This window comes from Carettochelys insculpta, chromosome 1, assembly GCF_033958435.1.
Source record: "Carettochelys insculpta isolate YL-2023 chromosome 1, ASM3395843v1, whole genome shotgun sequence".
Classification (NCBI taxonomy): Eukaryota; Metazoa; Chordata; order Testudines; family Carettochelyidae; genus Carettochelys; species Carettochelys insculpta.
The window spans coordinates 376820994-377365258 of NC_134137.1; the positions used below are offsets into that span (position 1 = coordinate 376820994).

At 47.5% G+C, this 544265-nt stretch overlaps 13 protein-coding genes and 2 long non-coding RNA genes across 30 annotated transcripts; 8 read left to right on the top strand and 7 right to left on the bottom strand.

The window, feature by feature from the left end:
- Positions 1–772: 772 nt before the first annotated feature.
- LOC142007528 (uncharacterized) lies at positions 773–34437 on the bottom strand. Of its 3 annotated transcripts, XM_074984199.1 has the most exons (22): positions 34333–34370; positions 31600–31656; positions 31212–31367; positions 29945–30072; positions 25546–25654; positions 24964–24996; positions 20522–20638; positions 18308–18369; positions 17645–17803; positions 16414–16599; positions 15757–15859; positions 15123–15264; positions 13844–14027; positions 13486–13585; positions 12250–12368; positions 7655–7692; positions 6458–6570; positions 5713–5861; positions 4235–4329; positions 2923–3001; positions 2079–2187; positions 773–1461 (listed from the first exon to the last, which is right to left on the bottom strand). In XM_074984199.1, exons 3-22 carry the CDS (start codon positions 31231–31233, stop codon positions 1388–1390), a joined length of 2121 nt encoding a protein of 706 aa, XP_074840300.1. In that variant the 5' UTR covers positions 31234–31367; positions 31600–31656; positions 34333–34370; the 3' UTR covers positions 773–1387. The 3 variants fall into 3 exon arrangements, with proteins under 3 accessions (XP_074840300.1, XP_074840298.1, XP_074840299.1); XM_074984197.1 differs by lacking the exon at positions 31600–31656 and having other exon boundaries at positions 34333–34437; XM_074984198.1 differs by lacking the exons at positions 24964–24996; positions 31600–31656 and having other exon boundaries at positions 34333–34437.
- A 20140-nt stretch (positions 34438–54577) lies between these two features.
- Positions 54578–81577, bottom strand: TMEM209 (transmembrane protein 209). 3 transcript variants are annotated; one of them, XM_074984201.1, is made up of 16 exons: positions 81548–81577; positions 79688–79875; positions 75255–75394; positions 75080–75138; positions 72569–72700; positions 70677–70912; positions 69682–69886; positions 68829–69004; positions 65042–65113; positions 63086–63182; positions 62032–62157; positions 61405–61502; positions 59213–59327; positions 59019–59116; positions 58091–58164; positions 54578–56595 (listed from the first exon to the last, which is right to left on the bottom strand). In XM_074984201.1, the coding sequence occupies exons 3-16, from the start codon at positions 75392–75394 to the stop codon at positions 56541–56543; spliced, it is 1683 nt and encodes a 560-aa protein (XP_074840302.1). In that variant the 5' UTR covers positions 79688–79875; positions 81548–81577; the 3' UTR covers positions 54578–56540. The 3 variants fall into 3 exon arrangements, 2 of the variants coding, with proteins under 2 accessions (XP_074840302.1, XP_074840301.1); XM_074984200.1 differs by having other exon boundaries at positions 70677–70915; XR_012643969.1 differs by having other exon boundaries at positions 56532–56595; positions 59019–59081; positions 70677–70915.
- Positions 81578–87842: 6265 nt separating this feature from the next.
- On the top strand, positions 87843–96924 carry SSMEM1 (serine rich single-pass membrane protein 1). The gene is made up of 3 exons (XM_074984202.1): positions 87843–88037; positions 89253–89313; positions 96297–96924. The coding sequence occupies exons 1-3, from the start codon at positions 87843–87845 to the stop codon at positions 96782–96784; spliced, it is 744 nt and encodes a 247-aa protein (XP_074840303.1). The 3' UTR covers positions 96785–96924.
- Positions 96925–98179: 1255 nt separating this feature from the next.
- Positions 98180–118633, top strand: CPA2 (carboxypeptidase A2). The gene is made up of 11 exons (XM_074984204.1): positions 98180–98244; positions 104161–104242; positions 107057–107191; positions 107878–107976; positions 108946–109047; positions 110227–110328; positions 111990–112100; positions 112742–112832; positions 114361–114560; positions 117170–117254; positions 118374–118633. The coding sequence occupies exons 1-11, from the start codon at positions 98180–98182 to the stop codon at positions 118556–118558; spliced, it is 1257 nt and encodes a 418-aa protein (XP_074840305.1). The 3' UTR covers positions 118559–118633.
- Positions 118634–132114: 13481 nt separating this feature from the next.
- LOC142007533 (carboxypeptidase A1-like) lies at positions 132115–147242 on the top strand. The gene is made up of 11 exons (XM_074984205.1): positions 132115–132179; positions 136074–136155; positions 137831–137965; positions 138661–138759; positions 140057–140158; positions 141060–141161; positions 142186–142296; positions 142778–142868; positions 143780–143979; positions 146610–146694; positions 147055–147242. The coding sequence occupies exons 1-11, from the start codon at positions 132115–132117 to the stop codon at positions 147240–147242; spliced, it is 1260 nt and encodes a 419-aa protein (XP_074840306.1).
- Positions 147243–155597: 8355 nt separating this feature from the next.
- On the top strand, positions 155598–180551 carry LOC142007534 (carboxypeptidase A1-like). The gene is made up of 11 exons (XM_074984206.1): positions 155598–155651; positions 165345–165426; positions 170126–170260; positions 170910–171008; positions 171952–172053; positions 174094–174195; positions 174576–174686; positions 176184–176274; positions 177210–177409; positions 178770–178854; positions 180364–180551. The coding sequence occupies exons 2-11, from the start codon at positions 165385–165387 to the stop codon at positions 180549–180551; spliced, it is 1155 nt and encodes a 384-aa protein (XP_074840307.1). The 5' UTR covers positions 155598–155651; positions 165345–165384.
- Positions 180552–188241: 7690 nt separating this feature from the next.
- On the bottom strand, positions 188242–222994 carry CEP41 (centrosomal protein 41). Its single transcript, XM_074984207.1, has 11 exons — positions 222962–222994; positions 220001–220064; positions 209806–209853; positions 202419–202480; positions 201206–201275; positions 200173–200317; positions 197909–198075; positions 197206–197273; positions 195853–195967; positions 192961–193176; positions 188242–191105 (listed from the first exon to the last, which is right to left on the bottom strand). Exons 1-11 carry the CDS (start codon positions 222992–222994, stop codon positions 190960–190962), a joined length of 1134 nt encoding a protein of 377 aa, XP_074840308.1. The 3' UTR covers positions 188242–190959.
- Positions 222995–228572: 5578 nt separating this feature from the next.
- MEST (mesoderm specific transcript) lies at positions 228573–270724 on the top strand. Of its 2 annotated transcripts, XM_074976036.1 has the most exons (13): positions 228612–228671; positions 241400–241601; positions 247857–248011; positions 250841–250920; positions 252202–252279; positions 253281–253417; positions 255507–255565; positions 256658–256698; positions 258237–258307; positions 260606–260707; positions 267278–267354; positions 268899–268962; positions 270054–270724. In XM_074976036.1, the coding sequence occupies exons 2-13, from the start codon at positions 241507–241509 to the stop codon at positions 270169–270171; spliced, it is 1077 nt and encodes a 358-aa protein (XP_074832137.1). In that variant the 5' UTR covers positions 228612–228671; positions 241400–241506; the 3' UTR covers positions 270172–270724. The 2 variants fall into 2 exon arrangements, with proteins under 2 accessions (XP_074832147.1, XP_074832137.1); XM_074976046.1 differs by lacking the exon at positions 241400–241601 and having other exon boundaries at positions 228573–228671.
- On the bottom strand, positions 270610–305570 carry COPG2 (COPI coat complex subunit gamma 2). Of its 2 annotated transcripts, XM_074976020.1 has the most exons (24): positions 305468–305570; positions 302234–302286; positions 301348–301428; positions 300274–300345; positions 297178–297257; positions 296257–296332; positions 295622–295714; positions 293091–293177; positions 291770–291927; positions 290813–290946; positions 289362–289429; positions 288042–288230; positions 287040–287135; positions 284716–284959; positions 282520–282595; positions 282094–282197; positions 280143–280268; positions 279165–279227; positions 278578–278717; positions 278067–278238; positions 274674–274771; positions 272827–272965; positions 272334–272432; positions 270610–271113 (listed from the first exon to the last, which is right to left on the bottom strand). In XM_074976020.1, exons 1-24 carry the CDS (start codon positions 305502–305504, stop codon positions 270983–270985), a joined length of 2616 nt encoding a protein of 871 aa, XP_074832121.1. In that variant the 5' UTR covers positions 305505–305570; the 3' UTR covers positions 270610–270982. The 2 variants fall into 2 exon arrangements, with proteins under 2 accessions (XP_074832121.1, XP_074832129.1); XM_074976028.1 differs by lacking the exon at positions 305468–305570 and having other exon boundaries at positions 302212–302244.
- Positions 305571–312710: 7140 nt separating this feature from the next.
- Positions 312711–328284, bottom strand: TSGA13 (testis specific 13). Of its 3 annotated transcripts, none has more exons than XM_074984208.1 (6): positions 328105–328284; positions 323922–323987; positions 321861–322067; positions 319490–319605; positions 317206–317318; positions 312711–314363 (listed from the first exon to the last, which is right to left on the bottom strand). In XM_074984208.1, the coding sequence occupies exons 2-6, from the start codon at positions 323973–323975 to the stop codon at positions 314167–314169; spliced, it is 687 nt and encodes a 228-aa protein (XP_074840309.1). In that variant the 5' UTR covers positions 323976–323987; positions 328105–328284; the 3' UTR covers positions 312711–314166. The 3 variants fall into 3 exon arrangements, with proteins under 3 accessions (XP_074840309.1, XP_074840310.1, XP_074840311.1); XM_074984209.1 differs by lacking the exon at positions 328105–328284 and adding an exon at positions 327902–328010; XM_074984210.1 differs by lacking the exon at positions 328105–328284 and adding an exon at positions 327066–327114.
- A 6258-nt stretch (positions 328285–334542) lies between these two features.
- On the top strand, positions 334543–338829 carry LOC142001114 (uncharacterized). Of its 2 annotated transcripts, XR_012642398.1 has the most exons (4): positions 334543–334577; positions 335210–335340; positions 336270–336404; positions 338741–338808. It is a non-coding gene; the product is annotated as an uncharacterized LOC142001114 (long non-coding RNA). The 2 variants fall into 2 exon arrangements; XR_012642397.1 differs by lacking the exon at positions 336270–336404 and having other exon boundaries at positions 338741–338829.
- Positions 338830–341363: 2534 nt separating this feature from the next.
- LOC142001141 (uncharacterized) lies at positions 341364–350166 on the bottom strand. Of its 2 annotated transcripts, XR_012642402.1 has the most exons (4): positions 349710–350166; positions 349154–349328; positions 342613–342850; positions 341364–342343 (listed from the first exon to the last, which is right to left on the bottom strand). It is a non-coding gene; the product is annotated as an uncharacterized LOC142001141 (long non-coding RNA). The 2 variants fall into 2 exon arrangements; XR_012642401.1 differs by having other exon boundaries at positions 341364–342850.
- IL15RA (interleukin 15 receptor subunit alpha) lies at positions 349825–425276 on the top strand. Of its 3 annotated transcripts, none has more exons than XM_074976063.1 (8): positions 349825–349950; positions 394600–394794; positions 395761–395847; positions 396979–397380; positions 415831–415860; positions 416328–416388; positions 419773–420473; positions 424810–425276. In XM_074976063.1, exons 1-7 carry the CDS (start codon positions 349863–349865, stop codon positions 419939–419941), a joined length of 1032 nt encoding a protein of 343 aa, XP_074832164.1. In that variant the 5' UTR covers positions 349825–349862; the 3' UTR covers positions 419942–420473; positions 424810–425276. The 3 variants fall into 3 exon arrangements, with proteins under 3 accessions (XP_074832164.1, XP_074832178.1, XP_074832170.1); XM_074976069.1 differs by lacking the exon at positions 349825–349950 and adding an exon at positions 370006–370530; XM_074976077.1 differs by lacking the exon at positions 396979–397380.
- Positions 425277–438454: 13178 nt separating this feature from the next.
- On the bottom strand, positions 438455–480758 carry FBH1 (F-box DNA helicase 1). 2 transcript variants are annotated; one of them, XM_074976105.1, is made up of 21 exons: positions 480661–480758; positions 477023–477187; positions 475707–476245; positions 472578–472708; positions 467955–468090; positions 467220–467410; positions 465541–465651; positions 463078–463172; positions 458785–458953; positions 456697–456925; positions 453483–453570; positions 452780–452866; positions 452003–452139; positions 451649–451748; positions 451367–451488; positions 447983–448058; positions 443245–443442; positions 441923–442048; positions 441294–441400; positions 440327–440458; positions 438455–439479 (listed from the first exon to the last, which is right to left on the bottom strand). In XM_074976105.1, coding segments are annotated over exons 1-21 (3072 nt in total). In that variant the 5' UTR covers positions 480662–480758; the 3' UTR covers positions 438455–439347. The 2 variants fall into 2 exon arrangements, with proteins under 2 accessions (XP_074832206.1, XP_074832215.1); XM_074976114.1 differs by lacking the exon at positions 480661–480758 and having other exon boundaries at positions 476186–476245; positions 477023–477047.
- A 673-nt stretch (positions 480759–481431) lies between these two features.
- ANKRD16 (ankyrin repeat domain 16) lies at positions 481432–506807 on the top strand. 3 transcript variants are annotated; one of them, XM_074984214.1, is made up of 8 exons: positions 481438–481536; positions 483237–483591; positions 485281–485501; positions 489020–489062; positions 490608–490716; positions 496512–496673; positions 504842–504920; positions 506489–506801. In XM_074984214.1, exons 1-8 carry the CDS (start codon positions 481497–481499, stop codon positions 506647–506649), a joined length of 1170 nt encoding a protein of 389 aa, XP_074840315.1. In that variant the 5' UTR covers positions 481438–481496; the 3' UTR covers positions 506650–506801. The 3 variants fall into 3 exon arrangements, with proteins under 3 accessions (XP_074840314.1, XP_074840315.1, XP_074840313.1); XM_074984212.1 differs by lacking the exon at positions 481438–481536 and adding an exon at positions 482471–482603 and having other exon boundaries at positions 506489–506800; XM_074984213.1 differs by lacking the exon at positions 504842–504920 and having other exon boundaries at positions 481432–481536; positions 506489–506807.
- The last annotated feature ends 37458 nt before the right edge of the window (positions 506808–544265 follow it).

Genomic DNA, 544265 nt, shown 5'->3' on the forward strand with positions numbered 1-544265 from the left:
TTATCTTCATGTTAGCCCAAGGGGTTGGTACAGCTGGATGACCACTTATAGGTGCAGCCAAGTTTCCTGCATCCCCCTAAAGTTTAACAGCCACCCATCCTGGCTTTCAGAATTCTGTACCATTATTTAACTGTAATTTACCCATAAATGTTTTCTGAGCACCCAGTAAGCAGTGGAAGTGGTGGTAATTCTGCTAAACAATATTGACCTCCTGTGGTCCAGCAAATTCCCTCATTTGGCAATGGCCAACTGCCCACAAAGAACATGGACAGGTGACCCACCCCCTGCCAGTCTCCTTTTTACACATACAACTGCATAGCAAGGAAGAGTGGAATTCCTGCCACTCAAGCAAGGGTATAAAGAGCCCTGACATTCCTGTCTTCATGCCTGCTCACCACTTCAAGAACTTTGCTATGGACTGGCCAGGTGACCTGAGGAGTAAAAGTTCAAACTAGAATTCACCCCCTAGACTAACTGGTAGGAGGGCCTAGAAGAGCTAACAGCAAATACAAGAATGCTAATGGGCAATACATCAGTCTTTTTGGCTATTGAGTGAGGGAGACACCTGTACCCTGAGGAAGGAGTGACTGCATCTGCAACCCCACATGGGCCATTTTGAGTGTCCTATCTAAGCACCTTTGTCAATTAATGGCATGAAAAACCTTGTTGGTAGGTCAGTCAACTAGTGTGTATGACTGTACTTCTTGACAAGGCTCTGCAGCCAGACATTCTCCCATACGCTTTAGAGAGGGTCACATCAAGGTTGTACAAAACTGCTTTAATTAATCAGAACCATTGAAAACCAGGTGGTTCATTTCAAGTAACAGCAAAAGTTGCCTGCATTCTTGCTGCAGGCATGTGGTACAAGCTATCATGTCCATGACAAGCAGGAGTAGTCTGGGGAGGACAGGAGTAGCCTCATTCCAGGTCTCCTTCAAGACTGCACCTTTGTGAGTGAGAGGTTTTCCCAGTAGGAAGAGGACAGTGCATCCTTCAGCATCTAAAGCCAGTCATAGGAGGATTCTTCTGCTCCTAGAAAGCCACTGCCAACAGCCTTCCCTCTGGTTACACAATCCCAGCCTGAGCTGCACCTTGGCACAGCAGGAAACTCCAGCTTAAGAGCAAGTGGCCAGACTGACAGACACCCCCATTTTCCAGTGCTCAGCCACTCCCGATTCAATCCCCACTTCTAAAAAAAGAGTTCAAGGAAAAACAAGCAGCTCCAGTGGCAGGTTCTTCAGCTTTCTGCAACAGGTGGTTTGAGATTTACCATCAAACCAGCTCAAGTCCCTGAGAAACACTTGGCATTTCTTGACAGAAGCTGCCCTGTGGGGGAGGGAGGGGAAGTCTCCCAGAGTCAGAACACAAGGTCCCATTGCATCAGGCCTCAGCAGCCAGCAGGGGAAGGAGCAAAGAAATACACAGCTATGAGAATGAAGTAGACCATCACCAGCACTGTACCTGGGGAAGGGAGAACCACCATGGTGAAGAGCAGAGAATGCAATCCGAGCCCTTTAACAGGGAAGGGGATTTGGGAAGTGTGGATTCAGGAGGAAACTGAACTGCCAGTTGGCTCAGGCAAGAATCTGGAAGGTCACCCTGGGACAAGTGCCCATAGGACACTCTCCCAGAAGAGAAGGGACAGGTGCAAGTCCCCCTCTGAGAACCACACAAGAGCTGGTCATGACAATATCTTCTCCAGAGCACTTCCTGGGAGGACTGAGTCCTCTACTGGTTAGAACTGAGGTACTTTACTCCTAGGGCAGCAGATTTAAGTTTTGGTTATGGGGCCCGTTAATACAGGAAACCCAATGACATTATGCATGATCAGAGGGTCTGGACCTTCTACTAGTAAAAAGAATAAGAAGCAGGCCCTCCCCTCACTTTGCTGTAAGATTAGAAAGTCTTCATGGCAAACCCACCCTGGGAGCAATCTAATTTGGAGTCAGACATGGGACACAGGGACACCCCTTTACTCCCTTTCCCGGAGATTGCTCAAGAGGCATGGGAGTGTTTGTAAGAGGCTGGGGAGGAGTACGAGAGGACTAGTGAGGGGACTGGCCCTGGGGAGCTATTACCTTGGAAGTAGTCACACTTGCCATCCATGAAGGTGTAGTTCATAAGAACCACGCTGAACATGCTGGAATAGACATGGAGGTCACTGAAGACAAGTATGAAACCTGTAGGCTGGGGAAAGGTAGAGAGCAGCTTTTAAAGCCCTTGGCAGGTCAGCCACAGTTCTGTCCTACAGGCACAGTCAATTCAGAAAGCTAGTTCCACCCATTTAGATAGTACCAATTCCTTACCTGAAGGCTCCTGAATGCGTTTCCCACCCACCGCAATACTCCACCTGTGGCTGTGCGCAACAAGCTGTGCGCAAACTAGTGCAAGAAGAGCCACAAGCATCTTAGCATTCGAGTCACCAGCAGGCTACAAATGCATTAATCTGCCACATTCCCACTCCCTATGAGGCAGCAGGAGGCAGTTTGTCATGCAGGTTCACACACATTAGCAAAAACCTCACCTGGACCATCTGCTCTCCTTTAAAGAGCTCATGAGCAGGTTAAAAAAGGGAGCTTTAATTTGATTGTGCAGCCAGCCCGCAGCTTGGGAGACTGGGGAATAGAAACTAGCTCTCCTAAATCAGAGGTGCAGATGGAGGTGGGAGACCCTGTCTTGCAACTGATTGCACTAGTTCTGCTCTAGGGATAGTATAGCCCAGTTGCATCATTGCTCCAGTGCCTTTCACCAGCACCAGGTTCCAATCTGAAGGACCTTTGCAGCCTATCGTGAACCCCTGCAGCCATGGATGCCTGCTCCTTCCCCGAAGCCCGATTCCCCCACCCCATGTCCACACGTGGCATGGGGAAGCCAGGTTGTAACTGTGGAACATCCTGTGATGGTGTCAGCCATGTGACTTACGTAGAAGATTGTGAAGAGCACCAGGATGGGTATCTGAAGCATGCAGACCTGGACAGCGATACAACTCCCAATCTCAATGCTAGGGAAGAAGAGCAGAGACACCAGATGTTAATCCAAGCTCTAGGCTTCTAATGCAGCATCTGAGCTGCAGCCCTCCGAGAGGCAGAGGTCCAGCCCCTTGCAGATCCCCCCCAAAGCATGGCCCGGTGCTGGCCCCTTACTCCAGGGGAAACAGCCCAGGACATTTCATAGCCTCTTTTTTGAAGCGCAGCCAAGATTTTTGCTGAAGCAACTTATTGCAGAAGTGTTGTAGAGCTCCAGCATCCCACACAAGGTCCCCCATCTCATCATGCTGCACTCTCCCCTGCACACTGTGGGACCCCTCACAAGTTGGAGAGGATGAGCTTTCAGGAAGGGGCAGGACTGGGCGCTCTTGAGCAGCAGGGGAGGGGCAAATAAGATTAGAGAAGAGAAGGTTTTTGGGATCAGTTTCTCCACACAGGCTCCAGGTCATGCCTGTGTTAGGGACCCTGATATGCTCAAATGCCACCTTCCCACCAAGGGACCCCCATGAGAGGCAGAGAAGCAAGGAACCTCCCTGGTGTCTGGAATGTACCCTGAAGCACCTTGCAAGCTTGTGCAGCTATTGGAGATGCACCAAGAAGGGAGATGGAGATTTGGGATACTTTACCCTGGAGTTCAGTGGGCTGTTTTAGACATTTAAAGCTCCAGGAAGGTTGGATCTTCTGGGCTTCAATAACCCAAGACAAGGAGCAGATGGGTCTTGCCCTTAACCATGCTTGGAAGCAAAGACCTTTATTACCACCAGCAGTGAAGAACCCCATTTACTCCTCTGGAGAGCCAGCCATGGACTTCCAATACTGCAGACATGGTTAGTGCATCTCTAGACACCAGCAGCTCCTCTTGGAGCAGGGGTAGGTAATGAAGAGCCTGAAGACTGGATGCAGTTCACCAGGGCTGGGCCACTGCTTCCCATCACTCCCACTGGCCAGGAAGAGCAAGTTGTTTACCAGCTCCCCTTGTCTGCAAAGTGCCTGGTAGCCCCACCAGGGGCTAATCCAGGCCCACCACATCTGCCCTGAGCAACACGTATTGCCCACCCGCTTGGAGGGTACCCCAGGCACATCTAGGGGTTCTAGTTCCCGTACTAGCCTCTCAGAGCATTAAAGGGAGTTTCCTGCTAGAGCACATGCTGACAAGTTTGGCATCTTTCCTCTATTTGAGCCACAGGCAACAACAACTAGCCTTTGGACTCTCCCGCAAGCTGCTGCAAAGGCCTGAGGGAACTCACCTCAAGCTTAGGTTGTTCTGCAGGGCAAACTGGATTCCATTGACTAGCTCAGGAAGCTCAGGCACCATGGCCAGCACAGTCACACCAATGAAATACTGCCAGAGAGAGCAAGAAAGCAAGTCAGCACAGGGCTAGTGAACTGCTCTGCCTTCTCAAGTCAGCCCAGGGCTGCTCTTCACACAGCAGCAGGCACCAGGCTGGGAGCATGCTGTGTTACCTGCATCTTTCCCTCACCCCTTTCAGAACATTTGCTCCTTGGGCAGATGGGTCTCAACCCGAGAGCTGCCACAGGTTCTGAGCAGGGGCGCCCAGGGCCAGAGGGGATGAAGCAGATCTCCATGGGATTCTGTGGAGGGTCCTCACACAGCCAGTGCACCCAACAGGAATGAACTCCCCTGCCCCGCCAGAGGGGATGTTGCATGGACCAGTGGCAGGTTGGAGAGCACAGACCACCCTCTCCAGAGGCTACTCCCCTCCCCACATAAGCAGGGCAGGCCCTCAGGTACTGAACACTGGATGAATTCACAGAAGATGGGTCCATCAATGGCTACCAGCCAAAAGGGTCAGGGATGCAATCCAGGCTCAGGGCATCCTAAAGCTAGTGGTTCTCAACCTTTCCAAGCTACTGTACCCCTGCCACCCAGGTTGGACGCTTGTAACTTGCTTCACTGATTGCCCCTATGGCAGGGCCACAGGTAACTGGCTTGCCGCCCCTCAGGCCCCATGTATGATTCCCCCACTTCCACCACACTTGTCCTGTGACCCACATGGGTGTTACAGCCCCCCAGAAGACTTCTTTATGCCCAGGTGTACACATTCCTCTGGTTAAGAGCCCACATCCAGCAGCCAGAGGCTTAGGAAGTTAGGAGTGGGATGCCAAGCAACAAATCTCTCAGTAATGGCCTGTTCCTCTCTGAAGTGTCTGGTGTGACCAGCATCAGTCATGGGATGGTGGGATAGATGGACCAACGGTTCAACCCAGCCCAGCCACTCTTGGGGGTGGGTGGGGGGAGCAAGCCTTCCCTAGTCCACCTCAGCTGCACTCTGCTCGACCAGCCCAGCTATGTAACTACACGGTGCCAACTCTCCTGTGCTTGAGCCAGAGGTTCCCCTTTTGGAGATCGAGTGCCAGTAACCCAGCATCTCCTACCTGCCAGGCTAGGGGCCAACACAGGTGATCAGAGAGCCTCAGGGGTCTCATGAAAGAGCTCAAAAACCAACCGTCCAGCTCTGAGGGGAGAGATCTTGCCAGCCAAGGTCTAAGTAAGGCAGGCTCTTCTGGCTAGTCACCGAGCGTCCCCAGAAACCTACCACGCTGTCAGCGGAGCCTCTGGCAAGTCCCATAACAGAGGCCATCCGTTTGATCTGAAAGTCACACCCCAGGCCTTAGTGCTGCCTTGCATGGGGATGAGCTTAAAACTGAGCCACTCAGATGCACGCCACCCCAGGCTCTCCAGGGTGGCCTCTCCACTCCTTACCTGAGAGACGGTGGAGTTGGTGAGGATAGGGCTGATGTGCTCCGTGGCCAGGTCTGCACAGGCCGACATGCACAAGGTGGAGAGCAGGAGGATGATCAGGGACCGGCAGCGGGACCAGTGGACCATGGCGCTGTGGTGGTGACCAGGCACTATGGAAAGCAAGGAGGCAGAGAGAGACCCAGGCTCAGCCACAGGGGCAGGCCCATGGTGGAGTCCCATATCTACCCACCCAGGGATAAGGGGACTGGGGAAGGGGAGACATTACCCTAGCTTTGGGTGGACACAGCTTTGTTCCCCAGGGGTCTCCTGTCTGCCACTGAAGTCTGGCGGGGCTTAGAGCCTGTGCACAGGCAGGTTCTGTTCCTCTTTCCCCCTCCAGTCTTGGGGGTCTGAACTTCAGTTCACATCTGGGACTCAATCCCTCTGACAGGGCGATTGCCCCATCTTCCTCCCCACAGCCCAACCCTGGCAGCCACCCCCTTGCTGTAGAAGGGGCTACTTTGATCATAGGCTACTCCGATACTTTCGCAGCATTTCAGGGCAGGTTCCAGCCACCAGGTCTCCACCTCATTTTGTGCACAGAGACAATGGCACAGCCAAGAATAGGACCCTAGAGTCCTGGCTCCCCATCCCCTGCTCTGGACAGTGGAGACCCAATCATCTGTCCACTACTCTCCAACCTTTCTGACCCAGACCTGAGGAGAGGTCAGCCCAGCTCCCTGGGCCGGCTATGCCAGGAACTCACTGGGGCAGTCGCTGATGTGAATGTCATAGATGTGTGAGTGAGTCTTCAGGGTGAAGACGAGGCCGATGACATAGGCAGCAGGGAGCAGGAGGGACACTGTGTACACCAGGGGCCTGCAAGACACCAGAGACCAGCACAACAGCACTACCCAACAGCTCCTGGGAAGTCACCTCTGGCCCTTCTACCAGGGCAGGGTGGAGGGGATTGCTCGGTCTGAAGCTACATACCTGGCCAGTCACTCTATACTGATTGGGGATGGGGCAATACAGATGTTTGCCAGCCATCCATCAAAGCCCCTGTGCGTCAGGCCCCTTCTATGTAACCTCATCCCAAGCAGGTGACCCTCAAGGGGACCACCTGCCCAGCAGGAGCCCTGCAATCTGAAGCAGCTTGCTGAAGGAAGCCAGGGTCAGTGTGGCAGGTGCTCCACACAATGGAATTATAGCAGGGCAATGAGAGGGAGCCCACAGGATTAAACCATCCCTTCCCACAAGGCATGGCAAAGATGATGGGGGTCTCTGGGGTGTGCCAGAGTACCACCTGACGGGGCGGGGGGGAAATCAGGCCTCCAAGGGAGGCAGCTTTGCTGTTACAGTAGTATCTCCATGCTGCAGCATGTTATTCTGCAGCTCCATTGAGGCACGAGCAGGGATGACAGGCCCTGCCGTGTCCACAGCCAATGGAACATGGGGTGGGGGTTAAGCTAAGACAGACCAGCATTTGTCTCCTGGGGAGCAGAGTTGGAATTACTGTCTCAAGCTGTCTAGTGACCATGACGCCCATTTCACAGGTGACGGAACCAAGATCCCTCAGCCAAGCCAGTGCCCGAGCCCAGATCAGCACCTGTTCCCTTAGAACAAGCTGACCTGGACCCTGAGGCGAGGCAAGGCAGGCACAGAGCAAAGCAGCATGGAGGGTACTGGGGCATCCCAGCAGGGATCAGTACACTGCAGGCTGGCGCGTTAGATGCACTGGAGCCTGGACAGCAGCTAGCAAGTGGGAAGCTGCCACAGAACTAAACTGGGGGCAGGGGTCATGTCTGGAGCCTGGCAAGCTCCTGCAGCGTGCCCGGCCTTGCAATCAAGCTCTTGTGGCACAGGCCTAAGTCATGGCGAGCAGGACTTCCTCACGCTTCTTCAGAGGGGCCAGGGCTGAGCCACTACGTGCAAGCACCAGGACAGCCTAGGAGGCACTTACTGGACATGCTTGTAGTAGAGCGTGCCGTTGTTCTCCATCTGCAAAACAAGAACCACAGGGAGGGTTTGGCTGAGTCCAGAGATACCCCAGTGTAACCACTTGCTCCATGTAGGATAGTTTGAAGGATGAGGGGATGCACTGAGGCACTGATCACCACACATCCTCCCCCTGCCCCCACAGACACTGAGGTGCAGCAGTTTGCTCGTCACCTGGGAGCAGAGCCCTGCTCAGTGACCATGAGAAATGAGGCTTCCATACTTGTAAACTGGAGTTCCAGTGTCTGTGTATTCCCCATGCATGGGAAAGACTGAGGTGCTGCTGAATCTAAACCTGCAGGGTGAACACAGTCTTAGCTGATAGGACCCGGAGCACCACCCTGCCAAGCCCACATCCAACAGCAGCCAAAGCCAGAGTGCAGTGCTGGTGGAAGGGTAGAAGGCAGCCTTCCCTGAACTCCAGAGTGCTGATCCCAGCACTGCAGGCCTGTTTCAGCTGAGACAAGGGAATAGCCCCAGAGCTGTGGCATCTGGCCCAACTGAAGCAGGTACAGGAACTTCTGCTAGAGTATGAAACTCAGCAGACCCCTGGGAAGCAAGTGTGTGCCCCATGCCGTTCTTAGAATAGGGACCAGTCCAGCAGGTTTATGAAGCCTTAGTTCAGGTTAAGTAACAGGAAAAGGCCTTTCAGCCTCCCATGTGTGGGGAGGATGGATTCTTCTTGGAACGCAGCTTGGCATGGGAGGTGAAAGTTTGACTGATTTAAGTGGGGAAGTCAGAGGTCGCCTTCAGTAAGAACCAGGACTAGGTCTAAGAATTACCTTGTTCTTATGACAAGGGAAAGGTGGATCAGCCAGGAGTGCATTCCGTTCACCCATTCTCCTGGTGACAAAGCAAAAGGCCTTGAGAACAAAACTCTGTCAAAGGTTCAAACCAAGCTTTATCAGCAGTGTGGTCAAAACCAAGAGTAGTCTGAAGGGTGAGCGTGGGTGGAGAACAGGCTCTGAGGAGAGGCATTGATAAGTCTCTTAACTGATATGGTGAACAGCCAGCCCTGTGCAAAGGAGGCCTTGGCTGATGGTACTATGTTTATGTGAGGCTGCACATTGTTGCTATTGTTCGTGTGACTGGATGACCAGCAGGACACTGACAGTCAGGGTAATGCTGCTCCTTGAATCAGCAAGAAACTTGAAGGTCCTCCTATGAGGAGACTGCACTGAGACCAAAGATGAAGAAGCAATTCCCAGATCCTTTAGGTTTTCCAATGGTCTCTTCACGGAAGAGACCTGCCCTCCAGAAGGGAGCTCTCTCCCAGCTTACCTGAGTATCCATAGCTAGAGAAGAGGGCTGAAGTTACACAGGTTCCTGATGGCCACAGTGGAGGTCAACTCTCAGGCAGCAGAGTTGAAGGCATTAAAAAGGAAGCCCTGAGAGTGTATCTGGCTACATCCTGATTCTCTAAGAAGGTGATACCTACTGGCTGTGTCCTATCAGGCAAGGCCCAGGATGAAAAGCAAACACTTCATCCCCACAGGCTGAATTGAGGCCAGGACTGATGCAGAGTTTTCCCTCACATCCCCAATGGGATGGAACTTAGCTGTTGAAGCCTCTTCTTGGCAGCCACTAATGATTTGGTACAAGGCATGTATGGAATTAAGATCCCCTCCAAAAGAATTCACATCTGCATGCCCGTGACAGCTCATCCAGGTTGGGAAGGGATCCCCTATTCTGGGCAGTAGCACCATGGATATACAATACTGGGAAGTCCTTGTTCTCCAGTACTACAGATTGATTTGAGAAGGACACCATGTGATGCTTTAAGTCATAGAAATGCACAGCATCCTCAGAAAGATGCAAGGCTGATGCCACCCCCACACCAGTCCGGTGATAGCAGCAGCAGCTTCAAGAACAGCTCCCATTCATTGAGAGCAGCTCTCTCATCCTCAGAGGACCAAGTCTCACTTTAGTGTCACAGAACTGGGGTGGGGTGGGATCTGAGGATCCAGAGGTTTTTGGATTCTTTGCACCTCTGCATCCACACAGGATAGTTGGAGAATCTCAGTTGGGCCCCCAGTAAGACCCCTCACTGCCAGCCTCCCCTAAAACTGGGTGTTAGGAACATGCCACCCCCAGTGGAGGGGGAATCCAAAAAAGGTGGTTGGAACTCTGCTGCAGGTCAGCTCTTCCTCCATCCTCCTCAGGAGGAGGGTCCAAGTCTGGATCCAAGAAAGCATACTGGATAGTAACAGATGCAGGGAGGAAAGAGGATCCTGTTTTCTTCAGTGACTCTGTAGGGAGCCAGAATCAGAAAGGTTCAGGGATCTGGTTCTTTGCCTTCTTCAGAGCAGGCAGAGAATCAATCTAGAACCAAGGATGTGCCTCCTTTTAGGAGCTGCACACTGCACACTTGGATCCCAGCCAGGCACTGGTGCTGAAAGGAGAACTCGGAGAAGAGAACAGCCCAGCGCAGAGACTGGATCAGGGAACAGCCCCGGAAAGGTTTGGCCATTGTCTGAGCAGATGATGAGAGTTCATCTCATTACTGAAGCTGGAGGTGGAACAAGCTGAACCAAATCAGGCTGATCAGCCAGCAGTGGTGGTTTCCATGTGTCAGAGCTCATGCTGCATTTTGCTTGGCCTCTGAGGCTGCTGCACTGAAGGGGCTGATGGTCTTGATTCAAAGACCCTGCTTCTCTCCATCTTCCAGGGTCCACCAGAGGCAGCTGGAACAGATAGTGGTCCTACAGCTGCCAAGGCTACATCAGGGTCAGATGGTGAGGCACAAAGGCACAGCACCATTGGGGGCAGCTGAACTGGTCCTTGATCTTTCTTCCAGAACCTGAAGAGTGGGAGCCAACAACACAGCCCTCTGCTAAGCCACACAGTGCCCTGGGCCTTGAAATCAGGGCCACCGGACCTGGGTTCCAAGAACCCTCAGCCCCAGACCCATCGGGGCATCAACTGGGAGAAAGCAGAAGCAGCCACCAAGACAAAGGCAGAACAGGTGCCAAGGGCATCCTGAATGAAGCAGGAGCTGCAAATGAATCTCCATCCTTGCAGAATTTTGGGTTGGGGGTGCTGACAGCTGAACACCCAGAGGGTGAGTGTCCTTCTCCCAGGCACTAAACATGGTGGTCAGATAGCAAGAGAGCCAGGCAGGAAGTGCCTCTTTTGAACTCTGGCTTCTTTTGCCTTTTCCATTCTGCCATGCCCTGAAATGAGTGACAACCCCTAGTGACTCCCTAACCCCCTAAGAACAAAGACTCTGGCTTTGAAGAGACCCGGGGCAGCGAGAGGGTTTCACATCAGCCCAAGCACAGGGCTGGAAGGAACTAAGGTGGGGAGGTGCTTGTCCAGAGTACATCAGGGACAGGCAGATGCGAGAGCTTTTGCTGCCACAGCTGAACAAGGGCTCTCACACCAAGTGTGATGTACCTGTAAGTGGGGACATGCAGAGCCACTTGAACAGCATCTTCTACTCTGAGCTGTGCCCAGCAGGTATCCAGTCACAGCTGCTCATACCTCCAATACCTGCCAGGCCTGCAGAATGAGCCCAGTGAAGGGGCAGCAAACAGTCTACAGGAAGGCTGTTCAGACTGCCCTGACTGGAAGATGAGGGGGCTGCCCAGGAATCTCAGAACTGTGGCTCTTTGACCCCTTTCTGGAGATCAGGTGCAAGGTGGCAATAGCATGGGATTCAGAGTCGAGCAGGGTGGAGTTTGCCATTATGGAAAGGACTGTTCTCCCCTAAGTGAGAAGGGCAGGCTGGGTACACAGCTCTGGAAGCTCAGCCTTGCAAGCAGAACACTGCTTCTCTCTCACTGAATACACCCAGCTATCAGATTTAAATAGGACACCCCCCCGACTCTATGGGATCTTGGTGTATTCTCCACAGCAGCCTCATTCCATGCCAGGGGCAAGATGCAAGTGAGGAATTAGAAAGGTCAGCTACCAGATGTGAAAAAATTGGATCAGCGGGCTTTGTAACTGGCTGGTGGACCAGACTGGTTGAGCCCTGAAGGGGGACAAAGCCCTCCACACCAGCTCAGTCCTCAGTGGTTAGCACCCACCACCAGGTATAGAAAGCCTGTTGCAGGTGACCTCCAATGCATGCTGGGGAGCTAGTTGCTTAGAGGCAGGTCTGGTAGAGACCTCTGGGATGCCTCCACCCTAGAAGTGGCTGCATTTTCAGTAGTTTTGTACAGCCTCTGTGCTGTTCAGAGAAGCAAGGCCCTCCTCTTCCTGACCCATGAGCACAGGTATTGCTGGTTACTTGAATTCTGAATATGATGTACACTGGACATCCCAGAATAGGCAGCTCTAGTACAGGACACCTCCTGCCCCACCGGGACCTCTGTTTTCCCAACAGAACCTATATAGTCCCTGTGCTGCAGGACTAATACCTTGAGGAGTCACCAATTAGCTAAAAAAAAAATCAGGCCCCGCTCCCTCCAAGGAGAAGGGCACCAACAGGCATTCCTGGGCACTGCATGCTTGTTAGAGCCATGCAGCTGGGTGCTGGTATTTGTATATCACCAGGCCACCGAGATGCCATCTGTGCAAGAGCTAATATACTGAGGTGCCCAGCATTCCACCTACCAGGTCAAAGTGGCAGTTCTGGCAGAGGTAGTGTCCAGCCAGACTCTGGGTGATGTTCTGGCACTCGCCGCAAATCAGCCTCCCGTAGACTTTGGAGAATAGCGTTGGAGCAAACACGCCTGTCCGGAGAGAGAAGGGGCATTTGGAACAGATGCAGGGGTTGCACATGGACTTGGGTGAACAGTGGGAACGAGCTCCAGGCCAAGCCCACCACAGTTCCCCTGGGCAGCTGATCAAGATTCTGGCCAGATCAGACTGAACAAGCAGCAGAGCGTGGAGTCCCACTTAACTGCTGCAGGTCAAATATGGGTTGAGTCTCCTCTCCAGCACCTGGAGGAGAGCAATTCCTCCTCTATCTGAGAGTCACCATATTTGATCTTCGAAAAAAAGTCCACTACAACATTAATACAAGGTGAGTTGATAGATACCAATACAGATCCACTCCCTTTCAGGGATGTCTCTTCTATATGGTAATCCTAATCCATCTCCCCTCCAGCCAACCACTATATCTGGGAGGCTGTCCATTGGCAACAGCAGCTTCCCTTTTATAGGCTGTTCCCAACCCTCCAGGGAGCCCAAGAGCACAAGTCCTGTCCTAGGAAAAGCACGAGCTCACCCTGTGCTGCCCTGCCAGGGTGCTCTGACAATACCCGAGGGCCCTACTCCTACACAAGTTTAGTTTGTCCCTAGTGTTTTCATAGCAACACACTGATGTGGGTCCTGGGGGCAGGTGGGTGTCCACATGGAGCCAAACCTATTTTACACCAGCATGTCTGATGGAAGTCAGGCCTCCAGAGTCAGTGTAGCTGGTACCCCAGGAAAGAAAGGGGGAGCAATATGCCCTGCATTAGGTGCAGGTGGATGCCCCAGGCAGCTCGTGAGCTGCAGGAACCTCTCTGTGACGAGGAAGCAGCACTTGGGTAGCACATGGAGCAATGCACAGCTCGCATGCTTGTGGCAGGCTCTTCCGATCGAGGGAGTGGAGCAGAGGAGGAAATTCCAGGGTGGCTTTGTGGACAAAGCCACAACCCCGAGGAGATGTTCACAGGATGCAGTTAGCCCCTGGAGCAGAGCCAGGCACCACTGGTGAGGCTGCGAAATCTGGAGCGGGAAGGGACAGGCCCTGCAAGACAGGGTGCTCAGTGGGTGCTGCCCAGACAGTCAGGTTAAAAAGCAGCCTACTGTTTCCTCCTTCCTGTACCTGCAGCTTCAGCGCTGGATGGGTTTCTCACTCACCTCCCACTGAGAGGAAGAGCAGGGCACAGCTCACGCCGGCTGATCTGCTGTTGAACCTCTGTTCCTGGTGGCGGATGCCCCCAATCACCATGCACAAGCCCTTGGAAGGAACAGAGGATGCACACTTGTCACAACCGTACCATTGGGCCGCATCAGGTGATGTGCATTGTGGCAGCCTGCCTAGTGAGGGAACACTGTCCCCTGCCCACAGGAAGGCAAGCCACTTGGTTGTGTGGCCCAGGTGCGCTGGCAGGAGAGAAGGCACTTTACAATGAAAAGACAAAACTGCCTGAAGCTGCCCACTCCTCGGGACGGGGTGGATAGCTGAGCACAGCCCCAGGCCTCCAGCTCGACTCACCGGCACAAGGAGGACGCAGCCCAGCAGGGTCCCCGTCAAGGCTGACTTCACGATCTCCTCGTAACACTTATTCCCCTCCCGGGAGCCTTTGATCAGCGCTGTGATGTAGAAGGTCAGCTCTATGATGGAGCCGAAGGAGGCGTTCACCAGAGCCCCCACTGCAAAGTTACTCTGAGCTGAAATACTAAGTCACAGGCAGGCAGGGAGTTAGCTTGCACCGGGAGGGTTGAGACTGGCCCCACGCAGAGCCAGCCCTGTGGGAACAGCAGAATGCCTGCTGCTGGTTCAGCCTTTAGATTGGAGCCATCTGGTCCCCAGCCCTCACACAAGGTCTTTCCTGGAGTAAGGGCAATTGCTTAAGGGAGAGCGTCATCCTCTGAGGTCTGGCCACCCACCAGCTGCAGCTGCGCCACTTTGTGGTGTATGCTCCAGCCACACTGCGCAGCACCTCCATGGAAGCCCACGAACCAGCCAAGAGCGGCAGGAAGCAGGATCATTTGTGTCACCACCACTGCGAGCCCTGCGCTACTGGAGGGGGTCGCCTCACACACTGAGCCGAGGGCCTGACAGCTCTGTGGCATCTCAGCAAGCTTTCCTGTCAGACGCTGCCCCCAGCTCCCCTTCCAGACCAGTCCGCAGGGCTAGCATAGGAGCAGGGGCCTTTGAGGGTCTTAAGGGACCCTGGGCCAAATCAAGGGAGGGCCCCTCCCCATGCCTTCTGACCACCCCCTCCCCAGCACTCGAGCTGGGGCATGCCCTCACTGCACCCTGGCTGGACCATTGGGCAGGGGAGAGGGCAAAGCGAGACCAACCTCTGCATCCTGAGCCTGCTTCCCAGGACAGGTCTGCATGCAGGGTGCCTGGTTTTTCAAAGCCCCCAGATTGGCCAGGCCCTTGGGCATGGGCCTCATTGGCCAGTGACCAACTCCACATTGCATAGGAGGGCTGCATATTCCACCCCAGAGACCAAAGGGCAGCACCTACACACAGTGCTACAAGCAGTGATGCAAGGAGTTCAGGCTTTCAGCTGGATTGGACAGCTTGCTTCATGATCAAGGGCTGACTGCCCATCAAGAGCAGCCTGCAGCCAGTTTGCCTCCCAGGAAAGAGGCTGTGAGATGGGGGCAGGGAGTCATGTTATGCAGTTACGCCATTCGCTGGTGACACATTATAATGTGGCTTCAGTTCAGGGGCAGGAATTAATTCAAGGGCTTGTTTTTAGACTCCAGCTGCTGCCCACAACCTCCCACTGGACGTGGCTGGGGAGGCGCCACCTCACCTGGCGATGGCCATGCCGATGTAGTACGAGAGCGGCATTATGGAGAGCAGCGAGAGGGTGAACTTGACAGCAGAGCTGGTGAAATGGTTGTGGCTGTCAATGTAGCCCAGGACCAGAGTCACAATCACGAGCGGAAGCAGATCTGCGTTGCGGCTGGTCAAGGGGAACTTCCAGGCCAATTTGGACACCCGGTACAGAGTACTGGAGCACCTCGGGTGGCACAGGAGACAGGTTTCGCAGAGGTTAAATAACCTGATCAGGAGAGTCCCTGATCTCCTGGCTCTCAGGCTTGTTCCTTCAGCCACAAAGCCAGCCCTTGAGTTTTACCTGCTCATGCCACTGTCAAAGCACAAAGGGATGATGCTCACCCCTCAGCCAGGTTTTGTCTGAGGCAGAACGCTTCTCCCCCTACGCACCACTAGCCATGCCAACTGCCGAGAGCCTGCTGAAAGACTGCCCTGACCTCACCTGGCATGTGCAGAAGACAGCAGCAGGTGCAGCACAGAGGCTATGCTCACACCTCTGTGGAAGGTTCCTGTATGTTCCCGAGGCTTCCATACCCCTTCTCTGCCCCAGGAGAACCCTGGGTTGCCTGACATTACCCAGCAACCCCAAGCATCTGCCTGAAGGATACTGACAGCAAAGACATTGATCCCATCCACGGCGTACTTGTAGTAATAGGCATTGATGGCATGGTAGCAGCACATGACCACCTCGGCCTCCAGTGGCACCTCTGTCTGAGGGGTTAGAGGCCAGGCATTAGGATTGCTGCCGATTGGAAACCACCCTACTCAGGCAGCGCTGGGACCTGGATCTCCAAGCAGAGGTTCCCTGAAGTGACCCATTTCATCAGGTTTCTAGTGGCCTTACAGATCTCCCCTAAGGAGGGAAGGGTTGTTTGGGAAAGGGGAATGCCAAAGGGCCAGGATGCACTCCCTGCCCTGCTTTGGGGGATGGAGTCACTTTCATCAGGGTGGCAGGGAGGGTATCAGAGCCACTCCATTGGGCCAGCCAGAGCTACAGAGCAGGGTGTCTGGAGACCTGTGCTAGTCACTTCCGCCAGGTCAGCCCAGCCTGCATGGGAGTCAGGAAGGAGCTGTGTGCATTGCTTACACCACTCAGACAAGGTGGAGGACAGACTGCTCTCCTGAGTCCAACTGCCCCCTGGCCCCATTACAGGGTGGGAAAGGTTAGCAAGTGATGGGCCACTCCCGCTAGGCACCCAGGACCTCCCCACCCTCCTCTCCTCCCAAGGGGCCAGCTGGAAGCACGTTACAGTCCCGGTCCCAACCTTCCTCATCTGCTGGATGTGCACGTGCTCTGGGGGCAGGAGTAGCACTCTGGTGATGGTCCGAGCATTCATCTTGGCAATGGGGATGATGAAGACGAAGAGCCAGGCTATGAAGCAGACCAGCCCATGGGCAAGAGCAAGGATGGGGTAACCCAGCAAGAGCCAGATGTAAGTGTTCACACGCTGCTGGAAAGGAGAGAACCAGGGGAGACAGTTGCAGTCAGGAGCCATTCCCAGGGCAGCTGGGATATCAGCTCAGGCTGTCACCCCCAGGCTTTGGTTACAGCAACCATACATCTGAAGGCAGAGGGGAAGTAGCACCCAACATGTTACTGAGTAAAAGTGCAGCTGCTTTCACTTCTGGATACTTGAGTACAATCAAGACGCGACATGCATGCATGTGCACTTTTACTCAAGTAACAGCAACGAAGGGTCCTGTGGCACCTTATAGACTAACAGAAAAGTTTTGAGCATGAGCTTTCGTGAGCAGAGACTCACTTCATCAGATGCTGGTCATGGAAATCAGCTGGTTGATTTTTTTATTTCCATGACCAGCATCTGATGAAGTGAGTCTGTGCTCACGAAAGCTCATGCTCAAAACTTTTCTGTTAGTCTATAAAGTGCCACAGGACCCTTCGTTGCTGTTACAGATCCAGACCAACACAGCTACCCCTCTGATACTTTACTCAAGTAGTTTTCCAGAGGGACACTGGGGACTTCTCTCACACACACACCCCTGCTGTACTTTTACTCAAGTAACTTTTTGGGTACTTCTTCCACTTCTGCCTGGAGCAGACCTACCAGGATCCAGTTCATCCCTCTCCTGGCCCAGATAGCACTGGGACCAGGGATTCAGAAGCTAGAGAGTTTTCCCTGCCAGGTCTTCCCCATTCCAAGAGAGTGTTTAGCATTCTCCAGTGACAGGACTGACAGACCCAGCAGCGAGAGCCAAGCTACAGCTGACCTGGAATAGGCAGTGCTGGGCCTGACCCCCATTTGGGGGTGAGGGGCATTTAGAGGAAGGGGAAATGCAGCTCCCACTGGCCCTCTGCTGAGGGAGTCAGACAGACACAATGGGCTGATGAAGTGATAGCACCTCTCCCTGGCTTGCTCACCACTGCACTGCTTTGAGCCAGGCAGTAGCATAGCAGGGGATGGGTTGCTACGGATTCAGCATCTCTGCCAGCTCCCCTACCCAGTCAGCGCAGGGCCCACAGGGAAGGGACATTACCCAGTGCATGGCATCAGCGTGGTTGTCAGGCCCCTGCGGTGCACCAGACCCTGTCTTGTGGTGGGTGAGCAGGGGAGTATTCTCCTTCGCCTCATTCACCTCCGAGATGACTTCACATTTGTTGAACTTGATGCTGCACTTCCGAGAGTAGGTTCTTGTCTAGGACATGGGAGAGCAGGTCCTCAAAAGGGAGCTGGAGATTTGAGGACCTCCAAGAACCTCTCCCCTCCCCAGGAAGGCAGAGTGGACTCAGCCTTGAGTAGAGCGACTGCCACTTCCACAGAGGCTGGGCCTGGTGAGCCAAATTCACTGCAGGGTCAAGGCTCACAAGCCCCCTCCAACCCCTCTTGGGATTTTATGTTCTCTGCAAGTCACTTCATTGACTGGTGCTGGGTCAGGGCCCTGCATCAGAGGCAGAGACCTGCACCTTTTGCCACTAAAAGGAAATCATGTGAACAGCTGCCCTGAGCTGCATGGGGGGGTGGAAAATTGTTCCCAGTTGTAAAGAGCAGAGAAGCTGGCTTGCCTGCACTGGGGAGGAAGGGAATTGTGTGAACCAATTGGCTGGGGATTCCCCGGTTGGATGATAAATCCTGCCACAGCTATAGCAGAGACAAAGCAGGTCACCACTTCTCCCCAGTTCTGTGCCACTATCCCTCTTACCTTCTGAATCACTTTTCCAAATGGCCAGAGAAAATATCCAGCGAGGTTCCAGCACAGCTTCCCTGCAGGGAGAAAGGAGATGAGTGTCACTTGCAGAACTGGGACACTTTCCCTTGGCTGGCCAGGCACTCTCCCTGAGCCCGAGGCAGCAGAGAAGGATTACACAGGGGCAGGCCCAGCTGTGCTGGGGGACTGGATTTGCCCAGGTGTAAGGTAAGGAGACAAGCACTCCTCTGCAGGCTGAAGGGAGCTCGCCACTAGCTAGGAAGAGCTCCTGTAGGTTAACCTAGCTGGTTCTGGGGGAGGTGAGGCAAGACAAACAGGGTGCAGGAGACAGGACTCACACCGGAAGTGGACTGCCTACAATAGGTAGAGCACCCATCTGTTCTCTGGTCATCTGTCAGGAGTCACTGACTCCTTCTTCCAACAGTTCATCCTGGGGCTTCTGACTCAGGGTCCCCGACAATAGGACCCCTGATATAAAGGCTGTAAGTTGAACCTCTAATCTGGCACCCTCTGGACCTGACCAGTGCCAGACCATGGGAAGTCACTATTGTCTAGCAGCATTACCAACGCTTCCACTGTTTACTGGGTTCTTAGAAGACGTTTAGGGTAAATTACAGCTGAACAGCACAGAACACTCCCAGGACTGGTGGCTGGAAACAAATGTTATGGGACCATGGGAAAACTCTGCCACACCCATAATACATGGTTACTCAGCTAAATAGAAGTTATACCAGATTGCAGATGCTGCTGGATGAGAAAGTGCCAGACTAGAGAGGCTCAATCTGTACCCACCAGGAAGTGAAGAGGAGACTGCACCACCAATGGAAGTGAAGAATTATCTAATCAGACCATCTGGTCTAGAACCTCCCTTGTTGCACTTGACTGCCTGATCCTTGGGGTAGGGCCCTGCCTGCATCTCACAATTCTGAAGCCTACAAGAAAAGTTAGCAAAGTCCCCACGGATGGCAGCCCCTGGCCCCTCATCCTCACTGAGGTATTTAATCTAGGCAGCTAGGAAGGGAGGAAATGACATTTTACAGAGGGGAAGATGTGTGAAGGCAAGTAACTGGCCCCCTGCTCAGAGGAAGTGTGATCACAGGTCTGAGAGCAGAACCCAGGGGTCCCAGCACTCAAATGATGATATACATCTCACTTCCATGAACCATTTAGAGGGGTCTGAAGACAGATTTGGGAAACAGGCTTTTTGGGAGTGGATTCACTGCAGCAGGGTACTGAGATCTGTCCCCTGTCTGTGTTAGGCAGCAAAGGAACTTGCTGTGAAACTATTTACCCATCAGAGAGGGGTGACCATTGGAAGGGGAACACACTACTTGGAGAGTTAAGGGCAGCCAGCAGGCCACTAGGACCAAAGTTTACTGCCTGCACAGCACAGGTCAGATGTCCTATAATTCCTGCATCAAACCTAGAACTTGGGCTTGAATTCAAGTGTCTTTCAGCCAAACACTCAGAATGGAGTTAAAGACTTAGCAATGGAGAATTGACCACACCCCTCAATAATCTGTTTCCAGATTAACAACAGAGAGGTAGCCATGTTAGTCTATCTTAAAAGGGAAAGGGGGGGGGCGGGAAAGGCAGTCATACAGCACTTTAAAGACTAAAAATAATTTATTAGGTGATGAGCTTTTGTGCGGCAGACCCACTTCTACTATCCCCAGATCTGAAGTGGGTCTGCCCCACAAAAGCTCATCACCCAGTAAGTTCTTTTTTAGTCTTTAAAGCGCTACATGAATATAAGATAACGGGTGTCTTAGGTTGCTTCCCTATACCTGTGTGTTGCTCCTGGATCTCTTCAGATGTGATTTAAGGCTCTAAAAAGGTGGGAAGAATTAAGTTTTTGTGGGGTGTGTACAGCAGCTAGCACAACAGGGTCCCTGAGTAGGCTCCGAAGCACTACAGTGATACATTAGGTAGACTGACTATAAGCCTTATGTTAACATGGCCATCCCACTGAATCTGTAAAAACCAATGAGGAGTCCTACGGCACCTAATCAATTTCTAACATGCTGCAGGACTCCTTGTTTTTCTAAAATTTATTGTAATCCGGAGAACTCAGTTGGTCATCTAAGATTTAAAAAGCTAACCCAGATCACCAGCAGGTATTGAGTTGTGTTCCCAGGGCACAATAGGACCTGACTTCTAGGGCTACAATAATACATGCTGTAGTTCAGAAGTCCCTGCAGAACATACCGTATGGAGCTCCCAGTATTGTGAGGAACATCAGGGCAGAAACCAGGAGATAGAGGAGAGACAGCCACCATCCAAACAGGAGTAGGTAGACTATGTTCCCACAAGTGACTGTGGAACCTGGGAAAGAGAAGAAATAAGGACTGAAGGCATTACCTGTGGAAAAACTAGGAGGTAAGGTTAGAGGAGCCACCTGAGGGATGGTCCAGTTAGTCAGAGTTCAAAGACAAAGTCCTGTGTAAGGAGCTCTATTAGTAGCCTCAGAGACTAGAGGGTAAGCAGAACTCCCAAGATGCACAGCAGGGGCCTGTGAATTTAACAGCTCAGCTCCCCCAGGCAAGTGAGCAGCACTGCCAGGTGTAAGAGGTAGGTAAGCTGCCACTCTGCAGAATTTGAGCCCTCACATTTAGATGTTTCTAGCCTCTGTATCTGCAAAGCTAAAAGCTACCAACTGCAATACTACCAACAAAAATGATTAAGGGTCTGGAGCACAAGACCTATGAGGATAGGCTGAGGGATTTGGGCTTGTTTAGTTTACAGAAGAGAAGACTGAGGGGTGATTCAATAGCAGCCTTCAACTTCCTGCAGGGGAGCTCTAAAAAGGAGGGTGAGAAACTGTTCAGTGGTGTCAGATGGCAGATCAAGGAGTAATGGTCTGAAGTTGAAGAGGGAGAGGTGTCAGTTAGATATTAGGAAAAACTACTTCACCAGGTGGGCGATGAAGCATTGGAATTTGTTGCCTAGAGAGGTGGTGGATTCTCCATCCCTTGAGGTTTTTAAGTCCCAGCTGGACAAGGTCCTGGCTGGGATGACTTAGTGGGGGTTGATCCTGCTTGAAGCAGGGGGCTGGACTAGATGACCTCCTGAGGTCCCTTCCAGCCCTGTGATTCTGAGAGTCTGCAGACAGACTGCTCTGGCACCTGTGATGCCGCTCTGCTTTGCCCAAACAGCAGCGGGGCAGAACTTGGAATCTGGTCAGTTTGCTACTATTCTGGAGCCCTTAAGGCAGCAGTGACGTGGATTTCAGTCTGCTATTGACAAGAGATGGGGGCAGACAGTGACTGGGGTTGTCAGATGAGAAAGGAGGATTTACCTGCCCCAAGGCAAGAAGGAATTAGAGCAGCTGAGATGAGAAGAGCTCTTTCAGTTTGGCTGTTCCGTTTCATTGCTGGATCAGGGCAATGGTTCATTTAATCCAGACGTGAGCAAAGTTTTTACAGTGGGGCCCCACTTTTCAGCTCTGCAATCAGCAGGGCCTCCCACCCTGTCTAATGTAACCCAAACCAAAGGAAATTTCAGTTATGTTCATATCAAAAACCCTTTCAGCATGCACAAGTTAAGTTAAGTAGAATGTAAAACCTATTAAGTGTGAATACAGAGGGGAAAAAAAGCAACAATTTAATCAGATGGGTGAGCCCGAGATCCAGCAGCCAAACTTGTTGTGCCCCCCTTATTCAATTTCATCTCCCTCTGAGGGGGCCAACCCCCCATTTAGCACACCCTTGATCTAACTCAATATTTGGTCTTCTGACAGCAGCCAGTGCCACAGGCTTTGGAGGGAATGAACAGAACATGCAGCAGTGATCCATCACCTGTTGACTGCTCTCAGCTGATGGCCAACAGAGACTAGGGATATAGAGTGCATGGAATTCCATCCCCAAGCATGCCGGCTAACAGCCAGTGCTGGACCTAGCCTCCAGGAACTTACCTAGTTTTAAGAAGGTTCAAAAAAAATTAAGGGGATGCAGCAACAGTGCCCCCCTTTCCTTGTTGCTAGGGACTTTTGTGGGGAAGAGTGACTCAGGCAGTGACCTTCATTTCTGCAGATCTCTGGCCCCCTCTTACCATTTTTGTATTTGTCTTTTGCTAAGAAGCTTAGGCCCTGGCTAGTAAGCACCTTCTGAGTTGTGAGTTCCCAGGTACAATGCAGGCAGTACCACCAACGGCCTCATAATCCCTGCCACTGTACTTAACCGTGGCCCAGAAGGCTCTTCTCTAGGAGAGGGGAGGTGGCTGTCTGCCCATTCCACTTGGAGCTGCTCTGCTGGGACTGCCAAGTAGAACCACTTTCAGCGACTCTTGTTCACTAGAAGGACCCGAGAGCAGGCTCATAGCCAGCTCCCTGCTTGACTTCAGAAGCGGGAACCATATGGAGTTACAAAGCTAATTATGAGGAAATTAAAAAGAACAGTCACAAGAGGCAAATGCCTCCTAGCTGCACGGACACTTGTTAACAAGGCCATGAAAGAGAGGCTCAGATTATGTGGTTTACCCAAAATTAAAAGAAAAGTAAGAACGAATAAAAGCCACTATGGCTAAACAGAGTTAAGAAGTTGGGGGGTTGGGGAGATGACAATCCTTTAAAAACTAGAAGTCAGATCCTACTGGGGTAAATAAGAGTATAAATGGTCAAAATTAACAGCAAAAAAAGCAGTCAGAGAACCCACGAGACCAGGGGCTGGCAAGATAGGCTCATGGGGCTGGATCCAGCCCACGGCAAGCCTCTAGGACTGCAGAGGGGGTGGAGTTTCAAGTGCTGCCCCACCCCTCAGGAAATTCTCAGTTCCTATTGTCTGGGAAGCAACCAATGGGAACTAAAATTGGGCTGCTCTGCACAAACCCCAGCAAAATCTCTGCTCCTATTGGCCAGGTGCACAAAACGGCCTAATAGCAACAAAGGGTCCTGTGGCACCTCTGTTAGTCTATAAGGTGCCACAGGACCCTTCGCTGCTGTTACAGATCCAGACTAACACGGCTACCCCTCCGATACTTGAAAACGGACTAATGGGAACTGAGTGATTTTGCTGAAGGTAAAGTCAGCGCAGCACAGTTTCTGGCCAATCCCAGCTGAGAGATTTTGCTGGTGTTGGAGGCAGGAAGCCCTCCCCTGCCAGCACAGACAGCAATGTGGAATAGCCTTTGGGCTGGGGCTGCTGGCAGGCAGGGATGCCTGAGTGTGGTGCTGGACAGAAGCTGTTTAGATAAGCACCTTCTAGCATGAGTCTGCTTCTAGCACCAGAACTCAATTTCAACCTCCCACCGGCCCCAACCCTGCATCCCCATCCTACACCCCTCCCCAGGCCAGAATCCTCTCCTGGACCCTGCAACCCCAGTACCCTGCTCCAGGGCACAACCCCCTCCTTCACCCAAATGCCCTCTCAGACCTCCCACTGTCTCCTGCATCTTAGTCCCCTACCCAGAGCTCCCTTCTGCACAAACCTCTGTCTCAGACCCTGCAGCTGCCCTCTGAAGGAGTGCAACCCTTGACTGCCTATTAAGATCCTGGAGTGCCCCACCCCCAACCATCAGAAGTTTTTGCCCACCCCTGCACTAGGCCATCAAGATGCTAAAAGGAGCACTTAAGATGAAGCCATTGCAGAGAAACTAAATCAATTCTTTGTATTCTTCACGGCAGAGCAGGTGTGGGAACCTCCCTCACATCAGTTATTTTTAGGTGACAAATTAACATCTCATCCGCTCAGCCTCTTGGAACAAACAGCTAAGTTACACAGTAACAGGTCACTGGGACCAGATGGTATTAGCCCAAGATTTGTGAAGAAATCCAGTATGAAACTGCAGCTATCCAGGTGGCTGGATGGTAACTAATGTAACCCTGGTTTTTAAAGGGACTCCCCAGGCGGTCCAACAGTTACAGGCCAGTAAGCCTAAACTTGAGCAGCGGGTAAATTGGCTGAAACTATTGTAAAACGCAGAATTAAAAGAAAACAGGCATGCAGATGAATGTGATTTGCTGAGGAACAGTCAGCATGGCTTTTGCAGCAATGTTTTAGAAGTCCTTAAGAGGTAAATCACATGGACAAGGGTGATCCAATAAATCTAGTGCACCTGGACATCCAGAAAGCCTTTGATCATGCGCCTCATGAGAGGCTCTTAAAGTGAAACTGCCACGAGATATGTGACAAGTCCTCTCCTGGATCACTAACTAGTTAAGACAGGAAACAATGGATAGGAATACAGGGTCTGCTTCTAAAATAGAGCTAGGTAAACATCAGTGTCTCCCAGGGCTCTGTACTGGAATCAGTGCTGTTCAACATATTTATGAATAACACGGAAAAGGGGCAAATGGTAAGTTGGACAAGTTTTCAGATACAAAGCTACTCAAGACAGTTAAGTCCAAAGCAGACACTGAAGTATTACAAAAGGGATCTCAAGGCCAGTGACTGGGCAACAAAGCGGCAAATGAAATTCAATGTTGATAAATGCAAAGTAATGCATATTGGAGAACAATCCCAACATACATACAAAATTGATCTAAAATAGCTCTTGTCAAATAAGAAACATCTTATAGTAATGGTGGAGAGTTCTCAAAAAAGGTATCTGTTCAATGTGCAGAGGCGGTCAAAAAAAGCTAAGTGCTAGGGACTATAAGGATAGGGATAATTAAAATATAAATGCTGCTATATAAATCCCTGGTTTGCCCATACCTCGAATGTGCCATGTAGTTCTGATCACCCCATCTACAAAAAAAAAAGCTATATTAGAAGAGGCAAGAGGTACGGGGAAGGAGATGGAACAGCTTCCAGAGGAGAGATTTGAAAGAGTGACTGTTAAGCTTGGTAGAGGGGATTTAGAGGACATATGATCCAGGTCTATAAAAATCATGTACGTTACAGAGAAAGTGAGTAAGTGCTGTTTGCCTCTTTGTGTAACAAGAGCCAGAGGTCACCCAATCCAATTAATAGGCAGCAGTTTTAAAAACCTAAGGAAGTATTTCTCTAGTTAAAGCTCCGTTAACCCGTGGAACTCGCTGACAAGGGATGCTGGGAAGGCCAAAAGTGTAAATGGGTTCAAAAAAGAATTAGCTAAGTTCACAGGGGACAGGTCCATCAAGAACTTAAGCTGAGGCAATGGTACAACCCTATGCTATGGGTGTCCTGAAACCTGACTGCCAGGTACCTGGTTGGACCACTTCATCACTAGCCTGTTTTATTCATTCCTTTTGATACACTTGGTATTGGCTACTGTTAGCACGAGGTTAGCCAGCAGGAGTGCGCTTAAACTGCTACCTGTGGGGCTTCTCACGACGTTCAGATCAGAGTACAGCTCCTTCACGATTTCTGACCGGTCTTCCCAGGGCCTGGCTGTCACATGGCTCTTCCATTTCTTAAAGCCAAACTGAAGGAGACACAATGAGTCAGATCCCGGTGACGGCACCTGTCCATGACAGTCTTTCCAGAGAACACGTTCCCCTCCTCCCAAAGGGTTCGAAGCACTGTAGGGTGTGTCATGAGGAGTCTGCCAATAGGGACTTTTTCCAGAAGACACTCTTCAGTTGGGAGGTTACTCTGTGCCTCCCACCCCGCACTGGCAACCATGTTCTTGCATCTCATCAGCCCTCCCTCCACCCACATTCACTACAGATCACATTGGATATGCAGTCACATGACAGTGAAACTAATTGCACTGCAGCCATAACTGATGGCCTATGGGCAGATCCACTGAGAGGGGGAAGGAGGGCAGGAAACCGCAGCTGCCCCACAATACTGGTGGTTGCTAATCCATGAGAGGTTTACAGAAACCTGAGGTAGTAGGTAGAATGCTGTACCCCCGGGAGGTAACTGCATAGGCATACGCAGAAGGCAGACCTCGTGCTACTCAGACCATGGAGGCAGAAGGCCAGGCTGAGCCCAGAGAACAGGAGATGGTGTTTGTCTCAGATTAGCCAACAGACCAGCCACTGACATAGCAGTGACAGCTCCTCTACACCCACACCCCTGAAACCTCAGTCAGCTTCTTTACGGCACAGCCCGGATGAAAAGGCAGTGAAAGATCCTGTGTGGTTAACACAAATAGCAAAGACCCAGTTCACCCTCACTAGCAAGGACAGACTGGGTGTCTGCGCTGGGGGACAAACCTGAGGCACAGTCTCAGGGCCTGGGTCGACTGACAAACAGAAGACATTCCAGTCAAGGGGAGAGAACAGCAGAGCCCAAGTCCATTGAGCCAGCTCAGACTCTGTGCCCTCAGTTTCCGCCCCCCCTCCCACTCACTTTGGCAGTTCCAATTTGGACTTTATGGCCAGAGCTACCTGTACTGTGTTTTGGCAAGCGATGTCCGTGAGAGATTTGGAATTGGAAGGAATTTCCAAGCTCCCCATAGCACAGAAGGATGACCTAGTGGTAAAAGCACAAGCCTAGGACTTGAGACCTGGGTTAATTCCCTGCATTGCCAGACTTTCAGGGAGAACAGAGAGTAAAGGTCATGCAGAAACAAAGACTGAGGTGAGCCCAGCCCCACCTCATGAGGCTAAGCGACACAATGAGGTGCTCAGGTAATGGGGCCACAGAAAAACCTCAGACAGGTAACACTGGTGCTGCGTCCCAGCTGCTGGTATTAGACAGGTTAAAACAATGAGTGGGCCACACGAGTGGCCCTGCATTTCAGTGGGCTGCAAGATAGTCATAACCAAGCCACTCCCCAGGAGAGGGGAGTTTTGCTAACTGTGCTGGTGTACCTAGAATTTGCTGGGTGTGCCGACTGACTAGCAGCGCTTTGGATGCAGATGGAGTACACGGCTCTCCTAACATTGCTTGCAGTCAGCACACCCCTCACTTCGCATGCTCTTGCGCGTGTCATTTTAAAAAAAGAACACTAAGATAACAAAAACCAGCAGAATCTGGCAACCCTGCACATGGGCAACAATAAACAAAGTGTTGCCCACCAGTGGGGTACATACACTGCCCACCCCCCATTGCCTCAAAACTAGTCTTCCAGAGATCATTACTGCCACATCTACTCATCAGGATCCGAGCCCTTGCTCCCTCAAATAAAAAGGGTAACAAAGGCAAGAAAGAACACTTGTATCATGAGCCGTTTCTGCTCCACAGTAACCAACTGACTGCAAGCAACATTCAGGTCTGTGGCTTTGGGTCAGACTTTACAAAACTGAACAGAAATGGAACACTGTTGCTTATCACCATCTAGGGCACCCAAGAACGTGCTTGTAGCAGTCATGCTGCTAAGGGGTCATGGAAGGTATAAGGCCAGCTCAACATTACCAATTTACATCACCAGATCTGAGGAAGTGGGTCTCCCCCACGAAAGCTCATCACCTAATTATTTTGTTAAAGTGCTACATGACTGCTGCTTTGTTTTGCTAGAACACAGACTAACACGGCGACCTCGCTTTTACAATTGACATCAGTATAACTGCCACTCAAAAGATAGGACAGATCCACACCCTTGAACACTGCAGCTACACCAGCATCACTCCCGCTGACAGCACTGTCTATATCCAGAGACCTCCTTGCACTGCAGTAGCTCCTGGCTCTCTGGGAGGCATGGGGGAATGAAGAGAGGGGACCTAATACAATGAGATAAGCTCTATCTATGCAGCAGTGTCTTCACTGATGCACTACTGCTGGAACATTAAGGGTAGACCTGGCCCAAACATGTCCCACTCATTCAGGCTTTGTAAGTCAAGCTTTTTGGTACAAAACAAGAGAACTGCCAGGTTACTGTGTCTCAGAAGCCAGTTCATTTCTTTAATGCTTTGGCACCAGTGTTAGAGGATGAAAGACAGAGCACTGTTGCCGTCTGAGGCACAGACTGCCCAGGAAAAGCCTTCAGCGTGCCTGGATGCCTGTTCTCCCCACTTTGGGCCTGGTGACAGGTTGATGTCAAGCATGCAGCAGAGCAATTGTGGCTTTTTTCCAGGAAAAGCCTTTTCATCCTGCCCGGCTAACAATGACCTCCGATTAACCCTACTCATTGAGTGGCAAGGCAGCAGCAGCTCCTCCAGCATCATGCAGGCATCCACAGTCAGGGTCTACTTTTCTGAGGTCCTCCACATGACATGCGACGGAAGCTACTCCAGAGTAATGAGTGAAGGGAGGGGTGAGAAAGTTACAGTTTTACAGAACAAACAAGGGTTGGTTTTCAGGCACACGATTTGCCAGTTCTGCAAGTTAACATAAGGCAGAAGGAGCTATCACGGGATCACCTCATCCCAACAGAAGGGCAATCAATTGGCACAGAAGTTAAGGCTCAGACTGGTGATCTATCATTCATTCATCGGGATGGGAGGGGAAAGGAAGGTTCTGCCCCAGCAGTCCTTGCCTTTGCCACACCTAGGACACATACTCTTTTGTTTCAGTCTACATAAGTTTACACAGCCTCATGCTCCACCACAGAATCCATGCTGTTTCCAGCAATGCACTGAACACGGCCAGCGTCACATGGTCTGTTCTCCCTCACACCAGGGTGAGAATTCTGTGAGCAGCAGAGAGTCGTGGGAAGCAGACCCATTCCCACATGGGGACACAAGGCATTTTTGTATTTTATTGGGAAAAAAGGCAGCTTCTCTCTGCACTGGGGAAGGCAATCCACCAGATGTTTTCAAGCCTGGGAAGAAGAGACTAGCCACCGCTGGTAGGGAGACCACCTTTGCATTCCATCTCAAGCCCCTGAAAGTCACTGACAGACTAAGAACTCCCAGGATGCTTAGGGGGTGACTGGTTACACAGGAGTCCCTGCACAGAAGGTTCGTGCTTTTGCTCATCTTGATTCTTGCTCACCTGCTATCTCTTTGCCCTTAGTCTTTAAGCAAAGATGCTTAAGATGTGGAGGTCAGAGTCTGAGAGTAAACTCTTTGGCTTCTGCCTCACCCCTTGGCTTCCCCCAGGGTAGGAGGGCTTTCCCTTCACTGCCAGGCACCAGCCTGGTTAGAGGAGGGCACACCCTTGGAAACAAGCACCTCACGCCACAAAGTTCTTCTCTCTGCACCTGGGGCAGCTAAAAACACTGAACTGGAAAAAAGCGAGGGTTTGCTGCATCAATCGGGGGTCAGCCGCATTATAGCAGGATTGCGTACTCTGAGACCTTACTGTAAATATCCTGGTGAAGTGCTTACAAAAAAGTTGTGTTACTAACTGGATGTAGTGAGTTGCCTGACCAGGCTTTTTAGAGCCTAACCTACCATTTCGTCTTTGAATTTAAATCAGTGATGTTACACCATTGTTTGGAGATTTCCCACACGTTAATTCTAGAAGACAGGAAACCCAGGTACACAGTTTAAGTGACTTGCCCAATGTCACAAGAAGCCTGTAGCAGAACAGGGAACTGATGCTGACTCAAGTCTTCAGCTAGTGCTCTTACCATGGGGCTACACTTCCCACTCAGGCAGGGAAAGATCACTGATACCATCAACCCAGTAGTATGCCCTAGTTGGAGGGATTATTTATGTAGACAAGGGTCCTCTCAGAAGCAGCTGACAGTCAGTGCTATGATTCCGCTGGGAATTCAAGCACCTGCACTGGGGGACGGGGAACAGTCCAGTAGCCCCCGTGAAGAGCAGAGAAGCACTTTCTGAAGACACCTTAACTTGAGACCATATGGGCCCCCAGAGAGGTTGCAGCACTGGCTTTAAGCCACCCATGCACGACTCCACAGGCAGAAAGAACCAACCTTGTAGTTGTTGGAGAGTTTGGCAGCTTCCACCTCATTTTCGGCTGTGATGGTGGTTTTCATGAGACAGCCGTCACACATTTGCACCTCATCAGAAAGGTGAGGGCAGCAGGCAGGTGTTGAGATCACTGCACAAAGAGAAACACAAGATTTAGACATCCAGCACCTACAGCTGCCTGCTCAGGATCCCACAGTGAACAGGCCTGTCTGTCCTGTGGGGAACTCAGTGATACCATTTTATTTATATTCCCAGAGCACTTTGGAACCAGGATAAGGACACTAGCCTGCATGATGCTGTACAAACACCGCGCAGCAAGAGCCAATAAACTTGCAATCTCATTAAGATGAACGGGCCAGCATCAGTTTACAGCTATTTGCAGGGTCAAATGATTAGTTATTCACCATGGACAAATGGGTATTTGAGTGGGTGATTCCAACCCATAGGTCTCAGCACACCAGGAGAGTCCAAAAAAAGTGTCATCCTACCATGTACGGTATAGACGTGTCACCCTAGTCTGGGAATAGAAGTAGGGCCATGTGACCAGCCAGACCTTAAGGAGAGCAGATACTCAAGCCACCCGCTACTGTTCTTCCAAACCAGCAGTCACATAATGCTTGCTGGAGATATGTGGAGAACCAACTGCTCACCAGGTGCTGGCTGGCTCCAGTGGCTAGATCAAGTAAGAGATGCACAGAGATCTTGTGCTCAGATTTTAAGGCTGGGATGTTACCATGAGAACCATGAGGTTCAACCCCAGGTGTATCATTAGCACTCCCCAACAAGGCCAATATTCCCACCGTACAGACTTTTTGTGGCGTGACCCCAGAGCTGGAAAGGAAGGGCAGCTGGCCCTCCTGCACACCAAGTCCCCTTTGCATTCCCTGGGGCATCTGCAGTTTGTTGGCGTACGTCTGCCAGTGACTGAGCATCCGCCAACAAATCCTCACCCCTCAAGAGGGACTGAATGAGAAAGGAGGCATCCGTAACCCTCTCCCATTGCCCTAGAGCAGTGGTCCTCCAACTGTGGGACATATGCCCCTACAGGGGCAGAAAGGAACATTTGGGGGGTGTGGCAGAACCAGGCCAGGGAGGAAGGGAGCACTGCTTAGTCCCAGCCTGACTACAGCCCCAGTCCTGTCCCCAGCCCAGACTGGAGGGGAGTGTGACAAAGTCTGGGGCCCACTGCCTTGGAGGCCAAGTCTGCATCATAATCTCAGCACCACTCTAGGCTGTTTATGTTCAGGTGACCTGACCAGCTCTGCTTACCTGGCAGGATCCTGGGGGTCATGATGCTGTGCTGATGGGACCCCAAGTGCACACTCCCCAAGTCTCCATGGATGTTGTTAATGGCAGCACAGTGCCGGTCACACAGCGACCCACGCCGATGAGGGTCAGCCCTGTGCTCAAATTCTCTGGGGAAATCTGAAAGATACATTAAAGGGAGAGTGAGCCAAGGATAATCCCCTGTCCCGGGATAATTTCTACTTGGGAGTAGTTATGGACACAAGACTGGCAAAGTGCAATTACTGGAATCAGGCAGGGAGAGAAATGTTGAAGGTGAGGGAGGGCAGAGAGAGGGGGAGAAAAAACAAATCAAAAAGACAAACTCCCGCACAGCATCCAAAACCCAAAAACTTTTTCCATTGATGTTTACCTGCTGCATTCTCCCTGGCCTAGGTCATCTTTGGGAAGGAACCCCACTTTCACAGCCCTGTGGACGTACACAGCAGCCAACAGATCCATCCAGTTACAAAAGGAACAGTGAAGAAAGGAGGACAACTCAAGTCAAGGACAAGCCTTTCATTACATGGAAGGTTTGCTCCCTGGGTTGATGTCAATGGGGGCTGGCAGTCTCCAGACAGGGTAATCAGGTTCATACTTGGGCTTTTTACTTTCTGTTCCAGACTCAAACTCTCTCTTCACCCTCTGACATTGAGGTCCTCGGTTTCTTTGAGGACAGCAAGTTTGGCCTAGATAGATCTATTTCAAGGAGGGCCAGGAAAATTATCTTCTTATTGCCACTGGACCAGGGGACAAGATAAACCAAGCAACCCAAAAGAATTCCAGCCAAGTTTCATGCTGTTGGGTGAGTGTATCACATGCCAGCCAGGGTAACAAAACATAGCACACAAGGCTGGTTTGGAAGAAGGTTCACATGATCTTCACCAAACTAATTATACCATCAGAGTTACACCAATTAGACTGATAAGCTCAGTGGGGCTTCAGAGACTGAGCCTGGAGATGGTTTAACCCCTTGGTCACCTTTAAGCCACTAAACATTCTGCAATGGTGCACGGCCCCCAAATCATTTCCAGTTCCCCCCTTCATCTTTTGTTGATCAGCCCTCCTCTCCCAAACCTGTTTGCTGGTGAAAGGTGCTGGTAAAATTAGTTTCTGCAGGCATCAAAGGCACGTCACGCGAGCTTTTAGCATGCATCTAATCTACCTACCATTTAGGTACAAAAAAGGGATCTCAAAGCCACCATCGTCTAAACACAAGGGGCCCCCTGAGCACCTCTGTACACAGCAATACTGTTTTAGCGAGTGCCTGCTGCTGTGCCTGGCACAGTCTTGCACAATGCCGAACCTTCTCCTAAACTGTACTGGCGCCTCTGGCTTCAGCCTAATAAAATCTGATCACACATTTAGTCTTCTGAGTCAGAGCCATTCATGCTTTATAACAGATTCTTTCAGGCACTAACACAAAAGGCAGATTAGACAATGAAGGGGCACTTCCAAGATAACACCATATGTTTAAAGGATACTTGTGACTGGGTTAGATAATGGAACTGAAATAATTTTAGCTTGCTTTTCACACTTCTAGTGTGCCCACTCTAGCAATATTATTGGCAGTCTCAATTGTTAGATGTTTTTTCCCCTTAAAGCCCCAGATGCTGGACTCATACTACTGCATGAGGATACCAGCTTTCAATTTAAGTTTCTAGTCCCATGGTGTCCCATACACTAGCAGCTATTTAGCCAGTTGAGAGTGGCAAGGTGGCTTGAATAAACAGAACTTCAGAATAATGTGTTTAGTTCACTATAACAGAAGCACTACAGTTGCTGCTTCAGAACTGGTTGGATACCATAGAATCTAGCATTCCTTACAGTCGCAGAGAAAACCTTCCCAATTTGGAATTTGTGCAGCCTAGATTGTGAAGGTACCCAAATAACCAAAGATTATTAAAAACCCACAAGCAATTCTTAAACCAGTGCCACAAATTATGATAGTTTGGTGTTGGCAATACATCTGCTCTCAGCCTTATGTCTCCTACCTGGAGGAAGCTTCAGTTTCTTCGCTACTCAGTTCTGCTAGACTACATTTACAGAAAGCACACCTAAACAGTTTCAAAACAAAAAGCAGTCAAGTAGCACTTTAAAGACAAGCAAAATAGTTTATTAGGTGAGCTTTCGTGGGACAGACCCACTTCTGTCCCACGAAAGCTCACCTAATAAACTATTTTGCTAGTCTTTAAAGTGCTACTTGACTGCTTTTTGTTTTGATAGTGTATAGACTAGCATGGCTTCCTCTCTGTTACTACCTAAACAGTTTGATATTCCCCATCTCTTTACAGTTATACTTACCTGACTGGCCATAGACTGAGCTTCCCAGGACTAAGCCCAGGGAGGACAGCTTTACAACAGGCAGAGCCAATACCCAGCAAGAATCAACAGCTGCATGAGCTCAAGTTTTATATTGGCCAAAGGCCTATGGGCCCCATAAGATGCAGAACAAACACTGCCTCTGCTCATGTCTCCCGGGTACTAATTCCCAGTACGGGGCAGGGAAACTGTCACATTAAATAACATTTTTTTGGGGGGGGGGGGGAGGGGGGTGTTCAGTGCTCAGGTTTGTAAAGTGGCAGGTACTCACTAAATCAGGACAGAGCAAAGCCAGCTTCTGCAACTCTTCCTGGGGCACTGGTTTGTTTATACACCACAGAGGGAAACAAACCAGAGAAGACTTGGAGCTAGAGACAGCAGGTTCCAGCCTGCCCTGCCCAGGAGAAGATCTGGGCAGCATCCCTGGGCCAGAGTGTGGCTTAGACCCAGGGGCTGGTTTCAGGCACACGTCTGTCGCCATGTACCCAGGCCGGAGTGGGGCAGGCAGGCGACTGCTCCTCGGGCACCAGGCCGAGGCCAGGGAAACACGGACAGCTCGGGGCTGACTAAGGGGAGCTGGACTCCAGGGCAACCTCGCTCGCTGCACCTGCCAGCAGCTCATCACAGACCTTGGGGCTCGCTCCGCGCCCCCCCACTCCCCGTGGCTGCACCCACGGGCCACTTGGGGAGCCCCCGGGCCCAGCAAAGCCCCGACCCAGTGCAGGCACCTGCCGAGCAGCCCCGGCCCACAGCAAGGCCCCGCCCGGCAGCCCCAGAGGCTCACCGAAGGTGTCGTGCGTGTACCGCCGGCGGCGGCCGGGCTCCCCCTCGCTGGCCATGGCAGCGCTGCCGCCGCAGCTCCCCGGGGGCGCAGCACGTGCGGCAGCCGCGACCGCAGCCGGGCATTTAAAGGGCTGCGCGGAGCATGCGCTGGCCACCGCCCCTCTTCCTCCGCCCCCGGGGCCGGGATGAGCGCGGGAGAGTGGGGGTGATGCACTCACCACGGGGCGCTAGGGGCGGAGTCTATGGGGTGCATGCAGCCTGCCCCCACTCCTCCCGCGGGGTGCACGGCGCTGCACGGGATGTATTTACTCCGCCCCCCCCCCGACTGCAGGGCGCTGCATACGATGTTTTTATTCGGGGGCCCCCACCCCCTGCCGGGTGCATGGCGCTGCATGGGATGTATTTACTCGAGGCTCCCCACCCCCTGCCGGGTGCACGGCGCTGCATGGGATGTATTTACTCGAGGCTCCCCACCCCCTGCTGGGTGCACAGTGCTGCATGGGATGTATTTACTCGAGGCTCCCCACCCCCTGCCGGGTGCACGGTGCTGCATGGGATGTATTTACTCGAGGCTCCCCACCCCCTGCTGGGTGCACAGTGCTGCATGGGATGTATTTACTCGAGGCTCCCCACCCCCTGCCGGGTGCACGGCGCTGCATGGGATGTATTTACTCGAGGCTCCCCACCCCCTGCTGGGTGCACAGTGCTGCATGGGATGTATTTACTCGAGGCTCCCCACCCCCTGCCGGGTGCACGGCGCTGCATGGGATGTATTTACTCGAGGCTCCCCACCCCCTGCCGGGTGCACGGCGCTGCATGGGATGTATTTACTCGAGGCTCCCCACCCCCTGCCGGGTGCACGGCGCTGCATGGGATGTATTTACTCGCCTACCCCCCTCCATCCCGCGGAGCGCACAGGGCTGCAAGCCGGGGGTAAGAGGAGGAGCAGGGAGTGGGGTGTAATGAAAAGGGGAGCTAACACCCTCCTCACCTCTCCACACCAGGGGTAGGCTAGCGCTGCCTCAGGCAGGCAGGGAGCAGCATTACAGGGAATCTGGGGTAAATGCTGCACCAGGGTCATTCAGCCCAGTCCCTGGACTTGAAATGTGAGTATCAGGATTGCCCCCACCGAATTAAGGAACGCTGGTGGTCATCCTCTCTTGAAATTGCATCCCTGACAATTAATTTGAGGAAGTTGGCATGTCTGCTCTTGGTCACTGGCTCCACCAGTTCAGCGAGTGGTGGGTTGGCTGCCCTGGTGCTGTGGGGTCAAGGTCTCTGGGAGCTTTGGGTATGCAGGAAGCACACAATTATCTGCAGGGACCCAAGTCACTCTCCCATTTACTGTTGCTTGTTTCTCCACTTCCCCAACCTGTTCTTCTTCTTCACAGTTACAGATTATCCTAGGCTGCCCCTCCCATGTGGAAGAAGCTTCTGTTCTCTCCCTGCGGCCCCTCACAGTCTTGTCTCCTGTGGGCTGTACTGCTATAGTTTACTGTTGATTGCTTGGCTAGTGGGTGGGTCATGCTGGTGACCTGTTATATGCAGGATGTCTGCCTAGATGATATGGTCCCTTCTGGACTTAGGCTTGGTGACTCCCCAGAAACAGCTGCAAAAAACTCATCCTCCTTCAAAATCCCCCCTTCCCATGAAGTCTACAAAGAAAATGGAGGACAGGCAGGTTAATGGCGTGCAGAGACCACTGCCTGTCACAGGTGTGGGGAACAGGGACCCACCATTCAGCCCACTGTTTCATTTCACCCAGCCTGAGGCAAGTCTCCCTGCCCTAGGCCTCAGTGCCCCCTTGTGGGGCTGGAGTCATGAGCACCGGTTCACTGGCATTTCGCTAAGGACTTAGGAAAACTGCTTGATTGTCCCTCACCTACTCCACAGCTCCCAATGTCCAGGAACCATGACCAGAGGGAGTTGTGAGGGCAAAGCCTGTGGACATGGCAGTGCAAACCTCACAAAGCTGCCTGGCCCTGGCCTAGGGGCCAGACATGGCAGCTGCTACCAGAAACAGTGCAAAGCCATGAGGGGTAGGCAGAGAACCTGCCTTAGCCATGTTGTGCTGCCAAGTGGGAGCTCCCTGAGATAAGAGTCACACAACCAGAGCTCCTACCCCTCACTCCCCCCTGAACCCTTACCTCGTTCCCCAGATTGGAATCCCCTAATACACCCCAGCTACCTCCCAAAACCCACACTCCCACCACAACCCTGAGCTCCTTCCCACACCCGCCCTCCCTCACGGAACCTGCACCCTGAACCTCATTGCATAACACAACCCCCTGTCCAATCCATGGTCCCCCAGCTGGAGCCTGCACCCCCTTCCACACCCCAAACCTCCTACCCCAGCCCTGCGCCACTTCCTGCACTCCCAGCCGCTTGGCTCCAGCTTAGAACCCTTCCTGCACCCCAAGCCCCTCATTCTGAACTCAGCTGGAGGCTTCACCTCCTCCCACACCTTAATCCACTCCCACACCCTGAACCCTAATTTTGGCCCCATCTCAAAGCCTCAGGGAAGGCCTCAGCCTCCATGCCCCACCATGGGGCTATGTGTGGCCCCCACTTGATTTTCTTTGTGTAGGTAAATGGCCGTTGATAGGCCAGGGGTGGGGAATCTTTTTTCTATTGCATTGTCTCATTGTCTGTAATCCATCTGTCCTCTTGCATCACAGTCTTAGGTTGTAAACAGTTCTTGGTTTGCACAGGTCATAGCACAACAGGTGTTCTGGTCTACAGCTGGGGCTTGTGGGTTCTACAATACACAAACAATAAACAACAAGCCTACAACTGTTGCAGTTAATGGCAAAACCCCAGGGAGCTTTTTGTCTAGTAAGGGCCCAGTCTTCCAATGATCCTAGCTAGTTTGGGATGTTCAGGTTGTGCATGGTGTGAGAGGTTGTTTTAAACGTGTTTAAAATATATATTCTATAGTTATAATCATTAGTTTGTCATATTCAAAATGGAGTTGTACCACTTGACTGAGATTCCATTTTGGTTTCAGCCTTCTAGACTTGTCAGTCACTGACAGTTAGAACCAGAACTAACTGGTTTTTCCCGCCCTTTTCCCTGAGCATTCCATTTACCTCAGAAATGTTTGCCCACCAAGGCATCATGAAGGACAGGGTTTCCCACCAAAGGGTCTATGGAAGACTGTGACTTAGGTCACAGGGTGGGCTGTCCATTCCTATCCACCACGGCAGCAGCACGCTGCCTGTCCATCTGCTGCCTGCCAAGGAAGGAGAAGAAGCTCCTCATCCCATGCATCCATCACATTGCATACCATCTGCACACCTGCCAGCTCTCACCATCAACTTCACTAGGGTTGCCAGACATCCTGCAACCTGCAGGATGGTCCCAAATTTCCATGACAAGTCCTGCGTCATGCATTTACGCAAAAATGTCCCATAGGGATATTTTTGCATAAATGCAGGACATGGTACTTGTCAAGGAAATTCCCAGGCCCCAGCTGGGGTTCCTGCATCTGTGGTTGCCAGTGGGGCTCCGTGCCCCACCAGCTCCCAGCTGCGGGACCCTCAGCTGGGAGGCACAGGGGAACCCCAGCAGCCCCACGGCTGGGAGCCGACTGGGGCATGGAGCCCCACCAGCAGCCCTAGCCACAGGATCCCTGGGTATGGGGAGCACAGCAGCCCCACAGCTGGGAGCCGGCTGGGGCATGAAGCCCTGCTGGCAGCCCTAGCTGCAAGAACGCCAGCTGGAGTCGCAGGGGGACCGCATCAGCCCCGCAACTGGGAGCCGGCTGGGGCACAGGGTCACCACCCTGTAGCTTGGGGCAGCCTCCGAACCACAGCAGCTTCCCAGCTGTGTGGCTGCCGGGGTCCTCCATCCCCTCAGCCAGGGATCCCACACCTGGGGCTGCTTGTCCTGCAAACTCTCCCCAAAAATCTGGCAACCCTATCCTTCAGTGAATCCACTGCCAAGGGACTCTCGGTGATCCTCCCTGAGGACTCCATGGAGTCTAAAGGTCTTAGGTCCTGAGCACCAGCCTTACTAACAGAAGCCACATATTGATCGACAAGATCAGATGTCTATATTCAGGCTTCATATTAATTCATATTGGTTGTCCAGGGTAACTGTGCTGGGTCTGGGCTTCATGTCTATTGGGAAGGTCACTGTGCCACCATTGCTCTTTCTCAGGGACTCTCTTTTTGCCCCACCACCCGCACAAACATAATACAGTTCTGTGGTGATCTGGAAGCCTACTTTAGCCGTCTCAGACTCAAAGAATACCTTCAACACAATACTGACCAGCACACCGTTACACAGACACCCTCCCAGCAGCACAAGAAGAATAACTCCACGTGGACTCCTCCTGAGGGTAGAAATAACAGTCTGGACCTACATATAGAATGCTTCCGCCGACGCGCACAGGCAGAAATTGTGGAGAGACAGCATCATTTGCCTCACAAGCTCAGTCGTGCGGAATGCAATGACATCCACAGCCTCAGAAACAACCCTGACATTATAATCAAAGAGGCAGATAAAGGAGGAGCTACTGTCATCGTGAACAGGTCTGACTACCAGAAGGAGGCTTCCAGACAACTCTCCAATACGAGATTTTACAGGCTACTTTCCTCAGATCCCACCGAGGAAGACACTAAGAAACTACACCATCTGCTCAGGACACTCCCTGCACAAGCACAAGAACAGATTTATACGAATACACCTCTAGAGCCCCGTCCGGGGCTATTCTACCTACTACCCAAGATCCACAAACCTGGAAATCCTGGACGCCCCATCATCTTGGACATTGGCACTCTCACTGAAGGACTGTCTGGTTATGTGGACTCTCTCCTCAGACCCTATGCCACCAGCACTCCCAGCTATCTCCGAGACACCACTGACTTCCTGAGAAAACTGCAATACATTGATGACCTACCAGAAAACACTATCCTAGCCACCATGGATGTAGAGGCTCTCTATACCAACATCCCACACAAAGATGGAATAAATGCTGTTCGGAACAGTATCCCTGATGATGCTACAGCACATCTGATGGCTGAGCTCTTTAACTTTATCCTCACACACAGCTATTTCAGATTTGGCAATGATACATACCTTCAAATCAGCGGGACAGCTATGGGTACCCGCATGGCCCCTCAATATGCCAATATTTTCATGGCTGACCTGGAACAGCACTTCCTTAGCTCTCGTCCACTAACACCCCGTCTCTACTTATGCTCCATTGATGACATCTTCATCATCTGGACCCATGGGAAGGAGACTCTGGAGGAATTCCACTGGGACTTCAACAACTTTCACCCCAACATCAACCTCAGCCTGGAACAGTCTACACAGGAGATCCACTTCCTGGACACCACGGTGCTAATACACGATGGCCACATCAATACCACCCTGCACTGTAAACCCACTGACCGCTACACCTACCTTCATGCCTCCAGCTTCCACCCCAGACACACCACACGATCCATTGTCTACAGCCAAGCACTAAGATATAACCGCATTTACTCCAACCTCTCTGACAGAGACAAACACCTACAGGATCTCTACCAAGCATTCTTGAAACTGCAATACCCACCTGAGGAAGTGAAAAAACAGATCAACAGAGCCAGACGTGTGCCACGAAGCCTCTTACTACAGGACAAGCCCAAGAGAGAAACCAACAGAACACCACTAGCCATCACCTACAGTCCTCAGTTAAAACCTCTACAACGTATCATCAGGGATTTACAACCCATCCTGGACAATGATCCCCCACTTTCACAGGCCTTGGGAGGCAGACCAGTCCTTGCCCACAGACAACCTGCCAACCTGAAGCAAATCCTAACCAGCAACTATACACCGCACCACAATCACTCTAACTCAGGGACCCATCCATGCAACAAACCTCGTTGCCAGCTCTGCCCACATATCTACACCAGCAACACCATTACAGGACCTAACCAGATCAGCCACACCATCGTGGGTTCATTCAGCTGCACATCTTCCAATATAATTTATGCCATCATGTGCCAGCAATGCCCCTCTGCTATATACATCGGACAAACTGGACAGTCTCTACGTAAAAGAATAAACGCACACAAATCAGATATCAGACATGGCAATATACAAAAACCCATAGGAGAGCACTTCAATCTCCCAGGCCACACAGTAGCAAACTTAAAAGTAGCTATCCTACAGCAAAAACATTTCAGGACCAGACTCCAAAGAGAAATTTCTGAGCTACAATTCATCTGCAAATTTGATGCCCTCAGCTCAGGCTTAAACAAAGACTGTGAATGGCTGGCTAAATACAAAAGCAGCTTCCCCTCCCTTGGTGTTCACACCTCCAGATCAACTGCTGGTAGTAAGCCTCACCCTTGCTGACTGAGCTAACCTTGTTATCCCCAGCCTTGCTCTGGCTTATTTATACCTGCGCCCTGCAGATTTCCAAGACCAGCATCTGATGAAGTGAGTCTGTGCTGACGAAAGCTCATGCTCAAAACTTTTCTGTTAGTCTATAATGTGCCACAGGACCCTTCGTTGCTGTGCCACCATTGTAAGTTTTATTTAATTGGTTATTGTTTACTAATTCTTTCCCCCTCTCCAATGATTGTAAATTAATCCTTAATGCACTTAACTCTGTTTTAAAATCATACTTTTGACTCCTTTCTGCACCACCATTGAGAGGGAGGCAGCTGAGCTGTCTTTTATATTCAAATTCGGCACATTAACACGTGGTTTGAACCGGGATGGGAATTTTCTGAGTCACTATAGGGGCTCGTTTGCATACTTGGCTTCATCTAATTCTTGATCCTCCCCCCATTTCTACCCCTCTACTCTCTGATTTGCTCACCTTGATCATTTTTTTCTGATTTGTCCTCCTTGATTACTGTTTTTGGTTCTCTGTGCCTTAAATATTGAGTCTGTTCTGGTATGGCTATGGTCTGAAGAAGTGGGTCTGTCCCACAAAAGCTCACCTGATAAATTATTTTGTTAGTCTTTAAAGTGCTACTTGACTGCTTTTTTGTTTTGACTCCTTGTTATTGGGTTAAGGGCGAGGAAGGTAAACATCTAGGGTAACCCACAGGTGAGAGACCCTAAGCCAGAGGAACAGATTTGCTTTTTCTAAGTGGGGGGGGGCGGTTAACACACTCACGTACATACTCATCAATTTCCCTAGCCTCCTCGCTAACAGTGTAAACCCAGAATAACTCCACTGGGTGGAGCCACTGGAATTACTCCAGATTTACTCATGTGAGTGAGAGCAGAATTTGGCCCCTTATATGTTCCACAAAACCATCAGTAAATAGATTTTTAAAATATTTCTTTTTCCCACCAGGCCTACACTGTGCCTGGAATGTGGGTGTTTCATACGTTTTCTCTTGTTGTCTTATCTTGAGGGCTAAACAGGCATCACCATCAAACATGCATCATCTACTAAGGATAGTTGCACCAGCAGGAGCGATCACACTTGATGGAGTTATACCAGACATCGTGTAGTGGAATTCACAGATTGGCCCTATCCTGCAAATCCCAGACAGAGGACAACATGCTTTATCTTGCACTAACTTTTGCATCTCCCAAACTACCGGTGACTGTCAGTACAAGGAACTTTAAAATCTTATTGGGTCAGGCAGGGGTAATGCCTCGCATTGGAAGGTGTCATTTCTATATCACTGGTGTTTCTGAAAAGAGGCTGGATGAGAAGGCATCACCATTCTTGGTTCTAAACTATTTAGGAGAGTGTTTAATTGGGGCAAATGGGAGGTGTGGCATTCTATACACAGAGAGAGCGCTCTGTAGCCTTCATATTCTTTTTGCATATATCCCACTCTGTAGCTTGGGATCTGAAAAATTCACCAGTATGGCTGTTGATTGCCAGTGAAAATGAGGTTGGATCAGATGCTAAAATAGGAAAAGAACAAGTTAAAAATTAGACACATTCAATGTCTTTCAAGTCTCCAGGGCCTGATGAAATACATCGTAGAATATTCAAGGAGCTGACGGAGGAGATTATCATCTTTGAAAAGTCATGGAAAACGGGAGATTCCAGAAGACTAAAAAATGGCACCATATTTATCCATCTATAAAAAAAGGAAAAAAGGACAACCTGGGAATTACAGACCAGTCAGCTTAACATCTCTACCCTGAAAGATAATGGAGCAAACAATTAAGCAATCAGTTTGCAAACATTTTGAAGATACTAAGGTGATAACTAACAGTCAGCATGGATTTGTCAAGAACAAATCCCATCAAACAACTAGTTGATAGCTTTCTTTGATAAGGTAACAAGCTTTATGGATAAGGGGGAAGTGGTGGTTGATGTGGGATATCTTGAGTTTAGTAAAGTTTCTGATACTGTCTTGCAGAACAAACTAGAGAAATATAACCTAGATTAATACATGGTTTAAATCGTGATGGGAACTTTCTGAGTCACTATAAGGGCTCATCTGCATACGTGGCTCAATCAAATTCTTGACCTTCCCCCCACCCCTCCACTCTCTGATTTGCTCACCTTGATTATCTTTTTCTGATTTGTCCTCCTTGCTTACTGTTTTTGGCTCTCTGTGTCTTAAATATTGAGTCTGTTCTGGTCTGGCTATGGTCTGAAGAAGTGGGTCTGTCCCACGAAAGCTCACCTAATAAACTATTTTGCTAGTATTTAAAGTGGTATTTGACTGCTTTTTGTTTTGATAACCTAGATCAGTGTTTCTTAACCAGGGGTACCCCTGGGGATACTCCGAGGTCTTCCGGGGTACCTCAGTTCATCTAGATATTTGCCTAGTTTTACAACAGGCTATATTAATAACACCAGTAAAGTCAGTACAATCTAAAAGTTCATTCAGACAATGACGTGTTTCTACTTTTTCATATACTGAAATGTAAGTACAATATTTCTATTCCAATTAATTTATTTGATATTAAGATGGTAGAGAGTCAGCAAGTTTTGGGTAGTAGTCTTCTGTGATATATTTGTAGTTTTTAAGCAACAGAGAGGTAGCCATGTTAGTCTGTATTCTAAAAAAACAAAACAGCAGCAATGTACCACTTTAAAGACTAACAAAATGATTGATTTGGTGATGAGCTTTCATGGGACAGACCCACTTCTTCAGACCATAGTCATACCAGAACAGACTCAATATTTAAGGCACAGAAAACCAAAAATAGTAATCAAGGTTGACAAATCAGAAAAATATTATTAAGGTGAGCAAATCAGAGAGTAGAGGGGCAGAAGCCGGGGGAGGAGTCAAGAATTAGATGAAGAAAAGTATGCAAAAGAGCCCCTATAATGAGCTAGAAAATTCCCATCCCAGTTCAAACCACATTAATGTGTCGAATTTGAATATAAGAGAGAGTTCAGCAGCCTCTCCTTCCAAACTGCTGTGAAAATTCCTTTTCAGTAAAATGCAGACTTTCAGGTTATTAACAGAATGGACCACTCCATTAAAGTGCTGGCTGACAGCTTTGTGAATTAGGAGCATGTTTATGTCTGTTTTATGCCCATTAATTTTTTGTCTAAGAGAGTTTGAAGTCTGTCCCATATACAAAGCATCTGGGCATTGATGGCATATATGATGTTAGCTGAGGAACATGAGAATGCCCATGATTCTGTGAATAACCTGGTTAGGTCCAGTGATGGTATCTCCAGAATAGAAATGGGGACAAAGCAGGCAACGGGCCTTGTTGCAAGGAAAAGTTCCAGGACTGGTGTTCCTGCAGTATAGACTGTGGTTGTTGGTGAGAATCCTCATAAGGCTGGATGCAGGATGGAAGCTGCACACACAACTAGATCCATTGTTTACAATCAAGCACTTAGGTACAATCACATTTGCTCTGATCCTAATGACAGAAACTGAAAACTACAAGATCTTTACCAAATATTCATAAACCTGAATTATGCACCAAGAGAAATAAAAAAACAAATTGACAGGGCCAGATGAATACCCAAAGACCAGCATCTCCAAGATAGGCCCCAAAAAGCCAAGAACAGAACACCACTGGTCACTACCAACAGCCCCCAACTCAAAGCACTGCAACGCATTGTTAAAGACCTACAACCTATCCCTAATCAGGATGCCACACTCCAGAAGGCCCTAGGTGACAGGTCTGTTCTCTCCTACAGACAACCTCCCAATCTTACGAGGATTCTCACCAACATCCACAGTCTATACCGCAGGAATACCAGTCCTGGAACTTTTCCTCTCTGCTCTCTGATTTGCTCACCTTGATTACTATTTTTGGTTCTCTGTGCCTTGAATATTGAGTCTGTTCTGGTATGACTATGATCTGAAGAAGTGGGTCTGTCCCATGAAAGCTCATCACCTAATAAATTATTTTGTTAGTCTTTAAAGTTCTACTTGACTGCTTTTTTGTTTTGATAGTCCTTGTAATGTGCAAGGTAATTGTTGTCTTTGTTCATATCAAGCGTTAATGTGTCAAATTTGAATATGAACTCCAGTTCACAAATCTCTCTATGCAATCTGTTTTTAAAGTTTCTTTGTTGTAAGACACATATTCTCAGGTCTTTAACAGAATGACCTACTCCACTGAAGTAGCAGAAATGTAGCACTTTAAAGACCAACAAAATGATTTATTCAGTGATGAGCTTTCATGGGACAGACCCACTTCTTCAGACCAGTTTCATTTCCAGTACAGACTGACATTTATAAATACAGAGGACCAAAAAAAAAAAATTGTAATAAAAACTGACAGATCAAATGGGACTGAAAGAAGGGGGTGAGGGGAGGGGTGATGTTAATTTTCCTGTCTGGGATAATTACGAGCATCAAAGGAATGCAAGCAGTCCTTGTAATGCGTGAGGTAATTAATGTTTCTGTTCATATCATGTATGAATGTGTCAAATTTGAATATGAACTTTAACTCACAAATCTCTTGTTCTAATTTGTTGTTAAATTCCTTTTGTTCCGGACTCCATTGAAATGCTCACTGACTGGCTTATGTGTATTGAGATTCCTGATATCTGCTCTGTGTGCATTCATTCATCAGGAAATATGTAGATAAATCAGATAAAGTCCAGAGAAGAGCAACAAAAATGATTAAAGGTCTAGAGAACATGACCTATGAAGGAAGATTGAAAGGATTGGGTTTGTTTATTATGGAAAAGAGAAGACTGAGGGGGGACGTGATAACAGTTTTCAAGCACCTAAAAGGTTGTTACAAGGAGGAAAGAGAAAAATGGTTCCCCTTAACCTCTGATGATAGAACAAGGAGCAATAGTCTTAACGTGCACAAATGAAGGTTTTCGGTTGGACATTAGGAAAAAAAATCATAACTGTAAGTGTGGTTAAGCACTGGAATAAATTGCCAAAGCAGGCCGTAGAATCTCCATCATTCGAGACTTTTAAGAGCAGGTTAGACAAACACTTGTCAGGGGTGATTGATACTTGATTCTGCAATGAGTGCAGGGGATGGGACTGAATGACCCAATGAGGTCCCTTCCTGTCCTATGATTCTTCTGACAATATTCAGAATGCATGCTACTACTCACACAGCGACTTTAAGTGAGGTTATTCTACCCCAAATTAGATGATAAGTGCTCACCTTAGCTGCCTCTGCTATAGGGAATGTTCAGCGTGTGTTTTTTTAATGAAGTAATTCCAAGTGTACCCATGAAACATATTTGCGGTGTCCATGTGCAAGGTAGTTGCACATCAAGTCAAAAAAATCAAAAGTCAGGCATGTAAAATCCCACACTTCCACTGGCTTGGGAGTTATTTGATGATTAGGGAACTTGAAAGACATGGCCTAAAACGCCAGGTCTACACTGTCACTCATGCTGGTCAAACTTACATCACTCGGAGGTGTGAAAATCCCACCTCCCTGAGCAACATAAATTTCCCCAGCATAAGAAGTAGCGGGCACAGTGCTATGTGAGTGCTTCTGCTTACAGTTACCACTGCTCATTGAGGTGGTTTTATGAAGTCAACAAGAGAGCTCTTTGCCATTGGCACAGAGGGACAACACTAAGGGTCAGCCATAAGCAACTCATGGGCCAGATGTGAACAGTGGGAGCTACAAGTGGCTGTACCTGCAGACGTTCAGGTAAATAAAGCATCTAACAGCCCACTAAGGGCCAACCCTGGTGAACAGCATCCAGCCCATATGCTGCTAATTGCCCACCCCAGGCTACACGAATAATTTTACAACACCACTCCTGCATCATTCCAGGTATGCTTGCTAGTGTACATGTGGCCTAAACGTCCATGAGATGACTGCAAGAGTAAGGTAAGGGAATCAGTTACTTCACTTTGGGGAAAAAGACTAATCTTCAGCATATTACATTAAAGACAAAAGATTCAAATCCTGCACTCAAGGACCTTAAAGCTTCATAAAGATTGTCCTCCATTTGTACTCCAGAAATGAGGCTGTCTGAAGACCACTGCTGAAGAGGTAAAGTGTCAGGTTAGTGGTAGAACACGCTTTGAAAAAAACAGTTAGTGGTTGAAATACAATAGGAACACAGTTGTTTGAGTACTCTTGGGTAGTTCTAATTGTAGTACAAGAAACTGGCTGAGGAACAGTAAAGCCCGCCCAACCCCCTTAAAAAGAAACATATGTTTAGACCATAAACAGATGGATGACTGCACAGCTCTCTTCTTGCAAAGGACTAAGTCACATCTTTGTACAAAACACTGGTTATCTGCCTTTGTTTATGAAGGACTTGTTTGCAACTGCACATGGCTGAGCTTTGTTAAGACCCTCACCTCTTACTTTGTAATGCAAAGGGAGGTTTAAAAACACTGTAGGATGGGGCGGGCAATAATTTTCACTGAGGCACCACTCCATGAATTTTGATACTGGTCGTGTGCTGACTCAGCACCCCCACTCAAAAGGGGTGAGACCTTGGGCAGAAAGGTTGAGGTGGGGGGCTACAGAGAGCCAAAGAGAGCGTGTAAGTGTGCAAGAGAAACACCTGGTGTGTGAGAGACAGACTTTGTGATATGGATCGAGTGTATGCTGCAGTGTATGTGTGACAGTGACTGTGTGAGGCACAGACTGGGTGTGTGTGACACTGACAGTGTGTTTATGCTAGCTGCTGCTGGTTAAGTTTCTGAGAGACGCCACCCTCTGTCTCTGTACGGAAAATCGGTCCTGCTTTGCTGTCTTCCCCTCCCCTGCTCTGCACTCTTGAGTGAATCACTGACCATTCATGCTTCAGACTGAAGCAGCTCCACAGTGCATCCCAACTCTGCAGAGATGGGGTAGAGAAGTAGAGGAACACCGGACTTCAACACAACCCCCTCCTCTTCACCCTCTCTCCCTGTGCACAGCTAGCAGGAGAATCCTAGGAGCAGCTCAGCTGCAGAGGGACAAGGTGGGTGGGAGGGGCAGCTGAACACATGCAGCTGGCCGTAAGTATGCACACTCTACTCATTACCTGGATGGGCCAAAAAGAAATGCCTGGCAGGCTGGATGCAGCCTCAGGGCATGATTTTGCCCACCCACGCTGCTAATAATAGATGCTCAGATGTGTGTCCCAACAAAAAAACTGGAGGACAAAAATGCTGTTGAAGCTAAACCAGAGAGCAGAAGAGGTGGGTAAAGGCAAAAAGGCATTTTTCAAAAATTGGAAGTCAAATCCTACTAAGGAAATAGAGAGAAGCATACGCTCTGGCAAGTCAAATATGAAAGTATAATTAGGCAGACAGAAAAGATCTGAGAAGCAGGAAGGGCAGTGGTCCTCATAAGTATCGGAGGGGTAGCCGTGCTAGTCTGGATCTGTAACAGCAACGAAGGGTCCTGTGGCACCTTATAGACTAACAGAAAAGTTTTGAGCGTGAGCTTTCGTGAGCACAGACTCACTTCATCAGATGCATCTGATGAAGTGAGTCTGTGCTCACGAAAGCTCACGCTCAAAACTTTTCTGTTAGTCTATAAGGTGCCACAGGACCCTTCGTTGCTGTTACAAATGAAAGGTTGTATCCCACTTCCCCAAGGAAGATGCAGAAGAATGTCTGGGGAAGCAGCCTGCTTGGGGGCAGGGAGGGAGCTCCACCCTGCCCTGCTTCCCCCCCAGTTCTGCTTCAGCCTGGGCACTACAAGTCTGCTAATAGCCCACACACAGTAAAAGGCCACCCCCGGTGGGGGAGCACTCTCAGGGATGGCCTCAATGAATTACCAGCAATTCCCCAGTCCTCCCTTGAGCACAGGTCCTCCCTCCCGCCCTGTAGTGCAGCTCCCCTCCTTTCCTAAGCTGCTCCACTCACCTCCCCACCCCCAGAGCATGACTTCTTCTCCATTGTCAGGCTCCACTACCCCCCAGCTCCCAAGAGAGGTGGGTGGACCATGTAAGGGGGGCACTAAATTAGGGCCTTGTCTGGAATATAGTCTGTTACGCTGATGGTACAAAAGTGGTATAATTACATTGCTTATGCTCACACAATGCTCCTCCTCCTGGTGGAGCATGCTCAAGGTGCGCTACCATCAACAGTGAGAGCAATGCACTGTGGGTAAGTATCCCATGATGCAACTCTGCATCTTCTGTAGCTAGGGTTTGTGGGAAGGTGGAGTGGATTGAAGTGCACCATGGATGTGGGTTCAATGAACCCCGAGGCAGTTTTTTCTGTCCCATCATTCCATGGTTTCCAATTGCATTTCCTAGCATTTTCTAGTGGCCCGTTTACTGGGAGCCTGCTATCTCTATCCGAAAGGGTCAGTCCTGCACTGCTCTCATTGCAGCTTGCTTTCGGCCACACTGAATTTGTTAACACGTGGCCATCTGTCCAGAGATGTTAGAAGGCTTGGACTAAAATTTAGTTTGTTTGGAGAAAGACAGATACAGAGCAGAGAAATAAAGAATTCTGAGAGATTCTACATTAGCAGATCTTAATGCAGGATCTCACTTCACTTGCATTGGTGTTTTTCTATTATAAAGTACTTATGCTCCTTTTGTAGATCCTGGCTTTAAGGACTTCTTTGTGGCTCCCACTGCTATAATTGTAAGGTAAAGAAAAAAAACCCTCCTGATTATTTTTTACGAACGGTGAATGTCTAAAAGCCCAAAAATGAACAATTCCTACCTAAATAGCAAACAATATATGATCTCTAATTATTGGAGAACTCCCCTAGTGTCCTCTATACAGAGACAAGGTTCAGGAGAGAAAGTCAAGAAGACAGTGGAACACACAAAAGTGTGAGAAAATAGGAGAGTAAAAAGTTTGTGAACGTCCTGCAATAAACATGTATCGCATTACAAATGATTGTGTGTGTGCTGTTCTTAAAATAGGGGTTACAAAAAGCAAGGTTTGACATTATTTATTAAGGTCCATTTTGTATTCAGATACATTGTGGCTCTTGAATTATTGAGATTTTTACCAAATTGGAGAATACGACTCTTCTTGCTATTCTGGTTGCCGACCCTGGTTTAAGGTTGTAGATATCCAAAACCTCTAATATTTTTTTTTTCAAAAAGCCTGTTACTAATTAATAGTACGCACGACATGACACAGTAAATTGTACCAGGATTGTGTCTATTTGTTTGGCCTTTCAATGAGAGTTGAATTCCAGACAAGTGATTTCCATGAAGTTTTAGAACTTGTTTGGGAGAGATGTTGCAGACCATTAAGGCTGGAATTTTGCTATCCAGTACAGTTGTGGGTCTTACAAGTCAATGGGTATTCTCAGAAGCAGCTAGCATTAGGTGTGATGCCACTGATGGTAGGTATTTTGTAGGAAGATCTTATTTGCAAGCTCTTTGAAACATGGATTGGGCTACAAACTGTGCCGCTATGGGTTAATGTTTTCTAGGTCTTCTACTCGGAGCTGGTCACTCTCTCTCTCTCTCTCTCTCTCTCTCTCACACACACACACACACACAGAGATTCCAGAACTGTTTATCATGGCATGGAACCTAAGCATTCATTTAAAATACTCGGGGCTGTCCTCCCTCTGCCCCTCTCTTTCCATGTTGTGGAAAACATCCCTATTCCTGGCACTTCCCATCTTCCAGACACACCCAAACCCTGACCTTGGTATAAAAATTAGAGTAAGAAGAAACCACATAACAAATTTGGTGGTCCTCGTTCTTACAGTTTAGGAGTTGTTGAACAAATGGACTCTCAGAGGCAGACATGCTTCAACATGCGCATAGATAGTGAAAATGAGAAAGCCCTTTTCCAGTAAATGTGCTGTGACACTTCAATCATTGCAAAATCAGACAAAAATAAGTTTTTAAGTGAGATGAAACTTGGGGTACACAAGACAAATAAGAGTCCTGAAAGGGGCACAGTAATCAGGAAAGATAGTTATTGGGCTACTAGACTTAGTTGTACTGCCTGTAATAATAGGTCAGTGGTTTGAGCATTAGCCTGCTAAACTCTGGGTTGTGAGCTCAGTCCCTGAGGAGGCGATTCAGGGGTCTGGGGCAAATAGATTTCAAAAGACAAAACTTGTCAGGGATGGTCCTTGGCCCTGCCAAGAGGTCAGGGAGCTGGACTCAAGGAGGTCCCTTCCAGCTCTATGAGGTGTATGTATATAATATTTACACTCAGGACAGTAGGCACTTTTGATGGAGCAGTAGTAGACCCCAAACAGTTAAATTTGATTGAGGTTTCTATTATGGTTTGAGCACTAATATTGTGTTTGCTATTGTTTTAATACTATATATTATATTGGTTTCAAGAAAAAAAGTTGCTGTTGGATATTACCCCTGAAAAACTTATACAAACAACATATTAGCTAGCTTTGTTCAGATATCACACAAAAACCCAAATGAATTTTGAACGCTGCAGCCTTAAAAAAAAGTTTAACAACTGTGTCTATTTCTGTCTTCCATCCCCAGACAATCTCAAAGTTCACAAAGAGAAAAGGAAGTTTCTGTTGGAACTTTGGAGAGATATTTTAGCACTAGAGGTGTTAGAAATAGAATAGCTGAATTTTCTGCTGCTGGCTTTCTCACCCACCCACAAGGTGTATGCAGTCTTTGGGACAGAAGACATTAGAGCTACTTTCTGCCCTTAGGTACCCTTGAGCTTCAATGAGAATTTCATGCACTAACACAACTGTCACTAAACTAAACCAATTTCCTTGCTGCCTTAAATAAAAGCCACTCAAACAGTAATTCCATCAGTTTTTGCCACCTATTCTAAGCAAAATATGCCTCATTAAAGTGAAGTTTAGTAAATCTACTCAGATGAACTATCCTGCAAACATGACGATAAACAGTATAATGAGGTAATAAGTATCAAACGAGGTGATATTGAACGTGTAAACCAGGCATGTCAAACTCAAAGCCTACTGAGGGCTGCACAAATGAAAACTGAAAGCTTTCAGGATCACCAAAGAAAATGTACTTCTATCGGAAAGTAGTAATCATTTATTATCATAGATTATGTTTTGGTATATTTCACATTTTTCAGATCTTGTTTGAATATAAAAATTTTAATTGCGAATGTAACAGTTAATATGAATTTTATCATTTTAAACTTGAGAAAAAACATCTGCAGCGAGGGAAGACAGAAAGAGAAGAAAAGAAAAGTGGCAGAACTCAAGCCCCAAACCACACACTGCTCCCTCCCACCCTGAGGCCCAACCCCCAGCTAAATCTGCCCCCTTTGCAGGGCCCAAATCACCTCCCCAGGCAGCTTAGCTGCCTCTTGTGGTTCCCCATCTGCCCCCCAGCAGCTTAACTGCCCCCCGTGGGGCCCAAACTACCCCACCCATGAGGCCCAAACCCCCCCCCACCCAAGGCTTAGCTGACCAATTCAAACCATCCTCCATGCAGGGACCAAGCAGCCTCTGGGAAGCTTAACTGTCCCCTGGCAGGGTGCAAGCCACTCCCTAGTGCAGCTTAACTGCCCCCTGGCAGGGCCCAAGCCACACCCCCCCCGTATGACTTAACCCCCCTTGTGGCGCCTGAGCCCTTTCCCCATGCAGCTTAACTACCCCCTGGCAGGGCCCAAACCACCTCCGGGTGGCTTAACTGCCCCTTGGCAGGGCCCAATCTGCCCCCAGCTGCTTAGCTACCCCAGGAAGGGCCTGATCCACCCCTGGGCAGCTTTACTGCCCCCCCGCCTTCCCTGTGTGGGGGACTGAGTTGCGCCCCCCCTCCCGCTTCTCACCTCCCCCCAGCTCTGAGCCTACACCAGCACCCTATCCTCATGAGCTCCATGCTGACCTTCCACCTGAGCGATGCTGGGGCTGGTGGCAGCATCCCAGCAGGGCAGCACCTGGAAGCAGGCGGCAGGCAGGGAGCCGCAAATGGCTCCTTAAAGAGCCATGTGTGGCTTGGAGCTGTCCTGCCGTCTTTTGAAAATAGCAGTAGTCGGGGAAAAGGGGTAGCGGAACACCATTCTGCTGCACTTTGCAAGGAAAAAAAGCACTGGAAAACACTGAAGATAAAAGCAGACCACGGAGAAAAGCCAAATCAGAAAAGCCAAAACATCTCGAAGAAAGAAGGGACAAAATGGTTTTGCAGTGAATATGCAAAACCAGGTGTCAGGACACCTGCACCCTATGGCTAGCTCTGCACTCTGCTGCAAACTTCATCATCACTTAAAATGAAGATAACCTCATGAGGTACCAACATGAATGAATGAATGAGCTTGAGATTTGTGGCTGGAAGGAACAGCAGCAAGAGTTAAGTTAAAGAAGTGGCGCCTGAGGGGAACGGAGCTGCACAGACTCAGAGAATGAAGATCAGGGCAGAGAGAAACTGATCACCACCAGCTTGCTGGTGGAACGCCCCTGGTATTATGTCTCTAAGGATGTGCTTAAGTCAGAACATTTCTATTGTACAGGTTTTCTTTGTCAATCATTATCACCAGGTTTGAGTGATGCTTTGGCTGATTTTATGTATTTCCCTTTCACCTGTATACAGGGTGTCTACAACACAAGCAGCTTCCCCTCCCTTGGTGTTCACACCTCCAGATCAACTGCTGGTAGTAAGCCTCACCCTTGCTGACTGAGCTGACCTTGTTATCCCCACCCTTGCTCTGGCTTATTTATACCTGGCTCTGCAGATTTCCAAGACCAGCATCTGATGAAGTGAGTCTGTGCTCACGAAAGCTCATGCTCAAAACTTTTCTGTTAGTCTATAAGGTGCCACAGGACCCTTCGTTGCTGTTACAGATCCAGACTAACACGGCTACCCCTCCGATACTATACAACACAGTGAAAACCCTCCCCTGCCCCAAGAGCAGCCTCTCTCCCACTATGGAAGTTAGAGGTTGCCCTTTGCACTACCACCTTTCAGTGGGCCACAGAAGACATCACAATCCAACATTATTTCCCTGCATGGAGGAAGCAGAGAGAGAGGAAAGGGGCACTTGGTAGCCCTCGGTAGGGGAAGGGACGATGGGTAACCAGACAAGGTCAGGATCTCTCGGCTTCTGTGACTATCGTCCAAAGTCCAGAAAGATTTCCTTTCAGTCCCACCCAAGGAGAAACACTGCACTCCCCTGCCCCTCTTAGACCCCCCTCTTCTCCAGTTTATAGTGCACCTCCAACCTCCTTGCCCCTGCCAATTTCTCTGCACTCCCTTCTCAGACATTCGGGGGTTTACACGGCAATCCCCTGTTGTTCTGTGTTCTCCCCCTTTCAGACTCTTTGGGGCTTGTGTTCCCCCCACTGCCCCACACCCTCAGGCCCCTTGAGGCTTGTACTGCCCCCCCGTTCCCTACCCCCAGGCCATTTGAGGCTTGCACTCCCCAAAGCACCACCCCAAGGCCCCATGAGGGTTGCACTGCACCCCCCCCTTCCCCATATAACTCTGCCTCATGATCCTCTGCCCCTTGCTCTAGCTCCCCACTGCTCCCTACCTGCTGTTTCCCCAGGCAGGCACCCCTCTCTGCCTTGACCAATGTGGGCTTCACTGGCCCTCTCCTTAGAGCAGTCACACAACCTTCTCTGGCTTGCATGAGTGGCAGGAGGTGGCACAAACACCAGTCCTGGCTTCTTGAGCTGTTCATGTCCAGTGTGTATGTATTAAAACCCCTTTGACTCCCCAGGGCTTTAATATGCATGCGCCACACAGAGACAGCCTGAGGAGCTGGAATGGTGTTTGTCCTACCCCCTGCTGCTCATGCACGCCAGAGAAGGGTGTCTGACCGGGCGGGCCACACTTAAGATATTTTATTAACATCTAGTTGCTGGCCAAAAAAAAAAGTGTTGGGCCACATATGTCTCCCTGGCTGCAAGTTTGACATGGCTGGTGTAAGCCGATATTTAGGAGACAAAATATACCATTTGTTGTTGCACAGAACCACACAAGTGTTTAACAAAATGAACCCATTTAATATAGGTACCAAATCTATTAACAGTCCGATCTCCAGGAAAAATTCACAGCTCTTTGGAAAAGTTGTATTTTGAATAACATGCAGTTTTGACAATGGCAATATGTTAGACTCATGCATTTAAAAAAAACAGTCCAACTGACATAAAATATGGTAATTGTGCTGAGCATAGTAAAAATGGTATTTTCAAATCCCCTGCCCCCACTACTCTTGTCCAGGTAGGCAATTCACAGTTCTGTAAAAACTGACCGCAGTACAGAAGATTGTAGTCGTAAAACTAACACAAATATTGTGTATTCTCCACAAGTCTAACCAATCAGTTCTTTTCTCAAATCCTGGATAAATGCTTTTATAGCAGGATCCTACAGAGAATCACTGTTGGGAGTTTAACGCAGTGATGTTAAGGTTTCAATTTCTGGTCTTTGTGGATTGAAAGGGTAAAATAAGCAGGAAACCCTGCCCTAACCACACATCTTATGAAAAAAGACTGAAAGAAACAGGAGGATCCTTAACAATGTCATTAACAGATAATTTCTGAAGCTATCCCCACAATAAGGGAAGCTATCATATATATTTTAAAATATGTCCTCGGTTATCAGAATTTGCAATGGATCATGCATTGCTATAGGAAAAACCTTAACATACATATAGGAATCCATTTTTTAAAAAAAAACAAGTTTAACTGATTTTTTCCCCGAAGCAGCAACCAACCTATGCTGCAGAGCAATTGCTTACATAATTGAAAAAGAACAAAACCATACTGGGTTATCCAGGAACAGCCAAACACTATGTATACGTGTAGTAGAGAGCAGAGCAGACGTAGGCTGCCAAAGGGTCTATACAGACATGTCAAGTCACAAACCTGAGTCTTATCTCTGCATCACTATCTGCCCCCAGAAGGATAAAATACCACAGTCTCAAGTCCCTCTAAATGACTAACTGTGGTCAAGTTGCATCTGTTTCTCCTCAATTATGAAGAAACTCTCAGCAATGTGAGACTATGTGGGAAGTGGAGGAGAGTGTGTTCGTTTGGACTCCTTGGATATCCTCACTTGCATGTAAAATTTTTGTTCTTATTCAGAGACAGTGAAACTATGTTCCTTTCTTAAGTTTTTGCAGCTCAAACACCTCAGAAAATAAGGGGTTAATCCAAAAATACCATTGTGAAAACTTTAAAAAAAATAAATGTTAAAAATGAGGTTAGGGCAACACTTCAATTGCAGTCAAGACATCAGCAATGTATTCTCACCCCAAAAATCTATAAGAATTTAGCCTAGTGTGCATAGATTCTGAAGTCTTCTTTCCCCTCACTCCTACACTACAGTCACTTTAAGAGAAGGGCAGTGCCACACAATCCTACTGCATTGGTTCTCCAATGACAACATGTCTTTTTGATCAAAGATGTTAATTACCCTTAATGCAGAATTTTTGAGCATAAGTGGAATAGAACCCTGGCATGTGGCATTTCCTGGTGCGGGGGAGCCTTGTACTCAGCCACACTTGCAGTGACTGTTTTTTTCAAGAGACAACACTGTAACAGTAAGTACAAGTAGCAGTGTAGGGCATTCCAAAGTTGCACTGTAGTATTCTACCCTGTCATGCAGATGAAAGAGGCACTTGATTCATTGTGCAAGATGGCAGGGGCACAGCTGAGTTGCTTCCAATTCAAATGTCGGAAGTGATGGCCGGTGAAGGACAACTCAGCCAGAAGAATGGTGAAGACTTGCAAAGTAGGGCTTGTGAAGGTGGGAAGTTGTAAAGAGACGTCCTTTGTGGAATAAGATTTGCTAAAAGTATTTCAATGCTGGTAGCATTTTCTCACAAGAATGAAGTATTGAATGCAAGCATGTTCTAGGCCCACAAGGCACACCAGTGTATCACAGTAGGTTTATGTTCAAGGCACCATGTGTAATAATCTGCTCATCTCTCTCAAGATGTGTAACTGCTTCTCACTACGTTAAGGTGGAGGCGCTCCACAGGGAACAATGTACTAGTCTCCAAAGATCCACAGAACATTCACTCCGGATAAGCCAAGATTTACTCGCCTGCAAAAACAAAGACATAATAAAAATAACCCCACGCCTACATTTACAACAAAGTTCTAGTATATTAAAAAGTTGCCAGGACAAGTCACAAGTTCTTGACTCCAGCAGTTCTTTCAATCCCTTTCCATTTAGGAGCTGGGCTTCACTATGGATAGAGTGCAGGTTGAACCTCTCTCATCCAATACCCTCAGGACATGATTGGTGTCAAACAAGAGAATTTGCCAGATCACGGGAGGTCAACGTTGCCTAGCACATTAGCAACACTTGCACTGTTTGCTGGGTTCTTAGACAACATTTGGGGTAAATTACATCTAACTAACAGCACAGAACACAGAGCTAGGACTGGTGGTTGCAAATCAACTTTATGGGACCACAGGAAACTTGGCCACACCCATGATAAATGGACACCCAGCTAACTAAAATCACGCCGTACCATGGATGATGCTGGGCTAGAGAGGTTCAACCCACACAACACCACAGGAATAAAATGGGAAAGTCTGGACTTCATTTTTATTTCCATGTAGGCACAGTTTTCCAGTACACCTATTCAAAATTTCTTATGCTGCTCCAACAGTAAAGATCAGTAGCTAATGATGGCATCTAATTATATTCATATTTCTTGATGGCAGTGGATTTCAGGCCAGAATCTAACCAGGCAGTTACTAAAAAGTTTTGTGCTCCACAGGATTGTCAGCCAGCAATCGTTGGCTTAAATAAGTGTAAGAAGCAATTAAAAACAAATCTCTTCTTTCATGTAAGTGTATTAGTTGTCCTTCGTTAATCAATTTGATACTCTTTAGAGCTCCCACAATTTAAGTGTTCCTACTTCAGATTTCTCTAGGACATTAGTTGCACGGTTCCCCGTCATACTTTTAATTCTCAGACCTGAACTAATTCTTTAGAAACCAAGGATCTTAAACTTCCCCATGGCAATTCAGAGTAAAGCTTGTGTTGTTAGAAGAGCCCATCCTGAAATGCTAAATTCTAGCTGTCACTGGCATGAGAAAATTGAGTTGGGTTAAAGTAGATGCATATAGTTCAAAAGAACTCCTTACTCCCCTGTCTTGTGCTTGAAGAGAGAGAATATTATTCTGTATTTCTGAGAGAAATGCAAGTTGCAAGTTTAAAATAAACTAATATATGACTGTGGGAGGCAGCTAAAAGAGCTTTGGGGGGGTAAGTGAAAGAAATAAAATGTTCGCAGACCAGCAAGAAATTGCCGTACAGTGAAGAATACAGATAATGTCTACACAATGCCTTTTCTGTGGGAAAAAAACAAGAGGAGTTGGTACTCTGCCGGCTCCTCCCTTCCCTCCACAGCCAGTCCCAGGGCTGGGGCTCCAGAAGTGCCAGTACTCAACAAAAAAAAAAAAAAGCACTGTGTCTATATGAACTTAAGATGAGTCTTCATGCAACTAAACTCTGTATTTAGAACAGGGAACGTTACTATTCTCAATCTGTATTAAGTCAGGGATTCATGGCACTTTATACCTACCCAAGCATCCCAGATTCTTTTGTCTTTATGATGCACAGGAACATAAGCAAGGTGTGGAACATGTTATTTCTGCCCTGCAGTCACAGGAAGAGAAGAGGGTGAAAAATTAAGAAATACATTAAATATTCAGTCTAAAAGTGCTACACAATATTGTATTTAAAAAAAATAGCTTTCACTTCCTGTCCTATGCTTTTCCATAATGGTACTTTGCACTATTAAGCAGCAGTAATGTTCCACACCAAAGGCGGCTGCACTTCACTGGCAAGATATCATTATGGAGTTTGCATGCTACCCTGCAAACCATTTTGAGATGAGACTCTCTTATATAAAGGGAAACCATTATCAATGGAATAATATTATGCATTTCTCTGCCATAATGAGATTCCAGCACTTAAGTTAGCTCTGCGATGCTCCTTACATCTTCCAGCTGGGCAAAAGCCAAAAAAGTTTGCCAATCCTTTCTGAAACTTGGGTTCAAGTTTTGATCAGGGATCAACTGTACTTATTCCTTTGCAGTACAGCATTAATTTAATCTTTTGCATCTGAGAATGGAAAGTATTCCAGTACAGACTTTTGCTGCAAAGAGTCAGGAGATCTGCTAGCACAGAAGAATTAACAGACCTCTGGGGCCTATTTGAACCACTAGCATCTTATAAAAAACAAACCATACAATATGGGGTAGGTACTGCCTCAGGCACTCTACAGAAGCACTTTATAGTAATGGAGTTATTTAGTAGCAACTTATATTCCAAAATCTGTCAATAGATCAAAGTAACACGTTGCCATTGAGCTCTGCTATATTCGAAGACAATTCCCCTGTCAAAAAAGCTGATCACTCCAAAAAGATGACAATGAACAGCAGGTACAATTTTCAGAGTGTATGTCGCTTTCCTGAGAGGCATCGGAAGAAAAAGCACCATGTGCATACCTTGGGTAGATTGTAGACTTGACACTGGTAGATAAGCTCATAGTGGGGAGGGTTGATAGTGCTCTGGTGGATGCAAAACACATTCTCATTTGAAACATCTACAAATTAAAATTTTAAGAGATAATATGGACACAAAGGTGGTTAACATGACCCAAGCAATCAAACCCAGCAAACAAAACCAAGGACATCTATACCTGGCTTATCTGGTGTTTGAATGAAGTGTTGTGAGGTAAATGTTTTGCCATCAGGATATTTTGGGTGAGGAGGCAGCCTGGAGTCAAGATAAGTGCAGAACACATGCATAATGATCTGAAGGAAAAAAAAATTGTAATTTAGTGCCCAGAGAGATTGCTAAACTAACTTCTATAGCAGTTAAACAATCACAGATACTGGTTATAGAATTCAAGAGCCAGCAATCCTATTGCAGCAACGACTGACTCATCATGGCACATATAGTGGGGTGCTTTAAACCTTCTCAGTGGCCCAACACTGACCAGAATATTTATGTAAGATGTTGACAAGTCAAAGTTCATCTGTCAGCTGAACAACAAAACGTCAGCCAGAATGTGGCACGTTCAATCTCTTCCAGAGATAGCTGTATGTCAGTCAGTGGCTGCACAGAGGCTTAAATATACAGCATTTTTCCCCTGAACCCAGCTGCAGTATTTAGTAGTGAACATGTGTCAAAAACCAGAATATTTATTTTAACCCCTTCTTCTACTACTTCTGCCCCCTCAAAGTCAACTTTGAGGGTTTGGCTTAGATAGCTTCTAGCCAAGCATGGTTTAAGCAAACTGTATGCTCACACGGTGAGGTTTTCGTAAAACTTAACCTCACCTCTCTGTTTGAACAAGTGTGCCCCATATATGAAGAAGTGTGCTAAAACTAGCACGGAGTGGTAAGCAGATAAAACTAAACCTGTACCTATTACCTGTTAATGTTAAATGTATACTCAAGATTAAGGTTCTTACAGTAACAGTATTCATATTGCATATACTCCAATTTTGAACTTGTTGACTTTTATCTTGAAGTTTGCAATTTGAGCAGTTCCTTAATGTTCATATAATATATTTTAGACTAGTAACTCATTCAGGGGGTTTCAGAAGTTTAGGATGATTTATCAGAACTAGTCTGAATATTTAGACATTCAAAATAGTCCTTAGTGGCATTTCTTCTGATTGGTTTTGGGGATGGTGGTGGGGAGGCTGAATTCCAGGAAGCAATGTTCCCTTAAAAACTGGTAGATTGCCCCTTCATTCCAGGCAGGACTCCAGCCATCTTTTCTTTCAGAAACATCAGGAAAAATAAATCCACAAAATTGTGTCACTCGGCTATATGTTGTTATTCTTTGTATACATGTTGTGTCTGTTTGGCAACAGAAGTAATATTTTAATTAACCGTTTTCAAATACACATCACGGTTTCAGCTGAAAACCACATATTCTCTGGCTTTTGAGGCTGAGCCATGCTGGGAGTCTCTAATTAGGCTATTTGCTCCTTCGAGTTAGTCATTTAGGATTTCAAAGCAAACTATTCAATGAAATGGGCTCAAGGCCACTAAATCCATGTTTATTATTCTTTCATGTCTGTTTACTTTGCTATCTGCCTTGGAGAACTGAAATTAGATATTTAATCAAGATGACGTCATTTAATAACTTGTTTCTGTATTAAGAATTATTTGATGGACAGTTCATTTCACTGCAGAGGATTTTACTTAATTGGGTCTGAGTGTAGAAACACAATTGCAGCATCGAGGTCAAAGCAAGTCAGATTACACCCACCCTAGCTATTCAACAGGCATTTCAATTATGCCTAAATAAGTGTAATGTAAGATTACGATTCACAAATATAATGTTGTGCTCTATATGGGATTAGAGTTGGCTTGTATAAATTTATCACGTAATCTCAGTGAGTGCAATGGGATTACTTGCTCAAACGAGGTGTGCAGGATTAGGATCACCTTCTCAACATTCTCAAACTCCATCTCTATACTGTATTCGTACTACAGGTTGAACCTCTCAAGTCTGGCACCCTTGGGAAATGACCCGTTCCAAATGAGAGAATTTGCTAGACCACGGGAGGTCAATATTGTCTAGCAGCACTACCAACCCTTCCACTGCTTACTTGGCTCTTAGAAGACATTTACATGTAAATTACAGCTAGAAAACAGCACAGAACACTGAAAGCCAAGACCGGTGGCTGTAAAAAATAAAAATTATTGGACCACAGGAAACTTAGCCTCACCCATGATAAGTGGTCATCTGTTTAACTAAAATCATGCCAGATTATGGATGTTGCCGGATGAAAGTGTGCGGGACTAGAGAGGTTTAACCTGTACTAGCACTGAAAAATAATGCATTTAAAATTAAACAACTGTGCCAACTTACAGCAGAATCAGTGGGCAAATCGGTATCCCATTTACGGCCCTTGAAGTCCCCTCCTCTGTTCCATCGGAATGAACTCATACATCCTCCCTGAGAAAGCTCTGAAGGCAAGAGAGTTCATATGAAGTTATTTTGGGGGCAAGACTGGAGATGGAAGAAGGCAATTTATTATGTTTATTTCAGACATGTGTATTTATAGTGCTGTATATATGAGAAATGGCTGTAAGTAGAGATATACTCATGAAACAAATTTTAGAAATAACCATCAGGATTTTTAAAGAGCTTTAAATTCTAAAACTCAGGTTTTGTTTGAAATTAAATTTGAGAAAGATAAAGTAGTAAGCGATTGTTTTGGAAACTTAGTGTTGGATTAAGTCACACATTAAAAAGGTGAATGGAGCGACAAAACATTTAAATTACATTAAAGATCCCAAATTATTAAATCACTTTAAAACAAGAACAGAGAATTAAAAATGCTTGTGTATTTCCACTACTTGAAAAGCAGCCCCTCCTTCAGACCTGCTGAAAGTCAAGTTCAAAGGTCTTGTTGACAATGTTCGACAACAGTAATACTTGACATAGGAGAAATGTAATGAAGCAGATTTTCAAGTGTGCATGATGACCATTTACCTTTGATCCTTTCAACCAAATACTCCTGGTTTGGTGTCAGGTCTAGGTACTGCACTATAGTGTTTAGTGTTGGGATGAGTGGAGCTTTAACAAGAGCAGCTTGTTTCAGACTGCTAATACTGGCTTCTGCAACACAAAACAACAACAGTACGTATGATCGATCTATGGCCATAGCAGAAGATTGTATATCATCCCTTAGTCAGAAGCTCATTAATTGACAAAGAGTTGACACAACACATTGTTTGGCTTGCTTGCCTTGTTGCACTCTGAGAAGCTGGATTCTAGGAATAGTTTGCACACTACATCCAATTGTGATCCTAGATAAGTAGTTTACTCTGACATTTACTTCAACAGGTGCAAGACAGAATCTGTGTTATTTACATCATCATAGCATACAAAACATACTAGACACTATACACACACAAGACAGGCCCTGTCCTGAAGATCTTGCATCTTATGAGACAAGAAGAACATATAATGGTAGAAAAAGGGGATACAACAAACTTTCTAGCGTCCACTGGACTGTTTTTTATATATATAAGATTCCCTACCACTTCTCCACCCAACCATTTTTTGGTTTATTTCTCTCGTGTCACAGCAGAGTTTTAAGGAGAGATTAGAGCTTAAGCAGTCTACAGAACAGAAGGCCAGTTCTGCTCTCAGCTAAACTGGTGCACGTTTGATGTAACAACATTAGTAAGTGGAGTTACTGCAGACTAAACACCAGCTTAAATGGATACAGAGTCCAGGCTAGCAGCTACAAGAGCACTGAGCAACTATAGAACAAACACTATGTTATCATCTTAAGAGACTTGCCTCAGGAGGCTCAATTGGAATGAACACAGTCTCCTCACTGATGCAGCTGCAACAAGGATCCTGTGTTTTCTGCAATTCTACACCTTTGGAAGCTGTTGTATAACCTTAGAGTTCTCTTATAAAACCCCTGGTTTTGGTTCTTAAAATTGCAGAGAACATCCTTTTCTGTCTGGGAGTTTTCATCCTGAGCACAGGTATTAATGAGAACTGAACCATATCTATTACAGTGTCTCCATACCTCCAATTTGTAACTCTGGACACCCCATTCTTCTCATCTGAGTGTTCACTGAATCGATCTCTTGCACAAGTGGCACTAAAATAGTCTCATTAATCCACTAGCAGAGAAGAGAGAAGCAGACAATTAAAAGGCAGAGAAGCAACAGGAAGTTTGTATGAAATGTTGTTATATCCTAATTGGTATCCAAATTACTGTTATGATTGCAAAACATAAAGGTGAACATACATTTAAGGGAGCAGAAGAGGCACACAAAGTCATTAAGTAGGTGAGTAGCCTTTGAATGACTATTTAAAAATTCACTGAGTAAATTCTAGACAACACTTATACAACATGTACTGACTTTTTGACCAGTGAGAGGACTAATGGTATGAAGAGCAGCAAATCATCCACAAACATAATATATGTTTGCATGTGTCCATAATTTCCACAGTCTTTTACAAGGAGGAAGGGTGCCGACGGAAATTCAAGCGTTCACAAATAATGTGTTTTTCATGGACATTACTGGTTTATAAAACAAACAGACCTGGTGGATGCCATGTGCTGAAGGAGTAATTTTATTAGTTAACCAATTAACATTTTTACCTTCAAGTGCAATTAGTTCTGCACTGGCTATAGCAAAAGTAAGTTCTTGAAGTCAGATTATGCCAGTATTTTCTTCCTAACTTTTCAACTGCTCAGACCTTTTGGAAAATTTTAACCTTTGGGATGGGATTTTCCATACTTCAGTTCAGCTCAGGTGAGTTATTTTGAAATATTTGAGGAGCACAGAGTCAGCAGTTTGAGTTGTGGAAAAGGGAAAAACAAGTCTACCCATTCTCCTTGCTATGAGATTTACACATTGAAGATTTCAGGGTGTCATAGCACAGAAGTCAGCAAGAGCTGGACTTAAGGTTCAACGTGTAACCTTAATATCATGCCCTTGTGAGCATGCTTCGTGTTAATTTCTAGTTACACAGGCATATGCTAATCCTCAAATAACTAGTTCTTTCTACAACCTTAGCTACACCAGTGTTCCTTGGAAACTGTGTGCTTGTGTTGCAGCTCAGGAGAGATTCAAGTGCCACCCAGCTGATTATCAGACTGCCCAGAGTTATGTTTTATTTCTACTAGCAGTGCGCATTTGGACATGTATTGGTGTATATGAAAAAAATTATTCTGCACATACTTGGAAAAAATCCGTACATGGATGGAAAAGGTGAGGGGGAACAGTGATGTACACATGTGGCAACTCAGGGCAGGAAGCAGTGGAATAGGAAGACTTACTAAGAAAGCTCATCCCTTGACTCCAGATCCCACAGAAGATGGTACATCCTCAGAAAATAAGCAAACATAATTCTATCATGCCACTATTTCTTACTGACTGTGCATTTCCTGTACCTGAGTTGGGCATTCTGTATATCTCTTTACATTAATGATGGCATTTTTAGTTATTGTACAGAACTTTAACTAAACTAACAGGCTCTGTAGTCAGTCATCCTCAGAATTACTTCAAAAGTTTGTCTATTTCAAGAAAATTTCTGGGTTAAAATTAATATATATTTCTCGGGGCTAAGCATTTCTTACATATCACTGTGTAAGTTTTTTTTTTTTTAAATCAACTTTGTTGGCTTCCCAATGATTCATTCCACTCTAGTGTGCTGCTTATGCTGCTGAAGACTGGTGCCATATTTGTACCTCACTGTTTGAAATCAGTCAGTCTGACGTTTTTCTATTAAATGGAAGTATTACAAAGAAAAAAAAAACTCAATTCCTTCTATTCTAATATCATACAGTTAGATCAAAAAGCAAGAGTTCTGTTATACATAAAAGATCATTAAGGAATTATTAACCATAACTTAGTCCCATTAAGGTTGAGGCAAATGGCAATGTATCCATGCATTTTCTAGCTCTGAGTTTTGTAGAAATAAGGGCAGGGTACTGAAATATCAGACTTTAAAGAGCGAAGACAGGACTTACGTTTCTGAACTTAGCTGTCCATGTGTCCACATGATCGATTAGTTGTCGATTGACTATCACTCTGACCCAAACCTAGGCAAAAAGGTAAGTAGTTTATGAGAACTTTGCAAGTATGTCGGAACCCAGCTGAACACCATCTAGCTTACTGATATTAACTGTAGCGTGTCCAGCTTAAGTCCTACCTAGGTTTTAGAATGTTTATATAACAGAGGATGTTTCAGGAAGACTATATTAACAAACTCCAAATGCACTTTGGACTATTTTAGCTATTAGGTACTCTTAGCTATTTGTATTAGAATAAATCTGGTCTAAGCTAGTAGAGTTTATAGAAAAGGTTTAAGGTAATGAAAAGTTACACTAAGTTAATCAATATGCATGTAGAGAAAAGAGATAACATTTAACTAAAGGACAGCCACATTAAGAGCTACTCCTTTTGACCACACTAATATCAGATGTGCAGTACACGTCTCCACGTCTCACAAAACCCACTGAGCATTTACAAGTGCAAGGAAGGATTCTCAATATACATTCAGCAGCTTGAAATGTACTGGATGCAGTTAATTTTTACAGTTACAAACACTTTCGGCATAATGGATGGTTCGAATAGGAGAGGCAGACCCCACAGAGAATGGACAGATGACGAAGCAGACTGGTGTGGAGCTAGTCTACAGAAACTAAGCCACTCTGCACTGGATAGGCAAAGATGGAAAGAAATAGTGAGAGAGGCATCAGACACCAATGGGCGCTAAGCCCACAGTTATTGCTGACGATCAGGAAACACTTTTATCCATAATATAAAATGGCAGATAAGGTTTCTTAACCTCAAAGTCCAAAAATGCAGTTCAACTACCAGTTTTAGCACTCCACACCGAACTACAATATCTAGAGTTGTTATATCTTACAGGTTAAACCTCTCTTATCCAGGACTCTCTGGTTGCTGGACCATGGAGTCCCTGGATCAGAGAACCCTGGGTGCTGGCTGAGGTGCCGATGCATGAGGATGCAGAGACTGGGGACCAGGGGCTGGGCACAGGATCCCAGGGGGTATAGGGACCAGTACTGCAGCCTGGCCAAAAGGGCAGGAGCTGAGGCCAAGGAGCCTGGAAGCAAGAGGCTGGGACCAGATCCGGCACTGCAGCCTGGCTGGAGCTGTAGAGCTTAGCTGCTAGGTGCAGGGACTTCAGCTGCTAAGGCTGCTGGCTTGGGCTGGCAGCCAGGAGGGGAGCCAGACCAGCAGCTAAATTCCACAGTGGAGTTAGGCCAGGGCATGGATCCTGGAGGAAGGCCCAGCTCTGTCTGCTGATGGATCTGGGAAAGCCTGAGTCCATCAGCAGAGGTGTGAAAATTGACCTCCAATGGTCTGGCAAGCTCCCTCATCTGGGAGCAATCACGTCCAGAGGGTGCTGGATCAAGGAGGTCCAATCTGTACACATGCATGCCAAACTCAAAGCCTACTGAGGGCCACACAAACAAAAAGTGATAGCTTTCAGGGCCACCAAAGAAAATGTACTTCTATCAGAAAGTCACAATCATTTATTATTATAGATAATGTTTTAAGTATATTTTAGAATATTGTTTCAGGTCTTGTCTGAATATAATAAATAATTTTTATTGAGAATTCAATAATGAATGAATTTGAGATTTATGGCTGGAAGGAATAATAGCAAGAGTTAATTTAAAGAAGTGGTATCCGAGGGGAATGGAGCTGTACAGAACCAGAGAACAAAGGCTAGGGCTCAGAGAAACTGATCACCACCAGCTTGCTGGTGGAATGCCCCAGTGTTGTGTCGCTACAGGTGTACTTAAGTCGGAACATTTCCATTCCACAGGGTTTGCTTTGTCAATCATTGTCACCAGGTTTGAATGATGCTTAAACTGATTTTAGGTATTTCCCTCTCACCTCTGTGCAGGGTGGCTACAGCACAGTGAAACCCCTCCCCTGCCCAAAGAGCTGTCTCTCCCCATATGGAGGTTAGAGATTCCCCTTTCCCCCATTCCCTTTCACTGGGTCATGTAAGACATCACAATCCAACATGTTTTTTCCTCCATAGCAGGAGCAGGAAGAGGAAAGAGGCACTGGGTGGCCCTCAGTAGGGGAAAGGGCGATGGGTAAGACCACCAGGTCTTAGATTCTGTGGCTATTGTCCGAAGTCTGGAAAGGCAAGTTCCTTTCAGTTCCACTGAAGGAGAAACGCTGCACTCTCCTCCCACTGCTTAGACCCCTTCCCCTCCAGTTTACACTACGCTCCCCACCACTCTGCAAATTCTCTGTATCACGTGACCATCCGTCCCGTATTAGGTGGGACAGTCCCATATTCAGGATGCCAAAACAGCACCCCAAGGTATTTTTTTTTAAAGGGACTAATTGTCCTGTATTTGGGCCACCCCACCCCCACTTCCCTGAGCCTTGGGGAAGCAGGGGAAGCACAGGTGGTTGCTGCTTCACCAGGGATCCCGGGGAGCACCGACAGCTGCCACTTTCCCAAGATTCTGGGGGACTGCTGGCGGCTGCCACCTCCTTCCTGGTTCCCTGGGGCTTGGAGGAGCTGCCCCTCTCCTCTATATCTCCCTAGCTCGTATCTGGGACAAGGAGATATGGTCACCCTATCTCTGTACTGCCTTCTCAGACATTCTGGAGTTTACGCTGCAATCTCCATTATAGTGCAACCCTCATTGCACTGCCACCCATCGCAGTTTAGCCCCCGTTGCACTGCTTCCTCAGGCCCCTTGAGGCTTACACTGCTCCCCAAAGTGCTACCCCCAGGCCCATGAGGCCTGCACTGCACCCCCCCCATACTCTTCTCCCCTGTATTACTCTGCCTCATGTTCCTTAGCTGCCCTTTGCTCCACCCCCTCATCATTCCCTACCTGCTGCTGCCCCAGGCAGGGGCCCCTCTTTGCCTTGGCACACATGGGTTTCACTGCACTCGCCCCCCAATGCAACTCTGCCTCGCGCTCCTTTGCTACTTGCTCCACCCCCTGTGGCTCCCTACCTGCAGCTGCCCCAAGCACGTGCTGGTCTCCGCCATGGCCAATGTGGGTTTTGCTGTCCCTCTCCTTAGAGCAGTCACACACCCTTCTCTGGCATGCACAAGTGGCAGGGGGCGGGACACACACCAATCCCGGCTCCTCAGGCTGTCCATGTCTAGCACATGCATATTAAAACTCCAGGGAGCCAAGGGGGTTTTAATACGCATGTGCTGGACACGGACAGTCCGGAGAGCTGGGATTGGTGTTTGTCCCTCTCCCCGCTGCTTGTGCATGCCAGAGAAGGGTATGTGCTGGGTGGGCCACACTTAGATGTTTTATTAACATCTAGTCATGATCCACAGAAAAAAAAACAAACAAACCACCACAGTTGGGCCGCATGCAGCCCCCAGCCATGAGTTTGAGTTGGCTGCAGTACTATATAATTAAGGTGTTTGTGAGATATTGATTAAAACAGAAAAGGTTAAATCTGTTTACTGTTTCTCACCACTGCCTGCAAAATGAATACTAATAAAACTACAAAATTCTATATAGCAGATATACGCTGAGGAGTTTGGTCAGGAGGCACTTTTTTTTAACCCAAACAAATTTATAGAATTTAACTTCTTTAAATTTAACTTCTCAAAACGGAGAAGGTAATATTGTTTCGAACAAACTAGTGAGTAATTCAATACTATTGGATTTATCCCCTTTTCTTTACAGTAACATGAACGGGAGTGCCATCCAAATCTTTGCAAAGGATTGCAAAATTAACAACTGTGTCTTTTTCACGCCTGATTCTCTTGCATTTGCTATTTACCTCTTCCGCGGCCTGCTTAGAGCTCAGATCAGCTTCATCCTTGTGTGCAGATGGGGCTTGGGACCGGCAGGCCAGCTGGTACTGAAACTTTCTCAGCATCTGTGCATAGTCTCCCATGGAACGGCTGTAGTTCCAAAGAGTCGGACTGCTGGAAGGAGAGCTGGAATCTGAACTCCCTAAAATTTTCCATTCAGTAAACAAATAATTACTGCATGTTTGTTGCCAAACAATTTTTTTTTAATCAGTGAGAGGCTTCTGTCCAGATGACAGGTCAGGGCATTGACTGAAGGGACACACCTACAAGTTGCCACAAGCAGAAATGTAAAATATTATTAGTCGTCTTCATCTCAATAACGAAAGTGTCTTCTTAGGAGGCAGATCACCTGCAGATTACTTGCCGCCTTGATCTGAGATGCCTTTTCCACAGGCCACACATCGTATTAAGATGAAGGCCCAGGACCTAACCGTAGGCCAAACACAACCAATGAGTCCTATCCCGATACACAGGTAGTTTGTTATTTATAGACATCCATGCAGAGTGTCAACAGCTATACATTTTTAATCTACAAAACAAAGCTTTATTTTCTGGCAAGTTTCCCAAAGCTTCTGTGTTGCAAAGGGCTGTAGAAATCATGGGTCTCTGCTTCACAACATACACAGTCTACTCAGTAAAAGACAACATCAGCCTTCAGACAGTGCCTTCCACAGGGATTTGTTAGAAGTGGATACTTAAGTCCACTTCATTAAGATTGGCACCCCTGTTTTTTGCTTACATCAGAAGAACTACAATACCTTCCCACAAATGCACTTTAAAAACTACAACTTTTAAACCAAAACAGAACTACTTATTTACCCAGCTGAACTCGGTGTTGCTTCTCTTCTTCACTTCGAAGGAAGCTGTCCAGTGACTTTAGGTCTGTCATATAGTCTTCTTTGCCAATAGGGGAATTATACACAGTTGGTGAAGAACGGTACCGAGATCTCAGCCCACTGCTTTCCACTGGTCCAATGCTAGTAGCGTAAGGTGAACTACCAGGGGAGGGACTGAAGCTGGACACCTATGGGGAAAGACAGTCGGATAACTGTTATTTTGTAAAGCTGGAATTCTATTTATTAGCTTCAGAGAGGCAGACGTGTTAGTCTATATCTTCAAGAAACAACAAGAAGTCCTGTGGCACCTTGTAGACTAACAGATATTTTGGCGCATAAGCTTTTGCCCACGAAAGCTTATGCTCCAAAAAATCAGTTTGTCTATATGGTGCCACAGGACTTCTTGTTATTTATTAGTTTGGTTCTAAAAAAAATTAATGTATTTGATCCCCGTTTATTCAACTTGCTATTACATTGCTAGTTACTGTTGAGACTAAGTGTCACTTTGGCTTTAGCATTTTATGTTTCAGTTGCTGGTTGGTTTATTTTAAATAATATTGAGATATACCTATCTTGTAGAACTGGAAGGGACCTTCAGAGGTCATCCAGTCTGGTCCCCTGCCCTTTCAGCAGGACCTATCACCATCCCTGGCAGATTTTTTTTTGTTCTTTTGAAGTTGTTTGCCCTAGATCGCTAAATAGCCCCCGAACTCACAATCCTGGATTTAGCAGGCCAGTGCTCAAACCACTGAGCTATCCCTCCTGCTTTGGCTGCTTCAAGATGAACAACATGCCACCACCAGTGAGAGACTGGAAAAATCCTGTTGAATGAAATTTTACATCTGCTTTGCAAAAAGTGTAAATAAGCACATGAAGTGGAAGCTAGTGGAGAATCAGTTTCTGCAGCGTAGGGCACAATGCAAGCAATCTAATAAGCAAATTCCAACTTGTTACATTGACAGTTGTCAAAGCCATTACCTTACTGTAGTTGCTGTTTGGTGAGTAGGTCATGGCAGTGCTATAAGAACCACTGCTGCCTGACAAAGCCTGTAGCTGAGGGCTGTACCCAGTCATGCAACCAGTGGCAAACTTTGGGCTGGCACTAGGTGAGCGAGATGGGCTGTAATTCAGCACACTCTGACCCTGAATCGGAGGAGAAGGCGTTGAAGGAGGGACTTTTTTTGTCATTAGCTCACGTGGTGGAGTTGTTTGTACTGCTGTAATAAGAAAAGCAGAATTAGGGCTGAAGAAGCAGCTGCCTGGATCATTTTTCTTGATTGTTATTTTATTTCTTTACTGTCTTAGGAAAAACCTATGTGGAAACCAGAAAAGGAGATTTGAAAGAAACCTTATACCTGTAGAATTCAGCAACCAAGCTACAAGCACAGAAACTAAAGATGCCACAGAGTAAAGTATCAGAGATGTAGCCGTGTTAGTCTGTATCTTCAAAAACAAGGTGGCACCTTATAGATTAACAGACATTTTGGAGCATAAGCTTTTGTTGGCAAAGACCTGCTTCATCAGATGCATGAGTTGGGGGGATTCAGAGGATTTAAAGAGGGGGCTCTCAGTAAAGGAGAGGGCCAGAGCTGACAAGGTCTATTCACTCAGGGTGGAAATGGCCCATTATCGGCAGTTAATGTGGAGTTCACACTATGGCAGTCTGTACTGATGCTTGTCTATGCACCGATCTCTACTGATGATTTCTAGAAAGTCCCTCCAGTCCTACGGCATCTTTGCACAATCAGAGTTCAGACTGGTCAAGTGTATTCCACATATACATATGTTTATTTTGTCACATTCTTTTGTTTCTTAGAAATTTGTTTAGAAACTCAAAATATTTTACGAAGGGACTGATGTTTAGTTTATCATTTTTATACTTTACATTAAGGTTTCTCTCCAACATGGTTACCCAGTGGTAGATTACTATGATGTTTTATTTAAAACAAATTCTCCATGTATGCCTCCTCCCCACTCCCACACATAGGAGACTACTGCAGCTCCCTACAGAGCTTGAACTTCTCATTGCCTTGATCTCCTGTAGTCCATCACCATCCTTTCCACTGTCTTTTTCAAAAAAAAAATCATTTTTGCTTCTTCTCCTGTGGGCCGATAATTGGAGAACAAGTAATTTTTTTGCTAATTCCTCTGAATCTCTCTTGCTTTAAAACACAGGCCAAAGATGGAAGAGACATTATGAACTATTTAGATATACGTTCATTTAAAGATGTTGGAAGCAGGGATACAGATTCATATATTAAGGACAGACCTTAGTCTGACCTCCTAACACAGGCCATATAATTTAACCCAGTTAGCCTATACTGACCCTAATATATTGTTTTTGACTGAATAATATCTTCCACAAAGACATTCAGTCTTGACCTGAAGATATTGAGCAAGGGACAACTCACCATTTCCTTCAGTAGTTTGTCCCAGAAGTCAGTTACTGTCATTGTTAAAGATGTGTGCCCCATTTCTATATTGAGTTTGTCTGGCTTCAGTTTCCAGCCATAAGTTGTTGTTACGCCTTTCTCTGCTAAAGAGAACTTTAACACTCAGTACTTTCTTCCTATGTAGTTACGAGTACTAAGTAACCAAGTTACTTATAGATCTGCTGAATTTTTCATTTCACTTCAAATAGTTGCCCCCTCTCTCGCGAGCAGTAGGATGAAGTCAATCAAAAAGCACTGAATCAACACTCCTACCCTTTGGAAGGTATTGATTGCATCTCTTTTCTCTTTCTAGATGTGTGTGTTTATTTGGAGGCCCATGCCATGTTCAAGCCTATGTAAGAGTCTGTTCAGAGGGATAAACGTTTATAAAAACTCACTTGAGGACATCGTAGTGCCATAGGCAATTGTCATACTTACATGCATTCTGAAGCCCAAGAAGGGTCTGCTGGCCAGGACTCACAACTAAGCTAGTCGGTGCCACGGTATATTTGAAATACCTCCAGAAATCAAATAAGGCATTCAGGCTGAACAAAGATGCAAGCGCAAGTTCTAGAATAAAAAAATATAATCATTATTTCAACAAGTTAATTCTTTACATTTTACAGTTTTCAATTAAATTGCTGACCATTTACAAAATCAATAATGGTTAATATCTTATGCTGTATGCAGTTTAGTTGCAGCCATATTTGTTCCAAGACATTAGAGACAAGGTGAGTGACTTAATATCTTTAATAGACCAACTTCTGTTGCTTGAGAGAGGGAGAGCGATTTCTGAGGTCACACAGAGCTCTTCCTCAGGTCTGCTATGATTTTGCCACCTTATCTGTCTGACAATTCATGTTGTTTTCCTACTCTACTGATATGCCCATTTTCATGGCAAGAGCTATTGTACATTCTTTGTACAACTTTGGAACGATGTACTATTCACAAGTACTACAGAATAAACATCAGAAGCAGTAGGGCTTCTGGATGATAAAGAGGCTAAAGGTGAACTCAAAGAAGAAAAGACCACTGCAGAGAAGCTAAATAAATTCTTTGCATCAGTCCTCTCTGCAGAAGATATGGGGGAAGATCTCCACATCCAAGACATACCAGTGAGATGACAAAACTGAACTGTCTCAGATTGCGGTGTCAGTAGAGGATGCTTTGGTGCAAATTAACTAAGTTACTAGGACCAAATGATCTTCACTCTGTCTACCAAATAAATGGAGGAAAGTTAATGTAACACTAATTTTTTAAAAAAGGCTCCAGAAGCAATCCTGGCAATTAATTACAGGCTGGTAAACCTAACTTCTATGCCAGACAAACTGGCTGAAACAACAGTAAAACACAAAACGATCAGACAACATAGATGAACACTGTATGCTGGGGAAGAGCCAACATGGCTTTTATACAGGGAAATCATACCTCAACAAGCTACCAGAATTCTTTGATATGGACAAAAGTGAGACAATGGACCTAGCGTACAAAGTAATGCACCTTGGAAAACACAGTTGGGATTATATATTCAAAAAATTAGATCTAAATTAACTGTTACCACTCAAGAAAGATCTTGGAGTTATCACAAACAGTTCTCTTAAAATATCCACCTTATGAGTAACGGCAAACATAAGTAATGGAACGTTAAGAACAATTAGCAAAGGGACAGATAATAAAAATAGAAAACATCATGATGCCATTATATAAATATATGATAGACCCACATCTTGAATACTACATGTGGTTCTGGTTGCCTGATGTTAAAAAAGGTAACTGAAAATTGGAAAAAGTACAGAGAATGATATCAAAATGATAAGGAGTAGGGAACAGCTACTTAGAAAAGAGACTACTATGGGGGATATGACAGAGGTCAGTAAAATCATGGTTGTATGGAGAAAATGAACAGGAAAGTCTTATCTACTCACTTACATAATAGGCAGCAAGTTTAAAAACAAGTGTAAGGAATTGCTTCATACAGTGCACAACCTGTGGAATTTGTGACGGTCAAGGCCAAAATGTAACAGGGTTCCAAAAAGAATTAGATAGCTGTCAATGCAACTGTCATCCAGGATCTATTAGCCAAGATGATCAAGGACATGTTTTATGCAACAACTCTGGAAATAGGTTTTATATGTTTGACACCAATATTTTAACCACAACGGTCAATTTTAAAAAGAAAATCAAATACCTAAACAAACAACTCCTGTATAAATGTCACATTCTTTAGAGAAAGTAAAATTTGGACTCAAGACCAGAGGATAACGATAACGTTAGGATTGTAACTTCACCATTTGAATAACAAGCAATGCTCACAGGGCTGGAAGTCAATATTCAAAATTAGCATAGTTTACATTTCGTTGACATAAGTTATATTTACATATCAACATGGATGACACAATAACATGACACTGAGTTTAAGGAATCTGAAGCAATTTTCCCCAAAAGCTACAGCATGTTTTCAGTTTCACGATATCCCTAGGTTTGGAATAGCCTATGACTCCCTCTCCTCCAATCCCACTTTTCTGAAAGTTTTCTATCACTGATAATCTCTTACACATCTATTCCCACTCTTCACTTTCATTCTTTGTTGCGTCCCATATGTCTCATTTAGATCTTGGGGGAAAAAAGAGTTTTTTCTACATGAAATGCAAAACACACCTAGAGCACCAGGTAAGTAGTAAAGTTCTGTCTTCTACTTTCTGAAAGCCTCACAAGACATGAAACTTGAGCTAAGGTAAAAGATAAGCCTTTCTGGCTACAAGTATATCACAAGAAATACAACCCAGATAGATCCAAACTGGACATGGAAAGTGAAGTATGATTTCTGTAAGAGCAAAAAGCAGGTTTAAAAAAAACCTCAAATATCAACATGAATGCTGAAAACTAAAGGACTGAATTTAGATGCCGTGTCCTCACATAAGTAAACTAGCACCAAGCACAATCACTTACCAATATACCACAGTGGCCAGTATGTAATGTTATAATATGAACTTATCAGTTTTCCAGTCCTGGAAGAAAAAAAAAAATTGAGATGCCATCTCTCTGACCCACAATACATGGAAATATTTAGGAACATAATGACATCCTTTTATTGATTAAGTTTTAAAACAGTTAGGGAACTTACATTTCAGTGTAAATCATGCCTGCAACTGACACATTAAGCAGTCCCCAAGCCAAAACCACTTTCCTGGCTTCTGTCTCTTTCCTCATCTTGATGGTTCTGTCAATGAGCGAAGTAGCTGGATTCTGATCCCCCTGCATCATCTATCAGGAGAGAAGCATACAGAAAGACAAGAATTGAGACATTTATATTGTGTCGCTCACCTTCAGGGCCAGACTAAAGAAATGTTAATCAAGCCCTAGAAAATTGAATTTAAGGGGCTCATTTCCAGTCACAGATAAATATTTAATTGGGAACAGTTCAATGCTTTTTTTGACTAAAAAAAAATACTTTCTCATCATTCCTACTGTGAACATTTGCTACTCATTAGAATCATAAATAACAATGAACTACTTTTACCATTGGAGGGTGATGAAGGAAAAATCTACCCAGACAGGACAGAGGGCCATATTCTGATCTCACCTCAGTTTTATAATAAAGTTAGTCCTAATTTATACTAGATAAAGCAAACTCAAGACCAGACTATCAAATTCTTGGAAGTTTATAATTTTCACTTTACAGACTTGCTTTAAAAAGAACCAAACCAAAAATAAAATTTACCCCCAATTTTGGGAGGGATAAAATATGGAGGAAAAAGTTACACTGATTAAGCAGTGTTTTGATACTCATTAAAAGACAGTAGCTTTCAGAAAGGTAAGTTTTTTATATTTTTTCCTCTTTTAGGCTGCGTCTACACGTGCACGCTACTTCGAAGTAGCGGCAGTAACTTCGAAATAGTGCCCGTCACGTCTACACGTGTTGGGCGCTATTTCGAAGTTGAAATCGACGTTAGGCGGCGAGACGTCGAAGTCGCTAACCCCATGAGCGGATGGGAATAGCGCCCTACTTCGACGTTCAACGTCGAAGTAGGGACAGTGTAGACGATCCGCGTCCCGCAACATCGAAATAGCGGGGTCCTCCATGGCGGCCATCAGCTGGGGGGTTGAGAGATACTCTCTCTCCAGCCCTTGCGGGGCTCTGTGGTCACCGTGGGCAGCAGCCCTTAGCCCAGGGCTTCTGGCTGCTGCTGCTGCAGCTGGGGGTCCGTGCTGCATATACAGGGTCTGCAACTAGTTGTTGGCTCTGTGTATCTTGCACTGTTTAATGAAAGTGTGTCTGGGAGGGGCCCTTTAAGGGAGCGACTTGCTGTTGAGTCCGCCCCGTGACCCTGTCTGCAGCTGTGCCTGGCTCCCTTATTTCGATGTGTGCTACTTTGGCGTGTAGACGTTCCCTCGCTGTGCCTATTTCGATGTTGGGCTGAGCAACGTCGAAGTTGAACATCGACGTTGCCAGCCCTGGAGGACGTGTAGACGTTATTCATCGAAATAGACTATTTCGATGTCGCAACATCGAAATAAGCTATTTCGAAGTTGGGTGCACGTGTAGACGTAGCCTTAGTCCGGGAGTCATAGGGTTGAGAAGCATTGTAAGATCTTGCAGTCCTTTTGTACAGAAGTTTCCCTATGAGCACTACATACACTGCTGAATTGAGAATGAGCCCTTATTAAGGTTACCTTAGTGCACAATAATGCTGCCTCCATAGCTCATTATGTTTGTACTTGGTAATAATGCTATACTTTACAAATCTGAACAAGTTTTATTAACACCCATAGCCCTCCATTAGAGTTAACCTTCCCTCCCACAATCACTTGCTTAAATATTTGTTATGCTCCCATTCAGTGATGGAATATATAAAAATGCACAAATTGGGACAAGTATGTCCAATTAACTATTACTACATTCAATAAATCACATTAGTCACAGCTTAATGGTAAAATACCTGAACACTAAATTAGTATGCCACCAAAAGGAATGAAGCAAGACCACATTGTTTGATTTTTGTGGTCAAGCTTTGATGAAGCTGAAACCTAGCACAGCCACACCTAGTGCGGTCAGCAGCATCCAGAAAAGAACACTTCCAGCCCTATTCCCACACCCTCTTACCTCCAAACTGCACCTATTTGCAACCCAGATAATGGGGAAAAGAGCCCATTACAGTAAAGAATAAGGTACACCCAGATTCAAAGCAAGTCTCTGGCTCTCCCATTTCATCCCTTTCTCTGGTCACTGAATTAATCAGAGTTCGTACCCATCTTGCTACTCTATAGTCTGGACTTCCATTTTCCAGCAACATCTGTGGTCCAGCATCTCTTTGGGTGCTTCCAGGCTAGAGCATCCACAGCAAAAAGCAAGGCCCCAGGCTCAGCAACTCCTCCCCCCAACACCTACCCTCCTAGAGCTTCTGGAGGACTTGCGGGATCAAGCTCAGGGAAGGAGAGGGAGGAGGAGCAGGGAATGGATGCTTGGGTGAAGAGCAGGATGACTGCAGAACCCCGTAACCAGAGTCTGGAAGCAAAACTGCAGGGTTCAGAGTACTCTTGCAGGACTGCACTCCTGGCCTCTGGCTGCAGGGCTTCTTAGCCACCCAGCCTCTTTCCCTGAGCACCCCTACCACTCCCTGCTGTCAGTGCCTGCCCAGTCAATACTGGCCCCTTTGCTACTGCCAGAGCGGAGCCCCCCAGCCAGCAGCAGAGAGGCTAGCATTTCCTCTGGTCGACAAATTCCGGGTCCTGAGGGTGCTGGACCAGGGAGGTACAACCTCTATATGGTGGTAAAATTCTAGTTCATTCTGGCTTGTCTAAAGTGTTCAAAAAAAAAAAAGAAATCAGATTAAGTGACATTTAGCTAGCACTTATACGCTGCTTCACCAAGCACCTTCATTCTTTCTCTCATGCTGCCCCCAATGCTTGTGAGATACTCCACATAAACATCCTCAAAGCTATTTCATTGCTCTCATTCAAACTCTGCTTTCTCATGATGCTCACAAAACATTTGACAAGTCAGGCTGCTGCATATCACATTCAGCAACTGTACCAAGGACAGTCTATGCCTGAAACACTATAAGCAGCATAACTGCAGCACTTCAGTATAGCCACTTAGTACAGTAACAGGTTTTTTCCCCTATGGCTCTTGTTAATCCACCTTTCCAAAAGAAAGCAGCAAGGTCAACCTAGCACTGTCTATACTGAGAGTTAGGTCTGTTAACCTACGTTTCTCCCTATAGCAAGTACAGGCCCAATATGAGGCTTTAGGCCTGAACCAAAGTAATGATCAAGACTTTGCTAACAGAAAGCAAAGTGCAGCTGTAAGCTAAAGGAATGTATTGCTCACAGAAGTTGGCAAGAAGAGGGTTGATGTTGCATAAACATATCTACCTAGCATATTGAAGTAGGAACATGGTACCAGAACACCTGACCCTGGAACATTCCACAGATAAGAAAGAACACGCCGACCCATCCCAATGACAGGGGCAAAAGGGTAATATGATGGATCGAGTTGTTTTGTTCGAACCAACATGTACAAGGTGAGAGGCGCCACCTGACTATGTAGAAGGGTTGTACCTCAATATGTCAGGAGCGATGTGCAAATTGTTTGTACCTCTGTATAAGAATGTATTTCTGGGATGTGGTCCTGGTTCGGCCAAGGGGGCAGTGGAAAGTCCTGCCACTGACTGAGCCGAGTCCATTGACCATGGGTGCATGTTTGTAGTATGCCCTGACTTAGACTGAGGAGTCTACAGGGAACTACTATTGTGTCCAATACGGCAATAAACCTGGCCGACGCGCCTTCGCACCTTACTAGACTCTGTGGTCATTGGGGGTTCTCCTCGGGTCTGCAGTGTCAGCTATCTGCAGAACTGGGGCAGCACACAGAGGCAACACACGCACGCAGCCGAGCGATACATTGGAGAGAGCAGAGCACCACGCTGGTAGCATCTGACAACACTCCCAGACGTGGATTTTTCACCTCCAAGCAACAGTGTTCAGTTGACTTAACTCTTGAGGGTTGCCTTAGCCCCACTGTGTCCTGGTACTCCCTGGTTTGTATCTATGTACTGTCTCATCTCCAACACCCGCTACAGCCACAGAAGGGGTTTTTCCTTCACTTTAGTAAACACATCTATCTGAGGGTGTCTCCATTATGGGGCGGATCAATGCCATGGCAATCAATTCACTGGGGTTAATTTAGCAGGTCTAGTGAAGACCAGCTAAAGCAACAGCCTATCATTCTCCCCTCACTTCTGGCACTGCACCAGAATGAGATAAGTAATGGACTGAACGGGAGAGTTTCTTCTCTTGACCCAGTGCAATGCAGACACTGTGGTAAGTAGATCTAAGCTACGTTGATTTGAGTTATGCTACTAGTGTAACTCAAAATTGAATAGCCCACATTGATTTTTTTCTCTGTAGTGTAGCCTGGTCCTGAGACAGTAACTAGGTTGACAGAATAACTTTTCTGTCAACCTAGCTGTATCTGTTACAGGATCCAGGTCAGCTTACCTCTCTCTCTTATAGGAGATTTTCACACCCTTCAGCAATATAGCTAGGTCAACTTACATTTTAGGTGTAGTCCAGGCCTTAGTTTCTTCCTCAAAGAATTTTGTCCATCTTTTTGTCCAGTTAATACAGTAGCTGACCACTGATTTCAGTAACACAAATAATTGTAATGCAGGGCTTTCATTTCCCAGAGTTGACCAGTCTGTAGGACACTCCTAGGATCTGCAGAACAGCTAGGTCTCCCTGTACTGAAAGGGAAGCACAGAGGCTGTTTCTACATATTAGAGACATTGATCACTGCTGCCACGGGGTGACAGATCAGCTCCATTTTACAGCAAGGAAGAACAGGCCAGATGATGCTTCTACACCAGGGATTTTAAACCCCACTACAAAGAAGTGCCAGTGACAGGTCAGCCCCATTTTACGGAGGAGTACCAAGGCCGGCTGTGTCATCACTAGGGAGATTAACAAGAAGTCCTGTGGCACCTTGTAGACTAACAGATATTTTGGAGCATAAACTTTGTCAGATGCATGAGATTAATCACTGCTGTTGTTGCCAAGGGGCACCAGCAATGGATCAGCCCATTTGCTGAGGAGTGCCTTGCACAAACATTATGTCCACACCACAGACTTAACTACTGCTGCCAAAAGGCACCAGCAATGACTGTACCCAACTTTGCTGCGGATGCCCTGCACAAAGACCTTGTCTATACTAGGGTCATGAATTCCTACTGCCAATGGGTGCCAGTGTTGGATCAGCCCCACTTTTACTGAAGGATGCCCAGCACAAAGGCTGTGTCTACAAGAGACATTAAGCACTGTTACCAAGGTCTGTCCGCAATGGATCAGTCCCACTTTATTGGGTATTGCTGCACCCGGGGCATTAAGCACTGCCGTCAAGGGGCGCCAGCGGTGGCTCAGTCCCATTTTACTGAGCGGTGCCCAGCACAGATGCTGCGTCTGCACTCGGGGCATTCAGCACTGCTGCCAAGGGGCACAAGTGGCACCGCTTTACGGAGCAGTACCCGGCACAGAGGCTGCGTCTACACTAGGAGCATTCAGCACTGCTGCCAAGGGGCACAAGTGGCACCGCTTTACGGAGCAGTACCCGGCACAGAGGCTGCGTCTGCACTCGGGGCACTCAGCACTGCTGCCAAGAGGCACAAGTGGCACCGCTTTACGGAGCAGTACCCAGCACAGAGGCTGCGTCTGCACTGGCGGCATTAAGCACTGCTGCCAAGGGGCACCGCTTTACGGAGCAGTACCCAGCACAGAGGCTGCGTCTGCACTCGGGGCATTCAGCACTGCTGCCAAGGGGCGCCAATGGCACCACTATACGTACCAGCGCCTGGCGCAGAGGCTGCGTCTGCACTCGGGGCATTCAGCACTGCTGCCAAGGGGCGCCAATGGCACCACTATACGTACCAGTGCCTGGCGCAGAGGCTGTGTCTGCAGTGGGGCACTCGGCACTGCTGCCAAGGGCCGCCAATGGCACCACTATACGTACCAGTGCCTGGCGCAGAGGCTGTGTCTGCAGTGGGGCACTCGGCACTGCTGCCAAGGGCCGCCAATGGCACTGCTTGACTGAGGGGAGCCGGCACAGAGGCTGCGTCTGCACTAGGGATGTTAAGGGCACGGAACCGCACGACGAGCCGGGGCCTAAACCTCGCCCGCCCCCTTCAGCCTTGGCCCGCCCTTACTGTCGGGGGAGGGGCGGCGCCGGCCCGACCGCCGAGAACAGTGGGGCTCTCCCGGCGCTCGGCCTGTGTGGGGGCGGGGGAGGGAGGGAGGGAGGGGGGGAGGGAGAACGGCCCGATCGGGGGCTCAGACGAGGGCTGGGATGCTCAGCCGCGGCCCCGCCCGCAGCGGAACGGGGAAATCGACTCGCCAGACCACTCCGGGCCGCGGAACACCACTCACCTGGCCGCCCGCACGAAAACCCGGCAGCAGCACCACTGCGCCTGCGCCGACTGACGCGAGGGGCCGGAAGTGACGTCTTCTCACAGGAGAGGGGGAGCTTGTTGCCGGGGGGACGGGGAGCCGTTGGTCCCACGCGCTCCCGGCTTCGCCACATCCCAGATTTGGCGGGAACTCGTGTGAGGCGCAATGGAGGGGGCGGAGGAGCTAACGCTCGGCAGCAGCCAGTGTTTCCTCTGCCCAGCATCCCGGCCGCCCGCCCCGCTCCACTCCACAGGCAGTGCCCTCCGTCGGTTAGTGCCGCCGCATCTCGCAGCCAGGGACGCGGGCAGCCCCTGGGACTTACCGGTGCAGCGCCACACGTCAGCGTATCACTGGCACAACCATCACCGTACAGCGCCGCACGTCAGCATGTCACTGGCACAGCCATCACAGCGCAGCACCGCACGTCAGCGTGTCACTGGCACAGCCATCACAGCGCAGGGCCACACGTCAGCGTGTCACTGGCACAGCCATCACCGTACAGCGCCGCACGTCAGCGTATCACTGGCACAACCATCACCGTACAGCGCCGCACGTCAGCATGTCACTGGCACAGCCATCACAGCGCAGGGCCACACGTCAGCGTGTCACTGGCACACCCATCACTGTACAGCGCCGCACGTCAGCATGTCACCGGCACAGCCATCACCATACAGCGCCGCACGTCAGCATATCACTGGCACAGCCATCACCGTACAGCGCCGCACGTCAGCATGTCACTGGCACAGCCATCACAGCGCAGGGCCACACGTCAGCGTGTCACTGGCACACCCATCACTGTACAGCGCCGCACGTCAGCATGTCACCGGCACAGCCATCACAGCGCAGGGCCACACGTCAGCATGTCACTGGCACAGCCATCACTGTACAGCGCCGCACGTCAGCATGTCACTGGCACAGCCATCACAGCGCAGGGCCACACGTCAGCATGTCACTGGCACAGCCATCACAGCGCAGCGCGCACGTCAGCATGTCACTGGCACAGCCATCACCGTGCAGCACCGCACATCAGCATGTCACTGGCACAGCCATCACAGTGCAGCGCCACACGTCAGCATATCACTGACACAGCCATCACAGCGCAGCGCCACACGTCAGTGTGTCACTGGCACACCCATCACAGTGCAGCGCCGCACGTCAGCATGTCACTGGCACAGCCATCACCGTGCAGCACCGCACATCAGCATGTCACTGGCACAGCCATCACAGCGCAGCACCGCACATCAGCATATCACTGGCACAGCCATCACAGCGCAGCGCCATATGTCAGCATATCACTGGCACACCCATCACAGTGCAGCGCCACACGTCAGCATGTCACTGGCACAGCCATCTCAGCGCAGCACCGCACATCAGCGTATCACTGGCACAGCCATCACAGTGCAGCACCGCACATCAGCATATCACTGGCACAGCCATCACTGTGCAGCACCGCACATCAGCATGTCACTGGCACAGCCATCACTGTACAGCGCCACACGTCAGCATGTCACTGGCACAGCCATCACAGCGCAGCGCCACACGTCAGCATGTCACTGGCACAGCCATCACAGTGCAGCGCCACACGGTGACATGTCAGCATGTGACTGGCACAGCCATCACAGTGCTGTGACACATCCTGACAAGTCAGCATGTCATTGACACATAGTCCTAATGGTGCAGTGCCACACAATGACATGTCAACACGACATCAATGCATGCCTGTAATGATGCAGTGCCGCACAGCAACATGTCTGTGTGACCCTAACGGTGCACTGCCACAAGGTGACACATCAGCATACTACTGACAATGCCATAATGGTGCAGTGCCAAAGAGTGACACATCACTATGTCGCTGGCAGTCAAAAGGGTACAGTGCCTCTCTGTGACAGCAGCATGTCATTGACACATGGCCATCAGTGGTGCGGTGCACACAGCTATGTGTCTGTGTCACATTGGTGTGTGGCTGTAACAGTGTAGTGCCACACAGCAACATGTCTGTGTGATCCTAATGGTATCATCATCATCAGTAACCATGGGCTCAGCGCCTGTTGATGCCTCTCGCACTATTTCCTTCCATCTTTCCCTCTCCAGTGCAGAGTGGCTTAGTTTCTGTAGACTAGCTCTGCACCAATCTACTACATCATCTGTCCATTCTCTGTGGGGTCCGCCTCTCCTATCTGAACCATCCGTTATGCTGAATAGCATATGTGTTAGGTGTAATTTTCTTTCGGTAGCCAACTTATCGACCCAACCCTGATCGCTCGATTGGTATTTGCAGACCTTGTTTATCCGGGCGACGTCCGAGCCGGCGTCTTTTAACCTTTAGTTGTACTGGCATCAGATTTCATTCGTATTGTTGTTTGATGGTCAGCCCATCGACACACATCTGACCAACCCTTCTCCATCCAGGCTTAGGACTGGCATGGAGCTCTCAGTGGCTTCATGGCGTAGTTCCTAATGGTATAGTGTGACATAATGACACATGGGATAGCTCACTGGTTTGCGTGTTGGCCTTATAAACCCAAAGTTGTGAGCCCAATCCTTTGGGAGACCATTTAGGGGCTTGGGGCAAATTGATTAAATAAAAACAAAAATCTGTCAGGCCCTGCTGGACCTGATGACCTCTGGAGGCCCCTTCCAGCTCCATGAGATATGTATGTCATTGATATATAGCCATGATGTTACAATGACATGTCAGCTTGTTATTGGCAAAACAAAACAGAAATGTAGCACCTTAAAGACGAACAAAATTATTTATTCAGTGATGAGCTTTCGGGGGACAGACCCACTTCATCAGATCAATCTAATTTCCAATACAGACTGACATTTAATAAGTGCAGAAGACCAAAAAAATTGCAATAAAAACTGACAAATCAAATAGGACTGAAGAAGGGGGATGGCGGGAGGGGGGATGTTAAGTCTCCCGCTCGAGATAATTACAAGTATCAAAGGAAGGGAAGCAGTCCTTGTAATGCATGAGGTTATTGATGTCTCTGTTCATACCATGCGTTAATATGTCAAATTTGAAGACGAATTCCAATTCACAAATTTCTCACTGTAATATGTTTTTAAATTCTCTGTGCTCTAGGACACAAATTCTCAGGTCTTTAACAGAATGGATCATGTGGTGTATGCTGGATGAAACCTGGAGGCAAGTAGGTGAGTGTAGCAGTCAGTGGGTTTCTGGTAGCGAGTGGTGTTGATGTGGCCATCAGTGATTTGTACTGGGGTATCCAGAAATGTATTTCGTGTGTGGAATAGTCAAGGCTGAGATTGAGGGCAGGGTGCAGGTTGTTCAAATCTCTGTGGAATTCTTCCAGAGTCTCTTAACCGTGGGTCCAAATGATAAAGATGTCATCGATGTAGCAGTAGTAAAGGAGGGGTAGAAGCAGCATGGTGCTCATAGTCGGGTGCGGGGGGAGGCTACACAGGGGGTGCATGTAGCTCTCAGTGCATCCCCATGCTTTGCCTCTGGTTCTCATATATCTTTTTTGAGGTAGAGTGACAAGAACTGCACACAACATTCAAAGTGTGTGCGTACCATGTATTTATATAGTGGCATGATGTTTTCTGTTTTATTATCTGCCCCTTTCCTAATGGTTCCTAACATTCTATTAACTTTTTTGACTACTGTTTCAAATGGACTGGATCTTTTTTCAGAGAACTATCCAAAATGACTAAGATCTCTTTCTTGAGAGGTAACAGATAATTTAGACTCCATAATTTTTTATATGTAGTTGGGTTTATGTTCATGTTTTCTAATGTGCATTTAAAGATATTGAATTCCATCTAAACAAAAAAGCAGTTCAATAGCACTTTAAAGACTAACAAAATAATTTATTGGGTGAAAACAAAAAGCAGTCAAGTAGCACTTTAAAGACTAGCAAAATAGTTTAGTTTATTCGTGGGACACGAAAGCTCACCTAATAAACTATTTTGCTAGTCTGGGTCTGTCCCACAAAAGCTCACCTAATAAATTATTTTGCTAGTCTTTAAAGTGCTACTTGACTGCTTTTTGTTTTGATAGTGTATAGACTAGCACGGCTTACTCTCTGTTACAAGTTATTAGGTGGTGAGCTTTCGTGGGACAGACCCACTTCTTCAGATCATAGCCAATTCCATCTACCATTTTGTCACCTAGTCACCACATTTTGTGAGGTCCCTTTGAAACTCTTTGCAGTTAATTTTGGATTTGATTATATTAAGTAATTGTGCATAATTTGCAAACTTTGTCATGTCACTGTTTACCTTTTACAGAATGTTTATGAATATGCCAAACAACACTATTCCCAGTACCACTGTTTACCTCTTTCCATTGTGAAAACTGACCATTCTTTCCTACCCATTGTTTCTTATCTTTTATCAAATTACTGATCCACAAGCAGACCTTCTCTGTTATCTTTCTCTTGACTGATTACTTGGCTTGCAAAGCTTTTGATGTGGGACTTTGTGAAAGGCTTTGTGAAAGCCCAAGTCTCAGAGGGGTAGCCAGTTTAGTCTGTGTCGGCAAAAACAATAAGGAATCTTTAAGGTGCCACAGGACTCCTCATTGTTTTTGAGAGTCCAAGGACTCTATTTCCATTGTCCCATCCATGTCCACATGCTTTTTGGAACTCCTGGAGAATTCTACAGGATTGATAAGGTAGGATTTCACTTTACAAACACCACATTTACTCTCCTCCAACATATTGTGCTTATCCACGTGTCTGATAATTCTGTTCTTTACTATAGTTTCAACTAATTTGTCTGATAGTGTAGTTAGGCTTTCTAGCCTGTAATTGCTAGGATGGCCTTTTAAAAATTGGTGTTAAATTAGCTTCCAACTAGTCACTTGGTATAGATGCTCACTGAAGTAGTAGATTACATAATACCACAGAAAGATAGCCATGTAGTCCGCAGCTTCACAAATAACAAGCAGTCCTATGGCACCTTTTTCATCAGAAGAAGTGGGTTTTACCCATGAAATCTCATGACCTAATACATGTGTTAGTTTCTAAGGTGCCACAGGACTGCTTGTTATTTATAATACCATAGTTAGTAGTTCTGCAGTTTAATATTTTAGTTCCTTCAGATATCTTGAGTGATTACCATTTATTTGGTCCTGGGGACTTCTGACTGTTTAACTGATCAGTTGTTCCAAAACCTCTACTTGCATCTCAGTTTGGGACAGTTCTTCAAATCTGCAACCTAAAAAGAATGGCTTAGATGTCGGAATCACTCTCACGTCCTCTGTAGTGAAGGAGGATGTTCATTTAGCTGCAATGACTTTGTCTTCCTTGAGTGCTCCTTTAGCACCTTGATTGTGTAAAGACCCAGTTAACTGACAGGCTTCCTGCTTCTGATGTACTTAACAAAGTTTTTTGTTAGTTTTTGTGTCTTTTGTTAGTTGCTCTTCAAATTCTTTTTGGCCTGACCAGGGCTGCTGATGGGAGCAGGAGGGGGCAAAAGGGGTAGCTGCCCCAGGGCCTGGTGATTAAAAAGGCAGCAGCCAGAGCCTCAGGTAGCATGGGTGAGGCAGCGTCGAAGGGGTGGCTTGGGAGAGGCTCCATCCCTTCTGCCCAAGGCCCCTCTTTTTCAAGGGTCTAGGAGCCACCCCCGATCCCTCCTGGGTCTGGCTACTCTGTCAGTAGTTCTGGGTTTGCCTAATTGTACTTGTACACCTAGTAAGAAAAGACTGTTGCCCTGAGGAAGGGAAGAAATAGAAGGAAATGAAAGATAGAGATATAGAGGTAGTCCATTGGACCATTGTGTGATCAAAGGGATTCAGGCATTCTGGAAGCCCTTCAATCTTTGATCCATTTCCCAAACATCACAACAAAAGCAATAGAAGCAATAAAATGGAAACACAATCTTCATACAGCAACATTAGGGGCCCAGTCCTAAGAGGGTCTGAGTTTCTTGAGCTCCCATGGACTTCAAATAGAGTTGATGGCATCTCACAATAACACATCTAACAGACCTAAACACACAAAGTATGGAGCAAATGCAACTTCACAATGAAAGGCAACAGGCCTTCCTTGTGGTTAGAGTATACATCCATGGACTGGACTCAATGATCTCTTGAGGTCCCTTCCAGTTCTAGTGTTCTATGATTCTATGGTTCTAAGAATGATGTCATCAATATGTTCTTACCACTTCTTGTGATAGATCTTAAGACCAATGTCAACAATAGGTTACCAAGGTGCCACATAGCATACTAAAATTCACCCTGACCTCTTTTATACCATTTTCTAAGAGATAAACAACACTGTGCTGTCTCAATCAGCTAAACTCAATGAGATTCCCTTTCCTCTATTTTTGGTGGCTTTATTTACATAATGGCCCTGGAGAAGCTATCACCAGCCAAGGACCAGATTATAGGGAGTGTGATGGAGATGATGAAGATTTTTGTGGGGTTGTGGGCCAAGTCCTTCTTTTATATTGTATTGGCATTTTGGCTATAACTCTCATCAACCGTGGTTATATTTGGGTAAGAGCATTATTATTTTATTAATTAATTTTACTGCAGCAGCACTTTGATGCCCCAGTCAGGGATTGGGACCCTATTATGTTAGGCCTTGTACGTATAAATAAAAAGATTATCCCTATCCACAGAGTTTAAAATGTAAATAGATATTTTATTATTAGTAGTAGTAGTATTTAATTATGATTATGACAGCAGAATTCAGACACACAATATGACAGCAGAATTATGACAGCAGCATTCAGACACACAATAAACCGAGGAACCACTAGGAAGTTGAAGATCCTGATTCTAATTTTGCCTACCTTTGTGTAAAATCAAGAGTATCTGCTTAGCAGTGTTGTTACAATGATGTCACCTGGGCACCCAATAAATGGGAATCAGAATGAAATTTTTCCCAGTGGTGCTGTTAACTGACTATACATTTCTTATTCGAGACTTTTTAAAGAGGCTGTTCAAAGAAGATGCATGTGAACGAAAACATCATTGAGGACAGTGGAATGCCCCGATCTTTCTTTTTTAATGCCATTGTATTATTTATAATAATAAATAGTTAATCATCAGTAATTAGTAATAAATTGTGGTATGAGATGCTGGGATGGATCAGATGAGCGGTAAAAAATAGAGTCCTTCACCTCCACGGCATTGGTACAAGCCCAGCTCAAGTTTGCATTGAAAGGTGTTGCCACCCAGCTGAAATAAATTTAGGTTCTCAGTCAATGTTGCCCCTAATCTTTTTCATCCATGTGCAAAATAAATTTTATATGTCGAGGTATGAACAAATGTGCACTACAAGTAGAGACAATCAAGTGGATGGCATTTGAGTCTCTCCTGAGTGGCTGCATAAGCCCACACCTTGCAGGGAACACTGCTCAGTCTTGTTTCCAGTGGAAAAACATTCTAATTACAAAGGTCATTAGCACATATTACCTCTTTTCCATATTGGCAATCTCAATAGAAGGGCCAGAACACTGAACACTGGAAGATTTCCTCTAGGTTAATGTTGAGCCATAGCAACAGGACAACATGCACTGCTGCTTCCATTGCTACATGTGGTCTATGAATAATCAACTGTATTCTCCAGGACAGTTGGGATGACATATTTCACTAGCCGTTTTAAGAAACAGTGTTGTAGTAGCATTATCGACTGAGTAGAAATTATTAAAAATCCTTCTGAATAGCAAACTCCACACCATTTATCCATGTTTTCCTTAAACACAGATTCTCCAGAGACGTCAAGGTAAAGAAGGACCTTCTGAGAAAGGGATTAGCAATTCAAAAGGTAAATTTGAGTTGTATTCGGCTATCAAAAGGGATTTTTAAAAAGAAGAATAGTGGTCTTGTGATTAAAATGTAAACGTGAACTCTAAAGAGAAGTGTTTTTCATTGTGGCGGGGTAATCATTCTTCTGTCTGAAGCATCACTGAGGTCGCCACTTCAAATAATTGGAAAAAGTTCTCTCATTTATATAAGTGCAAATCCAGAATAACTCTGCTGACCAGATTGAATGTCACATGAATTCCAGCATGAACAGAGTGGAATTTGATCCAGTGTGTATCTTAAAAAGATAGTGATAAAACTGAAAGAATACAATAAAAGCAAAAAGGATGCTCAACAGATTGGAACGTCTGATGTGTCAAAGTTAGACTCAAGACTCACAATTTGTCAGACCACTCTGTTTATTAGCAAAGCTGCTCTGCTAATACATTTAGAAAAGTGAGCCCCCTCCCAGGGCTCAGGTCTCTTAATTTATACAGATCAAGAAGGCAAGTTAATAGACAAAGGAAAAAAGAAAAAAAAAACAGACACACACCCACCCCATATAGTCCCTGAGACCAGTCACGTACCTTCATTTCCATATCACCCTCAGCAATCCCCTGCCAATGACTCCTTAGTTACCTTAATTAATCACCATTTAGCACCTAATGCTCTGGTTCCTGCTTTTCCAGGCACACCTGGCTCTGTTTAAATCAGCATAACCTCCCCTTCTTGAGCTTAGAAGCAACATTGTATCAGTGTGATTTAATTTCTTTTTACAATGTAACTCTTTTATGTACAATGTCACATCTTATACTTCCACAGATGTAAAAGGAATTATTGTTAAAGGACTTAAGCAATTGTCAACAAAACAAAGCAGCAGAAATATGGCATTTTAAAGACTAACAAAATGATTTATTTGGTGATGAGCTTTCATGGGACAGACCCACTTCTTCAGATCAATTTCATTTCCAATACAGACTGACATCTATAAGTACAGAGGACCAAAAAAAAAAAAAAAATTGCAATAAAAACAGACAAATCAAATAGGAATGAAGGAAGGTGGTGAGACGTGGGGGGGATGTTAATTGTCCTGCCTGAGATAATTACGAGCATCGTAGGAAGGGAAGCAGTCCTTGTAATGCATGAGGTAGTTGATGTCTCTGTTCATCCCATGTGTTAATGTGTCAAATTTGAATATGTACTCTAACTCACAAATCTCTCGCTCTACTCTGTTGTTAAATTATTTGTGTTCCAGGACACAAATGTTCAGGTCTTTAACAGAATGGCCCGCTCCATTGACGTGTTCAATGACCGGCTTATGTGTATTGAGTTTCTTGTATGTCTGTTCTGTGTCCATTTATTTGCCCAGTCTGTCCAATGTACATAGTGTCAGGGCATTGTTGGCACATAATAGCATATATAATGTTGCTGGAAGTGCAGAAGAATGTGTCTTTGATCTTGTAATTCACATGGTTAGGTCCAGTGATGGTACTCCCAGAATAAATATGCGGACAAAGTTGGCAGCAGGGTCTGTTGCAAGGAAAAGTTCCAGGATTAATATTACTGTGGCATAGCTTGTGATTGCTGGTGAGAATCTTTCTCAGGTTAGGAGGTTGTCTATAGGAAAGAACAGGCCTGTGACCTAGAGCCTTCTGGAGTGTAGCGTCCTGATCCAGAATAGGTTTTGGACTTTGAATGATACATTGCAGGGGTTTGAGTTGGGGGCTATAGGTGATGACACATAATGTTCTGTTGTTGATCTTGGGCTTATCTTGAAGTAGCTGGTTTCTGGGTATTTGTCTGGCCCTGTCAATTTGTTTTTTTATTTCTCCTAATGGGTAATTCAGTTTTATAAATGCTTGGTGAAGGTCTTGTAGTTTTCAGTCTCTGTCAGTAGGGTCAGAGCAGATGTGATTGTATCCAAGCGCTTGCCTGTAAATGCTGGATTGTGTGGTATGAGCTGGATGGAAGCTGGAGGCATGTAGGTAAGTGTAGCAGACGGTGGGTTTCCGGTAGAGAGTGGTGTCAATGTGGCCATTAGTAATTTGCACTGTCGTATCCAGGAAATGTAATTCTCGTGTGGAATAGTCAAGACTGAGATTGATGGTAGGATGCAGGTTGTTAAAATCTCTGTGGAATTCTTCCAGAGTCTCTTTACCATGGGTCCAAATGATAAAGATGTCATCAATGTAGCTTAAGTAAAGGAGGAGTAACAGGGGATGAGAGCTAAGGAATAGTTGTTTTAAGTTGGCCGTAAAATTTTTAGCATACTGTGGGACCATGCGAGTGCCCATTGCAGTGCCGCTAATCTGGAGGTATAGGTTGTCCCCAGATTGGAAATAATTGTGGGTGAGAACAAAGTTACATAGGTCAGCCACCAGATTAGCTGTGGTAACATCAGGGATGGTATTCCTAATAGTTTGTAGTCCATCTTCATGTGGAATATTGGTGTAGAGGGCCTCTACATCCATGGTGGCATGGATGGAATTGTCACGAAGGTTTCCAATGTTTTGTAATTTCCTCAGGAAGCCTGTAGTATCCTGCCTTCTCCTCAGTTCAGCTAGGAGTGCTGGTGGCATAGGGTTTGAAGAGGCAGTCTGCATAACTGAATAATCCGTAGTAAGGGTGCCAACCTGAAATAATAGGCTGTTCTGGGTTTTCAGGTTTGCGGATTTTAGGCAGTAAATAGGATAATCCAGGTCGGGGCTCAGAGGGTGTGTCTGAGTGAATTTGGTCTTCAGTAAAGGCAGGGAGTTCTTTAAGTAGATGGTGTAGTTTCTTTCGGAATTCCAAAGCGGAATCTGAGGAAAGAGGTCTGTAAAATGTGGTGTTGGAGAGTTGTCTAGCTGCTTCCTGTTCATAGTCTGATTTGCTCATGATGACTATAGCACCCCCTTTGTCAGCTGGCTTAATTGTAATGTATGAGTTATTTTTGAGACTCTGGACAGAATAGCATTCAGCACAAGTGAGATTTCATTTCATTTGGTGTTAGTGTACAATTTCAGTCTCTGCACGCTTGTGGAAGCATTGTATTTAGAAATCTAAACTGTCACTATGTCCGTCTGGGGAGTCCACATAGAATTCTTCGTCTTTTGGTGTCAGTAGCAGGGATCTAGTGAGTCAGACTGATGCTCATTGGTGAGTTGGAAGTATTCTCTTAGATGGACATGACAAAAGAAGGCCTTGAGATCACCACAAAATTGTATTAGGTTTGTGGAAGTGGTGGGGCAAAAAGAAAGACCCTGGGAAAAGAGAGACTCTTCAGCTGGGTTAAGTTTGTAGCTTGAAAGGTTAACAATATTGTCTGGTGTGTTGTAGTTGTTGTAATGATAGTATCCTGAGGTATGAAGTAATTTAGATTGTTTATTGTCCTTTTTTTTTTTTGTAGGGAGTGGAAGTGTGTATTATAGATTTCGTGGCTAGTGTAGGAAAAGTCCCACTCTGTTGTGTCTTGCGTGGAAGCTTGATTATTGGTGAGAGTTTCAAGTTCAGAGAGGCCATTCTTGATCCTTGCTTGCTGTATAGGATGCTGATCAAGATAGTGTGAATGTGGCAATATAGCTTCTGGGAAAGGGGAAGCAGACTGCACAGACTGTACCTGGGTACATAAGAACAGCCGTGCAGGATCAGAACAAAGGTCCATCTATCCCAGCAGCCTGTCCCCCCAATGACAAGGATCCAGAGGGAATCAACAGAACAGGTAATCACCAAGTGATCCAACCCCTGTCACCCATTTTCAGCCTCTGAAACAGGCTAGGGACACCATTTGTACCTATCCTGGATAATAGTGATTGATGGACCTAGCCTCCTAGTGTTTAGTTCTTTTATGAACCCTGTTAAAGTCCTGGTCTTCACAACATGCTCTGGCAAAGATTTCAACAGGTTAATTGTGCATTGTGTGAAGAAATACTTGATTTTATTGGTTTTAAACCTGCTACCTATTAATTTTTTTTGGTAACCTCTAGTTCGTGTGTTATGAGAACAAGTAAATAACTTTTCTTTATTTACTTTGTCCACACCAGTCATGATTTTATAAACTTCATCATATCCCTCCTTAGCCTCCTCTTTTCTAAGTAGAAGAGTCCCAGTCTTTTTAATCTCTCCTGCAAATCCCATAGTAAGAAATGAGGAGTGAGACTGATCTAATCAAAGTTGGTATACAAAATGCACCTAAGTTTTTACATTTACCTAGCCATGAGCCTCTTCAGGATCCTCTGTAGTTTGGCAGAGTTGCTGCTGTTGTGTCCTCATAGGTCTTTGGCTCCGTTGGTAACCAGTAGGCTGCTTGCATGTGTGCTCAGTGATATAGGCCCAATAATTCCAGCAGACCCCCGAGGTTTCCCAAAGACCACAGATCAGGTAAGGATTGAAGGCGACCAGCTAGGGTTTGTTGCCAAGCAGGGTACAAACAAGAGTTGTCAAGATTACTGATACATTGCACAGATGTACCTGCAGCAATGGACTGACTCAGTCAGTGGGAATTCCGCTGCCCCCCTAGGTGAGACGAAGATGGTCCCCTCAAGACAGCACGTTATATACAGGTGCAAACAAAGCACACTTTACTGCTGACCTACCAGGTTGCCACCCTCTGAAGTTGTGAGGTTACCACCCTCTGACACTACTTAGATACCACCCATCACCCTGAACCTCATGATTTGGTTAGATCATCTCTTATCCATCATGCTGTCATTTTAGACAGTTTCCTGAACCTAGGTCTGTAACAGTCAGGAGTAAGTACTAAGGTCTTTTTTAATGATGGTGGTACCTTGTGATTTCAACTTATTAGCCGTGTCTACACGTGCCGGCTACTTCGAAGTAGCCGCGCCAACTTCGAAATAGTGCCCGCCACGTCTACACGTGGCAAGCGCTATTTCGAAGTTGAAATCGACATAAGGCGGCGAGACGTCGAAGTCACTATCCTCATGAGGAGATGGGAATAGCACCCTACTTCGACGTTGAACGTCGAAGTAGGGCACGTGTAGCTGATCCGCGTCCCGCAACATTGAAATAGCAGGGTCCGCCATGGCGGCCATCAGCTAAGGGGTTGAGAGACGCTCTCTCCAGCCCCTGCGGGGCTCTATGGTCACTGTGTGCAGCAGCCCTTAGCCCAGGGCTTCTGGCTGCTGCTGCTGCTGCAGCTGGGGATCCATGCTGCATGCACAGGGTCTGCAACCAGTTGTCAGCTCTGTGGGTCTTGTGCTGTTTAGTGCAAGTGTGTCTGGGAGGGGCCCTTTAAGGGAGCAGCTTGCTGTTGAGTCCACCCTGTCTGCAGCTGTTCCTGGCACCCTTATTTCGATGTGGACCGCTTTGGTGTGTAGATGCTCCCCTGCAGCGCCTACTTCGATGTAGTGCTGCCCAACGTCGACGTTGAACGTCGACGGCACCAGTCCTGGAGGACGTGTAGACGGTATTCATCAAAATAGCTTATTTCGATGTCGCTACATCGAAATAAGCTATTTCGATGTAGCATTCACGTGTAGACGTAGCTATTAACTGCAGCAATTACTGTTCTGCACCTGGGCCAATTACCAGTTAATGTTTTGTATTCTCAGCCCTGTCTGAGCCAAGTTCTGTTAGCAGAGGCCTGCCTCTTGCTCACAGCTTAGTTTTGCTTTTAGCCACGTTTTATGCATTGTTGCTAGGACTTAGGCCTGAAACCAGGCCTGTGCTGTATGGGCTTAGGCCTTCATCTTACTACATCCTCCATCTGCGTTTTGCAATTGCCAGTGTTATGCAATGATTAGGTATCCTGCCTTCTCCTCAGTTCATGCATAGCATATTCACTGCTACAAAATGAGAGCCAGTCATGCGAGAATGGTTATGTTTGGTAGCACAGATTAGGAGGTTTTGAATCCACATTGTGCACACTGTGGGCTACATAGGGAGCTGTAATATTGCTCTAAATGAGCTACAGGTTCTCTTGCTCTGGTTTAAAGGAGTAAAGAGAGAAGAAAAGATAGGATCGTTCTATTAATTCTGTACAAATGTTTGAGGGATGGGACGTTAGGGACAAATTACACCCTACTTGTGTTCTCCTTTGGAAGAACATTTACTAGTGGTGAGTTCCAGGCCCTGGTGGAAGATTATGCTGCTTACCCATCTATCCTTTGGTGGAAGAGAAGGAGGGTTTGTTCCTTCTGGAACAGAATGGATTCTGCCCCAACAGTCCATTGGAGGCCAAGGCTGTCCATGTTTTGGTCATGTGTTTGCACAGTGCTTCCTTGCCATGCTGCTCTGGTGTCCTTGAGTGGTGCTGTCCTACAAGCTTCTGCATGTGGCTATGGAGGTAATTGTATAGCATGGGCGGGCAGCTAGTGCACATGAATACAGACAGGAGCTCGGTGTTAGTTGCCCCTTTGTCTGAGAATGGGAAGGGGATTATCATAAAGGGGAGGCCCATTGACTAAGGACCAGTGTTCCCATCTAATTTTTTCTATCCATGAGTGGAATAAATTGTATTATATACACCAAGGCATGTGTGGATGTGTACCACCAATGAAATACATGCTGCTGGCTGTGGGCACTATACTAATCAACTGGGTGGCACCTCAGTCTCTCCTGAGCAGCTGCCCAAGTGCTCATCTTACAGGAAACACTGCTAAGGATGTATTACTAGAGGCAGCAGCCTTAAACAAAAGCAGGCAAATTAAGATTAGCCATAAGGGAGAAACCTCAAGGGAGGTATGAACAATGGGAAGTCTTGTGGTACCTTCTAGACTAACAGATTTTTTGGAGCATAAGTTTTCATGGGCAAAGACCCACTTTGTCAGATGCATGTCACCAAGGGAGGCATGTCCTACCATGTGTTTTTTTAGCAATACGGTTGTGGTCTTCATATACTGCTGTACGCTTTACCCAACGCCTCTATGAGGTTATATATTTTATGTCAGGTTTGCATCTATCAGCCTCTCTAATCCATCAGAAGAAGGGTAATCTGAAAGCACTACTGCCATGGCATAAAGGTCACTGTGGATTACAATGCAGTTAAGCAATTTTTCTTATTAGTTCCCAGGGACTCTGTTGGCAAGCGACACAGCAGGTTCAGCATCTGGGATTTCTTCAGCAAGTTTTTCAAGGGGAAAACCAAGAAACACTCCTGCCAGTCTGCTAACCCTGTCTTCTATTCAGAGGTGGCTTCAGCCTGGGCCCGCATAGAAAGGAAGCGAGCAAGGCTCGTCTCGAAGCTCAGCCGGCAGACTGTCTGTGATAGCGATTCCTCGGAGATAGACAGCGAGGACTTGGATTCAGGGGCATCCTTGTGGAAGGAGAGTGAAACAGAGTATATCCCCACTTCGTCCAGCTTTAGGCAGAGAAAGATAGAACTGTGGCAAAGGAATACAGGGAGCCACTGGCGGAGGGACCAGCCATGCCTGCGCTGCAAAGCCAAGAGGACAAGAAAATGGCTGTCCCAGCATTTCTTTAATCCCATGTCACCTGCTCATGAGAAAAGCAGTTCATTAGATGAGAATTCCTCAAGGAGCATTGCCACGTGACTTGCCTTCATTTTGAGCTATATTTGGGTCTTTGTTTGCTTGAAGTTACCTGCACTAGATGAACAGAACTGTGTGAAAACACAGCATGGGAGGGTTCAAAGGAATGACTTGTTTCAAGAAAACGTGGCTACCAACAATAAATGTACCCAGCACAATGTGCTGGCTAATGTTTGCATGAGTTGTTTATTTAAAAATATAAATATCATTGCTTTGGCAGGGTCTAGTGCAGGCCTCTCTTCCCCCCACAGGTGTAACACAGGAATTCCTCCAGCTTATGTATAGTGGGACAAATTCATTGAGGAACTAAACTGAACTTCAGCTGAGGTTCCAGGGTGAAACAGGGCAAAATAGCAACAACAGTAGTTACAGGGACAGAGAATGCAATGCCAGAACTGAGCCATGCTTGTGGAAAAGGAGTACTGCCAGGGTGGTCAAAGAGCCAAGCAGTGGATTTCCTATACTTTTTCAACAGTTGTTAATCATAGAATCACAGGGCTGGAAGGGACCTCACGAGGTCATCTAGTCCAGCCCCCAGCTTCAAGCAGGATCAACCCCAACTAAGTCATCCCAGCCAGGACCTTGTGAAGTGGGGACTTAAAAACCTCTAGGGATGGAGAATCCACCACCTCTCTAGGCAACACATTCCAGTGCTTCACCACCCTCCTGGTGAAGTAGTTTTTCCTAATATCCAACTTACACCTCTCCCTCCGTAACTTCAGACCATTGCTCCATGTTCTGCCATCTGTCACCACTGAGAACAACTTCTCTACATCCTCTCTAGAGCTCCCTTTCAGGAAGTTGAAGGCTGCTATTAAGTCACCCCCCCACCCCAGTCTTCTCTTCTGTAAACTAAATAAGACCAAATCCCTCAGTCTCTCCTCATAGGTCAAGTGCTCCAGGCCGTTAATCATATTTGTTGCCCTCTGCTGAACCTGCTCGAGCACATCCATGTCCTTTTTATACCGGGGGGGCCCAAAACTGGACACAATATTCCGGATGTGGCCTCACCAGCGCTAAATAGAGGGAAACAACCACTTCTCTAGATCTGCTTGCAGTGCTCCTCCTCATGCACCCTGGGGGGAAGGCTATCTCCTTCTTGAGGGCTGAACCTCCACACAGAGCTTTGCTGGCAAATTTTTGAATTTGACACTGTTCTGCACCAGCTTTACTGAAATTGGCTCACCCAGCTGCCAAATACACAACATCAGAGTGGAAAATACCTGAGGAGGAAGTTCAGCTGCCAATTACCTTGAGAGCTTTGACTTATGTGGGAATTCAGTCATATGGGAATTTAGATACCACTTCAGTTGAAGGGTGGCTGAGTCAAGCCCCCTGTATAAATACAGCTTTGCTTCCTAGATCGTCCACCTTCTGTTTCTGGCTGACCCTTCAAACATGAAGCTGATATTGTTCTTCAGTGCCCTCTTCGGGGCTGCCTGGTGCCTAGAAACATTTGTTGGGTGAGTTGCCTTTTAACAGAATATGTCTGATTCAAAGCCATGCTAGTCTAAAACTTCTGATTTTTCATCTTTGAATACCTTACTTGAAAAGGGTTAGGTAGGGTGACCATCCATCCTGTATTAGGCAGGATGGTCCCTTATTTGGAACTCCAAAAAGGCCCCCCAACTTATATTTTAGAAGGGACTAATTATCCCGTATTTGGGCCCTCCCCCATCCCTCCCAACCTCGAGAGAACGTGGGCAGCTGCCACAGCCCTGCTGCTTCCCCAAGGGCTCTGGGAAAGGGCCAGTGGCTGCTGCTTCCCCAGGAAGCGCTGGGGGCTGCCACTTCCCCGGGCTCCAGGAGAGTGCTGGTGGCTGCTGTCTCCTTCCCAGCTCCCTGGGGACTGGTGGCGTCAGGAGGAGCCACCCCTCCCGCTCATATCTCCCTGTCCTGTATTTGGGACAGGGAGATATGGTCATCCTAGGCTTGGGACACATATTTTGCTTTTTGTTAGCTGATTAGTTTCTACAAAATTCCACCCTGGCTTTTTCTGTGCATCTCAGATCCTTTGCTCAGAGGGATCATGACACTTTTTTGACATCCAGTGCTCCAGTCCTTATAATGTACTTGATTATACAGTAAAGCCAGAGCTGGAGCAGGCTCAACAGCTCAGGTGTCAGGATTCTGAGGAAACAGTTTCTTTTGATTGCTCTGAGTTCACAAAAAAGTTTTGCTACAGAGTCCGAGGTATGCATTTGTAACCCACGCAGCTACCAGGTGTAGTTCACTATCCCATGTAGTGGTACTTAGACCACTTACAGAAATAAAGACTAAGCCTCCTTTAAAGCCTTAGCCAAGCATCCCCCTGGTTTTAGCTCACGCTGTAGGGGCTCATGCACTGAGCTTCAGATGTCCCAGGATTGGTTCTGCCTGTCAGTGGTTATACATTTATTTAAAGTTCAGGTTTACTAAGGCTTTTGCTTCCTCTTATTATAGATCTAGGGATCAGCCTCAAAAATATAGATCTGGAACTGAATCTGAGTCTCCTCACAAAGTCTGAGACTGTTTGGATCCCTGATGGTTTTGCTCACTATACAAATAGGACCTCATAAGAAAAATTAGAATCCGGTTGCAGATCCAAATTTGCCCAGCACAAAGGAGTGCTGAGAGTCATGGTGCTGCTGACAGAAGCCCATCTCTTGTTTACAGTCCCTTGAGTTTTGCTTTGAATTTTGAAGAAGCCCGAAAATAAAAAGAGAAACTGAGCTGAAGCTGCCACATTTCACACTGTTTTGATTCAGAACCATAATCTAGCCCCTAGTTCACTCAAAAGTGGGCCAAGAGAACCGCCAAAGGTTCATGAACCTTGTAAAATAGTCCCGAGTTTAATCCCAATTCTGGGCAAGGCTTGGTTCTTTCAGTCCTAAAGTGTTGCATAGTTTCACCCATGTTTATCAAGCATGACGATTAATAGCCTCTGTCAACTCTTATCCCAGGTATGTCCCTGCAGATTCTTCTTTTTTAAACAAATAATCTCTTACAGAACTAAGCAATGTGTATTATAATATCTTGCAGCATGAAGCTATACAGGTTTATTCACACATTGCATTAAAATGTAACTGCTTTAAGCTGGTTGCCTTTTAATCTCATTAAGGGTGCGTCTACACTAGGAACTAACTTTGAAGTTAACGTCGAAGTTAGACACTACTTCAAAGTAGCCAGCAGAGAGTCTACACACATTTTCCTTTACTTTGAAGTTAACTTGGAAGTTAACTTCGAAGTAGGCAGCCCAAATTCAAAGTCCTTACTCCATTCCTGGGAATGGAGTATTACCCTACTTCGAAATTTAACTTCAAAGTAGGTTGTGTGTAAACATTCAACTTCGAAGTTGCTTACTCAACTTTGAAGTTATTTTTGTAGTGTAGACACAGCTTAAGTGTATAATAACTAGAATAACATAAAAAGCAGTCATGTAGCACTTTAAAGACTAACAAAATAATTTATTAGGTAATGAGCTTTCGCAGGGCAGACCCACTTCTTCAGATTTGGAGATAGTGCTGTACTGGAAATAGCATGATAGTTTTATAACAGCAATACAAAAAAAATTGAAATAAAAACTGACAAATCAGATACATCGGACAGAGGTGGGGTGGGCAAGGGTGGGGATGAGGGGAGAGAATTACTACGGAGCCTTTTGTCTGCTGGGGAGGCAGAGAGAAGACCAAGGAAAAAGATGTCTCCCAGACAATTGAACTTCATTCCACAAATATCCCTACTGTCTCAGAGATGTACATAGAAGGGAAATGTATAATTAGACATGATCAGGTTGTGGTTATTTTGAATTTGGTTGGTCTGGCTATTTCTGTTTCTCTGTTGCTTTGATTACTTGATTTTTCCCCCTGTAACTTTTAAGCTGAATCCCAGGGAAGTATTCTCTGTGCTGTAACCAGTAGGATTTGTTTTTTCTTGTTTTGTGGTCAAATTACTATTGTTAAGCAACTGATCTGATACCTGTGTCTGGAGAAGGGTCTGTGTGTGTGTATGTGTTAAGCTAGAATGCTCAATATCAAATTACAGCTCCGTGTTCCCAAGCTTTCACATAAGGGAGGGATAGGAGCTGGGGTTCATCCTACAAGAGGGACATTCCCAGGTGTGCCTTCCTGGGTTAAGGGGTTCTTTGTTTTACCTGGGTGGTGGCAGAGAATCCAGGGTCCAGAGAATCTGAGACCTTGTGGATCTTACAGTTAATAATTCTCTCCCCTCCTACTCACCCTTTGCCCCACCCCCTGTCCTATGTATCTGATTTGTCAGTTTTTATTTCAATTTTTTTGTATCTCTATGTTATAAAACCGTCATGCCATTCTCAGTACAACACTAGCTCCGGACCTGAAGAAGTGGGTTTGCCCCATGAAAGCTCATCACCTAATAAATTATTTTGTTAATCTTTAAAGTGCTATATGATGGCTCTTGTTTTGTTAGGATATGGACTAACACGGTTACCTCTTTGTTACTAGAATAAAATACAGCATCTGTTGAATAGTCTCTAGAATGTAGGAAATAGATACCTGATCTCAGTGAACAAACACTTATACATCACAAAAGCCTTTTTAATTAACACATAATTTGCAACTTTCTTGACAGTCTAATGGCCAAGGATTACTAGGAGCCTGAAAACTCCTCTTTTGCATTAAGGGTGTAAAAGGAATCTCTTTTGGAGTTTTGATCCAATGACAGGCCCTTCTGAATCCTAATGAGATTGTTGGTCTCCGGGACACCTGTCTCTGGAAGCTGAGGACAAGACTGAAAAATGTTAACTGTAACATTAAACCGTAGAGCTCATTTAATAAATGCATGGATTCCAAGGCTGGAAGAGACCACTGTGATTCTCTAGTCTCATCTCCTGCATAATACATGCCATCAGACTTCCCAGAGTTAATTCCCACTTCAAGCCCAATAGCTGTGGTTGAACTACAGCCAGGGGTAGCAAGTACAGAGGCTTGAGGAGACTAAGCCTCCCCCCAAAAGGCTGGTCATGCACAGGGTGCCCGCCATCTTTGGAGTGCTGCTGCTGGAAGCTCCCTAGAAATAGGGGGGCCATTGGCACCTGGCCTATGCTCTGCCCCAAGACCCTGTTCCTGTTCAGCCTCCTTCCCCTGAGGCCCTGCCCTTGCTCCACTTCTTCCTGTCCCCACTCTGCTTCTTTTTCCTGCCTTAAAGATAGGCAAAGTGGGGAAGAAATGGAGAGGAGTGAAGGTGAGAGAACCTCTGGACAAAGAGCAGGAACAAGTGGAGGGCCTGTAAGGAAGAGGGGCGGCACAGGCGGGGCCTTGGGTGGAGTGGGGGTGAGACCACAGTCCAGCCACTGGGGGCCCACCCACTTCTAGGAACCTTCTGGCATTTGCACCCAGCCTTCCCAAATGCAAGAGTCACATGCCCCCTCTGACTACATGTATTTTAGAAAAAGGCCCAGTCTTGGTTTAAACATGTCCATTGACAGAGAATCCACCACAACCCTCAGTAAGTTGTTCCAGTGGTTAATTACTCTCACTCTGAAACAACTATACCTTGTTTCTAGTCTGAATTTGTCTTACTTCAACCTCCAGCCATATGATCTTGTTATATGTTTGTATGATATTCAGAGTCCTCTGTTATCAAATGCCTGTTCTCCATGTAGGTACTTACATACTGTGAGATCAGTTCACCCCTTAGTCTTTTATTTGATAAGCTAAATAATTGAGACAAAAAGCAGTCAAGTAGCACTTTAAAGACTAGCAAAATGGTTTATTAGGTGAGCTTTCGTGGGACAGACCCACTTCTTCAGACCATAGCCAGACCAGAACAGACTCAATATTTAAGGCACAGAGAACCAAAAACAGTAAGCAAGGAGGACAAATCAGAAAAAGATAATCAAGGTGAGCAAATCAGAGAGTGGAGGGGTGGGGGGGAAAAGGTCAAGAATTAGATTGAGCCAAGTATGCAGACAAGCCCCTATAGTGACTCAGACTGCATACTTGGCTCAATCAAATTCTTGACCTTCCCGCCCACCCCTCCACTCTCTGATTTGCTCACCTTGATTATCTTTTTCTGATTTGTCCTCCTTGCTTACTCTTTTTGGCTCTCTGTGGCTATGTCTACACGTGAAGCCAACATCGAAATAGCTTATTTCGATGTAGCAACATCGAAATAGGCTATTTCGATGAATAACGTCTACATGTCCTCCAGGGCTGGCAACGTCGATGTTCAACTTCGACGTTGCGCGGCACCACATCGAAATAGGCGCTGCGAGGGTACGTCTACACGCCAAAGTAGCACACATCGAAATAAGGGTGCCAGGCACAGCTGCAGACAGGGTCACAGGGCGGACTCAACAGCAAGCCGCTCCCTTAAAGGGCCCCTCCCAGACACAGTTGCACTAAACAACACAAGATACACAGAGCCGACAATTGGTTGCAGACCCTGTGCCTGCAGCATGGATCCCCAGCTGCCGCAGCAGCAGCCAGAAGCCCTGGGCTAAGGGCTGCTGCCCACGGTGACCATAGAGCCCCGCAGGGGCTGGAGAGAGAGCATCTCTCAACCCCCCAGCTGATGGCCGCCATGGAGGACCCGGCAATTTCGACGTTGCGGGATGCGGATCGTCTACACGGTCCCTACTTCGACGTTGAACATCGAAGTAGGGCGCTATTCCGATCCCCTCATGAGGTTAGCGACTTCGACGTCTCGCCACCTAACATCGAAGTTAACTTCGAAATAGCGCCCGACGCGTGTAGCCGCGACGGGCGCTATTTCGAAGTTAGTGCCACTACTTCGAAGTAGCGTGCACGTGTAGACACAGCTTGTGTCTTAAATATTGAGTCTGTTCTGGTCTGGCTATGGTCTGAAGAAGTGGGTCTGTCCCATGAAAGCTCATCTACTAAACCATTTTGCTAGTCTTTAAAGTGCTACTTGACTGCTTTTTGTTTTGATAGTGTATAGACTAGCACGGCTTCCTCTCTGTTACTAAATGGATTGAGCTCTTTGAGACTCTTCCTATAAGGTAGTTTATATCATCCACAGTCTTCATCAGTAATCAATATTTTCTTCTACGTTCTTGATAAAATTATTCAATAACATAGGGCCAAGAAATGACCCAGGCTGGACCCCACTAGAAACAATCTACCTCAATGATGATTTCCTGTTTACAGTTAAAATTTGACACCTATTAGCTAGCTTGTTTTTAATCTATTTAATATGTGCCATGGTGATTTTGTATCATGCTAGTAGTGTTTTAATCAAACTATCATATGCTGACTAGTCAAATGCACTAGAGAAATCTAAATATGTTACATCAACACCATATTACCTTTTTCAGCCAAACTTGTAATCTTGTCAAAAATTAATCTGACAAGATCTGTTTTCCATAAATCCATTTGATGGGGCTTATTTCACTTTTGTAGGGACCAGGTTCTTCGGGTGAAGGCAAGCAATGAAGAAGACATAAAGAAACTACAACTGTTGGAAACATTGGAGCATCTTCAGGTGTGTCATTACACATTTGTTCATCTGCCAGATGGCAAGTTCTTCAGCGCAGGGATTGTGCCTCCTCGTTTGGTTTGGAAATAGCTTATCATAATGTGGGAACCACCACAAATAGATACATATAACAACAGAACAGAATAATAGAAATCTGAGATGGGCAGAGGGGGGCACCTTGGGAGGTCCAGTCCAGCCCCTTGTGCTGAGGGCCTATTCTTTAAAACTTGGTCCAGAGTTTAATTTCCCTTATAGTTGGAAAGGTTTTCCTAGCATCTAACCTAAATCTCCCTTCCTGCCGATTAAGCTGATGTCTTCCTGTCCTACCTTCAAGTGGGCAAGGGGAACAATTAACCACTGTCCCCTGTACAACAGTTCTTAACGTACTAAAAGACTGTAATGAGGTTTGCTCAGGATTTTTTTTTCTTTTAAACCTTTCCTCATAGGTAAGATTTTATATTTTTATCACTCCCATCTGGACTGTCTTCAATTTGCTCTCAGCTTTATTAAAGGGTGGTGACCTAACTGAACACAATAGTCAGGCCCATAAGCAGGAATTTCTGGGGCGATTGGCTGTGTTTTTTTTGTAAATACAGACCACCCCCCCAACAGCAGGCCCTGCCCTTCTCCCATCACCCTCAGCCCTCCTGCTGGCCCTACCCCCTGAACCCCCTCCAGCAGGCTCTGCCCCCCTACTTCCCTTCCAGTCACTGGTTTGGCCCCCCTGCACCCCACACCCACTAGGCCCAAATAGCCCCCATCCCTGGCTCAGCCCAAACACCCGACCCCCTACTTAAACCAAGGATCCCTGCTCAGACTGAACCCCCCATAAGGTTCCAACATCCTCCATGCCTGAACAGCCCCCCCATAGCCCATACATCCCCCCTGCTCAACTGGAACACTCCCACATCTCCTGCTTGGCCCATATACCCCTGCCCAGCTTGTTCTGAAGGCCCTCCCTCCGCTTGACTTTGGAGGGAGAGGGTTACGTAGGACAGGGGCCAGGAGGTGGACAGGGGAATGCCTCCCTGTGGCCTCCCTCTCCCCTCTTCAGCACTCACCATGCAGTGCTCCACCTTGGCTTCCCAGCCTGTTGAGTCTCACTTATCCGCGGGCAGCTGAGAGGCCTCCAGCCACACAACGGGCTCAGTGGGCTGACAGACAGTGGCAGAATGCAGTGTAGTGAGTGCAGGGGGCGGGGGGTGAGCGAGGCTACAGGGGACGTGATCCCCTGCAGCTGCTGCCTGCCTGCCCCCTGTGCTGGTAATCCCTGGCAAGGCTGCTCAGGAGGGGGCAGAATAGAGCAGGGAAGAGAGGGGGCGGCCCATGGGGGGCAGTACAAATGCACCCCTCACACAACCAACGCCTACAGGCCTGTTACTTTAGTTGAGTCCTCAACAGTGCCAAGCAGCATGGAACAATTAAATTCCGATTTGGTCTTTTTCACAGTTGTGTCACATTGTTGGCTTGTGGTCAATAAATGAGACACGGTCTGGGAGGCCTAACCTAGGCCATCCTGGAAACGGGAGGTCCCGAATTTTATTCCTGTGTCTGGTGGTGCCTGACCTAAAGCATATCATTTTAAACCTCTATGCTTCTGTTCCCTCCTTTTATAACTGGGATGACAATATTTCTATGATGGTCTCCTAAGCTATGTCTACACGACAGCCTAATCTAGAAATAAGCTATGCAATTTGTGCTAAGCAAATTGGGTAGCTTATTTCGTGTCAAGGTCAATATAGGCTATTTCATCATATGGCACTTCCTAATCAGTGCCACATGCCAAAATAAAGCACTATTTCAAGGCATCCCTGTACTCTTCCTTTGAAGAATAGCGCAGCTGTTATCTCGAAAACTGTTTTGAGACAGTGGACGAGTTTTGTAGACATGGGCAGCTATTTTGGGATACCACTGTATCCTGAAATAGCACCCACCATGTAGACAGAGCCCTACTGACATTACAGTAATTAATTAGTTAACGTATGTATTGCATTATGAAGAAAATAAGCATGATGTAAAACACTAGGCATTATAGATTTCATAACCATTGTTTAGAGCTTCTCTTAAAATTTGTATTTATTTGTATTATATGCAAGAGAAAAATGCAATATATAGTCATGTATAGATGAATCATTTCTTGAAACTACAGTAGGTAAGGGGAAAATACGAGACAGTCATAATAGATATGGAACTAAATCTTCTGTCACTGATGCTGCTGAAATGCTGTTGAAGTCAATGAAAATCTTGTCTTTCGTCTGTTTGTGAAGTGAGGACAGTAATACAGGTTGAACCTCTGTAGTTTGCTGCTCTCTTGCCTGGACACATCTGTAACCCAGATGATATCAGTTAGCCAGATGAACACTTATGGCTGTGGCCAAGTTTCCCATGGTCCTAGAAAGTTTGTTTTACATCCACTAGTCCTGGATCTCAGTGTTCTGTGCAGTTATTTAGCTGTAATTTACCCCTAAATATCCTCTAAGAGCCCAGTAAGTAGTGGAAGTGTTGGTAATGTGCTAGACAATATTGACCTGCTGTGGTTTGGCAATTTCTCTCATTGGGCAGCAGTCAGTTCCTGAACGTGCTGGATGAGAGAGGTTCAGCGTTTACTTATATGTTGCGAGAGTCTTCTGTAGCTCTGTAATAATTGTTTATATATGATTTTAGATTCTCAGATAATAGAATATGCTAAAATGTGCTGCAAAACCACAGGCTATCTCAACTTTGGGGAGTTAGTAATTTTGAGGGCTTCTTGAGAGATGACCTGCAAAGTCCATTTTTCTGAAAGGATTCCCCAACCTGTATTGTTTTTCTTCTCTTCAGCTTGATTTCTGGCTACGCCCTTCCAAACCAGCCCTTCCTGTGGATATTCGAGTCCCCTTTGCCAGTCTCCAAGCACTCAAAGTTTTCCTGGAGTCCCACCACATCAAGTACTCTATCCTGCTTGAAGACCTGCAGGTAGACAAAAGTACTTCACTGATGCATGATTTGTCTGCCTAATCCCTGCATTTATTATTTGTAGTAGAAGCAATGCCCAACACTAAGATCTCTGCCTCCCATAAGCCTGTGCATAAACTTCTACCAGTGCAGGTTTCCCTATATTATGTGAAAACCAACCACTGATCTCACAAGAGGTACCAGATTTGTGGGGCTTGTTTTAAGTTCTTTCCAGGGGGCAGCCCTCCTTTTACTATTCTTTGTAGATCCTGTACTTAGCTGTGAAGAATCTGACTAACTTTTCCAAGGGTTATGTTAGTTCCTCTCAAGCTACTAAAACCCTACATCACAGTGAGAGAAAAACATCTCAGTTGGGCATTGAACTCAGAAACTCCTGAAAAGCAGTATTTCCAACAGTCCGGCTAAATCACTGTTAACTCTTCGCGGTAGCAACCTTGCTACTTTTTCAAATCTTCTGTGCCATTTCCATTCAGCTTAATGAATGACTGAAATTTTATGCTGACCAGTAATGTTATTTATTTCACTGCAGGTAAGTGGAAACCTCCAGCTGTTCTGTAGTTGGGTCTGAAGTCTAAGATGGGGGTTATGCTTGTGTGCAGCACTGGCACTCCATTGTCCAGTTCTGACCCTCAATTAAAATCCTACCAATGGAGACCATTCTCACTGATTTGGATTGCTTGGTTTAGGTTGCAGTAGATAAAGAAAAGCAAGAGATGATTAACAATCAACCCAGGGAACGTGGCACCAATAATTTTAACTATGGAGCTTATCACCCATTAGAATCTGTAAGTATTTCAAGTTCAGCTCAAACATTCTTTGTAAATATGCTGAATTCCTTCTTGCCGTCCTTTCTGCATTCTCCACAATGGAATCTCTCAAATCATTTAATATCTCACATCCTTGCAAGTACATCAATTGTGGTTTATAATCAGTTTATTTGGTACTCATGACTTTGAGAGACTATTCCCAGTTGCTAAAAGAGAGGAACATAACAAATAGCTGCTCAACAAACCTCTCCAAACAGCTCAGCCAGTGCTTCTCATTTTGTCACCCTTGTTATGCCAGTCCAGGTCCCAAATATAGCTCTATCAATGCCTTTTAATCCAGGTGTTTTCTCTAAACCTTTAATCATTCTTGTTGCTCTTCTCCAATTTCTCCAAATCCGTCTTGAAAAGTGGTGCCCAAAACTGGACACAATACAGTAGACCCACAAGTTATACAATGGTTGTGTTCCTGGGCAACCTTGTGTAACTCAAATTTTATGCAAGTTGGGAGGAACTGGGAACCAGGTGGCAGCCTGGCTCCCCACTCCCCTCCACTTGTGGGAGCCGAGAAACTGACTAACATATCGCTCATCAGTTTCCCTGCTCCTGTCAGAGGTGGCAGCCTGATTCTTGCCACCCCGACAGGAGTGATTTCTCCTGACTCCTGCTGCCCATCTTCCCTGCTCCTGTCAGGGGCGGCAGCCGAGAGTCAGTCTCTGAGCTGCCACCCCTGACAGGAGCCAGGAAACTGACCGGCACAGCCAGGTGCCAGCTCCCCGCCACTCAAAATTGCATTAACCCGAGATACATGCAAGTCGAGTGCACGTATCTCGAGGTTCTATTGTACTCCAGTTGAGGCCTAATCAGCACAGTGCAGAGCGGAAGAATGTCTTCTTGTGTCTTGCTCATAAACACAGGAGAGAGCTCTCGCATCAACACAGGGATCAACATAAAATATCTGACGGAATATAAACTATATCGTTATTCTAGATATATGCAGCATTGGATGATCTTGCAGCTGAATACCCCAGCCTTGTGAGCAAGCAAACGATTGGAGAATCCTATGAAAAGCGACCCATGTACATTCTCAAGGTATTGTTCCTATGCATATACTAACTTTGCCTTTCTATAGCACCTGCATGTCAAAACACCCCAATGTACATAGAAAGAGACATCACTCCACCCACCGTGAAGCTGCAGTCAGTGCCGGTCACTATTGGGGCAGCTCTGCCAGAGAACTGAGCAACACTTTTTAAAAATAGCTTTGCCAAGATGATTCTGCAGAAAGTGGTTTTATGGAATTATGCACATTTGAATTTGGCCTGGATCCTGAGCCAGCACCCAGACTCTTGTAGGAAAGTGTGATGGGATCTATAATCCCTTTAGTTAACCAGAGTTGTGTGCTTCTTCAATTCCTTGACAAATTGGAATCTAGGTTTGCAAAGACAGGTTGTACTTCTCTAATCCAGAGCTCTCTCATCCAGCAACATCCTTAATCCAGCATGATTTCACTTAGCCAGATGACCACTTGTCATGGGAGTAGCCAAGTTTCCTGTGTTCCCATAAAGTTTGTTTACAGCCACCCATCCTGGCTCTCAGTGTTCTGTGCTGTTATTTAGCTGTAATCTACCCCTAAATGTCTCCTAAGAACCCAGAAAGAAGTACAAGTGTTGGTAATGCTGCTAGACAGTATTGGCCTCTGGTGGTCCAGCAAATGCTCTTGTTCAGCACCAGTCAGGTCCTGAGGGTGCCATATTAGAGAGGTTCAACCTGTATAGAACGAAAAAATAACTCATTCCAAATATTGGCTTTGTTCAATTTATGTTATGCAAATGGGAAAGACAGTGTAATGGCAAGACTGAAGCACTTACTTATCTCTTAGGTAGTACTGTGCCACAGACACTGTTTAGAATCATGATACATACTCTTAATCTCTGGAGGATCCTGCATACCTTAACAACTATTATGAACATGGTGAAGATATGTGTATACACAATGGCTTCCTCATCAGAAATGGAGGAGGACAGGGAGCAGGTGCTATAGCAAAAATGGCAAATGACTGTTAGGGCAATGGACTGGTAATCCTGGTGGCTTTATCATTCCATCACAGAGTCTGATTCTCCACTCCATTGCATCAGTTTTACTCACATAACTGCATGTAAACCCATTGATTTTCAATCGTTTCTGACATCACCGGTGGAAGAAAGAGTGGGACGGGACGTGAGAGGCCTCACAGCAGTGAGTGATTTTAAAGTTTGTTTCGTTTTGCAGTTCAGCACTGGAGGAATCAACCGTCCTGCAATTTGGCTGGATGCTGGCATACATGCCCGAGAATGGATCACCCAGGCTACTGCACTGTGGATAGCTGAAAAGGTTGGATGGTTTGACTTACTTTTGTCCTGGGATGGCTGCTATTATTGATTGATAAAATATTTAATTTAAACGAATACCTCATCCCTATGCAGCACCTTTCATGAAATGACACCAGTATGGTTGACTGTATATACTTTACCGACCAAGGCTCCGCCTTCCTATGAAATACCCCTTCTTCTGGGGTGGAACATGGCAGCTGTTTAATGTAAAAGAGGTAGTGAAAAATGCTGTCTAGAATTGAAACAGTAATGGTAATTTTAGGTCAGAAATACGCCATTTGGTCAGGACATCAAGTTGAATAGTCATACTCTTGTGAAGAGTCACATAGGATCTTTAACAGCAAATGTCAGTAATTCAGTTATATACCTCATCTTCTCTTTCAGCAACTCACTGAATCCTGTCACTACACGGAGACATTACTTCATTGTTGCATTAGAAAGGAAAAAAAGCCCACTAACTACTCTGAGAAAGCAGCTAATATTAACACAGATCAAGGGATTAACTCTCCATTCTGACTCACTAGTGTTTTACAGTCATTTTATACTCCTTTTGCACAGGAATAAATAATTACTTAGCATGCAAGGCAGAAGAAAACCGGGCCCTAGTTGTTCTTTTGTAGATACATTTTTATTTCCTTTCTACTTTGAGCTTGTACTGTAACACAGCCAGAATTAAGTACAGTATTAGCATGGCAAATAATGATCTAACGTAACCTGGAATCAATTATATCGATTTTTATGCAGTTAATAACGCTTAACTTGTCTGTAGCACTTTTTCTCAAAATGTCTCAAGTGGCTTTACAATAATTTATTTGTTTCATTCTCACATCTCCTCTTTGTGGTAAGTCACTCTAGCCTCATAACTAAGGGGCAACTGAGAGGTTAAATGACTTGCCCAAGGTCTCTCAGTGAATCACTGGCAGAGCTGAGAGTCGTATCCAGGAATTATGACTCCCACTGCTGTGCATTAACCACTGTCCTACGTCTAGGGACAGTCACACCAATACGTTAGATGACGTACCAACAAGAGAGTGACTCCTAAAGTGCCTCTCATTTGTCATCAAGTTTCAGGGTTCATATTCCACTGAAATGAATAAGGGTCGGTCTACACAGCAAAATTATTTTGAAATAACAGCGGTTACTTTGAAATAACTAACTCAAGGTCTACATGATGCATCCACTATTTCAAAATAAATTTGAAATAGCAAGTGTCTTATTTTGAAATTGGTAAATCTCAGTTAGAACATAAGAACATAAGAAAGGCCATACTGGGTCAGACCAAAGTCCATCTAGCCCAGTATCCTGTCTGCCGACAGCAGCCAATACCTGATGCATAGCATCTACTTCGAAATAGCTGTTTCAAAATAGGGTCTGTGTAGACAAGAAATAAATACTATTTCGAAATAAGCCAGAGCGTGTCCAATTTTGAAGTAGTCTCTATTTCGTGTAGATGATGTAGTAGAAGAATGGTGCCCCCAGAGCTATTTCAGTCTGCAGTCTCAGATGAAGAGTTGCATGGGAAAGGTTATCTTTACTTAGCAGGAGGGCCAAAATTTAATAGTTTTGTAATGAGAACATAAATTCCATAACTATTTCAGTATGAACACTTGGGGAAGAAGCAACTGTGATAAATATGTTCCAATACATTTTGTCTCTGCTTAGATTGCATCTGAGTATGGGAGCAACCCATCTGTCACCTCCCTGTTAGACAGAATGGACATTTTCCTGCTGGTTGTCACAAACCCCGATGGATATGCATTCACTCATACCAATGTGAGTAACCACTGTGTGATTACAACCCTATTGTCAAACCAAATCAGGCATGTCTGGAAGTTGGGCAGTGCTCTTTCTTGCCACCAAAAATGTAAAGTTTAAAGACGTTTGGCAGATATAGCTTTAGTTTCATAAAGGAAACTCATGATAGGCTCACCAAAGAGACCTAGTGAACCATCCCTGGTCCCTCCTGGACATTCACCAGTGTCCTCACTACTTCCCTTGTTCCATTCCCTTAGCCACCCTAGATGAAGTCACTTTAGGCTTCTGTTTTGCATTTATAGAATCACAGATCCCAAGGTCAGAAGGTACAATTATGTAATCTAGTTTGATCTTCCCTTATAGATGAATGGTAACTATTTCTGACTGGTATCAAAGGGGTAGCTGTGTTAGTCTGTATTCGCAAAGCAACGAGAAGTCCTGTGGGATTTATAGTCTAACAGATTTATCAGAGCATAAACTTTTGTGGTCAAAGACGCGCTTCGTCAGATACACGGTCTTTGCCCACAAAAGCTTATACTCTGATAAATCTGTTGGTCTATAAGGTGCCACAGGACTTCTCATTATTTCTGACTGGAAGCTTTAACAAAGTCACCACATTTTTGTTCCTTACCAAGTGCCATAATCTTACTTTGTTTCAGAATCGTATGTGGCGGAAGACACGTTCTAAGAATTCTGGGAGCCCATGCATTGGAGTTGATCCAAATAGGAACTGGGATGCAGGCTTTGGAGGTAGAAGCAGAGTTTTCATCTACAGTTCTTATTGTAGACATTGTTTCCCTCACATGTACCCAGTCACAGGGGAACAATCTGGGATTTTTTAAATGTGATGTGCAAAACACACGCAGCTGTACTGGTAGAGGGCTGAATGTCCAGAATATATCAGACTAAACAGGGCATCTAGCACATTTACTAGTTCAAAGGAATTTTTGCTTAGGTTTCAGTATGGTCTAGTCCTGCATATATCAATATCTCTTTCAGGCATATGACATCCCAACATGCACTCTGCTAAAGATGTCAGATCTGTTACTATCACCTTCTGTTATTGGCCACTAGACAAGTAAATGCATTAGGATTCCATGTGTATTTTTTTAAAAATAAAATAAGATGGATAAGATCAACTACTTTCAATTTTCCCTCCTGTTTTTATTGACTTAATTTCTTTCCAAGCCCATGCAGAAATACATGAGCTCACATGTTCATCATCATCATCAATAACCGTGGGCTCAGCACCCATTGGTGTCTGATGCCTCTCTCACTATTTCCTTCCATCCTTCCCTGTCCAGTGCAGAGTGGCTTAGTTTCTGTAAACTAGCTCTGCACCAATCTACTTTTTTGTCTATCTATTCTCTGTGGGGTCTGCCTCTCCTATTCGAACCCCTCCATTGTGCTGAATACCAGGGTCTTGATTTTTTTGTTCATCGTTCATTCTGCAAATATGCCCAAATAGCTGTAGCTTCCGTTTTACAACCTTTTGCAACAGGTTCTCTTTCGGCTGTATCTTTCTATATAATTCCTCACTGGTGACCTTCTGCATCCATCCTATTCTAAGAATCTTTCTATAACAACTTTCAAATGCCAATATTCTTCTTTTTGAATCTTTTGTTATCACCCATGTCTCACATCCATACAATATGCTGCTGAATACACGTTTTCAAGATGCTCAGCTTCATTATGAAACTAATTGCTTTGCTCTTCCAGATCTTATCCATTGCCTCCAATCTCGCTCTTGCTTTTGCTATTTTAGTCGCTATTTCCTTCTTACAGTCTAGGTCGTATGTTATGTTGCTCCCCAGATATGTGAAATATGCAATATTAATAGAACAGATTTTATCTTTTGTATACTTGTATAAATCCAGGGTAACTCTCCCTAAGACAGTGGAAGTACTCCACCTTTACAATGGGGTAATGGAGATCAGAATCTGGCCCAATGGATGTAGAAGACAACATCATAAGAGATTCAGAAATAAAAGGGTAAAAGGTGATAGTAATCATATTTCATGGGAGTAATGTATTGATAGATGGCCAGGGAGCAGAAGGCATGAGTTAGCCATCAATCATAACATGTCTTTTTTCTAATTTTCATTCAATGTAGATACTTTTCTACCATCTCTCAGTATGTCAGGACTTGGCCCTGAGAGAAGTCATAGCGCTCGAGTTTTCACCATATTAGGCAACTTCACCTTTGTGTTGAACTGCATGGAATTCCCTTGAGTTGTAGTTTTACAGATTTGCCTTTGATTTTCTCTTGTACCGACAGGCCCTGGATCCAGTAACAACCCCTGCTCCGATTCTTACCGCGGACCGAGTGCCAACTCAGAAGTAGAAGTAAAAAATGTCGTAAATTTTATCAAGAGCCACGGGCAGATCAAGGCCTTCCTCACACTTCACAGCTATTCTCAGCTTCTGTTGTACCCCTTTGGGTATAAGTGCACCAATCCAGCTGACAACGAGGAGCTGGTGAGATTCAGCAACTTCTTGGCCCTAAGCCAGGGGTGGGAAATAAACTGGAGGTCATTTGCTAGGTTTAGGCCCTGGCAGGCCACTGGCAGTTTATTTCCTTGCAGGTCCTGTTGGCTACTGATTGTCATTCATGGACAATGGGAGCTGTGGGAAATGGTGTCCCATTCTGTGCCACTTCCTCGAACTCCCATTGGCCAGGAAAGGTGATCTGTGGCCATTGGGCCCTGCAAGTGGCCATACCTGTAGAGACACAGGCAGCATTCTCGTTATTTTTTTCCCATCCTAGGTGGAATAAATTTTGTTATATGCACCAATGTATGTGAAAATGTGCACCACCAGCAAAAATACATGTTGCTTGTTGTGGGAGCTATGGGCGCTCTGCTAACCAGCTGGGCAGCACTTGAATCTATCCTTTATGGACTCCCAAGAGCTCAGCTTAAATACAGGGAACAGTGCGTGCAGGTAAATACAGTTCTGGCAGCCCGCCAGGGGATAACCCTGATGAACAGACTCCAGTTTATTTACCACCCCTTCCCTAAGCTTTTCTCTGTCCTGAGTGAGTGGCCTTCAGTATTCTGAATGATTTTAAATGAGATTTTCAAGACAAATATTGTGGGCTAAAGTCTCCCCTCAGAGATACCAGAATAACTCCATTGAAATCAGTGTTTCTGCAGAAGTGTAACTGAAATGAGACTCTGGTTTTATCCAATACATTTTAAACTCGAGGCTAGATCTACACTAGGGTAGAAAGTCATTTTCAGTTATGCAATTCCAGCTATGCCATCAGTGTAGCTAACTGATGTGTAAGAATTGACTTTCTATCTTAATGAAGTCCAGGGCTCTTCAGGCTCGCGCCTAAGTCCCTTACTCCACACAATAGCATGGAGTACACAGGTCGACGGCCGAGCACAGAGAAGTCAATTTTGCTGCATCTATACCAGTTGCCCAAAACCGAGCTGCGGAAGATTGATCTTCCCATGTTAATGATCTGGTAAGTGTAGATTCACCCTGAGCCTTCACTCCCTCATTTTTTTCATTTATGCATGTCACCTTGAGCACACGTCTAACATACATGTTTTTCATGTGGTCTTTCTTGCATACATAACTCATCCATCTTAACAATTGTTTGCATGGGCAGTGGGTAATGTATGCAAGGGAAGGCCTTGCCTTCAAAAATTGTCTACAATCCCACCACCAGGGAAGGCTGGGGCTGTAGCATGGCAGCCCATCTCCCCAGCCATTGGAGAGGACAGGGCCATGGCGTGGCAGCCTGGCTCTCCAGACACCAGGGAGCACTCAGGCCCAGTGTGTCTGGGTTCTGGGGGGAGGGGGAGAAGGGAAAGATGTGAAGTATGTTGGGCCTGGGGGCAGAAGGGGCAGAGCCTCAGAGTGGAAGGGGCTGGACTGGTGCTTGCCTTCCCTAGCTGTGCCCTTACCCATCGCCCATGCTCGTATGTCTGTGGAACAGATCATTTGCTCTGTTGCACAACACTCAGTGCCATACATTAACAATGGATGGAGATGACCACTGTTTTATAGATCTTGCCGCCTAATCTTACTGGTATCTTCCTGTCATGTATTACACCACCCATCTCTCTCCATTTGAGCTAGAGGTTTACTAAAGTACCTCTAAGTTTGTCCTCCATTTCCCTGGTTTCTGGAACCCAGATCACTGATACTTTGCATTTTCAGTGTTGTCTGACCATTTAGTTTCATGGGTAATTCTTAAGTGTTCACCATATTAAAATTCCTTGCCTTCTTGATTTCTCTCTGCTTATTTTGAGCCCACATGCCAAGCACAGTCCTGACAGCAATGTGGGTAAGAGAATCCCAATAGCTCAAGCCTGAAGGAAAAACAGAGGCTGACCCAAGACGTGGTGGGATGTTTTAAAGGAAGACTTGTTAGCAGGTGGTCTGACAAAGGATATGCCATTGAACAGATCATTTTGGAGGGAGAAGACTCAAAAAGCAGGTTCCTTTTGATAGGATTGATGCAAGGGAGAAGAAGATAATATCTCTAAAACTGAAATTCCTCCTTGAATGAACAGCTAGTGTCTCCTCATACTGTTTCCAGCACAGACTGATCTAGTCCCAACTTCCCGGTTCTCCTTAGCATGAGAACATCCACAGTTACATTAATAAAATGAAATAATAACAATATTCATATTTTTGAAGAACTACATGCCTTAAGGTTGCAAAGCCTATGCCAACCACTAATTTACAGGAATTAAGATGAAACGCCCCCTATCAGGAGATGATATAATTATCCATGGAGCTTTCTTGCACTTTCCCCTAAAGTACATGCTACAGGCCACTGCTAGGCAGGGTAGGGATTGGATGGAGCACTGGGTGATTTGATATGGCAATTTCTATGATCGCCTCCCAAAACATTGTAAAAATTGTGCATAATGTAGCTAATGTCCAGCTATGCAGCAATGTAGACATTAATAGGTTCAGTGCAGCTCATTCTTGGTGGGTGAGAGTCTGCTCTAAACCAGGCTGGATATTTTTAAAATGAGGTTTGGAGTGAAATTCTCCTTTGTTTGAGTTTGAACATTTAATCTATGTAATCTGACTTCTGCCTGACTTTTCCATGACCCTTCTAGGATGCTGTGGGGAGAGCTGCTGCCAGTTCTCTGAAGTCCCTATATGGCACAGTATATGAAGTGGGGACCATTTGCTCAACTATCTGTAAGTGTGTAGCAGATCTGAATTTGACAGGCAATACTCTGGGAAGGGTGCAATTCCCCCAGCTCAAGGTGGGGACTTTATCCCACTAGAAGGTCTGTCCTTGTAATAACCGCTGTGTTATAGACTTTGCCTCTTAATCTGACTGGTATCTTGATGTCATGTATTACACCACCCATCTCTCTCCATTTGAGCTAGAGGTTTATTAAGCTACCTATAATTTTGTCCTCATTTCCCCATTTCCCTGGTTTCTGGAACCCAGATCACCGATACTTTGCATTTTCAGTATTACGTGACCATCTAGTTTCAAGGATAATTCTTACGTGTTCACTTTATTAAAGTTCCCAACCTTCTTTTTGTCCCTCTGCTTATTTTGAGCTCACATCTCACTGGGATCCCTCCCTGATTGCCAAGGAATCCTCAGAGGCTGACCTAATGCCTGCCTCACATGCATGTTATCTTTATAGTGCCCTGTCCCAGAAATTCAGTGTAGTCTGAGTGGGCTCTAATAAGCTGATTTATTTCCTCATAGAGGACCAGGTCCTGAAAGGTACCAAGCATGCTCATCTCCAATTGACTCCATCCACTGGCACAGGAGTGCAAAAAGTGGGGGGGAATGTGCCCCCCCCCCAGGAGCACAACATTTTATCAGGGGGGCGCAGTGCAATTGGCTCTCCTCCCCACCCCCTCATGGCTTTGCTCTCTCCCCAGCCCTCTGCTTTTTCCCACATGACATCTGCAGCTGCTGTCACTAAGGGAATGCCCTACCACCACCACTGGGCCAATCATAATGCACAGAGGCCTTGAGTTAAGCAGCAGGGGCAGCTAGCGAGTTCCTGGCTTGATAAGATATCCTTCTGGGATCCCTCCTTGGTAACCTCCTGAGGTCCTCTCCCCAAGCACCGCCCCCCCCTTTGGGGCACCCCCTGGAGCCTCCCAGCACTCCACTTCCTGTTGTCCTCCCACAGGTTGGGAGGGGTTGCTAATTATAGGGCCGAAAAGTGGGGCCTGACATAAAAAGTTTGCTCACCCTTGCACTAGCCAATATTGGTGTATCTGAAGGCAAGCCAACTCAATACAGACTCCAGCTCACCCAGTGTGGTTTCTTTCTCTCTCTTTCAGACCAAGCCAGTGGAGGCAGTATTGACTGGACCTATGATTATGGCATCAAATACTCCTTCGCCTTTGAGTTGCGAGACACGGGTCACTATGGCTTCCTTCTGCCAGCCAGCCAAATCATCCCTACTGCAGAAGAGACCTGGCTAGGTCTGCTGACGATCATGGAGCATGTGCGAGACCAGCAGTAATAGAAGTGGAGAGACACTTTAACAGTATAAACAGAACAAAGTCAACAGTGATTTAGAAATAAACCCCAAATCTGATTCCTGTATCAAGCCATAGATAGCTGTACTCATGCAGCACTGTATATGATTGAGTAAAAACCCTGTGCATGTTTAAATTACTGCGAGAAGCAAATGTCTCTAAAAATCCTTGCTGTATATCTCTTTTCCTTGCCTTTGCTTTTTCATCTGTGGAATTCTTGCATGGTGTCACAATTTTAGGACCAGGTCTGTATTCTGTAATAGATTCTGCTTCACAAAGAAATAGAGGTAGTAATTTGTGATTAAAGCAAGAGTCAACTCATAGATTTTAAGGTCAGAAGAGACCATCATGATCCTGTAATCTGACTTCTTGCACATCAGAGGCCACAGAACCTCACCCATCCATTTCTGTAACAGAGCCATAACCTTTTGTTGAGTTACCGAAGTCCTCAAATCATGATTTAAAAGCTTCCAGCTACAGAGAATCCACCATTTACATTAATTTGAATCTGCAAGTGACCCAGGCCCAATGATGTAGGTGAGGTGAAACCCCTCCCCACCTCCAAGACTTTCCATCAGAATAGGATGGAAAATTTGACTGCCATTATTGGTAATTGTGTAAAGCATACTCAGTCGCTAGGTGTTACAGAGCAACAAAAAAACAAAACAAAACAAACAAAAAAAAAGTAGGTTTGAGCACAGAGAATTACTTTCCTGGGATTCAGTTTCCATGTTACAGTGTATGGGGGGTACATCAGCTAGCCTGAGAAATCCAGCACCAAACTCAAAATAAAAAAATAACCTGATTGTATCTGACTAAACATTTCCTTTCTACTTGCATATCTGTATGCCCAGATCTCCTTGTGGCCTGGATATTTACTGGGTTCCTTTTACCTTGTCAGGCTTAAACATCTCTGTTTCTCTCCCCTCTGGCCACACAAAAGAAAATCTCCTTACCATACAACTGCTTCCATTCAAAAGATCCCTCTTTCCCATTGTCTCACCTGGCTGTTTGCCAACAGAAAGCCCACTCTCTCTGGGTTTAACCCTTACAGGCATTCGCTTATGATATGGCTATTACGCACTATGCAGCCCAGATTTGTGCTCAGAAACTCCCATACTCACTACTGAAACAGTAAACAGATATTCAAGCTTCCAGACTTGTGGATCCCTCCAAGCAATTGCGGGTATTTGAAGTTAAACCAAATTCTGTTGCACAACAATTCCTTATATTTCTGCTACTCCTGATCTAGAAGCAATGAGCCATAAGAGACTTTACAGAATGCATATAAAGAAGAAATACAGTTTTGCTTGGTGCAATGCACATACACGGGTATCTGCTTGAAGGAAATTGTATGACAACTTGGGTGGGAAAAGATACACTTCTCCAACCAAAATTGCAAGAGGTCAAAATATAAATAGCTTCCATAAGGATATGATAAGACAATGCTGCTTACATTTGTGGAATGCACTATTAGCCATTTAAATATTCCTTGTGGTTACAGGGAGTTCAAATGAGAAAGACAAATAAGAATCTTCCATTTATAGCCTTATGCCCTGAGTTAGCCTCTCTGGTGAGAACTGGATATAAAACGTCACCCTCCCCAAAAGCAACTTAGCTTTTAGATTGTATTTGTAAGTTGGGTCTGAATGGATTCTCCCTGGACAGCTGGCTGGGAGGGGAGGGACTTCAGCAGCAACCTGTACTTACATGAATACACCAGCTCTGTTTAGCTATGCAGCACATGGAACACTGTGGCTCAATGTGATCAACTTTTGCTGGTGTTGGGTTACAAATCACGTTAGTACAGAATGCAGGAGCAGTGAAGTGCTGTTAGCATGTGTTGTCGTTGTTGCACAAATGAAGGAGCAGAACTGTACTTACCTGGGACCAAATGAGCCCCCCGCCCCCCGCAGCCGAAACGACCTTGTTAAGTCAGGGGCTCAAATGCCAGAAATGATAAACAAAAATAGTATTTTTCAATTCACCTTATACATGTACAGTTGTACAATCTCTTCTGAAAGTGCAACTGTTTTGTCACTGTGATGGGGTGGACTAAGCCCCGATGCCTTACTGGTGGCATTTGCCACACCACCTCCCAGCGAGAGGAGCAGAAAAGAGGTCCTCCAGGCAGGATAGAATGTCTCTGGAGCAGACAATCAGGACACAGTAGGCAGGTATAAAAGAAGCTGCTGGGCCAGGGACGAGCAGTTCTTCAAAGGGGCTTGCCCCAGGCCGATCTAGATCCTGACTGGCTATGTCTACACTAGCACACTATGTCGAAGTAGCCTATTTCGAAGTATGAACATCGAAGTAGGCTACTTTGATGCGTATCATCTACACGTCCTCCAGGGCTGGTGCCGTCGACGTTCAATGTTGAAGTAGCGACAGGGAACGTCAAAAGGAGCCGCCCTGGAAGGAAATGCAGAGCGTCCACACACACAAGCACCCTCTTTTGAAATAAGGGGCCAGGAAAGCCCGCGGACCAGGTCACAGGCTGGACTAGCCCTTCTGGGGCAACAGCAAGCCGCTCCTTTAAAGGGCCCCTCCCAGACGCACCTGGCCTGCACAGCACGAGGTCTGCAGAGCAGTAGCCACTCTCTCGCAGACCAAGTCACAGCAGATATGGACACCCAGTAGAAGCAACAGCAGCAGGAAGAGGAGGCCCTCCAGGTAGTCATCCAGGGGGCAAGCACCCTGCTAGGTGCTGCCCAGGAGGCTGCCCAGTGGTTCCTGCCAGAGGAGCCCTCCCTGGAGGCAGACAGGGATGCCCCTGACCACCGGGCTCCCCTCTTCCTCCCCCACCGGCTGCTCCCCCGCCTCTGGAGCTACCCCACCAGCTCCGAATGGTGGGAGCAGCTGGTCATGCAGGAGTGGGACAACGATATGTGGCTCCAGAACTTCCGCATGCGCCGGCAGACTTTTCTCAAGCTCTGCCAGTGGCTCACCCCAGCACTGAGGCATCACGACACCCAGATGCGGCACGCCCTCCCCATCGAGAGGAGGGTTGCAACAGCCATCTGGCAGCTGGACACTCCAGACAGCTATCGCTCCATGGGATACCAGTTTGGAGTGGGAAAGGCCACGGTCGGGGCCGTCGTCATGCAGGTAAGGAGGCCCAGGCACGCACCCACTGGGGGGTGGGGGGCCCGGGTATGGGGCTGAGGAGGGAGGGGCCGGGTGTGGGGCTGGGGAGGGAGGGGCACCAGGGAGGGAGCGGCTGGGTGGGTGGGGTACCCAGGGAGATGCCCAGGAGGGGGGCCTGGGGGAAGGGCCCTGGGGCATCCTGTGCAGCCTCATGGGCACCTGTGTTCCCTCCCCACAGGTGGTCCGTGCGCTTAACGCCATGTTGCTCCAGAGGGTTGTCCGACTCGGGGACCTGGATGCAGACATCGCTGGATTCGCTTCCATGGGGTTCCCGAACTGCTTTGGGGCCCTGGATGGGACCCACATCCCCATCCGTGCCCCGGACCACAGCGGAGGAAGATACATAAACTGCAGGGGCTACCACTCTGTGGTCCTGCAGGCCATGGTGGACAGTCGGGGCCGCTTCCAGGACGTGTACATAGGCTGGCCCGACTGCACACACGTTGCCTATGTTTTTAGGAACTCGGTCCTGTGCTGCTGGCTGGAGGTGGGGACCTACATCCCCCAGAGGGAGATCCCTATGGGGGACACCACTGTGCCCCTCTGCCTCGTAGCAGACGCGGCCTACCCCCTCCAGCTCTGGCTCATGCGCCCGTACACCGGCCACCTCAACACCAGCCAGGAGCGGTTCAACGCCCACCTGAACCACATCCGCCAGGTGGTGGAGAGGACATTTGGCCATCTGAAGGGCCGCTGGCGGTGCCTCCTTGCCCAACTGGACATCAGCCTCCAAAACATACCCCAGGTTTTGGGCGCGTGCTGCATGCTCCACAACATCGTTGAGAGCAAGGGGGAGGCTTTCGTCCAGGGGTGGGCAGTCGATGCCAGCACGGGCTTCCCCCAGCCAGCCACTGCACCCAGCCACCAGGCCCGCCATGAAGGAGTACGGGTCTGCGAGGCCCTGCAGGCCCACTTCAATCAGGAAAACCCCGAGCACCTCCCTGGCCTTCCCCAGAAGACCCCCCCATGCACACAGCCCACACTGCCCGCACACCACCCCCAACACCCTCACACCACCCCCCAACAAGCACACGCCTCCAGCTTTTTGGAAAATAAAACTTCTTTTTTTTCTGAAACCTGATAACTTGTTTTGTTCACAACAGAAACTGCAACCAATATATAAAAAGGGGGACAACTATATACATGGGGGACTGAAGGAGTTTTGCCTTTCCCTCCTACATACCTCCCAGGCCTAGCTGGACTCTTGGCATCTGAAGCAACATAACATGTTTTGCAAACAAGACATTTGCTCTCTTGGAGGCAAGCCACGGGGGAGCTGTGTTGCTTGTACCAGGTGTTTTCTAAGAGTTCATGTTCAAGGACTGGGAGGAATGATGTGCTTTCACTAGAGATAGAGGTGCTGAGCTAGTTGAATTATAGCTGATTGCTTTTCTCATAATAATGTGCTGTCACTTGGTTATAAAAGCTGTGAGTATAATAAACTCAGGGCCTTCAGTCTTCAGAACTGTTGGTCCCCTGCTGTCTTTATGTTTGTCTTTGTCTTTTAACCCTCGCGGCATCTCGCCTCTGGGACCTGTGAGAAAAAGAAATACTACAGGGGACAACTATATACATGGCGGACTGGCGGAAGGCTCAGCCGTTGGCCTATCAGTCCAAGGTGGGGGTAGAGAGGCGCGACCCCCCCCCCCCCGTGTCCGCAGTCCCCAGTGTGGCCGGCTGGGGGCTGGGAGGACCAGCAAGTATGGCTGGGATGCCTCCACTAGCCGGTCTTCAGCCCCAGTGGGCTCTGTGGAGCTTGCAGGTGGTAGAGCGGGGGGGGCTCAGGTGGAGCAACAGGGAGGGCGGCCCGGGGGTCAGCGGGGGGGCAGGAGCTGGGCGACGGCCTCCCAGATCAACCCGGCTATGTCCCGAAAGACCCCCCCCCCCGAAAAAGTCCTCCCATGCCACCCACCGCCGGATGAATTCCTCCCGGTCAAAGCAGAGTCTCGCCTCTGCCACTTCCATCTGCCGCCGGAGAGCTGCCGGGAGTTGGGGGTCCACAGGGGCCATCCCCAGAGTCTGGCGGTGGTGGGACTGTACCGCTGCCCTTGGGGGTGTCTCCGGGTGCTGGCGGTGGCTGACCTCTGGCAGGCTGGCGGGGACAACAGAGGGTGCCTGGCTGCCTGGGGTGTCGGATGCTGCATCTGGAGAGAGGGAGAGAGGGAGGGGAAGGCTGTTAGTACAGTGCCCTGGCCCATGGCCTGTTCTCCCCCACACCGCCCCCTCTTGGGTGCTGGGTCTCCATCCCTATCAGAGGGTGTGATGTCCCTGTTGGCTGTTGCCATGGCATTGTCCCCCTGCCCCCGGGGTTAAGGCTGAGTGCTGTCCATGGGTGTGGGTGCTGACGGGCGCTGATGGCCGTGCCGCCATCCTGGGACCGTACTGTGGCTGGGCGTTTGCGGGTTGGGGTCCACTGGGTGTGTGTGAGGCTCCTGGTCATGTCTGGTGCCCCACCCTGTGGCCCATGGGTGTGTGCTCTGTCGGGTACGTACCTGACTGTCCATTGCCGCAGTCGGGGGAAGCCTGGTGGACGGACGCCCGGCTGGTGCTCCGGGATGGGAGGTCAATGAGGAGCCCCCCCCCCCAACTGCTGGACCCCTCCTCCGTTGTCCCAAGTGGGGGCTCCTCAGGTGGGCCCTGGGGTGCGGGGCTGGCCTCCAGGCCGGACTCCAGCTCCGAGGCCTGCTGGGGCTCATCGGCTTTGGTGTCAAGGGTGGCCAGGGGGAAGGAAGTGTCCTGGGAGCCCAGGATGGCCCTGAGCTCCCTGTAATAGGGGCAAGCGATGGGGGAGGCCCCAGACTGTCTGGCTGAGTCCCGGGCCCGGGTGTACCCCTGCCGCAACTCCTGCACCTTACTCCGGACGTGATCTGGAGTGCGGGCAGGGTGACCCCAGGTGGCCAGGCCCTCGGCCAGTCAGGCGAACACTTCTGCTTTCCGCTGCTTGCTCTCCATCACGTGGAGCACGTCCTCCTCACCCCAGAGCCCCAGCATGTCTCAGAGCTCGGCCTCCGACCCAGAGGGGCCCCGCCTCTTTTTGGCCCCCTGCTTGGCTGCTGGGCGTGCCTGGGTCCCCTCAGGAGGGGAGCCCTGAGGGCGCTCGGGGGGCTGGCTCGAGGCCATGGGTAGTAGCAGTGCAGATTAGGGCCTCTGGAAAGTATACAGGGCTAACATGTGCGTGTGCTGCTGCCTGCATACTCTCAGCTTCCTGCCACGGGGAATCTGGGTCCGTGGTGCTTTAAAGGCTGCTGCACGCAGGGAACATAGAGCCCCACAGGGGCTGGAGAGAGCATCTCAACCCCTCAGCTGATGGCTGCCATGGAGGACCCCGCTATTTCAAAGTAGCGGGATGCGGATCGTCTACACACACCCTACGTCGACATTCAACGTCGAAGTAGGGCACTATTCCCATCTTTGGATCGGAATAGCGACTTCGACGTCTCGCCGCCTAACGTCGATTTCAATGTCGAAATAGCACACAGCACGTGTAGACGCGACGGGTGCTATTTCAACGTTGTGCTGGCTACTTCGAAGTAGCCGGCTAGTGTAGACGCACCCACTGAGAGACCAGCAGCACTACGGACACCTCTGAGTGTGAGCTGGACTTCAACCTGGGTAAGGCCCAGGTCCAGTGGCTGGAGACTGGCCACAAGCCCAAAACAAGGACTGACAGCACTGTGGACAGAGCTGGTCAGATCCTAGCCCCAGAACCCTGAAGATGACCAGACAAGGCAGCCTCAGACGAAACAACTCAGGGAGCAAGGAAACTGCCAGAAAACCAAACAAAGACCTTATGTAACACTCCTTGGCCACAAAGGAGTGCTCACTAGTGGGTGGACTCCGTTACAGTCACATAACTAGAGTCAAAAACAAAAGGCTGTAAAAATTCAGAGCCCGTAAGTCCACTCAGTCCTACTTCTTGTTCAGCCAATCACTAAGACAAGCAAATTCATTCACTTTTAGAGGAGATAACATTGCCTCTTCTTATTTACAATGCCATGAGAAAGTGAGAACAGGCATTCACATTTCACTTTTGTAGCTGGCATTGCAAGTTAGTTGTATGCCACATGTTAAACACTCGTATACTCCTTCATGCTTTGGCCGCCATTCTAGACGTCATGCTTGTATGTTGATGGTGCTCATGAAAAATAATTTGTTAATTAAATTTGTGACTGAACTCTTGGGGCATGGGAAGGATTGTATGTCCCTTCTTGGTTTTATCCAATTCTTCCGTATATTTCTTGTTATGGCTGTCTCGAATGATGACCCAGCACATGTTCATTTGAAGAACACTTTCGGTGCGGCTTTTGCAAAACGCAAGGGTACCAATGTGTATAGAATATAGAAAAATTATTTACCTTTTCCCATAATACAAGAACTAGGGGACACCAAATGAAATTGATGGGTAGTAGGTTCAAAACTAATAAAAGGAAATTTTTCTTCACACAGCGCACAGTCAACCTGTGGAACTCCTTGCCCGAGGAGGCTGTGAAGGCCAGGACTCTATTAGGGTTTAAAAAAGAGCTTGATAAATTTTTGCAGGTCAGGTCCATAAATGGCTATTAGCCAGGGATAAAGTATGGTGCCCTAGCCTTCATAACAAGGGCAGGAGATGGATGGCAGGAGATAAATCACTTGTCTTCTGTTCTCCTTCTCTGGGGCACCTGGCATTGGCCACTGTCGGCAGATGGGATGCTGGGCTTGATGGACCTTTGGTCTGACCCAGTATGGCCATTCTTATGTTCTTATGTTCTTATGTTCTTAATGTGGGAGTTCTAAAAATAACTTCGGCATTCAACCCAGGGTTTAAGAATCTGAAGCACCTTCCAAATCTGAGGAGAAGGAGGAGGAGTTTTCAGGAGTTTTAGAAGAGCAACGCTTTGAGGAGGAAACTATAGACCCTGAACCACTAAAAACGGAAATCAGCCTGCTGGTGACATCTGGCCCAGATGATGAAAATGATCATGTCAGTCTGAACTGATTTGGATTATTATTGAGCAGAACCCATCAACCCTCTGTCCCCTGGGATGGTGGGTGAAGCATGAAGAGGCATATGAATCTTTAGCACAACTGGCACATAAGTATCTCACAAAGCCAGCTTCAACAGTGCCATCAGATCTCCTAATCTTGTCTTCAGGTGATCTTGTAAACAAGTAGCACACAGCATTATGTTCTGCAAATGTAAATTAAATTGTTTGTCTGAGAGACTGACTGAATAAGAAGCAGGTCTGAAGGGACTCGCAGGCTCTAAAACTGTATCATTTGATTTTTGAATGCAGTTTTTTGTACACAATGCTACATTTGTAAGATCTATGTTCATGATAAAGAGATTGCACCGCAGAACTTGTATTAGATGAACTGAAAAATACTCTTTCATTTGTTTGTTTTTTTTACAGTGCAAATAGCTGTAATAAAAATGAATCTAAAATGAGCCCTATGCACTGTTTATTCTGTGTGGTAATTGAAATCGGTATATTTGAAAATGTAGATATTTAAATAAATGGTGTTCTACAATTGTGTAATGGTGCAATTAATTGTGGTTAATTTTTTTAATCACTTGACAGCTCGTGTCTCAGATGACCGAGTGGAGGCTTAAGCCAGTTTTGTGTTGTATTGCTGATATCAAACCTGGCTCTAGTTGCTGCTGGCTCCCCCTCGGCAAAAGGTTACCTATTAAATCGAGCTTTTACAAAATCTAAGGTCAATAGCAACGTTGCAATGCAATTTCAAATAAAACCCAATGGAGCCAGTTTTCTTTTAAAGTACATATATTTACCCCGTGTGATACACTAGGTTGGTGTGTGTCAGTGAGAACGTGTGTGTATGTGAGAGACACACTAGAGCAGTGGTTTTCAGCTGGTGTGCCATGAGAACTATTCAAGTGTGCCTTGAAATTTCATCAATTTTCTCTTGCTACAGTTCTTTGCAGAGCCATTGTTGGGGGGGAAATTGACGGCCCTGTGCCAGCACAGGGGGACATGCCAACCCCATGGGAGTCTGTCCATACTCCTTGTTGTGGCAAGTGGGGAAGGAGGCAGGGCAGGAGGCTGTTAGAGCTGGGACTCTGTGTCCCTGCTCCAAAGGGTTAGTGGGGAAGGGATCCTGTTCTCTGGAGCCACCTCCTCCTGCTCTTCCTCCCCCGCTCCCATGAGTAATCATTGAAGTCTCCCGTGTTGCTGAAAAGGTTGGGAACCACTGCTCTAGGGGCTAACACATGTCAAGACAAAGAGCTCCCTACCCCACCGCCAATGGAGTCGCTCCGAGGGGCTTTTGCAATGGGTGTTGAAGAGTGAGTGTCTTCTTCTAGCTGTTTGCTTTAGAGTCATTCTAGCACCGTGGTGTCAAATATGGTCGCTACTCACCACAAGTGGCGAATAGGACACTGCGATGTGGCGAACGCGTGCATACCTAACTCATAAGACGGGCGGGGCGGCCATCCCATGGCTCTTGGAGCCTTTAAATGCGACTCGTCTTGAGAGCCACACCCGGCGAGTGCCGACTGCCTGCTCCATGCACGTGATCCACCACATGGTGGGAGAAGCACATGGGGGCAGCAAGTGGTGGCTCCATCATCAGCCCTGGCAGTGGCTCTGGTGATTCCCCGGCATTAAATTAGAATCGGTGGGGGGAAGAGAGGGGTTGCCTGACTCTGGGGAAGGGCATTCGTTTAGCTACCAATATCCTTGTAATATCTAATAAAGTTTTGTACAATATAACCTGGCAAATCTGGAAAGACGACAACCACAAGTGTGGTGAGCTTTGAATTCCTGTTGGACGCTGCTGTTGTAGCGTTATGGAGCACTGTGCTTGCATGAGAGCCTGAGAGTGAAACTTACCCATCAGTTGTGGAGAGAAATGTAACCTCCAAACAAAGAGTGAAAAGTAAATGAGCTTTAAATATTGCACATCCTTTGAATGTTTTCCAGAGTTACTGGTAATGCAGGTAAGGAAATGTGTTTATTCTATGACAGCGGCCCTTCAATCCAAATCAAAAGATTAAAAATGTAGCAGCAAATGCTGCCTTAGGCAACCACATTGGCTTCCGTGGAGTTGCAACCCTTTTCACCAGTTTAATTTCTCCTGGAGACCACATGGCTGGCAACCTCCGTGCTCAACTCCCACCTCAGACTCACTTGGAGCAGCTGCTTGAGGTTAGTGCTTTTTAATTATCTAGCAAGCTGATTTCTCTTGGCTTGAGAACAGTTGAGGGCAGCTCATGGTCATGGATCCAAGCCACATAACAGCCAGAGATTAATGTTTTGTTCTTCTGTTGTAGAAATTGGTCAATCAACTTTTAACAGGCTTATCTTGGTGTCCTCCCGCATTCCGCCAGCAGCTGGTGGATTACTCACACTCTTCCCAGGCTAGACAGGAAGATAAAATCATAATTTGTGGAAGAATAAAATATTTATTCAGATTTAATGGAGGTAAGAGCAGTGTCAGACAGACACAGGCAGACAGATTAGATAGATAGATAGATAGATGGGGTATTTAGGTATAGCTAGATTGATTGATAGTGTGTGTGGGGAGAGGTCAATTGATAGAGGATTCACTAAGGGTGTGTCTACATGAGTCCCCTCCTTTCAGAAGGGGTATATTAATGAGGGAGTTTGGTATATGCTAATGAGGTGCTGCTATGAATATGCAGTACCTCATTAGCATAATTGCAGCTGTGGTGATTTGAAAGTGCCGCTTTCAAATCGTGCACCACCCGTGTAGCTGGGGGCCTTTTGAAATGACCCCCAGGACTTCAAAAGCCCCTTCTTCCCAAAACAAATGAGAAGAAGGGGCTTTTGAAGTCTGGGGAGGGGGTCATCTCGAAAGAGGCAGAAGAGTCATATTTCCTCCTGACTTTCACTCCTGAACCTTCTCCCTCTCTGGAGGATGCTAAGGGGAGTTATCCAGCATTTTGAGATCACATATTTTTTGCTATTTCGATAGGAGCTGTTCATTTCTTGGCATTTTAGACATTCACTGTGTATCAAAAATAATCAGGAGGGTTTTTTTTTTGTTTTTTGCACTTTGCTATGATAGCATTAGGAGCCACCAAGAAGTCCTTAAAGAGCTGCGTGCGGGTTCAGAGCTGCAGGTTGCAGACCTCTAGTCTCGTGGATGTAATGAGAACTGTTCAGCTGTGTGTCACAAACCTTCTACTGTCAGCAGTGGTCCTCCGGGAGCTCGTAGCAGTAACCTGAGCTTTTTGGAGCAGTCTCAGAGGGGTAGCCATGTTTGTCTGGATCTACACGAAGAAATTAGAGTGAAATTGGAGAGGGTCCAGAAAAGAGCAACAAGAATGATTAAAGGTCTAGAGAATGTGACCTATGAAGAAAGGCTGAAAGAATTGGGCTTGTTTAGTTTGGAAAAGAGAAGATTGAGGGGGGACATGATAGCGGTTTTCAGGTATCTAAAAGGGTATCATAAGGAGGAGGGAGAAAACTTGTTCTTTTTGGCCTCTGAGGATAGAACAAGGGGCAATGGGCTTAAACTGCAGCAAGGGAGGTTTAAGTTGGACATTAGGAAAAAGTTCCTGTCAGGGTGTTCAAACAGTGGAATAAATTGCCAAGGGAGCTTATGAAATCTCCATCTCTGGAGATATTATGAACAGGTTAGATAGATGTCTGTCAGGGGTGGTCTAGACAGTACTTGGTCCTGCCATTGGGGCAGGAGGCTGGACTTGATGGCCTCTTGAGGTCCCTTCCAGTCCTAGTAGTCTGTGATTCTATGATACACAAAACAAAAAGCAGGCCTGTGGCACCTTAAAAACTAACAATATTATTTATTAGGTGATGGGCTTTCATGGGACAGACCCACTTCTTCAGATCTCAGATCTCCAGATCTGAAGAAGTGGGTCTGGCTCAGGAAAGCTCATCACCTCATAAATAATATGGCTAGTCTTTAAGGTGCTACAGGACTGCTGCTTTTATTTCTTTTTTTTTTTTGAGCACGATAGTCTTGCCAGGTGTTCTACCCCTACCCTGAACACAGCATTCCATGTGGCCGTACTGACAGCGATGTGCTCCAAAGGGGGTGTGATGCTGTTATAGTGCGTGCATGGCACAATGACAACTGTGAAGTCGTAGGGTGGGGCAACATTAGGGAACAAACCTGAACTAAGTTACTCAGCTCCAGCTATGTGAATAGTGTAGTTGGAGTTGAGGTAACTTACATCCAGACTACCCAGGAGATAGCCCTGGTCACGGTCGAACTTCCAGGGTTCGAGTTTGTGCATTTAGTGGGGAAGTGCAAAAGCAACTTCTCAGGGTCTGTACTCCTCAGTCTAGTGTGGAAACAGAGAGGTTGAGGGGAGAGTTTCTTGGGTTGACCTCCCTCAGTAAGGATGGCCAAATAAGTCAATTGTAGAAACGTTGATTCCAGCTATGCAGTTGCTGTCACTGGAATTATGTATCTGCGATCAGCTTTAAGGTGTAGTGTAGACCTGGTCTTAGTTCGACATACTGTGGCATCCCCACTGTGTGTGCGGAGGGCCGATGGGAGAAAGTCCCACCAACTTTCCTTACTTCCCACAATTCTGTGGAGTAACAGGGTCAACGGGAGCGCAATCAGTGGTTGATTTAGCATGTCCCTACTAGACCCACTAAATCAACCCCTGGGAGATCAATTTCTAGAGCGTTGCTCTACAGGTCGGTGTAGACAAGCCCTTAGGTGGCAAAAGATTTCCTATCACAGCGGTCCATGATTGTCTGTATCCGCAAAAACAAGAAGTCCTGTTGCACCTTACAGACTAACAGATTTTTTGGAGCATAAGCACTCAGGGGCAAAGACCCACTTCGTCAGATGTATCTACTTCTGTGCACCTACTGGGGAGGCTCATAATCGAACTATCAGGGGTCAATCTTGTGAGGAGGAAGGGCCATCAATGGGAGAGCTCCTGTTAGTCTATAAGGTGCCACAAGACTCAAGAGATTTCTTATCACATCAATTTCAAGTCATCAGACTTCTACTCTGGAGCCCACAGAACTGCCTGTGTTACTTGTCATGCTGTCCAGCCTCTACTGACGGGAGACGGGGAAAATAGTTCAAGGGTTATCCCATCCCTGAGTTACTGGCTTAGAAATATCAGCGCAAATACACCTGATGATTAGTGGTTAGAGAACATGCAACAGTTGCATCATGCAAAGCTCATTTTAAGAAAGCTTGTGTAAGGAAGGGCTTTGTTGGCTCAGGTGTGCAAATCTCATTTTTTCCCGCTCCAAATACACAAACACATCAGCCCCTGTGGAATGGTTTAAGGAATTTGTTTATAGTTTTATCACTTTCTCTGCACTCCAAATGGACATGAGTAACAGCCCCGGAAGGGAAGGGTCCTTGAGAAGGTATGGTTGGAAAACCACAATATATAAGAAGTGTTATGAGCAACAGTCTCTCATCACCGATTATGAGGGGGCTTCTGCTATTCAGTGTTCTTTTGGCTGTGGCCTTCTGCCAAAAGCTCTTTGTGGGGTAAGTACAGAGGGATTCAGGGGATTGGACAGCGCAGATGATTGAGTATCTGATAGGGAGCATTTACCTGTACGTCTAAACCAGCCCATGGAGGAAATATTTATTTCCTGATGATTAGTTGGTGGTCTTTCTGATCTCAATCCATTACCCAGTGGGCACTGCCCTGTCGGTCTCATAATAAAAGCCAAAAACCGAAGACACCCTGGAGAATCCACTGTTCTTTTCCTGTTGAAGTGGAACCTCCAGGTCCGTTGTAAAGGACACTGGCAGAACAACATATGGATGTCTGCACTCCTCTAGCCTGTGCTGTATTTTTCCTGGGGATAAACAGGTGATTGAACTCTTCAGAAATCTATATTGGTCGCCTTGCCCCAGGGCTAAAATAAGACAAGCATATGTCTACCCCCTGCATCTCACACTGAGATTTTATGAGCTACAAAAAGGCTTTGGGCGGGGGGGGCTATCAAACAACATTTCTGACTGTGAATGTAGGGAACAATTTTGGACTTGCGACAGGTGGAATGGGCAATAGATTAGGTGACCTGCTAGTTCTTTTCCAGAAGTAATTTTTCTGGGCCACATATAACAGCAGACCTAATGCAGGACTTCAGTTGGAGTTTTGAGTGTGGGAGGACTGTATAAAGACTTCTTGGAAACATCCCCTCACTGAAGGAGAAAAGATCTGTCCACATGGCCTGTGAAGCCTGGTGGACACTTCTAAAGGTTCTTCTGATGGCGCGTAGGTTTGCTTCTGCAGGTAAAGAAAAGTTTTTGTACTCAAAGGCACTTCCGATGTGTTTTGCAACCCAGCCTGCAGTGCTGGAGTGCGTAAGGTGTCTTCTCAAATACCTTTCTCTTGGCCACATTATTCAGATTTAATTTGGAATTGAGAGCCTCTAAGAACAATTTAGAACTAACGTCTTATTTTAGGTAAACAGAAATTAGAAATGGAAAAGACCTATGGAAAACATCCTTAGCTAATCTAGTCCTTCCCCTGGCAGAGGCACCTGGTCAGCTCCAGTTTTTCACAAAGTCCAGTTTTAAATACAGTCATACCCTGAGATAAGCCCATTTGAGTTATGAGAATTCGACTTTACAAGGAGTTTCATTTAATACCCCTACTTCAGCTTATGAGGCATTTCTTCACATTTATGAGGACTGATCTGGAGGCTGGCGGCTCTGGTAGGCAAGCACTGAGGGGATGGAGTCAGCCGCATTGGTCTTGACGAAGAGGCCGTGCAGGGGGGTGGCGGTGCCCTGCGAGAGGGTGGCAGAATGGTGTGAGGAGGTAGACTCGTCCGAGTCCTGGCAGTAGATGACGCCGCTCTGCGAGACGTGGATTCTGGGCGCGCAGCCCATCCCGGCCCTGGTGCTGCCACTCACCCCCTGGGCGGCCAGGGGGCCGCCGCTGCCCACCCTGCACAGCTGTGCCTCAGGCGCCACTCGCCGTCTGAGGCGCTTCTTCCCATTTAGTGCCTGGCTCGCCCGCCGCTGCCGCCTCGGCTGCCACAGGCGGGGCCTCTGTGCCGCACAGCCCCATATGAGTGAGGAATCGCCCCTCGCCAGCTGGGGGCCCCCTGTGCCTGCCTAGCTCCCCAGGCAGCCAGCCCCTGGCAGCGCCCCCTCCGCGCTTAACCTAAGCTGCGCTCAGGCCAGGCTGCCTCCACCTGCCCTGCTCTGCCCTGCCTGCCCCCTTGCACTGGATTTAATGGGATTTGGTGTTGTTTTAGCATAAATGGGTGTAAATTCTGGGGCTCAGGAACGCATAAAATTTTTTCCCATTGAAATTAATGGTAATTACATTTTCGACTTACGAGAATTCGCCCTAAGAGGGGTTTTTCAGGAGAGAACTACCCTCGTGAGGTGGGGGAAGACTGCAGCTGGAAAAATAATGTTTCCTCCATTTCCCCTGGAAGATTATTAGGAGGACAAGTTTAATTCATCATAACATCTATGCATCATGAGATCTCACTGGCTGTTTTCTCTCATCTTGTTTTTTTCTGCATGCTCTTTAAAGATAAGTTGATATAACTCCCAAAATATTCTCTGGCAGCGGAGTTAAGATGGCTGATTTGTGATACAGGTTCTCTGTGCCTTAAATATTGAGTCTGGTCTGGTCTGGCTATGGTCTGAAGAAGTGGGTCTGTCCCATGAAAGCTCACCTAATAAATTAGTTTTTTAGTCTTTAAAGTGCTACTGGACTGCTTTTTTTTTGATAGTATATAGACTAGCACGGCTCCCTCTCTGTTACTATTTGTCATGTTCCTGAGTCCCTTCTGTTAGATACTTTCTACCTTTCTGAGAAGCTCTCATGACAAAAGCAGGGATTTCACTGCCCATGAGAACTGTATCACTCCTGGGCCGTGAGGGTATGTTTTGACAACTTTTCTTACAAATTCACCCCAACTGTGAGTTCAACAGTAAAATTGAATGCTAGTTCATAAGAAGTCATGATGGCTTGTAACAACAGATGCTGATGGGGAAAGGTATGAAAGGGAGACAGACTGAATTAGTTTAAGCAAACAGGACAACTGATATAACTCAAGGACTGTGTGAAGCTCTTTCTGGTAAACAAGACAAGCGTAGAACCAACTCTCAGTGAACAAAAACTGTTGTGCTGGAAATTAGGCCTACGTTGGTGGAGCAAATAACGAGGATGCCTTGTTTCCAGCACAGCAGTTTCGGTTCACTGAGACCTTGATTCCTTTTGTGGGGCCTTAAAGACTGACAAAGAAAAATTGGCTAGTAGAACAAGCATCACCATCCTAGGTGCTATCCCTGGGTCCCTGGCCCTTTGTCAGCCTGGCCCTGAAAGGCGTCCTGAACAGCTGGGGCCAGAGAGAGGACCCAGGTGACATTATGACCTCTACTGCTTGAATCCCGATGAAACAGGACTAAACTTTAACAAGAGCAACAATATCTCAACTCTAGCCCCATCTCAGCTTTCCTCAAAAGGACAGTTATCAGCATCTGTACTACCACCTAAGAAACTGTCAAATACAGGGGCTTTTCTTTCCAAAAGCTGTCCCCTGCTAAAGAGAAAGGGAACAAGGGATGCTGTTAAAAAGAAAGTCTGACTTAATACTCGTTGAACTTCTCTAATCTGGCACCCTCAGGACCTGACTGGCGCTGAGCCAGAGAATTTTGCCGAACCACAGAAAGTCAATGTTGTCTAGCACATTACCAACACTTCCACTGCTTACTGGACCCTCAGGAGACATTTAGGGGTAGATTACAGCTAAATAACATCATAGAACGTTGAGAGCCAGGATGGGTGGCTGTAAACAAACTTTATGGAGCCACAGAAAACTTGGCCACACCCGTGATAAGTGGACATCCAGCTAACTAAAATCATGCTTGACTAAGGATGTTGCTGGACCAGAGAGTGCCAGACTAGACAGGCTCAATCAGTACTTTACACTTCCAATGCTTTAACTATTCTTTCCTCTTGTCTGTATCTTTATGATGAGGTGAAAAGGATTTTTAATGATGTGTTTGCCAGGTAATAAGCAAGGTAAGGTCTCTATGTACCAAATTCCAAACCTTTTTACCACGGTTAATGTTGGACAGTAGTGAGGCTATCTTAACACTTTGGGCCCATTTATTTCATCTAAATCAACAGAACAAGTTATCTCCATCAACTGTTCTTTCTACCCTCACACCCATTTTGGTCCTCATAATAGATCTCTAGTCTGCTTGTACCATTTTAAAACTTCCATAAATTACTTCACGCCCCACCCTTTGGCTAACCTTCAAGCTCTCCTCATATCAAATTCCAATGTGTACCTCACCATACTGCTAGTATCTATATTCTTGTTGTGCCCCCATCTGAACTGTTCATTGTCATCATTCTCAAATACCTTCTGCCTGTTCTTGTTGCTTTGTGCCCACCAGAGATCAGGTTCTCCGCCTCAGGACCAGCAACGAAGGGCAGATAGCATTACTCAGGGAACTAGGGGAGTTGGAAGACCTGCAGGTAAGAAGAACTGAGAAAGACATCCTCCGTAGCTGTGAACTACAGCCTGTATCATTGTGGGTTGTCAGGTGTTAAGGCGAGTAAGAACAGGCCTTCTCAGAGGTCCAGAAAGGCCCTTTTCATATCCAACTTTTGAGGCCCCTAGCCATGATAAAAAAAATGATGATCCATGAAGACAAAATAAGGTCCCAAAAATGAAACATCATTTGGATTTTTTTAATTTACCAAGTGACTTTCTAGCCTTTTTCTGTGTTAAAGCATTTGTTATTGAGGGATGGGCATAAAATCAAGTTGAGAAACTTATATGCCAAAAATTTAACAAGTGTCTCCATTTGAGGTCCCCTTTGAGATTGAGGCCAAGACAATCTGGCTCTTCTGTCCCTCCTCTGTCACTCCTGGCCCCGCTCTGGAGGGCCTGAGTAAGAACTCAGGAGTGCATGAATAAGAGAGATCCCTAGAAAAGGCAGAGCCTGCAGGAAGCTGGTGATTCCTCCCTCTCTCAATTCCCCGATCCAGTGCCTAAGCATGGAATTAAGGTCATCCTGATGTAGTAACTGCTGTTCTATGGATATAAAGTGGAGATCTTGGCCACATTAGATCACTAAAAACCTATTGATGGTTTCCTCAAGAGTTGGGGACTTAACACCAGAGATTTACCAAAATTTGGATCGTTCAATTCTGCAACCTCAGATTCCCCTCCAAACTGAGATATTATTTATCCTTTTGGACTTTTCAAGTTCAATGATTGTACAATGTTAAGATCGGGACTAATTTTTCCAAAATTATTTTGAATTTTAGAATCAATTTGCTTCCTCTGTGTTGACACTTTTCCAAACTGGTTTCCTGAGAAAAGTTTACTGGCTAGAGCAGTAATTTGAATGCAAACTTTGCAGAATGTGCTTGCAAAGAAGAGTTTAAATGTCAAACTGTAAGTTAAATTAACATAAGAATATAAGAACAGCCACAATGGGTCAGACCAAAGGCCTGTCTAGCCCAGTATCCTGTCTTCTGACAGTGGCCAATGCTACGTACCCTAGAAGGAATGAACAGAACAGGTAATCATCAAGCAATCTATCCTCTGTCACCCATTCCCGGCCTCTGGCAAATTAATCTATCCAGGGCATAGAAAGAACAGTGACTGGCCTGTGTGTTCATTCAAAAAACTCAAGTCATAAACAGTGAACAGTCAAAGGAACACGCACAGCACATGATTCAGAAGTGACTCATAGGCTGAGCTATATTTGTGTAAAACATCCATGGGTTAATAGCGCATGAGGAGCAAATTTGTAAAAATGTTGATCTGTTCATGAGAAATTTGCAATTAGCGAAAAAGGACTAAAGTAAATGAGGATATTATTTGTAATGAATAATTTATCCAGCTCTAGGCGTGTTGCTGTGTTTTGTTAAAAAGGTGCTATGTTCCACCACAGAGATGGCTGCATTTCAGTGGTCACTGAAGTCTTTCTTGTGTGTGAATGTGCCTATACATAGATATAAACACCACTGTGGGATTCTTAAGGATAAAAGACACCATATAAACACAACATATTATTATAATATTAACTAACCTCACTGGCTATGTTACCTAAGCTCATTTGGACTGCTCAGCAGTGCCTGTGGTAGAACAATACAGAGTTCCAGATGCAGCTACTCTTGTGTTTCTTTCCTAAATCAGATTGATTATTGGCTGAGGCCTGCCAAGCCTGGTCTCCCAGTGGACGTGAGAGTCCCCTTCCAGAGCCTCCAAGCAGTCAAAGTCTTCCTGGAGTCTAACTCCATTCCGTACACAATCCTGGTAAATGACGTCCAGGTGAGGACTCCTGCCATATGGCCATGTGCAATAAAGTGACATCACTTCAAGGGATGTGGTTCGAACTGGTTAGGAGTGAGGTGAGCAAAGACAGAAGAAGAAAGGTGATGAGTTGGAAAAACAGAATCTTGTCCCACTTGACTGTCAACTGACTTAGGCTGTTCCAGCAAAGAGGACAAGGAGCGAATAAGGTGGAACTACCATCGCATTCCTGAAATTAGTCCCTCCAGTCCAAGAGTTTAGTGTACATCTCCAGGACATCGAGAGGGACTCTGTTGCTGCCTTTGCTGGTCTTGCCATGTTAGTATATGGAGGTCTTCATCCTCTAGTGCCTTCCATGAGCATTAAATTGTGTAAGACTTTTTATAGACCAGAGACCTGATGTGAAGGGCAGTTAAACACTGAGTTTTACATAAATGGTGAAAGCTGTACTTTGTATATACACATGCTTGGTTAGTGCATGTGATAGGTCTCACTAGTGGTTGCCCTCACTGATTTTAACAACCTACTACTCAAGTGTTAAGGAAGTGATCCCTGCGCTCACTAGCTTGGGGTTTGTACCTCTAACACTGAAGGACTCCTGTTCGATCCCTTTGGGCGTCTGAATGTATGTGGCTGTACCTTCCCTGTGGAAAAGCCTAACACAACTGTTGCCTTCTTCTCTGTCCGTGGTTGTGTGTGTATGCCCATTAAAGGAATTACTGGATGAGGAAAAAGAGGCCATGATGGTGTCCAGGAAGTTCGAAAGAAACAGCAACAGCTTTAACTTCTCCTCCTACCACACCATTGAGGAGGTACTTTCCTTAACAGTGTGTTCTCTTCATTTCCTTGGGGGAAAGCAGTCAAAGGACCAGGAAATATTGTTGCTGCCTCTGTGTCTACAAATGTGAACAAGATACTTCCTCTTAAATACACTGTATTAGATAAACCACTAAAACAAGTTTTTTAACCAAGAGATATACTTTAAATAAGTACACGTAATGAGGCATAAGTGTTAGAAATGGTTGCAAGAAAAGTAAGGATAAAACACTAACTAGTGCCTAACTTAACAAACTATATTAGATTCAAGCAACATTTCTCACCACATGCTACCAGCAAAGTTACTGGTTGAAAGCTTCAGTTCAGGGCCCTCACCCCAAAGGCTGTTTCCTTTAGTGTTTTCGGGGCAGAGAATGGGATGGGCAGGGGGATGGAAGGGCAGGTGTCTTGGGATGTTTGTCCTTTTTTTAATAGTTTCAATCCCCCATTTGAAAAACATTTCCATCTGGGAACTAGGAGACAAAGATTCTGTTTGGAAGGATGTTTCTGCTCTTTTTCCCCACTTGTTTGAACTTCCATTGCTTTTTCCTTCCTCTCTGAGGACTCTGCTGTTTAAATGAAAATTAAGGCAACTTTTGGTCAAGACAGGCCTGCCCAGTTTAGGTCAAATACGTAGACATGTAGGATTGGAGGGGGCCTTAGGGTCATTTAGAACATCATGCAGTTATCATCTTATTCACATAGGCTATTTCTAATAAACAGCCTGAAATATGCTAATGAGGTACATATGTAAATTCCTGATGCCTCATTAGCATAAGGTCACGTGATTTGAAGTCCGGAAGACGGTCTTCTGGATTCCAAAATGGAGTGCAGAAGCGCGGGCCCCGGGGGCGGGTGTCTTCTGGAAGGAAGTCCTCCATCCGTAGGCGCCTTCTTCCCAAAAATTTTCGGGAAGAAGGGGCCTGCGGAAGGAGGACGTCCTTCTGGAAGACCCCCCAGGGGCCGCACTTCTACACACCATTTTGGAGTCCGGAAGAACGTCTTCCAGACTCCAAATCAGGTGACCTTATGCTAATGAGGCACCGGGAATTTATGTACGCACCTCATTAGCATATTTTGGGCTGTTTATTAGCATGCCACTTTCAACAGCCATACAGTGTTGCCACACATGCTTTACCAGGACAATATTGACCAACACTGAGTTTTCAATGATACCTTACAAGGCATACAATGTTTATTACAATGTGTCAGGTGTGAAGAGAGGGGTGTATTTCATCACAGAGCCTCACCAGGCCAGTTAAACATGCATGGGCTGACAGCTCTTCCTTTTAGATCTACAGCTGGATGGATGATCTTGTGGCTGGAAATCCCGCCCTGGTTAGCAAAATTCAGATTGGTCAGAGCTATGAAAAGCGACCTCTTTATGTGCTAAAGGTAAGTAGTGCACATAACGTTAAGTATCAGAGGAGTAGCCCAGTTAGTCTGTATCTTCAAAAACAACAAGAAGTCCTGTGGCACCTTATAGACTAACAGATATTCTGAAGGATAAGCTTTTGTGGGTGGATGAAGCAGATTTTTGCCCATGAAAACTTCTGCTCCAAAATATCAGTTAGTCTATAAGGTGCCACAGGACTTCGTATAATCTTCATTGTTCAAGATGACAGCAAAGCTGCCCAGCATGAGTAATCCCATGGGAGTCAACAGAACCTACCCACATGCTTAAAGCTAAACTTGTACTTTTGTGCTTTGCTGAATTGGGACCAATAGCTGCAGGAAAAACATGTATGTGCCATATAGTGGTTGACACATCCATCTTTCCCCTCCCTCAGGTCTCTCATTAGCACAGTGTAAGAATTTCTAGCAAAGGCAGAGAGTTAACCTGACAAATTCTAGAGCAGGCTGTCCACAGGATAAATGTTTTATCAGGTAAGGGAGAACAGTAATAAATGGTATATAAGGAGGAGTACTGAAGAGCCCTTAGCAGGCTGCTGAAACACTTTTCCTTAAAACCAAAGTAATAAATGTCAGATACAATTTAGAATCCTGCATTGATAAAAGAATTTCTGGGTTGAATCATCAGAAGAGTTACAAAAATTACAACTGACAGGTACTGAGAGATCAATTCAGTTGAGTGCAGGTGAAATTGCACAAGGAGTCCAGATCCTCTGATCCCTGGTTCCATAAAATTTGCCAGACAGATATCAAATTATATTCATTATGTGGTTCGAGCAAACTCCTGAGTCCATAAGGAGCACATATGTGTAAGGGCATATAACAGTCAACAACTAGGCTGCAGTTAATATAGGCGTGTTCTGTTTGCTCACTTCACCTGCAGTTCAGCACAGGAGGAGTTAACCGTCCTGCAATCTGGATTGATACTGGCATTCACTCTCGAGAGTGGATCACCCAGGCAACCGGAGTGTGGACTGCCAACCAGGTAATCGTAGAAACCTAGGCATGTAGGGCTGGAGGGGACCTTGGAAGGTCATTTAGAACAACGCCAGGGCTGGAGCAGTATTAGGAATACCCAGTAGGATTAAGGTTACCTAGTGATGGGGTGGGATAGCTTAGTGGTTTGAGCAGTAGCCTGATCAACCCAAGGTTGTGAACTTAAGCCTTGAGAAGGCTGTTTAGGGGCCTAGGGTAAACAGGTTGAAAAAAACAAAATATAGCCACGTCAGTGATGGTGCTTGGTTCTGCTAAGAGGGCAGGGCGCTAGCCTCCATGACCTCCCAGGGTCTCTTCCAGCTCTTTGAGATGTGTATCTCCATATATGGGTAGTAGTGGTACCAAATATGTCCTGTTCCCAATGATCTGAGAGAGGGCAGGGGTGAGGCAGGAGACTGAGAATGGCACAGGCTCCCAAACACATTGCAATTACAAAGTTGCATGAGACTAATCTCTAAGAATGAAAGGACATAAGGGAACAGCAATCACATGTCATTCATGTGCCGTATCCCAGATGAGCTTTTCTCTGAGATGGCCAAACAAACAGGCAAATTAGCACCAGCTGGTGGTTGTGGGCTGTGGACCCTTGTCTGCTCAGAAGTGGGCTGAGGTCCGCCATCTTAATTCATAGACCACAGGCTGTTGTTATGGTGCCCCTGTATGGAGTTGAAAAGCATGTGTTGCACCAAAGCATGGCTTGTGTTTACATAAATCATCTCTTCCAGAAAAGCAACTGGTTTCAATCTGAAACCTCAAGACATAGAGAATCCACCAGTTCCCCTGGGAGTCTGTCTCAGTTTCTAGTCCCCATCACTGTGGCCGATTCCTAATTTGCATTCATCTGGCTTCAGGAGCCAGCCATTGGCTCTTGGTGCTGCTGGTCTCCCAGTGTTAGGCCTAATCTTATACAATCATGGTGTTTTGTAACGTTCATCTTAATGGGTCAGTTCTAGTTAGTTTTCGTGACCTCACCCTAGGAGAAATGGGAACTCAAGGTCATTCTCTCCATGCAGCTAGCCAGTGAATACGGCAGGGATGCCTCACTGACAGCCATCCTGGACACTGTTGACATCTTCCTTGAGATAGTCACCAATCCTGATGGGTTTGCTTATACTCACAGCTCAGTAAGTACTTCTGGGGGAAGGAGGAAAGAAGGGAGGGAAGAGCAGTTCTCACTTCGTGGCTGGATGGGCAGTGCATCCAGGACTGCCCAGCCCTCTCTGCTAGGACCTGTGGTTTCTGCATGCTGAGATAAAGGCTGAGTTTGGGCTCTGCTGGAGAGCAACTGAGCCAGATTAGACCCAGGGGCTAATAACTTCGTCCATCCCTGGTGAAAACAAGAGTTTATCCTGTTTTTATTTGGGAGGGTAGGTCAAAAATATCTGAGGATGCTCCACAAAGATCCTAGGTTGCATCTTCCATGAGGCACAGCAGCTAGTGTCCACAAACGTGCCCCTTGCATGTTGCATTAATTTCACTGGCCAACTTTTCACCCTTCAGCCAGTGCTGTGCAATAACCCAGCAAAGATGGAGCTGTCTTGAGACCCAACTGGTAGTATCGCTCCATTCATCAAACCACACGGTCCCACTTGTGTTTGTTCTTAGAACCGGATGTGGCGGAAGACCAGGTCCATCAATGCTGGATCCACCTGCCTTGGCGTGGACCCCAACAGGAACTGGGATGCAGGATTCGGAGGTACAGAACAGCCCTGGGCCTATTGGATAGTTACTCATTCCTAATGTCTCTTTACTGTGAGCCCAAGCTTTGGGGTTTTCACCTGAGCTTGTAGGGCTCCTTATATTAAAGACATGAAATATGTATTTGTTGTTCTCTGTTACAGTGGAATAGTAGATCTGTTCTGTTCAGGAAATGGAATCAGCTGCCTGACTGGCAGGAAGTCAGAACATTGATTCTCTAATCAATTTGTTCTCAAAGCCACGTATTAAAAAATGCTTCTTCTGAGTTGCTGAGAACACAATCTTAGTATTACAACACCACATTTCTGCCCCTGTTGCGACACTGCCACTGTTGCTTCATGTTGCAGGATTTATCACTGCACAGCGTCTCTAAAAGGCTGGAACTCTGTCCAACGAAGTGAAACAGATTTTGGAGGGTTTGTGTAACCCAAGCACCCACTGGGTGTGGTTCACTGTCCCATGCAGGAGCACTTAGAATGCCTACAGAGAGAAAGAAGTCTCCTTTACAGCCTTCGCTAAGCGTCAGCTGTCTTTTAGCTCAAGAGACAGAGGCTCACGCACTAAACTAAGCCCCCACTCCTGCCCCTCCCTGCTATATAAACCCTGAATTCTTATTTTGGCTCCAAATCTGAAGAAGCAGGTCTGACCCACGAACTTTTGTCACCTAACAAATGAAATTGTTAGTCTTTAAGGCGCAACAGGACTGCTTGGTGTTTGCAAATGCCAGGGGGGTGGGTAAATTTGATTCTGCCTGTCAGCGGCACATTTGCAAACATAAATTAGAACCTCTAACTTGTCCCGCTTATTACTCAGGAAATAACCTTTTCATGTTGTACTCGCCCATGCAAATACACATTTTTCATGGGTCTGTTGTATTTTGTTTCGCTCCCACATGCTTTTTCCTCACAGGCCCTGGTTCCAGTAGCAATCCGTGTTCAGAAACGTACCACGGCCCCTACCCTCACTCGGAGAGCGAAGTGAAATCCATTGTGGACTTCGTCCAGGGCCATGGCAACGTGAAAGCTTTGCTCTCCATCCACAGCTATTCCCAGATGCTCTTGTTCCCTTATGGCTACAAGACAGAGCCTGCTCCAGACCATCAGGAACTGGTGAGAGCAGCTCTTGTGAGCAAATAGCGAGAGGACTAATAGAGCAGTGTGCTAGGGATTGGTGGGTGAGGGACAGGGCCACCTTCATCTGAGCAGGGACAGAGGGGTAGCTACCCTAGGGCCTGGCAATTTATAAGGGCCCAAGGCGCCAGGCTGCCACCATCACTGCAGCAGTTCATGTCACTCTGGGCCCTTTAAATTGCTGTTAGAGCCCTGGGTGGCACAGTCTGGATGTCACTGAGGGCTGGGTGGGGAAGATTAGACCCCAGCCAGTGTTCCCTGTAAGCCGAGCCCTTGGGTGGCCACCCAGCTGATTAGCAGAGTACCCACCCACCGCCAGCAGCCTGTGTTTCTATTGGTGGTGCACCTCTGCACATGCCTCGGTGCACAAAATTTATTCTGCACTTGGATGGGAAAAATTGGAGGGCCTGCTGCCCCCAGCCCCACCCCTTTTGCCTGAGGCCCCACCCCTTCCAGGAGCCTGGGGTCGAGGCCCTCACCCCACCTCACACAGGGCCTGGTGAAATCTGTCACCAGCCCTGCTCACAGGATGAGTGGGATGCAAGGTTCAGCTGCGCTGCAGCAGGCAGGTGTAAAGCCCAGCTTGGGGAGACATGCGGGTGTGAGCTTTGACTGACTAGCATTCTGCAGTAGCAGTGTGGTCTGCTGGGTAGGCCCACATACAGCCCTCTCCAAGCTCCTAGGCCTGTGTTTTGCCATGGCCACACTGCACTTGTACATCCACTCAGGCTGGGAACTGTACCTCCTAGCTGCAGTGCAGGCATCCCAGAGAGCTGAGCCTCCAAGATGGGCCATGGGGGGTAAGGGAAGCTCACAGCCATCTGAAGCTGACTCTGGAACAGGTGGGGTGCTTGCAGCCTCTTCCTAAGGGACAGGAATCTCTGTCCTGAAAAGCACCTGCCTGCTTCCATGTGTAACCCTTCTATTAATGGCAGGGGGCCAGGTGCAGTTCCTGGGGGATTTAGTCAATAATGCAACCAAACTGGCTCGAGGACTCTCCCCTCCAGTAAGCTGGGCCAATCTCACCCCACCTGCTGGGTAGCTATAAGGGCAGTTCTTCCCCTCACAAGTGCAGAGTCTGAGATAGAAAGGGCTTGTTTAATAACTGTAGTCTAACATAAATTTACACAGCGACACATGCAGTATTGCTAAACAAGGGAAAAGAAAAAAAAGCCATTAAGCAAGGCACCGTCCCCAGAGTCTGCTGAGCCAAGTCCCTTTCCTAGAGCTCTTTATCCACACCTTCCCATCTATAGATTGTACCTCTGCCTTAGCTCTCCACTCACAGCACGGTCTGGTCCCTACAAACCCAGAATTCATAATTACATCAGCATGGAGTCTCTTGTGACACAGGGGCAGGATCACCAGCTTGCCTGCTGCTCCTGTTGGCCATCCCATATCAGCTGCTTTTCCACTGCATGCTGCTGGCCACCCCTACTGGCCATTTGTCTGCTGCTTTGTGGGTTCGGCTCTAGGCAAAACCTTGTGACTTCAGCTCTCTGTAGTTTCAGCTCTGGGGTTAGCCCCAGGAATATCAGTATCCACCAAGGTGGATTCTCACAGAATAACTACAGACCCGATCATCAGTCCGGACTTTAGTTCTGTCTTTGAATAATGTGTGTGTGGGCGGGGGAAGACACAATGAAGACAACTAGTCAAACCAGGCTTCTGGCTGCAGGGCCAGAAAGCTCCCAGCTGGTTCAACCAGCACCCCTTCCCCTCTTCTATTCCACAGTGCTCTGCTGAGGGGAGCCCTGTGTGATCCACATTTTATGCAGCAATGATGATTGTCCTGTAGCCCCACAATAATTTCAAACATTGGTGATATTCCACAGTTCCTACACTGGGTGATAGCTTACTTTGTGACTACAACAATAAGTTGTTTACAATAGGTGAAACACCACTACTTCATCTACTACCCAGCAAGTCTTGAAAAAAAAGCAATTATTTACATATACACACTCTGAAACTCTTCCCATTTCCATGTAAATGATCAGTAAAGAGCACATTCCTCAAATTCCTTCAGGTTGTGCTTCTACATTCCTTATACATGATCATCAGCCTGGCGACAGAACATACGGGCATGGAGACCTCTCTGCCAAAAGCGTGGGTCCTCCAGCTTTGCCCCAGATCCATAGAGGTTTTAGGCTCCTGAAGCAATAGATATTAAGAGCCTAGATACCTTTGTAGATCTAGGACTGAACCACTTGGACAGGACTACCTGGGAGAAGCTGCCCATGATGCACAACTTCTAAGGACTGACAGAGAACTAGATTTCCTCTGGGTCACATCCACTGAGACCTTGAGCTCCTTCTCGGAGCAGTGGGCATTGTCCAGGGTTTGCCGTTTGGTGTCCCCTTCTCAGCCCCCCAGTTTGACTTTGGGACCTACACCCCCATTCCTGTTTGCGCATTTTTTTATGCCCATATTCTCTTCAGTTCAGGGTTTTGTGGCCACTCCCTCATCAGGGGTGGGTGTTATTGTTTTGATGAGCTCCACCCACCACCCCAGGATTTAAATAGGCTATCCCCATTCACCGGATGACAGTGGGCACAAAGGAAGGGCACTCAGTTTTTCCAGCCTTCCACCTCTCACTTTCTTGCTTGCAGAATGATCTAGCCAAAGAAGCAGTGACGGCCTTAGCTGCATTGCATGGGACGAAATACACCTATGGGAGCACAATCGACACCATTTGTAAGTAGCCTGTCATTCAGGCAGCACTGGGCAGAAGACCTATGTTCGTCTTCATACTTCCTCACCATATAGCAAATGATGCCTGGTTGCAGGAGTATTATCTCAGACAGAACTTTGGTGTCATGTCTGCCCACAGTATGTGCCTTAACTGTGGTTGTACCAGTTAAACTCAGCGACTACAGAACACCAGGGCTCAGAATTCATTCTGGGACCATGTGGGCTGCAAAGCCCTGCTTTGGACTGTGAACTAGGCAGGCATGTGGCCAAGGTTGATGTGGGGGGGGCAACAGCCTTGACAGGCACATGAGCAAGGTGGAAGAGATGCTGGCTCCATGCTGTTTTGGCTTCTCTTTTTCCCAGACCGCGCTGATGGCACCACGATCGACTGGAGCTATGACCACGGGGTCAAATACTCCTACACCTTCGAGCTGCGGGATACCGGGCGCTATGGCTTCCTCCTGCCAGCCAGCCAAATCATCCCAACAGCTGAAGAAACGTGGCTGGCTCTAATGACAATCATGGAGCACATCCGGGACGATCTGTACTAATCTAACACATCAGCAGCAAGAGCGGAAGAGGCCTCGGGGGTTAAGCCAATGGTAGGGGCTCAGCATCACATTAAATCAAGGATTCAGCTTTGCACTATATGTGCATGCTTTTAGCCCCTATTTGGATGCTACTATTACCAATAAAGATTATCTCATGCCACTTATCCTTTGTAATGACTAGCCTAGTGGTTCGGGCATTTACCTCTAAAGCCCAGGATTGTGAGCTCAATCCTTCAGGGGGCCATTTAGGGATAGGGGGCAAAATAGGCACAGATTTTAAAAAGGAAGGGGGGATGACGCTTGGTCTTGCCAAGACTGGACTTGATGACCTCCTGAGGTCCCTCTCAGCTCTATGAGATGTGTATTTCCATATATTTCTTGGGGATAGGTCCATCTATGGCTATTGGCCAGGATGGGCAGGGAGGGTGTTTCTAGCCTCTGTTTGCAAGAGGCTGGAAATGGGCAACAGGGAACTGATCACTTGATGATCACCTGTTCTGTTCATTGCCTCTGGGGCACCTGGCATTGGCCACTGTCGGAAGATAGGACACTGGACTTGATGGACCTATGGTCTGAGCCAGTCTGGCTGTTCTTATTCCAGATTACAGCCAGTTGTCTCTTCCCTAATGACTGAGACCTGGGTAGGATGCAGGGAGACTTTATGTGGTTACAGTAAGAAGCACAGGCTATTATTGAATCTGGGAGCTACAGAGCCAGGGAGAGATCTAGGGCCTGTCTATGTCCTTTATAGATAAGTGGCTCATCTTTTCAACAAGGGCATGACACATGTGCTGGAGAAAAGCGATTCCCTGCTGAAGCACTCACCTAGCCATATTACTCAGAATATTCTGTAATACTCATATGACCATAAGAGGAATGAGCGAAGTTCTACTTTCATTTACACTGCTGTAAATATGGACTCATGCGATAGAAGCAACCCTATCATGCCACAGAGTAACCTCGTTTCATCTCCTAATTGTTTTACTTGGAACTCTTTCAGACAGAGTTTTAATGAGGGATCTTCTGCCTGGTCCATTTCAATGGATGGGAACCTTGCCAGATTCCACTTAGGCCTAGTGCCTAGCTACCCCAGCCTTGGCCATATTTTGCTGTCGCTCGCCTCTGCGCTGGTTTTTCAGGCTCTTGGTGCTGAGTACCTTCAGACTCAGAAAAAGTGGGAGGGGTGTTACATAGACTTTTTTGCCTGAGCTCTGGTAGCCACGCGGGAGGTAGGTGCACCAGAAAGATCAGGGGTTCCCCTACTGAGGGCCTCTCACAGGAGATGCAAATAATTATTCCAAAACACTTCTGATGCTGGTCATTCACCTCCCCCTTGGGTTCATACCCCTTTGGTATGGCTAGACATGGAAGGTTTTAATGGTAGCCCCCTAATCACAGAGGGATCATGGAATAAGCACCAGGAAGTCTTTGGTCACTGAGTCTACAGTTGAACCTCTCCCATTTGGTATCTTTGGGACCTGACTGATGCTGGACGACGGAATGTGTCGGACAATGGGAGGTCAGTATTGTCCACTTCCACGGCTTACTGGGCTCTTAGAAGACATGTAGGGGTCAATTACAGCTAACCATCCTAACAGTTAGAAAGTTTTTCCTAATGTCCAACATGAACTTCTCCTGCTGCAGTTTCAGCCCACTGCTTCTTGTCCTGTCCTCAGAGGTTAAAGAGAACGATTTTTCTCCATCTTCTGTGTTAGAAAGCTGCTATCAAGTCCCTATTCAAACTACACAAGCCCAGTTCTTTCAGTCTTCCCTGATAGCCCATGTTCTCTAGACATTTAATCATTTTTGTTGCTCTTCTCTGGACCCTCTCCAGTTTCTCCACATTTTTCTGAAATGTGGTGCCCAGAACTGGATGCAATACTCCAGCTGATGCTTAATCAGCACAGAGTACAGCAGAAGAATGACTTCTCAAGTCCCACTCACAACACTCTTGTTAATACACCCCAGAGCAGCAAACAGGAGCAGCTAATAGGGATTTTGCCTGGGAAAGCAGCATTCACGAGGAGTCAAGTGAGTGTGGAAAGTGGACAGTTGATGAAGGAGGAGTATAAATATATGGCTGGAGAATGCCGGGCAGTAATCAGGAAAGCGAAAGCACAATTGGAACGGCAGCTGGCAAGGGATGTGAAGGGTAACAATAAGGGTTTCTACAGGCATGTTAACGCTAAGGGTGTGTCTACATTAGCCAGCTACTTCAAAGTAGCTGGCACAATGTCGAAATAGTATGCATCACGTCTACACGTGCCATGAGCTATTTCGATGTTGAAATCGACATTAGGCGGCGAGACATCGAAATTGCTATTCCTACCTGAAGATGAGAATAGCGCCCTACTTCAATGTTCAACGTTGAAGTAGGGCATGTGTAGACAATCCGCGTCCTGCTATGTCGAAATAGCGGTGTCCTCCATGGTGGGCATCATCTGAGGGGTTGAGAGATGCTCTGTCCAGCCCCTGTGGGGCTCTATGGTCACCGCATGCAGGAGACCTTAGCCCAGGGCTTCTGGCTGCTGCTGCTGCTGCTGCTTCTGCTGGGGTCCATGCTGCGTGCACAGGGTCTGCAACCAGTTGTCGGCTCTGTGGATCTCGTGCTGTGCAGGGCAAGTGTATCTGGGAGGGGCCCTTAAGGGAGCAGCTTGGGGCTTTGCTGGCCCCTTATTTCGACAGGGAGCGCTTGTGTGTGTGGACGCTCCACATTTCCTTCTGGGGTGGCTCCTTTTGACCTTCTCTGTCACTACTTCGACATTGAACATCGATGGCACCAGCCCTGAAGGATGTGTAGACAATATGAGTCGAAGTAGCCTATTTTGTTGTTCTTATGTCAAAATAGGCTACTTCGAAGTAAAGTGCTTGTGTAGATGTAGCCTAAGAGGGTTATCAGGGAAGATGTGGGGCCATTACTGGATGAGAACGGTAACCTAGTGATGGATGATGTAAGAAAAGCTGAAGTACTCAATGCTTATTTTGTGTTAGTCTTCACAGACAAAGACCACTCCCACACTACGGTGCTACACAATGCAGTGTGGGAAAGTGGAGGGCAGCCCTCAGTGGCGAAGGCATGAGTTAAAAACTGCCTAGAAAAACTAGATGTTCACAGATCCATGAGTCTGGATTTAATGCACCCAAAGGTATTCAGAGAAATGGCAGACATCATTACCGAGTCTTTGGCCATTATCTTTGAAGCCTCTTGGAGATCGGGATTGATCCTGGATGATTGGAAAAAAGGCAAATGTTGTTCCCATCTTTAAAAAAGGAAAGAACGAAAATCCAGGGAACTATAGACCAGCCAGCCTTACCTCAGTCCCTGGGAAAATAATGGAGGGGATCCTCAAGGAATCCATTTTGGAGCACTTAGAAGAGGGGAAAGTGATCAAGAGTAGTCAACATGGATTCACCAAGAGCAAGTTGTGCCTGACCAATCTGATTAGCTTCTAGGATGAGGTAACAGGCTCTGTGGACATCGAGAAGTCAGGGGATGTGATATACCTTGACTTCAGTAAAGCTTTTGATACAGTCTCCCAAAACATTCTTGCCCATAACTTAAAGAAGTATGATTGGCTACATGGACTATAAGATAGACAGAAAGCTGGCTTGACAGTCAGGCTTAATGGATAGTGGTCAGTGGCTCAGTATCTGGATGGCAGTCAGTGTCAAGTGGAGTGCCCCAAGGCTCGGTTCTGGGGCGGGTATCGTTCAACATCTTTATTAACGACCTGGATAAGGGACTGGATTGCACCCTCATCAAGTTAGTGGATGACTCTAAGCTGGGGGAGAGGTAGATGCGTTGGAGGGTAGAGATAGGATCCAAAGTGACCTGGATAAATTGGAGGATTGGGCCAAAAGAAATCTGATGCGGTTCAACAAGGAGAAATGTAGAGTCTGCACATGGGATGGAAGAATCCCAAGCGTTGTTATAGGCTGGGGACCGACTGGCTAAGCAGCAGTACAGCAGAAAGGGATGTAGGGATTATGGTGGGTGAAAGGCTGAATATGAGTAAACAGTGTGCCCATACAGCCAAGAAGGCTAACAGCATATTAGGGTGCATTAGGAGGAGCATTTCAAGCAGAGCTAGAGAAGTTGTTGTTCCCCTCTATTCGGCATTGGTGAGGCCACATCTGGAATATTGTGTCCAGTTTTGGGCCCCCCAGTATAAAAGGAATGTGGAAGTGCTGGAGGAGGTTCAGTGGAGGGCAATGAAAAATGATGAAGGGGCTGGAGCACATGACCTCTGAGGAGAGGCTGAGGGATTTGGGCTTATTTAGTTTGCAGAAGAGAAGACTCGTGGGTGAATTAATAGCAGCCTTCAACTTCCTGAAGGAGTGTTCTAAAGAGGATGGAGAGAAACTGTTCTTAGTGGTGGCAGAACAAGGAGCAATGGTCTGAAGTTACAGAGGGAGAGGAGTAGGTTGGAGATTAGGAAAAACTACTTCACCAGGAGGGTGTTGAAGCACTGGAATGCGTTGCCTAGAGAAGTGGTGGAATCTCCATCCCTCGAGGTTTTTAAATTCCGGCTTGACAAAGTCCTGGCTAGGATGACTTTGAGGGGTTGATTCTGCTTGAAGCAGGGGTCTGGACTCGATGACCTCCTGAGGTCCCTTTTAGCCGTAGGATTCTATGAATCAAGTTTGCTTTTTTTGCAATGGTGTCACACTGTTGACTCATATTTAGCTTGTGATCCACTATGACCCCTGGATCCCTTTTCGGTGTGCTCCTTCCTAGGGAATCACTTCCCATTTTGTATGCAGGAAAATGATTGTTCCTTCTTAAATGGAGTAAGGGAGGTTTTGTTTACAACAAAGTGATTTCTTTCCCTGGTGGAAACTTGTGTTCTGGAGCCGAATTCTATGGCAAATTCACTGGTTCTGGAAATGCTGAGTTTTGGAGACCTGCAGCAGAACACATCTGTCTCAGATGTTCTCCGGGCTCTTTGGGCTGTGGGGGGGAGCAAAAGGGACAGATTGACCTGCCCCCCACCCATTTCAGAGGGACAGAAGGGTGAACAAGCTAAAAGTGACCTGTCACAAGGGGTTGCAAGTTTGGTTCCTGACATGGTAGTGCTCTGAGAGACATTCCCACCCTGGATCCCTCCATCATTGCTGCTGATATCACTTGGATGAACCCACAGCAACCTGCTAGGCCAAGAGCTCAAAGCTTGGAGCAGGCCAAGAAATATTGCTTCACCACAGTTCCGGAAGAGGTCGGACCAGGAGTGCTTTGCCCAAGGTAGAAGCCCCCTCCATCCCTGCAGGGAAGCCAGTGACCGCGCAGGCTTGGGCCTTCTCTGAAAGGGTGGGGGTCTTAATTTCAGATTGTGGCCTTGGCCAGACAAATAGGTCAGGCAGACAAATGTAAGGTCAGGCAGGCAAATACCCCAGCTGGTCCAGCACCAACCCGTTAAACCAATTAAATTGAGTTCCATTTCAGGCAGTGTGGCAAGGTAGGGGTGTAAGCCAGGGGCAGGTCTAGGAACTCAGCATTGGTGCGTGAAGTCCACAGTAGTTGGTGGGGACCATGGGGTGCAGAGTTCGTTCCTGGTCTGCTTCCCCTTTTTTTTGTCTGCCATGCTGGCTGGCTGTGCATCTCTGTTGCCCTGGGAATGTGGGGAACCTGGTTAGAGCTGGGGAAGCGGCCGGAGCAAAGGAGCCATTGGGAGAAGAGTGGCCCCTGGCCAAGATTGTGAGTGCCCCCTCCTCACACTTCCTGCAGTGTGACCTGCCCCGGCACCCACAGCAACCACCCCCGCCTCTGTATGTGACACTCCCCCACCCACAGCCCGTGTGTGTGTGTTTGTGTGTGTGTGAGACCTCCCCACCTCATGTTACTCCACCCAATGTGTGACCCCTTCACCCCATATTACTCCACCCCATTCCCTGTGTGTGACCCCCTCACCCCCTGTATAACGCCCCCACCCCGTTCTGTGTGTGAGACCCCTTTACCCCGTGTTACCCCCCCAACCCCATCCCCTGTCTGTGAGACCCTTTCACCCAATGTTACTCCACTCCATCCCCGTGTATGACCCCCTCACCCCATGTTATACCCACCCCATCCCCTGTGTGTGAGACCCCTTCACCCCGTGTAATCCCACCCCACAGCCTGTGTGACCCTCCCTTACCCCATGTCACAGCACCCCCATCCTCTCTGTATGACCTCCCCACCCCATGTTACTCCACCCCATCCCCTGTGTGTGAGACCCCTTCACCCCATGTAATCCCACCCCACAGCCTGTGTGACCCTCCCTTACCCCATGTCACACCACCCCCATCCTCTTTGTATGACCTCCCCACCCCATGTTACTCCACCCCATCCTCTGTGTGTGACCCCCCCCCCGCCTCTGAATGTGAACCCCCTCAGCCTCTGTGTGTTACTCCCTGGTACCTCCATCCTCCATGTATGACCCCAGGGCCCCTCTAGCCTCTGAGTGTGTGACCTCCAGTAACCCCATCATCCTTGTGTGTGACCCCCCCCACGCTTGTTACCCCCCCCCACCTCACAGCCCCTGTGTGACACCTCCACCCCATCCCCCATGTGTGACCCCCCCCACTCCTGTTTTACCTCACTTTGCAGCCCCCATGTGAAACCTGCACCCCCATCCTCCATGTGTCACCCCAGACCCCCTCCAGCCTCTGGGTGTGTGACCCCCACCTTCCAGCTTCCGAGAGTGTGGGGTTTAAGCCGAGAGGCAGGAGGGGAGCGGTTTGGGGGGGTGCATGTCTTTCCCTACGACAACTCAGATTAGCTACAATAATAAAATAACCATAAACTGTAATAAATAAACATGATGTTATTATTTTATTACTATTAATATATTTTCCCTTTTTCTATGAAATAACTACTATGAATATATAAACATGAGGGGGCACAAGTTTATATTCTTGCCTCAGGTACAAAATTAGCTGGGTATGGCTCTCTGTCTCGGGACAAAACTTTTAGCTGACTGCAGGAGGGACCCCAGTTGCTGTCCTTCATTTTCAATAGATCTTCTCCACGTTGTCCGAGGTCTTGCTCTTTTGCGTTCTCCTTGCAGGTTCCATTTGAGAGCTTGATGGACTGGGCTGGATGAGGGTTGTCTGAGAGTGTGGCCCGGCCATCCCCACTTTCTCCTCTGGATTTGAACGGCAAGTGGTTCTTGTCCCGCTCTGGTCCAAAGCTCCTCATTTGTGACCAAGCCTTGCCGTTGGATGTGCAGGATGCGCCTCAGACATCTGTTTATGAATGTCTGCAGCTTGTGATTTGAAGACCTTTTAGTACCCCAGGTCTCATATCCATACAAGAGCTCATGCTTCACGTTCGTGTTGAAGAGCCACAGTTTTGTCTTTGCACATATTATTTATGAACTCCATATGAGACAGAGAGTCTCGAATGCAGCTGTTGCTTTCCCTATCCTGGCATTAATATCCTTGTCTGTTCCTCCAGCTCTGCCCATCACACTCCCCAAGTAGGCAGGCAGCTGTTTGGGCAACACCAAAACCTTCTTCTCCATTGGAGGACAAAACATCTGAGGCCAGCCCAGGTTACACTGGCTGGATCCTATGTGATGCTGCAATTCCATGATTACCACACGTGCAACAAATTAAAGGCAGCTTCTTTGTCCTAGGGCCATTCCACAAAGCCAAGCCAGGCCAGCGTAGCCAGTACTTGGGCAACAGAACTCTGGCTAGTCAGGACTCCATCCTCCACCCAGCAAAGAGCGAAAAAGAGACTCTCCTATCCCACTAACAGTACTGGGCTCAGGACACATAGCCAGGCTTTGCTGAGTCCTTAGTAAGTCAGCTAATGGGATGAAAGGAGCTGTGAAGCCAGTAAGTAGAGAGAAAATCAACATATACACTAAACCAGGACATCACAGGGTGATGCTGCCCATGTCTCAGGGAGATCATTTGACTCCCTCTTCACCCCATCCTGGCTGGGGCTGATCACAGGCTCTTCCCCTCCTCCAGGAAACTTCCACCCCTTCCACATAGACCCCACCTTCCTCCACCCCCCTCCAGACACCATGTGCCGCTGAGCTGGCAAGGCCTGGGATTGCACAGAGAAGGAGACAAAGAGAAAGGGATGCTGAAGCCCACGGCTGCCGTGAGAAGTGTTGCCTCCATTCCAGATGGCTCATTCCCTGGGAATCAAGCAGCAGGTGTCCCACACACAACCTCAGCACTTTCCCAATAGACAGGGCACCGAGCCAAGGGAAAGAGGTCAGCTGGGGAGGCAGGGCACTGTTGACACATCCTGAGAGCAGAGCTGCCGCACAAGGTTACAGCTGGAGACTGCCCGGGCAAGGGAGTATTTAAAAAGCCTCCATCCGCCAGTGTGCATCCTGCTCAGCCGAAAATGAGGGGGCTTTTGGTGTTTGCTTCTCTCCTGGCCGCTGCCTTCAGCAGGGAGAACTTTGTCGGGTAGGTAGATGAGAGTTTAACCTGTAGAGATCTTCTTCCGAGCATGGGTAGGAGGGTAACATGTAGGACCTGGGGATTACAGTGGAGGAGAAGCTGGATATGAATCAAAAGTGTGCCCTGGTAGCCGAAAAGGCTGATGACATATTGGGCTGCATTAGTGGGGGTGTTGGCAGAAGATATAGGGAAAACAACAAGAAGTCCTGTGGCACCTTGTAGACTAACCGATATTTTGGAGCATAAGCTTTCATGGGCAAGGACCTGCTTCGTCAGATGTGTGAGATCTAAGGAACTGATTATTCCTCTTTATTTGACGCTGGTGAGGCCACAGGTGGAGTATTGTGTCCAGTTCTGGGCCCCCAGGACAGAAAGGATCTGGACACACTGAATAGATGGCAACGGAGGGCAACAAAAATAATTAGGGGGCTGGAGCACACAACCTATGAGGAGAAGCTGAGGGGTTTGGGCTTATTTAGTTTACAGAAGAGAAGAGTGAGGAGGGAGTTGACAGCAGCCTTCAACTTCCCGAAGAGGGGCTCTAAAGAGGATGGAGAGAGGCTGTTCTCAGTGGTGTCAAATGGCAGAACAAGGAGCAGTGGTCTCTACAACAGGAGAGGTGTAGGTTGGATATTAGGAAAAACTACTTCCCCAGGAGGGTGGTGAAGCCCTGGAACGCGTTGCCGAGAGAGGTGGTGGAATCTCCTGCCCTAGAGGTTTTTGAGTCTTCGGGCTTGATAAAGCCCTGCCTGGATGATTTAGTTGGGATTGGTCCTGCTTTCAGCAGGGGTTGGACTCGATGACCTCCTGAGGCCTCTTCCAGCCCTAGGACTGTATGTGGCCTGGCAAGCTGAGAGGTTACCTAAAGGAGCAGTGTCAGGTCTGGGGGATTCACACCTCATCCCATCCCACCAGCTGGAAGGAGATCTGCTTCCGCTCTCAGGGAATGTGCTGCTTGCGTTCAGGCTGTGGAAAGTGTATGTTGGATAAGATGCAAATGGAATGGTGCAGGGGTGAGAAGCTCCAATGTGCATGTGAGCTCCCTTGTGGGTGCTCTGAGGCAGCTGGAGAAGAAGGGATGGCTGTTGAGGCAAAAAGCCAAGTTCTTTTTGCTTGAAGGGGGGATCCAGTTTAACATAGGCAGCAGCTGTTACGAAGAAGCAGCTCCCAGAGCTCCAGTCATTGAGGGATGGTCCAGGGGAAACTGGTCCTGACTCATTTTGCAGAGGCCGGACTAGAGGACCTCACCAGGTCTTTTCCTGCCAGACATTGTCGTGAGTCTGTGAACTGCAACTGCATTAGCGCAGCTGTGGGACATTGCAGGGGGATACTGGTAGCATCAGTCCAAGCACCACCATGCACCCAGATCCCAGGGTGAGGGGCATCTGGTAAAAGCCGGTGGCGGACCTTCTAGCAACGAATGAGCTAGATTATGCTGAGGTGACGGGTGGTCTCAGATAGTGACATAAGAATGAAATGAGATGTGCATTCTGTGCCAGGGTAGGCTTTGGGTGGGCGAGGCTATAAACATAGAAGCATAATAATTATCCCTTGCTCTTACACAGTCTCAAAGCATTTTACCAAGGAGCTCGGCCGCGTTGTCCCCATTTCACTGATGAGGCAAATGAAGGACAGGTAATTGCCCCAGGTAAAATGGACCAAGGCCAGGACTAGCATACAAGTCTCCTAAGAACATAAGAACATAAGAACATAAGAATGGCCATACTGGGTCAGACCAAAGGTCCATCAAGCCCAGCATCCCATCTGCCGACGGTGGCCAATGCCAGGTGCCCCAGAGAAGGAGAACAGAAGACAATGATCAAGTGATTTATCTCCTGCCATCCATCTCCTGCCCTTGTTATGAAGGCTAGGGCACCATACTTTATCCCTGGCTAATAGCCATTTATGGACCTAACCTGCAAAAATTTATCAAGCTCTTTTTTAAACCCTAATAGAGTCCTGGCCTTCACAGCCTCCTCGGGCAAGGAGTTCCACAGGTTGACTGTGCGCTGTGTGAAGAAAAATTTCCTTTTATTAGTTTTGAACCTACTACCCATCAATTTCATTTGGTGTCCCCTAGTTCTTGTATTATGGGAAAAGGTAAATAATTTTTCTATATTCACTTTCTCCACACCATTCATGATTTTATATACCTCTATCATATCGCCCCTCAATCGCCTTTTTTCCAAACTGAAAAGTCCCAGTCTCTCTAGCCTCTCCCCATATGGGACCCTTTCCAAGCCCCTAATCATCTTAGTCGCCCTTTTCTGAACCTTTTCTAATGCCAATATATCTTTTTTGAGGTGAGGAGACCACATCTGCACGCAGTACTCGAGATGTGGGCGTACCATAGTTTTATATAGGGGAAGTATGATATCTTTTGTCTTATTATCGATCCCTTTTTTAATAATTCCTAACATCCTATTTGCCTTACTAACTGCCGCTGCACACTGCGTAGATGTCTTCAGAGAACTATCCACTATAACTCCAAGATCCCTTTCCTGATCTGTCGTAGCTAAATTTGACCCCATCATGTAGTACGTGTAATTTGGGTTATTTTTTCCAATATGCATTACCTTACACTTACCCACATTAAATTTCATTTGCCATTTTGCTGCCCAATCACTCAGTTTGCTGAGATCTTTTTGTAGTTCTTCACAATCCCTTTTGCTTTTGACTGTCCTGAACAACTTGGTGTCATCTGCAAACTTTGCCACCTCACTGCTTACCTCATTTTCTAGATCATTGATGAACAAGTTGAACAGGATCGGTCCCAGGACTGACCCCTGGGGAACACCACTAGTTACCCCCCTCCATTGTGAAAATTTACCATTTATTCCAACCCTTTGTTTTCTGTCTTTTAACCAATTCCCGATCCATGAAAGGACCTTTCCTCCTATCCCATGACCACCTAATTTACATAAAAGCCTTTGGTGTGGGACCGTGTCAAAGGCTTTCTGGAAATCTAGGTATATCATGTCCACTGGGTGCCCCTTGTCCGCATGTTTATTAACCCCTTCAAAGAATTCTAATAGATTAGACAGACACGACTTCCCTCTGCAGAAACCATGCTGACTTTTGCCCAACAATTCGTGCTCTTCTATGTGCCTTGCAATTTTACTCTTTACTAGTGTTTCTACTAATTTGCCTGGTACTGATGTTAAACTTATCGGTCTATAATTGCCAGGATCTCCTCTAGAGCCTTTTTTAAATATTGGTGTTATATTGGCCGTCTTCCAGTCATTTGGTACCAAAGTGGATTTAAAGGATAGGTTACAAACCACTGTTAATAACTCCGCAATTTCACATTTGAGTTCTTTCAGAACCCTTGGGTGAATGCCGTCTGGTCCTGGAGACTTGACGAGGACTTTTTCCATTACGCTACCGATCGTTATGACAGGCACCAACATGAGCAGCTAGACAGCTGGGCCCCACATTGATACTCACCAGAGAAAGGCAGAAAGGCAGGAAGCCCCTGTCAGATTCCCCTCACTGGGTCTGTCAGATGGAATTACCTCAGGGGGGCAGGGGTTTGGAAGGGACGAGGAAAGAAAGCACAAGCTGTCTGTGAGGATAGCTGCTTCTCCTCTTGCCTGGCTATGGGAACCCAGTGAGACCAGGATGGCACTGGCTGGGCCCCAGAGCCTCTGGGATTGATTCCCTTGGCAGTAGCTCTAACTCCTGCTGGTTGAGGAGGGCCTAGTGTTGTAGAACTTGGTGCATCCTTTCCCTCAGACACCGCTGGAAACTCCCTCCCTGGGGATCACCCAAAGGAGGGTGGCCAACTGGGATGAGGGAGCTGGGCTTGGCACCACAGGGTCAAAGTCCCATGCCCTTCATCCTGGTCAGGGCAGGATATGAAGGGAACAAACAGTGCAAATGCTCAACTCCTCCAGGAACTGGCTTGATGATGCTGAGAGAGAGAGAACCTGTCTGAAGGGCAGGGGCATTTCAGATTTTGGAGCAGGGCAGATGAGGCAGCTTTAACTGTGATGCAAGAGCCTTCTTAGACACCTGAAAACTCTAGTTTTTTTGCAAATAATATCGTAGAAATTAGCTGCCGGGGCACTGTATCTAATTCCCGTATTAGGAAAGAAAATTAAGTAAATAATTAATATTCTAACACTAACCTTTTCTGACATTTTGTGTCAAGTCACGGATGGTCGTGGGGGAGTTGTCAAGGGCCCTGTGCCTGGGGCCGTGGGCAAGAGGGGGTTGCTCCCAGCCCTCACCTCCAGATGAACCTGCCCATGACAAATAACAAATCACGACCAAAATCGTTGACTTTATGGACTGGGTGGCTGCAGTGGGATGCACTTTGGTTTGGAATGGGCCTGACCACAGCTGAAATGTGCTACACACCTCCTCATTCCTTCCCTCTCTGGAGCTCAGAACCAACAATGGCCAAACATGGTGGTTTCCACAGCAGGCCTTGCTCTACAACCCAGCCTGGGGCGGAACCTGCCACCCTTTGGGGGTTACAGGAACTTCTCTTATATGACTTTCACCCTCTCCCTTTCTTCCTTCACCCTCCCACCTCAGGGACAGAGTTTCAAAGGTCTGTAGACACCCAAAGGGGCATTTAGGCATGCAGTGGGCAGATCTGTCCTGTCCATAGGATGAGGTGGTGCAGCTGTGCCAAGCCCCATGCTTTCGGGAAGCCCATGATGGCCAGCCCAGCCGCCTTATGGATGTTGGGGGGGACGCTCACCTGGGGCAGGCGGTAGACAGCGGCAGCAGCCGCAGGGAGTCCCCTCCCCTCAGCCTCTCCGCCACCGTGCACTCTTCACATGGAGGGAACAGCGGTCTGCTCCACTCTGCCATGGTCTCATGGCCCACTGTGCTTCACTTCTCTGCCTATGGCTGGCAGGCCTCCACCCCCCATCACCTGGGGAGAAGTGAGTCTCAATAGGCCGGGAGGGAATGGAGGAGTGCTGTGTGGGAGGCTGAGGGAGGTGATTCCCTGCAAACTGCCTGTCCCGTGACCCAAGTAATCCATGGCTGGTGAGGGAAGGAGCCAGGGATTAGGGTGAGGGCAGAGCAGGGAAGGGGCCGGGCCTGTGACAAGGGATGGGGGCATGTTTGGGGCCCTGTTCCTAGGACACTGGGGCTGTGTCTACACGTGCCCCAAACTTCGAAATGGCCATGCAAATGGCCATTTCGAAGTTTACTAATGAAGCGCTGAAATGCATATTCAGCGCTTCATTAGCATGCGGGCGGCAGCCGCGCTTCGAAATTGACGCTCCTTGCCACAGCGCGGCGCGTCCAGATGGGACTCCTTTTCGAAAGGATGCTGCCTACTTCGAAGTCCCCTTATTCCCATGAGCTCATGGGAATAAGGGGACTTCGAAGTAGGCGGCGTCCTTTCGAAAAGGAGCCCTGTCTGGACGCGCCGTGCGCCGGCAAGGAGCGTCAATTTCGAAGCGCGGCTGCCGCCCGCATGCTAATGAAGCGCTGAATATGCATTTCAGCGCTTCATTAGTAAACTTCGAAATGGCCATTTGCATGGCCATTTCGAAGTTTGGGGCACGTGTAGACACAGCCTGGGGAAGCAGAGCCCCAGGCCCCACCCCGCTCGAGACAGCCCTGCTAGTGGGATTTTCAAAGCACCTAAAGGTGCTTTTGGAAATAGCACTAGTTGCCTGAGTCCCTATGAAAACCTCTCAGAGCCCCATCTGGCAATGGGGATTACAGAACTGCTCCACCTCAGGGGGGCTGTGAAGGGAAAGCGGTTCGACATCAGGAGGTGCTCAAACGCAGTGGTGATGGAGCCACATAGGTACCTAGGTGGTGTGGGGCCCTCTCTATGCCATGGCTGTCCCTCCCCTGGGTTTTGGCCCCTTCTTTTCACCTCCTCCCCTTGAATCTCCCTCTTTTCGCAGTGCAAACATGGTGCAGAGATCTTGACAGCTTGCCTCCCCGGCCTTCTCTCTTCAGCACTCCCCACTGCCTGCCAAGGGATCCCTCTTTGACAGGCTTATCTCACCATGCCCTTAATTATTCACCAGCCCCTCCTTAATTAATCGCCCTGTCTTTGCCTGTAAACAAGATACAGACTCCCTGCCCCAAGGGCACACGGCAGGCCCAGCTCCTCTCTGGGAACTCAGTTCACATATCCAGGCTGTGCTGCAGAAAAGGACTCCTATGTGAAACTCTAGGTGGGGTGGGGGTGCAGGTTTTGCCCCCCACAATAGCACCTCGGCAGAAGGGACCAACTCTCTGCAGCAAGGCAACCTGCTCTGCATGAGGAGATCACGGGCTGCCTCTGTTAAGGGGTCCAACTTTGCCAACTGGACAGACCAGGTGCCATTTGCAGCTCTGACAGCTCAGCCTTCTGAACAGGAAAATTGGCAGCTACCAGCCTTACTGGGGCTTAATGTCCACACTGTTATTCATCTCCTGATATATTGGGGGGGGGTTTCAAGCACAGCTGAGAGAGCCAAACCAGGGCAAATTGCTTAAAACAGGGCTACTTAAAGCCCAAGACTGGGGTGCTTTACTATAAGGCACCAAACCAATCATGCAATCACTGTTGCCGTACCTGGCTACTAAGAAGTCATGAAAGAATCTCCCTCAGACACTCCAGCTCCCCTTGTGCCACAACCTGTATCCCTCCTTACACAGATGAGAGGTTATGAAAACCTATCTCACCAAATCCAAGCAGGTTCTTCCAAAGGACCAGCCCCATTCCCAAGTCTCAGCGCTTACCCCACAGTCCACGCTGTGACAGTTCTTTAGAACCTAAAATCTAAAGGTCTATTAATAAAGAGAGAAAGAATAGGGTAAGAGTAAAATTGTTAAAGCAGTCAAATTACATACACAAATTACGTCACAAAGTGCTTGATGAAGGCTTGAAGCTATGGTGGAATAAGCTGATATCTCACAAGTCTCTGTTAGAACGGGTCAGCGATCCTTCTGGGCTCAGTTCACAGTAGAGATGCTCCTGAAGTGATAAGCCGGAGGGAAGACAAAGATGGAGGAGCTCTTAGGGTCTTCTTATACCCTGGCCCAAGTGAAGGGAATTCCATTGTTCCTCCCTGTGTGGAGGCACGTCCGAGATGGAGCCTGTCACAGGAGCAGGCCGCCTGTCCATGTCCTTTTGGGCAATCTGCTGGTGCCTGTCTGCTGGGTTACACATCCACAGCCAAGCTCCTCCAATGTGGATAATGTCCTATCTCTGTCAAGTCCGGCTTCCCTTGGCTGGGAACCCTTTCACAGTATGTTGCCATGCCTCCTACTGCAGTGGGCCAGAAACTAAAATTTCAACTACAAGCCCAGAGTCAATACTTACAACTCCACATACAGAAGTGATGCAAACGTATGAGCAGCATAAACAGATTCAGCAACTCACCAACTCTTGCTAGATACCTCACTTGGCCACTTGGCATAAGCTTTGGTGCAAACAAAGGAGGTTGGTTGCAACAATGGTTTGCCCAGTCATCCTAAACCCAATCATGTCACACACCCCTTCAGGTTCTGGGCCCCTTCCTTATTCAGGCAAAACTCCCATTAGGGCTGAGTAAACTCTGCACCCTGTACTCAGGGTTTAGCCCAGCTGCTGGGGTGGGCCCCTATAATATCCCATGGGCCATCAGCCAGGCAACCGGGCAAAGCCCTGAGTAAAGAAGGAGTCTCTGGTGTCCCTACTGGGATGTGGCCCCCTCATTTACTGAGTTTCACGTGACTTGCTGAAGGGTTGTCACAAGGGAATGCAGGGCATGGGGCACCGCCTACCTCAGACACCCCGAACCTCCCACCCTACACTGTAGGCCCTGCCCTGCCCCTGTTTTGACCCTTCCTGCCCCTTCTCTGCCCCCTTGTCCCCTCTCCTATGCACCATGAGCAGGGGATTACCAAGGAGCCTGGAGTGAGGTGGCAGTAGGGCCCCCCCCGGGCACAGTGTTGGGAGCTGAGCTGGAGTGACCTGGCAGCCTGCTCCCATCTGCCCTCCCGCAACCTGCTGCGCTCCAAGCCAAGTCACACCTAAACAGTGCTGTTCGGTGACCCAGGACAGGAAGCTCTGCTGCGGGCTGTGCAGCCACTCCTTAATAACGAGCACTCCTTAATAACGAGCCACTCCTTAATAACGAAGGGCTGGCATAAGTCATGAAAGTTGATGCTTCCTAACCCTTCGTAACGTGTGTTGTCATTAATTATCGCGCTGGGTGTGCTTGGCAGCCTGGGGAGCGTGGGTGTGTCACATGAGTGCGCAACTCTTGCTGGGAATGGTCTAGGGGATACTCTTCCTTTGCTGCCCAGCCGTTGCGTTGGCCTGTGAAACGACACCTTTGCAAAGTCCTCGTGGAGGTGAGCATGCTGGCGTGCGGTGATGGTGAGTTAAGAGCTGACACTAGATGATCTAGTCCCACCTGGCCTTCAATTCTAGCATTTTATTGCCTGTGGTGGTGTTAGCACCTGCAGGGTCTTATTGAAACAAAATAAACCAGCAGTCATGTAGCACTTTAACAAAATGATTTATTAGGGGATGAGCTTTCGTGGGACAGACCCACTTCTTCGGATCGATAGAATTTCCACTCCAGCCCCAGTGATATAGCACAGAGGTCCAAAAAAAAATTGCAATACAAACTGACAAATCAAATACATAGAACTGAAGGTGAAGTGTTTACTCCTTTTTGCTGATGTACATTTCAGAGGAGCACTGCTGATACATGCCAGCATATGTAATATTGGTCAAGGTACAGGAGAATGAGCCCCGATCTTATAATTTACAGGTTAGGTCCAGTGATGGTTCCCTCAGAATAAATACGTGGACAAAGTTGGCAACGGGGTTTGTTGCAAAGGAAAAATTCCAGGATTAGTATTACTGTGGTGTAGCCTGTGGTTGCTAGTGGGAATCTTCCTTAGGTTAGGAGGTTGTCTATAGGAGAGAACAGGCCTGTCACCTAGGGCCTTCTGGGACTGCAGAACTTCTATAGCTTCTCCAATACCCAGCACACCCCCGGCGCTCAATGAAAGTTTACTTTAGCTTCTGCGTGGTCCACAGCAAGGGTGAGCAAACTTTTAACATCGGGCCCCACTTTTCCTCCCTGCAATTAGCAGGGGCCTCCCAACCTGTCTGTCGTCATCCCAAGTAATGGAAATTTTGCTTGTCTTCATATGAGAAAGAAAAAGAAAAAACACTTTTGGCACGTGTAAGAAAATAGATTTGTAGAATGTAAAGACTTTATTAACTGGAAAATAAACGTGAATACACTGACATAAAAAAAGTAACAAATGTCAACATTTGTACAGCGATGGATAAGCCTGAGACCCGGCAGTCGATCGTGCCACGCCCCCCACTTACAAAATTTCACACATCCCCCTGGGGGCCCGCGCCCACACGTTGCACAGCCCTGGTCCGCGGGCTAGGGCATGGGGCTGAGATTCAAGCTACCTGACCACCAGTCCTGGCTTGGTCACTGAATTCCTAGCTAGCCTAGGGTAAGTCCTCTCCTGTTTAATGTCTCCATCTGTAAAATGGGAGTAATGGCCTTTGCAAAGTGTGTTGTGATCTGAGGATGGGAAGCCATACGTCGGAACTGAAGGGCAGGGTTCCTAATGATGTCCACTGCATAGACCTTGTTCTACTATCCCAGCCTAACGGGCCTGAGAACCCCTCAGCAGTCTATCTCCGGGTCCAGCCTCCCTTCCTTGAGACACTTCTGCATGAGCCTCAGTAACTCCTCTCCATCTACGCAGGAACCAGGTGCTTCGTATCTTCGTTGCCAATGAAGCTGACATGGAGAAGGTGAAGGAGCTGGAGGAGCTGCAGGATCTGCAGGTAAGGGAAAGGCACAGAGCTGCCAAGTCTGAGCCTTCTGTTCGCAAGGGCAGCAAATTCAGGACTGGAGAAACCACCTCCCTTGTACAGCATGGTTGGGACCTGACTGGTCCTGGGCAAGAAAATTTGCTGGACAAGGGAAGGTTCCCTGCCACAGCCCCCCACCTATCATTCCCCCTCTCCTGTCCTAGGGCTGCTCCCCTACCTTCTGCCCCAGGGGGCTGCCAGGGAAAACCGGCTGCAGGGGAAAGCCAGCTCCGGACCCAGCCCTGACTCCATGGGAGAAAGCTGGCTCCAGCCCCAGCCCTACTCGCCCACCCTCCCACTGGGGATGCTGGGGGGACGTGGGTACACTGCAGCCCTGCCCCAGGGCTGCCAGAGGACAAGGACTGCACCCTCCTGCCCAGTTCTCTGGTCCAGTGACATCCTTTGGCCGGATGTTGCCAGACCAGAGAATGCTGGATTCAGGAGTTTCACTGTATTATCACTAGCAAAGGGAGGCTGTATTGAGGCTGGTGGAGATGCTGGTTCTCCCCACCACACAGTGTGTCTATAAGTCTCGTCCCATGCCAAGCCCGCCTATGGGAGTGAGGGGGCACAGAGGGAAGGTGCACCAGGGCCCAGCATTTCAAAGGGGCCCAGAGCACTGGCCGCTGCTGCTGCTAGCAGCAGTGGATGGATATCCAGGCCCCTTTGAAGTGCTGCTCTGAGGGAGGAGGGGAGGACCAGCACCACGGTCTGAGCCACATCAAGGGCTGACTGCCCTAGGTCCCACCCTTCTATCCTTGACTCTGCTCCTCCCAGCAGCATGGAGCCAGGCCCGCCTCCCATTTTGCCCCTGGGCCCACAGTGGCTGTCGGCCCCCTGGTCTATGCTAAGCAGTTAGGAAGGGGCTGTGACATGACACAGCTCCTATGAGTCAGTGCAGCTCTCAATGCATGAGTCCCATGGCTGAGTCTCAGGGGAGGAGAGAAGACCCAGAAGTTGGCGCTGCATCTATTATCTGTACCACGCTTTTGCTAAGAACCCCAAACCTGATCTCATGGCAATTCCACGTAGTGCAAGATGGTTACCCAGCCCAGAGTGCTTCCAGGCTGAGTTAGCGCTCCCTTAGATCTATGTAATTCCTTGAACTGTGGGGGGGTGCTCCTGCTTTGCACAGCAAGAGGGGTGTGGTGGACCCTTGGGTTTGTGGGAAGGGTCGCTGAGACTTACAAACGTTGAATGGATTTAAGAAGCAGCTGATGGTTTCACACAAAGCAAAGGGAAATAGGTTTGTTTCAGCTGAGCTACCCTGTGACTTTGTGGGTGAAATTCAGGGTACATCTATACTTACGGGAAGATTGACATGGTCAGGATCGACCTTCCAGGGTTCAGTTTAGCACACCTAGTGAGGATGCGCTAAATCGAGCCATCAGGGCTCAACAGTTGACCCTGGTATGCCTCATTCTCATGAGAAGTAAGGCAGGTTGACAGGAGATATTCTCCTGTCAACCTCCCTCTGTGAGGAAGGCCTGATAAGTCAATCTTAGATATGCTGATTCCAACTTTGCAATTGTCGTAGCTGGAATTGCATATCTAAGACTGACTTTTAGGTCTAATGTAGACCTGTCCTCAAGAAGTGCAACCCACACATGGACTTAATCTAGAGATAGAACCAGAGCCAAAACAAACCCATGTCCACCCATAGCAGGGAGGTGTTTGGAGCTGGGATTCAGCCGTGACCCATAAAAAAGTAAGGGTTGTGTTAGAAATTGGAATCCATTACTAAGCTCCGCTATCAACCCCCCACCACAGAAGGGACTGAGAATGACGATGGGACCCCTAGGGTGCAACCTGGAACTAGGGGTACTCCTGCGCCCCCTTAACACTTCAGCTTGAGCTGTCTTTCATAAAGCTTCACTAGCCTATATGCATACTGGCAACTGAACATCCAACCTGCCGACAACGCGAACATCACACGTTGAGAGTGGAAGTGTGTTGTTGGCAAAAGAGCCAACAAGCCGTGGCTATGCTGCCTGATGACCCGTGTGTGTCACCACAGCCTGGTTGCTAAACACTGTGAAGAGTAGACAAAGCCAGTGACAAACAGCAAACCCCTCCAGGTGCTGTCATCACTCACCACAGCCGTGTGTGGCACCTCCCCACCCAGCTACATTGCATGAATGTTCCCCGAGCCATATATAAATCACTCAAGAAAGGCACCAGCCTTTCCATGCCACAGGGTTTAGCTGGGTCCCTGGCGTGGGTCTGTGCCACTGAAGGGGAAAGTCAAGCAGCTCGCAGTGTGTGGTGCTTGTGCAATGGTCACTGAATTGTAAATCTCTTGATCGCAACTCCCCTTGCAGATTAATGGTCACTGAAGAGCCTCCTAGGTGTGGTTCACCTCCTTTGTATGTCACTAACCAATTTACAGCATAGTTCACTAACAACCATGCAGCAAAATCTCATGTCTGGATACACACTGCTATCCTCGTATGGAGAGAACAAGCGGCTTCAGCAGATCATGACCTGTCATATGGTGTCTCCATGGCATGATTTGTATAAAATGGGCCATGATTAAAGGTGGGGCAGGTATTGGTTCCAGGGGACTATGCTGAGGTACAGAATGGCACACGAGCCCAACCCCAAACATAGAATCATAGGGTTGGAAGGGCCCGTGGGAGGTCATCCAGTCCAGCCCCCTGCCTAAAGCAGGATCAACCCCATCTAAGTCATCACAGCCAAGACTATGTCCAGCCGGGACTTAAAAACCTCTAAGGATGGAGAATCCACCACCTCTCTAGGCAACGCATTCCAGTGCTTCACCACCCTCCTGGTGAAGTAGTTTTTCCTAATATCCAACCTAGACCTCCCGCTCTGTAACTTCAGACCATTGCTCCTTGTTCTGCCACCTGTCACCAATGCAAACAGTTTCTCACCCTCCTCTTTAGAGCTCCCCTTCAGGAAGTTGAAGGCTGCTATTAAATCACCCCTCAGTCTTCTCTTCTGCAAACTAAATAAGCCCAAATCCCTCAGCCTCTCTCCTAGGTCTTGTGCTCCAGCCCCTTAATCATTTTTGTTGCCCTTCGCTGAACCTGCTCCAGCAAATCCACATCCTTTTTACACTGGAGGGCCCAAAACTGGACACAATATTCCAGATGTGGCCTCGCCAGTGCCGAATAGAGGGAAACAACTACTTCTCTAGATCTGCTGGAAATGCTCCTCCTAATGCACCCTCGTATGCCATTAGCCTTCTTGGCTACAAGGGCCCACTGTTGACACATCCAGCCTTAAACAAGGCAAACGTTTGTGACTGAATTTTACCAGTGAGCGTGTCACTCAACCGTGGCCATCCCTATGAGGGTGCTGGGTCTGGGGCAACACCCCCCCTCAGCCCCAGGCACCCTCCCCCATCCTGCCTCTCCTTACCTATGCTCCACCCCTGCTCCACCCACCCCCTGTCTTCCCACACTTGCTTTGGCCTCTGCCACCCTCATTGTCCCCCTTCCCTGAAGGCCCACTTCCCCTGCCCTGAGCAATGTGACCAAGAGGTTACCAGGGGGCCTGGCACAGGGCAGCGGCAGGCACTGGGCCCTCCTGTACTCACTGTGGCAGCTGGAGCTGCAGGAAGCAGTGTGACCCAGCAACCTGCTCCTCCCCTCCACCACACTCACATTGATCAGGGCTGTTGAATGTGCTGGGGCCGGGACACTCCAGTGCATGAGACAGGCTGCTGGAGCGCACAACTTCCGGCAGGTCCTCTGCCACAGTCTGGGAGAGGGCCAAGCCTTGCTGCCAGCCCCAGCCCCTCCCCCAAGTAAGCCCCCAGGCCACGCTGTCTAACCTCAGTGTGAGGGACCCTCCCCTCCATTTGTAACACTGACAGACCCAGGTCACCAGCAGCAGGGACTGAACCTGTGATCATAGGGACTGAAGCCCTATGCTCTACTGCACGAGCTGAAGGCCAGCTGGCTCTCAGTCTGGTCTGTGGAGCAGAGACTTCACCCAACCTAGTATGAGGTCTCAGTGCCTCTGGGTACTACATGCTTCCCAGGGCTGAGCAAGTGTGTCCTGAGTCCTTTCAGGGGTTCTTCCCACCCAATGCACCAATTAGAACACCACCAGACCCAGGTCACTAGCGGCAGGGACTGAACCTGTGATCATAGGGGACTAAAGCCCTGTGCTCTACTGCATGAGCTGAAGGCCAGCTGGCTCTCAGTCTAGGCGGTAGAGCAGAGACTTGGCTCACCCCAGATGAGGTCTCAGTGTCTCTGGGTACTACACATTGGACAGCAAGGGTGGTCACTGCAAGACCCTCTCAAAACACAGGGCCTGCAGGGAACTGTCCTGAACTGCCCTCTGCATGGGACATCTCTGCCCTCACTGAGGGATAACGTTTGCCAATCACTTCTACACACGGCACTTCTTCTCAGAGGAGACCCCTCACAAGCTTGGTTGGCCCCTTTGACAGCTCCATCCTGTCAAGAGCGAATGGATTCCTTCTTCCCCCACCCACCTGTCCAGAACTAAACTCTGACTTGCGTCCTTTGCTGAGTGGGGACTTCAGCGTCTGCCCCTCGGTGATTTACACTGGGGAAACGTCCTGATCCCATGCTGCTCAGTACCCCCAGAGTGCACTGAAAAGTGCCCCGTCTGGCTGATGGACACAAATATTTCTAAGTCTCCTGACAGTTGTTATTTGTTTTTAATTCACCAGCTGGATTTCTGGCGGCAACCTGGAGTACCAGAGATTCCTATAGATGTCCGAGTGCCCTTCCCCAGCCTTCAAGCCGTCAAAGTCTTCCTGGAGTACAACAACATTCGCTATTCCATCCTGATACATGATCTACAGGTGAGTGCCCGAAGTCCAGAGGACTAGATATTCTGTAGAGAAGGGTGGTGTTGAGGAACCAGAGATATGGTATGAAACTCCTGGTGACCCTGTGAGTTATCTGTATAACTGATGGCCCAAAACCTCCTGTAAGTTAACTCAGCTTGCCTCTTTTGTGCTGAAGCTACAAAGCCATGCTCTGCCCTCTGTTGGATCTATGGCTTCCGTTCCACAGAAGTCAGAAGCCCTATACGGGTGGGTGTGTAACTGATAGTAGGTGTCGGCCCATTATTTTTAAGGCCTGGTGGTGAATCAGGATAATAACAAGTTGGGTCAAGCGCTAAATTCACCTGAACCTAAATGAAATTTCCCAGGCAAATGGGAAAGCTCATTCTGCTGGAACTCCATTCACAGGACAGGCACAACAGAGCCCGAGAGCAAAGAATTGACCCCGTATGGTCACTCAAGTTGGAAACCGAGAATGGTTTGGCCCAGTCATTGTAACTTCTAGTCAAAGTTCAGTGTGTGGGAGGGAACAGCTGCCAGGAAATGCAAGACAAGTTCTCCTTGGTATAAACAATGCTCTTTCTTCTCCAAAGCCTGCCTGGTCTTTGAGATACCTTTGCATGACCTGTGCATCCTCACAGCCTCTTCTCCCTGCCTCTTCCAGACTCTGGTGGATGAAGAACAGACTGAGATGATACGTCAGCGTTCCACGCCTAAGTCTTTGGAGGCTTTTAACTATGCTACTTACCACACTCTGAATGAGGTAACCACCCAGGCTCTCCCATTGGCAAGTGACCCATGAGCATCAGAGAATCACATTCGTGGAAGGCCAAGTGAGGAGAACAGGAGGCAGGCTTTCACCATTGACTAGGCCACGTGTGGTCCTCTCCACTTAGGGGTGGCACGCAAAGCAAAACCCATGGGCGGGCAGGGACTTCACAGTGCAGGGACGGTGAAGTTTGGAATTGGTCTCTGCTGAGGTGCAGTGCCGGGACACCTTGGAGGCTGATTTGATAGGCTCTCACCCTGCCTCGGATTTCTCACCCACCACTCATTGCATTTGCTGTGCAAAAGCAACAAAGAAAAGAGATCTACCAGCCCATACCTCATGCAATTGTCTGGAGACTACTGCAGTCGACATAGGTACCAGGTGTCTCTGTAACCCACACACCGAGGTGGGCTTTGCTGTCCCATGCAGTGGCACCTAGACCACTTACTCAGTGAAAGAATGAATTTCCTTTCCAGCCTTTGCTGAGAGCCAGCTGGATTTCAGCTCAAACTGCAGAAGCTCCTGTACTGAGGTCCCAGGTTCAAGGCTACACCTGTGGGGGACGAACGTGCAGGGAGGCCTTCTCAAAGGAATAAGAAGGGGGCATGAGAGAGCACTCCATCTGGCAATCAAAACTTTGGCAAGAGGGAAGTGCACTTCCTGAGTGTAACCCCCAGGCAACGCAAGGAAAGGCAAATGACAGTCTTGCAGCAAAGATTTCAGCTAGGCTTCACAAAGGTTTCTTCCCAGGCAGCTTTATGCACATGTCTCTGTTTAACATCTGGTGAAGTGCAGAGAAGGGTTGGCTCAAGTTCTGCACCATGTCCTGGCTCAGCAAGCACTGGAACCAAACTAGAAAAGAGTGAAGCAAAGCGACAGCACGGGGTAAGCCAAGCACCAGTTTAGACCTAACTCCAGCATCCTCTTTGTCCACCAGATCTACCACTTCATGGACTTGCTGGTCACTGAAAATCCCAACCTGGTCAGCAAAATTCAGATCGGCAACAGTTACGAAGACCGCCCTCTCTACGTGCTGAAGGTAAGGTCACAGGGAATAGGCACGGGGCTGGAGTCGGATCTCACACTGATTTCTCAATGCTCTACCTCCACTAACCTCAGTGGAGTAACTCTGAACAGTCAGATTCTACTTTCTACACACAAGGCCAGATTCTACGTTGTGTCCAACCAGCATAAATCAGCAGAAACGTCACTGCACTCGGTGGAGTTACCCTGGTCAGAGGATTAGGATAATCTAGTTTCCTGTTAATGAAACCAAAAACCTGTCATGTAGCACTTTAAAGACTAACAAAATAATTTATTAGGCAATAAGCTTTTGTAGGGAAGACCCACTTCTTCAGCCAAGTCTGAGGAACTGTGACGATTTGGTAAATTACGTTTGGACTCCACTCTCGGAAATATTACCACAGAGATTCCACAAAGCATAATCACCCCTCCTCAGCTCTATCCCCTGCCAACTACTGTTTCCTGGAGATTATTTTAATAGCTTTCAATGCCTTTTCTGAGTGCTGGCGGCCAGAGCGATCCCCATGATATACTTTTCTATTATGGCCCATGGGGCCAAGTCAAGCCTTGATTGATGGACCAGCAAGAGAACTCAGGGAACAATATTTGTGTTGCAGTAGGTGATTCCCTACAGCTGGCTGAAAACAGAGATTTCACCTGCAAAAAATGCAGACAAATATGACAAATTTAATTTGAAAATGTTTGGGTTTTGGTAAAAACAAACAAACAAACAAAAAGTTTTGGACAAAACCGGATACTTTTCGTGAAAAATTTATTTTTTTGCCCAAAACCCTGTTTTCAGTTGAAAAACAGTTTTGATGGAATTTTTTTCTGCACCTGAATCAGCGTTAAGCCAGTGTCCTGGTATAACTGTACAGGGCTCTGCGCTGCTCGAGGCGCCATCTTTCGGATGAGCTGTAAAACTGTGGTCCTGACACCATCTGGTCACTAAAGATTCCCACCGTATGTTCTGCGGCAGTACAGTCAGTAACTCTAGGGCTGGGGCTGAATTCCAAGCTGGGTAATTAGTACATTCTACTGATTTAAATGACCCAAAAATTGTTTGCTTCCTGTCACAAATTACAGTCTAGTGGGGTCACCATATTCCACCCTAGAGGCAGCTGCATTTCATGGGTGAGTGATGCCATACGCAATACAGTGTGCCTATCAAGCGCCATGTGGGCTAGTCATTATGGAATAGGGCTCCTATGAGACTATAAGGTATGGTCCAAGTTTTTCTGGCACTAGAAGTTCTACCCAGTGTTGATCGGGTCCTTAACTCAAATTTTGTTTTGCTTCATTTCAATCATCGCTCTGGGGTGGGACTGGGGCTGAGGGGTTCACGATGCAGTGTGCCCCAGGAGAGGACAACCTCAGCCTTCTTTCACCATAGCCACTGGGGCTCAGTAAGAAGTGCCTGCCCATGGCCGCTGCAGCAGGTACAGTTTCTGGAGAGGTGTATAATCTCCAGCTGGGGAACAGAGATACAGACAGACACACAAACAGACAATTAGATATCTGTCCCTTTCTCTGCCTCTGCCTCCTGCAGGCCAACGGTGATAATTGCTGTCCTGGTCCCTCTCACTGGTCCATTGCTGCCCCCATGTGGTCGTTCTGCAGCATAACGGTCCCTCCTATCAGAGCCCTCCCTTTCCATGTTACGAGAAACACTCAGATTCCAGGCACATCCCATTGTCCTGACACAACCAAACCCAGACCGTGCTTTACATTATGATAAAAGAAAGCTGCATGCCAAATGTGGTGGTCCTAGCTCTTACCGTTTAGAAGGCATTCTTGAACAAATGGACTCATGGATGGATGGACAGACAGACACGCAACGTTTCTAAATTATATGGTAAATCCATGACTTCCTGATGCCTTGGTACAATGTCACTTAAAAAGTGGAGGAGGGAGATCTCTGAAGTTCAGAGCCATTTGGCGTGGCATAGAGTCCCTGAGGGGGCCACCATGCAGCTTGCAGATCTGGCGTACGGGAGGAGGGGGGTGAGCTGCACTGCAGAAAATCAACCATCTACACCTCTGCTTTTCCATGCAGTTCAGTACTGGTGGAACCAATCGCCCCGCTATTTGGATTGACACCGGCATCCACTCTCGGGAATGGATCACTCAGGCCAGCGGAGTCAGGTTTGCAAAGAAGGTACTGGCTGTGGTTTCATCTGAGAAGGGCACAGTCCAGGAGGAGGGGTGGAGAGTGATATGGAGTGCGCTTGTCCAAGCTAGAAGCCAGTGGGGTTGGTGATGCTACTTCTGTGAGTGGGATGGGCCTTGCAGAGGCAGGAAGTCTGTACTGAAGCCAGAAAAGATTGGGATAAGCTTCTGCTCCTATAAAACAGACACCAAAAATTGCAGGGTGTCAAGTCTTGGAGGTGGCATGGGACCATAGCTGGTGCAATGTGACAGCAGATTTATGAGAGCTGAAGATCTGTCCCCATGAGTGTAATGATGCACAGTGTTAGAATTACTAATGTGCCTGGGTCTATGGTTTTTTTTTTTCCTTACTTGTGCATCTCTGTTCAGATCATCGATAGTTACGGCACAGACCCTTCTCTTACCTCCATCCTGGACAACATGGACATCTTCCTGGAGATCGTTACCAACCCTGATGGCTTTGCTTACACCCATACCAGCGTATGTCTCTTGGGCCTGGCTCAGGACTTCTAGGCATGGGTGGATGGGGAGTGGCCAGAGGGTTCCCTGCCCCGCAGTGAGCTGTGCATTGGGACCTAATACTTTACTGCATCTGTGCTATGCACTGGCAGCCATTTCCACTCCCTCGTCACATTGGGCCAGGACCACACAAAGATAAAAGGCCTTAGAGAATCTCAGGTGGCCTTAGTACTCTTAGAATCATAGAATCCTAGGGCTGGAAGTGACCTCAGGTCATCGAGTCCAGCCCTCTGCCTAAAGCAAGATCAACCCTATCTAAATCATCCCAGCCAGGACTTTGTCAAGCTGGAAGTTAAAACCTCTCGGGATGGAGATTCCACCCTTTGCTAGGTAACACATTCTAGTGCTTCACCACCCTCCTAGTGAAACTCAGTCTTAACAGGGAAAATTTCTGAGTTTTGGTAAAAACAAAATAAAACAAACAAACAAAAAGTTTTGGACAAAACCAGATGCTTTTTGTGATAAATGCATATTTTGCCAAAAAAACCTGTTTTCTGTTGAAAAACAGTTTTGATGGAATTTTTAGATAGAATAGCCTGCCTGCTATGTGGGTTAAAGACCCAGTTGGGCCCTGCTGGGTAGGTCTTTGACCCGTATTTGCCAGCAGCCTCTAGAGCTGGCTATAGCAAGATAAGTTTTAGCAAGACAAGCATTAACAGGATGTTGTGAGCAAGACATGAGAAGTCATTCTTTTGCTCTACTCTTTGCTGATTAGGCCTAAGTGGGGGTATTGTCTCTGGTTTTAGGGACCACAATTCAAGAGCGATGTAGAGAAATTGGAGAGGGTCCAGAAAAGAGCAACTAAAATAATTCAAGATCTAGAGAACATGAGCTATGAGGGAAGACTGAAATAAATGGGTTTGTTTAGTTTGGAAAAGAGAAGACTGAGGTGGAACATGATAGCAGTTTTCAGGTACCTAAAGGGTGTTACAAGGAGGGAGAAAAATTGTGCTCCTTGGCCTCTGAGGACAGGACAAGGAGCAATGGGCTTAAACTGCAGCAAGGGAGGTTTAGGATGGACACGAGGAAAAACTTCATAACTGTCAGGGTGGTTAAACACTGGAATAAATTGCGAAGGGAGGTTGTGGAATCTCCATCACTGGCGATATTTAAGAACAGGTTACGTAGACATCTATCAGAGATTATTTAAATGGTCTTTGATCCTGCCATGAGGACGGGGGACTGGCCTTGACAACCTCAAGGTCCCTTCCACTTCTAGTATCCTATGATTCTAAGTACCCCTGGGAGAAGGTAAGAGGGATCTGACCTACCCAGGTTGTAGGCCCTGCACTGCAGAGTTTGCCAAACTGTGGGAGGGGAGAAATATTTGCCTAAGAGGAACCAACAAATCAACAGCAGGGCCCTGAATAGAATTCAAGAGTCCCAAGTCCCTGCCTAACACCCTAACCATCAGGGCCTGGCTGCCACCCTCACAAATGGTTTTCCTCTCTGTCCCAGAATCGCATGTGGCGTAAGACCAGGTCCATCAAAGCCGGGTCATTGTGTGTCGGTGTGGATCCCAACAGGAACTGGGATGCAGGTTTTGGCGGTACGGTTTTCTTTTAACCTCCCGTTTTGGGAATGTACGTGGACTCGCTCCTGGGGTGAGGCGCCCAGGGAAACAGCAAGAAAGGGCTTGATGGTGCTGTCCACAGCTGGCTGGTGGGATGAGTTGGGCTTTTTTCTGGGCCAGCCCCTGCAGGGAAGGAGCATTTTCTATTTCTCTGGAGCGACTCCAGCTCCACCCCCTTGAAGTGTGTCCGCTCTCGTGTCCTGCAGGGAGAGGCCGGTGACACTGGCCTTTAGGGATCTAGTGCAGGAGCAGGCGACCTGCGGCGTGCAACCCATCCAGGTAACCTGACTGTGGGCTGCGAGACATTTTGTTGACATCGACCCTCCGGCAGCCCTGCCCCCTTCAGCTCCCAGTGGCCACAATTCACTGTTCCCAGCCAACGGGAGCTGTGGGACTGGTGCAGCTCCCATTGGCCAGGAATAACAAACTGTGGTCAGTGGGAGCTGTGTGGGGGTGGAGCCTGAGGCGCGTCAATTTCCGCAAATTGTCTTGTGTCCCACAGTCAGATTACCCCCATGGACCCTGAGGCTGCAGGTTGCCCGTGGGGGCCCACAGAAAAGTGGGGGTAGTGTAGGACATTGCCAGGGACTGTTTTTCTTCTGGAGAACCTGGAAGAACCCCCCAAAGCGAACAGAGCATCCTTACCTGGGACATTCCTGGGGCACTTTAGCTCGGGCTACACGGCCTACTCAGGCCTTGGACTTTGATTTGCCAATGGGAGAACCAGTGACAACTGTGATGTGAAAACCCAGCCACTCGGTACTGGCAGGAGGCCCCCAAATTTCTTGGGGCCGCCCCAAATCCAGTGGATGGGACGAGCGTGTGATGTCTGCTGGCTAAAGACAGAAAACTCCCACACTGCTTTGAGCCACCCTGTTTCTGAAGCAAAAAACATCCTCTTCCCTCCACAGGGGCCGGGTCTAGCAGCAACCCCTGCTCCGAAACTTACCGCGGCCCCTACGCCCACTCGGAGAGCGAGGTGAAAGCCATCGTGGACTTTGTGAAGACGCATGGGAATATCAAAGCCTTCATCTCGATCCATAGCTACTCCCAGCTCCTCCTGTATCCCTACGGCTACACCAGAACCCCAGCTGCTGACCACCAAGAACTGGTAGGCTCTTCCTGATGCCCTCAGGGGCCCTTTAAGTGTGGGGTGAGGGGCTGGAAGGGGCATGAAGGTTCGAAGCGTGAGGGTGGAACCACACGAAGGTTGTGTGGTCACACGCAGGGCCAGCCTGAGCCCTGCCCCCCCCCCGCCTGTAGGATTTCTCCTCACGTGGGTTCCTCCTCTATAGTCACAGCCCTTTTTCCGCTCCTACGTTTGGTTCAAAGGCCTCTGGTCTCCCCCCGCAGCTGCACCGTCGTGCACCGACTCAGCACAGGTCCTCACCCTTGCCCTCGTGAGGCTGAACCCCAGGGAAGGGCAGAGCCCTGCTACTGGTGCCAGTGAATCAAGATCCCCCATTCGCTCAAGTAGCAGGTGCCTTTGCTCTGCTTCTGGAGCCAAAAGCCGCGTGGCCCGTCAATGTTGCTCACGCGCGTGGCAGCTGACCAGTGCCTCTAAGCTTCCCTCTCCATACTGCTCTGTGGAGGAGATATTTGTGTGGTCAGTGCAAAGGGTGGAGCCTCTGTTCCGATGCCCAAGTACTCTGTAGCAGGGCTGACAGCCCCGTGGGAGTCAAGGCAAGGTGGGAAGGGGGCCTGGCTCTGTGCCCTGCACGGGGTGGGCCTAGGGCAGTCAGCACTTAGAGCTGCCTGGACTGAGGCATCGGGCCACCACCTCAGAGCTGCTAAGGTGCTTCAAAGGGACCCGGAGCGCTGGCTGCCCAAGTAGCCTCAGAAGCCGGAGCTGCAGGCCCCTTTGAAACACTGGGTCTGGGGCTGCTGCCCCTTTTCCCCCCATCACTGGACCTGGGCCCGTCTCCCCTTAGCCTTGTCTTTTTCTCTGTTAGAGCCATTCCTGGGAAATCAGAGTCCCCCACCTTCTTCGGAGGGAAAAAGCATTTGAGAGGCTTTTGAAAGCAGGGCAGAGGCCTCAGGTGGGGTGATGCTGTCTGTGGGATACAGTCCCTGAAACACCACACCTGAGCTCAATAACTGGCCGTGGTTGGGCTGAGGGGCTGTGCTCGTCGCTCAAAGGCAGGAGGGAACATGTGGGGGGAGCCCCTGGAGGGAGGGAGGGGAGCCCCTGCAATGCCAGCATCCTGCAGGGATTGGCAAGCAGGCGTGTGTTCTGCAGGACAGATCCACTCACCTCCTGGAATCTGTTGTATATTCCCAACAAGTCTGTGTTTCTCTCCGCCCCGCCTCCGCCTCCCTCCGCCTTTGTGTCTCTTTCCCCTTGAAACATGCAAGAAGCCGCTAACCCCTTCTGCCCCCATCTGACCGCTTGCTCCAGCCCCCTCTGAGCAACGGCGCCGCTCGCAGCCATGGGATAATGCGTTTTTCTCCTCTTTGCATTTCTTCTGCAGGATGAGATTGCTGAAGCGGCAGTGGCTGCCCTGTCATCCCTCTATGGCACAAGTTACAGATACGGCAGCATCATCACAACCATCTGTAAGTTACCTGGAGCCCTGGCTCCTTTACCCATCGGGAATGACAGCCTGGGCACTCTGTCATACAGCACAACCACTAGGAAAGCCTGTCCCTAGGGGAGGAGTAAGCTGGATATTGGGAAAAACTAATTCTCCAGGAGGTGAAGCACTGGAATGCGTTACCTAGGGAGGTGGTGGAATCTCCATCCCTAGAGGTTTTTTAGTCCTGGCTTGACAGAGTCCTGGCTGGGATGACTTAGTGGGGATTGATCCTGTTTGAAGCAGGGGGGCTGGACTACGTGACCTCTTGAGGTCCCTTCCAGCCCTCTGATTCCATGATATGCATCAGGATGGTGGTCCCCATACCAGCAGCTAGTGGCGCTGCCAGTCACAGCAAGCTATTGGTCTCTGTCAAGTCCATCCCTAGCAGACACCTGACTGGGACTTGAGAGCAACTTAAAAAAATGCCGTCCTAGTGAATCCACCCTGGTTTTCGCACTGACGCCAGGCTATGCTGGTTCGGCGTAACACACACACCTTCTGGGGGCGGTGTCCTGTCCCAGCTAGTGGCACTGAGCCCACTTACACAGAGAAGAATGAGCCTGCTAGTCTCAGTGCCAGAAGCTGGGATAGGATGCCACACCCAGAAGGTGTGGTCCTGCAGTGTGAACACTAAAGCAGTGGTGGTACAGCAGCCCCACCAAAGCAGCATCTTGCTTTCACCTGAGCACATAGTAAGGGATGCTTCCAACCAAGGCAACCTGATCTTCTTAAGACACCTGGCCAATGGTGCTGCGTATGTGAGTGCCCTATTTGACCCCTGCAGTAAGTCCGAAAAAGCCTGTCAAGGTTAATAACTGAATGCCAGAAAGGGCCACCGCCATTGTAGTCATCTAGTCTGGCCTCCTGCATACACACTATTTCACTTAGTGATTTCTGCCTCCAGCCTGTATCTGGTGGTTGAGCTAGAACACAACTTCTCAAAACACATCCAGTCTCCCCCTTGTTTCAACCTCCAGCTGAAACACACCACATCCCCAGGGAAGCTTTAAGTCTGATTTCTCCATTTTTCAATACCACCTTCTAGCCAGGAGGTGGGCTGGTGAAACCTATGTGCTGGGACAACAAGAAGAGTAACTGTCCCCACCCTTGCCAGATGCTGTAGTTTAGTTTTTGGTGGAGTGCCTGGGCCACAAGGCTCAGAGTGAAAACACCCAGCTGTTCGCAAAGTTTATAGTGTGGGGTTTTTGACCACCTCCTCATCAAAGGACCAGCAGCAAGATTTACCGCCCCCCCCCCCCCCCGGCAAAGTTTGGGTGGTAGAGGGTGAGACAGGTCCCAGCTCTTGTTTTATTCATTTAGTGTTAGAAACTGAGAGCCAAACACTCGCCCCTGTTGCAAGAATTTGCCGGTTGTATTTTGCAGCACATTCAAGCGATCTTATAGCTGGTCCCTTCTCTCTGCAGCCATTACTACTGCTGATAGAACAAGTGGTCATTGGTTTTCTTTTGGGTGTGTTTCCCAACTTTAGATCAAGCTAGCGGTGGAACCGTTGACTGGACTTATAACCAGGGTATTAAATACTCCTTCACCTTTGAACTGCGGGACTCAGGACATTACGGGTTCTTACTCCCAGCCAAGCAGATCATCCCTACTGCTGATGAGACCTGGCTGGCACTGATGACCATCATGGAGTACACAAAAGACCATCCTTATTAGAACAGAACAGACTGCAAGCTCCGGTCACTTCTCTGGAGGAAGCCCGTGATGGATCCAACTTGCTAAAAAACGACTAAATTAAAAAAAAAGAAGTGGAATTAACTGAGAGTCTTAATTTTCCATCCTGGCTTTGATCGGTGTTCCCTCTAATCCACGGTTCCCAAACTGGGGGGGGGAGTGCCCCGCTGGGGGGGGGCATGAAGGAATTCCGGGGGGGAAGGGGCGCAAGGTGACCCAGCCCGCCCGTCATTCCTCCACCCCAAGAAAGAGCCGGCTTTTCCTTCCAGCTGTCAGCCCCCACCATTTTACGTGTGCATCCAAGTGTAGCTGCTATAAAAAGCAGGCAGCCGGTGAACACCTGCTTAGAGCTAGCTGCCTCCTGCAAAGATGAGGGAGTGGGGGGGGGAGTAGGATGGGGTTAGATGAGGGGGGGGTGGAGGTGCCTGGCTCGGGGGGGGGGATGAGGTAAGAGCAAGGGGCTAGTGGTGCCTGGCTCTGGGACAAGGGAGGGGCTTGGGCGGGCAGCTTGTGGGGCTCAGGCAGGCAGCTTGCAGGGCTTGGGTTGGTGGCTGGCCCCAGCAGCGTGGGGCTCAGTCAGCTTGGGCAGGCGGCTCTGGCAGCACAGGGCTTGGGCACATGAGCAGCCGGCTTGGGCAGCTCTGGTGGCTGGTATGGGGCTCAGCAGCTGGCCAGCTGGGGCTACACCAGGCACCCACAAGGGACCAAGGAAAACTATTTGTGCTTATTGTTAATTTAAAATAACATTTTAATATCAAGTCTTTGTGTTTATTTTAATTTACAAATTGAAGTTTTTGTTACAGTGGGGGTTGGATGATGGTAAAGAAGAGGTCGGGGGGGCATGGGAGTTTCTCAGAAATCAAAAGGGGGGGCGTGATGCTGAAAAGTCTGGGCACCACTGCTCTAATCTCTTCTGTGTGAAGAATAAATGTTTTAGGTGCACCAAGGTATGGGTGGATGTGCACCATCCACAGAAACACAAAACTCTGCTAATTAGCTTGGCGGGATTTGAGTCTGTCCCAGATGGATGCAAGCACGTGGTTTCCAGGGGACACTGGTTTAGAGAACTTGGATGGATCCCATCCCAAAATCTCTCCAAAGCAAATAACTTGCTTTCCTTAGGCAGGGGCTGAGGAGCAAATAAGCTGTGCTCCAAGTCCTAAATAAGGGTGAAGGTGAGTGAAGCGCTGAACTGGGAAGAAAGGCGGGCTGCTCCTCGGCGATGAGCCGTACCACTGAGATTGATTTTGCTTTTATGAAACTGGTGTAGTTATAGCCGGGGCTTACACCACACTACTAACAGGAGGAACAGGATTACACCCAAAAGAAAGAGAAGCACCCCCTGGGGTTCTTCTAACTCCCAGCAGTTATCTAAAACAGCCCATGGGTTGGTGGAATTCATTGGCTGTTACCTAGCCCCGAGAAGTGTGAGTTTCAAGTTTCAGGTGATGGGACTACTTAAGGGTTAATAGGAGGGTGTGATGTACAGACACAAACGACACTCTGTCCTGTAGAGCACGGAGGCTCAGTGGATCACGCTTCCCAGTGGAAGCAGCTTCTTTCAGAACTTCCTGGTCATTGGGTCAAAGCCTTTTCGGGGGTTCTGGGGTGTCTTTGCCTCAGCCTTACACATGACCCTTACAGGCTCATGAAACTAAAACATAAACACATCAACATATAGACAGACTTGCCACAGGACAGGATGCAAACAGACAGAATACAAACAGAGTTAATGAGAGCATTTACTGAGAGCATATACTTAGATAGTTAAGCAGATACAGGAATAAGATGCACCATTGCATCATGTTACTTCAGCTAGCTATACTACTAATACAGATTTTTGCGGTACCATTAGGTATTCACACCCTACTCTATCTAACTCGTGAGCAGGCAGGAGGAGCAGTGAAGGGTGATCAGGCCTTGTCACAGACAGCATCTGGTCTCTCCAGGATTCGGGAGTTCCTCCCCCTCCTTACGTCGTAGCCCCCCTTTATAATCCTGCCGTTTGCTGGCTCCACCCGAGGCCTGACACATCACAACCTGGTTGCTTCTGCTTCTCTTCGCTTGCAGCCCCTCCCAACTTCCCTCCCCATTTTACACAACTATTTTCACATACTTATTTTTTCCTTTTTAAGGTACACAGCTGGCTCCTCTGGGCTGATGGGTCAGAGGCCATGGTCTTTCCTGTTTTTCAATTTAGGCCGAGAGAACGTGGATGCTGCTGAAGTTACATACTGCTGTTAATGCAGGCTGTATGCAGTCCAGTAAATCCCAGTGCTAACTGGGTTAGACTTGCCCAATTTACTCGGTTCCTCAGTTCTTGTCCTGGGGTTAATGTTTTAGCCATTTTGTGCTGAGGCATATTTCTTTATAGTATTTTAAAAGGGCCTGCGTACCCCGCCTCCATCCCACACACCTCACCATGTTGTTCAAGTGCCCATGCAATTCACCCTACCATGCCTGAGCGTGGCTGGTCACTTAGGGGTCACCAGGTTATTTTGCATAGTGGCCTGCACAAGTAGAGTTCATAATGCAGACACAGAATTATAGAATATTAGAACTGGAAGGGACCTTACGAGGTCATCAAGTGAAGTCCTCTGCCCCCATGGCAGGGCAAGCAACATCTAGATCATTCCTGTTAAATATTTATCCAACCTGTTCTTAAATATCTCCAATGATGAAGATTCTACACCCACCCTCAGCAGTTTACTCTGGTACTTAACCACAGGGACAGGAAGTTTTTCCTAATGTCCAACCCAAACCTCCCTTGCTGCAATTTAAGCCCATTGCTTCTTGTCCTATCCTCAGAGACTGAGGACAATAATTTTCTTCCCTCCTCCTTGAAACACCATTTTAGGTACTATCACGTCCCCTCTCAGATTTCTCTCTTCTAGACTAAACAAACCCAGTTCTTTCAGTCCTCTCTTAGGTCATATTTTCTAGATTTTTAATCATTTTTTGTTGCTCTTCTCTGGACCCTCTCCAATTTCTCCACACCTTTCCTAAAATGTGGTGCCCAGAACTGGACACAGTCCTCCAGCTGAGGCCGAATCGGCACTGAGTAGAGCGGAAGAATGACTTCTCGTGTCTTGCTCACAATATTCCCGTTGATGCATCCCTGCCACTAGTTTTAGACCCATGGCAAGAAAGCAAATGGTGTATTTGCCCTAAGAGCATAGGACTTGCTGTGCCAGGTTTTGTTTCTACTGGTTCTCTGGTGTCCTTCTAGAACAGCCTTCCATCCTTCATCTGCAGCTCTCCAGGAAATCTCCCCTTCATTTTATACCTTAGGCCAAATACACCTCTGTTTTGTGTATGCTGCTTCATTAACAGCAACAGGGATGTCTTAGCCTATAACTCTGCTCCTTGCTGTGCCGTTTCTGCTGCTAGCGACTGGGCAGGTTAACATTAGGACTCAGGCACTACTCGCAAAAAGAATCCAAGATTTACTGAGTTCAGGCCCACTGTCCATTTCTATGAACCTCACACAAGCTTGATCGTGACAAGATACAACTCTCCCAGGGTATGTCTACATTACGTGGAAGATCGACCTGGTCAGACCTGGTAGAGGCATGTGAAATCGAACTATTTGGGGTCAGCACTTGACCCCCATACGCCTCAAAATTGCGAGGAGTAAGGGAGGCTGAAGGGAGAGTTTCTCCTGTCAACCTCCCTCTGTGAAGACGGCCCGGTAAGTCGATTATAGCTGCGCAATTGCCATAGCTCAACTTGAGTATCTGCAATCCTTTGTCATGTCAAAGAAGAGCGATGTCCAGACACTGTCCTGGGAGACAATGCAGAGGCTAATAATGGCCAGATTGGAAGTCTAAACAAAGGTGCTGGTTTTTAATGTATCTGCAGAAAGTCACTCATCATCTGCACCAGAGGAGTCCAAAAGTACAGCAAGGATCGCCACACTGTGGTTGTCATCCTTGCACATTCATCACCAGCCTTCCCCTCCCCCCTGCTCTAAATACATGCCCTTTCCTCCTCCCCCAGAGCCAGGCACCCCGAGCCCACCCCACCCCAGCCCCACACATTCCACTCAACTCACTGGAGTAGCAGCTGCAAGATCCAGGACCGTTGGGGTTGCAGGCACTGCACCAGGCCCTGAGGCCATCTCCAGCAACGGAAACCTCAGCATGCAGGCATGGGAGCTGGCCTGAATGGACTGCAGAGAATTAACTCCCTCTCTGGCCTCTAAAGCAGCGGTTCCCAAACTTTTTGGCATCACGCCCCTCTTTTGATTTTTGAGAAACCCTCAAGCCACCCTGACTCTTTTTTAGCATCATCCAATCCCCCCCTAACAAAACATTCAATTTGCAATTTAAAATAAACACAAAAACTTGATATAAAAATGCTATTTAAAATTATAAACAAGCACAATTAGTTTTTCCTGGCCCCCTGCGAGCCACCAGAGCTGACCACAAGAGCTACCTTCCTGAGACCTGCGCTGTCAGAGCCACCCGCCTGAGCTCTGTGCTGCCAGGGTCAGCCACCCACCTGTTCACCAGCCTCCTGGGCAAGCCACCTGCCCATCTGCTGGCTGCCCCAGAAACAGGCCAGCTGCCCGAGCCGCCCACCCAAGCCCCGCACTGCCAGGGCCAACCGCCCGCCTGCCATCCTGAGCCCCGTTCTGCCGGGGCCAGTCACCCGAGTCCCACGCTGCTGGGACCAGCCTCCCACCCGCCAAGCCCCACACTGCTGTGGCCAGCCGCCAGCCTGAGGTGCCTGAACCCTGTGATGCCAGGGCCAGCTGCCAAGCACTGTAAGTCCCACAAACTGGCCGGCTACCTGAGCCCTGTGAGCTGCCTGCCCAATTGTCCCATCCCACAAAGCCAGGCACCACAAGCCCCCTGCTCTTACCCCATCCCCCTCACCGGAGCCAGGAACCCCCAGCCTCTCATCTAATCCCATTCTCCTCCTCCTCCCCAATCCACACTCACTCATCTTTGCAGGAGGCAGCTCGCTCCATGTGGGTCTTCGCCGGCTGCCTGCTTTTTATAGCGGCTGCACCATGTCACCCATGTAAAATAGCAGGGGCTGAGAGCCAGAAGCAAAGGCCGGCTCTTTCTTTAGGTGGGGGGAATGATGGTGGGCTGGGTTGCCTCATGCACCCCCTGGAATGTCTTCACGACCCTAAGTTTGGGAAACCATGCTCTAAAGAGATGTTGCTATCGCTTAGGGTGGAGGCCCATGGATCTGCTCACCATGAACTCCCTTCTCCCATTTAAAGGTGATGGGTTTTCTGTAAGGGCTAAAGGCTAACCAGAGAGTAGTTTACAGAACCATCCCTCACCCACACCCACTATCAGTTTCCTTGCTGTACAGTGCGGCTGCAGGAAGTGTTCTCTTTAAGCTGAGTGCTTGGACAGGAACAATTCAAATGCCACCCAGCAATTAGCAGAGCACCCACGGCTCGCAGCATGTGGCTCTACTGGTGGTGCACATCTACCATATGCCTCAGTGCACCCAAAATTTATTCCACACCTGGATGGAAAAAGACTAGAAGGAACATTGACTGGGGTCCCATTTCGACAAACCAGTTCTGCAGTTGGCTGCCCCGGGCTGATTTTTTCAAGGAATAATAGAAAGAAAAAACACTCAGCGATGCTGCATCATTTGCTTTTTATTGAACCAAACAATTTAAAAACCAAACGACTCTACAGCAATTTGTTCCCTGCTGGGTCCCCAAAACTAAAAGCCCGCCAGCCTAATGACGTGACACAATTAAGCTAATGTACAAAATATACACACCTCCAAGACAATAAGAGGATAAGAAGATAACGTTGATCAGCTTTTCCTGGGACTAAGATGATCTTACACAACCCCTAACTGGCTCTGACTCTTCCTCTGATGCAGAAAAGAGTTTCCGAGTAGCGCAGAGCAACAGAGCATTTCACATTCTAGCACTGTGGCCGGATAATAAAAAGTCCTGTGTCTCACAATCATGGTTTGATCCCTCCCTTCACCTCCAATTTCAGTTTGTTTTAGCTGTATGTCACTATCCTTTCGAATACTTGCACAGCTTAGAGACCTAGTATTCAAATCTAAAACGCTTTTGTTAAATTCCATTGGTCCCAGTGTTTTAAGCATGCAACTAACAAACACCCTCTTTGCTTTCCTACTCCCGCATTTTAAACATTCAGCAACGTTGGCCAGGAGCAGCAATTTTTTTAGGGCACAATATTTTTCCAATCATCTTACGCAAGAAGCTGACTGGATTCTATAGGAGCTGCCTTTCAGCTCAAGCTTTTATTTCGTTCATGATAGCAGGAAAAAGACTCTCCCCACCTGGTGGAGTGTGAGGAATGAAGCTCATCAAGTGAACATGCAAACCATGATGTTCAAAATTAATTAAATACTTTGCATTCATACGACACTTCTCTAGTATCGAGTAAAATCTTTTTCAAAGTCTGTAACAGACATCAAACAACAAATCACCTCTGCGAGGTATGGAAGGATTATCGGTCCCATTTTGCACATGGGAAACTGAGGCAAAGAGTGGTTAAGTGACTTGCTCAAAGACAAGAGTAAGAGCCAGAATAAGAGGTTCAAAGTTGCAGGCTCTCAGCTTTTGGATCAGACCATCAAACCACACACTGGCCTTCAGCTGATTCACCCTATTGTTGATCAGTAAATAATTAAAATACAAGCTTATCAGAGTTGGCAAAAGCCATCACCCGCCTTGTTCATTAAACATAAATCAAAGCACAAACCAATTTCCCAGAAACCTGATAGTTTGGTTTAAGTTATGTGCCTATGCCTAGATTGCAGGCTTCTGCAGATCTGTTGGCTAAGATCTGCTGGGTGGGGGCATTCTGTCGACATCCCTGTACATTTCATTCCACAAGGAAGGAGGAGTGTCTGCATAGAGGTGGGTTTGGAAGTTATGGAAGTGCGCTGCGCAATTTGCGTATCTTTTGCCAACAATTCTCGGCAATCTCGACACAGCCTGGGAGAGTTAATACAATTGCAAGGCTCACTAAGTAGATTGCTTCCTGTGGCTAGGCAGAAAGGAGAGTGAGCTTGTACCTCACATACACACTCCCAATTCAACTGGTCTTGAAATCCCACCCCTCGGATTAACACAACACACCTGAGACACACAGAAGACAGCTCTGTAGAAATCCATTGCATTGGGCTCTACTGGGATTTGTACAGAGTCAAAACACATTTCTAACTAATTAAAATGGAACATCAGGGATTTCCTTGGGAAGTGGAGAACTGCAATATATAAACTGGGATAGGGTTTGTTACACATCTACTGTATATTTTAGAGGGCATCTGTCTCTCAGTGCTATGTTTGTTCAAGAACTCCTCAAACTATAAGAGCTATGACCATGAAATGTGGTAGGTACCTTCCTCTTACCTTAACTGAAACCGAGGTCAGGGTTTGATTGTGCCTGGAAAGTGGGAAATGCCTGAAATCCCAGGATTTCCCAGAACATGGAGAGGGAGGGGCCCAGAGAGGAGGGATGACATACTTCAGACTCACCACTGGGTGCAGTGAGCACAGAGCACAGCAAGACTGAAGAGTGACCACTGGGGGCAACCACAGCAGGAAAACAGTGGTCATGGAGATGGAGTTCTCAATCCTGCCTGATGCTGGATAGGTAGGTGCCTCCCCTGCACCCCCACAACCCTTCCCCCCCACAATTAGCCCTCCCGACATGCTGGGGACAGGAAACTTGCCCTTGGCCCCCTGCCCAAGCTCATGCTAGGGCAGGGGGAAATTGGCCCAAACCAGCCCCCCCCCCACAAGACAGAAGGGAGGGCCAGGAGCCATAGCCCAAACTGCTTCCCCCACAGGACAGGTGGGATGGGAGGTCACGGCCCAACTGCGGGACAGGTGGTGGCAGTGGGCTCGGAGCTGCAGCCAGACTTGGTCCCCGCAGGAGACAGGTGGCAGAGGCTGGGAGCCATGTTCCAAACTGCCCCCCACCCCCACTCTCCAAGGGCATTTAAAACCCCACCCAGTAGGACCTATATGCAACCTCTTACGCATCTGATCCCCCAGAGGGTGGGATTAGCCTTCAGCATGGGAGCTGTGCATGGAAGGCTACTTCCCTGAGGCTTTGACCGCACCTTTCTCCTCCGGCCGAAGCCAGATCCAGGTGGTCGGTTTACATCCTGCATTCCCGGGGCTGCCAGCAGGTTTTGTGGCACTTGCCTATGTGTAGCACCCAGCCCGCCCATTCTAAATACACACCGGCCTGTTTGGGCTGATACGCTGGCACTCAACGCGTGGAATTTTTGGCATGTCACATGACAACAAAGTCTCTCTCAGAAAGCAACCCCGCCTCTTGGCAGGGAGCTGCCTTCCCTTACACGCTCCGAGCCCATGCACCAACTGGTTCTCTACAGAGGGAAAGAGACGTGAAGCTATTTGCAGTTGTGACAGCACCTGAAGACATGCAATGACCGGTGGTTACAGAGGAGGCAGAAGATCGGGTGGGGCTTTTTCTGCACCATGCCAGAGAGGCGTGTTCTTCAGCATGGCTTTTGGAAGCCACTAGCAACTGCTGAGCACCCTCCAGTTTCCACTGAAGATGACCGGAATTGAGGGCATCCAGCACACTGCAGGGTTAGGCCCTAAACTTTGACAGTACTAATTACACCATCAATCCCTGGCCACTGGAAGGTCACCCAAGCAAACAATTGCTCTTTGGCTGATCATTCAGATTAAGAGCTAGGACAGAATTACTTACATGGCTTTAACCCCCTTTATTTGACACTCAAGAGTCAATATTCATCTGTTAGGTGAGTGCCGACCCCACCCTCGTAACACTCTCTTCCCTTCATCTAACCCGATCTCTAAAACCATAGCTCATCATCCACTACCTCAGAGCCTTGCTGGAGTGTCATTGTGACTTCTGGGGACAGATGTTTCCTGCCCCATGAATGCCAAGGAAGTTATGATGGCAGCTGGCAAGAGCTGGTCATGTGACAGAAGATAACCATTTCAAGACTCCACTAATCACTGAGGCTGTGGAGTCGGACTGCTCAAGCAATCAGCACCTGCTGACACAAGCTCCATCAGTGGAGCTCAGCGGAGCAAACTGAATTCTGCCTTGTAACCATATTTGAAGGTGATACACCTGTATGGTGGAAAGGAGGCTCCTTAACATCTGCCCTTGAGATTCTCTCTAGACTAGTCATCTTCAAGCTTACAGCTCAGAAAAGCTGTGTGCAACACAAAGACCCACAGACTGGTCTCAGGCCGAGCGAAAGAGCGTTGCTCAACCAGCGTGCCCCATACTACTCCAGCACACGGCTTAGCATAATGCAACTCACTGACCAAATGGGATGGGGGAGCCAGGATCCTCTCAAGCATCAAGGAAACACCATCTCCTCCTTCCCACCCAGCCAGCAAGAGGGAAGCAGAAAACACTATATTGACCAAAGAACTGGGAGTCACAAGGCAGTGACAAGACGGGTTGACGTTGCAGGGCTGCGACACAGAACTCACAATGTATCACTGTGTGATCAGTTCACTCAGCGCTGTGATGTCATGAGGAAAATACCACCACAAAGGATCAGGGCATTACTGTGTGGTTCTGTTTACTACTCTGCTCACTGGCTCGGCAAGCAGGAATTCACAGGGACAGACTGGAGCTGGTTGAGCGGGCACCTACAGGCCTGCTGCTCCTGCAGGTGAAGTCAATGGAAGCTTTGCTAAGTCCAGGCCCCAAGTGATTTTCTGATCTCATTTGGGAAACAAGATACACATAGTAACCTTGGTTTGCTCACAACCAGAGCACTACCCCAGAGCATCCAACACAGAACAGAGACCAAAAATTCAAGAGACTGAGGGGCGAAAGATTTCAAACCCAAAAATGTTTTGCAAACTACCATAAATAAAGGGGCACCATCGGATTACACATCAGACTGTATATCCAACACAAGAATGACCTGATTACAATCACATGGGTTGTTAAGAGGCATTTTTGACGTCTTACTCACTTTGCTATTGTTTGCTCCATTTCTGTATTTCAACTAGGCATCCAAACAGCGGCTGCTCTGTCCAGCTTTCAGGTGCTCGTGTGACAGCGCAGTACAGCACAGGGAATACTTGCCAAGAACACAATTGCAGTGGTGGTTTTTTAGAGTTACAGATTTCAGGGACCACTTCTGTGGGTGGGGGCTTGGGGAAAAGGTTAATTTCACAGAACAACTTTATTCCTTAAGGTCAGTCTCAGAAAGTTGTACCTGTACTTCTCCTACTGAATGTCAGCCATCAGGGCTGCTAGACGTCACCCTCTTGCTATTGTAAGACCCCTGGTTTCTATCTCCTCTTTGCAGCTTCCTAAAGTGACAAACAGGATGTACTGATCAGGGGTTCCCAGAACTGGGACATTCATTTATTGCACTGAAAGGGAGAGTGTCTTTACTTCCATGGCTTGTTCTGGAGGTTGCTGCTGCTGAAGGAGCGGGTGGCGAGGGCGCCAGCTGGGCTGGCGGTGGGGAGGTTCTGGCTGCTCCTTACAGCTGTTGCTTTGGAGTCGCGGCCTGAGGAAGCCCGGCTAAGACGGCCTGCAGAAAAGGAGAGAAACCCACGTGACTTTTTGCTGAAGAGATGATCAGCCCAAAGAAGTTTGTTTTAGTTCGCAGGTAATAGGTCTGGGGCTGACACGAGAGACCGGGATCCATATGCAATCCTGCCCCTTTGTTTTTAACTGTGTCCAGAGAGGCAGATCCCGCCCAGGTACCTGATGCCCTTTCAGGCTCCCTCAAAGAACCAGCTGCCTGGTTGTCATGGAGGGTCCGTCTACGCTACAATCAGACACCCATGGCTGGCCCATGTCAGCGGACTCAGGCTTGCTAGGCTGTTTAACTGATGTGTAGACGTTTAAGGGTGACTAGAGTGGAGGCCTGAGGGCCCTGAAAAGTGGGAGGGGTGCAGATCTCAGCCTGCGGCCTTTGGCCCGCATGTCAACCCTGCAAGGTGACAGCCCTGTTAGCCGGAGCAGCTGACACAGGGTAGCTGCAGGTTTCTAACTGCAGTGCAGACATCCCTTGACAGGCAGGCTCTGTGGAATATGCAGGCCCAGCCTGGCGAGAACTGGCCCTATTGCACCATCACTACAGCAAAAACCCTGCCTGCACTTGGGAGCGATGTTCCCCTAATCTTTTCCATCCATGTGCGGAATAATTTTCTGTATGTGCACTGAGGCATGTGTGAGTGTGCACCATTCGTAGACATATAAAGCCTAGCTGTGGGTGCTCTGCTAATCAGATGGTGCGGCATCTGACCTCTCGAGTGGCTGCACGATCACTCAGCTTACAGGGAACACTACTCAGGCGGGGAACGGGATGGGAACTATTATGCATAGATGGTCTGGGGTGGACCTGGCGGAGAAGAGGGAATGACAGCTGCAGCTATGCTTCCTACCACCCATGCTATGTCATCCTCTGTGCCCCTTCTGTACTGCACTGCATTTGCAGTTAACAAGGTTTAATCTTCTCTGACATGCTGGACATGCTTGTTGCAGGGAGCAGACAGCAATCCCTGTTCTGGACCTACAGCTACAGACCTTACACTAGTGCAGCAAGTGACTGGATGAGAAACAAGAGAGCAGTGAAAGGCCCCAGGACTTGGAAAAGCCTGCAAGTCTTCATTAGAGCTTGCAGGTAATTTTCTACAGGACTGTCCTTTGGGTTTATGGGGCCCTGCACAGTACTGTTTAATCAGTGCCGTTACAAACAACAGCAGCCTGGGGGTGATGATGATTTTTAGAGATGTGATTTTATAATCGTCATCAACAAACTAATGCACTAGTTTTAAAGACATTTTAAACTCAGGTCCTGTCGCCTAACAGCAAACTCAGAAACTGAAAGTCTATACCTGGGGTTAGCAAATGCTCACTAGATGGCTTCAGTGGCTCTTGAATAGCTCTTTCACAAGTTCAATGTTCTGCTAATAGCTCTGGCAGGCTTTTTCACTCCTAAGTTAACTAGATCCTCCCCATACAGAAGCAGAGCCACAACAGGAAGAGGCAGATGGGTGGACATTAAGACCCAGGGGTGTCCCAAATTTTTGGGTGCTCTACGTAGCTGCATATTCTCTATATGGATAAGGACAGTCCTGGTTGCAAGTACTATGCAATATTGCAGAGAGCTGCCAGTCCCACTGGTGCCTGGCTTATCCTGAAGTCTTCACTCAAACAAAGCTTCCATGGTCTTCAGTGGGTGTTCGGGTGCTCTATAAATAACACAAGAGAAAGCCCCTGTCCACAGTGGGATCAGCCCGGTACATGAGGTTCGGGGTTCTAGTGGCTACGTGGCCTGGTCAGCGTGAAAATGCATTTCCTCCACCAGAGATCTAGTTATAAAATGAAGGTGATGCCAGCCCTAGGGAAGTCTATGGAAGTTTGCCATGGGGTCTTACTGGCAGTATCTGAGGGGATCTGCTCCTCTTCCAGGTAGTATTCTATCTTTTGTAGATCTTCTGCAGTAAATCTCCATTTATTCTCAGCACGCGTGGGCGTTCCTCTTGGGGTAGCTCTTTTCCGGGCAGATCCAGTGTAAGTTGCCAACTGGCAAGAAGCTGGGAATGAGCCAGTGACTAGCCCTTCAGGGATCTTCTGTGCAAGGACTTTCAGGCCTGGACACAATACAGAACATACGGTTAGTGATGACTAGTTAATTGCAGTTGGTGGTCAGGCTTTTGAACTAACTTTTGTCTCCTGATCAGAAGTGACAGGAGAAGAGCTACTGACAGCACTACCCAGGAACTAGGGGTTGGGGCTCATGAGACACCTATATAGAGGTCATTCTTCTCAAGTGCTAGCACTTTTCAGTAAGTACTGCGCTTCCTTGACTGCCACAGGTTGGAGTGGAAGTTCAACACATGGGAAGATTAGCTCCTAGACTTTGCTTTTGGGAGCAGCAGGTCTCATGAAGGCAGCTGCAAGGCCTAGGCTCTCAAAAGGCCTTGGAGGCTGCAGGATACTTTTTGGGGATAAAAATGCATGATGCAAAGTACAAGAAAGAAAAGACTCAGTGTTCCTCCCCACCACCTTCTCATACACACAGTTCTGGAGAATACTGCTATAGGGGATGCTAATGGAGCTATGAGAGCCAACCTCCACCAGGATTTCTAGGTCCTGAAGTGATGGGCTCTTCACACTTGCTTTGAGCACACAGAAGCTGGATAGCTCTGGCTGTTCTTGGTAAAAGCTATTTACACACAGTGTTGATACTATAACTCATGGAATCAGAGTGGGGCTCCAATAGTGGGTGCCTTTGACACCAGCCTTTCACCGCTGATGAACATAAGAACATAAGAACAGTGATACTGGGTCAGACCAAACGTCCATCCAGCCCAGTATCCTGTCTGCCGACAGTGGCCAGTGCCAGGTGCCCCAGAGGAGGTGAACCGAAGACAACGATCAAGCGATTTGTCTCCTGCCATCTGCCCCCAGCCTTTGACTAAGGGCTAGGGGCACCATACTTTATTCTTGGCTAATAGCCATTTATGAACCTAACCTCAAAAAAATTATCACGCTCTTTTTTAAACTTTGTTAGAGTGCTGGCCTTCACAGCCTCCTCTGGCAAGGAGTTCCACAGGTTGACTGTGTGCTGTGTGAAGAAAAATTTTCTTTTATTAGTTTTGAACCTGCTACCCATTAATTCCTTTGGTGTCCTCTAGTTCTTATATTATGGGAACAAGTAAATAACTTCTCAATATTCACTTTCTCCACACCACTCATGATTTTGTATACCTCTATCATATCGCCTCTCAATCTCCTCTTTTCTAGACTGAAAAGTTCCAGTCTCTCTAGCCTCTCCTCATATGGGACCCTTTCCAAACCCTTAATCATTGCCCTTTTCTGAACTTTTTCTAATGCCAGTATATCTTTTTTTGAGGTGAGGAGACCACATCTGCACGCAATACTCAAGATGTGGGCGTACCATAGTTTTATATAGGGGAAGTATGATATTCTTCGTCTTATTCTCTATCCCTTTTTTTAATAATTCCTAACATCCTATTTGCTTTACTGACTGCCGCTACACACTGTGTTGATGTTTTCAGAGAACTATCCACTATAATTCCAAGATCCCTTTCCTGATCTGTTGTATCTAAATTTGCCCCCATCACATTGTATGTATAATTGGCGTTATTTTTCCCAATGTGCATTACCTTATACTTACCCACATTAAATTTCATTTGCCATTTTGCTGCCCAATCACTCAGTTTGCTGAGATCTTTTGGAAGTTCTTCACAATCTACTCTGAATAGTTTTGACTATCCTGAACAGCTTGGTGTCATCTGCAAACTTTGTCACCTCACTGCTTACCCCTTTCTCTAGATCATTGATGAACAAGTTGAACAGGACTGGTCCCAGGACTGACCCTTGGGGAACACCACTAGTTACCCGCCTCCATTGTGAAAATTTACCATTTATTCCAACCCTTTGTTTCCTGTCTTTTAACCAGTTTCCAGTCCATGAAAGGATCTTTCCTCCTATCCCATGACCACCTAATTTACATAAGAGCCTTTGGTGAGGGACCTTGTCAAAGGCTTTCTAGAAATCTAAGTATTATTATGTCCATTGGATCCCCCCGTCTGCATGTTTGTTAACCCCTTCAAAGAACTCTAATAGATTAGTAAGACAAAACTTCGCTCTACAGAAATCATGCTGACTTTTGCCCAACAAATCATGTTCTTCTACGTGTCTGACAATTTTATTCTTTACTATTGTTTCTATTAATTTGCCTGGTACTAACGTTAGACTTACGGCTTATGGCTTGGGTTAAAGAATTATCTATTTGGGGCAAGTGAAAACAAGGTGCATGATCACATATTATGACCCCCCCAAACCTTGTTTACACCAAAGGTATGGGAGATTTCTCCAATTGTTACTTTAGCACCAGTGGTGCTAGCCATAGCAAGAGCAAGAATATGGGCAGGATGTTCTTTCATCCGCCAAGGAAAAGTGGGAGCACATGGTATAGAACAGATGCCGACTTGAAAAATTAAGAAGATCCCAGGTTCTCTTGACCCACTCTAAGCAGTGTCGGATATCACACTGACTGGAACATTGCAGTCCAGCATGCCCAGCGGGTGGGAGAATTCCTTAAAATCCTCGGCCCAAACAAAAGCTTGGAGACACTTGCCAAAGCTAGGCTAAATGGTGGCAGTTTGGTGGCCAGGACTGTAACACACAGGTGGAGCTGTGTACTTACCTCTGTCCCTGTATCTCGTGCAAGGCTTGCTCCCAGCTCTCAATTTTAACCCAAGTCCCCACATTTACGATGCCAAAAGAAAACCCCTCACCTCCAGATAACATGAATAAGTTCTCAAAGCCCCTCTCACACATGGTAGTGGCTGCCTGGCTGGCTAGTCTCTCATCATCATCATACAGGATGATAATCTTCCCGTGAGCATTTTTCTGCCAGGCAGAGATGTTAAAGAACCTGCATTTTTTAAATGAAATGTTACATTAATTTGATGTCTGATGTCATCTTCTTGTGTCTGTGTACACGGCAGAGACTGGTAGACCTGATTTAAAGGGTCAGGCTTGAACCCTCAACTTGCTGCCTAGAATGCTTCCCTTACCACCATTAAGTTTAGTTTTGCAAGGGGCCAGGACTCCTAGACAGTCAAGGAAAGGCAGAAATCACCTTCTCCTTCCAGGAATCAAGACCTGTGATTAGTCCTAGAGTCATAGGCCTGGTCTACACTACAAAGATACATCGCTCGGGGTGTGAAGAATTCATACCCCTGAGCAACAGAGTAAAGCCAATCTACCCATTGGAGCAGACAGTGCTAGGTTGACAGAAGCCCAGACTCCACCCTGGGGGATATCAACAAGCCCATCAATTTTAAGATCAGAAGGGACCATCCGATCATTCAGTCTGACCTCCTGCATGTCCCAGGCGCCGATACCATCTAGTCCTTGCCACACTCAGACCAACACCCAGAGTTACATCAGAGTCCTACAGGCCTCAGGAGACTGGATCATCATGAGTCTCAGGCAGCGAACAGGAGGCACCAGGGTGCGCCAAGGCCCTGAGTGAGAGATACCCAGAGAATCCCAGCAACTGACCAATACTCCATGTGCAGCAGAAAGGGAAAATCCTCAAGGTGCCTGCCAGCCTACCTGTGCCTGTGCCATATAGAAACACAGAAGCTGGCAGTAAGGGATGAGCCCCTTCCCCTGTTGGTGTGGAAGTCCATAATCTGGGATACTGCCCACCTAATTCTAAACTTTCAAGAGGAAGTCTAAACCCTTCTCTGGGGAAGCCAGTGGAGCTCTGTTTAATGCCTCAGCCGAAAAGTGTGGTGCCAGAATATCAGCACTTTTCAAGCTTTCAAGCCTTAGCTCACACACTAGAACAAAATAGTCTAATCCTGAGAAGGGTGGAGCACACACCACTCCTAAACTGCAGTCAATGGCTTTGCAAATGACAGGTGCCTAGCACCTCTCTCTGACAGCTGTAACACCCAACTCTGACATCAAGTAATCCCTCAATATCAGCGTAGGAAGGCCCCATCCTGCTCTGGTGAAGTCACAAACTCCCATTGACTGTAATGGTGGCAGGAGTTGGCTCTGTGTTCACCCAATGCAGAAAGAGGCTATTTGCCAAAGCATTGCCTCTCTAGAGCACCACACTATAAAAAGGATACATATTCCAGAATGCTGTTCGTATAAGGATTCATGGTTCTGGACAGCGTTGCGATAGGGTAGGAATAAGCTGCAGAGACAAGAGACAAGGGTGAGGGGAGGAACACCTGATCAGATTAGGACCTGTCAGAGTACAGAAGCCCAGTTCGCTGTGAAGAAAGGCTTAATTTCAGTTCAGCTTCTCCCTTCTCCTGCCCAGTGCTTTCAGAAGGGAGAGGGAGAGAGTGTAGAGAGCCTGCTTGGGAGACAGAGTGGAGACAATGTCTTTGGGAACTCTCAAGTATAGGGGTCCAGAATTCCCCCACCCCCGTTTCCTTTCTGCTTGTGTTGGCTTATTTTGCTTTCTCATGGCCAATGCTCAGGCTGCCTCTATTGCTGTTTTGCAGGGACAGGCTACGCTCATAACTAAAAACCCAGAGCCAGAGGGACGACTTCACAGCACAAGTCTTGCCCCATCATCTTGGCTCTCAAGAGATGGGAGCTCACCCTCCAAAGGCCCGCCTCACCTTCAGTGGGGAAAGGACAGTGGCAGGGCTGGCTGGGCTCAGCTGTCAGGGAACACAGGCTGCATGGTTCAGTTTCAATACTGAGTGAAACAACAACATCTGTTACATGCTTTGTGGCAAGAAATGTTGAATGTACTATGCCACCAGCTAACACTGACCAAGGCTCAGGAAATCCTTTGGTGATCGGGGCCTCTCTTACCTCCAACAATATGACATTGGTCATATGCATCTTTATCTCGTACATCAAGCAGCAGGAAGGGGCAGTCAGGATAGGGCTTGTCTTTAGCGTTTGTGTCTTTAGCGTTAGCATCAGATTTCTTCCGTAGGCTTTTGTCTATGTCTAGCTCACCGACGCCGCTTATCACACTACAAAAGGCAAGAAAGCAGACAATGATGTAAGCTCTCATTCTGTAAGGACTTCTGCTTCTCTGAATTAAGACTAGGAAACTTGTCAGTTGTTTTCTGATCCAATCACAGCTGAACACGACAAATTACTACAAAAGGATGGAAAAGGATATTACCGCTTCCTTCAAAATTCATTAATGAACTTAAGGAGTCAAGTGAACCAGTTGGGGAGTAAAATTTTTCCTTCTGACTTCTTCTTAAAAATGTAGAAGATTTATTTTCATAGGTCTGTGCTCCCAGTGTCTGGTTTGGAAGTACTCAGTACCTGTGAAACACAGCAAGGTTTCTGAAAGGTTGTGCCGCATCATTTGTGCTGACAGAAGAGTAGTCAAAAGTTCTAGTACTTCAGTAGGTTACCAAAATGGAGATTTTGGTAATTCATTCACAATTCATGCTGCACAGATTATGCATGCCATCTCTACACTGGAGATGAGGTGCTCAAAAGGGAAGAGCTACATGGTGATTATACCACTGGACTGTGCCCACAACCTACCGGAGATATTACAGCTACCAAGGAACCTGACAACCCTGAATATCAGATCACAGAACACTAGAACTGGAAGGGACCTCGAGCAGCCATCGAGTCCAGTTCTCTACCCTCTCGGCAAGACCTAGCACTATCTAACCTCCTCTTAAAAATCTCCAATGATAGAGATTCCACAACCTCCCCAAGTAATTTATTCCAGTGTTTAACCACCCTGACTGTTATGAAGTTTTTCCTAATGTCTAATCTAAACCTCACTTGCTGCAGTTTAAGCCCATTGCTCCTTGTCCTATCCTCAGAGGTCAAGGCGAAAAATTTTTCTCCCTCCTCCTTGTAATCCTCTTTAAGGTACTTGAAAACCACTATCATGGCTCCTCTAAGTCTTCTCTTTTCTAAACTAAACAAGCTCAGTTCTTTCAGTCTTCCCTCATAGCTCACATTCTCTAGGACTTTAATCCTTCTTGTTGCTCTTCTCTGGACCTTCTCCAATATCTCCACATCTTTCATCCTCCATTAACTCAGACACTTGCAGCACTGTGAGTAGTGGTGTACCCGATGCCCCCTGGTTACAAAAAGAGAGCTCATTTTCCATGGACCAGTCACTGGCTCCTCCATTAAGACCATTAGTGACACATTAGTTTCAGTTTGGTGGGGGCAGTTTGTGATGCAAATTTGTGACCAGGAGGCTTTAGATCAGGGATTCCCAGCCTGTGGGTCGGGACCCAAACATGGGTTGTCATTACATTTTCTAAGGGTCGTCAGCCGGTCACTCCTCTGGCTCCCAGTCCCTGTCCTGCCATGCTGAAATGGAACTCAATTTAATTGATTTAATGGCTTGTAGGGAACTGCCTGTGCTGCAGGTGGGAGAAGGGAGTAGGAGGACCTGAGGACAGGTGGAGCTGAGCAAAGGAGGCGCTGGTGGCCCAGCAAAGGAGCAGTGGGGGGCAGCAGTGTGCTCACGTGAGGTAGGTGCGGGGGTGCTTTGGGGCTGTGAGGGGTTTAAGCCTGGGGGTAAGGGGGTGAATCAAGATATATAAAATTTATTTTCCCGGGGAGAACCTCCTCCACCCCGGGTTTGAATTGCCTTGGGTCACAAAGTCTTCCTGAACTGTCAAAATGGGTTGCCATCTCAAAAAGCTTGAGACCCGCTGATTTAGACTGAGTCACACTCTCTTGTTTCAGGCTGGTCACAGGACAGCCTTCTGTTGGAGGTAGAAGCTCCAGTTGCTACCATCAGGCCAGGATTCAAATGAGAAAAGCTCTGTCTCTCACTGCACCCCAAGCTGTGGCACATGGATTTCTAACCCCAAACCTGGGCACATTTTGCAGCGACTCAAAGTACAACAAAACAATTTGCAAACAAATGCATCTGAAAAGAAATGGTGTCTGAGTAACCAGAGAGCTCTTTGGGATTAACTGTTAATTGATAACAGGTCCATAAAAGACTGAACAGTAGACTTATTAAATGAGACACCTGGAAGGGACAGGTGTTGTATGCCACAGTTGGTGGGGAAGTAGGAAAAATGTAGTAGGTGGGGGAGGAAAGCAGTTCTTTGTGCACTGCTATCAGGTACCTCTGCAGAGTAGACCGATACGATTCCCCAGCCCCTGTGTTGTTTATGAACAGGACGGGACTGGCTGGTTTCTCAGTAGGGCTTCCTTTCCCATTAGTCCCAGCTGTGAGTTCAGCATCAGTCTCTGAAACAACAGTATCACCATCTAAAAAGGCACAAAAGGTAATGAAATTTAAGTTATTTGTGGAGGAATTACCCTCTGATTTGTAAACTCAAAGATCCAACTCCATTCCTTGAAGCACGCGTACCGCAGGATTCAGTGTTTATTAATCTCTTGCATTTAACACAGTGCGCTCTCTCCAAGGAGCCTAGAGAGTCAACAAAAATGCGAAACTGAATCTAAACAGATGGGCCTGGACCAAACCGTGTATCTTAACATGGTTAAAATCTGGGGAATTTTGGACCTAGATCTGAGTTTTGTGGTTAACACTTTATCTCTGCAATTGGTCAAATGAAAACCAGGAGCCAGACATCTCGGAACACTGGGAAAACAGCTGGATTTTGTAACTCAAATCCATTCCTACTAGATAAAGATCCTTCTTCCACAACTGAAGAACAGCCACCTAAGGCAAGCTGCAATGCTGGTGGAGGAGGAGCACTTTATTTATTTGTTTATGTATTTATTTTAAGGAAACGAAAGGTGTAAGGAAGCACATAGCCAATAGAAACTACCAGGAAAGTCAGCCAAACACATTCTGTACTAGAGAATTATGCTTAGAATATTAGGGCCAGCACCCTAATCTTTGTAACAGAGGTCATGTAATCATTAACGACTCAAGTCCATTAACTGACCAGATCCAAACCCGCTTAGCTTAATGAGTTCACAGCCCAAGGCACAATAGCTGTGGACTGAAAACATTTGTTTTTCTCTCCAATTAGACAATATTCAGTGAGTTCACTGAGTTTGCCCTCCTGGACTCTAAAACAATGAACTTGGTTGCTAAGACACCGAACCCTGGAATTGGAGGACAGAGCTCAAGTTCATACACTGGCAAGCAGTGCATCTCATCATCCCTACAATAAAGATCATTACCTTCCAGTTTTTGGATCTCCTCAGCTGACACTTCTAATGTTTCATCCGAGAGAGAGGCAACCTGAATGACCTGCAGGAAACAATAATAAACCTGGTACAAGTGTCTTGGAGCTGCGACAGAAGCACTGGCTTTGCAAAGATTCAGAGCATTCTGCAAATCAGAACCCAGGCAAGGCAGGACACTCACTCTGTTAGGCCCACGTCTTGGATGTGACTCTATGCCCCATGTCACATAGATGCCTTATCTCTTAAGTAAAATAAAAGGACACTCAGCTTTAGAAGAAAGAGACCCAAATATTTGACAAAAGTATCCCTTAAAAACACTGAATGTAATAAAAATCATAGTGTGTTCTGACATTTATAGAACTTTACCCCAAAATTGTGATCTACACTTTGCAGAGTCTACACTACCTTAGAGGAAAAGAGTTACAGCATTAATCTGCAATTGTGCAAGATGCTGTAGTTAATATAATATAGTGCTTTCATAAATTAGAGCCCAGTCCTCACTCATGCACGTAATCCTAATGAAGACAGTGGAACTAATCCTATGTAAGGACTGAAGGACGGGGCCTCTACTAAAGCAAATGTATGTTCTACTTTAGGAAGGAGAGGCAAAGGAGTCTTTTCCTTTCAGGTTTTTACCAGTTACCTTGACACAAGGTAGTTCCAAGCTCTTGGCCTTCTATATTTTTAAACCATGGTTTGTTTCACTTTTTAATATTTTGCTTCATTTGACATGTTGTGTTTTTCCACTAAGAAACGCTCAAAATGCCCTTAACTTAAAGGTTGGCGGGTTGTTATCATTTATGATTCAACCAGGCATTACATGCTGGGACTGATTTGTTTAAACCAGCATCATATCATATTCAAATGATATTCCATACAGCCCCATTCCTTAGGGAATCTCTAAGCACCTTACTAAGGGTGAGAGCATTCTAACACTAATTTGGAATCCCCACTTTAGGAGATCTAAGTGTTGATGACACAGTTTCCACTGACATCAATTGAAGTAAAAGGTGTGCAGCACCTCTGAAAATGATGGCCTCAGTGATTTACTTTCTATAAAACACAAATGTGCAGAGTGGGGGGAAAATGACAGTCTGTTTGCCAGACCAAGCTTCAAGTGCAATAAAAAATAACATCAGACATAATATAAGAGGCATGCTAACAAGAACCTAATCAGAAACAGCCAGGGGAAAATAATCATACGTACCAGTTGGGCAAAAGTAGTCACTTTCAGCCTCTTGAATAGCTCATCTTTTTTATATCTGTAATCTTTAATGAAAAGAAAGAGAGTATGTATTTTCCCACATCTATTTACAGCACCTAAATTATGAGAACTAGCAAGAGCCATTATCATAGCACCAAACATGTGAAGTGACTAGATTTTCTGGGTGACGCGGGTTGCTGTAATGGATGGAAAAGTTGGAATAAACTTGAAGAACCAACAGAATTTACACCTAGGACAGATACTGTCCTAATATATACTTCTCAAGGGAGACTGGGCTGAGCTATTTCCACTACCGCAGAGCAGAAAAAGTTCACAAATTCAGCACTCCTCCAACAGGTACGGTAAGACAGGACACTGCACCAGCCAGACTCCTTCCCTGCAGCCTCCCTTAACTCTGGTGTGCTAATCTCCCCAGCTATTTTGTTTCAAGCCCATTGCTGCTGCAAAGCCTCTTAAGTTACAGACAAGGCCTCTATGACCTGAATTTTTATCCCACGTACTGTTTATAGCAATTAGAATATAAGTATTCTGAGATGGACCCATTCCCAAAGTTTAAGAAGCTGCTGTGTTCAAGTAACAAATTTGCATACTACAATCAGCTGGTTAAAATGCTTCAGGTCATTCTACTTCGTTTTGAATAAAAGTCAAATCTAGGACTCCATTCCATAGTCGTACAGGCAAAACCACAGAGAAGTGTGATTCTCACAAGGCACTAGATTACAGGTAAGTGTGAACACTGTACAGTTCTGAAGTGGATATTGCATTCATGGATGGAGCCCTTGTTACCAGAAAGATATTGTACTAATTGTGTGGAAGGACTTGGAAGGCAGACAAATAGAGACAAAAGCGAGCAGAGGTATTGGCTTACAGAGGAAGATTAACAGAGCTAAACATAGGCCATCTGGAAAGAGATGACTGAAGACAGGCAATGTACCAGTAGACAGACGTGTGAGAAGTATCCTCAACAAGGAGAGGAAGAATTCTTTAGTGTGATACCAGAGAAGTAGTGGGGTGAAGATAAGAGTGGAAAATGTAAGAGGAATATCAGGAAAAACACCTTGCTGTGAATCTGTTAAGATGTGAAAGTCTCCCAGGTGAAGCTGTCACAGCCTCATTCTTTGGGGCTGTGTCTACACGTGCCCCAAACTTCGAAATGGCCATGCAAATGGCCATTTCGAAGTTTACTAATGAAGCGCTGAAATGCATATTCAGCGCTTCATTAGCATGCGGGCGGCAGCGGCGCTTCGAAATTGATGAGCCTTGCCGCCGCGCGGCGCGTCCCGACGGGGCTCCTTTTCGAAAGGACACCACCTTCTTCGAAGTCCCCTTATTCCCATGAGCTCATGGGAATAAGGGGACTTCGAAGTAGGCGGGGCCCTTTCGAAAAGGAGCCCCGTCGGGACGCGCCGCGCGGCGGCAAGGCTCATCAATTTCGAAGCGCCGCTGCCGCCCGCATGCTAATGAAGCGCTGAATATGCATTTCAGCGCTTCATTAGTAAACTTCGAAATGGCCATTTGCATGGCCATTTCGAAGTTTGGGGCACGTGTAGACACAGCCTGGGACATTTAAAACAAGACAGAACAGGGCACTGGAGACTTTGCAATATGGAACAACCCTGCATTGGCAGAGGAGATACAATAGATGCCCTAGTAAGGCTTCACCATCTCTAGAATTTGCTACTGTTAAAAGTGATTCTGCATGTGACTTTTTATCTTTTTTATTTACCTAGAGCATAGTTGGCTTGTGGAACTCCTTGCCAGAGGACGTTGTGAAGACCAGGACTTCAGTAGGGTTCAAAACAGAACTAGATAAATTCATGAAGGTTAGGTCCATTGATGGTTATTAGCCAGGATGGATAGGAATGGTGTCCCTAGCCCCTGTTTTTCAGAGGCTGGAAATGGAGGACAGGATAGAAATCACTAAGTGACTACCTTTTCTGTTCAGTACCTGGGGGGCATCTGGCATTGACTACTGTCGGAAGATAGATAGAGATGGGAGAGGAGGGAAACCTTGCATTACCAGTTGCCTACAGAGACATCATTCTCCAGGTTATCTTCAACCTGAGTGTCACAGGAAACAGACCCAATTTGCACGCATAATTGAAACATCCCCTATTGCTGCTATTTGCTTTCTCTCAAACACGCAGTTTCTGAGGGAGCTTTGGCTGAGCCATTTCCACTACCATAAAACAGGAAGAGTCTACAAATTCAGCATCCTGCCCTATTGTTAAACATGTTAAACAGGTCTGTTCAAACATGGAGAGTAACTACAAGGTGTTAAGAGCCCCATGCTGGTCTGTGCCGAAGTGGAGCAGAAAAACAAAAAATGCAGATGTAAAGCTTTGAAACCCTCTTACAAAGGTGACCCTGGGATTCATTAACGTGCCTTCAACACATTGGGTTTAAGGTTTCACACAAAAGATCTGCACACAAGCCCACTCCTGTACAATGAACTGCCTTGGACACATGAAAGATTAAGAATGACCCTTGTGAGACTTTAACCTGTAGTTCCAGCAAAACTAGATGTTTCAAGCTTTATTCCTAGACCATAAAGCTGTCTCCTGCATCTCCATTCTAATTAGCCAGTGCCCCAAAAACCAACGTGACTCTGAATTAATGGAAACAGCTTTCTTCTGAACAGCCCACTTCTCTTGCCAATACAACAAAACTCAAAACCCCTAAAGACAATGTAATTTGTCTCTCCAGGCTGATATCCTCAGCCATGGCTCTGAGACAGAATGTCAGAATCCATTACCTGGATGAAAGAAGCAAAAATAACAAAGCTCAACTATAGTCCTAAGAAAAACACTACGAAAACTTATGTATAAAAGTCAATGGCTCCTCATATTTTTATCCTAATGACTAGCAATTAAATATTGCAACTACTGGATGTTTAACCTTCTTCAAACTGGGTTTATTTATACAAAGAGCTATCACAAATCTTTATGATTTCATTCTACCCCATAGCTGTTAGACTTCCTGTATGAATTCAGAGGATTATCACTTTTACCAAATCTGTATTTAAATTAGCAAATAATATCAAATATTTTGTTGAGGACTTACCCAGAACATTAGAAAGCTCAGGAAAATGCTGCTTCTCATTGCAATAACAACATTACATACCTGGTTCCAACTGGGAAGATCCATTTGGACTTTCTGACATTATGATTCAAGGATTTGGTATTAAACTGTAATTTTTCTATTGAAGATTCACAAAGCCTAGTTTCCCCAGGCTTCAGCAACAAGAGAAACAAGATATATTTAAGAAAGGATCAGATCTTGCACCTACTTCTCTCAAGTCTTTGCTCCAAATGACTGAAATTAGTGTCAGCTATCTTATTAGTTTTGATTTTCCAGCAGGTGTACAGCCTGGCTCTCTCAAATTGCACAAAAGACAGAGAATTGACTGTAGTAGGCATCTAATGCTGTGTCCAACTGGTGTCATCTATCCATGAGAAATCAAGGGAAAAAAATTTCTAAACTGCCTGGGAACACAAGGTACCCATTCAGCACAAATGTGATGAGAAAACATCTACTGTGCTCTAGAACTGGGATTTAAACAAGAAGCCTTCAACAAAAAAGGATTCACAACAGAGTTTAAAACTGAAGACAGCAACACAATAAGATCTGTAGAATAGATAACTACTGGACGGCCATTGCTTTTTACATAGTGAAATCTTAGTCAATTGATCAACAAAAGATGCCATGAAATAAGGTAATTTTCCTTTTCATTTTACCAAGAGACTCACAACTACAAACAAAGACGAGGGAACAAAAAGCAAGAAAACATTTTTTAACCAACTCAAGCTCACTTCTGTGTTACAGAAATGTGATCCCCCTTGCAATGTGAGCTTTAGGATGTCAAAGTGATGTTAAAGGGACAGCATGAAACAGATTTTAAAAACCTGAAAATGGGCATACAAAATCATAATGGCCTTAGTGTTTTGTGATTTTTATTTCATCTCTCAATAAAAGCAGGGTTATATGGAATTAAATAATTTTCCTGACTTCCAATGCACTAACAACAGTGCTACTGACTAGCTTCACTGGAAAACTGAGCGAAATGCAACAGAAAGATACTAATCGGTTAGGCTTTCATCATCTTCAAAATCTAGAGAGTTAAAGAGTTAAAATATGCTGAAGCAAATCCCCCCATCATAATTCCACTCCTTCCATGTTGTTAAAACATAAAGGCGACATGTCCCGCTAAAAGTCTAACTCGATCAGAAACAAGGCTTTAAGTTCAAACACCTAACTTGCTGAAGTAAAAGCAAAAGCCATTTAATGCTAAAGATATAGATAGCAAAAGAAGGTCTCTTAGGCTATGTCTACATGAAGGAAAGTAAGTCAATTGCAGATACCCAGTTCTAGCTACAGCAATTATGTAGCTAGAATTCACGTACCTGTAACTGACTTACCTTGATGTCCTCGCTGAAAAAGGTCGATGAGAGAGTTTTTCCTGTCAACCTCCCTTACTCATTGTGAGATACGAGGAGTACAGGGGTTGACTGACTACCCCAATAAGTCAATTTTATGCATCCCTACCAGATGCGTGAAATCGAACCCTTGAAGATTGACCCAAGCTAGTGCAGAAATAGCCTTAGGTATGCCATTTGCAATTGGCTTAGGTTTACTATGTATAATATAAGTGCATCCTACCACTGCTGAAGAACAGTTTGTCGAGCCTCACTAGCACTGCCTTTGTTGCCCAAGTGTGTGTGATGACACCCTCTAGTGGCCATGGTATACAGATAACTCAGAAAAGAAAGGGCACAGGAAGAACAGAAAAGGTACGACTTTATTTCCAAGATTCTGGGGACAAGCGAGAGCAAGCCAACATATGCCTAAAAACAGAAATTTGGGCATAAATAACACCGGGCCTTTTAAATCAGACCAGGCCGGCTTTAGGATTAAATTTAGACAGCACAACAGGAACAGTGCTGGATTACTAAAATCCCTCATCATCATGTGTGACAATATCAGATTAAACTATGATCATACAGTAACAAAGAGATAAGAATTTAAAAAAATTGGAGGAAGAAATTTGTTAGTTGGAATTCATCTTCAAATTCGACACATTAACGTGGTATAAACAGAGACATCAATTACCACATGCATTACAAGGACCGCTTCCCTTCTTTTGATGCTTGCAATTATCTCAGGCAAGACAATTAATTTCCCCCTGCTCCTCATCCCCCTGTGTCAGTTTTTATTGTAATTTTTTTTGGGTTCTCCGTACTTATAAATGTCAGTTTGTATTGGAAATGGGACAGATCTGATGAAGTGGGCCTTTCCAGCAAAAGCTCATCACCAAATAAATAATTTGATTAGTCTTTAAAGTGCTACATTTCTGCTGTTTTGTTTTGTATGACCATACAGATCATTGTTGCAACCGCTGCTCTACATTTGCCCCAAATCTTGTACAAAGGTGGGCCAAGTGAAGTGTCTATAAAAAGCTTATGATTTGCTGATTCTCTTTATACTATATACAAGCAAGTATCATTTTTGTATTTGAAGTTATGAGCAGTGGCTTTTACTTGTATTTCAAATGTTTGCTCCTGGGAAACATCAACAGGGGGCTTGGCCAGTCTATTGTGAAAGGACGGCTAGTCAGTGAATAGAAGTACTTGACTGAAACCGGGCTTTGGGAGGTCCCTATTTACATCTGGTAAGCTATTCTGTGAATGTTCAGACCAGCATGGGAGCAGTAGCTGCTCCCTGCACAGGACTGAGTCATGCATGGACAGGTGACTTGCTCATGTAACAAACTCAATTTTGTAGCTGTATTTTTCCCATGGAGACCACCAATGAGAGTTCCTTCACATGACCGAGGACACAGAAAGGGCCCTGGAGTTTCCTCCATTTTATCTTCAATCCAGCTCATCACCTCTGGAGGATCTTTGCTGGTGACTGAGGTTTGACAGGACTACCAGCTGATGTATTCCACAGACTTAAGTTAAACCAATAGATTATTCCACTCCTGCTACAAGCCTGCACCAAGAACTTTGCAACTGGCGTATGTATTTGATTCCTTAGAAATTTTAACTCTCATTGTGATGGGGCGCACTGAGCAGGGGTGTGACGGGCCATACCAACCCCGCACTGAGCAGGGGGTTGACAGCCAAGCCTATCCGCTGGAAAAGGCCACGCCCCCAGAGCCCTGCTGGGCATGCTCCAACTGTAGGCCAGGTAAAAAGGCTGAAGAAACCTGGCAGCTGGGGCTGACCAGCAGGGGGGAAGGAGCTTCTGCAGAAGCCCAGGAAACGCGGCCATCCAAGGAGCAGCCCCAGCGACTGATTGGGCGGCAGCAACCGCCTGAGGGGCAGCAGCAACAGCGGTGGCAGCCCCCACTGGAACTGCAGTCCACGGCAGGTACAGCTGGAGGGACCTGAGCAGAGGCGACAGACCATGGGGTAGGAAGCAGCCCAGGGCTGGGGAACCGAGACGGTAACGTGAGTACTCAGCGTGTTGCGGTGGGGATCCCCACTGAGGCTTGTATCTTGCAGCCACCACCAACAGGGCCCTGGGCTGGAGCTTTGTGGAGTGGGTGGGCCCAGGCTCCGCTACCTCCCTGTGAGCTTAAGGCAGGGAGAGGTCTGACTAGGCTGCCGAGGCCTATGAACTGGGACTGGGCCGCCGAGGCCTGACTGGGCTGCAGGGCCCCGCGAACTGGGACTAGGCCTTAGAGGCCTGAGTTGGCCAGGAAACCTGTGAACTGGGACTGGGCTGCAGAGGCCTGACTGGACCGTGGAGCTTCTGAGGAAATTGCTTGTAGGAGGTCTTGCTAGCCAGAGGGGTGAACAGAAGAGCTCTTTGTTACTGGCTTGGTGTGCCTTATAGTGGAGGACCTCCATTCTTGGCGATAAGTAATTTGCCCTGAACTGACACTCTCAAGAATGCCCACAGTTCCCGCTGCATTGTACCAAACCAATCCTGAAATGATCTTTTCCTTCTGCCTTGTACCTGGTCCCTCTCTCCCAGAATCCATCTTCATTTCTCCTCAGTAATGTGGTACGCACCAAACACCTTACTGTTTTTGGATGAATTCCAGGAATTCTCTGCACTGATGCTTTAGTTAAAAGCATAGCTATAGAGGATTTGGTAGTCACAGTGGGGAATTAAAAGTACTCAGTGTAGGAACAGGGTAGACATCCAAAAGAGATTATGGTACACTGTCTCTGCACCACACCCTCTGCACACTTCCAGCTCCTAGGTACAGTTAAGGGATTTGGGCACAGGGTCTCAAGAGCAGATTACACCACTCGCTTCCAAAATGAAAGGGCCAGGAGTCAAACTCACTCTTTGGTGTTGGTGCACACCTTTCAACAAACCCCCTTGAGTTAATCTCCATGTCCCATATATTACTCACTTCTCTTGATCTCTTCCAATTTTTCAATGTATTTGGTCAGGCTGTGTCCTACAACAAAGAACAAACACTTTATAACAGATTATTTTTATACAGTGAGTTTTCAGAACATGAATGTTTGCCTTAAGTAACACTTAAAAAGACTAGATTTTACCAGCCTAGAAACTCCAGCTCCTCTCTTATGATAAGTCTGCCCAATACCAAAAGCAACAAGGAAGGAGTTTCTCCTCTTAATAACTCGCTCTCCTGAGGAGGGAGGCCAGCTGAACAGCGAAATCAGACAGAGAATGGGCTGAATTGCCTCAGCCACAGTATGGGCAGTGCTCAGGAAGTCCAAGCATGTACATATTTGGGAGGGAGAGACTTTGGGAGGATCAGTGACTAGCTCTGATTTAATAGCTGTGCAGTAAGCCAGCGAGCATTCCACTTTGTTTATTAGCAGGATCTGCAGTAAAGTGATACAAAGGCAACAACAGTCTGCCAACCAAAACAGCAGCACGCTTGGAAGTGCTGAGAGGGCTTGTTTGCTGTCTACTGGTTCCATGCAGAATTCCCCTGCCAATTGAAAGCACATGTGGCTTTGGCAGTGCTTTGCAGAATGGAGAAACAACCTTCACAAAAAGATGTTATTTAGGACATCTACAATGTGATTAGCAGAGGAGACTGGGAATCAGAACTTTGGGGTTCTATTCCTGGCTCTGACCCCTACTTAGAACTCATTTTCTCTCTCGTTACTTCTGTGACACAGTGGTAAGTAGGCAGAGTAACTTTTTGACTTCCAGAGTTATTCTTGATTTACACCAGTGTAAGGGATCAGAATTTTCTCCAATACTACTTACTCCTACCTCACCGAGGGACTGAAGCTTAGTTGTTTCACATTTCAATTTAAACTCTAAGGTTTCCTGGGAAGGACTTCTGCCTTTCCACATGTTTGTTGAGTATTCAAAGTGTGTTGTTAAATCATAGAATACTAGAACTGGAAGGGACCTCAAGAGGTCATCGAGTCCAGTTCCTGGCCCCCTTGGCAGCACCAAACACCATCTAGATCATACCCGATAGATGCCTTTCTAACCTGCTCTTAAATATGTCCAGCGATGGAGATTCCACAACCTCCCTACGTAACTTATTCCAGTGTTCAAACACCCTGACAATTAGGAAGTTTTTCCTGATGTCTACCCTAAACCTCCCTTGCTGCAGTTTAAGCCCATTGCTCCTTGTCCTATCCTCAAAGGCCAAGGAGAACAATTTTTCTCCCTTGTCCTTGTAACCATCTTTGAGATACTTGAAAACCACTATCGTGTCCCCTCTCTTCTCTTTTCTAAACTAAACAAGCCCAGGTCTTTCCATCTTCCCTCATAGCTCATGTTCTCTAGATCTTTAATCATTCTTGTTGCCCTTCTCTGGACCTTTTCGAATTTCTCCACATCTTTCTTGAAATGTGGTGCCCAGAACTGGACACAATACTCCAACTGAGGCCTAATGAATGCTGAGTATAGCAGAAAATTACTTCCTGTGTTAGGGCGAACAGGTGATTGCAAACAGGAGGGGTTTTGAAAAGGGAGTTTAGAGGAGAAGTTGAGAGAGGAGGTAGTTCCATTTTTGCATTGTCTAGAACTTTTATGCAATAAGCTATAACCCAAACTACCACATTGAGTTTGCATGACTGTTAACATTTTGATTTCTGAGTGCAGGTGATTTCAGTTTCAATTACTGTGGCAGTTGAGACTGTGTGTCTGAGGGGGTTGGAATCTTTTTGATCCCTTGTTCCCTTGATTGCCTTTGATCAGACTCAGGATCAGCCTTCTCCTGTGTTACTAATCAGGGGGAGGCCTGACTGAGGTTTGCAGGCCTTAAAAGCCAGAGTTGGAGCAATCAGGGGAGCAAAATGGGCAGGGGCTGCAGACAGGTCAGTTTTAAGAGGAAATTTGACAGAGGGGTTCCATTATAGTTAGGAAGACCCACAACATGTGTGTCAGCACTGCTTTGGTCTCCTCTACCTGCACCATAGTCAGACAGACCTCCTGACCAGGGATTTCTCTACCCAGACCCTGGTGTGGTTTTGCAGGGACTGTGATTTGCAATTCCCACCTACCGAAGTCCAGGGTGGGGAGACCATCCAATGTGGAAGGTGTCTGACAAAAGCTCTCAGCAATTTCTGGATAGTATTCATGTGGCAACAGCTGAGGTTAAGATAGCTGTCCCACCACAAAAGAGTGCTGACACACCATCAGTGGAGATGGCTCGGGGGGACATTGGCAGCTGATCACTTTTGGCAGCAAGCAATGCACTACTTCTGCTCCCAATCCTCCCACTGTGGTACTGGGAAACCGTTACGCATTCTGGATATGGGAGATACATGAGGAATCACCCCCTACAGGTGAATCAGAGAAGCCTTGTACCCCCAAGGCTGGGAGGTCTACTGCTACCACTGAGAGAGAAACGTAGGGTCGTGGTGGTAGGAGAATCTTCTGAGGGGGACAGAGGCACCCATCTGTCCCTGGACATGTCATCCTGAGAGGTATGCTGCCTGCCTGGAGCCTGTATCGGAGGCGTTGACAAGGATTATCTGGCCTACTATTACCCCACACTACTCATCCATGTACGCACAAACGATACTGCAAGGTGTAACCTTGAGCAGATCAAGTGTGACTACAGGACTCTGGGAGTATGGGTTAAGGAGTTGAGAGCACAGGTGGTGTTCTCCTCAATACTTCCCGTCCGGGGTAGGAGCCCAGGGAGAGACAGGTGCATTCTGGAGGTGAATGCCTGGCTGCGAGGATGGTCTTGCCAGGAGTGCTTTAGCTTCCTTGATCATGGGATGCTGTTCCATGGAGGACTGCTAAGCAGGGATGGAATTCACCTTTCAAGGAATGGGAAGGACCTATTTGGATCGAGACTGGCTAACCTAGTGAGGAGGGCTTTAAACTAGGTTTGATGGGGACAGGTGACCAAAGCCCACAGGTAAGTAAAAGACCTGGGAGTTGGGTTGGAAATGGGAGGGATGATGGGCTATAATAGCAGAGAGAAAAAGAGGGACTTGGTGAACTGGGGGGCAAAAGCAAATCAGTATCTTAGATGCCAATATACAAATGCAACAAGCATGGGTAATAAGCAGGAAGAACTTGAAATCCTAATAAACACAACTATGATAACTGGCATCACAGAAACTTGGTGGGATAATACACAGGATTGGAATATTTGTATAGAAGGGTACAACTTACTCAGGAAGCATAGGCATGATAAACAGGGAGGAGGTGTTGCCTTATAGATCAAAAATGTGCACACCTGGACTGAGGTGAAGATGGATGCAGGAGGCAGACGTGATGAGAATCTCTGGGTTAAGTTAAAAGGGGTAAAAAAAAAAAGTGATGTTGTGACAAGGGTCTACTACAGACCACCTAGCTAGGTAGAAGAGGTGGATGAGTCTCTCTAAACAATTAACAAAAGTATCCAAAACATAGGACTTGGTGGTGATGGGGGACTTCAACTATCCAGACATATGTTGGGAAACTAACACATCAAGGCACAAAATATCCAGAAAGTTTTTGGACTGCATGGATGATAATTTTTTATTTCAGAAAGTGAAAAAAGCCACTGGGGGGAAGCAGTTCTAGATTTGATTTTAACAAATAAGGAATAACTCATTCAGAATTTGAAAGTAGCTTGGGAGAAAGTGACCTTGACGTCAGAGTTCATGGTTCCAAGCAATAGTGAAAGGGAGAACAGCAAAATAGAGACAATAGATTTCATGAAAGAAAATTCTGAACTCAGAGCTGGTATGTAAGGTCCCATGGGAAGCAAGATTAAGAGAAAAAACAACTGAAGAGAGTTGGCAGTTTTTCAAAGGGATATTATTAAGGGCCCAAAAGCAAACTATACCACTGCGTAGAAAAGCTGGAAAGTATGGTAAAAGACCACCTTGTCTTAGCCACGACATCTTGCATGATCTCAAAATCAGAAAGGAGTCACATAAAAAGTGGAAAGGAGGAGAAATTACAAAAGATGTATATAAGCAAACGACGCCTGTATGCAGGGGAAAGATTAGAAAGGCCAAGGCACAGAACAAGCTCAAATTAGCTAGAGACAAAGGGTAACAAGAAGTTATTCTATAAATATATTAAAAGCAAGAGGAAGACCAAGGAAGACCAAGGACACTACTCAGTGAGGAGGGAGAAACAATATTAGGAAACTTGGAAATGGCAGAGGTGCTCAGTGACTTCTTTGTTTCGGCCTTCACCAAGAAGGCCGATGCAGAAATGCCTAACATAATGAATAGTATCGGAGGGGTAGCCGTGTTAGTCTGGATCTGTAACAGCAATGAAGCGTCCTGTGGCACCTTATAGACTAACAGAAAAGTTTTGAGCATGAGCTTTCGTGAGCACAGACTCACTTCATCAGATGCTGGACAGCATCGCAGGGTTCAGGCGGCTCAGGCTGGCAGCTGGCCCCAGCAGCGTGGGGCTTGGGCAGTTTGGGTGGTAGGTGGGCAGCTGGCCCTGGCAGCGTGGGGCTTGGGTGGGTGGCTCAGACACCTGGCCCACAGCTGGAGCGGGTGGGTGGTGGGTGGGCAGGTGTTCCCAGCAGGGCAGGGCTCAGGCAGCTGGCAAACAGGCAGGCAGCTGGCCCGGGCAGCTGGTGGGTGGCTGGCTGGCACCAATGGTGTGGAGCTCGGGCGGGTGGCTCTAGCAGTGCAGCTCTGGGGCGGGCAGGCAGCTGTTGCGGTCAGCTCTGGTGGCCCACAAGGGGCCCAGAAAAACTACTTGTGCTTGTTTTTAATTGTAAACAACATTTTATAACAAGTGTTTGTGTTTCTTTTTAATTATGAATTGAATTTTTTGTTAAAAGGGGGTTGGATGATGATAAAGAAGAGGTGAGGGGCATGAGGTTTTCTCAAAAATCAAAAGGGGGGGGCATGATGCTGAAAAGTATGGGAATCACTGGTTTAGAGGGTAAAATACATAAAGAGCAAGTTAAAAATTAGTTATAAAAATTAGATGCCTTCAAGTCACCACGGCCTGATGAAATGAGTCCTAGAATACTTAAAGAGCTGATAGAGGAGGTCCTGGAAGTCAGGAGAGATTCCAGAAGACTGGAAAAGGGCAAACATTGTGCCCATCTATAAAAAGGAGAAAAAAGAACAACTGAGGAAACTACTGACCAGTCAGTTTAACTTCTATGTTGGGAAAGATAATGGAGCAAATAATTAAGGAATTCGTCAGCAAACATCTGGATGAAAATAAGGTGATAGGTAACAGTCAGCTTGGTTTTGTAAAAAACAAGTCATGCCAGATCAATCTGATAGCTTTTTTGACAGGATAAACACTTACCATGATCCACCTAGTCAACTAAATAGTTTAGAGAGTTTCTGTCTGTTCAAAAGCTCCTTCTAAACAGTAAGAGCTAGGACCACCAAATTTAGTATCTGACTTTCTTTTATCATAATTTAAAGCAAAGTAAGGTTTCAATTGTGCCAGGAAAATGGGATGTACCAGGAAGGGATTGCTTCTCCATAAAACCATACAGAAAAGAGACAATCTCCAGGCAGTTGAAAAGGGCTGGCTGGGGTTGTGTCCCCTATTACCTTCAGGGTCTGCCCCAGTCCTGAGCCTCCCACCCCGCCAGGAGCCGTTTTAGGAGAGGAGGGTTAAGGGCTAAAGCTCCTCCTGCTCACCCCCAATTCATATGGGAACATTTTTGGCTGCTCCCCTTCATCAGGAGTGAGGGAACAGTGCAGTTTGATCCATTCATCACTCTGGCTGGGGAGTGCAGGAGGCAGATGAACCTGGACCTGCTCCAGTGGGGAACATGTATCCCTCTCCCAGCCATGCCCTCTGTAGCTACCACAACCACAGAGGTGCTCCTCAATTGGTTCCAAGCTGCTGCAGTGAGAAAGGTTTGGGGTCGTCCTCTCTCCCCAGGGCAGCCTGCATACTGAACCTCTATCACCCCACCCCCATCCCACAGCGATGATGTAAATGAAACACAAATTATCACTTTATTTTCCAAAAAACACAACATTAATTGAGTTAAGGACCCAAGCAATGACAGGTAAGTCTTCCAGTTTATAACAAATATCTAACATGTCTGGAACTCCTCAAACAGTTACAGTTTATGCCATCATGGTGAATAGTCTCAAAGAGGTCGCCATGTTAGCCTGTATCTTCAAAGATATTCATTAGGATTCTTCAGATCTGCAGTGAGTCTGTCCCACAAAAACTCATCACCTAATAAATTATATTGTTAGTCTTTTAGGTACTACAGGACTGCTTTTTTGTTTTGAGTTTATACCATGACAGCAAGAGCAAGCCTGATCTCCATTAGGAGAATATTCTCAGGTGGGTAGCTATGTTAGTTTGTGGCTTCACAAATAACAAGCAGTCCTGTAGCACCTTAGAGATTAACCAGTGTATTAGGTCATGAACTTTTGTGGGTAAGACCCACTTCCTCGGAACCAAGAGAATGGCTGCATCTACACTTGCATTCCTCTTTCGAAGGAGGTATGAAAATCAAAAATGCAAATGAGGTGCAGATTTGCATATCTGGTACCTCCTTTGCACATTCTTCTTTCAAAATAGCTTCATATGAAAGAAGAAAACCAGTGTAGACACTGCTCTTTTGAAAGTAAACCCCATCTTCAAAAGGATCCTTCTTCCCATAAAAAAGGGAAGAGGGATTCTTTTGAAGATGGGGTTTACTTTGGAAAGAGCAGTGTCTACACTGGTTTTCTTCTTTCACAAGAAGCTATTTTGAAATAAGAAAGGCAAATCTGAACCCTTTTGCATTTTTGATTTCCTTCATTTCCATACCTCTTTTGAAAGAGGAATGCAAGTGTAGACACAGCCAATATGTTTTAATTTCATTCAGAGGGCTGGTCTCCACTTAAACCATTGGATGAACCAATTACGCTGGCTAGGGTATGAAAAAATTCACATCCCCTGAGAGACATAGTTAAGTTGATCTAAGTTTGCGTTGTAGACACCAGAGAGTCAATAGACATAGCAACTGCTTTCTGAGGGGATGGATTAACTACAGTAATGCAAACCTCTTTCCACTGCCATACCAAACATCTACAGCAGATGCAGTGTAGACAGACCCATAGGGTGAGGGCTGGTCCTAACTATATTGCCCAGGTTTATGAAAAATTCCATGTCCTATGCCATGTAATTGAGCCAACCAAAGCTTAGGTTTAAGAACTTCTCAGTCAATGGAAGAACTCTTCCACAGGGTTCCTGAGATGGAAAGGGAACTACTGAAGGTTAAGCAATATAGTCCTGTTTCCATGATAATCAGTGTAACTTGGGCTACGTCTGCACTAGGCATAGCAGATAACAGCTGATATGCAATTTTAGCTAAGCCAATTATGTAGCTAAAATCGACTTTTCAGATGTTGACTTCCATGCCTGTCTTCATGGAAGAAGGTTGACGGGAGCATGCCTCCTGTCGACCTTCCTTAATCCTCGCAGCTCAGGAAGAGTTACAGGGCCAACACTGACCCTGGGAAGCACTGTTTCGTACATGCACAAAACGGCGCCCTGGAAGGTCAACCCTGAGTGGTCAATCTTCCATGGTAATGTAGATGTAGGCTTATTTGCTGCTTTCTAAATCCTTCAGAGAAGTGAAAGTAAGACTATTATTATCTTGACTGTTGAAATGCCCTGTTAAGCAAACAATAAAGATACAAAACAGGCTTAGGTGAGAAAGGCCTCAAGAAGACGATGACTTCTGGGAGTACATGGAGGTTCTGATGGGGGGAATTTGAGACAAAAGAGATGAGATGGCAGAGGAAAAGAATTGGGAGGTGTGGTTAGGCTTTCGGATTTACTCCCAAGACAAGATCTGCAATGGGCTGAAAAGGTAGATCAAAAGGGCACTCATAAAAGTTCAGTCTTTTATGCATTTGTTAACTGAAACTAGCATGTGGTCAAGAAGTGACTGTGAAATCTGGGTTGCTTTAACACAGCAATAGCTGAAGAAATTGAAAACTCATTCCCTTAGCTTACCACTTGGCTAATTCTTTACCTGCCGTTTGTTGCTTAAATTGTATTGCTTTTAACATTCCTACCTATTATACTCATTTGAGGGAGAAGCACTGGGGAGCATCTGCCATGGAAGCAGCATCCACGACCGTTTAATAACACCAAAAGATAAGAGGACCAAGGATAGACTCTTAAGAATCCAGAGGCGGCTAGTTCCACCATTAGCTATTAGCCAAAATGGTCAGGGATGCAACCTTATATTCTGGGCATCCCTAAGTCTATGAATGCCAGATGGTGGAACAGGATGGATGAGTTCATGACTGCTCTGTTCTGTTCATTCCCTTTGACAAATCTGGCATTTGCCATTGCCGGAAACAGGATACTGGACTAGATGGACTATTGATATGCCCCAGTTTGGCCATTGTTATGTTCTTATGAAAGGGGAAATGAAAAACTGGAACACAAGACCAGGAATCAGGAGATCTGGGTTTTAGTCCCAGCTTTGCTTCCATTTTACTGTGACCTGAATGTTCTGTGCCGCAGTTTCCACAAAACATAAAATGGAGTATATGCACACCTAGTACAAATGCAGAGTTCTAACAGGACGTGTTTGGGCACCTGTTTGAGGATGTAAACAGCTAAAAGGGACGTATGACCATAACTTGTATAGTCAGCGACATGGTAACTTATCTGCCCATCCCCTTTCCCCCAGCTGTGCATTTACTTTAGAAGAAACCACTGTAATCTAGTTTGACCTGCTGTTCTAACACATGCCACACACAGAACGTCTCCAGAACAAATCCTGTTTGAACTTGACCACATAGATACACTAGCATTATAGCTACTACTCCAGAGTTTTCAAGAACCATCACTCAATAGTAACAGAGAGGTAGCTGTGTTACTCTGTACAGTAAAATGTCAAAATGCGTGATTTTGAGTTGCGCTTAATTCGTATTAATGAGAGTTAAGCACAACTCGAAGTCTCACTTCTCCCTGGCAATGGTTCAAACCCCACTTTGGTTCACCACCTAAGAACAGCTCCGGCTCACCACCCCCACACGTGACTCCGGCTAAATCTTCCCCAACCTGGCTCAACTCCCCCAGCCCCGGTTCAAACCCACTGTGTGCAGCCCCAGTTCACAAAGCGAGCACAGCTCTGGCTCACCAACCCTGCGCGTAGCTCTAGCTTACCAACCCCTGCCATGCGCAGCTCCAGTTCAGCTACACGCCCCTAACGCACACCAAGCTTAACCCCCCTGCCCACTCCCACCACCTCAACCCACTGTGAGGCTTAACCCGCCCCAACTACCCCCTAACCCCAGGACTTACCTCTCAAAAGGAGCTCCAGGTGCTCCTGCTGCTTCCCTGGCTGCAGAAGGTGTGTTCTGCCAGGGGAAACCCGCCCGTCCCCCACCAGCTTACACAAAATTCGAGTTAGGCAGGGGTGTGTAGGAATTCAACCCTCATGTAAATCGAGGCACTACTGTATTCTAACAAAACAAAACAGCAGTCATGTAGCACTTTAAAGAAAAATAAATAAATCATTTTGTTAGTCTTTAGAGTGCTAAATGACTGCTGTTGGGTGGATCATGGCTATTAAATGACTGCTAAGATAGAGCAGAGGGTAACATGACATATCTACAAGTATTCAAATGGTGAAAAAACAAGACAAGAAAATAATTTTGGATGGTCCGCTGGGACATAACTAGTGGTACTGGAATGAAAATTAGGTAGCAAAAGCTTAGTTTGTATAATCAGGAGAAACCCTAATAGGCACTTATTAGCTGGTGGCATAATTTACAAGGGAGAGTAGTGGAAACATCATTATGTAAGACACTTAAAAAAATTATTAGACAAGTCACATGAAACACACAAAAATAATCTTGTGCAAGCAAGGAAAAGGGCAGGGAAGTGGAAGGGAGAAATGCAGCAGGTGCCTTTAAAACACTAGCTTTAATTCCAAATCACAGGTAAAACAATAGGTTTTATAAAAAGGATACACTAGAAAACTCAGGCCCAAGAATTTTACGGGGCATTGTTAGCTCAGGGGTCTGACATCAACTGCAGACAGGTGAGAGGTTCCAGTTATGACCAAAGATTTGAAGTTATTTCAGTGCACAATTTAAATAGCTGGTTGAACACAGGCACTTTAACGCAACACACTCTGGTACAATTTGACATCTGATTAGCTGACTCTCACACAAGGCGATATTTTCACTTACCTGTGTCAAGGCGAGATTTTATATGTTGATATTTAGGATTCTGTGGAATTCTTTTGGTTAAACACTGTTTAGGGGGAGAAAAAGAAAAAAAAAAGAACAGGTGTTGACTATGTAGCCATGTACTGGCTGAAGGTGCTGCAGCCCCTTAGAATATTTCAGCGAGTCACTCTAGAAGGGGCCTGAACAGCTGCAGAAAGAAAATATGCATAGGGGGACAGAGACAAACAGAGAAAGCCAGAACTCATTTTAAACAGCCTCTGTCAGCAGGCAGGGTTATTTGATAGTGAAACACCAGGCAAGATTAAGTTTTCTAAGGGCTGGATAATGAGCAGTGGCTTTAGCACCTGCAGGCCAGGGCCCTAGGCAAAGGGGGCCTTGTAAAAAGGGGTTTTAGAGCCTGCAGACCAGGGCCCCAGGCTGAGTGGGCACTGCAAAAAGATGTAGACTTTTGTGGCCTGGAGATCTTTTTGCAGGGGCCCCTTTAGGCCAGGACTGGGTTACAGCCAAGAAGGTCCCTTTCTTGCAGGTATATCTTCACTACATGGAAGACTGACCCTGCTGTGGTCGATCTTCTGGAGTTTGATTTAGCATGCCTAGTAGGGATGCGCTAAATTGAACTTACGGGGCACCTGCAGCAGTACTCCTGTTCCCCATTACGAGTAAGGGAAGTTGACAGAAGCACATGCTTAGCAGAGGTGGCACAGAAAGCCGAATTAAGGTATGTTGACTCAAGCTATATAATTAACACACCTGGAATTGTGTACAGGTTGAACTGCTCTCATCTGGCACCCTTGAGACCTGACCGGTGCCAAATGAGAGAATTTGTCAGAGGACAGGAGGTCAATATTTTCTAGCAGCATTACCAACACTTCCACTGCTTACTGGGCTCTTAAGTATCAGAGAGGTAGCTGTGTTAGTCTGCAGCTTGGAGAACAACAAGAAGTCCTGTGGCACCTTATAGACTAACAGATATTTTGGAGGATAAGCTTTTGTGGGCAAAGACCTGCTTCATCAGATGCATGAGTGGGGGGTGGTTTCAGAGGGGTATTTACAGAGCGGGGTCCCAGTAAAAGGGAGGGCCAGAGCTGACAAGGTCTATTCAGTCAGGGTGGAAAAGGCCCATTATCAGCAGTATGTATGAAGAGAGGAAAAAGCAGGTCAGATAAGATGGGGGGATATGGCCCATTGTCAGTCAATGTGGAGATGTTAACACCAAGGGCAGAGAAGCTCCTTTTGTAAGGTAATAGAGAGAAAGCTGTGCTAGTCTATATACCATCAAAACAAAAAAGCAGTCCAGTAGCACTTTAAAGCCTAACAAAATAATTTATTATTAAGTGTACAGTCTGTTCTGATATGGCTATGGTCTGAAGAAATGGGTCTGTCCCACAATAAATTATTTTGTTAGGCTTTAAAGTGCTACTGGACTGCTTTTTTGTTTTTCCTTCTGTAAGGTGCGAGCCACTCCCAGTCTCTGTTTAATCCTTGGTTAATGGAGTCAAATTTGCAAATAAATTGCAGCTCAGATTTCTCTCTCCATTTGATTTTTGAAATTTCTTTGTTTCAGGACTTAAATCTGCTACCAAGTGTCCAGGGAGATTGAAGTGCTCTCCCACAGGCTTCTGTACATTGCCGTTCCTGATGTCTGATTTATGGCCATTTATTCTTTTACACAGAGACTGTCCAGTTTGGCCAATGTAAATTGCAGTGGGGCATTGCTGGCACATGGGCTCTTAAGGGACATTTGGGCGGAGTGAGAAAATTGCAGCTAAATAACAGCACAGAACACGCAGAGCCAGGACTGGTGGCTGGAAACAAACTTTATGGACTCACGGGAAATTTGGTCACACCCATTATAAGTGGTTGTCTGGCTAACGAAAATCATGCCAGATTACAGAGTTTGCTGGATGAGAGAGTTCCAGATTAGAGTGGTTCAACCTGCACCTTAACTTGACCTTCTGCTGTAGTGGAGACTTGCCCTTAATCTGGCCCCGAAGCCCTGGCATAGAGGGACAACCCTTTAACCTCTCAACTTCTATGTCACCATCCCCTTGCAATGTAATTTGAAAATCTCTAAACTGAGTTTCTCCCCCTCATCCCTGCATAGCAGCAGCATGGGGCCCTCTCCCTTTAACTTGCATCCCACCTCCAACATTAGGGCTGGCAATTTTCATCTTCCTTCCCCTCAGAAACCTCTACTGGCTCCCCTACGGACCCCCAGGATTCCCTCCTGAGCCTACCTGCACTTCTAACTCCACCCCCCCCACCCCATCACCCCGCATCACCCCCTCCACCAGCTCCACCTCCCATGGGCTTCGTTTCACACTCCCTAGAGCACCAAACCAGGACTAGCCCCCAGCTCCCAGGATTGTCCCCCCACACCATGGATTAATTTCTCACCACCCAGGATTGTCCAGAGGTGCCCCTTGGACCAGACTCCCCCTCCTAGGAGAGCCCCACACACATGGGCTTAATTACTCACACCCTTTAGGAAGGTTCAGCAACACCCCCGGGGTCAGCTCCTCCCCCCCAGTTCATTTGTTACCTCCCCTGATGATCCAGCATCAACTGTCCGGACCAGCCCCCCCCCATTCACTCCCCCTCCCCGACAGTCCAGCCCCTTGCCTGGGACCAGCTCCCACAATTCACACTCCCTTCGGTCCAGCCCCACCCCCGGACCAGCCCCCCCCCATTTACCCCACCCCCATCCCCGGGACCAGCCCCCCCATTTACCCCACCCCCACCCCCGGGACCAGCCCCCCCAATTCACACCCCCCCCCGTCCAGCCCCATCCCCGGGACCAGCCCCCCCCCCAATCTACCCTACCCCATCCCCATCCCCGGGACCAGATGGTCCAGCCGCATCCCCGGGAACACCTCCCCCCACTTCGCGCCCCCTCCTGCAGTCCAGCCCCATCCGCGGGACCAGCCCCCCCCCCCATTCCTTTCTCCCCGCGCCCCTCACCTCCGGGTCCCCGATGCGCCGCCTTCCCGACATTTTTTCAAACTGGCCCCTAAGCGGTGACACCAGCCCTCAGCACCGCCCCCTCCGCCCCGAACGAGCCCCTGCAGCAACCCGCACGCCCATTGGCCGGCCGCCGGGCCCTGGACCAATCACGCCGCCCCTTGCTCCGGCAGCGGGCGGCGCGGCCCGGCACGCGCGGAGAGCGATCAATGGTAACCCGGCAACGCGTGACGCCGGCGCCGGCCGCATTGTGCGGCGGGGCCGCCTCGCGCCTGAGCGGGCGGGTGTCTCGCGCCGCAGCGGGAACTGTTCCCTGCAAGGCCTCCCGCCACTCCCCCCATTGCAAACCCGCCTCCCCGCTGGGGGCTGCTCACCGCCACTCCCCCCCATTGCAAACCCTTCTTCCCAGGGGGCTGCCCCCAGCCACTCTCCCCATTGCAAACCCACCTCCCACAAGGGGCTGCCTCCCGCCGCTCCCCCCATGGCAAACTCCCCGCTCCCGAGGGTGGGGCAGCTCCTCTTCACAACCCCCAGTGCAAACCTGCCTCCTCCCCAGGGGACTTCCCCATTGCAAACCAGCCGCTCTCTCCCCGCGTTTTAACCCCGCCTCTCCCCCGGAGGGGACTGCCCCCTGCCGCTCTGCCCATTGCAAACCCGCCTCCCCCGAGTGAAGGGATGCCCTCCACCAATTCCCGCCCCCCATTGCAAGGCCACCTACCCCGGGGGGGGCTGCCCGCCGCCACTTCCACCATTGCAAAAACATCTCCCCTGTGGGGTGCTCTGTCTCTCTCCATTTCATTGCACCGTCTCCCCATGTGGGGACTCCCTTTGACACTCCCCTCACTCCACCTGGGGAGCTCCTTCGTGCTGCTCCGCCCTATTACTGCTCCGACCTCGCTGCAGAATCCCTGCTTTCACTGCCGCTGCGGGTGGGAGGAGGCTACAACACAACCAGAGCAGCCCCTGTCCATAGCATCCCAGCCCAGAGCAACCTCAGTTCTAAGAAAAGAGATGAGAGGCTTTACAGGTTACAGCCAGCAACATAAGTACATAAAGACTCTGGGGTTCCAATAGGGACAGAGATGCAGTATTGTGTCTTCTAGCGCTATCACACGCCAAGCAGCATGCGAATTTCTTTGTTTGTGTCTGGGAATCTTTGCACCTCAGGCTCCAGAGAGCATAACAGTGAGATGGAGATTTTTCCTCTCTGGGTCTTTTATCTCCATCTCTCCAGAGACCAAACTGATGGGTTGATTTCCTGCACAGGTCTCTCCTTCCTGCAAGCAGTTAGGAACGAAATCAACAGGGCCTCTTGCCTTTGGTGTTACACAACCCACTAAAACTCTGATTATTCACCACTCCATTTTCTGGCTCTTTTTATCAACCAGTGCACACATGTCCACGAGTGGGTGATCTCTCACATGACTACCACACAGAGCGGCAGACTTTCACCTTCTCATTCCAGGTTTTGATTATCCCATCTGTACCTGATCTCTATGAGAGGATATGAACAGGCTTTTGCTGTACCTCATTTGCAGGGATGCCATCACAGAAGACAAAATTCCTTTGCTTTGCTTGCTGTCCCACCTCTTCTCTGAAGCCCCACCCCTTACTCCTCCCTCCACTGCTCACTCATTTTCAGAGCTAAGGCAGGGGTTAGGGTGTGGGGAAGAAGGGAGAGGTGGTTCTGAGCTGGGAATGCAGGATCTGGAGCAGGGCTGGAGCTGAGCAGTTTGGGCTACAGGATGGGCTCTGGGCTGGAGCTGAGGGGTTCAGAGTGCAGGATGGGGCTTGAGGCTCCAGGAGAGGGTTTGGGTGCAGGGGAATTCTAAGCTGATGCAGGAGCTTCGGGTGCTGGAGGAGGACTGGGGGGTGGACTCTAGGCAGCTCCAGCTGGTGCAGTTTGTGGGTGTTCTGGAGGGTACTAAGGTGGCCCCTTAGCAGCTGAACCAGCAGAAGTCTGCAGCTCACAGGGAACACCAGCATGTCCCTCCAACTCCTAGGCAAAGGTGGCTGGGAAGGGCGTGGTTGTTATAGAATGATAGAACAATAGAGCTTGAAGAGACCTAAAAAAGCCATCGAGTCCGGCCCCCTGCTCTAAGCAGGACGAAACCCATCAGATCAGCCCAGCCAGGGCTTTGTCGAGGCAAGACTTAAACACCTCCAGGCATGGAGACTCCACTACTTCCCTGGGGAGACCATTCCAATGCTTCACCACCCTCCTAGTGAAAAAGTTTTTCCTAATGTTCAACCTGGACCTTCCCAACCGCCACTTGAGACCATTGTTCTGTGTTCTGCCATCCATGACCACTGTGAACAACCTCTCTCCAGCCTCTTTGCAATCTCCCTTCAATAAGTTGAAGGCTGTTATCAAGTCCCCCCTCAGTCTTCTCTTCTGCAGACTAAACAGTACCAATTCCCTCAACCTTTCTTCATAAGTCATACCCTCCAGCCCCCTAATTATTTTGGTCGCCCTCTGCTGGACACTTTCCAGTGTATCCACATCCTTCCTATAATTGGGGGCCCAGAACTGGACACAGTACTCCAGATGCGGCCTCAACAAAGCCGAATAAAGGGAACAATCACTTCTCTGGATCTACTGGCAACGCTCCTCTTGATGCAACCTAATATGCCATTAGCTTTCTTGGCTACAATGGCACAGTGTTGACTCATGTCCAGCTTCTCGTCCAGTACAACTCCCAGGTCCATTTCTGCAGAACTACTACCGAGCCAGTTGGACCCCAGCCTGTAATAATGCTTGGGATTCTTCTGGCCCAAGTGCAGGACTCTGCACTTGCCTTTATTGAACCTCATCAGATTTCTTGTAGCCCAGTCTTCCAATTTGTCTAAGTCAGTCTGGACCCTGTCCCTACCCTCCAGCATATCTACCTCTCCCGCTAGCTTAGTGTCATCCGCAAACTTGCTGAGGGTGCAATCCAGCCCCTCATCTAGGTCATTGATAAATATGTTGAACATCATGCCCACAGGTGTCACCTTAAGTGTCAGCTTTGCAGCTTCCACTGGCCATGCAGAGCCAACGCTTGGGATGGTGCCTGTGGGTGGGGGCAGTGCATGGAGCCCCTCAGTCACTCCTCCTCCTAGGAGATGGGGGGACATGCCACTACTTCTCGGGAGCTGGGCAGGGAGCCTGCCTTAGAGATGTTGTGGTCAACTGGACTTTTGGCAGGCCCAATGGCTGAGCTGCGATGGTCCCTTTACAACCAGGAATTCCAGATGAAAACTGGACATCTGGCAATCCTACTCTTCAGCCTTCAAGTAGGCTTGATATTAATAAGGGATATCAGTCCTTATGCTTTAGTACAGGGGTTCCCAAACTTTTCGGCATCAGGCCCCCTTTTGAGTTTTGAGAAACCCTCATGCCCCACCATCTCCAACCCCCCCTTTTAACAAAAACTTCCATTTAAAATAAACACAAAGACTTGATATAAAATGTTATTTTAAATGAAAGATAAGCACCAATAGTTTTTCTTCACCCCTTGCGAGTGCCTGGTGCAGCCCCAGCTGGCCAGCTGCCTGAGCCCCACGCCAGCTGCCAGAGCTGTCCGCGCCAGCTGCTCACCCGCCCAAGCCCCGCGCTGCCAGAGCCACTCTTCTGAGCTCTGCGCTCCTCGGGCCAGCCAGCCGCCTGGGCTACGCACTGCTGGGACCAGCCACCCACCCGCCAGCCACGGGCCAATCACCAGAGCCTCGTGCTGCCAGGGCCAGCCACCCACCTGCCAGCTGCCCCAGCCAGCTGCCTGAGCCCCATGCTGCCAGGGCCAGCTGCCCGCCTGAGTCTCATGCTGCTGGGGCCACCTGCCCGCACACCAGCCACCAAGATCCATGCTGCTGGGGCCAGCCACCTGCCCGCCAGCCTGAGCCACCCAAGCCCCATGATGCCAGGGCCAGCCACCCACACCTCACAAGCCCTGCATTCTGGTATTCAGCATAATGGAGGGTTCGAATAGGAGAGGCAGACCCCACAGAGAATGGATAGATGATAAAGTAGACTGGTGCGGAGCCAGGAAACTAAGCCACTCCGCACTGGGGAGGGAAAGATGGAAGGAAATAGTGATGATGATGATGGACTACTCAAGCAAATTAATGAAAACAAAAAGCAGTCAAGTAGCACTTTAAAGACTAGCAAAATAGTTCATTAGGTGAGCTTTCATAGGACCCACCCACTTCTTACTTGACAGCTTTTTGTTTTGATAGTGTATAGACTAGCACGGCTTCCTCTCTGTTACTATGCAAAATTAACGGTATTCCTTATCCCAAGTGTTCAGAAATCATATATCAGGACCCAAACATTACGCGATTGGCTTAAAAGTTACACCATTTCAAAATATATTAACTTGTTGAGCTCTCCTTTTGCTTCCTACTTTCTGAGCTTTTAGTGTACGCTCAGGTCATATTTTCAATCTGTCCCCTGCCACCATAAGAACTAAAAAATGAAGCTTTCCTTTTGAAATGAAGGCAGAGCTCCTCATGTAAGTACAGGAGCTGTAGTTTTAAGAATAATGACCAAATATCATGCAATTTATGTTAAAAATCACGAGTACAGGTTGTAACTCTCTAGTCCGGCACCCTCAGGACCTGACTGGTGCTGCATGAGGGAATTTGCTGGACCATGGGAAGTCAACATTGCCTAGCAGCATTACCAGCACTTCCACTGCTTACTGGGCTCTTGGAAGACATTTAGGGTAAATTACAGCAAAATAACAGTACATAACACTGAGAATAAGTACTAGTGATTATAAACAAACTTCTTGGGACCACAGGAAAGTTGGCCACCCCATGATAAGTGGACATCCAGCTAACTAAAATCATGCCAGACCATGGATGTTGCTGGACCACAGAGTCCCAGCCTATACAGATTCAACCTGTAGACAACATCAGTGGGAATATTCATGTGCAAACATTCAAGCATGTGCCTCACTGTTTGCCGAACATGTTTCTTGGGCCTGAGACTGTGTCTTTGCATGTGTGTGTACAGAGCACACCACAATATCTCAGGGTGCTACAGTAAACATGAATTAATCACCTGCTATTTTCCACTCCATCTTTTCCAAGGCCTTACCCATGAAAACAGCAAACCAGTCCATCATTAAAAATGTAATGCTGCCGCTCCTCATTTCAAACATCCACAGTAGCGTGCACACATGGTTTTAGACAAAGTGATCAGGCCCCATTCGATCGGACATCTCTGATATTAAAGTATATTTCAGAAAGAAAATTTGAAAAATATGTCCTTAAGGCCTGATTGTTACTCCCACTAAAGTAAGTCAATACAGTCTTTGTTTGCAGCTGCTGACAGATGCATTCATGCAAAATGGAAACAGAGAACAAAAGTCTGCAGACCGGGTGCAAACACTTGCATCAGGCGGCAGCTGCAGCAAACGACCCCCGTGTCCGGCTCAAGGAGTGGCACTCGCAGTAACAGCCTGCATTCCCCGTCCAAAAGGCTATTACCAGCATCAGGAATTCGGGATGCGCTCATTCATCTACCTTGCAACCAGAACGGCAGAAACCCGCGCAGTACCACCGCGCCCCACTAGGCGCCGCTGGTGTCCGACAGGCGCTGCGGGACTTTCTAGGCACGCTGGGAGGCTCTATGGAAAGGATGCGTTGCGCACGCGCACGTCGTCTGCCTTGAGTCGCTCCGCAAGCGATATGGAACCCGCTTGACACGCCGACCCCTGAACTCCAGGTAACGTGCGGAGGGCGCGAGGCGCGCGTGCGCGCTCAACGGGAACGAGGCTCTGCCCTTGGGGCGGGGGGCTCCCTGGGGTATCTGAGGACAGGCTGAGGGGCGGGGCGGGGCGGGGCGGGCACTGTGCCTTTTGGGGGGGGGTCTTCTGCCCCCTAGAGGTGATGGGGCCTGGGGGGGCTGCTCCTCTTGAAAGGGGATGTGGAAGATGGGGGGAGGACTCTGCCCCCAGAGAGGGAGGGGTGTGGGTGAGGGGCTGGAGATGCTCTGCACCCTGGGCGGGGGGGTGAGGGGAGGGCGGCTGGGCCCCCTGGAGGTACTGTGTACATGGGGGGCTATGGCCCTGCCTCCAGAAGGTGAGGGGTTTGGGTGGGCTGTTCCCCCTGGAAAGTGGATGCCCGAGATGGGGGGGTGATCTCTGCCAGAGGGGGAGAGGTATGGGGGCAGGGACTTGGTAAGAGGGATGAGGTTGGAGTGAGGTGGCTGGGTCCCATGGAGGCACTATGCCTGAGGGGGGCTAAGGCCCTACACCCTAGAGGTGAGGGGGGGGCTGTGCCCACTGAAAATGCGGAGCTGTGGCCCTTGCCCCAGAGCAGATGGTGGGGTTTTGGGGTCCCCCCGGAGTAGGAGATGAAGCTTTGCCCCTGCCCAAACTGTTCTGACAGCTGTTTGTTTTGCTCTCTGGTGAAATACTCAGCCCTTGCAGTTGTACAGCGTTGTCTGCTGGGACCTATCATACAGTCCTGTGCTGGGAAGACTTGGGACTGACTGGTGACTAATTGAATGCTATAATTGCGTACTTACACTATCATTCACAGGGAAACTCCTGCAGCTCTCTCTAGCAGTCACTCTAAGTTTGTGTGGGTTTGACTTGTGGGGGAGTCCGTGTAAAATTAATTATGTAAGCTTGTGTTTGCCTTTTTAAGGTGCTTGTAGATTCTGCTGGATTCACATAACCAGTGCTTTTTTTTTTTGTGCTGGTATGTCAACAGTCTCAGCATGGGATTGGCTGGGTGGGAGGAAGCAGGGAGCAGCCCCTCCTTCCTTTCTTTTTTTTTTTTTTTTTTTAAAAACAAAAAAGGCACTGCATGTAACACTGAATAATGTTATAATGAAAGGTTAAAGGTCACGTTGGGAGCTGAATTAATGCTTTGGCATTTACAAGAACACGTGGGGAAAATTAAGCTTACATGCCGTGCTTGTCATTTTTGGCAGCTTAAAGTTTATAGCCCTAACATTTTGTTGATGGCTTAAATAAAAAGATAAAAATTACATTTCTTTTTGTGTCCCATTTTTGATGTGCTGGACTTTGTGCGCACTTAAGTGAAGGAAAACAACACTTTTTGCTTCACACTAAGTGCACATGGATTATACAATGGAAGCTTCAGGAAAAAAAAAACCCAATAGCCCTGGAAAAAAGCCTGCAGGGAAAAGTTGGTTAAAACTGATTCTCTGTTGCAAGCCCTCTACTTGCAGTTGTTTGCTTTGCTTTCACAATGGAAATTGGAAAGGTGCACAATAAGAAAAATGAAATAGCAAGGCATTTTGTAGGTCAACCTTACAGAGGCTTTGAAGGAACTATATTGTGTGTGTGAAATCCCAGAGGTGAATTAGCAAGGGCTCCTGCCCCGTCATGTATTGCAAGAGTTATGAAGCTGGACTGGAATAACAAAAGTGCTACAGAGTCCTCTGGGTTTAGGTGAATGAGGAAAACTCTGTGGGGGACAGTATTTGGAATAACATCAAGTGGAATAACATCAAGATTAGGACTGAGATGAACATGTTGTGGATTCAGGATTGGAGTGGCAATGGCTGAATGCAGGTCAGGACTGAGGTGCATTGACAGTGGGGGGGTGAACTGTGGACCCTGAAATAGCAAAGGGTATGTCCCTAATCATAACAATGTGTTCTTGGTGCATTTTTTTCCCTGTTTCTGTGTGGTCTGTGACATTCAAAACAGGAGGCTCTGCACTGTTGTAAGAATGTTTATTAAGAGGATTATCTTTAAGTGTTGTGTACATGTAAATTTAGTTCTCACGCCAGTGAGGGAGCTGATCACGCTGACTGGAGGCAGTCATAATGATGAAATTCATTAATGTTGCTTTCTATTTGTTAAGATCCCAAGGGATATAAATCATATCCAGTGATATTTACAAAAAATTTAGTTACGCAAGATGGTCACACCATGTTGCTGCATCTCTGCTCCTAATGAAGTAATATTTCCATTGACATGGGAACAAGCAGAAATGCAGAGATCTGAGTATCAGAGAATTGAGTGATCCACAATCTGTGTGTGAATTTAATGTATGTGGAAGCTCATGGTTTGACAGCCTTGGAATGGAAAGTCCTCACTTTATCCCAGACCGAAATACAATTGGGATCAGTGTTCCCTCTATTTTTTTCCATACAGGGGCAGATTAAATGTGTTATGTGCAGATGTGCACGAACAGGAGAAACGTGCTGCCAGCTGTGGGTGCTCTGATAATCAGCTGGGTGGCACCTGAATCTCTCCTGGGCAGGTGTCCAAGCACTCATCTTACAGGGAGTACAAGGTTATTTAACATGATTCCACATGTGTGCCTTAAGCGCCTGATTTGGAGGCACCGGAAGTCAGCGGACAGTTTAATCTCCATAGCACTTTGAATCCTTGGTCTGTAGAATAAAGATCAGCACTTCTCTGGATAAGGCCAGTTGGCAGGAGGGAATGAACCTGCAATCTTACGGGCTAAAGCCACGTGCTTTACAGCACGAACTAAAAGTCAGCTGGCTCTCAGCTAAGGCTGTAGAGCAGAGACTTCATTCTACCTTCTTCCAGTTCTAGGAGATGTGTATCTCCAATTATAATAATATCAATGGTCTTGGTGCCTCGAGGATTACATCTGGTTTGTGGATTTTGTAAGGTGGTAGAGCTATGTGGACGCTTGAGCATTAGTAACTTGACTGACACTCATTGGTATTGAAGGGTACAGCCTGCTTAGGAAGGATAGACAGGGAAGAAAGGGGGGAGGTGTTGCCTTATATATTAAATATGTACACACTTGGACTGAGGTGGAGATGGACGTGTTGAGAGTCTCTGGGTTAGACTAAGAGGGGTAAAAAAGAAGGGTGATGTCCTGCTAGGCGCCTACTACAGGCCGCCTAGCGAGGTGGATGAGACTTTTTTTAAACAACTAACAAAGTCATGCAGGGCCCCAGATTTGGTGGTGATGGGGGACTTCAACTATCCAGATATATGTTAGGAAACTAATACAGCGGGGCACAGACTATTCAGCAAGTTCTTGGATTGTATTGGAGACAATTTTTTATTCCAAAAGGTTGAAAAAGCTACCGGGGGGAAGCTGTTTTAGGTTTGATTTTAACAGATAGGGAGGAATTGGGAGAGAACTTGAAGGTGGAAGGTAGCTTGGAGGAAAGTGATCATGAAATCATAGTTCACAATCCTGAGGAAGGGTAGAATAGTAAACAGCAAAATAGAGATAATGGATTTCAGGAGGGCAGATTTTGGTAAACTCAGAGAGCTGGTAGGTAAGGTCCCATGGGAAGCAAAACAGGGGAAAAACAGCTGAGGAGAGTTGGCAGTTTTTCAAAGGGACGCTATTAAGGGACCAAAAGCAAGCTATCCCGCTGTGTAGGAAAGATAGAAAATATGGAAAAAGACCGCCTTGGCTTAACCAGGAGATCTTGCATGATCTCAAAATAAAAAAGGAATTGTATAAAAAATGGAAACAAGGACAAATGACAAAGGATGAATATACGCAAACAACACAAGAATGCAGGAGAAAGATTAGAAAGGCTAAGGCACAAAATGAGCTCAAACTAGCTACAGGCATAAAGGGAAACAAGAAGGCTTTTTATGAATATATTAGAAACAAGAGGAAGACCAGGGACAGGGTAGGGCCATTGCTCAGTGAGGAGGGAGAAACAGTAACAGGGAACTTGGAAATGGCAGAGATGCTTAATGACTTCTTTGTTTCCGTCTTCACTGAGAAGTCTGATGAAGGAATGCCCCACATAGTGAATGCTAGGGGGAAACGGGTAGGGTTAGAAGTTGAAATAAAAATAGAACAAGTTAAAAATCACTTAGGAAAATTAGATGTGTGCAAGTCTCCAGGGCCTGATGAAATGCACCCTAGAATACTCAAGGAGCTGATAGAGGAGGTATCTGAGCCTTTATCTATCATCTTTGGAAAATCATGGGAGACAGGAGAGATTCCAGAAGACTGGAAAAGGGCAAATATAGTGCCCATCTATAAAAAGGGGAATAAGAATAACCCAGGAAACTACAGGCCAGTCAGCTTAACTTCAGTGCCAGGAAAGATAATGGAGCAGGTAATTAAAGAGATCATCTGCAAGCACTTGGAAGTTGGTAAGGTAATAGGAAATGGCCAGCATGGGTTTGTAAAGAATAAGTCTTGTCAAACTAATCTGATAGCTTTCTTTGATAGGATAACGAGCCTTGTGGTTAGGGGAGAAGTGGTAGATGTGGTATACCTAGACTTTAGTAAAGCATTTGATATAGTCTCTCACGATATTCTTATAAAAAAACTAGGCAAATACAATTCAGATGAGGCTACTATAAAGTGAGTGCATAACTGGCTGGATAACCGTACCCAGAGAGTAGCTCTTAATGGTTCTCAATCCTGCTGGAAAAGTATAACAAGTGGGGTTGCACAGGGGTCTGTGTTAGGACCAGTCCTGTTCAATGTCTTCATCAATGATTTAGATATTGGCATAGAAAGTACGCTTGTTAAGTTTGCAGTTGATACCAAGTTGGGAGAGGTTGCAGCTGCTTTGGAGGATAGGGTCATAATTCAAAATGATCTGGATAAATTGGAGAAATGGTCTGAGGTAAACAGGGTGAAGTTTAATAAGGACAAATGCAAAGTGCTCCACTTGGGAAGGAACAATCAGTTTCACACATACAGAATGGGGAGAGACTGTCTCGGAACGACGACAGCAGAAAGGGATCTAGGGATTATAGTGGACCACAAGCTAAATATGAGTCAATAGTGTGATGCTGTTGCAAAAAAAAAGCAAATGTGATTCTGGGATGCATTAACAGGTGTGTTGCGAACAAGACACGAGAAGTCATTCTTCCGCTCTACTCTGCGCTGGTTAGGCCTCAGCTGGAGTCTTGTGTCCAGTTCTGGGCACCGCAGTTCAAAAAAGATGTGGAGAAACTAGAGAGAGTCCAGAAAAGAGCAACAAGAATGATTAAAGGTCTAGAGAATGTGACCTATGAAGAAAGGCTGAAAGAATTGGGCTCGTTTAGTTTGGAAAAGAGAAGATTGAGGGGAGACATGATAGCAGTTTTCAGGTATCTAAAAGGGAGTCATAAGGAAGAAGGAGAAAACTTGTTCTTCTTGGCCTCTGAGGATAGAACAAGAGGCAATGGGCTTAAACTGAAGCAAGGGAGGTTTAGGTTGGACATTAGGATAAAAGTTCCTAACTGTTAGGGTGGTCAAACAGTGGAATAAATTGCCAAGGGAGGTTGCAGAATCTCTGTCGCTGGAGATATTTAAGAATGGGTTAGATAGATGTCTATCAGGGATGGTTTAGATAGTACTTGGTCCTGCCATTGGGGCAGGGGGATGGACTCGATGGCCTCTCGAGGTCCCTTCCAGTCCTAGTGTTCTATGATTTCGCATGGGTTACCTGTGATATGAGGCACAGAAGTGAAGATGATGGTAAATGCCTAAAAGTACCCATCAGGCAAACCTTTAATGGTTGCCAGCCTGAGCTGGATTTGAATTGGTGATATAGCCAGTCTCTGCATTAGCATTTATGAGAAATCTCGCACCATTGCATTGGTGTTAACTTGAGCAGGGGACAATTCCTGAAGAATGCTAGCGAAAGCAGGCTGCCGACGGTAGCTGAAGTATTGGCCATAAGTGGCTTCTTGAGAAGTAAGCCCCATTTCTGTAATATCCTCAGTGCTGAGCATGAGGGGTTCAGGACTTGACCGACACTCCAACTCTTGGGTAACAGCGGGCTCTTCTTCAAGTGATTGCTCATGTGCATTCCATGTTGGGCTTGTGCTGATGCATGCCCAGTCGCTGGAAGCTTTTCGTAGCCTTAGGTTGCGTGTGGCACCCCCTGGAGTGGCGCCAATATGGTGACCAATATATGCACTGCCTAAGCCACCCTCCGCTGAAGTTTCTACTTGCTGTGCTGCCGGTCGTTGGAGCTCTTGCCTTTTTCTACCCAACTTATTAGTTAGTAGCCTGTTTTTATAGTGTAAATAGTTCGTAAGTATGTGTAAATAGTTTTATTGGTAAATAGTTCTCTCACCTTAACTGATAGCTGAGGCAGGGCTTCTTGGCATCAGGGAATGCCTGGCTCTGCAGGCTTTAAGACTTACTCCAAGTGTGGCATAGTGTACCCAAGGGCAACCTCCCCTGTTCAGCTTGCCTGACTTGCTTGTGGGGAAGGACACTTACATGACCGTTGCTCGATTTGCAAAGCCTTTAAGCTGAGGACTTTGAAAGATAGGGCCCAGCGCCTCAAAGTCTTTCTGATGGAAGCAGCTCCTTGGCCCCAGGGGTCTGCAGCGGGAGCAGGGAGTGGAGACTCTTCAGTGCAGAGTGCATTGGCACCATCTACCATGGTGCAGACTAAGGACTCCCAGCATTGGGAGCAGGTGCAGGCACTGTTGCCCTCTCGGCACCATGGGAATCAATCTCCAGTGCTGAAGAAGAGGAGGAAGCAGGAGAAACACAGGTGGCCGATGTCAAAGCGCAGCAGTCACAAGTCCATGGGGCCATCACGCCCAGCTGAGGGGCTGGAGGTGTGTACATTGAAGCCTGCGTTCTCTGAACTTGCCATCAATGCCAGAGGTGTGTCAAGTGTCCCAGGGCCTTTTACAGATGGCAGTGCTGCAATCTTCTCTGTCCATGGAGGACCGGTGCCCTAGCATCGAGACAGAGGAGCCTCCAGTGCATGTGGACATGATGCGGACGCCAAGTTTGGCACTGACTTTGACACTGGCTTCAGTGCCGAGCACTCCGGTTCGGTCCAGGACTGATGGTGGGCCAGTTCCAGGTGCCCTATGCTCCAGGGCTGGCACCATCGTCGACGCGGTTGTCCTTGGCACTGACACCGGTGGCTCCGCCAGGATCTTTGGCTTCTGACTTGACGTCAGAGTCAGGCTCTTCCTACTTGAGCTCTGGCCGTAGTGGGAGCATGAGTGTCATGCAGAGCTGTCACAGGCACTGTAGTCGCTGTTCGGATGACGTGGTTTGGCTGCCAGCTTCGCAAGGTGTGCAGTAGTGGACCTTGTGGACCCCGAGGGCCTTTCATGAAGCACAGATCCAGGGCGCGGGAGTGACGTCCAGGGTGTCGGGGTCCTGCCGATCCCACGCTCGGCACCATCGGTGTCTCTGGGTGCCCCACCACCAGAACAGCAGGAGAACCTGGCAAACATCTCGGAGCCGCCTGCCTCCATGTCACCAGCATCGACCTCGGTGCTGTTGTTGGTGCCATCACAAGAGGGCTGGATCCCAGTGGTGCCTATCCCTTTGGTGCAGGAAATCCAGGGACCAGCCCAGGTACCTGATCAAGCCCAAGGACAAGGACTACACCAGCACTGTATCAGCCACCAGCCATGGGGTTTCCTGGCCAGCTGGCACCTATGGCTATGCCAAGCATGGTGCTACCCAACTGCCCTGTAATGTTATCAGGGGGGCCAGTTGCAAGGACAGGTCCCTGCTACCCTCCCATTCCAGATGGAGGCCCAGGGGTTTTCATCTTTATCCTCCCTGGATGAGGCAGTAGAGGGTTCTTTGGCCTCACCTGTGTTGGAGGATGGCAGGGCCTTCCAACAGCTCTGTAGGAGAATGGCCCAAAACTTAGGGGTGCAGGCAGAGGAAGTCTGTGATGAGATGAACCTGGTCATGGACATTTTGTCCTCTGCAGGGCCCACCAGGGTGGCTCTGCCCATAATTAAGACAACTGTCACCATGACAAAGACAGTCTGGCAGACCCCTACTTCCGTCCTTCCTATGGCTTGTAGGAATGAGAGACAATACTTTGTTCCATCCCAGGGCAATGAACATTTGTTCACCCACCCCCACCCCTGCGTCCAGCTCCCTGTTAGTGGACACTGCAAATCATAGAGAGCACCAAGGGTTCCAGGGTCCCTCCCCAAAAAATAGAGACACTAAGTGCTTGGACCTCCATTGGAGAAAAGTTTATTCGACGGGTGGGTTACAGATACGCTTATAACACTGTCAGTCCCCTCTCGAGGTTCTCTGAATTGGTGCCACCTGAAGCCAAGCAGGACTTCACAGCAGTGCTGGAGGAGAACAAATTGGTTTCCAGGGTGTCTCTACAGGCTGCAGTGGATGCTGCAGATGCTGGCACTCGAGTTATGGTGTCTGGAATTGCCATACATAGGGGAACATGGCTACAGGTCTCGGGCCTACTGTACGAGGCCCAAAAGACAGTTCAGGACCTCCCGTTTGACGGCCCAATGCTGTTTTAGGAGAAAAACGATAAAAGACTCCATAGTCTAAAGGACTCTAGGGCCACCCTGCATTCACTGGGTCTACATATGCTGGCTAAGCAGCGCGGGCAATTTAACCCCTGTCTGCAGCAGAGACTGCTTCTTCAACTGCAAAGGGATGGTAACAGAAGGCGGAACAAGATGGGCAGTTACCATTCCAGCCAACAGTGTCAGGCTCTGGGCTATTAAAAAGGCCCTCAGGGGCCCAAGCCACCATTTTGATGGCACAGTCGGAGCATCGAGCCAATTACACCCACTGCAGCATCCCCCACATTTTTCATTCCATCTATCCCCCTTCTACCCTATGTGGTGCAGCATCACCACGGTCCGGAGGGTCTGTTGTATGGTAGAGAGGGGATACGCCATTCAGTTCTTTGTGCCTTCTTTCCAATTCCCCTTCTCTGTCCCTCTTCAGGGACCCCCTCACGAGACCCTGCTACATCAGGAATTATAATCCCTCCTTGATTCTGGGGCCATAGGAGACGTTCCTCCAAGGTTCAGGGGACAGGGGTTTTACTCCCATTATTTCCTAATTCCAAACCCTAAGGGGGGTTTGAGGCCTATTCTAGACCTAAGAGAGCTCAACAAGGCCATAAAAAAAATAAAGTTTTGTATGATATCCCTGGGTTTCATACTCCTGATGCTGGAACACCCCTGTAGGTTCACCGCTTCTGACTTACGAGACACGTATTTTCATATTTCAATTTATCCTCCTCACAGGAGGATTCTGAGATTCATGGCAGAGGGAAACCATGATCAGTTCACAGTTCTGCCATTCGGTCTGTCTGCAGCTCCCAGGTTCTTCACTAAACGTATGGTGGTCGTAGCAGTGCACCTATGCAGGCAAGGGGTGCAGCTGCTCCCGTACCTGGTGACTGGTTGGTCCAGGGCCATTCTTGGGAACGGGTGCTTCAGCATGTGCAGCTGATTCGACAAATGTTTTTAGGCCTCGATCTCCTGATCAATGAGACAAAGTCCATGTTGCTCCCATCCCAATCCATAGAGTTAGTAGGAGCCCAGGTGGACACCAGGTGTTCCAGGGCATTCTTGCCCACCGACGGGTTCAGAACCATGGGGGTTGTTATCTGCGACATCTTGGCAGTTCCCACCGTGATGGCCAGATGTTGTCTGTGCCTACTGGGTCTCACGGCAGCATGCAACTTTGTGGTTCAGCACACCAGGTTGAGAATGCGCCCCCTATAATTGTGCCTGGCATCAGCATATCGCCCTGCAAGAGACAGTTTAGAGTTGGTGGTTACGGTGCCACCACAGATTCTGTTGACCCTGTATTGGTGGTTGGGCAAGCAGGTTGTCCTCACAGGAGTCCTTTACACCTCCCAGCAGCCCTTCCACTCTCTAGTAACAGACGCTTCAGACCCAAGGTGGGGAGCGCACCTGGGTCAGCTCCAAACGCAGGCACTATTGAGCGATTCAGACCTTTGATTCCACATAAATGTGAGGGAGGTCAGGGCAGTGTCACCTTCAAGGCCAATCTGGTGGGGCATTGCATTTCAGTCAGTACAGACAACATGACGGCAATGTATTCTATAAACAAGCAGAGGGGTGCGCATTCCTCTCCCCTGTGTCACAAGGCCATGATGTTCTGGGGTTTCTCCATGCAGCACAGCACCCTGTTGCAGGTCCATTACACAATTCACTAGTGGACCAGCTCAGCTGGTCCTTTATGGATCACGAGTGGTCGCTCCACCCGGAGGTCGTTCTTTCCAATTTTTGGAAGTGGGGTCATCCCCAAGTGGACCTGTTTGCCTCCCACCTCAATGCAAAGTGGAGGACGTTTTGCTCTTACCGCAATCAGAGTCCAGGGTCCTAGGTGGACACTTTCGGTGTTCCCTGGTCAGGCCTGCTGATGTAGGTGTTTCCTCCAGTTCTGCTAGTCCGCAGGGTCCTCCTCAAGATTTGGTCAGACAGGGCATTGATCATCTTGGTGGCACCGGCATGGGCGCACCAGCACTGGTGCTCGAGCCTCCTGCACCTGTGGGTTCACAAGTCGATAACATTCCCAATCCGCCCAGACCTGTTGGCACTGTCAAAGTTAGACTCAGACTCACAATTTATCAGACCACTCTGTTTTATTAGCAAAGCCGCTCTGCTAATACATTTAGAAGTGAGCCCCCCGAGTGGGGCTTGTCTCTTAATTTATACAGTTTTTTGGAGAACAAGTTACAGACAAGTTACAGACAAAAGAAGAAAAAGAGTTTAGTCACCACCCTTCGAGATCCCTGAGACCAGTCACGTATCTTCAATTACCTGCCACCCTTAACAATCTCCTTGAACAGCTTCCAGTTAACTTAACTAATTGCCCTTCACACCTTCCATTCTGATGCCTGCTTCTTAGACGCGCTGGCTCCATCTTAATTGCTTCTCCATTCAAAAGCTAACTGTCCCTACGTGTGCTCCCTCGGATACTTTGTAACATGTTTGGCATGCCCTCTCATATACAATGTATCCAGCATGTCCCCTTATACTGACGTTATACTTATACAATGTTATACTTCCACAATCCCCCCTTTTGGTCAAGGCTACGCCCATGACCAACGACTTACTGGATTCCATACATCAATCGTTCTTTTTCATTACTTTCACTGGTGACATTTAACAACATTAGATTAGCACTCTGGTTAGGGGTAACCTGATGGATGGTGTGTCTTGTGCAGTTTTGGATACAACAAGAAATCAATTGAAAACACACAGAGATTATTAGAATTCCAAATAGGATAGTCAGGATTCCCTGAAACAACCGGTTTCCCAGACTAGAGAAATTGAATAAGTTACTTATCCATTTCCACAAGGAACTTGGTTCTTCGTGGGGAAGGTATGCAATTTGCTCCAGATGGCTAGCACAATTTATTACCTCATTAGTATTATCAGGTATGTATACACAGCATTCTGTTCCAATTAGAGCACAGGTCCCTCCTTTGGCTGCCAGTATTATATCTAATGCCCGACGGTTTTGGAGGGCCAATTGTCGGACCGCTCCTGCTTCTTTGGCCGGAGCTTTTAAGCTCTCTCCTGTTTCATTGGCCATGATCTCAACCACCGCTTGTAACCTTAAAAGCCTTTTTGCATGGTGAATTACGCCCCCTACTGGGATTAAAGAAATGCCAACAGCTTCTTCCCAAGTTAGGGGGCTTATGTTATCTACATACCATTTAGCATCTGGCAAGTCCCTCCTTTTTTGCCTGAAATTACGGAGGCGATTTCGTGGGAGGGATTGAAGCACCCGGAATTGTGGGAAAAGCTGAGCAGGATAACAGATACCTGACCAATTTGCTGGTAACACAGTGTAAGCATTTTCCCCACAAACCCAATGATGTCCCATTAAAGCTGGGAAGGGTTGACTGCAACCCTTTGACATGTAAGAATTTATGAAGGAGGAATAGTATCCCCCAAAGGGCACAGGATGATTTTCACTGGGAGAAGAGGTAGCATTTACATGACATTTGTATATGGTGCTGTTTTTCTCAGGGAGGCTGTAGGGGGAGCAAGAGATTGAATCTCTGGTTTGATCCCAGGTTGAGAGGAAGTGTATCTTTCCATACCCGGTTCGCCATTCTCCAACCTTGTTTGAATAGTCCCATACACCATGGGACACGATGTATTGGAGACAGCTGCTCCTCCCTAGATTCAGCCCTGTCCCATTACACACCCAGCACCAGTGGCCCTTTCCTTTCACCACACTTGTAAGTTTAGGAATATATGTTTTTCCCAGCCCCCGAGTGTCATTTTCCTTCCATGTCCTTTTAAGTGGATAGGGTTCTCCAGCAAGCTCTGAGGAATTCAAAGGGATTGCCATGGTGGGGATACTAGCTTGTGAGTGAGCTGGGATGTGGCTGCAGACCCAGCAATTAGAAATATTCAGGATCTGGGCTATCTGCACCTGTTGTTGGATGAAAGAATTGTCACTGTCACTCTGGATTCCCCAGACCCTCAGGACACAGTAGCTGAGGATTAAGCTTCTCAAAGGACACATGTTGGAAGCAGGACCCTTTCTGGTTCCGACAACCCCTTTCGAGGGAACCGCAGTCACGGTTTTATGTCCACCAGGCAGCAGGCACTAGGCTCACTACTGCTTCTTGTTTGTTGGGTCCTGCTGTCTGCTTACCCTCTGCTTCTGGCAACCCTTACGAGAGCGCAGATTGTAAGGTATTGCAGGCTGTTCCACTTTGTCTTCTGGGGTTGAAGCTGGTTCTGCGTGGTCTTGCAGAGGTGCTTGGTCCCCTGGAGGTGGCGCTGGCTTACACTGTGAGGCATGGATCCATGCAGCGATGCCGGATAATTTCACTGCTGTCTGGGTGGTGAGCAGTACCTGGTATGGACCCTTCCACCGGGGTTCCAAGACGTGCTTCTGGAGGTGGTGCCGCAGGTAGACCCGATCACCAGGCTCAAGAGTGTGACAGGCAGCAGAGGTGGGTTCCGTCGGCCAAGCTGCTCGCACCTGCGAATGGAAGGAGCTCACCGCTTGCATTAACCCTTTGCAGTACTGGAGGAGCGTGCTGTGAGTTAGGTTTAGGTCTGGGACTGGGGTAATAGTAGCCATTGTTCGCATAGGGCGTCCCATGATGATTTCAAATGGACTCAATTTGTGTCTCTGGGATGGGGATGACCGAATTTCCATAAGGGCCAGTAGTAAAGCAGCTGGCCAGTTTAACCCTGTGGAATTACAGATTTTTGCCAGCTTATTTTTAAGCACACCATTTCGCCTTTCAACGGCCCCTGCACTCTGTGGATGGTAGGGGCAGTGCAACAGGTGGGTGACATGTAATACCTGGTTTAGATGTTGAACAATTTTTCCAGTAAAATGTGTTCCCCGGTCACTAGACAAAGTGGCAGGAATTCCCTTGGTAGGGATAATGTGGTTTAACAGACATTTTGCAACGGACAATGAATCAGCTTTGCGACAGGGAAAGGCTTCAATCCAACCCGAAAATAGACATATTATAACTAAAATAAATTCATATTTCTGACACTTTGGCATTTGTACAAAATCAAGTTGCCAGTGTAGGAAAGGTGCTTGAGGCAAACCCCAGAACCCTTGTGTTACTTTTACAGATTTGCCTACATTGTGGCTTTGACAAGTAACACAAGCGGCACAGTGGCAGGTTGCAAAGGAGCTGAAATGGGGAGCCCACCACCCCACCTTACTCATAGCAGAGACCATCCCCTCCTTGCCGACATGCGAAACACCATGTAGCAGGGCGGCTAGAGACGGGTAGAGTGAGGGGGGGCTACAAAGGTACCGGTGGGCGATCGCCAAAGGGAATCAGAATGCAAAGAGCAACCCAAAGCACTCCAGGAGTCTTTCTCTGTTTCTGGGGCAGAATCCTGGAGCTGAGTGAGATGAGACAGGGATGGTGGCGTTACAGAGACAGAGAGGGGACCAAGAAACGCTTCTGGTGAAGGTTTTATAGTGGCGGCATGTTTTGCAGCAGCAGCAGCAAGTGCGTTACCTTTTGCCACCTCGGTGTCTGCTGCTGAGTGGCCAGTACACTTAACAATTGCCAAGGCAGACGGTAGTAAAACTGCATACAGGAGGGCGGCAATGTAGGGGCCATTCTTGATAGGGGTACCAGTAGAGGTAAGAAAACCTCGAGCCTGCCAGAGGGTGCCAAAGTCGTGCACAACCCCAAAGGCATACCGAGAATCAGTGAAATAGTGGCAGAGAGCCCCTCGGCTAGAAAGCAGGCACGGGTTAGGGCAATCAGTTCAGCCACCTGGGCAGAGGTCACAGAGGGTAAAGGCGCAGCTTCTATGGTTTCAGAGAGAGAGACCACAGCGTACCCTGCAAGAAGGTGGCCTTGGTCATTTCTATAACAGGACCCATCAGTGAATAATACCAAGTCAGAGTTAGGGAGAGGTACATCTGAAAGGTCGGGGCGCGGGACAGTGATAGCAGAGACAGTTGCAAGGCAGTCATGGGGGTTCACCATCACTAGGTAAAGGAAGGAGGGTAGCAGGGTTTAACCGGGAGCAGCGCTTAATAGTGATATGTGAGGCTGAAAGCAGCAAAAGTTCATACCTAGTGAGGCGAGCAGCGGAGAGGTGAGCAGTGTTGCGTTGCAGAAGGAGAGTTTCCACAGAATGGGGAACCATGAGAGTGAGAGGAGAGCGGAGGACAAGGGACTCAGGCATCTCGACCAGGCGCGCTGCAGCAGCTACAGCGCGTAGGCAAGGGGGTAAACCCTGGGCTACAGGGTCCAAGGTTGCAGAGAAATAAGCCACCGGACGATTTCTGTCACCGTGCTCCTGAGTAAGAACCCCGAGGGCACAAGCAGATTGTTCGTGACAGAAAAGGGTAAAAGGCTTGTCATAGTTAGGTAACCCTAAGGCAGGGGCAGAGGCTAAATTCTGCTTATGGGAGACGAAAGCAGCATTTGCTTCAAGTGGCCATGGCATGGGGTTAGGTACAGAGGATCGAGTGAGTTCTTGGAGTGGTTTAGCCAGAGAAGCATATTGGGGAATCCGTTGCCTACAGAACCCTGTCATGCCTAAGAATTTTCTGACCTGGCGTGGAGAGCAAGGCTGGGGAAAGCTAAGGATGGCTTGGACCCGGGCTGGAGAGAGTGTACGGGAGCCCTGGGAGAGAAGGAAGCCTAGGTATGTGACAGAGGTTTGGCAGAGCTGCAATTTTGTGCGAGAAGCCTTATGACCCTTGTTCGCTAAAGCTGTGAGAAGTGTTAGTGAATCAGTTTCTGAGGCAGACAGAGAGGGGGAGCACAGGAGTAAGTCGTCCACATATTGGATCAGTGTGGATCCTGATGGGAAAACCAGATCAGCGAGATCCCTGGCTAGGGCTTGAGAAAAATAGGATGGACTCTCTGTATACCCCTGGGGAAGGGTAGTCCATGTATATTGCTGACCCTTGTAGGAGAAGGCAAAGAGATACTGGGATTCAGAGTGAACTGGGACAGAGAAGAAAGCGGAGCACAAATCTACAACAGTAAAGTGGGTTGCATTTGGAGGAATAGACGCTAGTATTGTAGCGGGGTTAGGGACCACTGGAAAAGAAGGTATGACAATACGGTTAATAGCTCGAAGGTCTTGAACAAATCGCCACGATTTGCCATCAGCCTTTTGAACTGGGAGGATAGGGGTGTTACAGGGGCTGGAACAAGGGACAATAATTCCTTGTTCTTTTAATGCGGATATAACTGGAGCAATCCCAGCCTCTGCCTCAGGATTCAAAGGATACTGAGACAGGCGAGGCAGAGGTTTGGAATTGTCTACAGTAATCCGAACTGGGTCAGTATTTAATCGGCCCACTTCAGATGGGTGAGATGGCCATAGGGAGGAAGGAACCTGAGAGATTAGGTGCTCTAGGGACGGAGTTAAGGGACAGCAAGGGACCGGAGTGGAGAGGGAAGTTTCAGACAGCAGGGAGGCTACAGAATCACATAAGGAAGACTGAGGGATTTGCAGATAGACACCATCTGGGGAGCAGTAAATAGAACAGCCAAGTTTGCATAGCAAGTCCCGTCCCAGAAGGTTTGCAGGGGTGGAATCAGAGAGGAGGAACGCATGTTCCTCAGAGAGGGGACCGACCTGAACAGACAAAGGTTCTGAGAGGGGAAAAGAGGTAGGGATCCCTGTAATGCCAACAGCAGACACAGATTTTCCAGATCGGGGAACCACAGGCAAGTCAGTGGTGCAGATTGTAGAAAGAGAAGCTCCAGTATCAACAAGGAAAGGGAGACAGAGATTTACAGTCAGGACACATTCTCCAGTAGGGGACAGAGGTAATAAGGGAGCTAAAACTCCAAATTGTCAAAGTTAGACTCAGACTCACAATTTATCAGACCACTCTGTTTTATTAGCAAAGCCGCTCTGCTAATACATTTAGAAGTGAGCCCCCCGAGTGGGGCTTGTGTCTCTTAATTTATACAGTTTTTTGGAGAATAAGTTACAGACAAGTTACAGACAAAAGAAGAAAAAGAGTTTAGTCACCACCCTGAGATCCCTGAGACCAGTCACGTATCTTCAGTTACCTGCCACCCTTAACAATCTCCTTGAACAGCTTCCAGTTAACTTAACTAATTGCCCTTCACACCTTCCATTCTGATGCCTGCTTCTTAGATGCGCTGGCTCCATCTTAATTGCTTCTCCATTCAAAAGCTAACTGTCCCTACGTGTGCTCCCTCGGATACTTTGTAACGTGTTTTGGCATGCCCTCTCATATACAATGTATCCAGCATGTCCCCTTATACAACGTTATACTTATACAATGTTATACTTCCACAGCACAGAAAGGAAGGCGACCGCAGCACCCCAATCTCCAGTTGCTGCACCTCACAGCGTGGGTGCTCCGTGGCTGAGCGATATGGAGCTGGCATGTTCAGACCCCATAAAGGAAGTAACTCCTAGAATCCTAGGGCTGGGAGGGACCTCAGGAGGTCATCTAGTCCAGCCCCCTGCTTCAAGCAGGGTCAGCCCCAGCTAAGTTGTCAAATAGGAGAAAACCCTCTACGAGGGTGACCTGTGTGGCTAAGTGAAGAAGGCTTTCGGTGTGGGTGACTCACAGAGGGCTATCTCCCTTGCAAGCCCCCATGCCCATAATTTTAGGCTACCTGGGGGGCTTAGTACAGGAGGGCTTTATCCCTCTTCTCAGTCGGGGTGCACCTGACAGCCATCTCGGCCTTTCACCTCGGTCCTGGAATGTCGTCTGTGTTCTCAGACCCCATAGTCAAAAGGTTTCTGAAAGGTTTGGAAAGAATCAAGCCCCAGGTCTGCGCATCACTGCCCCTGTGGGATCTCAATTTGGTGTTAGCGAAGCTCATGGGGGCCCCCTGGGAACCCTGGCTACCTGTTCCCAGCTGTTTCTGAGCTATAAATCAGCATTTTTAGGGGCAATCACCTCAGCCAGAAGGGTATCTGAGTTGGGAGCACTTTCATTGGAACCGCGATGCAAATTTTCTGGGACATTGTAGGGGCTCTTTTGCATACTTGGCTTAATCTAATTCTTGACTCCCCACACCCTCTGCTCTCTGATTTGCTCGCCTTGATAATTTTTTTTTTCTGACTACTTGATTACTATTTTTGGTTCTCTGTGCCTTAAATATTGTCTGTTCTGGTCTGGCTATGGTCTGAAGAAAGTGGGTCTGTCCCACGAAAGCTCATCACCTAATAAATTATTTTATTAGTTTTTAAAGTGCTACTGGACTGCTGTTTTGTTTAGGTGGGTAATAGGACAGGATAAGTGAGTATGCAGACTCACCAAATAGGCAAGAAAAGGTAAAGTGCCGGTTACAGGTCTTTTCACATTCCTTTCCTCATGGCTTACTTTATTTCCAAAACACAAACCCAGGACTAACCTATGTAGACTGCTGAAGTAATAATCACCTGAGGCACTTAGCCAGCTGAGCAGGGAAAGAAAACACCCCTTCCCTATGATAGCTTTGCTTGTCCTAGCTTCCCCTTTCCTTTCATAGCCCCACCCAGCTAGGCAGTAACCTCTTATGCGCCAGAGTGCCTTTTATCCTTTGTCATGCACAGCACTACTTTGCCTCAGCAAAATCCTCTGGCATAGTCTAGGTTACTGATGAATTGGTGAATTGTTATCCGTTCATGGACATGACAATCATGTGAAGTAAAAACACCTCTACCATTGATAAGGAAATGCTTGTAAAGTCCTGGGAGCAGTCAGTCTAGCCTGCTTACTTTTGGTCTGAGTTGTGATGCCTTTGCTAGTAGTTTTGTGACAGGGTTTCAGTTTGAACAGCAGCAGAAGCAAGGTTTCAAGACTAATGTGTCTTGGCATCTTGAGAAGGTATAAAACAGATCCTGGTGGAAAGATGTGGTTTAAAAGTGAAATTCCTAGTGAATGTTGGGTAATCAAACAACCTGTGAGCTGCGTCTACACGTGCACGCTACTTCAAAGTAGCGGCACCAACTTCGAAATAGCGCCCGTCGCGTCTACACGCGTCGGGCGCTATTTCGAAGTTAACTTCGACGTTAGGCGGCGAGACGTCGAAGTCGCTAACCTCATGAGGAGATAGGAATAGCGCCCTACTTCGACGTTCAACGTCGAAGTAGGGACCGTGTAGACGATCCATGTCCCGCAACGTCGAAATTGCTGGGTCCTCCATGGTGGCCATAAGCTGGGGGGTTGAGAGATGCTCTCTCTCCAGCCCCTGCGGGGCTCTATGGTCACCGTGGGCAGCAGCCCTTAGCCCAGGGCTTCTGGCTGCTTCTGCGGCAGCTGGGGATCTATGCTGCAGGCACAGGGTCTGCAACCAGTTGTCAGCTCTGTGTATCTTGTGTTGTTTAGTGCAACTGTGTCTGGGAGGGGCCCTTTAAGGGAGCGGCTGGCTGTTGAGTCCGCCCTGTGACCCTGTCTGCAGCTGTGCCTGGCATCCCTGTTTCGATGTGTGCTACTTTGACGTGTAGACGTTCCCTCGCTGCGCCTATTTCGATGTTGGGCTGAGCAACGTCGAAGTTGAACATCGACGTTGCCAGCCCTGGAGGACGTGTAGACGTTACTCATCGAAATAGACTATTTCGATGTCGCAACATCGAAATAAGCTATTTCGATGTTGGCTGCACGTGTAGACGTAGCCGTGGTGTGTGTCATGACAAAGCAGACCCAGGGAGGCTGATGCACCTGTGCAGTCTCTCAGATGGGCAGGTTGTGCTGTGTTTGCTAATTCTGCATTTGTTTTCTCCTTCAGGATGAAAGAGTGGTGGATTCAGGTGGGGCTGCTGAGCATACCACTCCTTGCTGTCTACCTGCATATCCCTCCTCCTAAGCTGTCCCCAGCTCTTCACTCATGGAAGTCGTCGGGAAAGTACTTCACATACAAGAAACAGAACGTCTTTTACAGAGGTGAGGTATGTGATAGGATGGGGTTTCTGGGCACAGCTAGAGTAATCAATCCAGGGTATCTTTGCTTAAAATCCAGGCTATTTACAGCCTCAGGTTGGGATTTTCTTCTCACTAAGGCATATCCAACCAGCCACAACAGCACCTCTGCCAGCCCCTCTGGCCAGCCAGAAGCTACACAAGCAAGCCCACAGACTTCCCAGCTGCTGTACCAACCTAGACCAACAATCCCTAAATTCAGGTGAGCGGTTATTAAACCTGTTTCACCAAACACCGCACAAATTCTTCTGGACCCCAAACGGCCCAGCCCCAGACCCCCGTCAATATATACTTGGATCGTATCCAAACAACACGCTCACCAGTTCTTTAGATCTAAATAGCTAGAGATTGATTCATAAAAAAGAACAGGGTTGGAGAGAAGGATTGTTAAAGCAGTATTTTATGTACATCAGTCATAACTACTGAAGCAGCAAGTGATGTTAATTGCTGATTCTCGAAAGTCTCTGGAAGTTCATTTCGGGTTATATGGGTTCAGTTATCAAAGCATTGTAGATCCGTCTGACTAGGGCCCACGTGCTGGGACATGGGCCCTTGTAGACCACAAGACAAAAGATCTAAGATGGATATTGCTAAGTCCATGCCATTGTTCACTCTTGTTGTCTCTTGTCTTTCACTTTGTCCAGGGACAAAGCCCTTTTTTCTTCCCTTAGTCCCTTGAAGGTCTGCCCCCACCTGACTCAGGTGGGCTGTTGTGGCAAACTGCCTTTGGATGAATCCCAGGAAACAGTCTCAGATTTCTGAAGTGGACACGTTCCTTTGTTTCAGTTCAGATCACTTGCCCATTGGGCTGCATCCCATTGACAGGTCCCAAGCATCTGGAATGTGGATTTGGTGCCTGAGCACCTGGTTTCCACCGTATTGTTCAGTCCAGTGTCCTGGTTGGGGCTGAGTTCAGATCTCCTATTGTGAAGCAAAAAAAAAAAAAAATTTAAAATAAATACATGGAATGTAGAAAACATCCACAAAAATAATTAATAGACCTGGAAGGGACCTTCAGAGGTCATCGAGTCCAGTCCCCTGCACTAACAGCAGGGCCAATCACCATCCCTGCCAACATTTTTTTTTTTTTTTTTTAAATCTATTTGTCCCAGACCTTAAGTGGCCTTCTCAAGGATTGAGCTCCTAATCCTGGGTTTAGTAGGCCAGTGCTCAAACCACTGAGCTATCCCTCACGTCCAGCAGGACCTATCACTATGCCCAATAGCTTTCCCCCACCCCCATTTGCCCAAATGGCCCTCTTCGGCATTGAGGCCCCTGCTCAAGCCACTGAACTACCCAAACCATTGAACTAGTCTATTATTATTTAAGAGTGAGATTAATCACATGATTAATCACAATTTTAATTGCTTGGCAGCCCTATAATAAATAAATGTTGAGGCTTCAGCGTTATGGGCAGGGGGAGCACACGGATACAGAGGTGGGCAGTCACCTGCAGCTGCCTGTCCCACCCTGTGACATGGACGCGGTGGAGAGGCTGCATCTGACCCTCTCACAGTGCAAGGTCCTAGCCTACCTAAGAGGTCTGTGTCCTGGTTTTGGTCTGGGGAGCATATGGATGCTGGGGGTGAGGTTCGGCAGGGTGGGGGTTTGTGTGCAATAGATTGAGGCTCAATGGGCAAAGTCTGGGTATGTGGGAACTGGGCAGAGAGGGGCGCGGTGCATCTAACCTGGCCTCAGCTGAGATGCCCGGCCTGCTCTGTCATAGTGATTTCTCTCTCTGCCAGCTGCTCTGGTTGCCTGAGACAGCGCGCCCCTGCTGCTGGGGAGGGAAATGTGACTGCTGTTGTGGCTTCTCTTTGCTCCTCTGTCAGCAAATAAATTTTCTGCGGGGAAGCAAAGAAATGTGCTTGGGGTATGAATTTGGCACGTTTGCAGTGGCCCAGAATTCCCCCAGGAATTAGATGCATCTGAGGAATAGTTGGGTCCCAGAGGACGTGGAAGTGGTGGAATTATTTGAATTGTACACTTGCCTTTGTGGACATTCGGTGTTAGGCAGCACCACGTAGTTGGAGGTGCTGCCTTTTTGGATGAGACACAAAAATGATGTCCTAGTTGCTCATCATGGAAGATCCCACAATCTCTTCTCAAGAGCAGCTGGGTTATCTCCAGTGTTGGTGGCCAGACTGCACTTTTAAGTATAGCTGCAAACCTGCGTACGACACACTGACTCTGTCTTCCCTGTGCCAGTTTTAGTTGGGAGTATTATGCCTGTCTTAAACCTGCTACTGTGCCCTGTGAAACAGCCATCTTGTTTTGTATCAGAGGTGGCTGCATTTGAATGTCAGATTTGGAGTTTCCTTGTCAGTTTCAAATTAACATAGTGCTTTGGGGTCATTCAGAATAAACGGTGCTATGTAAAGGTAAGGTCACTCTCATTCCCAAACTGTCTGTGTACATGACTGCCTACGCTGAAAGTCCCCATGTGGTGCTGTTATGCCAACAGTGTGACCTCTCTTTTCCACGAGGCACCTCTACCCAGCTCTTAAGGAACAAACAATCCCAGTAACAGGGTTTTGTGCAAGCTGCCAAGTCTCTGAATGGCAGAATCTGTGGGGCTTTGTCTGTGTTAGGCTCTCTAAACGGTTACTGTGAGAGAGTCTCTGTGGCTGGAGAGCTGATTTTTTTTTTAAGTGATCAGAAACCAACAAGACTCTTCTCTGGAGCATGGATGTTATTTTGGGTTCCTGATACATTATCCTGTTGAGCTACTTTCAAACCTAAAGTGTCCTTGGAGTGGTCACATGCCTTGTTAATTTCCTGTTCTCTCCTTAGATTCAACAGGTGCACTTGGCACTTCGGATATGGTGGTTCTGTTACATGGCTTCCCAACCTCCAGTTATGATTGGTACAAGGTGAGGGGACCAAGTAATCACAGAGTGTGGACTGCGTGAGTAACGTCCGTGATTCTCCTTTCCCCCAGGAACTAGAGGCGAATCCCCCTGAGAGGAATAAATGGGCCTGTCTGACTCGGGGATCATGGAGTAGAGAGTGATGAGTGACAGGGCTTCCTGCATGTCCTTGTCTTGGCTTCTCCAACCCACTTAGCTCTTTGTTTTCGTGGACAAGTAATTAGCACCTCAGACTCTGTCCATGGTTGAGACTTGGCCCAGTTTGTTGTAGCTTTAGAAGCATGGCCAAGTCATCACCTGCAAGACTTGACTATGTAAACTTGTTTCCGCCTGCCTATGGCTCTTCTGTCAAATCCTCTCCCGAAATTCCTTCCAGTTCTCGCCCATCATTTCCTCCTTCATCTCATGCTCTTGGAGGGGGACTAGATCGAATAATCAGAAGTTCGGATAGTCCAGAGAATGGAGGAGCACGAGGCTGCAGTGCCATCTGGTGGCCACAGGAGAGACCACCCACTACTGGATCAGCGCTGGTGGTTCAGTGCACACAGAGCCCTGGATAATGCAGGGTTGGATGAGCAGGGTTTCCGCTGGGCTTGTAAAGAACAGTGTCAGTTTCCGGCACCACCTAAATGCTTGGCAATAATAAGCATGACATTCCTGAACTAGATGCTGGATTTTGTAAACTCCAAAGGGAGCAAAACTAATTTCTATTTACATGCCGATTTCAGGATGGTACCAGGTTGCAGCTTCTTCTAACTGGAATATATGAATATTGGTATTTTCTTTTCAAAATAACTCCATATAGGTTCCTTGCTGGAAGGAGATTCAAAATGTAAATCCTTTTGAATATTCACCTTTTTTGGGGAGTAGGGACATCTCCTTTGTAGAGGAACATAGGGGGAATTTGATTTATCCTGGTGTGAGTTTGACGTATTCTGAAGGCAGTTCCATCTGGCACACCTGGGCAGAGGACAAACTACAGAACTGGGTTTTATACTGGATGGAGATGCAAACCAAAGGAGATCTAATCAATATGGCCTTTGCAGGAAGAACCCTCTGTCCCCCACAGTGCATGAGGAAATAACTTTTTAGAAGCTCCGTTGGCTTTTGCTGTCATGAATATAATGGTTACTATGGCACTTTAAATACACTACTGTTCACCATGCATTTGCAGCATGGGTGTCTGAGAGGTGCTTTAAAAAATGATAGTGTAGAGTTATCCATCTTGGTGCATAGGCCAGAGAGATGTGTGTGTTCTTATGATCTCTTCCTTTTCTTTTACAGATCTGGGAGGGGCTGACCCAGCGGTTTCACAGGGTGATCGCTCTGGATTTTGTAGGATTCGGGTTTAGTGACAAGCCTGTAAGTGGTCCCAACAGACAATTGGGTAGTTCTTTTTGAAAAGGGAAATTAATAACCAAAATGCACCCACACAAATGGCATCATACATGAACACGCCTGGGAAGATGGATTTTTATGTACTGTGGGTTGTGATGGGCTCTGTATATTTCCAAATTTGCTTTGTGTCTTTATCTGCTTGCATTTTTTTCAGGATGCATTGTTGTTGTAGCGGTGTCATCCCTAGGACGTTAGGGACACAAAGCGGATGAGGTACTGTCTTCAATTGGACCAACTTTTGTTAGAGAGACAAGTTTTCAATCTACACAGAATTCTTAAGTTTGAAAGTTTGTCTCTCACCAGCAGAAGTTGGTTCAATAAAAGCCATAACCTGAACCACCTTACGCCTCTAATGTTTTTCCGTAACAGAAATACAGATACAGTTGTTAGAATGTGACTTGTGTAAATACCAAACACCCAAAACAGGACATGATGCAGTATTTCTAAAATGACCATACTCCACTGGAGTGTTGGCTCGCTTCTGTAGAACAGTTTCGCTTCACCTGCCACATTAGGCAGCTCTGATACCGTTAAAATGCTGGTGAAGGTTTACTTGTTTGTTGATTACGCTAATGTAGTGTTAACCTTGCAAATAAGTCACTGAGTTTGATAGAACTTAGCTCTTCATCTTCGAAGAGCTCTGCACACACTAGCTTATCCTCACAGATACCCTTTATTTCATTGTCTGCAGTTTATAGATGGAGGAACTGAGGCATATGGCAGTAAAATGATTGGTCCAAGAACTAGAATGTTTTTGGCTGTCAGCTCTGGGCTTACGCTGTGCTGCTGCATTTGTCCACGAACCCCTGTGCTGTGCAGGCACTGAACTTGATCAGACTGGAACTGCCAGGTGCGCTGTTCCAAAGAACCTTCCTAGGGATAGCTCAGCTGCCTGTCACTAACATGATGGAGGTGTCTGGCACTGCTCTCATTGGAGCTGCTCTCTTGCTTTGCTTTTTAAACAGAGGCCCCACCACTATTCCATTTTTGAGCAGGCCAACATCGTCGAGCATCTGCTGGGGCACCTGGGCCTCCGAAATCAGAGGATCAACCTCCTATCTCATGACTATGGAGACACGGTTGCACAGGAACTGCTCCACAGGTCACTGGAACCACAAAATCTCTGAATCCTCTTCTCCTCCTCCTATGGTTTAGTTCCCTGAAGCTAAGTACAAGGAAATGGTGCAGAGCCCCCCCCACCTCCATCCCATGCCTGAAACTCAAGGTGACAGAGGAGGTAGCAGTGGGATACCATGCTGATTGATGCAGTAATATGAGAATCTCGGTAATTAGATGGAGGCAAGCTTATCTGCTACCATCATTGACTTCTGTGGGAATGGTGTGTGTAGATACAGTGGAAGAGGCTTGTCTAGCCATTTCTAAACCAGATGTGACATCTTTGCCTTTTGGGGTCTGGAGGTTTGTCAGCGCTGTGAGGATTGAACAAGGCAAGAGCATCTTCTCTCGCCATTGACCAGGGTCTGTGTGCAACCGCACAGGGTGGTTATTCACGGATGGAAGGACTCTGCCTAGGTTGCAAGTACCAAAGAGGTAGTCAAGTTATTCTATATCTTCAAAAACAATAAGAGTCCCATGGCACCTTATAGACTAACAGATATTTTGGAGTATAAGCTTATGTGGGCAAAGACCCACCTAGGTTAACCTTTTTCCTCCTGTCAGAAATGTTGCCAGCAGATATTAATACTTCACATTTCTCTTTCTCATCTCAAAGTATGTGGCAAATGTTAAAGATTTGGCCTTGTAACCCCACTATGAGGAAGGAAGCAGATAGAACGCCCATCTTACAGATGGGGGAAATAGAACCAAAGAGTGGCTGAGGGATTGGTCCGAGGGAAAGTCACTGGCAGCAGAGGGGTCAGAACGTAGGTTTCTTAGTGTGCACTCCCTAGTTCTAGTAACACCGAGGTAGCCGTGTCAATCTGTATTCTAACAAAACAAAACAGAAGTCATGTAGCACTTTAAAGACTAACAAAATAATTTATTAGGTGATGAGTTTTCATGAGACAGACCCACTTCATCAGATCAATAGCATTTCCAGGACAGATTAGTACAGACATCAAAAAAATAAAAAAGAAAAAGAAAAAATTCTGTTCCTCGAAAGCTCATCACCAAATAAATCATTTTGTTAGTCTTTAAAGTGCTACGTGACTGCTGTGTGTTTCCCTAGTTCTAATCACTGGACTGCCTCCTTGTGGTTGGAAAGTGTCACAAGGTGTAACTTCAACCCAGATTCCTTAGCAGGGGTTGGTGTGAAATCTGTAGCTACTGAGTATGTGTGAGATGTGTGGCTGCGTCTACACGTGCCACTTCCCGTTGGAGGTGGCATGGTAATGAGACAATTCAAAGCAGGCTAACTAGGTGCTAACATGCACATTCAGCGTCTCATTAGCACAATGGTGGCCAGGCGAATTTCAAAGTGCAGTCTTCGAATTGCAGATTGACAGTGTAGACGGGGTTGACTTTGAACTAAGCTCCTCACTTTGACATTCCCTTACTCCGCTCTAGTTTTGTGGGAGTAAGGGAATATCAAAGTGTGGTGTTGATTTCAGAGCTGTCCCCATTTACACTGTCAACCTGCAATTCCATGTCTGCACTTTGAAATTCGCATGGCTGCCATTATTCTAATGAGGTGCTGAATATGCACATTAGCACCTAGTTAGCTTGGTTCAAATGGCCTCATTACCATGCCACCTCCCACGGGAAGAGGCGTGTGTAGAAGCAGCCTGTGTGTGCAGTGGATTGGCGTTTCAGAAGGCTTTTTAAAAATTCTCTCTAATTCAAAAACTTAGCAGTGTACCTTGGTGCTCCCAGTCTAACCCATTAATGAGACGAGTTGGGGAGGGCAGTGCCAACCCATTGTGCCTGTGGTCTGTATCCCTCTTGAGGTCCTGGGAGAGAGGACTTCCTCCAAATCTGCTTGAGATACTTTCGTAAAGCATGTTAGCGAAGGTCCTGTTGACCTTGTTAGCTGTGATTATTGCAGCATGTTTGAGTGGTACAGTGAAGGAGAGCTGGAGGGAGTACTTTGACGTGGCCGTTCCTATGCTGCTTTTGAAATCACGTCTCCCAGGTTACTTTGCACCTGGGATTACATTTTAATAAACAGCAATGGAATTGGCTGGGAATCGCTGCAGTTTAACTCATCTTTGTCTTTTGTGCTCTGTCTGCAGGTATGAACACAACAAAACTGGATGTGTCCTGATCAACAGCCTCTGTTTATCCAATGGAGGTAACTGTTCAGCTTAGAGTAACGTGATCTCTGTGAAGTGAATTGGTGGGTCTAGATCCACTTCTCTGATATTGGTGCCTGCGTCTCCACTGAGACTAACTGCCCTTTGTTGCCAGACTCATCACAGTAACAAGGACTTGAATGGGCAACAGAGACTGACTGAGCAACCCTCTGACCTATAGAGGGGTCCCTCCAGGCCAGGGATAAGTACACCAGTGGAGCAACAGGGGAAAGCTTCCCCTGCTCTCCCTTTGCTATGGGTTAGTGGAAGGCTTCAGTCCCAGGGGCTGTCAGTGCAGCACCTCTCATAATACTAAAATTCACTCTGCAGTTGGGGAGGTGAAGGGGCGTGACTGGTAATAGAGGTTGATTCAACTGGACAACAGATATGTCTCCTTCAGTGGTTTTCTTAGGGTACTTCTATGCTTATCGGGAGATTGAAGCCCGGAAGATGGATCAATTTCGCGCACCTATTGCGGATGTGTGAAAATGAACTACCAGGGCACGACAGTCGACCGCTGTACTCCTCATTATTGCGAGGAGTGAGGGAGGTCAGTGGGAGAGTTTCTGCCATCAGCTTCCCTCAGTGAGGATGCCTAGATGACTCGATCCTAGGTAAGTCAATTCCAGCTATGCAGTTGTCACCGCTGGAATTGCGTGTCTAGGATTGACTTTTAGGTGTTGTGTAGACCTGCCCTGAGTAGCAGATTGTCTGGAAGGGTAGACATTCACAACAGTGGCGTGTTTATGAACAGTGCTGCCCCCGAGAAGGAAAACTTTCTTTCCTTCTTTATGACGTGGTGTTTGGCCACTCTTTCTGAGAGTAGGAGCCAGTCCTGACTTGGCTGGTTCAGAGCCTAGATAGCATTTGAATTCTATCACAGTGACATCTCCTCCTCCTTGCTGTGCACAGAAATGAACTCTGTCGAGAGGCGCGTCACAAAAAGACACAGCCATCCATCCCCATGCGAGACATGGTAGCTGGTTGCCAGCATGTGCAGTCACAGAGGGTGCACAAGGCAGGGGAGGGAAACTGCAGTTAGGTGATTTTGCTCTGACGTTTCCCAATGTCTGTTTTCTGAACACTTTCAGGTATTTTTCCTGAAACTCATTACCCCAGGTTCATTCAGAAGGTGAGTTGCTTTGGTCTCTAGTTTTATTAAACTGGGACTCAGGTGTCAAGAATAGTTTCCAGGCATGAGTTTGAGCGTGTGCCTTTCTGTTGTCCTTTTCTAGCTACTGCAATTTGTTGGCTTACTTTAAATGACCGCGTGTGAATATTTTGTGCAGTTAAGGGGGGAGCAATTATTCAGGCCATGGCTATGCTGGCGAACGCACAGTTGGACACCTGTACCAGTAAAGCTGCAGCGCTGTGAGATCGCTCGTGTAATTACCTGCTGGAAACACCGAGCTTGTGGGGGTGCTATTCCGTCTGACTCTGCCCAGAGGCAGGGTTCTCATCTGGGGGTAGTATATACTCTGCTGCTGGAAGAGCAGCCATAAAAGCGATGGCCGCAGTTGGTGTACTTTAAACTTAAGCTTCCCTTTAAAAAAATTCCTGGACACTAAAAATGTGCTCAGCATATTCAAGACATAGTAGCCTGGTTACAGTCTGGTTTTGAATTTCTGCTGCTGCTCAGCGTGAAGGCCAATGTTCCCTCTAATTATTTCCATTCATGGGCAGAATAAATTTTATGTGTACCAGAGCATGTGCAGATGTGAACCACCCATAGGAACACACAGTGCCCAACATGGGTGGCTGTGAGCACTCTGCTAATCATCGGGCAGCTCCCGAATCTCTCCTGGGCAGCCGCCCAAGCGCTCAGCTTACGGGGAACACTGGTGAAGGCTGAGCAGAGCCTGTTCAACTTTTCTTGTTGTTATTGGGAAGCCATTGCGTCCAGCTCTGGGCATCACATTTTAGGACACTGACCAAAATCAGGAGAGCTTCATGCTGCTGGTGCTTTTGGAAAGCTTTTCAGCAGAATGGAGGCAGACAATGACATTCGCTGGAGAGGATCCAGAAATGGAGGCTGCTGGAGGCATGAGAGAAACATATGTACTCTCCATTGTAGCAGCAGGGGGAAGAAGTAGACTAGAAAAACACCTTCACTTTTTGCGGTAACTAGCAGGTCCTGGGGTGGGAAAGAGAGACTGGAAACAGTCCTTCTCAGTACAGTAACAAGCACAGGTGGAACTTGGAAGGGGGAGGAAATTCAAATTTATCAGACCAGTGACTGTCCAGATGCTGATGTGAAAGACGGAGCCTCCAAGAGAAATCCCAGCACCTTTCCTGGTCTCATTAGTGATGGATGAACTGCTTATCCCAGCAGGGTGCTTCTCTTTCACTGAACCTACTTCCAACCCCTCTTCCCCTCCCTGCCCCACACACACATTTATTGCCTTCTGGTTACAGGGTGCCTAGTAGTCATTTTCTCAAGTGGTCTTACTGTCTTTGATTTGAGGTTCCTGTGGCCTAAAGAGACCAGTGGCTGAAGGTGCTTTAGGTCAGTGTATTAAGAACTTCAATGAGGCAGTAATGGATTTATGTCTGTGGTCGTGGGGAAATGCTGGGTTGTAGGGCCTGCTAGCTCTGTAGTAACAGCCCTTTGAATAAGCAAGGGCTATTGTTGATGATATGATATTGAATGTCATTTTTCTTCTGCCAAAGATTCTCAAGGATGGCGGCCTACTGTCCCCCATCATAACACGGCTAATGAACTACTTCCTCTTCTCAAGAGGGTGAGCTGGTATTCTGAACTCTATACACACCGTAGGGGACAACCCTGTGTGACAAATCTGTAGACTAGGTAGCAGTATAACCCAGAAAACACTGACTTTTTTTAAAAGTATTAAGTCAGGCCTCTTCTATCAGCTGTAGTCACTTGGTGGCTACTTACTCACACACATGAGCATGTTCCATCCAGCAGAGGACACTAGCTCATTGTAGTTCCATCCAGTTCATAGACAGTAGGCAGATATACTATATTATTCTGAAGTGGAGGTAGACTTCACTTGGAAACACTGTTAACGGCTGAACAACTTATTTACTTTTCTGACTCGTTGCCTTATACTTGATCCCAGAACACTGTCCTCAGAAAACCATGAAAATATGGTTTTGAATAAATTACTATAAAGTGGGTGCAAAACTATTTGAAAAACTATGTTAAGCATCATCATCAATAGCTCAAATGGGGGTGGATAGGGTTTGTTAGGGTCCTGTAGGAGTCCAGTACTATCCAGTATTTTCATGCAATTGCATAATGGAGTGCAGAGTGTTCTGATTAAATTTGTGACTGATACCAAGCTGGAAGGGGTTGCAAGGACTTTGGAAGACAGCATTAGAATTCAAAACAACCTGGACAAATCAGAGAACTGATCTGAAATCAACAAGTTTGAAAACCAGTAAAGAAGTGCAAAGCAGGGAGGAAAAATCAAATGGCTAGATAGAAAATGGGGACTAACCGGCTGGGTGGTAGTACTTCTGAAAGATAGCCTGAAGCTACAGTGCCTCACAAACTGAATGAGTCAGTGGTAACAGAAAGGTAGCGGTGTTAGTCTGTACTCCAACAAAACAAAATAGCAGAAATGTAGCACTTTAAAGACTAACAAAATGATTTATTCGGTGATGAGCTTTCGTGGGACAGAGGAAGTGGGTCTGTCCCACGAAAGCTCATCACCGAATAAATCATTTTTGTTAGTCTTTAAAGTGCTACATTTCTGCTGTTTTGCTCTGAATGACTCAATGTTATGATACAGTTGCAGAAAAGACTAATACCATTCTGGGGTCCATTCACAGAAGTGTCATAGGTCAGACATGGGAGCTGATTGTCTGGCCTCATCTGGAGAACCATATCCAGTTCTGGGCACCACACTTTAGGAAAGAAGTGGGCAAATGGGAGAGTCCAGAGGAAAGCAACAAAAATGATTAAGGCTTAGAAAACCTGACCTGTGAGGAAACAATTAAAAAAGAAGTATGTTTACTCTTGAGGGAAGATGATTGAGGAGGACCTGGTAATAGTGGTCAAACATCTTAAGGTCTGTTATGAAGAGGACAGTGAACTCCATGTCCACTGAAGGCAAGACAAGAAGTCCTGCAGCAAAGGAGAGTTTGGTTAAATATTGGGAAACACTTTCTAAGGAGTCGCCATCGTTGGAAGTTATTAAGAACAGGTTGGGCAAACACCTATTGGGGTGCTCTAGGTTTATTTGGTCCTACCTCTGTGTACAGGGCTGGAGTAGACAACTTTTCATTGTCCCTTCCAGGCCCTGTATTTCTATTATATTCTTAAAGGTGCTGCTTGCAAACAACAAATTAACTCCTTTTAAAGACACACCAGTGAAACAGGAAGCAGTGGAGAGGGGAGTCCCAGGATTCCCTTATCTGCAGCCATGCAGATATATGGTTTAAGCATTAGGGGTGAAACTCTCACCTTCCTGACAGCAATGGTAGTTTTGCTATTGACTTCATTAGCCAAGATTTCACCCTAGGTTCACAATGCCTAGATGCACTTGCAGTCACTGGGATTTGACTTCAGACACCCCTGTTCTGTGCTGGGCCCAGTGCAGTTCACTGGGGTGAAGGTTTTCAGAGGTGGCCTAAATAAATTAGATTTCCCTCTCGCTTTTCTCCTTCCCCACCAGTACTCAGCATGGACGTTAGTGATCCACATTTGGCTTTACAATGGTGCTGTCACAGTTTTAGAAAACCAGCTACATGGGGAACAACAACAAAACCCTGTCCCCACCCACGAATGAATCATTGACTTCAGAACAAACACGTATGTTCATATTAGATGTGAAACACCTTTCCTTCCCCACGTTGGGATCACAGCTAAATTTGACACTCTGTCTTTGATTTGGATAATTTGGGGTGCTCCGAAATTGTGTATTTTACAGATGACTCTTGTAATCATTTGGCACTTTTGCCTTAAAACTAGTTTTGTCATCTCAACAAGAGGCTATAAAGCCACTTAATATATCTCAGGATGGGATGCTGTGCTGCAAAGAGCTTCATGCCTCTCTGAATTTATTTTTCAGACTTGGCGCAGTCTTTGGACCCTATACGCAGCCGTCAGAGGCAGAATATTGGGACATGTGGACAGCAATCCGGACAAATGATGGAAACCTTGTTGTTGACAGGTACGCTGCTTTCTAATTTCTTTGTCTGTTGATGTCTCGCATCAGCCCATCCCCGTAATTCCAAACGGAGAGCCATGAAGAACTTACTGGTTGTCTGCAGAGAGCTCCCTGGTCACACAAGAACACAACAGTGGCCCTGTTGTGCTAGACCAATGGTACATCTAGCCCAGCATCCTGTTTCCTGACAGCAGCCAGTGCCAGGTGCTTCAGGGAAATAAAAAATAGGGCCCTGTGGTCCTACTGCAGCTTCTATTAGTCAAAGCCATAGGGACACCTGAAGGTTGGGGTTTGTCACTGATCATCTTGGCTAATAACGGTCCTCCATGAACCTACCTAATTTTTTTATGCTAGTTTTACTTGTGGCCTTCTCAACACCTCCTGGCAATGAGGTGCACAGATTGACTGCCTTTATGTAAAGTAGTATTATCCACTGTAGAAACAAAGGGTCAGTTTTTCTCTTTTACCCAGCCTCTGATCCATAAGAGGACCTTCCCTTTTCTCCCAAGATTGCTTACTTGCTTAAGAGCCTTCAGTGAGGGATCTTGTCAGAAGTTTTCTAAAAGTCCAGGAATGCGGCGTCAGCTGGATCACTCTTATCCATATGTAATGCCAACAGACCTGGGTTGCTGGCCCCAGGGACAGAACCTGCGAGCATAGGGTCTAAAGCCCTGCACTCTACCACATGAACTAAAGGCCAGCTGGCTCTCAGCTGAGGCTGTAGAGCAGTGACTTCACTCACCCCAGATGAGGTCTCAGTACCCCTGGGTACTATACATATATTTGTAGAAACCTTCAAATTATTCCTGTAGATTGGTGAGGCATGATTTCCCTTTACATAAGCTGTGTTCGTTCTTCCCATCATATTTGTACCCATCTTACATGTCTGATCATTCTGTTCTTTAATATAATTTCTAGTGATTTGTCTGGGACTGATGTTGGGTTTACCAGCCTGGGATTGATAGGATTGCCTCTGGAGCGTTAAAAAAAATTGGTCTTACTTTAGCTATCTCCCAATCATCTGGTACAGAGGCTAATTTAGTTGAGAATTTACATACTGCAGTCAGTGGTACAGTCAACCCATGGAACTCCTTGCCAGAGGATATTGTGAAGACCACGACTTTAACAGGGTTCAAAAATGAGCTAGATAAAGTCATGGAGGATAGCTCCATCTGTTTATCAGAAGCTGGGAATGGGTGGCAAGAATGGCTCACCTGAGGATCACCTGTTCTGTTCATTCCCTCTGGGGCACCTGGCACTGGCCACTGCCAGAAAACAGGACACTGAGCTAGAAGGACCTTTGCTCTAACCCAGTATGGCTGTTCTTAAGTAGTTCTACAATTTCTTATTTGTGTTTCTTCAGAATCTAAAGTGACTCCCCTCTGGTCCTGGTGATTTATTCCTGTTTAATTTATCAGTGTGTTCCAAAACTCTGTCTGGATAAATTGGAGGACTGGACCAAAAGAAATCTGATGCGGTTCAATAAGGAGAAGTGCAGAGTCCTGCACCTGGGGCGGAAGAATCCCAAACATTGTTACAAGTTGGGGACCGACTGGCTCAGCAGCAGTATGATGGAAAGGGACCTAGGGGGTTATGGTGGATGAAAGGCTGGATATGAGTAAACAGTGTGCCCTTGTAGCCATGAAGGCTAACGGCATACTAGGGTGCATTAGGAGGAGCATTTCAATTAGATCTAGAGAAGTAGTTATTCCTCTTTATTCGGCACTGGTGAGGCCACATCTGGAATATTGTGTCCAGTTTTGGGCCCCCTGGTATAAAAAGGATGTGGATTTGCTGGAGCAGATTCAGCGAACGGCAACAAAAATGATTAAGGGTCTGGAGCACAAGACCTATGAGGAGAGGCTGAGGGATCTGAGCTTGTTTAGTTTACAAGAGAGAAGACTGAGGGGTGATTTAATAGCAGCCTTCAACTTCCTGAAGGGGAGCTCTAAAAAGGAGGGTGAGAAACTGTTCTCAGTGGTGTCAGATGGCAGAACAAGGAGCAATGGTTTGAAGTTGAAGAGGGAGAGGTGTAGGTTAGATATTAGGAAAAACTTCTTCACCAGGAGGGTGGTGAAGCACTGGAATGTGTTGCCTAGAGAGGTGGTGGATTCTCCATCCCTTGAGGTTTTTAAGTCCCAGCTGGACAAGGTCCTGGCTGGGATGACTTAGTGGGGGTTGATCCTGTTTGAAGCAGGGGGCTGGACTAGATGACCTCCTGAGGTCCCTTCCAGCCCTGTGATTCTGTGTAAAGGAGGATGTTGCACTGCTGTGAAGGATGTTGGATGTGAAGGATGTTGCGCTGCTGTAAATGGGATTGAGCTCTGGGCTGTGCAGTTGTGAATGGAGAGGGGGAGTAGGTGGTCCACAGAAAGATCTGAGGCATGGTCAGGATGGGGAGTTTGACAAGCTCTGCTCCATAGGAGCGGTAAAGTTCGCTGCAGGAACTCTTCTGTGGATGATGGAAAATATCTAAGTTTGGTCAGGGGATTGGGAACGCCTGAGTTCCGGCTCTGCTACGGACTTTTTCTGTGACTTTGGACAAGTCAGTTTAAATGTCCCAAGGGGAAACCAGGCTTGATATTTTTCTTCAGAATAAGTTGGGAGTTTCCTGCTTGTGGTTTCCTTTGAAATAACAGTGCCGAGTTTGGTTCTTTCTGATTTGGTTGGAGGCTTCTCTTTGGCAACACAGATATGTGGTGTGAGAGCTCTCTGGACCTTTACTTGAACTAGAAATGGGGAAGTATTAAATAATCAAAGCCTGAGCTTCTCTTCCTGCTGTTTGTTCAGCTGGCATTTGAATTAAACAAGTATTATTGAAAGGACATAAGCTATAATCAGCTGGCATAAAATTCACTTCCTTGGAAGTTAATTGAAATTCACTGCTGCTTTATCTTTGGCATAAATCTGCTATTTCTCCAGAACTCATTATCTCGAATGTAACCTCCTCCCCCTAGAAAAAATGAACAAGAAAAATATCCTGTCTGTTAATAGGAGTCATAACAATCCCTTTCTGGTCTTCACTGTACATGGTGAGTAAACAAAAGGGAAGAAACCCAATGATTTTTTTCCCTTCACCTGCCCCTCTTTAACTACTAGCTCATTTTCTGCACCCAAAGGCTGGGGCTCATGCATGCAGGAAGGCTGTGATGATGAACAAGTCAGTTTCTGCAAGTCACTGTGAAGAGACACTAAGTAGGATGGTAAGAGGGTAGAGTTAAAACAAGCCAAAGGACACCTGAAAGGACACTGTTCATGGTGCCTTTCAGACTCAATCACATCTGAGCAGAACTCGCTTGAGTGCTTGCACACCTGGAGTGCTGCACGCTCATCACATGCATTGCAATATAATCCTGTAGCATCTCCTTAGCCTGTGAGTAGTGGGGAGGGATGGCTCAGTGGTTTGAACATTGCCCTGCTAAACCCAGGGGTGTGAGTTTAATCCTTAAGGAGGCCACTGGGGGGGGTCTGAGGCAAACAGATTAAAAAAAAATGCCAAGGACGGTGCTCAGCTGTGCCAAGAGGACAGGGTGCTGGACTTCGTTGTGGTTGATCATGCTTGAAGCAGGGGGCTAGACTAGATGACCTCCCAAGGTCCCTTCCAGCTCTATGAGATGTGCCTCTCCATATGTGTATGACTTCAGTCAACACTCTAACAAGAAGTTTGGCATCAAATCTCTCCTGTAGCATTCCAACTGAACGTTCATTGTGCGCTCACCTGTCCGGCTGAATGCTGCTTTGTCACAGTGTCTATGGTGTGTTGTCTGCCTCCCTTGCTGGAGGACAGAAGATTCAGACTAACTCACTAATCACAGCCCCGATAGATCACCTTCAGTGAACAGTAACTCGCTGCATGACAAGTGATTATTACGGCAAATCTAGTTTTGTTTAGTAGGATTTGAGCCTGGACCAAATGAGGAGCGTGAAAGAGGGGGAGCAGAGTGGGTCTGAGCTGGGTTTATAGCCTAGAAACCCCTTTCATCTCTCTGGCCCTGCATTAGGCTACAGAGGACTTTCTGTGTAGTCTGCCTGTTCGTGATGTGAACGTTGTGCTCCCTGGCACAGGCTGATCAGTAAGTATAATGGGGACATCCATGCTTGGATGAATCTCTGCAACCAGAGCAACTGGGAACCTTGTGTGTTTTTTGTTTTTTTAGTGCAAGCCTTAGTTCCTATAAGGAAATGTCATCGCCCTCAGAAAACAGCATTGCAGCCCTTGCGGAGTCGCCGCTCTGCATTGCTGGCTGTCACTGAGCAAAGGGGAAACATAGAAGTGTTTGGAGTTAAAGTTGCAACAGTTGAGAGGGAGAGAGCCAAATACTGTGACTTGTATTTCTCCTCTCATACGCCCTCTCCCTGGGAAGGGGCCTTACTGCTGTCTCCTTTTCTGTAGTAAACTGAAAGCACTTCCTTCCTAGGTGAAGAGGCAACACAGAGCCCGGTGTACTGCCTGTAACATGAAGACGGTAGTTCTCAGATCTGCCTGCGACTCAGTTTCCTCCATTCAGACAGTACAAGAAAGTCCTTGAGATCTCCCCTTTCAGATACTGGATTTCTAATTTTGCATTGGTGGCTGCAGTAGAGCAGGTTAGATTTTACAGCAGTCTAGTGGTAACCAGCAGCTGTGAGCAGTTACTGCGCTCTGCCTTCAGCCTGGGTGTTGGTTAGGAGGGAGTGTGCGCTTCATCATGGTTATCATGCCGAATGTGCAGATACAAGAGTTGTATTGTAGATTTATAAGCGGGTTTGCACTTCTGTAGAGCTGAAGCAGTTCAGCAAGGTAGGCTGCCATCTGTAGCCATGTTTACTGATAGTGTTAACTGAGGCCCAAGATCCCGTCCTGTGACTCAGGCCTGGTCTACATCACAGTTAGGTCAATGTGAAGAAACTTATGTCCACCTAATCATGCCAGTGTACGCGCTACAGCCTTGCTTCTGCTGATGGAAGCGTGCAACTGTGCTTACATCCTAACTCCACCTCCACCAAAGGTGTTGGACTTTTGTCGGGGTAGTTAGAACCACAGAACACAAGAACTGGAAGGGACCTCAAGTGGTCATTAAGTCCAGTCCCTCAGGGCAGGATGAAGCATCATCTAGATCATCCCTATTGGATATTTTTCCAACCTGTTCTTTAATGTCTCCCATGATGCAGATTTTACCAGTACCCTAGAAAGCAGGGCTCCATATGAGACTTGAACTCATAACCTCAGCATGTCTATTTGCAGTAGTGCGCTACAGGTACTGTGCGCTAACCCACTGGGCCTTGGGAGCCCTAATTAGTTAGGGTGACCTAGTACAGTGAGGGTATTGTTCCCTGAAGGCAATCCAGCTGTGCCATGGTTAGCACGTTAGTCCGAGTCTTCTGTCCTCCAGCAAGGGAGGCACATGATACAACATAGACGCTGTGACAAAGCAGCAGTTTGTACAGTGGGAGACTGTGCAGCCTGTTTGGTAGGTTTTACTTTTTCTAGCAAATTGTTGGGCTCCTTTTGAAGGGCTCAGTAAAAGTACTCTCCGGGACTGCCTTAGTGGGAAGAAGGGCACTCTTATGGCTCAAACAAAGAGCTGGTGTGAGGACACCCCAAGCTCTGCCAAAGAGCAATTTTGTCACCTTGAGTGAACCACTATGACCTGATGGTTCAGAGATTGCTGAGCACCTGTGCCCCAGCCCCTACTGACTTCGATAGGATGGAGTTCAGTGTGAAATGTGGGAGCAAATGCGTACTTTACATGGGAGTGTGTGGCTGCTTGTAAAGAGCTTCATGGTCCTTAGCTGGAAATGAAAAGCACCATCCTCATTATGGCACATCCCTGCAGGCAGACAATACAGGGGACTCTTCCTGGCCTGGGGAGCTAATGCTTGATGTGGCTCAGCAGAATTCAGTGTAGTGCAGCTTTGGTCTCAGTCTAGTCCTATTGGACATATGTCCACAGCATATCACGTGTCATCTCTGATGGCAGTGTCAGCAGAGAGACCAACACCCTTGTGGCCCTGGAGACAGAAGTCTCATCTCCCCTTTAGAGCTGGTTTCTCCATGGTGGGGCTGAGGCATGATTTGAGCAGCATGGGGGAAGCTTGTACCTGTTCTGGGGACAGATTTCCATCTCCAGGCCTCTGCATCCATCAGCTGTCACCAGTGCTACAGATTCACAAGGAGATGCCTGCTCAGCTGTTCTGTTTTAAGCAGCCTGGCCAGGTCACTGACAGATTGCAGTCTGACTTAACTGCTGCTGGATAATATGATTTTGTATTGCTCATCTTGTTAAACCTATTCTGCAAGAAACAGCGAGGTAGCTGTGTTAGTCTGTATTCTAACAAAACAAACCAGCAGTCACGTAGCACTTTAAAGTCTAACAAAATAACGCATTAGGTGACGAGCTTTCATGGGACAGACCCACTTCTTTGATCTGAAGAAGTGGGTCTGTCCCATGAAATTTCACCACCTAATGCATTATTTTTGTTAGTCTTTGCAGTGCTGTGTAACTGCTGGTTTGTTCTATTCTGCAAGTCCAGGATTCCAATCTCACTTTGATTGAGCCCTGTTACCTCTCTAATGAGTCACTTGTTCATTAGTGTTTTACAGTACATAAATCAAAGAAAGAAGCACAGAGACCGTTGGGTTGGGGCTCTGACATCCACCTCTGTTCCATGTAAGTAGGAAATAGGTTCCTTTGAGTTAATATTTTTGGTCATTTCCTAGACCAGCATCAAAGTCTCCAAGCACAGCCTCTCCTCGGTCACATTGGGACCAGCCAGATTAGTACCACGTGACACTGTCTGTCTGTCCCCTTGCAGGACTGTCCCTTAGAGCTGGAATATTTTCCCCTATACATCCTTCTTGAAGCTGCCAAATGCAGGGGCAGGGATCCAAGGGCTCCTGTTGGCAATGAAGGTTGAGTTGTTGGGGTATCAGCCTTGCTTGCTGTTTTACGGCTAGCGGTAGATGCCAGGGCAGAAGTGAGTTCTTGGATGGGATTTGAACGAGCCCTGGGTGTGGTTTGGGGAGGGTTGGTAGTGTGGAAGAAGAAACAAAGGCTGGCAGTGGTTCAGGGAGGGGACTGAGAAACAGAGCCTGGAATATGAGGATAAGGAGCTTGACCACGACCTGCAGGCATTGGGAAGCCAGCACCAGCATTGTAACCAGTGTAATTCTTGGGTAAGCTAATTCCTTTGAGGCACCTGGGAGCCTATAGCAGATCTCAAATCTCCTAGGGGTTTCAGGTTTGCCCAGAAAAGCTTAGGCAGCCCATCAAATGTGGGGGAGACTTCAGGCCCACGGGGAAAGGTGTTTGGGGTGGGGATGTTCATTTCAAAGGAACCTGCCTTGAAAATCAAGAACCATCTTCTGACTGTTCATTTTAATGGACTGATCAGACGCTCTAGGGAAAAGCTCCTATGACCTGACCTCTAGGACATCCTGTGACTAACACAGGTCATTTGTTTAATCTGATTGTACACAAATGAGCATGTGCTCAAGAAGGCACCTTTATACCAGTAACTGCAGCCAAACTAAGGAGGTTGTAGTGCTTTAATTAAATTGGTAGGGAGTGTTTACTATCTGAGTGAGCATGTAGGGGGCCTGATATTCCTCTAAGTGTGTGAGGGTCTCCTTGTCTTCACGGGTGTGCTTGGGTAAAGGTATTTGTGGCTTGTGGACCTCCTGGTGGCCACCCTCCTGCTCTGGAGGACCAGAGCTCCAGACTTCTACACCTCTCCCCTCCCTACCAGTCATAAATTCCCTAATTAGCGCTCTGTCCCCACGTCCCCCTCCCGGCCAGAGCTGGAATGCTGCATATCAGCTGTTTGCGGTGTTCCAGCTCTGGGAGGGAGGGAGAGGTGCAGAGATAGGGTATGAAACAGAGGTTTTGCATGCTCCAAAAGTACAGGGCAGGAGGGGGAACGGCAGAGAAGTGTGGCACTCTGGTGCACCGGGGGGGTGGGGAAGGGGCAGCTGAAGGACCTGTGGGGCCAAGGTGGAGCTTTAATGGGCCCCAGGCTGCTACGGCCCATTGAAGGAGGGCCACTCATCTGGCCCACACACTGTTCAGGGTTGCTCAACCGTGCCTTAAGTCTTTAGAGCTAGTCTGTGCCCTTGTGAGAATGTATTTCCCAGACAAAAGGTTCTTACCTCTCCAGCGGCTGCTGGCTTTGAGAAGAGAGGCGGGTAAAGGTATTTGTGTTCTTCCTGTTCCAGTGCACCTAATCTATGGGCCTTTGGATCCTGTGAATCCACATCCTGAGTTTCTTCAGCTCTACAGGTAAGTTTCATTGCCACATTTTAAGGACTTGATGCAGTGAGTGCTTTATTGACACCAGTGGGAGCTGCTGCACTTCTCAGAACACTGCTCAGTTAATGACTAGAGCTTGGAATATGAACTAATTGTATAGTGCTGTCATTTTCAAATGGACCGAGATCTTGAAGTCATTAAACTATTGAGTGTTTCAGTACCTAATGGGATAACCGGAAATCTCCCCCTGCTGAATGGGAATTTAATTTGGAGGAATCTCTCAAGGGGAGACGAGTTCCAGCTGGGCATGGAATTAAGGAATAAGTTTGGGGTAAACTATGGTCTGAGCAGGCTCTTACATTTGTAAATGATCTAAGGGCTAACATTGTTTCAGACCTCCCTGGTAATGATCATGTAAAATATGCCTTACAGGCTGAGACCTTTGCTCTAAATTGAAGCAGCAGCTCTCTTCCTGGGCTTGTTTTCTGGCCGCGGAAGCTTTAGTTGGGACATTGTGACACTAAACCTTTAAAAGGTATCATCAAACCATGCTCCGTTTGAGTAGTTCTCAACGTGGGGGGCTACATGCAGCCCAGCTGTGCGCTAAAAACCACTGGGCCTGCCTGGTGTGGCACAGTCTTGGGCCCCCCTGTCTCACCAGGCAGAGGCCGGAGCTGTGCTGCGCAGGCCAGTGCTGCTCGCTCTCACCTGCCCTGCTGCCTAGCCCCATCCATGCCACAGGCTGGGGTTGCCATTGCTGCTCTGCAGCTCGGCCCTGTGCACAGACACCCAGAAGGATAAATAGGTGGTTAGTTTCCCAGAGCTGAAGAACTGTGTCAGCTTGTATTTGTTTCAAGTTAGGATTTTTATAAGTTTCTTGATTCTTTGTTAAATGTCCCAAACAGTGTAGAATTTTGATTCAGGTAGGCACAGTGCCTGGCACAGACTAGAAAGCACGCAAACTACATGGCAACAACTAAATGGGTATTAAAATAGCCACACACAATCACAGGAGGCCTTGTAGGGACCACTCCACCTCTCAAAGCAGCCTAGTCTGATTATCATTTGGTCCCCTCCTCTCTTGAGCACATGAGTTATCAGCTGTTGTATTTGTTCAACAGGAAAGTGCTTCCCATGTCTACGGTGTCTGTTTTGGATGACCACATTAGCCACTATCCACAGCTTGAAGATCCTATGGGCTTCCTGAATGCATACTTGAATTTCATCAACTCCTTCTGAGCAGCTACCTGGTCTTCCCCTGTTGGGTTCTGGCTCTTTGGTTTTCACATAAGAACCAAGTTTTCAGGGAAGGATGCTTTTATTTCCTGACCTGACTCTTATCATACTGTCTGGGTATGTTAGATGGCAGCATCTGGGTAAGGAACTGATCCCCCTGAACACTGGGAATGATTAGCTCAGGAGGGAGGCATGACATATACAGGACCCACTAGTAAGGAAAAGTGTGGTCATATGAAGGAGGGCAGTGCCGCTAAAGAGAGCATTGGGAGGTGGACTGAGTCCCTGCTTTTTGCAAGTGACCTTTTCTCTCATTCCTAGCCTCCCTTCAAGAGGAAATGTCTTTTCACTGCAGGCTTCTTGTGTTGTAAGGAACAGAGATTTCAGTTGTCATCCCAGCTGGCAGAGTATTCTCCCAAATGATCAACACTACACTAGCTGTTGCTAAGGCAAAACTTTTAAAGACTCTATTTTATTAACAATTGAACTAAAATTTCACAACTTGAAACTGGAATGATCAATGTTTATTTTCTGTTAATAAAAAACTGACAAATCAGCTTCCAGTTTGTTTTTATCCCCGAGCAAGTCTTGGAAAGTCCACCGATGCAGTTGGTCAGAGGACTATGTAACAGGTGACTAGGGGAGCAGGTGAAACCCAGCATTAAGTGTATGTTAGAGACCAGCCAGAGCTGCCATTACTGCAATATCATACAAAATGATGAATAAGAACTCCATGCAGAAGGTCAACACACACAGGCTGTTTAAGATCCTTGAGGTGAAATTCCCAACTGGGAGGTACCAAAAATAGCACGACTTAGCCTACAGAAGCCAAGATGACATCAACAGGTGTTTCATCCTTGCTCCTGACAGTCACCTGCATGGTCACGCCATCTCCTAAGGCCAGCCTGGATCTCACCAGCACGTCATAGCCACCTCTGTACACACCTGGGGACAAAGCAGGATTTGGCAGAGTAGATTAACAGTGAAGTCGCTCCAGTAGTTACTTCCCTGACACCAAGCCCAACTTGTGAACTTGACAGCTGTACAGTTGATCTGGATTATTCAAGAATTAGTTAAAGCTGTGGCCACCTACACAATGGAGCAAATGCTTCTGGCTAAGTAAGGATTCAGACAGATGCCATCCTTAGAAACTGCTAATGTCAGATACAGTCTTACATTGCAAGAGGGTAGATTAAACACAGACCTAGCACCTAAGAACCTCTCAGGATTCACCCAAGTCTTTCCTTTTAACACTGTGCTCTTGGCAACATTAAGACAGTGCTTGGGAATTAGCCAGTTTAAGGGTTAGGTTTCCCCACACAGAACTGTGAATTGTGTTCCAAACTATCCCTGTGGGCTCATTGGGAATTCTGAGCATGGAGCAGGGAATCTGAGCCCGCAGGACCACATATGCATCTGCCACTACTTTCAATAGAATTGTGTGTTTTACCATTAATAGAATAATAAAATGAGTAGAAATATTTTCTAGAGTCTTTCCTCCAGGACTCCCAAAACATGTAAGGAACAAGGAGTGTGTTCACCAAGTGTCAGTGCACTAGGAAACTCGGAAGTGCTCTGGGCGGGTTCTGGCCTGCTCTGGAGAGGGGCAGGGAGCTTAGTCTAAACATCTTGGCTGCAGGTTGGGCCTTACACAAAGGGGCTCAGAACTCTTCTTGCTGAGAAAAAGCAGCAGGGAAAGAAAACATGGGAAGTTGGAGCTGCAACACATAAAGGCAACATGTACAAAGCTCTGTTGTCTGTTCTCTCAGTAGGTGAAAATGGTGACAGGTAGCTGTGTTAGTCTGTATCCTACCAAAACAAACCAGCAGTCACGTAGCACTTTAAAGACTAACAAAACAGTGTAGTAGGTGATGAGCTTTCATGGGGCAGACCCACTTCCTCCAATCTGGAGAGAGATCTGTTGACTCCTGTAATTTCAGAGAGCCGGGAAAGTGCACAGTGCTCCCTCTATTTTTAACATCCATGGATGGAATAAATTGTGTGCACTGAGGCAGGAGCAGATGTTTACCACCAGTCAAAACACATGCTGTTGGCTGAGAACAGCTGTAGGTACTCTCTGAACCAGATGAACAGTGACCCAAGCACACAGCTTACGGTAACACTAGCAGTGTAGTAAGTTTATATGGAAAACAAACTACACTTACCAGCTAGACACAGCGTGTGGGAATTCTTGTTCTCTGGTACTTTATCGGACCTTTCACATGGCTGCATGCCCAGGAACTTGATGATGTTACCAACAGCTTCTGCATTTTGAGATTTAAAGATGAGAGGTTATGGTCATATAGTCTGTTTACACTGTGATAAGTTTCCTGTGAAACTAAGTCACAGTTAGGGAAGATGTTCTGAGCAATCTCGCCTATTACCAGGGGTACGAAGCCTCAGGGACTTGCCAGTCTTTCATTACCTCTGCCCCTAACTTTCCCTCAAGTCTCTACTTTTCAAGTGGGAGGTTTCCAAACCCTTCATGCAGCACTCAGCCATGCAGCTGCCACTCTAGGGGCACTCAAATTTACCAGGCTGTAGAAGGATCTTTCTGAACTAGCTTAAAAAAAATCTTTCCCGAACACCATACACTGTCCCTGCCTCGGGAAGTCCCACGTGGATTACCAAACAATTAGGGAAAAGGGATCCTCTCACCATCGAGTGTTTTAATTGAACTGAGAGCAAAGGTTTCTTCTTTCTCAAAGTCATCTCCCACTTCTTCCCAGGCAGCTGCGAAGTTGGGCTTTAGGACCTTCTGAATATGATCTGACACTGTTACCTCCAGATCTTCCAGCTGGCAGACAAACAAGGGAGAATTTAGGGTGCACGCAATCTCACATAAAAATATCTTCCCTTTGAACCGGAGGGGTAATTTTCAGCTCAGACAGATGTATGCTGGCTCAGATTCAGTTAGTGCACTAAAAATAGCAGTGCTGCCTCTACGGCAGGGCAGAGTAGCTGCCTGCATATGTCTCTAGGATTTCAGGTAAGACCGTACTCAGTGTGGCTGGCCCATCCTGCTGTTCCCCTCGCTACAGCCATGCTATTTTTGTCACTCGTTTGACTAGGGCTAACGCAGATACATTTACCACAGTTGCAGAAGTCACCTCCAGCTTGACGCGTGCACTTAGCGGGGAAAGAAGACAACAGTACAGGATTAGTTACTACTGGCCCTGCCCCAGGGCACTAGACTCGGTTCAGAGGACAGCTGCAAGTTAACATAGGAGAGAGGCCCTGGAAAGTAGAAGCTAAGTAATGCCTGTGGGATTTATTAGAAAGGGTTAAGACTTTTAAACAAATGTTAGGTACCTGAGTTCGCTAGCTGATGAGCTGCCCACGAAGCATACTCGCAATTAGGTTAAATTCTAGACCCTATTATACACCTAGGATTTCCCAAACTTTATACAGTTGGGACCTGTTTTTTTCAGTACTCCTTTTCGCAGCCCAAAAATATAATCGTACATAAAAAAAAAGTTGAAAAATGAATGATTGTTCACTGTTTATTATTTATTCACAACAATAATAGTGCATAGCAATAATTTGTATACAGTAAACCTTCGTTTTACATGGCTTAACATTGTGCAAAGCTCACATAAACGCGAGTTTCACACAGTATGAAGCTGTTGGGCGCTCAGTTTGCCTAGCTTCCCGCAGCTGCAGGCAGGCAGGCTAAGAGCCCCTTCCCCCCTGCCTTCCCAGAGCAGTGGCTAGCACCACTCTGGGAAGGTAGGGGGAAGGCTTTTAGCTTGCCTGGCTGCCTACCACTGCAGGCAGTCAGACGAGCTAAAACTCCCTTCCCAGATCAGTGCAGCTAAACACCCTGCCAGCTCAACGCCCCCAACTCCTCTGCCCCCGTTACCCCAGCTCACCTCCCACAGAGAGGGGCTCCAGGCACAGGAGAGGGGCTCCCCTCCAGCCCCAATGCCCCAACTCCCCCCAGCTCACTCTCCCTGCACACTCCAGTTCAACCCTTCCCCCACCCAGCCCAACCTGTATTTTCTAAGGACCGGTATTTTTTTCACCCAAGGACCAGGACTGGGCCGTGGACCACACTTTGGGAAATGTTGAACTAGAGGAAGTGACTCTGCAAGAAGCCAAGAGCTCAAGAGAAGAATTCAACCCCCACAAAACTGGAGGAGTAATTATATGCCAACACGTCCATCTTGCTGTACAGAGAGTCATGCTGCAGGGAGCTGCTAATCTAGACTGCAGACATGACACAAGAGCTCTCTGCCACTTTCAGGCAAAAAAGGAGGGTTGGAAAGGGTCACACGAATAAGCGTGCATAAAAAGACTTGGGAGAAGTGAGGTTTTAGGAGAGATCTTATTAAGGCAAAGGGTGACCAGCCGGGACAGTTTTAGGATGGGCGATCCAGAAGTAGGTATTGCAGAAAGGAGTGGGGAGCAGCAAAGACAGAAAAGGAAACAAGGGCAGAGCCCTCAGCGTCCCACAGGGACAGGAAGACACTTACACTTCAGTTGTGTCAACCAAGACAACTTACCACATATTCATCATCATAGCCATCATCTTCTGGTGCCCCTGTGTTTGGGTTGCAGTCTCGGACTGTGAATTTCATTGTGCAGCTGAAAGTGCAGGCGACTGGGAAAAAGGGAGAGAATCAGAAGTGTGCAGTTTCTTTTGTCTAAACTGAGGGCTGAAACCCTCTCTTTACCCTGTATCACAAGACCGATCTCCTCCCCAAGGTACAGAAGCAGCCTGGGAATTAACGCCCCAATTTACAAAATTTATTGGGGAATATTACACTAAATTTAGAGCGAGAGCAGGTTCCCAGACAGGGACTGTGCAGAAATTAAACAGCACCCCAGGACCCTCCAATGTCCTTTAAGACTTTGCAGTCAGATCCGATAGGAGTTCCTAGCCATCAGAAACTAGTGCAATTGCTGCAATGTTCTTTTGCCAGATGACACTCTACAATCCTCAATTCCACTTCAGTGGTCCAGCCCGATTCTAAAAATTCCCACTGACAAGCACAAAAAGTCCAACCCAAAAACACATTTAACCAGGTTAAACTCACCTCAAACCCAATGGGACTTCTAATAGGAAAAAAGCAAAAAACTGCTGCCTCTACCCTGGAAAAAAATGCTCAATACCATATGTCTGTGCTTTTAACCCAGTGCGTGAGACAGACGTGCACCAGAAAAAACTTCTCAGTCTCTCTCACTTCAAGCGACTGAGCAGCCCAGGTTGCCAGCCAATTTCTTTCTTTGAATTAGCATTATGAGCTAGGTCAGTTTGACTCTATGCTTAATACAGCTAATGACAGAGGCTATTCTAATCCGATTCATTGCCTGATTGAGCAAACACAAAGCTGAATTCTATTAGTAGAACAAGGGAAATTGTCCATAATGCAACAATTAAAGAAAACTGTTCAGTTACATGCTGGTGTCATGGGCCACACAAAAAGATGACTGTTACAAATTTAAGGCAGGCCAAGACAGAATGTCACACGTGTCTAGGGTATCAAAACAAAAAGCAGTCAAGGAGCACTTTAACGACTAGCAAAATAATTTATTAGGTGATGAGCTTTCATGGGACAGACCCACTTCTTCAGACCATAGCCAGACCAGAACAGACTCAATATTTATTTATTGAGTCTGTTCTGGTATGGCTATGGTCTGAATAAGTAGGTCTGTCCCACGAAAGCTCATCACCTAATAAATTATTTTGCTAGTCGTTAAAGTGCTACTTGACTGCTTTTTGTTTTGATACTAGACTAGCACGGCTTCCTCTCTGTGTCTAGGGTCTCTCTCTCTCCCAGGTCAGGAAAAGGGGATCACACCAGGCTGAAGGGGCAAAGCTTGTTGGAGGTACAAAAGTCACCCCATCCCGTCTCCATTTAGATCTGGGCAGTTCAACAACAACAACAACAACGTTTAGCTTATTGAGTACATAAAAGGAACCATAGTGTGCATAGAAAAAAAACTAACACAGGTAGCACAGTAAAAAGCCTACCGAATAGGGGATCTGAAACTGAACCAGCTCATTCATCTTAAATGGAGACAGGAGCCCTTGTCCCAGTCACTATCTGAAAATTGGGTCTGAAGCCTGGACCACTGGAATTCAAATGAGACGTGAGTGGCTGAACCAGTGCACAAGCTAATAACTGGCTTGCATTTCCTTCTGGCTAATACCTAGGTAATCAGTGCCAAGAAGGCATCCTACCAATTCAGCCTATGAAAAATACAAATACGGCCCAGAGGAGACCAATGGTCTTCAGGCAACTGGTTTGCAGAGAATGAATTGTTCTGCTGCTGGGGGCAGAAAGAGCTGCATTCTGTGGTAACTTTCCTGCAAAGGAATGATAGAGGGTCATTAAAACCTGCTTTGAGACCCCGGGTTTTGGGGCATCTTCACCGCTGAAGTGCCTGTGGGTCTGAAACGAGAAGTGAGCCGTTTGTTTCCAGAACGTTTATGGCAAACAGAAGAGTGAAAAGAAAGAAAAAGAGAAACCATGTCAGTCATCAGTATTATGTCTGCACCTGTCTTGGCTTATCCTCCTCATATTGGACACGGACACTGCTGCTGATTAGAGCTTGGAGACCCCTTGGCTACCTCCCCTGTGAAAGTTGAAGCTGGAAAAGTTCCAGAGTTGAATTCACCCATTTGAATACAAATGCCAGTAAATCACATAGAAACAACGTTCCAGAGGGGCTAGCTCAAAAAAGGGCCTACTCCCTTGCTCCCTGACAGTGGTAAGAGCCCAGCAGACAGTAAAATGTCTAGCTACTGCTTGGTTCTGCTGTGTGAGTGCAGGGGACTGGACTTGAAGAGCTCTCATGGTCCCTTCCAGTTCTCGTATCCTCTAATTCCATGATCCCATGGGGGGCTGGGTGGAAATAAGGCTGATGATGTGAAAACCAGCTTGCTAGAAAGACGCTGCCCAGGTGTAGATAACTAATCATGTATCATTTGTTGAAGTTTTTGTTTGCAATGGGTCGTGGAAGGCATTGTTGCCATTTTGGGCACCAAGGGGACAATGGACAGAGCTAAGATAGATGCTGGGTCTGTTATGCTGAGACATATAGGTAACTGCATTGATCACAAACTTCTTTGAGAATGGGTGTCCACATACCCGGAATAACTCATCCTGACAGTTATGTTTAATCAGAAGTCCTGCACCTAAGGGCAGGGGGGACGTCAGCTTACTCAGGTGTTTGGATGGAGTGGACAGAGAGCTTTTGATGAGTTGTTTACACTAGGTATGTGAGAAGGAAGGCAGAACAGAGACCAGAGAGAGTAAAGACAGAGGGAAAAAGCAGATGGAAGAAGCATCTGAAAGCACAGCATCCAACCCCAGAAAAAACGTGCAGAGAGGGTTTTGGGTTAGGGGGATGTGGACAAGCCAAAAAACATTCTTGGTGCTGCTAACAAAAGAAACAGTTTCTTCCTTTTGATTCCTTCTGCACTCAGAGACACCAAGCTTTGTACATTTGTTGTAAATAAACCAAGCTGTATCAAAGAAATACCTATCCACAATTCCTGTTCCCATCACTCCCCAGGGCCTGAGCCCTCACTAGCCACTCAAATTAGAAAGGGGCAAATTTAGACTGATTTTGCTCCTGTGTTTCAGGCTGTGCCCACCTGGCTGCTTTGATAGCCTCAAGACAACAAGAAAAAAAACTCACTTTCCCCTTGTTATTAACTGATTTGCTCCACCTCCTTTAACATATTTTCCTTTCAATCGCTCCATGTAGTTGTATGTATTCTGAAGTGTAGACCTTATTTTGACTAACTGTAGGTCCTACACCAACACTAATGGAAAGTCACTTGAAAATTAATGCACTAAATGCAAACCCTAAGCATCATGCCAGTCGTCTTTGAGAATTCATTCAAGTGACCTACATGGGCAAAACACTATCCTTCCATGGGGTACCTGCAGTGGGATCCTCCTGGGGGAGTCGGACGAGAGTGTAACATATGCCCGGCTGGTTGTAAGGAAGGCTGGCAGCTGGAATACAGCGAATCACATCGTAAGCATCCGACGGTTCCATCTGCACCGTGACCCTCTCTAATAACTGGTCGTTCAGGGTGTTAGTGCAGTCAAACTGCAAGAGTGAAGCATAAAAAAAAGGAGACTTGAAATATCTAGGAAATTTTCTGAATTCAGCCACTGTATCGCCCTAAACATGGAGAACATCCTACATCCTTACCAGCCATGCTCTCTGCGATCTCCTTGGTAGCGGGAACACTACAGATTTACTCATACCCCCTCCCCCGGCCTCCTTCTCTTCACTACCCAGAAGTAGAAGACTGGAGGTCTCCTGATGTCACACACGCTCGACTTGTTCGCAACTATGGCTCACGCTCGGACATGATGTTTGTCTCCAGCACACCCTAAACACCAATGCACCTGGGTCCCGTTGGGATTCCAGCACTTCCCTTACCTGGAAAACCATGTGGTTAGTGAACACATGCTTAGTACAGCAAACGAAGTATTCGGTTTCTGCCTCCGTAAGCTGCACAGGCTCAGATGATTTGAATAAGGGACCCAAGCTCTTAAACTCGGGAATGGCAGCCAGTTGTTCTGCACAGAAACAGACGCGGTGTTAGATGCCTTTTGGGGGTGGGTTTGAGACCCACCACCTTCCCTACCAGTGGGGAAACACCAGGCAGAGCCACACCTCCTTCCACTGGTCTTCACGCACTAGAGCGCTGGCGCCAAACTTCCTCGCTCGACCCCCCCACAACCACCGACGGAATGTGCCCACACCGCCCAGGCTGGGAAAGGCATCACAGCCAAGCTGGGGGCTAGAAACAGAGCCGTAGCCAGAGGCAGAGGTCCAAGGGCTGGGCGCAAGGGCCAGATAGCAATGACTTAGAGATGGAGCAGTGCTGAAGGGGTGCTCCCCCACATGCCCATTATGAGGGCTGGCCTGGGCCCAGCTGTTCCCTGGGATGTTCCTCTGCGCACCAGCATCCCCCCGCCCCCCAACACACAGTTGGGAACCGGACTGGTCCCCTCTTCCCATACCTTGGAATATGTCATGGCGGGACGGAGCAACTTTCTCAGGTTTGCTGGCAACTAATGCTATTTCTGTAAGAAAAGAGGCAAAGATTCTGTGTGGTTCTGAGTGTCATTTCGGACCCCATACAGTCATCCCCTATAACTGCCCGTTTTTTGCACACACTGATCAAACCCTCACCTCTTCTCCTCCCAAGGGAAGAGAGATTAATGAATCACAGTAACAGAGCCACACCTTCAGTCAGGAATCAAACACTTGCCTTCACCGAGCACGCTAGGAATGCAAGTCTGATTTTGAATCCAGAACTAACCCAGCTGTTATGCACAATACAGCAGCTGAGCTCTGTTGCATAAACACAGTATTTCACAAGACACCCTACCACTTCTCATAAAGCACCACTTTACAGTTTATTGTAAAGAGACCATGTATTTAATCTGACACTAAATCATTAAATTTCCCCCAGCCTGCGAGATCTAAGGGATGGCTCAAGAGAAGGATGTCAGTGTCATTTCTAAGAGACCAGGAGATCAGAAGTGCATTAAGCATGAAACTGAGAACTGGTAAAAATGAGGTCTAATTTTTTTTATTTATATCACTCCTCCAGTCCTCAAAAAGGTCCAAAAGCTGGCTCACAAATTACACACATGGCAGCTCTGAAGCGCCAGGACCTCCAGGGTAGAAGGCAGTAGAAAACTCTGCACTAGAAGAGGAAAGCCAAAGACACAGGGGCAAGCCACTTATGGAAAATGTCCTGCGCTGCCCTATGTCAAGCAGAGGCAAACAGCACCTCATCAGACCACAACACCAGTTGCTATGTTGTATTAAATGTATCTGTCTCTCTAAAGGGCAATGGCTGTGCTGACCCTGCTATGATTAGAGGATGCAGCTTCAGAAAGTCTAAATACTGAGCTCATAACCCTGATGCGTGGCCTACAAAGCCAGCCCTTTCCCTAGTAGGTGCTAGAGAAAGGAAGCCAGAATATTACCTGCTTTTGGTTCAAAGATGGGTGCAGTAGCTAATGGAACTGTCTTCATGTCAAAAGGCTTCTCCGAAGGCTCCAGCGTGTACTGATGCAACGCCTTCTCCATCCCAGGAACGGAGACTGTCAACCCTGCAAAATACAGGTGATTAATACAAAGGGTGTCTGCTTCACATCTGCTTCATGCATCTGACAAAGTGGGTCTTTGCCCACGAAAGCTTATGCTCCAAAATATCTGTTAGTCTATAAGGTGCCACAGGACTTCTTGTTGCTTCACATTAGAAGCTGTACAAGGTCTGGGGAGAAAGCATAACACAGTGCTCGCTACAGTGGTAGGATTTAAGGCTGCCCGCTTCACTGAAAGCTGCCGAACAGTCTCAGAGTTTGATAGTCAGGCCTGTGTCCCAATTACTTCTCTTCTGAAGCCTCACAAGGAAAAGCTTTGGAAAGGGCTTGAAGTGCCTCTCCATCCTTTCTGATGCTGTGTGTCAGTAAGCTGACTGCATGGAACAGTCTGGCACAAACACAGTCCAGGTTTAGTTTAAGAGAAGATGGCAAAACATAAAGCTCCACAAGGCTGCTCTGAACAAAGGAGTGACAGAAAACTGGCACACAGAGGGCACCTGAGATTGAAAGTGTTGATGTGCAGCACAAATACATTCTCCTAGGAGAGGCAACAGGTCTGCAAATACACAGTGGCTACGTCTACACTATGCCAAAACCTCAAAATGGCCATGCAAATGGCCATTTCGAAGTTTACTAGTAAAGCGCTGAAATAGAGCCCCGTCTGGACGAGCTGCGCAGCAGCGAGCCGGGACAATTTCAAACTGCCGTGGTCGCCAGCATTCTAATGAGGCACTGAATATGTATTTCAGCACTTCATTAGTGAACTTTGAAATGGCCATTTGCATGGCCATTTCGAAGTTTTGGCATAGCGTAGACGTGGTCAGTGTCCTAATAATAAACCCCCTGCACATGTAACATTTCATCCAGGGACCCCACAGCATTCCACAAGCAACCCCCAGTGGCTGCACCAAGATCACAGTTCCACCTTACAGCAAGACGGGGAGCTAAGCCATGTACAGAGTCAAAGAGCATAACAGTGCTGGAAACAGAACTCAGGAGAGTCCTGACTACCACAGCCTGTGCTCTAACCAGTAGGACATACTCGCCCCCAACTATAAATGACAGAGATATTCAAATAGTTAATTCAGCCATGTTCATGTCAGACAGCATTTAGCGCTGTCCATTCCAAACATCCCAACCTAAAGCTATCAAGACAAAAAAGCAGTCAAGTAGCACTTGAAAGACTAACAAAATAATTTCTTAGGCAAGCTTTCATGGGACAGACCCACTTCTTCAGACCATAGCCATATCAACTGAGTCTGTTCTGGTCTGGCTATGGTCTGAAGAAGTGGGTCTGTCCCACAAAAGCTCGCCTAAAATTATTTTGTTAGTCTTTCAAGTGCTACTTGACTGCTTTTTTGTTTTGATAGTATAAAAACTAGCATGGCTCCCTCTCTGTTACTATTAAAGTTATCAAGGTTACATAAGACGACCACATCCTAATGTGACCCACTGTTACCAGATAAAGAAACATCTCAAGACGGGTAAAGAAAACTTAGTTAACAGCTTTTCATCTGGCAAGCAATGACTTATGAATAGCCGAGGTTGTGGAATCCCCATTCTATGAGGATTGTCTTCACTTTTCTATTGTTTTCTGTAGGATCACTGGTTTGTAATTGCTTTCATCTGCTGCATAACTGATTTTGCTAGGTGTAAATCAGTCAAGGTGGTGGGTTACGATTGGTTAGGTAATTCTGCTATAGTATGTTGTTTTGTTACTTGGAAATTACTGCTGCTTGTAACAGACTCAATCCAGAAGATGATGCAACATACAACGAGCAAAGTGCAGTTTCCCAGGAGGATCAGTGCTGAGTTCACATCTGTTACTGACCATTAAAGATATAGGCAGCGTTCAGGGTGATCTGTCTCTGCTGCAGCACGTTTAGGTAGAATGTTGCTCTGTCACGAACTTCGTCGTCGCTGTCCATCATACACCTGTTAGGGGAAAGGAGAGCTTAGGGAACACTGGCTCCAAACGCTGCAGCTTTTGTGGCCCATTCTCAGAGCAGCTCATGACCTCTGGAGTTATTTAAATGCTTTGTGGGTCCTTCATAAAAAGCCAGGGTGTTGAACTCGTCCTTAGAAGATTCAATGGGGACAGCACACCTAGGGGTGACTTACAAATGTTTATCCTCTCATGCCCCAGGAAGCAATTGTTGAGCACACTGGTTCGCTCCCATTTCAGCACTGACATGGCTCAATGCTGTTTAAAGCATTACAAGAACAAAGCACGCACCGCGGCCTTTACTCTGCTCACCTCTGCAAAAGCACCAGGACGCTTGGAAGAAGGCTCTCGTTCTGGGCCCCAAACTTCGCTAATGCGCTCACCGCAGCTGGAAGAGGAAGCAAAGGGGCGGGAAAGGTGTTCGATCTGCAGTCAGGCGTCTCTTCCAAACCACGCACAGAGGATTTTACAACAAGCAGGTGTGCGACTGTCCTGATCAGGGAGGTTTCTCTTCAAATCTGTGCCTCACCCATTGTTGACCTTCACACAAATGGAGAAGCTTCCTCCTAATTCTATTTAAGGGATGCTCCCTTACTACTAAAAAGGCACCTGGCCAACACTTCTGGGGCCTGGCCCGCAGTAACAGAAGGATAACAGGGTGGGCAGGAGCAATTCAATCCTCCTCAGGATCAGCACTTTGCCTCATACCAGTTCCGGGTGAATTATCTAGCAGAGAGGGTAGCATAGCCTCCATGGTGCAATCCAGGCCTTGGCCGTTCTGGCACTTGCTGTCACAGGTGCAAACACACACACACGCCCAGTAGACAGGACACTAAATGAACTCATTGGCCATGGATGGCCTTGACTTTCCTCACTACTGACCTGGGCCACCAGATTGGAACCAATGAACTTGCAGATGAAAGGTTCTGTATCCCAATACCTAGCCCCTAATGCCACCAGTCCAAGCTAATGTACCTCAAGTCCCCAGCTTAGTCTTACTTCAGTGCTGGCTGTGTGGGACCTTTACGTACACAAAGGGGAAAACGCAGCCCTTTATTAAATTTCACTTTTGAAGATCCTTTCCATCGGCTCTGTGCCTACTATGTTGAAGTTTCTGTAACAGGTGTTCATCCCACACAAGGCCTGATGGGGGCTATCTGGGCCAGTTAACTGCGCTGGCTGCACCTGGTGGAAGAAGGGAGTTAGATAGGAGGCTTGGCTGGACTGGGAAGGGGGACGTAGGGCTGTTTAAAGCCCAGGAGCTAAGCACCGACAGGGCCACAGGGGAGTAGTGTGCAGTCACTCCCTGGGAGAAGGGAGGTATGTATGGGGCTATCAAGAGTAGTCTAGAGTTACTGCTGGAAAGGCACAAGTCTGGGCTGGCAAAATTCAGGGAGGAGGCGGTGAGAAATACAGGAAAGAGACAGGAGGAAATGCAGAAAGGTTAAGAGTAGGGCCATCTGAGGCTGCTGCCGAGAGAGTCCTTAAGTGGGAACCTGGAGCAAATGCGGGCCTGGGTTCCCTGCCAGCCAGTGAGAGAATAGCACTATGAAGCACTGAATGGAAGATGGCCCAGGATTACTGCAGAAAGGCAGATTTTGGTACCTTCCAAGTGAAAACATGTGAAATGACCTGGCTGGATGGCAGAGTCACAAAGAGGCAGCAGCAGCTCACGGAGCGGGAGTGGAGCCACAAACTCAGGGACAGAGAGGACAGCATGTAACTGTGGACGTGGCATCAACCTGGCAAGCTATTCCCCAGAATGACCAGGAGGCGGCACCATCCTAGCAATGAATGGGGCAACCAGTGACAAGGTCTTTACAGCTCCCATTGGATGCTGCATCCCTGGCCCCAGACCTCAGTGCTAAACCCAGTAGTATTCAGAAGAGCAGGGATTCAATACAAGGCAATCTCGCTCACAACAGAAATGTTAAGCACCCTTTTAATTTTCCTTCTGATCATATCAACTCCTCTACTCTCTCCAAGTGGTGTGTTCTACGACATTCCACTCTGATCGGATTGCAGAGAGAAGGTCAACTGCTTTTAAAGACACTGTCTGAAGATTCTCTGTGTGGGACAAGGAGTGCAGCAAATTTCTGAAGAGCGTTCTTAGATGAAAAATACCTCTGTTTCTATGGAAACATGCATGCATTTCAATTCCTTACTAGCGCCGCTTTCATGAGGCCAAGTCTGACCTGAACATACTCCTACATCAGCTTAAGAGTGGGTAACATTTCTCCTCCCGACTCATTACCACCACTTAACCTGTAACACTGATGCTCACTAAGGAGGAGCCAGATGCTAACAGCTAGATACAGCAGGTGATAATTATATCCTCCATAGAGCACTAAGCATTCATGCTAGCAAGACACGAGAAGAGTTTGCGCCAACCAACCCCAGAGCAGGCACGCTGGGAGACCACTAAGGACTCTTCCCACCTCAGCACCTTATTCCACACTTCAAGTTTGCACACGTGCAGCCAATCAGGTGCTTAACTCTGCAACTTACCAGCTCTCACTGCTTCATTCTCCAGCACTACCCTGTTGAAGATGAAGCGAATGTACTTTGATGGGGATGGAGTCCTTGGTCCTTCTTTGCCCAAGAGGTGGAGTATCTTTGTGGCTAGAACAGTGTGTTCGCAGTCTTCAATGAACTCACAGAGGTGAGCCAAGCCTGACTCCTTACTCTCAGGGTTCTCCTCAATGATGCTGATTATGCAGTCCACAATGGCACGCTTGTACTCAAAGCCACCCTAGGAGAGAAAAGGAAAGACTCACCCTTCAGGCACTGCTCACTGTGCAGGAACAGGTCTTCATTTGCCCTTATGAAATGATTACAGTAGTCCCTGTAAAAGATCTCAGCAAACTGAGTGATTGGGCAGCAAAATGGCAAATGAAATTTCATGTGGGTAAGTGTAAGGTAATGCACACTGGGAAAAATAACCCCAATTACACATGCAATATGATGGGGGCAAATTTAGCTACAACAGATCAGGAAAGGGATCTTGGAATTATAGTGGATAGTTCTCTGAAAACATCCACGCAGTGTGCAGTGGCAGTCAGTAAAGCAAATAGGATGTTAGGAATAATTAAAAAAAGGGATAGAAAATAAGACGAAGAATATCATACTTCCTCTATATAAAACTATGGTACGCCCACATCGTGAGTACTGCATGCAGATGTGGTCTCCTCACCTCAAAAAAGATACACTGGCATTAGAAAAGGTTCAGAAAAGGTCAACTAAAATGATTAAGGGTTGGAACGGGTCCCATATGAGGAGAGGCTAGAGAGACTGGGACTTTTCAGTCTAGAAAAGAGGAGACTGAGGGGCGATATGATAGAGGTGTATAAAATCATGAATGGTGTGGCAAAAGTGAATACAGAAAAGTTATTTACTAGTTCCCATAATATAAGAACTAGAGGACATCAAATGAGGTTAATGGGTAGCAGGTTCAAAACTAATAAAAGAAAGTTTTTCTTCACACAGCGCATAGTCAACCTGTGGAACTCCTTACCAGAGGACGCTGTGAAGGCCAGGACTCTAACAGAGTTCAAAAAAGAGCTCGATAAATATTTGGAGGTTAGGTCCACAGACAGCTATTAGCAAGGGGTAAGGCATGGTGCCTAGCCTTTTGTCGAAGGCGGGAGACGGATGGCAGGAGACAAATCGCTTGACCATCGTCTTCGGTTCACCTCCTCTGGGGCACCTGGCATTGGCTACTGTTGGCAGACAGGATACTGGGCTAGATGGACCTTTGGTCTGACCCAGTATGGCCATTCTTATGTTCTTGGGGGGGGGAAGGACACAACGACATTTGGGGAGAGTTAAGCCTGGTAGTGGGTTGGGGCCATGGGACAGGGGCAGGGAGTTAAACCTGGGGTGGGTTAGGGCTGCAGGATGGGTGGCGGGGTGGAATTGAGCCAGGGCTGTGCCTGGGGTGTTTGAACCAGGATGGGCCGGGGGGGCGGGGCGGTGTTCAGCCAGAGCCGCACATGGGGGTAGTGAGACGGAGCTGTGCTCAGGTGGTGGTGGGGTTTGAACTGGACCATGTAGGGGTGGGTAAGCTGGAGCCATGCAGGGGAGTCTGAACTAGGGCCGGCGGGGGGGAGGTAGGTGTTGAGCCAGAGCCACACACAGGAGGTGGTGAGCCAGGCTGCGTGAGGGCTGGTGAGCTGGAACCAGGCCAGGGAGGTTAAGCCAGGGCCGCGGGAAGGAGGATTTTGAGTTGCGCTTAACATGCGTTGATGTGAGTTAAGCGCAACTCGAAATTGTCATTTTGAAGGTTTACTGTAGTTTCCCTCTATTAAGGAAACAAAAAAAGAGTTCACATACACACACAGAAATGAGATAGGAAGGACCTAGGACAATCCCCAGCCTAGGACCATGAGGCAAATGTAGGATTGCTCTTGAGAATTCAACAAAAACATTTACCCAGGCCACTTTCTGAACCACCAAGCAATGATGCTGCCTGATCTAAAACGTGGCAAATTCACAGATCACGGAAATAAGCAAGGCCTTGTTCAGAAATATCTAGCAAGCTTTACTGATGTTGCACAATCACCAGTGGAAGAAGCTAACAATGCACGATTCCCCCATTCCTCTACAGCTATGTACAAGTAGCTGTATAAAAAAGGCTTTAAACCAGGCGTGTCCAACCCGCGGCCCGCGACAGCTAGTAATGTGGCCCCACAAGATCTTAAACTTTTGACATTATTATGTGATTTATATACATTAACTATATTATATATTTTATACGCGGCCCAAGACAATTCCTCTTCACTCAATGCGGCCCAGGCAAGCCAAAAGGTTGGACACCCATGCTTTAAACTTACATCGTCCCTAAGCATGTTGGAGAGGAAGGTCATCATTACGCTGTGTTTCCGTGGATATTTCTGGCACAGAGCACTGATTGCTTGCACTACCACCACCTACAAGACAGAAGAGGATGTAGGACTTCAGCATTATGCATTAAATTCTCTAAGAGACATAGGAAGCACCTTGCAGGCACATCCCTTCCAGCTGTGATCTTCCTAGCTATAAGCTTGGCATTCAGACAGGTAAACTGGCGCTAGCAATAAAGAATGCAGCAATCTTACCTCCAGCTTGGTACTGAGCAGGCGTGCTAGCCTGGGGATGGGCACTGTGATGCTGCATAACTTCTTTTCAATTGTAAATCACAGACCTCTATGCTTAGTAAAGGGAAATACATGAAGCTTTTGGCAAGGCCAGAGATGATTTTCAGCGTATGCACGCATGAGTGCATCCCAACCTATCAGTGACATTAACAGGAGCATCTCCTGAAGATCCCTGCCTCGTTCTGGGAGGCACAAGAATTGTTTGTGATATTATTAAAGAACGATCCGAAAGTACACACGGCACAGAGGTTAGTATGGGTAGGCAGCCTTCACTTGCCGTCTCCTGACTTTTGTATGATCAGCCGTAGTAAGAATTTGCTGGACTGCATTATGGTTTAGAATTATTAATAACAGAATAAAATTATTATGAAGTGTATTAAGGGTACACCTAGGACACATGCACTGCATATGTGGAAGGATCACTATCGAAGCAACACCACCCTTCCTCCCACAAGACAGTGAGAATCAACTGTTCCTTGTTAGAGCGCACCGCGATGCTGTTGGCTTCTTATTCCACGTGGCGTTTGGGGAAAAAAGAAGGGAAGCAGAAATGCAGTCCTCTGCTTTCAACAGCCTGCGTCTCAGGAAATGCCAGATGGCTTCATGGGACAAGACAGTCTCTGAAGGCCTCTCTGCATCTGGAAAAGCTTCACAAAGCAAACCTGCAACTGTAAATGTCATAGGCCTCCAGCACCTCACCTTAAACTCGTCCGATATTTCTGACACAAAGGAGGAGATCTGTTTCATGAGCCTGTCTACGCTACTCTCGCTCCCTGTTTTCAGGAGCGTGGTGATGGCCAGGGTAGCGATGCTGCGGTTTGAGTCAGTAATCAGGTTCTCCAGGTCCAGATTGCAGGCAGTTACTGCAGATGGGTGCTTCATGGCCACCTAGGAAAAAAAAAAAAAAAGCAGCCTGGCAATAATATTCTAGAGCAAGAATCAGATCAGAACATTTGCTTTGTGTTCACTCATTAGGGCCTAGTGTTTCCAAAACTAGCTGTATAAACACATGCCCTGGTTGTCAGCAAGGGCCACACCAGAGACCCCCTTGAGCTTGAAGCACACAAGACTCAGACTCTCACTTAAGCTGTAGAAACCATAGTTATAGCTTATGGAGTTGGCAGTAGAGGGAGACATGGTTACATGCCCTATGTCAGCCTAGGGCATTTGGAAGGGTTGCTTGGTGCTGTAAGCACTGGTGTAGCTCTATAGGTGGGTTCCTAGCTCTTGCAGTTTGTCAGCTCAATATCAGGTCACATTCCTGTTTTACTCACCCCACGCTCTTCCACGTCAGACACCTGTACAAGCAGCCAAACCACCAGTTTGACATTAATACTTTGTACCCCGAACTTCAGAATCTCAACTTGCCTATGGTAGAAAGCACTAACACACAGATACAGCAGATCACAAGTTATCCAACTGTGAAGTGTCATGAGTATCATCAGCACGACTACTATCGGACAGTTTTTTGTGGTTATGGAAGGCTGATGGACAGCATGGAGAGATGACTCAGAGTAATCATGTGAGTAACAGCCCCACTTCCTCAGGAAGCCCCTTTTGGCACAGAAGCTTGGTTTCCTTTTAGGCTCTCCTTTGCACACTAAGATTTATACCTTAACACCAGTTTAATCCAGGGGTGAGCAAACTTTTTACGTCAAGGTCCCACTTTTTGTCCCTGCAATTAGCGGGCCCTCTCCCACGACCTGTCTCATGTCATCCAAACCGACAGAAATTTCAGTTATGTTCATATGAAAAAAAAAAAACCCAAAAAGCAAAAAAACCCTTCCAGCACGCATACGAAAAAATCAGTCCGTAGAACATAAAAACTTTGTTAATCAGTATATAAATGTGAATACACAGACATAGAAACAGGAACATATTTCCACTTTTTTAATGAGACGGATGAGCCTGAGACCCTGCAGCCAATTGTGCTGTGCCTCCCTTATGAAATTTCATGCCCCTCCCCGAGGGGGTCCACCCACCAGTTTGTGCACCCCTGGTGTAATCCGAAACACTCACCTTGTTCAGGGTCCTTACAGCAGCATATCTCAAGACAGGTTTGGGAGAACTACAGAAGAGCTGCAACACTGAAAATGAAGTGTTTAGAAAAGTGACTTATGATGTAGGTGTTTAGAGTGTTTCAACAGATACTGGTTTCTAATGCTGCAAATCCAAAACACTAACATGTCTGCGAGAACAGACCAATAACCCCTTTTACCGGGATAAACTTCAAGAGGACAGCAGAGAAATACTTCAGCTGACACACCAGGGTAAACAGTTTCTGGATAATGCAGGGGAACTGTCACACTCCTCTAATTTGATAAAGAATGAACCACAGAACACACAAGCATTAAACAATTCAAGTCAGTTTCACCCACAGTAGATGCTGAGAAAGAAACACCACAAAGCAGCAGCAGCAGCGAGAGAGAGAAGAATGTCCAGTGGGCCATACACATAGGTCAGCTTTACCGTTGTGGCATTTAAAAGTTCTGGTCAAATATATATCGCTATTTAACTCCTCACACTGGCACGTTCACCATCCAGCAACAGTTTCCTAGTCTCACAATTCAACATAAATGTCACATCCCAGTTTTCAGCTTAATGACACGACGTATTCTACCACCTGTAGTTCATAGCTACCAATTCACCACCCTCCAAAATCTTACTCTGTCTCCCTCACCACATCCCGAGTTCCCTTGGGAAGGGAAAGGATAGAGTACTCTAACCCTTTCTGGTGACTCATCTCCTGACCGCTCTCTTTTTTCATCCAGAGCCCAAGTCATATCCCATCCAATTACTTCTAACTTAGGAGAGTCAAGAAAATTAGAGTTGCAGGTATGTGAGGGAAAATGTATTCTAAGCAGTTGCTAACATTGTAATTTATGGTTTAGCAGAACTTATGCTTCAATTTCTTCGTTATGTGTTCTGCCACATTGCTGCCTATCCTTAGTCCTACAGCATGACAAACCAAACATAACTGATCTCCTCTACCTTTAAAATATTTTAGCCAACAAATCTTGCAGCAATAAAATGTTTCCAGAACACCCCAGCAGCAGAGCACACAAAAGCCGTCTCTACACAGGCCACTTCCTTCGGAAGTAGCATGCTAAGACACGGAATGAAAGATGCTAATGAGGCGCAGATGCACATTCCTGGCACCTCATTAGCATAACGGAATGTGATTTGCGGTCTGGAAGACCATTCTTCCGGACTCCAAAACGCCTTGTAGAAGCGCGGCCCCAGACGGAAGTCCTCCTTCCGGAGGCCCCCCCAGGGCCGCGCTTCTACACGGCGCTTTGGAGTCCAGAAGAACGGTCTTCCGGACTCCAAATCACGCGGCGTCATGCTAATGAGGCACGGGGAATTTGCATCCGGGCCTCGTTAGCATCTTTCGCTCCGTGTATTAGCATGCCACTTCCGAAGGAAGTGGTCTGTGTAGAAACGGCCAAAGGGTTTGCTCCTTGACTGACCTGAAACAGCAGGAGCCAGCTCCCTCGGTGTGCAGTTTGGAAGATGGATGATTGCAGAGGCGGCTTCGTAAATAACCATTTCATGCTTATTTCGCAGGCAGCTCTCAATGAAATCAAACAGTGGGCTTTCATGCCTGCCAGTGACATGATGCACAGTTTCAAACAGAGGCACTCTATTTCATAACATGATGAAATGTGTATAAACAAGCTCTGCTGTGACACTACATAGATCTCTTACTTGGGGACAGATATTCAACCAGATTTATTGTTTTAAGCTGAAGTAATAAGTTACTACAATGACTCTGCTAGAACACAGCTCTGTAACTTACAACTTTGCCATCTTTCCCCACTTGTAATAGAAGACTAATCCTTGGATATGCAACAACTTACTATAATATGGCTCTGTTAGCTAGTGCATGCATCTCTGAATTTGTCTAGACACCCATTCAATCTTTAACAAGTCAGAAGGCATAACAATAAATGTCTTGATGTTTCTTGTCTAATGTATGTCACATCCAGTTAGCCAGTTTTCATTGATAACACACTTCGTAACAAATGTGTACAAGTCTTAACAGCATAACCTTTATTCTACTAAAATGGGAAATCAGAGAGGGAAAGAGATCTGTGATCAACAAGTCACTCTCTCTGCCAGGACAGATGCATTCTTAATTTTTCTTTCTAATTGCTGTCTGGTCTTGTTTTAAGTGTCCCAAATAGCAGAGGCTCTCAAATTCTCTTGGGAGACTCTTCCACAGTGGAAAAAGTACAAGGTCAGGAAGCTTAATGCTGAATTTCAAAAATCTACCATATTCTATCAATCTACTCCTAGATGCACTCCTTTGCAGTTTCCCCCAGCTGTTTCTCAATTCTTAGTGTTTTTAGATGGTTGATTCTATTAGAGTCAAACTATACCACTATAGAGAGTTTTATGTTTTGTACACACACAAAGCTGCTTACCCCTCTTCAGACTCTTTCAGGAGCCGACTGGCAATTCGGATCAGCATGCAGTACGCAAATTGAGATTTCAGTCCAGATTTAGTGAATTTATTCAGCATCTTGGAAACTGCAAGGCGATCAGTCTTCCTTAGGTGGTAAAGCAGCCCCAAAGCATGGTACTACAAAATCAGAGGGAAAATATAAGTATCAAGACCATCCCTAACAAAATTAAACATGCATTCCCTTAGGAACAATTCATGATTAGCATGTTTTCCAAGTGCCAGAAATAACTTGACCAGCTATTTCCTAAAAGTACCTTGTTATTGTTACAGGAAAACAAGTTACTCACAAAATGATTCAAACTACAGTTCCAACTGTTTGCATATGGTCCTCAGGGTTTAAGGCTGTCAGAAAGAGATACTAGAGAGGGAAAGAGCTATAAAACTAATCTGTCCACCACTCTAATGGGACTTTCCAGGTGAACTTCATATGTACCAATTTACAAAACTAGGCAGCCTAGAAATGCACTGTGCATTTCCGTTTTAAGTGCTCTGCACTGCTTTACAACCAACACAACCCTGCAACCATTCCTGAGGCAGGCAAGTATCATCCTCCTTTTCTAGAGGGATCCCAAAGTTAGAATGTTTTATTTTACCTGCTAATTACTGCCCTTGCTCCTTCTCCAGAATAGATTAATTTATAATCTATGCTTAATAAATAGCTAAATCTGGAAAGCCACAAATCCATATTTGTAAGGTGTGTGTGTTTGGGTAAGGATCTAAGTACCAACTGTTGTCCACTCAATTATGCCCTAAGCAGTCAATGATTATTTTTAGATTTCCTAGCTCCCGGAGACACTTATTGAAAAACTGTCCCTATACAAACACAACAGATCTCTTAAAAAGGTTAGACATAGTTCTTCCCACTAGTTCCAAATTTTCTTGACAAAAAGAAGAAGATGTAGGCATTTTTTTTGGTTTGACCTGCTAGGATCAATTCCTGAGGATGTCTCAAATGCAAAACAAAACTCCTAGGTTATGAATTTTAGGAAATAGCATCCCAGCCAGCAGAGAAAATGAGTGGGGGAAAGATAACAGGATAATATGACAGATAATACGTCACAGTGCACATATAATTAAGGAGCTAACATTGTAAGCGTGGAGAATACTCATTATTTATACTCATTTTTGCTTCCTATTATATAAGCATTGCCCCATCAGCTAAATTAAGCTCTGAAAGACAGACTCCACGGACTTATTTAAAAACTACAGAAAACCATAAGCATGGTATAGCCTATTTACAGCACTTTATGACACATCCAGCCTTATGCTCTGAAACATACCTGCACCATGATGTTGTCACTAGAGGCAGCTTCTTGGGCTTCATTGATCCACCGTTTGACCACATCATAACTTATCTTCATCATGTGCTAGAAGCAAAACCAAACAACATTACAAATTAACCAACCTCACTGACTTTTACTAGCAGCTTTTTAATTTTTAAAGAAAAATTGTTAGCATAAACCATGATTTATATATCTCAGACTTTGCTCCAAGCCACTGAGACAAAGAGATAAGATCCCCTGCTTATATTTTGCATCCCGTTAAATGTTGACACCTGTACATAAAAGCACCTAAGAACTAGGGACTTTTATTAATGTTGGAACAAAAGAGGAGAAAGTAATAAAACTATCAGCCTACCCTTTAGCCCCATAGGAAGCATTAAATATAATTTAAACACAACTTTTTGTTTTAACTCCCTGTTTTAACTTTAACTCTGCACAGCTCTACTCCAACCTGCCTACTGGGCCCATGTACCATGCTCTTCCTCATCCTCTTTGCTCTACTTATGTCATCAGCCTTACATGTCTTCCTCAGGTGCATCTCCCAACCCCAAGGACTGCTGCACTGGGCTGAGGGAGTACAGTGGGAGCCAGGTAGGGGTGCCGCTTCCCAGAGCGCACAAAACTGTGCAACGAGACCCTTCAAATTTTCTGGCACTGGTACCCGGGTGACACCTCTCCATCCCACCATGTGAGTTGCTACGAGGAACCAACCAGAGAGTCCAGGTGATAGAGGCAGAACTGCCCAAAACCTTTGCACTGTTTGTCCCAACTTCTTCCTCTCTGTGTCTTCACCTCAGCTTCACTCAATGCCTGCCTGTTAGCCTCTTCTCCCCTGCCCTGTCCTTCTCAGCAACCTTCCCTAATGTAGTAATGAGAGGCTTGGTATAAGGCTACAGGCCGAGGACAACAGTCAATGCTTTGTTAACATACAGCAAAGCTAAAGGCCTCCAACCTGAACAACAGTAGGTTAAAGCAAAAACTGTGCTAGGTAGATTCTGCCCCCAGGAATGCAGCAAGAGAAAGAGCTGATAAGTCACAGGGTCTAAAAGCACCCAGAGCCAGGCACTTAGTAATACACAAACACATTGTGCTTAATACCATGCATTCCCCATACCCTCCCCATAGACAACAGCTTACCACCAGGTACATTCCCACCCAAGTTCAGGAACAGGTCGTAATGACAGTATAATTGATAATGTTGTTTTCATGGCATTAAGGGGTGTCTATCTATTACAATGAGGGGGTTGTACCTGGATATGTAACTTGTTTATACCTGCGTACAAAAGTGTGTGTAACATGGGCTGTGTGAAGTGACTTAGGGGATGACGGAGCCCCTTTGCCATCAACTGAGTCACATCCATTGGTACATACGTATGCTGTGACAATGTAAACTGGTGAGTCATATTGGAGACTCATGAGGGTGTTCGAGACCATACATCAACGAAAATAAACCTGGCTCCAGTGCCTTTGTACCTCGCTTGATTTGTAGTTCCTGGGGGCTCTCCAAGGTCTGCAGTGTTGCCTAACTAGGAGTCTACACTGCTGTCCAAAGAGAGCACATGCCTACGGCCAAAGTGATTGATATCAAAGGGACGTCAGAGCACCATTCCGGTAGAGACGCCCGACCACACCTTCCACTTCCTTTCCATTTACTGAAACTCCTCCTAAGTAAAATTACCTATAAAAAAAATGCTGGCACTAACATGCCATTTCCAGCCATCACACCGTTCACTCTGCTGGTGTGTTCTAACTCCCTCCACACAACCCATCTTGTCTCTCAGACTGTATGCTCCTGGGGGTAGGGACCACGCCTCATTCTGCTGACACAGGACTTAACACAATGGGGCCCTGGGTTTAGGTGGCCTTTAGTAACTGCCACACTAAACATGCTAAATACAAAATACAATACGAGTCAGGCCCTCATGCTCATTTTCCCCTTGTATTTATAAAACCCTAATCCATGCTGAGTACCTTCTCTCACCCAACCTTGTTTAAGAGGAGTAAGTGAGATATAAATTTAATTCCTTCCTCCTGGACACACAAGGTATCTTGTCCTCTCTGTTCATCTTAGATTAGAAAGTCATCAAGGCAGAGACTGGCAGTGCTTGTATAGCACCAAGTGTGGTTGTTGGTACTTAAATAATAACAGAATTGATAAACATTTCTTATTTATACAGAAGCGCAGGTGAACATGGCACTTGTGATATGCAGAGAGAGCAGGTTCCTGCCCAGAGGAGCTAATGCTCTAACGAAACTGAAATGAGCTATTAAGTTCTGGAACAGGAGTAGGTGCACTCTAAGCTAAGGGTAAGTCATTAGTGCTGAGGAAGGAGCTTGATGTGAGGGAGGCTGCTTGGGCCATGGAAAGTTAAAGGCAGAAAGCCCAAAGTAGGAGAAGAAAGGTTTGGGCAAGAACAAAGGGAATAGGAGGAACAATAGCTAACAGTGGGTAGGGCAGAGATATATACGGAACAGACAACCCTTCCGCAGTCATAACCAGATTTATGTAGTAGTATTTCTGCACTTACTAAGGAAGACACCAGAGCGGAACTTGATACACTGGGGACTTTATCCACAATGGCCTGCTTCATGTACCTCTCAATGGCCTGCAACATTGTACCCTATGAAAGGAAAGAAAAATCGACCTGTGATGTTCATCTCTGGAAGCAGGAAGCGACCAACACACTAACTAATGTAATTCTAAGAGGAGATGAAAATATGTATAGTATTTGCACATATTTATAAATATAACCAGGATACAGAACACACACCTTGAAAATGGCACCTTCAGACTGCTCATATGACATCAGGGCCAACCCTTGCAACATGCACTTCTGTGAGGCAGCCAAACAGAGCATGCTTGCTCCCTAGAAGTTAAGTGACTCGACCAAACCAGCAGAGCAAGGCAGTATTGGAGATGGAATTAAAACTCCAAAATTCTTACCTCCTAATCCTACTACTACTTGACTGCTAGCCAAGATGCTTCTCTGAGGAGTTAGAGAAGTTTTGGCACGTCATTTCAAGAAGTAAATCTAGATCTAAACACACCTTTGTCCAAACAGGCAGCTCATTGCTGCCAGAGGGCAGCCTACAAAGGACAGTTTTCCTCTCTAAATCCCCCTAAGCTGATTCTCTCCCTTACTCATGGGAGTTTCTTACTTACATCAGTGATCCTGCAGAGAGCTCTAATGGCTGGGCCTCGGTAGACATCTTCCTTCCCAGTCATGTCCTTGGTCAAACTAGAATAATTAAAACAGACTGTTAAAATCACTGTTGTGTACATTATGGTAACAGAGCCCTCCTAAAAAACATAGGTTATTTTTATAAGCAATAATTCAAATTATTACAATGCAACTGTGAAGACCCACTATTGGCTAGCCATCATCTGAGAGCCATTTGGAAATTATTAACATTTGGTGCTATAAAACAGAAGTACACAAATCCATAATACAGAGCCTAAATCAGAAGATTCCACTATCATAAACCTAGGGGTTGACAGCCAATTTGTTCCAAAGCTATCCTACTCTATTTCTGTTTCCTCTGGCTCCCTGGATTTTGACACTAAAGACAACGTGCTTGATGCCTAATTTGCTAAGTTTACTAGTGAAAAATATGACTTGTTTCCAACTGGCAGGGCTACCAGTTCTATCTTGAATCTGAAAATCTGGCTCTTCCATTAGCACAGTAACAAAGAATCTGTGACCAAAACCTGACAGTTTACACGAGTTCAGACTATAACTCAGTTCAGTCTTTGCATCGTTTCTGCAGATTGAACAGGAAAGTATAAGCTTGTGTTTAGTCATAACTGCTTAATGTTCCTGACAGGAAGAAGCTGTGCTTCATAAGTAGTAATTGTTTTATGCTTTACTCCTTTTTCTGTCTATATCCGCAGCTTAAAGAGAAATGAATAGCTCACTTTATAGATCGGATGATGTACCCGATTTCACAGAACATGTTTTGTTTTCCTTGCTGTCCATTTTACATAGATCAGGGACCCAACCTCATGAAAAATACAGCAGCTGAAGTAACAATACAGTAGCATTTATATATTTGCTTAGAACCCAGAGGTGGATTCTTCTAATACCTGCTAGTGACAATGATGACATCCTCAGAAATGTTGGCCATCTCTTTGATTGTAAGGTAGCACATTCTTCTTAAGGTTTGCTGTGGGAGTTTATCACAAAAAACATTAAGAGTTCCCTATTTAGAAGCAATATTTAAATCTAGTTACTATCATAGACACATACTCCTCCCTCATTATATGATCTTAAAAGTAACACTAACCACTCTTGCAACTTTCATAGAAAGCTGTCTGGGCACTTATTAGACATTTGGAAGCTGCACACTTCTGCTAACAGGATTCCTGTCATGTTACTATGCAAATCCACAGAATACTTTGTCTAGTATAATATGCCTGTCCACACGGGTGAGGGAAATGAGGCTAGAACCCCGTTAACAGCACTGTAGCTTGTATTCTTCTGATGCTCGCACAGAATTTTTCTGAAACTTGGTAGGGTGCAGCTGGACATTGTGTTTGAAGAACACCATGGCTATGTCTACACTAGCCCCAAACTTCGAAATGGCCACGCAAATGGCCATTTCGAAGTTTACTAATGAAGCGCTGAAATACACATTCAGCGCCTCATTAGCATGCGGGTGGCTGCGGCACTTCGAAATTGACGCGGCTCGCCGCTGCATGGCTCATCCAGATGGGGCTCCTTTTCGAAAGGACCCCGCCTACTTCCAAGTCCCCTTATTCCGATGAGCAGATGGGAATAAGGGGACTTGGAAGTAGGCGGGGTCCTTTCGAAAAGGAGCCCCGTCTGGACAAGCCGCGCCGTGGCGAGCCACATCAATTTCAAAGTGCCGCGGCCACCCGCATGCTAATAAGGCACTGAATATGTATTTCAGTGCTTCATTAGTAAACTTCAAAATGGCCATTTGCATGGCCATTTCGAAGTTTGGGGCTAGTGTAGACATAGCCCATATGCTGACGCTCTGATATGAGGGCCCTAATCTCTAAAACCTCTAGTTGAAGTAATGGAAACCAGGATGGCCAAATTCCAGGACACAGAGAAGAGTCCACATTGCCAAGGGCTCAAATGAGGGGACCATGACCCTTGCCAACACCAGGTTAAAATCCCAGGCTATGTCTGCACTACATTACTCTTTCAAAACAGGAATGCAAATGAGGGAAACTGAAAATGCAAATGAAGTGCTGATTTACAAATCTAGCACTTCATTTGCATAATCTCATCCAATCACCTTTTGGGAAGAGATTGTTTCAGGAAAAAAAAGTTTAGATGGGGTCTAAAAAAAACCACCACACTCCACTTTTTAGAAAGAATCCTATAAATCTCATTTTTTCCCCAAGAATAAGGGTTCTTTCGAAAAAGCATCCGTCCCCTCCTCCCACCAAAGAACCTCATTTATGCGGTTTTTTTCTCCCAAAAAATTGTTCTGAAAAAGAGACTGACAGATTATGCAAATGAAGTGAGAGATAGGTAAATCAGTGCTTCATTTGAATTTTTGATTTACCTCAGTTGCATTCCTCTTTCAAAGAGTACTGTAGATCTAGTCCAAGGGCAGAACTGGTCATCGCACCTGGGAGTTCAGCCAGTCCAGTCCCTTAAGGAAACAACTACAGAGTTTAGAATCAGTCTGAAACCACCAGACTGAGGGGTTTTCAGCATTAGGAAACAGCCAGAGCAGAACCTTGGCCCCTTGGTTCTGATGGAACCTCCTCTACTTTCCCTACCATTTGAAGTGACTACATCTCCTGGCTTAGACGCTGCTTCTGAGAAGGGTCTCAGAAAAGGGATGGGGAGGCAGGGTGTGAAGGACGGGGTACAACAAAACTGAACGGTGTATCCCAGGTGCTATGCACTGATCCAAGGTGATACAGGCCCACGCCTGACAGAAATGGGATAAACAGACCACAAAACTGGATCCAAGCACTTTCACACGTTGTTCCCCAGTGTCCCACCAAAAACACCTGCTGTGACCCTGCCAAGTCTGTGCAAGTACAAATGCAGACAGAGACGGTGTTGGAAGTTTCCTCCCCTAGCTCCTTCTCTTCCTATTACTATAGTCCTGTTGAGCAGATCTGGGGAAGAAGCAAACTGCTGGCTGTATCCTATACCGCTTCCTCGCTGGGGCTGGAGCATGAAGGCACAAGGATTTTTAAATGTTGCTCTTGAGTCCTTCAAGCTGTGTCATTTGGAGCTGGTCTGTTCAGAAAAGTGAGATGTGCTCTCAAAGGGGAGGTCCTGCCGAGATTGTTGAACCATGTGTGGCAATCCAGAAGATTGTGTGCAGAAACTCATGGTTTCGATTTGCCATGGAGCATGCTGCCAAGTCCACCAAAACCAGGGACGCCTGCTGGATATCTTTCCTATGGCTTTGCTTTGCTATACAAGAGCCACAATTTCTGGCTTGTTTCCCGAGATGCCAAACGCACTAAATCTTCGCCTGGAGTCCCAAGAGTTGAAACTGTCCTGCTCAGGAGTGCCCACTGCTTGGCAATCCTGAACTGGAGACCTCCAAAAAGGTCTAGCTTTCTGGCGTCCTCGGCCTTTGGTGTTGGTCCCTATTTGCCCTGCCTTTCCTGCTTCTTCGCAGTTGAAACCACTAACGGACCTGATGGTAGGTGCACGTACTGGAACAAAAAAAGCCTAAAAAGACAAAAGATTTCCTCCCTGTCCTTTTTGCCAAGGGAACTTGATGGGGTCCATGATGGCACTGTTTGGGGCAGTGTCACTCTTGCAGGGCCCATTGCTGCCAATATGTCCACAAGAGCATCAGCAAGCTCTTGAAAAAACATGCTGGATATTAAAGAGATTCTACATACATCTTAGACAAAAATTTAACCCAAGGCTTTGAGGATGTTCTGATCCCTTTACTTTGACCATGTTTACCTGTGAGTTCAAATGCCTTCTAAGGAAGGCTGGGGCTCTAGTTTGTAAACAACTCCATTGTAATTTGACAGGCAAGAAACTAAGGGCCACATTGTGCTTTCAACCTGAGCACATTCCTTTATCTAAGGTACTTATATGGCCTCATTACTATGATATATAAGCTCACAATTTTTGCTATTAACAGAGGGCTTCCCAAGATCACACTTAGGGTAGAATGCAGTCAACAGCATGTGAACCGTTATTATATGAACAAAGAAACTTACATCATTAGACTGAAATAATCTGGTCATTGCAAAAAACGCTTCAGTGGCTTCCGTAGTACCAAAATGTTCACCCTAAGGTTAACAAGTGCAAGTTAGAGACCAATCAAAACTTAACCGCCCAGTACTTTTCTATTTTTAGCTCTCTCTCATCTAGAATACCCACTTAGATTCTTGGACTCCATCTTCTGTCTCTAAACCTTTTCCTTTTTTAAAAATCTTTTCCCCATCTTAGAAACACTCCCTCCCTCACCTTGCATTCCTTATAGCGCATACAACAACATAATTATATTTTTTACATAACTAATTTGAACAGGAGCATCATCCCTGATACCGAAGTGGCAGGAATAGGTTTTGTTAATTAATTTGGGCTCCCTCTGATATTTTACTAGGACAAGAAGAAAATGGCTTAAATTGCAGCCAGGGAGGTTTAGGTGGGACATTAGGAATGACTTCCTGACTACCAGGGTGGTTTAGTCCCTGAATAAATTGCCTAGGGTGGTTGTAGAATCTCCACCATTGGAGATATTTAAGAACAGGCTGGGTAGATATCTAACAGGAATGACTCAGATGGTGCTTGGTTCTGATGATTTCTTGCGGTCCCTTCCAGTTCTAATATTCAATGAGTCTATCTTTACAGCAGCACAGGTTATAGTTTTTGGGTTAAGTTTTTGTCAAATGAGAAGAGGATTTTCCCAGGATCTTCCCAACACAAAACCCAGATGGCTTAATACAGCAGAACTCACTGGACTTTGTAATTACTGGTGATCAAAACTCAGTATTAAATACTGACTCACTCAGGCCATATTTCATGTAATCACAGACATTTAGATAGCTAAGCCAAACATGTTTCCGCAACATGTGTTCCTGTTCTCTACATGGGCAAAGAACCACAAGACAGACATGGCTATTTCTACAGTATAAAAGAGGCTGCCTGGTCCTGGCTAACAAAGTGCCATGTAAAGGGCATAAAGTAGATGCAGCTCCCAGAAGTCCTTCATAAAAAAAATCTTAAAAGCTTCTGTCAGCTATGTCTTATCTCCACCATGTGTAGTTGGGTGAGGAAGGTCCACTTACCTGGTTCAGTAAGTAAAGGATCTTTGTAAGTATATGCAGACATCTTCGTGGATTTATGGGGGTCTCATTAAAAATACGAGCCTGCAGACATATTGCATAAAACAATGGTAACAATTTACCCTCTCACCCATTGGCTCAGGGTAACTCATTTTGTCCAGGCAGTCTTACCATACACCACAGCTTAATATGGATGTCAATTAATAAAAGCACTTAGCTGAAAAATGTTCATTTTTAGCCTGACGGCTGTGCAATGATTTGAACTAGGAATCAGGTTTCATGCTTCTGGGTTCAAATCATATACCCAGTAAAATTTGGACACATCTATTAATATTGAATACCTTTGGGTTTTCTGTGTGTCAGTTTAGCTTTCAAAAGCTTCCATCCCAGCATCTGCGCTCAAACACTGCAGCATTGTAGGATAAGGGAACTTGACAATGAAATTAACTAGGCCATTTTCACATTTAACATCTGCATCCAAAAAGAGCCTCAAACACTTTGCAAACCATATGCCTATAAATGCTCCGAAAATCAGCTAGCCACCTCTACAATGCATAGACGTAGCCTGGCAAAGAACTACTGAAAAGCATGTTGCATACCAGAGACAGAAAAAAAACAAAAAGAAAACCCCACCTCTTCAGTATGGGCCACTGGATCTTTAATGGCCATGCAGAACAAAGAGGTCCTCTGTGTTCCTGGGTCTGATCTAAAATATCTCCACACAGTATACAGCATGTGCCCTCAATTTAGTTAATCAATCACGAAAAATATTAATTGACCATGCAACAGTTTTAACTACTAGCTTCACAAAGTCCAGATATTTCCAACCTGTTGCTTAGCATCCAAACCACTGTTACAGCAACTTACACAATATGCTTTCTGTTCATACCTCTTGAAGGACAGCACTCTTCTCCAAATGCTGGAAAGGATTGGAGCCACTGCCTAAATAACGAAACAAATCATTTAGGGTTATCCATGTACTCATGGATCTGTGTCCCCCTGGCTACAAGCTCTGGAACTGAAAACACAAAGTAAATTCTTAGTTATGGAAGTGTATCTCATGATGAACTATACACAACAAGTTGCTAAGTGGGCTCTTAATGCTGCTAAGCAGCACTGCAATATGAAAATCTGATGCTCACCAGAAGCTAGAGTAGTTTCAGGTGCTACATTTTTATGGTGCCAAAAAAAATCTTCAAACCCATCATTTTTGACTCAGCACCTCCAGCCAGGCATTTGGTGAAGTTATCGTATCGGTGTCAAGTGAGGATGCTCTTTCTTCACAGACCACTTCTTTAGGTGCATTAGATATGACACAGGGAAACAACTTAGGAGAAGGCTGCTCCTTGTCATTGGAAACACTCATGTATTGGTTGATACGGAGCACAAACCCATAACCTGCCAAACAGCATTGCCATTACACACTGCGTAATCCAGGGGTGGCCAAATTTGCTGACCTTCCACGCCACATACAAAAATCTTCAGAAGTTCAAAAACCACAAGACATGCACAATTTTCCATGCTGGGTGGCACCTGCCAGGACCTGTAGCTAACGCTCCAAAAGCCCACTCCACACAAGGCAGAAGTCTTTAGTCCTATTATCCCACTGAATTCCAAGTTCCCTTCCCCCCAAGCATGGCAGCTGTAGAACAGGGGGAAGGAATTGGGGACTAGTAGACATGCAGTGGGAGTCCAGTAGCCACACTTTAGCCGTAAAACTGCCACATGCAGCTCATGAGTCATGCTTTGGCCACACCTGATACAACCACTACCACTGGTCAGCTTTAGGAAAGCATTGAGGGCCTAATGAAAAAACTGCCCTTAGAAAATGAACAGGTACATTCCACAGTATATACCTAGGCCCTGAGAAGACACTAGACATCTAGGAATCAGAAGAGTAAACCTATCTGCCACAATTAGGTATGAAAACTTGGAAGAGGAACTTCAGCAGCAGTGTCCGAAAACAATGATCTGATGAATAACCCAGCTGGTTGTCACCTCCAGCTGCAGGAGGGTAATGGTGCTTGCCTTGCGACCATGGTGCCCATCACTCGGATACTGTTTGTGGGTTCTGTCTTTTGTATTAACTTTTAGGTAGCACATACTTGGCAAATTTGAAACCCTAACCCCTTCTACCTGCTAATATTAAGTTTTCTGGTACCTACCACCCTACTCCCAAGACTTCTGGTTGCTACAAAAAGGGGAGAGATTTCCACTCTTCCACCACCACAACCACTTCTTAACCTCTACTTTTTTGATCCTCTTCTCTGATCAATCTTTGCAGTTCCCGCTTTTATAGCTACTAAGGGTATGTCTACCCAGCTACTAAACAGCCAGTTAGCCTGAGCCCAGTGAGCCAAAGTCAGCTATTGGGCCAGCTGAAGAAGTCTAACTGCCCTGTAAGTATACCTTTGGCCTCAAGTAGCAGCAAGCAATTGACAAGACATTCAACAGTTTCACTGCTGTACAAGGGATTATGAACAACAGAAGTGAAACTGGAGTTTTGTTAGTTCTACTCTTTTGTTTGCTGACAAAGTTCAGAGGAACAGTAGCAGCAAGGGAGATGTGTTGTCTGCAAAACAAGGAGGAGAACAGTTTCCAATAGGACAGTTCCCCATTGGAAAATTATCTTAAGAACTAGAAGAATTTGCTACATTTTAAAAATTTAAATTCTGATGAGACTCCTGACTCAGCTCTCCTTTGCCACACATGAAAGCTTCCCACTTATGAGCAGATCCTTTTGCCTGCAAACTCTAGCATAATAAGTCTACTAGACCACAAAGAACACAACATCAAATGAATTCAGTGTAATCTATAAACATTACCATGGTAATGAGCAGAAGACTGAGTACTTTAATTAGAACAGTGAATGTGGTCTAGATTAACCAGGTAATCTGGCCCCAAATCATTTCCTTCTTGGCCTTACTGTGGAGGAACTGGCAACAAGATTGCCTACATTTGCGACTCTTGTTACGTGCTAGGTATGATGTTGACCTCTACCCAGAAGACACACAAGATGAACAAACCCAGAATCTCCACTACATGCATCTGATGAAGTGGGTCTATGCCCATAAAAGCTCGTGCTCCAAAAATATAATCTTTTAGTCTATAAAGGCACTACAGGACTTCTTGCTGGTTTTTAAGATGAACAAAAATATTTTTATTGGGCCCACTTATGTTGGTGAGACAGACAAAGTTTTAAGCCAAACAAAGAGCTCTTCTTAAGATCCAGGCAAGAACTGGGAAGATCTTTCAGCGTCACAACTACATACAAGGCAGAACAGGTGCAACACGCTGAACACCTTTCCCTGGCCTGATGACAAGCTCTGTGTGTGGCACAAAAGCTTGTCTCTCTTACCAACGGAAGCGAGTCCAATAACAGATACTCTTTTCCACCGTGACAAGTGTCAGAGAGGTGGCCCCGATAGCCTGTGTGTTTAGCCTCCAAGGTGCCGCAGGACTTCTTGTTGCTCTTTCCCATCTCGTCTCTGTCACCCCCGGGAGCTCACACAGCTACAACGCGCACCCACCCCACAGCCGGGACAATCGCTCCCCTGCGAACGCCTCCGGCTGCTCCCGAGGGGGCGATGGAGAAACCGGACTGCACAGCTCCTGCACCCCGCGGGGCGGGGAGAGCGCGGCCACGCGGGCTCTGAACGCCGGCCCAGCGCCCTGCCCGCCCACAGCGGCGGAAGGGAGGCGCAGCCCCGGGGCCAGCGACTGAGCGCTCCGCCCCGTTTGCCGTCCCAGGGGCGCCCAGAGCAGGGGCTTGTCCAGCGCGGCTGGAGGCAGACCCCGCACCGGCTTCCATTGCTCCTGGGCCAGGCAGCCACCCCCCGCGGCGAGCGGCCTGCTCCGCACACGGCGCGGGCGCGAGCTCTGCGACAGGCCGGTTGGTAGCGCCCCGCCCCCCACCGCCTCAGGCCAGCCCCCCCCCGGGCGGTGCCCCCCCCCCCAGCGGCAGCCCTACGGCTAGTCCGGCCCGTTCGCTCCCCGCAGCAAACCCGCACGCTCCGCCCGTGCCCCCACCGGGGCCCCCGTTAGCCCCTCCCCCCGCGGGCTGCCGGCGGACAGGGGCGGGCCCGCCTGCGTCCCGGCCCAGCGCCGTGCCCCTCCCCCGCACCTGTCTCCTCGTCCTTCTTATCGAACTTCTTAATCATATCGGCCCCGCTCGCTTCCCTCAGAGCTGCCGGAGGCCGGAGGAAGCGCTCGCCGGAAGGACCGCCCCCAAGCCCGAGTGCTCACGGCTTGATTGGGCTGCAGCGCCGCCATTCATCACGGCGCCGTGGCCCACGGCGCCTTCCGCCGTCATCCGCGCCCGGGGCACGCCCCCTTCGCTCGCCCGGGCAGGCGGTGTGGGAGGTTCCTGTTTAAAGGGACCGCGCCTCTTTTTAGCAGGGTCGTCTACCCAGCCTAGCCCCGAGTGTCAGAGAGGGAGCCGTGCTGGTCTGCAGCTTCGAGAACAGGAGCGGTGCGTCTGCACTAGCCGGCTACTTCGAAGTGGCCGGCACAATGTCGAAATCGCACGTGTTGCGTCTACATGCGCCGTGCGCTATTTCGACGTTGAAGTCGACGTTAGGCGGCGAGACATCGATATCGCTGTTCCCATCCGAAGATGGGAATAGCGCCCTAGTTCGACGTTCAGTGTCAAAGTAGGGCGTGTGTAGACGATCTGCATCTCCCTACTTCGAAGTAGCGGGGTCCTGCATGGCGGCCATCAGCTGAGGGGTGGAGAGATGCTCTGTCCAGCCCCTGTGGGGCTCTATGGTCACCACATACAACAGCCCTTAGCCCAGGACTTCTGGCTGCTGCTACTTCTGCTGCTGGTGCAGATGGGGGTCCATGCTGCGTGCACAGGGTCTGCAACGGGTTGTTGGCTCTGTGGATCTCATGCTGTGCAGGCCAAGTGTGTCTGGGAGGGGCCCTTTAAGGGAGCGGCTTGGGGCTTTCTTGGCCCCTTATTTCAACGGGGAGCACTTGTGTGTGTGGACGCTCCGCATTTCTTTCTGGGGCGGCTCCTTTCGATGTTCTCTGTTGCTACTTTGACACTGAACATCGACAACACCAGCCCTGGAGGACGTGTAGACAATACGCATCGGAGTAGCCTATTTCGATGTCCTTCGGTCGAAATAGGCTACTTCAACATAGTGTGCTAGTGTAGACGTAGACGAAGAGGCCTTGTGGCACCTTATAGACTTTGGAGCTTATACTCCAAAATATCTGTTAGTCTATAAGGTGCCACAAGACGTCTTGTCATTCTCTAGCCTAGCCCCGTGAGTGTCAGGATCACTGGAACCTAAATTATTAACTTTTAGTTCTGCGATCAGTTCCTCTTTACGGCTGAGAACAAGGTCAAATTTCAGAGGGGTTGCCCTGTTAGTGGGGTGAAATTCTAATTTAAAATTTCCCCATTAGGAAATTAAGAAAATTGTCATAATGGTTAGAAATGTGGAGACTGTTTTTAGCGCTGGTAGCATGAGACCTCCAGCATCTGTCACTCAAACTGAAATCCTTCAAGATCACAATTTATTTCTGTAGTCATTATAGATAAGTGTATAATCTGTTCCATGACGTGATCCAGGCATCTGTTGTAGACACCAACTAATACTACATGTGTAGTTTTTATGCTTCTGGTAGAATGTGTCTAAACTTGGACTCTTGGTCTGGCAACATCCTGGGTCCAGCAGGACCACAGGTGTTCCTAGGCCAGAGAGCCAGAACTACTAGGAGTCTGGTGGGAGGAGAGTCAATAGATGGGAGCCCTGCCAGGCCTGGGAACCTGACCAGGCCAGAAGCAGCGGAACTGGCAGCCTGGCTGGGGCCTGGAGCACAAACAGGGTGGAGATGGGGGAGGTTGTTTGAGGGACCCAGCAACCACGGCTGGGAGCAGAGCCGGTCTTGAGGGCTGATGGCAAGAGGGCCAGAACTGATCTCCCCTGGCCTGGCAAACTCCCTTGTTTGGGAATGGTCAGGTCCCGTCAGTGCAGGACTAAGAAGGTCCAACCTATAGAACATTTATCCAGAAGCATTCCAGATCATTTTCATGAATGTTATCACTGACTGGAAAGCAAGCAGTGCCATTTTTGACAAACCCTCTTCCCAAATTGGTCCTCTCTACATATGTTATAAACCATTCATTTTAACATTCCGATTATGTAAATCATCGCACCAGGTAATACCAACCACATCTAACTGAGGCTCACAAACAAACAATACCAATTACCCATGTTTATTGTCCAGGATCCTAGCACTGGTATAAAGGCAATTCAAAATTTATTCTCTTCCTCTCCTTTATTTCCTCGATTAATTTTCTCATCATCTTGATTTTATGCTAACCAAGTACTCATATGTTACCCCTTTTTACCCTCCTCTTTTGCTGTTAGTAACAGAGAGGGAGCTGTGCTAGTCTACATACTATCAAAACAAAAAGCAGTTAAGTAGCACTTTAAAGACTAGCAAAATAATTTATTAGGTGAGCTTTCGTGGGACAGACCCACTTCTTCAGACCATAGCCAGACCAGAACAGATTCAATATTTAAGGCACAGAGAACCAAAAACAGTAATCAAGGAGGACAAATCAGAAAAAAATGATCAAGGTGAGCAAATGAGAGAGTGGAGGAGTGCGGGGAGGAAGGTCAAGAATTAGATTAAGCCAAGTACGCAGACGAGCCCCGATAGTGACTCAGAAAATTCCCATCCCGGTACAAACCCCGTGTTTATGTGCCAAATTTGAATATAAAAGCCAGCTCGGCTGTTTCTCTTTGAATAGTGGTGCGAAATTTTTTTTTCAGGAACACACATACTCTTAAGTCATTAACAGAATGCCCCAATTCCATTAAAATGTTGACTAACTGGTTTGTGGATCTGGAGTGTTTTGATGTCTGTTTTGTGCCCATTAACCCTTTGTCTAAGGGAGTTAGAAGTCTGTCCAATATACAAAGCATCTGGGTATTGTTGGCACATGATGGCATATATGATGTTAGTAGAGGAGCATGAGAAAGTGCCCATGATTCTGTGAGTAACCTGGTTAGGTCCAGTGATGGTATTTCCAGAGAAGACGTGTGGATAAAGCTGGCAGCGGGCTTTGTTGCAAGGAAAGGTTCCAGGACTGGTATTCCTGTGGTATAGACTGTGGCTGTTTGTGAGGATCCTCATAAGGTTGGGAGGTTGTCTGTAGGACAGAACAGTCCTGTCACCTAGGACCTTCTGGAGTGTGGCATCCTGATTAAGGATAGGTTGTAGGTCTCTCTGATTTGCTCACGTTTATCTTTTTTTTTCTGATTTGTCCTCCTTGATTACTGTTTTTGGTTCTCTGTGCCTTAAATATTGAGTCTGTTCTGGTCTGGCTATGGTCTGAAGAAGTGGGTCTGTCCCACGAAAGCTCACCTAATAAATTATTTTGCTAGTCTTTAAAGTGCTACTTGACTGCTTTTTCTTTTCCTATTAGTTTAACTCCATCCTCACTACTCTGGACAGTGTGAAACCAAGGATAGGAAGGATTTTAGAGACATTTCCTTGGATATTCTACTTCTTAAGTATGCTTTCAATAGTTAAGCATATGCTTTACAGGACTGGGGTCAAATACTCCCTCCTGATTCTCTCTCTTGATTGGTTTATTCATTCTAGATTTATGGTTACAGTAGCCAAAAAGAAATGTTTTATTAGATTCTGGAGTCCATTCTTCTAGAGGATTCAGTCTCCTCAGGAGTGATGATCAAATTAAGACAACTAGCCAAAAAAGCCAAGCTTCTACCCTTTATCTAGGAGGCTATTATACAGTCAGAAGATACCATGTTCAATGTTGTCAGAGAATTATAGAACTGGAAGGACCCTTGAGAGGTCATCAGGTCCAGTCCCCTGCCCTTATGGCAGGACCAAGCACCATCTAGATCATCCCTGTTAGAGATTTATCTAGTCTTTCTTAAATATCTCCTGTGATGGAGATTCTACAACCATCCTAGGCAATTTATTTCAGTACATAACCACTCTGAAAGGACGTTTTTCTTTATGTCCAACTTAAACCTCCCTTGCTGCAACTTAAGCCCATTGCTTCTTGTCCTATAATCAGAGGTTAAGGAGTATAATTTTTCTCCATCCTCCTTGTAACTCCCTTTTAGGTGACTGAAAGCTGCTGTCGTGTTTCCTCTCATTCTTTTCTTTTCCAAATTAAAAATATCCATTTATTTCAATCTTCCCTCGTAAGTCACATTTTCTAGACCTTTAATCATTTTTAGTGCTCTTCTTTGGACTTTCTCCAATTTCTACAGCTCTTTCCTGAAATGTTTTGCCAAGAACTGGTCACAGTACTCCAGTGGAGGCCTAATTAGCACAGAGTAAAGTGGAAGAATTACTTATAATTTCTTACTTACGTAGCTCCTGCTAATTCATTCCAGAATCATTGCTTTTTTGCAACAGTATCACATGGTTGACTCACACTTTACTTAGTTTGTGGTCCCCTACAATCCACAGATCACTTTCTTCAATACATTTTCCTAGGCTGTCATTTCCCATTTTGCATATGGGCAAATGATTGTTCCTTCCTAAGTGCAGTACTTTGCCTTTGTCTGCATTGAGTTTCATCCTGGTTACTGCAGACCATTTCTCCAGATCATTTTAAATTTTCCTTTCATCTGTCCTCAAGTGACATTTTCTTGATTTCAGCTCCTTTTCTCTTTATTCAGTTCAGAGAAATATGCAGCAATGTGCACTGAATTCTCTGAAGAATGATTTCAAGTATCTTGTTACATCAATATTTTTGTGGTAAAATTTGTAATATTTCTATGGTCACACAGAACTTTGGACTGACAGTAAGTACAGAATCCAACCTTCCTGTTTCTAAGACACTAACACCTTTTCTAACCACCAAGCTACAGCAAGACTTACCTGTGTTTTGACTAAAGGTAGCATGAGATCAGTAAGAAATCTTAAGTTTGTATCGTTTTGCCACTGGCTGTAGGAAAGGATGCAATGCTTTCACAATTCTTGAACCAACTATAGTATTTTTATGCTGCATTTTTTTGGGAGTTGGGGAAGGCCAGGGAAGGAAATAAGAGTACTATTCACAAATTCCAGAGCAGAAGGGATCATTGTGATTATTTAGTCCATCAAGGTGTCTCAAACTTTACTGCCCAGTGACTCCTTTTGACAACAACATTTACTATATGCCCTCAGGAAGGGGGACCAAAGCCCAAGCCCTGCCACCTTGGAGAACACCAAAGCTTGAGCATCACCCCTTGGTGACAGGGCTTGGACTTTGTCTTCAGCCCAACATTGTAGAAGTCTAACACCAGCTCTGGCAACCTGTAAGCAGGTGGGATTCCCAGAGGTGTTCCTCTGCCTCCGGGTCACTGGATGACCTCTCTGCCCCACTACTGCGGGTACTAAAACAAAACCCTCAAGTCGATAATCTGATAAACTCAGCCTCAATTCAGGATGGGACAAGAGGCAAAGCGGGTGATGAGTAGACAAACCAGTTCAAAGGTTGTAGTCCTAGGTCTGTGTAGGCAGCAATCAATACAGTTAGTTCACATGCCTGGTCTAAGGTCAGCACAGTTATAACAGTTCAGAGTGTCTGGACCCTGGATCAGGGTGAGGCAGTGGATAAACACAGTTATGATCAATTCAGAGTCCCTAGGCCTTGGTTCAGGGTGGGGACAGTGGATAAACTCAGTTCCCCCTGGTTCAGGGCAGGGCAGCTAATAACACACACAGGCATACCCAGGTAACTCGGAAAACAGTCTGTCTCCTTGTTCAGGAGCGGTGCAGGCAGTTCGCCAGGATCCGTGGAGCGGTGGAAGGCTACCACCTGGTAAGTGACAGGTGCGGGGAGGCGCAGGCCTGCCCATTCCACTGCATCTCGGTCCAGGGTCCTGCTCGCAGTAGAGCAGTCTGCTGCCAAGGGTCAGCGGGATCCACGCAGCAAAACACTGACTTGAGATCCATAACAGTCTTCGCTATTCTCTGGGCCACTTCCCTTTTCCCCTACCCCCTCACTGTGTACCTGGGTGTCAGGCTGGTCCAGAGGGGGTTCAAGGGATTCCAGGCCCAGCTGGGGTCCAGGTGGTCCAAGCCAGTCCTCAGCCGCTTGCAGGTCTAGCGGTCCCAGCCAGTCTCGGAGTGCAGGTGTCCAGACTGATCCTCTGGGTCACACACAGCTGGCAGTCCAGGCCCATCCTCTAGGTAAAAGACTCCTGGGGGTCCCAGCCAGGCCTCAGCCTCCCAGACAGGGAGCACTGGGCAGACCTCTGGAGGCTGGAGGCAGACTGAGCCCTTGGGCTGGGCTTTTATAGTCCTGGCCCCACCTCCTGGCTTCTGCTTAGGTGACTGGGAGGGGTTAGGCTTGGCCCAAAATGGCTCCCGAGGAGGTTCCTCTGCCTCCGGGTCAGTGGGTGGCCACTCCGCCCCCCACTATGGAACCCCATTAAAATGAGGTTGTGATATGCTTTACGATCACAACCCACAGTTTGAGAACCACTAGTCTAACTTCCTGAGTAACTCCTCCTACAGGATGCCTTTGAATTAATTCCCTTGACCTAGACAGACCACATCATTGAGAAAACTTGCCATGGCCTTAGTTTAAGTTTCTGCCAATGAGAATCCACAACTAACCTATGTCAATTGTTTCAATCACTAAACAATGAGGTTTATTAAAACAGAAAACCACCATATTTGTGCCCTCAGCTGAATTTCACTAGCTTCAGTGTTCACCCCCTGGATGTTATAAATTTTGGTGTTTGATTGTCATCTACTCCAACTTTTGTTAGGATCTCTACAGCTGCAGATGTTCTGGAAACAAGAGGGAAATGTGTTGACTTCAGTGTTGCTAGTTTTTGAGGTACACAAACACTCTCTTCTCCCACCTACAAAGTCTTGGAGGTCTGGAGGACTAGGGCAATAGGGTGAAACTGGAACACGAACAAATGCCCTGGGAGTAGAATCTTATCAAGAGAGATTCTATTGGGAATCCTGCTAGTTATGGGAACTCAGTTGGCTAAAGAAGTCAATATAATCCCAACGGCGGACTGTTAACAATAACACTAAAGATGGCATTGACAAGGCCTCCTTCTAACCTAAAGCAATGTTGTGACAGATGCTTCCTTCTCTGCTCTTTATGGAGAATGTGTTATGAATATAAATATGCATAACTCAGAGATGCTTTGAACAAAACATGTCTTGCGATCTACTGATTTCAATGGACTAATCTGCTGGATCTGTCAATCCTACTTTTGTGCATGTGTGATTTTTGTAGTTCGAGTTAAAAGTATTGCCTAAATATTTGTGTTCCAAATGTCTAACTCTGTGAAGACCTCAACAGGGGGTGTGGCTGCCCTATTGTGAGAGCGTGACTTGTCAGGGGATAGCAGTACTTAGCCAGCAAAGGCTGCATCTAGACTAATCTTGAAGGTCATTGGCTTTCTATGTGATTTTTGGTATGCCAATTGCGTACCAAAAATCGACTTTGCAGCCATTGACTCCTGTGCCTGTCTTCGTGGAAGCACATCAATGGGAACGCTCCTCCCATTGACCTTTTCTTACTACCATGCAGCTCTGGAGGAGTTCTGGGGTTGATGTTGACCCTGGAATGCACCGTTTCACTCGTGTGCGGATTGGCATCCTGGAAAATCAACCCGGAGCAGTCAATCTTCTCCAGTAAGTGTAGATGTAGTCAAAGAGCCTTTAATGGGTGACAACCCACTTCTGAAGAAATTTTCCGTCACATTCAGACCAGTGAGTAGGCAATGGCTGATTGCCTAAAAAGGGCAAGGACAGATGATTTCACTCATGTGACAGTCTCCATCTTGGAGAATACTTTTAAACAAAGAGAACAATGGAATTGCTGCAACAGTGGGAAAAGAGCCCTGGTGTTCCTCCATCTTTTGTCTTTAGTCTGCCTTGGAAATTGCCTATCACACCCTAATGAGAAAAAAGAAAGTACTTTACAGCTTACTGGATAATCAAGTCAGGGTCAGATCATTCCTGACTTAAAGCTTTCACCTGATACAAAGACAGCTGTTTAGGGTAAGAACTCACAAGAACAGAATTAGTTATGCATTTTCTCTTTTGTTTCATTTGGTAACTCACTTTGATTTCCCTGTTTTTATTATAATCACTTAAATCCTACCATTTTATTTAGCAAAAACTAATTTGTTTATGATCAAGGCCACTGTAAATTGTTATTACCGGGGGAGGACTACCCCTGTGCACATCTCCCTTTCATTGATAAAGGGAGCTTACCTAATAAGACCCAACCCCTCTGCAAATCTTTTGCACAGAGAGGGACGGATTTATTTGAGATTTTGATCCCTTCTGGAGGTTGATTTCCTGCCTGGAACTGTGCTTAAGCAGCGTCTGCATTGCTCTGCAGGGGGGTTGATAGCTCCAACTCTGTGCCTTGGGTCAGGGAGACAAGAGGATCTGGCTCAGCAGGACAGGGTAGTGGGGAGCCCTAGAGAGCAAGAATGTGGGGGTCAGTGGCATGATCAGCACATCAAAGAACATCCCAAGGGGTCTTCTGTGACTGCATCCCTTCACAATGGAGTTCACTTGGCTGAAAACAAAATCAATATAATCCCCAATGACCGACTGCTACCATCACAGTAAAGGTGGCACAAACAGGGCCTCCTTCTAAGGCAGTGTTCATAGCCCAATTACTTGTTCCCCTAAATACTTTCACGGCAGTGTCATTCTCATGAGTAAACACCAAACCATGCAACCTCTGTTAAAAGTTGACTTCCACCTGCCAGCTGACCTTCTTGGACTGTAGCATCCTTGACTTCCTGGTTAGCTGCATTCATGCAAGAAGCAGTGAATCAATGGTTGGCTTTATTTGGTACCATCAACAGAAGAGTTGTTTATGACCCACTGTGAGACTTTCCCATGTTTGAAGTTGTGTTTCCCAGGGACAGTGACAATGGGTTTCGCTTCAAACAGGCAGGACAGAGTTAACGGTTCCCATTGGCAGCTTACTTCTCTTGCGGGCTTGCTGCCCTTTCTTGAAAGGGATTGCACATCCTTCGGCTCTACAACAAAACAGAGTTTGTTTCAGAGGGAGACAGAGCCCAGGAAAAGCTGCTATGCAAATTTGCTCCCCTCTTCTCCAAGTTATTCAGAGGCATGTAGCTTTTTCATGCCTCTCTCCCTCCCCTCAAATAAACATCTAAGGCAGTAGACTACACCGGGAGTCAAGAGCTTGCTGCGCACAGCTTAACCAAAGTTGCTTAAATATACTACCAAGCCATAATACTTTGCTTGGAAACGTGCATTTAAATTAGCCTGGCAAAGTTCTAATCAGACATCTACTTCCACTGTGATGTGTGGGGAGGATGGTGGGAACAAAGGTGTTTCTTTCCTCCGGCCAAGTCTACACTAGGAAACTAAGTTGATTTCAGATACACAGTTCTAACTACAGCAACAGTGTAGCTAGAATCAACTTATCTGAAATCAACTTACCTGGCCGTCCTCACTGAGGAAGATCAACAGGAAAGTTTCTTCTGTTGGCCTCCCTTACTCTTTGCATCTCGTGAGGAGTACAGGCAGGGGTCAATGCCAACCCCTGATAAGTTGATTTTGCATGTCCTGACCAGACATGCAAAATCAAACCCCAGAAAATCGACCCTGAGTGAGTGAATTTTCAGGGGTAGTGGAGATACAGCCTGACTGAAAAGAAACAGATGCAGAGTGGGTGAGGTGAACTCAGCAAGGTTGAGTGACACAGAGCGAATGTGGACTTAGCAAGAGCATAGCATTCCTCATTGGCAATGTGCCCATGCTACCAATGAGCATTAAGGTGCCTTTTTGTACTATTCCACCTCTTTTAGATCCCTCGTTAAAAGACTATGAGATGCCCCTCACTCTTCAGTGTTCCTATCCTCACAGCCTATGGGAATCTGAGGCACAAGGCGACTAAGTAATTTGTTCAGGACCTAAACTCAGGTCTTCCATCTCTCTGACTAGTACCTGAGCCAAACATCAGCCTTCCTCTCTCCTTAGGATCCTACAAAATGCACGGCTGTGTAGGCCACCACAACAACATCTGAGGGACCAAACTGCCTCAACCTTCATGGTGCCTGAGGCAGCTGCGTGATGGATATGCAGTAGCGCTCGCTTTGGTAGCCAGTGCCACCCCCTACCCGGCCCCCTAGTGGGCTGCGCTCAGCAGGTCTCTAGGGAGGTGCGGGGCCAGGACATCCCTCTGGTCTGCCTCTGCGTTACCCCTGCCCCGCCCTGTTGGAGTTGAAAGTTTTATTCTCTTTAAAACTTTGAATTTTAAGCTTAACAAGGTAGCAATGTAAGGTAACATATTAGCACATGTAACATTTATTGATTTTATTGATTAAGTTCTTTAATTGAATATATGTCTCCTGTTTTAGAGTTTAGTGAATTTAGTAAGTAAGTAAGAGACAGAGTTTTGGTATTATGTCTATGTTAATAAGATTACAGGGTGATGTTGAAGGCTGAAGCCTTAATTGTTTGATTTACAATGCCCTTTACTCTGCGAGTCCTTGTAAGAATTGTTTACGTGTGAAAGTGATATGTCTGTGTTGAGATAAAGGTGTGAAGGTTATGCCCAGAGCCTGATGGCCAAGGTGGAAGGGGCGAAGCATGGGTGGAGACAGACTTAACAGTGTCAGAGAAAGACCATCAGTGCGTGCCCCCGGTCAAGAAGTGATTGGATGGGCAGATTGACAACTCTAAAGCATGGAGCAGGCACCCCTAAGGACAATTGATTACAGGATGAGCCTTTCGGAGATGTTTTGAGAACGATTGGTATCAAAAGATAACACACCAGTCACAGACTGACACAGCAAACCTCAACGGAGGAAAGGATTCTAAAAGCAGGGCGCTTTGCCATGGGACTTTGGGTTTGTCTTGCCACCAACTCAGGAGAGCATTGGATCGCGACCGACAAGACCCTGCTCTCCCTCTTTGACCAGTCTAGCTGGCCACTAGATTGATCCAGAGTCTGGATTGGTAACTATAACATCATTTGGCGGGACTGTGTGCATGGTGTGTGTATGTGGGTGTGACTGAAAAGCATATGCTACTGTTATATTCTCAATAAGTGTGGTGCACTGCCTTTTCCCCATAAAAGATCTTGTGCTTTGTTTAAAGCATAACAGCCCCGCCCACACTCCACCTCCTTCCCTAAGTCTGCCACCCCTCCCACCTCTTCCTGCCTCCATTCCACCCCTGTCCCCGGCAATGCATCCCAAGGGCTTATCATGGGGCCTGGCACCAGCACAGGGGACAGGCCCACCCTGCCACCACCAGAGGCAGTGGGAAGCAAAGCGACCCGGCCCCAGACAGATCCACTCCAGCCAGTTCCCAGCTGCATCACTCCACTTCCCAATGCCAGTGGTTGGAAGCCAGGGGAGTGGAGTGGTCTGGGATCAGATCACTCTGTTTCCCATCACTGTCAGTGAGTGAGGTCTTGAAATGGTACCTGAATTTCTCTGAGGTGGCCATCCGAGCACTCAACTTACAGGGAACACTGGTAACAATGCCTGTGCATATGCCAACCCCCTAATAAGCATGTTACACAGGCTCTTTCTCGCTGCCTCTCTCTTTGGCCATACAAGAAGTAGTTCAGCATATCACAGTAAGATCACTTTGTTTGCAAACGTCAAGTGGATATGGTCAGTTCCTCCTGAAAATGCTGCTTTCCCTCCCAGGCCAGTTGCCACTCCTCCAACCTTCACATGGTGCTGTTTCCCAAGGATTTTCCATCTTAATCCAGATCAAATTATTGTCCATGTGAACATAAAGCCAACCAGCAACTCTGGGGAGCCAAATGACCAGATGTGCCTCCCTCCCCGACACATTACTGTTGCTCCCACCCCTTAGGAAATGGTAACTTCTTACTTAGTCTAGGGAAAACTTGAAAGTGGAGATGGGGGTATCGCCTTAGCAAGCGCCTCTCTGCATAGATTTTGGAAAACCATCCTTCAGTCTTGAAATCGTTGTCTGTGGAAAACCTGCTCTTTGGAATGGAAAAGCTTACTCAGCAGAGCTGTGTCAATTTAACCTCAAAGAACTCTGTAGACAACAAAAAACATTCCATGGCCCAGTAAACTCTATTATGAAGAATAACCCAATGTGACATTCCTCTCTAGTGTGTAATGCATTAAGGGGTAACAGCCTACTACTGCTGGCAGATGATGATACTCCGTTAGCTTAAGTGCCTGTGGACCTGAAGGTCCTTAGTAGAAAACCTCTGGACGTCCCATTTGTTGGGTGGACAGGGTACCAACAAAATTGTAAATACCAGAAAATGTTCTGTAGAAAATAATACTATGCTAGCCCAGGGTGTGAAGTACTGATGATAAGAGGTCCCAATAGCTGTGTCTACACGTGCACGCTACTTCGAAGTAGCGGCACGAACTTCAAAATAGCGCCCGTCACGGCTACACGTGTTGGGCGCTATTTCGATGTTAACATCGACGTTAGGCGGCGAGACGTCGAAGCCGCTAACCCCATGAGGGGATGGGAATAGCGCCCTACTTCGACGTTCAACATCGAAGTAGGGACCGTGTAGTCGTCGCGCGTCCCGCAACATCGAAATTGTGGGGTCCTCCATGGCGGCCATCAGCTGGGGGGTTGAGAGACGCTGTCTCTCCAGCCCATGCAGGGCTCTATGGTCACCGTGTGCAGCAGCCCTTAGCCCAGGGCTTCTGGCTGCTGCTGCTGCAGCGGAGGATTCATGCTGCATGCACAGGGTCTGCAACTTGTTTTCGGCTCTGTGTATCTTGTGCTGTTTAGTGCAAGTGTGTCTGGGAGGGGCCCTTTAAGGGAGCGGCTTGCTGTTGAGTCCGCCCTGTGACCCTGTCTGCAGCTGTGCCTGGCACCTTTATTTCGATGTGTGCTACTGTGGCGTGTAGACGTTCCCTCGCTGCGCCTATTTCGATGTGGTGCTGTGCAACGTCGATGTTGAACATCGACGTTGCCAGCCCTGGAGGATGTGTAGACGTTATTCATCGAAATAGCCTATTTCGATGTCTCCACATTGAAATAGGCTACTTCGAAGTAGTCTTCACGTGTAGACGTAGCCAATGATGTAAGAATGCAGAGCCTGGAAGTAATGACAAACTGTGTCAACAGGACCAAAACATATGTGCAGAATTATTCTCATTGGCCAACTTGATTCATGCAAATAATTTTTGCTGATGACTAAATTTAACACAAATTTAATCTTCAAAATATGTTTCCTCTCTATCCCACAGCAGTTCATAGACTTGCTACCTGTACTAGACTTGCTTTTAATCAGTGAGTCACTGAAACAAAATATTTTAACTGTTCAATCCAACAAGATCTATGCTTGACCCTAAGCAACTCTGTATTCTTACCCTAAACACTACAGCAATGGTATTTATATAATCTGTGCCTTGTGATATATCCTTTGAAAACGATCATCACACCGATCAAGAATATCAGTGAGGGATAAGTGCTACATGTGTCCTCTGATATTATGCCTTAAAGTTTGTATTTGAGCAAAGTAGAAACAAGACTACCTAGGTCTTGAATAATAAATGAAGTTACATGCCCAGTGACAATGGAATTACAATTTACACAAGTGGAAAGCAGAAACATCAAAGAGCACAAGAAGGTTGGAAAGTCAGCAAGTCTTGATCATAAAGAGTTGTCCATTTGCCCATCTAATTATCTTGATCACCTTGCTGACACAGTGAAGGCACATTTACATAAAAGATAAATAAAGCCATCAAGCTAACAGGGTTGAGGGGTGGGCATAATGACTCAGTTTTCATTGGAAGATGGAGACTCCACCTCCGTGAAGCCTTCCTGCTCCTTGAAGCTGGATCTCATGAACTTTGAGAGAGACGGTTTTCAAAGGTTTCTGGACTATAAAGCAAGGGGTAGTGAACCCTAAGTTTTCTTTCACCAAAGAAGACACAGGAAATTGGTATCTCATACTTCTATGGGAGGTCCTGAATGAAGGATAAGCAGCCATAGCAGACCAAAAGTAGTTGATAAGCAAAACCCTCACACGGACACTTAGTACATTCTTGCATGCTGGTGGCGAGCATTCAAACACACACCTCTGACTGATCTGGATTGCACCCCAAAATGTGACACCATGTCACTCGACTGACAAAGACCAGCAAGCAAAGAAACGGGGCTTTGACTTCACCTGAACTGCTGTGATTTCCCAACCTTTCCTGCAGCAACTTGGGTGCCTGGTCCAGTCAGCTGGTTCTGTTGCGTCTTCAGCAGGGGTAAGTGAAGTTGACTCTTTGAATCGATCCCCTTTGTGGGAAATGGAAAAGAAACCACATCTGGCTAAATGGAGGTTGCAAAGGGAGTCAATTTTGGTCAGTTGAGGAAAGGCAAATGCCGTGCAGTCAGCGAGGAGAATTTAAGTAGGTCATGAGCCTGGGAAGAGAGGTGTGGTATGCAAGAGTCTCTCAGAAAATGTACAAGCAAATATATTGAATGCTCAGAGGTGAAGAACAAAAGAGGGCTAATTTGTTGTGAAGAAATAGTGTATTGCTAATGTCAGCCTCTAAAATAACGAGTCAGGCTGCCAAAAATCATGGGATTGAGTTAAACCCATGAAATTTAAAAATAAATAAATGTTGAGTTCTCTTTAATCTGTCTTCTAGTTTGAGCTTTTGGGAGAAATTTGTTACATGTTTCTAAGGCTTTCATTTGCATCCCTGAGGGCTTGACACTTATGTTTTGAAATATGAAAGATGAGATTTTTATGTAATTGGACAAATCAAAGAGCTGGGGGGCTTTAAGAAAAATGCCATTATTGTGAGATTCATGACAAAATTGAAGATATTTCCTTCTAACTCCTTGTCCACATTGCAGTCCAACACCACAGGTGCATCTACACTTGCATTCCTCTTTTGAAAGAAGTATGCAAATGAGGTACATCAAAAATGCAAATGGTGTATAAAATTGCATATTTGGCACCTTATTTGCATATTCTAATTTCAAAAGAGCTTCTTTCAGAAGAAGAAAGCCAGTGTAGACGCTGCTCTTTCAAAAGTAAACCCCCTCTTGGAAAGAATCCTTCTTCCCATTAAATAAAGGGAAGAAGGATTATTTCGAAGATGGGTTTCCTTTTGAAAGAATAGCATCTACACTGGCTTTCTTCTTTTGAAAGAAGCTCTTTTGAAATTAGAATATGCAAATGAGGCCTCAAATACACAAATGTATACCTCACTTGCATTTTCAATGTATCTTATTTGCATACCTCTTTCGAAAGAGGAATGCAAGTGTAGATGCACCCCACAAGTTCAGATAATAATTCTTGGCTCCTTCGTGATGCCTTTCACAATACTCTCAGGCCCAGTCCTCAAAGGTATCTAGGTATTTTAACTTCTACTGGCATCTACGTCCCTTCTAACCAAAGGAAGTTAGCGCACCTGTCTTTGAGGATCTGGGCCGAATCGTTCTCCAACCAAACCACTGGTTTTACTCATTTGCTGTCAATGAACATTGAATGTAAACATGTGAATCTCCACAACTGGTCGTATAGGCTATTTGCTGTCCTAGTGTTGAACTACTCACGTAGATCACATGGTGTTGTTTCTGCTCCCTGATTGGAAGACTGTATCAAATGAATAGGCAGGACATCTACATGAACATAAACCTAGTCACGCCAGTATTTATCAACAGTAAATAAGAACAAACATAGATACCATGCAAGAGAAAAAAGTGCATCCACTCAGTTTTAATATTAATATAATATTTTAGATGTTTCTGTATTATAAATATAACCCACAGGTTGCAGCTACACTACCCTTCCTTTTTGGAAGGGGCATGTAACTAGAGCTGTTTGAAAATGCAAACGAGGCATGGATTTAAATATATCACACCTCATTTGCATATTCCTTCAGGATCTCGATTCTGAAAGGGGCTGGTTTTGATTCACAAACAGCCGTGTAGCCGGGCTTCCTTCAGAAAGAAACCCTTCTTTCGAAAGCACTATTCTTACCAAAAAGTAGATCCCAAGAGCCCTGACTACCCATCCTCTGCCCTCATCATACAAAGCTGTAACCCTAGACCTCTAAGTCTAACCATTACAAGGGCCAGAAGGAGGGAAAAAGACAGGAAGAAGAAGAAGAGGGGAAAAGATCTGGAAGCAGAACTCATCTCCAAGACACGTCTGAAGACTGGAGCTGCCTCTGCATGACCGTGATGTGTGGCAGCCAACATCCAGAAAGACCAACCTTGTCTGGCCAACAGGGGAAGTCTGCCTGTCTTTACCAGGATTGGTGAGCATGACACTGAGTGCTTAGCATGTATTCTGCTTGCTTGGTAATTGTCAATAAATAAAGAGTAAGAGTATTACTGTGTAAGGCTTTTCAGTGGCACAGATCCTGCATACCCACAGCTAGTTGCACCCTAGGAACTGGGTAAGGTTGGAAGTTTAAATTAACAGGGTCATGCCTTGGGCCCTAGGAGTTGGGTAAAGTGTGGAAGGGATAAAGAAATTTGTGTGGGTAACACCATCCTTTCCCTGTTTAAAAATCAGCAGTGAAATGTTTTACCTTTCCTAAGTGCTCTTTGCAAAAAAACTTCATAGGAGTGTCTTTTCTGTGATTGGAATTCAGGTCAGGAAGAGGATTATTAGTCACAATCAGTGTTGTCTTGTCTTGATTGAGCTCTGAAGATCTGCTCATAAGTTGAAGGTATCTCTTGCGCCCATTGAGATAGTCTTGAAATTTAGCATCAGTCAGTGGCAGAAAGTATTTCTCCTGTAAAGGTGCAAAAGGGGCTTCTTTATTAGAAGTACAATCTCCATGTATCTCAGGATAGAACTCTTGTTAAAAGCAATGAAAACTGTATTTCAGAAAACATGTATTGGACTACCCCAGGTTATATAAGGGAGGGATAGCTAAGGGGATAGAGCATTGGCCTTGTAAACTGGGGTTTGTGAGCTCAATGCTTGAGGGAGTTTTTCAAGGTTCTAGGGCAGGTTAGATTTAAAAATGAAAAAAAAAATCTGTGAGAGATGGTGAGCAGGCCTGCTGTGAGGGCAGGGGATGGGACTTGATGACCTCCTCGCAGGGGGAGGGCTACCTTAGTGGGTTGAGCATCGGCCTGTTAAACCCAGGGTTGTGAGCCCAGTCATTGAGGAAGCCAAGTCTGAGGTGCATTGATGAAAAAAAAATCTGTCAGGGATGGTGTTTGGTCCTCTTGAGTTGACAGGGGTATGGACTTCATGAGCTGTCAAGGCCCCTTTCATCTCTAGGAGACACACGTCTGGACAGAATGAACACATCACAATACAGACCTACACCTGAGAAAGCCACCAGCTGCCTCTTTATGAAAACCACATGTCCTCATTTTATAGGGATAGTCGTGTTATTTGGGGCTGTGTCTTATATAGGTGTCTGTTACCCACTCCCCTGTCCCAATTTTTCACATTTGATGTCTGGTCACCCTGGCCTTATGTGGATTGACCCAAAATACAACCCCATCAATGTCGGGATCAATGGGGTTTGAACCTCAGAATCTCAGTACTACAGCACAACAGTACTGGAACAAACTGCCAACAGAGGTTGCGGAAACACAGTAATTGGAGATTTTTAAGACAAGGTGAGACAAACACCTGTCAGGGACAGTCTAGGTATTTACTTCTGCCTCGAGTGTAGGGAACTGGACTATATGGCCTCTGGAGGTCTCGTCCAGTCCTAGGATTCTATGATACAGCAGAGACCACTTAGCTAAGGAAGAAACTCCCTCAGCTGAGACCAGTAACTGTCATATCGACTGGTGAAACAATTAATAGAAGGGGACACAGATCACACAGAATCTGAACCAGGGGAGCAGAGCAGGACGTGCAATACCATATGTGAGACTATAAAGGTAACATCCATTTTTGTCAGGTTGACTGTGAGATAAAGTTAACGTTCAATTGTGTCATGTTGTCTGTGAATATATCATGCTTGACCTACACAGCTATATTTGCTGCAAGAAGCTACAAGATGCTTTCCATCTTTGGCACAGTGATTCACCCCGGAGTTCTGCCAGGATTCCCTGATCTTTTGTTCTAGCATGAAGAAGTTCATGAAACTGCCCTCTTCCAAGAGTGCCCATTGTATCACAGGCACCAGTTCATGTGCAGGAGATCTTACTTTGGAAGGCATCTTCATTTCTTTTTTTTTTATTTCTTCTGTGGACTAGAAAATAACACTGACTTCAGTGCTACAGAGCATGGTCCTGTCAGTCATCTTGGATATCAGGTATCTCCTGCCCCTCATGTCTTATTTCTAGTTGTCTAAATATAGTACTGGTGAAAGGACGTGATTGATGACCATGGACAAAGATGTCTTACGTCCATCTGAGAATACCATGGGGAGTGGCAACACCTGAATTCTGCTGCACAACTAAAGGAAAGCCTCTGAAGTAGCAATGAAATAAGCCCTCATGAAAATATAGCCCTCGGAGCCTATGCTAAAACTGACAACAAAGAGGGCACTTAGCATCAACAGTGTTGATGATATTTGTGCTGTCAGCACTTACCCAGGGAGACAGGACTCTCAGCCATAGGCTTATAGCGCTTGGACTGTAATGTTCCAGCAGAAAAGTAGTGTTGATTCACTTACCAGGTGGGGATGTTGACAGTACTCCTTCTCATATTGTAGAGAAAACTTGCTCATGTTCTTCTAACTCTAGATATGAAATGAAATAATATCATTTATTGTCTGGATCCCAAAAGCCCTCTTCCCAGCAGGTAAAGCAGTTCTACTTTGACAGCCTTCATCTTAGCCAACAGACATGGAACTGAACTAGGGCTTCCACCACAGAACATCTGAGCTGCTTCTGTTCGAGCTATAGAGTCAACACTTTGTACCTGCTCTTTGCAATGACTCAGGCACAGAAGGAGATCTGTAACATACACTCACTTGTAAGCTAGTAACAGAGAGTAAGCCGTGCTAGTCTATACACTATCAAAACAAAAAGCAGTCAAGTAGCACTTTAAAGACTAGCAAAATAGTTTATTAAGTGAGCTTTCATGGGACAGACCCACTTCTTCAGACCATAGCCAGACCAGAACAGACTCAATATTTAAGACACAGAGAACCAAAAACAGTAAGCAGTAAGTTTTTGGTTCTCTGTGTCTTAAATATTGAGTCTGTTCTGGTCTGGCTATGGTCTGAAGAAGTGGATCTGTCCCACGAAAGCTCACCTAATAAAGTATTTTGCTAGTCTTTAAAGTGCTACTTGACTGCTTTTTGTTTTCACTTGTAAGCTTTGTGGCTACAGCATTCAGTAGACCAGGCTAGCCATGTAAACATGTCTACTTAAATTGCCGCCAATGGTAAATATATTTTTTCACTTGTTTAAGAAAGACTTTGGTTACGCTGTATGTTATGGTTTCCTTTATAAATAGATTATGTATGGTTCATAAATAATTAGACGTTTAAATAAATGATTAAGCAATTGTTATAAATAAATTAATTGACCAGGGATTTGCAACCTATGGGTCTGGACCCAAACGTGAGTTGCGATTAGATTTGTTAAGGGTTACCAGCAGCTCGGAGCTGCACATGAGTCTCAAAGAAGCCATTTGCAGCTCCTTAACACTGCCACATCCAGCGGCTATCGCTATCAATGGAGAAGAATTACACGTTACAAAGCCAGCTTCTCCATCTTTGATATTTGTATCCACCCCAGGCAAGCCACTTAATAGACTTTTGCAGTACATAATTTTTGCCCCCCATCCACCCTTGGGTCACCAAGTCTTCTTGAATTGTCAGAATGGGTCCCTGCCTCGAAAGGGTTGGGAATCAGTGCTCTTGACCTATGCTGGATGTAAACTTGTGATCTACGGGCTAGATCAGGGTCAGCAACCTTTCTGAGGCAGACTGCTGAAATTTGACCTTCTGACCTCTATGTACGGTGCTGATGATACTTTTTAAAGTCACGAATAGTCCTAATTACAACAGCTTAATTAATAAATTAAGATGCAGCGCTTTACCATTGGGGTGATGGTTGGTAACATTAGCTTGTCTTTTGTCAATCCGCAGATGGCCTGGCTCTAAGCAACCTCCCGGCTGCATGGGGGGAGGAGGGACTTGGCTGAGCTCCCACCTCGTGTGTCAATGAAGATTGGCTTGCGTGCCACTCTTGACATGCCTGGGCTAGATTCTGTGCCTCCTGAAGTCAATTATAAGCATCCATTGACTTAAATGGATCAGCTGTTGTAAGTGAACCATTCTGTAACCCATCACAAATCCCTTGAGCTAGCCAGTCTACTTGTTTTTTATTACACTTCTTTTATTTCCCACAGTGCTACAATTCTCCATATACTAAAAAGATCTAACCAAATTACAGCTGACTTTGAGGAAGGGCAGGGCATGATGCTTCAGTCCCAGACCTCATTGCTGGGGACTTGTCCATTTTGAAAATGTTTATGGCTAAACCTGTTGCAGATTAGAGGCAAGGGATGTGAACACTCGTTATCCTAATAGGCCTTTTTTAAATCAGGGTTTACAGTATCTCTGTACCGTTGCTGCAGGGGCCAGTACAGTGTGCAATGGCGAAAACAACTGAATTTTAACCACATTAGGTTCTCATCATAGGTGCTCTAAGTCCAACCAAGGGACAACAGGCTCTTCTAACAGCCTTCAGCCTTCTTCAGCCAGCCAGCCCATGGTATGGCTTCAAACAAGTTTAAAGCATGTACAGATGGGCCAGACTCTGCCAGTGTGAACACAGGAGACAGGGAGGAAGATTCCCTGGTGGAAAGTAGCTGTGACTTTCTCATAAATAGTAGACTAGCGACACGAAAAAAAGAGATGACCCAGACTAGTGTGACAGCCAAGAGCATCTCGGTTCCAGGCACTGCCTCAGATGAGCCAGCAAGACCCAAACAAAAGCTCAACCCTGAGGGAGGACAGCCAAGCCACCCACTACTGTCCCTCAGGGTGAATCCAGCTGCTGGCAGTTCATGTAATTTACAGCTGCCAAGGCAGGAGGGGCCCTACACCTCTGCCTAACGATAGGTAGTGTGTTCTTTCTCACCTCCTGGTCAGACAACACTGGCTGGGCATGAACAAGAGTATATTTCAGGTGTTGCCTCTTTAAAAAGAAACAGCTGGACTGTTGGGTTCATTCCATGGCAGTTTGAAATAGCAACAGAGGAACAAACGGGGAGCACAGAACAAGCTCTAAGATCCCAAGGGAGAAACAGAAGCTCATGGGAAAAGAGTTGAGAGGGGAAATTAGGAAGAAGGGGCTTTCGAAGTCAGGGGGTCCTTTCGAAAGGTCTCCGTCTACAAGGGCAGAATGCATTCCGAAAACAGCACTTTAGAATGGCATGCGGCCACTATTATGCTAATGAGGTGCTGCATATTCATGTCAGTGCCTCATTAGCATCTTCTGAACGGCCTCATTAACATGTCCCCTCCAAAAGGGAGGGGTAGTGTGGCCACAGCCTTGGTGAAAAGCTATTTGGATCATGAAAGGCACGGAGCTCAGAGAGAGAAAGAGAGAGAGAGAGAGAAAATTTGTGGGAGACCAAGGGAAAGAGGGGTGGGGCATAAAAATGTCGGTGGAGGGCCCAGTTTTGTCTTCAGTTTAGACCCCTTTTAAGTTAACAGGGTTATAGGAGGTCAGAATTAATTACACTTACTTGGATTTATTCATTTTTCTTGACACATTTAACTAACGGTGCTGCTTTTTTTTAAAAAAATTTCCCATACCCCTGTATCTTTAAAACAGAAACTGACACAACCAAAAAGTACCAGAGAGCCAGCTCTGAAGTCCTATATTTGTCCATGGAATAGAGAGAGGCACAGGTAGCAGCAGTAAAAGCTTCCTCATACCATCCGCAACCAGCCTCTGAGGAGAAGAAAATATTTCATATTTGCCCTTTGGGCTGGGCAAGCCACTAACAAAGCTGAACGGTACCTGTTGTGTTGCTGATATTTACCATTGTGCTGGAGAGATGTGGACATGTACCATGAGGCAACTGACCTGAGAACCTCCAAGGCAGCTAACCGGTTTTTAACATAAGGAAGGTGTAACACACAGCACCGGTGGCTCTCTGATGCCCAATAGTAGTTGAAGCACACTGACATTTATGAATTAGATTCTGGCTTTGAGCAGATGGGAAAAAGAGTCTTTTACATCCAGCTGTCCCAGGTTTGATCCTTGTCTCTGAGGCCTCATTCAGGGGCACCATATTATTACACAAGGCAGAGAGACCTCAGAGTCCAGGGTTGTTTTGAATCTCTCTCGTTGACTCCGAGACAGAGTGTTGAGCCTAGAAGGCTCTGTGGCAGTTGGGAGTGACGGTTGGGCAAACCCCACCTGCAGAGGGCAGTTGGCAGCCAAGCTTGCTCCCGCTGAGCCCACCTAGCACCAGCACTGGGTGAAATGCCTATAACGTTACCTCAGAATACAGGGATAGTTGCGACCGGTTTATTTCATACTGGCTCCCAGGCCAAGATCCGCTTGCTTAAGTCCCAGTCTGGCCCTGGGCTTCATGCATTGCTATCTCCACCAGCTTTTGATGCATCAGTGTGGAAAACTGATTCAGATTAAAATTTTGCCAGATTCTGACTGTGATAAGGCTAACCTCCTTCCTGGGCTCCAGGCCTCTGTTCAGTCCACAGGCCCTGCAGCCAGGATGCCACAGCTCTTGTTCCACTTGTTCCAGGTTCTGGCCCAGGGCCCCTGTGTGGCTGTTACTGGTGGGGAAGGGCTCCCCTTGCCCTGGATACCGCAGCTCTTCTCCTGGGGCCACTTCTCCGGACAATCTCCACCCCCACCGCCCCATACCTCCTCCAGGTAGTGGCAGCAGCAGCACGTTCCCCTTCTTGGATCGGCTCCCCCTGTGTGATCAGTTCTTTCCAGCCACACTTCAAATCTCAGGGCCCCCTGGAGAGGGGCTCTAGCCCCTCGCTGCTGAGAACTCCTCTGCTGTTCCTGGAAACGCTCCCCTCGCTTCTATCCACTCGCCTCTTATGCTCTCCTCAACCACCTTCTCCTCCCACTGGGCAAAGGGTTTTTAACGGCTGTCCTGAGCAGAACCAGCTGGTCGCAATTGACCCCGGGCAGCCTCCTCCCCAGCTGCTCCCTGTCCATTTGTTTGCCAGTTCAACACGGCCCTGCTTGCCCTCTTGTACTCACTCCCCCAGCCTTACCCAGTCACGTGACATAAAGACTCCAACGTATTAATCCTCTGCACCTTGGCTCCCTGCTGTTCAAAATAATGCTAACCTATAGAAATTGCGGACAAGGCTTGTGATGTTAGGAAGCTTCGGATTATTATATCGTCATATTTCCATGCCATCATGTGCCAACAATGCCCACACACCATGTATATAGGACGGACTGCAAACGCTGTTTGACAAAGACTGAATGGACACAAAACCGACATCAAAACACTCCTAACTCACAAACCTGTCGGCCAGCACTTGAGTGGAGTGGGCCATTCTGTTAATGCCCTGAAAGTCTGTGTTTTACTGAAAGGAAATTTTAACAATCGTTTACAGAGAGGATGATCGGAACTGTCATTTATATTCAAATTCGACACATTAACACGTGGTTTGAACCAGGACAGCAATTACGTGGCCCATTATAAGGACTCTTTTACACGCTTTATTTTATCAAAACAAAAAGCAGTCAAGTAGCACTTTAAAGACTAGCAAAATAGTTTATTAGGTGAGCTTTCATGGGAGAGACCCACCTCTTCAGCTCTTAACTTCCCCACCCCACACCCCCCTCCTGCCGTCCCTCTGCTCTGCTGATTTGCCAACCTTGATAACAATTTTCCTGATTTGTCAACCCTGATAACAATTTTTGGACCTCTGTGCTTTATATATTGAGTCTATTCTGGTATGGCTGTGGGCTGAAGAAGTGGGCCTGTCCCACGAAAGCTCATCACCTAATAAATTATTTTGTTAGTCTTTAAAGTGCTACATGACTGCTTTTTTGGTTTCATGGGGAGAAGGAGTAGATACTGGTTATGGTCTGGGAGTACTTAGATAACTGGGCCAGACTAGTAGTACCTCCAGCCCACTATCCTGTCTTCTGACAGTGGCCATTGCCACGTTTCAGAGGGAGTGAAGAAAACAGAGCAATTATTGAGTGATCCACCCCTTCTCATATAGTCTCATATAGTCCTAGCTCCTGGCTGTGACAGATTTAGGGACAACCAGACCATGGGGTTCCAACCTTGATCATCCCAGCTAATAGTCATTGAAGGACTGTCTTATGTGTGTTTTGTCCAGTTTCTAGCACAGTAGGACCCAGGTTAGGGTTCATAGGTGGTACTGAAGAATGTGTGACTACAAGAGACAAAAAAATTTCTCATCTTATCTAGGTTCTTATATTGTGCCCAAGAGTGTGGAAGGTTTAACAAATTCAGGTTGTTTCGGACAAAGAGGAAGAGTAGATGACAACTAAGGATGCCTCCAGAAGGAGGGAAAAAAAACCATGATGGCAGCTTGTCTCTCTTTTGTATGAAGGGGAGCCAACTTAAAGATCTGTGGTACTTAAATCTGGGTCTACGCTACAGAATTCTGTCAACAGACGAGGCCTTCTGTCAACAAAATTAGCGAGAGTCCACACTAGAAATGCGTTCTGTCGAGAATCTGTTGACAATTGTTCCTGGGATACGTAATGTAAACATAACTTGTTTGTACCTGAGTATAAAAGTGAATGACACACTGAATGTATCACCCAGTTTAGAGTACACTTTTGGGGCACTCCGGCCCCCTGAAAATATACCAAGGCCATTGTTGTGGCATATGCAAGGACCCACATAAAACCATAGACACCTGATCTAGGTGTGCGGGGGGGGGGTTGGAGACCATATGTCAGTGACAGAAAAACCTGGTTCCAGGGCCAACCCAAATGAAATCATTCCAGACAGCTCTTTGTCAAGCCTGACCTTAAAACCATCTAAGGATGGAGTTTCCATCACCTACATAGACAACCCATTAAAGTGCTTCACAACCCTCCTAGTGAAATAATTTTTCCTAATATCCAGCCTATTTTCTTTATGTTTCTACAGTCAGGGTGGAGAAGCAATGTTTGTACATAGCCTGGCCAAAAATACAGCCCCTAGGCTAAAAGGAAGTTCCCTAGACCAAGAAATTGCACTTTGTGTAGTCATCAAACAAGTCTTTCTGACTCATAATAACCTAGGGAACACACCTGAGCATACAAAAGACATTCAGCAGTAATACAAATTCATTCCTGGGTAGTGGCCTCTTGAAGTATCAAAGGGACTTAAACAGCCTTCAAAGAATACTTCTACCTTGGGAAAAATTCTCAGATCACTATAAAATCAGTGTCAGGGCTGCCTGGGACAAGGAAAGTTTGTCCCAGGCCTTGAGACCCCAAATCAACAGAACAATGATTATTGGATGAAATGTGTTCACTGCACACAACACAAAAATACATATCATACGACATTGGAGGGGATGGAAGCACAACTGGGACATAGCTGACCACTTTGGGGTATGGCTAAATTTGAATGATTGGCATTGCAACCTGGAACATGATGTAAGAAGAAGGGGCTCATAGGACCTTAGCTAGAACAGCCCCTGTGTTGTCAGCTGCCCACATCACAGTGGTTACTGTAGTTTCTGGGCACAAGCTGGGAACTAAAGCAAGGAGTGAGGTGGGGAAGAGAAAAGCCAGAATATGGTGAAAATGCTTGTAATGCTGCGAGCTTTGTCATAAGGCAGGTCCAGAAAAATATTTAGAGCAGAACATGGACCTGTATGCAAGGGTTTTGATCAATGCGTTTGATACGGTCAAGGAAGTCTATGGACCCATCTACATCAGCTGGGCTGACTAAGGAGTTCATACAAATCATCTCTCTGATCCATGACCACATGACAATGCAAGCACTCGCCAATAATGATTTTACTGATGCATTTGAAATCTCGAACGGAGTGAAGCAAGGCTGCGAATTTGCTCCAGAGCTGTCGAACTTGTTCTTTGCTCATGTTCTCAGCCATGTGACAAGGGACTTGGATAAGGAGATGTACATCCACTACTGACTCAATGGCTTCTTCTTTGATCTTCAGAGACTCAATGGTAAGACCAAGATGCCGGTGAGACTTCTCCTTGAGGCGTTTTTTGCAGATGACTGCTCCTCGACAGCTCAGGTGTTTTTTTCTTGGCACCACCATCAGTCTCGGGAAGACAAAGGCCTTTTTCCAACCAGCACTTCCTTCCAGTGCCTCAGTGACCATCATCCTTGTCCAAGGCTCATAATGAAAAAATATGGATCGTCTCAAGTCTCAGGGCAGTACCGTCTGGAACGAAGGTTCCCTCAGTAAAGAAATTTCCTCCAGAATTAGAAAAGTCAGCCAGGCCGTTGGCCAACATCAAATGAATGCTCTTATCCAATACAACATCCGTTTCCCTGCCAAACTGAAGCCCTATGATGCAGTGTTTCTAACATCTCTCCTGCATGCATCTGAGACACGGACCCTTTCTAGATGTCACATTAAACAGCTGGAGCAATTTCACATGCTGCTGCCTCTGCTCAGCCATGAGCATTCACCAGCAGGATGGAGTGAGTAATGTCATGGGCTTTGACCAAGCAAACCCAGCCAGCACAGAGGAACTGTTACTGTGAACACAACTTAGGTGGACCAGATATACCATACATGACGAAGCTCTGGCCATGCCCCGAGGGGCACTTCTGGCCAATAGCGTTTGCCTCGGAGGCTTGCTGTGACCATCCACACTAGAGGCCACAATCACAGCCTACTGGGCCTTTCTCATCATAGGCTGTTCCACAGTCTGGGATGAAAACCCCTCTGTAGTCCTAATCTCCCCTCTTAGGGAGGAGACCCTGCAGTGGTGTGGGGAGAGTGGGGGGAACCCCGGGCCCACCCACTACTCTGTGTTCTAGCCAAGGGACCCTGCGGCAGCAGCAACAGACGGGGTTTCCTCTACTCCCAATCTGGCGGTTTCTTCCCTGGGCTACTTCCCCAAATGCTCCCTCCTCGTACCTTTCCTCTGGCGCCTGAGCAAGTCTGTCCTTTTCCTTCACAGCACTCTGCCTTGCTCGCAGTCTTCAGGTCTCAGCCAGGGCACCTCCTCACTCTCAGACATGGAGTTCCTGCCCTCCCTGCAGGGAGACCTTTTACACCCCCCCACAGCAGGCCTTAATGGGCTGTGGGTGCACTGGTTAGCCCTGCTGCTTCTGGCAAGCTCTCAAATGGCCCCAAGTGCCTGCTTGATTGTGCTGCACTAGGCTCAGCCCTGGTCACTCTGGGAAGAGGAAACTGTTCACCTAGAGCTTTCTGTTAGCATGCAGCAGCCAGCTGGCCTGGGTCTGTTACACATCAGAATGGCAGACCACTGTCTCCAAAAACAGGTCTTGTTGGGGAGCTTAAGCTAGAGTCTTCTATATAAGTGCATCAAAGATAATCTGAAGAGGGGTCTTCAGGTGGCTGGCATCAAACCCAAAGAACTGAGGCGAATGGCTCAGAACAGGACTCTCTTGAGTGTGGTGAGCAAGACACAAGAAGTCATGCTGACCCTCTGCTCTGTGCTGATTAGGCCTATGGTGGAGTATTGTGTCCCATACCGGGCACAGCATTTTAGGAAAGATGTGGCAAAATTGTGGAGAGTCCAGAGAACAGCAACTAAAATGATTACAGATCTAGAAAATATGACCTATGAGAGAAGATTAAAAGAACTGGATTTGTTTAGTTTGGAAAAGAGATGACTGAGGGGAGACATGATAGCAGCTTTCAAGTACCTAAAAGGGTGTTACAAAGAGAAGGAAGAAAAATAAATCCCCTTGGCCTCTGATGATAAGACAAGAAGCAGTGGGCTTAAATTCCATCCAGGGAGGTTTAGGTTGGACATTAGGAAAAATTTCCTGTCAGGGTGGTTACCTTCTGGAATAAATTGCCTAGCATGGTTGTAGAATCTCCATCATTGGAGATATTTAAGAACAGGTTGGATAAATATCTAACAGGGATTATATAGATGGTGCTTGGTCCTGCTAAGAGTGCAGCAGATGAGGCTTGATGACCTTTCAAGGTCCCTTCCATTCTAGTATTCCAGTTCCATGATTCACTGGTGGCCTCTGACCAGATCAGCATGGACCAAGTTTGAGGAGGACTGACAAAATTATCCCCAGGTTGCATGTAAGAAGTGCCATGGAGCTGCACTGTCAATCATCACGCAGATGGCTCCTGCCCTCAGTGCAGATGACTCTGGGCATCCAAATTCAGATGGCAGAGCTGTATGCCTAGCCTTACATGAGAACTGCAACTATCCGGTCGTCATCATCAGCAATTGACTATCAATATTATGATGAACTTCCAGTGGACACGGGAAAACCTGCTCCAGTATTTTCTGCCCAGCCTGCACGCATGATTGTCCCAGTCCTTCAGCAGCATGAACTGATATTATTACCAAGACCTATAAGAGCAAGTGCTGTAGGCTCTCCAGATGAAATGAAATTCGAGTGATGTTTATTAATAGCGTGAGTTACAGTTCCAAGAATAAATCACTTTATAATGTCCAAGCAGGACAGGAAACAGGATCAAGGTTCACAACTGAAAAGAAGACCCAACACTGAGGCTAGTTGAAAAATATTTATTTAAAGCAATTAGCACTCAGCACCCCAAAGTAAATTTCCCAGCTCTATAGGGCAAGAAGCATTAATCGTACATCCCTTCAGTAGTCGGGCGCCCCAGAACAACTGCAGATGGCCCCGAAGGAAGTCCTGTAGCACCAGTGCCTGGTCCTACGGAGAAGTCCGATTTGCTGCCCAGCAGCATGGTTTTCATAGATTCCCTAATTTGCTGAGTCACGATTATAGAACTGTCCATTCAGTTAGTCCACTGGATTTCCCATTATCTGCTCAGGTGCTGCTTAAGTTACCTACCAGGCATTGTTCACATGCACGGGGCAGCTAGGCTGCTCTCCCTGGGCCACAACATCATAAGAAGACTCCACCTCCACCTCTAGATCTGCACAACAATATTCTTCCACTTTGGTCCCTTACACACTTCCATGTAGGGAGTAAGATTTAAAGGGGCAGGGATGATCTCCAAGGCCAAGTAAGCAAAGGTGCAAAGCAATATGTTCCCTGACCCATCACTCTGTCAGTGACTTTGTTCACTTCCCCTCTCCTGGTGAGAGAAAACAACAGGAAGCAGCAAACATTTCATTGCATAATATGTCTCAGACTTGGTGAAATGCAGGAACATAAGTAGTGAAACCACGACAGCCAGGCTGAGAGCAACCATGGGACTGGTGGCAAGGTAGGAGGGTGGTCCTGCTCCATGCCCCCCAGTGAGGTGGGGATCAGGGCAGAAGGGGCGGGGACAAGGACAGTCAGATCTTAGCACAGCCTGGACCATCGCATTGGCCCATTCCCCCCAAAAGCTGCAGGGTGCAGTGGAGCAGTGCTGGTGTGGTACTTCAAACGGGCCCAGAGCTCCAGCCACCACCGCTGCTACTTTGGTGGAGCTCTTTGAAATGCTGGGCCATGGGGCAACTGCCCCCTTTGCCCTTCCCACCCCCACTGGCAGGATCGAACCACGGTCAGAGACCAGGATGTGATTGATTGTGCCTAGTGGTTAGAGGAGGAGTCAGCAATGAGAGCCAAGGGTCAGGCATCTGGAATAAGAAGTGCGGGTCTGAGCCAGCTTATCTGGACGAGAAGAGCCTGAGGGAAATGATACAGGCTTTGGTGAGACTGGAGAAAGAACCTAACTTCCCTAAGGATTTATGCAGCAAAGTGGACTGTTGGTTAGGGTCTTGCAAAATAATTTTATTGGCCGTTTTTTGACTTTTAAACCCCACAAACCACAGAGACTCTGAGCTTGCGCTTGCTGAAGAACTAAGGTTGATGTAGGCAGGATTGTCTGAACGAGCTTTCGCTAACCTCTAGTGAGGCACTCGCGGAAAAGACTTCAGAAGCCGGCCACGTCTGCATAGACACACCTCCTCTGCCTTGGGGCATGGTGGATCGCCTTTGCCAAATGATCACACCTGGCTGCTTTGGAGTCACAAATCGCGCAGGTATTTGTATGCACTGGCAATGAAATGTGATTGTATTCCTTATTGTGTGCGTAAAGGGCAGCCGAACTGTGCTTAGCATGTGCTGATTACAGGGGGTCTCACTAAATAAGGGGCCAGCAAAAATTTTTAAGAGGGGCCACTCCAAGAATTTGGAAAGCAGTCAAGGGCTCAGAGGAACGAGGGCTGGGATGGAGGCTGGGTGAAGAAGGGAGCTTAGAATAAGGGACTGGGGTGCAGGAGAGAGTTGGGGTCTGGGAGGAGGTTGGGGTGAAGGAGTAGGCTGTGGCCTGGAGCAGGGGTCTGGGATGTGACCTCGGACAGGGTATTGGGGTGCGGGGTCTGGAAGGGGATGGAGGGGCAGGGGGCAGCAGGTTAGAGTTATGTGTGGCGATGGGGGCAGAGGGATGAAAGGAAGGGCTGGGGTGCCAGAGGCAGGCTTTGGCTGGGAGACTTACCAAGGCAGCTTGTGGCCAGCAGCCTTGAGGCAGGTCGTCTGCCGCCTGCAGCCCCAGACTGCTCAAAACTCCTGCCTCTTCCCCCCGAGCACTTTGCTCCAGAGGAAGCTTCTTAAACTGCTCCTGCCCCCAGCAGAATCTCTGAGCTCCTATTGGCCAGAAACCAGAAACTGGCCAATGGGAGCCGAGATATTTTGCAAGGGGGTGGGAGCAGCATGCAAAGCCTCCCCCTCCCACACGGTGTCCAGAGCAGAGAGCTCAAGGGAGCAAGAAGCCACTTAAAATAGCGTCTGGATGCTCTGTGCCTGAGGTGGGACAGTGGTCCAGATCCGGGGTCATGGCAGGCCCAAGTTAGTTAGTTAGTTAAAATCGGTTATGCCTGCTGGCGTGTAGGGCGGCAATTGTCCAATGAACCTCCACTTCTACAGGTAGGTGAACTCTCTGAACGCACCTCTGAACTCTGGCTCTTCCTAGCCCAGGACAGCCAGCTGTGAGTGGGGTGCAGTGGCGGGAGAGCGGAGTGAAGCGTTAAGGGTTACATTCACTTGTTGAACCTTCCCATCGCAAGCTGGGAACCTGAGGCAACTGACACTACCCAGGACACCGAAGGTTGGCTTGGCTTATGGTTGCATGCTTTTGAATGTGGTTGTGTTCTCTTCCTAAGTCAATGCTTGATTCCCTTTCCCTTTCAATAAAAGTTCTCCTTGTTAGCCACAGATACAGGACATGTCGACCCTACACTAGTAGAATGACCAGACAAGTGGAGGATTGGGCCAAAAAAATCTGTTGAGGCTCAACAGAGACAAGTGCAGAGTCCTGCACTTGGGAAAGAAGAATCCCAAGCATTGCTACAGGCGGGGGGGACTGACTGGCTAAGTAGCAGTGTAGCAGAAAAGGATCTGGGGATTACAGTTGTTGAGAGGCTGGATAGGAGTCAAGAGTGTGTCCTTGCACCCAAGAAGGCTAATGGCATAATGGGGTGCATTAGGAAGAGCATTTCCAGCAGATCTAGAGAAATTCAGCACTGGTGATGCCACATCTTGAGTACTGCATCCAGTTCTGGGCCCTCCAGTATAGATGTGGGTGTGGATACACTGGAGCAGATTCAATGGAGGGCAACCAAAATCATTAGGAGGGTTGAGCACATGACCTATAAGGACAGGCTGAGGAATTTGGGCTTATGTAGTTTGCAGAAAAAAAGAGTGAGTGGCAGTTTGATAGCAGCCTTCAAATTCCTGAAGGGTGTTCTAAAGAGGATGGAGAAAGGCTATTCTCAGTAGGGCCAGATGGCAAAACAAGGAGCAATGGTCTAAAGTTACAGAGGGAGAGGTGTAGGTTGGATATTAGGAAAATGCATTTCACCAGGAGGGAGGTGAAGTACTAGAATAGGTTATCTAGAAAGGTGGTGGAATCTCCAACCCTAGAGGTTTTCAAGTCCCAGCTTGACAAAGCCCTGGCTGGGATGATTTAGTTGGGGTTGATCCTGCTGTGGGCAGGGGCTGCACCCAGTGACCTCCAGAGGTCTCTTCCAGCCCTATGATTCTATGATTCTATAATTAAGTTGACCTAACATTAAGTTGACTCTGGCATACAGCTGATGTACTAATTTATATTGCTTGTGCTGGCTACACTTTGCTGCTTGCATAGGTGGTGCATGTCCTCACCAGAAGCCCTTGCACAGATCAAACTGTCAGTGTGGGACACTGACAGATGGTTCTGAAAGCCAGCAATAGTTGCTATATGTCATACCATGTCTATGCCACCACTGTATCGATAAGAACATAAGAACGGCCACACTGGGTCAGACCAAAGGTCCATCTAGCCCAGTATCCTGTCTGCCGACAGTAGCCAATGCCAGGTGCCCCAGAGGAGGTGAACCGAAGACAATGATCAAGCGATTTGTCTCCTGCCATCCGTCTCCCGCCTTCGACAAAAGGCTAGGCACCAAGCCTTACCCCCTGCTAATAGCTGTCTATGGACCTAACCTCCAAATATTTATCGAGCTCTTTTTTGAACTCTGTTAGAGTGCTGGCCTTCACAGCCTCCTCTGGTAAGGAGTTCCACAGGTTGACTGTGCGCTGTGTGAAGAAAAACTTTATTTTATTACTTTTGAACCTGCTACCCATTAATTTCATTTGATGTCCTCTAGTTCTTATGTTATGGGAACTAGTAAATAACTTTTCTGTATTCACTTTCTCCACACCATCCATGATTTTATATACCTCTATCATATCGCCCCTCAGTCTCCTCTTTTCTAGACTGAAAAGTCCCAGTCTCTCTAGCCTCTCCTCATATGGGACCCATTCCAAACCCTTAATCATTTTAGATGCCCTTTTCTGAACTTTTTCTAATGCCAGTATATCTTTTTTGAGGTAAGGAGACCACATCTGCACGCAGTACTCAAGATGTGGGCGTACCATAGTTTTATATAGAGGAAGTATGATATTCTTCATCTTATTTTCTATCCCTTTTTTACTTATTCCTAACATCCTATCTGCTTAACTGACTGCTGCTGCACACTGCGTGGATGTTTTCAGAGACCTATCTATCTAACTACATGGACAAGGTGGAGCTATTAAGACAGTGTAGCAGGTAAGTAGCCCACGCTAAACTGTCTACACAACAATTAAGCAGCTCAGAGCCCCAGCCAGCTTGTACAGACTATCTACAGTGTAAACATAGCCCCAGCAACGCCAGCCAGGTCCGAGGCCCAGTGGTGCCTTGTGGTATACCAAACAAATGATCCTATGTGGGTAAGAGGCTTAATATATGACTATATGAAAGTAGCTTGTCCTGATCGCTTTGCTCTAAAGCCGTCTTCAGACTTTTAAACCAATTTTACTCCTCTTTAAAAAAAAACCTCTATTCTAGCAGCTTTGCCCCCTGGATACAAGCTGCTTAATATTTCTCATCCCCAATAAACCCTTTTCCTTTTAAACATACAGCACATTTCACAATTATGAAGGACACGATGACAAATTGGACCCGGGATTCTAAGAAACAGAGGCTTTAACCACATCCTGATTGTTGGCGTGAGGCAAGGGAAAGAATTGCTGATCTTGCATTATATCATTATCTTCCCTTCTGCTCTTGCAAAATGGAAATGAAAAGGGAAATTCACATAAAAATAAACTGTCCAAAATCAGAGATCCTTTTGGTTCATGTGCTAGGCAAAACTGCAGGTTAATGTTTAGTTTACACTGGTGGAATGAATTTGTCCATAGGTCAGGAAAGAGCACATGGCATAATGCAGTTGCCTTCTTTGAACTGAGGTGGCTCATCACCAGGGCTGCCGCAGGTGGGAGCTTAAGCTGGCGGCAGGTATTTCTTTAATGTGGTTTGTGTTTCTTTAAAACGGAAGATCGAAGTCCTGTGTCTCTGGCTATGGCAGGAGCCATTTCTTACAGCCCACAGTCTCATCAGGTAGCACAGGGGTGTGCAAAGTGGGGGTGGGGGTGTGGGACATTTTGCAAGTGGGGTGCAGCATAATGGGCTCCCCACGAGCTTCCGCTGCCTCCCCAGCCTGGTACTTTCTCCCCCGCACCCTCCGCCACTGCTGTCGACAAGGGAACGCTCCCCCACCACTGGGCCAATCAGAATATGCAGAGGCTTTGATCCAGGCAAGAGGGGAAGCCAGTGAGTTCCCAGCTCAGTAAGGCAGTTGCATTGGTTCCCACAGCCCGTGTCACACTGGCCCCCAGGATCCCCTTGAGATGCTGGTGTGGAGTGAGTGCTGCTGCCTGTGGGGGTGCAGGGCCACTATCAGCCTGCAGCCATCGCTGCCCGTCAACATGGCGCAGTCCGAAGTAATCACTCTCCCTAGTTCCATGGTCAGCAGTGCAGCAAGGGCAACGTCTACGAGGTGGAGGTGGTGATGCAGCTGAGCCCCCACGTCCTCCTTTGAGACATCCCCCCGAAATCGCTCCCCCTTCAGGGCACCCCTTGAGTCCCTTACATACCCTGCTGGGGTCTTCCCCCCCCAGTCACCCTTCCCCCTTTGGGGCACCCCCTGGAGCCCCCCGCACCCTGTTCCTGAGCATCCCATCCCCTTCCTGAGGACCCTCCCCCCAATCCCTTCCTGTGGCCCTCCCACAGGTTGTGGGGCCCAGCTAATTGTAGGGTGGAAAAGTGGCGCCCAGTGTAAAAAGTTTGCTCACCCAGAAACTCTTGCTCTTTCCCAGGGTCACACACTTCTCGGTTTCTGTGGGTTGTTCTCTCACACCTGGCTCCCTTTACGTTATCAAAGGAGTCCCCTTAGGTTATCCTCCCTGGGCTACGTCTACACGTGAAGCCAACATCGAAATAGTCTATTTCGATGAGTAACGTCTACATGTCCTCCAGGGCTGGCAACGTCGATGTTCAACTTCGACGTTGCGCGGCACCACATCGAAATAGGCGCTGCGAGGGAACATCTACACACCAAAGTAGCACACATCGAAATAAGGGTGCCAGGCACAGCTGCAGACAGGGTCACAGGGCGGACTCAACAGCCAGCCGCTCCCTTAAAGGGCCCCTCCCAGACACAGTTACACTAAACAACACAAGATACACAGAGCCTACAACTGGTTGCAGACCCTGTGCCTGCAGCATGGATCCCCAGCTGCCGCAGCAGCAGCCAGAAGCCCTGGGCTAAGGGCTGCTGCCCACAGTGACCATAGAGCCCCGCAGGGGCTGGAGAGAGAGCATCTCTCAACCCCCCAGCTGATGGCCGCCATGGAGGACCCGGCAATTTCGACGTTGTGGGACGCGGATCGTCTACACGGTCCCTACTTCGACGTTCAACGTCGAAGTAGGGCGCTATTCTGATCCCCTCATGAGGTTAGCGACTTCGACGTCTCACCGCCTAACATCGAAGTTAACTTCGAAATAGTGCCCGACGCGTGTAGCCGCGACGGGCGCTATTTCGAAGTTAGTGCCGCTACTTCAAAGTAGCGTGCACGTGTAGACACAGCTCTGGTGTGCCGGTCATGCCACTGACAGCCACCTTCCTGCTCTCTGTGTTGTACTTAAAGTACTGCATGAGGTCTGTTCAGGGGGATAAGGCAAAACCCCACATATATTGGTGACACGGATCTCCAGTACTTTTTTTCTGGCAGGACACACTGGAAAGGCATTCCAGCACATTTTTTCCTGTAAATCCGGCCCGTGGAGCCTTTCCATCTGGCGTGTGGAGCTGACAACACTGCCATTTTGGAAGCTGGTTGGGTGGCTCGGAGCTGCATGTGGCTCTTTAAGGAGCCATTTGTGGCTTGTGCTGCTCAAACCTCCTCTGGCTCTCTGTCTGTCATGCTGAAAAAGGAGGACTCCATTTAATTGGTTTAATGACCAGCAGGAGGGATCTGGCTGTTAAACCAATTAAACTGAGTCCTATTATTTCAGCATGGCTGGGTGCTGGGAGCTGCCCCTGCTGTGTTGCACATGGTGGGAGCAGGAGGGCTGTGGGGAGCCACGCAGCCATGGTAAAGAGGAGACTGTGGCCCGGCAAAGAAGCAAGCAGCACGCAGAGCTCCTGGGTAAGGTGTAGCCAACCAGGCTCGGGTGTCCCAGAGACGAGGCTGCACCCAGAAGGCGAGTGCTATATTTGGTTTAATGAAAGCGCGTGACACCCGCGACGGGAGCCCCGGAGACGCCGCAGTCACCAGTGGGGAAAAACCCGACGCGTCGGAGCTTCGCTCGGGGAGAGGCTCAGTAACAGGCCTCCTAACACTAGCTGATAAAGCTGAGCTCATTAACATAAGATTGCCTAAAATTGCCTATGCATTTCTTATCACTATCTCTGGTGGCCTACTGCCAGCGTAGCCTTGAAATCTTGGCAAGCACGCCTTGTTCTGCAGCTGTTCCCATGGCAGTTTGCAGCTTTCACCTTGCACAGACTGGTCTGTTTAGATTCTCCTGAGGATTCACAGAGGGGTCGATCTGCTCTCATGAGACCGTTATAAACTCTTCTCGCACCCTACACTCCTCCCCGCGACCCCTTTGTGAACGCCAAGGCTAGTAGGAATCAAGTGAGGTGGTTGATGCTCTTCTGGCAACACAGTGTGCACCTGTGGAACAGACCTGACAACAGCATATGAGAGCAGTGAAAGCAAAGTTACACAAAAGGGCATAGTTTTGCAAGACAGCAGGAGAAGCACTGACACCTATGAAACAAGTGTCCATGAGCTGTCCCACGGCCATGCTGTGGGGCAGACAAAAGGCAGACGCGTTGATGGCAGTCTGTGCCAACGTTACCCATACGTTGGAGCGGTCACTGATACGTGGGCCCCACTCCGAGGCCAGTGCTACAGCAGTCCAGAGGTACCAGCGCCACAGCCAGGCCATGGTTACAAGGTCCGTAGCGTCACCGTTCGCTGAGCTGAGTGAGTGCTGTGATTATAGCAGCAGCGTCCGCGTGCTTGCAGGGATGCACAAACAGCAAGCCCGTCGGTTACCCAGATGCTTCCTCTCCTCTCCTCAGGCACGGTATCCAGCGGAGGTGCCTCCGCCACCGGCGAGGGGGCCACTGGTGGGTCGACGGCGGGTAGCTCATCCGCTAGCGGGGGATCATGCTGAAAGGTAATGGTTCCCAGCAGCAGGGCATGTGGAACAGTAAGTGTGGGGGCTCCCAAGCGCATGCGCTGCTGTAGGTAGTGTTTCCACTTGAAGTGGGTAGCTGCTTGGGCTACGCCCGTATGTGCACGCTCAGAGGTATCTGTGACCCACCCCATTAAGGGGATCGGGGTCTGCACGGTAACAGGGGCGACACCCGTGACCCGCTCAGTGTTCTGCAAAGCCCACACCACTGCTAGGATCTGCCTTTCCAGGGGGGTGTACTCACCTTCGGCTCCGCGGAGGGTGCGTGACCAGAAACCGATAGGTTCTTTTCGCTGGGTTCCTACCTGCTGCCACAGACCCCAGGATGCCACGTCGCCGACGGTTGTTACCTCCAGTTCAAACGGTTGGCCCTGCAGCGGTGCAGTGAGGCGGGCGTGTGCTACCACCGCCTCTTTGCAGAGGTCAAAGGCTCGTTGGTGCTTCTCTGTTCAGTGCCACTGGGTGGCTTTGCGCACAAGCTCCTGTAAGGGACACATAAAAAAAAGCAAGGTGCGGAATAAAAGCACGCCAGAAACCGAGAAGGCCCAGAAAGGTTTGCAGCTGCTGTTTAGACGAGGGTGTGGGGAATGCCTGGATGGTATGCCGCACTTTTGGCGGAATGCATTTGTTTGTATCCATCCACAGCACACCCAAGTAAACCACACTGGTGGCTGGCCCCTGCACTTTCTTGGGGTTAATAGCCCATCCCCGTTTTTGCAAACCTGTTACAACGGTGTTTAAGGCAGCTTGAACAGTTGGTTCATCTGGTTTCGAGATCATAATGTTATCGATGTAGTGATAGTAGGCCATCTGGTCAGGGAGGTCCAGACGCTCCAGATCGGCCTGCACTAGCTGATGGCAGATCGTCGGGGAGTGCTTAAAGCCCTGGGGTAACACGGTAAACGTGTATTGCTTTGTTAGCCACGTGAAGGCAAACTGCTCCTGACTCTCGGGATGAATGTTAACAGAGAAAAACGCATTAGCCAGGTCTATGACGGCATGCCACGGCAGGGCTGCCAGGGTGATGCGCTCCAGAATGGTAACCATGTCTGGAACTACGGCCGTTAGCTCTGGGGTTACCTTATTGAGTTCTCGATAGTCCACTGTCATGCGCCACGAGCCATCCGGCTTCTTTACTGACCAGATGGGGCTGTTAAAGGTGCTCAGCGTGGGGCGAATAATCTCCGCCTGTAGCAATGCAGCTGTAGTGTTACTGATCTCCTGCTCTCCACCGGGAATGCGGTACTGCTTGACTGACACCGGGGTCTGGGGGACCGGCAGGCATACAGGCTCCCATTTGGGATGTCCCCGAAGTAGGGGCTCCACAGTTCTGATTGCCTGGATGTATCGGGGGTGCCCAAAGGCAAACAGCCCATACTGTGTGTCCACACACCGGCCACGCAAAACATCCATGCCAATTATATATTTACCTAACGGCGCAGCCAGCACAGTCGCCCGAAAGGGAGGGGCTTTCCCCAGCATGAGGGTGACCTCCACCGAATAAGCGGTGGTCTCTGCTCCTCCGAGGCCCTGCACAACCACCACGTGACCCGCAGTCTGGATAGAATGCAGAATGGTCACTTCAGCTCCGGTGTCTAACAGAGCAAGCAGATGCTGCTCCCCTCCCCGGGGCCACTTGATGGTTAACGGGACGAATGGGCGCCGGTCCCCTGCTACCTGTTGCACAGCCACAGCCCGTACCACAGGGGACCCGCCTCCCCGTCACTTCCTAGGGGGAAGGGTCCAGTCGACCAGGGCACTGGGCTCGGTCCTCCCCCCAGCTCCTGTACCTTTCTGTGGTGCCTGAGTCTCGCCCACCCTCTTGGAGGCACCCACATCCTCGCTCCGCTGGGTAGGCGGCAGTTGTAACCAACGCTTGTACAAGTCTGGTGTTGGCACACCATTGATCTCCTCACGGGGCACTCCTGCCTTCAGTAAATCCGTCCACATAGTTCTCCGAGTCACCTTAACGTGCCCTTTTTTCTGTCCAGAGGCTCCTGCCCGACCACCTTTTTCTTTTGTGGCACGGACCGCTTTCGCGCCGCCTATGACAGCCTCTAACCGCATCAATGTTCCCACCAAGTCACCGACAGTCCCGCCCGCTGCCATGACCACGGCCATAAGGGAGGCCTTCAGCTTGAGAGGGGCAAGGCGTAACAGAGTGGCCTTGATGGATTTCTGGACCGCTACATCGTTCGGTCCCATGTCGAGGGCCACAGCCCATGCCATGCCCAGCTGTCTCAGTGCACTCACCCCTTCTGGGATCGTACGCCAGGGCCTCACCTGTGCTTCCAGCTCCCCCGGGGAGGGGTAGACCTGGTCCACCGCCGTAGCCAACCAGCGGTACAGGGATGGCGCTTCCACAGCATTTCCCTGTCCATCGTTCAGACCTTGCATAGTCTGCACTCCCTGCCTGACTTGTGAATCCTGGGACAACACACCCATCTGGTGGGGCTCCGCAGGCAGCAGCAACACAGAATTGCCCGCGTTGTCCCACACACGCACCAGCCAGGCCAAAAGGCCTTCCCCCGGCTCCTGCTTAAAACTCTTCACCAACTCCTGCAACTCACTTGTCTTAAACGTTCGCCAGACATCGGAGCGCAGTTGCCCCCCTTCCAACCTCATCTCCCGAACGGGACGTGCCTGTCTCTGGTCGGTAGGCACAGCCTCCCCGATCACCACCTCCTCCTCCTCCTCAGACGAGGAAGAGCTCCAAATGTTACCATCCCAGGTCTCAGGGTCCCAAGAGGCTAGCGCTAGGACCGCACGCACTTGGGCCTTCGACACCGGTGCTTTTCCTACTCTCGCGCGCCGCCGATTCGCAACTCTCGCTGCCAACACCTCACAACGATGGGTTAACTCTTGCGTCCTTTCAGACTGCGAGGTAACCACCTCCTGCGCTATTGCCCGCACATCCGCCAAAGCGCAACATTCCTGCTCCTTCCCCACCAGCGCCTTCTGCAGGCGGAGAAGCTCATCACCGAGGGCCCGGAGGGCGGTCAGGAAAAGCCATGCTACCTCTCCCGCCACCTTTTTTTCCGTCCCCGGCCGGCGGCTCAACCGCAGCCGACGCAACGCCCCTTCTACCTGTACCGGCGTCACGCCTGCCGCCTCCTGCAACTCCGGCCAGTCTGCTGGGGCTGCCCAACAGGCCACCATCCGCGCTACCGGCCCCCATTGCTCCGTCGAGGGCCATCCTGGTATGCGCTGCAGGGACAGCGCTGGCTTCCCTGCCTCCCCTGCTTTCGACCAAAAGGGCATCGTACCTGGAGAACCCTGCTCGCTGCGCCAAGTGTAGCCAACCAGGCTCGGGTTCCCCAGAGACGAGGCTGCACCCAGAAGGCGAGTGCTATATTTGGTTTAATGAAAGCGCGTGACACCCGTGACGGGAGCCCCGGAGACGCCGCAGTCACCAGTGGGGAAAAACCCGACGCGTCGGAGCTTCGCTCGGGGAGAGGCTCAGTAACAGGCCTCCTAACACTAGCTGATAAAGCTGAGCTCATTAACATAAGATTGCCTAAAATTGCCTATGCATTTCTTATCACTATCTCTGGTGGCCTACTGCCAGCGTAGCCTTGAAATCTTGGCAAGCGCGCCTTGTTCTGCAGCTGTTCCCATGGCAGTTTGCAGCTTTCACCTTGCACAGACTGGTCTGTTTAGATTCTCCTGAGGATTCACAGAGGGGTCGATCTGCTCTCATGAGACCGTTATAAACTCTTCTCGCACCCTACATAAGGTAAGTTAATCCTGGGTTGGGGGGGCAGTTTGGGGCTCTGAGGGGTTTAAGCCTGGGGGTAATTTGGGGCTGAGAGGCATTTAAGCCTGGGGCTGGGGGGACAGTTTGGGGCTGTGAAGTGTTAAGCCTGAGGGCAGGAGGGAGTAGTTTGGGACTGTACAGGTGTAAGCCTCAAGATTCCAGGGGGAATCATCAGACTGGAGTTCCAGCACCTTTATATCAGTCACTGCTTTATCATGTGCATGTATAATATTACACTCATGCACGCACTCTCACATACAAGCACACGCCATTTTGTTGTTACCAACTAGTTGTTCCCCTTAATTTCACTGACCAGGTGTGTTAGATGGGGCTGGGGTGGAGCTGGTCTTCCGCCAATCCAGATCGATGCAATAATTTGCCACCCTTCCACGGGTAGAAAAATGTTCTTTTTGTATTTCAGAAGTACAGAAAAAACTTTTTATCTGTTGAAGAACCACTTAAAACACCCCTCTACAATGTACATCGGACAAATCGGGCAAACGCTGTGCCAAAAAATGAACAGACACAGAGCAGACATTAGGAATCTCAATCCACATAAGCTGGTCAGTGAGTGTTTCAGTGGAGTGGGCCATTCTGTTAAAGACCTGAGAGTCTGCGTCCTGTAACAAAGAGACTTTAAAAGCAGATTACGTAGGGAGATTTGTGAACTGGAGTTCATGCTCAAATTCAACACATTAACGCTTGGTATGAACAAAGGCAGCAATTTCCTCACACATTACAAGGACTGCTTCCCTTCCTTTGATGTTCTTAATTATCTCAGGCAAGACACTGAACATCCCCCAACCCTTACCCCCTTTCTTCAGTTCTATATATTTGATTTGTCAGTTTTTATGGCAATTTTTTTTGGACCTCTGTGCTACATAACTGGGTCTGGACTGGAAATTCTATAGATCTGAAGAAGTGGGTCTGGCCCACGAAAGTTCATCACCTAATAAATCATTTTGTTAGTCTTTAACATGTTAAAGGACTGGTGTTTTGTTTTGTTAAAACACCATGGATCCATTGTTGCGAGGAACATTATGTTTTATTTTATGTTTGTGTTTGTCTTATTGCTAGCATAGTTGTGTATTGTGCTAAACAATACTGCATTAGGCAGAAAAGCCCTTTTAACTGTATTTACAGAAAACTGTCTTAGAAGGGCAAAGGATACGATGGTCCAAGCCCCTTTACTAATAGGACACCAAAGTGATTTATTTTGCCATACATTACTGGGTAGTACAAACCATTACTTCCTTACTTTAATGTACAGGAAATGAGCAGAAGTATTTATGCTCAAGTGCCGAAAGCCCAAACTGTACAGATAACTGCATTGATTTGGTCATGCTCAAGACTGCCAATAATCCAAAGAAAACATATTTGGGTTCCCCAGCTAGCTGGGACATATATGAATATTAAAAGGGATACAACAGACCACCAAAGACATGAGGAGTGGTCCCCACAACAATGGAGTTGCCCCATGCTCCCTGTCTTGGAGGAACCAGGGTCATTCCAAGGCAGGGAATTAGCTACAGACTTCTGGGATGAGATGGATAGTTCCACCATCAAGATATATTTTAATGGGAAAAAAGTGTCTGTCATCAGGTCAGTTTCATGTCCAATACAGAATGACATCTATAAGTACAGAGGACCAAAAAAAATTGCAATAAAAACAGACAAATCAAATAGGATTGAAGGAAGGAAGTGAGGGGTCGGGGATGTTAATTATCCTGGCTGAGATAATCACAAGCACCAAAGGAAGGGAAGCAGTCCTTGTAATGCGTGAGGTAATTGATGTCTCTGTTCATACCACTTGTTACCGTGTCAAATGTGAATATGTACTCTAACTCACAAATCTCTTACTCTAATCTGTTGTTAAATTCGCTGTGTTCCAGGACACAAATTCTCAGGTCTTTAACAGAATGGCCCACTCCATTGAAGTGTTCACTGACCGGCTTATGTGTATTGAGTTTCAGGATGTCTGCTCTGTGTCCATTTTTTCTTTGGAGAAGGTTTGCCCAGTCTGTCCAATGTACATAGTGTCAGGGCATTGTTGGCACATAATAGCATATATCATGTTGCTGAAAGTAAACACAAATGTGCCTTTGATCTTGTAACTCACATGGTTAGGTCTAGTGATGGTATCCCCAGAATAAATATGCAAACAAAGTTGGCAGCGGGGTTTACTGCAAGCAAAAGTTCCAGGATGAGTATTACTGTGGCATAGCCTGTGATTGCTTGTGTGATTTGTCAGTTTTTATTGCAATTTTTTTGGTCCTCTGTACTTACAAATGTCAGTCCGTGTTGAAAATGAAATTGATCCTAATTAAATGGGTGTGTCCCACAAGAGCTCATCACTGAATAAATCACTTTGGTAGTTGTTAAAGTGCTATGTTCCTCCTGCTTTGTTTTGTTGGACATAGAACAGACATCAAAAACCTCCAAATACACAAACCTGTCAGTCAGCACTTTAATGGAGTGGACCATTCTGTTATAGACCTGAGAGTTTATCTTCTACTGAAAAGGGACTTTAACAACCGACTACAGAGAAAATGCTCCCAACTAACATTCATATTCAAATTTGACACATTAACACAAACACATTAACAGTGGTTTGAACTGGGACAGCAATTACCTGACCCATTATAAGGCCTTTTTTACACACTTTGATGTTTTATGTAATTCTTAACTCCCCATCCCTCTGCTCTTCTGATTTGCCAACCTTGATAATAATTTTTCTGATTTGTCAACCTTGATTACAATTTGTGGACCTCTGTGCTTTATCTATTGAGTCTGTGCTGGTATGGCTGTAGATCTGAAGAAGTGGGTCTGTCCCACCAAAGCTCATCACCTAATCAATTATTTTGTTAGTCTTTTTAAAGTGCCACATGTCTGCTTTTTGTTTTGATTACATGGGACAGTTAACACTACATAGGTCTGTGGGTTACACCCCACCTTGTGGCTCTTTGGTTTAGGGGTTCCTCCCCCGCAAATATTACTTCCCAGCATATGACACAGGGGAATCACTCACCTGTGCACCTGAGCCAGGTCTTCACCCCATGACCAGGTGTCACCCGGCTCCCCAACAGGGGTGAGAAAGAGGTCCTCACAGTAGGTGGCAGCAGGAGCCCTTGGGAGGAATTCTGGGGGAGCCCTCTCCCACCCCTTCAGGGAGGCTGGCAGCCAGGCAAGCACTTTAGAAAAGCCTGAGAATAACAAGAAGTCCTCTGGCACCTTATAGACCAACAGATATTTTGGATGCGATTTTTGGTTCTCTGTGCCTTAAATATTGCGTCTGTTCTGGTCCTGGCTATGGCCTGAAGAAGTGGGTCCGTCCCACCAAAGCTCCTCACCTAATAAATAGGGACACCGCAGGGTCCTCCCCTACCAGTTACACTCGTTCTTTCCCAGCTGGCAGCCAGAAAGGGACCAGGGGCCACCTCCTCTGGGAACCAGGCCGTCCCCGCACCCTCGCTCCGGGCTGGCAAATGCCCCGGGCCAGCGGCTGGTGCTCAGAAGGAAAGCGAAAGCGAAAGCGAAAGCGAAAGGCGCGGGGAAGCGCCGGAGAATGCCCCTGCGGTTCTCACCACTCGGCTGCGGATTCTCCCAGGCGCCCTCGCATGCCCCGCTAGCCGCTGCCGCAGCGCGCCCGGCCGGCTCCCCCGATGAAGCTGCCGCCGGGGGCCTGACGACTGAGAAGCCCGGGGAGCCTGGCGCCCTCCCGCCGCTCGGCCCGCGCCATGGCCCGGCGGCTGCTGCTGCTGCTGCTCTGCGACTGCGGCTTCGTGGTGTTGCTCCCCGCCCGCGCCAGCGCGGCCGCGCAGCCAGGTAAGCGAGGGAACCCACCCGGCCCGCGGCGCTCGCCGCCCGCCCCGCCTGGCTGCGGAGCGTGCGCCCTGGCGCGGCACCGGAGCCACCGCCGTGCGCCCCAGCCGTGCGCTCAGGGCGCAGGCAGCTCCGGAGCCGGCCCCTGCGCGCCTCCCGGAGCCGGGGCGGGGGCCCGGCCGCTGCCCTTCGGTGCCGGGCTGGGGAGGCGGAGGCCGGTCCCGAGCCGGCCTGGCGTGCCCACGTGGGGCAGTGTCAGCAAAGGAGCCGCCGGCGGCTGCAGCTGGTGCGGGCGCAGGGAAGGAACCGGGCCCCGGAGCGTCGCCCGGCGGGGAGCCCCCTCAGCTGGGCCGGCCCTGGTTGCCCCTTTCCTGTGGTGCCCCCACAAGTGAGGGATGGGAGGAGACGGAGCCATCAGCCCCCTTCCGTCCCCCTCCCCAGTCGGCCCCAGGGGGTCTTCTGCAGGGGGCGCACAGTGGCACCCTTCCACCCTGCACCGGGGAGCTCTGGGGACCATGGAGACACTGGCTTCTAAAGTCCCCCCCGGGATGGGCCTCTCCTTCATCAGGTCAAGTATCGGAGGGGTAGCCGTGTTAGTCTGGATCTGTAACAGCAACGAAGGGTCCTGTGACACCTTATAGACTAACAGAAAAGTTTTGAGCATGAGCTTTCGTGAGCACAGACTCACTTCATCAGATGCTGGTCTTGGAAATCTGCAGGGCCAGGTATAAATAAGCCAGAGCAAGGGTGGGGATAACAAGGTTAGCTCAGTCAGCAAGGGTGAGGCTCACTACCAGCAGTTGAGCTGGAGGTGTGAACATCAAGGGAGGGGAAGCTGCTTCTGTATTTAGCCAGCCATTCGCAGTCTTTGTTTAAGCCTGAGCTGAGGGCGTCAAATTTGCAGATGAATTGTAGCTCAGAAATTTCTCTTTGGAGTCTGGTCCTGAAATGTTTTTGCTGTAGGATAGCTACTTTTAAGTCTGCTACTGTGTGGCCTGGGAGATTGAAGTGCCTTCCTATGGGTTTTTGTATATTGCCATGTCTGATATCTGATTTGTGTGCGTTTATTCTTTTACGTGGAGACTGTCCAGTTTGTCCGATGTATATAGCAGACCCTGTATATACCCACTTCGTCAGATCTGGATCTTTGCCCACAAAAGCTTATGCTCCAAAATAGCTGTTAGTCTATCAGGTGCCACAGGACTGTTTGTTGTTCTCGAAGATACAGACTAACACGGCCACCTCTCCAAAAAGACTGAATATCCCCCGGGTTATCCTGCCTCTTTTTGGTGCTATGTGTTCAGCTCTGGGTGCTTGTTGGAGTGGGGGTCATGGGGAGGTTCAGAAGCTGAACCAGTGAACTGTGTATTGTGTCATATTTGTGCTGTGGATGCTGACAATGTGGTACTGACCTCGCGCATGCCGCTCTGGAACTGGCAGGCTTGGGGACGTGGTCTGGTCAGTGGTCAGGGAGCACTATGTCTGTGGAGAGCAGAGGTGGGCAGATGTTTTGGCCTGAGGACCGCGGCAGGGTAGGGAAATTGTGTGGAGGGCTGTGAATGCTCACAAAATGGAAATATTGGGGTGCAGGAGGGGGTGAGGGCTCTGGCTGATGGTGAAGGCTCTAGGATAGAGTCAGAAATGAGGAGTTCGGGATGCAGGAGGGGGTTCTGGGATGGGGGTTGCAGTGTGGGGAGGGGGAACCAAGGGCTCTGGCTGTGCATGCTGGCTCTGGGATGGGGTGAGGGGTGTAAGGCTTGAGGTGCAGTGGGGACTTCGGCCTGGGAATGAGAGGTTCAGAGGGTGAAGGAGCTCCGAGGTGCAGCTCTAGGCTGGGCTTACCTCCTCCAGCAGCTCCTGGAAGCAGCAGCATGGTCCCCTTTGGAAGCATGACCAGGCACCACCTGGGTGCAAGAATTTGTCATTCCCAGCCAATAGGAGCTGTGGAGTCAGTGCTCGGGGTGGGGACAGCACACCGAGCCCTCTAGCTGCCTCCAAGGGACATGCAGCCACTTTCCGGAGCCACGTAAAGCCACAGCACATGTGGAGTGGGGTGCGTAAGGGTTGGAGACTGTTCACAGGCCATAATTTACTTTCCCGATCTAGTGCATTTGCTGTTTTCAGTAGGGTTCTTGTTTATTTTTCCATTGTTGACTTTGTTTCTGTAAAAACATACTACATCTGAAAACAGTTGCCTGGAACAAAATTCCAGGACCAGGTGGTGTTCCTGGACCTGACAGAGTTGACTTTGCGTGTGTAACACTGTTCCACATCATCTGTATCTCCGCGGTCCATATGTCTCTGCATCTCAATCCCTTGACTTTGATTTGTTCACCTCTAATTTATTTCAGCTGTTAAAACAAAAAGCAATCCTGTAGCACGTTAAAAGACTAACAAGTTTGTTTGTTTATTTATTTATTTTGAAGCTACAGACTCACACAGCTCAGACTCAGCTGCTAGATGTTACTACCAGTCAGGAGACTTATTTCTTATTTGTGATTTTAAAAATCATGGAATCATAGAACACTAGAACTGGAAGGGACCTCCAGAGGTCATCAGGTCCAGTCCCCTGCCCTCTCAGCAGGGCCAAGCACCGTCTAGGCCATGCCCTATAGGTAGCTGTCTAACCTGCTCTTAAAAATCTCCAGTGATGGAGATTCCATAGCCTCCCTAGGCAATTTAGTCCAGTGTTTAGCCACCCTGACAGTTAGGACATTTTTCCTCATGTTCAACTTAAACCTCCCTTGCTGCAGTTTAAGCCCATTCCTCCTTGTCCCAGCCTCAGAGGCCAAGGAGAACAATTTTTCTCCCTCCTCCTTGTAGCCCTCTTTAAGGTAGCTGAAAGCTCTTATCACATCCCCTCTAAGTCTTCCCTTTTCTAAACTAAACAAGCCCAGTTCTTTCACTCTGCCCTCATAGCTTGTGTTCTCTAGACCTTTAATCCTTCTTGTTGCTCTTCTCTGGACCTTCTCCAATTTCTCCACATCTTTCTTGAAATGTGGTGCCCAGAACTTGACACACTACTCCACCTGAGGCCTAATCAGTGCTCTGTAGAGCGGAAGAATGACTCATGTCTTGCTCACAACACTCCTGTTCACGCATCCCAGAATCCTGCTTGCTTTTCTTTGCAACAGCATCACCCTGTTGACTCATCTGCAGCTTCTCTTTCTGCAGTACTCCTTGCTAGACAGTCCTTTCCCATGATATGTATGAAGCTGATTGTCCCTTCCTAAGTGGAGTCCTTTGCATTTGTCCTTATTAAACCTCATCCTTTTTACCTCGGACCATTTCTCCAGTTTGTCCCAATCATTTTGAAATATGATAAAGGAAAACTTAGTTTTCAGAAAGAAACAAAAAAAAATCATAGAAGTAAACGCAATTGCAGGACTGTGTTCCTAAATACAGCATACATCACATGCTCGCTAGTTGATACACGCAGTTATGCAGCATGACAACTTCTGAGCTGCTTTCCATTCTCTTTCACCTATGCTGCCATCAGCTCTTGGACCTTTGTGCTTTATGCAACAGAGACCTTGTACTGTAGGCTGATGCCCCAGGCTGAATGTGCAGTTAACTTTTTCATGGACCGTACATCATAATAATAATCTCTATATGGATCCTGCCTGGAAGTCAGTCACTGGGGACTGCGTGTCTTAAGGCTAATCCCCACTACGGCACGTGAAGTGCAGAAGGTGGGGGCCTGCAAAAACGTTTGAAGTACTCTGCCACTAACGGCTTGGGCTAAAAAACTAAAAAGTCAAAAACCTTTCCAAGGTCATGGATGATCTGATGTTGGATGAGATGCTGCCACCTCCAAGTGTGACCCCTCCCCCCTTTGAGAACAAAACAAGCAGTCCTGTAGCACCTTAAAGACTAAAAAGTTTATTTATTAAGTAATGAGCTTTTGTGGGTAAGACCCACTTCATCAGATTCCTATCCATGAAAGCTCATCACCTAATAATGAACTTGTTAGTCTTTAAGGTGCTACAGGACTGCTTGGTTTTTTTGGTGAAGATATAAACTAACATGGCAACACCTCCGAGATTAACCCCTTTTGAGAGCCAAAGATGACATGCTTGGGATATCTCCCTGTGGGGTAACCCCTAACTGTTAACCCTCTCTCAGGAGAGAATTTATTTAAAGTGCCTGTCAGAAGATCCAAGCATGTCAGGCTAACACTGAATATGCAGGTTGTGCACCTAAATATCTATGAAAGGATTTTTCAGAGGTGTGATTTTTAGAAGCTTCAGCCACAAACCAATGAAACATTTAAAGCAAGTTTTAGACGAAGGGCTTGTGGACAGAATACACAACTATCAGAAGGGCAGCCGAGTTAGTCTGTTATCTTCAAAAACAAGAAGTCCTGTGGCACTTTGCAGAATCATAGAATTGTAGGGCTGGAAGGGAACTCAGGAGGTCATCTAGTCCAGCCCCCCGCTTCAAGCAGGATCAACCCCAACTAAATCGTCCCAGCCAGGACCTTGTCAAGCCAGGACTTAAAAACCTCTAGGGATGGGGAATCCACCACCTCTCGAGGCAACGCATTCCAGTGCTTCACCTCCCTTCTGGTGAAGTAGTTTTTCCTACTATCTGACTTACTCCTCTCCCTCTGTAACCTCAGACCATTGCTCCTCGTTCTGCCATCTGTCACCACTGAGAACAGTTTCTCACCCTCCTCTTTAGACTAACAGCTATTTTGGAGCATAAGCTTTGGTGGGCAAAGACCCGCTTTGTCAGATGCACGAGTGGGGGTTCCAGAGGAGGATCTAAATATATAGGCTGAACCTGTGCACGTTTTTCATGAGGTTTGTGTCAGTAAATTCATGGCTGGGCCATGCCTGTTAAAAGTTTTTAACTACTACTTGATGTCTGTTTCGCAGGTCCTAGGTTATGCTAATAGGCCTGGCAGGCTGGGAGGGTTTTCACTTTTAAGTTAGCAGGGTTAAAAGTTAACAGTCATAGGGCTGCAAGCTGCTGTTATGTGAGCTTTCAGGAGCCCTTCCCTCCTCAATCTTCTGGGGTTTGATTTTGTATGCCAAGTGGGGATGCACAAAATCGAACAATCAGGGGTTGTCAGTCAACCCCTGTACTCCTCATCCTCCTGAGGAGTACCGGAGGTCAACAGGCTTCCCTCAGAGAGGACGGCCAGGTAAGTTGATCGTAGATTCGTCCATTCTAGCTACGCAATTGCTGTAGCTGGAATTGCCTATCTACGACCAGCTTTAAGGTCTAGTGTAGACCTGTCGCGAGAAAAGCAGCCCGTGACTCTTGTGATAAAAGTATAAAACCTCTGTTTATCCACATAGACGAGATCCAAGGAGGACAGCGGGTGCAGCCTCCTTGGCCTGATGTTTAGGAATTGGAGCGGGCAGGGAAGGAAAATGATCAGCGTTCTTGGATTGCAGAATGGAGGAAGAGGCACATTTTGCTGAAGGAGATAGGCAGCTGGCTGTGGGCCAACGTTACAGACTCTTCAAACTCTTATCACGCGGGACGGAGCACCCAGAAGCCGTTTGGGCCCATTTATCAAAAGGAGATATTTACTCATCCCTGTTCCATGCTCTCCTGTTGATTTTAAACCCTTTCATTGCCCTTTTGGAATTAAAACATTCTTTGGACCATTAAGGGCCCCAGATGCTGCCTTCCCACCTGTGCAAGGCCCTTTTCATTCATTCGTTCATCTCTTTCCATTTAGGAAAGACAGCGGCCTGGACTTGAAACACTTAACCAGTTTAAAACGATCAAGGATAACTAGCCAAAACAGACTGTATTTGTGGCTGGAGTGTTTGTACCCCAGTCATGTGAACAGTTCTCACATCAGCTCCTGAATAATGGCAGGGTCCCGGCCATCGGATTAAGTGGGGCAGCTGCCCACGGCTTCCCCCATAACGGCTACCGCCAATGTCCTATGGATGGGAGGGAGGGGGTTACCTGAGGCCAAGGGCTGAGTGGTGGAGGCAGTGGGGGTTGCCTGGGTGGAGGGAGAACTGGGGGGCAGGACGGGGGGTGGACTAGGGGAGGAGCGGAGCCTGCAGTATGGAGGAGGTGTAAGACCAGGCCCTGCCCTGCTCCCTCTTGAGACTGCCCTAGCAGGGGATTAGACTAGATGACTTTCGTGGTCCCTTCTAACCTGATTGATGGTTCTATGAGTGTAGCATAGGGCATAAATATTCTTAATCCTCCCAGCCCAGAAAATTCTACAGAAAATAAGATCAGTCTTTCTGGCAGGTCCTGGGGGTCAAAATAACTAGGAAATGGCATATTAAGGAGAAAAGCAGACTCTACAGTTGAGGTAGAGACGCCCCAGTGTCTCCTGCAAAGGTGACCTGCCAAGGGTTAAAAATTGGGTTTGTGCTGTTTTCCTTCTTATGTATAAAAATGGCCTGCAAAGTGTTTTCCCCCTTATTGCTTTTTTAACCTTAAAAATACCAGGAATATTAAGTCTGGTTGTCCTGGGTTTTGTCAGAGGAGCCACAAAGCTATGTTCTGAGTGCTTTTTCAGCTTTTAATGGAAGAGGCGAGGGTGCTGCATTGTTAATAAGAGAGCTTGCCACATCTTATAGAACTGGAAGGGACCTCAGGAGGTTATCAAGTCCAGTCCCCTGACCTCTTGGTAGGACCAAGCACCATCCCTCCCTTGACTGAGCTCCCAGCCCTGGGTTTATAGTAGGCCAATGCTCTAACCACCAAGCTATCCCTCCCCAGATTGTCTTCTAAATGTTTTAGTTGAGTAAGCTTTAACATAAGCAGTGCATTTTACTTTGTGTAAATAAAACCCAGGTCCCCCCCCCAACTTCTCAATGAGTCAGACTTAACTCAATCAGAAAGCATGTCTGCTGTCAGAAGTTTATGAGTTCTTCAGTTGTCCAGAGTAGACCAGCTCTGAATTACTAGTATTTAAAAAAACCTGAAGAAATAACACCACCAAAAACCTTTAACTGCTCAATTTTCCCCTGCCACACATACCACTCGGACCATATTTTTGCATCAGTGGGGCTCCAAGGCCCCCCTGTGTGTTTTCCTTTTGCAGGTCATCTTTAAACTGGGGGAAATAAGTCTCAGAGAATTTATTTGGAATTTATTTTCCAGTTTGATACCTACCACCTCAGGCTCAACAAAGATATCAATTAGCTTACGCATTACAAGGACCACTTCCCCACCTTTGATATTCGCAGTGACCCCAGGCTCCCACTTAATTTAATAGACACGTGCAGCAGCTTTTTTATTCTCCCCCTTTTCCCCCTCTTCCTTCTGCCCTATCTAGCTGAGTATTATTTTTTTCTTTCATTTTCCCTATCTTTCTTTTAAATTCTCTTCCTCTCAGTTATCAGTTGTTCTCCAGATCTGAAGAAGTGGGTCTGTCAGACAAGAACTCATCACCTAATAAATAATATTGCTAGTTTTTGAGGTGCTACAGGACCACTTGCTTTGTTTTGGGGGAAGTAAGGGCCTGAAATTTGATTAGGTCTAGCTGCCACTGGTGGTTTATTGTTTAAATACAAGCTACTGCGCCAGAGAAAACAGTGACAGATGACGGGCTCTGTGACTGAACCAAGCAATAGAGTGGGGTGTGCAAACTGAGGGGCCCGCCCTGTTAGGGGGTGCAAAATTTCAAAAGGGGGAGGCAGCACAATGGGCTTCCCCCTCCCTCCAGAGCTCCACTGCGTCCCTCAGCTCAGCAGCGCTGCCATCGGCAGAGGTCTGGCTTCGTTTCCAGCCCACGCCACCCTCCCTGCCACAGATGTGTCTGTGCCCTGCCTGAGCTAGGCTGACCTCTGCTTCCAGCTGTCCTGCACCCAGGGGGCAACTGTTCTCTGGGAGTACTCGAGTCATTTCTTGTCACCCAGCCCAAGCAAGCTGGGAGGTAGGTGTGGCAGAGGCAGCTGAGTGGGGGTAAGAGTCTACGGAGACAGTTCAGTCTTTTTCTTTTCTTTTCTTTCAGTGTATTTATGTTGATCTTTTGCTCTTTGGTTTCACTTTCCCTAGAAGGTCTGGAGAGCTGGGGTGGAGGGTGCTCTTTAAACATCAGGGAGCTGTTGGGTTTTTGGGGTTTGGTTTCTTTTTCCCCCAACTGGAGAGTGAGTGGGATGAGGTCTTGAAATAGCAAGATAAAGAGTTATATATATATATATATATAAAGCATTCTCCAGTTAATTAAACATGTTAAAATATGTTTCTGTTTTTATGTCTCCATATTCGCACTTATATACTGATTAACCAAGTTTTTACATTCTACTGCCTGATTTTCTTATATGTGCTGTAAGGGTTTTTATTCTGCATATGAACATAAGTGAAATTTCTGTGAGTTTGGGTTACATTAGACAGTTTGTGTGTGGGAGGGCTCTGGCTAAGGGGGAGGCTCTGAGGTAAAAAGTTTGCTCACCCCTGCAATAGAGCGTTAGCTGCAGCATAGCTTCCCCTGCATTGCTCTAGCAACAAGCTTCAGTCCTGACTCCACAGGACCATATTTGGTGTGAGAATAACTCAGTCTCCCAGCATTGGCCTGTTCTGCTGAGGTTCCTCCGAAAAATGCGTGCGACTGTGGAGTCCTTGTGGAATTCTGGAGCTGATTCCAATCTCAGTTTGCACTCGGATGTCACCAGTGTAACTGCATTGCCGTCAGTGGTTTTACGCTAGTGTGAGATCAGAATCGCGCCCCCCCCCCCTGGATTTCACAGCTGTAAACACAGTTATTTAAACAGCATCCGGGTGACTTCTGTAATTTCTAGCAATATTTCTTTGGCTGTAGTTGAGCAGTATACTGCATAACAATTCACTTTCCAAAAGTGAGCTGGTGCTAGTTAACTATAGAATCAGATCTCAGGATATCTGCGTTCTAGTCTTAAGTCTTCCTCTAGCCTCCTGGGTTTCCTTAGGCAACTTACTTCATTGCTTTGTACTTCAGTTTTCCCACCTGTAAATTGGGGATGAGGATACTGACCTCCTTTGTAAAATGGTTTGAGAGCAACAGATGTAAAACACTATGTAAGAGCAAGGTGGTGGGGTGAATACTTTCCTGTCAGTCCGGGCGAATCATTACTCTTTGGTGTTACACAGCATTGTGGGTATAAGATTGTCTTGTACTTTCAACCTGATAGATACAACGTGAGGTCTGGGAGATACAGAGAGAGATTACCAGAGTCCTTAACTAGTCTGGTGATAAATTCTCCCAACTCAGATGTTGAAGGGATATTTTCTACTCAAATAATAAATAATACAGATTGAACCTCTCTAGTCCAGAACTCTCTCATCTGGCAACATCCATTGTTTGGCATGATTTTAGTGAGTCGGATGACGACTTATCATGGGTGTGGGCAAATTTCCTGTGGTCCCATTATGTTTGTTTAAAGCCACCAGTCCTGGCTCTCTGTTTTCTGTACTGTCAGTTACCTGTAGTGTACCCCTAAATGTCTTCTAAGAGCCCAGGAAGCAGTGGAAGTGTTGGTAATCCTGCCAGACAATATTGACCTCCTGCAGTGTTCGGCACTGGTCAGGTCCTGAAGGTGGTGGACTAGAGAGTTTCAGCCTGTAGCACTTAGCACATTTCATGTATAGGTTCCAATGTTCTTGACCCCTCTAAGTCGTATCTTATCTTTAGTTTAGAAAAGAGAAGACTCAGAAAGGAACATGGTAGCAGGTTTCAAGCACCTAAAAGAAGGTTACCAGGAGGAGGGAGAAAAATTGTTCTCCATGGCCTTCGAGGATAGAACAGAAAGCAATGGGCTTAAACTGCAGCAATGGAGGTTTAGGTTGGACATTAGGAAAACCTGCCTGTCAGGGTGGTTAAACACTGAAATGAATTGCCTGGGAAGGTTGTGGAATCTCCATCACTGTGGCGCCACAGCTAACCAAAGTCTTCCTCTTACCCAGACAAAATCCCACAAATCCTTACACACTGACCTGAAACCTGACCCCAAGCCTTGTGCTACAGCCACTAACACTTACGACTTCCCCTGTGTGGTAGGAAGAGAGTCTGACATGTAAATCCTGGGTGAAAGTAGTTAAAACTGAAGTCGCGAGGAACAGCCGCACTCTTCTTGCAGGATCTGGCAAAAATAGGGCTGATATTGTCAAAACACACATTTCGAAGAGATGCTAGGCAGGCGTGGAGCAGTTGCCCAAGCACATTTCAGAAGGATGATACCAGCAAACCCCTTACCAAGAATGGTACAAGCACCCCACCGCTCCCCAAAAGATAACAGGAACAAATGGACCCTTCTGAAAGATAAGGTCAGGATGCCAGCATGCCGAATAGAAAGGTGATGGGTAGAGCCCTGTGCAGATACAAAATTGGCATGCACATCTGCAAAAATTACCCACTTGTATCTGCATCAACACAAATTTGCAGGGTACCTAGGGACCAACTTTGTATCTGCACCTGCATAAGAAGTAAGCAGAAGCAGCCACACTGGGTCAGACCGAAGGTACCCCGTCTTCCAACAGTGGCCAATACCAGGTGTCCCGGAGGAATGAACAGACCAGTGATCACGTGACCCCTTCTTTGCCAGCTTGAAGGAAATAATGAGGGAGGGATTGCCCTCGCCTGCATCCATAGGCGCAAAATGAGCCACGGATATGTGCAGCCGTGTATGTAAAGCAGGTATCCCACTGACTCAAGTGATGGGTAAGTCCGAGGGTATCGGCTCACCACATCAGAGGGGCAATATGTAGCTTGTTTACACTGACATATAAAACGGAGTCTCTGAGGCAGTGTCTTTGGTCATCCTAGGGGGCAGCAGAAAGTCCTGCCTCTGTCTGAGCTGCATCCATTGTCATGGACGCCACGTCTTAGTATATGTGTAGTGTCTGCCATGTGCTGTTCCTGCGCTTTGTCATCAATAAACCTGGCTGGGTGCCTGTGTGCCTCAACAGAGTCTTGTGGTCACTGGGCTAATTGCTTGAGGTCTGCTGTGTCAGCCACCTGCTCAGAGCTGGGACAGCCCACGGGGAGAACACACACGTGCAGCCAAAGCTCTGTCAACACTCTGTGTCATTTGATAAGCAGCATACAAAGAAATCCATTGCTAAACAAAATGCAGAGGTGTTGCTCAGCTACTGCCTCCCTTTTTACCTCTACCTGAACCAGATATGCAGCTTATGTCTGGGACAGATTGGTGTGAGAGAGGAATAAAGCTGAAGTATATTAGTACCACAAGGTTCGGTCATCGAGACCCGCTTATGACTGTCACACTGAGCCTCTCTTCCTGTCCATCTGATCACCCCTCAACTCTGAGCTCTTGAGCCAGCCCCTCTGGCCTCCCTCTGCACGGACGCTGAGATAAGGTCACAGACCTTTGCGGTGTGATAGAAACACCGAAATCAGTTCAGCTCTTGGAAGGCTCAAGCAGAAGGACTTGCCTCAGCACCAAAGGGACCTGAACCCGAGATCAATCTGAATTACTCTATACTGTATAAAGTCTTACACTGGGGCCATGTCTACACTTGGGAAAAATGTCAAATCAGAGAATACTAATAAGGCACAGCAATGAATATGCAGCACCTCTTTAGCACGCTGCCAGCAGTGGCACCTCGAAAGTGCCATGTTTCGCTTGTGCACAGTTCATCTACACGGGTGTCCTTTTCAAAAGGACCCTCATGTAGACAAGCCGCGCATGAACGAAATGCAGCACTTTCAAAGTGCTGCGGCTGGCAGCATGTTAACGAGGCACTGAAATGAATATTCAGTGCCTCATTAATATTCCTCTGATTTGGCCATCAGCATAGCCATTTTGACATTTTTCTCAAGTGTAGATATAGCCTAGGTAAGTTCATGTTTGCCGTCCTTCTCAGGGTAAAGAGAAATATGCACAGATTCCTTCCCCTTCCCTGGTAACAATTACATATCCTGTATTTATCAGTAAACAAAAGTGATTTTATTAAGTATAAAAGGCAGGGTTTAAGTGGTCATAAGAAGTAGTGGACAGAACAAAGTAGGTTACTAAGGAAAATAAAACAGAACACGCAAGCTAAGCTTAATGCAGTAAAAAACTGGTTACATGTAATAACTTACCTCAGAGTTACTCTGATAAGCTTCCTTCACACACTGGAAAGCCCCTCAGTCTCAGCTCAGTCCACCCTACTCCCACGTCCCAGTCAGCCTGAGATGTGTCCAGCAGTTATCTTGGGTGGTAAGCAGGGTTGTTCTGATTTTTGGCAGCAGACTGTGTGGTTTGGCTTCCCACCAATATGTTGGTTTTTCCATCTTGTGTGTCCAGTTAAACTTTTTCTCTCTTTCAGTGGAAATGTATAATGTCCAAGATGGGTACCAGCATCAGGTGACATGGCTGCATGTCTTGGTAGGATCAATCATAGCTCCTCCTCCCATTTTTTTTTTTGACAATGGACCATAAAGATTATGTAGTTCCATTAATGGCCCTCCCTTGGCATGACTGCAGGTTTATAGTGTACATTTCTAATTGCAAACACATGAATGATACATGCATACAAATGGGATAATTAGATACAGTAAATTACAAGTCTTCTAGTGATACTTTATATGAAACATTTTGAGTAAGCATATTCCTGTTACATCATATTCATAAATGTGTTTTCGGATAGCTTGTAGAATGTTCTGTGACAATAAGAATCTCAGGGTATTCGAGGAAAATACTGGCAATTGTGATGTACAAATATTTTCAAGTTGGTTGAAATGTCAAATCACTGAGGAAGAGTTAAGTGCACCAGTGGGTTGATGGGAAAACTAAGGTGCCTGCCAAAGAGGCATCTGTGTTCTTAGCTTATTGTTATTTTAGCATTGAGATGTAGCAGGGTTTGTAAACATTAATACACAAGAGGGGCGAGGATGATAACATCACAGATGTGTCTTTAATACTCTGTTGCGAATGTACTTCAAGGCCCATTACATCCCATTGGTCAAAAATATTCACCTTTGACCATTAATTCCAACTTATATCATGCGAACCTGTAGGTTGCAGCATTTGTGATTCTGGAGTTTACAGGAGTGACTACAAGGTTCACAAAGATCAGGAGTCTGTTCTGTCATGTGTTACTGATATAAGTCACTGCTCTGAAGCAAATACCAGCTAAGTAGAGGAGAGAGAATAATTGTCCTTTCTTTACCAACAGTGAATTAAGGCTCATGCTTAAATCCCGTTCAAGTTAAGCATATTTTTGCGTGTTTTCCTGGAATAGGTGGTAGAAACTGAACTGAGGCCGGGTTTGCACAAAAAAGTTAGGTCAGCTACGTTGGTCGGGATATGCAAATTCACATCCCAGTGCTGTCCAATTAAGCTGACGTCATCCCCACAGTAGAGGGTGCAAGGTGGAGGTGGGATACCTATGCTGACGGGAGGCAGTGCAGACAGTGTTGCTGGTGCATTCTGCGAGTAGACAAGGCCCTGAACTTCGTGGTCAGAGAAGAGCCAGGGATCTCTGTATAAGCCATGCTTGTAGCGAGGCAGTGAGACTCCTGATTCATGGCAACAGTGAAATGGAGCTACTGCCTCGCTGGGGAGTGACCGTGCAGAAGTGACCCCAAGCCCAGCCATGTGACCTGAGCTGGCAAGCCCTGGGCCAGCTGAAAGGGAACACAGCCCTGGCTGGGATGATTTAGTTGGGGTTGGTCCAGCTTTGAGCAGGGAGTTGAACTAGATGACCTTGTCCAAGCCTAATCTATGATTCCATGACTTCATGCGTTATAAACAGATTTTTTTTTCATTATACTTGGAGAGGGAAAAAGAGGATTTTTTTTGTGTGCCTTTCAGCAGTATTTGTTTCACTGCTTGGTTGTAGCTCCAAGAGCAAATGGTGTCTTGTCTGCAGAAGAAACGCATGACGAGTTTGTGTTAAGACCCAGGTCTTAAACTATCGAGAGAGATTTTTATCCAGTTAACAATCCCATCTTTCACATGAATTATATGGGAGAGCCAAGGAAGATCATGCAACTAGATAATGGTGAGAATATTTATGAAATCAAAGTTGAAATAATATCTGGTACTGAACTGGAGGGTCGCAGGATATACTGCGTAAAGAAGAGGCAGCGGTGAAGGAAAAAAGCCTGAAATGTGCTTTGTTTTGGCTCCTGAGGACACACTTGAAATCCTCACAAACATCTATACCTGTCTTTGTATTTCCACTCCAGTTCATCTGCTGACGTGGGTTTTACCCATGGAAGCTAATGTCCTAGTAAACCCATTGGTACAGGATGCCTCATTGTTTTGCCACCAGCTCAGCGATGCATCTAAACATTCCGATGCTTATTTTTTCACATCCCTTCCCAACATGCGATCACCCCGATGGTTCTCTGGTTCCCCAGCATCCCAGAATGGCATGCCCCTCCTTCCCAGCAGTCCACCACAACTCACGACCTTCTCTTGATGCAGTCCCTCCCTCCCGCACTGCAGGATCTTTAGCCACTCCTGGCACTGTCTTCCAAGGGTGGCCAGATCCACTACTGTGCCATCTCTTTAGTTCCCTCCTCTTCATTTCTCCTGTAGAGGACAGGTGAATGCTAGGAATATTCACAAGTATTCTTCCGTGCCCTGGCAGCTCTGCTAGGTTTAGCAGAGTTAGGTGACAGTGGTCGAAACTCCTGTCTCCATCACTACAGCTGCGTGGGGGGACATACAAATACCCATATATTTTCCCAGCTTACATGCACCCAATATCGCCCTGTTTTGCTAAAAGAAAATACAAGACTCAGGATATGACAAGACACACTGGTCTACCTTGAATCATCCCTGTTCTTATTTTGTGCGGTTGTGGGCTTTTCCTTAAGGCAGTGGTTCCCAACTTTTTCACTAGTGCAGACCTCCAATCGCCCCCCCCAAAATTGTTCGTGGACCCCCATCAAAGCCAATTTCAGCTGCTATGTACACTCCATTATATGAAAAAGGAAACCGTAATGGAGATTTTCGGACAGCCATTAAAAATTTTATTGGAAGCTATTCAATTTAAAAATAATAATCGATTGTAACTTTGCAATTTATTTAAAACTTTTTTCTGTAATCATTTTTATTTATCTTTTTTATTTTTCACAGACCCCTTGCAATACCCTCATGGACCCCCTGGGGTCCACAGACCCCAGTTGGGAACCACTGCCCTAAGCAACTCTTTAAATTGCACTGCTGAGGGCTTTGGCTGGATTCAAATCAGGGGTTAGGAATGAGATGGACAGTTGTTTCCTCTTCCCGTCAAACCAGTTGCTCCAGCCTAACTCCTCTTTCCTTTCCCATTCTTCCTTCTCTCTTTGGGCCTAATCCAAGGCCCAGCAATGTTTGTGGCATTGGACCAGCCCTTAGTCTCTTAAAAGGAAAGGAAAATTGTTAGAAAGTGGCCATCATTGCAGTGACACAGTACAGTGTGATTATGCTGAGTCCTTTGGAACTGATAAGGTACCACTGAATCTGTTACGAAATAGTTGTTGGAACTATTTTTCGAGTCTGTGCCTTTACATACGTGCCCCTTGGATTTGGGTGAGTATATTATACTCACCTTTAAGGAATGCCTCCCTGTGCCCAGGTTTCTGAGCTGTCTGCCCTATGAACTGTGAATTTACAGCATGGGAGGAACACAACCCCTGTGGAAGACCTCCTCGCCTGTCAGGCTCCACCAAGAAAGCTGAGCTTCTCTGGGATGACGGAACAGGTACACTGCTGAAGCCAGCTGCCCTCACTGTGCCGCTTTCCCCCCGTGATTGGGATGCATAGGTCCTCTGTCCTGGGGGCTCCAATTTTCAGATGTGTTAAACACCCGCAACTCTATCTGAAGTTCTGGGAGGCTCTGAGAAGGCTTTTCATATCTTATGGAGAGTTGCTGGATAGGGAGGAAGACAATAAGAGCAGTGTGAAAACAAGGGCCATGCCTGCCTCCTCTGGGGAGCTCAATATCAAGAACTCATAGGCGTGAGAAATAACAAACTCACTCTTGGGAGTCAGAAGCTGCATTGTCTCAACAACAATGATGTTAAGTGGACAAACAGCACAATGGGGTGGATTAATGGGTGATTTAGGAAAGATAAGAACCAGCCAGACTGCTCCCATTTCAGCAAGGCTAATTTATGCCAAATGGCGTGTCCCCAAGAAATTGCCAGATAACTTCTGGTGGAGGGCAGCTTGAAATTCCAACCTAGCAGCTGAGCCAGGAGGGGCTGTGGGCTTTATGAATTTAGTCAGACTTCAGGTCTCCAAAAGCCAGGCTCCCTTTCCAGCCCAGGGTGGCTCAGAGTCTAGAATTAATCTGGCCCAGTGATTTCTGAAGTAGGTTTCTTTCTAGATTTTTCTGTAACTTTTGGTTGTTAGCCCTAAGCCAATCCCTAAGGGAGAGATGCTCAGAATTTGTCCAGTCTCTACCCTTTGACCTATCCTGTTTGGGTGATCCTTCCGAGAGCTGTAGCTCCCACTAGACCAATGAGAAGTCCTGAGGCACCGTATGATTTATTGAAGCATAAGCTATTATGGACAAAGACCCACTTCATTAGGTACATCTGACAACATGGGTCTTTGCCAATGGAAGCTTATGCTTCAATAAGTCTGACGGTTTTTGTTTTTGCGGATACAGACTAACATGGCTCCCCCTCTGATATGTAGTTTCCACTGGTATAGCTCTCATTGAAACACACAAACCACCTCACCATGACAAGGAATGACCTATGCTGCACCTGGAGTACAAGGGTTTGAACTAATGCTTTTTGAAAAGGAAGGATGTCTTTATTATTAAAGCACAAACCCAGAAACCCAACTTCTGCCACAGGCTTCCTTAAGTCACTTGACTTCTCTCTGCCTCATTTTTGCCATCTGTAATAGGGGGACAAAAATGTTTACCTACATCATAGCACTGATGTGTAACAATTTATCTGTCTTTGTTAAGAAAGATCATTAGGTTGAAGGAGCCATAAAAGGACAAAGTAGGATTATTCATGGGATATTGTCTTTTCTCCTCAGATATGAAGGAGACCCAGGAGGAAAGGCTGAAAGAATTGAGCTTGTTTAGTTTGGAAAAAAGAAGATTGAGGGGGGACATGAGAGTGGTTTTCAGCTATCTAAAAGTGTGTCATAAGGAGGAGGGAGCAAACTTGTTCTTCTTGGCCTCCGAGGATAGGACAAGAAGCAATGGGCTTAAACTGCAGCAAGGGAGGTTTGGGTTAGACATTAGGAAAAAGTTCCTAACTGTCAGGGAGGTCAAACAGTGGAATAAATTGCCTAGGGAGGTTGTGGAATCTCCATCCCTGGAGATATTTAAGAATAGGTTAGATAAATGTCTATCAGGGATGGTCTAGACAGTACTTGGCCCTGCCCTGAGGCAGGGGGCTGGACTCGATGACCTCTCAAGGTCCCTTCCAGTGCTAGCATTCCATGATTCTGTGATAATACTTTGCAAATTGATTTCCAAGCTGCACATACTGGAGAAATGGGGTTTAGGGAGGAGACAGAGAAGGATCTGGCAACGATCGAGACAGGATGAGAATAACTGCATGGCTGAGGATTTCAGCAGCTGGAAGGAATGCCAATGGCATCATTCCAAACCTCTTACTATGGTTCAAAGCAGTCAGTCCCTAATGAGGAATGCAGACCGATATCTGTAAGAAAGAGTCATTGTGGGATACTACCTGCAGCCCATGTGGAGCTGGCAGGAGAACAGTTCCCAGAAAACATTACCAGGATTAGCAGCTGCAACAGTGCAGAATCCCAACCGGAAGGAACAGAGATGCCAAGGACTTAATGGCCATTGGGTCTTTCTCCACACCAGCTGGTCCCTCCCAAAGCCACTACCAATGCTATCCCTACCCTGTGAATTAACAGAATAAGTGAATGACATGACGTGAAGAACAATGAATAGATTTAAGCATGAATTAAAAAAACACCAGTCATTTTAATGAATTATCCCAGGGCAGGAACAATCTACTTACAAGGGAAGATTAAGAGAATTAGGTTTGTTTACTTTGGAAAGGAGAAGAATGAAAACAGGATATGAGAACAGCTTTTACCTTACCTAAAAGGGTGCTACAAGGTAGAGAGAGAAAAACTGGTTCTCCTTAACCTCTGATGACAGGACAAGAAGCAGTGGGCTTCATTTGCAGCAAGGGCGGTTTAGTTGGACATTGGGAAAAGTTCCTGACAGGCAGTGTGGTTCATCACAGGAATAACTTGCCTAGGGAGGTTGTGGAATCTGCATCACTGTATATATTTAAGAGCAGGTTAGATAGACATCAGTCAGGGATAATCTAAATCGGGTCAGCAACCTTTCAGAGGCGGAGTGCTGAATTTTGACCTTTGACCGCTATGTACAGTCCGAGTGCTGGTGATACTTTTTAAAATCACTAATAGTCCGACTCAAAACAGCTTCATTCATAAATAAATGAAGAAACAGAGCTTTACCAATTAAGCGGTGGTTGGTAGCATTAGCTGGTGTTTTGTTAATCCACAGGTGGCCCGGCTTTGAGCAAGCTTCCAATTGCACTGGAGAGGAGGGACAAGTCCGAGCTCCTGCCTTGCATGCTGGTGAAAATTGAATCACGTGCCACTCTTGGCCCCTGTGCGGGAGGTTGCTGACCCCTGATCTAAATTGTACTTGGTCTTGGGTGTGCAGGCGACTGGACTTGATGACCTCTTGAGGTTCTTTCAAGTGCTGCTATTCTGTGACTCACTTGTTGTGCATCAGAAGTACGATCCATCCAATACTGCTGGTTGTTGTAGCTCCTGAGGGAGTCCACTGGAGCCAGTTAGCAAGCACATCTGGAGCCTTAGCTACTTAAAATACTTTTCAAGACGTGGATTCACATGAGGACATAAAAATGCCCATACTGAGTCCAGCCAGAGGTCCATCCGCCCTGTACCCTCCCTTCTGACAGTGGCCAGTGCCAGATGCCCCAGAGGGATTGAACAGAACAGGGGATCATCAGGTGATCCGTTTTGGTCACCTATTCCCAGCTTCAGACAAACAGAGGTGAGGGACACTGCCCCTGCCCATCCTGAATAGTAGCCACGGAGGGACCTATCTTCTGTGAATTTATCTAATTCTTTTTGGAGTGCTGTTATAATTGAAGTTCCATAGGTTGACCATGCCTTGTATAAAAAAAAACAACTTCCTTTTGTTTGTTTTAAACCTGCTGTTTATTAATGTCATTGGGTGACCCCTAGCTCTTGTGTTATGTGGCAGACCCCTCCCTGGAAGCTTCAGGAACCTTCTAGAAGGACGGTATACTGGATGGTGGGCCAATGGTTTTTTGTCCCGTGACTAGTCCCAAGCCCTCATTGGTCAGCTGCGCACGGCCCTTCCCTATAAAAGGCTCCCCATCTGGTAGCAAGGGGGGAAGGTTTTGGAAGGTGCACCAGAGGAGCTGAGCGAGAGCAGAGCTAGAGCAGAGCAGAGTGAGCGAGCGAGCGAGCGAGCGAGAAGGTACCACGGGGAAGCAGTGGATGAAGTGGCCCAGGGTGAGGTTGCTACTTTGGGGCAGGGGTGAAGGCCCTGCCAGTTGCCTCTTGTCCTCATAGGGACCCTGGGCTGGAGTCCAGGGTGGAGGGTGGGTCTGGACTCCTCCCACCCTTCCCCAGAGGGATTACTCCACTGGAGCAGGCGCAGGCCTGCAAGGGGACTGGCTTTATTCTCCCCATTCTGGACTTGCCTGTGATGAGGATGGCTCGCTAAGCGGAGACGCCTGCCTTTGGAAAGGCCTGGGCAGATAAGGGGCCTCCGTGAGTCTCTGAGGCAACAGAGAACCGCCAGGAAGCACAGGGACCTGCAGGGGCTGCCAGGGGACTTTGTCACAGTTATGAGACGTAAATAACGTTGCCTTATTTACTCTCTCCACACCAGTTATGATTTTATTCATTTTCTTATGCATCACATGTGCTGTTTTCAGCACAGTCTATGCAATGAGGTCTTCTCCTTGCTTTAAAGTGTCTGAGTGGCACTAGAAAAAGCCTGGCTTATACAGTCGACTCTACCTAGACACTTATTTCACGCGGAAACTTGAGGGTATTAATTCTGTCGCTGCCTAAGGATTTTCCGTGTCTAGCTGATGTTCAAATTACTCCATGCTGTCACCTGTTCTTCAGCGAAAGGCACTGCTAACATCACCAGCACATCCAGCTTCCAACACACGACCACTTTCACCACTGAGGTCAACAATGTGACTTCAATAAGAGAGCAGTCAGTGAAAGTGCTTGTCATTTGCAGGCTGTTCAATGACATATGTAGAATGGATTTGATGGACCCTAGTGAACAAGGCCTCATATAAGGAAAACCATCACCATAATTGTCAGCAATTTGTTCCTGTGCTGGCAATCTCAGATGACAGACGAAGGATGAGTGGGTCATGGTGACCCTTGTAACTTATTCATCATGAATCCTTTGGGCTATTGAAATATTTTTTGCTGTTTTCCCTATGATGTCAGGTCAGGAGATGTGTAGGGAGCACACTGGAAGCAACAATATCTGGAATTAGCACTTGATAATGAGTCATGTTTCTTCTGTACGCAAGCATCTTGAAGTATATTTTCTGTTTCTTATTATGATATTGGCAACTGGACTTTTTGGAGAACTTAACAAAACAAAGTGGAATGATACATTTGACTCACGCTGCATAAACTTATTTTGTCTCCATGACTCATGCTGAAAACCACTGTGAGTATTTACAATCTATTACAATTCTTCCTTGCCTTCCTTTCAAGTTTTGCAGTGCCTGAGGATGGCTGTGTAAAAAAGTGTTTTCTCTGATTTGTATCTGAGCTTTGCATTTGACAGGCTCAGATTCTGGTGGAGGGTTAGGGTAAATGCTAAGCCCGTGGTGGCCCACCATTTCTGAAGCAGAAGCCACTATAGAAACTAGCCACATTATACTGAAAATATATCTACTGTTCAAGCCAACTAGCCACACTCAACTGGCCAAATACCCGCATGTGGCTAGTGTGTTGGATCCACAGCTCTAAGTACAGGTTGAATCTCCCTCATCCGGCACCCTTGGGACCTGACCAGTGCTGGACGATAGAATTTGCCGGTCAATAGTGTCCAGCAGTATTACCAACACTTCCTCTGCTTACTGGGCCCTTAGTAGACATTTAGGGGCTAAATTACAGCTAACTATCAGCACAGAACACTGAGAGCCAAGACTGGTGGCTGGAAACAAACTGTATAGGACCAGAGGAAACTTGGCCATACCCATGATAAGTGATCAGCTGGCTAACTAAAATCGTGCTGGATTATGGATGTTGCTGGATGAGAGAGTTCCAGATTAGAGAGGTTCAACCTGTAGTCACTTTTGTAGCATGCAATGAAGAGACTGAAGAAAACAGCAACCCATATCTTGTAAGCTTTCAGCAATCCCGTGTCTTGGCAAGGAAAATCAATAGTAGTGGCTTGCACTGGGAAATACTGGATCATGTATTTCTTGAAGTGAACTCCTAAAAGGAATATAATCAGGAGCAACTCTTCATAGTGTAAATAGGCCTGAGAGGGCCATCTATTAAAGTTGCCAAACAAGTCCCATTAGTAAGACTCTGTTTTCAGCTATGTATAACTTTGCTTGCTTTCAACCAGTCAAACTGAATGGAAAATTTCAGCCAAAGTGCCTCCAACGTTTCCAAGCACAAAGCTAGAGAGAAAAGTATCCATGTGAAAAAAACAAAAAACTCTGGTAACCTAATTTTTGAAATGCTCTGGCAACCCAGTGCTTTGCAATAAGGACTTGAAACGTGGTAGGGGGTGGCCTTTGAGTCATAGATATGCTTATTGTCATTACCATGCAAATCTTCCCAAAATTTATGAGCGAGGGAGGAGGTGGAAGGCAGCAAGAGATAGGAAGAGGGGAGTGTTGTGAGCAAGACAGAAGTCATTCTTCTACTCTACTCAGCGCTGACTAGGCCTCAATAGGAGTATTGTGTCCAGTTGTGGGCACCACATTTCAAGGAGGATGTGGAGAAATTGGAGAAGGTCCAGACAAGAGCAACAAGAAGGATTAAAGGTCTAGAGAATGTGAGCTATGAGGGAAGACTGAAAGAACTGGGCTTGTTTAGTTTAGAAAAGAGAAGACTGAGAGGGGACATGATAACGGTTTTCAAATGCCTAAAAGAGGATTAAAAGAAGGAGGGAGAAAATTTGTTCTTCTTGGCTTCTGAGTATAGGACAAGGAGCAATGGGCTTAAACTGCAGCAATGGAGGTTAAGGTTGAACATGAGGAAAAACTTCTTAACTGTCAGGGTGGTTAAACACTGAAATAAATTGCCTAGTGAGGTTGTGGAGATATTTAAGAGCAGGTTAAACAGACACCTACCAGGGATGGTCTAGACAGTACTTGGCTCTGCCACAAGAGCCAGGGACTGGACTCAGTGACCTCTCAAGGTCCCTTCCAGTTCTGGTGTTCTATGATTCTCTGATTTTAACTATGTAAATCCTAGCTTAATTAAGGCGTGGCTCCCTGCAGATGAGGGAAGGCTGCTACAGGTTAATTGAAGCACCTGGGGCCAATTAAGGCCCTGTCTGGACCCTTATACGCCCCTCCCCCAAATTCAGACAGACAGTGTGGCGTGGAGAAGAAGTGAGGACTGGAATTTGGGGGCATGCTGCTGAAAGACCTGGTGGCAGACTTTGTCCCCCACTCCCCGCATCTAGGAGTGAGGGTAACCCTAGGTGCAGGGGGGAAAGAGGGTAGGAAACCCATGAGGTCTGAGCCGGGCTCAGGCTTAGATCCAGATCTCTTCCCCACTCTCCTACCTCCTCTGCTGGGGAATGAGCAGAGTGCACAATGCCCCAGAATAGGGGCCACGCTCAGCATCCTGACCCACCGTAGTAATGCTATGCCGGCCGTTTGCCACATAAGGATAACTTGTAGATCAACACTCCACCTGCCAAGGTCTCCAAAGAGTTTGTCCTTCCAGCTCCTTGCAGGGTCTGGCTGCATATAGGTCATAGCCATTAAATAACCAAGCACACCGCACCTCCTTTGCAGCTGTCACCCCGATCAGACTGCTTGTGTGTTATTTTCGGAATGACCCAGCATGGTCCAGCCCAAGGTCAAAGGGTCAAAGTAATTTTTCACCTGAAACACTGCCCCCAGGAGTTTCAGCCCCGTCATCAGCACTGAGAACACTGAGCATGTCTCTTCTGTGCTCCCATGTCCCTGCCACTGGCACAGAGGAAATGGAGAGGAGGAAGCCACCTGACTGAAGAGCAGACAAAAGCTGGACTAGGGGTCTGGGTAACGGAAACAGCAGTTCTTTTAAAAGACACAAAAGTAACTTTTAAAAATCTAGGATAAAATGACCTCCAGAGTTCTGGTGATCCAGGGGGAGGATTTTTTCAATGTGTTTTATGTTTGAAATGGATTTATTCAACAAAATATTATCTGTAGAAAGGGATTTTGCCTCCTTTTTTCTAGTCACTATGTACTTCAAGATTTTAGAAATAATAGATCTCATCCTGTTCCCACCTTGTTTTTATTCACGGATCGAAAGGGGAAATTAAGCGGTCCTAATTTTTCAACTTGCAATATACTAGCAATGGGCTAGACCAGCTGTGGTGTTGGGGAAATGTTAATCTGATTTAAATTCTTCATTATCAACAACAACCATGGGCTCAGCACCCATTAGTGTCCGATGCCTCCCTCACTATTTCCTTCCATCTTTCCCTGTCCAGTGCGGAGTGGCCTAGTTTCTGTAGACTAGCTCCCCACCAATCTACTACATCATCCATCCATTCTCTGTGGGTTCTGCCTCTCCTATTCGAGCCGTCCATTATGCTGAATACCAGGATCTTGACTTTTCACTTGTCATTCATTCCACAGATATGCTCAAATAGCTGTAGCTTCTCTTACATCACCTTTTTCAGTAGGCTCTCTTTCAGTGGTATCTTTTATAATTCCCCATTGGTGACCTTCTACATCCATCCTGTTCTCAGGATCTTTCTATAACAACTCCTCTGGAACACCAATATTCTTCTCTTTGAATCTTTCATTATCACCCCTGGCTCACCTCTGTACAACATGCTGCTGAATGCACATGTTTAAATTAACACAAATTAATTGTTAAAAGTCAAATTTAAATAATTATTAATTTTAACAATTAATTAAAATTAATCATTAAAAACCAATCCATTAAAATGGTTTTTAATGTTCCAGCTTTTGACAGTGCAGAACAGTCTTTTGCAGGTATAGAAAGTATATTTCATAAAGTCATAGAATTATAGAATGCTAGGGCTGGAAGAGACCTCAGGAGTTCATTGAGTCCAGCTTCCTGCCCAAAGCAGGATCAACCCTAACTAACTTTTTGGCTTTGGCCCAGAGCATCTTGGAACTGTAACATTTCAATATCTTGCTGTCATAATGTGGTATTTAGAGAGGTTAAACTTGCTTCTTGTATTTTGACTTTTTCAAGTTGTAGTTTTTTTAAAAAACAGTCTCATTAAAATTGTCTCATTTTCCTTTCTTTTCGTATCAGCTGTATTTCTCTGTACAAATAGAAACTTTATCCCTGTCATCTTGTTTCACACAGGGCTTTACAATCCAGCCTGTGTGTGTGAAGTCACAACGTGTATCTTGCCTAGAGCACAATTTGATTCAGCGTTTATGACGTCTATGGTAGGGTCAGGAACAGAACCTAGGAATCCCAGTTCCAAGAGCAGTGATTTAGTCTCTATCACTTGAAGGCATAGAATCATAGAACACTAGAACAGGAAGGGACATCAAGAGGTCATCAAGTCGAATCCCCTGCCCGCACAGCAGGACCAAACACCATCTAGATCATAATATCTTGACAGTCACTTGATAACGAGTAGGGCCTCTTCCTCTCACCCTCCTGTTTGTGAGTCCGTTGATGGCTGACCAGTCCAATTCTGCAGCCGGAGGTCTTATCACAGAAGGGGCAGGTGTTGGTAGCTGTTGGTGGGGCACAGGGCAGTTTTTGCTGCTCTTCTTCTCTGCCTCTCTTCATCTGCACTGTGATGAGACTTCTAAAACTGCCCCCTCCCCAACACACAGATAATCCTTCTCCACTGGGCAGAATTCTTCCAAGTGTCGACACCAATGCTGCACTTTTTCATGTGTGCCTTCAGCATGTCCTTATATCACTTCCACTGGCCCCCAGTGCTCCTCCGTCCTTTCTCCAAGTTCGAAGACAGAACTTGTTTTGGGAGGTGCTGATCAGACATCCGAACCACATGACCAGTCCAATGAAGTTGTTGATGAATGATAACAGCTTCAATACTTGTCATGTTTGACTCTTCCAGGACACAAGTGCTCATATGCCTATCCACCCCAAGAGATAGGCTAGTTGATGCTAGTTTTCCGCATCAATGTGGACTTTAGCAGAAAGATGACTTCCAAGGTATGGGAAATGCTCCACATTTTCCAGCTGCTCTCCACTGACTTCAATAAAAGGTGCATGAGATTCTCCCATTGGCAAGGTTTGTTGGAGCTATACAGGGCCATCCTTTGCATATAGTAGGAGGAAGTGAAACTAATGCTGGTAGAAGGTAGAAGATTGATTGTCCTTCTGAGCAAAGTCTGGGTTAATTCATACAGCGTAGGTAGAACAGTACAAGATTTCTACATATTACCCTGCCAGCATGCGTTAGAACAGCTCTCCTATGAGCTCAGTCGAAAAAGAGGTTAGTTCAGACACCATGGAACGCACAATCCTTGCCTATTCTACAAGGTGGATAAAAATGATCTAACAATAAGAGATTTTTAAAAGTACTTAAATATAACATTTTCATTTTAAATGTGATGTTATGACAACCTATCTTAAAGACTAATGTTATGATCCATTATTCATTTTAGTTCAAATATTTAAGCATTACATTTTTGCTGCTGAACTTTGAAAGAAAGTCAAGCTAGTGAACTGGGGGGAAGTCATGAGCTAAGAAACCAGAGTTTGTTGTAGTCTTAGATCAGCAATTATTTCTATTACTGCAGCACATAGGAGTTCCAGTCTCAGACCAGGACCTCATCGTACTAGGCGCTGCACAAAAAAACGGTCCCTGTCCCCACACGACTCACAGTCAAAGTAAAGCCTCTTCTGCAAATATAGAAAAAATGGTTTCTTCATTTCAGTATAAACTAGTTCCGTTCTATGATTAGTTTGTTCGAGGCTGAGGAATTCATCAGGAGGTGGAAAAAGCAGGACTTTTTTGCCCTCCTGTTTCAGTCTGTGAATATGAACAAGATGTGAGAGGATGAGATCTACCAATTCTCGGATTTGAAGAACAGGGTGACCAGACACAATCAGTTCAATTCACTAACTACACATAAGGCTTCCCATATTTAATAAATGACTTTTTCATTTAAAGGTCTTTTGATAAGAAAAATGTTTATGTAGAAAGCATATGTAAGGTAGATTTATTCAATTTAAAGTGCTAGTTTGTGCATTTTAAGGGAATTTAAATTTTCTTCCAAGACATTACTTTACAGTTAAACATTAATGTATCTGCTTTTCTGGGCATGAGCAACAAGGGGTCCTGTGGCACCCAATTGACTAACAGAAATGGATGAGCTTAAGCTTTCATGGGCAGAGACCCACTTCGTCGGATGCAGGTAGTGGAAATTTGCAGAGACAGGTATAAACAGGCAGGCCAGAGCAAGGCTGGAGATAGCGAGGTTAACTCAGTCAGGGAGGGTGAGGCCCATTACCAGCAGTTGATCTGGAGGTGTGAACACCAAGAGAAGAGAAACTGCTTTTGTATTTAGCCAGCCATTCACAGTCTTTGTTTAATCTGAGCTGAGGGTGTCAAATTTGCAGATGAAATGCAGCTCAGCAGTTTCTCTTTGGGGTCAGGTTTTAAAATTTTTTTGCAGAATTTATGGGGCCCTATGCAAACTTCCCTCAGGATGGCCCTACATTTGCTGATAATAGTTTCAGACAGAAACACTGTAAATGGATGATAAAACAGGATGGCTAAAGTTCTTACAGATTATTGCACTTCCACAAAGGGAGGGCTGGGAAATTTGGTGTTCTGGTAACTACAGTTTGGATCATTACATTCTGCCATGCTTTATACCTCCCCAGCTCTCCCCTTGCTGCCAGATGGAGGAGTCACCCGGCTCAGCGCAGACACAAGCTGTTATCTCATGTCCTGTGTCTGCAGATGATTCACTTTTGTTACTGGGCTGCATAGCAATTAAAAAACAATTCACGCCCATCCTTCTTCTGGGCAGAGGATTAAGAGCGGAGCTACTGAGCCAAGTTAAATTAAAAAAAAACTCCTCACTAAACTATCTGTTTTCAAATGAGGCTACACATTGCAGTGAAGAGCTCCCAACACCCTTCCGTGCCGAACAGCAAGGAGACCAGATTACCTTTGCAGCCCTTTCTAACCCAATGGTCCTATGAGAAAGGCTATGTTCTTCTATGAGTGTCCCTGTGGGTGCTCCACAATAGGTGTCGGGCTCGTCCCGGCGCCGCAGATCGGAAACTTTCCAGCAGTTTCTCCCGGACCGCGCATGCGCTGGTGCGCGCTGCTCCCTTGCACACCCCCGGCCACGTGCGTGATCCAGTCCCCGCCAGTTCCTTCTCAACCGCCATCGGCTGCAGACGGAATCCACTCAGGCTGTGGCCAGAGTCAGCGTAGTTAGAGTTTTTAGTTTAAACTGTTGGTTTCTTTTCTTGCAAAAAAAAAAAAAGGGAGAAAAAGGAAAAAGGACAATATATATATATATATATATATATATAGAAAGTTTTAGTAAAAAGAGAGAGAGGAGTGGAGACAACGCGGGGACGTGAAGGCCAGTAGGCCTCCTGCCGCGGCAGGCTGGGGTCCATGAAAGGGGAACAGTGCTAAGTACCCTATTAACAGCTCAAAAGACTCACCACGATGTCCTCTTCAGGATTCAAAAAGTGTGAGTCCTGCCGCGAAGCTATGCCGGCCTCCAATGGGCATAGTCAATGTATTAGGTGCCTGGGGGAATCACACGTTACCCAGAAGTGTTCCCATTGTGCAAAGCTCACAGCCAGAGCCAGAAAGGACAGAGAAATGCAGCTGAAAATGCTGTTGTTTGATAAGGTCCTCCAGCCCAACGTGCCAGAGAGGCCTCAATCGGAGGGACCCACAGGGCTCCATAAAAGAAAGGTGTCTTCCCTCACCCCACCTCACCTCAGTGCAGAAACGGGGGAAGCTTTCTCCAGCCCAATCCCTGCTGGCGGTCACAGCGAGCGGGACGGGTGTAGCACACAGCCCCCAGCCGCAGTCCCAAACAAGTAGCAGCGCGGCAGCGCACGTGGCAGAGGCTGAGCCTCCGATTACTAAACAGCCGGCATGCACAGCCCTCAGAGTGGTGGCCAGGCAAGCGTCGGAACCGGCGGCACCGCCACAAGCGGCACAGATTCCCGCGGCGCCAACGGTGCAGGGCCAACAGGCATGCAGCCTGCAGGCACCGGAGGAGGCCATCCGTGCAGCACTGCAGCTGAGCGTGCCGAGCGTGGCGCTGACAGCGGGGCCGAGATCCCCCGCATGGGAGGGGGCAGTGCCAGCCCCGCAGGGGAGGGGAAAGGCAGCAGCAAAAACCCGGCACTGCAGCCCTTCTCCGGACAGGGCTGCAGTGCTGCTTTCAACAAGCCCTCTCCTTATGCTGCGCACACCACCCAGAAGACATGGGTCTCTTCCAGCCTACCCAGAGCCTCCTTCTCTGTTCCTCCAACCAGCGTCACCATGGCTTGGGCCACCTTCGCCTTTTCTGGGATTGGATCCCTTGGAGTACTATCACAAACCAGTTTCACCACTGTCTGAATCATCGAGAACATCTCGCTCTCCCAGACATCGGGGGTACGCACCTCGAGAGTGGTCCAGGTCTCCATCCCAGGACCCGTGCCTGTGCTGCCATGGTCGCCCTTACCATGCTGGGCACAGACACCCCAGGCATACACCTAGGGGCAGGTCCCCCTCGACCGTCCAATACCCCCGCAGGCACTCCTGGACGGGGACGGAAACACAGCTGTCTCAGGGGGAGTTGATTTTGGAACCCCGAGATTTTCCTTCGCAAGCCTCTAGCGAGCGGGTGTACCACCGACCACAGGACACTGAGAGTTCGAGGGAGGCTTACCCTAGTCAGCATGGTTTCTGCAGAGGGAAGTCGTGTCTAACTAATCTATTAGAATTCTTTGAAGGGGTTAATAAACATGCGGACAAGGGGCACCCAGTGGACATAATATACCTAGATTTCCAGAAAGCCTTTGACATGGTCCCACACCAAAGGCTTTTATGTAAATTAGGTGGTCATGGGATAGGAGGAAAGGTCCTTTCATGGATCGGGAATTGGTTAAAAGACAGAAAACAAAGGGTGGGAATAAATGGTAAATTTTCACAATGGAGGAGGGTAACTAGTGGTGTTCCCCAGGGGTCAGTCCTGGGACCGATCCTGTTCAACTTGTTCATCAATGATCTAGAAAATGAGGTAAGCAGTGAGGTGGCAAAGTTTGCAGATGACACCAAGTTGTTCAGGACAGTCAAAAGCAAAAGGGATTGTGAAGAACTACAAAAAGATCTCAGCAAACTGAGTGACTGGGCAGCAAAATGGCAAATGAAATTTAATGTGAGTAAGTGTAAGGTAATGCATGTTGGAAAAAATAACCCAAATTACACGTACTACATGATGGGGTCAAATTTAGCTACGACAGATCAGGAAAGGGATCTTGGAGTTATAGTGGATAGTTCTCTGAAGACATCCACGCAGTGTGCAGCGGCAGTTAGTAAGGCAAATAGGATGTTAGGAATTATTAAAAAAGGGATCGATAATAAGACAAAAGATATCATACTTCCCCTATATAAAACTATGGTACGCCCACATCTTGAGTACTGCGTGCAGATGTGGTCTCCTCACCTCAAAAAATATATATTGGCATTAGAAAAGGTTCAGAAAAGGGCGACTAAGATGATTAGGGGTTTGGAAAGGGTCCCATATGGGGAGAGGCTAGAGAGACTGGGACTTTTCAGTTTGGAAAAGAGGCGATTGAGGGGCGATATGATAGAGGTATATAAAATCATGAATGGTGTGGAGAAAGTGAATATAGAAAAATTATTTACCTTTTCCCATAATACAAGAACTAGGGGACACCAAATGAAATTGATGGGTAGTAGGTTCAAAACTAATAAAAGGACATTTTTCTTCACACAGCGCACAGTCAACCTGTGGAACTCCTTGCCCGAGGAGGCTGTGAAGGCCCAGACTCTATTAGGGTTTAAAAAAGAGCTTGATAAATTTTTGCAGGTTAGGTCCATAAATGGCTATTAGCCAGGGATAAAGTATGGTGCCCTAGCCTTCATAACAAGGGCAGGAGATGGATGGCAGGAGATAAATCACTTGATCGTTGTCTTCTGTTCTCCTTCTCTGGGGCACCTGGCATTGGCCACCGTCGGCAGATGGGATGCTGGGCTCGATGGACCTTTGGTCTGACCCAGTATGGCCATTCTTATGTTCTTAGTGGTTCCTCCTTGTTCTCCCCCGACGAGGCTACGGCCCCCGGGGATGTTGCTCCCCCGGACGACTTCAAACAGTTTCAGGAGCTGTTTAAAAGGGTGGCTTTCACGCAAGGCATCCAAACAGCAGAGGTGCAGGAGAAGCATCACAAACTCCTCAAAAATCTGAGACCCCCGGCTTCATCCAAAGTCGCTATCCCGCTCGACGAAGCCATCATGGAGTCAGCCACCACTATATGACAGACCCCGGCTTCCGCTCCACCTATAAACAAGAGAGCGGATAAGAAATTCTTCATCCTGGTGAAGGGCATGGAGTTCCTTTTTAGTCACCCACAACCAAATTCACTGGTGGTAGAATCGTCTCAGCAGAGATCAAAGTCTTCCCAGTAGAAAGCAGGGGGCACAGACAGAGATGCCAAGAAGCTAGAGCTATTCGGCAGAAAGGTCTACTCCTCCTCCACCCTGCTGCTGAGAATGGCTAATTATGCAGCACATCTAGCGAACCACAATTTCGACAATTACTCCAGGCTTACTTCTCTCATGGATTCACTTCCAGAAGATAAGAAGCCAGTGCTGAAGGCCATCGTGCAAGAGGGCTATGCCGCTTCGAGGACAGGAGTCCAGATCGCCCTGGACGTAGCGGACACGGCGGCACGCTCAACGGCTACGGCAGTGGTCATGCGCAAGGAATCCTGGCTTCAGACATCGGGTATCCCGAGGGATCTGCAGGCGAAGATTGTTGATCTTCCCTTCGACATGCAGAAGTTGTTTGCAGATTGAACCAATTCGGTCCTTCATTCCAGTAAGGACTCAAGAGCTACACTCAGAACCCTGGGTATGTATACCCCTCCATACAGAAAGAAAAAGTATTACCCTCAACAAAGGCGATACCCGTACCAACCTCAGCGCGCTCAGTACCAACAGGGCTACGACCAGGGGCGACATCAACAGCAGCAACAGTAGAGAACTCCTAGGCGACGTTCCCAACAAAGCTGTGCATCCTCGGGACAGGCCGAAAGGCAACAAGTTTGACGGACAGGTCGAGGTCTGCACTATTACTACCATCGCGCAATGTCATCCCCAGCTAATGTTCCATCATCGCCTCTGACCGTTCCACTCCCAATGGCAAAAGATCACCACAGACAAATGGGTACTGGAGATCATAGCCACGGGTTACGCGATCCCCTTCCAGTCTCTCCCACCGCCGAAACCTCCTCCCAGGCCTCATCTCAGGGATGCTTCCCACGAGGTGAAACTCAAGCAGGAGGTGGACCATCTTATGTTCATAGGGGCGGTGGAAAGAGTGCCGGAGCGACTCCAGGGGAAAGGGTTTTATTCACGATACTTCCTTACAGAGAAGAAAACAGGAGGCTGGAGGCCCATCTTAGATCTTCGAGGCCTCAACCGGTACTTGCGCAAACAACGTTTTCGGATGATCACAGTCGCCTCTATACTCACAGCACTGGGCGATGGAGATTGGTTTGGAGCCCTTGACTTACAAGATGCATATTTTCATATAACGATCCACCCAGCACACAGACGATTTCTCCGTTTTACGGTCGGCGAGGAACATTTCCAATACAAGGTTCTTCCGTTTGGCCTCTCCTCGGCCCCCAGAGTCTTTACCAAAACCCTGGCAGTGGTGTCAGCCTACCTGCACAGACAGGGGGTATTTATATTCCCATATCTAGATGACTGCCTACTGAAAAGGGCCTCGAAGGCAGAGGTACTACGCATGATACGCGTAACAGCAAACATGTTTTCTTTGCTGGGCCTGGTCATCAACCTCGCGAAGTCAAAGACCGACCCCACACAAGACAGAGTTCATAGGGGCACGTATGAACTCGATTACAGCAAGGGTCTATCTACCTGACACTTGCTTTTGCGCCATCGGTTCGCTGGTGCAACTCATTACATATAGCCCCACGGTGCCAGTCTTAACGTGCTTGCAGCTGCTAGGCCACATGGCAGCAGCAACATTTGTGGTGCAGAACGCCAGATTGCATATGCGCAGCCTGCAACATTGGCTGGCGAGCGTCTACAAGCCGGCGTCCCACTCTGTCTGCAGGGTAGTGTCGCCCACGACAGAGGTGCGCAGATCCCTGCAATGGTGCGTAAACCCCAAGAACATGCTAACAGGGGTGCCCTTTCACCAACCACAAATCTCTATTTTTCTTACTACCGACGCTTCCCACATAGGGTGGGGAGCACACTTCGGCGACAAGGTGACACAAGGACTGTGGTCCCCTATGGAACAGTCACTGCATATAAATATACTGGAGCTCAGAGCAGTGTTCAACGCCTGCAAACACTTTTGAGACCACATAGAAGGCAAAGTAGTTGGGATCAATACAGACAATACCTCCACCATGTTTTATATAAATCGACAAGGAGGAGCTCGGTCCCGTGCCCTATATGCGGAAGCAGTCCGGCTGTGGAACTGGTGCATCGCCAACAATATAACGTTGAAAGCCTCGTACTTACCAGGGGCTCACAACGTGAAAGCAGACCAGCTGAGCAGGCGCTTTGCACTCACGCATGAATGGCAGATCCGCTCCGATCTGCTACGACCGATCTTTCACACATGGGGGTTTCCCCAGATAGACCTGTTTGCCACTCAGCACAACAAGCAGTGCCCTCAGTACTGCTCCAGGGCAGGATTGGGGACGGTCCTTGGGGACGCATTCGTGATTTCATGGAAGGGCCCCCTGCTTTACGCGTTTCCCCCCACAGTGCTCATCCACAAGGTCTTGCAGAAAGCCAGGAGGGAGAGAGCCCGCATGATCCTAGTAGTCCCAACGTGGGATCGACAGCAATGGTTCCCCTTGCTTCTGCGCATGTCGGACCGCCCACCGCTTCCCCTTCCGGTGGCGTCGGACCTGCTCATGCAGGCCCAGGGGTCCATAGTGCACCCACGCCCTCAAGGCCTGCGCCTACAAGCATGGTTACTCCGTGGCTCAGCTCCCTAGAGAGCACATGCACGGAGGGAGTGCAACAAGTCCTGGAGAGTAGCCAAAGGACCTCCACCAGGAAGACTTACAAGCAGAAATGGACTCGATTCACTGCATGGTGTTCTGCCAAGCAGTTAGACCCCCTTGATGTTCCTATACCTGTAATAGTAGAATACTTACTGGACCTCAAGAGAGGAGGGCTCTCCCTATCCTCGCTAAAGGTCCACCTCGCCGCTATATCTGCTTTTTGGCATGAAGAGGAGGGGCCTGTGGTGTTCGCCCATCCTCTCATTACCAGGTTCCTGAAGGGGCTGGTAAACTTGTGCCCCCCTCGGAAACCGCTTCCACCATCGTGGAACTTGGACCTGGTGCTCAGCGCGCTAACGGGCTCACCTTTTGAACCCTTAGCCACAGCTCCCCTACGTCTCCTTACGATAAAAACAACCTTCCTTCTTGCAATCACATCAGTTCACAGGGTGAGCAAGCTCGCGGCGGTTATGGCAACACCGCCATGCACGGTATTCTCAAAGGAGGCGGTAACCTTACGGCTGCACCCAGCCTATGTTCCGAAAGTTTCTTCAGAGTTCCACCTTAATGAACCTATAGTTTTACCCTCGTTTTACCCAAAGCCTCACAGCTCCAGCAAGGAGGCACACCTACATCTCCTGGACGTGAGGAGGGCGTTGGCCTTCTACATAGACAGAACTAAGTCCTTCCGGAAAACAGACAGACTCCTAGTCTCTCTTGCTCCCAGGTCGAAAGAAGAGGGTCTCTCTTCACAGAGAATCTTGAAGCACATTGTGTCCTGTATAAAAATGTGCTATGACCTTCGAAAGACTCCTTTGCTAGCTCCGCCTAGGGCTCACTCCACCAGGGCGGTGGCGGCGTCAACAGCCTTTTTCAAGGGCATCGCGTTAAAAGACATCCGTAGAGCGGCAACCTGGTCATCCTATGACACCTTCGCCAAGCATTATGCTCTGCACCGGGTACTCGAAGAAGATACCCATCTGTCGACAGCAGTCCTTTCAGGGGCAAGCTGCACATAAACTGATTACCCACCTCCTTACTTGGGTTACTGCTGGGTAGTCACTTATTGTGGAGCACCCATGGGGATACTCGTAGAAGAAAGAGAAGTTACTCACCGTAGTAACGATGGTTCTTCGAGATGTGTCCCCGTGGGTGCTCCACCACCCACCCATCCTCCCCGCTTCAGATCTCTGTTTAGTGTTTTTCAGGAGCACCCGAGGCGGTTGGTCAAGGAACTGGCGGGGACCGGATCGCATATGTGGCTGGGGGCGCGCAAGGGAGCGGCGCGCGCCGGCGCATGCGCGGTCCGGGAGAAACTGCTGGAAAGTTTCCGATCTGCAGCGCTGGGGCGAGCTCGACACCTATTGTGGAGCACCCACAGGGACACATCTCGAAGAACCCTTGTTACTACGGTGAGTAACTTCTCTTTTCAGGCCCCCTTCCAGCATGCTAGTTCTGCTGACGGGGTTAGGACCTAGTTATATTAGATCAGCTAGTGTGCTCAAAGGCACAAACAAATGTACAAGTCACACCACCATACAGAATCTCTGGGAAGACACTGAGTGATAGTCATCTACCTGTCCCATTAGGCATTTCTGATCTTGCCCCACTTTGCCCCAGGGCTTGGTGATTCAAAGGGGGCTGGGACTCCCGGCTGCTGCTACTGCAGCCATGGCGATGGCTGGAGCCCCACGCCCTTGGAATCACTGCCGGAGCCCCAGACAGCATGCTCTGGGCTGTGTTCAAGAGCTGGCAATGGGAGGCCCATCCCTTCTGCCTGAGGCCCCGCCCTGTCAGCCCGAGACCCCGCCCACACTTTACCCAGGTGCCTAGCAGTTCTGCCAGCCTCCCTGCTGCACTCCGTCTCCAACTGGACCAAGCCTTTCCCATATGAGGTTGCCGTCTGCCCACTGTTCAGTCTCCTCTGCTCCTCAACTCAGCGTATGTCATCACAACACATCTCTAACCCTCGCCCCAAACGAATGCTGGTATGTCACGAGTAATCTCATAGTACAAACACCAACCAACTTGGAGCAAAGAAATGTGAAAATTTAGATTTCCATTAATGAAACATATTGATAAAACATGGCCATCCATGTCTTTATTCCTATCAAAGCACACATAAAATACGCTAGCCCACGAGAAGTCAGTGGTACCTTATGCATCTGACAAAGTGGGTCTTTGCCCACCAAAGCTTATGCTCTAAAATATCTGTTAGTCTATAAGGTGCCACAAGACTTCTTGTTGTTCTCTAGCCCACGAATGATTTCCTGCCCTGCAAGGTGAGTACTCATGGAAGAAACAAGGAATTCTCCTTCAAGGCCTTGCACATGTCCATTCCAATGTAGGTGTGCACGCACCCTGAGCACAGCTGCTGGAATTTTTTTCCAGTAGGGATTTCTATTGGATTGGTACCAATGCTCTTTGGTGTCGTACACTCATAGCACTGGTGTAAAGAGTTCTGCCGACCCCCCCGCTCCCTTCAGCCTAGTGGCAGTGGCTGGAACCAGTCATTGTTTGCCTTAGGCAATCCTTCTCTCAGTGGGTTTCTCCAACTGGAGTGTAGCAAGTTCTTGTTCTTCAGTAGTAGGTCACTGAGTTTTTTAGTAGCTTTTAGGTCTGTGAGACAGCTTGGGCTATGTCTACACGAGGCAAAGTGAGTCGACTCCAGATGTGCAATTCTGGCTGCGATAGTTGCGTAGCTAGAGTCGACGTATCCGCGCTCAGCTGACTTGGCTGTCTCTACTGAAGAAGGTCGACAGGAGAGCTTCTCCCCTTGAACTCCCATACTCCTTGCATCTTGAGAGGGGTACAGGGGTCGACTGTGACCCCTGAGTGGGTCAACCTTCCTTGTTAGTGTAGACATAGCCCCATGTAGATAGTAGGGCTGACCTCTTCCCTGGTACCTGGACATGTCTTGGCCGCTGGGTTTCAAGCCCCACATTTACTGCAGTAAATCTGTACCTTTGTGTCACTCCCACATGAGTTGTCTCCAGTCTCAGGGATTTCAAGGCTGCCCTGCAGACCTTGTGGCTGTGCAGCCTAGTGTCTCTTTGCTCTGAGAAGAACGGTGATCCCTCAAATGATACTGAGTCTTGACCCTATGGGAACCAGATACTAACAAGGTTAGAAGGCCCCGGCCTCTGCAAAAGCCTCAGGAGTGGACGGCACCACAAACTGCCTGGTGCATTCTCTGCTTGGAGGTTGCTCCTGTGGCAGGTGTGAGAGGGTCCAGACCCAGTACAGGAATTGCAGGCACCTGACCATGAGGTTATAGAAGGATCTTAAGAATAAGATAGATGCAGAAGGTCAGTGACGAGGAATTATATGGGAAGATACAGCTAAAAGAGAACCTACTGCAGAAGGTTATGCAGAGTAAGTTACAGCTATTTGGGCATATCTGGAGAATGAAAGACAACCGAAAAGTCAGCACCCTGGTATTCAGCATAATGGACGGCTTGAGTAGGAGAGGCAGACCCCACAGAGAATGGGTAGATGGTGTAGTAGATTGGTGCGGAGCTAATCAACAGAAACTAAGCCACTCCGCCCTGGACAGAGAAAGATGGGAGGAAGTAGTGAGGGAAGCATCAGACACCAACAGGTGCTGAGCCCACGGTTGTTGTTGATGATGGATGAAGACGAGCTGCAATGCGCCTTCCGAAGACCAGGCAGTCTTTCTGCTGCTGTACTTCCTTAAACAACGTGACTCCACCTGTGGGATGTTTGTCCTAGCCTGGTTTTTTGCATACAATGGACCAAACCATTCCGCACCTCCACATTTTCTGATAGCAGGAAAAATGGAGGATCTCCCCATTCCTGCACAGAGAATCAACTCATTGTGTTCCCTCGCACAAGTACCGATCTGCAGGGCAGCAGCTTGGCAGGTGGATCCCATATTTACAGCACTCTGTCACTGTGCAGCAGGCTAGAGTCGACACCAACTTTGACGTTGCAGTCAGCCTGTCCTTGATTTCTAAACCCACCTCCTGTGCAGCTGCTGGGGAATCACTGAATGGACACATGCAAGCACTTCAAGAAGAAAAATGGTTGCTAACCTTTCTGTAACTGTCATCCTTTGAGATGTGCTGCTCATGTCCACTGCAAAACAAACTCTCCGTCCTTCCTTGCGGAGGCGGTTGACAAGCAGTAGCTGAAGAGGAGTGGGAGATGGACCTTCAAGCGGCCATTCTGTTACAAAAGGATTTTACCATCAGATTACAAAGGGAGACATCCGAGTTTGAATTCATTTGCAAGTTTGACACATTTAACCTGGGGCTTAATGGAGATCTCAGTTATTTTACTCATTACAAGGGCAATTTCCGCACCTTTCATACTCGTAGGAATGGCCCCCAGCCCACTTAATTTACTCCTTCCCTCTTTTTTCCTTCCTTTTTCTCTCTCTGCTTTGACCTTCCAACTATATAGACCTTGAATTCTTATTTTTGCTTCAAATCTGAAGAAGTGGGTCTTACCCACACAAGCTCATCACCTAATCAATAAAATTAGTAGTCTTTAAGGTGCTAGTGGGCTGCTTGGGTGTTTTCGTGCAGGGGCTGGAGCCAGCAAGCCCTTTTTTAAGAGCATTTTGCATGTGTGACTCCAAAGGGCGCTGGAGCTGACTCAATCGATACGATGAAGGGAAAAATTTCGGCAGCTGTACTTTGGGCCTGAACACCTCCACATGGGATTGGGGAGGTGCAACTAATCTCAAAGGACAGCAGTTACGGAAAGGCTAACTGTTTTCCCCCTGTAAGGACACACTGTTCCTACAAGAGAGGTGTAACATTAAGGTTGTAGAAGTTCATTGAATCCTAGGGCTGGAAGAATCCCCAGGAGGTCATTGAGGTTATTGGGTCCAGCCTCCTGCCCAAAGCAGGACCAACCCTAACGAAATCATCCCAACCGGGCTTTGTCAATCATCATCATCATCAATAACCGTGGGCTCAGCGCCCGTTGGTGTCTGGTGCCTCTCTCACTATTTCTTTCCATCTTTCCCTGCCCAGTGCAGAGTGGCTTAGTTTCTGTAGACTAGCTCCACACAAATCTACTACCTCATCTATCCATTCTCTGTGGGGTCGGCCTCTCCTATTCGAACCCTCCATTGTGACGAATACCAGGGTCTTGATTTTTCGTTCGTCGTTCATTCTGCAAATATGCCCAGGTAGTTGTAGCTTCCGTTTTATAACCTTCTGCAGCAGGTTCTCTTTCGGCTGTATCTTCCTCTATAACTCCTCATTGGTGACCTTCTGCATCTATCCTATTCTCAGAATCTTTCTATAACAGCTCCTTTTGAAGCTGGGCCTTAAATTCACACTATTCTCAGCAAATAGCAGTTAAAGTATAAGCACGTTAAAAATACTGTTGATTGAGAACTATATCAGAGAATAAACAACAAGAAGTCCCGTGGCACCTTATAGATGAACAGATTTTTTGGAGCATCGGCTTTTGTGGGCAAAGACCCACAAAAGTTTATGCTCCTAAAAATCTGTTCATCTTTAAGGTGCCACAGGACTTCTCGTTGGTTTTGTGGATACAGAAGAACATGGCTCCCCCTCTGATCCATTTCAGAGAAGAGCCCTCCTCTTTAAAATACCTGGAGGTTGAAAGCAAGTTGACAAGAATTAAAGCAAAGTTGAAAATACTTCTAAGAAACCCCCATTTAAATGAAAACAAAAAGCAGTCAAGTAGCACTTTAAAGACTAGCAAAATACTTTATTAGGTGAGCTTTCGTGGGACAGACCCACTTCTTCAGACCATAGCCAGACCAGAACAGACTCAATATTTAAGACACAGAGTCGTAATATTGAGACTCTTTAAAGTTTTAAATATTTTAAATATCTTAAATATTAAATATTAAAAAATCTTAAATATCCCTTAAATATTGAGCCTGTTCTGGTCTGGCTATGGCCTGAAGAAGTGCCTCTGTCCCAAGAAAGCTCACCTAATAAACTATTTTGCTAGTCATTAAAGTTCTGCTTAACTGCTTTTTGTTTTGATAGTGTATAGACTAGCACGGCTTCCTCTTTGTTCCCATTTAAATGGTACGTTTTAAAGATATCGCAGCAGCTGCAGTTAGAGATAAGATTGCATTTATTGCAGTGAGCTAAGCATGTGCTGAGAGGAACAGGGCCAGGTCTTCAGCCTTGGTTCAGTTCCCAGCAGTTCCCAGCAGCACGTAAGGCTGCCGGAGTGGAGAGTCGGGGATTCTGCTTACCTAGGGGAAAATCTCCCATGCTGCCAAAAACAACCCATTCTCTTCCATCACTGTGCAGGGAGAGTACTGGGCTGACAGTGTGATGGAGCAGGAGAAGAGCACAAGCTACTCTGGCAAAGCTTCCCCTTGGACTTTGGCTGTGGGCCGAAGTGGCCTCGGTAAGCCCCTCTCTGTCAGGGGTGACAGACTGGGCTTTTACCTTCCCCTCCACGAGCTGCAGGTTCAAGTCTGTGTGTATTTTATTATGTAGGCAAAACTTTATGAACCTTAACTATTCGTTTCCAGTCTGTGCCATGCCAGGATTTTGTAAACAATGGGGCACATAATTACAGAGCTGCCACTCAGCAGTGTGAACCGGGTTTGGAAATAACTCATTGGTTGGTTTGGGCATTTAAAAAATTGCCACAGAATTCTGTGAAATGAGAGAGGGAAGTCCAGCGTGTTGCAACACTACAGAGGGCTGTTTGTGTCACTCCTTGGCAAGACTGAGAAATGATTTACACACACACACACACACACACACACACACACACACACACACACACACACACACACACCCTCCTATCTTTGCCTTCTAAGCCTGCTCAGTGTGTGTCCGGAGTTAGCCTGGGGACAGAAGGAACGGTGTAGCGTTTCCTGTAAGCTGAGTGCTTGGCCCGCTGCCCAGGAGAGATTCAAGTACCTCCCAGCTGATTAGCAGAGTGCCGCCAGCCGCCAGCCTGTGTTTCTATTGGTGGTTCACATATCCACGTGCTTTGGTGCACAATAACAAAATTTATTCTGCTCCAGATGGAAAGAATGAGAGGGAACCCTGGTGGTGTTCAGATGTGTTGATGACTGCCTGCTCTCTACTGGTGCAATGTAATGGATTACTCAGTGTAGTTTACAATGGCTTACACAGCTGAGCCTGCCAAGATGGAGAAAGACAAGCTTTCGACTTACCCAGAGCTCTTCAGGTGGGCATGAGCTCCGAGCAGGTGCAAAAGCTGGTCTCTTTCACCCACAGGAGCAGGTCTAATGAGAACGGTTGCCTCAGTCACCTTGTCTCTTTCCAACACTGGCTTACAGTTTGGATGTATTATCAGATTCTGAGCTCACCTAGAGGTCTAACGTGCAACTGAAACCTAGGTGATGTCTCCCCTGTGTGTGCATGGCCCAAAGCGCATGTTTTCTCTCTTCAGATGAGGCAGTTGCCACAATCAGCCACCTCCAGATTGGATCAGTGTGGTGCATGGTAGCCAGGGCTTAATACAATACATGGAGATACATATCCCTTAGAGCTGGAAATGCCCAACTCTGATCTTAGGGCACTGGGTGATTCTCAGAACCTTCCAGCTAGAAGGGCATTTGCTGGCACCCAAGGGAGTGAAGATCAGCCAGCCTCCACCGTGGGGGTTGCTGTGACACATAGGGTGTGTCTACACTCGCATTCCTCTTTCAAAAGAGGCATGCAAATGAGGTAAATTGATAATGCAAATGAGGTGTAAATTTGCATATTCAGCGCTGCCTTTGCATATTCTAATTTCGACAGAGCTTCTTTCGAAAGAGGAAAGCCAGTGTAGATGCTGCTCTTTCGAAAGTAAACCCCATCTTCAAATGGATCCTTCTTCCCATTAAATAAAGGATTATTTGACTGGGGGCCTCCAGCTGCTGCTCTTGATACAACAGACAGTCCTCCGCCCATACACCTTCCACTCCTGGAACTCCTCTCTAAGTTCCAGGAGCTCCTTCTCTCAGATGCCAGGCAGGGAAACGGGGTGATTCTGTAGGAAGGCTGCATGGTCACCAGACCAGCACAACTCTGTGAACTTGGCCACCTGAACTATGACCGTAGCTGCTGCTCTGCACCGCACCTCATGGCTGTAGGTGTCTGGCCTCCCAGCAGAGGTGCAGTGCATCATACGAGACCTGCCTTTCAAGGGGACAAAGTCTCTGACAAGAAGACAGATTCGCCTCTCCATTGTCTCAAGGACTCTCAGATTACGCTGAAGTCTGTGGGTATCCCTATGCCAGCCTGTCAGCATTAGCAGGATAAAGCGTAGCCACCCTCAAGATTTTCTTTGGCCCTCCCAGGCAGAACAATGGATGTCAAAGGGGCAGATATATTAATAGCTGGGACCCTGCTCACTCCTCATCCTCTCATCCCAACAGCTGCCCCTGGCCAAAGCTTCACTTTCGAGGATGCGCCTGAGAGCAAAGCACCAGACACTACCCCAGATCCTTTCCCACCTTTTGTGAACCATTTGTCCCAGTTCTGTGCTGGGTCCCAAATTACCTCAGACGGTGAGATCTTGAGTATGGTGGGAGTGCGATATTCTATCCAGTTCTGTACACTCCCTCGCTACCAACCTCCTCCTGGTCCCTCTTCAGGGACCATTCTCATTGCAGGTGCAATCCCACCTTGCCTTGGGAGTGACAGAGAAAGTTCCATGGCAAGTGGGTTTCACTCCCAGGACTACTTTATTACCAAGTGGGGGCCCAATAACCTACCCTCCTTCTCTGCTGTGGTTCTGCCCCCAGTGTGTCAATTGGTGTTAAGTGGGCTTGTCTTCCCTGTAAGCCGTGCGCTTGGGCGGCACTTGGGAGAGATATAAATGCTGCCCAGCTGAATCTCAGAGTGTTTCTATAGGTGGTCACATCTGCACAGGCCTTGGTGCACAGAACAAAATTTATTCCATGCATGGATGGGAGAACTTAGAGGGAAAACTGGTCCTGACACACATGTGGGATGAGAAACACTATTGTAGCCATTTAGCAAATAATGCCAAAGCAAACATTCTACCCTTTCATAAATACCTCCCCCACCCAATGCCAGGAATCAACCCAACTAAGTCATCCCAGCTAGGACTTTCTCAAGCCAGGACTTAAAAACCTCTAGGGATGGACATTCCACTATCTCTAGGCAACGCATTCCAGTGCTTCACCACCCGCCTGGTGAAGTAGTTTTTCCTAATATCCAACCTACTCCTCTTCTTCTGTAACTTCAGCCCATTGCTCCTTGTTCTGCCACTTGTCACCACTGAGAACAGTTTCTCTCCATCCTCTACAGAGCTCCCCTTCAGGAAGCTGAAGGCTGCTATTAAATCACCCCGCAGTCTCCTCTTCTGCAAACTAAATAAGCCCAAATCCCTCGGCCTCTCCTCATAGGTCTTGTGCTCCAGCCCCTTAATCAATTTTTTTTGTCCTCTGCTGAACCTGCTCCAGCACATCCACATCCTTTTTATACTGGGGGGCCCAAAACAGGACGCAATACTCCAGATGTGGCCTCACCAGTGTTGAATAGAGGGGAACAACTACTTCTCTAGATCTGCCCAAAATGCTCCTCCTAATGCACCCAAATATTCTATTAGCCTTTTTGGCTACAAGGGCACACTGTATACCCATATCCAGCCTTTCATCCACCATAACCCGTAGATCCCTTTCCACTGTACCAGTTGGTCCCCAGCCTATTACAATACTTGGGATTCCTCCACCCCAAGTGCAGGACTCTACACTTCTCCTTGTTGAACTGCATCAGATTTCTTTTGGCCCAGTCCCCCAATTTATCCAGGTCACTCTGGATCCTACTTCTACCCTCCAACTCTACCCTCTACCATCCAGATATTGAGCCATTGACCACTATCCGTTGGGCCCAACTGTCAAGCCAGCTTTCTACCCATCTTGTAGTCCATGTATCCAATCCATACTTCCTTAACTTATGGGCCAGAATGTTCTGGGAGACTGTATCAAAAGCTTAAATGTGCTTAAATGTATTGAAGTATGTGCTTAAGTCCATCCCTGTTCTATGAAGCATCCAGTATGAAGCAGAGCACATGCTTTAATGCAGTAAAGTCAATGGACACACATACAAAACGGTCTGTTTCACACATTAAAATGGATAGTGACTCCCCAGGAAGGAGCACAGCAGAAAGAGATCTAAGGGTCATAGTGGAGCACAAGCTGAGTCTGAGTCAACAGTGTGACGCTGTTGCAAAAGAAGCAAACATGATTCTGGGACATATTAATAGGAGTGTTGTGAGCAGGACATGAAAAGTAATTTTTCCAGTGTACACTGATTAGACCTCAGCTGGAGGACTGTCTCCAGTTCTGGGCAACACATTTTAGGGAAGATGTGGAGAAATTGGAGAGGGTGCAGAAAAAAGCAAATAAAAAGATTAAAAGTCTAGAAAACATCACCTGTGAGAGATGACTGAAAGAACTGGGTTTGTTTAGTTTGGAAAAGGGAAGGCTGAGAGTGGATATGAAAGCAGCTTTCAAGTACCTAAAAGGGTGTTACAGGGAGGAGGGAGAATTATTCTTCTTGGCCTCTGAAGGTAGGACAAGGTGCAATGGGCTTAAATTGCAGCCAGGGAGCTTTAGGTTGGACATCAGGAAAAATTCCTGTCAGGTTGGTTAAGTACTGGAATAAATTGTGTAGCGTGGTTGTAAAATCTTCATCATCGGAGATGTTTAAGAACAGGCTGGATAAATGTCTAACAGGGATGATCTAGATGGTGCTTGGTCCTGCCATGAGGGTAGGGGGCTGGACTTGATGACCTCTTGAGGTTCCTTCCAATTCTAGTATTCTGTGATTCTGTGACATGAGCATGTGCTTAAAGTTAAGAGCATGTGTAAGTTCTTATCTGAATAGGAGTGGACTGGTCCATTGTTGCCTTGGTCCTGATTGGCTTCAAAGCATTAAATTGCCATTCGCTATTTCTCCCAGTTACTCTGAGTTGGAGGGAAAGTATCAACAGTGCTTCTTTACAGATGGAGAGACTGAGGCAGCGGTTTTGAAGGACACATCTGAGTTGTCATGGCAACTGGCTGAGCAAGGATGAGAACTCGGAAGTGCCATAGTTGTGTTCTGACCCCTAGAGCGTGCTTCAGGCTCTTAGCAAGTTCTCAGACCAACCTCTAGCATGGTAAAGTTTGGAACAGGGCAAACCTAAAGGCAGGGTCAGATATACTGCAGGGAGTAGAAGGCCTCAAGGAACACACACACACACACACAGAACTAGCCAAAGTCATGTTTCAGGTTAACCGGCAATCTTTACAATACCATGATGTGAACTTGAGTGTGAGATATATTTTTCCTCTTTGCTTATATTTCTTTCATTTCAGAGAGATGCAGCATGCCAAAGGAGGTCAGCAATGCTGAGATTAAGGTGGACAATAATAATTTTTTGAACGCCAGACTGCGGTACAAATGCAAAGAGGGTTACAAAAGGAAAGCTGGGACGTCCAGCCTCATTGTGTGTGAAAGGGACAATGCCACCAAGATGCTCCGTTGGACAGAGCCAAATATAACATGTATTAGTAAGTAACTAACAATTAGTAACAGTGTGGTATGGTGCAGCTGGGCTCAGTGGTGTACCCAGGCGTGCTGACCTGAGGGGAAGGAGGACAAAATGGGCAACTGCTACTGTTTCCTGTGTGATTGTGCGGCCGCTCTGGAGGGATTCAGATGCCACCCAGACAATTAGCCCATGGCTAGGTTTTTGTCAGAACATAAGAACGGCCACACTGGGTAAGACCAAAGGTCCATCTAGCCCAGTCTCCTGTCTTCTGACAGTGGCCAAGGGCAGGTGTTCCAGAGGGAGTGAACAGAACAGGTGGTCCCTTCCCGGTCGCTCATTCCCAGCTTCTGACAGAGAGTAGGGACACCATTCCTACGCATCCTGGCCAATAGCCAGTGGTAAACCTATCATCACACCTGCACATCTACTCATGTGATACATACCATCATGCATCATCAGTGCCGCTCTGCCATGTGCGTTGACCCAACCGGGCTGTTGCTATGTAAAATAATAAATGGATAAAAATCAGGTCACAGGAATGGTAATATGCAAAACCCAGCGGGGCAGCACTTTAATATCCTTGGACACACAGTTACCGACTTGCAAGTTGCCATTCTTACGCAGAAATCCTCAAAAAACAGACTGCAGCGTGAAACTGCTGAGCTGGAATTTACACACCTCTTTGACACCGTCAGAAGTGTTCTGAATAGAGACATGGAATGTCTCTTGTGACAAGTATTTTCCGCGACAGATACTCTCCCCTTCTCATCATTGTTGGAGGTGAGCCATGTCCACAGTAATTTAATTAGCACTGGTATTACCCTCCCATCTCTCTATCCCTGCCTTTCTTCCATGACAAGCATCTGAGGAAGTGAGCTGTAGCTCAGGAAAGCTTATGCCCTGATAAGTTGGTTAGTGTTTAAGGTGCCCCTGGCCTCGTTGTGTTTTTTGCTGAAACTTTATCATGGTATCTTTTTTTCACCAGGAGACCCTTCTCTACCTCCTTCAACTTCCAGCCCCAGACAGACAACATCAGCATCTAGGACAGAGCCGACCAGTCCTGTCAGCGAGGGTAAGCACTCTTTACTACAAAGAGCCATCTTTTTGGGGTGGTTTGGGGTGGGGAGATTGAAATTCAGGTGCTACATTAGATCTGATCCTTAGAGGCTGTGTGTTGGTGTGGGACCAGTGGAATCAGCCAGGTCATGATGATTTCTCCCTACTGAGGATGCTGTACGCTCTTCCTCTTCCCTTTCTGTCCTTGATTGGCTCCAGTGATACCTCAAACATAAAATCGTGGAGTCCTAGAGTTGGAAGAGACCTCAAGGGGTCATTTTATCTGGCCCCCTGCCCAAAGCAGGGCCAACCCCAATTAAATCATCCCAGCCAAGACTTTGTCCAGCCAGGACTTAAAAAGCTCTAGGGATGGAGACTCCACCACCATACCTAATCCATTGTTGCTGCAGGCAGGTGTTTGAAGTTAGGCACCTAAATCTTTCAATGGAGTGGCCTGATTCTCCAAAGCACTGAGCAACCACTGCTCCTGTGGACTTAATGACCAGGTCATTTTTCTCAGTGGATAAATAATATGGGGTTTAGTGGCTATTTTAATCACCCACCTTTGAAAAATCTGGCCACTGTGCCTGACTCTGATCTCTTATTATTTCACCTTCTTCCGCCTTTCTCTGCTGTTCACCACATCCCTTTGCAGTGCCGCATATTAAGTCAGATTGTAACTTTTCAAGGTAGGGACTGTCTTGTTTGTTCTGTGTTTATACAACACTGAGCACAATGGGCCTGGCCTTGACTTGGAGCTCCTGTGCTGGCATGTATTAAAACAACAATATAAAAGAAACTTTTAAAAAGGGTTTTTAATATATAGTTTAATATAATATAGAATAATATTTGCTTGTCGTTAAACCTCTCCACTTCGTAACCCAGTGACAGGAGTGCTCAAATGAGATATCTACCCAAGGAAGAGTTAATCTGGGAAAGAGAGGTTGACATGTTTCCTGTTTAAGGTTTCAATTCGGAAAGCTTCTTAAGCACGCACTTCACTTTAAGTAGGTGAGCAATCCCACTGATTGCAAAGTTTGGCATCTGCTTATAGGCCTGCCCAAATGGGGATAGAAATAACTAGCACAAAAACAAAAGTTGGTTTGTCTTTTAAATGTGCCTAAGAATGTATTTAATCACTTGCTAGAATCAAAGGCTTTTACACCATCTAAACAACCAGTAACCAGAGTCACTTCAGAGATTTCCACAGTCCGAGTCACGGCCTCCACACCGGCCTATGAAAGGGAGACCACCTCACCACTAGCAGGCCCCAGCTCACAGCTCAGGACTGACAAGCCTTCCTGGGGAACTCTTGCTACCACCCCAGCTGAGATCAGGTCATCAGAGGCACCTGCTAGCGAGAGCACGGAAGGCACAGCACAACAGCACACCACAGCCGGCCAGGACACACACACCTCCCAGCTGTGGACTGAGAAGCCATTGTTGGAAACAGTTGCAACAGAAGGAGATGGGTCAACAGCAGTGCCAGCCAATGTGACCACAGGAAACTCAACAGAGCTTCCCACAGCAGGGACCCATAACACTAAAGGTTAGTCACCGACCAACCCTAGTTTTCTAACACGTGAGCAAAACGAACCCACTAGTGACTCTGCCCATTAGGCACCTTGCTCAACCATTTCAGTGTCACCTAGTACGTCAGAATATTCATGGGGACTAAATGCATCTGCGGTTTTGTCCACATGCAGCTCCAGGTTAACCCAGGTTTTGTCTACACACAGAATCATAGGTTTGGAAGAGACCTCAGGAGGTTATCAAGTCCAACCCCTGCTCAAAGCAGGACCAATCCCAACTAAATTATCCCAGCCAGGGCTTTGTCAAGGCTGGCCTTAAAAACCTCTAGAGAAGGAGATTCTACTACTGCCCTCGGTAACCTATTCCAGAGCTTCACCCTTCTAGTGAGATGAGTTGCACTGATGTAACTTAAATCAATTTAAAAAACAATTTGGTTAAACTGATTCAAACCGCAGTGTGGACCCTTGGAACTCACAAGGTCCCTTCCAGTCCTAGCATTCTATGATTCTATGATGATTAACTCATCTTAAATCTGATTTATATCAATGTAGCCAGCACCTATTATTAAAGTACATAAAAGAATTCTATTCCAATAAATTAAATTCAATGAAAATATCAACTTACTTTACAATTAAATATATACAGGCTGAACGTCTCCAATCTGGAACTCTCTCCTCTGGCAACACCCATAATCTGACATGATTTTAGTTAGCTGGATGACCACTTACCATAGAATCATAGAACACCAGAACTAGAAGGGACCTCGAGAGGTCATCAGATACAGTTTCCTGCCCTTGCAGCAGGATCGAGCATTGTCTAGACCATCCCTGATAGATATCTGTCTAACCTGCTCTTAAATACCTCCAGCAATGGAGAGTCCACAACCTTCCTTAGGCAATTTATTCTAGGCAATGTCTACACGGCGCTCCCCACCCAGCGCCGCTGCTGGCAGAGCTATGCAAAATGAGCTTCTCGGGATTGCAAATGGTGTGCTATTTGCATACACCCAAAGCTCATTACCATAGCCCCATAAGAGTTCGGCATTGACAGAAGCAGGTTTCGGCTCTGCGGAGGGCTTGTGGATGTACCTCTGCTGGCTAAACCTCCTTCTGTCACCAGTCCCTTATACCCCAGACATCTGAGGCACAAGGTGACAGAGGTGAGGTTAGCCGGCAGAGGCACTTCCACAAGGCCTCTGCAGTGCCAGCACCCCTTTCTGCTGACACCGACCTCTTGCGGGGCTATGGGAATGAGCTTCAGGCGTATGCAAACAGCATGCTATTTGTAACCCCGAGAAGCTCATTTTGCATAACTCTGCCGGCAGCAGCACTTGGGGGGAGCACCATGTAGACCCAGCCCCAGAGTTCAACCATCCTGACAGTTAGGAAGTTTTTCCTAATGTTCAATCCAAACCTCCCTTGCTGCAGTTTAAGCCCATTGCTTCTTGTTCTAGCCTCAGTGGCCAAGCAGAACAATTTTTCTCCCTGTTCCTTGTAACCCTCTTTTAGGTACTTGAAAACTGCTATCATGACCCCTCTAAATCTTCTCTTTTCTTAACTAAACAAGACCATTTCTTTCAGTCTTTCCTCGTAGCTCATGTTCTTTAGAACTTTAATCATTATTGTTACTCTTCTTTGGACCTTCTCCAATTTCTCCACATCTTTCTTGAATGTTTCCTTCCAGCCACCAGTCATGGCTTTCAGAGTTCTGTGCTGTTATTTAGCTGTAAATGCCCCTAAATATCTTCCAGGAGCCCAGTAAGCAGTGGAAATGTTGCTAATGCTAGTAGACAATATTGACCTCCAGTGGTCCAGCAAATTCTCTCATCCAGTACGGGTAATCATAGAATCATAGAATCATAGAAGAGTAGGACTGGAAGGGACCTCAAGAGGCCATCGAGTCCAGCCCCCTGCCCTCATGGCAGGACCAAGCACTTTCTAGACCATCCCTGAAAGCCGTCTATCTAACCTCTTCTTAAATATCTCCAGTGATGGAGACTCTACCACCTCCCTTGGCAATTCGTTCCAGTGTTTGATCACCCTGACAGTTAGGAACTTTTTCCTAATGTCCAACCTGAACCTCCCCTGCTGCAGTTTAAGTCTATTGCCTCTTGTTCTATCCTCAGAGGCAAGGAAGAACAAGTTCCCTCCCTCTGCCTTATGACACCCTTTTAGATACCTGAAAACTGCTATCATGTCCCCCCTCAATCTTCTCTTTTCCAAACTAAACAAGCCCAATTCTCTCAGCCTTTCCTAATAGGTCATGTTCTCCAGACCTCTGATCATTCTCGTTGCTCTCCTCTGGACCTTCTCCAATTTCTCCACATCCTTCCTGAACTGCGGTGCCCGGAACTGGACACAATACTCCAGCTGAGGTCTAACCAGCGCAGAGTAGAGCGGGAGAACGACTTCTCGTGTCTTGTTCACAACACACCTGTTAATGCATCCTAGAATCATGTTTGCTTTTTTTGCAACAGCATCACACTGTTGACTCATATTTAACTTGTGGTCCGCTATAACCCCTAGATCCCTTTCTGCTGTACTCATTCCTAGGCAGTCCTTTCCCATTCTGTATGTGTGACACTGATTGTTCCTTCCTAAGTGGAGCACTTTGCATTTGTCCTCATTAAACTTCATCCTGTTTACCTCAGCCCATTTCTCCAGTTTATCCAGATCATTTTGAATTATGACCCTATCCTCCAAAGAAGTTGCAACCCCTCCCAGCTTGGTATCATCTGCAAACTTAGTAAGTGTACTTTCTATGTCAATATCTAAATCGTTAATGAAGATATTGAACAGAACTGGTCCTAAAACAGACCCCTGCGGAACCCCACTAGTTATGCTTTTCCAGCAGGATTGAAAGCCATTAATAACTACTCTCTGGGTAGGGTTATCCAGCCAGTTGTTCACCCACCTTATAGTAGCCCCATCTAAGTTGTATTTGAGTAGTTTATTGATAAGTATATTATGTGAGACCGTGTCAAATGCTTTACTGAAGTCTAGGTATATCACATCCACCGCTTCTCCCTTATCCACAAGGCTCGTTATTCTATCAAAGAAAGCTATTAGATTGGTTTGACATGATCTGTTTTTCACAAAACCATGCTGGCTGTTCCCTATCACCTTACCACCTTCCAATTGCTTGCAGATGATTTCTTTAATGACCTGCTCCATTATCTTTCCTGGCACAGAAGTTAAGCTGACTGGCCTGTAGTTTCCCGGGTTATTCTTGTTCCCCTTTTTATAAATGGGTACTGTATTTGCCCTTTTCCAGTCTTCTGGAATCTCTCCCGTCTCCCATGATTTTCCAAAAATGATTGCTAAAGGCTCAGATACCTCTTCTATCAGCTCCTTGAGGATTCTAGGATGCATTTCATCAGGCCCTGGTGATTTGCAGACATCTCATTTTTCTAAGTAAATTTTAATTTGTTCTTTTCGTATTTCAACTTCTAAACCTACCCCTTTTTTACTAGCATTCTCTATGTCAGGCATTCCTTCAGATTTCTCAGTGAAGACCGAAACAAAGAAATCATTAAACATCTCTGCCATTTCCAAATTCCCTGTTACTGTTTCTCCCTCATCACTGACCAATGGCCCTACCCTCTCCTTGGTCTTCCTCTTGTTACCAATGTATTTGTAAAAAGCCTTCTTGTTTCCCTTTATGCTTGTAGCTAGCTTGAGCTCATTTTGTGCCTTAGCCTTTCTAATCTTGCTCCTGCATGCTCGTGTTGTTTGCCTATACTCATCCTTTGTAATTTGTCCTAGTTTCCATTTCTTATACGATTCCTTTTTTAGTTTGAGATCATGCAAGATCTCCTGGTTAAGCCAAGGCAGTCTTTTGCCATGTTTTCTATCTTTCCTACACAGTGGGATAGCTTGCTTTTGGGCCCTTAATAATGTCCCTTTGAAAAACTGCCAACTCTCCTCAGCCGTTTCTCCCCTCAGTTTAGCTTCCCATGGGACCTTACCTACCAGCTCTCTGAGTTTACCAAAATCTGCCTTCCTGAAATCCATTATCTCTATTGTATTGTTTTCCCTTCTACCCTTCCTTAGAATTGTGAACTCTATGATTTCATGATCACTTTCACCCAAGCATCCTTCCACTTTCAAATTCTCAATAATTTCCTCCCTATTTGTTAAAATTAAATCTAGAACAGCTTCCCCCCGGTAGCTTTTTCAACCTTTTGGAATAAAAAGTTGTCTGCAATGCAATCCAAGAATTTATTGGACAGTCTGTCCCCTGCTGTATTAGTTTCCCAACGTATACCTGGATAGTTGAAGTCCCCCATCACCACCAAATTCTGGGCCCTGGATGATTTTGTTAGCTGTTTAAAGAAAGCCTCATCCACCTCTTCCACCTGGCTAGGGGGCCTGTAGTAGACTCCTAGTAGGACCTCATCCTTGTTTTTAACTCCTCTGAGTCTAACTCAGAGACTTGCAACCCGTCCATCTCCTACGTCCATCTCCACCTCTGTCCAGGTGTGTACATTTTTAATATACAAGGCAACACCTCCTCCCTTCTTTCCCTGTCTGTCCTTCCTAAGCAGGCTGTACCCTTCAATACCAACATTCCAATCATGAGTAGTATCCCACCAAGTTTCTGTGATGCCAACGATATCATAGTCATATTCATTTATTAGTACTTCTAGTTCTTCTTGTTTATTTCCCATACTTCTTGCATTTGTATATAGGCATCTCAGACATTGATTTGGTCTTGCCTCCCAGTTTTGCCCGGGCCCTCTTTTTACTCTCCCAGTGTAGCCCATACTCCCTCCCATTTCAAGTTCATCTCCCAGGTATCCATGCTGTCCACTTACCTGCAGGCTTTGCTCCCCTGCCCCCGTCGAACCTAGTAATGTACCGAGGGTGACAGATTAGTAAGGTTCAACCTGTACTCTTCATTTGAAATAATGGGTCCACACAAAGATTTGCAGTGAAATAGCTGAAGTTTGAATTAATACCACTTAAATTACTTTGCTTCCAGTTGGCATTGAAACAAGCCTTTACAGTTACAATCTGAAAATGAAGCAAGCCTGTATTAAAATCAATGTAAATGTCCACACACAAAGTTGTACCAGCTTAACTAAATTGGTTGAAACCCTCTACCTGGCGTTCTGACCAGTATTGTCTCATTGTTTCATAGAATCATAGGGCTGGAATGTACCTCAGGAGATCATTGAGTCCAGCCCCCTGCTTCAAGCAGGATCAATCCTAAATCATCCCAGCCAAGACCTTGTCAAGCTGGGATTTAAAAACCTCTAGGGATGGAGGTTCCACCACCTCTGTAGGCAACACGTTCCAATGCTTCACCACCCTCCTGGTGAAGTAGTTTTTCCCAATATCTAACCTACTCCTCTCCTTCTGTAACTTTAGACCATTGCTCCTTGTGCTGCCATCTAACACCACTGAGAGCAGTTTCTGTCCATCCACTTTAGAGCTCCCCTTCAGGAAGTTGAAGGCTGCTATTAAATCACCCCTCAGTCTTCTCTTCTGTAAACTAAAGAAGCTGAAATCCCTCAGCCTCTCCTCATAGGTCTTGTGCTCCAACCCCTTAATCATTTTTGTTGCCCTCCACTGAACCTGCTCCAGCATATCCACATCTCTTTTATATTGGGGGGCCCAAAACTGGACACAGTATTCCAGATGTGCCCTCACCAGTGCCAAATAGAGGGGAACAACCACTTCTCTAGATCTGCTTGAAATGCTCTTCCTAATGCACTCTAATATGCCATTAGCCTTCTTGGCTCCAAGGGCACACTGTTTACTCATATCCAGCCTTTCATCCACCATAACCCCTACGTCCCTTTCCGCTGTACTGCTGCTTAACCAGTCAGTCCCCAGCCTATAACAATGCTCAGGATTCATCCATCCCAAGTGCAGGACTCTACACTTCTCCTTGTTGAACCGCATCAGATTTATTTTGGCCCAATCCTCCAATTTATCCAGGTCACTCTGGATCCTACTTCTACCCTCCAGTGTATCTACCTCTCTCCCTAGCTTATTGTCATCTGCAGACTTGCTGAGGGTGCCATCCAGGTCATTAATAAAGATGTTGAACAACACTGGCCCCAGAACCGAGCCTTGGCGCACTCTGCTTGAAACCAACTGCCATCCAGATATTGAGCTATTGACCACAACCCTTTGGGCCTGACCATCAAGCCAGCTTTCTGTCCATCTTAAAGTCCACGTATCTAAACCATACTTCCTCAACTTATGGGAAAGAATGTTATGGGAGACTGCACCAGAAGCTTTGCTGAAATCAAAGTATATCCCATCCACTGGCTTTCCCATGTCTACAGAGCCTGTTACCTTGTCATAGAAGTTAATCAGATTGGTCAGGCACAACTTGCCCTTGGTGAATCCATGTTGACTACCCTTGATCACTTTCCCTCTTCCAAGTACTCCGAAATGGATTCCTTGAGGATCCCCTCCATTATTTTCCCAGGGATTGAGGTAAGGCTGACCAGTCTATAGTTCCCTGGATTGTCCTTTTTCCCTTTTTTAAAGACAGGCACTCATTTGCCCTTTTACAGTCATTCGGGATCTCTTCCAATCTCCAAGAGTCTTCAAAAATAATGGTCAAAGGCTCAGCAATGACATCTGCCAATTCCCTCAGTACCCTTGGGTGTAGTAAATCCAGACCCATGGATCTGTGTACATCTCATTTTTCTAGGTACCTCTTAACTCGTCCTTTCTCCACCAATGGCTGCCCTCCACCTTCCCATACTGCATTGTCTAACACCGTGGTGTAGGAGCTGTCCTTGTCCATGAAGACTGAGGCAAAAAAAGCATTGAGTACTTCAGCTGTTCTTGCATCATCTGTCACTAAGTTACCTCTTTCGTGCAGCCCCATCCCTTCACTGATTACCCTCTTATTGTTAACATGCTTGTGGAAGCCCTTCTTGTTACCCTTCAAATCCCTTGCCAGCTGCAGTTCCAATGTTGCTTTCACTTTCCTGATTACTGCCTGGCATTGTCCAGCCATATGTTTATGCTCCTCCTTAGTCAACTGTCCACGTTTCCATTTCTTATATGCATCCTTTTTGAGTTTAAACGGACCAAGGATTTCCGTGTTAAGCCAAGCTGGTTGCCTACCATATTTGCATTTCTTAGTATGCAGCGGGATGGTTTGTTCCTATGCCTTCAGTAAGACACCTTTAAAATATTGCCCGTTCTCTTACACTCTTTTCCCCTTCATCTTCGTTTCCCAAAGGATCCTGCCCATCAGTTCTCTCAGGTAGTCGAAGTCTGCTCTTTTGAAATCAAGGGTCTGTATTTTACTGCTCACCTTTCTTCCTTTTGTCAGGATCCTGAAACCTACCATCTCATGTTTCCTACTGCCCTGGCCTCATATTTAAATTGGAAACTTGCTGGAGTGGAGATCATTGTTTGGTCTGTGTTTTTATAGCACAATGAGCTCTACCAGGGATTCTTGTCACTGCCACAATAGAAATAACACTAGTCAAACCAATGCAAGTGTAGATGATTCTTATTTCAGCCTAAGAATGCTTTATTTCAATTAGTTCAACCTGTCAAAAGGAAAATTGAATTATGCTAAAATGAAATTACCCACTCAGTCCACAATAAGAGTACCATCGCCGACAAATGCACCAGGTTAACTAAACGGATGCAACTTCTGTGCGCAGACAGCTCCGTTCCATCCTCTTCTTCCTCGTTGGGATTGATACAGCCACAAAAGGAAAGGAGGAGTGATCCAGGATGTCAGGGACATAACTGTGCTTCTACTAAATGGGCATCACAGTTAACTTGCCAAGGAGGAAACCAAGCCCAGCTCACTTCCTTTCTTGTTGTTCCTTCTGCAACACAAACTCGCCAACTAAATGCAAAACACTCACGGAGACATTCGTACGAAACTTGGATACCCGGCAGCTGTATTTCAGACTTGGTGGGTGGGGGCATGAGGCCTCCTCTCAGAGTCACTGGGCTTCTCATAGGGCCCATTTGTTTACGGGAGCACCTCCCCCAACCAGGCCATTAATTTAGGTACCTGAATGAGAATCTAGAGGCTGACCGTAAGGCACCCAAGTGTGAGCAGTGTGGCCTCTTTGCAGTCACTAGAAGGGGTAGCTGTAATGGAAAAGGCCCAGCAGGCAAAGAATGGGGAAATATTTGGCCCAGTCTAGGCCTTGGGGCATGGGAGGAAGGAACAAATAATCTGTCCTTAAATGTGTGCATCATTCCTTGCTGTTTCGCTCTTCCCTGCTCCCTTTACTCCCTTCCTGCCTCCTCGTCTAGGCTTTTCACATTTTTTCTCTTCAACTTCTCTCCTTTTCATTGTTTTTACGAATCCTCCCATCTTTTCCATCACTCCTTTCCAAGATGCTGCACATCCCACTTTACTTGGTGGTCTCCTTCCCACCCCTCTGCCTAGCAGGTGGCCAGCCCCGCCAGCCTCCCGCATGGTCTATCACCATCCTGTCCCAGCGCCCCTGCCCGCACACCTTATGGGTCTCGGAGCCTCTTCAGATTCACTGGGTTGCTTAGACCCCCTGGTTGTTTCATCCTTCTCTAGCGCTCTCAATTCACATTGCATCTCTGGGCCCCCTTACTGCTCCCATGCCAGGCCTAGTCCATCCTCTAGAGAAAGACCACAGCATCTCTGGCTTCCACACTGGCCTTTGGGGTGGGGAGTTATGAGGCAGGCCTGGAAAAGAGGAGGAGGAGGAGAAAGAAGGGAAACTGCTCACCTCTAGTCATGGCCTCAGTACTTCTCCAGCCCTGAGCTCACTAGGCCAGAGGTCTAGGTAGCACACACTGGCCCAGCTACTTTTGCTGAGTTGGAGTGAGTCACACTCAGTCTTAACCTCTGCCCCAACCTAGCTAGCTAATCTAGTGCATTAATAAAGTCACCCATTCACCTTTCTACCTCTCCACTAACCTGCAGCGTCCCCTACTGTACTCGTCCTTCTCCTCACCACGTCCCCAGCTCAGCCAGCTCACCTCCATCACAACCCACAATTCCTTGCTCATCCAGCCTGCCGCCTCCACAGCTCTGTGGCGGCTGAGTGTTCACAGCCTTTCCAGGCCTGACCCTCCATGAGCAGCCACCGCCAATCCTTCCAGACTCTGAAGCGGTCCGTAAAAGGCACCGGGGACTAGGATGACACATATCAGCACAACTCATCTGTCACTCAATCAAATTTAAACCCATAGGGCTGTTGTGGGCCTCCCCCTCCCTACCTCTGCTTGTTTTTTTCAAGTAAGTTTCTAAAAGTGTGGCTGCGCTTCCCTCAGCAGAGATTGGTCTCTCAGAGTTCGCTAGGGACACGCTAAACTGAACAACAAGAAGTCCTGGAGCACTTTATGAACTAAAAGATATTTTGGAGCATAAGCTTTTATGGGCAAAGACCCGCTTCATCAGATGCATAAGTTGGGGTGGGGGTTCAGAGGAAGATTTAAGGAGGGATTTAAAGAGGGTTTAAATCTTCCTCTGAAACCCCCCGACTCTTGCATCTGACAAAGCGGGTCTTTGCCTGCAAAACCTTATGCTCCAAAATATCTGTTATTCTTCTTCGAGTGTCCCCGTGGGTGCTCCACCATAGGTGACGGCTTGGCCAGCGCCGCAGATCGGATCTTCCAAGCAGTTTCTGCCGGACCGCGCATGCGCCGGCGCGCACCGCTCCCTGGCGCGCTCCTGGCCATGTGCGCGATCCGGTCCCCGCCAGTTCCTCTCAACCGCCGTCGGCTGCAGACGGAATCCGACTAGGCTAAAGCCACATAGCGTATTCAACGACTTTATTTGTTTTCTCTTTAAAGTTTTTCAGTTCTTTAGGATACCATAAGTAACCGGTTGTTATTTTGTAAAAAAAAAAAAAAACAAAAAAAAAAACAAACAACAAACAAGCTACGGAGGGACAGCTCAAGCCAGTCCCAGTAACAAGCGCCGGAGGCCGGGAGCTAGGGCCATCAGCCCTCCTGCGGAGGCAGGCCATCGGACGGGGAAACAGCACAAAGAAGTGCTAAGTACCCACAAACAAACTCAAAGACTCACCAACAATGTCCTCCTCAGGCTTTAAAAAATGTGAGTCCTGCCGAGAGGCGATGCCAGTGTCCGATGGGCACAGTCTATGCATAAGGTGCCTGGGGGAGTCCCATGTGGCACAAAAATGCGCCTTCTGTGCAAAGTTAACGACCAGAGCACGGAGAGACAGGGAGATGAGAATTAAACTGCTGCTTCTTGACAAGGCCCTCCAGCCAGACGTGCCGGAGCGGCCGCAGCAGGAGGGACCCTCCGGGGCCCTTAGAAGGAAAGCTGCCTCCCTCACTCCATCAGCGCAAAAACGGAGGAAAGTTTCTCCAACCCGATCCCTGCCGGCAGCAACAGTGAGCGGGACGGGAGGAGCACGCAGCCCCCAGCCGCAGCAACAGCTGATCGGCGGCGGCACGGAGAGCCACGTGGAAGCGGCTCAGCCTCCGATGATCAGCCAGCCGCCCCGCACCGCAGGCAGGGCGGCGGCTAAGCAAGCGCCGGTACCAGCGGCACCGCAGGCAGCGGCACCGACCCCCGGGGAACCGGCGGTGCAGAGCGCGCAGGCACGTAGCCTGCAGGCGCAGAAGGACTCCGCACGTGCGGCACCGCCCTCGAGCGTGCCTAGCACGGTGCCGACGGGGCCGGGATCCCCCGCCCATCAGGGGGCGCAGTTACCTCCTCAAGGGAGGGGGAAGGCTGCACACAAGAGGAGGCACTGCAGCCCCTCTCCAGACAGGGCTGTGGAGCTCTTTTCTCACAGCCCTCCGCTCATGTTGCAGACTCCAACCAGAAGGCAGGGGTCCCCCCTAGCCTACCCGGAGCCCCCTTCTCCTTTCCTGCAATCAGCCTCCCCATGGCTGGCACCACCCTCGCCCTTCCTGGGATTTGAAACGCTGGACTATTATGCAAAATCGCTCTCTCCAGTGTCTCGACGATCCCCCTCTCCCAGACACAGAGGGTACGTGCAAGGGGAATGGTCAAGGTCACCTTCCCAGGAACAGTGCCTATACTGCCATGGTCGTCCCTACCACGCGGGGCATGGACACCATCGGCAATCTACCAGGGAAAGATCCCCACATACTACCTCGTACCCCCGAGGGCAATCGCGATCGGGGACGGAGACTCAAGCATCCCAGGGGGGACTGGCCGTGGACCCACGAGATTTTCCCTCGCAAACCTCCAGCGAGAGGGCGCACCATCACCATCAAGAACCGGAAGGGTCCAAAGAAATGTACCCCAGCGGTTCCTCGTTTTCCTCCCCGGATGAGGCCACGGCCTTAGGGGACGTCCATCCCAAGGACGATCTCAAACAGTTTCAGGAGCTGTTTAAGAGGGTAGCTTTCACGCAAGGCATCCAGACAGCACAAGTGCAAGAGAAACATCATAAGCTCCTTAAAAATTTGAGCTCCCCGGCCTCCTCCAGAGTAGCAATCCCGCTTGATGAAGCGATCTTGGAGTCCGCCACTACCATATGGCAGACCCCGGCAACTATTCCGCCTGTCCAAAAGAGAGCGGATAAGAAATACTTCGTGCCGGCGAAGGGCATGGAGTTCTTGTTTAGCCACCCCCAGCCAAACTCCTTGGTGGTGGAGTCCTCGCAGCAAAGATTAAAAACATCTCAATTTAAAACAGGGGGAACGGACGAAGATGCCAAGAAGCTAGAGCTGTTCGGCAGAAAGGTCTACTCCTCCTCCACTTTAACCTTGCGAATGGCAAATTATGCAGCGCACTTGGCGAACCATAATTTCGACAACTATGCCAGATTAACTTCCCTCATGGACTCGCTTCCAGAGGACAAAAAGCCGGTCCTCAAGGCCATAGTGCAAGAGGGCTACGCGGCTGCGAGGATGGAAGTTCAGATTGCTTTGGACGTTGCGGACACGGCAGCACGTTCCACAGCAACTGCAGTGGTGATGCGACGGGAGTCCTGGCTCCAGACCTCGGGCATACCGAGAGATCTGCAGGCGAAGATAATCGACCTTCCCGTCGACTTGCAGAAGCTGTTTGCTGAATCAACTGACTCGGTCCTTCATTCCAGTAAAGATTCAAGAGCCACACTCAGGACCCTGGGGATTTACACCCCTCCATACTCAAAGAAAAGGTACTACCCACAGCAAAGGCGGTACCAATACCAGCAACAGCGCCCCCAGTATCACAGGGGTTACGAGCAAGGGCGGCATCAGCAGCACCAGCAGTACAGAACCCCCAGGCGACGCTCACAACAGGGCCGTCCGTCCTCGGGGCGGGGCCAAAGGCCACAAGTTTGACATACAAATCCAGGGCTGCGCCATCACCACCATTGCACAAGATCATCCGAAACGACTTTTTCACCATCGCCTCCGACCATTCTACGACCAGTGGCAAAGGATCACCACAGACAAATGGGTGCTGGAGATCATAGCCACGGGGTACGCCATTCCCTTCCAGTCGCTCCCGCCACCGCGACCCCCGCCCAAGCCCCACCCCCAGGAGGCCTCCCATGTAGCCAGGCTCAGGCAGGAGGTGGCCCACCTAGAGTTCATAGGGGCGGTGGAAAAGGTGCCGGAGCAACTGCAAGGGAAAGGGTTCTACTCTCGGTATTTCCTGACGGAGAAAAAGACAGGAGGCTGGAGGCCCATCTTAGACCTTCGTGGCCTCAACAGGTATCTGCGCAAGCAACGTTTTTGGATGATCACTATTGCCTCCATCCTTACAGCACTGGACGATGGAGACTGGTTCGCAGCCCTCGATCTACAAGACGCGTACTTCCACATAACCATTCATCCGGCTCACCGACGTTTTCTCCGGTTCATGGTGGGCAACAAACACTTCCAATACAAGGTCCTACCGTTTGGCCTTTCCTCGGCCCCCAGAGTCTTCACCAAGACCTTGGCAGTGGTGTCAGCCTACCTGCACAGACAGGGGGTGTTTATTTTCCCGTATCTGGACGACTGCCTGCTCAAAGGGACCTCGAAAAGGGAGGTTCTCCGCATGATACGCGTCACAGCAAACACGTTCTCCTCACTTGGCCTGGTTATCAATCTGGCAAAATCAAAGATAGACCCCTCACAGGACATAGAGTTCATAGGGGCTCGCATAAACTCGGTCTCGGCGAGAGTATACCTACCAGAGGCTCGCTTTCGAGCCATCAGTTCCCTCGTGCAGGTCATCACCTTCAGCCCTACGGTGCCGGTCTTGACGTGCTTGCAGCTGCTGGGCCACATGGCAGCGGCTACGTTTGTGGTACAGAACGCCAGGTTGCACATGCGCAGCATGCAACATTGGCTGGCAAGTGTATACAAGCCGGCAGTACACACCGTTCACAGGGTGGTGTCGCCCCCACCTGGGGTGCGCGAATCCCTGCAATGGTGGGTAAACCCCGGGAACTTGCTAACAGGGGTACCCTTCCATCAGCCGCAAATATCGGTTTTCCTCACTACGGATGCCTCCCTCATAGGGTGGGGAGCGCACATGGGCGAAGAGGTGGCTCAAGGACTGTGGTCACCCACGGAACAGTCTCTACATATCAATGTTTTAGAGCTCAGAGCAGTGTTCAACGCCTGCAAACACTTTCGAGACCGTATACAAGGCAAAGTCGTCGGGATCAGTACAGACAATACCTCCACCATGTTTTACATAAACAGGCAAGGAGGAGCTCGATCCCGTACCTTATGCGCGGAAGCAGTCCGCCTATGGAACTGGTGCATCGCCCACGATATAATCCTGAGAGCCTCCTACTTGCCGGGCACGCACAACGTGAAGGCAGACCAGTTGAGCAGACGTTTTGCGCTCACCCACGAGTGGCAGATCCGTCCCGATCTACTACGGCCGATTTTCCACGCATGGGGGTTTCCCCAAATAGATCTGTTTGCCACTCAGCACAACAAACAGTGCCCACGATTCTCCTCCAGAGCAGGGCTGGGCCGGGGGTCCCTGGGGGACGCGTTCGCGATCCCGTGGGGAGGCCCCCTGCTTTACACGTTTCCCCCCGCAGTGCTGATCCACAAGGTTCTGCAAAAAGCCAGGAGAGACAAGGCTCGGATGATCCTGATAGTCCCAACTTGGGATCGCCAACCATGGTTCCCCCTACTCCTGCGCCTGTCGGACCGCCCACCGATGCCTCTTCCGGTGGCGCCGGATCTGCTCACGCAAGCCCAGGGGTCCATAGTGCATCCGCACCCCCAAAGCCTGCGACTGCAAGCGTGGCTAATCCATGGCTCAGCTCCCTAGAGAGCACATGCACAGTGGAAGTACAGCAAGTCCTAGAAAGTAGCAGGAGGACTTCCACTAGGAAAACCTACAAACAAAAATGGACTCGCTTCATGGCTTGGTGTTCTACCAAGCAGCTGGCCCCCCTTTCGGTGCCTATACCTACAATTCTAGAGTATTTACTGGACCTCAAGAGAGCAGGACTCTCGCTATCCTCGTTAAAGGTCCACCTTGCCGCCATCTCGGCGTTCAGACATGAGGAGGGAGGGCACACGGTGTTCGCCCACCCTATGGTTACCAGGTTCCTCAAAGGGTTGGTAAACCTATACCCCCCTCGGAAACCGATTCCACCTTCGTGGAGCTTGGACCTGGTGCTTACCACACTCATGGGACCACCGTTCGAGCCCTTGGCCACGGTTCCCCTTCGCCTCCTTACAGTAAAGACGACCTTTCTTCTTGCAATTACGTCAGCCCGTCGGGTGAGCGAGCTTGCGGCAGTCATGGCAACGCCACCCTGCACTGTCTTTTCCAAGGAGGCGGTAACCATACGGCTGCATCCAGCCTTTGTTCCCAAAGTTTCTTCTGAGTTTCACATCAATGAACCTATTGTTCTACCCTCGTTCTATCCAAAGCCTCATGACTCCAGCGAAGAGGCACGCCTACACCTCCTGGGTGTGAGGAGGGCGCTAGCCTTCTACGTAGACAGGACCAAGTCCTTCCGAAAAACGGATAGACTCCTGGTCTCCCTCGCTCCCAAATCTAAAGGAGAAGGTCTCTCATTGCAGAGAATCTCAAAGCACATTGTATCCTGCATAAAAATGTGCTACGAGCTCAGAAAGACTCCTTTGTCGGCCACTCCCAGGGCTCATTCCACCAGGGCGGTGGCAGCATCAACAGCCTTTTTCAAGGGCGTTGCATTGAAAGACATTTGCAGAGCGGCGACCTGGTCATCCTACGACACGTTCGCCAAACATTACGCCCTTCACAGGGTATTCCAAGAGGATACCCGTCTCTCTGCAGCGGTCCTCTCGGGGACCAGCTGCACATAATCCGATTACCCACCACCTATCTGGGTTACTGCTGGGTAGTCACCTATGGTGGAGCACCCACGGGGACACTCGAAGAAGAAAGAGAAGTTACTCACCGTAGTAACGGTGGTTCTTCGAGATGTGTCCCCGTGGGTGCTCCACTTCCCGCCCATCCTCCCCGCTTCGGATCTCTGTTAGTGTTTTGCAGGGGCAACCGAGGCGGTTGGTCGAGGAACTGGCGGGGACCGGATCGCGCACATGGCCAGGAGCGCGCCAGGGAGCGGCGCGCGCTGGCGCATGCGCGGTCCGGCAGAAACTGCTTGGAAGATCCGATCTGCGGCGCCGGCCAAGCCGTCACCTATGGTGGAGCACCCACGGGGACACATCTCGAAGAACCACCATTACTACGGTGAGTAACTTCTCTTTCTGTAAGGTGCCACAGGACTTCCTGTTGTTTTTGAAGATACAGACTAACACGGCGACTGCTCTGATGCTAAACTGAACGTTCAGGGCATCCCAGTTGACACCTCGGAGTCATGAGGAGTAAGAGAATTTGCCAGAAGACTTTCTCCCATCCATCGGGAGCGCTGTGGAGACAGCAGAGAAATCTGACCCGAGTTATATTGACTCCAGCTGTGCTGCTCACGTAGCTGGAGTTGCATATCTCAGGTCAACTGTTGTCTCTTGGTGTAGACCAGGCCAAGGTGGAGCCATGAGGATAAATGGGTGAAGTTCCTGCAAATCGTAAGGCTCAGATATGAGCACTTCTCTTTGGTAGGTGCCTGATGGCTGCCCATTTTCCTAGCTTATAAGGGACGAATAAAAGGCAGAGGATATGAGTCTGCCAGGGTCCTAGATTTTATTTTGAAACAAAATTGACACAACGGAGATCCAGATCTGGTCCCCTCTCTACGGCGTCTGCGCATCCCTGAAACCAGATCTTCTAATTCTCAGTCCAGTAACTTCATCCCAAGACTTCCCTTTCTTTCAGTCATAGGCAGGGGAGCCGAGAGGCCTGCCGGGCTCCTGAGTAAGGTGCGGGGATAAGGGCGTCTTTATGCTGCTGGAAGGGGCGAGGCTTCGTGTGGAAGGGGTAGGGTCAGGGCAGTGAGCCCTCAGACGCCTGGACTACAGCATGCCCAGCCTCTCAGCACTGCCTGGAGTTTGCTGCGCAGGTCTCTGGCAGTGTTTTCAAAGGCCCAGGACTCCGGGCGCTGCTGCTGCCACGGTCTCAGCGGTGCTGGCGTGGAGCTCTGGGCCCTTCGGATCACCAGGGCCCTAGGGCAGCGGATGAAGGCTCAGCTGGGCAAGACAATCCCTGCCCCTACCCTGCCCCTTCCACCCAAGGCTCCACCCCTTCCACCCTGAGGCCAGCAGCCTTCTCCCCTCTGCGGAACCAAGCCCCACCCAACCCCCCCACCTGATCCTTCCGGACCACCTGGAGGGCCAGAGCTGTCATGCTGCTGTCCCAGCCTTCCCAGGCAGCTGCGGAGTGGGAGCAGTTTTGGGAAGGCAATTCCCTGTCTTGCTACATTGCCCCCTCCCTCGTGCATGGGGCGGAGGGGGAGGAATGGTTTGCGTAATTCCTAGCCCAGGCTGGGTAAGGAGGTGAGGTGCTGGACCCAATGCTCTGTGCTGTGGATGCCTTCCCAGATGTGTAGGTTCAGCCTCTTAAACTCTGCACGGCACCAGGGCAAGCAAGGAGCTGCATCGCTTCTGGAGTAACAGCGTTCTCTGCTGCTGCCCACCATGGCTGCGTCTACACGTGCACGCTACTTCGATGTAGCGGCACCAACTTCGAAATAGCGCCCGTCACGGCTACACGTGTTGGGCGCTATTTCGAAGTTGAAATCGACGTTAGGCGGCGAGACGTCGAAGCCGCTAACCCCATGAGGGGATGGGAATAGCGCCCCACTTTGAAGTCGCACCATCGAAATAGCGGGGTCCGCCATGGCGGCCATCAGCTGAGGGGTTGAGAGACGCTCTCTCCAGCCCCTGCAGGGCTCTATGGTCATCGTGTGCAGCAGCCCTTAGCCCAGGGCTTCTGGCTGCTGCTGCAGCAGCTGGGGATCCATGCTGCATGCACAGGGTCTGCAACCAGTTATCAGCTCTGTGGATCTTGTGTTGTTTAGTGCAACTGTGTCTGGGAGGGGCCCTTTAAGGGAGGGGCTTGCTGTTGAGTCTGCCCTGTGACCCTGTCTGCAGCTGTTCCTGGCACCCTTATTTCGATGTGTGCTACTTTGGCGTGTAGACGTTCCCTCGCAGCGCCTATTTCGATGTGGTGCTGCCCAACATCGAAGTTGAACGTCGACGTTGCCAGCCCTGGAGGACGTGTAGACGTTATTCATCGAAATAGACTATTTCGATGTCGCTACATCGAAATAAGCTATTTCGATGTAGAGTGCACGTGTAGACGTAGCCCATAGGTGCAGCCTGGCCAGCCGGATGGATTGCAAATGAGATTGTCTGGTAGATTTCATGACCCAGGATGGCCCGTCCAGTCTTGCGTCCTACCTGGTGCAGCAGGAGAATCAGGGCTTGTCAGCTCTTTGCCCCTTCCCTCGGGTGCGCCAGCAGCACAAGACTCCTAGGAGGAAGTTATTCCGATGCTTGGGGAAGAGGAACTGCAGGAGAATCGGATGGGAAGGTTCTCACCTGCATCTCTGTCTTGTGACTAAGTGTGTGGGGATCAGGCATAATCCAGCCTTAATTTGTTCCTTAATGGAGAATTAGAAGGAGAAATCCATCCTTAGAGATAGTGGGAAGGAGAGATTAGAGTTGCACCTGTAACTGCCCACGAGCAGGCTCAAGCCTGGGACCTCGGGAGCTTAGTGCAGGCGTTTCTGCCATTTGAGCTAAAAGCCAGTGCTCAGCTAAGGCTGTAGAGAAGACTCCTTGTTTCTCTGTGCAAGTGATCTAGGTGCCACTACATGGGACAGCGAACCAGCCCTGGTAGGTGTGGGTTACGCACCCACTGGGCCTAACTTGCCCGTTAACCAATTAATTCAAGCATCTCAGAAATGAGACAAACCAGGCACTCAATGGAGAATTATAAATTTGCTCCCCTGCCCCCCTTATCCCCCACCCTCACCCCGAGTCACGCACAGGCTACACGCTGCATATGGGCTTGCTTTGCTCACCGGGTTGCTCTGCTGATTTTGCAGGGGCTGGCAGCGTGGGTGGGAGGGAGGAGGGGGCGTCCTGCTCTGGTGGCATGGTAGTCTAGTTGTAAACATCCACTCTTTTGTGTTCTTTTACAGTTTCCACCCACGTTATGCTCTCCTCTGTGGGTAAGAACTCTTCCCCTCTATTAAGGTTTATAGTCTGTAAATCTGGTTTCTGGTTTGCTTTTGTTTGTTACGTCGATACCAGCAGCCACAGCTCACCCAGCTGCATCTGCTCCCTCCAGTGAGGCTGTGGCAAGGCTGGTGTTGGAATGGGAGACTTTCTGAGAAAAAAGCCCAGCTTAACAGGTGGTCATCTTCCCTCCACACCATGCCTGAGCCAGTGTCCTGTTGTGGTGGGAGGGGCACCATGCTATAGGAAGAGTCATCTTGCAAATGAGATGTAAATGAGGGTGCCAGATCTCCAGTTAATAAAGATCCTTTTGGTACTTTTCACCCAAGAGCAGAAGCATTTACTAGAATGCAGATTTGGCCCGGATGCCAGGGTTCTTAAATTCTGAGCTGTAGGTGTCAGATCACTGGTCTTTATATCAAATACAAAAGAGTTTAGTTTTTGTTTTCTTCTCTGGCAGGGTTTCCCGTCTTCCTGGTCATGGCAGCTGTTGTATTCTGTTGTCTCTGGAGGCAGCGAGTGTGAGTATTCCAAGAATGTAATATGATGCAATGTAGCCTGCTTGCAAGAAAGAAGCAGCCTCCATTTTTTCAAAGGCATGCGGGGAATTTAGTCCTTGGCTCCCAGTAATTCCCAGGAAAATTGTGAAACTGTGCACCTTAATCCCCTTGGCAACTTTGACAAGCCCAGTCATAACCTGTCTCTCCAACTGAGTGTGGCACCTGGCAGCGGGGAGGGAAGGCTTGGTGGTTTGACTGCTGGCCTGCTAAACCCAGGGTTGTGAGCTCAATCCCTGAGGAGGCCATTTAGGCACTGGGACAAATATATGTCAGGGATGGTGCTTGGGCCTTCTCAGAAGGCTGGGGATCAGATGAGGTGACCTCCTGAGGTCCCTTTCAGCTGTCAGAGATGTGTGTCTGAACATTAAATTACACCTCAGTTAAGCATCAATGAGTGAAAATTCTGTCTGGCTGAGGACTGTCCTATGCACCTCATAAATTCTGCTTACATCCTCAAACAGGGGCTTGAGTGGAACTTAATGGGGGAACAGGCTCTGGGCTGGCCCCCTACACACAGGTGAAATTCACCTCAATACTCTTAAGTCAGTTTCCAAATCAGAACACTTGGGTGCCACCGCTTGCATTTTGATACATTCTTCTACAGGTTGAAATTCTCTAGTCCAGCACCCCAAGGATCTGACCAGTACCAAACCACAGGAGGTCAGTACTGTCTAGCAGCATTACCAACACTTCCACTGCTTACTGGGTTCCTAGAAGACATTTAGAGATAATAACAGAGAGGAAGCCATGCTAGTCTATACACTATCAAAACAAAAAGCAGTCAAGTAGCACTTTAAAGACTAGCAACATAGTTTATTAGGTGAGCTCACCTAATAAACTATTTTGATAGTCTTTGAAGTGCTACTTGACTGCTTTTTGTTTTTTTAGAGATAATGTACAGCTAAATAACAGCACAGAACACTGAGAGCCAAGACTGGTGGCTGGAAACAAACCTGATGGGACCATGGGAAACTTGGCCACCTTTGCCATACCAGAGAGTGCCAGTTGAGAGTGTTTCAACCTGTATTTTATAAACAGGCTTTTATGTCTTGTTTAAACGTTTAAAACGAATCCATCTTAAAAGGCATCCTAATCACAACAATGGAATTAGTTTTTGTATTGCAGTTGGAAAGAGTTCAGAAGAACAGTAATTATGTAAGAGGCAGCCTGGATTTACTCTTAAAGAAAGGTCAAAGATCCCATTTTCAAAGGGGACTTCAACTTGCCTTCGTTCTTCGCCTAAAAATAGCTGCCTCCATAATTACTGTTATGGAGGAATAAATAACGAGAAGTCCTGTGGCACTTGCAGACTAACAGATATATTGGGCATAAGCTTTCATGGGCAGAGATGCAGATTGCATCTGATGAAGCGGGTCTTTGCTCACAAAAGCTTATGCTCCAATGTATCTGTTAGTCTATAAGATGCCACAGGACTTCTCGTTGTTTTTGCAGATACAGGCTAACACGCCTACCCCTCTGATACTTGGGGGAATAAATGGGCTCATTGTAGGAGCAAAGAGTTCAATCTGTGAACCTAGGGAGATATTAAGAACCTTAGAATGGCCACACTGGGTCAGACCAAAGGTCCATCTAGTCCAGTGTGTTGTCTTAAGACAGAGGCCAGTGCCAGGTGCCCCAGAGGGAAGGAACAGAACAGGGAATGATCAAGCGATCTTTCTCCTGCTATCTATCTCCAGCCTCTGACAAACAGGCCAGGGACACCATTCCTACCCATCCTGGCTAATAGCCATCAATGGACCCAACCTCCATGAATTATCTAGTTCTTTATTGAACCCCGTTAAAGTCCTGGTCTTTACAACATCCTCTGGCAAGGAGTTGCCAGTTGCCTCTTATCCTCGTAGGGACCCTGGGCTGGAGTCCAGGGTGGAGGGTGGGTCTGGACTCCCCCCGCCCTTCCCTAGAGGGATTACTCCACTGGAGCAGGCGCGGGCCTGCAAGGGGACTGGCTTTATTCTCCCCATTCTGGAGTTGCCTATGATGAGGATGGCTCGCTAAGCGGAGACGCCTGCCTTTGGAAAGGCCTGGGCAGATAAGGGGTCTCCGTGAGTCTCTGAGGCAGCATAGAACCGCCAGGAAGCACAGGGACCCGCAGGGGCTGACAAGGGACTTTGTCACAGAAGAGAATTGTTCATCGTTGTACCGTGGCAAAGTTAGGAAAAGAGCTGATGAAATCTAGAAGGGAAGATTGAGCCAGAACATCATCAGAAACTGTCACAACAAGTTACTGAGCTCTGAGATTGTGAAATAGCCTTCAGAGGAACTTGGGAGAAGGCCTATGGTATGAATCATTTCAAGTTCGACCCTTTAGAGCACTCGGAACTATTATACTCCGAGATCGGTGCTGTTTTGTAGGGCTATGTGTACATGGCAGCATTATTTTACATACATTCATCTTCCAGAATGGGAAGGGACCTCAGGAGATCATCTAGTCCAACCTCTGCCCTCCTGGCAGGACCAAGAACCATCCCTTATAATTTTTTTTTAATCTGTTTGCCCCAGGCCCCTGGGTAATAGATTTTGTAATAATCCAATAATCCACTCCGGAATAGCTATTCTGAAATAGCTTCTCTCAGAATAACACAGCTATACACAAGAATGCATTTAGAAATAGCACCTAGCTATTTTGAAATAACATGTCGAAACACACGGTGCCTATTTGGAAATGCTGCCATTGGATGCCAGCGTGGCTCATTTTGAAATCGGCGCTATTTCTCCTGCAATGAGGCTTATGAAATTCAAAATAACGCGCCTGCTATTTCAAACTTATTTTAAAACAGCGTGTGCATAGTGTAGCTGCTCACAAAGTCACTTCAAAATAGCAGCTGTTATCCTGAAATAACTTGGCTGTGTGGCCACAGCCTTGATGGGCTGAATAAACTGTTCAGGCAGGTCTTTTCCATCTCTGATTTCTGTGGGTTTGATTCTCATTAATGCTAAGGCTCTTTTGGAAAATCATAAATGGCAAACATCATAAATTACAGGCAGTTCATAGCACCTCAAGGCACAGCAGCTCAGTGGTTTGAGCATTAGTCAGTTAAACCTGAGGTTATAAACTCAATCCTTGAGGAGGCCATTTAAGGGCTCTGGGGCAAACAGATTTGTAAAAAAGCTGTCAGGGATGGGGCTTGGTCCTGCTTTGAGGGCAGGAGACTGGACTTGATGACTTCCTGGAGTCTCTTCCAGCTCTATGAGATGTGTATCTCTCTCTGTATATGCACACATATATGGAGCTGTAACCCAGAAGCATGACAATATGCAACTTGCAGAGCAGGTGTCTTTAGCCTGCAGTTCTCAACATTAATCCCATGATGTTTTCTTTTGCAGCCACAGGAGGCAACAGTACGCGTTGCCTCTGATAGCCATTCCCACCACGGAGGGAGAGGCGGAACAAAGGCACGGCACACCATCAGAAGACAATAACTTAAACAGTCCAGATCAAACCACTGAAGGGACAGAGATGATGTCGTCATTTTGTGGGACCCCTACGGGTTGAACACTAACACTTTGTAAAATCAGTCCATCCGTTAAACTGGAAAGGGGAAGGGATCCTTGCTACCGACAAAGACCAAGAGGACAGTTTCATGAAGCACTGACTTGTCAATTAGCAGCTATTCAACTTGAGATTGCAACTACAGCCTCATTTCTAAGATGTGATAGGTATACAGAAGATCTTGTTTCCTGTCTCACCATGGTTCCAAAGAAAAGATAGGAGCAACCTCGCAAATCATACAACGTCCCTGCTCTGTTCTTTGAGCTGAATTACGAACAAAATGGAATGTCCTGTACTCGTAAGAGAGTGTCGAGGTCCCTTGGGCATCTCTTTGTAATTCTTACTTTAACAAATGGTTGTTTTCAAAAGAGAAGCCAGTCAGGATTTAAATGCCCAAGGAGAACACGCCATGCGGAAAGTTCTGAAAAATGTCAGGCGGCCTCCTATATGCAATGAAGAAAGAAGAAAGTTGGTGATCTGATAGTTAAGAACATAGCCTTGGGCCACCTGGGATCCTGACAGAGGGAACATAAAGGTGAGCTGCAAAAGAGCTTTTAGCTCTACAGTGGTACCCCAATTATCTGACCTTCGGTTATCTGCCATTCTGTTTCATCTGACATGCTCCAGAAACCAGCTCTAATCAGATAGCCCTGCGGCAACTGGCAGCCAGCCATGCAGCAGCCGGCCTGGGCGGTGGCCCTGTGGCAGCTGGTGCCACAGCAGGCGATCCCACTTCCCCTCTGCCAGGTCTCTGGCAGCCTGTCTCAGGGCGGCAGCCAGACCCACATTACCCAACCTTTCTGGTTATCTTACCATCTTTCAGCCCTCATTTCAGAGGCCCAGAATTCCTGCAGTTCCACTCACTCAGCTGGAGTGTGGTTAATGAGAACTTCTGAAAGCCAGACCTGTTGGGATTTTCTTGAACTGAGCCCTGCTGCCTCTGCTTGGATTTTTCACATTTATAATAAGGATTTTAAAAAGTTTCATAAAATAAATTGAAAACAGTTTGAGGAGCAAGCTTAGCAGGTCAGCCAGATGCTTCCTAAGGGTGGTAGGTCTCTTCATCTCTGGAAGAGTGTTGTAAGGGAAGTATTGACATTCCCCATGGTAAGGTCTGTTGAAACTCAACTGCCCTGCAAAACAGAGATAATGTAGGTCAGTGGTTCTCAACTGGGGTACCTCTTCCCTTGGAGTACTCCAAGGTCTTCTAGGGGGTATGTCATCTCATCTAGCTATTTGCCTAGTTTTTCAACACACTACGTAAAGAGCATTATCAAAGTCAGTACAAACAAATTTCGTACAATGACCAGTTCGTACAGCTCTGTGTTGTACACGCCCGCATTTAAATACAATATTTATATTCTAATTCATTTATTTCCTAATTTTTTTTGGTAAACATAAGAAGGTAAACAACTGGTCAGTAAGAGCGTGTTGCAACCCTTTTGTATTTTAAGGTCTGATTTTGGAAGCCAGTAGTCTATAAAAGCGAGGTGAAACTTTGGTCTTGCATGCCCCCCTCTGACTCCTGAGCAGCTCCACTTCTGTGGAAGGACCGAGCTCTGGAATACTCAGACAGTTATTCAGAAAACGTTTTCAGAAGTTCTAGAACACTAGACCTACTAGTAACACTACGCCGCAATACCGTTTGCTCTGGTACAGTAGAACAAAAGTGTTGCAATGGTAGAAAAAAAGTGTGCGTGTCTGAAAATTGTAGGTACTGGGGGTATTTACAATTTCTGAAGGAGTACTTTATTTAAAAACAAACAAAAAAAAAAAAGGTTGAGAAACACTGATCTGGATGACCTTATCACTCAGTGGAACAAAAGAAAGGGCCCAGAGAAGGGAAACAAAAAACTAATGGAGGAATAGAAAGGGAAGGAAGCTGCCTTTCTACCTAGAGAGATAAAGTCTAGAAAGGGATAGAATAAGGAGGTATGAGAGAAAGGTTTTTAAAATTTCAGAGGTCGATCAAGAGCCAATTGAAAGCAAGAGAGAGACCTTGATGGCATTAACAGACCCAAATTTAAAACCGTTGGAAGGACAAAACCTTTGTTGTCAGACCTGATTTGTGTGTATCTTAGGTACTTGTGTGCCTGCCCTCTGTAGTATTTGAGCACCTCACAACATGTAATATGTCTCGGAGGGGTGGTGGTGTCAGTGTGTGGCTTCACAAATATCGAGCGGTCCTATAGCGCCTTAAAGACTAACAGATTTGTTAGGGTTATGTTAGAATTATAATCTGAAGAAGTGGGTCTTACCCACCAAATGAATTTGTTAGTCTTTCAGCTGCTGCAGGACGTTTTGTTATTTGTGAACCTTGTCTATTTCTCCCTATCTCTCTGTGGAATAGAGCAGGGCTAACTATCCCCATTGTGCGGAAGGACGACTGGGTCATCAGGAGCCTAAGTGACTTGCCCAAGATTGCATAAGAAGTCAGTGGCAGAGCCAGCAATTGCTTGCGTGACTGTGATGCTGTCCTGTCCCTGATGAGTGCCCTAATCACTGGGCCATCCTTCCTCTTTGAGTTCCTCTGTTACTCTTGAAAGATAGTGCAGAAAAATGTTTCGTAAGCACTGGAAAAAGAATTAGAGCTGTCTCTCCTTCTACACAGCACCTGCCGACACTCCAGACAGCAGGGCAGTGATGTGGCATAAACATCCTCATGCTTCAGGGCTGTAAACTGATCACTGGCCGCAGTCAAATGAACGTCCTCTCTTACCTTATAGCCAGGGTGGCCAGCCCACGGTTCTCAAGCCACATGCAGCTCTTTGAGCCATTAAACGCGGCTCTTCCGCAGAGCCGCACGCGGGGAGTGCCGTCTGCTGCTCTGTGCCCATGTCCCGTTGCTTGGCAGGAGAAGCGCATGCAGGCAACTCTGGTGAGTCGCCAGCATGGAGTTAGAGGAGATGCCTCGCTCTCAGGGCGAGGTGGGAGGTTGGGTTAGAGCTGGGGGAGGGTGGAGGAGCCTGGGGGTGCCTGGCTCTGGGGAGGGCATTGAGGCACATATTATATATTTATTTTTATCTATCTATCTATACATATTCTAGCTAGCTAGATCTATACAGCTACATATCTATACGTACATACATAAAGCTATACATATTCTAGCTAGATAGAAAAAATAAATATCTAATACATGGCTCTTTGCACTCTACCCACGTGGCTTTTTGCATGCTACCCCCGCGCTTTGCCCCTAACTGGTCAGCCACCCCTACCCTATGTTGTGACATAGATGGGTCCCTTATGCAATGCAGGCAGTTTCCCTGTCTCAGCTAGCAGCCAAGTCATGCAGACGTTGGTCTACTGCATGACAATGGTGCTATGGCTCATTCAGGTTTCATTCGGTCGGCATTTCACCCCTGCACCCAGAGCAAACCACTAGCTCAGGGGAAAAGCTTCCCCAGTATGGGAAAGATAGAGCTGCAGCATTTCCAGGCAGGGTTACTCAGAAGAACAAATGGAAATCTATCGGGAAGCTGAGAAAAGTTCTGGGTACCCGCTTGCTAATGCAGTCTGAGGTATGCATGGGAGAGTGGGGCTCTGGAGCCGATATTGCTGAGGGCGATCATGCTGCTGGTAAGGAAAAGATTCCTGTGAAAAAATGAAATCTTGGGAATCCCATAGATAAAGAGACTCTGTGGATTGTTTTCTTTCTATGTCTCTGGTCTCCGTTTAAAGAGGTCCCCAAACAGCCTATATTGTGGTGATATCAGCTGGATCCGTAGCTGGGTGGTGCCAGTTCTCCTGCAAAAGGTAAAGCCACTCATCAATATCACACCTGAGTTTGCAGCAGGGTTTCCGGTAAGCTGAGCACTTGGGCAGCTGCCCAGGAGAATTCAGGTGCTGTACAGTTGATTCGCAGAGTGCCCAGAGCCACCCAAACTGGCAGCCTGTGTTTCCACTGCTGGTGCACATCCACATGGACCTTGGTGCACCTAACAAAATTTATTCCACCCATGGATGGAAGAAAAAATTCGGACTGCTGGTTTGCAGCCCCAGGTACTGGAGCTATTCTCATCTGGAAGCACAGTTACAGACAGTGCTGTAGGGCAGCAGTTCCCAACCAGAGATTCAGGAGTTTCTGCAGGGGCTGCAAGCAGGTTTTAGGTGAGATCCACCACAATAAACCAGAGAGCAGAGCCTGCTTTAAGCTCGCAGGCGCTCAGGGCCGGAAACCAAATTCTAAGCCAAAGCCCGAGCCCCTCCTCCTCAGGCTGAACCCAAATGCTGAGCAGCTTAGCCTTACAGGGCCCCAGTGGCAGGAGGCCCTGGATAGTTGCTGTGTTTCTTACCGCCTAATGCTGACCCTGGCTGTTCATGTGCTGAACAGCAGCTGTGCTACCACCGGCTGGGCTGCGACATTTTTCTAGCATGTTGTGGGTGGCAAGTAGGGGGAGCTCAGGAGTTAAAAGGTGCAGGACACCTGCCATAGGGCACCAAGAGTCAGGAAAGAGATAACCGAGTCCCAACCACATCAGGCACATGTAGGTGGGGGTAGTTGGGGTGTGCAGCTGGGAGAGATGGCTTGGGACGGCCTGGACACCTGTAGCCTGCTCCTACAGTCAGGGATGTGCAAAGTAGGGAAACCACCATTCACCATCTCCACCCTGACCTGCCAAATGCCTTTGACAAGCACATCCGATTTTAATCTCCTGCTGCCTCAAGTTTTGTGACTTCCCCTGCAGCGATTTCCTCCCCACCCCCACCCCCGGTGCTCTCCCACCATACTGTTACGCAAGATGGTTTGAGCCCTGAATGTGTCATCGTGCAGGGCCCTAAATCATTCATGAACACAGCTCCTTAACTCCCCCCCAACCCCGTTTTCTCTGCTCCATTTGGTTCTATGACCTCTCTTATGCATTTTCTTTCAGGCATTTACCTACAAAGCCATCGAGCGGGGAAAAAGCAACAACTCATTTTTCTCTTTCTACCAGCCGAAGCCCAAGTAAACAAGTCTGCGGAGCAGGAAATGTATCCTGAACCACATCCAGCTATTTTTGTGGTCAGCCACAATTGTTTGCTTGGGGCTCTTTCAGAGACCTGTTTGAACCTGATCCCAGATGCTTGCACATTCCAGGAGACAAGAGACCGGTGGTCCTGCCAACCGCACACCTGCCAGCGTAGTTCTGTTACAGATGTTGCCAGAGAGCAGCAATGCAGTGGAAATATTTTGTGAATATTTTACATTGCGGTTTTCCCTCCCAGGGAGGGCGCCTGCCTATATTCCTTCTCAAATAGGCCTCCTACTCCACCACGGACCTGTCCTTGTCTGTTGCTTTTTCTGATGCAGTGCCACAGGGCCACACGTCTGTACACCACTGAATCCAATAAACATCTTTAGACGCAGTCTCTGCCAATCTGTACCTTCTCCGGTGTCTGTAGTAAGACTTGCTGTCAGCCAGGCTGACCATATCCAAAGGCAGGGAGGAAGTGGCTACCAAGTGCTCTCAGAAGCTCAAGTTCAAGGTTAATCCATGCACAAAGCCAAGTCCCTGGGTCCTGTGGGCCATGTGGGACCCACACACCTAGGTGTGGTTCACTGTCCCACATAGTGGCACCTAGACCACTGACACACTACAGCCTTAGCTGAGAGCCAGCTGGCGTTTACCTCAAACTGTCGAGCAGGGATCAGCAACCTTTCCGAGGCGGAGTGCTGAAATTTGACCCTTTGACCTCTGTACGGTCCGAGTGCCAGTGGTACTTTTTAACGTCACTAGTTGTCCTACTTACAACAGCTTCATTCATAACTCAGTGACGATGCAGAGCTTTGCCATTTAGCTGGTCATCGGCAGCATTAGCTGGTCTTTTGTTAATCCAGAGGCAGCCTGGGCAAGCTCTTGGCTGCATGCGGGGGGGGGCTTTGCATGCCAATGAAAATCAGCTCACATGCCACTCTTGGCACCCATGCCGGGCGGGAGTGGGGGTTGCTGACCCTGGCTGTAGAAGCTCAGGCACTAACCTCCAGAGGTCCCAGGTTGGAGGCCACCAGTGGACAGTTACACGTGCACATACGCAGAGAGAGGAAATGATTAATCTGGCTCAACACATATCTAAGGAAGACAGTGTCCAGGAAGAGCTAGAAGCAAGACTGTGCTAGTCTGTCCCCCTTCATCTGCACCCATATATCTTCCTCCTCAGCCACCCTTGTGACATTGGCTATGTCTACATCCCAGACATATGCATTGCTGTAGTTATACTAGGACCTGACCCAGATAGGCTGCCCCAATGTAAAGTGGGTTTTAGACCGACGTTACTGGGCTAAGCTCTGCTTTGCGATCCGCACCACTTCCTCAATAGGGGTTAGTTTGGGGTTAATTCAGTGTAACTCCACAATGTAGTTATGCCAGCACTGATTTCTCTAGAGGACGCAGGGCCCTAAGCCGCTTCCAGGTGCTGCTGACTGTTCCCGCTCTCCCTGAACAGCAGAATCGGCATCGGCATTTAAAATAAGATAAAGGAAATGGAGTGGGACCCTGGGAGTCAGGCCTTGTGGGCCATGTCATCAGAGAGCAACCGCCAGCAATGGCCTGTCTACACATCCACGTGGACCCATTTTACAACTTCACATCAGCTAAAGAGGCCTGGAAGGTTGTTTTTCCTCCCGTTCTTTCCTGTGCCTTTCTTCGTTTTAGAGCGGTCCACTCTAGTGTTCTCTGATTTTGCTGGAGGACTTTCCTTCCCCCAGTCAAGTGTCACCGAACACATATGGCATGAGCTCTCCCAGACAGTGAGATTTTTTGAACACAGCTTTTTGCGAAAAGCTTTCTCTAGCACTGCATTCTAAGAACCACACGCACACACACACACACACACACAAAAAACGTACAGCACATATTAAATGGGGGCGGGGGTTATCCAACATTTTGAGATCACATATAGGTTGCTATTTAGTTGTTCATTTTGGGGCTTTTAGACATTCACTGAACTACTGAAAATAATCAGGAGGTTTGTTTTTTTACTTTGCAATTGTAACACTGGGAGCCACAAAGAAGGCCTTAAAGACCTGAATGTGGCTCGGGAACCGCAAGTTGCAGACCACTGGTCTAGCACATTACAACACTTCCACTGCTTACTGGACTCTCAGCAGACATTTTGGAGTAAATTACAGCTAAATAACAACACAGCACACTGAGAGCCAGGGCTGGTGGCTGTAAACAAACTACAGGGGACCGCTGGAAATCTGGCCACACCCATGATGAGTGGTCATCCGGGTAACTAAAATCATGCTGGATTATGGACAGCGCTGGACGAGAAAGTTCTGCATTAGAGAGGTTCAGCCTGTACAAAATGACATCGAAGAGCTGTGAACAGTCTGAATATCACTCCCCTCTCCTCTCATTTGCTTGTTTATCCCTCTTGTTCTTTCTGTTGTCACAAGGTCACTGGCTCTCGGCTTCCATCTCAGACAGGACAGGACTGCTCTGTAAATGGTCTTTTTGGGGTGAGAAGTGGAGGAAAGGGAGGTGAAATGAACAAAAGAAAATGTTCAGCCCTCTTTCACGTGCTGTAAGCAGCAGAAGAGGCACATTCTGGGTGGGTTTTTTAACCCTCTCACCAGTAGAATAAGTGGGGATGACATAAAAACTAAGCGCTTTTTACTGAAGAGATTCCAAAGCAGGTGGAGGTGGGGGACCCAGTAATTCTAGGGAAATTTTGCTGTATTTACCATCAATACAGTACCAGGGCCATAGGTGCTTCACAGATACAGATTATTAATTGAGATTTCTGTAGTGTCCATTTGTGCCAGTCGTAAGTTGATTGATGACGATCACGCGTTGCCTTTTCCATGGGAGTTGTGGATCCTCAGGTGGCTGATAAGGCTTATCCTTGACCCACAGGTTCTACTACAATGGGGACAGATATTTCCAGGTTCAGCAGAAGAACGCTGACCACGACCGGAAGCCGGTTGCTCCCCACCTCCTGCACCTTTTGTCCTGCACTTGTCAGCAGGCAAGTTCAAAATGCACGGGACGTCACGTAGGACTTCTCTCCATGTTGAGTGATCCCAGATGAGTGTCTCCCAATTGTCAATGTCAATATTGTACTTCTTTAAATTATCTTTCAGCAAGTCCTCATAACGCTCCTGTTCTCCTCCCACATTACGATACCCTTCTTTCTGCTGACCACCGCTCCATGGATCATCACCGTGTAGGGGAGGAGTGGTTTGCCTGTTTCAGTGAACCCAAGAGGGACACATGATGGGCTATGTGAACCCCGTGTTGGCTGGGAAAGGATTAATGAGCAGATGGGTGCTCTACCAGCCCCATCCTGCATGCAGTTGTGTTGGGTGCAGTCATAGCAGACTCTGTGGGCTGTTCGCTGGTGTGGAGACCATGCCACTGATGCTCACCTTCTTGCTCGCTGGGGCTCTCCACAACCCTGTCTTGCAGTGCTCTGGGCTCCCCCAGCCAATGCACAGAGTTGAGGTTACCGTCCTCCAGCAGAGCAATGCAGACACTGATTTGCTTCAGCTCTGGGAGACTGCAGTTCTAGGTCACAGGAGCCAGAAACAGCCCGCTTTAAGGGATCAAAACCCCAAATGAACCCATCAGTGTGCAAAAGATTTGCACAGGGAGGGCTTAGCGGGTAAACCCTCTTTATCAATGAATGGGAGATAGACACAGTGGTGGACCTGCAGGTAAACATTACATGCACTGGGCTTGATTATAAATACAAGTTTTTGTTAAGCAAAAACAGTATGATGTAAGTGGTTATAAGTAAAAACAGGTAGATGAATGTGAGTTAACAAATTAAAATAAAAGGAAAACATATAGCTAGATCTATTCTGCTAAGAATCTAGTTACTTGTGAGTGCCTACCCTAAACAGCTGGTCTTATAGCAGATGAAATTTCAAGTTAGAAATAATGTTATTCTGATTTGGGCCTCCAATTCTTCTCAAAAGATCTTTCTCCCCTTGAGGTGCGTAAGGCAAGCTGAAGACAAGAACCTGATGGCTTCCCATGGCTGAAATAGACTTTCGCATAGGGCAGGGATCCTTTGTTTTCCAACCCACACCCCATCCCATGGAAAAAACCATTAGTTCAACATGGCTTTCAGTACCAGGCATCATGGTCACATGTTTTTTCTAGTCCCGCCCACCTTTTAAACTTACAGGACAAACAAGAGTGTTTACAAGTTGTTAAGCCAATCACCCAGTCATTAGGTTTGGGGCACAAGGGATGGCCCTCATTAGTGCATTTAAAGTGGTGATAAGACATACGTTCCATAGTTCTAACTTATATATGAGAAAGACCCATGCACAAAAACAGAACATACAGATTCAGCAGAGTGTAACATTGAAAACAATAGGTTACGAGAGGTATTTTGGCCAAAGCACCTCTGAGTTACACACATTTTTATTCATAACCCATTTTTCATAAAGCATGGGGAGGGGGTCTGGCACAGTAGTGTCACGATTGGAAGGCATGAACAGGAGAGAGGGAGGGATAGCTCAGTGGTTTGAGTAGCAGCCCTGTAAACCCAGGGTTTTGAGTGCAATACTTACGGAGCCATTTACAGATGTGGGGCAAATACATCAAAAAACCTGTGAGGGCTGAGACTTGGTCTTGCCAGAAGGGCAGGGGGCTGGACTTGATGACCTCTCAAGGGCCTTCCAGCTCTTGGAGATGTGTATATCTCCGTATAAGAGAAAGCCCAGGTCAGCTCTGGGGCTGGTTGAGTGATGAGAGGAGCAGGGACAGGGTCACCAAGTGCTTGAGGGGGAGCTGCACTATCAGTGCCTTGTTCACAGCAGAGCCAACAGCTGCTGCAGGCCTGTGGGGGGAGTGTCTGGCTCTGTGCCCCTGAAGGGCTGGGGCCAAGTGCAGTCAGCCCCCCCCCCCCCCCCCCCAGTTCCCTCACAGCTGTGCACCACAGAGCACTGCTGCTGCAGCCTTTCAAAGGGGCCCCAGGGGCAACTTCTCCTGTCTACCCCACTGTCATCGGTGGGCCTGCTGGCTCGTTGGCATTGAGCACGACTGCCACAGGGGGTGCTGTGACTGAAGGGGGCAATAACTGAACCAAACCTGGTAGTCCTGACTGGTGAGACAGCAGTGACCGGCCACGAGCCTGGACACCATCCTGCCACTGGGGCCAGTTAATTCCTCTGGGCCTTAAAGGCACGTTTGGGCAAAGCAAGGAGCTTTTGTGTACCTCAGCATCAAGAGCAATTGCTTGTGCTGTTAATTTAAAAGACACCTGGGGGTCGGGGAGTGCAGAGGTTGGAAGGGTATTGAGCTGAAGCCCTCACCCCTGTATTGCTTCGTGAACAGGCCAGCCTGGCACGAGGACAAGCAGAACCGTACACCCTTTATTAACTGCCAGAGCCATGCTGTCCAAAAGGCACGCACGTGGCAAAGCCAACAGCTAGAGTAACCTGGCAATCAAGGTGTGGTTTCTTTGACTAACCTTCGTGTGTTAACCCCTTGCAGATGGGGCTAGAAACCCAAGGATGCCAGGTCGTATTGTGCCTAACACAGTGAGGCCTGGCTCAGTGACTGGCACTTCTAGGGCCAACCACACACAAAATAACAACAGAACAAGCTGAGCTGTACCAGGTTAGTTGGCATGCAACACAGTAGCAACCTACACCGACCCCTTTGGTACAGAGCAGTGAGATCGTGATAGCATTTGGGGACAGCCAATCATGCATCAGGGCTGACCACGGCTGCACATTTTATAAATGGGCACTCACGCACAGTATTTGTCTACCAGCGTTCATGGAGCAGCATGTATAATACATTATTAGTCCTCTGGCTTTAGAGGCGTCAGACTTTAATGCATCGAGGGCTCCTTTTTTGCACCGGGGTGAATGATTCATTTATCGCACTGGGGAAAAATGTAACGAACGCAGTGAAATAGCGAGGGCTCAGGTAAGCGATGCAGTGACTATTTTTCATCTGTGGACCCTTAAAAAAATTTCACAGGGAGCTGGGGACCTTTTTGGAAAGCTTTGCCACAAGCTGGTGCGCCCCAGGGGTTGTGGCCCACAGCGTGAAAACCCCCCAAGCTAGCCGAAGGGGCAGAAACAGCCTTCCGGTGCTGTGCACGCTCGCAGGCACTGTGCTGATTCAAGCCGAACTGCTTCCAAAATGTGCATTGCAAAGACGGTTGGTATTTCAGGCACTGTCTGCAGGGCAGAAATAATTGGGTGGCGTGCCAGGTCTCCGGTAACATGTTCATACCTGTTGCCACGTTCCCAGGCTTATGCTTCTAGCCGGCGTGTGTTTCTTACCTTTAGCAGAATGGTGTGCAGCCCAGGCGCTGGGCGCCGCGCATGTGAAAAAGAAAGTAGGCTCAGCATATGTAAATAGATGCGAGGACTGTAGCAAAGTACGTGACAAGAACATCATGCCAGTCATTGTACCCAAAGCCCAGCAAAGCGGCTCGCCCACATTCCGGCCCCACGGCCTCCAGCAGTTGTTTGTAACCAACCTGCTGCTTGAATCTTTTCTGTAGGACTCTTTGGGACCGCTCCTGTTGCAGCGTACACCTGCCTTGAGCCGTGCTGGACAAGGCTCAGCAGGGGAGGCCCATGTGGGGTGCAACCAGTGTTCCCTGCGAGCTGAACACTGCTGCCCGGCTCACTAACAGAACGCCCACAGCTACCCACTGCCAGCAGCAAGTGAGTCTCTGGGTGGAGGTAGGGACAACACTGGCCCAAGTCTCAGGGGTGTTAGGGGATGGGGGGGCGGGGCTGAGCCACCTCACCTGAGACTTGTGGCCGTGCTTCCCCTCTGAAAATCAACCCGCTTAATCAAATGTATAACTAATGCCTCCAAGGCTTACACATGGCAGCCTCAAGACCTGGCTCTGGAATACAACTGCAGCTTGTACCGTGTAGATGTAATGCTTGTTGGGCTGCATCTCTAGAGCCAGAGCTGCTACCCGCCCCGGCCCCGCCATGCAGCAACATGGCAAAGCCCCATATACGTGGCATAGGACAGAGATGAGTTGACACACATGTGCCCTCTAATTTTTTTTTTTCCATCCATGGGTGGAATAAATTTTGTTATGTGCACCAAGGCATTCATAGATGTGCACCACCAATAGAAACACACGCTGCTGGCTGCGAGCACTCTGCTAATCCCCTGGCTGTATGTGAATCGCTCCTGGGCAGCCATCTTATCCCTCAGAATACAGGGACTGCTGGGTGGCACTCATGTCTTTGGCTAAAACTTGGCTCTGCCATGCCATGTGCGGTGCCAGTGGTCCCCTTGCCCAAGGGTAGCTGGTAGGTGTATAGTTTTTCAAGTGCTCATGGGTAAGCCAGGAGATGCTGCAACTCCTGCATCTTGGCAGGGGGTTCAAGAACTGGCCCTTGTGGGCCCCTCTAACCCTATGAGCGTCTGATTCTATGATGCTGATGTACCATTATATTTGGGAAGCCAGGAAAAAAATGCCTTCTGGGCTCAGCAGCTGTAAGCCCAAGAGGGGGAGAGAGAAAGCAAAGGCACCGAGCTAGAGCTGACTTTGGCATGACAATAGAGTTCAACCGAAAGCCGAGGCTGACGTTACTCTGTGCCTGGCAGGGCACGAGAAGTTGGCAGGGAAAGGGCTGGTGACAGCTTCCGAGAAATGCCTTCTTAAAGGTTGCAGCTCGCACAAAGGTTTATCTGACACAGAGGGAGAAGTCTGGCTGCGTGTGATACATTGAGATTAAAACTCAAGTTCCAAGGTCACTCACCTTGGCACCAGCCCGACCAGGAGTAGTTACACAGGCAGCCAGGAATGTTTTACATGGCAGGAGAGGTCTTGTTTCCTGACACTGGCTCTTGCAGTTGAGCTGTGATGCACCCTTATACCCATCGGTGCGAGTCGTGCTCTCTTTGCCGTACCGACCTCTGACACAAGCCTATTATTCATCATCGTACTATGGCAGCACAGCCACTCTCCCAGGGTTTGTGCGTGAAGCTTGTAACAGCCAAGAAGTGAAGTAATTTTCTTGCTGTATACTTAGGGCAGGGGAGTGTTATATTCACCCTTTGTAATCTGGCCTGGTTTCCACTTTTCGTAGGACTCTATTAAATTTCAGGTCACTGAACATCTCCTAGGTAAGCCAGGGTGGCGTCTTATCACAGTTACTCTTTTTTCTATGTCTTGAGATACTTCATTCTTGTACCCTTAGTGTTTCTTTTAAAAATTGCCAGATATCCTGAACTTTCTGTTCCCTTAGACTTGTTTCACACAGGATTGTAATTACCCTTTCCCTGAGTTTCCTCAAATCTGCCTTCTTGACGTCCATTATTTTTATGTTGCTGTTTCTCCTCCCGCCACTCCCAACAATCGTGAACTCATCATTTCATGAGCCCTTCCACCCAAGCTGCTTCCCTGTTCAGAGTCCTAACCAGTACCTCCCTGGAACTGTTACAAGGGGCCTTCAACATATTAAAAAGCGAATATAACGTCATTCTGCTTTAAAGACTATTCATGCTTATTAATCATGATGCATAATATATTTACACAGTTTTACAACAGGACACGTTTCTTTTGTTCCATGCAAGTGAATTAAGCCTGGGGATGGGGGGAAGGGGTGGGGTGTGAGGCAGAGAGGAGTTAGGAGTCCTCAAAAGTCTTGCGTGGAAAAGGGTTCTGAGGCCAAATAAAATTGGGAAACGCTGGCCTAGCCATAGCTGTTTAGTTTAGTTTAGCTAATGCTCTTCTGCCATCTAGTGACCAGATACCCATACTCCGCAGTCAAGAATTTCTGTTAAGCTCCTCTAAGAGCTTAGAAACATAGAACCCTAGGGCTGGAAGGGACCTCATGAGGTTGTTAAATCCAGCCCCCTGCCCAAAGCAGGATCAACCCCAACTAAATCATCCCAGCCAGGGCTTTGCCCAGCTGGAATTTAAAAACCTCTAGGGATGGAGAGTCCACCCCCTCTCTAGGTAATGCGTCCCAGTGCTTCACCACCCGCCTGGGGAAATTATTTTTCCTAATACAGTAAACCCTTGATTTTACAGACCCCAATTTAACAGACTTCAGGAACAATGGATGTCCACCTCCCGTGCCATCTCACATTGTTCCTGAACTCTGCTTATTCTGCTTACTGTTGTGAACAAGACATGAAGTCATTCTTCTGCTCTACTCTGCGCTGCTTAGGCCTCAGCTGCAATCTTGTGTCCAGTTCTGGGCACTGCAGTTCAAGAAAGATGCGGAGAAATTAGAGAGGGTCCAGAAAAGAGCGAGAAGAATGACTAAAGGTCTAGAGAATGTGACCTATGAAGAAAGGCTGAAAGAATTGGGCGTGTTTAGTTTGGAAAAGAGAAGATTGAGGGGGGACATGATAGCGGTTTTCAGGTATCTAAAAGGGTGTCATAAGGAGGAGGGAGAAAACTTGTTCTTCTTGGCCTCTGAGGATAGAACAAGAGGCAATGGGTTTAAACTGCAGCAAGGGAGGTTCAGGCTGGACATTAGGAAAAAGTTCCTAACTGTCAGGGAGGTCAAACAGTGGAATAAATTGCCTAGGGAGGTTGTGGAATCTCCATCTCTGGAGATATTTAAGAACAGGTTAGATAAGTGTCTATCAGGGATGGTCTAGACAGTACTTGGTCCTGCCATTAGGGCAGGGGGCTGGACTTGATGGCCTCTCGAGGCCCCTTCCAGTCCTAGCGTTCTATGATTCTATACTCAGGGCCTGTAAAATCCTAAATCCCGCCCCCACCCCTGTGAAAAAGTATGTAAGGTGACTTGCTGTGGCTGGAGGGGTTGTGACTTCCGCCTGCCAGAGCCGCCACGTGCTCCTCCCACTAGGGGCGTGGTGTGTACTCAGGCAGACAGCACTTGCGTACGTGCCCCACTGCTGGTAGGAGGAGGGCATGGCAGCTCCAGCAGCACAGGTGCCTCTTCCAGGCCCCGACAGAGCCTCCAGCAGTGGCAGCTTCTGCTGCCGCAGCAGGGCTCTCAGCTGCGGTTGAGTCTCCAGCCATGGCAGGGCCCCAGCTCCAGCAGTGGTGACTCATGGGGGTTTTGGGTCGGGGGGTGGGAGAGGGACCGGTGGGAGGTGGGCAGTAAACCCACCGATTTAACGGACTTTGTGGTTTAACGAACACCCCTCCCCGCATGTCTGTTAAATTGAGGTTTTACTGTATCCAACCTAGACCTCTTCCACAACTTGAGACTACTGCTCCATCCATCACTACTGAGAACAGCCTCTCTCCCTCCTCTTTGCAGCCTCCCTGCAGGAAGTTGAAGGCGGCTCTCAAATCACCCCTCACTCTTCTCTTCTGCGAACTAAACAAGCCCAAATCCCTCAGCCTCTCCTTGTAGGTCATGTGCTCCAGCCCCCTAAGCATTTTGGTTGCCCTCTGCTGGACCCTCTCCAATGTATACACACCCTTCCTGTCCTGGGGGGCAGGAGGGGGCAGAACTGGACACAATAAAACCATGCATTTAAATTATTTCCAGGTGCCACTGGTTGGGCTTTCACAGCCTGTCACCCAGAAATCTGGGCTGGAAGCAGGGCCTGTTAGGTAGGCGCTCGTTTAAAACCTGATGAACTGGGTCTTACCCACAAAAGTTCATTATCTAATAAATACCACTGAGTCTTTAAGGTGCTACAGGACAGCTTGTTTAAAGCCACGGCTGCTGGCCCATGCATGCTAATGTCAGGGACTTCCTCACTGAAGGATCCCCTGCTGTTTTACAAATACAGCTGACTGCTGCACCAGCCAGCCACAGGGCTGGGCTACGTTACTGCTTAAGTTGATGTAACTTACATTGCCCAGGAGTGTGAAGGAGACACACCATGCCACGCCCCTTCCCTTCCCTGCCCCATGCCCCAGCGATGGAGGTTACATCAACTGAAAGCACCGTTCATACCCTGCTAGATCAGTGGGGGCCAGTCTCCTGCTGTCATAACTTCCACCAGTGCTTTTATTTCCAAAAAAAAAAGATGCCAGAATTCAAGTCCTGCCAGCAGCCTCAGCCACAGGTTCCCCAGTGGTGGAGTGGGGAGGAACCTGCAACTCCATGGCTGGGAGTCGGCTGGGGCGCAGAACCCTGGCAGAGGGAAAAATGGTGCTGAAATGCAGATCTCCTGTGTTATATAATGTAAAGTATATGGAGATATGCCTCTCAGAGCTGGAAGGGACCTTGGGAGGTCATGAAGTCCAGTCCCCTCTTGCAGCCTGGCAGGACCAAGCACCATTCCTAAATTAATCTATTTGCCCCAGATCCCTAAATGGCCCCCTTGAGCTCACAACCTGGGGTTTAGCAGGCCAGTGCTCAAACCACTGAGCCATCCCTCCCCTGCCCCCCGGAGAAAAAAAGCCCCGACTTCCACCTCTTGCGGAAGTGGAGTAATTACGCCAACAGGAGACTGTTCCACCATCAACGTAGCGCGTCTTCACCTGGTGCCCTAGAGCAGCACGGCTGTAGCACAGTGGCGTAGACTTGCCCATAGAAATCAATTCGTCCCTCGATGGGACAACACTGCTCTATGACATGCCTTACAGAGCAGTGAACATGGAATACTTTTGCAAACTGAGGACTTCAAAGGCAGTAGGATGTAAGCAGAGATCAGTTTTGTTGCTCTTCACACACAGTACCATCGACCGGTGGAACACCCTGCCAGGGGATGTTGTGAAGGCCAGGGTTTTAACAGGGTTCAAAAAAGAGCTAGACAAAAGCACAGAGGATAGCTAATGGCTATTAGCCAGGATGGGTAAGGATGGTGTCTCTAGCCTCTGTTTGTCAGCGGCTGGGAATGGATGACAGGGGATGGATCACTTGATGTGGATGTGCTGGAGCAGGTTCAGCGGAGGGCAACGAAAATGATTAAGGGTCTGGAGCACAAGACCTATGAGGAGAGGCTGAGGGACTTGGGCTTGTTTAGTTTACAGAAGAGAAGACTGAGGGGTGATTTAATAGCAGCCTTCAACTTCCTGAAGGGGAGCTCTAAAGAGGAGGGTGAGAAACTGTTCGCAGTAGTCAGAGGGCAGAACAAGGAGCAATGTCTGAAGTTAAAGAGAGAGAGGTGTAGGTTAGATATTAGGAAAAACTACTTCCCCAGGATGGTGGTGAAGCACTGGAATGTGTTGCCTGGAGGTGGTGGCCACATCTGGAGTATTGTGTCCAGTTCTGGGCGCCCCCAGTATAGAAAGGATGTGGATGCATTGGAGAGGGTTCAGTGGAGGGCAATGAAAATGATTAGGGGGCTGGAGCACATGACCTCTGAGGAGAGGCTGAGGGATTTGGGCTTATTTAGTCTGCAGAAGAGAAGAGTGAGGGGCATTTTGATAGCAGCCTTCAACTTCCTGAAGAGGGGGCTCTAAAGAGGATGGAGAGAGACTGTGCTCAGTGGTGACAGATGGCAGAACAAGGAGCAATAGTCTGAAGCTACAGAGCAGGAGATGTAAGTTGGATATTAGGAAAAACTCTTTCCCCAGGTGGGCAGTGAAGCACTGGAATGTGTTGCCTAGAGAGGTTGCGGAATCTCAATCCCTGGAGGTTTTTAAGTCCCGGCTTGACGAGGTCCTGACTGAGATGACTTAGTGGGGACTGATCTTGCTTGAAGCAGGGGGCTGGACCAGATGACCTCCTGAGGTCCCTTCCAGCCCTGTGATTCTATGATTCCCTATTCTGTTCACCCCCTCTAGGGCATGTGGCATTAGCCACATTTGGCAGACACGACACTGAGCTAGATGAACCATTGGTCTGAGCCAGTGTGGCCGTTGTTAAGGTTGTGGTTTTGAGGGCCCTAGAGTGGCGACCCCACCTTACCTTACCGGGTGTGTGGATTACCTGGGGCAGTCAGCAGCAGCCACATGGGATTACCTCCCCTTGGCCTTCCCTCAACATCCAGCACTCACCACACGGCTCAAGTGGCAGCCTGCTCTGCACTGTGCCCTCCTTGTCCCTGGCCTCCTGGTCTAGTAAAGACCTGCTAAACCAACTGCAAATGGCGCCCCGTTCATCCCGGTAGTCCACCAGATTACGAGAAGTAAGGAGAGTCGACAAGAGATTCTCCCCTTGAGGTCCCACAGTTGGGATGCTGCAAAAATTTTACCTAAGGTATGTCGACTCCAGCTATGCTAGTCTCGTAGCTGGAGTTGCATAGCTTAGGTGACCTTTCTCCAGTAGCATAGCCCAGACCTTACTCAGGCGTCAACCTCAGCCTCCAGAGGGACAACTTGGGTTTTAGCTTCCACCCTGAGCAGCAAGTCTGGCTATTCAACTTTCTGCCCTTGGCTCCAGTACGTCTAACGCTGGCCCTGCTCTCTGGTTTATTTTGGTGGACCTCCTGAAACCTGGGTCCCTGATTGAGAATTGCTGTTATATGGTTTACTAACAAATACGATAGGTCCCCACGCCCAGGCCCCTGCTGTACACTTCTTTGATCATTGTCATAAATATTGTACAGTCCGGTTGATGATGCAACATTTCAAGGGCAAAAAGCAGAGTCATAGGTGTGTTCCCAGGAGGGATAACCTTGTGTCTCACTTCCTCAGATACACTGCTAAATCCATCATTAAAGCAATGCATATTATACATACTCTAGTGGGAACTTTAGTGAATAAATACCATCAAAGACAGTTTTGTTTTCTCTCATTAAAAACACTGTTTAATGCAAAAAGGCATCTGTTACACATTTAATCACTGCATAAAACACTCTGGTTCTCCTCCACAATCATTCCCTGGAGGTTTAACTGAAGAGCTGATTCTCTGTTGTTTGAAGAGGTGATGTATATGGAAGAGAAAACCAAGGGTGAGAGAGAAAGGGGCAGATGTAGAGACTGGGGATCGCCCAAGGATGACATGTTAAAGACATTCTCAACTCAATGCATGGGTAGTCAGCTATTACTCTCGCAGAGGAGATCAGCCCCATGAAAACTAATTCCATGAAGAAGTTCCTTCATTAGCAATTCAATGCTTTGGCAACATCTCCCTTAATTTTGCATTTTATTTCAGTTTGCCCAGTGACCACAATGCATTAGCATGGGGCTTAACTATTGCAAAAAGGCTGGGCTGTCATAAAAGCCAGTCACCTGAATGCCTACCACTGACAGGAGCCAGCCACGCTGATGGGCAACTTGTGCGACCAGTAGGCAAACGTTCAGAAAGAAAGTCTGCCAAGTCAGAGTGCACCTAGTATTGTGCATGTTCGGCAGTCTGCATTCCATACAATGAAGACACCTTGAACGCAATGACCAAGCTATCCCACCTTGTAACGAAGGGATAACCTTATTCACAGCATCTTATTCACAGCATCTTCCCGGACAGCCCCCTTGTCGTCCTCTTCACGAGCTCATGCGTGGACCAACTACTTCATTTCTCCAAGGACATCAGTGACAATACGGAGGTGTCATCTACAGACCTCCAAAAGACTTCAGAGCCAGATCGAGGCCATAAAAACAGCCCCCTCCTGTTTTCAGAGCCGGTTATGGAGAACAGCAAGGTGCCTTTGACTTTATAACACTTCATTGAAGACCTCCATGGCCTGGAGCAGCTCAGGGGAAATGGTTAGCTGTGTCAGGGGGCCGAGACGCTGCTGCACACAAGCATGGCACAGGTAACCACCTTGGTCTTTGGTGCCGTTGCTCTGTGGAAAAAAGGATCAAGAGGCAGCAATTTTAACGGACATGATTAGGGAAATACAGAGTCTCTGCCTCTTCTCTCGCAGACCTAATGGGCCAATACGTAGACTGAACTCCCAGATGCTGGATGACACAGGAATCGGGAATATTGCTGTGGAATCAGACCCAGTGGGTCTTGTGTTTGTCACCTACTTCTCACCCCTTCCAAAACAGCCTGCAACAAAAATTACACCTGCAATTTCACTACACCCAGAACTGACCCAGTGGGATGAGGAGGACCTGAGCGCTCGGGGACCAGTATATAGTGATGTACTTACATGGCTCCTGTCATAGTGGTATCGCGCACCTCTCCAACATGGTTAAGGGATGTTTTCTTCCCCACCTAACCCGGGAGGTCAGTCAAATTACAGGTTGAACCTCTGAAATCGAAGACTCTCTGGTTCAGCAGGACTGCCAGTGTTACCGACCAGAGAGCCACGGTGGCTGGGAGTGGGGCTAGCAGTGGCCAGAGAGCTCTGGCCTAGGAACAGTGGCCAGGCCAGGAAGCCGGTGACCCATGGCTGGGGCTGAGAAGTGGTGGCTCACCGCTGGGAAGCTGTAGCCAGGGGCTGTGGAGCAGGTGGCCAGGGCTGTGAAACTTCAGTGGACAGCCAGGAAGCTGGTGGCCTACAACCAGGACCAGGAAGAGGGCAGCAGAGCTGAGAAGTGGAGCATGTGACGGCCAGGAGAGGAACCTGGGAGCAGGGGCTGGAGGCCAGCAGGGGAGAGTAGCTAGAAGGCTAAGTACACAATGTCTCCTGGGTTACCAGCCTGGCACCAAGGCCACAAAGCACAAGAGGGGAGGAGACTTACGTAAGCGAAGGGCACTTTCTTCATGGTTAGAATGGAATCGGCAGGCACAGCATTGTGGCACCCTGAGACAGAGCAACGAATTGCCCCTTCCTTTAAGGCCTCGCTGCTCAACTCTGGCCGTAAGAAATACTCCTGCAAAAGGAGGAACAAGGCTTGCAGTGAGCTCAGGATGTCCAAACGTGGGCAGGGGGTTGTGAGCAGTGAAGATCTGCAACATCAGAGCTTAAGAAAATCCAACCCCCAAATCACTTGAAAGAAGACTCTGAGGATGGGCCATGCAGGAAAGAACACACACGCTTGGGGTAAGGGAGAGATGCAGAATCAGCGCTGTACTGTAATCAGGTAATGAATCTAACAGCAATATTCAAGCTACACTGAGGCTGCAATTAAAACCACACCAGGCAATACAAAGGCTAAGAACCAATATCTCCTCAGTAGCTCTGGACCTAAACTGGTGTTAAGTAAGTGGAGAATTCATCCCACTGTTCAGAGAACAGCACGAGCCTCAAGCTACGTCTACACTAGGCAAAGTAAGTCGACCACAGATATGCAATTCTAAGCGACGGCAACTGCGTAGCTAAAACTGACATATCTGCACTCGGCTAACTTGGCTGTCTGTAGTGGGAAGGTCAACGGGAGAGTTTCGACTGCGACCCCTGAGAGGTCAATTTCGCATGTCCATAATAGATATGCAAAACTGAACCCCGGAAGGTCAATCTTCCAGGGTTGTGCAGACAGAGCCTTGGTCTCCCTTCTTACTGTTCGACCTTCCTTCCCATTACACCACCCACATCGTGTTACCAGAACACCTCAAGCTTCTCCAGCATGGGACTGTAGCACAGATGTTATTCAAAACATTTGATACACTGTTTCCTTGTTAACTTGCCAGGGACCCATTGTAATATCCTGCTCACACATCCAAATGCCAGTACCTCCAGGTCCTTTGGCTACTGCATGTGAAACTCACCCCAGCCAAAGTCAAAAGGTTTTCTAGGGACTTGGTCATTAACAGATGCTTTTTGGCACGAGTCGCCGCAACATAAAGCAAGTTCCATTCATCTTCAGAATACATGTCTAGGTGGGGATTGGAGAGAACAGGAAAAAGCCAAACCAACAAGTGTTACAAGAGATTTCTGAAACTTTGGGATCTGTTCTGGCATTTCAGCTAGTTCTCCACACTGCTGAATTCAGATGAAGATTTAAGAGCTGGGTATGCCACAGCAACATGGTTGGTGTCTCTTAAGAAGGAGATAACATGGTGGCATGGTACCTCACCAGGTGTTTGTTACGTAACCACGAGAGGACTTCTATGAAACACAGTCAACAGAATATTCTCTACCTTGGGGCACATCCATTTGTTGCTGGTCAAAGCAGGAACAATATGTGTTCCCTGTGCAGTGAACTTGTTGTCAGCTACTAACCTGAGAGATGACATTGTGAGGTATGGCCAGAGACAAGCCCAAACCTATGTCTCAGGAGGGCTGACCCTCATGGGGGGGTGGGGGAGATTAAACCTTCCCTGCCCGCCCCCACCCCAGTGCATCACCTATTCCTTTAGGGAAAAAGAAGGGTTCCAATATAAAGGATCTCCCTTACCAATACGAAAGTGAGGCAGCCTCTGGAGATTATGCCAGGCAGAAGGGATTTTCACAAAATCATCTGCAACCAGCACAGTATCAAACTCCAAGCCTTTGGCTTTGTGTACGGTGCCGATTACGTAATCTAGAACAAACATACATTGAGAGATCAGTCAACGTACCCGCACTGCTGCTTTTATAGCTCGTTATTGACTAAACATTTTATGTACCGTGTAACTCTCAGGTTGAACCTCTTTAGTCCAGCATGTTAAAACCCCCCAACCTGATTAGCAATAAACCTGTTCTAGACTCTCCATAAAAGTTAAAATGAAGCAATTTTAACAATGGTATAATGATGGATTAAAATGCAAAACTCAAATAAAAAACCCTCCAGCCGAACAACTAGCTACAGGTTGAACCTCTCCAGGCCGGCACCCTCGGCACCTGACCAGTGCTGAATGAGAGAATTTGCTGGACCACAGGGTCGACATTGTCTAGCAGAATTACCAACACTTCCGCTGCTTACTGGGCTCCTAAAAGACATTTGGGGTAAATCAGAGCTAAAAAACACTGAGGACCAAGACTCGTGGCTGGAAACAAACATCATGGGACCGCAGGAAGCTTGGCCAAGCCCATGATAAGTGTACATCCGGCTAACCAAAATCATGCCAGATTACAGATGTTGCCAGATAAGAGAGTGCAAGGGAAGAGAGTTTCAACCTGTACCTTGTTCTACATTTGTAGTTTCACTTGCTTTTAAACGTTAACTGGAAGCAAGAGAAGATAGGTGATGTAATACCTTTCACTGGACCAGCTGCTATTGGATATTACCTCTACCCATCTTGTCTCTCTCTGTCAACTTTTAGCCAAGTGCCAAGAGAGAGAAACTCCCAGACCGGAGCTCTTGTTTGCACTAATCCACTACCCGGTATTGGCCACCAGGAAAATGCCCAGTTACCAGACACTCCAGCCCAGACTGAAACGCAAACAAGTGTCGTCTGTTTCATATTGTAAGTCCACCAGTCCTCTCCCAGAAATTTAAGCCAGCACCCAGCAGATGTATTGAATGTGAATTTTAATAGGCAGGGTAAGGGAACACATTGGGTCAGACTGTTAGCTCCTCATTCAGCTCCAGTGGAACCTAACTCATCAGTGCTCCAGAGGAAAATTAATTCAAAAGCGATCCTAGGAACATCCCAGAAGGAGCTGCTTCATTCCTTCTTGCGTGCAAGACCACCTTGGACCAAGTGCACTGTTTGAAGAGCAGGGGGACATGAGGGTGGATTAAAGAAGAGGAGTCAATTTCCTTCTCGGGGAAAGAGAAAGTGTGTTTTCCTTTACCTGCAAATTCTATATTTGATATATGATTGCTCTTTATCCTCGCCACCAGCTCAGGAATCCGGACATTGTACTTCTCCACAATTGCAATTTTCGTTTCCAGCTCCTTGTCTTCAGTTTTCGATGCATAGGTCTTTAAACCCTGGAAGCCATCCTTGTCCACCCACTTCTTGATAAAGCGGTCATCAATTTGGAGATTCACTAGGGAAAAGTGTATTGAATAACTTTAACACACAAGAAATGCACAACTGGTAGCATTTTTTACTCCAAACTTGAGAGAGTAAGTAGGGGCGGCAACATGGCCTAGTGGATCCAGCACTCAACTAGGACTTGGGTTCTATTCCCAACTTCCACCCTTGGCTGTTAAGTGGGTTTGGGCAAGTCACTTCAATTTTCCATGCCTCAGGTTCCCCATGTATAAAACACAGATAAAGATAATAACCTCTTTTGTAATGCACTTAATACACAAAAATTGCATAAGTACGTCTCATTAGCAGAAGAAGCTGTGGTATCTCAAGAAACCTTGCTATTTGTCTAAATGGTTGATGTCCTTTTGGAAATACTGGGATACTTTTGGGGTCACAGAAGAGTTTATGGGGTGGATTCTTACAGAAGTCAAGGTATTCTTATAACTATCAAGACAACCAGCGAAAAAGCAGTGGTGGTGACCTGCAATGGGGGTGCCATATTCTCTCTTCTGACAGAAGGGATTTGCTGTTTGTGAAGTGCAAGTTGGAGGCTGTGCTGGAGGAAATGATACCTGGATTGAAAGAACAAGTAGAGATGCTCCTGAAAAATCAGAGCGGAGCTCCTACACCTCTGGGTTTGTGAAACAACAGGTTCAAGGCAGCTTGGTGCTTGCCACCAAGGAACTGAAGAGCAAGGGAGTCAGAGAGGAGGCCTGATGGCTCTAAAAGCAGGAGGTCAAGGGAGCATTCTACATAGCTGGACAGTGATGAGAAAAACAGGACTGGGATGAACTCCGTTCAACTAACAGCTTTAAAGTGATGCCAGATCCTCAGCATGGAAACTTTGGAAGATACTGCTCAAGACCCAGCAGCTCCACGGAAAACAGAGATATTGGGCTTGTTTAGTTTGGAAAAAAGAAGACGGGGGGGGGGACATGATAGCAGTTTTCAAGTTTCTAAAAGGGTGTCATAAAGAGAAGGAAGGGAGAAACTTGTTCTTCTTGGCCTTTGAGGAGAGAACAAGAAGCAACGGACTGCAGCAAGGGAGGTTTGGGTTGGACATTAGGAAAAAGTTCCTAACTGTCAGGGTGGTCAAACACTGGACTAAATTGCCTAGGGAGGTTGTAGAATTTCTATCTCTGGAGATATTTAAGAACAGGTTAGATAAATGTCTATCAGGGATGGTCTAGACAGTACTTGGTCCTGTCATGAGGGCAGGGGGCTGGACTCGATGACCTCTCAAGGTCCCTTCCAGTCCTAGCGTTCTATGATTCTATGATACACAGGATATTCATGTGGATGACAGCTCAGCCTAACATGAGAAAATCAACTTGACTCACAAAGAGTTCTCCACCTCACCAAGAAAACAGACAATCCTTACTGGAGATTGAAGATTAAGAAGACTCAAAAGAACATTTTGTAAGGGGATAGCATGGCAACAGGATAGTGTTCTGCCTTCCCAAAGCTGAGACACATGACCCCACTCAAAGATTCAGTAAACTCCTGAAGTCAACCGGCAAGGATCTCTGGCGATGGCTATAGCTCGTCCAGGCACTAACGACACTGTGTTGGGGAATAGTGTGTAGAGAACTGATGACGGCAAGGTAGATGAAGAATATTGAAGCAATCATCTGCGAAATCTTGTCTGTCCCACAAAAGAAGGAAGACCAAAGGCAAAGGATTCTGGAAATGAATCCTTGACTAGACAAGCCACATGGGGGGAAGGTTTTGACTTCACAGAGCCACGTAGGGATAGTCTCTATGGAGATATGGAGAGTCTCTAATATGGATAGTCTCTATCTCAATAGAAGGGAGACCAATTTTCTCTAGCCAGCCTGTCCCAGTAGTCAAAATAATAGCAAAAGGGGAGAGAAGATAGAAGTGGCTCACCCCAAAAAATGAAGCTGTTGAGAACAAAATTAAATCAATGAACAAAGAGATGTGAAAAGAACAAATTCCTGAATTGCCTGCACATCAATCGTAGGAGCCTGGGTATAAAATTAATAGAGCACACATGAAATGGACTAAATAGTGGCTGATACGTCTCAACATATAATCATAAAAGGAGAATCGTCATTAAGTGGGTGTGTTTGCGATGGGTTCCTGCGGGGAGCAGATTTTGGCTCTTGTGATTTTAGGTCATTTTATCAATGACCTAAAAGGAAACATAAAATCAGCATGGATAAAGCTTGCAGATGACACAAAAACTGGGGGAATAGTAAATAATGAAGAGTACCGGTCATTGATTCTGGATGGCTTGGTAAATTAAAACAAGTGAACAATGTGCATATTAATACGCCTAAATGTAAAAGTACACATCTAGGCCAGTCTTACAGGACAGCCGATTCTATCCAGAGAAGCAGTGACTCTGAAAAAGACTGGCGGTGGGGGCAGGTACCTTGAGGGTAATCGTGGAATATGAGTTCCCATTGTGATGCTCTGTCCAAAACAGCTAATGCAATCCTGAGATACATAAACAGTGAATCTCAGCTAGGAGCAGAGAAGTTATTTTACCTCTGAATTTGGTCCTGATTCAACCACTGCTGAAATCCTGTGTCTAGTTCTAGTGCCCATAATTCAAAAAGGATGTTGATAAACTGGAGAGTAGGGATGTAACTATCCATTAAAATAGTTAACTGGTTAAACAATTAAAATTATGTCGGTTAGCCACTGGTAGGCCGGCAGACGGTAGCTAGGGCCAGGACTGTGCTTCTCCCCCAGGGCATGCCCGAGTGTGGTGTGGCCGGAGCCACAACTGATAATGAGGTTTCACATGCCCTCCCTTGTGGGGCTGAAGCTGGAATCTTGCCTGCCAGCCCAGAGCAGTCTGGGTCCAGCTGGTTCGTCTGATGCAGCTAGGGCTGCTCTGGCCTGGCACGGATGGCCATCCAGTTGATTACCTGGTAAACATTCTGGTAAGCCAATGCTTACTGGGTAACCAGCTAAGCTTTTACATCCCTACTGGAATCAGAGAGGTAGCTGAGTTAGTCTGTATCTTCAAAACCACCAAGAAGTCCTGTGGCACCGTGTAGACTAACAGATATTTTGGATTATAAGCTTTTGTGGGCAAAGACCCGCTTCATCAGATGTATGAGTGGGGGAGTTTCAGAGGAGGGTTTGAGACGGAGTCTCAGTCAAAGGGAGGGCCAGAGTTGACAAGGTCTGCTCAGTTACAGAGGATGTGGCCCATTATCAGCAGTTAATGTGGAGTTGTGAACATCAACAGAAGAGAAATAAAGTCAGTTCAGTCAGGGAGGCCGTGGCCCATTATCAGTAGCTAATGTGAACATCAAGAGCAAAGAAACTGCTTTTGTAATGGGCCAAACACTCCCAGTCTCTGTTCAATCCTTGGCTGATGGTGTCAGATTGGAGTGTCCCTACTGGAGTGAGCTCAAAGAAGAAATGATGAAAGGATTTGAAAGTGCAGATTATAGTGATAGTTTGAGCTCTAGTCTATTTATCTTAACCGAGAATGTTAAGGGATCACTGGATTACCATCTAAGCACCTACATGGGGAACAAATATTGACTAAAGCACTCTTCAGTCTAGCAGAGAAAGGTCTAACAAGATCCAATGGCTGGAAGTCAATGCTACACAAACTGAGACTGGCAATAAGGCATGAGTTTTAACAATGAGAGAAATTAACCTCTGGAGAAAGCTACAAAGGGATATGGTGGATTCTTCAAACTCTTTTTACACTCAAGATCTTCTGCAGGAATTATTCTGGGGAAGTTCTCCAGCCTGTATAATGCAGAAGGTCAGATGAGAGGATCACGATGGTCCTTTCTGGCCTTGGAATCAATGACTGAATTTATTAATGAAGTTAGAGCAGGACAAAAACCACATTTTTAACTTAGAAACAGCCAAGATCCCTGGAGTTTAACCCTATCACGTAGAGGCTATGTTCTTACACAGGGGCACTTTTCCTAACGGCCCATTCTCTAAAGAGGCAGTAAGGCACTCCCACCAGGTTTAAAAGGCACAACTGAATTTCCATTATGAATCTTGATTTGCTTGCAGGCTTCACCAAACGTCCACAAACAAAGCTTCAGACACAGGTAGATTAGGTGTCCAAGGTGAAGAAAGTTTATTTTGCTTTGTTTTGTATAAGTGAATTGAATAAAGTTCCTCTGAACCACACCCTGAGTCTACATAAAAGGTATTCAGTGTGCAAAATGTTTTATAAATACCTCCGTTCTGTCTCAAAGACATTACAAGAATCAAGATAAACCAAAGTTTAGTGGACTTTTCTAGTCGAGAACAAGGATTGTAGATGACAAGATCTGGAAGTGTAAGCGGTAGTTATAACGTCAGATTCCACATTTCCACTACGCCAGTAGCAACAAAGAAATAATGAATACCGACAGCTGTTCCCACCACACAACCAGCCAGGTACAAATCACACATAAGACGAACAAAGAAGTGATTCCCCTGGTCATACTGAAGTGGAAGAATTTTACATGCATCACATGAGGCAGCTGGAGATATGTTAGAAGTTAGAGAAATTAACATGGTACATCACTTTGAGGAAGAAAACATGAGAATATACTCACATCTCACATGGGCCTCTGCAGGTTGAAGAAGTTTCCAAATATCATGAATTTTGTCTAATCCAAAATTTTTAAGCCCCTACATAGATAAAAGATTATCTTAAAATCGACCCAACTGAAGGTCCTACTTAAAAGTTTACAAATGAGCTAATTTCCTGCCAAAAATGTATCAGATTCACTGAAATGCAAATAGAGAAAATAACTCAAAAGATGAAGCTACATTCATAAAATGCAGACTCCAGTAGGCAGAAATCACTAAGCTAGAAAAAAATAATTTGGCCTAAAACTAGTGGACGATCCCAGATGACACACACAAAAAAACCACACACACAAAGAGCAATGGAAAAAATCCCTGCCAATTCCCATGTTTTGCAGCCAGGAAAGTATTTCGTGGATTAGTTTCCTAGTTGGGAAGTTTTCTGTCAAAATGATTTTTCAAGAGAATGTAGCTTTGATTTTCCAACAATTTTCAATTCAGCTAGAAGTACTTCCATCAGTTGAACTAAACCAAAACATTTCATTTCAAGGCAGTTTGACATTAAATCGTATTTCCCCAAATTTGTTCCATGGAAGTTGGAGTTCTAGGTATGTCATGCCTCTATTCTCCTATAAAGTCTCGGCTCCATGGCAGGGCTTTGCTTCCCATGATACACCCGATGAACTGCGAGATGCATAATAGCAGTCTCGGTACCACGGAGCATCATGGGAGACAGTCAGGCCAGAAAGCCTGGCTAATAGGGTAGAAAGAGGATATGAGGCACTGGAACTAGCAATTCCATGAGACAGCGTGGCAGGAAAAGGATCTGCCATTGATGTTGAAGTTTGGCTCAGCAAGCCAAAATGAAACACTAGTTTTGATAATGAAGCACTTCATTTATAAATGGAAAGTGTCAAAAGAAAATTGTATTTCCTCACTTCCAGATCAAGATGGGGAACTTGATTCAGGAAATTTGGGGGTTCAGGCCAATTCAGAAAGCAAAAATATTGAAACGTCTGAATTTCCTATAGGTTGGAGAGTCCAGTTTTTGCTTAGCTTCATGACTAAAGGAAGCGCAAGACATTCTATCGCTTACAGCACAGAACTAAAATTCAAAAGATTAGAATCTTCTTTCTGGCTCTTCCACATGCTTGTTGAGTAATCTGGGCAGATTGCTGAATGTCTCTGTGCCTCCAGTTCTTCATTGCTTCCGTGAGAATAACTCACCCATTTTGGACAGAGACTGAAGGGCCTTCATTCATAACTCTTTGTAAAACACTTTGAGCAGCTCAGAAGAGTTGTGTTATTCAAGAGTGAAGTATTAATATCAAAGTGCCTATGCAAAATTGGAGCATGCCAAAGCATGAGTACATTTTATTGCTTATAATACAATTGCCTGCACATTTTTTGCTGATGCAAATTTAGTGTGAAATTTGAAAATATGACTCCCAAAACTTTAGTCCTCATTATCTGCAGACCTGAAAAAAAAATCCTACATAGAGATTAAATACAAAAAAATCAAACACCTTGTTGCTACTGCTAGAATATGTTCAGCTTTGCTGTTATTATTATGAACACTTCTTCTGGGCATTTTAGAAAATGCTCAACAGATGAAAGCCACTTGGCTCCTGTCTCAACAATCTGAACATTAAGAAAGTTATGAGAAACCACAAAAACTATGTCAAAGCACTTGGCACTAGTTTAACTCTGCCTTCTCTGAAGTTGATCAGTTTTATGGCTGACTTCAATAGCAGTCGACTTAAGCCAATACTGAACACTTCTGAGCATTCCACTCAACCCACTGATAACTTCATAGACTAATGTGCACCCCAGAGCAGGGTTGCACAAAGTGGGGGCAGGCCCCCTTGGACGGGGTGTGAAAATTAGTGGGGCACAGCATGATCAGCTGCAGGGTCTCAGGCTCATCCATCTCATTAGGAAATGTGGAAATTGTTGTTGTTTTTACGTATGTGTATTCACATTTGTAGAACGATTCATCAAGTTTTTACATTCCACAGACTTATCTTCTTATACGTGCCAAAAGGTTTTTCTTTTATTTATACATACATTTATATATATATATATATAAAGAAATCCATACATAACCAAAATCCCTCCCCCCAGTAGATAGGTTGGTGGGGCCCTGCTAACTGTAGAGACGAAGAGTGGGGCCCTATGTAAAAAGTTTATTCACCCCTACCCCAGAGAAACTTGGGAATTAAGAGTTAGGCTTGCTACTGCCTACTTCACACAAGTACACCTGAAAATTAGGCACGCAGAGTTCATGGCCTGTGGAGACTATAAAGTCCCAGTACCAACAGATTCACCATCATCCACTGTAATACCATTTCCCCATTAGAGAACAGTTGAGTTCACTTAGGCTTGGTCTATGCTAGGAATATAAGTTGATTTCGGATACACAATTCTGGCTGCAGCAATTAGTAGTAGTAGCAGTAGCAGCATCCTTCAGTCTGTGTAGACTATGGATCGCGCCCTTCGTAGTTCCATTTGGGATCATCATTTGCAGCATCGACTGTGACTGTAAAGGCCCACACGAGAGGGACAGTCCTTGTTGCATCTGTTGCATGTGTAATGGGTGTCTGGCAGGTCCTTACTGTGCTTTCTGTGTGCTCGCTTCTCCTCTGCTAGCTGTCTGATCCTCATCTCACCCTTCTGAAGGCCCTTGCGTAATTCCTGCCTCCATCTGCTGCGATCGTCTGCCAGCTCCTCCCAGCTGTCCGGCTCGATGTCTACCCTCCTTGAGGTCCCTCTTGAAAACATCTTTGTAGTGCAACTGGGGGCATCCAGGAGGTCTTTTGCCAGAGGCTAGCTCACCATACAGGATGTCTTTTGGGATCCTTCCATCATTCATCCTGTGGATGTGGCCAAGCCAGCGGAGCCACCGCTGCCTGAGGAGGGTGTGCATGGTTGGGATTCCAGCTTGCTCAAGGACCGCGGTGTTGGACACTCTGTCCTTCCATGATAAGCAACTGTAGCAATTGCATAGCTGGAATTAACGTATCGGAAACTGACTTTCCTGACTGTCCTCACTCAGGAAGGTCGACAGGAGCGTTTCTGCCATATACCTCCCTTTCTGCTCACAATAGTGAGAGGTACAGGGGCCGACCGCCAACCCCAGGCAGGTCATTTCTGCACATCTTTACCAGACACACAAAATCAAACTCTGGAAGACTGACCCCGACTGAGTTGATCGACCCAGAAATATAGATGTGCCCTTCGCTTCATGACTTAACACAATAACTACAGACTTTGGAGGAACCGAGTCACTTATTTCAAGACAAATATTTATACTTGTGACTGACACTGCTTAAAAAGCAGAGACCCAGAGATATTTCAATGTCCCTTCCTGCAGAAGGAGTGCACGTAACACAACAAGAAATGAGCCCTACCCCAAGCAAGTGTATTTTTGTGGGTTTCTCTCCTCCAGTAGCTGTCACTGCATTCTCAAACACATTGAAATTGCTCCGTGATAAGAAAGCTGTCTTCCCTTTCACGCTGCCCTTGATACCACCTGTGGGAGGGAGAAAAGACACAGTAAGCCAATGCAGTAAGGAAAAAGTATGATACTTTTTAAATGCATATAGCAGTAATTCCATCGTAGCTGGGAGCTCCAGTCCTGGATCAGCACCTCGTTGTGCTCAGTACTGTACAAACACAATTTAACTTCTTACCTTCTTGATTTCCACCCACTAACGTTTTATTCCGGATCTTCTTGCAGACATCTAAGATGGTAGCGCCAACGTAAGCTATTTCAGGGCCAAATCTGAAACTCTGCAAGATGGAGCAAAGGGAGCAGAGATCAAGTAAATGGAAGAAAGCCCCACACCAAAAGTACACTAAGAATTCCACCTGCTTATGAAAGAAAAATCCTCCACTCTGATTGACGATAAAGAAAACTTTGTTACTCCTTGCTCTTGGAGGAGGCATGGTCATTCATTCTGTAAATTTTAAACTGAAGTATATTACTGGAGAAAATGACAGGTCTTTAGCCCTGGAACACACATGCACACACGCCCCAGTGTTACCTGTGTGAGATAGAAGAGGTGAGAGTGCGGCACTGCAAAGAGAGCATTGACCGCACCTCGGAAGGAATAGATCTGTTGGTGTGGGTCGCCGACAAAGATTACGGCACAGGCCTGGGAGAGTATGACGTCCATGATGGCTGCCACAAAAAGAGGAGCATTAATGAAATTCGAAGGGATGCTGCTCGCAAAACGGAAACAAACTTCACCCAGTAAATAAAAAGGCACCAGCCAAATCAAGCAGTGGGGAAATAAACCAGCCCTTTAACTATGTAAGTGACAGATGGCTTTGTGGTTACAACATGTGCCTACGCTGTAGGATACGTGAGGTTCAAGCCCCAGCAACCACTTACACTCCAGGTGTGACAACCTTAGGGAAGAATCAACCTTGCTGCATTTGCATTTGCCACCTGTAAAGTAGGGAGAACAATCTTTCCACCACCCCCAGGACTTTGCTTCATCTGAGACCCTGAGCTCTTCCAAACAAGGACTGTCCCCTTGCTGTGTGAGACCCAAGGCTGTGGCCTCAAGGCATTGCTTATAATGAGGAGAATGAATAGAAATTGAAGGAACTTGTGAAGAACATAAAACCCTCTCTCCCTCTTCCCCCAAACAACCAGTTCCATAAGCATGGGGTAGTGATTGGCTCACAAGCCTAGAAACCAAGTTCTCCTCTAAGCGCCATCACCAATGCCCTCCAAGTCTTTACCTCCCTGCCTGTGGCCTGGGAAGAACGGCATTAATTAGGTACGTGTTCAAACGGGCTCCCGCCTTTCTCACCTGGAGTGCAGTCTTGTGCTTCGTCCACAAAAATGGCATCATAGTCTAATAATCGGGGCCTGCTAAGCTGCCAAAGCTTCACATATCCTAGAAGAAGGATCAGATGATGAGGTAATTCCTGGTATGCTGCACACTTGGGTGGATGCCCAGAAGAGATTTAGGTACTGCCCAGCTGATTGGCAGAGTGCCCACAGCTGGCAGTGGGGGTTTCCAAGGTGGTGCACGTCCACACATGCCTGGTGCACATAACAAAATTTATTCTGCCCATGGATGGAAGAAATTAGCGGGAACACTGGTCACACAACTCAGGGCAAATGATCTTCAGTTTAAGGAAACAGCTTCAACCGAAACCCTGTCAGTTTTTAAAGAGTGACTTAAAAGCAGTTTCGGATCACAGATTTTGGGGATTTATTCATATTATATTTTTGCTCCTATATATTGCTTTCTCTCTTGCTGCTTGAGAAAGACAGGCTACCAAAAAGAAAACTACACAGTTCTGACCACAGTCCAGGAACTTTCAGAGACACACAAGAGCTATTTGCACAAAGCACAGGACCAGGAAAAGAGAGGTTTCTTCACAATCTGGCTGTGTTCAGTAAGAGCCCCTGCAGAAATCAGCCTAGAAAGCTTTTTAAACGTACTAGTTTTTGGTTTTTCAAACCGATGATGTCCCTGCTAACATCTGCACTCTCTGCCAACCTACCATCCGGTGTCATTTTACAATTCGGTTCCGTATTTCCATTTAGCATTTTCATGTTGTCCCATAACCGCCTTGCTTCTTCAACAATGATCTAGAAAGCAAAGGCAGAAGACTCCAGGTAAATGTTCAGGCCCAAAATTTCACGCCTGTGGCCTCGAGTACTTTGGCATAACCATGATGACAAACCTACAGTCGGCGCCATGTCTAACTGCATTATCTCTTTCCTGTATCCCTCATCTGGTGTCCCCAGTGACTCACCTACTGAGTTTCAGTTTCTCCCATAGCCCTGAAAGACTGTAGCACATCTTCTCCTGACTTCCACCTCCGATCTCATTTCCCTCCTGTGTGGACTGTCCATGGGGCAAACAACATTGTGCTCCCAATGCACGTCTCTCTCTCCCCAGATCTGGCCACTCCTAATAACCTAATGTCTGCCATGCTACAAAGTCAATTTGTTTCTCTAAAAAGCCCCAAACAGGAGCTCTATGAAGCAGAAACTCAGGATCTGCATGTGTCAATAAGGAATACCCACGTCACCATTTTGGTGTTGCATGTTTCTTCCTCAGCCAATCCTTTTGTTTGTCATCCACCATAGCTAAATTTAGACCTCCATTCTGCAAACAACTGTGCATGGGAATACTCCCGCTGGCTTCTACAGGTGAATGGGAAATTCAGTCTTCATGCCTTGTCACCCCTTGGCCTCTCTGCTAAGTTTGCCCCTTACTCCCAGCCATACAGGGTCATTCATTTTTTGTGTGGTGACGGCAAGATTGGGATAACTGGGCTTAAAAATGGTCTTAGCTATAAGCTAAATCGTAAAAGTGAGTGGAAGTTCATAGGAGGACACAGTAACCAATAACAAACGTCAATCAGAAAAGGTGCAAAAGAGAGATGGAGTAAATCAATCCAAAGAGAAAGGCCTACTGATATAGGCTGAACCTCTCTCGTCCGACACCATGGGGACCTGATCAGTGCTGAGAGAGAGAACTTGCTGGATGACGGGAGGCCAATATTGTCTAGCACATTACCAATACTTCCACTGCTTACTGGGCTCTTAGAAGACACTTAGGCATCCATTACAGCTAAACAACAGCACAGAATGCTGAGAGCCAGGACTGGTGGCTGGAAACAAACTTTATGGGACCACAGGAAACTTGGCCACACTTACGATAAGTCGTCATTCGGTTAACTAAAATCGTGCTGGATTACTGATGTTGCTGGACGAGAGAGCTCCAGGTTAGAGAGGTACAACCTGTACAACTCAACAACTGTGTAAACTTCATGCCCGGTAAGGAACAACAATGTGAGACTGGAAATCACTATCGACCTGAGGGGTGAGTCAGCAGAGCTAGGCAAGATCCTGCTTTGTCTCCCTTTCCTTTGTGCATTCCTCACCACCCCACTATTTTAACTCATGTTCTCTCTCGGCTTTCTGCGTCCTCTGATCCTGAAGCCAACTATACCACATGGCACCAACCCAATGAGATAAGACAGCCCATCCTGCCTAACCTGAGAGAGAACGGTACAAGAGAGGAACCGGACCAACCAGATGACATCTTGGGCTCCCAACTGGGAAATGAGCCAGAGCCCACCAAGCGGCTTTCATGCTCAACCTGCCAAAACAGAGCATCTGTCAAGGAGAAACGTGCTGCCTAGAATGTCAAGACCATCAACAAAGGCCGTTTTTCTGCCACCTATGCTATTCTGTCTCTTCCTTCCCTTGCCTGTTTGTCAAAAGCTGGAAAGTTAACCATCCTTTACGAGCCAAGCCTTTCTTCCCCATTAAGAAGGGCTGTCCAACAAAATAAGAGACTCTTACTGGTGTCCTGTCTTTGAAAGGGTCTTTTAATAAGTGCTGATCGTCTCACATAGGCCGTGTCTACACTAGCCCCAAACTTCGAAATGGCCAAGCAAATGGCCATTTCAAAGTTTACTAATGAAGCGCTGAAATACATACTCAGCACTTCATTAGCATGCAGGTGGCCGCAGCGCTTCGAAATTGACGCGGCTCGTCCAGACGGGGCTCCTTTTCAAAAGGACCCCGCCTACTTCGAAGTCCCCTTATTCCCATCTGCTCATGGGAATAAGGGGACTTTGAAGTAGGCAGGATCCTTTCGAAAAGGAGCCCCGTCTGGACGAGCCGCATGGCAGCGAGCCACGTCAATTTTGAAGCACCGCGGCCGCCCGCATGCTAATGAAGCGCTGAATATGCATTTCAGCACTTCATTAGTAAACTTCAAAATGGCCATTTGTGTGGCCATTTCAAAGTTTGGGGCTAGTGTAGACATGGCCATATTCATTTAATTTCAATTTTAAATTGCTTTATAACTCATTTTAGCTTCTCCCCTCAGCCCCCTGTATTTTAGTTAACAAATTCTTAAATTCTGACGTAATACTCAAAGTATTTCTACACTAGGAACACTATAGCAGCACAGCCACTACACTGCTGGAAGGGGTTCTTTCGTTGCTATAGTAAATCTATCTCTTCAAGAGGCTATAGGCAGGTCAAAGAAAAGTTCTTTCACCAACCTAAGAGCGTTTAACTTGGGACTTAGGTTGGTTTAATTATCTCACACAGAGCATGAAATTGTTCATAGCCCTGAACGACATAGATAAGCTGTTTCAATTTTGTGAAGTAAACTAGCCCTGTGTGCGTTTGCCAATGAAACATATCAAGATGTCTGCATATCAAACACCAAAACCTGTTTAATACTATGTTGGACAGTGACAGAATCACGTTGGCACCTTTAACTTTTGGGGCTTTTATATTTCATCTACGTTAATATGCCAGCGTTTGGCATTGGGACCTGGATTGAATTTGCTATTGAATTCTGTGGTGCTGGCTGCCTGCACAGAGCCAGCACAGCATTCGAAGAGGGCACACGCACGCAGTGAAAGGTTATCAACACAGAAGGAGCAGAACAGATGCCATAGACACACACCCTTAATGACGTCTGACTACAACATACATGTGGGATTGATGCAGAGTCTGTTCTAAGACTCACTGGAAAAGTCTCCAAAAAAGATTCTGGACCAGAGCTACGGTAAGTTTCTTGTCTCATCTGCTGCTAGGCAATCCGACAGGAAGACATATTCCTTTATCGTAAACCAACCCAGTAACTTCTGAATCATAAACACCAATGTACCAGTGGAATCTGCTTTGATGCATGTTTCACTCCACCACCAGCTGGACTCTTGCCTCTCCATCAATACTCACTTTTTTCTCTTCTTCACTGACTAACACCATCGCTCCGTGCGTATTTTTACACCATATGGGGGTGTGCTCCACTGATATGAATTCATCTGAAGAAGCAAAAAAGCTTTCAAGTGTTTGAGTAACAGTCTTTGCTCTTATGAAGAGAGATTGTCCCTGGCGGTTTTTGAGGAGGAAACTGATCGTGTAGGGGGACAGTTTGGAAAAATTCAGTTTGCCTTTTTCATTGTACCTGTACCACGGATTTAAAAAAAAAAAAAAAAAAAAAAAAACAACCACACATTAGTTTGTGAGAAAATCTACCAGAGAAGTCACGTAGACTTTCCTTCTATTACTAACACTCAAAGGAGCAAAGAGGATCAGCTATTGTATTTATATGGCACTCCCACACTACCACAGTGTCTGGAAACCTTACAAACCTTAATGTAGCTATTCTATATAGGGAAGTTCTATTATCGCCATTCCATAGATCAGAAAACTGAGGCACAAAGAGGTTAAGTGACTTGCCCATGGTCACTCTAAAAATTGGTGGCAGGGCAGGTAATTGGCCCTGCATCTCTTGAATCGTAGACCAGTACCACCACCACTACCCCATCCCTCACATGAAAGAATTTAAAAATTGCTGGTTGCAAACTGGATTACAGGTAGCATATAAGGGGCTTAAAATTGAGTAGTGCCAGTACTCGTTTGCTCTTTTCTGATATCTGAGAAGTCTTGACAGGCTATTTCAAAAGAAGGGCTCTTTCATTTCCATGCCTTTTACCTTAAAACGCCTAGGATATCAATTCTGATTGTCCAAGCTTTGCTAAAGATCTTTATGGAGAGCCTAAATATGTCTCTCTGGCATCCTCGCAACCTTAACCAGAGGTGCAGAAGATGCTGAATCTTTAACAAAAGAGATTTTCTTCCAATTGTTTATTGAGACCTTTGAATTAAACAGGTTTTAGTAAACAACTACAACAACACCACCCTTTAAACAGATGAAATAAAAAACAAGTTCTCCCTTCTCAGCCCTTGCCTACATTCCAAATTGTTGTCATTTATCTTTAACCCAGTTTAAAACTGATTTAGTTAACCAGTACAAAACGTTTGTGGACTACAGCTATCTTAACATATACTAGGTTTAAAACATCATTGAGAGTGCGTCCAAACGGGGCTTTACATCAGTTTCACTCAAAGCTCACCTACACTGCCACTTCACTGCGCTGTAACCTTCTCGCTCGTGGGTGTGAAAATACACTTCCTGCCATCTCCCAAGCTCAGCAAGTTACAGTGCAGTAAAGTGCCACTATACACGGGCTCCCTGCGCTGTTTGCTACTCCGGTCACAGAGCTGGTCTACCTAAAGTGGTGAGACAGAGCTCGCCCAGCACTGGTGCAGTGATCCTGGGTCAGCGTTGCGACAACTGCACTTGAAACTTGTAAGTGTAGACAAAGCCTAACAGTGGGGTTTTAAATTGGGACAACTTTGAATTTATGCAAGACCTCACAAGCCAATTCAGAAAAGCACACGCATAATGTCGAGGATGCGCTCAAAGGGAGGTAAGGAAGTTTTAATAAAACAGCGCTAAAGAAATATAAAAAAAAAAGTGTCAGAGGGGAAGCCGGGTTAGTCTGTATCTGGAAAAACAACAACAAGTCCCACGGCACCTTGTAGACTACACATGCATCTCACAAAGCGGGTCTGTGCCCACGAAAGTTTGTGCTCCGATAAATCTGTTAGTCTATAAGGTGCCACAGGACTTCTTGTTGCTTTTATTAAAAAAGTGATGTGCGTAAGCAGAAATACAATTCAAATAGGACATTCTGCAAAATTTCCCGCAAGATGCCCAGGGTCATTTCCTTTATTCACCCCTTTAAAATACTTCTAAAGATTTCTAGGCCAATTTAATGCCCCGCAAAGTGTGCTATCAGTGCAAACTTCCCCAGCACAGTGCCCTCAATCATCCGACAGATCAGAGACTAATTCAGTCTTTGACCTCTGCTGCCTACAGAGGAAGGAACTGGCTGGTGACCTACTTGCTGAGATTTCAAACAGCATAGTTTACTCCTGCTGTCCTGTAACCAGGGAAATGAGAAAATCGCTACTTACTCTTTGCCAACACTTGCGTACGCCAACGAATGGAATGTCCTGCAGGAAACGTTAGGGGGGAAGACGTACTTTCCATTATCAGCAATGGCCTTGTTAAATGCCACGTACAGAAAGCAGAGATGGGGAAACTTCTCTGCATATTTGACCAGAGTTGAGGTCTTCCCCGTGCCTGAAGACCAAAAGAGATAAAGGTGTCCTTGTGTCAAACTCTTACTTATTTCCCCAGCACTTCTTGCTCACCAGGCTCTTTGTTACCGCTTCATCCTGAGCCTGCCATGTGCAATTTGGGTGAGATTTTCAAAGCCAACAGAGGCATTTAGCCAACCAAGCTGCACTGAAATTGATAGGTGTACAGCTAAGTCTGCGTCTACACTAGGAACTAAAATTGACTTTATTAAAATTGATTTTTTAAGGCTGGGTTTTATAAATTTGTTTCTGAGCATCCTCAGCTTCCCACAGGCTCCCCACAAAATCGACATATTGCTGCCATGCACGTCGGCAAAATCAGCCATTGCAGCAGCATATTATGGGAACCTATCCCACAGTTCTCCGAGCCCCGCAGCATTCCAGCTATTTTCACTTGTGCAGCATGGGGAAGAAAATGCCCGGCAAGTGGCTGTGGGTAGCCAACGACATCCTCCTACATTTCATTTCCCTCTTTCCCCTGCCACGTTCACCAAAAGTCCCTTTTTCCAGGCGGAATCTGCCTTGCCTGGGTAAGAGATGTGCTTTTTATGTAGCAAAGCAGATAGGAAAGGTTAGAAATAAGATTTTGAGCTTCCGAACTGACAGGTTTTCAAAAACGGGATGCAAAAGCACTGGAGCACACGCTTGACGTTAAGTGGGGAGGACGGGTCTCATAAACCGAGGGGACTCCTAACATCAGCAGGGCCAAAAGCCACGGCGGGGACAGGCTTGTATGTGGCAAAGAAGATCCTCAGATCAAGATTATTGCCTCAAAGGCCAGCTGCCCTAGTGACAAATTTCTGAGCTTGTGCAAACAGCAGAGCCACAAGCTGCTGTGCGAACACCCTTGCACTCACTCCTTTCCAGCCAGCGTTCCACATGGCACACCAGGAGGGAGCAAGACACTCCCTGGGCCCTCAATAGATCAGCTGGAGGGATCCCAGGAGCCAGCTCAGGGCACCAAGAGGAGGGTCCCTCTTGGACTGGGCCCAAGGTGCAGACCCACATGGACCTGTGGGGCAAGGAAGAGCTACTCCAAGACCCCAAGGTGAAGCATCACAATGCTCAAGCCCATGCTGGATGGCCACCACCCTGGCAGAACGAGGCCACCCCCTGCTGAGGAGACATGGATGTTACACTGAAAATGCAGTGGATCATCGACTCACTTATGGCTCGGTAGTTCGCTGCAAGCCTCACCTGGAGGACTCTGGTAATTGTAGAGCTACTACATTGCCTTCAACGCATATAAATATTTGGTCTCAAAGGACAGCCATTATAGTGACAAAGTTTTTTCTTCTGTTGACGGAAAAGGCCTCCAGGTGGCCCAGTGGACACCCTGTCCACAGTAATGGATGCTGCCTCTAGCCCTTCTGCAAACCACTGGGAGCCCAGGAAACCCTGTGGCAGGATCCCCCACCTCCTGCCTCTATGCCGAGCGGGCCCAGAGGAAAGTCTTGGCTTCGTATTTAGACCTCCTGACAAAGAAGATCCTCAGAGCAATAATTTGCGCCCTTGTACCCAATCCACCATCTAGAAACATACACTGAAGTACACATGGGCATTACACTGAATGTCTGCCCAATCAACTTTCAACAGCAGTTCCTGTGCCTACAGGTAACCGGGAACCAGGGGTTAATCATGGAGAGGGAGCCTGAGAATTGGCTGCCACATTGGACTGAGTGCACTTTAAGTCCTTTAACCAAGACCCATTGGAAGGCAAGTCTCGTCCCAGCCCCTGCCTCTGGGCACTTGATGGTTTTATGTCAGCCACCAAATATTAGGTGCTGAAGATGATTTCCTCCTAATAGCTGCAAGACCCCCAAATATCGCAGCTGCCAGAGACCTCCCCTGAGTGGCTGCCAGCCCCTGCAAATCTTAGCTGCCAAGGGAGACCTCCCCTGAGTGGCTGCAAGGCCCCTGAATAGCTGCCAGCCCCCAAATATCTTTAGCCACTAAGGGAGACTTCCCCAGGTGGCTCCAGGACCCTCACCACATGCAAGTTGCCTGGCAGCACGTTCAGCGCGTCCTTTTATTGGTTCGGGGTCAAGCCACATGATACGGCTGGGCGTGGGAAAATTCCAGACTGTGTGGCGCCTCTCAGGGAGGGAAGGGAAGGGATGGGATGTGGGGGGCAGGACAAAATGTAAACATCTGAAAAGAAGTTTCTTGACCTATCGTACAAGCACGACCCCCACCCAGACTGGCCGCCACATGTGGTGTGTAGGGAAAACGGCAGGTGCCAGGCAGCACAAAAAGACAGCTAGCAGAGGTAGACACAGAACCAGACTCTGCAGCTGCGCTACTAGCAAATAAAGAAATAAGGTTTTCAGCTTCTCACACAAGCATGACCCTACAGCCACAGGTTTCCAGGTGCTGAATTGAAACAGTCTTCTTGTTGCCTAATTCCTCTACACCTGAGAGCAGCGGAGATGGGAAAGGCCAAAGCAGAGAACTGTGGGGCACATACGGGACATCTCTGGAGGCTACAGAATTTAATTTAAAGACATGGTGCTTCCTCACTACCTTTCATTAGGAATTTGAGATTTGACCTGAATGGTAGGCCCATCAGGTTCTGGTGATGTGATGATATCGATATTATGTCAATTTTAGTGCTCCATAAATCGAGCTAATGGAATTTACAGTGAAAACAGGCACTTGGTAAAATCGGGCTAAATGCCTTAAAATCGATATTATCTTGTAGTGTAGACATAGCCTAAGTCAGCTTTAGAAATCTCAGCCTGTAGCCACAGATGTTATGAATGGTACGCAAGTTAAAATACTCCAGCTAACCTATCTGTCAGGAGAACATTCTGGAATTACGATTTGCACCAGTGGTCTAGACAGGTGGCACCCTGAGTGTATTGTGTTGCGTGGGAATGGTGAGTCATGACATCCCACCAGCCAATCAGCAGCCAAAGAGCTCCTGAGGTCACAATCACACAAAATTTCTGCAGCTTGTCGGGCTTGCAGGCAAGGGAGCACCTCGTGCAGTTGAGGCTGAATTCTATAGCAAGTAGAGGAAGGGTCTTCAGCCTGGGATCCTGTGGCACTGCAGAACCTCCGCCTTGCAAATACTGCCTGCCTGAGCCTCCCAAGGAAGAAGGTGGGCCAGCCCGTTTTTCTGTTCGGAAGCCCCGCTCCCGTATCAAGTCCCAGCTTTTATTTGCACTGACGAGTGGGAACCTGGATGCCCTTCGGGGCCTGACAGATTGTTTCCCTCTATATTGCTCAAGAAAAGGGGTTATGGATGTATTTTCCTGAACTTGGGACTGGTTTCTATTCCACAATAAAGGGATGGATTTGCTCAAAGGCACAGTGGGACCAGACCACAGATTTCCAATGGCACAGAGAATGTCGTCACCAGGGTCTGATGAAATGCATCCTAGAATACTCAAGGAGCTGATAGAGGAGGTATCTCAGCCTTTTTTCCCCCCGCCCCACTTGGTCCTGCCACGAGGGCAGAGGGCAGGGGGCTGGTCTCGATGGTCCCAAGGTCCCTTCCAGTCCTAGCATTCTACGATTCTGTGATTCTATGATGTACATCCTAAGCCAAGTGCCCACTCTTACCCCCAAGGGGCAACCTCAGGACAAAACCTTTCACAGGGTGTAATGTATTCGTTTCACTGTACCATCACCTTCCCCTCCCCCACTTTTCTATGCTTTCTACCTCTTGCATCATATTACCCTGGTCTGTGTACTCCCCAGGGCAGGGGCTGCCTTATTTGCCTGTTTCTATAGTGCCTAACAAAAGAGAGCCTGAATCCAAAACAGCACTACTGTCAAACTGCTACTAAGAGCTAAGTCCTAAATTTACTTCCTTTCATAATTTACTGCCCTTAAACAGACTTTTATTCCACTTATCTGAGGAACTGGAGTTACAAGTACTCTAAAAAGCTCCTTGTTTCTTCCCTACATGTTTATATTGGGTGCCCACCCAAAAATCTGCCTCAGTTCACTTTTGTTAGCCCTGCACAACGTTTGCCATGTGTACCTCCTCAGCTCCAACAATGGAAACACCCAGCAGAACTGGAGGTTGCTTAATTCTCTAAGAAACCAATTCTTTTTATAAAGCTTCCCTGCAACTTACTTGACAGTCAGCTTCCTTACCTGCAAATGCCATAATTTTCACTACTTGACCCGGCGAGATCATATGGTTTAGGATCCTTTGCTGTTCATGGGTTAGTTTTATGTCCAGCTTATTACTAAAAATGAAATAAGAGCAAAACAATTCTTTCTGTGTTAAGAAACACAACCAACGAGGTACACGCAGGAGTGGTGTGCCTGAGCATGGAATCGAAACCCGCTCCTATTGGAAGAGTCTGGACTGGGGAGAGACCAGAGGAAGCCAAGTCAGGCAGAAGAAGGTTACAGCTGTAAAAGGCCAGAGATAAGGAGGAGGGTAATAGCAATACGGACCAAGTAGAAAGGACAGCGTGATGGAGTGTGCTAAGCCTCGATGTCCCCTACAGGAGGCCAGAGGCCTTGCCACATCCCATTCCAGCGAGAACCAGAAAAAACGGTCCTCCAGGCATGATAGAGCGGATGCCTCAGTGGCAGCCAATCAGGACACAGCAGGCTGACATAAAAGAAACTACTGGGCTGGGGCCTGCAGCTCCTCACAGGAGCTTGACCAAGGCAGGTCTATATGCTGCCTGTGTGACCAGCAGCACTAGGGACACCCCTGAGTATGAGCTGAAATTAGACCTGGGCAAGGACCAGTGGCAGAAGACTGGCCATAAGCGTAATACAGAAACCAGCAGCATCCTGGACAGGGCTAGCCAGATCCTAGCCCCAAAGGCTTGAAGATGATCAGGCAAAGACCTTACATGGCACCCCTTAGCCACAGAGGGGTACTCGCAAGCAGGTGAACCCCATTACAGGCGGATATCAGAAAGAAAAAAAGCAACGTGACTGGAGATGGGAGAAAGAAAGGGTGCGACCTTGGGCAATGTCATTTGGCAGCCGCTTGGGAAAAAATCAAATCTAAGTTACTCAGGTGCTAAGTTCTACTTCCAAAAATGACTGTGACTCTTAAACCTCCTGGAAAATATTCAATGTGACAGTCTCCCAAGTCACATCTGAAAACAGCCTTTAGTCTCTTTTCAGTATCTGACCTTTCACCTCCCTGTGCCTAACTTCAGTTCCCCCACTGTAGCATGGGGGATCGTTATGCTACCGAGGAGCTGTGAGGTTTTATTAATGCCTATAAAGCAATTCAGCATTTCAATGTTTTCATAAATACAAATAAAATTACTGTAATAAATCTACACAGCAAGCTACTTTGTCTAAGAAAGTTGGTGAGATACACAGAGAGAATTCCTCCATCTAGATACACCCTGCTGATTTTTCCAAAGCCCACCATTAACAAATGACTATTCCCAGAAAACTCCCTTTCTACTGATGGCAACTGTAAAAGAACAGTTAATAGTTAAACTAAGATTTAACTAAGAATAGTTAAACTAAGATTTCTAGGTGAGTGAATGGAACTAAGGGCTGTGAAACAAATAATAGGGTTGAATCCCACATCTACAAAGTATCTGTGGTATTCCCATCACTCCCCCGTAAGAAAGGGCAGTGCTTTTACCCCCTTTTCACAGATGAGAAACTGAGGCACAGGGAAGTTAAGTGGCTTGCCCAGGGTCACACGGAGTATTTGTGGCAGAGCAGGAATTGAACTTGATTTCCCAAAGATCCAGGCTGGTGCTCTAACAACTGGACAATTTTTCTTTTTAGCAACTTGTATCACTACAGATGACACGATGAAATTTGCATGGTCAAGAGAGATCAGCCAATAGAGAGCTGGTTTGCCTCACTGCCTCTCTTAAATAAGGACATAACGAGAAAAAACACACATTTATTAAAATTATTTGTTTTGTGACAGCAACACAAGGGGTTGAGGTCCCATTGTGCCCCCATCCCCTTTTCCAAAGGGACCATCATGCTTAAATTAACCCAGCCACACTCCCTTCTTCCCAAAAACATCCCCTTGGGTGTGGGGGAGGAGGAAGGAATCTGCCCTAGGAACTTGGGAAACGAACAGTCATTTCAACCAGCCATGGTCACATTATATGCAGATGAAGGTGTTTAATAGATAGTTCTTAACAACTGTGGCCACTTTCATTTGTAAAACACCCCTCATTTTAAGAAAAATACTTTGACTGTTTCTACCATGTGGGGCTGAGTCTACCTTCCCTTTGTTAAAGATTGATGACAATGATAATTACTGGTCAGGGAGGGATAGCTTACTGGTTAGAGCACTAGCTTTATAAACCCAAGGTTGTGAGCTCAATTCTTGAGGGGACCTTTGAAAGATCTTCTTAGGTTAAAAAAAAAAAAAAGAGAGATGGTGATAGGTCCGGCTGTGAGTGCAGGTGACTGGACTTTATAACCTCAAGGTCCCTTCCAGCTCTATGAAATATACGTATGCTCTAACAAGACCAAGAAGCTACTCCGATGCCATCATGTGGATTCCAAACTAACGCTTTCTGAGAAGTGTTTGCTCAGGCTCCAGAACTTCACATGGATCTGTGTATTTGGTCCTCTCATTTAGGTGAAACACATGAGCAATACCTGGGCTGAGCACCTCCTCCACTGTTCGAACCAAGTGCGTCCAGCTTTGTTTGGGTAACAGGGCAAGAGCTCTCCATCAAATACAAACAGTAGAAAATACTGTAGTGAATCCTAACAGAAAATATAAAGAGAGATCAATCTAATGTAACAAATTCTTTAACACCCTCAATTAAATGTTAGTTACCTCCCTCTGCCCACATAAAAGACCTCAGAAGCTGTTTATGCTTCCACTAGAGCAATATTTGGAGAGCTCATTAGCTGACTTTTCCAATAAGATGCCAGACTGGGCCAGAGGACTTCAAATTTCTTTTCAGGATAAGTAAAACTGCATGTGGAAAGAGAACCTAATGATGCTTCCAGCAAAAAAGGGCAGGGAAACAGCCAGCCAAGATCCTTCCTGTTTCAGGGGACAGACCCAGAGATTTCTCATCACTGCATAACAAAGTGGGCAGCAGTTGGGGTATTAGCATACACACACACTGAAAATTTTGGGTAAGACAGTCATCACACAAACAGAAAAGGAAGGCAGGCCAGAAGTACCCAATGAGTCTAAACAGGGAGAAAATACTATTATTTTAAAAGTGCTGTTATCTGAAGAGTGGCTGTAAAAGTATCATAAAGAAGCTCCTCGTTTATGGCCTCTCATGGACCCAAAAACGAGTTTGCCCATCTTGTAAAACAATTACAGGTTGAACCCCTCTAATCCGGAACTCTCTCATCCAGCAACGTCTGTAATCTGGCATGATTTTAGTTAGCTGGACGACCACTTCTCACGTGTGTGGCCAAGTTTTCCGTGGTCACATAAAGTTTGTTTACAGCCACCAGTCCTGACTCTCAGTGTTCTATGCTGTTATTTAGTTGTAATTTACCATAAATGTCTTCTATAGAGCCCAGAGAGCAGTGAAAGTGTTAGTAATGTATTAGACAATATTGACCTCCCATCATTCAGCAAAAATTCTCTCATCTGGCACCAGTCAGGTCTCAAGGGTGTCAGGTGAGAAAGTACCAGAGCGGTAGCTGTGTTAGTCTGTATCTTCAAAAACAACAAGAAGTCCTGTGACCCCTTATAGGCTAACAGATATTTTGAAGCAAGACGAGAAAGGTTCATCTTGTATCTTCATAGCCATTGGTTCCCCAAACACAACCTGAGATTGGAGAATCAAGCTGGGTCCTTTCCTTCTCATGGCTCAACACCAGTAATAAACATTCTGCAACTGGAGCCTAATTAATCACCCTGTTGCAGATATCTGACTCTTAAGAGAATCCAAATTACTTGGAATCACCACATATAGCCGTTTACGTGATGCCTACAAGCTGCTTTGATTAACGAATTCACCCTGGCAATACGCATCAAAGTTGCATTAGAAAATGTGAAGCAACTTTTCTAAGGTTACAGGGTGAGTCAATGACAGTGGATTGAAACTCATAACTGCCCTCAGAAGCTTGCTGCTTTTCATAGTTGCCTTAACTCTGCTGTTTGCTTTCATAACTGGGCTGCTGGGCAAGGAAGTACATCTTTTACACAGCCACTTTTCTGAAAAATAGCAGCACTTAAAAACACCTTGAACTCCTGCTGTAATGGAATCTTAGCTGGTGTGAGTAAAGATCAACAGGTGCAAGGAATAAACATTCCTGCCGCATAATTTCATTTTGAGGACTGACAATCTCTCCCTCCTCACCTGTTACTGATATGTATGTCCTTCTCCCTCATAGCGTTCAGCAGCAGGGCAATACAGTACAAGATCTCAGTGATATCCAGGACTGAAAGGGTAGAGGAGGGTCTCCTCAGGCAAGCTATCAGCTTCTGGATGTCACGAACGCCGTCAGAGAACAGCACGATTGCTGCCATGGTGGCCCACACGTTCACAGCCTAGACAGGGTGAGCGTAAAAAGAGGAATGGAGAGAATCAAGAGGACTACATAGTTTGTCTACTTAAAGGTAATGTAGGGGCAAGGGAGAGAGGCAGGCACTGGGAAAAGAGTCCTGTGATCATTAACAGACTCAGTAACAAACCCTCAGCCAATTCTCCCTCTTATTTTCCATTGCCACTGACAACTCAACACTGGCAAATGCTTTTCCTTGGGAAAACCTTTTGTTCCCATTGTTCCAGCTGTGGTCCACAAAGTACAACATAAAACAAGAGAGGGGGGAATAGCTCAGTGGTTAGAGCATTAACCTTGTAAACCCAGGGTTGTGAGCTCAGCCCCAAGGGGGCCTTTCAAGGGTCTGGGGCAGGCTAGATTAAAAGAACAATCCACCAGGAATGGTGACAGGTCCTGCTGTGAATGTAGGGGACTCGACTTGACCTCCCGAGATCCCTTCCAGCTCTATGAGATAGATATATATTTAAAAAAAAAAACAAACAAAAAAAAAAACCACAAACCTCCCCCTCACCAAGAGATGTTTAACCTACCCCTGCAGTGCCCTCTAAATCAGGCAGTCTCTTGATGATGCATATTTCTGCCTTAGCAAATAGATGGTGCATCTTCAAGCACCTCAGAACTGCATGGGAGTCCATTCTCCGGTCAGCGTTGGAGGCAGCAATATACCTGTGCAGAAAGTGCCCAGAAGACAGGAAATGAAAGTTAGGCCATCTGCAGCAACAGTAAGCCTGCCCTGATGGATACCCCATTTAGTCTACAGTATGCACATAGCCAGACAAGCTCAGTTCTGCTGGCCACTCTGGCTCCAATCCAGCAAGACACTTAAGCCTGTTCCTAGTCTTATTGACTACTGTGGACTAAAAGTGGAACACATGCTTAAGTACAACGCTGGATCAGGGCCCTGAATTGTGAACTCTCCAAAGCAGGGCCTGGGTCTCCCTGTGCATGGCACGCAGTGGACATTACAGGAGTACAAAAAACAACACACAGGAAATGGGGATGAGAGGGAGCTGCGATCCTCACAGCTATTACTGCTTGCAGAGAATGTACAATTTACAGTCACACACTGGAGTTCCTCGCCTCCACTCAGGCCCAGGCACGCCACTCAAACCACTCTCGCCAAAGTGTCTTCCTAGACAAAGTTCTGCTCCAGTACTTCATCCTCGGCCTCTTTGCCTGTCAGCTGCCTTGGACACCACTGACCACAGCTCTTCATCCTGCGATCACGTCTTCCTTTGGCTTCCATGACTGTCCTCTGCTGGTTCTCCTCCTCCTCCTCTAATTGTTCCTTCAGTGCACCCTTCGGAGGAGTCGTCTCAGCCCACCTCCTGCTTCCTGTTGGGGGGGGGGGGGGGCTCCACAGCGGTCTATCTTCCTCTAAACCTTATCTCTGGGTAATCTCATCTGCAAAGGCAAATTCTGACACCCTCTCTATGATGATGACTCTCTGATCTACCTTTCTCCTCCAGACCTGCCTTCTTTTGTCCCACCATGGCCTGTTTCTTTGACATCTCCCTGTGGGTGTCTAGCCTGCAGCCAAAGCTCAACACAGCTAAAACCAAGCTTTTTCTCTTCCCATCACATCCTCCTGATACCTCTTTTCTCAATCACTAGGAGCAACACAAGGTGCATAAAAATTTGATGCCTTATTTTAAAAAAAAAAAAACAGTAAAATTTGTTTATATAATTTAAATGCAAGTTTAAAAAAATTGAAATTCACAAGGCCTCCATTTATTATGATCTCTTAAGATCATTTACATTACATACTATTAAGCAGAAAACATTGCTGCCAAGTGTTAAAGTCCAACCACTGAACTGTTCAAAGTCACTGGCTAAACACCCGGAACCAGAATTTGTTGCACGCTAACCCAGCTTCTGACAGAAGTAGCCTCTTTTACAGGTGCAGAGAGAATATTTTCTTTGTGTCTGTTTATTAAACTAGTTCAGATCACTGGCCAGTTGATTCAAAACTAAGAAAGCACTGGGAGCTGAAAAAGCAGGAAAGCTTGTATTTCACTTCCAATCTATTAATAAGAACTGAGTATGAGGGATTGAGACAGTAGTTTCAAAATACTGAAGAACATGCTATGGACATTTCGTGCTTTCTTTGTTTAATACATCAGTTAGTGTTAAATGCAAAACATGTTTTGATAAGCTTTCTTATTACATATCCAGGACACTTAAAAGGTTAAAAAATAAAAATGTTGGTTTTTGCAGTTTTAATTGAATTTGAGTTTCCATCTACTTGAGCTGGACACAAATTACAAGTAAAATATACATCAACTACTAAATCGGAAATGCATTTTTCACCATTGACTAATATAATAAAAAAATAAGAATGAAGAAATGTTTATGTAAGCTAAATAACTGTTTTAATAAATGCATGAAGATATAGTAGAGATTGAACCTCTCTCATCTGGGACCTTTGGGACCTGACTGGTGGCAAACTAGAGAATTTGCCAGACCGTGGGAAGTCGATATGGTCTGTCACGTTGCCAACACTTCCATTACTTACTGGGCTCTTTGAAGACATTTACGGGTAAATAAGAACTAAATACCAGCACAGAACACTGAGAGCCAGGACTGGTGGCTGGAAACAAACTTTATGGGACCACCGGAAACTCGGCCACATCCATGATAAGTGGTCGTTTGGCTAACTAAAGCATGCTGGATTACAGAGGTTGCCGGATGAGAGAGTTCCAGATTAGAGAGGTTCACCCTGTATATCAAGACTAGCACAAAGAAGCACCAAATGTACTGTGAAGATTATATTGCTTTGCCAATCAACATGTTTTAATGGTTCCCATTTGTCAACTAAGCACAAGACACTTTCTAGTTTTAACCCTTGGGATTCTGGACCAGCCCTCAAGAGTAACGTCCAATCAACTGGCATGTCTGTCTAGTCTGTAAATCTGTGGTTGAATGATTATCAACCAATGAGCATCAACTTTTGCTCAGGAAAATGCAAAAGTAGATGCAAAACATGATTAAAACTGGCTGTTTAAAGCCAGATGTGCTCCTTGCTGGTTTAAATCCTTCTTAAAATTGATGCTTTAAATTGCCGTGATTTAAAATCAATGCTCCTGGGTGTAACACCACCACTGGTCCTGCGACTAAGACCTTCCTTTGGGTCCTCAGCCCAAGGCTGTGTTTAAATCTTGCAGACTCTTTCAGCAGAACATCTTTAACGTATGGCTTTATCCAGCCCCACCGCTCAAACCCTCATCATCTCACATCTCTGTATCTGCAGCATCCTTCCAGCTGGCCTTGACAAATGCAATCTTGCCCTGCTCAAACTGATTCAGACCAGTGCTGCAAAGGTAACTATCCTAACTGATTACTTTAACCAGGTCACTGCTCTCTTTGCAGTCCGTCACAGGCTTCCACTTCTCTACTGCATCAAAAATCACCTTCACCGGCTCCCATGACCTATTTCTCCAGCTTTTATAACACTTGTCATTTGCTATCTAGATGTTGACTTTCACCTTTGACCAGACCTTGATGCCAGTCTCCATGGCCCACTTGTTAAATTTCTCCATGCTTTCCTGCTTTTACCCATGTTGCTCCTCATGTTTGAGAGGGACTTCCAGCAATAACATGCCACAAAAGCTCATGACCTAATAAAATTGTTCATCTTAAAAAGGTGCCACAGGACAGGACTACTTGTTATTTGTGCATTATCTTCCACTAAAACTCTCCTTCACCATGTTGCCAACAGAACCCCTGACGGCGGTTAGGCCCTGGTGTGCGGAGGTCACCGCCTACTAGGGATGTAAAATTCTGTTGGATTGAGTGGGAAGCTGGGAGGGGAAGGCATTCCAGCCCAGCTGGGCTGCTTCACGTTCCCCCCAGCATGGACAGAGGCTGCTCCAGCTGGGCTGAGGTGTTCCCACCCACAGTGGTCCCAGGGCCACCATGGACCAGGCTGCTCTGGACATACTGGAGTGGCCCCCTCCAGCTGGGGCAGGCCACACCGCCTGACTGTAATTGCTAAGCTTCAACTGTTTACTAGCTAGCCATTAGCATCTCTACTACCTACCATGCTGACCTTTACTCCCTCACTGTTCCCTTGGTTTCCCCATCTGTCTGGAACCACAAGCTATTGCATACTTAGACTGCAAACTCTCTAGGGCAGGAATTGTCTTTTTGTTCTGTGTACAGCACCCAACACTATGGGGCCCTAGGCCACAACCAGGGCTCCCATGCATCACAGTAACAAATAATAGTAGCCAAAAAAATGCAGTGATTTGGGAACATAGAGCATATTTTTACGACATACATTTTTCAGTTCCTCAGACGTTGGCGTAAGGGGAAATGGAAACAGATTTCTGGATTGGAGAGGGGAGGAAGGGAGCATTTTTGGCCCAGCTCAGAGGCCAACTGATGATTTTTGCTTCTCAGAACTAATTAGGGCGGCCATCCTGCTAGAACCGGCCTGGAATCTCCCGGAACTTGCACCAGTTTCCTGGTGACTATTGAAAGCAATCTTGGAAATGTTGGCTATGTCTACGCTAGCACCCCCCTTTCAAAACTGGGATACTAATGAGACACTTCAGGATATGCTAATGAGGCACTACAATGAACATGCAGTCTCTCATTAGCATGCACGCGGCTTGTCTACATGGGGTCCTTTCCAAAAGAACCCCGCACGCTTTGAAATCCCTTTATTCCTATAACCAATAATAAGGGGGTTTTGAAGTGTGCAGGAGCCTTTCGAAAAGGACCCCGCATAGATGAGCTACGCGCGATCAAAAGCAGCTCTGTCAAAGGGCCGTGGCCACTATTATGCAAATGAGATGATGCATATTCATTGCAGCATCTCATTAGCTTCCCCTTTTGAAGGCGGGGGCCTAGTGTAGACATAGCCATTCAGAAGATATTTTAAGAAATTGACTTTATGTCGGCTCGGGGGAAAGACGTCTCCCAGAACAGATTTAGTCAATGTTAGGACCCTGGTGATGATTTGCCCTTGTTCCCACCCCAATCATGCAAAGCAGGTAGAAGATGCGTGAGAAGTAGTGAATCTCTTTCTTGGCAAAGTACAGCATAAAAGAGAGGTGACCTTAACAGTCTGCAAACAGGCCAAACCACTGCACGACTGAGCACTCCCTCCGTGGACGGACAGCTGTAATGTCACATGATCAAAGACTCACCTGATAAACCCCAGCATGCACTGTTCCTGCTCTTTGGTTATTCTGTAACGCTCCAGAATCCAGTCAACTGTGATCAGAGCCTGGGCCTCCTTCATGAGGTACTGATGGTACAGCTTTTTCCACGGGATAAACTAAAATGCAAATCAAGGCCCCTATCTGAACAGCTCCTTTCAAACCAAAACACTTTTATAAATAGGCTTCTTCTGATAACCACTAAAAGGAAGCATCGCTCCAGGGGGAGATATGTCATTTCAACTTGACAAGACCCAGCAGGTTGACAAAAATAAGCAGCTGGCTCATGATAGGGCACGAAGAAAAAGGAGTAAAAATACCCGCTCCATACAGTCTGAGGACTGGTCAATGAAAGGCTTATTTCTCTACAACTCTCACTACAGACTGAACCTCTTGAGTCCAGCCCCCTCGTGACCTGACTGGTGCCAAACCAGAGAATTTGCCAGCCCACAGGAGGTCAATACTGTTGAGCGGTATTACCAATACTTCCACTGCTTACTGAGCTCCTAGAAGAGCTTTTGGGGGACAGACTCACTCTTTCTTCCAGATATGAAGAAGAGGGTCTGTCTCACGAAAGCTGATCACCTAATAAACTATTGTTATTCTTTAAAGTACTACAGGACTGCTTTTTTTATTATTATTATTTAGGGGTAAATTAGAGCTAAATAACATCACAGAGCCAGGACTGCTGACTGTAAACAAACTTTATGGGACCACGGGAAACTTGGCCACACCCGATAAGTGTTCACCCAGCTAACTAAAATCCTGCTGGATTACAGATGTTGCAAGACTAGAGAGGTTCAGCCTGTATACATATCCCTGCTTACTCACCAGCATTTTTAAACACTGTCACTCAGACCTACCTTGAATCGGATTAGAAAATCATAGTGCTTCAGACATCCCATGGCTCTCTGGAACCTGTTCACACACGCCTTCCCAATGTAGGCCTGTTTTGGTAGGCAGTGATGAAGGTCTCTTACTGCCTCCAAATTTAAAACAGCTCCCAAAAATGTCATGCTTTATATTATTTGTACTGTGCTTCAGAGCACCAGTCTGCCCACTGCTACACATGCAAAGACCTAGAGGATGGCCCCCAGCCTCCTAAAGCAAATAGCTTAACATCACACAAGCGATGACAGGTGGATGCTGACAGACCAGGTTGGCACATGGTAACAGTGAAACTGTCCTGCTGAACAAGACGAGCAGTGACTACAGAGTGTGAGCGAACGAGAGTTTCTTGTAGGAAAGTCTAACAGTGGACAATGCAATGGCCTTGCAGATGTTTACAGGCAGCTCCTTCAAAGCAGGCAGAGCCCACTGTGAGGTTGTGCCCCCATATGTGTAATGGAAATGTGTTTTAATATGAATATGCATAACTCAAACCTGCTTTATGCACAGCAGGGCATGGAACCTATCAAAGCTTGAATGTGTATATTCTATTTGTGTGCATCTCTCTTCTTGTATGCAAAATTAAAAATACGAAATATAAACCTGTTTATTAATCTAGCGAAAGCCACGAGTGGTATGTAAGGAACTTAATAGGCTGGTATTCAAGGCAATGATCTGCAAATGAACTTGCTTTTCCTGTAAGCCTGGATTGTGGTTGGTCCTACAAAGACAGGTGACCATGCCACGTGGTGCTGGAATCCATTTTGAATTTGGTATTTTTCCACAGGAGTCGGGAGAATGGGGCAAAGGCTTCCTGACCTGGGGAAATTCTCCTTAAGGGATGGGCAGCAAACTATGACTGGCTTTAGCTAGCTTCAGATACTGCTGCCCACTGCAAGTGGACATAGGAAAAGACTTGGAAACAAAAGAACTCTGACCAGACCCAGGTCCAAAAGAAAAAAGCAGCTCTGGCCAAAGAAGAACTTTATCTGAAATAAGAACCAAATGAGAAATAATGATTGCTAATAATGTCTTAGTGTATTAGGCTAGCTGGCATATTTTGTTTTATTTCAGCTCGGGAACTGACTTTGGTCTGCCTATTATCAGTTGCAATTATTTAAATTCTACTTTTTCTACTTAGTAAACTCACCTTTGTTTATTATCTAACCCAGCGTTAATAACTATTACCAGGACTGTGTGGGTAACTGTGAATCTCTCTCGTTCACTGATAAAGGGAACAAACTCCAGGAGCTTTCTCTGTTTAAAACTATTTTTTGTAGATTAAGACGGATTTATCTGGGATTTTGATCCCATCAAAGCTGTGCACCGGGGTGCTGTGCCAAGGCCTTGTGCCTGAGCCTTCCCAGAGCTGAGCTCTTCTCAGTGTCTGTGCTGCTCTGCTGTGAACTGTTATCCCAACTCTGTGCCTTGATGTGGGGACACCAGAGCTTCTGACAAAGCAGAACAGGACTGTGAGGTGCCCCAGAGGGTAGTAGATGGGCTCACTGGTGTGACCAGTCAATCCAGTGATAGTCTCAAGGGGATCTCTGGGACCCAACCCATCACACCCACCCAGGGGGAAGCATGAAGGTAATGGCTCAGAAATATAACTGGTAGCCAATAAAGCCTGCCTGCAGTCACTGATTGGGTGCGGGGAAGGAAATTGAGGACATTCGTCTAACAGACCCTTGGCACCTCACACATGAGGCTTCACAAAAGAGTGAAATAAGGGAGGATATGGTGATTACTGGTAAGACAGAAAAGTGGAAGAAGTGGATTCAAACATGGGTGCAGACTCCAGAGCTGAAGCCTCCACAGGGAAAAATTAGTGGGTGCTGAGCCACCCACCAGCTCTCTCCTGACCCCCAGCACCTTCTGCCAGCTGATGGGCCCTGTGGGTCAGCACCTCCCTTACACCATAATCAGCTGTTCAAGAATGTCCATGAGGCTCTGGGGGAAAGGAGGCAGAACAAGGGCATGGCATGCTTATGGGAAGGGAGGTGGGGAATCTGGGGGACAGGATGGATCTGGGGCAAGGCCTGAGGACATACCGGGAATCGAACACCTTCTGGAACTTCTGAAAGTTGGAACGTATGGATTCAAAGGAGGAAAGAGACAGGTCACTTAGCTAACCAGAACAGGGAGAACATTGCTGGGGCACTAGCAAGAATGGGACATGACATCTGGAGTGAAAGAACCTGAATTAAATAGGTATAACAACCCTCTCACCAGTGGGTCACTGACAATCTCTCTCCAGCGATGACACACCAAGCTCAGGTTCAGACACAGATCGGTCATAGGGAAGAAAGCAAAAATAAAGCTCAGGACTTCATCAGGCAGCTGGTCAATGTGTCCTTGGGGTTCTTCACAGCATGAAGTCCCCAGGAGCCCAAAATACGCATCAGGAATTGGATCAATTTCTATGAGATCAAGGTCTTGTCTGATTTCTGTGGGTCCTGGAGAATACTTGGGGGAACTGTCCACCATGGGCTTGTTGTCAGCCTCACCCCATTTGCTATAGTCTGTAGAATGGCTGACAGCTCCTTCTGAGTAGCAAGGCCGTTTTCTGGGGGCTGTAGGACCCCAGGGAGCTGGTTTAGCATCCACATCACACCCAACCAGGGTGCAGTGATCCTCCAGTAACTCATCAACGAAGAAGGAATCCAACATCTCATCTTTGACTTCATTGCTCGTTGCCTCTTTCTTACCAGTGCTTTGTGTCTGAGTGATTTGGAAGTAATCAGTGATGCTCTTCTGGTGACCCTGTCCTACAGAAAAGACAAGAAAGAACACAAGTCAAATGTGTTGCCCTGTGGGTGCCCAAGGCCTGAAAGCCACTAAGAGATTTTAAAACAAAAAGGCAACCTGCTCACACTCCATTACCCCCCACCACAATGATCTTAGCACCCAAATAAATAAGTAGAAAGAAAGCTGAGAATTCTACTTCATATTAATTAGATCCTCTGAGCGGACAAACACAGCAACACAGGAAGGAAACCGAGAGATAACGGATAACTAAAACCACCGAGGTCAACCTCTGAGATCAGCAGAAAGCTCTTTCTGCTGCAGTTTACTTTTCAGAATCTGGTGAATAAGAAAACAAATGGAAACAACCGTGAAGCTGCAAACCGTTTCCTGCATAGTGTGAAAATCATACCACAAAACCCTGAATCAGCAATTCTCAAATGTGGGCACTGGTGGATCTTTTTGGGGTCATGACAGCCTCCCAGACAGAGACTGGGCGGGGGCAAAGAAGCAGTCCCTCCCTGCAGTTCACAGCTTTTGTTCCTGGATGCACTGTCTTGGTGTTTGCTGGCACCACCGGGGATCAAGAAACATTTGCTTAGGCTGTTGCTTGAGTCTAGTCATACCAAAGGGTGATTACTGTATGAGTCAACCACCTTCTTTCATTGTGGACAATTAGCCCACGCCCACGGCTCTTCCCTCTCAACCCGCTCATAGTAATTGGGGTTATATTCTACCTGCTGAACAGAGTTAATATTAACATAACTCTCTCCCTCTCAGCCTGTCTAGAAACGCTCTACCTTCTTGTTGTTTCTTGGTCCTGTAGGTAGGGTAGAGGCCTCTGTTTAGATCTCTGCTCGCTCGTTTTTGACAGAACGGCTGCGTCAGGGAAGAGGATCCTTCTCTGCTCTGGCTGAAGGCTTCGCAGTCACTGGCTGTAAGGCGCTTTTGTTTAAATGGTTTCACTGTCATCAACATGAAAAGAAAATTATGCCACTGTTAACTTAATGATTATGTTTGTTTTCAAGTGACGTGCTGTGCCTTTGGGATGGGATGATCACAGTATCTGAGCCAGTGTATCCTCTTTCAACAGCTTATGCAGAATCATAGAACACTAGGACTGGAAGGGGCCTCGAGAGGCCATCGAGTCCAGTCCCCTTCCCCGATGGCACGACCGACCACTATCTACACCATCCCTGATAGACATCTATCTAATCTGTTCTTAAATATCTCCAGTGAGGGAGATTCCACAACCTCCCTTGGCAACTTATTCCAGTACTTGAACACCCTGACAGTTAGGAACTTTTTCCTAATGTCCAACCTAAACTTCCCTTGCTGCAGCTTAAGTCCATTGCCTCTTGTTCTCTCCTCATAGGCCAAGAAGAACAAGTTTTCTCCCTCCTCCTTATGACACTCTTTAAGATATCTGAAAACCGCTATCATGTCCCCCCTCAATCTTCTTTTTTCCAAGCTAAACAAGCCCAATTCTTTCAGCCTTTCTTCATAAGTCATGTTCTCCAGACCTTTTATCATTCTAGTTGCTCTTCTCTGGACCTTCTCTAATTTCTCCACATCTTTCTTGAATTGGGGTGCCCAGAACTGGACACAATATTCCAGCTGAGGCCTAACCAGCGCAGAGTAGAGCGGTAGAATGATTTCTCGTGTCTTGTTCACAACACACCTGCTAATGCATCCCAGAATCATGTTTGCTTTTTTTGCAACAGCATCACACTGTTGACTCATATTTAACTTGTGATCTACTAGAACCCCTAGGTCCCTTTCTGCTGTCCTCCTTCCTAGACAGTCTTTTCCCATTCTGTATGTGTAAAACAGATTATTCCTTCCTAAGTGCAGCACCTTACATTTATCTTTATTAAACTTCATCCTGTTTACTTCAGACCATTTCTCTAATTTATCTAGATCATTCTTAATTATGACCCTATCCTCCAAGGTAGTTGCAACCCCTCCCAGCTTGGTATCATCTGCAAAAGAAATGTGTACAGAGCTCTGAAAACATTCTGTCAAGCAAAATACATCAAGACACTATGTACTCTCCAAAGCTATGTGGAAATTATGAAGTTTACACAGCTACTTCACTCGATGTAATCACTGTAGAAGACTTTGGAATATACTGTGATAAGAAATGGCCACTGTCACACAAACAGCTACTGTAGTGATAGAAGTTTTACCAATAATATTGTAAATCTGCCCCAGGGACAGGCAAGTAATCAATAGAATTATTCTATTGATCTTCCAGCACCCTTAGCCGGGCTTAGGTCAAGCTAAAGCCATTTCTCAGGGCTGTGAGTTTTCAGCACCTCTGAGTAATGTAGCTAGGCCAAGCTAGGTTTTGGGATCTAGTTAAAATAGAAAAAAAATGTAATGTAGATGGGTATTCAAACCCATTGCACAAATGGGCTAAAGCTTTGGACATGTCCAAGACGTTAGACCTGTTCAACTTCTATCTACGCTCAAAATTGCAAACTAGCAAGTGGGCCCCTATCTAGATATATTTACAGTCTAGCTCTTAACATTAAGGTTGGGAGTAAACTAGAAAATCTTGTATTTTAAAATGTCCTATTGTAAATGCAAATACGCAAGAATACCTTCTATTTTAATAACCTACTGACCAGCTACAGAATTATGAGTTAAGATCAAAATGATCATGTACAAGAATGTTTCCAGGTGCAAATAAAGTGTCAAAGCCACACTGCTCAGTTGGCTTCAGTTTCTCAGCAGGGAATGGTATCCCACACAATAAACTATATTCAGGATATCCTTGAACCCAGTAAGTGATTTTGGTTTCCATTAGCATTAAAAGGTCAAGTCATTTTCCTTTATGTCTTCCTGCCCCTCAGAATTATTACACACTACTAAGAGCTTGGACAAAGACCCCTGGGTATCTGATGCCTTATACAACCACCACTTTGCTGTCCCACAACGTGCCAGAAACAAATGTCTGAAGAGGAAATATTATTTGTTCTTCAAGATCAGCTCCTTTGGAAAAAAAAATTTAAAGGATGTTTCTCTCATAAAAGAAGAGCAGACACAGAATTCAAAGCGGGGAAGGCAAATACTTCATGAACAGGAATACAGACTTTAATTGTTATTTTAATATCAAATCACCACACTTTTGAGTAAATGGTTCAAGATCTTGAAGATCCCAGTGAATAATTGGATAAAGCTCCCAGCTCTGTCCCAGCCATGACCGAAGGAACTCCACCCAGGGCTTTAATTCTCCAAAGCAACATCAAGCCTCCCATAAAGCCAAAACTGCCTTTATTTGTTCTACACACCTACCCTTGGCCCCAGTACAGACACACCCCAGCTGTGCTCTCTGCCCCCAAAGTAAATCCTGATTCCTGCCCCCCCCAGCGCAGACTCCTTCAACCCAGGCCCTATCTCTACCCCCAACACAGTGCATAATACACCGCCACCCAACGCCACCGCCAGGCAGAGCACCTTCAGGCCCTACCCTTGTGCTTGCTACCAACTCCTCCAAACCCTCACAGCAGCCACTAACCATGCCCCCAGTGAAGAGCAACACTTCGTGGCATACTGCTGGCCCCAGTGCAGACCACTCTAGCCCACCCGTGAACACCACCAAACACCAGACGCCAGCCCTACCCCAATGTGGGCCTCCCAGGTTGGCACTGCCCCCAAGGCACACCCCCCAGGCCTTCGCCCAGCCCCCCAAGGCACAACCCCCAGATCCTTGCCCTGCCTTCAACCCAGTCCCCCCGGCCCTAGCCCTGCCCCCCAATGCAGAACCGCCCAGGTCCTAGCCCTGCCCCCCAGTGCACCCCCCCAGGCCCTAGCCCTGCCCCCCAGTGCACACACCCCCAGGCCCGAGCCCTGCCCCCCAATGCAGAACCCCCCAGGCCCTAGCCCTGCCCCCCAATGCACACACACCCAGGCCCGAGCCCTGCCCCCCAATGCAGAACCCCCCAGGCCCTAGCCCTGCCCCCCAATGCACACCCCCCCAGGCCCTAGCCTTGCCCCCCAATGCACACCCCCCCAGGCCATAGCCCTGCCCCCCAATGCACACCCCCCCAGGCCCTAGCCCTGCCCCCCAGTGCACACACCCCCAGGCCCGAGCCCTGCCCCCCAATGCAGAACCCCCCAGGCCCGAGCCCTGCCCCCCAATGCACACCCCCCCAGGCCCTAGCCCTGCCCCCCAATGCACACCCCCCCAGGCCCTAGCCCTGCCCCCCAATGCACAACCCCCCAGGCCATAGCCCTGCCCCCCCAATGCACAACCCCCCAGGCCATAGCCCTGCCCCCCAATGCAGGACCCCATCACCTCGACTCCAACTCTGCGCCCAAGAGCACCACCCACCAGATCTTGGCCCCGCCCCGCATGCGGACCCTCCGAGCCCTGCCCCCCGCTTGGAGACCCCTGCGATGTTGGCCCCGCCCACGCCCGGGCCAGCCTCACTCTGGTCCCGCCGCCGCCGCCCGAGCCCTGTCGGGGCCGCGCCGCACCGCTGGCCGAGTCCAAACTCCTGTCCACGTACGACACCCAGGTTCGCTAGGAGTCCGCCCCCTGCCTCTGACTGACTCCGACGCCCGCCAATCAGAGAGCGCGCCGTCGGAGCTCCAGCCAACCAGACCCGTGATGACGGGAGGAATGCCCCGCGGGACGAGCGAAAACGTTCCCGGGGTTTGTTTACACCCTCCCTCCCACAGCGGTCCAGTTTAACCCTTCGCGGGGAGACTCACGCGGGGGCTGTTCACGCCCGCCGACCGTGGCGTCATCACGACGCCAGGGTTGCGTCATGCGGGTGCTGACGTCATGCTGTGGCCTGATGGCGTCACTCTGCTGGGTTGTTGGTGGCTTGGGGCTGAGGGGGTTCTTTCTGCAGGAGGGGCAGCGTCACCATGGCAATGCCCCCCGGGGCCTGGGAGTTGGGGGGACCAACTCCCCCAGAACGCCCAGGCAATGGGATGTGCCAGGCCTGGCTGTCTGTCGCCTGCCACCCGGCTCAGCCCTGCGCGCCAAGGGTGGGGGCAGCCCCTCCCAAGGGGCAGTGCTGGGCACTGGTCTGAGCGCTGGGGCTGTGGGGAGAGGGCCCCTGTCCCACCACTGCTGTGCCTTGCTGGGGAGCATCAGGGCGGCATCGGCTGCGGCCGGCAGCACCCCGGGGAAATGCGGGGGGGGGTGGATGAGCCCCGTGGGTGACAGTGACAATCTCTCGCTCTTTTCCAGCGCAACACATTGCCAAGTGCTTCGCAACAGATCCCCGTGTCACTGGTGCAGCCAGCAAGGAGCGGATGAGCTGCCTGACTTGCCCCGCCTCTGACTACCAGCAAGGTGGGGAACTGAACTCAGGGCTGCAAAGGGCCCAGTTGTCAGGGTGGCCGTATTTCCCAGATAGAAAATAGGAGACCCCTCACCCCGCCCCATGCTCCATCGAGGGCCCCACTGCATCCCTGGTCAATGCTGTTGTTCGTTGCTGGAACTCTGCACGTCCCCTTGGGAGGCTGCTGCTGGTTGCTGGAACCCCATGGGGAGACTCCGGAGGCTACTGCTGGTCATGGGAACCCTGTGAGACCCCTCGGGAGGCTGCTGCTGGTCACAGGAACCCCATGGGTCCCCTCGGGAGGCTGCTGCTGGTTGCTGGAACCCCATGGGTCCCCTCGGGAGGTTGCTGCTGGTCGCTGGAACCCCATGGGTCCCCTTGGGAGGTTGCTGTTGCTGCTGCTGCTGGTCGCTGGAACCCTGCCAGCCATCTCCTCAACATGTTGGAACTCTTCCTGACCCCAACCCTGCCTCCTCCCCTGCAAGGGACTGGTATTGCCACTCACCCCCCACTGCCAAACATGCACAGTTTCCTCTGCACCACTGTTCCCTGTAAGCTGGGCACTTGTGCATCCGCTCAGGAGAGATTCAAATGCCACCCAGCTGATTAGCAGAGTACTCACAGCAAGGTTTGTGTTTCTCCTGGGGGTGCGCATTCACACTGTCTCTGCGCACATAAAAAATTGTTCTGCATACGGATGGAAAAGAGAGGGAACGCACCAGCTGGCAAGAACAAACAGGACAAATGCCTCCTTTTGGAAAGGTTTTTTAAAAAAATCTGAACAACCAGAACAGAGCTTAAGACGGGGCTGTCCCTCCCCATTGGAGGCACCTCTACCCACTAGCATAACCTCAGCCATTTGCTAAGGCAGCTGTAGATCATCCAGCTGAGATAAGGACACAGGTCTGTTTCCATAGCTCTGCTCCAAAGCAGCCATCACAGTGCTCCTCAAATAAAGTCTCAGGGCAAATGTTATTTGTCCAAAATAAGACAGCCTGCATGAGGGGAGGGAATTCAGTGCAGCACACTGCTGTAGCTGCAACTCTAGAAGCCTTCAGAGGACTCTGGTGTATCTGATGTGAGCCTTTAATCATTTTAATGTGACGCATGCAAGTAGCGTGGGTCTTCTTCATTTGGCGTACCTGACCCCACAAGCTTTTTTAGCTTTGATAAGATGCAAATGTTATGGTTGAATATTAAATAACTGCTGTTTTTATGCATAAGACTGTATACTGATTTATTATTTACTGCATCTTCAGTTATTGGGGGGAGTGTTTTTGTTCATAAAAAGCTTTTTTAAGACACTGTACTTCCACTTTTTCACAAGCATACACTTTTCTGAGTTTTCCTGTGGCCATTTTAATCAGATATCAGACTTAAATAAGTATGAAGAGATACACATCTCATCGCACTGGAAGGGACTTCCAGAGGTTATTGAGTCCAGTCCCCTGCCCTCTTGGCAGGACCAAGCACCATCCCTGACAGTTTTTTTTTTTTTAATCCATTTGCCCCAAGTCCCTAAATGGCCTCTTCAAGGGTTGAGCTCACAGCCCTGTGTTTAGCAGGTCAATGCTTAAACCAACACCCTTGTTTTGAGTTTATATTAAGGCTGTTTTCATGATAACAGATTTTCCAATTAGCCATTCAAATAGTTTTATTTTGAAATCTCCCTGTCCCAAACCTGCTTGTCCTGTTGTTTTTAATGTCTTAGGAGCCACTCATTTCTCCATGGCTGAAGCAGAAAATCAGAAACAACTTCTCAGGCTGATTCAAGAAGGCAAGCTGGACCTTTTCCAAGATGAGCTGCAGAGGGACGAGGAAATGAGCAAGGAAGTGAGGCGGAAACACTATGGGAAATCTGGTGACACCCTCCTGCATTACGCAGCCAGACATGGTCGCCTGAACATTCTGATCCATTTAGTAGACGCCTTGGAAATGGACATTGAGATGTTTAATAATGACTACAAAAGGCCCCTCCATGAAGCAGCTTCCATGGGTCACAGGGACTGCGTCTTGTATCTCTTGGATAAAGGTGCAAGGATAGACTGCTTGAAAAAAGCAGACTGGTAGGTTATTGGCTTGTTTCATGGTAGGATCGGCCGAGGGTTTGAAATGTGTTTGGGAGGGAGCATTGAGTATTAAGAGCAGTGTTTCACAGAGCCACGGGGATCTGCGCAGTGAAAATAAGCGTTCTGTGAGAATATTCCATTACAATAGCTCACTCCTGCGGCTCCCTGCCCTGCCGCCATTGAAACAGTAAATCTACATTTTAATTGGTTTAATGGCCACTAGGGCGGTGGTAGGGGTCTGGCTATTAAACTGTCTAAATTTAGTTCCATTATTTCAGCAGTGGCAGGGCAGGGAGCTGCAGAGAGCTCCTGCCTCACTTACCCTGCTACCCAAGGGGCCACACTTGTCCGGTGGGCATGGCTCACCCCATCCAGCAGGACACCTCTACCAACCTTCCTTCCACTGGGCGCTTGTGGCCACCCAGCGTAGGCTCCCCAGCCAGTGCCACAGATGGAATAGTCCCAAGGTCTGGTTTGGGGGCTGAGGCTGGTTAATCCTGGGGTTGTGGAGGTGGGTTTGGGACTGAGGGGTGGGGGGACGGGTTTGCAGGATGTGGGGTAAAACTTGGGGATGGCAGGGCAGATTTGAGGGCTGAAGGCGGAGGTGGGGGAAGCCTGGAGATAGGGGCCAGATCTGGGGGCCGATGGGGATAGAGCCTGGGAATGGGGTTCTGCAAAATTCTTTCAAGTTTAAAAGGGTTCCGTGGCCAAATAAAATTGGGAAACACCAAGTTGGAGCATAGGCCAAGAAATCATAACCTAATCCAGATCTATCCTGACTGAACTGGCCTCATTGACACTGTCCTACAGTGATAAGTAACCCTCTTCTTTTGACATGTCTATTTATCTATCAACCTAGCTACCAGCGTTCCCTGTAAGATGAGCGCATGGGCGGCTGCCCAGGAGAGATTCAGCTGTCATCCAACCGATCAGCGGCGTGCCCACAGACGGCAGCCTGTGTTTCTATTTGTGGCACCCATCGGCACATGTCTGGTGCATGTAGCAAAATGTGTTCCGCCCATGCTGGGGGAAAAAATAGAGGAAACACGGATCCCTACCTCTGTGATTTCCACTCCGTACCCCTCTCAGAGTGGTTTTTACTCATGAAAGCTGATGCCCAAATAAGCATATTAGTCTTTAAGGTATCTTAGGACTTCTTGTTTTTGGAGATTTTCCAGTGTCAGCAATTTGGCTCTTCCTCTGCGTATGGTGCTGTAACCATCCAGTTTCATGGCCACACTTACATTGCTTTCAATTTACTTGGGCCCAAATAGTCCAGCCAGCCAGGATACACAGTGACCAAGCTAACTGAGAAAATGATGCCCTAAAATCTTTGACATGTTCATATGGTGCGCCTATGCAGGCAGGTTGGTGATCCGCCAAACCAACCACTGGGGGGAAGAATCCAAGATTTTTGCTCTAAGAAGACCTTGATCTCTTGAACTAAAGATCTTCCCTAGCTTGTAGTGGCTTTAATAGGTCATCTGTCCTGTCTGGGGCCAGCTGCAAGAGGACAAGGTGATAACATGCACCATGTTCACTAGGCCTATAATCTTAGTCCACCCTGGGTGGCCAAACTGTCATAGAATCACAGGCCAAAAGGAAACACCAAGTCAGCCGTGGAGCAGGCAGAGGTATAATGAAGATACATTGTGCTTGTTTTCCTTTCTCCCTTCTCTTTTCTAGGACTCCCCTCATGATGGCATGCACCAGGAGAAACTTGGAGGTGATTAAAGATCTCATTGAGCATGGAGCGAACCCATTGTTAAAGAACAAAGATGGCTGGAATTGCTTCCATATAGCAAGTCGCGAGGGGGACCCCCAGATCATACACTACTTGCTCAGCGTGTCTCCGAGCAGCTGGAAGACAGAAAGCAAAATAAAGAGAACTCCTCTGCACACAGCAGGTATGGACCCTAGTTCTGATGTCCTGGGAGGAGTCTGTGTCCTTTGGGGATTAGAAGAGCATAAGGCTATAATTTTTATCACTTGTAGTTTTTGCAAAAATGGCAGTTTGGGTCTGTGCCTGTGTGAAGGCCGATAATGTATTCCTGCTATTGGGTCTGATTATCAACTGTCACGGGCTTCAAAAAAGATCTAGGTAAGTTTATGAAGGACAAGTCCATCAATGGCTGTTAGCCAGGATGGGCAGGGATGGTGTCTCTTTGCCTCTGTTCAGATCCTCATTCACTCAGGCTGTGGCCACACTTGGCCAAAATTTCAAAAGCCAATAGAAATGAGGGGATTTCGAAATTGGTAGGCTCCTTTCAAAAAGGGCCCCGTGTAGCCGAGCCGTGCACGGTCGAAACATGGCACTTTCAAACTGCTGTGGCCAGCAGCATGCTAACGAGGCACTGAATATTCATTTCAGCGCCTCATTAGTATTCTCCAATTTGGCCATTAGCATGGCCATTTTGAAGTTTTGGCCAAGTGTGGCCACAGCCTCAGTGTCCCTTAACAACTCTGTGCCTCAGTTTGACAGTATGTGTGTGGGGATAATACTTACCATGCCTCACGTGAGTACTTTGAGGCATGGACACCAACATTCTCATTTCCTTGGGGGTGCTTGACCCCCCCTGCTCCACCCCAGACCTCACCCCACCTTTTCCTGCCCCACCTGTTCCCAGGGCGAGAACTCCATGCCCTTACTCTGTCCCCTCCCCCCAGCTCCTCCTGCCCACTGCTAAATAGCTGAGCATGGGTAGAGGGAAGAGCTGATCAGTAGCCCCACTGGTGTGTGCTGAGACACTGTCTGTTGTTTTCCTGTGGGGTTCCAGCCCTGGTGCCTATGTTTTAAGGCTTAATCAAGTTTTTGGTCACTTAGTTAATTAACTCAGAGTTGAGGCTGCCTGACAGTGTCTTATGCATTCCAAACACTGAGTTCAACTACACTCAAACCTCTGAAAACCAAGAAACAAACAATTAAGGTTCATGTCACTTCACGTTACACAACCTTAATTCTGTCAATCTGGAGCTAATAGAGGTTGAACCTCTCATCCAGCGCCCTCGGGACCTGTTCTGAATTTTCCAGGTGAGGAGAAGTGGGTCTGTCCCACAAAGGCTCATCACCTAATAAATAATATGGTTAGTCTTTAAGGTGCTACAGGACTGCTTTTTTGTTTTGTGAATTTACAGACTAACACGGCTACCCCTCTGTGACTATTCCAATAAGAAGTTTTCCTTAGATGTTTCATTCTTGCAACTAGGCTCAGCATCGACTTCTTGCACTGCTTACACTTGTCATGTGTGCTTTCTTAACCCATGGAACAAATTTCTTCAAAATATTCCCAGATAAAGTCTCTCTTATGCCCAGAATCCATGACAGTATTTCTGGAGCAGAAGCCTGGGGGAATATAGGAAACTCTGTGTGTGTTGAATAATGTCTTCCCTTTTTCTTTCTAATCCAGTCCACTCCACTGTTTCTTTCTCTGCTGCTTCCATTTTTTCCTATACATTGTCTCTCTCTGTCTTTAAAATGGTGTCTTAAGTAACTCTTCTGCTGTGCTTGGCCAAGTTCTACCGCCATAAGTGTAAGGCCGACACACCCGAGTTGTCGGCAGGAGGAAATGAACCTGTGACCTTAGGGGCTAAAGCCTTGTGCTCTACTGCATGAGCTTAAGGTTAGCTGCCTCTCAGCCAAGCCAGTAGAGCAGAGAATTCACTCTCCCTAGCATCGGGGGTCAGCAATCTGTGGCTCTGGAGCCACTTGCGGCTCCTTAAGGAGCCACTTGCGGCTCCTTAAGGAGCCACTTGCAGCCCCGAGAGCTGCCACTGCTGGCTCCACTTGTGGCTCTGGAAGCTGCTTCCACCTCTTAGATTTTTTGCTAAAGCAGCAGCAGCTTCTGGAGCCACTGAGCAGTCAGCTGTGGCGGGGTGGTGGGAGGGGAGCTGGCAGGGCTCCAGTTGGGGGAAGTCAGCTGGCAGGAGAACTGGGGGGAAGGAGAGCCAAACCTCCCCTGCTGGAGCTACACGGCCACACAGGGGCAGAGAGCAGTGGCAGCACATAGACCTCATCAGCTGGAGCAGGTAAATCCTGGGATGGAGGCAGCAGTTTGGGGCTGAAGGGGTTAAACCTGGAGTTGGGAGCGGGCAGGTTTGCAGGATGGGGGTTAAACTTGGGTGTAGGAGGGCAGATGTGGGGGAGGAGGTGGGTAAAGCCTGGAGACGGGTAACTTAGCTTTTTAACTGATATAAATCATTGTGTGTATGCTGTTCTTAAAACGGGGTGACAAATATATGGTTTGGCGTTATTTATTAAGGACTGTCTGGTACTGATGTGCATTGCCGATCTTGAAATACTGCTTTTGTAACTGAATTTAGAAAAAATGGCTCTTCTTGGTGTTTCAGTTGCATGCCCTCGTGCCTGTTCTCAGTGCCCCTGGGGTCACATAAGCACAGGACAAAAACTCTCCTGTCTGGCCTGTGTCTTACTTTTTAGTCTGCTGAGAAACAGAAATTTAAAGCCCAGAACTTTCAAGAACCAATAGCTGGTAGTTAAGTGGACAAACCACAGCAATTAATTCATTTTTATGAGATTGTAGGCATATGGGTATGAAGTGCGTGTAAGTGAACGTGTAGCATGCTTAAGATAAGATTTAATTGTAACTTATCTTTGAAATGAGGAATTTTGTATTTTATTGGTGATTTAAAAGAATAAGAAGATCCAATATAAGTCAAATAATACAATTTTTATTATTTTTTAAATCATTGTTTTTATCCACCCGGTAAACAGCCTGATAGCAGCGGCTGTAAGTTTCATTTTGTTACATGAAACTGGCCTACAAAGGAAAAACCAGATTCCTCCTCCTTTTTGCTGAAGTATCACATATCAGGAAGGCCCAGAGAGGATTTTACATTTGCAATTCAGATGCCCTTTACCCTGAGTTCCCCACCCCAGGAGGCTCTATGAATGACTGCAGATCTGCGAAATGCATGTTCCTAGCAATGTCCGGTTCTCAGCTCCCTACACTCAGTGTGGCTTACACTGCCATGTACCAGCCGTGCCCAGCTGAATTATCAAAGAAGTAAAACCCGAGCAATGGAGAGTGAAAGGGAATATATTGCAGAGGGTTTAAAACTCATTGTTCTGTGCTGCTTTTCCTTAACAAGGCTTCACAAAATGGGATTAAAAATCTGTTAAGATTCAAAACACACACACACTCTTCAGGCCAAACAAAGCTTCCACTCCACTTCCTGCTCCTGTTTGTCAGGAGAGTCTGTGGAGGACATCCAGAAGATGGGATATTGCTGATACATCTCAAGTAAAAATATAACCAGCACTAAATGGTTTTAATTAAAAATCTTGTAGGGCTTCATTAGACATCACAAATAAGCCCGGGGGGGGGCACAGACCCGCTTGTTTTTCCTTTGTAGGTGGGAGGAAAAATGAAAACATGAATTACCCTCCACTTCCTCTCTCTCGCAGCGATGCATGGCTGTTTTGACGTAGTGAAAGCACTCCTAGAGCGGTAAGCAGGCTTCCTGTCCTCATTTTTTTTTTCTTTTTGTGAAATTGAACCACCCCCACATGCGCTCCTCCTCCCTTCTCTGCCTTTTCGACTAAATAGACACAAAGGACATTGGTGCCATTTAGAAATCCCAGAGCATGTTTGCGAGCCCTGAGAACCTATCAGTTGCCTCTCACTCTTCACAGCTGATTATGGTTCTTTCAGATGTATTTACTCTCTGGCTTGCCTTAGTATTCACCGTGGTACAGGCCTCAGTTACGTAACCAGGCTCTCTGCTGACTCTCTCCAATTGCCTTCAGTTTGGTTGGGCCCTTACAACAATGAGAGGTCCATCTGGGCTTAGTTTATCGCTGGTGTAATTCCTCTGGGCTTGACTGAGCCCAGCTGCTGCATTTGCTGGCACTAATGAGACCTGCTGTGCCACAGCAGAGGGGTTCACCCTGAGATGTGGGCACCTCTCTCCCCTGGCTGGGTAGCAGTATTTTCTGCCTGGTGCTCCATAAAGTCCTGGCAGCAAAGACTGCTGGGAAACTGCGTTGAATTACCTGTGGTGGCCATACTTTCTTTCTGACCAGCACTGCCCCACTGTTGAAGCTGCGCTTAAAAGATGTGAGGTGATGCCTCCATGCACAGCTGCCCCAATATCAGACTCCACCCCACTCCCAGGCCTGCTAAACCCTGGTTTACAATTAGCATGGGGTGGATTTGATCCACTGTTGTCCTTGGGCCAGATCCTCTGCTTTATTCAGGTCGAATTCCCATTCGCTCTGCAGTCAGTTCTGCCTGATTAAGGTCCTTGGCATTTGCCTCACACTAATAACGATTGATGTAGGGCTGTCCTTGGAAACAGGGCGATAAGGGCGCAGTTCACCCAGTGCCAGCCTGTGACCTCTGCAATGTCCAGTTTGGAGAGTTCATGGTGCATAGCCCTTCTGCCCCTCCATCCTACGCCTAGGGGAGAAATTAACCCTGCAGCAATCGGGCCAAACAAATCACAGCTCCCAGAGAGCCCACAGTCTCTCTAAAGGCATGTGCTGGCACCCAGTATAATGCAGGAGAGAGAGAATGCTGGAATGCCTTGCAGACAGGTCAGAATCCTTCCAGTTGAATTCACTGAGCCACTCCAGCTACTATGCACTAGTCCAGTGGTCAGCAGCCCCCCGGCGTGGGTGCCAAGAGTGGCACGTGAGCCGATTTTCGTCAGCATGCGAGGCGGGAGCCCAGCCCTGCCCCTCCTCCCCCATGCAGCCGGGAGCTTGCTCAAAGCCAGGCTGCCTGTGGATTAACACAAGACCAGAAAATGCTCCCAGCCACCACCTAGACAGTAAATTTATGAATGAAGCTGTTGTAAGTTGGACTGGAAGTGACTTTGGAAAGTATCACCAGCACTCGGACTGTACATAGAGGTCAAAAGGTCAAATTTTGGCACTTTGCCTCGGAAAGGTTGCTGACCGCTTGGCTAGTCCCACAACATAAAGCAGCCAGTACTCCCCAGTGAATCCGGCCCTGTCTTTTTACAGGCTTGTTCTTTGTGATCTTTCCAAGGTGCCAGTATGAACCTGACAGCAGGGACAAATGCGGAGTGACTCCCTTTATGGATGCGGTACAGAATGGGCACCTTGGCATAGCTCAGCTGCTTCTGGAAAAGCATAAGGTAGGGTGTCAAGAGACCTGTGCTGCCTTTCCTCCAGGTTCCAGCTACAATGTGCCTCCCAGCAAAGAGGATGTGATTAGCTTGTGTGCTTGTAGGGGCCAGATCCTGAGGACTTTATTCAGGCACACTCCCACTGAAGTGACAGAACTGAGTGAAAAGTGCGTGGTGCGGTGATTCCACTGAAGAACAGACTGTGTGTTTGTGATTCTCACTGGTGAGCTCTTACCAAGTTATCGTTGGCTCAGTGGGGCTTCTCATGTGAGTAGTGAGAAGCCCTTCACACAATCAATAGTTAGACCCGGATTCCCTGAGATGCACTGGGAGCTTGGTGTCTCAGGCTATGTCTGCACTAGGCAAAGTAAGTTGAGCACAGAAATGCAGTTCTAGGTATGGCAGTCGCACAGCTGACATTCCTGCACTCGGCTAACTTGGCTGTCTATACTGGGGAAAGTCGATGGGAAAGTTTTTCCCATTGACTTCCCTTACTCCTTGCATCTCGAACGTTGGAAGTTCGACCCTGAGTGGGTCCATCTTTTGGGGTAGTGCAGACATAGCATTGCGAATGTGAGCCTTAAAGCTTTTCCCTCTCAGAGTGAATATCGGGTAGGTATTTGATCATCACACACGCTCTGTGATACAGGGATCTAAGTACCATTCCTTTTTTAGGGATGGGGAAACTGAGGCACAGTGCTTATAAAGAACCTTACTTGCCTAAAGCTACAGAAGGAGTTGGTGTCAAAGCCAAGATTAACACCCGGGTGTTCCTGGTTCTCTAGCTTAAACTTACACCAGATGTGTTCCGACAGTTGCCAGGGACAACCCAAGGGCCAGTGGATTTCCACAGCAGGCTGACTTCGTAGGAAGTGACCTTTTCTTACCTATAGCAGTTGTTGCAGGGAGCAGAGGAAGCCACTCTACATAGCCTTCATCGACCTAACCAAGGCCTTCAACTTGGTCAGCAGGGATGGACTGTTCAAACTGCTCCACAAGATAGGCTGTCCGCCATGGTTACTCAAGATGATCCAGTCTTTCCACGAAGACATGAGAGGAACCGTCCAATACAATGGCACATTATTGGATGCTTTCAGCATCAGGAGCGGCGTCAAACAAGGACGCGTCCTTGCTCTGACATTGTTCGGGATCTTCTTCGCACTCCTCCTTAAACACAGCTTTGGATCTTCAACAGAGGGCATCTTTTTGCACACAAGATCTGATGGGAAACTGTTTAATCTTGCAAGGCTGAAAGCTAAATCTAAGGTGCGGGAAGTCCTCATCAGAGACGTGCTGTTCGCAGATGACGCTGCTGTCGTGTCACACACAGAAGACCAGCTTCAGAAGCTGCTGGATCGGTTCTCCAAAGCATGCAAGGACTTCGGGCTCTCCATCAGCCTAAAGAAGACAAACGTACTTGCTCAGGACGTTGCTGTTTCTCCATCAATCAGCATTGAAAACTATACGTTAGAGGTCGTCCACAAGTTCGTTTACCTCGGGTCCACCATCACTGACACCCGGTCCTTGGAGACTGAGCTAAATAGGAGGATCGGTAAAGCAGCCATAACTCTGTCCAGACTCAGCGAGAGAGTGTGGAATAACAACAAGCTGTACACTCACACCAAAATGCAAGTCTACAGAGCCTGCATCCTCAGCACCCTCCTTTACGGCAGCGAGACTTGGACCCTGTACGCCCGCCAGGAAAAGAGGCTGAACGTCTTCCACTTGCGCTGCCTAAGGCGCATCCTTGGAATATCGTGGAAGGACAGAGTGTCCAACACTACTGTCCTTGAGCAAGCTGGAATCCCAACTATGCACACCCTCCTCAAGCAGTGGTGGCTCTGCTGGCTTGGCCACGTCCACAGGATGAATGATGGAAGGATCCCAAAAGACATCCTGTATGGTGAGCTAGCCTCTGGCAAAAGACCTCCCGGACGCCCCCAGCTGCACTACAAAGATGTTTGCAAGAGAGACCTCAGGGAAGTAGACATCGAGCCAGACAGATGGGAGAAGCTGACAGACGATCGCAGCAGATGGAGGCAGGAATTATACAAGGGCCTTCAGAAGGGTGAGTTGAGGATCAGACAGCTAGCAAAGGAGAAGCGAGCCCACAGAAAGTACAGCAAGGACCTGCCAGACACCCATTACATATGCAACAGATGCAGCAAGGACTGTCACTCTCGTGTGGGTCTTCACAGTCACAGCCGACGCTGCAAATGAGGATGCCAAACAGAACTACGAAGGGCGCGATCCATAGTCTATGTAGACTGAAGGATGCTACTACTACTAGCAGTTGTTCCATCCATATTTCTTTCCAGTGACCTCTGTTTCCTTTCTAAAATGGTCATAAGGCTGCTGTTAGATCCAATTGCATATTTCGAATAACAAACACTTCCATTACTTGTGTTCCATTGCCAACTTAGACTATAAGCCCGCAAAGAATACAAAGACATCTAGTTTATTTCTTACTGTTTTTGGAGTTGATTCAAGCTTTCCATTTCTCACAGCATGGACAATGAGAAGAAACTGTTCAGTTCCTGAAAGTTTCGTTTCTGGTCCTCATGGGCTATCTCAGTGCTACAAAGGTTGCATGGCAAATACTAACCAGGCTATACTGCCAACTTTATACTTTCAAAAATCAACAGTCAGGCCCTCAAAATCAGCAGAGTTGCTTAGGAATCATCAGCTTAAAAAAAACAAAACAAAACAAAAAAACACACTTGTCAGGAATTAGGGTTTCCAGCTGAGCCTTTGACCGCCAACCTCCTCCGCTCTAGTGAACAACAGAGGCTGATACACAGGTGGCTTACAACAGAATCACCAGATTGGCCAGACGGCTCAGCTGGCTGTCTATGGCGATACCGCCCTGAGTGTGCTCGGTCTTGTCTGATCTTGGCAGTTAAGCAGGGTTGGGCTTGGTTAATACTTGGGTGGGAGGCCCCCAGGGAATACTGGGCGGAGGAACCAACAAATGTGTTCTTTAACCCAGCAGCAGTGTTAAGCCAATGGCCGTGCAGCCTGTATGCCTCCAATTTGTGATCGCTTCTGTGTCAGCTCTGCTCCAGTCCTTGAATCTGCACATTGACGCTGACTTTGGGTACTTCGGGCTCTTGAGCGCCATTGCTCCCACTACCAAACCTGACTGCTGCTGCTCCAGCCACTGGGCCCTAACTACCCCCATCTTGGTCTGTGACAGTATTAATGATGTGATGGGTTTAATCACAGAAATTCCCTTGGGGTTGTTCCCTGGTGTACTGATCAAGCCTTCGTGTTCTCTGGGGTCCCCAACTCCTTGTCCTGCTGGATCAGAAGCTCTTATCTCCCCTCCAATAAAGGTACAGAATTGGGGCAACAGTGACCCACCCAGCAATACAGATGCTGAAGCTATTCAGCTCCAGGAGGGCTTGGCTGTAAGGGGTTGACAACCGGCACCTGCAAAAGGGATCAAAACCCCAAATAAATGTGTTTTACTTTGTATAAAAGTTCTGCACAGAGAAAACTCATAAGGTCTGATCAGCCCTCTTTATCAATGAAAGAGATCTATGCACTGTGGTTGTGTTGTAACAAGTATTTATATTGGGCTTGATAGTAAACAAAAGTGTTTGTATTGCATACAAAAAGGAGGATTTAAGTGGTTGCAAGTGAAAACAGTCAGATCAAAGTAAATTCCTGTAATAATAAACAAAAAATGCCAGCTTATCCTCATCCACTCAGAAACTTGTTACATGTAAATCCTTAGCCTAAACAGCATTTTTAAGCATATCTTTCACAAGCTAAGCAGCCTCCTCCTTTGGGCCTGATCCTTCCCCCTTGTTCAGTCATAGATGTTTCCAACAGGCATCTTAGGTGGTAAGTGGGAGGGTAGGGTCTCCTGGCATCTGGCGACTGCCCCATTATTTGGTTTCCTCCCCACTTCATACTCCTTTTGCCCACGGCAGGAATTCTTTGTGCTCAGTTCAAATGTTACTCACATTTAGTGGAAAAGTACCATATCCAAAATGGGTTGCAGCCTCAGGTGACCTGGCCACATGTCTTTCTAGGACTAAGCACAATTTGAGCTTACAGGACAAACACCACCATTCACAGGTCATTGTCTTGGTCTTCAAGATGTTCAGTTTCCAGAGCCTCAATAATGGTCCTCCTTAGTGCATTTAGAATTATAAACAGATCCACACTTCATATTTCTAACTTCACCTACAAGCATGATACATGCACAAAAATAGGATATACATAATCAGCAGACTGTAATTTTAAAATCAACATGTCCCATGATGCATTTTGCAACAAGCACTTCCAAGTTAGGCATATTGATATTCATAAGCCAGTCTTCAAGAAAAATGGAGGGGGTATGAGACAAATGCATTTTGCATTCTTTTTATTTGCCTCCTGGTCTTCAAAATTGTCTATGCAGCCATCAAAGCTAAAAACACAAGTGCGTTTTAAATAAAAACTGTTCATACTGACTCCAGAAGTTGGGGTTTGAAAAAAACCACTAAATGTAGTCACAAGACTTGCTATCAAATTGTGAGACCTGGCAACACTGAAAAGGGGAATTTTTGTCATAAATGTATTCAACTGAAATTTAATTGAAAGAAGTAATGGGAGCCTAGTATGATTATGATTAGAGCTGCGTGTCTGTCACAAAGGTCATGAAAGTCATGGATTCTGTGACTTTCTGTAACCTCTGTGGCTTTTCCAGTGGCCAGTGTGGCCGGCTTTGGGGCTGTCCAAGCAGCTCCACTGTGCACTGTCCTCTTCATGAGATCCACCTCCACAGCACCCATGGGTCTGACTCTCAGCCAATGGCAGCTGTGGAGCCGGAGCTCATGGCTGGCAAAGCACATGTAGGTGCACCCCTGACTTACCCTTCCCATAGGAATTGCAGGGAGATGCCAGCTGCTTCTGGGGAGCTGCACAGAACCAGATAGGAAGCCTCCCAGCCCGAACCAACCTTCCCAGCCCCCTGTGCCAGTGTCAGTCCTGGGCCACACCACCACTCTGATCTGCCCTCCTCCACACCAGGTCTTCCAGACTGTACACTGCTGCCTGCCCCTACCCTCTCCTGAGCACAGCAGGAACGCCGCGCCACCTCCCCCAGCACCGGTGACCTCCTGGACCTTCTCCCAGATCACGTGTGGCTCCCTGGCCCAAGTTTTAGTGCGGGGTGTCTAGTCCAAGTCATGTACAGGTCATGAACCGTGAATTTTTTTTGCTGCCTGTGACCTGTCTGTGACTTTTACTAAAGGTGCCCCTGACTAAAATGTAGCCTTGCTTATGATTAACTGTAACCCAAGTTATTGTAGTGCCCGCAGGCCCTAAAGAAAATTGGGGCCCCTTGTACAAACCAATTTTCAAATCCAAATTTGACTTGCCAGCCTGGCACTACGTGTTGGGTCTAGAATCCATTGGTACGCAGGCTGTTTATCAAAAGGTTATGATCTTGCTGTTGCTAGAATACTGTTTCGCAGGTACTTGGTTAGACAATGGGCCTGGACTGGTTTTACACCAGTATAGCTTCACTGATGACAGTGAAGCTTCTCTTGATTGACACCAGTGCAAATGAGAGGTGATTTGGGCCCACAAGCCTTTGCGAATCATTTTGAAAGCTTGCCAAAGGAGCTGACGGAACTGCACACACAGCGGTTTGATACCAGCCTTATGTAACCCTGCTGGCCAAGGGTGAGTCATTTATTGGACAGATGAGTAAAGCCTGTGTGCATTGCTGTCATGGGAACGCACAGATACATTGCTTGTACACAAGCTGACAATCATTCCTCGCTGGTTCTTTCCTTCCCACCCACTAGGCCTGTTCTACAGCTACGGATGCAGTAGGTGCCCAGCCTTTGCACCGGGCAGCAGTCACGGCCCAGGACGAAGCCATCCGGTTCCTTGTCTCCGATCTCGGCGTCAGCGTCCATGAGAAAGCAACATCGATCCGGCTCACGGCGCTGCACTATGCCGCCAAGGTCTGTCTCCTTTCCACTGCTCACAACATGAGAGGTGATAGTGTGTTGGGTTGGTCATTATCCTGAAGATGGGCTCGGTTCGCACCTTCCTGAATGGTACACCGTCTGCCATCTACAGGAGTTGACCTGTCTATACCGTAGAGCTGCCCCACCGATCCATTGTCGGCATGGAGCCATTGAGAGCACTAGGGGCATAGCACCTCCGAAGAGCAGAAGTCAGCAGAGTTGACCTTACGAACATGCGTTTGCTTATGTGGGTCCCCTTGGGTTTAGGCTGACTCAGCCACTCACACTTGGCCTGCTCGTTGGTAGCTGGAGTGGAGCTGGCAGTAACTCCTGGGTCAGATTTCCTCCTCGTCCTCTTCCTGCCTCTCTAGCGGTTTGGGTCCCTGCGAGTTATGGGCCAAGCCTGACATTAACAAGCAATTACCACAGCCAGCCGTTTCAGACTGCAGCCCGTGCCCTGCTGCAACAGCCAATGCAGCGGTGCGCCGGGCTGCTCTTTTTGCTTATAGGTTGGGTTGGTTTCTGGCCAGACCCTGAACAGGTGTGCAAAGATCTGACAGGGTACAGGGGGCCGCCTTGAATTCCGATGTAGGAATATAGTGTCTGCTCCTTCTTGCTATGCCTGTGTCCCTCCGGCAGGGAGGGGCGATCACAAATAAGGGGTGGGCCACATGAGTGGCCCTCCTTTACCTCAGTGGACCCCTCCCCGTCCCCCCTCCCTCTCGTGCCTCTCATGTACCGGGGCACTAGTGCCCCACACTTACCTGATCCTCCCTTTCCCTCCCCAGCACTTTTGGAGTGTGCCCCCGCAGCTCCCCCTCCTGCCCACAGCTGGAACACTAGGAACAGCTGATTCATGGATTCCAGCTCAGGGAGGGGTGGGGAGGAGTGGAAATGGAGCAGGACCAGGGTGATTTGCAGCTCATCGCAAAGTGTAGGAAGGAGTGGGAAGTGTGGGCTTCCAGTTACAAGAGGCATGAGAGGGAGGGAGCAGCTGGAGGGGTTTGCAGACCACAGGTGGAGCCCCAGACAGTCGCATGTTGCCCATGGGCCGTAGATTGCAAACCACTGTCGTAGGTAATAGAAAGGGGGAGAGAGAGTAGGCTGTGGATGGGCTGTGGCTCTTCCCTTCCTCTTCTCCCATCCCTCCTACCCTCCATATACCAATCACCAGTGCTGGCTGGGCACAGAGGGGCAGGCGGTCATACTGTACTCACAGTGGTGGCACTGATGCTTCACCAATGCGTTCCGCTCAGGAGCCGTGAGGCTGTCATCTGGGGGCTCAAGTCACAGAATCACAGGGCTGGAAGGGACCTCAGCAGGTCATCTAGTCCAGCCCCCTGCTTCAAGCAGGATCAACCCCTACTAAGTCATCCCAGCCAGGACCTTGTCCAGCCAGGACTTAAAAACCTCAAGGGATGGAGAATCCACCACCTCTCTGGGCAACACATTCCAATGCTTCACCACCCGCCTGGTGAAGTAGTTTTTCCTAATATCCAACCTACACCTCTCCCTCTTCAACTTCTGACCATTACTCCTTGTTCTGCCATCTGACACCACTGAGAACAGTTTCTCACCCTCCTTTTTTGAGCTCGCCTTCAGGAAGTTGAAGGCTGCTATTAAATCACCTCTAAGCCTTCTCTTCTGTAAACTAAACAAACCCAAATCCCTCAGCATATCCTCATAGGTCTTGTGCTCCAGACCCTTAATCATTTTTGTTGCCCTTCGCTGAACCTGCTCAAGCAAATCCACATCCTTTTTATACTGGGGGGGCCCAAAGCTGGACACTATATTCGAGATGTGGCCTCACCAGTGCCGAATAAAGAGGAATAGCTACTTCTCTAGATCTGCTCAAAATGCTCCTCCTAATGCACACCAGTATGCCGTTAGCCTTCTTGGCTACAAGGGCACACTGTTTACTCATATCCGGCCTTTCATCCACCATAACCCCTAGGTCCCTTTCCATCGTACTGTTGCTGAGCCAGTCGGTCCCCAGCCTGTAACAATGTTTGGGATTCTTCCGCCCCAGGTGCAGGACTCCGCACTTCTCCTTATTGAACCGCATCAGATTTCTTTTGGCCCAGTCCTCCAATTTATCCAGGTCCCTCTGGATTCTCTCTCTGCCCTCCAACATATCTACCTCTCCCCCTAGTTTTGTGTCATCTGCAAACTTGCTGAGGGTGCAGTCCAGTCCCTCATCCAGTCATTAATAAAGATGTTGAATAACACCGGCCCCAGAACCGAGCCTTGCAGCACTCCGCTTGAAACAAACCGCCATCCAGATATTGAGTCATTGACCACTACCTGTTGGGCCCGACCATCAAGCCAGCTTTCTATCCATCTTATAGTCCAAGGATACAATCCATATTTCCTTAACTTATGGACAAGAATGTTGTGGGAGACCATATCAAAAGCCTTGCTGAAGTCAAGGTATAGCACATCCACTGACTTCCCCACGTCCACAGAGCTTGTTACCTCGTCATAGAAGCTAAGCAGATTGGTCAGGCAGGACTTGCCCCTGGTGAATCCATGTTGGCTACTTTTGATCACTTTCCCCTCTTCCAAGTGCTTCAAAATGGATTCCTTGAGGATTCCGTCCATTATTTTCCCAGGGATTGAGGTAAGGCTGACGGGTCTATAGTTCCCTGGATTGTCCTTCTTTCCTTTTTTAAAGATGGGCACTACATTTGCCTTCTTCCAGTCATCCGGTATCTCCCCTGATCTCCAAGAGTCTTCAAGGATAATGGCCAAAGGTTCACAAATTACCTCTGCCAATTCCGTCAGTACCCTGGGGTGCATTAAATCCAGACCCATGGACTTGTGCACATCTAGTTTTTCTAGATAGCTCAGAACTTGTTCCTTCCCCACAGATGGCTGCCCTCCACCTTCCCATACTGCATCATCTAGGACCGTCATGGGGAAGTTGACTTTGTCCGTGAAGACTGAGGCAAAAAAAGCATTGAGTACTTCAGCTTTTCCTGCATCATCTGTCACTAGGTTACCTCCCTCATCCAGTAATGGCCCCACACCTTCTCTGATAACCTGTTTATTGTTCACATGCCTGTAGAAACCCTTCTTGTTACTCTTCATATCCCTTGCCAGCTGCAGTTCCAATTGTGCTTTCGCTTTCCTGATTACTGCCCGGCATTCTCCAGCCGTATGTTTGTACTCCTCCTTAGTCAACTGTCCACGTTTCCATTTCTTGTATGCATCCTTTTTGAATTTAAGCTGACTAAGGATTTCCCTGTTAAGCCAAGCTGGTTGCCTACCATGTTTGCATTTCTTACTACACAGCGGGCTCGTTTGCTCCTGTGCCTTCAGTAAGACTTCTTTAAAATACTTCCAGTTCTCTTCAACTCTTTTCCCCTTCATCTTCGTTTCCCAAGGGATCCTGCTCATCCGGTCTCTTAGGGAGTCAAAGTCTGCTCTTCTGAAATCAAGGGTCTGTATGTTACTGCTCACCCTTCTTCCTTTCATCCGGATCCTGAAATCTACGATCTCATGGTTGCTGCAGCCCAGGTTCCCTCCCACTTCTATTTCTTCTACTAGTTCTTCCCTGTTTGTGAGCAGCAGGTCAAGTTGCGCACGGCTCCTGGTTGGTTCCTTCAGCACTTGTACCAAGAAGTTATCCACAACATTCTCCAAAAACTTCCTGGATTGTCTGTGAGCTGATGTATTGGTCTCCCAACAAATGTCCGGATGATTAAAGTCTCCCATGAGAACCAGGGCCTGTGATTTGGAAGCTTCACTAAGCTGCCTGAAGAAAGCCTCATCTATCTCCTCTCCCTGATCTGGCGGCCTATAACAGACACCAACTACAACATCACCTCTGTTACTTCCACCTCCAAGCTTAACCCAAAGACACTCAACTGGATTTTCTCCTTCCTTATACTGGAGCTCTGAGCAATCACACTGCTCCCTCGCACAGAGCGCAACTCCTCCTCCTTTTCTCCCCATCTGTGCTTCCTGAACAATTTATAACCGTCCATGACCGTGCTCCAGTTATGCGAATCGTCCCACCAAGTCTCCGTTATTCCAACCACCTCATACTTGTGTGACTGTGCCAGGGCCTCTAATTCTTCCTGTTTGTTCCCCAGGCTTCTGGCATAAGTGTACCAGCATCTTAGCGAAGGGGCCGATTGGCCCACTTTCTCCTCTTCACCCAGGAAACCCACTAGATTGTTCCGTCCTCCTTCCCCACTTACCTCCGGGCTTGTGTCACCTTCCCCCGACAAACCTAGTTTAAAGCCCTCCTCACTAGGTTTGCAAGCCTGCCCGCAAAGATGCTCTTTCCTCTTTTAGTGAGGTGGATCCCATCTCTTCTCAGCAATCCCTGTTCACGAAACAGAATCCCATGGTCAAAGAAACCAAATCCTTCCCTGCTACACCACCTACGCAACCACGCATTTACCTCTGTGATCTGACGATCCCTCTGCGGACCCCTTCCTTCCACAGGGAGGATAGACGAGAAGACCACCTGTGCTCTGTATTCCTTGATCTTTCTCCCAAGGGTTACGTAGTCTGCCGTGATCACATCGAAGTTGTACTTGGCTGTATCATTGGTTCCTACATGAAGAAGTAGGAAGGGGTAATTGGCTACAGGCTGAAGAATTTTTGGCAGCGACTCTGTAATATCCTGAATTCTACAAATACAGCCCCTGTATTGTTATGTGTGTTTGCAGCAGCCCCAGGAAGTGCTGAGCGCTTTCCACCCCTCAAAGAGGGACAGCCCTGCCTGAAGGAGCTCTGTCTCAGGAGCTCTAACAGGCAGCACTGAGGGTGTTGTCTAGAGACACTTGATCCTTCTTTCACAAATACGTCAATGGCACTTACAGAGAGAGTGGGTAACATTATCCTCCCCTGTCCCATCCCATCCGTGGCAGGGTGGCTCCCACACAGGCGGCCTTTCTCCCAGTTTCGCCACCACATTCACTGAGAAGCTGTGTTGAAAGCCCTCTTTCACATGCATGTGTGTGTTTTGGGGTGGGGGTAGGGGGATAGAAATGTGCTTTGGAAAGGATCCCAGCTGTGCCATAGCAGACAGTTTCCATCTGATTCGCAAAACATTTAATGGCTTTTTTGTTCCTTTTCCAGAATCAGTGTCACTTGCAATGTGGAGCACAGAGGGTTTTGGTTTTTTGCATTTAGAAAGCTATGAAAATTAAATTTATGTTTTCAACTCAATTTGCTGCTAAGGTGGCTGTAGCTAAACCATCTGCTGGCTGATGATTTTTATTGCTGTCAGTGTGTGCATACAGTAATTCATTGGTGTGGCGAGCAGAGGGAATATGCAGCTTATACAAGCAAATTGAAAAGGGGCTATTCACATTCATGCAGTAGAACAAAGCACGACTAGCTGGAGTGAGGAAGAAACAACCAAATCAGATGCATTATTTAGAGGAAACGAGAGAGTTAAATTTTCCTCTGAAGCATCCAAAATTGGCTACAGCCAGAGTGAAGATCCGGGACTCGATGAATCATTAATCTGTGTCACTGAGGCAATCTCTGTGTTCTTGTATGATTTTAGATATCATAGTAATCCTTTGGAAAATCCCAGGGCCCTAAGGGCTAATGCAAATAGATAGCAAATCCAGATCAGAAAGAAGTTACTAATAAGTCATAGAGAGCAACAAGAAGTCCTGTGACAACTTATAGACTAACATATTTTGGAGCATAAGCTTTCGTGGGCAAAGACACAAAGTGGATCTTTGCCCATGAAAGCTTATGCTCCAAAATATGTTAGTCTATAAGTTGCCACAGGACTTGTTGTTGTTCTTGAAGGTACAAACTAACACAGCTACCTCTCTGGTACTTGTCTCCATAATAAGACATAGGTCTCTGGGTCTAAAATACACCCCCAGGAGTGGCCATCCCGGACTTCTGTAGTAACCAGACCCAGGCCAGATTTCCAGCATGGGAGAAAATACAGATTCCTAATGAACCCTATTCCTTTTCACAAGTCACCAGCTGCCAGTGTTTCTATTGTTAACCGTTAATCAGGGATCCTGGGACTGTCTGGCCAGCGGAGGAGAAAGGTAATTTCATTCGGGCCTGGCCTACAGTTCACATTTTGGTTGACGTAGCTCTAGTACTAAGGGGTGTGAAAAATCCATACCCCTGAGTTCACTGAAGCTCTGCCACCTTGGATACCACCTCCCCCATGTAACCACTGCTAGGTCAATGGAGGAATGCTACTGTTGCATGGGAGGTAGTGACCTGCAGTGATGGAAAAGCCCCTTCTGTTGCTGGAGGCTGTCTGTGCTAGGGGCCTATGCCAGTTTGGTCCCTGTAGCGCAGACATGGCCTTAATAGTTTGATCTTAGTCATGGCTGGAGGGGAAAGGCATGATCAGCTGAGTCCTGAAATGCACTAACGTGCTAACAGGAAACATCTTGAGGCCAGAGGTCATTCTACATAAGCTCTCCTACCTCTGCTAGCATGAGTAGAGCTGTACTGATGACAGAACAACGGGGACATTCTTTAAAGTCCTCAGAAGCAGGTGCAGCCTTTCAGTCCTGGAGCCTTTCAATTCCACTTGGCTTGCCAGCTGAACTCTACTGAGTAACGGGACAGGTGGGTGTAGAGCTCTAGGATCAGGGTGATTTTTTTGCAGGAGGATCTTCCAGAGTTCAGCGTTGCTCTAAATGCAGAGCATGGCCTGAGCTGAACTCCCTCAAGTTTGGCTCTTGAGCCAGATGCACATCTGAGCTTTGCAGCTTGGGCCTGTCTCTGTCTCAGAGGCCGTTCGTATTAGTGACGCAACACTCCTCTGCTCAGAGTGGTGTGCTCCCAGAATGGAGCAGACAGGCTGGCTGGAAAGTACCATTCCCTTCTCTCTAGGTACTGGGCATTTTCCATGCTGGCTTGGTGAAGAAGGGATACACTTAAGACCTGACTCTAGATTCCTTATGTAGCCAGTCAGTGAAGTGATGGGACACTCAGTACAGAGGAGAGGAAACCATATCAAAAAACCCCACCGCTACAGTTAGCAGGAATGGGCTTCCATGTTGGCAGTTTCAGCCCAGAGGGTTAGGGTTAAAACATTATCCTTTCCCTCTGGGTCGGCTCCGGCATTTGAAAAAGGACCATTCAGTGGTACTCAGCCAGTGTCACTGTTCCCGCTGATGTTTTTTCATCCATGGGCAAAATAAATTTTATGTGCACCAAGGCATGTGTGAATGTGAACCACCAGTAGAAACACAGGTTGCCAGCTGTGGGTGCTCTGCTAACCAGCTGGGCAGCACCTGAATCTCTCCTGGGCGGCTGCCCAAGCGCTCGGCTTATGGGGAACAGTGCTTGCAGGACGGCGCCGAGCATTCCCAAGAAGTGCTGGCTGCCTTCAGCTCCAGCTGACTTCTTTTCTGCTGGTGAGTTCAGGGGCACCTGAGGGTGCTCAGTGCCTGACTGGATTGAACCCTATGTTCTCTCTGACACTTCCTAAACATGCCTGGGCTGTTTAGCTGGGGTTACGGTAGGTGCGTGCTTTACCGGTAGCACAGTTTTAAGGACTAATAACTTTGACAGAAGGCGTTAAATCATAAGGGAGCCCTGCAATTCTGCTTGCAGCTGTTAGGGCAAAACAGCTGTAAAGGCCAATGCAAATGTCATCCAGCAGTGCTGGTCAGTGGCTGGTCTCTCAGCACTGTGACCGCACAAAGGGACAGGGAATGTCACTTCTATGACTAGTGTGGAGGATTCCCCTGCAGAGGAGGATTTGCTGATTGGTACAGACCTCTCCAAGCTCTGGACCTGTGCGGGAGACGTTGCTGGGGAAGAGGCAGTGTAGCAGGAACACTGCTTGGCTTTTGGCTGTCTTTGCCTGCTGGAATAGCCCCATGGGGTGTTAGCAGCCAGGTACACCTTACTGCTGCTCCGAGATAGGCCAGGGGCTGAGGCAGGCCCTGATTGGCCCAAGCCCCCCTCTCTCTGCTCCTTGATTGGGCCAGAGAATCTGCATCCATATCTGTCGCTCTCCCAAGGTTTGCCAGTTTGCTTAGGGTGGTGTTCGCTGGTGATGCACAGAGTTCTTGTAAACATTGCTTTCCCACGGAATTTTCCTATTCCTGCACTTGCCCGCTATGCTAGGCTCATGCATGAAAGATTTAAAGGGCTGCTTGTGCTTAACAATCATGCAGCAGGTGTGTTTGTGCTTAAAAATGCAGGAAGGACATCCGAGTACCATCCAAATGCTCTTGTCCCTTGGCGCTGATCTGCAGGCTAAGGACGGGAAAGGTCGATCTGGTAAGGCCCTCCGGCAGCTTGGTTGGTGGTGGTTGTTTGTTCAGCATCCGTATGATAGTGGACACTTTGACAGGGAAGAAGGCAGGATCCCTGCCCCAGAAAGGTCACAGCACAGTGTGTTCATTGCCTAACCTGCAACCAGTGCCAGACATGTGACTTGTAAATGAATAGGAAGTGGAATTTGGAGGTGCTTCTAGTCACAGTAGCCGTTGCCTAGAGTTGGCAGTGCCATCTGTGCATGATACCAATTGAGTCTGCCTTCGGAGCAGCGCTTCTAAAATGAAATGGTTTTCCACTAAGTCAACATGGCAACTCCCGGCTTCTCCAGAGTGATCAGAGCGGGTTAAATACTTGGCTTGAGAGTCATCATGAGCAGTCCCCTAATCAGCCAGCCAGCCAGCCAATCAACCAATCTCTCACTCCCACTGATGCCGTCTCTCTCAGTCAGTGCTATAGACTGAGTGTGTTCAGGCTCCGTCATGCTCATCTGTCCCAGTTCCAATATAAGTGGTTCAGGGCACCTGAACAGCAGCATTTTTAACTCCGTGACCTTGAGTCAGTGACTCTGGCTCACCCGTGGTGCCCTCCTGTGTTAATATCAGCATGTTCTGGTTTAGTCTGGACCTCCGTCCCACATTGCCTTAGCTGTGTATGCTAGTGGCATGGGCAGTGGGTGTCTGGTCACGTCCAGCGATGTACCTTGTACAGAGAACTGTGAGGTGGTGACCGTCTTTTGCGAGACGCTGCACACCCTCAATTCCCAGTTGATTTGAAAGCGAGTGGGGAACTCTTGGCACCCTGTGCTTGGTGCTCAAGCAGGATTGGGCAGAGAAAGGAGGCAGGCAGACTGGCTAACCTAGCTACCCAGACCAAGGGCAGAGAGAACTGCCCACTGGCACAACAGCCGTGCTGGAACCCTCTTATAGCTTCTCAGCAAGACTGACACAAGATGTGTTGTACGGTTGGGGATTGTGTGCCAGATCAGCAACAAATCCTACATCGGCACAGCTCTGCTGAATGCAGTGGAGCTTTTAGCCATCAATGTACGCCCGCGGAGGAGCTGGTCCTGAGTGCTGCATGGTTTCCATGGATACCGTTACACAGCTTAGCCCTGCACAGTACAAACCTTCCTTTCCTTTCCAAGGCGCACAGAGGCAGATTCTGTAGGTGGTTGGGGCCAGTCTCCTCTTAAAGAGGTAGCTGCGGATTGAGGGACCTTGGATTATCTTTCTTGCTAGTGATAGCGTACAGAGATTCTGTGGATGGTACTTGATTTCAGCACGGCTGCTGGCTGCACAAAACAAACTGAACCGTTCTTATTTAATCTCCCACCCCCATTGTCTGCATCCATCATGGACACAGCAGTGCAGTTTCAAGGCCCACCACCGCAGAACGCAGGGCATTGACAGGCCGCAATAACTGAAAAAGGAATTGCTGTTTCTGTTCATCCAGGGCCAGTTTTTTCTGATTCATTCCCTTTGCTGGGAGTCTGGCACTTGCGCTGTTTATGAAATACAAATCCCAGTTTGCGGATGTCATTTCCATGTCAATGTCCTGTCTTCTTACAGCCCTGCACATGGCCTGCGCAGGCCAGCATGCGGTCTGCGTGTGGATTCTTCTGCAGGCCGGATTAAGGGATTCCTTGGACGACACTGGAACGTTTGCGCGGCAGCTTGCTAAGAAACCAGACGTCCTACAGCTTTTCGAGGGAATAAACGTTAGCACGTGAACTGACAGACGAGAGACGAGAGAATAAAAGTGTGTTTTCCTCATCGCTGTTTTGTGTTGGGCTGGATAGAACTATTAACAAAGGGCCAAATCCTGACGGCCTGACTCAGGCAAACACCTGTTTATGACATTGGGAGTTGTCCATGAAAAAGGACAAAGCAGAAGAAGCCATTGGAGATATATTAGGAATAAACATATATAGAAATGTCTCAAATAGAATTTGACACAGGATGTAATTTGGTAAGACACTCCATAGGACGGGACATACAGACACTTGCGTAGGGTTCCGTCGTTGTAGGAAGGCTCTCTGCCAGTCCCTGAACATAAGAATGGCCACACTGGATCAGGCCCAAGGTCCATCTAGCCCAGAATCCTGTCTTCCAAGAGTGGCCAATGCCAGGTGCCCCAGAGGGAGTGGACAGAACATGCGATCCCTCTCCTGTTGCCCATTCCCAGCCTCTGACAAACGAAGGCTGGGGACACCATCCCTGCCACTGATGGACCTATCTTCCATGAATTTGTCTAGCACTTTTTGGAGCCCTGTTAAAGTCCTGGTCTTCACAACCTCCCTGCACCAGCTACTTGGTTTCTGGGTTGGTTACACAATTCTAGGCCTGGCCAACACTGGGAAGTGAGGTGAAGATAAAGGTATCTCATTGAAAAATCCACATCCCTGAGCAATGCAGTTAAACCGCTTCAGCTCCTGGTACACACACACCACTAGGTTGATGGTGGAATCAGCCTAGCTGTCTTCTTTCAGGGAGGTGGACTGTCTGCACTGATGGGAGAATCCCTTCCATTGGTGAAGGTAGCAGCTTCACTGGCACCACTGCTGTGTTTTAAGTGTAGACAAGTCCTACATGGCTCTTTATCTGTGTCTGTACTGCACCATGGGCAGGGGAGTCTAAATCTTGACTGGGACCTATGGGCAACACTATAATATAATATGTATAGTGCTACAGTCAGGTGGCTGTTTGAGATCCTGTATGAAATGAGCTGGTGGAAACAGGTCCATTCCTGGTGGGACAGTAGAAAACCACTGCCACCGCTGGCATCAGCAAGGCCATGCACCAATTACCCTTTCCCCTAAGAAGTGATCTCCCTTAACCATCTAACCGAGGGTTAAAGAACATCAATGGGTAGCGTGAGGAAGCTTGCACAGGCTCTGCCCACGTGATATGTTTTCTGTGTCACGAGGGCCAGAGCCAAAGCCTGTTGAAGTCTACAGAAACATTGAATGCTTCCACTGGCCTCTGCATGAGGCTCAAGGAGAGAAATGTATTATCCAAGACAATCCTGCATCATAGATTCCAAGGCCAGAAGAGACCATTGCGATCATCTGATCTGACCTTCTAGGTAACACAGTCCCTATGACATTTGTAAAATAATTCCTAGTGCAGATCTTTTTGAAAAAAAAAAAATCCCATCCTGATTTAAAAGTGGTCAGGAATGCAGAATCTGCCACAGTCCTGGGAGTCAGTCTGACACTTCTCACTGTCATTAAAAAAAATCCTCCTCTTTGAAGTATTCAGGAAATAAGCTGGAGGCTTAACCCTCGCCTTGTAAGCATCTGACAATTTGGAACAGTCATAAATGCTAGTGCTACAATAGCCATTTAGATTTTATATTTCTTGGTTTCCAAAGACCATAAAACACGCTCAGTCTGGAATTAGATTGGACACATCATAACAGATGCTGTTCTGTTTCATGGGTGGGGGAGGGGCACATAAAATGAACTTCCTGATTTTGTGCATAATGCTGTTGCCCTGCGGAATTCAAGGGGGGCTGAGTTCAGTGTCTAAGAAGGGATTTACTTAACAACAGAAAATAGAACCAGCTTGAAACCCATCCTCCCGCCCCCCCCCCAATAATCTGGGACAATCAGACCCCACTCTAGGGCATTTCTAAGGCCATGTCTTACATGACCTGGAAGACTGACCCGTTCAGGTTCGATCTTCAGGTGTTCAATTTTGTGCATTTGGTAGGGATGCATGAAATCGACCATTGGCCTCTGTACTACTTGCTATCGTGAGGAATGCGAGGTCTATCAGAGAAACTCTCCTGTCAACCTTCCTCAATGAGGACAGCCAGGTCAGTCGATTTCAGAGAAGTCAATTCTAGCTACACAACTGCCATAGTTAGAATTACGTATCTGAAATTGTCTTATTTCCCTTGTGTAGACCTGGCCCAAAAAGGATTATTTCCCCTCTCACAAGCACTTAGTCTGTGTACAACAAACAAAAACTATCTTTAAAAGGGAAAAGGGAACCCAAGGTTAATTTGCGGAAACACCACAGCCATAAGCAAACCCCCATCCCAGCAGAGCACTGAGTGTGCCCTTTGTCTCACCTTCTCGCCTTGCAGCATGAAAGTCCAACGCTCTTAAATCACCAATCCCCTGCCCCTCCGGCGTGCCTCACAGTTAACAATGACCCAGATAGTGGGGAACCTCACTGTCACTGCAGTTTCTGTGTTACTGTTCATTGTTCCTGCACAAGAGCTAAAACTTAGCCCCTAAACTCACTTAACAGTGAGGACACCTCTTGGTATCCCCCATAAGGATGCTCAAATGCACCTAATCAACTCTGTCATTAGAGGCCAGAGTGGAAAAGAACAGCAGCTTATATAAATGTGTCTCTCTCTCTCTCTGTCACACACACACACACACACACACATTCCCTCTAACTTTTTCCATCCATGTGCAGAATAAATTTTTATGTGCAACAATGCATGTGCCCATGTGCACCACCAATAGAAACACAGGCTGGCAGCTGTGGGCGCTCTGCCAATCATTTGGGCAGCACCTGACTTTCTTCTGGGGGGCTGCCCAAGCGCTCAGCTTACAGGGAACACTGTCCCCATCTCCTCCTTGCTGTGTTTGGCATCCCTACCTACTCCCTGCTTAGCAAGTGAGGTGCAGTTCAGAGTGACTCTCTTAATCAGGGCATGTTAAGCACAGTTCTGCTGCTCTGGAATAATAATAAGAACAATATTTTGATCACCCTGGAATTCAAATACTAGGAATAATTTGTAACCCAAGCCAGCCAAAATTCAAAGCAGAGGAAGCATGTCTATGCCAACAGGCGTGCTCCTGAAGTTACCAGTTGTCAGAGGAGTGCTCATTTAGACCCTGCTTACCCATGGAAAACCATAAAGAGCGGAATTCTGCAACCGGTTTAGAGCAGATGCTAAAAGTCAGCACGGTAACCAGATGTGTTTCAAGTCCAAAGCCTTGCTCCTGTTGGCATTAAATCAGGCCACGGTTTGTCCCAGCGCACGTGTTGCAGAAAGTCTGTCAGTCAAATTCTGAGCCTCGGCTGGAGGTGTGGAATTCTCAGACAAGCCTTTGGAGTCCTTGTTGGCAGAACTTGTCCCAGAGAGCCTGACCTAACTGCCACTGAAGTCAACCTCCCCTTGACTTTGGTCGAAGTTGTCGGGTCCTAAATTAGCAGCAGTTTCAGAGTGAATCCCATTCTTCATTAAATCACGGAATACCGGGCACACCGAGTGCCAACCCAGCAATAGTAATTTTAGACTCTTTCTTACAATGAAGAGTGCCCTGATTGTGGCAGACCACAAGCAGCATGCTACAGGAGCACGGTATAAGGCAAATATCCTGGGAGCTGGGTCAGGGCCTTTTTGTTCCCTACCTAGGCTCTCAGAGTGGGTCACAGCAACCACGACAGGCAGCTGGGCCTCGTTAAAGATCAGCCTGCACCACCAAAAGGCTAGTCAGGCACCTGCTGCCAGTTAAGGCCATCTGGCTCACTATAAAAGGTTTCCTCACCACCCCAGCCTGAGAGAGCGGGGTGAGGAGAAGAGGACCAGGAAGAGAGGCTGGATGACTGAGGTTTGGGAAGAGACAAGTAGCTCAGCCAGGTACAGGTGGAAGATGCTAGAGGGAAGTGGTGGGACAAGTAGCCCAGGGAAAGGCTGCTGTGTTTGGGACAGGGGAAAAGCCCATCATCTGCCTCCCTTCTCAGGTCCTTGGGCCGGAGCCCAGAGTAGTGAGTGGGCCTGGGTTCCCTCACCCTTCCCCTGGAGAGCTGCCCTAACGGAAGGATGGCACATCAGAACCCTCTGAAGGGGTCTTGCTCCCTCTTGTGACTTGCCCATGATGAGAGCCGCTCGGTAAGCCAAGATCCTTGCCTGTGGGAAGACCCAAGGCAGTGGAAGGGCCACCATGGCTACGTCTACACGTGCACACTACATCGAAGTAGCTTATAGCGATGCGGCGACATCGAGATAGTCTATTTCGATGAATAACATCTACACGTTCTCCAGGGCTGGCGACGTCGATGTTCAACTTCGACGTTGGGCAGCACCACATCGAAATAGGCGCTGCGAGGGAACGTCTACACGCCAAAGTAGCACACATCGAAATAAGGGTGCCAGGAACAGCTGCAGACAGGGTCACAGGGTGGACTCAACAGCAAGCCGCTCCCTTAAAGGGCCCCTCCCAGACACAGCTGCACTAAACAACACAAGATCCACAGAGCTGACAACTGGTTGCAGACCCTGTGCATGCAGCATGGATCCCCAGCTGCTGCAGCAGCAGCCAGAAGCCCTGGGCTAAGGGCTGCTGCACACAGTGACCATAGAGCCCCGCAGGTGCTGGAGAGAGAGCGTCTCTCAACCCCTCAGCTGATGGCTGCCATGGCGGACCCCGCTATTTTGATGTTGCGGGACGCGGATCGTCTACACGGTCCCTACTTCGACATTCAACTTCGAAGTAGGGCGCTATTCCCATCCCCTCATGGGGTTAGCGACTTCGACGTCTCGCTGCCTAATGTCGATTTCAACTTCGAAATAGCGCCCAGCACGTGTAGCCGTGAGGGGCGCTATTTCGAAGTTGGCGCCGCTACTTCAAAGTAGCGTGCACGTGTAGATGCGGCCCATGAGTTGCTGAGGCACACAATAAAATCCACCAAGAAGTGCAGGACCCTGAGTGGGCCAACAAGGGACCTGTCACACTATACAAATGAGAGAGCGAGAGGTCGGTGAGGTAGTATCTTTTACTCGCCCGACTGCCGTTGGTGGAAGGTACAAGCTTTCAAGCGGTACAGAACTCTTCTTGAGGGCTGAGGAAGGCAGGAGAGTGAGTGAAATACAAGTTGGCACAGACTGTCAAGCAGCCAGGGTGATGCATATTGGCCATTCAAAATGAAAGTGAGCAATGAGGGGCTTGCAGGGCTGTTCAGAGACTTTCCAGGCAAGCTGGGGCGTGGCTCTGTGCCTTGGGAAGGGATGAGGCCTTGAGCGGAAGTAGGGACTGGGGCTAACCTCCCCCAGCCGGACCTTCTGTACTGGCCAGACCATGCCACCTGGGATGCTGTCCTCTGCCGTCACCATGGTTACAGCAGCAGCAGCTGGGAGCCATCTGCACGGAGGCTGCTGTGCCACTTCAGTGCATCTGAAGATGCTCTGTGTGGACCGGGAGAGCTCTTCTGTTGGGCATAAAATCGTTTCCACACGGGGGGGAAACGACGTTGGCAGGGGCAGCTCTTCCACCGCGATACCGCTGCCTGTACCAGCGCTTATGTCGGTGTGACTTACGTCGCTCCCAGGGGTGGCTTATTCACGCCCCATGCAACACAAGTTATGCTGATGTAACCTGAAGCGCAGGCAGAAAAACACAAAAAAGGCCAGACCAAAGGTCCGCCTAACCCGCATACTCCATCTTCCAACAGCAGCCAATGCCGGCTGCTTCAGAAGGAATGAACAGACCAGGGGATGATCAAGAGATCGCCCCCCCTCAGCCATTCCCAGCTTCTGACAAACAGAGGCTCGGGACAGCATCCCTGCCCACCCTGGCTATTAGCCATTAATGGGCCTGCCCTCCGTGAACTTGTCTAGGCCTTTTTTGAGCCCTGTTATACTCTCACAGACATAGCTTCGTAAGGGTGGCAGTGCATCCTGTAATCTGATCAGATTGTCTTAAACCGTAGCAATAGAGATTGGCTCAGATGTCTAATCACAGCCTATCTCTGGGTATTTGCAGGCCCTTCTGCAGACCCCTTTAACCTTCCCCTAGGACGGTAAGCTGCTTTGCAGCGAATGCTTCTGTGGCACAGGCATCGTCCATTAACGTTTTCTAGGGTAACAAACGCTGAGGGCTACTAGCCTGTGCTCTGTAGCAGCGACAGGTTCCCATTAGCATTCCGGATGCGTCAGCACAAAAGCGCTTAGCTGGGAGGCCTTAGGACTTGTGCATTTCTGCAGTGCAACGTTCAATCAGACTCATCTGCAGCTAATCCTGCTCCTGTCCCTGTGCGAACAGATATGTACAACCCATAGGGATCCTACAGACATCCACAGAGAGTTATTTTACTCTGTGCAAACAAGGTGCTGTCTCGGTGGCTCAAATTACGGGCCTGTCGCACTCAGTGATATCAAATGTTGCTGTGGCTTCAGTAGCGCAGGCCAGGTGGGGGTTGGAGACAGGCAGCAGAATTAAAGGAGCCGTAGGAACTGATCAGAGAATGAATGCACATCAGAATGACTTGACAGGAGCAAGCGGAGGTATTGGAAGCATTAAGGAAATTCAATCAGGAAGCTAATTTCTTCCAGCACAGTGGAATTCTCCCTGCCAGCAGTGCAGTAAGTCACAGCTGCTCAGCCAGTGCTACCATATGACTTCCCTTGCTGAAACTGCAGGGACTATTTCAGACCCAATCTGACTCTCATTAACGGCATTGGAATCTGTCTGTTGCTTTAATATGGGTTGTAATCAGTGCTCACTCAGCTCTTAAGCCCATACGTCCAGCTGAGCACATCCTTAAGTCCCTTCCAGGGGAATAAGATTTCAGCACGTGCTTGAAGGTAAATGTATAATAAAGAGCATTAATGAATTGAGACCTTCGGTAAAAGCAAACTGAAGCCAGGATGCTAGGGCTTATCAGCATGCTAGTAGCTTCTGGAGCCAGGTACACGCGATCAGTGCTGTCAGAGTGCATCTGATCAGAGGGATGGTGCCTTCACTATTGCCTTACCGGGTTTTGGTTCAGGATGCATTTGAGCAAACAGTGAAACCAGCAGCACTGCAACACGGTGTATTCTGTGGAAATCTCCTGCCCACTCCCCAGTTGTCCATCTCTGCATATAGCTGGGGTCAGCAACCCCGGCACAGGTTTTCATCAGCAGGCAAGGGGGGAGCTCAGCTCCACTCTCTTCCCTCCATACAGTTGGGAGCTAGCTCAAAGCTAGGCCATGTGTGGATTAACAAAAGACCTGCAAATGCGACCAACCACTGCATAAACGGCAAAGCTCTGCATCTTCATTTAGGTCTGAATGAAGCAGTTGTAAGTAGGGCTATTAATGACTTTTAAAAGTATCACTGGCACTTGGACCATACGTAGAGGTCGAACTGCAGCACTCTGCCTCGCAAAGGTGGCTGATCCCTGGCGTATAGTCTCAGAAGTAAAAATGCAGTCCAGTAGCACTTAAAAGACTAGCAAAATAATTTATTAGGTGTTGAGCTTTCGTGGGACAGACCTACTTCTTCAGATCATAGCCCTACCAGAACAGTTCTGGTTCTGTTGTGGTATGGCTATCGTCTGAAGAAGTGGGTCTGTCCCACGAAAGCTCATCACCTAATAAATTAGTTTGTTAGTCTTTTAAGTGCTACTGGACTGCATTTTTTGTTTTGATAGAATATAGACTAACACGGCTATGTCTCTGTTATTAGTCTCAGAAGTGGAGTGACGTGGCCAGGGGACTGAAGCATGCTGGGGCTGTTCCTCTCTTTGCCCCCTTGCTGTTGGCAAGTGCGGGGTAGAGATGGACCCCTGCTACCAGCGCTGGTCCCCAAGCCCTGTGAGTCCCCCAAGCTGCATCACTTGGGGAAGGGGAAAGAGACAGAGCAGGGACAGAGCAAGAGCAGAGGGTGGAGCAGAGATGGGGAGGGGTGGGAAAAGGCAGGGCCTGGGGCAGAGAGGGGTTGTTCTGGCCCTTCCCTGGGTGGGGTGGGGTCACATGGCCGGTGGTTCCCCTCATCCCCTTCATCAGGCTCCACTGCCTGTTCTGTTCACTCCCTCTGGGGCACCTGGCACTGGCCAGCGTCAGAAGACAGGACACTGGGCTAGGTGGACCTTGGGTCTGACTCAGTGTGGCTGTTCTTATGGTCTTTTGTTTATGTTCTTTTCCGATGGCTGCAGTAGCCACTTGAAACATATGTCAGAGCCGTGGTTGGGAGACTCTTGCAGGGAGTCTAACACAGGGAAGAAAACAAAGACTGGACAGTTGCATGGTTTGGCTCATGGTCATAAGTTATGAAACTAGGACAACTGACACCTCCCTTTGTTTGCTTTGGGGGCCAAACCTGTCACTCCTACTCTGATTAGTAACTTAGAACACAAAGGCCGTGTCTACACTTACCAAAAACGTCGAAATGGCCATGCAAACGGCCAGATCGAAGAATACTAATGAGGCGCTGAAATACTTATTCAGCGCCTCATTAGCGTGCCACCGGCCATGGCACTTCGAAATTGCCGCATTTCACTCCCGCATGGCTCGTCTACACGGGGGTCCTTTTTGAAAGGACCCCACCAACGTCGAAATCCCCTTATTCCTATCAGCTGAAATAGGCATTTCAGCGCCTCGTTAGCATTCTTCGATCTGGCCATTCGCATGGCCATTTTGAAGTTTTTGGTAAGTATAAACGTAGCCAAATTGTCTCACTGAAGGCAATAGCTAGCCCTCCCCTAGCGCTTTTCATCTGTCGGCCTCAGAGCACCGTCCAAGGGAGCGCAGCATCATTATCCCCACTTTACAGCTGGAGAAGTAGAGGCAGTGAGAGGGAGTGATACAGCCAGGGTCACTGGGACAAGAATGGCCAATTCTCCTCAGAGCAAGACCCAGTTCACTGGCACTTCCACCTCAGGGATCTTCAGCCTCTTCTTGCCACAGAGGGGTCCTGGCCCTCTGGCCAAGCCAACTTGAAGCCTTCGGCCCATTTTTGGTCACAAGAGCCTCATACTCCAAGCCAGCGGCGTATGACAGCTCACAGCCACTGAGGGTCACAGGACAAGGCGGCAAAGGGGCTGAGCTCTGTGTCCTGGAGCGGGGGTGTCCCAAGAAATGAAGGGTGGGGCCAGGAGCAGAAGTCAGCTCTTGGCGCCACCCAGACCGCCACACTGGGCCTGCTCTCTGACTCACTCACAGCCGCGTGCAGCTGGAGCAGCACTGCCATGGCGCTTAAAAGGAGTTTGGGGGCAACTACGTCCCTGTGTCGGTGAGTCTGCTCCAAGCCCAAAAACAGCATCACAAGGAAGATGTTCAGTGGCTCTGGGCTCCACCTGCAGTCCTCTTGTCACAGCCTGGCTCTCTCACACTCTAACCACCATCACCTGGCTTTCAGTCAGCCGAGCTGTCCATGTCAGGCCTACTCAGCCAGCTCCTAGCCTCACATCAGAGCTCCTGTCTGCTCTTGCCTCAGCTATGAACAGCTGTGTTTTCCTCCTCAGTCATCAGGTACTCGTCCAGTCCACAAGCCTGTGAATCTTCCTGGGCTCAGTCTTATTATACATCTCAGTTTCCCCCTGAGCAAGGTGTTCCAGCTCTCACTTCCCAGCCTCTCTGGCCTTCCAACTGTATCACTGACAGACCTGGGGTTGTTGGCCCCAGGGATAGAGCCTGTGAGCATAGGGTCTAAAGCCCTGCACTCTACCACATGAGCTGAAGGCCAGCTCATGCTCAGCTGCAGCTGTAGAGCAGAGCCTCACTCACCCCTAGATGAGGTCTCTGGGTACTACATGCTTCCCTGGGCTCAGAAAGCACATCCTGAGCTTCTGAGACCTTCCAGCAGTTCTTCCCAGGCAATGCACCAGTTGTAACACCAATAGATCTAGGTTGCCAGCCTCAGGGATAGAACCTGCAAGTAGAGGCCTAAAACCCTGCACTCTACCACACAAGCTGAAGGCCAGCTGGCTCTCAGCTGAGGCTGTAGAGCAAAGACTTCACTCACCCCAGATGAGGTCTCAGTGCCTCTGGGTACTACACAACCCCAAGCCCAAAATCGTGCGTCACATCAAAGCACCCCCTCCACTCTGCTTCCAGCCGCTTGTGTCCCAGACCAGCACTCTATTTGCTAGGCAGCATGGCCTCCAGCCTGCAAGGTGCTTCTTGACAGCAGCCACAGGCTCAGAAAAGGGCTCAGAGCAAAGCACTGCTCAGTGCAAATGTGGGTGGCAGAAATGAGGACATAATGAACACAGCACAAACATTACCTCGGGGAACACATCGCAGTGAGGAAACACTCAGCACCATGGGAAGATACAGCCTTTGTCATGTGTGAACGGATCACCAACCAAAGTGTTTAAAAAGACCACCGGTTAGACCCCACTCCCCCAAAATAACAAGGTTGGTTTTAAGATCATGAACTTTCAAACATCTGCCTTCTGTTTTCGAGCCTTTAGCGTTCATGTTTTTAAGCCTTTCCCAGTAGCCCTGAGATCTATGTAGTTAGTTCCTCACAGAACTCGCAGAGTGTCTATACACACCGTGTGTATATTTGTCAACAGTCTGTTGGGAAAACTCGGCACTTCTGCCAACAGCTTTCTGCCTCTCCATGACGAGGAATAACGAAACTGTCAACAAAAAAGCCGTGTAGACCCTCCTGGGGGCCCTCTGTCCCCAGACACGGCTTCTGGTTCGCTGGGCAGTCCTGTTTGCTGAGCTTCCCGTTGGCTGCTCTGACGAGAGAGCAACCGGGCAGTCTGGCTGCTCTCTGTCGACAGAGCACACTGCTGTTTCGATCCCCTTTAGTGTATGCCAGCGATCTGTCGACAGAAGTTTTGCAGGATGATCTCTTCTGACAGTAACATCTGTCGACAGATTGCTGTAGCGTAGGCCTAGCCCAGGAGGGCAGTCATTAGGAAAAACCCCACAGATGTTGTGACACATGATGAACTCATGAGAGCTAGCACCAGAGCAGACGTAAGGTGGTCTGGAGAGCTCCGGGACTTGGTACTAAGTTAACTAACCTTTCAGGGTCTCCATTGCCTGTTTGACTCTAACCTACTTTAGCCGCAACCAGTAATGATTAATTACCTTCTCCAGCAGGGCCAGCCAGAGTGGAGGTTTAGCCAGGAGGTTACCAGCAGGCCAGCTTTTTTTCTCATTTTATATCCTCAGCCCAGGTTGTGTTTTGTTCAAAGGAAGGGGTGGAGTTTCCAGCAGGAGCACAAAGAGAAACACCATTCTTACGGTTTGATTCTCGTTCCTTGCCAATTTGTATTTCTATTCTGTACATGGGCATTCCTCTCCACAGCTGCAAACCCAAAGTCCGATCCTCAGCTAGATGCCAGTGAATCACTGCAAATTTCCACCAGCCGGGGAACTGATCCCTGGAATAGTTCATTGAAAAGCAGATGAAACAGAAAGCGAAAGTGGCCCATGGTGTTCCACTGTTCAAACAGAGTGAAATACAGGACAACAAACCTCCTGGAGGATGGAAAAGTATGTTTATTATTTATATTAAAGTAGCACCCAATGGCCCCACCTGGAATTAGAGCACCATTGTACTAGCTACCGCACAGACACATAGGGAAAGGCAGTCCCTGCCTCAGAAGCTTGTAGTCTGACACGACAAGGGAAACCAAGGCACGGACAGGTGAAGTGATTTGCCCAAGGGCACCAGCTGGCTTATGGCACTGCTGGGAATAGAACCCAGCTGTCCTCTGTTGCCATCAAGCAGGCTAGCCAAGAGACTGCACAAGGCTGCAGAATTTGAAATTATCTTTTCACTTTTGGTCACGCTGTGGCTTATCTGTAACATGTGCCGGCTGCTTAAAAACACATGCAGGGCTACAACTTGCAAAAAGGACATGTGCACCTATATCCATAGCCAGAGATCTACATCGTACTCTGAGATATTTATCTCGCCTCTATTACCATTGTCCCTGAGCACCTCATAGTGGTTACCCCCATAATCCCTCTGTAAGGCAGGGCAGTGCCGTTCTCCGTGGTGACCTCAGACACAAAGGGATGTCTGGGCTGCGCACTGAGTCCTGTCTCTGACTCAGGTTGGAGCCCGAGCCCAAGCCCTGCCTTCTGTCCACAAATCCGCCTGACCCGGGTGAGCACAGACCCAGTGGTGGGCTGGGTCAGAGCCCAAGCCCTGTTGCTTTGCCAGCTGGACAAGCCACAGACAAGGTCTGTGTAAGCATGAAGATGTTGGCTCAGCTGCGAGACCCATTTTATCATCTAGTGCGGACATGCAGGCGTGGACACAGACACACTGGGTACGTCTGCACTGCTCTCAGACACCCACGGCTGGCCTGTGCCGCCTGCCTTGGGCTCACAGAGCTTGGGCTAAGGGATTGTTTCATTGCCGTTTAGATTTCCAGGCTTGGACTCAATAGCTCCATTTCAGAAGGGGCGTGAGCTGGGGCGGCATGGACCAGAACGCTGCTTGCTCTTCTTCCCCTCCCCTGACTATTAGGGAGCGAGGGAAAAGTACATAGCTCGCATGAATTACTCCTCTGCCCCCTCCCCTTATCAGCAGGGCATGCAAGGAAGGCATGCAAGGTCCCTGATAGGGAAGTAGGGGAAAAGAGGGAGCAGCATCCCAGAATGCACAGTTTCAGCTCCTTTCCCCGCCCCCAAAATACAATGCCTTTGTTTGGACTGGAGCCCACAAGCCCAGGTCCCATTGACCTGAGATGGAAAAAGTACCCAAAAAGTTACTTGAGTAAAAGTGCGACTGCTTTGGGGAGTGTACTTAAGTACAAGTCACTGGTGTCCCTCTGGGAAACTACGTGAGTAAAAGCACGCACACGTCATGTCTTTATTGTACTCAAGTATCCAGAAGTGAAATCAACTGACTTTTACTCAAGTAACTTTTTAAGGTACTTTTCCCATCTCTGCCATTGACCCCAGTCCAGGGCAGTGGAGACGTACCCAGGGAGGCTAAATGACTTGCCCAAAGTGACAGAGAGCAAGAAATGAACCCCAGGTCTCCAAATGTAAGGTGCTTGCTCTAACCAATCGGCCACCCTCCCTCTCCATTCATTAAAGAGAGCATGGCACATCTGTCCATCTGAGCAATACTCAGCTACCTCCTTTTAGGCATCTGTTTTTGAAAATCATGGCTCGCTCCTTCCTGTTGCTGTTTCCTTTCTAACCATGTCCTGGCTGTCATACGCAGCACTGCAGAGGAGCACGCCATTGGCTGCCTTCTCACAGTGCTTACTGGCGCCCACGTTCCATGGGGTGAAGCCCATCTCAGAGCAGCTCAGGGTCTATCTGAGCATTGAGGCCCATGGGATAACAACCTTCAGCACCAGGAAGCCTGTCTGGGCGGCTGCAGCTGTGTCTGAAAACATGGGCGAGTTTCTTGGCATTTGGATTTCAGACGTGCCCAAGGGGCAGGGCAGCACTGGGGACTCCTTTTGAGTACCTAGTAGTATGTCCCACAGCACTGCATGCGCCCTGCTCCTCTCAGTTGAATCCTGCACCCCAGCGCCACACAGCCCCAGTTTCACTGAGCTCCAGCAGAGCCGATAACAGCATTTAGCTCAATATGCAACCCCATGCATGGGTTAGCCTTCTCTTTCATAGAATCATAGACTCATAGGGCTGAAAGGGACCTCAGGAGGTCATCTGGTCCAGCCCCCTGCTTCAAGCAGGATCAACCCCCACTAAGTCATCCCAGCCAGGACCTTGTCCAGCTGGGATTTAAAAACCTCGAGGGATGGAGAATCCACCACCTCTCTAGGCAACGCATTCCAGTGCTTCACCACCCGCCTGGTGAAATAGTTTTTCCTAATATCTAACCTACTCCTCTCCTTCTGTAACTTCAGACCATTCATTACTCCTTGTTCTGCCATCTGACACCACTGAAAACAGTTTCTCACCCTCCTCTTTAGAACTCCCCATCAGGAAGTTGAAGGCTGCTATTAAATCACCTCTAAGTCTTCTCTTCTGTAAACTAAACAAGCCCAAATCCCTCAGCCTCTCCTCATAGGTCTTGTGCTCCAGCCCCCTAATTATTTTTGTTGCCCTCCGCTGAACCTGCTCCAGCACATCCACATCTTTTTTATACTGGGGGGGCCCAAAACTGGACGCAATAGCTGCGTCTACACGTGCACGCTACTTCGAAGTAGCGGCACCAACTTCGAAATAGCGCCTGTCGCGTCTACACGCGCCGGGTGCTATTTCGAAGTTAACTTGGACGTTAGGTGGCGAGACGTCGAAGTCGCTAACCTCATGAGGAGATAGGAATAGCGCCCTACTTCGACGTTCAACGTCGAAGTAGGGACCGTGTAGACGATCCGCGTCCCGCAACGTCGAAATTGCTGGGTCCTCCATGGCGGCCATCAGCTGGGGGGTTGAGAGATGCTCTCTCTCCAGCCCCTGCGGGGCTCTATGGTCACCGTGGGCAGCAGCCCTTAGCCCAGGGCTTCTGGCTGCTTCTGCGGCAGCTGGGGATCTATGCTGCAGGCACAGGGTCTGCAACCAGTTGTCAGCTCTGTGTATCTTGTGTTGTTTAGTGCAACTGTGTCTGGGAGGGGCCCTTTAAGGGAGCGGCTTGCTGTTGAGTCCGCCCTGTGACCCTGTCTGCAGCTGTGCCTGGCATCCCTATTTCGATGTGTGCTACTTTGACGTGTAGACGTTCCCTCGCTGCGCCTATTTCGATGTTGGGCTGAGCAACGTCGAAGTTGAACATCGACGTTGCCGGCCCTGGAGGACGTGTAGACGTTATTCATCGAAATAGCCTATTTCGATGTCGCAACATCGAAATAAGCTATTTCGATGTTGGCTGCACGTGTAGACGTAGCCAATATTCCAGATGTGGCCTCACCAGTGCCGAATAGAGGAGAATAACTACTTTGCTAGATCTGCCTGAAATGCTCCTCCTAATGCACTCTAGTATGCCATTAGCCTTCTTGGCTACAACGGCACACTGTTTACTCATACCCAGCCCTTCATCAACCATAATCCCTAGGTCCCTTTCCGTCGTATTGCTGCTGAACCAGTCGGTCCCCAGCCTATAACAATGCTTGGGATTCTTCCTCCCCATGTGTAGGACTCTGCACTTCTCCTTGTTGAACTGCATTAGATTTCTTTTGGCCCAGTCCTCCAATTTATCCAGGTCACTCTGGATCCTATCTGTACCCTCCAACATATCTACCTTTCCCCCTAATTTTGTGTCATCTGCAAACTTGCTGAGGGTGCAATCCAGTCCAAAATGGATGTGGAGTTTTGCCCAGGCTGGGAACAGGGCCAGACATGGGGCCAGGAACCAGGGATGTGGTGGGGTACAAGACCAGAACAGAACTGGTGCAGGGAACGCTGGGTGGAGCTCCTTCTCCATACCCCGCAAGGGCTGGCTTGGGCCTCATGGTGCCCTCTGCGTGCGCCTCCATGACCTCTACAGGGATATGCCCCACAATTTGGGGGCCTCTAACATAGGCACCAACCAAGTAGAAGTCAATAATAATTGTGATCTACTTCTGTTAGTTACCATCCTAGTGCAATCCCTCTTCATCCCTAGTGGGCAGGAAAATGCCATCCTCATCTTCGGAACTGGTAGGTGGAGGACACTCCTGAAGACAAACACAAATCACCTGACCAAAAAAACCCAACCAAACATCGAAGTGCTCCCACAGCTCTTCTCTGAGGGGCCAAACCCAGATCTGATTGTCCTCATGGGTATTTTTGCCCTGCCTATGAGATCTCAATTTGGCCCCAAATGATTAAACATATGTTATGCAAATAAAACCCCCGACACCAAGAAATATTTTGTAGACATGTTTGACAAGGTTCAGTGTAAATGGGAGACAAGCGGAGGTGATGAGAAAGAAAGTAGACGTGAGTGGGAAGTGAAAGCGATACTTTAGAAGGGAAGTACAAATAATCTATTATTATAATAGCCGCATTGCACTGATTAAGACCGAGCGGCTGTTTCCATTATAAACCTCTATTTTCAGGGCTTTGAAACCCAGCTAGTCAAAGTTTGAGCTGAGCTAAGATATGGCAGGAAAAGTAAAAAAGCCCTCACACCGGGAATAAATCTAGCCATCTCTCTAGATGTTATTTAAAGCAAAAAAAAGAGAATTAACATTTTTGTGGTCTTTTGTAAGGTAAGTTGGGTGACTTAGTGCAGTATTTCTTAAACTTTTTGAGATCACAGAACACCAAACAATAATATTTTTATGCAAACACCTATGAAAATTTTCTTCCAAAAATTGTCAGGCAAAAAGAAAAACAAAAACAAAAAAGCAGCAGCATATGAAGCAAACACAAAATGAAGTCATTTAATCAGCTGTCGTTGCAATGAAGAAGTAACGTTGAGTCTGGTTTTTAATAACAGAAAATATAGACCGTCAGTGTATTTTTCCAAACACCCGCGGCATACCTGCGAGTTGTTCACAGAACACCAGTATACCGGAGAACATAGCTGAAGAAACACTGACTTAGAGGATAATGTCCTAGATTCAGACATAGTCTTACTGTGTGATCTTGGGCAACTCATCTGCCTGGGCTTGCTTTTCCCATCTGTAAAATGGTGGTAATACTTCCGTACCTCACAGGGCTGTGGTAAGGATAAAATCCATGGATGCCTGTGAGCTGCTCAGGTATTGCAGGCCACATGTAGACCAGTCTGATAGTTCATGTCCTAGAGATATATTTGGGATGTGTGGTTTACTGTAGCTCGACCATAAAAGAGTGAGGAGAGTTGTGAGTAGAGCAGGGGTCTTGGCGTCTGGATTCCTCCCAGTGCTAGCATTGCTCCTGGCTCTCATCTAGTTAAGGTAAGACAGGCTTCCATCTCTACACCATGGAGGTTGCAGTCTGTAACATTTATCCTCATCACCCCCATGGGAAGTAAGGAGGCGATATTGTCTGCCATTTACAGGTGGGGTCGGAGGCATAAGGAGACAAAAGCTCAGATCTGCATAATAGCTTCTATTAAGTTTTGAGGGAAATAAGTGTCTAGAAACCTTTGAGGATCTGGGCCTACATGAATTAGTCAAGATCTCCCAGGAAAGGTGTTGTAGAGAAGGGACATGAACACTTGTTTCCTAAGTTTTTAGCTAGTGTTCTAAACCAGTGAACTGCCAGTGTACCACCTACCTCAGTGTTTGTGTTAGGCAGGAGATAAATCACTTGATCATTGTCTTCTGTTCTCCTTCTCTGGGGCACCTGGCATTGGCCACTGTCGGCAGACGGGATACTGGGCTGGATGGACATTTGGTCTGACCCACTATGGCCATTCTTATGTTCTTATGTTATCTCTTAAATGGGTGTAAAAGTTACCTACTTGATAGGAGATTTGTGAAGGGTAATTTAGCAATAAGGAAATGTCTGGGTGGTTATGAGTTCCAGTATGTGATACTTGTCTAAAAGTTTCTTCTGTTCCCATTTGATAGAGTAACCATCTGTGGCCATCTAGAAGCTTCAGAGTGGTCACTATTTTGCTCATGTTATGGTCATCCTGAAATTCATGAGAGCAGCAGAGATCTAATAAAAGAGCTCCTACGCCATACGCAGGGCCCCCACTTGAGCTGATAGAATTGATGGTGATCACTTGTTGCCGAGCCTGATAATCTTCCATGGGAGTTGTGGATCCTCAGATGGCTGATAAGACCTATCCTTGAACCACAAGTTCTATTACACCGAGGACAGATGTTTCCAGGTACGGCAGGAGGCTGTTGACCATGACGGGAAGCCGGTCTCTCCTTTCTCCTGCACCTCTTGTCCTCCTCAGCTTGTCAGCGGCAAATGACACAATTAGGATTCCACTGCACAGAGGGCTGTGACACAGGTTGATCCTCTCTAATCTGGAACTCTCTCATCCAGTAACATCCATATTTCAGCATGATTTGAGTTAGCCAGATGATCAGTTATCCTGGGTGCGGCCAAGTTTCCTGCAGTCACAACGTTTGTTCACAGCCAACAGTCCTGGCTCAGTGTTCTGTCCTGTTATTTAGCTGTAATTTACCCCTAAATGTCTTCTCTGAGCCCAGAAAGCAGTGGAAATGTTGGTAATGTGCTAGACAATATTGACCTCCCATGGTCTGGCAAATTCTCTCGTTTAGCACCGGTCAGGTCCCGAGGCTGCCAGACGAGAGAGGTTCAGCCTGTATGCTCCACTCTGGGATGTAAAGAGACTCTTAGTTTTGTGAGGAAAATGACTCACCTTTTATGCATGTCACAGGATCCAAACAGTTAATTTTTTCCAGGCTCAAATTAATTTCTCAGACAATGAAAATCTCACAACAGCGTCACCTGATCATACGTCACTCATCACCAGACTGGCTGGATTAAAAACCCGGCTAGTGACATGCAGGTATTACTAGACAAAGAGACACAACAGCGTGATATTTACCTTGGCTGAACACAAGCAGTGACTTTTAGAGCATCTGTTTGTTTCTCCATCCAGTTCTTGCTAGGCAGGGTTTATTTGTGAATCACTGTTATAGGAACCAGGTCTGGATGCTAGTGTTTGTAAGTATTTCAATATCAGTTTTTAAGTCCTGGCTTGACATAGTCCTGGCTGGCGTGATTTACTTGGCATTGATCCTGCTTTAGGCAGGGGCTCGACTCGATGACCTCCTGAGGTCCCTTCCAGCCCTAAGATTCTGTGATTCTATGATCCTTGAAAATATAAATGTCTCCCCCAGTATAAAAGACTCTAGTCAATGGCAGATCTCCTGACACTATTATGTCCTACATCATCACCAACATCATCATGGAGTTGAGATCCTGTTCCACTATCTTGAAAATTTAGGTTGTTAGGTTTATTTCTCTCAGAATAAAACCACCTCAGACACTAGCAATAACTTCGTCTGGAACTCAGCTGCTTTACTCTTCTCACTCGGCTGCTCCTGAAGCCCAGATAGAGAAGTCAGCTTCATTTGTGAGCGGAAAGGAAATGGAGAACCTACATTTGCTTCCGCAGAGACAGGAGGGGAAGCTGTTTGACAGAGTGGAGTTAACATGGGACATAAGTTTAAACATGATTCAGACCCCTATGGAACGGCGAAGCGTCTTGACATTCATTCTCTCTGGTCTTGGGAACCTTCAAACGTGTCCGTGAATAGTCCTGTTGACGCCAGGGGGATTACGCATGTGAAAAAATTGTAGAATTAGCGCTGGTAAAACCTGCCAATTACTTTTCTTTCTATTTTTATTTCTCCAAATTTATGGTCCAAGGGCATCATGCAGTGTTTTAGAAGAAAAAAAAAATCCTGCCATCTGTCGCTGTACGCCGTTTTTGGTAAAAGAAAAGTTATTTTCTGGTTAAAAAAATGGTTTTCTGAAACCAAAAAATGAAAATTTTACCCCTCAAAATTCCATTACCATTTTAATTGAAAAGCCAGAAGGCTTCAGCCACAATGAAAATATTCATGCTAGAAAAGCCATTTTTCACAGCAGTGTTGTTTGAACAAAAATATTCAGCCCACTCGATTCAGTAAAAGTCTGCTCCTGCTCTTATACAATGCAAAGGGGGCAAGATTGATTTGTTTTCTTAAATAATTTGCAGTTCAGGGACTCGAAGCAGAAGTCACACACAGGATTCCCTGGTTTCGTTTGCAGCTTTGCCCAGAATTGCTGTGTGACCTCAAAAAAAAACGTGCAAGGACTCCCACTCTCTGGACTTGCACCATCCACCTGCTTAAAGTTAAGCACACACGTGAGTGCTTTTTGGGATGGGAGTCTCCATGTTACTAAAAATTCCTCTTTTAAAGCTCTACTGCAATGCACTTGTTGGATGAGTGTAGAAATATGTGTCAGTAAACGAAAGATGTTGTATCCTTGAAGTGAATTTGCAAATCACTACAACCGACAATGAATTCCACACCTGTCAGTGCAAACTGATGAGGGTCCATTGTCTTACTAGATAAGTGTGTAAATTCCTATTTCTTGCAAAACAGTATGGCTCCGTCTACACTTGCCCCCAACTTCAAAGGGGGCATGGTAATCAGGGCCACAGGCGATTACTGATGAAGTGCTGCGGTGAATACACAGCACTTCATTAGGCTAATTTCCCGCCCCCCCCGCAGCAACTTCAAAGTGTCAGACTTCAGAGTGCTGGCATGCATGTAGCTGCAGGCATTTCAAAGTGCCTGTGCTACTTCAAAGTGCCTTTACTCTGCAAAATTTTGCTACATGCATGATGGCACTTCGAAATTTGACGCTTTGAAGTCACCACAGGAGAAAATTAGCCTAATGAAGTGCTGCGTATTCACCGCAGCACTTCATTAGTAATCTCCCATTCCCTCGAATACCATGCCCCCTTTGAAGTTGGGGGCAAATGTAGACACAGCCTATGTGTGGGCGAGGGAGCTTTTTTTTAACAGATTGGCTTGCTTCCTGTTGCCCTGTGGCCCATTTCCAGAAGTGCAGATCTTTAAAACCCTGGAGAGTTGCATGTCCTTCTCCTTGGGGCCGTGGTATTGACCGCACAGAAATAACTTTGTGAACTGGGTGAGCAGGGGTTAGCCCCCCTTTGTTTTTCAAGGAGGTGTTCATGAAGGATAAAGAGGAATGAGTCTTTGAGTCACTCTTCCAGCTTCATCTCTTGGATTCAGTGACTCTCACCTGTTATTGAATTTCAACTATTTTTACTCATTTTTCAAAACAATAGACGAGACAGTGCAGCAACACCCTATCATAACAGGCTGAAACCTGAGTATGTGACTCTCTGGGGGACCAGTAAGACTGGGTGGCGACCCTGGAGATATCAGTTCATTTCCCACCTCTATCAGTGTTTTCCTGTGTAATGCTTAGTGTGTCTCTTAATGTCCTTGTGCCTCAGTTCCTCTTCTGCCAAATGGGATTACAAATAACAATGCTTCCCTTCTGCCAATCTGCACTGGACAGTCTCTGTACCACAGGATAAATGGACTGCCTTTGCTGAATTCAGATCATAAATTCTTAGGGGCAGAGATGATCTCTTATTAATGCCTGATCTACCCTAGAATGTTAGGTTAGTTTACCTACCTGGGTCAGTGGTGTGAAACATCCACACCTCTGAATGGCGCAGTGAAGCTGACCAAAGTCCTTGTGTAAGTGATGCTAGGTCAATGGCAGAATTCTTCCGTCACCCTAGCTGCTATTTTCTGAGGAGGTGAATTACCTATGGAGAAGGGAGAATCCCTTTTGTTGATGTCAGTAGTGTCTACCTTGAAGTGTTACAACAATACAGTGCTTAGTGAATGCAAATCATAGAATCATAGAATCATAGAACACTAGGACCGGAAGGGGCCTCGAGAGGCCATCGAGTCCAGTCCCCTTCCCCGACGGCAGGACCGACCACTATCTACACCATCCCTGATAGACATCTATCCAATCTGTTCTTAAATATCTCCAGCGAGGGAGATTCCACAACCTCCCTTGGCAACTTATTCCAGTACTTGACCACCCTGACAGTTAGGAACTTTTTCCTAATGTCCAACCTAAACTTCCCTTGCTGCAGTTTAAGTCCATTGCCTCTTGTTCTCTCCTCAGAGGCCAAGAAGAACAAGTTTTCTCCCTCCTCCTTATGACACCCTTTAAGAGATCTGAAAACCGCTATCATGTCCCCCCTCAATCTTCTTTTTTCCAAGCTAAACAAGCCCAATTCTTTCAGCCTTTCTTCATAAGTCATGTTCTCCAGACCTTTTATCATTCTAGTTGCTCTTCTCTGGACCTTCTCTAATTTCTCCACATCTTTCTTGAATTGGGGTGCCCAGAACTGGACACAATATTCCAGCTGAGGCCTAACCAGCGCAGAGTAGAGCGGTAGAATGATTTCTCGTGTCTTGTTCACAACACACCTGCTAATGCATCCCAGAATCATGTTTACTTTTTTTGCAACAGCATCACACTGTTGACTCATATTTAACTTGTGAGCTACTAGAACCCCTAGGTCCCTTTCTGCTGTCCTCCTTCCTAGACAGTCTTTTCCCATTCTGTATGTGTAAAACAGATTATTCCTTCCTAAGTGCAGCACCTTACATTTATCTTTATTAAACTTCATCCTGTTTACTTCAGACCATTTCTCTAATTTATCTAGATCATTCTGAATTATGACCCTATCCTCCAAGGTAGTTGCAACCCCTCCCAGCTTGGTATCATCTGCAAACTTAATAAGCGTACTTTCTATGCCAATATCCAAATCATTAATGAAGATATTGAACAGAACTGGTCCCAAAACAGACCCCTGTGGAACCACACTTCTAAGAGCTTGAAGGGAGAAAGAGAATAGCTTAGTGGTTAAAGGATGTTGATGAAAATCAAGAGACCTGGTTTCTGTTTCCAGCTTGTTGCAGTCTCTCTATGGTGTGTCTACACAGCAAAGTTATTTCAGAATAACAGCTGCAATTCTGAAATAACTTTGCAAGTGTCTACACAGCAAAACCACAATTTTGAAATAATTTCAAAATAGCATACAGCTTATTTCAAATTCTGTAAACCTCATTCTATGAGGAATTGTGCCTATTCCAAAACAGACATTTTGGAATAGAAGCTGTATAGACAGGGAATAGGTCCTATTTTCGAAATAGAATCATAGAATCGTAGAACAATAGAGCTGGAAGAGACCTAAAAAAGCCATCGAGTCCAGCCCCCTGCTCTAAGCAGGACCAGACCCATCAGATCAGCCCTGCCAGGGCTTTGTCGAGGCGACACTTAAACACCTCCAGGGATGGAGACTCCACTACTTCCCTGGGTAGACCATTCCAATGCTTCAGCACCCTCCTAGTGAAAAAGTTTTTCCTAATGTTCAACCTGGACCTTTCCAACTGCAGCTTGAGACCATTGTTCCATGTTCTGCCATCCGTGACCACTGTGAACAGCCTCTCTCCAGCATCTTTGCAGCCTCCCTTCAGTAAGTTGAAGGCTGTTATCAAGTCCCCCTTCAGTCTTCTCTTCTTCAGACTAAACAGTCCCACTTCCCTCAACCTTTCTTCATGGGTCATACCCTCCAGCCCCCTAGTTATTTTGGTTGCCCTCCGCTGGACCCTCTCCAGCGTATCCACATCCTTCCTATAATTGGGGGCCCAGAACTGGACACAGTACTCCAGCTACGTCCTCAACAAAGCCGAATAAAGGGAACAATCACTTCTCTGGATCTACTGGCAATGCTCCTCTTGATGCAACCTAATATGCCATTAGCTTTCTTGGCTACAACGGCACACTGTCGGCTCATGTCCAGCTTCTCGTCCACTACAACTCCCAGATCCTTTTCTGCAGAACTACTACCGAGCCAGTCAGACCCCAGCCTGTAACAATGCTTGGGATTCTTCCAGCCCCAGTGCAGGACTCTGCGCTTGTCCTTATTGAACCTCATCAGATTTCTTGCAGCCCAGTCTTCCAATTTGTCTAAGTCAGTCTGGACCCTGTCCCTACCCTCCAGCGTATCTACCTCTTGCCCTAGCTTAGTGTCATCTGCAAATAAGCTACTCCAAAACAACAGTGCTGTGGAGACATAGCTTCTTTTGGATCAGGGCCCTCAGAAACACTCGAATCCGAAATAGGGTCTATTGTGTGTGGTCACACTATTTCAGAATAAATTTTGCTTATTTTGGGGCTTCCCTGTAGTGTAGATGCATTATTCTGGACCAGTTTATTTTGGAATAGTAACTCCAGAATAAACTATTCTGGAATAACTCTGTAATGTAGACGTACCCGATGGCCCCATCTATGCTACAGTGACCTTTCGAAAGATAATCTTCTGGAAGATCTTCTTTCGAAAGAGCAAGTCCACACACAAACAAGTGGATCAAAAAAGCAATCTTTGCTTTCAAAAGAGAGCGTCCACACAGCCCCTGCTCTTGCAAAAGAACAGGCCAGGGGTCGAAAAATCTGCAACCATGAGGCTCGTTCTTTCAAACAAAGGACCTCCCTGGAGTATCTACACATGCTTTTTTTTTTTAAAGACTCTGTCAGGAACAGACGCTCTTCCTCATTTGGGAGAGGAAGAGGGTCTCTGGAAGAAGCACCACGTTCTTTCAAAAGGAATTCGAAAGAATGCATTTTGTGTGTGGATGCTCCACTGGTTCGTTTGGAAGAGGGCCTCATTTTCTAACAGGACTCGCTAGTGTAGACGCGGCCTATGTGACTTTAGGCAGTTCATCTAGCACATGGGCTATGTCTACACTAGCCCAAATCTTCAAAATGGCCATGCAAATGGCCATTTCGAAGATTTGGGCTAGTGTAGACACGGCCATGGTTTTCCAAACTGGAGGTGTGCCCCCGGGAGGGCGTGAAGAACTTCCAGGGGGTCATGAGGCGACCCAGCCCACCCCATCATTCCCTCACCCCAAGACAGAGCTGGCCTTTGCTTCCAGCTCTCAGCCCCTGCCATTTTACGTGGGTGACCCAGCGCAGCCCCTATATAAAGCAGGCAGCTGGAGAACACCCGTGTGGAGCTAGCTGCCTCCTGCAAAGGGGAGTGAGCGTGGGCTGGGGTGGGGATGGGTAGGAGGAGCAGGATGGGTTAGATGAGGGACTGGGGGTACCTGACTCAGGGGAGGGGGATGGGGATAGGGTAAGAGCTGGGGGCTGGTGGTGCCTGGCTTTGGGAGAGAGGAGGGGCTCAGGCGGGCAGCTCGTGGGGCTCAGGCAGGCAGCTCGCAGAGCTTGGGCAGCTGGCCCTGGCATCACGGGGCTCAGGCAACTCAGGCTGCCAGGTGGCTGGCTGGCCCTGGCAGTGTAGAGATCAGCCTGGCGGGTGGGTAGGTTGCTGGCCCTGGCAGCAGGAGGGCAGCTGGCCCCAGCAAGCACAGGGCTCAGTTGGCTTGGGCAGGCGGCTCTGGCAGCACAGGGCTCGGGCAGGTGGGTGGCTGGCCCCGGGCAGCTCTGGGGTCTGGCATGGGGCTCGAGCAGCCGGCCAGCTGGGGCTGCACCAGGCACTTGCAAGGGGCCAAGAAAAACTATTTGTGCCAATTTTTAATTTAAAATAACATTTTTATATTACGTTTTTGTGTTTGTTTTAAATTACAAATTTGGAAACCCCTGATCTAGCACTACTTTTTCAAAAGGTGAGGGTGTAAATACCAGCAGTGCTGAGCGGACGTGGCTCCCCTGATTTCTGCAGGAGCTGTGGGTACTCAGCAGTTCTGAAAAATCAAGCTCTCCGAATTTCATGTTGGACACCCAACAGGAGTGGGCACTTTGGAAAATGGGGCTTTTACCCTCTCTTTGCCTGAGCTCCCTGTTGGTAAAATGGGGGTGTGATGGGGTTCAGGGGTCCCGAAGCTCTGCACCCCGTCCGCAGGCAGGAATGACTCTCACTCAGCCGGTAGAATGGGGAGTTTATAAGGCGACAGAGGCCCAGCTCAGCACAGAGGTGTCAGTACAGCTGGCAGAGACAGTCATTCCAACCCCTACTGGGGAGAGGAGCCCGAGCGGTGCCCCGGCTGGGGTGCAGCTTCCCCCCAGCCAGGCTGGCTGCCTTCCGACTCTCTCCTCCCAGCTTCTAACTGCCGCCTCTGATTCAAACCCAGCTCCGCTCTGTGTTCAGGTCAGAGGTGTTCCCTGCCAGCTTTGGTTACAGCCCTAGGGGTTCATCCTCAGCCGCTGGGAGCTGCTCTGCCTGTCTCACACACATCCAGCCTGACTCTCACACACACTCCCCCCACTCCATCACGGGGATAACAGCACTTACTATCCCTCAAGGACGTTGTGCAGATAAGGGTCCCCATTCAACAAAGCCCTGGTCGGTGTGCGGAGCTTTAACTCTTTGTACAGAGGGTTTTGAACATTTGCTTAAAATGAAGCACATGCTCAAATGCTTTAGTGAACCACGGCCTTGTTCCTTAATATTGGCAAAGGGCTTGGAGATCCCTGGAGACAGAAATCGCCATAAGAGAACTGCAGTGTTACTCTCATTTTCAAATGAAATCCCACCACACCTGGAGCTGACAGTGACCAAAAGAAGGCAAAAATCACTGGATTCAAAAAGCAGACAATGGGAGGGATGGAATGGTGTCAGAAAGAGAGCAATCACACAAAGATACAGATCTGAAATCATGGGGTCCCTAGAGGGGCAGGTGATGCGGACCTTCTGCTGTTTGACTTCTGGTCTCTTCATTCGGGGATGAATAATTTCAGATGCAAATTGTACAAGGCAGTATATTGAAATATGGGTGTTTAGGTGAGTTTTGTAGTAATGCAAGCAACTCATTAACGATGCTTCTTGCCCCCGCCCCAATCTTTGTACCGTCTGATTCCCAGCTGAAAACAGCACTGCAGCTAAAACAGCTAATAAATAATGTTGCTTCTTCTAGTGTGCTTTCCATCCAAAGATCTCCAAACACTTTAAAACACATTAATTAACAAACCTTCCTACATTTTCCTGCATGGATACCTAGTATTTTATGCCCATATCCCAGGTGGGAAAACTGAGACTTGGAAAAGGTGTGTGACGAGTCCAAGGTCACATTGCAGGTCTCTGACAGCTCCAAGAACAGGACCGACTTTTCCTGATGAGTCTACTCTACCCTAACCACTAGGCAGCACTCACAGAATAGGTGGTGCTAAATCTTTCTGCCCCCATCCTTCGCTTCTCTTTGACCCTGGAGGGGCAGATGGATTAGAAGTGGGCCGTGGTACCTTTTGTACCATCCAGTTCAAACACAGGTTGGCAGCCCCCAGCAGATATTACAGGTTGAACTTCTCTCGTCTGGCACCCTCCAGACCGGACCATTGCTGGTCCAGAGAATTTGCCAAACATCAGGAGGTCAATATAGCAGCATTACATCCCTGCCACTGCTCGCAGCTTTTTAGAAGACGTTTGGGGTGAATTACAGCTAAATAACAGCATGGAACACTGACAGCCAGGCCTGTAAACAAACTTTATGAGACAACTTGGCAACACCTGTGATAAGTGGTCATCCAGCTCACTAAAATCATGCCGAATTATGGATGTTGCTGGATGAGACAGTTCCGGATTAGAGAGGTTTAACCTATACGACATATCGTTCTGTAAAATGAATGGGGAGGGATCTCGATGCAGATCCATGTCACAGAACACCCCACTAGAGCTGGTGCTGTTTGTTGGCAGTGTTGGAAAGCAGGCTGAGGGTTCAGGGGACCTAGAGTCCACACCTGTCTACTCAGCCCTGGGGATCAGCTGTTGGCAGCAGTGTTACTGTCCATGGGTGGGGAGATGGGAAAAAGGAGCCGACCCTGCTGTTTCTGTTCAAAGGAGAGAGGGCTGCAGATTTGGAGGCTGTCAGCAGCACATCGTTGCAGAGCAATGACTTAAAAATATACGTATTAAAAAAGCCGGCTTCTGCACAACTCCAGTTTCACACTATTGTCATGCCATGGATAACAGTGTCATCCCATCAGAGTAAAACAAGAGAATCAGGCCTCAAAAGTTTTATCCATCTTTTCCCCTGCAATGATGTAAAACAGTGTTGCCTAAGTGGATAGATCCCTGGACCGGGCCTCAGGACCTATTTTATTATCAGCTCTGCTGCTGGGTGACCACTTTGCCACCCTGTGCCTCAGTTTTCCAATCTGTAAAATGGGAATAATAATGCCTCCTTTGTAAAGCACTTTGAGAACTACCAATGAAAGGGGCCGGAAAACTGTTATCAGACACAAATAATTGTCCCTCTGAGCATGTCATCTGGACTTCAACTTCCCCTTTATTGCCATTCACACTCTGTTACATTTTTAGAAAGTGCCTAGGAAAATTGCTTGTGATATTAATCAAGAACACAATTCAAACAGACACCTCGCTCTCTGAACTCTAGTTCAGGAAATCACAGCCAGCAGCTCACAGCAACAGTCTTTTGGGAACAAAGCTGTTGCAGATCAGTTGCTTTCTGTGCATTTGTGTTTTCCATAAGTAGCCTTAGCAGAGACTTCTGTTTGGCTCTTTATCATAGTCACACGCATTGCGGGAGAGGGTCAAGCGCTCTCAGCTTTGGCCTAACCCCGCTCCCCTGGAAGTCAGTAGCGCCTTTGAGTTCAGGATGAGGGAGGTCAGCCTGAAAGCCGAATCCTTGTCAGAAATCCCACCTGGGGCTCGCCTTTCTTGCTTTGCCTCCGAGGCTTCCAAAGTGCTTTGCAAAAGCGGGTAAGTATCATTATCTCCCATTGAGCAGACAGAGCCATTGAGGCAATTGGGAGAGATTAAACGAATTACAGAAAGCCAGCCCATGGTAGAGCCAGAGGCAGAAGTCAGGTCTCCTGCTACGCACTCCCCTACTCAATGCACGGGACTTTGCCGTTGCTTCCACCGCAGAACGTTCCTGGTGCTTTTATACGAAGGTCAAACTGTCGGCAAGCCTCTTTAATGGGACGGGAGCAAAGGCTTGACTTGCCATGGAGACTATGTGCCTAACTTGTAGGGATGTTGAGGCAGCACCGTGTGTTTGCTTGGATGATGGCGGGTGTCCGAGGGACTCCCATCCATTCTCTCGGCTGGAAGAACAGGATCTGTGACATGGGGGACCAGTCAGGCTGGAGGAAGGGCTCTTCAAGTTACGGCAGGGGTGTGAAAGACCATTGCCAGGGAAAAGAATTGGAGACAGTTGTTAGAGTGGAAATAAAGTGTGTGGTGGGATGTACATAGAGAGGCGAGACCGTTTCCTGGTCCGAGCTACCAACTACCATGAACATATAGATGCGTTATGCACCTTTTCTCCAGAGGCCATACCATGTTATATCCCCTTCGTGACTCATGCAGCTTGGAGGTATAGGCTGCCCACAACTTGTCTAGAAAGCCAGTATGGGGGCGTCTTGCTTTCCTCGGATAAGTCAAGTTGTCAGCCTGAGAGTTTCCTGGTCATCTCATTCCAAACAGCTCCAGAAAAATACAAATCTTACGCTGTGTTCTGTTTTTCCCCCGCCTATTGCAGGCGCACATAAAAACCAACTAGACTGGGCCCCCTTGTGCCCAGTGTTGTACAGCAGTGTTTCTCAACCAGGGGTACATGTACCTTTGGGGATACACTGAGGTCTTGCAGGGGGTACATCAGCTCATGCAGATATTTGCCTAGTTTTACAACAGACTACTGTGACAAGGACCCCTCTTACCTAGGCCACAGCCAGGTTCAGTCTCACACCCCTTTCCCACAGGGGCTAGGGTTTGCAAAGTGTCTCCAGGACAGGGAGCCGAGCCGAGCCCCTCCTCCTCCTCCTAGGACTCCCTCCCCTGCTGTTGCTAGAGCCCTCTCAGGCATCTGCACTTCTTACACTCTATTTCTCCTACAACTTCCTCTTCTACTCTTCTTCTAGCTCTGGAGGGTTTTTAAAGGCCTCTTATCAAGCCCGTAGTGGAGTCAGCTGGCCCCAATTTGGCTGAGCCAGCTCCCACCCAGCTGCTTGTATTTGTGCTGCTTGTATTTAGCAGGTCCTTCTGCCTGTTTGGGCTGCCTTTCTCTGCCTTTGACCTAGTCCTGCTACACTACATAGAAACACTAGTAAAGTCAGCACAATCTAAAAGTTCATTCAGACAATGACTTGTGTCTACTGATTCATATGCCTTACTCTGAACTGGAAGTACAATCTTCCTATTCCAATTCGTTGGCTTGATAATAGGATGGTAGAAAGTCAGCAAGTTTTTAATTGTAGTCTTCTGTGATATTATTGCATGATTTTGTAAGTAGTTTTTAAGGGAGGTGTAACTTGGTGAGATACAAAAGAAATTTGACCCCTGCAAAGGATACAGTAATTGGGGCAGATTGAATGGCACTTGTGTCAAAACCTCAGATTACCTTAGGACCATGTTTCTCAACTGGTGGTATGTGTACCCTTTAGGGTATGTGAGAAAAGTCTGGGGGTGCTTATAATTTTTTTAAAAGGGGTACTTTATTAAAAAAGGTTGAGGAAACACTCCTGTACAAAACATAGAAAATGATCGTTCCAGCCCCAAAGAACCAACAATCTCAAAACCAAGGTGGATGAGACAAATGAGGGCACTCAAATAATCAAAGTTGCTCAACCCTTAGCCATTCGGGAGTTGTAATTGCTTCTGAGATAGATGCTTAAACTCATTTAACAAAGTACATGGGGAAGGAAACTAACCTTGCCTGATCTGACTCCATTGTGTTAGGCCCTGTACGTACAGAATAAGAGACAGTCCTTGCCCCAGAAAGCTGACCAGCTAGATAGACAAAGGAAGCTTTACTATCCCCCTTTAATAGAATGGACTCAAGAGACTCAAAGTAATTTACAGAGTCACACAGGCTGTGTGTTCCAGAATAGGTGATAGGACCCACAGCTGAGAGCCAGTCAAGTGCCTTTAACCACTATGCCAGGCTGTTGCAAGTCTTACAGCAGAAACTTCATTTTTATTTTAGCACCAACCTCAACCAATCATTGGAACATTGTCACAATGATTTCCTAAACCCATATACCACGTTGAAGGGAAAATCCCTTTTGGCTTGTTCTGGGGAGAAATCAGTTAAAGCAAGATGAAACCCAGGCCCAGCATTCCCATTATGTTTGGAACAGAATAGCCGTGTCTACACGTGCATGCTACTTCGAAGTAGCGGCACCAACTTCGAAATAGCGCCCGTCACGGCTACACGCGCCGGGCGCTATTTCGAAGTTAACTTCGACGTTAGGCGGCGAGATGTCGAAGTCGCTAACCCCATGAGGGGATAGGAATAGCGCCCTACTTCGACGTTCAACGTCGAAGTAGGGACCGTGTAGTCGTTGTGCGTCCCGCAACTTCGAAATAGCGGGGTCCGCCATGGCGGATATCAGCTGAGGGGTTGAGAGATGCTCTCTCTCCAGCCCCTGCGGGGCTCTATGGTCACCGTGGGCAGCAGCCCTTAGCCCAGGGCTCCTGGCTGCTGCTGCTGCAGCTGGGGATCCATGCTGCAGGCACAGGGTCTGCAACCAGTTGTAGGCTCTGTGTATCTTGTGTTGTTTAGTGCAACTGTGTCTGGGAGGGGCCCTTTAAGGGAGCGGCTTGCTGTTGAGTCCGCCCTGTGACCCTGTCTGCAGCTGTGCCTGGCACCCTTATTTCGATGTGTGCTACTTTGGCATGTAGACGTTCCCTCGCAGCGCCTATTTCGATGTGGTGCCGCGCGACGTCGAAGTTGAACATCGACGTTGCCAGCCCTGGAGGACGTGTAGACGTTACTCATCGAAATAGCGTATTTCGATGTTGGCTTCACGTATAGACGTAGCCAATGTGTTTCTCTGCTAGATGTGCCTCCATGAGACATAAACTAGTGATGAGCATTCCCAGTATTCCTTGGTCTTTTATTTATACGGGCTGCAATTCTGTCGTATGGTCTAGCATCCACATTTGCCTCTGTTTATACTTACAACAGGCAGTCCCTTGGCACCCTAGAGACTAACAGTTGGATTAGGGCAGTGGTTCCCAACCTTTTCACTAGTGGGGACCCCCAATCGCCCCCAAAACCATTTGCGGACCCCCATCAGAGCCAATTCTAGCCACTAGGTTCACTTTGTTAAATGAAAAAGGAAACCCCAATGTAGATTTTCGGACAGCCATTGGTAACATCATTGGAAGATATTTAATTTAAAAACAATAATTGATTGTAACTTCACAATGGATTTTCTATGACTTTCTACTTATTTTTCAACCTATTTTCTATAATGTTTATATTTTTTTCACAGACCCTCTGCAATACCTTCATGGACCCCCATGGGTCATCGGACCTCAGGCTGGGAACCACGGTTAAGTTCATGAGCTTTATTGGCTAAAACCCACTTCATCAGATGGATTTGGAATGGAAATACAGAATCCAGGGTTTATATAGCAGGGAGTGGAGGTCGGGGGAGAGGGGTGGGAGGGGAAAAGAAGTTACTGTTCACTAGAAGGACCAGTGAATGAAGCAGATTAAGTCTGTCTTAGAAAATGATTCCTTTTACAAGCCATGGGTGACAGGCCAGTCCTCTTCTACAGACACCCACCCAACCTCAAGACAATCCTTACCAGCAGTCAAACCATACCACAGGAACACTAATCCAAGAACCTACCCTGCAACAAACCCCATTCCCAGCTCTGTCCACATATTGGTACAAGCGACACCATCACTGCACCTAACCACATCAGCCACGCCACCAGGGGGTTCAGACACCTGCACATCTACTTAGGTGATATTTGCCATCTTGTGCCAGCAATGCCCCTCTGCCATGTACATTGGACAAACTGGATAGTCTCTGCGTCAAAGGGTGTATGGACATAAATCTGACATCTGGAGTGGTTACACACACAAGCCTGTCAGCCATGGTTGTAACCTCCCTGGACATTCAATAATGGGTTTAAAACTAGTCATTTTTCTAAAAATTAATTTTAACACAAGTCCAGTTCTGGGCACCGCATTTCAGGAAAGTAGTGAAGAAATTGGAGAGGGTCCAAAAAAGAGCAACAAGAATCATCAGAGGTCTAGAGAACATGACCTGTGAAGGAAGGCAGAAAGAATTTGGCTTGTTTAGATTGGAAAAGAGAAGATTGAGGGGGGACATGAGAGTGGTTTTCAGGTATCTAAAAAGGTGTCATAAGGAGGAGGGAGCAAACTTGTTGTTCTTGGCCTCTGAGGATAGAACAAGAGGCAATGGGCTTAAACTGCATCAAGGGAGGTTTAGGTTGGACACAGGAAAAAGTTCCTAACTGTCAGGGTGGTCAAACACTGGAATAAATTGCCTAGGGAGGTTGTGGAATCTCCATCTCTGGAGATATTTAAGAACAGGTTAGATAAATGTCTATCAGGAATAGTCTAGACAGTACTTGGTCCTGCCATGAGGGCAGGGGGCTGGACTCGATGACCTCTTGAGGTCCCTTCCAGCCCTAGCATTCTATGATTCTATGATTTTATGGTAGACAGAGTTACAAGTTTAACACATTTAACCTTGGTCTGAATGGAGATCTTAACTGGCTCATACATTACAAGGGCAGTAACAGAGAGGAAGCCGTGCTAGTCTATACGCTATCAAAACAAAAAGCAGTCAAGTAGCACTTTAACGACTAGCAAAATAGTTTATTAGGTGAGCTTTCGTGGGACAGACCCACTTCTTCAGACCATAGCCAGACCAGAACAGACTCAATATTTAAGACACAGAGAACCAAAAACAGTAAGCAAGGAGGACAAATCAGAAAAAGATAATCCAGGTGAGCAAAGCAGAGAGTGGAGGGGTTGGGGGGAGGTCAAGAATTAGATTGAGCCAAGTATGCAGACGAGCCCCTATAGTGACTCAGAAAGTTCCCATCACGATTTAAACCATGTGTTAATGTGCCGAATTTGAATTTAAAAGCCAGCTCGGCCGCTTCTCTTTCCAAAACGGTGCGATAATTCCTCTTCAGTAACACGCATACCTTTAGGTCATTGACAGAATGCCCCATTCCATTAAAATGTTGACTAACTGGTTTGTGGATCTGGAGTGTTTTCATGTCTGTTTTGTGCCCGTTGACCCTTTGTCTAAGGGAGTTAGAAGTCTGTCCAATATACAAAGCATCTGGGCATTGTTGGCACATGATGGCATATATAATGTTAGTAGTGGAGCATGAGAAAGTGCCCATGATTCTGTGAGCAACCTGGTTAGGTCCAGTGATGGTATTTCCTGAGCAGATATGTGGACAAAGCTGGCAGCGGGCTTTGTTGCAGGGAAAGGTTCCAGGACTGGTGTTCCTGGGGCATAGACTGTGGCTGTTAGTGAGGATCCTCATGAGGTTGGGAGGTTGTCTGTAGGAGAGAACAGGCATGTCACCCAGGGCCTTCTGGAGTGTAGCATCCTGATTAAGAATGGGTTGTAGGTCTTTAATAATTCGTTGCAGTGGTCTGAGTTGGGGGCTGTAGGTGATGACCAGTGGTGTTCTGTTCTTGGCTTTTTTACCTTTGATATTTGCAGTAATGAGACACTTCTGACTGAATTTTCTTCATTGACTGGTCTTACTAGCGACAGGTAACTTCCTTTTTTTTTCTTCCCTCACCCCCTTCCCTCTCCCACTATATAAACCCTGGATTCTTTATCTCCATTCCAAATCCATCTGAAGTGGGTTTTATCCGCAAAAGCTCACGATCTAATCGTTTGTTGGTCTCTAAGGTGCCACAGGGTGGCTTGTTATTTGTGAAGTTACAGACTAACATGGCTACACCTCTGAGTCTGTTTATGCTGTAGAGATGGAAGAAAAAAAGAACTTAAACTGTAACCAATATTTTCCTGGATCTGCATAGGATGATTCATGATAGTAGAAAGTATTTCTCTAATTTAAGGTCAGTCTTAGAGGAAACTGTTGCAACAGTCTCCCACAAGTGTGTAACTTTTGCATAATAATAAGTATAATGAACTAGCTTTTGCATCATACATTTTGTAACAGCTGAATCTCCGTGGCATTGGTGTATGCTACATCGCACAGTCATTCATTTGTGCAGAATGTCAGTCCTCTTGCACCAAAATTTTGAGCCTCTGGCACTTAAGCAAAACAAAAACCTTTAGCAGGTACTACTAATACAGGGTATATGATACACACTTAAGTAGATGGCTCCATCCAACAATGGCTAGTGGTAAACACATATAACCTGTTCACCGGACACTTTCTTTGAAGCACCAGTCACTTAAACCTTACACCAGGACCGTGTCCCCTCTTTGAATCTGAGTATTTGGCGTGACAGAGCTGCGTATATTTCCATGATGCCTTATAATTAGCAAACACTGTGCAGATTTGAATACTGGGGCACCAGTGTTAAGACCAGCACTTTTTTTGTGCTGGAAATTCCTGGTACTGAGTACTGGCACCTAGGCAGCCCCAGGTGTGGGATTGGCTGGGGGGGGCGGGTGTGTGTGTGAAGGAGTGAGGAGCCAGCTGAGTACAGGCTCTTCTTGTTGCGGATTAACATTTCCACAAATTGTCAGTTGGAGATACCCTGTTATTTTAGCACTAAAGAGCACCCAATGCTTGTGCCATCTTCATTTGGAGTTGTGGTGCTCAGCTCCCACAGCTATCCAACCCAAGGTGCCTCAAACTGGACACAGAAACAGAGGCAGCAAAATTTTGAAAATCTAGCTCTCCGTAAACTCTCTGACTCACCCAAAAAGCAGGTAATAGAAACAGGAATCTGTATTCCTGGCCTTGTGTTCTTACCTGTTCATCTCAATCTAAATCACACAGGAAATAAAGGTTTTTGTTGTTGACCATGCCAAGAGCAGAACGTGTGATATGGCAAGTTGTAGGCCAGAGATTTTGATGTTGTGATAAAGGCTAAGTTTTCTGAATTGCTGATCTCTACAATGGGGAAGTATAACTAAAACCAAGGATTTTTTCTTAATTTTTATTTTTCACTTTCTCATACTATAATGTCACTCTTGGATCAGCCCTGATTATGGTTCTACTTTTTCCATTTCCTCTGCAGAAATAACTCACATCATTGCCACCCTTGCACCTGCTTCCCAAAGCAGATCTGTGTATGCAGGAATCCAAAAACACCTCAACAGATAAGTTCAGACGGTTGAGCAAAACCAGACAGGCTGATAGGAACACAGTGAGAGAACAATCAAGCCTTGCAATTAACAGGGATTTCAAAATACATGAATGGGTAGATAGACTGGTTTGATCTAGGGCAGGGGCTTGTAACCTGCAGCTCCACAGCCTCATGCAGCTCTTTAAGGACTTCTTTGTGGCTCCCACTGCTATAATTGGAAAGTTAGAAAAAAAAAACCAACAACCCTCTTTATTTTTGATAAATGGTGAATGTCTAAAAGCCCAACAATAAACAACTCAGATCTAAATAGCAAACAATATGTGATCTCTTTAATATGTGCAGTGCATGTGGGATATGATACTGTATCAGTGTTTTGATCATGTTGCTAATAAAGTCTTATTCACATGCACTGCGGCTCTTGAATTATTGAGTTGTTTACTGAATTTGAAAAAAATGGCTCTTCTTGTTATTTTAGTTGCTGACCCCTGATCTAGGGGCTTGTGCTCTGAATCAACACAGGAGTTAAGCATGCATTTACTTTTAAGTCCAAGCTGAAGTAACATCCACTTCAATGGGACTTAAGCAGATTCTTAATGTATGTACTAGTGGTTCGCTGGTTTGGCTTGTTGTTCTGTACCTTTATCCAAATGTAGAGAAAGTACAAGTAGAACAAGGGTGTCGAACACATTATAATCACAAATAATAAATAATGTATAAGTAGATCTGTCTGTGTAACTGTCCATTTGCAAAATACAAGCGTGTCTATCCGTCAAGATCTCTGCGCTTGTGCATCTCAGCAAGAGGTACTGCTCCATCTTTTTTCCTCTCAGAATAACGAATGGCAGTGGATATCTCTGGAGTGACAGATATTTTGCAGTATCCGCTTAGCCTGTCTTCTGAAGAACTGCTTGAAATTTTTTTCTGGTCCAAAATTCCAACCACTGGTTAAAAAAAAAAGTTTTCCAGCCAAAAAACTTTGCCATTTTGAAAATGTTGACCACTTCTAATAAACAGCCCTTCAACGATACCCAAAGCTGACCATGTGCATGAACAAATGCTCGCATAAGGCATTTCAGTCAAGGTTTATTACTCCACTTTAACTTCACCAAGTGATGGTTGTTTAGGGTGACCATATTTCCCTAGGCCAAATATGGGACACCCTGGGGTAGGGGGCAGCTCTCTGGCTGTGGCTGCCACAGGGCGCCAGGTACGGGGCTGCTGCCCTGAAGGAGAGGCTGCGAGGGCTCCCTAGTTGTGGAGCCTGCTGTCCCACGGTGGTGCATCCCCCAGCTGCATGGCAGCCCTGCCTGTCAGGATGTGGGGAGGCAGCTCCCTGGGCTGCCCACCCCCTGGCCTCTCGTTTTATTTTTCAAGAGAAATATATTTGTATTCTAATGTCTCCCTAACTTCACAAAGGAAGTGTCATTGGGTAGAGTAGAGTGGTGCAGAAAGCAAATTAATTACATTAGATCTAACCTAGAAGTTTAGGCTAGATCAGAGGTAGCGCCTGACTCCCGCCTGTGCAACCCCTAGCTTGGGGGGGGGAGTTGTGCCTAGGAGGGGGTGGGGCCTAGGACAACTCCCCCATGCCCTACCTCTTCCTGCTGACCCCCCACCTCTTTTCTGCCCCCTCCCCACCTCTTTCCACCCACACCCTGTCCCTATTGCACCCCTTCCTCTAAGCCCCCCTCTCCTAAGCAAAGCAGCCCAAGGCACTAGCAGGGCACCTGTCGGCAGCAGCAGAGACTGTCCCTCCCCCACACTCACAGAGGGATGGGGACCTAGCTTGCTCAACTCCCCTCAGCACCCAGCTACATGGTGGAAGAGGTTCCACCCCTTCCCCTTAACCAGGCAGCTGAGTGGATCAGACCAGGCTGGGTCTGGATGGCTCTGCTTCCCCATGCTGGTGAGTGCAGAGGTGGGCTTGATGCCTGTTACTGGTGCCAGACCCCCACGTGGCTCCCCAAAGCTCAGGGTCTGGATCATTGCCCCTAAACTACTCTGCTGGCCCCCTGCCACTCCCCCAAAGCATTCAGGGGGGCATGCAATCCTTCATGCGTGCCACCGCTGCAAGGGAGGTTATGGTCGCCCACTGGGGGTATTTAAGAATAGGCTGGACAAACACCTATCAGGGGAGGTTTGCTTGGTCCTAATTTAGTGCCCAGCCCTGGACCTGATGACTTCAGCCACCCCACCCGACCCTGCCGTCCCAGGGTCTGTAACCAGGCGCAGCCCGTCGGCCGGGGCGGAGGCGGAGCGCGGCAGAGCC

Bases quoted from the DNA above. Each gene is read 5' to 3' on its own strand.
- LOC142007528 (XM_074984197.1), bottom strand. From the start codon at position 34,387: ATGGCCAGCGAGGGGGAGCCCGGCCGCCGCCGGCGGTACACGCACGAC. The intron at 20,639-24,963 runs GTATGGGCAAAC...TCTCTTTCCCAG, and splicing joins AACTACATGGCACATTCGAG to GTTCCACAGTCACTTGTGGG. The intron at 14,028-15,122 runs GTGAGGTGGCGC...CCTGTGACTTAG, and splicing joins ATCGGCATGGCCATCGCCAG to TATTTCAGCTCAGAGTAACT.
- TMEM209 (XM_074984200.1), bottom strand. From the start codon at position 75,394: ATGATGCAGGGGGATCAGAATCCAGCTACTTCGCTCATTGACAGAACC. The intron at 65,114-68,828 runs GTAAATAGCAAA...CTTTTTGCCTAG, and splicing joins CTAAGCAGGCCGCGGAAGAG to GTTTGGGTCAGAGTGATAGT. The intron at 61,503-62,031 runs GTAAATGGTCAT...TCTTGCCTTCAG, and splicing joins TTTGGTTGAAAGGATCAAAG to AGCTTTCTCAGGGAGGATGT.
- SSMEM1 (XM_074984202.1), top strand. From the start codon at position 87,843: ATGAGATTCCCTTTCCTCTATTTTTGGTGGCTTTATTTACATAATGGC. The intron at 88,038-89,252 runs GTAAGAGCATTA...CCTTAAACACAG, and splicing joins TCAACCGTGGTTATATTTGG to ATTCTCCAGAGACGTCAAGG. The intron at 89,314-96,296 runs GTAAATTTGAGT...TTTTCTTATTAG, and splicing joins AGGGATTAGCAATTCAAAAG to TTCCCAGGGACTCTGTTGGC.
- CPA2 (XM_074984204.1), top strand. From the start codon at position 98,180: ATGAAGCTGATATTGTTCTTCAGTGCCCTCTTCGGGGCTGCCTGGTGC. The intron at 109,048-110,226 runs GTATTGTTCCTA...TTCGTTTTGCAG, and splicing joins GACCCATGTACATTCTCAAG to TTCAGCACTGGAGGAATCAA. The intron at 114,561-117,169 runs GTGAGATTCAGC...TGACCCTTCTAG, and splicing joins CAGCTGACAACGAGGAGCTG to GATGCTGTGGGGAGAGCTGC.
- LOC142007533 (XM_074984205.1), top strand. From the start codon at position 132,115: ATGAGGGGGCTTCTGCTATTCAGTGTTCTTTTGGCTGTGGCCTTCTGC. The intron at 132,180-136,073 runs GTAAGTACAGAG...TGTGCCCACCAG, and splicing joins TGCCAAAAGCTCTTTGTGGG to AGATCAGGTTCTCCGCCTCA. The intron at 137,966-138,660 runs GTGAGGACTCCT...TGCCCATTAAAG, and splicing joins TCCTGGTAAATGACGTCCAG to GAATTACTGGATGAGGAAAA.
- LOC142007534 (XM_074984206.1), top strand. From the start codon at position 165,385: ATGGAGAAGGTGAAGGAGCTGGAGGAGCTGCAGGATCTGCAG. The intron at 174,196-174,575 runs GTACTGGCTGTG...ATCTCTGTTCAG, and splicing joins GAGTCAGGTTTGCAAAGAAG to ATCATCGATAGTTACGGCAC. The intron at 174,687-176,183 runs GTATGTCTCTTG...TCTCTGTCCCAG, and splicing joins TTGCTTACACCCATACCAGC to AATCGCATGTGGCGTAAGAC.
- CEP41 (XM_074984207.1), bottom strand. From the start codon at position 222,994: ATGTCGGGAAGGCGGCGCATCGGGGACCCGGAG. The intron at 202,481-209,805 runs GTGAGTAATATA...TTTTCATTAAAG, and splicing joins ATTGGAAGAGATCAAGAGAA to ATTACAGATATAAAAAAGAT. The intron at 201,276-202,418 runs GTACGTATGATT...TGTTTCCTGCAG, and splicing joins TGACTACTTTTGCCCAACTG to GTCATTCAGGTTGCCTCTCT.
- MEST (XM_074976036.1), top strand. From the start codon at position 241,507: ATGGACCCTTCCACCGGGGTTCCAAGACGTGCTTCTGGAGGTGGTGCC. The intron at 248,012-250,840 runs GTGAGGTATGTG...TTCTCTCCTTAG, and splicing joins ACAGAACGTCTTTTACAGAG to ATTCAACAGGTGCACTTGGC. The intron at 256,699-258,236 runs GTGAGTTGCTTT...CTTCTGCCAAAG, and splicing joins ACCCCAGGTTCATTCAGAAG to ATTCTCAAGGATGGCGGCCT.
- COPG2 (XM_074976020.1), bottom strand. From the start codon at position 305,504: ATGATTAAGAAGTTCGATAAGAAGGACGAGGAGACAG. The intron at 291,928-293,090 runs GTATGTTTCAGA...CTGATTTTGTAG, and splicing joins GTGACAACATCATGGTGCAG to TACCATGCTTTGGGGCTGCT. The intron at 282,198-282,519 runs GTGAGCAGAGTA...TTCCCCTAACAG, and splicing joins GTCCTGGTGCTTTTGCAGAG to GTGTATGATGGACAGCGACG.
- TSGA13 (XM_074984208.1), bottom strand. From the start codon at position 323,975: ATGAGCAAGTTTTCTCTACAATATGAGAAGGAGTACTGTCAACATCCC. The intron at 322,068-323,921 runs GTAAGTGAATCA...GCACCTTTACAG, and splicing joins ACTGTCAACATCCCCACCTG to GAGAAATACTTTCTGCCACT. The intron at 319,606-321,860 runs GTAAAACATTTC...TTTCCCACAAAG, and splicing joins GCAAAGAGCACTTAGGAAAG to GGGATCGATTCAAAGAGTCA.
- IL15RA (XM_074976063.1), top strand. From the start codon at position 349,863: ATGGCCCGGCGGCTGCTGCTGCTGCTGCTCTGCGACTGCGGCTTCGTG. The intron at 394,795-395,760 runs GTAAGTAACTAA...TTTTTTCACCAG, and splicing joins GCCAAATATAACATGTATTA to GAGACCCTTCTCTACCTCCT. The intron at 395,848-396,978 runs GTAAGCACTCTT...ATCACTTGCTAG, and splicing joins GACCAGTCCTGTCAGCGAGG to AATCAAAGGCTTTTACACCA.
- FBH1 (XM_074976105.1), bottom strand. The intron at 452,867-453,482 runs GTAGGTTGGCAG...TCCTTCTTCTAG, and splicing joins TTGTAAAATGACACCGGATG to GATATGTGAAGCTTTGGCAG. The intron at 448,059-451,366 runs GTAGGGCTCATT...TTATCTATGTAG, and splicing joins CAAAAATACACTTGCTTGGG to GGGCTTAAAAATTTTGGATT.
- ANKRD16 (XM_074984214.1), top strand. From the start codon at position 481,497: ATGAGCTGCCTGACTTGCCCCGCCTCTGACTACCAGCAAG. The intron at 481,537-483,236 runs GTGGGGAACTGA...TTAATGTCTTAG, and splicing joins CGCCTCTGACTACCAGCAAG to GAGCCACTCATTTCTCCATG. The intron at 483,592-485,280 runs GTAGGTTATTGG...TCTCTTTTCTAG, and splicing joins TGCTTGAAAAAAGCAGACTG to GACTCCCCTCATGATGGCAT.